Source organism: Homo sapiens, chromosome 4 (assembly GCF_000001405.40).
Source record: "Homo sapiens chromosome 4, GRCh38.p14 Primary Assembly".
NCBI classification, from domain to species: Eukaryota; Metazoa; Chordata; class Mammalia; order Primates; family Hominidae; genus Homo; species Homo sapiens.
In genome coordinates, this window is record NC_000004.12 from 176,045,515 (window position 1) to 176,622,230 (window position 576,716).

Consider the following 576,716-nt stretch of genomic DNA (forward strand, 5'->3'; position numbering starts at 1 on the left):
TGACTCACATGATTATGGAGACTGTGCAGTCCCACTATAGGCCACATGCAAGCATCAGAATCAGGGATACTGGTAGTGTGGCTTGGTCCAAGCCCGAAAGCCTCAGAACTAGGGGAGCTGATAATGTAACTCTTAGTTTGAGTCCAAAGGCCAAAGAACCTGGAAGCCTGCTAGTGCAAGTCCTGAATCCAAAGCTCATCATAACTCTTGAAGAACCTGGAGTTATGATGCCCAAGGGCAAGAGAAGAAGGGAGGCCCAACTCTACAAGAGAGAGAGACAGAGAACTTGCCTTCCTCTGCCTTTTTGTTCTCTCTGGGCCCCCAGCCATTTGCATCATGCTTGCCCACATTGAGGGCAGACCTGCCCTACCCAGCCCACTGACTCACATGCCAATCTCCTCTGGAAACACCCTTACAGAAATAATACTTTACCAGTTATCTATGTATCGTTAATCCAGTCAAGTTGACACCAAAAATTAAGCACCACACTTGGAATAACTGTGGTCTCATTGGCAAATGGATAGGAAGCTATGAAGTTCTGTGGAACAAGCTCTATAATTACAAATATTAAATATCTATATCCTAGAGAAGCCTACAGTTTTGTGGAGGAATGCTACATTTATTTCTATGAAAGGTTTACAGTCATGAATTAAAGTGAGACCACTTAGTTTCTTTGTGTGATTTTTTTTTTCTCCCAACAACATTCCAACACTTGAGCATAAGCAAGTAGAGGGTGGGATTGAGGTGTTTCTGGCATGCAGAGGGAAACAATGGAATTGGAGACATTGATAAGTGAGAAATTATAATGATGAGACATTATTTTGGGGTTGAGTTAAAAGGGAAGTGCAGGTAGCAGATGATGGATTGGATAGTTAAAAAAAAAAAAAACTTGAAAGATAAAAACAAACAAGCATCCCAGTGAGTTAGACTTCTTGAAGGAGGTAAGAATTGTTGGAGTCTGGGTACTAGAATGAATGAATTAGAAATATACGAGCAAGCGATTAGAAAGTGGGATGCGTAAAATAGAGATTTTAGAGCATGCTTGTCCAACCCATGGCCCAGTGGGTTGTCCAACCCGCAGCCCAGGCTGGCTTCAAGTGTGGCCCAACACAAATTTGTAAACTTTTCTTAAAACATTACGAGATTTTGTGGGTCATTTTTTTTTAGCTCATCAGCTATTGTTACTGTTAATGTATTTTATGTGTGGCCCAAGATAATTCTTCTTCTTCCAATGTGGCCCATAGAAACCAAAAGATTGAACGCCACTGTTTTAGAGGTTGTGCAGGTATTGATTGCAGCAAGATAATGGTCCCTGGGTTTCTTCCTGTTGCTACATGGTGAGTATCTTCAGAGCAATGGAAATTAACACAATATGAAGATAGAGAATGTCTCCTCTCCCCTAATTTGTCATGTTTTTTGATAGCAAAATCTAAACTTAGCTTTCTAATCTTCCCCAGAACAAATTGCTTACATTCCAGGGTAAAAGGACTTCCCATCTTTCCCCAAAAGAGGATGTGTTTACATTCCAGAGTAAAAGATAGTCATGTCAATCTCTCTCCCTCTCTCTGAGGATATGCCAGCAGTTCCAACATAAGCTCTGGGTTTTGATAATTTCAGAGTTCCTCTCCTATGATGCTAACCCCATCAGGTACATGTAACTCTTGTCATGTCTCTCCATGAGGAACTGGGGCATGGAGAAAAGGTATTCTGTGAGTAAACAAAAGCTTTGTTCCCTGATCCAGAGGTTTCATGTTTCTGTTTGTGTGTGCATGCACGCACACACACACAGACAGGTAGTTTTTTAGCTTGTAGGTGGGGTAACATCTTAGACTCTTCACACTTCCAGGTTTAAGACTGATGATCACAAGATTCGTGGAATGAAAAGCTGAGTGTAGTAGAGCAAAATACTGAAGATGAAGATGAACTGAGAGTCCTGACTGCTAGACAGGTTATCCATAATGATGTAACATCATTGGTTGCAGAAGCAGGGTTACAGAGAACGACCTTGTGCCAGAAGCTGAACTCTTCAACAAATGAAAGCACTGAGAGGAATACTGACTTATGAAAGCTAGATGGCCATATAAACAGAGGGCAAAAGCTTCCAAAAGCAGATGTTTTGGTTCACATCATTTTCTCCTCCAAGAGAATATGTGGTCCAGAAAGTCAAGAATGCCAATATATTCGTCTTTGTTCCCACAGCACTAAGACTATCAGGATGAGGGTGGGGAGAGGAAAGGAAAAGAGAAAAGGAAGACACATAGTGGTGTAGCTAGTAAAGATGCTACCTGTGTGGCTGTCAATGTGAGAATCAGGGAGGAGAGGGTCAATGGATAACTTTTCACTTTAATGACATAAAATAAATTAGACTTGCATATTTGTTATTTAAAAGCCAGAAAGATGGAACTAAAACATTTTATGTTTCCTTTATTCTTAGATACCATTTCATTTTATTAAAACATTTACAAAATAATTAAATTTTGACATGACAGTAATATTACATACATACAAATCTGACTTCTAGAATAGCATGAAAAACTCAAGGAATAAGAATGCTTGAAATAACTTGTTTATGTTGTTTATGTTGCTATGTGTATTCAACAGTAATTGAGCTTGTTCCTTTCATGTTTCACTGCTCTGCGAACTGAGGATGTTTCCTTGCTAAAGAAAACACAGGAGAAGAGGGACTTTTTGAGTTGGAAACCCAAGGTTTATAAAAATAAATTTGAAAATGAAATTATAAATTTCCAATAAATGTACATGTTCTTGAATAGATGTTCCAGATTGGGGGTCATGATATAGACAAAAAGTTATTTTTATGAAAATCATTAGAATGAGAAATCCATTGTAAAAATAAAATTTCCCTGGAAACTGAAAATTTAGGAAGCTATAAATAAAGCTAACCTTTGCATATTTTGCAACTCTAGATCTTTGCTTTCTACAGCTTCTCAGAGCTCCAGTCACTGGGCTTACCCCATTCAATTCCCAAAAAATCTTTCCTCGAGGAAAGAGGGTGTCTCACATTCCTACTTTGCCTTCCCCAGGATTATTCTTTTCTGCTCTTTGAGCTTCTCCAACAGATTTTCTGGACCCATTCCTCACCAACTTGTTCACTGGTCACAGGGCTGAGTTTCTAACTTCATCCACATTCTAAGGTCATAACCCAGTAGACTGGCTAGATTTCTCAGTCTTCCCTGAAGACTAAGTTTACTCTCAAGGGCGAAAGTGCTAATTCAGTTAGGGCCCTCTTCCCCATAAGCACATCTTCCAGGTAATACATGTTTCATTTCCTTTTAGCCATTTGGCTCCCACAGTTGGCACACTCTGCTACTTTTGTTTGATTCAACTGATGCCAATTACCTGCTGAATTAGGGAGATTTCCAAGCCCTCCCTGACATATGCTGCTCACTGTTCACCCCCTCAAATCTCAGTTCGTGTTAGTCTTCACATGCTTTGATCCTTTCCCGCCTATCCCTGTCTCCTTGAAGGAACACTGCCTTGATTCAATGACGAATGATATGTATGCTATGCTAGTGAAGTCTGAATCTTCAGGAAACTATATTTAATATTAGTTTCTGTAAAATAAGCATTTAAAATAAATTGAAGAAAAATATTTAGCACGTCAGATTATTTTAATTGCTAGTTATATAAATCTGATTATACTAGCTTAAGCAAAACAGTAATTTGTTGGCTTATAGGGTTAAGAGTCTATAAAGGGGTTTAGCTTTAGGTGTATTGTGATTCAGGAGCTCAAATAGCATCATCAGATTCTGGATTCCTTGGATATGGATAAATCTTGTTTTCATTCTTCACAGAAGGATTTTTTTTTCTTTCATGTAAGGCAAGATCATTCTTTTCAACATGGATTAATGTCCTCCTAATTCAGAAATCATATTTTTAAAAAGCCTCTCTCTGATGGTATCTAAATATCTGTTAGTCTTTCCTGGAACCTCTGACCCTGTTTGTAGCAATCTCTGTGTTCAAGAAATAAGGAGCTCTTATTAACAAGGTCTGTGACTCTTCATGGTATGAGGAGAGGTCAGGACACTCTGGTAGGACAAATGAACTCATGCATCCATACTGAAGTGAAAGAGGAGGATCACAAACAAAAAAGCAGGACACAATTTCCATAATAGGAGGGAAGGGATGCTAGGCAAGAATCAGCTCACCACTGTGAGACATGGTTAAGCCCTGTCCTTAGTCTATGCTTCTCAAAGTCACATGAAAGTCAACTAACTGAGCCAATTTGGCCAGAGCAGTTCTGGTTTTAGCACTGATAATTCTGTATCTTAGAAAACTCTGAAGTTCTAGGCAAACCATTCTGGTGAGTCACCCTAGGTATATATTCAAGACTCCAAAAATTAACAAGAAGCATCTTCGGGACACATCAAATTTGCTAAATAATAAGCATTTTTATTGAAAATGTATTTTGTATTAAACTTATGGATATATTTTATGGTGTAGAATGTGAAATTCTCATGAATTTCTATTATAAAGTTGAAACTTCCACAATATACACTCTGGTTTCAAAGCTGCTTTAGCTATTAAAAACCACTTGGATGCCATTTTAAAAAATGATTGCATTAAAGCATTTGTGCCTGTAGACACAGGTACACAAAGATTTGCAGGAATATAATATTTACAATGATGCAAAATGACATAAGAAGTTTTAATTCAGTTTATTAATAGAAAAGAAAACTAGACAAATGATACAAAGATAGTGATATTCATTTGTAAACAGAATTAAAAGGAAATAATTGGACATGTAGTAATCATTTACAAATCATTATAACGTATAATTTCAGCTGGATGCAGTGGCTCATAACTGTAGTCCCAACACTTTGGGAGGCTGAGGCAGGTGGATTGCTTGAGGTCAGGAGTTTGAGACCAGCCTGACCTACATGGTGAAACCCCATATCTACTAAAAATACAAAAATTAGCCGGGAGTGATGGCAGGCACCTGCAATCCCAGCTACGTGGGAGGCTGAGGCAGGAGAGTTGCTTGAACCTGGGTGCGGAGTTTGCAGTGAGCCACAATCGAGCTACTGCACTCCAGCCTGGATGACAAAGCGAGACTCTGTCTCAAAAAAAAAAATGTATAATTTCAACTGGAAAAAAGATGCATCAAAGGAAGATGGAGATCACTCTAGGACTATTTGTTGGAAACGTAGATATTGGTTTTTAAAAACAGGATTATTTCCTTGCTACCCTCATGGACCCTGACCATATCATGCCCTAAATTATGGTCATAATTTAGCCATGTTATTACCTGGGTTTGGAATACTCTTGTACCCTTGCCTGTTTGATGAATTCCTAACAATTTTTCCAACCACAGCTTGAATAGACTTCTCTCTGTGACGATATCCCTGACTCCCCTAGTCCCCCTCCATTTCTGAAACTCTGCAAACTCACTCTATTATAACACTTATCACATTTTATTAGAGTTGTTTTTCAGGGTTTCCATTAGACTGTGACATTCTTAAACCCAGAAAATTAGCCTTTCTGAGATTATTATCCCAGAACCAAGCATAGGCCTATATCACAGAGTCACTCATCGAAAGAGGTTCGTGAAATGAAGAATGAAAGAATGAATATGACAGTATGAAGTCAGTACAGATTAGAAACAATGTATTTTGCTTGACATATTTAAAATAAGCAAGAGGTTACTCTGGAGTTTTTTTCCACTATATTTTTCATTATTATTATATAATTTTACAAAGCCAGGTTTTCCAGCTCTTTTACTTTAAAGTTTCTACCGATTATTGTGGGAGAACATGAATACCTTCCTATATCAGTTCCTTGAGATGGTTTTCAGAATAATCAATACAGGAAATAGATTTTCTTTTATTTGGTGTAATCCAAAAAAATAGCTGGTGACTAAAGAGATAGTCACTCCTGACAATGGCTACAGCTATTGCAGAACAGCAATGCTAATGTGTTAACCAGTCATCTCGAAGCACATCACAGAGAACTGAAACGTTTTCTACTAGCCCCTTCTTAAAGGGTCTACCTCATATCCTTCTGATTTTGCCCCTATTTTGCCAGTCAACAAAGGGAATAGAAGTTTCTGTTGCATCTCCTTTTTATATTCTATAACGTAGACCAACCTTCCCCACAAAAAAGGAATGAGTTTTGAATATTACTATTCATTTCAAATTTCTTAAGGCCAAAACAATCTCATCAATCTTTTTGTTCTTCCAAATATGAGATAAGACTAAACTCTGTGATACTTGAGAAGTTTTCTAAAGTTGGATGAAAAGCCAAATGGCAGTAGTTATCATCTCCGATACCTTACAAAGCCAAAGGCACGTCAGTCTTAATGTTGCAAAAGGAGAGTCATAAAACTACAAAGGATGAGAACGGTGGTCTAACGGAACAAAGAAAACTGTATAAATACCAGCACAACCATCAAGGTGTTGGTGATGAAATCGAATAAAGAGAAGACCAGATTCCTGAGCTTTTACTTTTGTGTTTACTTTTGTACTCAACAATATACTGGTACTCAGTACAGCTTGCCTGCAACTCTGCACACTTGGCATGAAGAAATGGCTTTCCTGAGAGGTTCCAAGAGGGGACAGGCCTACCTATGGTCTTGCGTAGTCTCATTGGAACTATTAAATATACTCTTCTCAGCTATCACTTGGCTTTTACTTTTTTCCTTTTCTCATTCTCTGGCTTCAGCCTCCAATAATGTTGGTTGCTGCTGGAGCCACCAGCAATGCTACAGTAAGATAACCCACTGATGTTTCTCTCCTTAGTAGCACCTAAGGCCGAAGCTACATCGTGCCAAAGCCTGGCTGAGATTAATTGGCCTCTTTGTGCAAAAGCAATCATGCTGAGCTGAAGGATGTTAACACTATGAGTGTGTTAATGTCCTCCATATGGATTGCTGTCTTGCGTTCTCACCAGAAATGAGGATATTGCTTTGCTCTATGTAGTATACGGATTGCAAAGCAGGCAGGGCCCACAAGTTTTACAGGGCTATTAATTAGCCATATCATAGGTTTTACTTGTTTTTCTCTCTTCTTTGAATTCTATTTCCATGAGTGCAACAGACACTCAAATTACTTCCAAATCCCGTAATTATAGTCATTTCTCCTGATTAACAAACAACTTTACAATTAGGCCAAGGCTGTGGGCTTGAACTTTCCTTCCTCAGAATGTTTCTCAAGAAGTTCTTCCTGCAGTGGGCCAGTTTTCTAAAAGTCCATTTATTTCTGAATCCAAGTATAAGTAAGATGTAATGTACCACTTTGTAGATGAGAAGACGTCATTTAGAAAGCTTGCTAACTTATCCAAGATCACAGAGATGTATGGCTGTAAAACCACACAGCCATAAAACTTCCCCTTTTCACTTTTGCTTTGATATTCACAGGATGTGCATGTAGCTAAGAGAATAACCTTCAGAAATACATCAGAAGTGCTAAGCAGTGGCCTTATGTTTCATTTTATTGTGAAAAGACGTTGGTAATAGTCACGTGACAAGTGGCGGGGAAAAGATGTCCAAAGTCAATGACTTAAGGAAATGGTCACTCCTGACAATGGCTGGAATAGTCACATGGCAACGGTGCTATGACATCAACCCATTCTGTCAAAGCATCACGTAAAAACTGAAACAGAGGTCCAGTTTGTAGGAATGAGAAGGGTGGGGGTGGGGGGAATAAAAGAAAAGAGCCAATACTGCTTTACAAAATATACAATGTGAAGTACAACTCTATTGGGATTGTGAGAGAAGAGGCCTTCCAATTTGGAAAAATGTTCCTTTTTTCTCCTTAACAGTTTAGATCAGGGTTTGCAAACCTAAATATCTACAGTTGTCAAGCAACTATTGTCAACAGGCTAAGGTAGTAGAATGTAAAAAGCAAGAGAGAAGCTGGGCGCAGTGCTTCACGCCTGTAATCCCAGCATTTTGGGAGGCCGAGGCAGGTGGATTGCCTGAGCTCAGGAGTTTGAGACCACCCAGAGCAACATGGTGAAACCCCGTCACTACTAAAAGTACAAAATAAAATAAAATAAGATAAGATAAAATAAAATAACCAGGTGTGATGGTGCGCACCTGTAGCCCCAGCTACTTGGAAGGCTGAGGCAGGAGAGTTGCTTGAGCCCCAGAGGCAAAAGTTGCAGTGAGCTGAGACTGTGCCACTGCACTCCAGCTTGGGCCACAGAGTGAGACTCTGTCTCATAAGAAAAAAAAAATGAAGAAAGAAAGAGAGAAACAGTGACTGTCAAAGAGGATCATCTGCCGCATCTAGAGAGTCAATGACTACTCACCTCTAGCTAATTACTTGCATTGGGATAAGGTCCCATATTTCCAGGGCTCCTGGTTAGTATGGAAAAGCTGGAATAATGAAGTTTTATGGTGAAATCTCCTGATTTTTAAATGTTGGCTCCTTGTGAAACAGATTGTGTAGGCTTTAAGCCAAACATAACATAAATGTTGTTCAGAAATGGCCTGACCAGTTTGCAAGCTCTATTTACATTCTGCTGACTCTGCTAATTGTCCTCCATTGTTAGAGGTATGCACATATCTTCCAAATACGCAGATGTATGTTGTAAGTCCATGTTAATTTCTCAGTTATCCATTTGATAATATGAGGAAAAGAGTATGCCTGCAAGTGGCTGTACTGGGAAACATTAGAGAGATCAGACCCGATTGCTTATTTCTGGCTGACATCATTATAGAACACTTAGAATGCCAGAAGTCCACTCTAACACACTGACTGCCATTCCAGCCTCTCCTTTTACTCTTTCTTCCCACCTCTGCACTTGTACCCAAAAGAAGTGGTATTTTAGAATGGTATTTCTAATTTAAGGCAACAGGAGGATGGATGAAAATAACCTTTGTGCATAAGGGGTAGACTCTCTGGATAGTGGGTGGAGAGTCTAATGGCAGAATTTGGAAAGAAGCAATTTTATGAAGTAGCTATTACTAAGGAAACAGTATCAAAGTTAGGTAACCATCAAGCAAATCCCCAACCTTCTAAAACTTTTAAGTTCATGGGTGGTTTGCCTTGGGATGATAACTGAAAGCATATTAAATATGCAGTTCAAAGTTGCTTCCCTCCTACCTTATAGATCCTTTGTTTCACCAATCCTTCAGAAAGTTTGATGTTCCCTTCAGCATTGAATGGTGCAGGTGTAAAGTATAAAGGGTCAAAAAAGCTATGACTGCTTCATATTCAATCTCCCACTACTACTTTCAGAGAAGGAGCAATGTTCCACCAGGGAGACCATGCCCATACATTCTAGGCGGTGGCCTCAGTAGAATGGCAAGTAATGGTAGGAGAATTTCTGGGGAGACAGTCCAGCAGAGACATAAGTCCAAGCCACTGGTTTACAAACAGGTGCAGCACCAGGCAAGGTGATCTCTGGAAGAGAGGAAGACTAATGCTTTTGTTTCATTGGTTTGTCTCCTAATAGCGAGGTGGAATCATAGCTGTCATAATCACTACAGCATTTGGGATTTGGAAAAGCAACAGGTTGTAACTGTGGGTATGAATGGAGCTTTATGAGTGAGCAAATGGATCAAATCAAGGGGCTCCGAATCAAGCCTGGCCTGACAGAACTTGCATTTCCTTCACAGCCACCAACAGAAGAGAAATCAACTTCTACATTTACTCTAAGGATGAAATAGTGTCATCTAGTGGCAGTTGAAATTTGTTTGTTACTTCAAAATCATTGGATAAGTTAGGATTGTAATGCTAAGAAGTCTATACACTATTTCAGATAATATCAGAAACCTTATTTTTAAACTTCTATTTTTATATCATAACGAAGCAAGTAATTATCCCAATATTTTATATTAAGGTTATTATCTTTCCCATTATATAGAGAACATCACATTATAGTCCTCTCTGCTCCCTGCCTCTCTCCAACAACAACAACAACAACAAACTCTCAGCTAGGTACCACTATAAATTTGACAATAGAGATTTTAGGGCCAGGTGCAGTACCTGATATCTGTAATCCCAGCTCAGGAGGCTGAGGTGGGAGAACCGCTAGTAGACAAGAGTTCCAGACCAGCCTGGGCAGCATAGCAAGATCCTGTCTCTAACAAAAGAAAAAAACAGCCAGATGTGGTATTGTGTGCCTGTAGTCCTCGCTACTCGAGAGACTGAGGCAGGAGGATCCTTTGAGCCTAGGTGATTGAAGCTACAGTGAGCTATGACTGCATCACTGCACTCCAACCTGGGTGACAGAGCAAGAACCTGTCTCTAAAATCCTCTTTTTTTTTTTTTTTGAGATGGAGTGTTGCTGTCACCCAGGCTGGAGTGCAGTGATGCAATCTCACTGCAAGCTCCAGCTCCAGAGTTCAAGCGATTCTCCTGCCTCAGCCTCCCGAGTAGCTGGAATTACAGGCACCTGCCACCATGCCCGGCTAACTTTTTGTATTTTTAGTAGAGACGAGGTTTCACCATGTTGGCCAGGATGGTCTCGAACTCCTGACCTCGTTATCTGCCTTCCTCAGCCTCCCAAAGTGCTGGGATTACAGGTGTGAGCCACAGTGCCAGCCAGCCCTAAAATCCTCTTTTAATATCTTGATAACTATGAGACTGTAAGATGATTGTAGTTTATTATCATGCCAATGTGCTATTTTAAGCCAAGCCTTGAAAACCATGTCAGTCTCCTTATACCCTAAGATTATCTTTTTATTTCCCTACATGTAGTAAACCTATATGTGATGTTGGTTAAAAATCAAGTCAATTAAATCTAAAGTCTACATATTTGCCGACTCAATGAGTATGCTCTATATTCAGAGCTAGCTACCCAAACATCGCCAACATAACGTGTTGAAAAGACATGGAATTCTATGCACTGACTATGGCGCACCCTTCTGCTGTGTGATTCTAGCCCTGTACATGATCTTTAGCTGTTTTGCCTTTTTAAAATTGTAGATCTGATAGATAACATAAAATTTTTCCTGTGTGGTAAAGACTTAACTGACTTATCCCCTTCTCCCAAAACAGTTTTTGCCTTCATTTGAAATTCATTTAAATATTCATTTATGGCCAGGAGCGGTGGCTCACGCCTGTAATCGCAGCACTTTGGGAGGCCGAGGCAGGCGGATCATGAGGTCAGGAGATCGAGACCATCGTGGCTAACACGGTGAAACCCCCTCTCCATTCAAAATACAAAAAAAATTGGCGGGGCGTGGTGGCGGGTGCCTGTAGTCCCACCTACACGGGAGGCGGAGGCAGGAGAATCCCTTGAACCCGAGAGGCGGAGGTTGCAGTGAGCCAAGATTGCGCCACTGCACTGCGGCCTGGGCGACAGAGTGAGACTCCATCTCAATAAATAAATAAATAAATAAATAAATAAATAAATAAATAAATACAAATATTCATTTACATGACATACAGATTTGTGAGGTTTGGAATTTTCATTTGAACTGCTTATAACATCTGCTTGATTCCCTCATATATGTGTAAAATGCTTCTAACTGGGGAAATGACATATTGATTGAAAAAGAAATCTCTCAAAATTTAACCATGTTTTCATGAACTGGAGAGACAAGTCCCTTTATGTAACTAAAACGGCCATACTAAAATGCTCTAGCAATGAAAGAGTTAGAGAATACTTATAAATTAATCCCTAAGGATCTTTCCTCATGATCTCCCTCTATATTTCAACTTTAAAATAAATTATTATTTAATGTAGAGGTTTGAAAACCTAAATATAATCATCTCCTTAGCATTAATTTATCAAACAGAAGGTTAACATTTTTAACATTCATTTAACAAAGCAATTTATCTGAGTGGCAAATATTAGACATTTATTGAATTACTTGCTTATTTACTTAGGTACTGAGGCCACACTGTCCTTTTGAGAATTTTTTTTTACATTTCAATATTAATTTCTCCAGAAGCAAATTTGGGTGAGCTGCTTTCTTATTTCTCTTTCATTCCCCTAAGAAAAACAAAAGTAAAATATAGTGGTGGGGTCAGGATGGCATAGGTACAGGGTAATGTGGAAGGTCACATGTAAGAAAATATAACATAATTTTATTAATTTAACCTGTTCTGCTCCTTGAAAAAATTCTAGGTTATAAAATCCATTGCTTGCCATCCAGAAAAACACCATGCAACACTTACTGCTTCAATATTTCATAAAATATATATTTAGGGGTTTTTCTTTTTTTTTTTTTTTCTTTTTGGCAAGATGGCTATGAATTGGGAATACAATAACACAAAGGAAATCCTCTGAGATTTACAACTGCTTCTAAAAAGCTATGAAAATTTGCTCACTCTTTGAACAGGATTTTATGAAGGCTAGGTTTTTACCTATCATTGTTTATGATCTTACACTTTTTAAAACAGGTGAAAACTACCCTTCAACCTGGTGTCACTAAAAGATTAAAAGTTTGGATGAAGAATTAGTGCTGGCAAGCATCCTTAAAACAAAGAAATAAAAACCAGTGTCTTGGGGCACAAAGTCTTCTGAAATATCTTCAGCAAATTGCTTCATGTGGGACTCCCGTTCATAGCAACATATTGCCTTGTTTCATAGCAAAATGGCCTAAGTCATATTTTCTAGAACCAGATATCTGAACTTTGCTTTATTTTTAGTTTGGCTTAGTCTTTTGCATGGTTTCAGTCTATTGTATGTACTTCTTCCATTCTATTTATAAGGCTTTGAGAAATTTTATTTAAATGCACAGACAGTAGTATATACATACACACACATATATGAATCGAATGCCCATAATGGAGAGTTTTAGATTTAGGGAGTCAGAATGTCTATCTCAAATAAATGTTGTATGTTCCTTATACCAAAAAATATTTCCATATGGGATATACATGCTAAAAATAAATTATTATTTAATATCAGTCTGATAAAATTCATGATATAAGCTCAGGTGGCTGTCCAAATAAACAAGAGTAATTAATTTTGCCATTATTTCTATTAACTCCCAATATTTAATACTAATATATGTTCAAATAGCGTTTTTCATGTTTTTAAAAAAAGTAGTTTCATAATTTTTTTTCAGTCTGATGCACTAATTGTATACTATTGGGATATTTGAATACTAACTGGGGAAAATTAGTTCTTTGTGAAGGTCAAAAAATAACTATTGAGATAAAATTTGTATACAGTGAAGTGTGGTTTTGGCATAAATGTGATGATGGTGGATTCAAATCACAGCAGCTGAGACCATCTATGCTTTATGATCCCCACAGCTGGAAATGAGTAGTACATTCCGAAGGTCATGACAGAGAGACTGGGGTGGGGGCAGAGAGAGAGAGTAGATGAATACATAGACAGATGGCTTTGAAACACCAAGATTCATAAGCATTCCTGTGTCACACTTTTAGATAAATTCAGATGCTTTCTTATGATGTGGTAGTAACCGTTTAACAACCTGCTCTCTAAAAAAAACAATGTATGCGTATATGTATGTAAACAAATTTATTATAAATTTTAATGATATAAAATATGTCCCACACAATTTATGTATGATAATATAATACATTATCTTCTTTATTTTATATTCCATATAGCAAAGTGATTTTCACAGAATACTTTCATTAATATTTGCCAAACTCTTGTATTTGTATTGAAATTATGGTTGCAATTGACATTAATGTTGATTTTTTTATGTTAATGAGTAAGACAACAAAGAAACAATGAAGGCATATATAGAAACTTCACTCATTCACCATTGGCCTAAACAACTTATTAGCAGGATTGAATAACAGTTTTTGAATATTAAAAGAATAATTCCTCAGTTTTTGTGCGATTTCTAATGTAACAGTAATAGACACAACAAACTTTAAAGTTAAATTGCATTATTAATAGTTTCTCCATCATTTTCTTAAGTTTATACCAGAGACTGCCGAACTATTATAGCCTTAAGTTGAATACAGCTTGCCTCCTGTTTTTGTAAATAAAGTTTTTTTGGAACACAGCCACATCCATTCATTTATGTATTGGCTATGACAGCTTTCACACTGTCATAACAAATTTGAGTAGTTGTGACAGAGACCATATAGCTCTAAAGTCCAAAATATTGAGTATCTGGCTCCTAACAGAAAAAGTTTTCTGACTCCTGAAGTAAACCAGCATTTACCAATAAAACTTTCTGGTATAATGAAAATGTTCTTTACCTGCTCTGTTTGATACAGTAACCACTTAGCTACATGAGACTATTGAGTACTTGAACTATTAAGTACTATCATTGAAGAGCTGAATTTTTAATGTTATTTCATTTTAATTACTTTAAATTTAAATAGCCATGTTTTGCTAGTAGCTACTTTATGAAGCAGGGTAGGTCGAGACAGTTAACAACACGACGAATCATACCCTGATTTCTCACATTTGCTGAATTTCAAGGTGTAAATATGGAGTCCTAATAAGGGAAAAGGAGTCAGGCTGGTGGGACCAAGGGAAAGGAAAGAGAAAGCAGATAAGTTATAAGCCTACCTTTCTTCATGATTCAGGACTCATAGCCCTCCTGCACAAACAACTCACAACCTTTCTGTGCCCAGCTATCACTAGACCCTCAGCTGCTGGAAAAATGCAAGTTAGCTCACTGCAACCTTGATATTACAAATACTGCACAAAGCCCTTCTCAGTACACAGCACAAGCACCATTGTATAAAATCCCCAGCAAATTTTGACTCCTTGAAGTCAGCTCCTCTATTGCTGGTCTGCCCATTGCACGTTTGCGAAGTATTTTCATACCTTCTCCAATAAATCTGCCTTTTTATCTACAACTGTCTTGGTAACTTCTTCTTACCCTAATGCCACTGGCCTAGATAGTCATTGATTACCCATGATAGTAAATACATCCACTATGGCCAATTTCAAGCTATCAATGTGACATCACTGAACAAGTTAGGAAGAAATGTACATTATTATACAGTATTTGTACCATACAGTTACAATAAACATAAATAACCTCAAAAGCATAGATAAAACACTAGTAAATAATTAAGAAGTGATACATTTTGAGTATTTATTACTTCGATTTTTAATTTAATTAATTTAATTATACATTTATATAATTTAATTTTAAGAATAGATGTGTTTAATAATGAATAGCAAAATTCCTAAAAAATGTTAACAGTTTTCTCTCAAACCAGTGCAGTCTGGCTTCAGCAGATGACTGAGTGAAAACACCATGCTTTTTATTACTATACATAAAATCAATTGAACTAAAAAAAAGGTAAGTGAAAGAGAAAATCAAAAGGGTGCATTAGTCTGAAACTCAGTTTGTGAAAATGGATATACTGTCAAAGGCAAGGCATTTTTAGTTGTACAAAGAGAACAGTGTCACAGAAACTAACAGAGTAGGGATTTTTTACAGAGTCAGTGGATTCTAAGGGAATTTCAAAGAGGATCCCTCTCAATTAATATGCAAAATTTATGTAAAGATATAAAAACATTTTCCCGGGAATAAATTAACATTCAGGGAGGTTGGGGAATTTTGTTTTTGAAAATTTGAATATTAAAGTTGTTGAGTCTCAGTCACAAATTCAATAAGCACATTTGTGGCTTAAATATAATGAGTGTAAAGCTAAAACCATAAATCTTTGGATCCCAAATCTGAAATAGGTAAGAGTAGATGAGAATTAGCCTAAGCTGAAAAATGGAACCTAAATGTCTCATATGAGGCTAGGCAGGAGCCAAGATCATCACTTTGAAACTATTTGAAGAAAAAAAATTCATAAATTGAAATATGGTACTGAGAGTCATACAGAATTCAGCACAAAGGGACAAAGAGATTAAAACTATGAAAAGACAAGTGATAAATACATTTATGGGTAGAATTAACAACTCTCATATAGGTTCAATTAAAATTTTAGAAGTGAAAAATAGAATAAATATTCAAATAATGATGGAGAATTTTTACAACTGAAGATCTGGACTGATATTTGCAATGGGTATATCTAACACATAAACACCCTGAATATTTTAAAACCTAAAAAATCAATATGGAAAAGTTAAATATAGAAAAAAAAGGTAGTGAACAATTTATAAACTTAAAAAGATGTGTCATTCCAACAATTTCAGAAAGCACAAATTTAAATCATGTAGAGATATTACTATACATTCATTAGATTGAAAAAAGTATAAAACTCTGATGTTGATGATATGGAGCAGGAAAAGAGTTTCACTACTTTTTGCAATAGAGAAAAGTTCACACACTTATATGTTCATCAATAGGTAAATAATGATGATGCTATATTTTATATTCCTAATATAAGATATATATCATATAAATATATATACTTATATGTACCAATATTATAAAATTTTAAAATAAATGACAGAAAATAAAGCAAATTTAGAAAGTATATTTATCTGTTAGATTAGCTACATCTGGTTAAAATGAGAGAGTAATCAAATGACAAGAGAAAAAAGGAGAACTTCACTACCTATAATTTTTTTTTTTTTTTTTTTTGAGACAGAGTTTTGCTCTGTCGCCCAGAGTGGAGTGCAGTGGCACAATCTCGGCTCCCTGCAACCTCCACCTCCCGGGTTCAAATGATTCTCCTGCATCAGCTTCCCGAGTAGCTGGGACTACAGGAGCTCACCACCACGCCCAGCTAATTTTTTTGTATTTTTAGTAGAGACGGGGTTTCACCATGTTGGCCAGGATGGTCTCAATCTCTTGACCTCGTGATCAGCCCACCTTGGCCTCCCAAATTGCTGGGATTACAGGTGTGAGCCACCACATCCAGCCAATTTTTTTTTTCAAAGACAACGCAAATATGACAAAAACAAAATTTATTAACTATAGATATTTATTGCATTATTGTATGTACTTTCCTGTTTAAATATTTTACAATTTAAAAACAATTTTAAGAATTCTCTCAATATTGATCCTCTGGGCACAGTGGCTCATGCCTGTAATCCCAACACTTTCAGAGGCTGAGGCGGGCAGATTGCTTGAGGTCAGGATTTCGAGACCAGCCTGGCCAGCATAGTGAAACCCTGTCTCTACTAAAAATACAAAAAATTAGCTGGACGTGGTGGCACATGCCTGTAATCCTAGCTACTCAGGAGGCTAAGACAGGAGAATCACTTGAACCCTGGAGGCAGAGGTTGTGATGAGCCAAGAACATGCCACTACACTCTAGCCTGGGCAACAGAGTGACACTCTGTCTCAAAATAATAATAATAATAATAAATAAAGAATTCTATCAATATTGATCTAGAGAAAAAATATCAAATTTTCTGCAATTATTAAAAAAATAAAAGAATTCTATCAATATTGATCTAGAGAAAAAATCTCAATTTTCTGCAAAAATTATTGGTTAATTTAAGCCATTTTTATACCTCAAGAAGACCAAAGAGTAATAACCTCTAATATATTTCTTAATAGAAATAATAATATTTTGATATATTTAAATATATCTACCTTAATCATCAATATTGTGGCAATAGATTATATATCTATTTAAAACTATTTCAATTTTTAAGTGTTTTTACATAAAGTACATTTTTAAGTATTTAGTTCACTATTTACTGCACATTAGTTTAAGTTTTTTTTTCTGTTATACTTGTTTCTGCTCTCTTACCATTTTTACATTAAAAAAAAGTGTGAGAGGGCTTTTCAATTAGGTGAATCTAAAGTCTTTTTGGCTAAATTTTTCTAAAATTTTAGTTTAAGAAGTTTTTTTCTTGTTGATTTCTCATCCAGAATACATATTAAAAGGGCATTTGCCACATTAAATTGCATTGAACTTCCTTTTCAAAGCCATTGTACTCATAGAACATGTCTATCTATCCTTGAAGATGAATTTGACTGGAGTCATTTGGCTTCCCTAATCGCTCTGCTTTTAAATTTAATCATGAAGAACTCCGGGTACTCAGTGCTAAGAACTAATGATTGCCCTGAAAATGTCAGTCAGCCTAAGTGACTGACAATTTTTTCTTTGTGAGGTGAGTATATGACATTAAATACTGGTTGAATAAAAGAATAAAAAATCAGAGTAAAGAGATCTTTGTTTTATAAATTAGGTATATTGTTCCTCTAGATCTAATCTAACTATAGTTGTGATTATTTAAATCTGTTCAAAAGGAATGAACTAAATTCTGGTAAAGGAATAAGAGTCCTGAACTGGGAGACCGGGATCACTCTATCAAAATCTGCTGCTAATATGACTGGAGATTTAAACACCTTCATCTTTAAATTATGAGTGCACAACTAGATAATTTCAGTTGTCTCATTCAATTTTATGTTTCTTTCTTTTTCCTTTTTCTTTTTTTTCTTTTTTTTTTTTGAGACGGAGTCTCACTCTTGTCACCCAGGCTAAAGTGCAGTGGCGCAATCTCCGCCTTCTGGGTTCACGCCATTCTCCTGCCTCAGCCTGCCGAGGACCTGGAAGTACAGGTGCCCGCCACCACGCCCAGCTCATCTTGTATTTTAGTAGGAACGGGGTTTCACCACCACGCTGCCGTCAAACTCCTGACTTCAGGTGATCCGCCCACCTCGGCCTTCCAAAGTGCTGGGATTACGGGAGTGAAACACCGCGCCCGGCCGGTTTTTTGTTTCTTAACTGGAGAGCTGGAGCCATTATGAGCAAAATAAACATAAAAGATTTTTTCCGTCCAACCGATGGACTAAGCTAGACGTTGTATCTTCAGCATTTTCTCTTCATGTACACCATTGACTATTCAGCACTATACCTAGCAAATATCAGTCATAAATGAAAACTATAGTCTGTTTTCACAGAAATGTTTCTTGTGATTTTCCCTCTTCGCTATTCTTATTTTCATTGTCTTAACTCAGGTCATCAGCATCTTTTCCCATGAACTACTGAATTTTTCTCCTAACAGACCATGTTCTTCATCTTCCTGCATCCCATGTATCTCCAATGTTTCCAAGGTGTCTTTCTTGATGAAAAAGCACTGATTTTATAAACTTCAATCTCTTCCTTTGGTTTAGAGGTTAAAGCCTAACCCATATATAGAATTCTGCATCTTTCCCAATCAAGTTTTCTTATTTTTCTAGTACAGTCTTTTGCCAATTTCCATCTTCCTTCTTATCTTTGGATTCACATCCCCAACTCCGGAGAAGGCAAAAACATCAAATTTATTTACATCAATCGTTTATTTTTTCCCACTTTATGCTTTTGGCAATGCTGCTCCTGCTGCATAGTATACACTTTCCCCTTTTTATCAGGTGAAATTCTACCTATTTATAAGTCCCTGCTCAAATACTAATCATATTGAAAGCTTCTCTGAATACCTTGGAAGAAAAAGTTCTGCCTCCCTCATCTGAAATCATCTCATAGCACTTTTATGTAACCCTATTTTAGTACTTAACACATTGAGTTATATTTAGTTATTGCCCTTATACTTTCTCTGGTAGATTATGTGCTAATTTCTTTCTTTCTTTATCCATCTATCCATCAAGAATTAATTGAAGACCTGCTATTCATCAGATACTTTGTTAGAATATAGGGGACGGAGTTGTAAGAACTGATTTTAGCTTTAACAAGTTTATTCTTTATATGGAAATCCAACATTTAAGTTAATTTTAATTTACAATATAGAATATTGAGTGCTGTGGTAGGTACTCGTCTCTGCAGAGAATATTTTGGAAAAAAGGAGCATTAAAATCTACTGCATAGGAAGGTAAGAATTAGGCCCAGGGACTTTCTCTGGTTGAGGTCGACCATTCATTTATTAACTATTTAGAGTGGAGTATAATTAATTCTCGATAGATGTCATTAAATACACTTTGTTTCGAGTACGTCGAGGCTTATTCTCTCTAGTGTGTTGGATAAAGGCCACAGGTAGTGAAGATATTTCAGAGATGTGAAGAATCCAGTAGGAATGACAACATCCAGCACTTCCATTCAACCAGATCCCACAGGGAAAATGTCAGTTTTGTGAAGGCAGATACATTAACCACATACAACTCGATTAATATAAACAAATAATCTTATCCATTGAGCTCTCCCACAGACCTTCTTGGGCCCAATCAGACAATAATGAAGTGCAGGCGAGACAGCATTCTGCACTCACATTCCAGGCACTGGTTCAAGTCCCTCCTCCAGGTCCCTCAAGAAAGAGACAGGATGACTGACTTACTGTATATTTGACTCATTTTCCTAGAAAGTGCAGACTCGCTATAAAATGTGTTAGGTGGTGAGAACGCTGATGGTTCACCGTTTTCCTCCACTTTCAGCCTCAGTGCAAACCCTCTGCCCAAAGCCTCGCTCCAGTACGGAGGAGCTGCGCCTTCAACACACTTTCTCTGTTGCCAGGTAACCACTTCTCCCTCAGCCTAGTCTCCAAGGGTCACGAGCCACTTCCGCCTCCCCCTCTCGGGCGCTCCAATCAGCGACCTGTGTAGCTGTCACGTGGGCCTCTGGGGCAGACCCTGGAGATCGGGCTCGCGGCGCCTTCCATCGTGGCTCCGCGCTGGGGCTTGCGGAGCACGCTTCCCGCCCCTCGGAGCCCGCGGGCCCGGCCGCCCCGCCCCCGGGCGCCCTGAGCGAGCAGGCGGGGAGGGCGGGGAGGGTCCGCGCGTTGGTGGTGCTCGCCTCGCAGCTGCGCCCGCCGGCTTCAGCACCTTCCGCTGTCCGCCGCTGCAGCCGCCTCCTCCTCCAGGTAAGAAGCCGGTGGGGCCGCAGAGATACCAAGGCAAGCTCAGGATTGATGTGGGTGATGCTGGAACTGTCGCGGCGTCATGCGAGAGGGGCTCTGACCTCCCTGTGATCGCGGACCAGGGTAATGTACGTCCTGCAGGGCTTTGCACACCATGGTGCCTGATGAGATAATCAACTGAGTTTTAGAGCCACACACCTGATTCTTACAAGGCACAGCAAGCAGCGAATATTTATGTATCTAAACTACCATTGCAGTGTAAACTGTGGACATTTCGAGGGACATTGTTTTATTTTTATGGCTATTAAGTATATGTCTAGAGCCTAGGTTGCTGTTCTCATCCCTCCGCCGGCCAGACACTTCTGTATAGATCATTTACCCCTTTGAAGATGGACTTATTAGTAGGGTTGTACTAAGAAAGGTTTGAGTAAAAAGGAAATGCGTTCCAGAAAAAAGACGGTATTGGATATAAGGCAGGTATACTATTTATTAAGTAGATCGTAAAATAGAATCTTTGCTGTCCTCCCCTCTCCAAAATCAGACTTGTTTTGCTTGCAAAGATTGAAAGGAACAAACAATTTAAGGAGACTTTTTAAATATATTAATTAAAAGCAATTGATTCGAATGAAAAGTAATGAAAAGTCCGACCATGCATCAAAAATAAATTATTTTGCATATTAATATATACATATATACTATATATATTTAACAAGGGTTTGAAGAGAGATACTACATTTCTGAATCTTTCATAAATACCCTTTAGAGAAAACTATCAAAAAAACACAAGTTCGTTGTAAAAGGATACGAAACGGCCAAAGCCCAACAATGTGAGATTATAGTTGCCGTTCTTAGCACTCTAATAACATTTCTGCGTTGTAAAAATTAGAAAATAAATGACAATGAATTTATGAGAATTTATAAATTTGAACTCCACAAGAGTTTAAGCATTAATTTATTTGTAGATTTATGCCTTATCATTACCCTGCTTGCCAGGAGCTGATGCTGGGCGGGTGGTGAAACAAACTCTGTGGAGAAAGCACTCTTACATCCTTTTGAGATTCTGCCTCACTGGCCTAAGTGTTCAAGAAAATGGATATAGTTATATCTAACTGTTTTGAAGGCAGACGTCTGAGATAGGTGGTCTGAGAACCTTTCCCCTCCTATCATCTAAAATTAAATATAGTTATTAAGTGCTTTTGAAAAGTTGTCAATTCGTTAATATTTTGGGAAACATCCTTTACTGGATTGTTTGGAGATTAATGTTACAAATGGTAGCTTTAGAGTTCCTGGGAAGTTTTAAAGCAATGACTTATTTCAAAGGGCATATACGGAAAGTAAAGCTCTTGAGTTCTGCAAACGTAATTATGTAAAAATAACTAGTTGAATGTTATTGTTTACATTGTTCTGACTTTCTCTTGTGTTGATATTAATAGAACTGCTTAAAAAACTGTGGACATCTGAAGAAGACGTTAAATATGCTTACTTGAAAGTTTTAACATTCTTTATTCTTCTTATTTCTAATGATAAATAGTGGTGTTCTAAATATTTTTAAGTTACCCATTAGTCACATAAATAATTCCATAGATTAGAAAGCCATAAATTAATTTAGGCCAGAAAAACAATGCTCCCAGTAGAGGGGAGACTAGGGCTAGATTGCTTTTGTTGTTGCTGTTTTCTACAGACTCTATCTTGTATCCTTTAGTCTGGGAAAGGAGGGACAGGGCCAGTGGCAGTTTTTTAATTACTTGGAGAAGTTTAAGAACAGGTTTCTGTTTGTTTGTTTTATGGTTTTACCCTGATGGATACTAGAAGTCCAACATGAATGATTAGGTTGTCACTATTAATGAAATGTGTAAATTCTCCAGAGTACCTGATTTTGTTGCCTAAATACTTTAATGACGACTAAAATGTAATTCTGACAGTTTTGAAGGATTCACATTTTCATCCTATATTCCAGAATTTCTTTGAAATCTAACATATGCAAGAAAGGTAACGCTTTATCAGATTACTGAATTGTAATACTGAATACTTAAGAGTTTACCCAGCTATTCATGATAATTATGTATATGGAAGCATCATTGCTACTTTTGACCACTGCTGAATTATCTCATTTTACATTTTGTATACCTCTTCCATTGAACAGATGGAAATATTAAAGTGAAGTCATGTATCTTCCAGTACGTCTTCAGGAACAGAGATTTCATCGAAATTATATTAATTTATAGAAATCATATGAGGATAGGCTGCGTGCGGTGGCTCATACCTGTAATCCCGGCACTTTGGGAGGCTGAGGCAGGCGGATCACCTGAGGTGAGGAGTTTGAGACCAGTCTGGCCAACATGGTGAAACCCCATGTGTACTAATAATACAAAAATTAGCTGGGCGTGGTGGTGCACGTCTGTAATCCCAGCTACTTGGGAGGCTGAGGCATGAGAATCTCTTGAACCCAGGAGGCCCGGAGGTTGCAGTGAGCCAAGATTGCGCCACTGCATGCCAGCCTGGGCGACAGAGCAAGACAACGTCAAAAAAATTAAAGAAAAGAAAAAGAAAAAAAGGAGGATATTGGAAGGGATTTTTTATTAATTCATGCTCCTTTTCTTTTGTATCAGAAACATATGAAACTTAAGATTTGGTTGGTACTTTTTGATACCCAAGACTGTGCTTTATCCTGTTAAAATAGTATCGTGATTATTCTTTCATTGTTGATAAAACTATTCCTTGAAATTTGTGAGCAAGAAATTAGATACGGATACCTGAAGAGAATTTTAGAAATTCTCCCAAAGAATCTACTCTATAAGGAAACAAAACCTAGAGAAAAACATTTTTCTTATTTGAGTTTACTTAAAATGTTCACGAAGGACTTGCAACTTTGGTAATAAAAATTGGTAGAAATAATATAAAATGATCAGCTTTGTATAGTAAAAGAAAAATTCCCATCACGATTAATTAGAAAGATTTGAAAAGTTTCCATGCTTAAAGCATGGGCTGTCACATTAGAAGGCAGAGTTCAGGTTGTTTTCATCTGATTTCAGTGACTAGACAGGTATAATTTCAGTGACTAGTCAAACATTTCAAATAGGCTAGATTTTGTAAGAAAAAAAAAGAACTTGATATTGGAGCCACAGCTGGCACCTGCCTTCCAGATGTCACATTATCAGCTACTTGAGGAAAATAATTTATATATATATATTGATAAAAGTCTTACTTTTTATTATGTTAAATGTACTTACAAAGTATTGTTCAGTAAGCTGTCTTATAAAATTCTGTAATTCTACATTCTAATTTAAAAAATGTACTGTAGAAATAGACAGTAATATAAATCTATAATTAAGATAATACAGGAGGTAATTTAACAATGTTATTTGCTATGATAAGGATGATTGATAATTGTCATGTTCGGATAAATTGTAGCAAAAGTGTAAGAAATAAATTTCCATGTGTCAGTGAAGATGTTATAACAGTCAATACTTGTTTTGTACATTCAAATGTTCTGAGATGGAGAACTCAAGATTGAGGTCCTTAAACAATTTTTCTTATGCTTAGGTTTATTGTTTTCTTCTTCCAGATTCTTCCCATTTTTTTTAGTTGTAAGCATGTACCAGTGTCCCAGGCAGACTCATTTACAATGATGTGTAGTAAGTTCAATTTCATATCACGCACACAGAAAACTTACTTTCAAATCGGAAAGTAGAAAATAATTTTTATTACACAAAGCACTCGTGTTTAACATGCTATTAAAAAAACCCTTCATTACAATACAAACAGCTCCACATGGAGTCTCAAAAAAATGAATAGTTGGTTAATAAGAAATAGCTAACATTTAATTAAGTTTGATTCTTTAAGATAAAACATTATGGATGACTTTTAATGAAAAGAGTTATGCAACATTTTATTTTTAAGGTAAACAGGTTTGAAGGGGTCATTTTGGAATTTATGATAGAAGGATCCTTAAGACCAGTTACTCTAACACCGTTATTCTGTTAATGAGGACACTAAACACATAAAAATTATGTTCTCAAAATTAATAAGGGAAAAGCTGGCTTATGTTCTACTTCTGAAGCTTTACTTGGGAGTACCATGAACTACTAAATAAATGAATTTATTCCTGAAAATATAATAGTGGATACGTTTCGTTAACATTTATATATCAATAGTAGCTTTTTGGGCATAATGTCTCACCTTCAAAATTAATTCATTAGCTCATGTTTAGGGGGAATTTTATGTTGGCTCAGAGCGTAATATTTGACTTAGGCAGACTAATATGTAGATTACCAACCTATCAGATCTGTGCCTGGGCCCTACCTTAGGTAATACAGCCCTTTACTTAGCAAATTAAAATCAGACTTATTTCAGGCCTCTGTCAATATATTGAATGCATATATTGAAGAAAGTTTCGAGTTTAGTTAGTTTATGTAGATCCTTTTTTCCCTTTTTTTCCACTTCTTTTTTCTTTTCTTTTTTTCTTCTGAGACAGGGTCTCCTGCTGGAGTGCAGTGGTGTGATCATGGCTCACTGCAGCCTTGAACTCCCAGGCTCAATCAATCCCCCCACAGCAGCCTTCTGAGCAGCTGGGACTACAGGCACGCACCACCACTCTTGGCTAATTTTTTTTTTTTTTACTTTTCGTAGAGAAGACAGCTCACTATGTTGCCCAGGCTGATCTGGAACTCCTGGGCTCAAGCGATCCACCCAACTTGGCCTGCCAAAGTCCTGGGATGCATGAGCCTCTGTGACTGGCCCTGTTTTTGTTTTTGTTTTTGTTTTTTAATATTCAAGCTTCTAAGCATCCATTTGATTTTCTTTGCTGGTTTTCCCAAACTGACTTGCCAAAATAATTTTTAACACCTTTTCCCAGAACATGAATATGCCAGCATTAAGTGACTTTCTGCCCAATGGGGAATCCTAAGTTTGATAGACAGATAAGCATGAAGGCTCATCCTGCTTCAAAAACTCACATACAAAACCCAACTCACAAACCAGGTTAATTAGAAGGGGAGCGAGGGTCCTGGGGATTACATAGCAATTTATGGCAGAGTTCCTCAAGTCTTTTTTTTTTTAATGAGCAGTGATTCTATTTATAAAAATAGGGGTATACTTTTTGCCACACCCTGTTGAAGAAATAATCTTGTATCTTTTTATGACAAATATTTACTTATTTCCTTCCATAGTGTTCTCGCAATGGAATATTTACTTCAAAAATTCTTAGTTTATAATTGAAAATATGTGATTTCTCCCTTTTCTTTTTTCTTTTCTCTTTTTTTTTTGAGACAGAGTCTCACTCTGTCGCCCAGGCTGGAGTGCAGTGACACGATCTAGGCTCACTGCAACCTCCAGCTCCCGGATTCAAGCAATTCTCCTGCCTCAGCCTCCTGAGTAGCTGGGATTACAGGCGCAGGCCATTATGCCCAGCTAACTTTTTTATTTTTAGTAGAGACGGGGTTTCACCATGTTGGTCAGGCTGGTCTCAAACTCCTGACCTCGGCCCACCTTGGCCTCTCAAAGTGTTGGAATTACAGGCGTGAGCCACCACACCCGGCCTTTCCCTTTTCTATTATTCTTTGGATACCTCTCTCAGAATGGTCACAATGAAAGTATATGAATGAGCTTGTTGAAGTAGATGTGGATTACTTCTTTGATCAAATCAAAAATTATTTCCATGTTGCAGCACAAAACGTTCTGTAATCCTCTAAGCATCTGGGTAAGTCTAGTTCCAGGATTCAAATCCATATAATTTTCATTTTCATGGCTAAAATGGAGGAAAGTATAAAAATATATGTAAATAGATAATAAAGGTAACTCCATTCATCTTTCTGTATCTTTGAATCGGTGTCTTGCTCTTTTGATGTTCAGTGTTTGGTCTTAGATATAACTCCTGTGTTTTGTTGACCAAGATGGAATTCATACTGGTATAAGTGGTCATTTCGTGAGTCCAAAGTAGAACTGCCATAATGACCTCATTCTTCTCTACTTGCTACCTAATCCAGGATTTTAATGTAGGCTAGTACTGTACTTGTGACCTATTTTGTCTTCTAAGCTTTTAAGAACATCATGATTTGACATATATTGGGAATGCTTAGATAACACTGCCTGCCAAGCATGTAAAAGGTAAACTCAGAAATGCTCAGGTAAACTCAAGCATGTGAAAGGTAAACTAGACATTTCAGAGATTAATCTCAGACAGTAGAAGATACCAGAGACAATTTTTCTTCCAACTCATCTTTATAGACATTGAACTAGGCCAGTAGTTCTTAAGGCTTGCTGTGCATTTAAATTGTCTGAGAGTGATATTGAAAAGCTCCACTCCAAGGTTCTCATTTGTTGGAGTTGGGATGTGATTCACAAGTCTGCATTTTTAGCAAGTATCTAAGTTAATTCTGATGCGAAATACTTGAGAGCCACACTTTGAGATACACTGATTAAGAGATTTTTGAAATCCTATTTATTCTTGATAATGTATGTTGCTATCTATCACAATGAGAATAATGCTCATTTAGAATTATGGATACAAGAAGAGCTCAAGTTAGTGGGCCAATGGATGATTTTTTTAAAATTCCTTTCATTTTTCTGCATTTTCCAGATGTTTTCCAGAGAGCAAGCACCTATGGATTATATGAGAAGACATATTTTTTGCATAGCTCCGAGCACATAGTATATTTACACTTTAAACACTGACATTTCAACAATGTGTTTTTAGGGTTTTATTTTTTAGTAATAAAGGCAATACATTTCCATTACAGAAAAATTACACAATTCAGAAGAGTATAAAAGTGAGTTTCACAAAACTATCTTGAATCTCTGCATCCTGGTATAAAACGCTGACCTTTTAATAGACATTTTTAGGTACTTTTATTGATTTTTCTTACTATTTCTCAGACATTCCCAGAAACACATCTCTGAGTCTTTATTTTTGTGCTCCCTCTTTTTAGCAAGATTTTTTCACCAGATGTCTTATATTTTGCTTTCCTTCAAATGTCTGCTCAGTATCACCTATGAGGACTTCCTGTGCCATCTTTTTATTTTTTATTTTTTATTTTATTATTATTATACTTTAAGTTTTAGGGTACATGTGCACAATGTGCAGGTTTGTTACATATGTATACATGTGCCATGTTGGTGTGCTGCACCCATTAACTTGTCATTTAGCATTAGGTATATCTCCTAATGCTTTCCCTCCCCTCTTCTCCCACCCTACAACAGTCCCCAGAGTGTGATGTTCCCCTTACTATGTCCATGTGTTCTCATTGTTCAATTCCCACCTATGAGTGAGAACATGCGGTGTTTGGTTTTTTGTCCTTGCGATAGTTTGCTGAGAATGATCGTTTCCAGTTTCATCCATGTCCCTACAAAGGACATGAACTCATCATTTTTTATGGCTGCATAGTATTTCATGGTGTATATGTGCCACATTTTCTTAATCCAGTCTATCATTGTTGGACATTTGGATTGGTTCCAAGTCTTTGCTATTGTGAATAGTGCCGCAATAAACATACGTGTGCATGTGTCTTTATAGCAGCATGATTTATAATCCTTTGGGTATATACCCAGTAATGGGATGGCTGGGTCAAATGGTATTTCTAGTTCTAGATCCCTGAGGAATCGCCACACTGACTTCCACAATGGTTGAACTAGTTTACAGTCCCACCAACAGTGTAAAAGTGTTCCTATTTCTCCACATCCTCTCCAGCACCTGTTGTTTCCTGACTTTTTAATGATTGTCATTCTAACTGGTGTGAGATGGTATGTCATTGTGGTTTTGATTTGCATTTCTCTGATGGCCAGTGATGATGAGCATTTTTTCATGTGTTTTTTGGCTGCATAAATGTCTTCTTTTGAGAAATGTCTGTTCATATCCTTCACCCACTTTTTGATGGGGTTGTTTTTTTCTTGTAAATTTGTTTGAGTTCATTGTAGATTCTGGATATTAGCCCTTTGTCAGATGAGTAGGTTGCAAAAATGTTCTCCCATTTTGTAGGTTGCCTGTTCACTCTGATGGTAGTTTCTTTTGCTGTGCAGAAGCTCTTGAGTTTAATTAGATCCCATTTGTAAATTTTGGCTTTTGTTGCCATTGCTTTTGGTGTTTTAGACATGAAGTCCTTGCCCATGCCTATGTCCTGAATGGTATTGCCTAAGTTTTCTTCTAGGGTTTTTATGGTTTTAGGTCTAACATGTAAGTCTTTAATCCATCCTGTGCCATCTTTTAAAAAAATTACAATGTGAGCTCTGTCACCAGAACACCTTTTCCCTTTTCCCTCCATTATTTTTATTTTTCTCTATTCCACAGATTATCTTGAGAGATATATATAAAACTCAAGATAATTGTGATATATACTACACATATACATATATATTTATATATATAATTTACTTATCTGTTTTGCTAATTTCCTTTTTTTAAAAAAGGACAGAGTCTCACTTTGTCATCCAGGCTAAAGTGCAGTGGCATGATCATAGCTCACTGCAGCCTCGATTTCCTGGGTTCACGTGGTCCTCACACCTCAGCCTCATGAGTAGCTGCGACTAGAGGTGCATGCACCACACCTGGCTAATTTTTGTATTTTTGTAGATATAGGGTCTTGCTGTGTTGCCCAGGCTGGGCTTGAACTCCTGGCCTCAAGTGATTCTCCAACCTTATCCTCCCCAAGCACTGGGATTAAATACACGAGCCCCTGTGCTAATTTTGTGATTCCCTGCTACAAGAATAAAAGCTCTGGGCATGCGGGATTTTTTTTAATGCTTTTTTTTTTTTTTTTTTTTTTGCTGTTCTTGCCTAGCACATAGTTATTGCTCAATAAATATTTATTGAGTGGATGAGTAAATTGTGCAGTGATTACTGAAAGTTTAAAAAGTCAATGGAATAATAAACTTCCCCAAATTTTACCATCTAGAAATAGCCAAATATTTACCTTGAGCTGTATATCCTTTTAGTTTTTAATGTGTATGTGTATATAGGTATATATTAATTTTTAAATGCAGAAACATAAGTCTGACATGCCTTTTAAATTAACTACATAGACTTTATCAAATGATTAATTTATAACTACTCTTTTCATATTAAGATGTTTTATGTATATGTTAATATTTTTTCCAGTTTTTTTCTTTCAATTTTATGATCTATTTTAACAAAAAAAATTCAAGATTTTGTTTCATAATTTTTGTAATTTCATGCTTTTTTAATTATAAGGTGACTGAGTCAATTTCTAATATTGTGAGTCGATTTTTCCCTAAATATCAGGAAACAAATTGTTTCTACTGATTACCTTTGTTAAATGAGAAATTTACCATATCTTTGTTTTCTTCTATTCTTCTCCTAAGCTCTAGTACCTAGGAAAACAATATAAGATTTTAAAGTTTTGATAATGAACATTTTAGGTTATCTGTCTTCTCTTTCAATCATTACTTTGTCATTTCCATTTTCATAACCATATTCCATTTTCTTTGCTTAATACATTTTAAAAATTACATTAACTTCCATATTTGAGCTTTGTTTTGATTCATTTTTAAAAAGACTGTAATTTTATTCAAGTAATTTTTTAAGAGGAATACATGTGTAAATTGCCTTCTAAATCTTTCCAGTATGAGAATGTCTTTCTGTTCGTTTTCCCTTCACACATGTATGATACTTTGGCAAATTATAGAGGAGTGAGATCAGCATTTTGGGAGGCTGAGGCAGGAGGGTCACTTGAGGATAGTTCAAGATCAGCTTGGGCAACATAGTGATGCCCTATGTCTACAAAAAAGAAAAAGAAAAAGAAATTAGCCAGGAGTGTTAGTGTGTGCTGTAGTCTCAGTTCGGGAGGCTGAGGCAAGAAGATCACTTGAGCTCAGGAGTTTGAGGCTTGAATGTGCTATGATCGGGACACTGTACCCCAGCCTGAGTGTTGCAGCGAGACCCTGGCTCAAAAAAGGAAAAAAAAGTGAGATCACAATAGTTCTTCAGTTTAATAAAGTTATTATATCACTGAATTTGGGAATTTTGTGCAGTGGTGAAAAATGATGCCAATCTGTTTTTTTCCACTTGTACATAATATTTTTACAAAATACTTCTTAGTTGCTCATTAGAGTGTAAAGAAATAAATTAGCCTTGAATTTGCCTTAATATACCCAGGTATGGATAGTTAACTGTATGTTTACATATATAATATATATATATATATATATATATATATATATATATATATACACACACACACACATATATATACATGTAAGCAAAATATGTGTATCTGTATGTATATATTTAAGCAAAATATGTATATTGCTTAAAACAAAAGCACTTTTGATCTGCCTATTTAGAGTCTTTTTTTAACCCAGTAAATGAGTTGTCGTTGTTGGTTTTTTTTTTTTTTTTGGCTGCATCTCAGATTGTTGTTTTTGTTTCTGTAGTTTTACTTGTGCTTTAGCTTTTTCTAAAAATATTCTTAATATTTTAGTTTGAGGTTTCATTCCTTGTATACTGTATCTTTCAATTTCTCTAAATTTTAAAAAATCTCTTATTTTCCAGTGTTTTGGAAGAGTTTTTTCACTTTGTTCTCTGAATCATTGATATGATTTTTTTTTGCAATTTCAGTTTGGCTCTTTATTGCTCTTTAATGTGGATTTTTATTCTGCTGTTGTCTTTTGTTTTTTTCATAATCATTATTTTAGCCATCTCATCCTGCAGCCTCTTTATCTTAGCTGATAGTATGTTCATTCCTACTCCTGAATGAGAGGCGGCCCATATAGGCTATTGATTACCAAAACACAGAATGTGTAGGTTTCTGCAGGCCCCAAACTCTTTCTTCTTGGATACTGGATCAATTATATCACTATTTGATCAATGTCAAATCTCCTTCTTATATCAACATTGATAGAAATCTATGTCAATGTCCTAATCTAATAGGCATTGTCTAGCAGACTTTCTATTATGTAGTAGATTCTTTTTTCCTGAGATGGAACTTTCTCCCCTCTGCATTGACTCAATCAATGGGGAAATACATGAAAAAAATAAAAATACTTTTTGCTTCCACCTATAATATATTGCTGAAGAGCTACACTTCCTTAGAGTATAGTACTACTGTCTTATCTCACTTTTTCTCCCAATTTTTTTTTTTTTTTTTTTTTTTTTTCACTAAGAGCTGTAGTCACTGAGTAAATATAAGGGCGGGGGTCATGGACTGAGTGAAGAAGGATAGAAAAGGTACATGATGGAAATGAGAAAGACAGTACTACAGCTCCCAGGCCATGCATGGTTTAATAGCTCTGTTACTTTCTGGTTGACATTGATCTTGTTTTTCTAAATTGGGGGCATTTAATGAGGCAATGACAATGTACATTTATACATACGTCCTGGGAGAAAGCTTCTAAAATTTCTAGCAGCATTGTGGATGGTCCATCTATGGCACTCTGTAGTTCCTTTCACGTAGTACCTATGACACCGATTATAGTACCTTAGTGTTTAGAGGAAATTCCTCCCAGATTAAAATGTCGCTGATGCTGAAACCTTATTTTATATGTGACTATGAGTTTTTTGGTGTATTTTTCCTGTGATAAGTGCCAATTAGGGTTCTTTCAGTTGTAGGCAACAGAAAATACACTCATTTTACTAGCTCATGTAACTTAAAAAAAAATCTAAGGATAGAGTTGGATGATTGTATGTATCATTCATAACTAGCTTCAGTGTTAAATTGATGTCATTGTGACTCAGCCCCTCTCTACTGTGCTGGCTTTTTTCAAGCTACAGGTAGTAGCCTCAAGCAATTCTACATATCTCCTCATGATAATAAAATAACTTATATTATCTCTGATTTCACACTACCTGTGGTTTAGTCCACAGAAGAGAAAGGTTCTTTTTCTAGTAGTGCCCATAAAAGTCCTAAATTTCAAGATTAAACACATTTGACCCAGGCAACCACTGATTGCTTTCTGTCACTAAATATTAGTTTGCATTTTCTAGAACTTTGTATAAATAGAATGATACGTTGTGCACTCTTTTTGTCTATATTATTCTACTCAGTGTAATTATCTTGATATTTATGCATTTGTTGCATGTATCACTAGTTCATTCCTTCTTATTGCTGCAGAATATTCCATTATATGGATACATTTTTTAAATCCCTTTGCCTACTAATGGATAGTGGATTGTTTTTAGTTTTTGACTATTATAAATAAATGTTTGAATATTTATAATAAATAAATAAATAAATGAACACATTTGAATTTTTTTCCCATCACTGAACCATTAAAATGGCTAGGGAAATGATGAGTATAAACTGGAATCACCTGCTCTAGTTCAGGGACTGGAATTTTACCTAAACCGGGACTGAAGCAGAGGAGAGGATCATCAAATACAAATGTAATGATTGCACAAAGAAGGGAATGGAGGTGGTGGGGAGGCAAACAACAAATCTTCATTATGGTGTTTAAGTGGAAAGTTGGAAGAGATTCTGTCAGGATCTGCTAGAAATGCTATTTTAACCTGAAACACTTGTATGCCTCTATAGCACAGATGACTCAGGCATATTGAACCTACAAACAAAATAGAACTTTGAATCTTGAAACTTGTGGGAACGAAATTCTTCAACTGGAAGATAAAACTATAATAATTTTCAATTAAAATTATATTTTGCTGCTTATCTCTCCAATTCTACTCATATTTTGATCTTTGTCATGGGCTTTTTGTCATTTTTTAATTAATTTATTTTGTTCATTAAAACATAGTTATATGTATTTATGGGGCACATATTTATGATACATGCAATATAGAGTAATCAAATCAGGATAGTATATCTGTCACCTCAAATATTTATCATTTCTTGTATTGGGAGCATTCAAAGTCCTCTCTCTGGCTATTTGAAAATATATAATAAATTATCGTTAACTATAGTCTTCCTATAGTGCTTAGAACACTAGATCTTATTCCTTCTATATAGCTGTAATTTTGTATTATTTAATCCATCTTTTCTTATCTCCCCTACCCTGTACCCTTTGTGGCTTCTCATAAGCAGCATTCTACTCTTTAGTTGTATGATACCAACTTTTTTAGCTTCTGCATAAGAGTGAGAACATACAGTATTTACCTTTCTGTTCTTGGCTTATTTCACTTAACATGTCTTCCAGGCTTATCTATGTTGCCATGAATGGCAGCATTTTATTTTTTTATGGCTCAATGGTATTTCATTGTGTATATATACCACATTTTCTTTATCCATTCATCTGCTGATGGACTTTACGTTTGATCCTACATTTTGGCTATAGTGCTGCAGTGCTGCAGTAAACATGGGAGTGGAGATATCTTTTGGATGTTCTGATTTCCTTTTGTCATGGGGCTGTTTAATCAGTAAGTAATGAAATGTAAACTAATAAGAAATGTATTAGAATTGGAAAAATAAAACCCAGTTTTTATTAGCAGTACTGCAAATAGTCTCTATTTCTTAATGCTTTTAAAAATTTACACATAGTCTTTACTAAAATGTCAACATACACATACACACTCATACATATCTCAAATGGAATGTCTCTATCACCAGAAGGTGATTCATATTGAATCAAATTAAGGAAACATCAGTTATTCTTTATACCTACATACATATGTTGTCTTCATACATTTTCTGGTGCTTACAAAAGAATACCTGAAACTGGGTAACTTGTAAAGAAAATAAGTTTATTTCTTACCATTACGGAAGCTAAGAAGTCCAAGGTCAAGAGGCCACATCTGGTAAAAGCCTAAGAGCCTTCCTGCTGGTTGGGACTCTGAAGAGTCCAAAGGCAGTACAGGTAATCACAAGGCGAGGGGGGGTGAGCATGCTAACATGCTTAACATGCTTGTTGAGGTCTCTTCCTACTCTTATAATGCCACCACTTCCCCTCCCATGATAACCTGCTAACCCATTGAGCCACTAATTCATTAATCCATGAATGGATTAATTTGTTCACAAGGGCAGAACCCTCATGATCTAATCAATTTTAAAGGCCCCACGTTTCAATGCTGCCACATTGGGGATTAAGTTTCCAACACATGAAATGTAGGGGATGCAGTCAAACCATAGCAGCAGTCATCAGTAGCTATTTACTATAGTCAGATTGGTGGCCATTTACTGAATTAGAAAAAAACAAGTAGGAGCATATTTTGTGGGGAACATCATAAGTTTTTTTTTAATAACTTAAATTTGAGAATCTATTTAAAATCCATGTGGGGATGTTAAGCAGGAAATTATAAATATGAATTAGACTCAAGATAAAAACTTGGGGGTAAATGTATATGGTATTTAAATTTCTAAAACTGGATGGGATCACCGAGAGAACCGGTGTGGAGAAGAAATCCAAGGACTGATCCCTAGGACGTTCTAAAGTTTGAAGTTCAGGGAGATGATGAGGAATCAAAACAAAAAGATTTTAAAAAAACAATGGGGAGAAGGCACTGAAGTAGTAGGGGAATCAAAAGAAAACACTTTTCTAAAAGGTAAGTGAAAGAGATGTTTCAGGAGGGTGGATTCAACTGTGATCCAACGTGGCAGCTACTGCTGCTAAAGTAGCAAGTAAAATGAGGACCGATCATTGACTAGTGGAGGTTTTACTAATTTTGCTAATTAACAGCCTGCTTCTTAATCCTCAAATGCAGGATGAATACTTCAGTCTTAATTTTACTTGGCCTGTCTGAAATATTTAACCTGCTTGAGAACGTTCTCCTTTGACATTTAACATATTATTTTCTCTATTATTTTTATTTATTGTATCTCTTTGCTTGGTTGTCTTTTCAGACTCCTTTTTCTTTCCTGTACTTATCCCTCAGACATTGGTGTTACTCAAAATTGTGTATGAAATGCTTATCCAGACCTCTGTATTTTAATTTTAGGAATCTCCACCTACATGTCGCACTGACATTTTGCATTCAATATCTTTTAATAGAGCTTTATCGCTTTATCCCAGACCCTGGAGCTCCTACTGAATTCTCTCTCTCAATGAATGGGGCTAAGTTATTCAGTCAGGCAGAAGTCTACAAATCTTAAGTTCTACCTCTCCCTTGCTGCCAGTTAATTAGTTCAGCCCCTTGTCTTTCTCATCTACTTATACATGTTTTGCTACCCTGTCCCCCAGAGGCCTTTTCAAAATAGTGTCAGGATGATATTAGTAAATCACAAAATGGGATTTCTGTGTGATTTTAAAATATCGTTAGCATGTTGAAAATGTTTCAAAGACTCCCCATCTCCTATAAAGTAAAATTCACAGTTCTTACCATGATCTACATGACTTTCCATCATTCTGTCTCGCCTGTCTGTTCATTCTCATGTTCCACTACTCCTTTTTACGTGCCATTATACTTTAGGCACAGAAAAATAATTTCCCTCTCAAAGTTCCAACCTCACCTTTTTTTTATACAGCCTTCTTGGCCACCTAAATCATAGGCACATTTTTCTTTCTGTTCCTCCAAATATGTGTTCATTCTCTATTATAGCAGCTATTGCATATTGTTTCATACATTTATTTGTGTCTATTAGAAATGAAGTCAAGTGCAAATAACAGAAAATCAGTAACTAAAACAGACTTCCTTTTTTTCTTATAACAAGATGCCTGAAGATGGTGCAACAATAGTGTTAGAATTGCAGCATCTCTGCAGTTTTCTTGGCCTTTCCTTCGGGGATGCAAGACAGCTGCTGCAGCGACAGCATCACATCAATGTTCCGGTCAGAAGGGCAGGAGAATAACACCATAGATTTCCACTTGTATCTCCTTAGCTGAAGCTGGATCAGATGCCCACACCTAGGCCTCTAATTGTCCAGATGATGAAATTACTATGACTGACATAGACCAAACATCATTCTCCTCCTAGGATAGGTAAACAGCCTTTCCTCCCTGAGATCAGTGTAATTCCACCTGTACCAAAAGAATGTGGGACTCTGTTGGCAGGGAAGGAGACAAGTGAGAATGGTTGTTGGTAGATTAGACAACATGTGTCTGCTGTGTGTCTAGCTCTTCTGCTCTAAGTTTCTTGAAGCAGCTTTTTTTTTTCTGCTTTGTTTACTTCTTGTTTATCTTTGTATCTTTAATAACTGGCTTTAGTTCCTGGCCATGATTTATACTATTTGCCAAAATGAATGAAATAAAATGATGCAACAGATATATATGGATTAATTTTTTCACTAAATAATATGTCACATTAATGAGATAGAAACATAGGCAAATAATACATTTGGTAAGGCAAAACGACACCAATTCTGCTTGTTGTATTACTATAGACAGTAATGACTGAATTTTAATAACCATGTATACTCGGGGTGATGAAACATGGTAATTATATTTAAAGACAAGAAATGAAGAAGGCTGTAAGTAATTGACATTATTGACTAATTGAGAATTTCGCTTTGTAAAATATGATTTGAAAATAGGCAACCTAAAAGTCGACCTGAGATTTGGCTGCATAACCGAGAAATGCAACATTACAGTGGCTTAAAAGTCCAGGTTTTCCGGGATTGAGACATCTTCCAGTTCCCGTTCTACTATTCTTTGGTATAACCCTTGTCCTTAACGATCCAAGATATTTGCTAATGTGCCAGGCTTACTTTCCAAGTTCCAAATGGAAGAAAAAGGGTGAGCTGAAAATGGTATGCCTTTTCTCTTAATGCAAACAATAAATCCCAATGCTTTTTATTTTCAAAAATTTGTGGAAATATAGTGTCTAAGATACTTTCCATTTTAAAAATTATTTTCTCCAATGTTAGATTCATCTGCATTTTACAAAATGCTTTTCATGGGATTTTTTAATTTATTTACTTTAAGTCTTAGGAAATAGCAAAGATGAAGATGAATTTTAGACAGGGAAATATAGGCTCATCCAAAAATATACATACTTTTGAAAAGCTTATACTTTTTCTGCTACATCAAGCCACTTTCATAAAAGAGTAAAATGTTTTTCTTTGAATTTTAATAAAGACTACATTTATATTTCTTAGAAATAAAGAGTACTTAAACTGTTTGATAGATTTTCTTAGAAAACCAAATTATATTAAATAGCAATTAACTTAGAAGTCTATTTTTTCCTCTAAAAATTAATAATATTTTATTCATGAGGCACTGTGGCATACGTGGGGCATTTTAGACTTGTTATATTACCCTAATGCAAGTGATTTTTTAATGTTTAGACTAGAACAATTAGGGATTCTGGCTAGGAATTTGGGTTAAATTTTCAGGAGATGGGGGCTGAGTAATTCATTAAAAAGAACTCATTGACTATGATGATTATGATTCGTGCTACACAAACATATCATTCAGAGGCAATTCTTCCCTTAGGTTGTTTTTATTTTTGTTTTTAAGCATAAATAGAACATTATCAGCACTCACTACCACCACCAAGGATACCACTAGCAGAATAGATAAATATTGTACATTTTTGTGCTTTGTATTCATGGAATACAGTATTATTTTTATATCTGGCTTCTTTCATTATTTGTGAGTTTCATCTGTAGGGTTGCATGTAGTTGTTACTTATTCTCATTATTATGAACTTTTCCACACAGTATGAATATACTGTATCATTGTACTATTAAAGTATACTTGAGCAGTTTATACTTTATAAATAGAAATACTGTGAATATTCTAATACATGTCTTTTGATGAACATTACCCATTGCTGTTGGCTATACACTTAGGAGTGGAAATGCTGGTCATGGGGTATGTATTTGTTCGGCGTTAGAGGATTCGGCCAATGAGTTGTCCAAAGCATTTGCCCCAGTTTACGTTCCCCTGAGCAGTATATGAGTTTCAGTTACTCTGCACTGTCGCCAATCTGTGGTATTGTGCAGTTTAGTCCTTCTGTTGGGAGGGCAGCAGTATCTCTTTGCAGTTTTACTTTGTATTTCCCTTATGACTGGTGTTATTGAGCAACTGTTCATATGCTACTTAGTTATTTGGATGATCTGAATTTATCTTCCCTTTTGTCCATTTTTCTATTGGTTTGCCAGTCTGTTTTGTTTTGTTTTTGTTTTTGTTTTTTTTTGGTTGTAAGTGTCCTTTGTTGAACATAGGTGCTATAAACATTTTCTCCCTTGCCTTTCACACTTTTAACAATGTCTTGATGAATGCAAGTGTTTTAGTCTGTTTTGTGTTGCTATAAAGGCATGCCCAAGGCTAAGTAATCTATAAAGAAAAAAGATTTATTAAGCTCATGATTCTAATGTCTGGAAAAGTTCAAGACTGAGCATTTGGTTCGGGTCTCAGGCTGCCTCCACTCATGGTAGAAGGTGAAGGGGAACTGGTGTGTGCAAAGAACACACAGCAAGAAAGGCAGCAAGGAGCTGGGGGTGCCAGGGTCTTTTTAACAACCAGCTTTCCTGGGAACTAGAGTGAGAACTCACCCTTTTACTGAGAGAAGGCATTAATCTATTTATAAGAGAGCTGCCTCTATAATACAGACACCTTTCCATTACATCCATCACACCTCCAACATTGTGATCAAATTTCAACATGAGGTTTGAGGGAGGACAAACATCCAAATTATAGCAATAAGTTTGTAACCATAATATTGTCCTATATGTCAATGTTTTCCCTTGTGATTGGCATTTTTTGTGTCCTATTTAATGAGTCTTTTCCTATCCCTAAGATAAGATGTTATCGTTAGTTTTCTTTTAAAGCTTTAATACTTTACTTTTGTATTTACTTTTATAATCATCCTCTCTTTTTAAAATTGTTAGCTTACTGTCGAGATTATATATATATATTATATATTATATATATATATAAAATATATATATATATACACACATGCTTATATTTCCATAAGGGCATTCAATTATGCAGAATCATTTACTGAAAGGTCTGTTCTGTGCCCCACTGAATTATCACCTTCACCATAAATCACTTAACGGTATATGAAGAGATCTATCCTGGACTCATGCTGTTCCATTAGTCAGTTTGTGTATCTTTGCGTCACCACCACCCTGTTTTAATTATAATAGCTTTATAATGGATAGTATAACATTAGGCTTGTTCATATAAAACCTCAGTCTTTTGCAAGACTCCCTTGGCTATTCCTGGGCATTTACATTTTCATATGCATTTTAGAATTTGCTTGGCACTTTTCATACATAAAAAAAATCTGCTAGGATTTTTGATTAGGATTGAATTAAATCTGAAGATTAATTTTGAGAGAATTTACATTTTCACATTTAATCTAATTCATTAACTCCATGTATCTTTACTTTTTTGTTTAAGATTTTTATGTTTAATTTATGAGAGACATTGCTGTGTAGTTCCCTTCTTACACGTCTTTTTCAGGTTTGGGGAAGATATAAAGAAGTGAGAAGTGATTCCTTTTACTATATTCTCAAAGAGTTTATGTAACATTTCTTTTTGAACTATTTTAAAGAATTCGCCAGTGAAACGATCTGGGCCTGGAAGGTTGTGTATGGGAAAAGTTTTACATGTAGACTTATATTCATATTCAGGCTAAACAGATTTTCTCATTCTTCTATCAACTTTGGTAACTTGTATTTCTTTTTGAAGAATGTGTCCATTCATCCAAGTTATCCAATATATTGGTGTGAAGGTGGATATAGTATTCTTATTTTTTTATGTCAGTAAGTTCTATAGTGATGTATTTTTTTATTCCTGATAAGGATCTGATATGGATATTTGTGTTTGTTCTGTATTTTTCTTGATCAGTCCTTCTGTGAGTTGATATAAGGGAAGCAGTGTTTGGTTTAGTTGATTTCCTCTACTGAATGTTTGTAAACTATTTCGTTGCTTTCACCTCTTTTTGGAATGATTTCCTTTTCTACATTTTTTGGGCTTGATTTGCTTTTCTTTTTCCAGTTTTTAAAGATAGAAACTTAAATCTTTGACTTTTCTTCCTTTTCCTTTTCTACTAGAAAGAAGTGAAATATAATTGATGCTATAATCCTCCCCCACTCAAGCATTAATCTAGCTGCAACCCACAAATTTCTATGTTTAGACTTTGCTATTTAGTGCTAAATATTTTCTAACTTCCATTTTTATTTCTTTTCTGATTCCAAGATTATTTAGAAATGCATTCTTTAATTTCTAGATAGTTGTGGATTTTGTAGTTTTATTTATTGATTTCAGACTTAATTCTATCCTGATTTTAAAATATACTCTGAATGATTTCAGCGTTTTAAAGTTTGGTTAAATTTTCTTTATGGCTCTGCACACGGTTAATTTTTGTAAGTAGCCCATGTTTATTTGAAAAGAATGTGAATTCTATCATTATTGGGTACAGTATCATATATATGTCAGTTGAGTCCTTTTCTGTATGTTGTTCAGATCCTATGGGGTTTTATCTGTTTATTCTATCAGCTATTGAGATTTGTTACTTAAAATCTACCATTATGAGTGTAGATTTACATAGTTTTCCTTTAATTGTGTCATTCTTTTTTTGTCATTCTTGCTTTATATAATTGAAAACTATGTATGTCATTTGGATGCAACCAGTTTTAGGATTATTATACATTTCAGTCTCATTGTCACCTTTATCTTTAAGCAACGTTCCTCTCTTTTTGGTAATATTTCTTGCCTCAAAATCTATTTTATCTTTGATTTACATAAGATCTTTCTTTTGGTTAATATTTGTATAGTTTATCATTTTCTGATCTTTGACTTTCAACTATTCTGTAACCTTTTATTAAAGTGTGCCCTATGTAAAGAGCTGAATTTTTTAATGTAGATGCTAATTTTATTTTGATTTGTAATTTTATTTTCTCTTATTCAATATGTAACTGTTATAATTTTATTTATATATACAAACTTTTTCTTATTTACAGTTTTTGTTTTCTGATTTACAATTTTTAATTAATTACACTTTCCTTCAATTAACTTGCTGATAGTATGTTTATTTACTGTTCCTTTTTATAATTACCCTGGAGATTCCGGCATGTAAATTTGACTCATTATGGTTTAATACAAATGATTACTTTTACCTCTTCTTTAATACTAATACTAACTCCATTTATCCTGCTGTCTTTTGTGTTACTGTTTTCATATAATTTAGTGCTACAAATATTTTAAATTTCATAAGACATTACAATGATCATTTTGTATAGTTAATATTTATTTATATTTAACTACATATTTTCCCTTTCTGATGATCTTCAATATTTCTAACATTTTCATGTTTCTTATCCTTCTACCTAAAGAAATCCCTTATATTTTTTTTTCTAGAATGGGTCTACTAGCAATGAATTTACTAGGTTTTGTTTGTATGAAAACTTACAATGAAAACGTTCATATTCTTCCATTTTTAAATAATATGTTTACTGAATTTTTAGTTATCTTTTTCTCAGCACTTTAAAATGTAATTTCTTTGCATTCTCACTTCCATTATTTCTGTTGATCTTTGACTGTAACATGACCATTTTTAAGATTTAATATTTTCTTTTTGTGGTTTCTGGCATTTTAGTGTGATGTGCATAGATAAGGTATCGCTTTAACTTACCCTGCTTGGAGCTTGGTAGCTTCAGAAATCTTAGTTTTAAAATCAGTTTCAGAAATTTCTCATTCTTTATCTCTCTTTGGTTTCACTATATTATCCCTTTCCTCTCCTTCTTATACTACTCTTACATACATGTTTAACTTTTCAGCATACCTTATCTGTCTCTTATGCTTTGTTCTATTTCTCTTTTTCTCTATGCATTGATTTTGGCCTATACCATTTATTTATGTTCCACTGAACTAATAGTGACTTTTGGGATATCCAATCAACTAATAAACTCATCCATTGAGATATAAATTTCAGCCATTGTGTTTTTCAGTTTTAGAGTGTAATATTCATTTTATTTTTATTTTAATCAATTAATTTTTTTTTTTGAGCCAGAATCTGTGTCACCCAGGCTGGATTGCAGTGGCGCGATCTCGGCTCACTGCAACCTTTGCCCCCCAGGTTCAAGCAATTCTTGTGCCTCGGCCTTCTGAGTAGCTGGGACTACAGGTGTGTACCACTATACCTGGCTAATTTTTATATTTTTAGTAGAGACAGGTTTTCACCATGTTGGCCAATCTGGTCTCAAACTCTTGGCCTCAAGTGATCTGCCCTCCTTGGCTTCCCAAAGTGCTGCGATTACAGGCGTGAGCCACCATCCCTGGCCTTTATTTTTATATATTTTTATATATTCCAATTATCTGGTAAAAATACTTCCTTTTTCAACTATTTTACTTTATTTGTTACTGCACATTAAAGATAGTATATGACCTAAACTAAAGAGAAGCACAGTATATACTTTGTCACTAAAAACTTCAAACTCAGCCAGGAGGGTACTGTGATGAATGCTTGTAATCCCAGCTACTTAGTGACTGAAGTGGGAGGACTGCTTGAGCCCAAAACTTTGAGGCCAGTCTGGGCAACATAGTGAGACCCTATCTCTTTAAAAAAAAATTTCAAACTGGAATCACTAATAATTGGAGAGTGTTGTCAGCTGCACTATTTTTTCTTGTTGTTAAAGGGTGAGCTTGGAATGTCTGATCAAAGTATGAAATACTGAATCAGAAATATTTTTCTATGTAGATTTCTTCAGGCCTTTCAGAACATGATAGTGGCGATCTGCTCAAGTACACATTTTCTGTGGTAATGGTAAGAATTAAGGACGTAGAGGACCTGCTATAGATGTGGCATGAACAGGCTGAGATGATTATGGCAAAGTCAATACATTTCCTGTTGGTATTTCTTTGGATCCCAAACACATTTCCTTGATCTAATCCATCTTCAGCTTATTTAGAAAGACTTCTGTTTTCATTCCTGTCCCATGATGGGGATTATTTATTTTTTGTTTCTGCCTTCTTCATCTGCTTGTCCCTGACATTGCTTCTAACAATACTTGTGGATTAGAGAAGAATTTGTACTATATCCCAGAGATAGATTTAAGTTGCTGTGTCCTGAAATATTGATGGTTGGGGTTGGTAGACAGAAAACTAATGGAAAAGTGAAAAGGAGAAATGAAATTGCCCAAGTGAAGTTAGAAAACATAATCTAATTACACTGTATCTCTATGTGGACATGTTAATTTCTGCATTTTCCCCTTTTAATTTTGTTAATATTAGAAAGCACTGCTGTGGATTTTTAGTATGTAATTTCTTTTTATTTAGATTACGTACCTGAAAGCAGAAATTGTAATCTAATGTTTTATAGCAGCAAAATGTACTCATTAGCATAATTAGCATAAAATAAACGTACTCCCTCAGGGCTTCTTTTAGTTACAGTTTCTGTTCCCCCTCCCCAAAACTCTTTCACAACTTCTAATAACACAGAATTAATTTTGCTTATTTTAACTTACTATAAATGGAATCATGCAATATGTATCCTTTTATGTTTGACTTTTGATTATCATAGTTCATTCTAATTATTTTATAGTACCCTAATGTAGTATTATACTACAATTTTGATCCCCAGTTTATCAGAGTCTGGTTCTTAGCAAAGATTTGTGGGTCTCTCCTATACCCCTAAACCCCTTTCTGTGGCAGCCAGTCTCTGCTTTGCATGTATGAGTGCCAAGTGTTGTATGTATGAGTGCTGAGTGTTTGCATGTATGAGTGCCGAGTGTTGTATGTATGAGTGCTGAGTGCTGTATATATGAGTGCTGAGTGTTGCATGTATGAGTGCCGAGTGTAGTATATATGAGTGTTGAGTGAGAGAGCTTTTTTTGCATTTCCTCAAACAGTGGCAGATCTATGTCTTGTTTTTGGACAGAACTGGGGACTAAGATTTTTCCCAGCCTGCTCCCTAGGGTATGACAGCTTTTGCTTCTTCCCTTTTCCTAGAACTGGTGATTTTTCCCTGGTTCCTAGGGTCAGAAAGGAGAGTTTTCTATCCCTCCTCAGAGACAAATGAGGTTTGCTTTTACTCCTTCTCCATTGTTCCTGGAAATGAAGGTGTTCCATTTATGTATAAGTGGAAACAAGCATAACTCGGAATTTCTGTATTTTTGCCTGCCTGGTCATTATTTTATTAAATACTGATAATTTAATGTTATCTTCCTCCAGAGAGAATATACTTTTGCTTATGGAGGATATTAGAGTAGGGCAGTGCTATAGATTGGATGTTTATCCCTGAAAAATCCATGTTGAGATTTGATCCCCCATGTTGCAGTTAGGGTATAGTGAGGTGTTTGGATCATGGAGGCAGATCCCTCATGAATTGTTTGGTGTCATCCTTGCAGTAATGAGCAAATTCTTGCTCTATTAGTTCCTACTAGAGCTGGTTGTTTTAAAAAAAAAAAAAAAAAGCCTGGCATTTCCTTCCTCTTTTCTTGCTCCCTCTCTCTTTCCACGTCATCTCTGCGCACACCAGCTCCTCTTCCCCTCTGCAATCAGTGGAAGTAATCTGAGGCCCTAACCAGATGCAAATTCTGGTGTCATGCTTCCTGTATAGCCTGTAGAACCATGAGCCAAATAAAACCTCTTTTCTTTATAAATTACCCAGCCTTATAGCAAGACAAACAGATGAAGACAGACAGGTCACATTATTCTAGTCATTAAATGAATTTACTTAAGTTGAGCCTCAGGCTTTGTGAGAAATGGTCTATTTCCATTTCTTCCTTATTATTAAGATATAGGCCCATATGGTCCTCACTGAAAGGACATCATTATCACCCAATGCCAAGACCAGCTTGGTCAGGGAGACCCTAGTGGTGCTAGAGGAATTAAAGACACACACAGAAATATAGAGTATGGAGTGGGAAATTAGGAGTCTCACAGCCTTCAGAGCTGAGAGCCTCGAACAGAGATTTACCCACATATTTATTGACAGCAAGCCCATGATAAGCATTGTTTCTATAGATTATAGATTAACTAAAAGTATTCCTTACAGGAAACAAAGGGATGGGCTGAAATAAAGGGATGGGCTCTGGCTAGTTATCTGCAGCAGGAGCATGTCCTTAAGGTACAGATTGCTCATGCTGTTGTTTGTGGCTTAAGAACGCCTTAAGTGGTTTTCCACCCTGGGTGGGCCAGGTGTTCCTTGCCCTCATTCTGGTAAGCCAACAACCTCCCAGCGTGGGCATCATGGCCATCACAAGCATGTCACGGTGCTGCAGAGATTTTGTTTATGGCCAGTTTTGGGGCTAGTTTATGGCCAGATTTGGGTGCCTATCCTCAGCAACCTAATAGATATTTACAGAACATTTTATCCAACAGCTGCAGAATACACATTTTTCTCCCCAACACATGCATCATTTATAAGAGGAGACCATATGTTAGGTCACAAAATGTCTTAAAAAATTCAAAAGAGTTGAAATCATATGAAATATCTTTTCTGGTCACAATGGAATAAAACTAGAAATTAGTAACAAGAGAAACTTTGGAAACTATACAAACACATGGATATTAAACAATATGCTCCTGAATGACTGGTGGGTTAATGGATAAATTAAAGAAATTGAAAATTTTTTGAGGCAAATGAAAATGGAAACACAACATACCAAAACCTGTGGGATATATCAAAAGCAGTATTAAGAGAAACATTTACAGCAATAAATGCCTACATCAAAAAAGTGGAAAAACTTGAAATAAACAAACTAATGATGCATCTTAAAGAACTATAAAAGCAAGAGCAAACCAAACCCAGAATTAGTAGAAGAAGTAATACATATCAGAGCAGAAATAAATGAAATTGAAACAAATACAAAAGATCAATGAAGTGAAAAGTTGGTTTTCAGAAAAGATAAATAAAATCAACAAACTGTAAGCCAGACTAATAATAAAAAAGACCTAAATAAATTCAGAGATGAAAAAAGAGATATTACAACTGATACTACAGAAATTCAAAGGTTCATTGAAAATACTATTAGCAATTACATGTCAATAAATTAGAAAACCTAAAAGGACACGCAACCTACAAAGACTGAACCATGAAGAAATCCAAAACCTGAATAGACCAATAGCAAGTAATGATATCAAAACGATAATAAAAAGTCTCCCATCAGGAAAATTCAGGGCACAATGGCTTTACTGCTGAATTTTACCAAACATTTAAAGAAAAACCAGTACCAAATTTCCTCAAATTATTCTATAAAATAGAGGAGGAAAGAATACTTCCAAACCCATTCTTTGAGGCCAGTATTACCCTAATACCAAAACCAGACAAAGACCCAACAAAAAAAGAAAATTAAAGGCCAGTGTTTCCGATGAATATTGATGCAAAAATATTCAGCAAAATACTAGCAGACTGAATTCAACAGCATATTAAAAAAGACCATTCATCAAGACCAAGTGGGGTTTATCCCAGGGATGCAAGGATGGTTCAACATATGCAAATCAAATTATACATCATGTCAACAGGATGAAGGACAAAAACCATATGATCATTTCAATTGATGCTGAAAAAGCATTTAGAAAATTCAGCATTCCTTCATGATAAAAACCTTCAAAAAAGTGGGTGTAGGAGGAACATAACACGACACAATAAAAGCTATATACATACTGAATGGGAAAAATCTGAAAGCCTTTTACTATTGTTATTCAACTTAGTTTTGGAAATCCTAGCTAGAGCAATCAGACAGGAGAAAGGGATAAACGGCATCCAAGTTGGAACAAAAGAAATCAAATTATCCTTGTTTGCAGAGGATATGATCTTATATTTAGGAAAACCTAAAGACTCTACCAAAAAAAATAGAACTGATAAATTCAGTAAAGTCACAGAATGCAAAATCAACATACAAAAATAAGCAGCATTTCTATATGCCAACAGTGAACAATCTGAAAAGGAAATCAAGGCTTGATGCGGTGGCTCACGTCTGTAATCTCAGCACTTTGGGAGGGTGAGGTGGGTGGATCACTAGCGGTCAGGAGTTCAAGACCAGCCTGGCCAACATGGCAAAAAGCCGTCTCTACTAAAAATACAAAAATTAGCCGGGTGTGGTGGCGCATGCCTGTGGTCCCAGCTACTTTGGTGGTTGAGGCATGAGAATCGCTTGAACCTGGGAGGCGGAGGTTGCAGTGAGCCCAGATTGTGCCACTACACTCCAGCCTGGGTGACAGAGTGAAACTGTGTCTCAAAATAAAAAAGAAAGAAAAGAAAAGAAATCAAGAATGTAGTCCCATTAATAACAGCTACAAATAAAATAAAATACTTGGGAATAAACTTAACCAAAGAAGTGAAAGAGTCTATAATGAAAACTATAAAACATTGATGAAACTGAAGAGGACACAAAATGGAAAGATCTTCCATGTTCAAGGATTGAAAGAATCAGTATTGTTAAAATGTCTGTACTACCCAAAACAATCTACACATTCAGTGCAATCCCCATCAAAATACCAATGACATTCTTCACAGAAATAGAAATAATAGTCCTGAAATTTATATGGAACCACAAAAGACCCAGAGTAGCCAAAAGTCATCTTGTGAAAAAAATGGAGAAATCACAGAGTACTTGTGTGCTTGACTATTCAATGCCTGCAATAAGTTTTCCGACAATGAAAACTACTTTACTTCATTTTCTATTTTATTTTAATTACTGATATTTAATATTTTATTTTTGTTATTTATTTCTATCACTAATTTTAATAGGTAATAAGAATTTTCTGACTAAAATAAGTTAAATGTGTGATTTTAATGAAATATCAATTAGATTCATGGACATAGATACAGGGATGCGAAGATGTGTAATAAATTTCCTCAAAAGTTTCTTCTTACCTCAGTTACTGCTGAGTGATCATGACATGCTTCCCCTCTGAGGTCAGCTAAAGGTTTCAACTCTGCACCCCAGGGAGGGGTGAGAGTTAAAACCCATTTACCATTCTTATACTAAATGAACCAGATCCCATCTATTCTCATATAATCAAAATACCTGGAGTACAACAACAAAAGTATTTTTTATGCAAGATAACATTTAATCTGAGATTACATAATGTGAAATATCCTGCTTTTCTTATTCCTTGCAAATATAATAAATAGTGCTCATGGATAAGTATCAGGACATAAGAAATAAGAACTATTATATGCTCTATGAATACGGTATTTTATTTACACTGGACTTATAATAGTATAATAAAGACTAACTTGGTGATGGCATGATGACAAAGTACTTTTACTAATTCAAGTTTTATTTTACTCTTAAAAAAACACCAAAAACAATTTCTTAAGTGATTTTGTTTAGCTGCTTCCCCACAAGGAATTGGATAGTAATCCCATTTTACTTAGATACATTTCCTTAGATCTTTTCCAAGTTTCAGGAATATATGCCTTCAGTTCATGTGAACTGTCACTAGGTGACCAACTTTCATAGCCCTGCATGTGCCAATTCACTCAACATACATTTTGTATCTTCTATACAAAGATGATTAAGGCTTGGTCTTTTGGGGAACTCACAATTTATATCTACACAAATAATCACTATCTAATACCTACAAATATAGATATGAAGGAGCACAGACAAGAGATTTGAGGATTTGAGAAAGTCTTCAAAAGAAAGAGACATTTAATTTGAGTCTTGAAAAACTTGCAAGAGCTCACTACTCACAGGAAAAGGTGAAAGTGGCAGCCTGGGCAAAACATTTAAAAGCTTCCAGGCAAAAAGCCTTGAAAACATAGAAGGACAACATATATTTCGGAAATACATTGAAAGCAGAGAACAGTAAGTAAACTATTGCATTAGTTTGTACAGGACACAGTGAAGGGTTTCATTAAAAGTAGTGGCATTAGTAATGAAGATAAGGGCCTTCTGAATAGACTTTTTCAAAGTAATTTGATAAGACTTGGCAATTAAATGTGGTAGTAGGAGGAGATGAGGTTGATGGAATAATCAAAGATGATTTGATATTTTCATCTCAGGTTACTATCTAGAATATAATGATAGTCATTGAAATGGAGAATGTAAGAGAAAGAATATTTGGGGTGGTAGAAAGGAAAACCTTACTTGAAAGAGATACATTAGGTTTTAAATATGTTAATATTGAGATTATCAGGTAAAGGGCTGAGAGATCTAGATTCAGCAGGTAGCTCGAAATGGAGTTTAGGAGCTTGGTGTGGCCTGTAGGTTGTGTTATGGGAGACACACTGGAATCACTGAAGCAGAGACAAGGTTGGTAGAGTTGTTGGGCCAGTACTAGGTAAAAGTTCAAAGTAGGGTAAAAAAAGCTGATGGCAGGACTTAGATAAAGAATTGCAACTCAAAATACGATAAGCCAGAGACAACAATGAAGAGAGGACAAATCCAGAGGATAGGATAAGGCAGGCGATTAAAAACCTGAGCAGATAGGCAGGAACAAGGGGCTTTGTGGAAACTAGAAGAGCAGGGCAGAATAGCCAAGGTAACAGATTCAAGGAAGTCATCGAAATGTTAACAAATTAAGCAAGAGATTTTGCCAGTCCTGGAGCTTGTTGCAGAAGCAAGAACCTATTCCGAAGCATTATGACTTGAGGCTTCACTCAGATATTATTGAAAATACTTCTAAAGAGTAAGGAATCACAGTAGAGATAAGGCTGTTCTCAAGTAGCTGCAGTGATAATTATATTTCATACTTGTGTATCTTCCTATGCCAGAACAAAAGCTATCTTACTTTTTGGATATTGAAGAATGAAACACTCAAATTACAAACATTGTAATTTCCCCCCTCCCCTACCCTCCTTCCTTCGTTTCCTTTGTTGCTTAATACCCTTTTCATTATTTTACTCATTTTCTCTTTTTCTCTTCCCTTCCTTCTTTCCTCGCTTCCTACCATCCATCCTTCAGCCCTTTGTCCTTCCTTCATTTTGTCTCTGTTGAAGAAAAGATCGCTTAGAACCTGTTGTATGTTGAGTTAAGCATCTAAACATTACAGAGGATATTTTGAAGTCCAAATATTCTCCAGTGTAGGAAGAAATATCTTACTCATCATGGCTAGTAAATATTTCCTTCTAAAAATGAGTAAAACTAAAATTAAATTACATTCATGTGGTTTTGACTCTGTTGAACGTATTAGCACTGTATTAAATGGTGTCTTTAAACTTTTTGACGGGTTAGGTGGTTAGCAATTAACTTAAATGTAAAATGATTTAACTGTCAACTATGGGGCTGGAAGCAAACAGAAATATAGGATTGGTTTTGTCATTGTATACCTTTTAACTTAGAAAGCTTCAGTTCCTGAGGTTGAAAATGTAAATCATTTTCTGCTGCCCATTTTGTGATTTTTATGGATACCTTATTTTTAACTTGGTAACTTTTAGAAATCATTGACCTGTTTCTTATAAAAGTTAAATCTAAGATTGTTTTTTAAGAATGTAAACAGAAAGGTTAATAAAATATTTGATAATAGCATTCTCTGGTACTATCCAACATTATTGTCGATTTCTTTCTTATTTTCTTATTTACTTGTAAAAAATTAAAATTGTTTCAGCTGAAATATTTGTGCAGTTCTAGCCTTTTGTACTGAACATCATTTCACAAGGGAGATTTTGGTAAATCTTGTTTGGTTGAAACACATTGTTGTTACTTTAGGTGCTGACTATTCTGATGCCGAGTTTCCAATTGCCTTGATTAAAGTAGAAACATTCTATGGCTTGGATGACTTACATTTCAAATTGGTTTGAGCAAGATGATTGGTATGAAGGACTACAAAGAGTAAGATACATTTACTTGTAATTACGATTTCCTGCGATTTTTTTTCTGCTTTGCTTCTCATATAGTTTTATATCTGTGTCATTTATATCGTGGACATTTTCGCATTGCAAAGTTCTGAGCGTGAATAAGACACTTATTTGCTAGTTTTAAAGCAAAAGTAAGAATATAATAAGGGTAATTATATAGTGAAGAAGAAAGGGCATTTTTTTCTATCCTAATTTCAGATGAGTTCTTAATGTTTTCAAATTCTCTTAGGCTTTAAATATAAAATAATATTTTATATATTGAGATTAATATATGAAAATAGCAACAATTTCAAGCAAGTCTTTCCCATAAAGAAAATCATTTCATGAAACAGAAGATAAATGTATGCTGATACTACTTATTAAACAAATACTTTAAAAGGAAATGAAAACAATTCTGAAGAAGAGTGCCATGTTGCATCTGATAAATTTTTAGGCGGTTAATTAATTATGTTTGAAAACAAACTGCATTGTTAGTGTGGCAACATTTGCATAGTGTTTTGAAAATAGTATTCTAACCTATTATTACAATAATAGAAAAAAATGCTATTTAAAATGTACCTTGTCAAATGGATTTAGTCTAGAATAATATATGATTTCTCTTCGATTATTTTCACTTTTTAAATTTCTTGATTATTTAAATGAAGACAATTTGTATATTTTTATTTTATTAATTAGTGGGACAAAAAAACCAGACTATGTGCAGTTTTACTAGATTTTTCACCACTGTTGTTCAAGGGCATAGGCTGCCAATGATATACAGTACTTTATTTTTCTTTCTTTTTCTTGAGATTCCCATCCTAAGCACATTAATTACAGATATTTTCTCAGTATTACTTCTTTTTAATTATAAATCCTCAACAGTTTAAAGCCTTTTGGACTTTTTTTTCAGATACTTTTTTTGTAAGCTGTGAAAAAATCCAGTAAACATCTCTGGAGCCAGTAAATATCTAACTCTGAAGAATAATACTCATATTGTAAATCCTAAAGCATTCTTCAGAAAAGGAGTTGAGAGTTAATGAGCAGTTTTCCATCCTGAGTTTCAATTTCAGGTATAAATGATGGAAATATTTCAGCTTATGAGTTTAATAGTAATACTTCAAGCCCCACTTACACACACACACACACACACATACACACACACACACACACACACACACACAATGCCAATATCCTTGTTTGTATTGTGTGCAGGAATGGGAACTGATTTTAAGAAAAATGCTTTTTAATGAAATGTGTTTCCTTTAAAATGACTTTGGAGAAGCTCATGGAGATTATGAGAATTCAAAATCTTCCTCTTCTTGCCCTTTATACTACTATGGGCCTTTATAAATGAATGCCTGGTTTTGAAACATACTAAAAGTGTAGCTGTTGTTAAAATATAGAAATAGATTGACCCTAAAATTACTATATTACTGTGAGTTTGAGCTCCTTCCGGCTTAAGTATTGACCAGCTCTCATACATGTGTAGATGAAAATGAAAGATCCTATTCTGAATGAAAAAAAATTGGCACATGAATATTGACCTTAATTTCTTTCAAAAATCCAACTTATGCCCTCCTGGTGCTTACCACAGGCTGTGTTCTTACACTGACTGTATAGAATGAGAAGGTAGAATAAATCTACCCCATATGCACTTCAGCCCAACTGAAGTGTGTTGTTCCTGGGCCAAAAAGACTGTATTTTCTGAAGCAACAAATCTTTGAAGTAGACATGAAAATTCTTGAGTGGTTCACATATTAATGAAACATTCTAAAGTAAGGATAATAAAGGCTTTGTAAAACATTTATCTGCAGTATATTACCTGTCATAATTAAATATGTTTCTTTACCTTTATATGTGACATATTTTGTAGGATTTATATTTAAAATATAGATATATATTTTGAAATGGACCTTCAGTGGACTGTTTTCTGTTTTTAGTAATGCAGAATCATGAATTGAGTAACAATTCATGCTGACTACAAAGATAACAAAAGGTTCTGGACATTTTGTTTCATCTCCTTGGCAACTGTAGATACAATTTAATGAAGACTGAATAATTATTACATATCTTTTTTAGTCCTTTTGCAAAAATAATTTAGAAATTCACATATTAGACTTTGTTTGAATATGTAATTCAGATTTTAAATGTAATAATATATATTCAATAATGTATGATATGCTTTTTATCTTTTATTTAGAATCATAGATTTTAAAAAATATCTATTTTTTTTGAAATAGCTATTTTATTTTGTCCTAATTATTATTTTAATATCTGGTTTAGCAAGTTATTTGACTCTGAATTTTAAAAGGATTTAAGTGTTGGTTTGTAAGACCTGTAAAAGCTATTTAAGAACAAAGGTACACCAAATTTTATGTCAACATAGAAATGCTTATATTATCTAATTTTGGAAACTAAAAAATAATAAATCAAGATATACTCTGAGTTAAAGTCAAAATGTATTGGCATAAATTTAGAAGTTTATTTTTGTTTTTAATAAATAAGCAGAGAAACTGCTGGTTTCTAGTTCAGTATGTAAGCAGCTTAGAAGTTGCTACTCCATTTTAGCCAATAAAAAATTGAACGCATTGAAAACTCAACAACTCTTCCTAGATCCACCTGAGAAGTAAGGGCACAAGGCAAATCACTGCCCTCAAAATTATTGAGATAGAAATGCAGTTACAGAGAATTGCAACTTACCAGAGCAGAAATGAATTAGCAGAAACTAACCTGGGCATCACTGCCAGAGTAAGAAAATCTGAACTGTAACTGATAAATTGATGGAAGCACAATATGGTCAGGTCTGAGGGTTAAAAACTTCACGGGAACCCAGTAATGGGGGTGGCGGGGGAGCTTTTGTAAGTTTTACTTCCAGGAGCTCTAAACTGGTGCTCACAGTGCATATTAGAGAAGAATATCCTCTTGCTTCCAGCAGGGGGAGGGGAAAAGAAACCACTTAAATTACACTAGAGCATTCTGTTCTTTATTTTTAACCAACTTTTAAAATAATTTATATAAAATTATGGAGTACAAGTACAATTTTGTTACATGCATAGATTGCACAGTGATCAAATCAGGGCTTTTAGGGTATCCATCACCTGAATAATGTACATTGTACCATTCAGTAATTTCTCATCATCCACCCCCTCCCACTCCTTCACACTTTGGAGTCTCCCTTGTCTAACATTCCACTTTTGTGTCCATGTGTACACATTTTTTTTACTACCCAGTTATGAATGGGAACATGTGATATGTGACTCTCTGTGCATGGCTTGTTTCACTTAAGATAATGACCTCCAGCTGCATGCATGTTGCTGCAAAATACATGATTTTTAATGGCTGAATAGTATTCCACTGTGTATATATACCACATTTTCATTATCTGATCATCTGTTGATAGACACTTAAGTTGATTCTATAGCTTTGCTATTGCAAATAGTGCTGCAATAAACATATGAGTGCAGGTATCTTTTTGCTATAATGATCTATTTCCTTTTGGGTAGATACACAGTAGTAGGATTACTGGATCATATAATAGCTCTAATTTTAGTTATTTGTGAAATCTCCATACTGTTTTCCATAAAAGGTGTATTAATTTTCATTCCCACCAACAGTGTATGAATTCTCTTTTCCCCATATCCTCACCAACATCTATTATTTCTGTCTTTTTAGTAATAGGCACTCTGAGTGGTGGAAGATTATATCTCATTGTAGTTTTAATTTGCATTTCTCTGATGATCAGTGATGTTGAGCATTTTTTCATATACCTCTTGGCCATTTGTATGTCTTCTTTAGAAAAATGTCTACTCATGTCCTTTGCCCACTTTTTAATGGGATTATTTGTATTTTTGTTGTCATTGAGTTGTTTGGTTTCTTTGTATATTCTGGATATTAGTCCCCTGTTGGATGAATAGTTTGCAGATATTTCTCCTATTCTGCAGGTTGTGTGTTCTCTCTGTTGATTATTTCTTTGGTTGTGCAGGAGCTCTTTAGTTTAATTAAGTCCCATTTATCTATTTTTGTTTTTGCTGCCTGTGCTTTTGAGGTCATAGTATACATACCTTGCCTAGATGAATGTCCATAAGAGTTTCCCCTAGGTTTTCTTCTAGTATTTTTATAGTTTCTGATCTTGCATTTAAGTGTTTAGTACATCTTGAATTGTTTTTTTTAATATGGTGATAGCTATGGGTCTAGTTTTATTCTCCTGTATATGGATGTCTAATTTTTCCAGCACTATTTATTGAAAAGGGTATCCTTTCCTCACTCTGTGTTCTTGTTGGCCTTGTTAAAGATCAATTCACTGTAGATATGTGGCTTTATTTCTGGGATCTCTATTCTCTTCCATTGATCTATATGTCTATTTTTTATACCAGTACCATGCTATTTTGGTTACCATAGTCTTGTAATATAATTTGAAGTCAAGTAATGCATTGCCTCCAGTTTTATTCCTTTGGTTTTGGATTGCATTGGCTATTTGTGCTCTTGTTTGGTTCTATATGAATTTTAGGATCGTGGCATTCTGTTCTTAAAACCTACCCTCAAGAGAACCTATTTGTCCAGAGCGTAACTCTGGGGTTTTAGAAGAGCCTTACCTACCTGGGAGAAGGAAAATACCCAACATCAGCCCCCTTCAGCCATCCTGTCCCACCTAAGCAGGGCTGGGGGTACTGAGAAGCACTGGTCATGGGCACGTGACTGAGACCTAATCATAGGACTTTAGAATGCTCACTCTACCCCCATATCTTACCACTACATTACTAAAGGCCTATTTACAGCACTTTCTTTTATGTAGTTCATCATGTGCACCTCACAAACATTTACATGATAAACAAAAGGCAAAAAAATACAGTTTGAAGAGACAGATAAAGCATCAGAACCAGAGTCAGATACGACAGAAATGTTGGTATTATCAGACAAGGAATTTAAAAAACTACAATTAATTTGCTAATAGCTTTAATGGTAAAAGTAGACAACATGCAGGAATGGATTGAAGGAGAACAAAGTGGGATAACTAACACTACCCAACTTAAAGACTTACTATATAGCTCCAATAAAAAAGACAGCCATGGTATCTGCAAAAGGATAGACAGATAGATCAATGGAACAGAATAGAGGGCTTAGAAATAGATCCACATAAATATACTCAACTGATATTTGATAAAGGAGCAAAGGCGATACAGTGAAACAAAGATAGTCTTTTCAACAAATGAGGCTGGAATAACTGGATATACAATGTTAAAAAAAAAGAATCTAGACACAGGCCTTATATATTTTACAAAAATTAACCCAAAATGCGGCATAGAACTACATGTAAAATGCAAAACTGTAAAACTCATAGAAGGTAACATAAGAGAAAACCTGGATGACTGTGGGTTTGGCTAGCACTTTTTAGATACAAAAGGTATGTTTTATGAAAAATAATTGATAAGCTGGACTTTATTAAAATGAAAATCTTCAATTTTTACAATATCAAACAGAATAAGAAGGCAAGCCACAGAATGGAAGAAAATATTTGCACATCTGCTAAAGATCTGTTATCCAAAATATACAAATAATTTATATAACTCAGTAACTAGAAGATTGAACAACCTGGTTTTAAAGTGGGCAAAAGAGCTGAACAGATACCTCACCAAAGAATGTATATTCATGACAAGTGAGCATGTGAAAAAATGTTCAACATCATTTGTCTTTGGGAATTGCAAATTAAATCAATTAGATACCACTACACATCTATTAGAATGGCTAATATCCAAACACCAGATGCTGGCAAGGATGTGGAGCAACAGGAACTCTCATTTCTGATGGGAATACAAAATGACACAGATCTTATGGAAGACAGTTTGATGGGTTCTTACAAAGCTAAACATATTCTTACTATATTATCCAGCAGTTGTGTTCCTTGGTATTTATCTAAATGAATTAAACAGCTGTGTCCACACAAAAAGCAGCACATGGATGTTTATAGCAGCTTTAAGCATAATTGCTAAAACACAGAAGCAACAAGTATGTCCTTCAGTAGACTGGTGGATAAATAAACTGTGCTACATCTAGATAAATAGTATTATTCTGCACTAAAAAGCAATGAGCCATTAAGCCATGAAAGGCACTAGAAATCTCTCTCCCCACCTAGACAACAATTGCACTGGTACAGTCTGTCTGATGTAATTATTTTGTAATACCAGAATCTATGAAGGCTTGCAACTTCCAGGGGAAGGCTTGGATGATAAGTTGAAGTTAGTAAGCTTTAGTTCTCAGCACAGTGGCAGCTACTCATCCCTCACCTCAAGCCCCAGGGCAGACAAGTGAGCATGTATCCCAGAAGTATCTTGCAAGCAGCTTATGTGAACCAGGGTAGAAAAAAAAGCACTCTGTCCTTTATATATCAGTGATCTACTGCTTCTGATCACAGAAGTGCAGACAAAGAGGCAGGCAGCCATTGTTATTGCACCTACCTCCATGTTACAAGCTCCTCCCCCTCCAGCTGAAGCAATTTCAAGGGGACTTAAAGGGCTGAATCCCTTAATTTTTTTCTTTTTACCCTTTTGGGAGCCATCCATTAAAGCCTATGCAATTCAAAAGCAACTGCCTATACAAAGAAAATTAGGAAGTTACTATGCATGAACAGAGGACACAGGTTCAGAATAACCCTGAGTAGTCCTTATGTTTATACCTGAGGATGATCCTTGACACAGACAGCCCACAACAATTGAAAACAAAAACAATAAATAAAAACAAAAACAGCAAACTCTGATTTCCAGAGTTACCATATTACTAGATTCAAGTGTCCAGGGTTCAACAAAAAGCCACAAGGCCTAAAAAGAAACAGAAAATTATGTTTCTTTCAGTGGAAAAAAAAATAAACAGATGCTTTCTGAAAAAGACCTGATGAAAGATCTACTAGACAAAGACTTTAAAACAACTGTCTTGGGATGCTTAAAAACTAAAGGAGATATGGAGAAAGTCAAGAAAACAATGTATGAACAAAATAGAAATAATAGAGATAGAAAACCAAAAAAAGAATTGTAGGGCTGAAAAATATAATAACAAGTAAAATAGAAGAATTCAAAGACATATTTAAGAAGAAAATATTAGCAAATATGAAGATAAGACAATAGAAAATATTGAGTCTGAGGAACAGAAAGAAATTGAAGAGAAGTAAGCAAAACCGAAGGGACATAAGGGACACTATGAAGCCCACCAATATGCACTCATGTGGGAGTACCAGAAGAGAAGAGAGAGAGATGGAAGAGAAGAGAGAATATTTGAAGGAATAATGGCAGAAAACTCCTCAAATTTGATGAAAAACATGAAGTAAATTTCCAAGAGTTTCAGCAAGCTCCAAGAATTTGAACTGAAATAGACACACATGGAGACACATCATAATCAAATCTTGAAAAGCAGAGTGAATCTTGAAATTAGTAAGAAAGAAGTGATTAACACATACATACAGGGATCCTCAATAGTATAAACAGCAGATTTCTGATATGAAACTTTAGAGACTGGAAGGAAATGGGCCAATATATTTAAAGTGCTAAAAGAAAAAAAGAATGTCAACCAAATATCTTTTATCCTGCAAAACTGTCTTTCAGAAGTGAGGGAGAAATTAATACATTTCCCAGTAAACAAAAACTGAGGGAGTTCATTATCTTTAAACCTGCTTTGGAAGAAATGCTCAAGGAAGTTCTGCAGGGTGAAATGAAATGACACTAGACAGTAACTCAAAGCCATATGAAAAAATAAAGATCTTGATAAAGGTAAATACATGGACAATTATAAGTGCTAGTATTTGGAAACAATGCTATTGTTTGTTTTCATCATCATTTAAGAGAATAAAATATTTTAAAAATTCTTAGTATACAAGTAGTATTATTGTAACTTTGGTTGGTGATTCCACATTTTATTTTCTCTTAATTTAAAAAACTAATGTATTTAAAATAATTAATTAGTTTGTGTTTCAGGCCACACAATATATAAAGATGTAATTTTTTGACATCAACAACTTAAAGGTGTGGGGTTGGAGTTTTAAAGAAGCTGAGGTTTTGTATGTAATTGAAGCTAATTTGGAATAAAGTTAAATTAGAGTCTTGTAACTTTAGCATGTTAAGTTTAATCCCCATGGTAGCCACAAATAAAATAGCTATAGGATATACACAGAAGAAAATGAGAAAGGAATTCAAAGTTTCACTGCAAAAATTAACTAAACACAAAAGACAAAAGCGTTGCAGGAAATGAGGACAAAAAAACTATGAAGCATATTGGAAATGAATAGCAAAATGACAGAAGTAAGTCCTTTATCAGGAATTATTGTAAATGTAAATGGATATTAAGCTCTTCAAACAAAAGAGATTGGCAGAATTAATTTAAAAAAAGATCCATCTGTATGCCGTCTACAGTTGATTCACTTGAGATCCAAAGACACAAATAGATTGAAAGTAAAAGGATGAAAAAAATTTTTTCCATGCACAGAGTAGCAAAAAGAAAGCAGGCATGCCCTATATTAATATTAGATGAAATTGATTTTTAGTCAAAAAAGTTCAGAAAAGTCAAAGAAGGACACTATATATTAATAAAGTTTCAATGCAGCAAAATATAAGTTATAACATTTATACACCTAAAAAACACCATCAAAATATATGAAGCAAAAACTAACTGAATTGAAGGGATAGATAGTTCTACAATAATAGTTGGATAATTCAATACCCCATTCTCAATAATGAATACATCAGACAGAAAATAAGTAAGGAAACTGAGGACTCAAACAATATATTAATCCAATTAGATCTAACAGACATATACAGAACACCCTACTCAGTAACTGCATACACATTCTTCTTAAGTGCACATGGGATGTTTTCTAGGATAGACAATATGTTTGGCCAAGTATTAAGCCTCAATAGATTTTAAAAAGTAGTTATCATACATTATGTCTTCTCTGAACACTGTGGGATAAAGTTAGAAATCAATAACAGAAAGAAAACTGAAAAATTCGCAAATTTGTGGAACTTAACACACTCTCCAACAACCAATGGATGAAAGAAGAAATCACAAGGGAAAGTAGAAAACTCTTAGAGATGAGTGAAAACAAAAGCACAACATACCAAAACTTATGGGATGCAGTGGAATCAATGCCAGGGGGCAAATTTGTAGCTATAAATGCTTTCATTAAAGCATTTATAGGATCTCAAATTAGCAACCTATTTTTACAACTTAAGGAACTAACAAAAGAATAAACTAAACCCAAAACTAGAATGAAGGATATAATATCTAAGCAGAGATAAATGAAGTAGAGAATAGAAAAAAAAATAGAGAAAAAGATCAACGAAATTGTCAAACCTGTAGCTGGATAAACTAAGAAAAAGAGAGAAGACTCAAATTATTAAAATCACAAATAAAAGTTGGAACATCTCTACAGATTATAAAGAAATTAAAAACGTTATAAGATAGTAGTAGGAACAATTGTACACCAACTAATTCAATAACCTAGATGAAATGGGCAAATGCAACAATTTTAAAAAGCCATGCTAAAATTGATATAGAAACTCAAGAGACCCTGAATAACAAAACTGGGGGACTCGCATTTTCTGATTTCAAAACTTGTTGCAATACTACAGTAATCAAAACAGTGTCATACCAGCATAAAGGCAGTTATATAGACCAGTGGAATATAATATTTTATCCTGCAAATATATATAAATTTATATATAAATATAAAATAGAGACTTCAGAACTAACCCCTTACATATATGGCCAAATATCTTTTGCCAAGAGTGGCAATACCATTCAATGCAGAAAGGCCAGTCTTAACATATGGTGCTGGGAAAACGAAATATCCACATGCAAAAGAATGAAATTGGACTCTTACCTAACACCATATAAAAAAATTAAAATGGATCAAAGACACTTAATGTTAAGACCAATATCTTTAAAGCTTTTAGAAGAAAACAGAGGACAAAGCTTCACAACATTGGATTTGACAGCAATATCTGGGATATGATAACAAAGGCACAGGCATCAAAAGCAAAAAACATGCAAATTGGATTTCATGAAAATTAAAAATTTTGTGCATCAAAAGAAAAACACTGGCCAGGCATGGTGGCTCACATCTGTGATCTGGGCACTTTGGGAGGCTGAGGCAGGATGATCACTTGAGGCCAGGAGTTCGAGACCAACCTGTGCAGCGTGGTGAGACTCTGTTTCAACAACAACAGAAAATAGCCAGGCATGATGGCGCATGCCTATAGGCCTAGCTACTTGGGAGTCTGAGGCAGCAGGATCACGTGAGCCTAGGAGTTTGAGGTTGCAGTGAACTATGATCATGCCACTACACTCCGGAAGGAAACCTGTCTGTAGAAAAAGAAAAAGAGGAAGAAGGAAAGAAAAACCCTATCAACAGTAAAATGGACAGCAACCCACAGAATGAAGAAAATATTTGTAAATCACATATCTGATATGGGATTAATACCGCAAATATAGGGAAAACTCCTAAAACTCAACAATTACAAAGAAACGTGATTTACCTGATTGAAAAATGGACAAGATACTTTAATAGATGTTTCACCAAAGAAGTTACGGAAATGGCTGATAAGCACATGAAAAGTTGCTCAACATTATTAATCTTTAGGGAAATGCAAATCAAAAGAACAATAAGACACCATTTCACACCAATTAGAATGGCTATTATCAAATAACAGAAAATAGCACGTGTTGGTGAGGATGAGTTAGCCAAACACTTGTGCCCTGTTGTAATGTAAAATGGAATTGCTGCTGTGGAAAACAGTATGGTAGTTTTGCAAAAAAGTAAAAATAGAATTATTATTTGATCTAGTATCCCACTTCTGCATATAAACCCTCCAAAATTGAAAGCAGGGTGTGGAAGAGATATTTGTACATCCGTTTTCATAGCAACATTTTTTGTAATAGCTAAAACATGGAAGCAATCCAGGCGACAAATCACAGACACGTGGATAAGGAAATATGGCATATATGCACAATGGAATATTATTCAGCTTTAAATCAGAAGGAAATTCTGACATACACTACAACATGGATGAAACTTAAGGACATTATGTATTCAAGTCTTTTGCCCATTTTTGAATCAGATAAATCATGTTTCTTTGTCACTCTTGAGTTTTAGGAATTCTCCCTATATTTGGGATGTTAATCCCTTAACAGATATGTGGTTTACAAATATTTTTTCCCATTCTTTGGGTACTATTGATAGTGTTTTTCCCTTCCTTCCTTCCTTTCCTTCCTTCCTTCCTTTTTTTCTTCCTTCCTTCCTTTTCCTTCTTTCCTTCCTTTTTTCCTTCCCTCCTTCCTTCCTTTTTTCTTCCTTTTTTCCTTCCTTCCTTCCTTATTTTTTTCCCTTTTGTCCCTTCCTTCCTTCCTTCTTTCTTTCCTTCCTCCCTTCCACCCTTCTTCCCTTCCTCCTGCCCTCCCCACTTGCCTCCCTCTCCCCTATCCCCCAAGACAGGGTCTCTTTCTATCACCCAGGCTGGAGTGCAGTAGCATGGTCATAGCGCACTGCAACCTTACACTCCTGGTTGCACATTATGAATGTATTTAATACCTTTGAATTGTACACTTAAAAATGGTTAAGAAGTTAGATTTTATGTTATGTGTATTTTACCACGATAAGAAAAGGAGAAAAGGAAAAGAAATTAGCTATCGAGCCATGAAAAGACATGAAGCCAAACTAAATGTATATTACTAACTGAAAGAAGGCAGTCTGTAAAGGCTACATAATGTACAGTTCCAACTATAAGACATTGTGGGAAGGCAAAACTATGGAAACATTAAAAGATTAGTTGTTGCCAGGAATTGGGGAGGGGGAGGGATGAATAGGCAGAGCACAAAGGACTTTTTAGAGCCGTGAAGCTGCTCTTGCCCATACTGTAATGGTGGATACCTATCATTACACATTTGTCAAAACCTGTATGATGGAGAACATCAAGAATGAGCTCTAATGTAAACTGTGGACTTTGAGTGATAATGATGTGTCACATAGGCTCATCAGTTTTAACATGTGCCATCCGGTGCTGAGTGTTAATAGTGGGGAAACTTGTGTTATGGGGTGGGGGAGGCTATGAGGGGTATATGGGAAATCTCTGTACTTATTGCTCAATTTTGCTGTTTTTCTAGGAATTGTTAATTATTAAAAATGTGTAAAAAACATTACCAGAAAGTGAAAATTTTAAAATGACTTTTGTTTATTTATTTATTTGAGACTTGCTGTGTCTCCCAGGCTAGAGTGCAGTGGCATGATCACAGTTCACTGCAACATGCACCTCCCAGGCTCAAGCAATCTTCCCACCTCAGCTTCCCAAGTAGCTGGGGCTACAGGCACGCGCCACCACCCCTGGTTAATTTTTGTAATTTTTGTAGAGATAGGGTCTCCCTACGTTGCCCAGACTCATCTTGAACTCCTGGGTTCAAGCGATCCACCCATCTTGGCCTCCCAAAGTGCTGGGATTACAGGCATAAGCCCCTGTGCTTGGCCAAATAACTTCATTTTAAATGTGTGTTTAAAGATTTTTCTTTAATTATGTTTCTTTTCCAAATATAAACTCAATATTTGGTTAAACAGAAATCAAAAGACATTTTTACTTAGATGCAAATGTTATAAATAGTAATTTAATAGATCCCCACATAATCTCCAAAAGTCAATGTAACTCACATTGTGGCTGAAATAATGTACATTTTCAGCGAAAGATACTGTAACATTACTAAGTGTAAAAAAAAAAAGAAGTGTATATCTTTTTTATTTACCCTGAATGCTAATGTTTGAGGAAATACAGGTGTCATTAGACGAGGAGGAAAGTTTCTGAATACATAAAAGCACTCAAGATTGGTAGCCCTGTTTGTTTGTCATGCCAGCTTGTACTTCAAGTAATTTATTTACTTTTTTTCCTAAATCTATCACTAATTCTGCTCAGATAAGGGGATTTAATGAGATGAAGACAGAAAGAATTGGAGAAGAGAAGAGGAGATGAGAAGAAAGTAGATCCTTTTCAGAAGTGGAAATATGAAATAGAAAAGATAAAATGAAGAACGTAGTTTCGTAAATAAATATGAGTTAGTGATCTATGGGAGAAAATGTAACCATTTAAAATTTACTAATTGCTGAGCATTAAAAGAATTAGATTAAGAGTTGGAAGGTTCAGGGTGTACACTGAACAAGCTTCTATAAGACTTGAGATGTAGATCAGATGTGTATAAATTTATGTGTGTAGGTTTTGTATGTGTGATATTTTACATGTTGTGGTTTTGACATTAACATTATGCAAAGCTTTTGAGCAGCATAAACTAAATATTGACTACCCAATATATTAGTCACGTAAAACCAAATTTATTATAGCTCTCAGTTTTCTACTTAATTTTCCAAGCTAAAATATTTAAGATTATAATCACTACTTACATTTTTTCCTTATTTAAAAATCAGATATGAAATTGACAATAGTGAAAAATTGAATTTACCTGGTGTAACTTTGTAGTAGTGTAAATGGAAGATTGTCTCTCATATTAGGAGCTCCTCTCTTTATTTTTTATTTATTTATTTTTATTTTTTTTGAGACAGAGTCTCGCTCTGTTGCCCAGGCTGGAGTGCAGTGGTGCCATCTCTGCTCACTGCAAGCTCTGCCTCCCAGGTTCACTCCATTCTCCTGCCTCAGCCTCCTGAGTAGCTGGGACCACAGGTGCCCGTCACCACGCCCGGCTAATTTTTTGTACTTTTAGTAGAGACGGGGTTTCACCATGTTAGCCTCCTGACGTCGTGATCCGCCCTCTTCGGCCTCCCAAAGAGCTGGGATTACAGGCGTGAGCCACCGCGCCCAGCCTATCTTTATTCCTAGACCAGTATTTTAGGCCATAATGGAAAGATAGCTAATAATGGCTTGGATTCTACCTTTAAAAGGCATTTTTTGTCAATAATTTCTTTTTGAATGTCATTTATTAGATAACCACATAGTTTAATACTCTGCACAAATGTGTTTTTTAAGTATGATTTTGTTATGATGAGTTTTCATTATGATCATAGACTTACAGCCTCACCATTTACTGTCTGTTCTCCAGTATCTTAGAGGAATTTAGAGTTTACATATAGATTCATAGCATTTTTTTGATCTGAGAGGAATCTGGTAGAAAATATAGTTCAGAAGCTGTATTTTAGATACGAGAAATAGAGACGTAAGGTTTAATGCTTGACTCCAAGTCACACTCTATGTGTGGTGCAAAGCTTGGTCTAATTCCTTATTTCCTGAAGTCTCAGCCCAGGCCTGCTTCTGCACTACGTTGTCTGCATCTCTGGGGTTGTCTATTCCAACATCCTCTGTCCTGCCACATAGACAATTTTTGTTCAGATACTTTTCAGCTTCTTTCTGCCCGATCCTAACAGTGAACAGTATTGTTAACCTAGCTTATATACCTGTCTTATGCACCTCAAATAGATTTTGTGAGGATGAAGAGTTGATGTAAAAACTGAAGTTCTATGACACAGGTCACAACCCTTCCATTACTGGTCCACAGTGTTTTAAATTTAAACGTGATGCCTTGAATGAATTGCCAGTATTGAAAAATGGATACATTTCACATAAAAATCTGGGTATTTCCGTTTTTCTAGGAAGTTCCATAAATCTTGCAACATGGGATGGCCTTCTTCAGTGATACTATTAATATAGCATGTGCAATTTCTATTTCACTGGAGTTCCTGTCACTGGGTATGTGTTTCCCAGTCCTTGGCCAAATGTCAGCTGTCGTTCCTTCATTATCATATTTCCTGCTTTCCTCATTTAAATTAGTTGCCTTGATGTCTGCAGACATTTAGGGAGTTCAACTGCTGTTCTCTGAAAATAAAAGTCAAAATTAATAGTACTAGTAAAATGTTTTTCAGGGCACACAGGTAAGGGTTGGGGAAGATAGATGTAAAACAATGAGGAAGTTTATCAATAATGGAAATCACTGACATTTCTTCAAATTTGTTTTTCAAGGCAAACATGTCCCAGGTAAGGCAAGTGGGATTGCTGGCTGCTGGATGTCAGCCATGGAACAAGGATGTATGTGCTGCCAGTGGAGACAGGTTTGCATATTGTGCGACCCTGGCTATCTATATTTATCAGGTAAAATAATAATTCTTTTCCATTTTTAATTATATCCGGTAAAATTAATATTTAATTAATACATATTTTAAGTCCTTGTTACATGAAAAACATAATGCTATAATTCCATTTATATTTATATTTTTAAAGTTTTGTGATTTATACCGTATAGGTTTTAAAAGTTAAACCTTTAGAAAACACTTACATTATTAAATGATTAGTAAATTTGATATAAGAAAATTCTTTTTTCAGTTGAAGAATTTGGGTAGTCCATTAGAGATCATTATAGTAAAATTAGGACAGACATATATTGTGAGATATTATTGGGAGAAAAACTTGTATAACTATGTTTTTCGTGTCCTAGCTCCATTCAGATATCCCTTATCAGTTCACAATTTATAGAGCCAAAAACCGCCTGAATTTCTTCATATAGAAGTGCCATAAGCATGTTAAAATCAAAGTCCAGTGATTCTCTTAAATTCAAAGTCAGTATCTCAGTGTCACCAGCTAACCATGCATCTAAACCAGAAATGTGATAGTTATCTTTGACTCCCTCTTCCACTCACATCCCGTGCCCTTGGTAGCCAAGAGTGATTCTAATATGTTCCTCATATCTTTCTCACCTAAACTATTATAATAATCTCTTAATAGTCTCTACTTTTAGTTTGGCTCCTACTAATTTATTGTTCAGTGTAATCAGTTATCTGTAGTGCAAATCTAAATTTTAAAGCTTTCAGTTGCTACTCATTCCCTAATAGTAACATCTAAACTTCATAAAATGGCATTCAAATGCTTTTGTGATCTTCCTGCCTCTCTCTTACTCTGTGTTCCAGTTATACCAAACCAATTACATTTTTCTAAGACATCTCAGTCTTTCATATCTTGCCTTTGCTTACACTAATTTTTCAGTTTGCTTACATTGCCTGTCTAGAGAACACTTTCTCATCTTTCGAATCTCAGCTCCTGTATGAACTCTTTTCCATATTCTATTTTCCCCTCTTTCTTAGCAGTAAAGGACCTCATAAAATGGACTGCCTCTCTGCATGCTTTCATTTATTAGGAGTCTTTCCCATCTTTTAATTCTCACATTTTTGCACTTTCTGGCACTTAGAAGACATTCATTAAATGTCTTAAATGAATGAATTAAGGAAAGAATCTTCAAACTCCAACTTATTTTAGTTAAGACTATCTTGTTTTATTCTAGAGTAAAAATTCTTTTCATTACTACATATTCGTACATTACTAATTGCATTATGCTTTATTCAAAATTTAAGAAATATAGCATTAATGTATAAAACAATCCATTTTCCACGATATAGAGTAAGATTTTATGTAGTCCATTTCTTAAGACTGTAGAAATATCTAGCTACCAAAATGGAACTTCAATATAACTCACACTTCTTCATTTTCACCCCCTTCATACACAACACAGCAGCAAGACTTCTAAATGCCTGTTTTTTTCTCCCATCTACCTCCTTTACACTCTTTATATACTCCCAAGCTTGTCACTCCCAAATCCCACCTACACAATTTCTCTCCTAACCCTAAGTCCTTATCTTGTCTTTTATTTCCTCCTAAAGAAGAGAAAGTTATCAAGCAAGTCAAACTATTCTTCTGAGGTAAGGATGGTAAAGAAACTCAGTGGATGAAGCCATAACTTAATTTTTTCAAGTTTCTATGTCTTAAATTTTGTGATGACATTTTATGATGAATATTTTAAAATATTGAGGTAAAATTAGTAATATAAACAATGTACATGAAAGTTGTCATGTCATTAAGGACTGAAACAAACTAAAAATTATCCTAATTTAGAAGCTGATGCAAATAAACTTAGGGGACAGTTCATTACAATGTCCACTATAAAACCTTGTTTCAAAGTATGCCAATAGAAAATTACATAATTAAATGGTGACATTAATATGAAATTTATGTTAATAAGTAGTGTTTTAAATATTATCATCTCAATTACAGTGCTTTGAAAATTATGCTACATAAATGTAACATGATACAATTATTTTCAGAGGAAATATTTATTAAATAACACTTAGTGCCAATGTGTAGTCAAAGTCTGATAATCGGTCACACTCTGGATAATGATACTCTTGTATTATATTTTTCTGAATGATTAAATGATAATGGGAAATGGTATTAGAATTTTTCTTTAACTGTTGTTTTGTAATGCACTGATATGTTAATGTACCCTAAAAGTAGAGTAATTTATGGTCAATCTCAATGTAATTGTACAGTTCAATATTACTGAATTGTAAACATCATAGGAATGCATCAGTAGATTAATTCCTGCAAATAGTTCAGTGTTCTCTAGTGTGCTTACAGTTACTATGTAGATAATTTGTATGGTAATGTCAGTGGTCACTGATATGCAGCATAGCTTCTTCACACATTTACTATATTAATAGATTCTTTTACTGAATTTCTAAATAATGTAGGTTTTTTTCTTTTGGATACATTAGATACACTCACTGTATCTACCATAGGTGACTTAAATTGCTGAATAATTTAAAACTTAAAAACCTATTTATTCCTAAATGTATAGAAAACACAATTATGTATTTAAATAAGTCAACTTAAAATTGCTATTGCTGCAGTGCTAATCAAATGAAAACTTCATTGGTTTTGGGTTATGTTTACTAATGTTTTAATCCAAAGTTGTCCAAGAATAGTTGAAGTTATAGGAAGAGAGAGAAATTATAGAAGAAAAAGCCTTAGGAAATACTTATGTGATTAGTCAAAAATTTTACATACAATGTTCACTGCAGCATTATCTGCGATGGCAAAAATTAAGTTACTTAAATATTAAACAGATCTTAAGTGTTTATTCTTTCAATATTAACTGAATCTCTTCAATTGACCAAGCCTTACTCTGTACCAGGATTGCAACTGTGAAGAAACAGGCAGAGTCTTCTTGTGGAACTTATATTCCTGTAAGGTGTAAGGAAAGGTGATAAGATAAATAAGTAAACAAATAGGTAAAATTTTCAGAAAGAAGTGTGCTCTACAGAGGCTGAAAAAACAGGTATAATAAGATAGAGTCATGGGATAGGTTCTGGGGCGAGTTATGAATTAAGATAGCATGGTCCGAAAACATCTCTCAGAAGAGGTGCATTTAAACTCAGACCTCAGTAGGAGAATGAATAACCATGAGCAAATCAGTGGATAGAGTATTTAGAAGCCAAGGAAGCAGCAAGCAGAAGGCCATCAAGTGGAGGTGATCGGCTGTAATAGAGAAACAAGAAGTTCAGAGTGAACAGGGAGGAACATGATTTCAAATTACTTTGGCAAGATAGCAGAGATTCAATCGTGTAGAGATTTGAAGGCTGTTTATCAGTTAGGATTTTATTGCAAGCATATAGCTTTAAAAAGTTTGATGTAATAAATATTTAATATCATAATGATTTTTAAAACTTAGAATAGCACTGTGAAAGGCTCATTATATGCTAAAGGGGAAGAAACTACAACAAAAGGACATAAATAACATATTCCAAAACATGCTAAAAATGATAGAGATTAATTCACTAATTAATGGAGGCACACTTACAAAAGAAATAAGAAAAATTAGGCTGTTTATTTTTTCTATTTATGTATAAAAACACAATATAATGTCCCATCCAAAAAAAACAATAAAATAAAAAGAGTGAATGACATCATTGCTCTGGAAGCTTTGGACATCTTAATAGTGTAATAATGAGCAGTTGGTGTATTTAACCCAAATTTTCTTGATTCAAGTATAAGTGAAAAATTGCAGAAAAAAATATTCCAAAACCAAGGGTTTTTTCTTCTCATAAAAAGATATAGCTATGGAAAATATAATAAAGCTCTAAATTATTATGCATATTTAAATGTGAAACATTTATTTTTACTTGTTTTTAAAATGGATATGTTTTTATTCTCTCAGTTTTTAATGTTTTTTTTTAGCTGGTTCAATATTCATGAATACACTTGAATGTAGACCAAGGCTTGAAATATGTTCATATCTTTATTATTAGGTGAAATAATTTTCCTGTATGTAGCTTTAGTTTTGTGTAATGTGAATATTAACAGTGTATTATCTTAAAAAGGAGCACTAAAATATTTTATTTATATATTTTGTTTTAGTTGGATCACCGTTATAATGAATTCAAACTTCACGCAATTATGTCTGAACATAAAAAAACAATCACAGCAATTTCTTGGTGTCCACATAATCCTGATCTGTTTGCAAGTGGCAGTACTGATAATTTAGTGATCATTTGGAATGTTGCAGAACAAAAAGTCATTGCTAAACTCGACAGTACAAAAGGTATAATTACAACTGGGATTTATTTTATGGAATAAAATATTTTTATTTCAACAAGCACTATCAATATTATTAGTTCAGCTTTTAAAATGTTGTTTTCAAACTTCTTAATGGTAATCTGTATAAGAAATAAATTTCACATAATGACTCATGCCCATAGGTACAAAGCTGAAACAAAATTTCATGAAATAATTATACGTAGAACATATGATCGACTAAAAACATAGCCAATACCAAATAATTTTATTAATGTTTAAATATAATGTAAGAATTTCCAAAATAAATATAAAAATAATAATCAGAAAGATTTTGTTATTGAGACAAGTAACAAGCCTTGGCTGTTCATTACTCTATTCCAACCTTTAAATTACAAAGAAAGTATTATGCATATATTTGATGCATTGTTAAGCTGGTTTCATGCCTTTATTTTTAATTTGGTCAAGGTAGAACATCCTCATTCACATAAATTGGACTTTATGAATTGGAATAATAGCATTATACTCTTTCTACTTAGAATTGGGAACTCGCATTTAATCTTATCCCATCATAATGGTAAAGTTAAGTAATAATTATTCTGTGTTCAGTGTCACAATAATTAACTCTCTTTTTGAGCACCATATTTAGCTCAATTGATTATGGTTTTGAAAGCTACTGCTAGATATGTTTTTCAATTCAGCTTCTTCTCTAAAAATAATTGTTATAAATTTGAGATATAAAACTGGACATGACAATCTCACTAACCTTATTTTGTTCAAATTTCTTTGTAATAGTCTAAGGCAAAAATACTGGGAATTTATAGGCAATTATCTTTAAATTTTGTTTCCATAATAATAGTAAAATAATATCTTTTGTAACTTTTAGACATATTTGATATTTTTAGTATTTTGGTTTGTCTTTTCAAATTTAGGTCATTAAGAATGCTTAAAATATCAGTGTAATACATAAATTTTATTACTCAACTGTTAAAGATATTTGTCAAATGAAGTTAATTTTCAACTAGAAGTATATGGATCTCATTCCCAAGTTTATGTACCCTGTTTTTTATTTTTACTTAGAACAACCAATGTATTAGACAGTGAGTAATGTTTGCCCCAATCTCTGAACAAAATATTGTAAAAAGTCAGCTATTCGGTGAGCTTCCATTAATGTAATTAGCAATTTTTCTTAAGGCTTTCCATGAGAAAAAAACAAATTATTTTGGCACAATGCTTTGTGATATATAAATTGTGATTGATGGCCTCAATTAAGACTTTTCATATCTCCCCATGTTTTCTGGTCATATCTGTTTGTCCAGCAATCACAAATTCTATAGGTTACTCCATTACTGTTTATATTGATTGATAATGCATTTCCAAGTACTTTAAATCCAGCTTTGTGTGAGATTAATTTTAAATAACACAACAAATTTTTCTTGAAATTCTTTCCATATTGTATGTGCCATAAACTAAAATGTTGCACGATATTATTGTTCTCGTAAAGATGTAACACAAAGTCAACGTTAGGTTATAACTGCATATAATAAACATAAATTCTAAATGTTTTGCAGAAGTAATGATTAATTTTATTATCACCTAGTGTATCCATGGATTTATCATCAGACACTATATACATCACATCCATTCATGGGGGAAGATTTTATTTATTCATCAGCTATATGCACCATAGTTTCTTTTGTCACTGGATATACAACTAAATAATACTTTCTAATTAACAGTCCCAGAATGATGAGATAATTGTGGAAAGCTTTTGGCAAATTTTTCATGTTTTTCCTTTCTTTGAAAATTTTCAGCTATCAATATCTCCCTCATCCAAATGTCTTCTTAATTTGAAGATTGAAAGCTTTGCTATTTTATTTGCAAAAAAATTATGACTATTTTTGGTGATTTCCATCTTAAGTAACACTTTTGAAATGTTTTAGGCTTATTTTTCTTTTTAGAATCCAGCTTAAGCAAAGTAGAAATTTGCATTAAGTGAACTTTTTTTTTCAACTTCCAAATACAGTTGTTGAATTTGATCTTGCCTCTGTATTTTTACTTCTTCTTCCTTTTGTTTCTAATAATCTAACAATCCATTTAAATGAAAATGCATATTAGTTTTTCCAAATGTAAAATGTAAAAATTGTCACCAACTTGAAAAAGTCACTTTATGTCACAGTGGATAATAATACTACCTACCTATCTCAGAATAGTGTTGGGAGAATTAAATTGCAACACTCCTTGAAAGTGCTTGTACATAAGTCACTATAAAAGTGTTTTCTATTATTATTATATGACACTGTTTCTGGTCCTTTCGCTTTCCTTGCTGTCTTTCTCTAAATATACAGTCGGAGAACCAGTATTCTATTGTCTTTCCTCTACTGTGCTGTGGTGGTTTGATCCATACAGAGTACCTCATCTCTTTTTTGGGTAAATTCTACTTCTGTTAATGTATCCTAAAACCATATCAACTATTTTACTGGCGTTTTTCATGTATACATTCATTCATTCAGCAAATATTTATGGAGTCCTCATTATGGGTCAGGCCCTGAAGTAGGCATTAGGCTTTGTTTTTGCCTCTTGGAGCACATAGACTGTTAACACAAACTAAACTTACTGTCAATCAGCGAATTTCCACTCTGTGTCTTTGTTCATATCATTTTCTCTTCCTGGGAAATACTGCTTATTCCATGTATTTAAACTCTACCCCTCCTTCTAGGTATAATTCAAATCTAATTTCTTTCCAGGACAGTAGCACAGTGGTTTCTAAACCTTTCTGCATATCAAAATCATTTGATGAAGCTTGTTAAAAATAAATTCCTGTGAAACCTCGTCTCTACTAAAAATACAAAAAAAAAAATTAACCGGGCATGGTGGCGGGCGCCTGTAGTCCCAGCTACTCGGGAGGCTGAGGCAGGAGAATGGCATGAACCCGGGAGGCGGAGCTTGCAGTGAGCCGAGATTGCATCACTGCACTCCAGCCTGGGCAACAGAGCAAGACTCCGTCTCAAAAAATAATAATTATTATAAAATAAATAAATAAATAAATTCCTTGGCTCAAACTCCACATGATCTGATATGTTATATTCCATTTCATGATTTTGATGCAGCCAGCTAATATATCAGTGTTGGAAGATGTGCAATCTCTCTCTCATAAATTTCTCATAATACTTATTTTATATATGATTTATTTGATCACAATAGCAGGTATATTAACAATTAACTTTTATATTCCATCTTATTGATGGAATGTAAATGTACCTTTACATAAATGATTTTATTTCCTTGACTTTCATGTGAAATAAGTGGTCAGCTATTTTTATTGTTATCTCCATTTTATAGATGAGGAAACAGAAATTTAGAGAAATAAAATGACTTGTTTTTCTGAGGCAAGGCTTAGATTTGAATCTAAATTCCTGATAAGACATAGATTATAACATTAAGTCCATTGTTTTTAAATCCTTATAGTAGCATTTATATTTTTATTCACTAATCCCTGTCTCCCTAACACACATTTAAAATTCTCTAAAGCAGGAATCTTATCCCACACTACCTTGTATACCTAGAATGCCTAGAGGTCTTATATACAAATACACAGTAAGAATGTATTGCTCTAATCTTTAATATATAGTCTACTAAAATAAAAAAGTCTATAAATGTATTTGACTATATGAAGCAAATGATCATGTAAGTAGTATTTAAACCTAACTAGATACATTTTCTTTCATCATGGACTTTCCCTGCCTATGTTCCCTGCAGTCTTTGGGATTTCTTTATAAATCCAATTCCCAAATAAGAAAGTAATGTATCTTAAAAATAATAATTTGTTTTAGAAATGTAAACAGGGCAAGTAATATTTAATGGTGTAATCTTATGCTGTATCTTTATTATGTATCTGTATTTAATGTATTCCAGGGATCCCTGCTTCTCTTAGTTGGTGCTGGAATGCAGAGGATGTGGTGGCATTTGTTTCCCACAGAGGCCCACTGTTCATTTGGACCATCTCAGGACCAGATAGTGGAGTGATTGTACACAAAGATGCTCATAGCTTCTTGTCTGATATCTGTATGTTCAGATGGCATACACACCAAAAGGGGAAAGTTGTGTTTGGTCATATTGATGGAAGTCTATCAATTTTTCATCCAGGTAAGAATTTAATTAGCAAGGTATCTTAAATAGTATATTTTTCTTATATATAATTTTGTACTTGCTTGGTCTTTCTAGTGACCAGTCCCCATTGTGAATAAAACCAAAAGTGACAAAATTTTAATTTTGATATTATTATTGTTAAAATGTTACCCAGTATTGTACTGAGTCTAAATATTCATTTGAAGTTTTATATATATATATATATATATATATATATATAATACATTCAACACAGCTGTGAATATTTTACTTGGAATTAACCTAAATCAGTCATTTTTCCCTTATTTGTATTTTTAATCAATTCTTTATTTCTGTACATTTACTAAAAAACAACCTGAATGAACAAGGACATACAGCTAGAGGATGTGATGGTTTACTAATACTAAATATTTTCCCATCTGCTTGTAAAAATACCATTCTGATGCCACGGCTCCTTGGCAAAGGCTTTGAAACTGGCATAAAAGAAAAATGATAACCCTTTGAACCCCTGTTAGTTAATTGATTTGGCTGAATGAAAGGGTCTGAGAAATTAATGTTCACTTACAAAAGTATGATTAAAAAATCAAAAATTACCTGAATTGCTTGCTTTCCCCTCAAAAATAAGTATTTTAACATTTGGGAAACATACTTTTAGCTATCTAGTATCTCTGTTGATGTATGTGACTTCTGGCTGGCTAGATGGATGAATGAAAGTGCTTTCTCAGGAACACGATAACTACTTTCACAAAACAAATTACATTTAATTTATCTGAAATTAATAGAAAAAAGAAATTGAAATTGAACAAATGAAATTGTGAAAATTTAAATAAATCTTTCTTCAGGAAATAATGTTTCTAAAGTTAAAAAGGATTGTGTAAAACATTGAAACATTGGGGCCATTATATTCTAAATACATTTTAAATGGGATCTATTATTTACCTTTCAAAGAAAGATAAAAATAAATGTTCATATGCTTCTTCCCCAGCTTCTCTCTCAGCTCTTTGTACACGTCCTCTGTTGTTCCTTCTGGTTGTACCAGGTTTACGTGGGGACAGTTTCATTGATTTGTCAAAGATTAGCATGAGGAGGGATCAATGACTGGTGCTTCTTCTGGATTTGTTGTACCAAGCACCTGCACTGCAACTTATCTGTTCTGTCCTTGCACTGGAAACAGATCCTGTTTTATAGTTGGTCATTAAGGCTGATAGTTAGGCAATAGAATTCATAGCTTTCTTTGTTTTGATCTGGTGAATACAACTTCTTTCTCTGTAACCTTTGTCTCCGGCAGTCTTCCTTAGTCTCAGGAATGCAATCTATAATAAATATGGCTGTATGCTGTGTGGTTCCTCCTCTTACCTCTCTGCATTATGTAACCAAATGTCATTAGTGATATTCCTCCACTTCTTCCCTGGCCTGCACCCAAAGATTTCATCAGGATTGTGACACTTTCTTTTCAAACTAGATCTGAAGAAGATATGAGGAGTGTGTTTTTATTTTATTCTAAATTGCACTCTAGATATTTTATACATTTTGTGATTTGTCATTTTTACCCTCTCCTTTATCATTGACTGAGGTTATCTTTTTTCTTGCTTTATTATTATTAGTCATCTTTGAAAGTTTCAAGCCATAAGACATTGAGACTTTTTATTGTGTATCTAAAATATAAAACATTGAGACAGTGCATGCTTATTTTGACATAGAAATAACAGAAAAGAAAAAAGACTACCTTTGTTTTCCCTCTCTTAGGTTTAGAGGATAGAATGTTTAATATTTGAACAGTCTGAGATATGTGCCTTCCAGAAGAGACCATTGTTTTTCAATAACCCAATCTTCCAGTTGTTAAACCAAGTGAAACCATCTATACCCAAGTCAGCATGTGTTATTTTTCTGTTCCACCCATATATTAGTTTATTAGGGCTGATGTAAGAAGACTATCACAAACAGGACAGCTTAGAACAGCATAAATTTTATTATCTCACAGTTCTTGAGGGCAGAAGTATAAAATAAGGTGTCAAGAGGGCCATGCTCCCCCTGAAGGCCCAAAGAAAGGATCTGTTCCAGGCCTGTCTCCTGGCTTCCTGTTCCTTGGCTTGTGGCAGTATAACTGCAGTCTTCACATGGCACGTGGCATCCCTGCTGTGTGTATGCATGTCTCTGTGACAAAATTTTCCCTTTTATAAAGACATAGTCATATTGGATTAAGCTCTACCCTAAGGGCCTCATCTTAGTTTGATCATCTGCGAAGGCCCTAATTCCAAATAAGATCACATTTGCAGGTACTGGGGCTTAGGACTTTAACACCTTTTTTGAGAGAGCACAGTTCAACCCATAACAACCCAATACAGACTTGTTAACCTCATTTATTCTGTAGGATTTATTTAGCAATTAATGTGCACAAAACATTATAAAAGATACAGTCCTGATAAGTATTTTCCTTTTGCATATACATGAGGGAATGGATCATGAAGGAATCACTACCTTTTAATTCTAACACTACATTCTGGATTGTGAGTTTGAAACTGTTAGCATTAATACCAGTATAGCTAGGCTTCTTACTTTTCATGAGTTGTTAACCTTATCTTCTTGATGACTTACTGGCACCACAGATGGTTCTATACCTACGTTACAACATAGGATTTCTCTCCTCCAGGTTCTTGCAGGAACCTATGACCTCAATATCTCTGTTGTCTAGTCCTTCTCAGAAGAAAAAATAAATATTCATGAGAACTAGCCACGATAATGTAGTTCATCATTTTAAATCAGTAATTTTTAAACTGTGCTTTCTATGTTTGTATACTTATGTGTGTGTATTGAGGGTAGGAGGGCTTCATAGATGATCCAGCTGAGCTTTAAGCCTTCTTCTCCCTTTCAGCCTGAAAAGCACCATGTTATCCTGTATTATTTACTGGATTTTCTTGTAAACATTCTCATATGAACAGAAGATTCCAGGGCAAAAAAATTGGAAAACTGCTTTAGCTATCTCAAATTGTATTCTCAGGCCAAGTTCATCGGAGAACCTTTTTAAAAATCTTTATTACAATCATGTTTAAATTGAATTGATTTTGGTATTACTCCATGAATGTGCCTTAATAAAATTTGCCTTGTTTTATTTTAGGAATGTTGTTGATGACACTCTCTATATAACTGTTACTTAGTGGAAAAAACAGACTCAGTTTCTCCTACTGTACTCTCACAGCACAGTTCTGACACTAGATGTGTGAGAGGCTTTCTCCACACATGAAGCAAGCGGTCACCTCTACAGCAGACACTCGCTGAGCGTCCTCCAATTCAATTCTGACACTACCTGGAGATAGAGTCACAACACACACACTGAGGGATCAGGCCCCATTACTGTCCTCTCTTCTGATGACAGTTGTTAAGCCCCAGCTTATTTTGCCTGTGTTTCTGAATGACTGGCTATAAATCGAGGTTCCCGTGGCCCCCTCCTTGCATTTGATTAGTTTGCTAGAGTAGCTCACAAAACTCAGGGAAACACTTTCTTACCTTATTATAAAGAATATTACAAGGATACAAATGAAAAGATGAAAAGGGCAAGGCATATGGGAAAGGACATGGGGCTTCCGTGCTGTCTCCAGGCATGCCGCCCTCCAGGAGCCTCCGTGTGCTCAGCTCTCTGGAAACTCCCAAATTCTGCTTCTTTTGGGTTTTTATAGAAGCTTTATTATATAGGCATATTGATTAAAACATTGGCCCTTGGCGATCAGCCTAACCTTCAGTCCCTCTTCCCTCCCTGGACATTGGGGGATGAGGCTGAAGGTCCCAACTCTCTAATCAAGCCTTGGTCTTTCAGTGACCAGTCCCCATTGTGAAGCCACCTAGTGGCCACCAGCTACCTAGTCAACTCATTAGCATACAAAAAGACACTGTAGAGATTCCAAGGATTTTAGGAGTTGTAATGCCAGGAAACAGGGATGAAAACCAAACATATATTTTACGATATCATAGTCTCCCCTTTAAAAACACACAGGAGACATTTATTTCTGGTCTCAATTCTGTAATTATGGGATTGCAGCAAGAGTTGTATTATCTTTCAATTGTGCTTTTTAAAGAAGAAACACACTTCCTTTACGATACTTATGACTAATTGGTACTTTCTGTTAAGGCCGCAGTCTCTCTAACTAGATGCTTCACTGCCTCTCTTGAGAATGAGAGGACTTGCCCAGTGGAGTTCCCATGTGGTATCTCAGCAGAATTTTTTTTTCCATATTTCCAGTTGTGTACATAAATTACAAAGAACAAGAAGTTTGTTTGATGATCCTTTGCTTTATTTAATTAGTCTTGTTTTAACTCCCTATCTTTCTGGCTTCCCTATTTATACTACTGGTTGGGTGTGAATTATAATTATGGCAAATGGTAAGACGAATGAGAAAGGAATAATAGTAAATACTAAGATGCTGTTTAAAATGTGCACCACTATTCTAAACATTTTAATCAAATTCATTTAATCGGTTTTAAAACTCTGTGAGATAAGTATTGTTATCTTCTCCATTATTAAAAAAAGAAAAAAACCACAAGACTGAGGCACAGGGAGATTAAGTATCTTGTCTGAGGCAGCAAAGCTAGTAAGAAGCAGAACAGGATCGGAACCAGGCAGTCAGCCAGCTCTAACATTTATCCTTTTAAATCACTATATGATATTCTTCATTTCAATAAGCACTTTCCCTATTTCTATGCTGCTGTAACCCAGTGAAATTTGTAATTATTGACAAGATCAGAGTATGTTATTTATCTGTATATTTTCTTACTGCTTTTCGGTAACAAATGGGAGACACATTCAAGGCACTGGAAATTGCCAAAACAGAGCATTGAGCCTGACCTTCATCATTAGGACAAACAGATCTTTCTGCATTCACATGTCAGTTACGCCTTCTGCATATAAGCACCACATTTGTATTTTCAATACCCTCAGAGATAGATATTGTACAAGGAAAAAGTTAGCATCATCTAAATTATTGATCTTTTCTGCAAGTTTTTTGGAAATAATTATCTCTGTATTTTAACAGGTAATAAAAATCAGAAACATGTTTTGAGACCAGAATCTCTTGAAGGGACAGATGAAGAGGATCCAGTTACGGCCTTGGAATGGGACCCACTATCTACTGATTATCTTCTAGTGGTTAATTTGCATTATGGAATTCGCCTGGTAGATTCTGAATCACTTTCTTGCATAACAACATTTAATCTTCCCAGTGCAGCAGCTTCTGTACAGTGCTTAGCCTGGGTTCCCAGTGCTCCTGGGATGTTTATAACTGGAGGTAAGCTAATCCCCATAACCCAGAGTTTTAAATACGTGTATATATTCTTTCGTTGAATTTAGGAAATTGTCCTTTATAGGTTGATTTTGTGTAAAATGTATTAATAGCTCAATTATTATTTATTGTAGTAAATTACTAGTGTACTTTTATTTATATTGTATGTCATTAATGATAAAATGAAATGACAAATAAAAATGAAAAATAAGGTCCACTCTGCCAGGTTTCTGGAAATACCTTGGAATATATTATATATGTGCACACATGTGAGCATGTCTGTGTATGTGCAAAAGACAAAGACAGTTCCATTTCAGGCATAGTAGGATGACAGTGAAGGTACTGAGCATAAAAACAATTACCTGATGGGAGCTTTATTAGCCTCACTGTCTTAGTCCATTTTGTGTTGCTGTAACTGAATACCACAGAATATTCTGCTATAACAGAATACCACAAGCTGAGTAATCTATAAACCATAAAAGGTTTATAGTTTATAGTAATCTAAACTATAAACTAGTTTAGATTAGTTTAAGGCTAATGTAAAGAGGCTGGGATGCCCAGGAGCATGGCACAGGCATCTGGTGAGGAACTTTGTGCTGCTGAAAGCAGGAGAGGACAAGAGCATGAAAGCAAGGGGAGACCTAGCTGGCTTTTATAACAAAGCCACTCTCACAATAAATAACCCACTCCTACACTGTCTATATTAATCCATTCATAAGAGTAGAGCCTACATGACCTAACTGCCTCTGATTAGACCCTATCTCCTAACAATGTTGCATTGGGGATAAAGTTTATAACACAAGAATTTTGTGGGAGGCATTCAAACTATAGCACTCACTGATCCGTGGGTTGAATGGATACTCCTTCATGCTTTCCTAGTCAAGAGGTCATGAGAGAATTAGCAAAGCTAAGTAGTGATAGGGGATGGGAAGATGGGGGAATTGAGGAATAATTAGAAACTAAATGACTCTCTACTTTTACCATTTGATTGTGTTCAGAGAGAGAGACCTCTGAAAGAACAGAATGTTTTTGGCTACTGTATAAATTCTTCCCATATTTGCTTAGCGTAAAATAATAGGCAAAGACTCTTTATCCTCTCAAAATTTTAAAATAAATTATTCACTTCTTTAATACTTAACATAATAGTGACGCCACCCTGTATCTGTGGGTTCTGCATCAGTGGATTGAACCAACTATGAATGATAAATGTTAGGGGAAAAAAATTCCACAAAATTTCAAGAAGCAAAACCTGACTTTGCAGTGTGACAAGTACTATGTTGAACCCATGTGAATAATGTGATGTGTAGGCTTTGGATTAGGTATAATAAGTGATGTGGCTTGACCGTGTCTCCACCAAAAATCTCATCTTGAATTGTCATTGCCATGATCCCCAACTGTCAAGGCCGGACCCAGCTGGAGCTAATGGGATCATGGGGGCCACAGTTTACCCTATGCTGTTCTCATGATAATGAGTGAGATCTCACGAGATCTGATGGTTTTATAAGTGTCTGGCATTTCTCCTGTTTGCCCTCACTCCATTCCACTGCCCTGTGAAGAAGGTGCCTGCTTCTACTTTGCCTTCCACCATGATTGTAAGTTTCCTGAGGCCTCCTCAGCCATGCAGAACTGTGAGTCAATTAAACCTCTTTTCTTTATAAATTACCCAGTCTTGGGTATGTCTTTATAGCAGTGTGAGAACAGACTAATACAATAATCTGGAAATGATTTAAAGTATACGAGAAAATATGCATAGGTTATATGCAAATAATATGCCACTTTATGTAAGAGACTTGAGCATTCCTGGATTTTGTTATCCGTGGGAGGTCCTGGAACCAATCTCCCATGGATAACAAGGGGCAACTGCACATGAAAGTAGATGGATTCTTAATTTATATATCTTAATTGCCTTTAACTTTTCAGGATATAATTAATAATAGGCATGGAATTTTTTTTTTTTTTTTGAGACAGTGTCTCGCTCTGTCACCCAGGCTGGAGTGCAGTGGTGCAATCTTGGCTCACTGCAACCTCCACCTCTGGGTTCAAGTGATTATCCTGCCTCAGCCTCCCGAGTAGCTGAGATTGCACTGTGGTGCATGCCACCATACCTGGCTAATTTTTCTATTTTTAGTAGAGACGGTGTTTTACCATGTTGGCCAGGCTGGTCTCAAACTCCTAACCTCAAGTGATCCACCTGCCTCAGCCTCCCAAAGTGCTGGGAATACAGGCATGAGCCATCATGCCCAGCCCAATAGGCACGGAAATTGTTTTGTATTTTATTACTATTACTGAAATATGCTTCACATATAAAATTCACCATTTTTAAAGCATGCAGTTCAGTGGTTTCTAGTATATTCACAAAGCTCTACAATTATTACCACTATCTAATTAACATATCATTATTCCCCCAACAAACCCTGTACTCATCAGCAGTTACTCTCCATTACTGCCTCCCTACAGTCCCGGATACACACATGTGCAAGCATAAACTGCTAATTACTTTCTATCTCTGTGGACTTGCTTCTTCTGGACATTTCATATAAATGGAACCATTCAGTCTGTTGCCTTTTGTTTCTGGCTTCTTTCACTTAACATAGAGTTTTCAAGGTTCATCCATGTTATAGCATGTATCAGTACTTCATTCCTTTTTATGGCTGAATAATATGTCATTATATGGATATGGCAGGTTTTGTTTATCCATTCCTCTGTTGATAGACAGACGCATTGTTTCCACCTTTTTGCTGATATAGATAATGCTGCTATGAACATGTATGTACAGGTTTTGGTATGGACCTTTGCTTATAATTCTGTTGAGTATTTCTCAAGGAGAGGAATTGCTAAGTCATATGGTAATTCTATATTTAATCGTTTGTGTAACTGCCAGACTTTTCTCCATAGCAGTAATTAAGATGGGAATTTTGGAAGAAAGGAGACTGTAATTGGTCTTCAGGTATATTTGACAATCCTTAATGGCTAAAAGTGGACAGTGGAGCAGTTTATAAACATTTCAAAGGTGGAAAGATTGATTATTTAAGGTTAGAAATGGAGAGTTTTCTGTGGCTGGCCTTTCCTAGAACAAGCATATGTCAATAGGGTCTTTTTTTGTGGTTGAGTTATTATAATGGTCTTTATTGGAGGAAGCTGCCAAAACAGGCCGTTTCTAAACCTATAAAAGGTTTTGGAGCAAAAAAATAGTAAAACATGCCAAAAATTTAAAGGTTAAATAGTATTTCGGTTGTTAGGTTGTATTACTGTATGGTATTGTTGTTAAAAGGATGTCAGTAATTAGTCCTAAAATATTTCCAGTTGAAATTTTGTTATACTTTTATGTCTAGGCATTTTAGTTTCATACAAAACTTGTTAAAATGTGCTTTTTCCCTGATCTGACTAGATTCTCAAGTGGGTGTTTTACGCATTTGGAATGTTTCAAGAACAACACCTATTGATAATCTTAAATTAAAGAAAACAGGATTTCACTGCTTACATGTACTTAATTCTCCTCCAAGAAAAAAGTGTAAGTAAAAATGTTATCAAAATTTTAATTTTTAAAAAATATTGTGTTTTCTATCAAATAAAATGGTATAGTGAGATATCAAATACTATATGCCACTGAAAAGCAATTTTTAAAAAAGGCTTTGACAATATATGTGCTCAAGGATCCATCAAAGCTACACAAGATCTACTGTTACTAAATTGAAAATATTTAGAGTCAAGTTACATTTTTTAATGCTACTAAGTAAGAATATTTAGATAATTTCAGATTATCTACATGGAAAAGATGAATCAATGATACTGATGAAAATAAGTTAGAAATATTAAGAGTGATAGGATTAAATAAGATTATCTGAACTGGGAGAATTTATGTTTTAAACATGGCTCATTTAAAATCTGTACAGTTTACAACGAAGTTAAAACAACCTAAATATTCAAATTATAGGATCTAGAATACATATTACATATTTGAATACCAGTTGTCACTAAGTTAGTAGTTAGTATTATGGATCTTCTGTGTCTTCTTTATTTCTGTGTATATTTTCTGTATCATTCGTTGCCTCTGTAATTAAGAAAAAATAAAATACACTTAATTTATAAAAAGGAAAAATCTGGAAATTTGGGGGAGGTTTAGAATTAGAATTTTTTTCAAATATAAGGGAAAAATAATAGACTTCCAGTTAAGTCTATCATGATTACTCTGCATGGTTGGTAGTGTTCCCATTCTGTATAACACATCATTAAAAGCATGGGGAAGGGATTTCAGTGATGAAAAGTTTAGAGTGATTGTTTCCTTCTTACTCTATCTTTATAATATACCAAGTAATTAGCAATGGCTATTCAAAGTAATGTTATTTTGGTGTCTAATTGGTAGGCAATGGCAAGTAGTAGAAAATCTCTATATTTGAACCTATACCCCTTGTACAAAATTGTGAAGTCCCTAATAAATGTAGAACCTGGAAACTGGAGGGTCTAGAAATATTAGGACTAGAGAAGTAATATGCTGGATGCTGGCTTACTGTTTAGGGATGTTGGAATTTTTTTGTCATTGTTAGTTCCTTTATTTGTTTAGAAGCTTTGAACTGCCATGTCATGGAATGTCTGAAATACCAGATTCTTTTCTTTCATTTTTTTTCTTACTATAAAAGTAGCCCATGTCCATTAGACAAAGTCAGAAAATACAAAGAATAACATACCAGTCTTGTCATTTTCGAGCAATTCCTTTCAGATTACCTCTTCTTTGACTTCTAGGTTTTCCCTTCAATTTAATATAACAGAAAGTATGGAAAAAGAACAATTGTGAAAATGAAATTTTAAAAAATAAACGTACTCGCTGAATTCTGAAAAGCATGATTTACAAATAGATTGGTGCATAAAAGTTGTCTAACCCACCTATAATGTCAATTAAAGTGTTAGAAAAACCAATGATGGATTATATTAATTTTTAAACAAAATATCAACGAAATTTAGTGAACCAAATTCATTGCTACCAAATGCCTCTTTTGTCATTTGTAGTTCATTCTAGTTTGGACTTTCTGTAATTCTCAGATTCTGAGAAATGAATATTATCCATAATAAATGAACTAAGAAAAATTGTATTTTAATATTAAAAATACTGAGAAATGGCCGGGCGCGGTGGCTCATGCCTGTAATCCCAGCACTTCGGGAGGCCAAGGCGGGCAGATCACAAGGTCAGGAGATCGAGACCATCCTGGCTAACACAGTGAAACCCTGTCTCTACTAAAAATACAAAAAAATTAGCCGGGCGTGGTGGCAGGAGCCTGTAGTCCCAGCTACTGGGGAGGCTGAGGCAAGAGAATGGCGTCAACCTGGGAGGCGGAGCTTGCAGTGAGCCGAGATCATGCCACAGCACTCCAGCCCGGGCAACAGAGCGAGACTCCGTCTCAAAAAAAAAAAAAAAAAAACTGAGAAATATTTTCCATATTCCAGTGTACAATTAATAATCGATTGGTCTTATAATTTACTGTAGTGTCATTATTTTGGATTATGTTTGCAAGAAAATATTTGGATTCACATTCTAAGGAAGAGCTTTTTGGAAGAAGACAAAATATGGGATAAATAATATATAAAAATAATCACAGTGATATTTATGTAATTGAAAGTAGGAGAAATCCAAGTCTATAAACAGTAAAAAGAAAAAACAAACAAAAAAACATCTAGGAAGAAAGAAAATTGAGATGCCAGTGCAGGTCAGATAGTGTTGTGATTCTTAATTTATGATAAATTAAAATGAATTATGCATAATCTCAAAAAAATTATTTTCACTGGCTTGGAAATTGTTGGCAGAGAGTTATTTATATTAAAAGAAAAAATTATATGCATATATGTTTGTGTGTGTGGAAGGAGGGAATAAGCTATTATGTCAGTATTTTGAAGGAAGTTTATAATTCAGAAATAATCATGCTGAGCTTTAATTTATAGGGTGATAAGAAACCACATATTCACAACAGATTGTGATTCCTCAACACACTAATTTTCATCTATTTGCTCCATCTGTACTTTAAAATAATATCCAATTTTGTGCTTATATTACATTTTTTGGCAATCCCAAAGAACTGCTTATGTGGGAGAATATATGATCATTGCCTAAATGGTTTACTGGTACAGATTCTGGATTTTTTTTTTAATGAAGAATCTTTCTAAATTAAGCTCTGTGGTTTCATTCCAATAGGATTTTTTTTCTTCTATTTTTAGTTTCAGTCCAATCTCCAACCAAAAATCATTATACATCCTCAACAAGCGAAGCAGTTCCACCCCCAACTTTAACACAGAATCAAGCATTTTCTCTTCCTCCTGGTCATGCAGTGTGTTGTTTCTTGGATGGTGGAGTTGGACTTTATGATATGGGAGCTAAGAAGTGGGATTTTCTTAGAGACTTGGTATGTATGTAGTCATTCCTTTATTATACATAATAGTTTTTTGTGTAAACCCATGATCTTTACTTTTACCTGTCTGAATATTATTTGAAATTATTTTTGTAAGTAATAATATACTAGAAATTTATTGTAGCTGGTTGAAACATTTTAGAAAATGCATAGAATGATGATAAAACTACTAAAATAACTTTTAACCACTATACTTCAAAAGTCTTAATGTCTACTTATATTTTATGTACAATGGAAAATTACATAGCTGTAGTATATTTTGGAAGCAAAATGAGAATAGAATGTCCTTTCAAGAGAAAGGACAAGTTGATCTCTGCCAGTTGCTCAAAGCCTTATTGTTCCCATTTGTTAATTGAGTAACGTTGGATTATGTTTTCTAAGATTTGTTTCTATTGTTGAATCGCTATGATACTTAAGTGATTCTATGAATTCTGTTTTTATGATAATTAAGCCCCTATATAAGATAGAATACAACCTCCTTGAGATCCCACATTTTTGTCTGGTTGTGTTCTGTGGTACAGCCCCACTACCTAATATAGTATCTGCCACATAGCAAGACTATTAAATTTTGTTGAATGAATGAATGAAGACATGCAATAATACATACTGCGTTGTAATTAATATTTGTCAAAAACAATCCTCTTTAATTTTCCCTACTTTAGAGTTTCTAAAAATGTCCCTGTCTTTTTCCACTGGTTTGAATTAGACTAATCTGGACATTTAAGAAACCTTTAAATGCTAATTATTTTCCTTTGATCTTAGAAAAAGAATCTAGAGATGTAATTGTCCTTGTAACTGAAGGGAGAGAAAGAATCAATAATATTGTATCTTTTCAAGACTGCTCGTTTAATTTTATCCTCAAATGAAAAAATGATTTATAGCAAAAATATTTTTAAAATAATCTGTAGCTTAATTATTTTTGAATTTTCCTTTTGTAGATATTCATTTGAAGATGATTTAATTTTCTTTTCACTTTAACTTTTCTTTTTATATAAACTCTTTCCTAGTGTGGTAAACTTTTTGTATACTTCAAATTACCATTTGTTTTCAAACAAATTTATGAAAGGGAAGGGAGAAAAACATAAGAATACACTTAAATCTATAAAAAAAAACTAGTAAGAACAGCAGGATATACTGTTTCCTACACTTGTTTCACTAGACCAACCAGAATGACTTCTGTAGAATTTTGCTGATATGTCCTGAGTTGCTTTACATCAGCACTGGGTTGAGTCACTAAATCTGGCAGTGGGTCTTCAACAAGACAATTCTTCATTTCTGAATAAAACTGTGCTTAGCTCACCAATTCCTAAAATCAGTTCAGGAGACAATTACATTGCAGCAACTCAAAAGAAAAAAGAAAAAATATACTAACATGAATCACACATGCCCCAAGTGCCATATATACCATTCGAAGAAAAAAAAAACAATTTTTTATTTTTATTTTTTTTTTTTTACCACTTCACTATTTAATTACAAGCAAAGTCCTCTGTGGTTCTCCTTGGTCTCCTCTCTCTAAAAAAAAAAAAAAAAGAAGAAGAAGAAGAAAAGAGAAAGGAAAATCACTTCCACCATTAACTCCTAATCTAAAAAGTAAATTCTGCCTTAAATAAAAATCTGGGTCTTTCTACTAAGCTAAAAAAAAAAAAAAAAAAAAAAAAAAGTTGTGTTAGTAGAAGAGAAGTCATGCAATCTAAATTCAATAAATTTTCTATGACACTTCGTATTAAAGTATGTTTTACTTAAAATCTATGTTAATTTATAATTCTAATAAATGCCGAATACTAAATACTAAAAGCCGCTTGATTATAAATTATTTCAGTTGCTTTTCTCACTTTAAAATGTCTGCCAGTCAGAGGGAGGCAGTCATTTTTTCCTTATAGTTTCAATTTTCTTAACACAGATCCAAATTTGAAATTTCTCGAAGTGTTACCAGAAGAAACAACTCTGAACTGCTGTATGTATGAAGCATCTGCAAAGATTCCAGATTACATAGGATGAGAAAAATATTATTAATATTTTTTAAAATCTTACATAATTTTAAAAATCTTATTAATAAACATTCTAAAAGGTGTACTTCCATATGAATATTTGCTCCATTAAAATTAAGAAAAATGCCACAAAATTTTCCTCGTCTTACTCACCTTCCTTTTGGTAAGAAGAAAACACAGAAGAAACATTTACAATTTTGTTCTTGCTATGTGAATTTTCTTATTTCAAAAAATAAAATTTTAAGGCATAGCAGTGAAATAACATTTAAAACTGCATGTAAGTCCCTGCCTGGATTATGTTCCTAACATTGGAAATGACCACATAGGACAGCTTCAGCCAGGTGAACCAGTGGTTCTAACAACATTTTTACTTCTTGCTAACCCTTGAGATTTTTCTTTCCTTTACCTCCACCTAAAGGAGAAACTTTACGAGTACTTTTGTAGTTTCCTAAGGGTTGTGATTTCTGGTATTAATGGAAGTACACAGAGTTTTAAGGACTTTCTTCTCTACCCTTATTCTATTTGTTGAGGACTAGAAAACCCTGTCTTTGTACTTCAACTCCGTCTCTAGATCCCAAATGTTAGTTTCGTTTGCTTAAAGTAGAAATTTCGATTCCCATTCCCCAGCATTTAGAATAGTTGTAATTCCGGCTATTTATGTTGGACTCTTAACGGATTTTCCCAAAGGCCCACAGTAGTTAAGCACTACTTTACTGGTGTATGTTTACATGTATCTGCATATACCACTTTATAGTCTTGTGGGTGTTTGGGATCCAAATCATTGTGTAATGGGAACAAGTATTCAGGTTCCAAAGAATAGACTTGCTAGAAAATTTTGGAACAAGGCTCATTAACAATTGGGGTTATGCCTGATTCTTCTGTTTCTGCCAAAATTATGAGGTGCTTTTGGAGTACGTTATTAGTATAAAAAAGGAATATTTGCATTAAATGACTTTTAGTTTGAGTTTCATCTTGGTCTTCTATTGTAGTGCCAGATGACATATGGTAACTATTAAGAGTTAATTGCTTTATAGATTTCTAGCATAGTATCCTGTAAGTTTAATAAAAATAGAAAATATCTTTTGCACTGAATTGAAACTGAAAAGTGAGACTTCTGAACATCTTTGAGTTTAGTTGCTGATTTGAGGAACCGTGGTTGACTAAAATCTAGGTCTGTACAAAATAATACAGTAATGGCACAGAGAACATTCAATCACTGTAGTGATTCCAGTTTTCTGTTTTTCTTGCCTATATATTTTTGCATTAATATTTGGAAAACCGTATACATGTGTCAATTTGAGTAAACATTGTGGTTCATCTATTAATAATGTGAATTTTCCTCAATAATTATGACTTTTTTATGCCATATTCCTAGGGACATGTGGAAACTATCTTTGACTGCAAATTCAAACCTGACGATCCTAATCTTTTAGCAACAGCTTCATTTGATGGCACTATAAAAGTCTGGGATATAAACACATTAACAGCAGTGTACACATCCCCGGGTAATGAAGGTGTTATTTATTCCCTTTCTTGGGCTCCAGGTAAGAGATATTTTATTGAAATTAGGAATACAATGAAATGGCTTTTTAAAGTTTTATTTTCATTTGAGTTACTTTCTTCCTCTTGATCTCATCTTGTTCTAAATGAATGTAGAGCAAATTAGTGTGAACATATTTGTTGATTCTCTTTTTGCGAGGTTTAAGAAGAGTCTATCTGCAGAGGCACTTTGATTCCTGGTTTCCTCTATATAACAAGTCATGTAGAAAAACCACAGTAAATCAGGATTATCTTTACCTGTCTAATATAAGTTGTATTTCTATAGCTATGCCTTTAGAAGTATAATACAATTTACATGATAGAGGTTTTCTGGAAAGTTTTAATGTAAATCCTGTTTATGGTTATATATCAAGTAACAGTTCACTTGTAACCATGTAATTCTGTATTAACTCCACCTTTGAAGTATTGAAGAACTTTTATGCCATCATAAGATCTTATCTCTGATCTTAGATGCCACCTTATACCTTGCTGTACATATAAAGGAGAGATGTCCTATGAAACCTCTGACATTTTCTCCCAAAACATTATTTCCCCATAACAAATAATTTCACACACCTAAATGAATTTTTCACTTTTAAAGTATATGTAATGGTTTACTTATTTGGCTTAATAGTAATATATTAATTCAATAACTACATGTAATGTGGATGTAGCTCATCCTTATTTTTAAAATTATTTCTTCATACACAGGGATTCTTAACTTTGAATATTTGGGCCTCCAAGGGTTTTATATTTCATCAGAGAGTTTGGGAATCTCTGAGAAATTTATGAATAATTTTTAGTGTGTGTGTATATACGCCTATATCTGTCAAAGAGTATCTTAGTACTCAGATTTTCAGAGTTTCATGATACGAAAAAGGTTAAGGACCACTGCTTTATGTATCCTTCATCTCCTACAATGAGGAGAATTACAGAAAAAGGTTTTACTTACAACTCTTAATGACAATGTTTGTCCTTTAAGCAGAACATAACTGAGCCTATTCTGTTGATTATTGCAGTATGCACCTCCACTGTAGGTTACCTTGGCTAGCAATATAGGAATTGGACCAGCCAGTGCAGTCACCTTGCACTAGAGCTCATATTAGTTGAATACTCTTCATCCTACAAAAGTATTTGTCTGAAACATAAAACATAAATAAAACTTATGACTGTAAAAACTATTGTTTCAAATCATAACACAGAAGATCTAATCTGACTTATAGCATTCTTTCACTCTCTACATTGAGAATTTGCATCAAGAAAGTAAAAATGTTAGAAAATGGAAATTCTGTCATTTTCTGTTATGTGATTACTGGTGCATCATGACTTTGAGGTAAGTGGGGATGATATTTAAAAGATAAATGAGGGTTGACAAGGATGGAAGTAGAGTAGGATATAGATAATTACATAATTTCCTCTGTATCTTAGTGTAGATACCAGACGAAAAGAAAAAAAATGCAAATAAATTTTGAAACATATCCCCAATAATTTAAGAACCCCAAAAGGAGAGCAGTTTAAAAATGTTAGAAATATGATGAGAACATTTTTAGTGTGTATAATCATTTATCATTAAGTAGTTTCTTCATATTTTTATTCCTAGATAGCAGATGACAGCTGCTCCTTTGTTCTGATGGAGAAAACCTCTTCTATCACTGTCTTACAAAAGGCACTTATTTAAATCCTTGGCCATCTACTACTCACTTAGCAGTAGTTTTATTTTCACAAATTTTTTTATTTCTTAAAACAGAAAGCATTGTTTATGTTTTTATGGAGAAACTGTATTTTTCCTGTGATCTGTTCATAGAAATACTTTCATAACCATTAAAATACTACTAGATAATCATGGAAGTATGAATGCTGACTGAATATATGATAATATTGAAGAATTATTGTTAATATTCATGATAGTTTGGCCTTGATCAATAAAGAAGTCCCTGTCTTTTAGAGATGCATACTGAAGTTTTTATGGATGAAATAATATGCTGTCAGAGATTTACTCCAAATAAATTCAGCAGATGCTATAGACAGAACAAGATTGGCCCTATTTTGATAATTGTTGAAGCTGTGTAATGGATACATTAACTTTATTATTTTATCTATAATTTTATACAGTTAATAATTTCAATTATAAAAAATTAAAGAACTAGTCTGCAAATCACAGTTCTTACATTTTCACAAGTTACATTTTTTAAAAGAATTACATTTGTGGGAAACATTTAGTATAATGTCTAACAAATTGTTTCCTAAGGTGGTTTAAATTGTATTGCTGGGGGAACTTCCCGAAATGGTGCTTTTATTTGGAATGTTCAAAAGGGCAAAATTATACAACGATTTAATGAGGTAAGATTTATTTATTGCTACTGAATAATATAATGTTTTATACTATTTTGTATTTATTTTGTAAATATTTTTATTTCTTAATATAATATCACTTAATAATCAGGTGGTATGTGTGTTCTCTCAATTAGAAGAAAATCCTAGAGAATACTCACATACTAAAATGAATTCTGAAAATTGTAGCTGAGTCACCTGAAGTTGCAGTAGAGAGTCAAAGGAATTTTTGAGTCATCCTCCACAAAATCTGGGCAAATACAAAATAATAGGAAGAAGACTAAACTCAGAGCAAGTCCCAAATTATAGTCCTGGTTCTGTTATTAATTAGCTCTTGACATAAGGAGAATCACTTTATTGCCCTAAACCTGTTTCTTCACCTAAAAAATGTTGAAGGTGGATTATATAGTTTCTTAGATTTTCTTCCAGTTTTCAAATTCAATTATTCCGTGCAGAGCCTTAGAACCTGCTCTCTTGTATTTGTAGCATCACAGATTTTATTTCTCCTTTGTCTTGGAGTTATATTGTCATCCCATATTTTACTGAGTTCCATTAATATTTGAAAAATACATATGATCTGAGTACAAAATATTAGGTATGAATCAGGGGAAAATGATCTAAGATTGTCTGTGTCTTGAAATTTCTTTTATTTTAGATGATTACTATTGAAGCTTATTAAGTATATAATTTCTTTGAAAATTGCCTATATATTTGGGGTTTTAAAAACATTTATACAGAGAGTATTATCCCTTTGAAGATGCTCCTTAGTAGTCCTGCTCCCCCACTACTTGTAGTAGCGTAGCAAATGCAGAGCTTTTAGGAAAACTTTAGAGACCACTGTGAGCAATTTTGCACTCAAAAAAGGAAACTTTGACAAAGGATTATAAAAGTTACATCCTTTCCTTTCTCTACATATAACACAATACCCTTTCAGTTTAGCAATGCCCCAACCTGCCATCTTCCCTCCCATCACCAAAACAACAATTTATTCCATAATAAATAGTGGATTATAAGAAGAGATGAGCCTAAAAATGAAACTTATGGCCCAGATTCAAAAATTGTATATCTTTACTCATTAGATCAGTTGATTTCTTCTTATGGCATCTTGGCAACTTGGAATCTCACATATCTGCCCACTAGTACCTAAACACTTCCAGCCTGATTGTGGAAACCCAGCATTTTAGTATCAAGGACATGTCTTGTATTTCTTTATGTCTTTCCCAACATTCACTAGCGAAATTGCTTAAATCCTATGTCATAAATAAGGGAAAAATTAACAATGCCAGCATTAATTAACTAAGCTACGTGTGTTCCACAAAAAGAATTATGGGATAGTAGAGAGTCATAAATGCAATTTTCATGGGAATAAATGAAGCTGACAGAAGGCCTCCACCCTATAAACTGAATGAATAAAAGGACTAGTCCCATTTTTAAATCTGCCTGCATAAACCTACCCTCTTTGATCCCCAAAGAGGTAAAACAGCAAACTGGAGATTGCTTTAAGAAGTTAAAACTATATTTACACAGCAACCTTAAGCTACAAGATAAAAAGTCACTTTAGTTTCCTCTTAATGGAATTTAAGTACTATATAAAGTAGAACTGTTTTTAATTAAAATTTAGAAATGGGTTGATTACAACTTTTATTTACTGATCACACCGTTGATGAATGACATTCTCATGTGTAATATATTCCTTCTAGTTTTAAAAATTCTTATAATTCCATCTATTAACTATATCCCCTGGCCCTTCCTCAGTCCTAGAAAGCAGAAAATCAAGCAAATATAAAGTGATTTATTATAGGAATAACATGAAATCTATTCTGATTTCTTTATAAAATAGAACTTTGAAACTTAGAGAAACAACCAATAATAACTGCTTGCAACATTTCTTATACTGTGGTTGAAGTAGCACTGTGTTTGGAAGCAGATAGATAACTGTTTTCATCACCATACTGGTACTCATGGGAAAAGGCATTAAGCAGAGCTTAATTCTACAGATGACTTAAGAAGGACATTTTGACTCTTTACCTTGTATCCAACAAAAAGAAATGGAGCCACCTGATTTATGTCTTAAAACAACAGATTGGTATCTTAAAACACTTTTAAATTGTGACAGCTTTAGACATTTTTAAAGTGTATAATCAGGTTTCTGCTCTTGACAGTAATGCCTCTGTTAGTGTCATCTAAAGCACATTCCTAACAGAAAAGTAATACTTAGAAGAAGTAAATATATAAGAGAAAAAAGGGGTGAATTATTTCTTATTGATAGGTATTTTACATTTTTTGAAGCATGGAACAAATGGAATATTCTGCATTGCCTGGAGTCATAAAGATTCTAAAAGAATAGCAACCTGCAGCAGTGATGGTTTCTGGTAAGTACTATGTATGATACATGATATGAAATTACACTGTTTATAAAGCACTCATTTGATCATTCCAACTGTGTATCCATGAGATTTCATTTGTACAGCTCTACCAACTCTCAGAGGCGTTATTTTTAAGCCCATATAGGCACATACTATATTGCTATGATGTATCATTAATAAATAACAATGCAAGGGTATTTAAAATTTGTTTAATGAGGCATTCAATTGCTTTCTCAATGAAAATACTACTTGAATTATTATGAAAAGACTCATTTCTTTGCCTCAAAGAAACTTTAAGGACTTTTCACAGTCTTAATAATTATCATCACATTGTTTGGAGAGTAGTATTTTGGTTTCACAGGTGATTCAGCATATATTAAGTGCCGTAAAAACTTGTTTATAGTTGTGTAGATGCTTTTATTTATAAAGGGATAAAAAGCCTTTGCAAGGAGAAATAAAGTCATGCATGTGGGAAATGCCTTTTGTTAGGAAATAACTTCACTGACCCTGTGTTTTAGAAATATGTGCTTTCTTAATTCTGTTAAGTTCCAGAAATAAGTAAGTTTTCAAATAAAAATATGTAAGGAAAAAATGCCTGGTTTAAAAAACTTTTTAAAATCAGATGCTCCTCCCCTGTAGCTGTCTATGGGTATAGCCATCTTCGATAGGTGGATAGGTGGTATAGACACTCATAGTTCTTGAGAATACAGAAGTTGTTAGGTTTTGCTAAAGCCACTCCAGTCTTCTCATCCTCACTTTTTAATTTCAGTAGAAAAGACAGTAGTTATGGAAACCAAAGATCCTTACCGGGAAGTTAAAATTTTCAGAAACAACAATATTAGTGATTTTTTTTTCCTTGAAAGGAACTATGTGCTAATTGATAGATACCAAAATACAAAAGTGCCTAAGAGTTTTTTGATTAAGTGATACAAAATTAGTTTGACCATGTATTTCAAGGCATTATATATTTGACAGATATCACTTTCAGTGACTAAACACCTGTAAGCATAAGTCACCATCAATCCCCAGTAACCTCAAAAGTGTTGGTGGGCCTAATAACATTTAAGACAGTCTTTTCCATACACTTCTAAAACTTCATAATACATTAATTAGTACACGCTTTTTTTCTGATGGAATCAATAGCTTTTGCACTGTGGTAATAATAGACTAGGATAGTAGAGCTTTTATTTTTGCAGTTAAATTATATAGAATCCTTTTCTTATGGCAGGGGATGGGGGATCATCTCTGAATTTTAGTTATATTGCTGAGAATATACAATGAAAAGTTATAACTTAATGTCTTGGTTTTGGTGCAATGGTACATAAAACCAACTTCATAAATAGTTGTTTTAAACACTATAAATTTTGAACTACCTCATTTTGAAGCTAAAAATCTAATGTATATGTTAATTATATGATTATGTTTTAAAATGTATTACACTATGTTTTCCTCAATTTAAAAAAATTCTATAAGAAAAAGCGTTTTTGTTGTTTTTCCATCGCTCAGGCTGGAGTGCAGTGGTGCAATCCCAGCTCACTGCAACCTTCACCTCCTGGGTTCAAGTGATCCTCCTGCCTCAGCCTCCTGAGTAGCTGAGACCACAGGTGTGCACCACCACGCCTGGCTACTTTTTTTGTATTTTTTGGTAGAGATGGGGTTTCACCATGTTGGCCAGGCTGGTCTTGAACCCCTGACCTCAAGTGATCCACCCGCCTCGACCTCCCCAAGTGCTGGGATTATAGGCATGAGCCACCGTGCCCGGCCAAGAAAATAGTTTTTAAATCAAAATTTATTACCTTATATTAATTGTAGGTTACCATAATTAATATTAAGAGTTGCAAATATACTTATAATTGGTAACATTTATACAGTACTTTCAAATGTTCTTTTTGCTTTGTAGACAAAATCTCTATCCTGGAATATTTCTATTTGAAATTTACAATTCTGACTTTGTTTCCTTGAATAATGTATTTAGAGTATTGTTTTTCTATTAACATATTATAATTAATTCTAGTATTATTCGAACAATTGATGGTAAAGTGCTACACAAATATAAACATCCAGCTGCAGTGTTTGGTTGTGATTGGAGCCAAAACAATAAGTAAGTGGTTTTTTTTCCTGAAATAAATAATAACTACATTTTGGAAATTTTAAATAACCATAAAGTTTAGTGCTATTTCCAAAGGTAATATCTATCACTCTATTTATACAATATCCCCTTTGCCTAGCAAATGAGAAACAGCCTTGTAATTGCTCATTTATTTTAGTTATTTTTATTCCATGAAGTTTTTACATGATTTACAAATATTGATTTCCTACTCTCAAAAAAACTTTCTAATACTTAGGAAAAAAAATAATGCTAACTAATGAAAAATGGAAATGAGTCCATTGCATGTATGGCTTCTATCATAGAAATGTGGCCCTTTTTTTAATCTCACTTAGGAATCTGTGCAATGCCAGTGTTCCACTGTGACTTTGCATTGTCCCCCACCCGATGCTAATGCCTCTGGCACTGGGTAATTTTCCACGATGTGGAACTTAAGTGCCTGGTTTTAAAAGGTCAATCTTGTTTGACAGCCAAGTATTTATCATGTAAAAATCAGCTTAGATTTAAAATTACATCCAAGTCAAATCTCCACTAAAATCAGACCTTTAACTCATTGCATTTCCTAGAATATTGTGTTTCAAGCCTCTTTTAATGGGATATAAATTATATCTAAAAATTCAAAGTTATTTAAGATATTGTCAAAAACAATGTGAATTATGTTATTTTGTATGAAATGTGGGAAATATAGAGTAAGGTACTAAAGCCTAATTATACTTGTGTTCAGAGTCAAATCACACGTTTTACAAAATGATAGACCTATGTATTTCCTCCATCAAGTGCAGAAGAATGTGTAAAAAACACTGTTTTTTGTGGGTTTTTTGAGGACGGAGTTTCACTCTTGCTGCCCAGGCTAGAGTGCAATGGCATGATCTCGGCTCACGGCAACCTCCGCCTCCCGGGTTCAAGCGATTCTCCAGCCTCAGCCTCCTGAGTAGCTGGGATTATGGGCATGCGCCACCACGCCCAGCTAATTTTGTATTTTTAGTAGAGACGGGGTTTCTCCATGCTGGTCAGGCTGGTCTCGAATTCCCGACCTCAGGTGATCCACTCGCCTTGGCCTCCCAAAGTGCTGGGATTACAGGCGTGAGCCACCACGCCCGGCCTTACACGCTGTTAAGGTTATATGCAAAATAAGCTCACTATCAGCTCATCCCCAGTATTTCCCATCTCAGTGGCCAATATTGCTAACAAGGAAAACTGCTAAAGCCAGAATCCTTAGCCTTTTCTTTTACACCTTTTTATATCTCACTTTCTGTTTTCAATCAGCCACCAATTCCTGTAATTTTCTCTGTCTAAATATTCATCTTGGCCAGGTATGGTGGCTCATGCCTCTAATTCAAGCACTTCGGAAGCTGAGGCCAGAGGGTCACTTGAGCTCAGGAGTTCAATACCAGCCTGGGCAACATAGTGAGACTTCGTCTCTTAAAAAAAAAAAAAAAATGAAAAATGAAAAAATTAGTCAAACTGGTGGGGCACACTTGTAGTCACAGCTCCTCGGGAGGCTGAGGTGGGAGGATGGGTTGAGCCCAGGAGGTCGAGGCTGCAGTAAGCCATGATTGTGCCACTGCACTGCAGCCTGGGTGATAGAGCCAGACCCTGTTTCAAATTTAAAAGAAAAAAATTATAAATACTCTTTTTTTTCCTAACCATCAACTTGCCACTAAACCAATAACATTTGGGTTTTTTTAGAGTCCTGCAGAAACCTTCTAAGTCAGTTCTACAGTTTACACCCTTTATCATCACCTCCTCTCTCTCTACCCCACCTCTCCATGTTGCAGTCAGAATGAACATTTAAGACACAGAGCTGAGCACACCATTCTACTGCTTAAATCTTTCAATACTTTCCCATTAACTGCAGGATAAAATGAAAACTTTTAGCAAGCACTACAAGAAGGTCCCTGAATAATCTTTTTCCTATTTTATTAATCTCATTCCCAGGCTTGCTTTCCCTTACTCCTTGCATCCAGCCACACTCACTTTCAGTTTATGGAACTAGCCATCTGATTTTCACCCCAAGGTTCACTTATACTGGCCCCCTTACCTAGGATTCTGTTTCCCACCTTACACCACACACCCTACCTGGGTGGGAGATAGATAACTGCTATCCATCCTTCAGCTTTCAGCTCAAAAACCACAGAAAAGTATTCCTTGACCCCCATATGAAGTAAGTTTCCCATATAATATGCCTTTGGAGCACTTAATATAATAAAATTAAATTTTATTTGTTGGCTGGTTGCATATTGGCTGTCTCACCCTCTGAAATGTAAGCCCTATGAGATCGCCAACTACGTTATCTGTGTTAAACAGCATATTCTTAGCAAAACACTCAGTTGCTGACCCTCACTGTGCCTTGAAAAAAGGAGATGTTCAATAAATATTTGTTAAATATGCAAATGAATAGAATTACCTTGTATCTGACTAATTAGAACAGTTCCATATTCCTATTTCTCTGTTTTATAGAGTTAATAACCCATTTGGCCAGTTGAAATAAAAGCTAGATATTAATATAATATGTTTAGTTAGTTAAGAAAGCTATATTTTCAAATGACACTGGAAGTCCTTTATATTTAACTATTATGCTTACTACCAAGCATATCTAATAAACTTCATTTTTAATTTTAGAAACCTTTTAAAATGTTTTAATTGCCGTATTCATATTCCACTTAGTGTCTTAGTAGGTAAGTGAACCTTGAACATACCAAAGTTTATTTATAAGGTATCTCTGACTGTATAATTTAGATATCTTTATGTGCATTCTTTAAATCTTTATGATATCATTTCTGACTTTATGTATCTGTATATACATATATATAAAAATATACTCATATATGCATGTAAATATATATATGCAAATTATATTTTCCCAAATGTAGAAACTGTCTTGTTTATCAGTGGATCTTGAGAAGATGTAATCTGCACATTTGCAGATTGGCATGCCAGTTTGCAAACTGCCGTATTTCTACATGTGGGCTTAAATAAATATAAGTATTATAACCCATGTGACAAAGTCAACAGTTTGAAGTTTTGAAAGGGTTTTGATGACAGTTGTGATCCACAGTGTGTAACTGCCTTTCTTTATGTTTAGCATGTGGAGACTGTTTATAATGATGGTTAGAGTAGATGTTCCTCAAATAGACTATTCTGGCAGGTCCGTGATTTCCACAGGTCTTCCTACTACTCATAATTCCTTTCCTAGCAGTATTCCAAGTTTGATCATGAAGGTACAAGTAGTTGCTTAGCTTATTCTCACTATTGTGAGAATACTGAGCAAAGAACATTAAAAGATCAAATTCTATTTCCAGGGGCTTCATAGTTGTATCAAACAGTTAAAGCATCTTAAAGAAGGGAAGCCATCAAAAAGGAATGGAAAACTGGACTGTGACTTCCTGTCCAATCAGACAACCCTGGTCTGCAGGGAGCTTTTCCAGAAAACTTTCAGTGAGAATACTGTTGTTTGTACCCATGCCACAAAAACAATCTAACAAATGGGCTAAGGCATGTAATAATAATTTGCCCACCAGCAAGTAAGCAAATGTCATCACTCACCATTTGGGATGCTTCTTAAGACCTAAGTGTTGCAGAATGTAAAGTTTGAGAAAAATTCAGAAAATTATGAGTCTGGTCATCTTGAAAAAGAACTTATAGAAATAGAAATACCATTACCTCTGACCTAAAATAAATAAAATAAAAATTCAACCAGTTAAAAGAAAACACAGAAAGAAACACACCATACTGGTGCAGTTTCTGTAAATGAGCAGTAGCGTGATTATACACGATTTTTTACATATGTAAGTTTTTAGTCTAACTTCACTAAGGAAGCAAAAATTCTACTTTTAGAAATTAGAACTATGGTATACCTTTAATTATTAGTTATATATCATATTTATCCTATGTCAATATTCCATTGATGATATTTCAGAGACATGATAGCCACTGGCTGTGAAGACACAAATGTTCGTGTTTATTATGTAGCCACCAGCTCAGATCAACCATTGAAAGTATTTAGTGGGCATACAGCAAAAGTGTTTCATGTTAAATGGTCTCCTCTGAGAGAGGGAATTCTTTGCAGTGGTTCTGATGATGGGTATGTATTTTTGGATTCTAATTTTCTAGTCCTTAAAATCATAAGCTTATATTTTCCTAGAAATGTACATATTTATAGGAGATATATAGATATATACAGAGTCTCCCTCTGTCACCCAGGCTGGAATGCAGTGGCGTGATCGTGGTTTACTGCAATCTCCACCTCCCAGGTTCAAGTGATTCTCCTGCCTCAGCCTCCCGAGTAGCTGGGAACCACAGATTTAGTATTGAATGATTAAGCATTTTCGTTGAATTTTTGGCATAAATCCAAATTTAATAAGATAAATAATTAGGAGATTTCTGTAGGTTATGACTTGAAATAAGTCAGAATGGTAGGGAAATCAGTTATACTGCCGTACTCATGGCAGAACTCACAGATGCTGCGCTGCAGCCTGGAGAGCCTCAGACACTCATTTGCAGTGGGGCCTATAAAAGCCTTTCTTGGGTTTGACCAAAAAACATGCATTGGGACTTCAAAGCCTAACTACCTAACATGTCATGAAAGGAAAGACACCTGTTCTAGTGGCCCCTACAATAACAGTAAGTTATTTTGATACAAATCCCTTTAATGTATTCTTATTTATGAAAGTATATCAAATGTAAAATATTTAAATGTTAGCATATATAAGAAATTAGCAACAAAATTTTTAGATTGTAATATACTTTGATATATTGTCGTGTGCAAGCTTAAGAGGACAAAGAAGAAATGAAAAAAAAAATTTTTTTTTTGAGACAGTCTCACTGTGTCGCCAGGCTGGAGTGCAGTGGCATGATCTCAGCTCACTGCAATCTCTGCCTCCCGGGTTCAAGCTATTCTCCTGCTTCAGCCTCCCTAGTAGCTGGGACTACAGGTGTGCGCCACCACGCCCAGCTAATTTTTGTATTTTTGGTACAGACAGGGTTTCACCATGTTGGCCAGGATGGTCTCGATCTCTTGACCTCATGATCCGCCCGTCTCAGCCTCCCAAAGTGCTGGGATTACAGACATGAGCCCCTGCGCCTGGCCGAAATGAAACTTTATATAAAGCAGAAAGGGATATGCCTTAAGAAATAAGAATACATCATTTATCTCCTATATAGTGCAAAATAGTAATACTTTTGAAGTACTACTATTTTGTTGTCAGTTTGGCATATATCTGTGACTAAAAAATTATTGTGAATTGTCTAAGCAAAATTAGCAGTTGGAGGTCTTAAATTGATTGTAAGTTAAATTTTAATTTCAGTAACATTTGTACAATCAATAGATACAAGTAATTTCACGAATCCAGTTATATTTAAATTTTTTAACTTGATCTAAGATTTATTCTACACTGACCAAGCAACTTATATCACTGACAAAAACATGAAGGAATTATTTGCTGTATTGATTAAAGCATAAATATCCAGTGACATTTCAGATAATACCCATCATCATACATGTTATACTTTTATAATTTACAAATCATCTTAATATATTAAATTACTGTATCTGTATTATTAGTCATATTTTCCACTTTGGTTATAGCTGTTTTTGGTATTTCGTTTTAACAAAGCAATTTTATTCACATGTAACTAACCGGCACATTGTGCACATGTACCCTAAAACTTAAAGTATAATAATAATTTAAAAAACTGTGAAATAATATGTTTACTACCAGTAATGAGTAAAAGTCAAGAAGGAAAATATGTTTAAATAAGCTAGCACTAGCCTAGTTAAATATTCATTTCCATCTACTATAAAGAAAAGTATGTGAGGGGATGAATTTGTTAATTAGCTTGATTTAATTATTCCACATTGTAAGCATACATCAAAATATCACATAAATATATACAATTATTATTTTTTAAATTAAAATGAAGAGAACCTTATATCTTGAGACATAAAATGCTTCTAGATAAGCTAACAAATAATTATTATACTCTATTAAGAATATGTTAATACTCTAGATACATTATAACTTGAATGTTATCACACCCATAATATTCTGTTTTCAGTACCGTTCGAATCTGGGATTATACTCAGGATGCTTGCATCAATATTCTTAATGGACACACTGCACCTGTGAGAGGATTAATGTGGAATACTGAGATTCCATATCTGCTCATATCTGGCAGCTGGGACTATACTATAAAAGTATGGGACACTCGAGAAGGAACTTGTGTGGATACTGTGTATGATCACGGTGCAGATGTATATGGTAGAGTGTCTTTCATTCTTTCATGTATTTGTTATATTGACATACTAATGATGCTTATAACTTCTGAGGAATACAGTATTTTTGAAGAAGTTATACAGTGTTTTATTTTACAATAACATTTTTCACATTAGAAAATATACACGTTTATTATTATAATACCAGAATGTGCAGAAGAAAAAGTCAACAAAAATTATCAGAAGATGACTATTGTTAGCACTGTGTTGTCTTTCTCCCCACTGTCTGCAGGTGTGTCTGTGTTTCTGTGTACACACAAACACACACACAATGCACACATATTGCGATGGGCATATATACATGTATGGCTTTTGTTTTTCTCCCTTCCATTGACATCACTCCAGAGGTAAGTTGTTTAACAGGAAATCAGTAATAGAGTAGATACCACTTATTTAACCATTCCTCTATTCTTGGATGTTTAGTACAATGTTTTGTTTTTTAATATAATCCCGTTTTTTTAATATAATTAATTGGTTATGGAAAATCAGATTACTTACCATTTGCACATCTCTTCACTCTCATTCTTGTTTGTATTTATTCTCATCCTTAAACTTTGATGGGAGTAAATGGGCAGATTAAGAATCCAAAAATGATTTCTTAGAAAAAGTAACCTCAATCTAGATCAGGTTCAGATCCATATGCTTGATCACAATGGCCTTTTAGCCAAGGCAATGCGGGACTGAGTGTGGGAGAGAATCATATTTGTTGATATTCGAATTGAAAGGTCCCCAACTCTTCATCTTTTAACTAGAACGTCATCTGCCCATCCACTAACTCACAGATACTATGTATGCTATTGGTTTTATAGTATACTTGTTGCTGCTTAACCACACGAAATATACTTTTAACATTTTCATCCATGACCATTTGCTTTCTAATAATTTTTTTCTTTTTTCTTTCTTTCTTTTTTTTATTATTATTTTGTTTTTTTGAAACAGAGTCTCACTCTGGCTCTGTTGCCCAGGATGGTGTACAGTGGCGCAAACACAGCTCACGTCAACCTTCACCTCCCAGGTTCAAGAGATCCTCCCACCTTAGCCTTCCAAGTAGCTGGGACTACAATCACATGCCACCACACCCAGCTAATTTCTGTATTTTTGGTAGAGATGGTATTTCATCATGTTGCCCAGGCCGATCTCAAACTCCTGGGCTCAAGGGATCCACCCGCCTCAGACTCCCAGGAAAGTGCTGGGATTACAGGCGTGAGCCACCATTTCCAGCCTCTAATGGTTATTCAATTTTATATTCATATTTATAGAATATATAAAATAATTTATTGCATTCTTATATTATTTTCAGCCAGTATATTAAATGCAGATAGGTTGACTGAGAACCTTTCAGTTACTCACAATATTTCTTCATAGCTTCAATTCTGTAGAAGTTTTATGAAGCACATATAAATAAAAAATATTTTTCAATGTTCACTTTACTTAAAATAGGTTTTTATTTTCATCAGGTTTAACCTGCCATCCCAGTCGCCCCTTCACTATGGCCTCTTGCTCCCGTGACTCTACAGTGAGACTCTGGTCATTAACAGCCTTAGTCACTCCTGTACAAATAAATATTCTGGCAGACAGATCTTGGGAAGAAATTATTGGGAACACTGGTATGGAACATATACATGTATTAGAGTTTATTTCTAAATAAGTTTTATGAGAAATCTTTTCTCACTGAATTATGTCTGTTCTTCAGATTATGCTATAGAACCAGGCACTCCTCCTCTACTGTGTGGTAAAGTGTCAAGAGATATTAGACAGGAAATAGAAAAACTAACTGCTAATTCTCAAGTGAAAAAACTAAGATGGTTCTCAGAATGTTTATCTGTAAGTATTACAGGAATTAAATGCGAATATTTTCCCTTTAGCCAACATGAATCATTACAACTATTTTTATTCACATATTTACATGTACCATTCTAATTCATTGGGTAACTCTTACCATAATCTGTGCACTATAAGAAAGCAAATGTAAAACTAGAAACAATACATGAGATAACATGTAGTTATTTTGTTAATTTTTAAATTTAGATATGCCTGCATTATAATATTTTTGAAGATGCAAAATATTATGAGGTTTTTAATTCACTATTCCATATTTATTTTTTGTCAACTCTTTAGCCTCCAGGTGGCAGTGACAATTTATGGAACTTGGTTGCTGTGATAAAAGGACAGGATGATAGCTTACTTCCTCAGAACTACTGCAAAGGAATAATGCACTTGAAACATCTGATTAAATTTAGAACAGTGAGTAAAATATGCAAATATGATGTACTCAAGCAAATTTTTTGCCTTTTCACTATTAAAATGTAAAAATGATTTTAAAAATATATATGATTAGATCGGTAGATTTAAATAAATGAACACTGAGGAGATCCATCTTGGGTAAAATGAATCATAAAAGTGAATTACTTGAGAACAGATTAAGTCAATCATGGTTATCATAGGTTGAGTCTCATGAAATTCCTTCAAGGTCACTCGGAACTCCTTGAAATGCTTTATCTTTCCCCTATTAGCAGATGACTGTGACATGTGGACTATTCTAATTTTAGTCTCAGAGGGCCTAATAGGCTGTTCTGGGATATGTTTTATAATAAATGATCATATTATAGCTCTTAATGAATTTCAGTAAAAACTACTAGTTACCTCATCCCTGGGGCAATCTACAGCACTAACAACAAAACCCATTCTGGCACCAGAAAGAAAAAATTGCTTGTATATTTTCTGAAATATGTATAGTTAATCGTTAGAGCATGGAGACAGTTGTGCCAGAGATGTGGATCTAATGCTCATAAAGAGCAGTTTTTTCCATGAAGAGGAAGTTACTTTCTTTAATCGCAAACTAAACACCTAATGACTGTAACCACAAAATCTATTTGACAGGAGAAGAGCTAATTAAAGTAAGCCAGTAACTTTTTGTTTTTACTAGAGGCCTGTCTGTACTGTTGTATATTACTTTATCATTACCTTTTATCTGTTCTGTGTAACTACAACACCTGGAGAGGGTTAAGAACAATGGGGTTCAATCTCTCCCCTCCCGTGTCCCACCCCCACACACACCCCAAAATATTATGTTTAGAAACGTATCACATTTTATAGAGAAAAATATTTTTAAATATTTACTTCCCAGAGCTATATGCTTTTGAAGTATGTATTCATGTAAAGTTTATATGATCATCTGTTATCATGAACTCTTGTAAAACAATTTTTTTAAATTTTTAATTATTATGGATGCATAATAGTTTATGGGGTATATGTGATATTTTCACACAAGCATACAATGAGTATTGATGAAATCAGGGTAATTGGGGTATCCATCACCTCAAGCATTTATCTTTTTTTGTGTGTTAGGAACATTTCAATTCCGCTCTATTAGTTATTTCAAAATATGCAACAAATTATTGTGACACATACAAAACAAAATATGTCAAATTTTTTTAAATTCTATTTTCTTTTTAAAACCAGTCTGAAGCTCAAGAACTAACAACAGTCAAGATGTCTAAATTTGGTGGTGGTATTGGTGTACCTGCTAAAGAGGAAAGACTGAAGGAAGCTGCTGAAATCCACTTGAGATTAGGACAAATTCAGAGATACTGTGAACTTATGGTTGAACTTGGAGAGGTAATGTGCTATGAAAGTAAAACTAATGAGTTTAACATAGTAGTCTAAACGTTAAGAATATACTCAATTTTAAGTATTAAAAATAAAAAGCTCAGCACTTTGGAGGCCAAGGTGGGTGGATCACTTGAGCCCAGGAGTTCGATACTAGCCTGAGCAACACGGTAAAACCCCACCTCTACAAAAATCACAAAAAATTAGACAGGCATGGTGGTGTGCACTTGGGAAGCTAAGATGAGAGGATCAGTTGAGCCCAGGAGGCAGAGGTTGCAGTGAGCTGTGATCGTACCACTGCACTCCAGCCTGGGCTACAGAAAGAGACCCTATCTCAAAAAAAAAAAAAAAAAAAAGCCTGAGCGTGGTGGCTCACGCCTGTAATCCCAACACTTTGGGAGGCCAAGTCGGGTGGATCACGAGGTCAGGAGATTAAGATCATCCTGGCCAACATGGGGAAACCTTGTCTCTGCTAAAATACAGAAAAACAAAAACAAAACTAGCCAGGCGTGTGGCACGCACCTCTAGTCCCAGCTACTTGGGAGGCTGAGGCAGGGGAATTGCCTGAACCTGGGAGGCAGAGGTTGCAGTGAGCCGAGATCGTGCCACTGTACTCCAGCCTGGGTAACTCCATCTCAAAAAAAAAAAAAAAAAAAAAAAAAAAGGGAAAGAAATGTAAATACCCTGCGTGCTGGCTCACACTTTCACACCTGTACCTGTAACCCTACCACTTTAGGAGGCCAAGGCGGAAGGATCACTTGAGGACAGGAGTTCAAGATCAGCCTAGCCAACATGGAGAAACCCCGCCTCTTCTAAAAATATAAAAATTAGCCCAGCATGGTGGCGTATTCCTGTAATCCCAGCTACTTGGGAGGCTGAGGCAGGAGAACTGCTTGAACCTGGGAGGCGGAGGTTGCACGGAGCCGAGATCGCACCATTGCACTCCAGCCTGGCGACAGAGCAAGACTCCATCTCAAAAAAAAAAAAAGGAAGCTTATTTTTTTACAGATCTAATTGATTCTCTACCAATATGATATTAAGTGTAGATGTTAGGAGAGTAGTTATCAAAGTGTTCCAGGACAGCAGCATTGGCATCACTGGGATCCCTATGCATGTCTCACCTCAGACCTACAGAATCAGAAACTGCGGGGTTGGAGCCCAGCCATCTTGTGTTTTCATAAGCCCTCCATGTTATTCTCTTGCATGCTGAAGTTTGAGAACTACCGCCCTAGGCTGGAATCTTAACTTCTTACAAACAAACAAAAAACGATGTTGGCTAATTTGTTCACAGTAGAATCCGCTTGCTAATACTACTTGTCATAACTAAATCCCACACTGGCCAGAAGAAGGGTTTCTGCTGAATATCATCTGATAAAGGATGATGATTGTTTAATGGAGGGCTAAATCAACAAAACTGATCTTTACAAAAAGGTTAGGATGAATTTATGCTTTTGCTACCCTTTAGTAGATGGGTAGTGACTGCAATGGAACACGGGAGAATGGGGCTTCTGTTTCTTGATCCTGAGTGTTGATTACATGGGCATACTCAGTTTGTGTAAACTTATTGGACCTTTCCCTTTTCTGTATATGCATTTTAGTTCAGTGAAAATTCTTCCTTTCCCTGCCTCACCAAAACAACCGTTAGAATGGCATGGACTTATCTCATAGCTTATCATCTTTTAAAAAGTTTAAGTTAGTTAATTGTGTAGCTACAAAGCATGATATTTAGAGTACTTGTAAATAATATAAAGTAAAACTAAGCAATATGGTTACATTAAAATAAATCAAAACTAAATTTAGCTCACCTTTTTACTTTCCATATACTTCAAGAAAAACAATGAATTACTGCTTGACCCCAAATAATAACATGTGCCATTTTAAAATGTTATCAAAAAGGCATTATAAATTTAAAAGTATTTAATTTAGGAGCAATGTAAAAATTTTCCTTGTAAAGTAGTAAATATTTAACTAAAAGTTGCTTTTTTAAACAGCATTACTGCAGAGAAGATCTATCAAAAGTCAAGGAGAAAAGGAATTAATAAATTTTGGTACAACAGTGTAATTCTTTAGCTTTCTGGGTTTTATATTTGATTAAATATAATTTAAACTGCCTTTAACTCAAAGCCTATTTCAATCAGGTATCTGTTTGGGAAGCTTAATAATTTTATTGTTGTGCAGGTTCATCGATGTACTTAATGATCCATGAAACTGTACAAGTTGTTAGAAATATGGGTGTCCTAAGGCGGGCACGGTGGCTTATGCCTGTAATCCCAGCACTTTGGGAGGCTGAGGCAGGTGGATCACCTGAGGTCGAGAGTTTGAGAACAGCCCTGCCAACATGGTGAAACCCTGTCTCTACCAAAAATACAAAAATTAGCTGGGCGTGGTGGCGGGTTCCTGTAGTCCCAGCTACTCAGGAGGCTGAGGCAGGAGAATCACTTGAATCCGGCAGGCGGAGGTTGCAGTGAGCCAAGATCATACCATTGCACTCCAGCCTGGGTGACAAGAGTGAAACTCCATCTCAAAAGAAAAAAAGAAAAAAGAAATATGGGTGTCCATAGAATCGTTTGTAATCATTTCTTAGGAATGTTGTTTATTTTTTTAAGCTTATCTATTAGACATGTTTCTATTGAAAGAGCTTGGTGAATTCAAAGTTAATTTAATCTACATTGCAACTTCTTTCTTCTGTTAGAGAGAGATTTCCCCTGAAAACATATTTTAAGATACCTTTTAGGTAACATGATTTTAAATACGTAGTATTAAAAATTGCCTGTTTAAAATTTAACGTATTATTTTCTGGTTAATTACCAATTTTCTAGTGATAATTGCAATAGAACCCTAGTGTTTTGAAAACCCTTAATTAAAATAAAATTTTGATTCATGTAGTGATATTTCAGAAAATTTTCCTCTCAGTTCCACTCTAGACTGGAATCCAATGAAATCTGTATTTTCATATAACAGTAACAATCAGCCTTTATTAAACAATGAGCTTCTTCAATAGAAGTCCAATTTTTAAATATGAAGACAAGTATTATATTATCAGTTAAATGAAGAAATGACAATAAGTAAAATTTATTAAAATGAGTAGGAAAGGATAAAATAGAAATAGATGGTATATTTGTTCATGTAAGTAGCAGTGAAATAAAAATGTTAATATTTTGAACACCATGGAACAAATTACTCTGGAGTTGTATTAGAATATGAGTCAACATATTTTTCAAAGTACATATTTTAGTTACTATTTCTTTTCTTCCCTTCCTTTCTCTCCCTCAGTCTCTCCTTCCGTTTTTCTCTTTCTTTCTCTCAGGTTTAGGACTGGATTTTCCCTAAATAATAGAATTTTACATATTTTATTTTAAAATATTTTAATATGTAGAGACTTCAAAAATTTGTGGAAAATGGAATTAAAAGATAGCAATAAAAAATAAATATTTTTCTCAACTTCTTCAAACTCCATCAAGTTCAAGATACTTTTGTAAGTGATGAGAGCAGCCATTTAATCCTTCCCTAAGGAACCGAGGGGTACTTGGAATTTAACCATGTCAATACAATCTTTTTTACTTTGTTTTTTTGTTTATTTGTTTGTGTTTTTTTTTTTTTTTTGGAGACGAAGTCTTGCTCTGTGGCCCAGACTGGAGTGCAGTGATGTGATCACAACTCACTGCAGCCTTGAACCCCTGGGCTCAAACGATCCTGTCCACTCAGCCTCCCAAGTAGCTAGAACTACAAGTGTGCACCACCACATCTGACTAATTAAAATATATATATATATATATATGTTTTGGTAGACATGAGGGTCTTGCTGTGTTGCCCAGGCTAGTCTCAAACTCCTAGCCTCAAGCAATCCTCCCACCTCAGCCTCCCAAAGCACTGGCTTTACAGACATCAGCCACCATGCCCAGCTTCTTTTATATTATTGACAGAGGTAAAATTAGTGCTCTTTAAAGATTTTTTTTAAGACTACGGAACAAAAAGAAGTCAGAAAGTACCAAATCAGGACTCAAGAACTCAAATATAAAAATACTATATTATAAATACCAATCTATTTTTTAAGTGTCTTAAGAATTACACAGAGCAACCAAAATTAATATGCTCCTGCCCTTTTTGCCTTCTATTGTAGTGGGACAAAGCCCTGTCAATTGCACCAGGAGTCTCTGTGAAATACTGGAAGAAGTTAATGCAGAGGTAAGGCAGAGAGAGTCCGTGTTAAAACAGATGTTTTAAAATCATGTTAGAATAGAAGCAGTATATAAATATGGCAGTAGCTCTTGAAATTTCTTATTCTTATGTTGTCTTAAATAACAATTAAATTTTGTATCTACTGATACAGTAAATGAAATGAATCAGTTACAAGTAATTTTGGTGTTCTTGGATTTGACTTGACCTCTGATGAAGATAGCAGAAGGCAAATTTCCCCATGTCAGTGGAGAGAAGGACAGATCAGCAAACATACTCACTGATTAATAAATTGCTATTGAAATATAAGTGGCAAGATTTTCTGAAGGTTAGCATAGGTTCGTAAAATACTATTCTATTAATTATCTCAAAAATTTTCTCTGTAGGCACTAATTCCTGCCATTTCTTCCCATGGATATGAGGGAGGCACTGATGATAAAGAAGGGTCTGACCACTGAGGAAATTAACTAAACATTCTTGTTTCAGAATGCAATAACCCGACAAGATTTTTTCTCAAGTGGGCTAGTTTCCTGGGGTTGCCGTAAAAAAAAAAAAAAAAATTACCATAAAATGGGTGGCCTAAAACAACAGAAATTTATTTTCTCACAGTTCTGGAGGCCAGAAGTCTAAATCATGTTGTCAGCAAAGTTGGTTTCTACTGGAGGCTCTGAGAAAGAATTAGTTCCATGCTTCTCTCTTGGTGTCTGGTTGCGTGCAGTCCTTGGCATCTTGTGGCTTTTTGACACGTCACTCCAGTCTCTCCTTTATCTGCACATGGCATTATTCCCTGTGTGTCTCTGTGCCCAGATTTCCTCTTCTTATAAGTCATGAGTCATATTGGATTGAGGTCCTACCCTAATCCAGTATGACCGCATATTACTTCAACTAATTACATCGGCTAAGACCCTATTTCCATATATGGTTACATTCACAGGTATCGTGGGTTAGGACTTCAACATATTGTTTTGAGGGACACATTTCAACCTACAATGTATCATTATTCTCTGTTCTATTTTATTCTACTCTCTTCTATGCTATTCATTCATTTAACAAATATTTATTAATGCCTACTATATGCCAATCACTGTGCTAATCTTATAGAGTACTATATATTATTATGTAATTACCTTTCTTCTGACATTAAAAACAGAAATTTGGATTTTTCTTTTATGCAACAAGGTTTAGTGGCAAAAAATCAACTGCTTCTTATAGACACAAGTAAAAATCAATCAAAGGCTAAACATAAAATTCAGAAGGATTAACACATTTGCCATGGGAAAGTAGACTGTTCCCTAGCACCTGCTCCCAACAGTAAGTTAAGCAACAGGCTGATTGTAGCCCTCAGATTTTAGGCTCCCTCTCCTGAGCTTTAAGAATCCCCAGTGCTGTAAGTCCCTGTACCCTCACAGCACAATTGTGAATGTTATTGCTCTCACCGAATCCTTAAGAAAGTCAAGTTAGCAGAGGATATTTATTTCACAAAATATTATTTCAATCTCAGCAAAAACTTAATGGATTTCCATTTAAGACCAAAGTGGAGTCACTCCGTGTTAATATTGCAGAATAAAAGTAAACATATTTTGTATTCTATGTGATTATTGACATATTTTATTAGCATCTAGTCATATTAATATGCTACTACGTTGCTTTCTATGTTAGGTATCTGTGAGTTTAAAATGTGGTGTATCCTCAGATAAATTGGAACAAAGGAAACCTGACCAAGATTGGTGTATATGAACTGAGCTATAAAGAATACATAGGACATAACCAAGTGAAGAGGCTAGAGGAAGCATCCCAGGCTTAGGAAGCAGAGTACAGGAACTCTGTGAAAGGAGGCTGCTGTAGCTGGAGTGCAGGAGCCAGGGGGAAGTGATGCCAAGGGAAAGTGAAAAGGTAGGCCCAAGCTGGACATTTTAGGGCCTTGTAAACGTAGTAAGCTTTTTTATTGTTTCTTTTTCCTAAGAGGAACACAAGACATTAAAGGGTTTTAATTTTAAATAGGGTAGAAAGTGATGTGATCAATTCTTCATTTAGAATATCCGCACAAGCTAAAATATCAAGAACAGATTAGAGAAGGTCAATAGCAGACATGAGGAGGCCAGTTAGAAGGCAATTAGAATAGCTGAGTCAAGAGACAGCAGTAGCGTGGACGCCATATGTAGTGATGTGGGGACTGAGAAAAGTAGACAAATTTGATATATCTAGGAGTTAAAAGTAACTGGATTTGGTAATAGAGATGAGGAAGGTATAACATAATTTTTAGGTTTTAGGTTTGAAAAACTGGATAGAAGCTGTTGCTAATCACTGGGATTTAAAAACAAACAACTAAAACAACAACAACAGCAAAACCATTAGAAGAGGATTTGAATCAAATGGCACGAAGATCATTAGTTCTCTTTGGACATGTTGAGCTTGAAGTTCCTTGTGATTTTAGTGGCATTGTTCAATAGCCAGTCTTGATTTTGTAGCCCAAAGAAGAAATCTGGATCACATGGAGGTTATTGTTGATCTTAGTAAGAGCTGTTTTGGTAGAAAGAAGGAGACTGAAGCAAGATTAGAATAGATTTAGTGGGGAAGGAAAAGGAGGAGGCAAATGGGAATACACAAAACTCTTCCAAGTCTATTTCATTTATCTTTGAAAGCCAACTCCTGATTTTCTCTGCCTCTTAGCCATGTAGCTGCCAGAAAGTGGTCTCTCCACAACTCCTGCATTTATGCTTTATAGATCCAGCCATTCATCCAGATTGGCAGTCTCTCAATCATAGTTTCAAATGCCCAGGGAAGTAGATTATTATTTCTAACCAGCTTCTTTCTAAACAGCTATAACAAGAAAATCAAAGTCACATAGTAAAAACATAGCTGTTGAGGAATACTTCGATGACTCTATGAAATTGGAGACTGTTAACAGTGAGCTGGCAAATATCATGAAAAATACTTTCCATTTTCAGCATGAAAAATATCTGCTACCCCTACCCAAAGATTAAAAATTGAATTCTGGTTTAATGTAAATGCTAGCATAAATTAAATAGACCAGGTTATTTTTAAACAAAACTGAGGTTAAACATTGAGGGCAGAATTAGCTAGGGGGTTAGTCATTGAGAAAATACCTGAGACGTAGATGGGAAGATACACACACACATGCACACACACACACACACACACATACACACACACAGATGGAGAGAGAGAGAGAGAGAGAGAAAGGGAGAGAGAGAGAAATGGGTGCAGAGAGACAGAGACAGATTACAGAAACAGACACATGTACACCCTTCACAATCTCTAAGATTACCATCCCCTTTCTCCCTTCACATGTCTGGAACATTATTTTCCTTTAATCTTCCTCACTTAAGGCACTTAAGACATTCTACATTTTATTGTTAATATTTATGTTTCTATATTCTCCATCTTAGTGATTTTTAAGCTACTTGAGTTTCAAGCCTCTCTATTCATTGTTATGCTTCCTAAAACAATTAAAATTATCTGTCTTTAACAATGTAGATACCCACATATTTGCTTAATCCACCTGATATCCTATCACACGTACCTTGTATAAAACATATTTTTGAATAAATTAATTGCCCATTTTAATAAACTACATTGATTTTAAGATCTAAAATGTTCAGGCATATTTTATGTCATGTTCTAAAGACAAACAAGTACCTATAGTATTTATTATTTCATACAACTTTTATCTGCCTTCCACATGTAATTTGATTATAAAATGTCTTTTTTAAAAGTGGTATGCCAAAGGGCTTTATGAAATCTGCTACAAATTTTAGCCATACTTTCAGAAAATCTCAATTCACCTAAAAACCTTCAAAATAATATATTGTTTAAAAAACTGTCCTTATTTTATTAGGAGAGCTGACCAATTAATCCAGGAAGATAAGGATGATGTCATTCCATACTGCATAGCCATTGGTGATGTGAAAAAGCTAGTCCATTTTTTCATGTCAAGAGGTCAGCTTAAAGAAGCTCTGCTTGTTGCACAGGTAAAACCACAGAACTACCCCAGTCACATACATGAATGCTTGAGCATGTAGAAGGGAGAAGGTTGTGTTGACTGGCTCACCCTTACATAATTGACAAAGTCATAAAGGGCTTGGCTTCTGCCCTCCTCCCTGGCCTTCTTTCTCAACATTTGAGAACATACTATTTTCTGGTCACAGCGCACTTATTTTATTTTATTATTTATTTATTTTTTTGAGATGGAGTCTTGCTCTGTCACCCAGGCTGGAGTGCAATGGCACGATCTCAGCTCACCACAACCTCCACCTCCCAGGTTTAAGTGATTCTCCTGCCTCAGCCTCCCGAGTAGCTGGGATTACAGGCACCCGCCACCATGCCCAGCTAATATTTGTATTTGTAGTGGAGATGGGGTTTCACCATGTTGGCCAGGCTGGTCTCAAACTCCTGACCTCAGGTGATCCTCCCGCCTCAACCTCCCAAAGTTCTGGGATTACAGGCATGAGCCACCACACACAGCCGAACTTATTTTAGATCTTTAAACATACAAGCATCTCTGAACTCTAAACTTTACACATGCTGCTGAATGTTATACACCATGCATTTGAACAACTTAGTAATAATTCACTTGAAGCTTTTTTTGCTACACACAATTAACATCTCATTTCTCCTCAAATTCTAAGATTATCTCCAAATTATAGTATAAATTTCAAACATTATTTAAGTATACTTTGCTCAAAATCATATTCTGAAATGTGTCAATTATCAACAATTAGCTAAAGAATAATTCAACATTTAATTAAATTCTAGGCTGCTTGTGAAGGAAATATGCAGCCCTTACATGTTTCCGTGCCTAAAGGAGCTTCATATTCTGATGATATCTACAAGGAAGACTTTAATGAGTGAGTGATTTATTTGCTCTGGGTCCATATGTTTTATGGTTGTCTTCCCTTTAGGAATTTTTGAAGTCTCTATAATTCATCCTTCTTTGTATACTGATGACTTGACTGCCTCAACCGCATTCCTCACCATGATCCAGTTCCATACAGCATTTACTCCTAGATGAACAGGGAAATTTCAGGCATGGAGACTCTGTTTATACACATTTTATATAGCTTTCAGAAAAGCAAAATGCATTTTACTAGAGAGATTGAAAGTAAGGCACCTAAACACTTAGAAACTAATCAAACCTATTGGAGAGGACCAATGATGAAAATAAGATAGACTGCTTATTAATGTTTTACTCTAAAGTTAGTGTATGTAAGTTCACAGTAACGTAGTTTATAATCCCATGACCCCAGTATTGGTATCTAGAATAATGTTTGGTCCTCTTTTAAAGAAGAAATCCTGATAGTTATTTTAAAAAAGAAATGGAAATGAGAATTTTTCAGCCTTCTAACCTTTTTTTAATCCAGTAGTCTGCCTTCCCCCATCCTTTCTATTTGCTCCTATTATTAAGCTAGAAAATAGGATATTTAAACTTTTAAGACACTCATCAAGTAGAAGAGGATCATGAAATGTTAAGCAAATAATGTGTTGGGAATAATGTATTCTTGCCTGGATCTTTACTGCCATTCTCTGCCATTTCTAAATTTGACATTTTAAAAAGCTAACACATGCTAGCTGTATTTTGGATACCACATAAATTTCTCAAAATTTCAATTTGACCTGTAATTCTTCTACGCTTAACTTCCCCTGTGGCTGAATCATAAATTGTCCAATGCAGAATGGTAAGCTTTTAAAATCAGGCTTCTTTTCTGACAGTTGTGGGGATAGAGGGAGATAGAGGCTTATCAGACCGTATACTTGTAAAGACCACTTTCCTGATTTATTTTTTCCAAAAACAAGTCTTTAAAGCAAGCATGTCAAATTAAATTTTATTTGGTCTTTTTATCATACCTTTTAAAAAGTATTAGTTTGCTTTTATAATGGAATACTTGTGTTTATATAGAATACACATTTTTTTCTTTCTAGACTCCTGCACAAAGTCAGTAAAGAACTGGCAGAATGGTATTTTCAAGATGGTCGAGCAGTACTAGCCGCATGTTGCCATCTTGCCATAGATAATATTGAGGTACGACATTTAAAACTGGTTTATGTGAATGAAAAGTTTTTTAGATATGTCATGGTGTTTGAGAGGAAAAGATATGGTGACTTTCTATGTGAGATCTGGTTTTGCATGTCTTCGAAGCCTGAGTAATTAAGTAATTACATTCCTAATTAGCACACATAAACTATGAGCTCTTGTTTTAAGCACACATAGACTATGAGCTCTTGTTTTCTTTTATTTCTACCACAAGACACATATTTATAACAACCTTGTTTTAAACATTTCAACATAGATGAGAAGCGCCAGTGTAGTAAAGGGAAGAATCACTGGACGTAGACACAAAATATCTGAGTCTTTTCTCACACATACTGACTTTGGGCACGTCATTTAACCCTCAGAATCTCAAATGTCTTCAATTCTAAAATGAAAATATGAATACCTCCCTTACCTATTTCACATATATTTGTTAGGATTATAAGAAAAAATACAAATGAAAGCACTTATTTTTCAGTATATTATTCACAAGTTATATTTTTAAGGTACTTTCCACTTGAGTCATTAATTTAATAAGGAAAATGTTAATTAAAGATACAGATTCTATTGTGCATTTATCTTTAGATATATTTGCTTTAGGAAATGATAGATAACTATATAATCTTAAAGAAGCTCTTAAAAATTTACATTTTTTTCTGATATGGAGATTGAAGGACATATTGAGAATATCATAGAGTGTTATTAATTAATTACAAAAATAGAACCAAGGGTTCTAAACTCTTCAATTCTGACCTAAAAAAAATTTCTGTATGTCTCATTAATAACTTTTCCCTCTGAAAATTGCAATTACGCTTACATAGCTACTTTATAGGAATATTACAGTCAATATTTTATAAGAATAATTGATTTATAGGTTAATACTGCTTTATCTGCTTTATGAGCTTGGAGGGGAATGATGATCCTACCCAGCTTCTATGCAACTGAAGAAATTATTTTCTTATTGAGCAAGCTTGCTATGGCATACCTGATTCGCGGAAATGAACTGGAGTTGGCAGTCTGTGTGGGCACAGTACTAGGAGAGTCTGCAGCACCAGCAACCCACTATGCCTTAGAATTACTGGCGAGAAAGTGCATGATGATTTCAGTATGGTAAGAATTTTGAAATTCAAAGAATAATTTCATAGTGATGGAATACATTTTTAAAACATTATAAATTCCATTTGATAAGATATGCATTGGGAGAATATAGGATCACCTTGTTTATAAAGGATAAGATTGTGGAAGGAAATAATGATATAACAATGTCATAATGATGAGAACTATCATGGTTGTATAATGAAATTTGCCATGATCCATTCTGAAGTAGCCCAGTTGTAATTCCGTAGTGTTTCAAGCACTTAAAGTATCATGAGACAACAAATGTGCTCTTCTTAAGATGATCAGAACACATATTCCCACATGTTAAAATTCCGCATATCTACACTTTTTTCTTGTCAGATCTTGTGTCCTATTTTAAATTTGTACAATAAAGTCACTTATATAAAGCAACAACAAAAAATGGTTTTGCTGGACACTTGAAACAGGACACCTCCCCCAGACTCTGGCAATACCCAAAGAAAGAGACCCTGGGAATTACCTGGGGTAGCCCGGAAATCCAGGGCAAAGCAATTCCAGCTCATATCTGCAGAGCCCTGGCCTTAAGTCAAACAATCCATTATTATGGAGGCTCTATTAGGAAATATGGGATTCCGTCATTCCTTAGATGTTTATTGAATAAAGATTATTTTAGATTTTTATCTTTTCTTTCTCTCAAATACTTAGGATCTCAAGAAGTTTCTAAATGAATTTGTTTATCAGGACTATGACCTTTCCCCATTGCAAGTCCCATGCACACACACACCACCCTGGAGGTGGAGCTATACAGATGACTATAACTATTGAACACCACAGGTGGTAATGATAATAATAAATACTAATTAACACTTCTATACTGTTTACTCTGTGCCAAGCACGATTTTAAGTACTTTATATGTAAAAATTCACTAGGTTCTATGTGGTAGGTTTTAATTTTCCTGAGGTCGCAGTAAGTGGTAGAGCCAAGATTCAAAGCTACATAAATCAGCTCTGAAGTTTGCATTCTTAGCTGTCAGACTACTTGGGGTGAGCATCCCTAATCCAAAAATCCAAAATCCAAAATGCTCCAATATCCAAAACCTTTCAGGTGTTGACCTGACAATCATAAGTGGAAAATTCCACATGAAAGTACTTAACACAAAAATTTGTTTAATGCACAAATTATTAAAAATATTCTATAAATTACCTTCAGGCTGTGTGGATAAGGTGTATATGAAACATAAATACATTTTGTATTTAGACTTGGGTCCCATCCCTTAGATATCTTATTATGTATATGCAAATATTCTAAAATCCAAAAAAGTCTGAAATCTGAAACACCTTTGGTCCCAAGCGTTTCAGATGAGGGATACCCAACCTGTACCACTTTCTTATCTGCAGCCAACTCGGGAAAAGAACAACACTTACATTCTTCTTTTTTGTCTGAATCTGAAGGTTTTATAGTGAATCAGGAATTTCAAAGTTGTTTTAATTTTTACATATATCTTACAGTAATGTAAGAGCTCCCTTCCCCCACTAAAATGTAGTAGTACCCTACCATCAGTTTCAGACTTCAGTGTACTTAATGGTGACTCTCCTCTGAGAGTATCTAGTTATCTCTCTATCAAGAGCTATAATAGTCAATTACCTAGGGACTTGCCTTCGTCTCAAAGCATGAAGCCTAATTGAAATTATTTATTCATGAAGGTGGCTGATTTCATGCTAAAAGTCATCATCAGATGAAAGGGGATTTGTTTTTAAAAAGTGAAGGTAAAAAGCAGTAAAAGGGCCAAGCACAGTGGCTCACGCCTGTAATCCCAGCACTTTGTGAGGCCAAGGTGGGTGGATCACCTGAGGTCAGGAGTTCAAGACCAGCCTGGCCAACATGGTGAAACCCCATCTCTAAAATACAAAAAAAAAAAAAACCCATTACTAAAAATACAAAAATAAAAAATAAAAAAATTAGCCAGGCATGGTGGCAGGCACCTGTAATACCATCTACTTGGGAGTCTGAGGCAGGAGAATCACTTGAACTCAGGCGATGGAGGTTGCAGTCAGCCAAGATCATGCCACTGCACTCCAGCCTGGGCAACAAGAGTGAAACTTCGTCTCAAGGAAAAAAAAAATTTGGCAGCAAAAGAGAAATACAGTATACAGTTGACCCTTGAACAATATGAGGGTTAGGGGTGCCAACCCCCCAAGCAGTCCAAAATCCATCTATATCTTCTAACTCCCTCAAAACTTAACTACTAATAGCCTACTCTTGACTGGAAGCCTTACTGATAACATTAACAGTCAATTAACAGATATTTTGTATCCTTTATGTATTATATACTGTATTCTTACAATAAAGTAAACTGGAGAATAGAAAATGTTATTAAGAAAATCGTAAGGAAGAGAAATCAATTTACTATGCATTAAGTGGAAGTGGGTCATCATAAAGGTCTTTATCTACATCTGCTTCCTACTGAGCAGTTCAAACTCATAACATAGTATGTTACATAATATGATTAAACATTTTTCAGTTAACTATATGTCTTAATTACTTTTAAGAAAAAACAAACTTCTTCCTTGTAACGCCCCCATCCCAACAATTCTTTTTTAATATATCCATAGATATGTGTAACAGAAACTAGGAAACAGTTTAAATGTGGTGCTGATTAGCTTTACTTTCAGGAGAAAGCTGTAATCCTCCTGGCTATTAGTAGAGCTGCACAGATTTTTTAAAAGATAGCTACATCATTTATAAAGATGTGCATAATTTTTAAGCTATAAACAGCGCTTTTTTTACATTTACTGTAAAAGTCTGTTTCTTTGTGGTATTCATCGTATAATCATGGTATTCATATTTAATATTTTCCTTTAGCTTTCCATGTGTTGGATACAGGTATTATCTACTTTTATTTAAGAACACATTCCTTTAAAATGTATATACTCCTTTATTTTATTATTTGAATACTATCTCTGTATTAAGAAATATTTATCAACTATTTTCACATTATTTTATGGTATGCCAATTCACGTGTAATTTATAGCACATGAAACCTGACTACAAAGTAATGAGAAAAGTTCCTATAATCACTCATGATTTTATACTTAAAAGTTGTACAATAAATGAACTGTGATTTCCTGCAATACCAAATAATAGCTAACTCAGCTAAGCAGAATGAAATATCTCTTCTGATAGTGAAATTTTATATTTTAGATCATTCAATTGGTCTATATCATTTTTATATGTACATTTTTCCCCATTTGTGTACTGAACTCTCAAAAAAGAGTGAATTTGATTAACATTGAAGGAAATTAGCTGGCCTTGCTAAAATTTCACTGTATGAAGATGTAATTCTACATTAAGAAAGTCAAATTTTGTCTATAGTTCAATGAAGTTTGAATAGAATTTTAGCACAGCTATTTTATACACAGTAAAAACAAATGATAATTTCTATATTTTCATGGACGTTATTTAAAACTATGAAATTTTGATAAGAGGAAACACATGACATCATTCATGCATTTTAGCATGAACAGCTAAACTACTCTAACTTGGAACCTGCCCAATGTAATAGAAAATGTGGCAGTTTGGAAAGATATTATGTGTAATTTTTAATGGCTAGAGGAAAATAATATGAAAAATTATTGTAATCTTTTATCAATTCTCTTTTGACATTATCTAGAAAACTATTTATTAGTAAAATGATGAGTTATCAAAATATTTTATGTAAAAAACTTCACTAAAGTTTTTCTTATTCTAAAAACATTAAAGTAAGCCTAATTGAAAATGTTACTGTCCTGATAGTTTGTGACGTGTGTGTATTTTTTACTTTTAGTAAAACTTTGGATTTCACACCAGAGCTTGCCAATTGTCTTTATTCCTATTCTATATTCATTATATTCTTAATTAAGCACCTCTTAAGTTTTAAAAAAGAATTGATTTACTTAAATGACTAATGTAGATTTTACTGACGTTTTCACAAAGAAGATGAAGTGTAGGGTTTTACTCCCAGAGGCCCCAGCACACAGCTTTATAAATTCTTATGTGAAATATCTCCTATTCTAATGTCACCTCTTCTGTATGGCTATATATCAATTTTTTAAAAACAATATCTTGGCCGGGCGCGGTGGCTCACGCCTGTAATCCCAGCACTTTGGGAGGCCGAGGCGGGCGGATCACGAGGTCAGGAGATCGAGACCATCCTGGCTAACACGGTGAAACCCCGTCTCTACTAAAAATACAAAAAATTAGCCGGGCGAGGTGGCGGGCGCCTGTAGTCCCAGCTACTCGGGAGGCTGAGGCAGGAGAATGGCGTGAACCCCAGGGGGCGGAGCCTGCAGTGAGCCGAGATTGCGCCACTGCACTCCAGCCTGGGCGACAGCGAGACTCCGTCTCAAAAAAAAAAAAAAAAAAAAAAAAAAAACAATATCTTGAATTATTGAAAGTTAAGTGTTTTCTCAGTTATGATGTATGCATCCATTTACTCCTCACCTAGTGATTTGAAGAGGATTTTACAGAAAATATTTTAATATAAATCTTCTAAGTACATACCATTTTATATTTTTAAAACCCTCAGTTGCTTTAGTCCACTGATTGGATCTTTAATAAGTAAATAGGCCGGTCTCGGTGGCTCATGCCTGTAATCCCAACACTTCGGGAGGCCAAGGTGGGTGGATCACTTGAAGCCAGGAGTTTGAGATCAGCCTGGCCAACATGGTGAAACCCTGTCTCTACTAAAAATACAAAAATTGCCCGGGCATGGTGGCACGTGCCTGTAATCCCAGCTACTCAGGAGGCTGAGGCACAAAAATTGCTTGAACCCAGGAGGCAAAGGTTGCAGTGAGCTGAGATTGCACCACTGCACTCCAGCCTGGGCGACAGAGGGAATGAGACTATGCCTCAAAAGAAAAAAAAAGGGAAATAAGAAAACTATCTTTAATTTCCACTTATCATGTAAGAAATATGTGGGATACCCAAAATTATGAACTTAACTCAATATTCTACTGGTTTCACTGATCTGGCTGATACAATTTATCAATTTTGACAAGCATAACAAAAGTTGACGAGAGTTAACTTTCACAATGTTTGCTTTATAATTCACTCCAAAGAACATATTCAAAACTACTTAGATTAGAGAATTGTTCTGTAATGATAAAATTAATTATAAGTATGTTAAGACTCATGTATGTAAAGTTTAGTTTTTAATATTTAGGAATTTATAAATACATTTGTTGTTCATGACCTTTGGTTTGGGTAATCTGCATTTACAGTAGTTTCATAATTAAGTAGGCTATTAATACTGTTTGTGTAAATTAAAAAGCAAGAGTGGTATATTATATGAATTGCCCTTCTTTGAGATAGTTATGAATGTTATTTTTAAATCTTCTCCTCAATGAAGTGTCCCCTTTTGTTACGTTAACAGGAATTTGGCAGCTGATCTTCTTCTGATGATTCCTGATAATGAACTACATTTAATAAAACTCTGTGCTTTCTACCCAGGATGTACTGAAGAGATAAATGACCTTCATGATAAGGTATGCTGATGATGTTAAATATTCTGGTTTGGAATGCAGTGCTATGATTTAATTAATTGTAGGTTCAAGCAAATAGAGATGCATGCAGAGAAACAAATGTGTGGTCCCTTTGGGGTACCTACAAGTACAACAAAAGTGTTGTACAATAGGAAGTAACATTTACTGAACTGCTATGTGCTTGGCACTCTTCTAAATCTTTACATGTATTTGTATCTTCATTCTCATAAAACTTTGAAAAGCATGGGATAATTATACAAAGAAAACTCAGAGAAGGTAAGGAATTTGCCCAAATTAGTTAGCGGTGGAGTGAGAATTTCAACTTCAGCAAGTCTAACTCCAAATCCCAAGTGTTTTCCACTGTACACTTTGCATACTGAAGTATGTTGTAGGATAAATTTTTAAAATAGACAACTTAGAATCCTTAAAAGAATTAATGAAATATAATGAAATTTACATGCATTTTTCCAAAGTGCTTTAAAAATACTCATCTGCAGAATATAGGAATCTATGCATCAATATTATATACAAAAACAACCAAAATGTTCAATAGGAAGATTATTTATATTAAATTACAGTACTTTTCTATATTTCAGTGCTATTAATCCATTAAAAATCATGAAGCTCTATTTTTATTGGCATGATACATGGCTATGAAACAGTTAAATAGAAAGCAGATCACAAAACTATGCATATGCCATATGATTTTGGTTTGAAAATAAATGTGAATGTATGTATTTATTTATGTTTATAGCATATTTAGGAAGATACAGTTTCTTTTAAGAAAATGATAAGATATAAGTACAATATTTTCTCATCTTGAACTTCTAAAATAATGAAGTTTTTCACTTATTTGAACCGTGATTTTTTTATCCCTAGTGGGTGAGTATCCCTATTCATTAAGCAACAGATATTTTCTGAGTATTGTATTAATACAGATTGGCCAAAAGTGTGTGTGAATGACAACGTGTGGGTGGATATGTGTATGTGAATGTGTTTGTGTTGAGACGCGGAAAATACTTGTGAAAGGATAAATGTCCGAAATTACCAGTGGGTTGTGAGATGATGGGATATTTTAACTACTTTATACACCTTGTAGTCTGTGAATTATTTTTTTTAAAAGCTGTGCTTTGTTTTTTTAACATGACAACTAAAAGCTATTTTACATTGAAATTAAAATGCATATGAAAGAAAGTAGGAGTTTTTTAATTATACATTAACTGGTAGTGTTTGAATGTACACTAACAGCTATCCTCTGAGGCAGAAGGTGCAGATGTTAATATCAAGACTCAGAGAGGCTAAATGGCTTGTCTAAGCTTTAAGACTTAAACTAATGACCTCACTTATTATTTTCAGATTTTAAAGATATTTCCATAAATATATGCTCTTAATTCAAATAATTTTATTTATATCATTTAGGACAACTTTAATAAGAAAACCACACTAGTAATAGGAAAAATTTAGTATATGTACTATTTTTTTATTCCTATAAACTTTACTAACATTGTTGTCAAATCAATTATTTTTTCTTTTTTCTTTTTTTTTTTTTTTTGACATGGAATTTCACTCTTGTTGCCCAGGCTGGAGTGCAATGGCACGAGCTCAGATCAGTGCAACCTCTGCCTGCTGGGTTCAAGCGATTCTCCTGCCCCACCCTCCCAAGTAGCTGGGATTACAGGCATGCACCATCACACCCAGCTAATTTTGTATTCTTAGTAGAGACAGGGTTTCACCATGTTGGTCAGCCTAGTCTCAAACTCCTGACCTCAGGTGATCCACCCGCCTCAGCCTCCCAAAGTGTTGGCATTACAGGCATGAGCCACCACGCCTGGCCAAATCAATTATTTTCTAGTGCAAGCTACACACAGTAGAAGAATATAGGCAGTTAGCTAAGACCGCTTTTAATGATAGGGCTAGAATATTATTCACCTCGTCTTTTCATCACACATTCTAAAAGGATATAATTAGACTTTCTGTTCAGACTTCATTAATATCTTTTTAGAAAGACTAGTGAGTATGTGTAAAAGTGTTAATAACTGAACAATTTCACAAGTACAGATGCTCCTCGACTTACCATGGGGTTACAATGGGTAAATCTATCATAAGTCAAAAATATTCTACGTCAAAAATACGTTTAACACACCTGACCTACCAAACATCATAGCTTAACCTAGCCTTCCTTAAACGTGCTCAGAACACTTACATTAGGCTACAGTTGGACAAAGTCATCTAACACAAAGCCTATTTCATAATAATATCTCATGTAATTTAATGAATACTGTACAAAAAGTGAAAAACAGAATGGTGGTGTGGGTACTCACAGTACAGTTTCTACTGAATGCATGTTGCTTTTACACTACCATAAAGTCAAAACATAAGTTGGGGACTGTCTGTAACACTAAAAACTATATATTCACATATGAGGTACTTATATAACTTTTAGAATTTTAAAATAGGATAAAAATTACAAGGATGATCATCTTTTTCTTCTTCTTATAGTCTATTTAAAAACGATATTTAAATGGGAGTGATTTCTTATTTCCTCTATGCCATGAGCATATATCAAGGTGAAGAACCTATGTCTCTATCTAGCCAAGCACAGTACCTACCCTATAGTAGTTGCTTTGTAAATAACTGGCATTTCATGAATAAGGATGGGGAAACAATATCAAACGTTATATATATGAGAGCCCCGTTAATTCAGTTTGTTGTAATTTGTTTGAGAGAGAGATTGAGATGTAAAATGTTCATTTTACCTAATTTTTAAATAAGAAATTTGAAATGATTAAATGAATGTATTAATAAATAAATTGAAACAAACCATGAAACTATTTTATCCACATTGTTTAGCAACAAACTTGAACGTTTAAGCTTCAACAATTATAAACACATCAGAATTTGATATAAAAGGTAACTTAATGCTTAATACATTATAAGGAAGCAGACCAACTTACTTGAGAGAGGATCAGACTCTCAGTTTTAACAGAAAAAGATTTTTTTTTAATGAGGAATGTGGCTTTTTATTTTATAGTAATGAAATTTCATGGATGAAAAAATCTCCATTTCATGGCATTTCAAAATGTCAAAGCTAAAAACTTTTAGAGCTTCTACATTTTTTGTGTCTCTGAAATAAGGTTGCTTTGTTTCAAAAGCCAAGTGACGTTAAATTACAGCGTAGAGGACATGGAATAATGCACACCCTTTATGTTTGGTGCATTTAATGTCGTTTTTGCGCCGTTATGGTCAGTATATTTTTTCTAACATAATTAATTTCATCATTTGGGTGCTAAATGGCATTTTTGGGTACTAACTCCAGTATCACAATCAGGACAATTTACTTCTATTTCTTTTATTAGGTATTTGTGTGATGGAAAACTACTAACTCATTAACTAATATCCCCTCTTACTGTTTTTAGATCTTAAAGGTATTTCCATAAATATATTCTCTTAATTCAAATAATTTCATTTACATCTATTTTAGATAACTTTAATAAGAAAACCATACTAGGAAAGCTGAAAGTATTTTGTACTTACACTATTGCTTTTATCCGTTTGAATTTTAGTAACATTGTTTTCAAATCAATTATTTTCTAGTGTAAGCTACCCACAGTGGAAGAATGTATGCAGTTAGCTGAGACAGCCCGTGCAGATGACAATATATTTGAAACTGTAAAATATTACTTGTTAAGTCAAGAACCTGAAAAAGCCCTTCCTATTGGTATTAGCTTTGTTAAAGGTAAGTAATTAGTTGGTAGTAGAATTTTAAATATACTCATTTATTTGATCGTTGTTTTCATACTGATGATTGTTTTAATTCATTTTTGCATTGCTATAAAGAAATACCTGAGGCTGGGTAATTTATAAAGAAAGTAGATTTATTGGCTCATGGTTCTGCAGGCTGTACCGGAAGCATGGCACTGGTATCTGCTCAGCTTCAGGTGAGGCCTCAGGAAACTTTTAGTCATGGCAGAAGGTGGTGCAGGAGCAGGCATATCACTTGGTGAGAGCAGGGGCAGAGAGAAGGGATGAAGAGAGAGAGGAAGGGAGGTGCCACGCTCTTAAACACTCAGATCTCGTGTGGACTCAGAACAAGAATTCACTCATCACCAAGGGGATTGCACTAAGCCATTCATGAGGAATCCACCTCCATAATCCAAACACCTCCCTACTCCAACATTGGGGATTACATTTCAACATGAGCTCTAGAGAGAACGAACATCCAAACTATATCAATGATCAACTTAAAATCAAGAACTAGTCATCCTAAATTTAAAAAGGAGAGTGATGCTGATGTGAAATATGGCATCTCTTCTGATTTTATGGTATGGGGACCTGAGAGAGGATAAATAGGAAAATACTTGTGATCTAGAAAATAAAGAGGTAAGTAGGACTGACTGACAGAAAATTAATTATATAAGTTAAAAATGGATGAATAAATTTTGAGACTGTTATTTAATGAATCTTCCATCTGGTTTAATTTTTCCAGAATACATCAGTAGCTCAGACTGGACTTTGGATACCATATACCCTGTTCTTGACCTACTGAGCTATATTCGTACTGAAAAATTACTCTTGCATACGTGTACTGAGTGAGTATTTTTTCTGCAAAATATATAAGTGAATCTATTTGATAATTTTAAAGTGGCTCCATTGTTTTTGGTATTCAGATCGGGAAATAGGATTATCTTGGACAGGTAGCTACACTTGTAGAAATATTATATTTTTGTTTGTTATATATTTTTTTTCTTTGTTTTGAGATGAGGTCTTGCTCTGTCGCCCAGGCTGGAGTGCAGTGGCGTGATCTCAGCTCACTGCAAGCTCCGCCTCCTGGGTTCACACCATTCTCCTGCCTCAGCCTCCCGCGTAGCTGGTACTACAGGCGCCCGCCACCATGCCTGGCTAATTTTTGTATTTTTAGTAGAGACGGGGTTTTACCATGTTGGCCAGGATGGTCTCGATCTCCTGACCTCGTGATCCACCCACCTCGGCCTCCCAAAGTGCTGGGATTACAGGCATGAGCCACTGCGCCTGGCCGTTTGTTATGTTTTTAAGAAAAAAAATGTAGAGGTCAACTTGAAACAGAGTATTAAATATTAGTGGTCCCACTTAATAATATCTAGTATGTGTATGTTTATATATGTACACACACATGCACACCTGGTTTAAAGAAAGCAAGTTCAAAGCTTTTGGATCTCAAGTCCTTAAGAAACTCATGGTCATATTTGTTAATTATCCATTGTATGCAAAGCACCATACTGAGCTTGTGGGAAAGAAGTAAAATTGCTGGAAAGTACAAAATAGACATCATCCCTGGATTCAGGTACTATTAAAAGACATTATTATCTATATAACTAAAGCCCTCAGAGACTCTTGTATAATTTACAAGAGAGGCTTTGGGCTCTTTTTGTTTTAAAGCCTAAATGGAAAAAATGATGCAGCAGCCTGGGAGACTGGCTAACTCCCTCAGCAAGAATGCAGAAGACGTTCTTTACTGTGAGTCTACACGGTATTCCAGGACTCCCTCCACCTGACCAAAGGAGCTATTTAGGGATAAATTACATGAAGAAACAGCCAGGAAATACAGAACAACAAGCAGGCAACAGTGAAATACTATTTAAATATGCTTATTTTATAGTCTAATTGATGGTATAGCATAAATATCTGAATAGGAATTAAGAACTGGTGAATAATTTTCCTTAAGTTTAGAAAATTTTCTAAACATATATTGCTATAAATGTCACCTTTCAGAATATATAAAGTACATGAACTGTGTATCAGAGTAATGTTCTATGCCTCAAATTGTGGAATTTATAAAAATAAATATATTCTCTTTTAGAGCTCGAAATGAGTTGCTGATATTATGTGGTTACATTGGTGCATTACTGGCTATCAGAAGACAGTACCAAAGCATTGTTCCAGCACTTTATGAGTACACAAGGTAAAAAAGGTTTTTTCCTCCATCATGACATTAGAGCAATTTCTCTTGCTAAGATGGATAGTCTCTAAGTGGATTATACAAAGTATCAAATATATTATTACAAGTATCCATCTATTTACTCAGCGTGTGCTTTATAATAAAGCAGCACATAAATTAGGGATGCATTGGGCTGTAAATAATAATAATTTGAATACTAGCTTAAACTCCTAGGATTTATTGATCTTTCATGTCAAGACACTTGAGACAGGCTTTCTAAGGCTTTTACTGCCGTGCAGTGATTTCTTCAAGGACCTGATACTCCCTTCTTTCCACTATGACATTTTTTGGATTATTTCCTCTTGCTTGAGTATCCCATGGTTAGAAGATAGATGCTAGCCCTCCATGAATTACGACTACATTCTGAGTAGGAAAGAGGTAAGAGTGAAAGAGACCACAAAGGACTTTCTCCTGGCAAGACCATTTTATTCAGGAAGGAAAGTCCTCCTTAGGGTTTTATGCCCACATCTCACTAAAAGAAAATAGGAAACTGAATATTTTAGCTTTTCAATCTCTACAGCAGAAAAGGCAGAGTAAAGGGAGTTTGTAAGTAGCAGGTTACTATTTTAATATTTTATATTCAGGCATAACCTGTTAGCCATACTCCTACATTTTATAACAACTTGTTTAACTTCAGCCCTTGTACTTAAAACTTCTTATACTATAAAATAAAATTCACGGTGCCTTCCATAAAAACCTTCTTCCAAGTCTAGTAGTTAGCTAAATGGCTTAGTAGGTAACCATTTTAACAAATGCAGAGGGTCCGTGGTTAAGCAGTCTTTTATTTGTTTGTTTGTTTGTTTGTTTGTTTGTTTGTTTTTGAGATGGAGTCTCTCTCTGTCTCCCAGGCTGGAGTGCAGTGGCACAATCTCAGCCCACTGCAACCTCCGCCTCCCAAGTTCACACCATTCTCCTGCCTCAGCCTCCCGAGTAGCTGGGACTACAGGTGCCCGCCACCACGCCCGGCTAATTTTTTGTATTTTTCTAGTAGAGACGGGGTTTCACCATGTTAGCCAGGATGGTCTCGATCTCCTGACCTCGTGATCTGCCTGCCTCGGCCTCCCAAAGTGCTGGGATTACAGGCGTGAGCCACCATGCCCGGCCGGTTAAGCAGTTTTTCTGAGTTCATATGTGGCAGAGGATTCTAAGAGAAACAGGTTTTCTCATTCCTAACTTCTCCCTATTGCGTAGGTGAAGCACTAGCTGTCACCTAGTACAAATAAGGAATAATATGGAATTAATACTATCAGCATGCTCAGGGAAAAATCTCTTTCTACATAGGTAGCATAACCAAAATTGGAAAGCAACATTTAACAGTATTAAAAGATATTATAGGAGCAGTAGGATATATCACATAGATGTAAAATAATGTTTAATATGTTCAGCTATATATAATGATAAAAGTAAAGAGAAAAATTCTTAATTAAGCATTAAATTAATATCAAAAAGAAAAAGAACGGTTTTTATTTGCAAGGGCAGGAGAGACTTGAGAGAATGTGACTAAGTTTAGGGAATGTGTTAGCTTAGAAAGAGAAATTGATAATTTCCTAATATTAAAGAATGTATCGTCTCTGACAGTTCCATCTTTGTTGTCTTGCTGCTTATAATTATTTTCTTGACCCACTAAATATGTGAGTCCCCAAAGTTTCATTCTCTCGTCCTCTGCTTCCCTTTTTCCTCCTCTCCATCCCACTCTCCTCCCACGGCTCCACTCCCTCCCGTCTCCTTTCTATACGGTGTCCTTCAGAAACCTCACCACTTTTCAGCTTCACCTATCACCTCTATGGAGGTAACTCAGTGTCTTATATTCAGGCATAGCGTACTCTTCAAACTCCTATGTGTATATTCAGCAGCTTGCTAAACTCCAGCCTAAAGTCAGTATGCTCAGAATTCAAATCATCTTTCTTCTCAAATCTCCTTCTCCCGTGTTCTCTTTCTGTCATTCAAGATTAAATGATCAGGGTCATGGTTAAGTGTTCTCTCTCACTGTGGCTATTATTTAACATCACTTAACTTGTCCAACCATTCTTCATACATTATGCAGTTCATTTATTTATCCACTCACTCATTTACTCATCCACCCAATGTTTATTGAATAACTTTGACTTGCCAGGGACTGTGCTAAATATACAGGTGAGCATATATACGCATATACTAGAAAATATTCTATATGTATATTATATATAACGTATAATGTCTGTATACAGAAATATATAAATCTAAAATCACATTTAAAGTTTGTTTGCTTTTTCTGATATCTTAGTTTTTGGTATCAGATGTTAATTTCCTTTTCACACGTTCAGTCAGCTATTAAAACGTCGGGAGGTGTCAGTACCTTTAAAAATTGAATATCTTTCTGAGGAATTGGATGCATGGAGAGCTTGCACACAGTCCACCAACAGGTGAGCAAATATGATATAAAAATTGGAATGCAGAAGGTATTTGATGTTATAGACAAACTTGTTGGAAGTATGTGTGGTCTCATTAATTTTAGCAGAATAATGAATCTTGATTTGTTTGGCATATATGCAGTAATAATTTACAATACCGTACTTTTCTGCCATGTAGTCCTTTGTTTTACTATAAATTAAGTCTAAAGGGATTTGTCTCCATCAATAAAGGGGAACTAAATAATCATCAGGGATAATTTCTAATCTAAACATCAAAAATTCTGTGATTCGACAAAATGAAATTTTGATATCTGTTGAAAATATAGATCATTAGAAGACTCTCCGTATACACCCCCTTCTGATTCACAAAGAATGATTTATGCAACTTTATTAAAGAGACTAAAAGAAGAGTCACTGAAAGGAATTATTGGACCAGATTATGTGACTGGATCAAATCTTCCAAGTCATTCTGATATTCACATTTCTTGTCTTACGGGATTAAAAATCCAGGTAAAGCCTAACATCAGACATAACATGTGTATTTCACCATTTTACATGTTTACTTTTTGAAATATCTTAAAATAAGCCTAATTTGGATAAAAGTAGGTAATTTAGGACTGGGGTCCAGTAAGGAAATATTACCTCTAGTGCTTCCATAGTTAGTACAAGTGGCCTCTTTCTGCCTAAAATAAATTCAAATACAAGCATTGTACTGACTCTTACCACAGAAGCAATTCATGTAATATGTATACCTGCATGAAAGTTTAAACCAGGAGGTTTTGGTGAGCCGAGATCGAGCCATTGCACTCCAGCCTGGGCAACAAGAGTGAAACTCCGTCTCAAAAAAAAAAAAAAAAAAAAAAAAAAAAAAAAAAAAAAAAAAAAAAGATCCCACCTCCCAATAATATACACAGCTTATTGAGCAGATTCTTATGTATTTCTAATGTAATGTGAAAAGTCACATTTCTAATGCTTCCATGCTAGCCCAATGAAGAAGGCAGGTTTTGTCATAGCCACCCAAAATAAATGAAGTAGCTGGATACTGATGTAAACCTTAACTGTAGCTTAGCTTGCCACTGCAAGCTAGTTTAGTCTCAAAACATAACCAGTATCTTCCAAAAGACAGGACATATAGTTGTATACACCTTTATTATCCATTTATGCTCACAAATAGAGAACCAAGTCAGGAAATTAAATAACTTTTAGTAAAGAGCAAGAAACATTATGAAATATTTGGAGTATGTCATCATTGCCATTCTCTGCCCTTTGTATACCATTTCTAGTACGTGGTACCTTCAGGTTTCTTTCCTCCTTTTCTTAAGGTTTCTTTTCTCCATCTGACCTTGACCTAAAAGACACTATCTAACCTCTCTGTAGCCAAACCTGCATCCAGGAAAAGAGCTACTAATTATCTCATATACACTGAGGCCCACGTGACTGGTATAGATGGAGTACTGTTCTGCCAGGATATTTCTGTTTCAACAGAAAGTTGACGTGTTTGGGTTATAATTGTGAAATTTCTAGTGCCTACTAATAGGAGCTGTCTACTTTACATACTCCTATGATGAGCTTTCCATTATCTAGAAATAATTTGCTAACAACAAGTTGTATCATTTGAAATCAGACCCCAAACTCAACAGCTTTAGAACCTAATTAAGAAAACATAATTTGTATTGCATCTTGTGTTTTTGAAATTATGCTTTTCCTTATCAGAGCTAGGTAATATAGACTGAAAACATTTCACATTTAGTTCTTTATAACTACCCTGGCATATATCATAACTGATGCAACTAAATTATAAATAAGCAAGAAAATCACATGGCTAAACATATTTTAAACGATATATACAATATAGAACAATATTCATCATCTTCTGGAGAGCACATATAAAGTTTCTGGCTTAAATAATTTCCCCAGCTGTATCGACATAGGCTACATGAGTAAAATAGTGAAATATATTTAAGCCTATTACTAGACATATATGCTTTTATAGAATAGGTAAACTTTGTGGCAGTTACCAGATTAACAAAACATATTTGTCATTGGCATTACTATTGTATTTAAAGAATTTAAATTGTAAACAATTCTATTTTAACAGATATTAGGGTATAATGACATAATGTTAAGACATTTGAAAATGTTTCTATATTTGGGTCCAGCTCAAAAAAACTAATTTTCTCATAGTCTTCATTTTTTTATTAGCTTTGCCTAAATATTATGTTTTTTTTTATTGCAGTGATTCTCTTTCTGAAAGTTTAAAAATACTTTGCAAATTTATAATCTCATCTTCTCTTTCCTCAACTCTCACTGTGCAGGGCCCTGTGTTTTTCCTTGAAGACGGGAAATCTGCTATCTCCTTGAATGATGCTTTGATGTGGGCAAAGGTGAATCCATTCTCACCTTTAGGGACTGGAATACGACTCAATCCATTCTGATAGAAGATTTTTGTCCATGCTTGATTTTTTTTTTTAAAGAAAAACTTTCATGGGTTAGCATTACCTTAATCTTTGTTGCTCAAGTGCCAGAGGTTGGGAGAAGGATTGCAGGTTGGGAGAGGTGGGAAATAGCAGTGAATTTTAGTCATTAACTTCAAAATATATATATATATATAATTTAAAGGAAAAATAGGTGCCTCCTTTATAAACAGTAATAGCTACGTTTGGGAAGGAGGAAACATTTAAATTATAAAGGACTGAATAATCTAAAAAGCATATAAAAGTTTCACACAGCATAAAAGATACCAAAATATCATATGGTTGAAATATTGAAACATATTAAATTGTGCAACACCTAGAATAGTGCTAGACATACAGTAAGTACTTAATGGATATTTGAATGATTGAATATCTTGAAATGTTGAAATGTAAGGTGTGCACAGTGATCTTCAACTTAACAAACACTTACGTTCTCCTTTATAAAATGCATAGTAAACCACTAACGTTAGCTGTTTTAATAAAAGTTTTCAGTTATAAGTTTAGTAAATATTAATAAATGGATACACATTCAAAATACTTTTAAAAAAAAGAAAATGTTACCAGTTTTTTTATCTGAAGTTTAACTGTCCCATTGTAAAGGTGTAAGTTATATAGGCTTGAAAAAAATTGGCGGGTAAAAATCACAAAATGCAGTCGAATATATATATGAAAACTTGCATTAGGTGATAAAGTGACTATTTTAAGAGATTCAGCATGCATGGATATTAGTTTTGATTAATGTGTACAATAATTTACACAGTATACTCTAGTCAATTTATGTTAACTTTATTTAAAACACAATTTATTTGGCCGGGCACGGTGGCTCACACCTGTAATCTCAGCACTTTGGCAGGCCAAGGCAGGTGGATCACCTGAGGTCAGGAGTTCATGACCAGCCTGGCCAGCATGGTAAAACCCTGTCTCCACTAAAAATACAAAAATTAGCCAGGCATGGTGGCGGGCACCTGTAATCCCAGTTACTTGGGAAGCTGAGGCAGGAGAATCCCTTGAACCTGGGAGGCAGAGGTTCCAGTGAGCCAAGATCGCACCACTGCACTCCAGCCTGGGCAACAAAGAGCGAAACTCTGTCTCAAAAAACAAACCAACAAAAACCACAATTGATTTGATGAAAATTAGTTTTAAGTAAATGTTTGTAAATAGATATTGGTTGAATTTTTGGATATATTATGTTGATTTAACTTTTAAAATGTTGTTTAAAAGTGTGAAGCTATGAAAAGCCTGATAATGTGACTACAGATATTTCAGTTGGACTAGAATTCTGACTTTGAAACTTATTAAATTAATGCATACTGGAAGTACTTTGATACTCAAGTTGTTTCACAAGATTTATAATATAGATGGTTTTGTTTGACTAAAGAATAATCTCATATAACTAGAATACTTGTGGCTTTTATTATCTTTAAACTTGTTGCATTTAAAATATTTTTAAAACCTTCTTAACAAAACTTCTTAAAACTGGAAAAAATATATATTATGTATCTATGTATCATATTTATCACATGACCACTTTTGATTCCTTAAAAAGACATTACAGGCTTAAATTCCATTTTATTAAAAAAAAAAAATTGCCTGTAATCCCAGCACTTCAGGAGGCCGAGATGGGCAGATCTTGAGGTCGGTAGATGGAGACCATCCTGGCCAACATGGTGAAACCCTGTCTCTACTAAAAATACAAAAATTAGCTGGGTGTGGTGGTGTGTACCTGTAGTCCCAGCTACCCAGGAAGCTAAGGCAGGAGAATCGCTTGAATCCAGGAGGCGGAGGTTGCAGTGAGCTGAGATCGCACTACTGCACTCCAGCCTGGGCGACAGAGCAAGACCACCATCTCCAAAAATTATATATATAAAAATAATTAATATTATAGAAGAGAATATACACAACTCAGAGATGCAATGGATAATATAAAAAGAGTACCTGAGATGTATTTTTTTAAACTCTTAGAGATATCTGTAACTCAAATTTTTCTTAGGTGAGGAGGATTATTAACTGGCACATATGTACTAAAAACCCCTCACTTAAAAATGGCAGTCTCAATCCTACTGTCATTCTTTTTATTTTAAAATAAATAAATAAGCCTATCTTTTTGTGCTTACATACTTAAAAGGATATCATTAAGTATATAAACAATCATTACTTCTGTATTTTTAATGAATGCAGGAAAATAATATTTTTATGTATAAAAGATGAAGAAAAAATTTTGCAAGTCTTTAAGCACATAAATACAACAGAATAGCCACCCAATTTCTGTCTGAAATCTAAATTGGATGGATTTGACCATCATTCTATTATCTTTGATTTCTACAATGTCTATATCTTATTACCTATAACTATTAATTTTTCATAGAATTATAAATGTCATTTGACTATGTCAATCTGTATATATTGTACCTTAATATGAAAAACAAATTTTTTAATTCATAAAAGTATTTTTATTAGATTTCATATGCATGAAACCCAAGCAAATTATATGAATTTATTTTACTATTTGAAAATGTTCATATTACCAATAATGTGGACAAATTACTTTGCAGGTTTAAATATGCCTCTGTAAAGGAAGAGTCTCATTAGACAATGATTTTTAAAGCATTGGAAAAATATTTTGCCTGTAAAAGTTAGTAACTAGGTGGTTCACAAAATTACAACATCAAAATAGTTACATCTTGTGAAAATATATGATTTTTATGTCAATCAAGACAAATGAAATATATATGTATGTGTATATATATACATGTATGTATGAAATATATATATGTGCGTGTGTGTGTGTATATATATATATATATATATATATTTCTATGAAATTGTCCAGATGTGTTCAGGAACATGATTGCATTAGAGCAATGACTGTATTTTGTTGTCCTTATAACATTTATATTATTTCAGTTTTAAGTCAAAAGGTATTCTGAATATAATAAAAGCCTCACAAATTATTTGTAAAATTTAGTAGTTCATATTTAGTATATCAGTAATATAGAAGACATCTTTATAGTCAACTCTTAATTAATGCTTATTGTACCAAATCTTTGAGATATTTGTACATAAATGAAATATGTACTTTCATGCTAAAATTATATATCATGACTGTGCTATAATTTGGCATGTCATTATCTAGATTTATATGTATGTACGTATTTCAGGTCCTTGAAATTTTAATAAATATTACAGTTAAATCCTGATATGACATAGTTACCGGCTAAGATGAGTAGTTGTTTCTTTCCCGAGACACCATTGAAAGACAAGTGTTTCTCCATAAATGCTTGGATCAGAGTCATCAGAGGTGTGAAAGGGCTAAGCTGTCCAACTGAGTTGTTACCCTACTCAGTAACCTAGGAAAATCACTTCATTGAATTGTTCCAGAGGCTGATTCTTCACTATAGAAACACTGACTACAGTATACCCCAAAATTACTATAAAAATGGAGAAAGTGCTTACTCATTAATACAAATGCTATGTCATAGTAGCTTCTATTCCCATAAGCTACTCGGGAGGCTGAGGCAGGAGAATAGCGTGAACCCGGGAGGCGGAGCTTGCAGTGAGCTGAGATTGCGCCACTGCACTCCAGCCTGGGCAACAGAGCAAGACTAGGTCTCAAAAACCAAAAATAAAAACAAAACAAAACAAAAAAGAAAATGTTTTATTCCTATAGCAGCTGCTATAGCTCCTAGAAAATTTCATTGCTTCCTTCTGTCAAAGATTCTTTTTGAAGTAAATGGTCTAAGATATGCCTGTAGTGTTGGCTTCTGTTGCACAATTCATCCTCAAGAAACTCTTGAGGTTACCCACTTTGACCATCCTGTATCTTCATTTACATAATCACTATGTAATGAAGCCTACAGACTATTTCCTATTTTCCAGTCTCTATAGGTCCCTCAGGATTCTTGGGAACTTACCATAGTCGGGCCATGAGTGATGAGCTCTTTCAGGAGATTGAACACAGCACCAGGAGGACAAAGAAACTTATTATTTGACTCTACCCAAAATTAATCCTCTTCTCTGGATCTTTTTCATGGCTGAGCTTCAGAGACTTGTTTCTCAAACCTTTTCCAAAGGAACTATATAGGTTAAAAGTTATTCTCATAATTTTGTACTTTAGATTGTCCCATGAGAGTGCAAGACAACAGATACATTACTTATAGCTGATTAAGATATGCATTTGACCTAGATCTCTTACCTCAGATAAAACTGGATTTTGAACACATTCCCAGTAAGTTATCTGTATCATCCGGGCTTTCTTAGTCTTCTTCAATATTATCTCTCTAAAAATGCAAAATTTAACAAGGAAGTCTCTGGAGGTAGAATTGCTAATAAAACAGTCTGAACTTTCAAAAATGCAGAAAATCTGGTAAGTTTAACTGAAAATTGACATTAGTAATATTCATCTTGGGAGTCAAATGAGACTATTAATGAGCCAGTATCAAACATAAATAATACCAGTTGAAAATTTTCCACATATAAAACATAAAATTACCATGTATATATAAAAGATTATTAATTTTTCAGGACATCAGTCTGCTTTTGTTTCCCTTCAGTTAAAATATGGGGCATAGCAGCAACCAGTGGGAACTTTTAAATTGAACTAAATGTATTGCTAAACACCGAATCAAATTCCAAGAAAAGGATGATTTTCTTTCCCCACAACTTGTTTTCAATAGAAGGGACACCTGTTTTTTTTTAATGGTTTAAGTTCAGGCTGTTCTTAGAGATGATCAAGATGTTCTATGGGCCAAAGTATAATAATCATTCAGAATACGATTTAATTAATGAATGTGATGTGTAACTATATAATAGGCAAAGCAGTAACCTTTAATTTCTAATAAGGAAAGCATATGAAAAAGTAGATTCACCATTCCTACAAAATTATGAGAAAGAACTCTTTATTCATCATGGTGAATTATGTTTATACCTTTAAAATTATTTTTGCTCATTCTGTACTAATTTATTTAATTTTGTATTTTCAACAATGCCTGGCATAGGAGTTTAATAAACAAATTGAATGGAAAAGAAATGTTCTTTAACACAATTATGGAAAAGACACCACTCTATTTATTATTGAAATACATCCAATACTAGGTGATTCTGTTTCTTTATTATGGCTAGAGATGGTGGCATCACTTCTTCAAAGCCATTTGACAGGTGCTTTTCAAGGTTTCTTGTCCATGTTTCTGATAGGTTTCATAGCAGAGTAATAAGAATGTTGTCCAGCTTGCTTCACATGTATTTCTCTATGTGAACTGCCACCACTACCTATATTTGCTGGGACATTTAAATAAGCAAAATTAAAATCAATTCATGGTTACTAAATATTCATACAAGCATCAACATGTCTAATGTATCAAATATATGCAGAATGATTGGCAAGAGGTCAAGCACAGTTAATCTAAATGCCTGGTAAACAAGAATATTTAAATCACGCATTATAGTACTCATGGATTAAAAAAAGTCTGAATGTCAGCCACTTCCAAAAGTCATCAGCCTAAAAATCTCCAGGGCTTATTTTGGTGCATCTGATACTGAATATGACCCAACTATTCTTAGATATTGCTTCAGAAAGCAGCTGAGGCAACAGTAGCACAATTTTATACTTAGATTTGACAAACGTCCATGATTCATAATACAGTTTATGGAGCTCTGATTACACTGAGGCATTCCAGCTAGCCACCCAGACTCTGTAGGTCACTCAGTTCTAATGGGAGGGGCCAGTGGCAACTAAGACATCTATATTCCATTGGCCCATAATTTTGCTAGATAACTAAATTTTGGTGAACAAGTAGAGGAACTTGAGTGTTATAAAAAGAAAAAAGCAAAGGTAACAACCTAACTTACAATTAATTTTGGCCCCCCTGTTTGATAATTAGAAGATTTTCAGGTGAACAGCCTGTGATTTCAGTGCCATTATATGAAATCTTAGATGGTAAAACAGAGTTACGTTCCTACAGTCTAGTGTTTTTGCTTCTCCTCCTTCCATTAACTATCAAACTATGGTAGCAGACCTGAACTATTTACTCTACTCTCTTATCAGAAACTGAAATGAAGTCCTTTGAACAAATTTAGAAAAAATTATTTAACACTTAATAGTTCTCATCCATATAATTACCAAAGCTGAATCCACATCATTCATTAATTTACTATGTGCCTAGATTAAGAGAATCCAAGTATATTATCTGGAACAGGATTGAGACAAGTAAAAAAAATAAATGTATGTTCACCTTCCCATCCTGATCTACCTTGTCCAATGAAGGCTTCCATAAACCCATCTCTTTTTCCAAAGAGAGCAAGACTATTGAGATGAAAGTGAATCATAAAAGAGCAACCAGAGAATCATAAAAAAGAGCAGTAGAGAATAAAATGGGAGGAGTTATTTATGGCCACTTATACATTATTAAAATTGTAAAAGCAAAAATTCATTTTACTTGGAATCCTGATCTGAAGTAATGATAGCATGTAGTTTTTCTAAAAACTCATATGTGAACCTTGAAGATTTTCAAAAAAGATAACAAAAATGAGAAATACTCTTTAGCAATTCAAATATCAGCAGGCATCAGTTTTTGTCTCTGGCCTATTTGCATCTCTTTCTTATACTGGAAGGAAGCCGTGCTGTGACTCATTACTACTCTTTTCTACCTTTTCACTGCATGTCCAAAGCAGGTGACCCTGCTCTTTCCCTTTCCCAGTGAAATTCAGTTAATCATAAGGGGAACGAGGCAAGCAAGTTAAACACAAAAACAAAACTTACCTGCAGTTTCCTTTCCATACCTCCTGATCCCCTCCTCCTATGCTCACCCTACCACTGTGGCTTCACCTCCCTCCCTGCTGGAACTTTCACCACAAATGTCACCAACAGAAGAAGGTTGAGGCAGGCTGAAGGAGAGGATATATTCCTAGAATCTAAAGGTGAAACTATGGATGCATTTTATTCATGGAAACATTGTTATCCACTTCCGTTGGATTCTATTATGTTTACTATGCCTCAGGTGGTTGAAGAGTTAAAGGGATTTTGATGGGCTGGCCTGATGTTTGGACATTAAAAAGTGTGCTATGAGGAACACTAGTTCTACAAGGCCACCAAACAAAGCAAAACCAAATAGTGATGTGTGATCAAATAGAGTTTGGAAAACACTTCATTCTGCTTCTCTCCCCTTTAATATTTACAATGCATATTAGCATATTAAAGGTTCTGAGAAATCATGGTTTTTTTTTGTTTTTTTAAAAAAAGGAACATTGGCACTGCTCTCAAAGACTCTATGTAAACAAATAACTTTTATCCCCGGCGAAATCCCTCAACACGTCAGGAAACATAATCTGTAGCAGAAGTCCACACACATTTTCTGTAAAGGGCTGGAGAGTACATATTTTAGGCTTTGTGGTAGGGTTGCCAGATAAAATATAGGACACCTAGTTAAATTTGAATTTCAGATAAATAATGAATAATTTTTAGTAAAAGTGTGTCCTAAATATGTCCTCAGAGGTATTTGTTGCATTGCCCTGTGTTTTTATTTGCTAAATCTGGCAACTCAACTTTCTAGACTAGACAGTCACCTTGGCAACTACTCAACCCAACTGTTGAAGGGTCAAAGCAGCCGTAAGCAAGGCATAAAATGAGCAGGAGTGGCTCTGTTCCCTGTTATTTATGAGCACGGGAACTTGAATTTCATAGCATTTTTATGTGTCAGGAATTACTATTTTTCTTTTGATTTTTTTTTTAACCATGAAATCCTAGCAGTTTGGGAGGCCGAGGAGGGTGGACTGCCTGAGCTCAGGAGTTCAGGACCAGCCTGGGCAACACGGTGAAACCCCATCTCTACTAAAATACAAAAAATTAGCCAGGCGTGGCACCGTGCGTTGTAGTCCCAGCTACTCAGGAGGCTGAGTCAGGAGAATCGCTTGAACCCAGGAGGTGGAAGTTGCAGTGAGCCGAGATCACACCACTGCACTCCAGCCTGGGTGACAGAGTGAGACTCCGTCTCCAAAAAAGAAAAAAAGTAAAAACTATTTTTAACTTGTGAACTATACAAAAACAGGCAACAGGCTGAATTTGGACCATGGGCTACAGTTTCCTGTAGTATAAATGCTTTCTGAATTAACAGGGTTTAATCAAGTGACTTCTTGTAATACAACTGATTGAGAATTCTTAGTATGCAAGTATCTATATCTGTCTCAGGACTGACTGACTCATCCTCTGACTACTGAAGAACTGAGCTTTGAACTCTAATGAGCCTGACGTGTTTCCAACTCACCTATTTAAGCATAAATCAGAACTCAGTGGATCTGATTGTAGCAGGCTGGGGAGGGGGCAGCGACTTAGCAGACCACATGTTCCCTTCACTTATCATAAAGAACTGCATACCAGTGTAATTGGCAGTGTAGGACTGAATGTTGACCTATACCAACATTTTAACTATTTAACCGTTTTTTAAAACTTTAATTGAAGAAAGTCAAGCAAAAAAAAATCAATTTTAAGAAGCAAAGAGTTAAAACTTACGTAAAACAGGGACAACTCTTCCTCTTTTAACTTTTAAATTATATCTGCGCCCAGAGGCTTGGGCAGGAAGGTGATTGAGAGTAACTTCTCCCACTGTTGGTTTCACATCAAACCATTCTATAAAATATGAACACAAAAGTTATTTCTTAAAAAGCCATAATGGCCATTGTCAAAATAAGATGCCATAATTTAAAAATTAAGTAAATTATTTAAATTTCTGTTTATCATATTCCTGAGTAGTGTGAATACCTAGGTTAATAGTCCCTCCCCACATTGCTCACAATATATTTAATACACAAAATAGTTACTTTAAAGGTAATATATTTATGTTCCTGTTAGTCTTTGGTAAGTTTTTATTCAATTATAATGTATATACAAAAAGGTAAACAAACAGTAAGTATAATTCACTCCAATGAATGTGTGAGTGAATACACTTAGGGTACCATCATCCAGATCAAGAAATGATGTGTTACCAGTACCCCAAAGCCCCCTCATGTCTTTCCAAGACAGTATTCTAAAAGGAAAATGCTATCCTGACTTCTATCATTATAGGTTAGTTTTATGTATTTTTATATTTGATAAAATCATACAGTATCTTTCATTTTGCACATATTTGTGAATTAAAATTATTTCCATGTTTCCCATATTTCTTTTTAACTAATCCTGTAAACTGAAATACTTGAGCAATTTCCTTGTGCTTCTAAAGATCACTTCCTCCTCTGCAACTCATCCTTCACTGAGGCTTGAAGAAGTTGCTAAGTTAATTCCTACTCACCAGTCATGCTCTGTCAACACTAAACACAACTCTGGCCAGTAACACTGCCAGAACTATAGTTATCACAATTAATTACTTTGGCCACAAATGAGAAATGTTTAAAATCAGCAGTCTCAGGAATCAAGACTGGAAAAAGAGCACTGCTCAAGAATTGGAAGGGTTTAGATGATCTGTAGTTAAAGAAAAAATGTGTTCAAAAGACAACAGAGATACAGGTTAGTTTTCTACAAAGATAGACTTTTAAACAGAAAAGTCAATGATGCCTGATTTGTGGTGTTAAAATATAACTGGACAGAACTGAAATGCTAGACAACGAACTGAAAGGAGGTGAAGGGGTGGCAGCGAGGGATCAGTGTCATAGTGTTCTAAGGTCCTTGCAGTTTCAGGAAGAGAGTAAAGATTAATTTTAGACTAAGATAAATATGCATGCTAAAATGTATAGATTAGCACTAAAAAGAGTAGAGATTTAAAATGTTCAAAATTAGTGGGAAAAAAAATCTTTGGAAAAAAACTTAGTCCAAAAGAAGAAAAGATAGGTAAGATGAAAAGAAGAAACAGAAAAAGAGAAAAAAAAAACTCAAAATAGTATGTTAGATATGAATACATATAACAACGGGCAGTATTAATAAATTCATAACAATAAATCACTGTAAATGAAATAGAAACAATACTTCATAGAAGAACAAATTTTAGGACTTTACAAAGTATCAACACTAATTATAAAGCAATAATAATTAAGATGCTGAAGTGACACACATGTAGACAAACTGGAATAGAAGGTTCAGAAACAGACCCATACATACATGCAAACTGAAACATGAGAGGGCATTACAAATAAGTGGGAAAAGAACAGACTACTCAAAACATGCAGCTGAGGCAATTGGTTCTTCATATGGATTGCAGATGAAGTAACAGTGTAGCAGGACAAGCCGCAGACAAAACCCCTCAGACACCAAGTTAAAGAAGGAAGCAGTTTATTCATCCGGGAACTTCAGCAAGACCCCTGTCTCAAGAGCTGAGCTCTCTGAGTGAGCAATTCCTGTCCCTTTTAAGGGCTCACAACTCTAAGGGGGTGCACGTGAGAGGGTCCTGATTGATTGAGCAAGCAGCGGGTACGTGACTGGGGGCTGCGTGCACCGGTAATTAGAATGGAACAGAACAGGACAGGGATCTTCACAGTGCTTTTCTTTACAATGTCTATAATCTATAGATAACACAACCGATTAGGTCAGGTGTCGATCTTTAACTACCAGGCCCAGGTCGCGGCACTGGGCTGTCTGCCTGTGGATTTCATTTCTGCCTTTTAGTTTTTACTTCTTCTTTCTTTGGAGGCAAAATTGGGCATAAGACGATAGGGGGGTGGTCTCCTCCCTTAACAGATTACAGGTTTTCACTTTAATCAATTTAAACTTTAAAAGGTTTCACTTTAATCAATTTAAATATAGGAGGATATATTTATAATCTCATTATGGGAACAGTGTTAACTATGAAGCTTGTATTTGATTTTCATTCCTGCCATAACAAATTACCACAAATATCATGACTTAAAACAGCCATTTTTATCTCATGGTACAGAAGTCTGTGTCCTCTATTTAGAGTCTCACGAGGCTGAAAGCAAGGTATTGGCAGGGCTGCATTCCTTTCTGGAAGTTCTGGGGATGAATCTTCTCCCAGGCTCACTCAGCTCTTTGGCAGAATGCAGTTTCTTATGTTTGCAGGACTCAGGCCCCTGTTTATTGCCTGGCTGTCAGCCCAAGGTAATTCTTTGCTCCTGGAAGCTGCACCACATACCTTCTCATGCTTTCCATGTTGTCCCTTGTAGCAATAGCAGGTTGAGACCCTATCACACTCCAGATCTCTTACTTCTCCTTCTCCTACATGTGTCTTGATTCCAGCTGAAGAAAGATCTCTGCTTCTAAGGGTTTGTGTGATTAGATCAGGTCTGCCTGAATAAGCCAGCAAACACACCCTATCTTGGGGTCCATAACTTTACATCTGCAAAGTCTCTTTGCAGATGTAAAGTATCATATTCACAGGTTTCAGGGATTAGGACATGGATAGCAGGGGGGCTCATTCTGCCTACTACAGAGTTTCATAAAATCAACTAAACTTAAAAATATATATGAATGAAGTAAAAAATAATATTTAAATAGTATGTATAGGTAAATGAAATAAAGAATAATATATAAATAGTATGTATAGATTTTTTTTTTTTTTTTTGAGACAGAGTCTCACTTTATCACCCAGGCTGGAGTGCAGTGGCACAATCTCGGCTCACTGCAACCTAAGCCTCCTGGGTTCAAGCCATTCTCCTGCTTCAGCCTCCCCAGTAGCTGGGATTACAGGCACACGCCACCATGCCCAGCTAATTTTTGTGTTTTTAGTAGAGACGGGATTTCACCATGTTGGTCAGGCTGGTCTCAAACTTTTGACCTCGTGATCCGCCTGCCTTGGCCTCCCAAAGTGCTGGGATTACAGGCGTGAGCCACCGCACCCGGCCTAGATTTCTAAGTTAAGGAAATTATAAACAAAGGCAGCAGGATGATAGTTACTCTTGGAAGGGAATGTGGAGAATGCAGTCCGAGGACACAAAGGGGAAGGTAAAGGCATTAGTAATGTTCTATTTCTTAACCTGTGTAGGGATATACAAATGTGTTTTCATCGTTAGTCATCTTCTTTAAATTGTACATATACATTATATACGTGCATGTGTGATAAATATCACAGCAAAATTTTAATGTTTAAAAACATGCAAAATGTTTCAAGATAAAACTCTTCTCATTAATAACCTGAATCACGTCTTTATTCATGAATTTATGAGTAAAGCCAGAGATGAGAAAAATCAAGGAAGAGAAAACAAAATATAAGAGATGGAAGAATGGACAAGAGTAAGGAAGGACAAAACCTAAAATATCCATCTCACAATTTTAGGAGATGTTAAAATTGGTGCTTTCCTCTCTGGCTAGAAACCAGAGAGAAAATGGTTTTCTTCAGAAAAAGTTCACAGGGGAGAGAAATCCTAATGACCTACATCTGCCTCTTTTCCCGAATGTTTGGGTGCCACAGAAATGATGCGGTCTCTAGATGTCTGGAATCAAGTGAAATAAAATTTCAATACATGAGTGGTATCCTGAGTAAACTGCCAGAAAAACAAACAAAAACATGTAGAGTGAAAGTTCAATTACTCTGCCACCTGCCAGTGACTCTGGCAAATGCAGATGGCAAATGCTTTGTTTGGGTACTTAGAGAATGATTTCAGTGATACGTCTGGAAAGTTGCCATGATTGCCCCAATCTGCTCTACCATCTACATCCAAACAAGCCTACTATGGAAAGGATAACATTGTCCACACTGTAGAAAGCATCCACAGTGAATCATAGTAATCCAGGCTTTTCCCAAGGGATGAGTGTCCTGCTTAACTCTTAAACTCCTTAGTTACTTGATATATGAACTTGTTTCTTGTGAAAGGTTACAAGAATTTTTCATACACATATACGTTTCTAAAAAGAAGTGTCTGTATACTGTGTTAACTTATGCCTTCACCAAAAAGATTGATTTATAAACCACTCCAATGCTAATAAATCATTTCACTGCTAGCATTAAAGAAGTAATTTCCCTTTAAACCAGTTACAGAAGATAGCAAAATGGGCCAGTGCCGACATTTCTTTCATCTGTGCTCAAGAATAGCCTGATAGAGCTTGGAAGAACTCAGCTGTTTCAAAGGAAAACTTACCTGGATTCAATTTTCTGCCTAATTTTCTTTGCAACATATGTAAAAGGATGAGGAACTCCGCTTTAAGTTCATTGGTCAGCATGTTGGGATTGCTTAGTAATTCTGATAACCTAATGTTATCTTTAATAGACTTCGAAACTGTAGACCTGGAAACCAGGGGTAAACGCATCTGGTAGCTATAGTCCGTGAAATTCACAAAGTCATCCTGGATACTTTTAATTCTGGAAATAAAAAATAAAATACTGTTGACAAGCAACATTTTAGCAATGAGTTTTATATTATCAAAAGTTTCACATTAAATTGTGTTACTAGGAAATTACAAAGAACTTACTCTCGATGTGTTAATAAAGTGTAAACCTCTTCTATCAATATTTCAGGCACTCCAGCTTTACAATGAATTGTTCCATGGATTAGTTCTTTAGGTAATTTAAATTTTTTTCTTGCCAGGAACTTTAATAGTAGAAAGAAAATGTTTTTATCATAAGAACTTTTATAAAAATCTCCAAGTACTATGAATTCACTTTAATCTCCCTTTTATTTACCTATGAAGTAATTTTTGTGTTTAACACGTTAGTTATTAAAAGATAATATTCAGCAGGAAAACCAATCAGTATATATCATGCTAATGGAAATAATTATGCTCAGTTTCATAGGTGACTCATGACATAAACAGTTGGAATTTAATAAACTTTGTAATACACAGGAACAAGCTGCCAACTCAGTATCACACAGTCACACACATACACGTAGAGATCCAGGAAATTAGCATGGCACACTTTAAAACAAACATCTTAACAGTTAAAAGTGTAAATGACTGCTAACGTACCTTCTCCAACTGTGCCCAGTTATCCAACTTGACTTTTAAAGAGGTCCCGTTTTCAAAGGATGATAATTCAAGTTCCCAGGGGTAATATATACAGAATATTTCTGCAATTAGGAAGCCATTTGAAAAATCTCTGATCCGTGGCAATTAGGAAATGAAATAAAGTGTAGTTAATTATGCAGTTTGTATTATTTTATAATTAATACTAGTCTAATATTCCATACTAAAAGTATCTTGTAAAGTGAGTGTTGTTGGATCGTTGCTCTAAGGAGAACCTACTGTGGAATTTTGCTAAGATTATCTACGTTTCAAAGGCTTTGGTGTTCTTTTGATGAACCCAAACTGTTAATTTGTATTGAATCCGCATTTCAAGAAGATCCCCAGGTGATTCATATGCACTTTAAAATTTCAGAGGCATGGTTGTAAGTAATACTGAAGACAAATTAGTAAACTAGTCCCCCGCTTATCTGCAGTTTTGCTTTCTGCAGTTTCAGTTACCTTGGGTCAATCACAGTCGGAAAATATTAAATGGAAAATTCAAGAAATAATTTGTAACTTTTAAATTGTACTCTGTTCTGGGCAGTCTGATGAAACCTCCCTGCCTGCTCTGTGTTGCCTAGGATGTGAGTCCTCCCTTTGTCCAGAGTCTCCACGTTGTAGACATCAGTCACCTTTTAGTCATCAGATCAACTGTACAGTGTGGTGCGCTTGTGTGCAAAGTGCAAGAGCAGTGATGCTGGTGATTCAGATATGCCAGAGAGAAACCATAAAATTATTCCTTTAGGTGAAAAGATGAAAGTTCTTGACTTAATAGAAAGTTGTAAGAATGGTTACAATGGTAGGAATGAATCATATTCCTGAAATATGAAGAAAAAGAAATTCTTGATAGTTTCGGCATCACACCTCAAACTGAAAAACTTTCAGCCACAGTGTGTGATAAGTGCTTAGTTAAGATTTTTAAAAAGGCATTAAATTTGTGGATGGAAGACATAAACAGAAATGTGTTCTGACAGAGGGTTCTGTAGTATCCACAGTTGCCATCCACTGGGGATCTTGGAACCTATGCCTCTCTGATAAGGAGAGACTACTTTAAACCAGAGTTCTGCAAAAGATTCATTGCCTTTTTATAGAATTTAGTTTGCATTCCCAGAGCAAATATTAGCTGCCAGTTACATACAAAGTGCCTACAATTAAGCAGCAACTTTAAAAACTTGTTGGTAACTCTCAAACTAGATGCCATCTCCGACAAAGGGTAAACTGATCCTTACCAGTATTTTTTTTTTTTTTTTTTTTTTTTTTTTTTGAGACAGAGTCTTACCCTGCCACCTAGGCTGGAGTGCAGCGGCATAATCTCGACTCACAGCAACCTCCGCCTCCCGGGTTCAAGCATTCTCCTGCCTGCAGCCTCCCCAGTAGCTGGGATTACAGGCACCCGCCACCACACTGGGCTAATTTTTTGTATTTTTTAGTAGAGACGGGGTTTCACCGTGTTGGTCAGGCTGTTACTCAACTCCTGACCTCAGGTGATCCGCCTGCCTCGGCTCCCAAAATGCTGGGATTACAGGCATGAGCAACTGTGCCCGGCCGTCCTTACCAGTATTAATGCCCAATATCACTAAAGAAAAAGCTTTGACTATTTTAATATTTTTGTAGTCACCAAAGCATTCTATATTGTCCACAATTTAATGATTGGTTGATTAATTGAATAAACAAGATGTATCGTGGTATTTTGTTAAAGCCTTGTTCCCTAATAGTGTTTTCGTGTGTGTACGTGGGTGGGGGGGTCTTGATTTGAAACATAAGCCAGGCCAGGGTAGGCAATCTGAGGCCTGGCAGGCGGCGGAAAGCAGGCGGGGCGCCCACCGGGGGGGCCTAGGACTGGCTTACTCAAGCACCTGTTGATGTTCCTGGGGAAGAAGCTGAGATCCAGACCCTGAAGCCAACGCAGAACGGAACGAGACAAGCGGGAGCTCTTCGGCGCATGCGGATAGACCAGACACTTCTTAGGCCTCCCTCGGATGGGAGCTGCTAGCTGTGGCGAAAGTGACGGTGACTTGTCTAGGGCTGCCGCAGTCTGTGTCAAATACCCTTTTTCCTGGCCGGCGGCAGCCATGACGCTTTCTGGGTTGCTGCGGCAACAGCAGAAGGCGGGGCTGGGCCTTATTGCTGGCGGCGCGGTCTCGTGGGGCGGGGCGGAGTCTTATGGGGCGAGACCTCAGCGCCTGCGCAAGCGCCGCAGCAGCCGCCCGTACTTCCGCTTTACTCAGATTTTGGACCGCGGGGCCGGGTATCGAGGGAGGCAAAGCTGGGGTCCCAGTGGTGTGGCTGCGGTCTGGGGAGCGCTTTCAGTCTCAGATTTAGTTGGCCTCACTGTTAACCTATTTAGAGCTTTTTTTTTCTTATGTCATCGTTCATAAGTTTTGTATTTTAAATATTGTTGGTTTCTGCCCAGCCAAAGGCCTATTTTCAGTCGTCTAGTTTGAGGAGTGGTGTGAGAAGACTCCAGAGGCCAAGGACAGTTTTTGTTTGGGAATTGGAAGAGATGGGGGAAAAAAATCTTTGAAATGGAAATGAATGTCCACAAAATTTAACATAACTATTTCCTTAATTATTGCATTAAGTATTTGTAAACATTAATATTTGAAAACGATGTGTAGGTTAGATTTTCACACTTAATTAAAATCTCCTAGTAGGCATAATTCCTTCATTAATTCAACAAATATGTATTGAGTCCATATTATGTGCCACGCATTCATCTAGTCACTTGGGATCTATCTGAACACAATGAAAACAACTGCAAAGTTGGCATAGGCAATTATAAATATGTAAGCTTAATTATTAAAATCCATTAAAAATTTTTACAGCCACAGTTTTTTGTTTTTTGTTTTTTGTTTTTTGTTTTTTTTTGCTTGGCAGGGCACAGTGGGTCATGCCTGTAATCCCAGCACTTTGGGTGGTGGAGGCGGGAGGATCGTTTGAGCTCAGGAGTTCAAGACCAGCCTGGGCAACACAAGGTGGAGAGACTTTCGCTACAAAACAAACAAACAAACAAAATAGCTGGGTGTGGTGGTGCACACCTGTACTCTCAAGTACTCCAGATGCTGAGGTGGGAGGATTGCTTGAGCTCAGGAACTTGAGGCTGCAGAGAGCCAGGTGACAGGCCCTGTGGATACATACACATGGTAAAATATGGGATAGATCTTGATAATGATACTATGTAATATTTTTAATGTTTATTCATATACATGCTTATTAATAAAGTAAACCAGTGTATTCTGTATGTGGTTAAAAAAGAAAACCAAAACTGAAGCTATGTAAGTGTTTTCTGTTAGGCTAAAAAAGTTTTAATGAATGATTCATTCATTCTGTAAACCTTTTCTGAGGAACTATCCTGGAGTATGTGCTAGATCTTTACCATCCAATATGGTAGCCACTAGCCACATGTGGCTATTTAAACTTAAATTTAAATAAACTCAGTTCCACTGGCTACATTTTACCTGCTCAATAGCCATATGTAGCTAGTGGCTGCCATGTTGGGTAGGACAGACACAGCACTGTTCCATCACTACAGGAATTTCGATTGGACAGCTCTGTGCGGCAGATCATTTATAAGAGATTCAGAGATAGAAATATCAGTGAAAAGATTACATACACTGAAAAGCTCTGCCATGGTAAAAATATGTTAGCACCAGAAAGGAAGCAAATACTTTGGCCTGGGAGAGTGTAAGAAGTCCTCTCAAAAGAGATGACCATTAATTTGGATCTTAGAAGGTGGTATTTTAAGCTGATTTTTAAGATGAAAGCTTTGAATAGCCATTTCTACTGTGAAAGGAAATTAAATCTTGGGACCCCCCCCACCTCCCCCAAATCACTAAGCTAAAGGGAAAAGTCAAAGTGGGAACTGCTTAGGGCAAACCTGCCTCCTATTCTATTCAAAGTCACCGCTTAGCTCACTGAGCTAAATGCATACCTGATTGCCTACTCTGGAAAGGCTCATCAGAAACTCAACAGAATGCAACCATTTGTCTCCCATCTACCTATGACCTGGAAGCCCCCTCCCTGCTTGAGTTGTCCTGCCTTTGCTTCTAGTTGTCCCACCTTTTCCAGACCAAATCAATGTTCATCTTCCACATGTCGACTGAAGTCTCATGTCTCCCTAAAATGTATAAAACCAAACTGCCCTGACCACCTTGGGCACATGTCAGGACCTCCTAAGGCTGTGTCACGGGTGCTCATCCTCAACCTTGGCAAAATAAACTTTCTAAATTAACTGAGACCTGTCTCAGAGTTTCTGGGTTCACACTACCTTTTATTAGCTATATGACTTTGGGCAAGTTATTTAACATTTGTATTTGTAAAATATGGAAATAAATAGGATACACCACAGAGCTGTAGAGATTAAATAAGTGAAATCTATAAAGAGCCTAAAACAATGTGCAGCACGTAGTGCTCAGTAAGCATAGATGATTGCTTCAAAGGTGATCTTGGAAATTTATTTGGATGATGAAGGGGCAATCTCACACAGAGTGACTAATGGGAGCAATTGCATAGAAATATGAGGGGTTTTTTAAATGAGTTTTAGGAAAGAACAGAACCCATTAGGGTTAGAGAAAGTGTTTAGGCATTATCAACCAAAGAGACATTGTCAACCAAAGGTTTAGATGATAATGGCTAGAGAGGTAGGTTAGATCTATAGGTTAGGGTTTATTTGTTTTTGTTTTTGAGACAGAGTCATGCTGTTGCGCAGGCTGGAGTGCGGTGGCGTGCTCAGGGCTCACTGCAGCCTTGACCTCCTGGACTCAAGTGAACCTCCCACCCCAGCCTCTCATCTCAGCCTCCCAAGTAGCTGGGACTACAGGTGCAAACCACAATGATTGGTCAGTTTTTAAATTTTTTATAAAGACGGGTCTTGAACTTGTGGGCTTGAGGAATCAATCCTCCAGCCTTGGCCTTCCAAAGTGCAGCAATTACAGGCATGAGCCACCACGCCCAGCTAGATTGGGGCTTAATTGTAAACAGTTTTGCTAAAGAGTTGGAAATCTTCCTGTAATCAGTGTGCCAATTGTTAAGCAAATACATCCCTGTTAGAAACACTCCCTTCTCTGTTCTCAGTTCTGTGATGCCGGAGTTGGAACGCTGCGGCATTTTCTCCTTTGCTGGGTGGATGGTAAATTCTGCCAATATGGGGAGTGAGAGAGTGGCCAGGAGGTGGGGAGCAGGGATTTGCTATTTCTCTGCTTGCTGTTCAAGCCCCTGTGTAACCATGGCAACAAAGCTTCACCTGGCCGGGGCAATTGGTTCCAGTCTCCAGTATGGTTGGTTGGTTGGTTTGTTTGTTTAGCACTCCTGGTGCAAGTTTCATCATATTCTCTCCGAGGTTTTAGCAACCACCAAGAAGTGGCCCTCCTTGGAAGTCTGAGACCCAATTTTACTCTCGGACAGCTCATGTGAGCTCCTGAAGTATTAGCACCAGCTGTGTACGCCCCATCCTCAAGTCTAAGTCTTGAGGCTCTTAAGCCTCCAACTCTTACGTTCTTATAACTTCAACTTCTTCCCTGGGGGTGGTAATTGCTTCCTGAAGTGTCTAGCTCTGTGTTAATTTGATGGTCCCATTTTAGTTTTTCGGTTCTTCAACACCACCAGTTCCTTATAAAGCCGATGCAGGTTTGAACCACAGGATTTGGAACTGCACGGGCCCACTAATATGTGGATTTTCTTCCACCTCTGCCAACCCCAAGACAGCAGGACCAATCCCTCCTCTTCCTCCGTCTCCTCAGCCTACTCAGTGTGAAGACAAGGATGAAGACCTTTCTGACGATCCACTTCCACTTAATGAATAGTTAATATATTTTCGCTTCTTTATGATTTTCTTAATAACATTTTCTTTTCTCTAGCTTACTTTATTGTAAGAATACAGTACATAATATATATCACACAAAATATGTGTTAATTGATGTTTATGTTATTGGTAAGACTTCCAACAGTAGGCTATTAATAGTTATGTCTTTGGGGAGTCTACAGTTGGGTTTTCTACCATGCAGGACGTCGGTCCCCCTAATCTTAATGTTGTTCAAGGATCAGCTGTTAAAATTCTTGCTGTTGAATACCTGGAATTAGTTCTGTTTTCCTGATTGGATGCTGAATGACATATTGCTTGGTACCTGGAGTGAGGTTTTTCTCTACCACTAGCTCACCTGCATCTTTCTAAAGTATCTAAGGAACTTGCTTCTTCCTGTTCATGAGGTCGACTCAGCAGGATATCATCAATATAGTGGACTAGTGTGATGTTCTATGACATGTTAAGACACTCAAAAATCTCTGCCAATCTTGTGGCAAAGAGCAAGAAAATTGATCTGAACCTAAGGCAATAGCTTGAATGTGTGCTATAGATCCTGATAGATAAAAGCAAACTGCTTTTGGTGGTTTTCGCAGACTGTTATGGAGAGGAAAAAGTACATTCCAGATTAACAGCAGAATAACATTTGCTGGGGACTGTAGAAATTCATTCCAGTAAAGACACTTCAGGCCAGGTGAGGTGGCTCACACCTATAATTTAGCCCTTTGGGAGGCCGAGGCGGGTGGATCATTTGAGGTCAGGAGTTTGAGACCAGCCTGGCCAACATGGTGAAACCCCCTTCTCTACTAAAAATACAAAAATTATCCAAGTGTGGTGGCATGCACCTGTGGTCCCAGCTACTCGGAAGGCTGAGGCAGGAGAATTGCTTGAACCTGGAAGGTGGAGGTTGCAGTGAGCCAAGATCATGCCACTGCACTCCAGTCTGGGTGATAGAGTGAGACTCCATCTAAAAAATAAAAATAAAAAATAAAAAATAAAAAAAAAGACACTTCCAATGGAAAAGCAGCTGTAATTGGAGTTAATTAAGTCTACAGTAATCCACACTCATTCATTAGGATTCCTCTAACCTGCATAAGCCAAACAGACTTTACAGCTCACAGCATAGGAAGCAGCGTGAGCTCTGTTCATGCTAGTACTTCTTGCCCACAGGTGTCTCGGGATGACGTGAAGAGGCTGAGGTGGAAGCCTCACACACCATGGGTTTACATCACAGCTGAGGAATCCCAACCTTAGGGAAGCCCAGTCTTTTATAATGGGCTGCAAGGAAAACTGCCAAATCTTTGCCCTGGAGGGAAACATTGTTCTTACGATACTGGTCAGTAAACAAACCTGCAGTCTCCTCTGAAGGAAGATACTATATTTTTTAACACTGTTCACTATATGAACATCTTTAAAAAGATGTTCTGAAACAAAAGCTGCCAGGGCATCTGCTTGCAAGATGCACAGAAATGCAAACAACTCAAAATGGATGGGTATACCAAAAAGCATTACAAATCCATTTCCATTTCCTGATCTTTACTCCCCGTTTTGGTTGCAGCATTGAACTGCTTCTGTCTTCATCTGTATTTAAGCTTAACTTCTTGAGGAGTCTCATCATAGAGCAAAATAGTATTTCATAATTATCATCAGACTGTGGTTTTTCAGAAGTGGCTATACTGAGAGGCTCTGGCCCAGATTCTAAGGCACTCCTGATGGAGGAAATAATTTTAACACTCATACCAACTCTGAACAGTTTTTCTAAGTTGAAAGGCGTAGCAATAAGAATGCAGTACACTAAACATATGAATTGAAAATATGGTCGATATTTAGGCAATCATAACTATAAACTTAAATAAGACTACATCTACTTAAATTACTATTTAAATATTTTATACTCAATATTGGTATCAAATTCTTAAAAAGCGACTACAAGGCCAAGTGCGATGGCTCACACCTTTAATCCCAGCATGTTGGGAGGCCGAGGCAGGAGGACCACTTGAACCCAGGAGTTTGAGGCTAACCTAAGCAACATAGTGAGACCTCCATCTCTACAAAAAATTGAAAAAAAGTTAACCAGGCATGGTGGTGCACACCTGTAGTCTCCGCTACTTGGGAGACTAAGGAAGGAGGATCGCTATAGCCTGGGAAGTTGAGACTGCAGTGAACCATAATTGTGCCACTAAATTCCAGCTGGGGCAACATAGTGAGACCCTGTCTCAAAAAAAAAATGACTACAAGATTCAATCATTTACTTAAATGTCTTGATATCTCAGATATTAAACTTCATTTTTATTTTTGTTTTTTAGAGACAGGGTCTCGTTCTGTCACCCAGGCTGGAGTACAGTGGCACAATCATATCATAGTTCATTGTAACCTTGAACTCCTGAGTTCAAACAATCCTCCTGCCTCAGCCTCCTGAGTAGCTGGGACTACAGGTGCATACCACCATGCCTGGTAAATTTTGAAAATTTTCTGTAAAGACAGGGTCTCACTATGTTGCCCAGGATGGTCTTATACTCCTAGCCTCAAGCCATCCTCCTGCCTTGGCCTCCCAAAGCACTGGGATTAAAGGTGTGAGCCATGGCGCCCAGCCCTTAAACTCTGATTTGACTGATTTTGAAGCTAAGTAATGTAGAGTCTTGGTTGTTTATCTCCACTTAATGTAATTTACTCTATCAGATTCAAGCCAGGTGCATATTAGAAGCATTTTCCTCAATAATGTATTAAAAATGTATTTGGCAACTTCATGTCTCTATCTGTATAGATGAAACTGTTGATAATGTTCACTAATATAATTGTAACTTCAGCTAAAGATCAAGTCGGTTACAATTGATAATAACTATAGTGAGCTATAATGTCACTTTACAAATGAAAACTGATAGGAACAGATATCTTTCTCTCTCTACAAATACACAGAGATAAAATTAAACCTTTCTGATTATACTGTGAGTTTGTATAGGGATGAATCTAAGAGCTACAAAGAGACGAAGTGATGGGCAATATGTGAGGCCACTGGATCTTGTATAATGACCATAGAAAATTAAAACATAGGCCGGGCGCGGTGGCTCATGCCTGAAATCCCAGCACTTTGGGAGGCCAAGGGGAGCAGATCACCTGAGGTCAGGAGTTCGAGACCAGCCTGGCCAACATAGTGAAACCCTGTTTCTACTAAAAATACAAAAATCAGCTGGGCGTGGTTCGGGCATCTGTAATCTCAGCTACTCAGGGGGCTGAGGCAGGAGAATTGCTTGAACTAGGGAGGCAGAGGTTACAGTAAGCCGAGATCGTGCCATTGCACTCCAGCCTGGGTGACAAGAGTAAGACTCAGTCTCAAAAAAAAAAAAAAAAAAACGCAAAAAAGTTAAAACATAAAAAAATTAATATATTAGTCAAGGCAAGTAATCATAACTAAAACAAACAAACTCAGAAATCTCAGTGGCTTAACACGCCATGGGTTTATCTCTTCCTGACATTGCCCGCCTACTCTGGGGCAGTGAGGAGGGGAATTTTCCGCCTGCAGGAATCTAGGCTGGTGCAGACAGCACTGCCCAGAACATGTGGCCTCTGCAGTTGCTGTTTTGAAGGGAGATGGAGGATATACACTGGCTCTTAAGTCTCCTAGGCTGCAGGGGACACATGTCACTTCCACTCTTGTCCGTCATGAAGTCTCATCCTACCTGTGTGAGAGTCCCAGGAAAGCAGAGGGCACGTGGGATATTTAGAAAGTGTGGGTGTGAGTCATCTCAGCTGTGATTAGAAACCTCTTTTTAAAAGGGGGGGGGCTCATCCTTTTGGATGTGCAGCGTGTGAGGAGATAAGAAAAACTTCCTTTAGCTTTTCCTTGAAAATTCAACCATACACTCAACTTGGGGGATTCTAGGTAGGAAATATTTTATCTTCAGTAACTGCATTTATTTATACTTTTGCTCTTTTCTCGCCTGGTTTGTTAACTCAGAATTTTGATCGTATGTAACTGGAAGAATAAAGGGGTTACATTAAAAACACTTCTTGCTAATGGGAAGGCTGTCCTCCTACCTTCAGTCAATATAGCCGCCAATCACAGATGTTGAATATCCCACACAGAAACGTAGGGGGTCCCTTTCACTTCCTTACAAGACCAGGAAATGCAGGAACTGTGGAGTGAAAAGAAGAAATAAGATGGAAAAATATTCATAACACCGCAGTAGAAAGTATCTGTTTCTTATTGGTTATCCATTGTTGAATCATTCAAAAACATAGTGGCATCAATCAATCAGCAACAAATTTTGTTTCTCACAATGATGTGGGACAGCATTTGGGCTGAACTCAGGCAGTTCTGCTGGTTGTGCTTGAGGTCCCTCATGAGGCTTCACTTCTCTGTGACTCAACCTGGGCTGCGCCGTCTAGGAGGGTCTCACTCATATCCTTGGCAGATGGTGCTGGCTGTTGGTGGGCTTCTCACTCCACATGGTTTCTCATCCCTTTTTCACATGGTGGTCTCAGGCTTCCACAAGGATGAAATCAGAAGCTGCAAGGTCTCTTGAGGGCTAGCCTCGAAATTAACCCAACATCACGCTACTCCATGTCTTAGTCACAGAAAGAGACAGGACCCATCCAAATGCAAGACATGGGTAACATGTCCACTCCTCTTGTTGGGAGGAGAAGGCAAGTGACATTGCAAAAGACTGCACAGGAGGAATTATTGTCAATATTTTGCAAGCAATCTACTCCTGTTCCTCTGTTTCCTTCAAGTCTTAATGGAATATGATTTGGTTTGATGCAGGTAATTTTCCCACAAAGGATTCAAGAGAGTAGAGGGAGAAGTTACATTCTCAAGGAGAAAAGTTAGCTTTTTTCTTGCTGCTTTTTGCCTTCCAAGTGTGACCTTTTCCCTCTAGCTGTGTTAAGTCCCAGGATAGGGTAAAGGAATTACCTAAGTCATTTCCATCTGATTTAACAAAAGAGGACAACTTCCCTCCAGATGGATGTCACGTACCAGTGTATGAGCTGGTGCATGCACAACAGAATAAGACTAGCTATGTAATTTGTAAGGCAAAGTGCAAAATACAAATGTGGGCTTCTTGACCAAAAATTAAGAATTTCAAGGTGATAGCAGATCCGTAAAAGCAAGCATGGGGCTCCTCTTAGTGTGGGGCCTTGCAGCTGAGTCCCCAGCTGAAGTGTTAATAAAGAGGCATGGAAAAAAAGCATGTTGATCATATAATTTGTCCTATACAACTCAAGAAGAAAGTTTGTGAGATTTAAAAAAATAATCCTTTTTTTTTTTTTTTTTTGTTTTTTTGTTTTTTCAGAGAGAATGTGACTCAAAGGGTAAAATTACTGTCTTTCATTTCCTTAGACAGGGACCATTTGGCTGACAATTAAATTGAGTTCTTCCTTACAAGGAGTAATGTTTTACCTTAGCCAATGTGTCATTATGTACATAATGAATATGGTTCTACAGAATAATTTGAAACATAATGATGAGAAGTACTGACTTCACTTTGAGAGAGATACCTCAAAAATTATAAGGTAGTTAGGAAAATATTTCTTATTGTCACACTGGCAGGGAGGTCACAAGCCCCAACAGCTTCTGAATGTCTAAGTCCAACCCAGGCTTGCAGGCCTGGTCTCTGAGGTGTGCAAGCTGTGCAACCTGGGAGGCTCGTTGCCTAGAGGGGGTCCATGCTTGGAACCAGTTATATAGTTGGCCCCATTCTTCAGTGATACTGTAAATCCACACTTCCTTTAATACCTGTCTGCACACAGCAAATATGTCCTCAGTTGTTTGCATATCAAAGGAATTAAGTCTGTTCTAATGAAGTCACTGAAAGATTACTCTACATTTGTGGCTCTCAGTGGGGTAAATTTGGCCCCAAGGGACATTTGACAATGTCTAGGGACACCTTGTTTGTCACGACTGGAGGGAGAGGGGACAGGGTGGGGTGCTGACAACTTGGGGGAGGGAGCAGATTGCTGATACCTGGTGGGTGAAGGCCAGGGCCGCTGCTGGACATGCGACAGTGCACTGGACAGTCTCACACAATGAGAAGTATCTGGTTCCAAATGTCCATAATGTGGAGGTTGAGATATTCTGTTTTAGATTAACTCAAACTTGCAAAAGTGTACTGCTGAGTGGGAGATGGGGACTCCAAGGTGAGGATGGGGCTGTGAGCAGATGGTGTGGATTCCTGTGAAGTCTCCAAGGAGAACACAATGAAAGGAAGAGGGCGGCCCTCACATACCTAAGGATGGAAGGCGGGGGATGGGCAGGCAACGTTAGAACTGAGCTCCACAGACACTTATCCCACCTCGGGAGGTGGAGAAAGGAGAACAGCATGTGCATTTATGGACAGTGTGAACTGTGATAAGCAAAGGTTGAAATTATACACATAGTTGCAGACCTTATGAATATTTTACTTCCTGCTATTACTAACCATCACTGCAGCTAGATGACAGAGTTAATGCAAAGCTGGCCCCGCTTATCATGAACAGGTCTTAGGAGTAAGCTACTCTGTTGAACTATAAAGAGTCTCAAAAACATGCTCCCTTCCCTCCTGAGATCTGAAACAATTCTCAGTAAGACAAAAGATCAAAGCAGTTGGGAAAAAAAAAAACCCTCAAATCTGTCACTGATGGAGTTGTTATTTGAGAAGGTGCTTATGTCCATGGGCAAGCATCTTCCTAGTATTCAACTCCAGGTGTAGAATGAAGCCTCTCCTAGTCACAGGCTTGTGGGACCTGGATGCAGGCAGAATCAGCTGCTGTCAAATACATGGTTATAGAGAAGCAGAACAGAGCATTTGTTCCCTGTGGCAGCTCAGACCAGGTAGGGAGAGGAAGGGGCTATGCACGCTCAGTTCTCCTTCCAGTTAACCAATCCCATTCAGTGGCTCCCTCTCTTGTAGGGTTGGGGACTGCTGCAGGTGGCAGTTATGGAGGATGGGGCTGGGGGAGTGAGGACAGAGCCCTGGAGTAATGTGCTAGTGGGGGTCCCTACACATGGGAGAGTAAAATAGGAACGGGAGAAAGATGCCATCCTGCCCGCCTTGCAGACAGGATCAGTGTGCAGTCAGCTACTGCCTTTGGAGATAGGGGACCCAGCATGATGAAGCTCCTCCTTATTATCATGAGAACAGAGGAGAATGGGGTTGAGGGAGGAGCAACTAGAAGAAGAAGAAATCTTTGCCATATATGGAACTGCTAAGGTGCACTGACTTCATTTTCAAAACTCCTCTTTAATGACCAACTGAAGTTAGGGGCCCAAAAGATGACGAATGATGTCCAGAAGGCTAGCTTCATCCATTTAGGGGAAAGAAGTGACTAAGAATCCAGCCTAAGCACAAGTATGGGAGAGGGAGAGATGGAGTCCCTGCTTCCTTCCACAGTATCCCCCAGCACCTCCATAAAACCCAATTCTTTCTTTTTAAAAGCCTGGTGTGGTTAATTCCATCTTGTATATCGGTAAAGGGAGCTTGGAAAACACTATTTTCTCCAAGTCTTTATTCCCTTTGTTCTATCAGGTATGCTTACGCCATGATAAAGCAAGTTTGAAGGTCTTTCCTGCCGTATGATATACCCTGGGCTACTCCTGCAGGGAAGCAGCCTTGTTCCTCATTCCTCTCATTTCACATATTCTCTCCCTACACTACTCATGTTGAATATTTTTACAGGGTCCTCCCTGTAGAAACCTGTCCTGATATCGAATATCCTGACTGACTACTTCTTCTACTCTGGATCAATAAGGGATCTCTTTTCTGATCCTCTCGATCTTCTCCTGTTTGATGTCAAGTCTTATGCCCACCAAAACCCCCATCCTTTTCTTCCTTGAGTCTTTGGGAATCTTCATTGGTTAGTTCTCTAGCGTGCTGTTAGTGTTCTGGCACAAAAACACTAATACCTCTGGTTTTTAGGAACTGGACTGCATCAGTTTTACTTGCCCCCTGTGGGTAGCTCAGATCAGGTAGGGAGAAGAAGGGGCTATGCATGCTCCCTTCTTCCAGTTAACCAATTCCATTCATCCCTCCCCTCTGTTGTGAGGTGAGGGGTGCTGCAGGTGGCAGGGATGGAGGACAAGGACTGGGGGAGTGAGGACAGAGCCTGGGGATGCTGTGCTTGTGGAGCTCCCTCCATATGGAAGAAGAAAAATGGAAGAAAGTTGCTATCCCACCCACCTTGTGATTGGAACGAATGTGCAGCCAGTCACAGCCCTTCATCATGCAGCCTGCATGAATCCACTTAGGACAGCAATTCCACTGGATGTTTTCTTCTGTATGTGTAGGGCATTTATATTCTCTAAAGTTCTCTCTTGAGCAATTCCTTTGAGAGGATATCAAAAGTAAAGATCCTGATATATTGGCTTTAAAAAGTTACACTACTGGGCTGGGCATGGTGGCTCACACCGGTAATCCCAGCACTTTGTGAGGCCAAGGTGGGTGGATCACCTAAGAGCAAGAGATCTAGACCAGCCTGGCCAACATGGCAAAAGCCCATCTCTTCTAAAAAATACAAAAATTAGCTGTACATCGTGGCAGGCACTTGTAATCCCAGCTACTCAGGAGGCTGAGTCAGGAGAATCACTTGAACCCGGGAGGTGGAGGTTGCAGTGAGCAGAGATTGCACCTTTGCACTCCAGCCTGGGAGACAGATCAAGACCCGGTCTTAAAAAAAAAAAAAGTTACATCACTGGCCTGCAAGAGACAGAGATTTTAGAGCTCTGACCTCACCAGATTCAAGCTTTTAATTGCCTTATCTCTGGAGCTATAAAGATAATGAGTGTTGGCAGTAAGAGTCACCCTTATTTGCATCAACTGCAGAGGCATAGCTGCCAGCTCCCTTCCTAGGGCACGCGATTCACCTCAGTGCTTACATTCCCCATCAAGACGCACTTTGGCTGCTTGGACTTATGAAATTCCTTTTAAATATTTTAATTAGTTACTGTAAATTGTTCTATATAACCCATAAAAGGAACCTCCATGACAGAGCTCGTGAAGCAGGTAATGAATCCCAAAATAGTGTTTGCACAATGGGAGCATGTCTTCCCTCTGGGCTATTCCTTTAGATATCCATGAATTTGCCTTTATAGGAGGGACCATGTGGGATTAGCACAGGAGAAAAGCATTAATTTCCTTCCCAAGATAAATATTTCTGTAATAGGTTATATCATGTTTTTATTCCTGCTTTCTCCCATCTTTAGTACAGATATTTTGGACATGCTAAAAATGACCATCTACCCAGGCGTGGTGGCTCACTCTGTTCTTAGACCTGGTTGTCTAGGGTCCAGTCTCACAAGGACAATGACAATAGAGAGATTGAGCCTTTCTATCTCTGTTGATAATTTTTTGCTGGCTTAAGACCAGTTAAGCAGGTGTATCTTAGCAGATGTATCTCAGTCTTCCACGAGGATAAAATTAGAAGCTTCAAGGTCTCTTGAGGCCTAGGCTTGAAATTAACCCAACATCACGCTACTCCATGTCTTAGTCACAGAAAGAGACAGGACCCATCCAAATGCAAGACATGGGTAACGTGCCCGCTCCTCTTGTTGGGAGGAGAAGGCAAGTGACATTGCAAAAGACTGCACGGGAGGAATTATTGTCAATATGTTGCAAGCTATCTACTCCTGTTCCTCTGTTTCCTTCAGGCCTTAAGGGAATATGATTTGGTTTGATGCCACTCACTGCAACCTCCACCTCCTGAATTCAAGCAGTTCTTCTGCCTCAGCCTCCTGAGTAGCTGGGACTACAGGTGCGTGCCACCACGCCTGGCTAATTTTTGTATTTGTACTAGAGATGGGGTTTCACCATGTTGGCCAGGATGGTCTTGATCTCTTGACCTCGTGATCTGCCCGCCTCGGCTTCTCAAAGTGCTGGGATTACAAGCATAAGCCACCATGCCTGGCCAATTACTTGTATATTTTAGTTATCTCTTTTTGTTTCGTCCAGTAGAAACTCGCTGATATTCTTTATCATAATTGGAGGGAATTGGGTGTTATCTGAATGAAGTGCCAAAGAGTTCATGTTTAGTGCTCATCTCTTCGGATATCCTGCCAGCTCTGAAAGTTCCATGATTCTCCATGATTCTGAAAGTTCTGTGATCCTCCTACTTCTGCTGCTGTGGCAATTGGCCTCAGGTTGGGCTGCTTCAGACGGGTGGAGGGTCAGGCAGGTGAACAAGGAAAGTCTTTGAAAAATCTGTCCTTAGAGACAGCAGTTCCACTTTCTATGCCTTTGGCATACATCTGTGGCTCTCTGGGTCTCTTTCTTTCTCATGCCTCCACAATCTTATTGTTATGGCATTTCCATTTCATATCATTTGTTATGTCTCATATCTCTCTGGTAAGTGCTTTATGGGATGTTTAATTTTTCAGCACTTTACATCAGAGCACCTCCTTGTCCCAGCTTGTCTTTCAAACCCCTGCCACACACCACAAGCCACCTGCCTGCCTGTCGTCTGCTCTTGGGGGAGATGCCCAAGCATCTATGAAGCGGGTGGTACATGATTCACATTGCACGTGCTGGACTTGGCAGTGGCTGTAGGTGTGACAGATTTTTAAGACATATTTTGTTCAGTAAAGATGAGTAACTTTTGGGTGGATTTCTTTTTATTAGTGTGTTTGAGAAAGCCGGTCTTGTCTGATTGTAGAATTTGGGTTGCATTCTAACCCTAAGTCCCAGATTCCACCCATTGTGGAAGGGATTGTCATCTAACATTGCCCAGTGGAGGGGGATTGAGGGAGAGCTCAGTGGTAACTGTCCCAAAGGACCTGGATCCGGGTTCCTAACTCCACAGATGTCTCCACGCCAAATAATAGAGCCACTCTCTTTACCCACGAAGACTTAACTTCAATCTTTGCAGTAGGGAGACTGATCAAGGAAGCCAAAGCCGCTGAATTAGTTTAACATCTCCTTTCTCTTGTTCCCACTCTAGGAGAAAGGGTGCTATCTTTCCGCATACAATCACACACATCCCTTGTGGGCAGAGAAGAAAATAACTTTTGTGTTTCAAGCTAATTGAAGAAGCATGTGATGGCCTTTAAGGGGAAGGAAATGTAGATGAATCTTTGACTGATGAGGAGGGAGTTGTGAACATGACACAGTTCCACCTACAGTAAACTCACAGCCTACGCAGGAGGCAGACAAGCAAATAAAAATTTGTTCTGTAGTACTAGGGATGTGATTAGAAGAGGCCTGCACAGGGTTCCAAAGAGAATAGATGGATATGCAACCCAGACTGGGGGATGGTGAGGAAGGTTTGGCTGGGAGGAGGGTGAGGAAGGTTTCTTGGAAGAGTGATTTTTTAGCTAATTGTTGGTGGTAATGCAGCAGTTATTAAGACAGACCATGGAGAAGGATGTGTTCCAGGCAGAGGGAACAGCATTTGCAGTGGCAAGGAGGGAAAATGAGCTCTGGGAGGATCTAGTCTGTGTTTTGACTTTCACATTAGGAACTTTCCTTCTTTCTTTCTTTCTTCCTTTCTTCCCTTACCTTCCCTTTCTTTCTTTCTCTTCTTTCTTTTTCTTCTTTTTCTCCTGCTTCTTTCCTTTCTCTTTCGTTTCTTTCTTCTTTCTTTCCTCTTTCTTTTCTTTCTCTCTTATTTATTTATTCATTCGTTCTTTCTTCTTTCTTGTTCTTTCTTTCTTTCTATTTGAGACAGGGTCTTACGCTGAAGTGCAGTGATGTGGTCATAGCTCACTGCAGCCTCAACTCCTGGGCTCAAGTGATCCTCCTGCCTCATTCCTCCTGTGTAGCTGGGACTACAGGTGCACACCACGCCCAGCAGGAGCTTTCTTAAATCAGTGCAAAAGCCCTCTGTGATCTGTCACCTAATCACTGCCCCATATCACCCGCCTAACTCTCCTGACACACTCGAGTCTCCCAGAGGACAAGAGCATATGCATGCTCCCACCAGAAATTGGATTTCACAGACGTCTTCTGGAATTTAGATGTCATTCCAGGAAGAAATGGCACAGGAGTTGGGGGGGGTGGGGGGTGGGGTGGGCAGAGCTTTGAATTGACTGAAAAGTTTACTTGAAGAGACTGAGAAAACACTGAATTGACTGAGTTTATCCAGGAATTTCCTGATTTCACTTGGTGAAAAGGAAGCTTGGAGTAAAAATTAAATTCTGTTCAGAATAATGAAACAAACTTTTTTGCAAACCTGAACATGTAATTTATAAAATTTGTACATGCAATATGTTTTTCATAAACCAAAAAATAATTTTTAAAATGTATTTGAACTCCCTCACCCTTATTAAAAGACTCAATGAAATTGAACACAGAACTGAAAATGGGAAGGAAACCTATATTTAAAAAATGTGAAAACTGGCTGGATGCGGTGGCTCATGCCTGCCATCCCAGCATTTTGGGAGGCCAAGGCAGGTGGATTACTTGAGGTCAGGAGTCCAAGACCAGCCTGGCCAACATAGTGAAACCCTGTCTCTACAAAACATACAAAAAGTAGCCAAGTGTGGTGACACACACCTGTAATCCCAGCTACTCAGGAGGTTGAGGCAGGACAATCGCTTGAACCCAAGAGGCAGAGGTTGCAGTGAGCTGAGATTTGAGACTCTGTCTCAAAAAAAAAAAAAAGAGAAAACTGAGACGCGTTGTGGGAAGTCAGGGACCCCAAATGGAGGGACTGACTGGAGCCGCAGCAGAGGAACATAAATTGTGAAGATTTCATGGACATTTATCAGTTCCCAAATAATACTTTTATAATTTCTTTTGCCTGTCTTTACTTTAATCTCTTAATCCTGTTATCTTCATAAGCTGAGGGTGTACGTCACCTCAGGACCACTGTGATAATTGTGTTAACTGTACAAATTGATTGTAAAACATGTGTTTGAACAAAATGAGATCAGTACCCCTTGAAAAAGAACAGAATAACAACGATTTTTAGGGAACAAGGGAAGACAACTATAAGGTCTGACTGCCTGCGGGGTCGGGCAAAAAGAGCCATATTTTTCTTCTTGCAGAGAGCCTATAAACAGATGAGCAAGTAGGGAAGATATCGCTAAATTCTTTTCCTAGCAAGGAGTATTAATATTAATACCCTGGGAAAGGAATGCATTCCTGGGAGGAGGTCTATAAATGGCCGCTCTGGGAATGTCTGTCTTATGCAGTTGAGATAAGGACTGAAATACACCCTGGTCTCCTGCAGTACCCTCAAGCTTACTAGGGTGGGGAAAACCTCTGCCATGGTAAATTTGTGGTCAGACTGGTTCTCTGCTCTCGAACTCTGTTTTCTGTTGTTTAAGATGTTTATCATGACAATATGTGCACCACTGAACACAGACCCTAATCAGTAGTTCTGCTTTTGCCCTTTGCCTTGTGATCTTTGTTAGACCCTTATCAGTAGTTCTCCTTTTTGCCCTTTGAAACATGTGATCTACTCCCTGTTCTTACACCCCCTCCCCTCTTGAAACCCTTAATAAAAACTTGCTGGTCTGAGACTCAGGCGAGCATCACAGTCCTACCAATATGTGATGTCACCCCTGGAGGCCCAGCTGTAAAATTCCTCTCTTTGTAGTGTCTCTCTTTATTCCTCAGCTGGCCGATACTTATGGAAAATAGAAAGAACCTACATTGAAATATTGGGGCAGATTCCCCCAATAGAGACCTACACAGCTGAAATGAAATGATTTGCTTAAGGTCATGGGGCAGATGAAGAGCTAGTAATGCACTGAATTTTCTTAATAAATTTTCTTCCATCAATCTTGAAACTGTGAGAAAGTTCAGTTAGGTTTTTAAGAGAAAGGGCTAACCTTAAAATAAAGTAAATTCTAAATGATAATAAGAATAACAGAGAAACTGAAGTAAAAAAGTGGGAATAATCCAAGGGAAAGGATAATTTTTAAGTTATTTTGTAGCTGGATCACTAGTCAGTTGAGCTCAGTGCTATGATGGAACAAAGAAAACCTTCTACTCTGAAGAGGCCTTTCTTTTCTACTACATATCTATTTACTTTCTCAGAAACACCAAATATATGCTGTGGTTATTAAAACAATAGAATTTAATTACTTTTTTAATCCAAAAAAATTGTTTCAACAGTGTCTATCTACAGTTATTGTTTTACTAAATTTCTTAAATCTTATGTCACATAGTAACTATTTTGTTTCTTTTACTTTGTGAAATTTTGTCCTTGAACTTTAATGTGTGTGTATACATATATGTATATATGTATATTATATGTATTAAATATCACATATATTATATGTATTATATGTCACATATATATAAAATATGTCTTGGATTAGAAGGTCTTTGAGGTATCTATTTTTTATTCTGTGCTACTCTATCTTAATGCTCATGATTCAGTGATTTGGAAACTGGTGGTGAAAAAAATTAGTGCAACTGAGTCACTCCATGACTTTTCATTATAAAATAAAATAATGAGACAAACACAAAGTGTTTTATTCCAATGAATAATAATCACACTTTAATATAATAACAAACATACAATACATTAAAGTTAGAACACTACTTTGATAAGACAATCATACTCAAGCTAAGATACAAGGTACAGACATACTGAAATTGTAAAGTGACCATTTTAATGTTTGATATTTACTTCTCTTATTGGCACAAGACTAATAAGATAGATGGGTTGTATTACTCTTAAAATCTAAGACTTCTCCTCTAGCTCAGGGAAAATACTGGTGGAAACCTGTTTTACCCAAAAGCAGCTTTAATATCTGTTTAACCAGGTTATTCTATAATAAGAACTCCATTTTAATGCACGTTATCCATTACAAATGTGTGAGATATTCTATAAAACACATATTTAAAGGTCCCTATCCTCATATAAAACATTGTTTAGTGAATATGCTACAGCTTTATTTCTATGTTTGAAAATCTCAACAAACGTTTTAAATCACAACTGATTTTTTTTCTTTCTGCCAAAATGCAAGCTTAGTGATCTGGGGGTCACATACAATCATAATTTATTTTCCCATAGTCTGGAAGTTAGCCAAGAAGTCAGAAGAAAATAAGCCCTGGGTTGTTGAAAATAGTGGTCAAAATATTTACTTTATCAAAATTTAATAAATCTATAAAACTCACCCAAAGTTGCTTTTGTTTTACAAAGAGTTGTACGTTGATTATCTTATTTCTAAAATCATAATAGGCCCTGAATTACAAAACAGGCATAAAATTTTATTAAGTTTTTTATTGCACTCAAGTATAGTTAAAGCTGAAGAGAATAAACGTAGTATTTACCCTTGCAGAGGACTAGCTTAGTAATATCTTCTTTTATACAATACTCTCTTGCTATTACTTGCAAATACAGTATACTCTAAGCCCTTGTTTTGTGTAAAAAGAATTAGAAACAGTGCGATTAAGTTCTCTATATACATTTTTTAAGGTCTCCAATGTGTTAAGTGGCACCCACTCTTTAAAAACTCCACAATTTGAGTTTTTAATCTTCCATTTTTTTATATCCTTGGACTGATGTGATGATCCCCGGAATATGATCCAGGGCCTGTTTGTTAATTAGATATATAGTTCATTTTCTTAAGTCCAAGTATCACTAGCTATTGACAATTTCTGAAATGGAAGAAGGCTGGAGTAATATGCATATAACCGCCTTGATAAGAGATCATCAGGGGCTACTCCTGAGAAGGAGGCAGTCTTAACATAGCCTTAGAAGGTGTGTAATGTTCTAAATATCTCAGGGTGAGAGGGCAGTATTGACCTTTCATCCTATCACTTTTCTGTAACAAGTCCATGTACTATGGAGAAGAGAAGTGACTTGTGAGTCCTTTGCCAGGGGTAAGTGGGGGAGAGGGGGGCAATTTATCTTTATGAAGTGTTCATTCTAATGACCAGTGGACATTCAACATAGTGGATTTCCTGAATGAGCATCATCCTGGTTTCAGAAAACATATTAGTTGCTCTTTGCTAAGCCATATTCATATTTTATGTCAATATCAGTAACAAGTTAGCCAATTACAATAGCCAAAATTAAAAAGTTAACCCATTAGTTGAAGAACATAGACCTTTTTAAATATAATATGAATAACTTTACTAGGAGCTTTATTTCTTTCCAATCCAAAAGAAAACATAAGATAGTGACTTTATTATTTTTTCCTGAATAAACAGGAGGGTATATTGAAATAACAAAAAATAGATATTATAAATATGCTATAATCCAAAGACAGCATAAATGATAAAACAATAGTACTAATACACTTAAAATGAAAATTGATATTTTACTGCTTCCCTGGGTGATCTCACACTCACTTTTATCCTATCTTTAGCATATTTTTATATGAACTATTCCTTAAGCAAAAGAAATAGAAATTTTGATTTTCAAGGTATTTAGAATTACTTTACTGTTTTATCGATACTGTAAGAAATTCTTCAGTAACGTTGGCAGCTGGAGTTGTGGGATAAGGTGCAATCTTGGTTTTCCTATGTAGCTTCGGATACAGAGTCGGCAAAGTTGGTAAAGAGAGCTTGGGGTAGCTACAAGAAGACATGAATCTATTTGTTAATTAAAATAGAAATGAATTTTTTATGTTGTAAGGTACATAACATAAAACCATAAAAACTACAATGCTTTGTAGTAAACCTAGGATAGCATGACCACTATACTAGGGAAATTTATGTAAGCAGTTATATTGCTTTTATTTATAAGATCTTATTATAATTGAGATATATTCCATATACATTCCTTAAAATATTATAATCCTCAGGCTTAGGAAATAATTGTTGAATTTAAAGCCTCAGAAACAAAGTCTGCTTTTTGAAGGAGATATAAATCAAAAGTCCTGAGAAGTATTATGCACTAAAAGGGGAAATTTTAAAATTAAGTTTAATATTTACCCTAAAAGAAATATTATAGTCCCTGGACTAGGATTAAGAAATCCTATTTTAGAACAAAAGTCTCAAATGTAAAAATATTTACTAATTTTATTTCTATAATATGTTATAGAAGGTTCATGTCCTTATAAAATGGGGCATGCTCCAAATATAAATCAGCAGATATTATACCAGAAGTGCATATAATGCATTACTGAAACTAATTGAATATATTTAACCAAAAATATATGAGAGTTTAGGTAAGATGAAAGAGAAAATTAAAATTATCATTTTTTTTCTTTTTTTTAGATGGAGTCTCACTCTGTTGCCAGGTTGGAGTGCAGTGGCGTAATCCTGGCTCACTGCAACCTCCGCCTCCCGGGTTCAAGTGATTCTCCTTCCGCAGCCTCCTGAGTAGCTGAGATTACAGGCACGCACCACCATGCCCAGCTAATTTTTGTGTTTTTAGTAGAGACAGGGTTTCACCATGTTGGCCAGGATGGCCTTGATCTCTTGACCTTGTGATCCACCCGCCTTGGCCTCCCAAAGTGCTGGGATTACAGGTGTGAGCCACCACACTCGGCTGATATCTTCTTTATAGATAAAACCTAAGTTAAAAATCATCTACTTTCACAAATAATATTCCACATTTTATGCCATTGTTACTTTCCATGCCAACAAAAACTCTCTCACTTTCATCTATTTTAGGCAAATATATTTTGTTTTTGTAAGTTTCCACATGTATTTTTCTTACCTTCATGTTGAAGCAATATCCTTTCCACCATACTGCTAGACGTAGCTACATCTATAGGTCGCAGAAGCTCTGTATTTTTGGCATTGATATCTGCTCCAAATTCTAGCAGTAAGTTTACAATTTCTGTGCTGGATTGTTGAGCAGCAGCATGTAATGGAGTATCCCAATATTTGCCTTTCTGTACGTCAGCACCTACATGTAATACGGAGTGAAGATAAATATAAATAAAAGTTGTTAAATAAGCCAGCTGCCTCAGTGGGGATAGAAAAGGAAAGGCAATAGAGGAAGGTTATTAAGGGGACTTCAACTCTATTTGTTATGAGTTATTTCTTTATATACATATACAGTATCTACATACACATATATGCCTCATATGTACATATACATATATATAAACTGGGCACATCTGAATGGCAGAGGGTACATACATTTGTTATGTGACTCTCTGATACTTTTCTGTATGCTTGAACTATCATAATAAAATTCTTTTTAACTTTTAAATGATTCCAAAAGTAACCATACTAACTACTATTATAAAGAGTGCACAATTAAGTTCACTCATTTTTATTTTCATCATGGTTGATAGCTTTTAGAATTATTCAGGTGCTTATTTCTATTATTCTTTTCATTTATTTAAGGCAATGAAGCTCTTTGGTTTTCTTGGGAAACTCATGAATATGTGAGCTATTTAGGTAAAATGTATATAGATTTTCCTGCCATTTCTCACTTATGTAGTTTAAGTCAGTAAGTATATAAAGATATTGAGCCTTTTAAATCAAAAGGCACATTGATGATATCTGCATGAAAGGAAAGCTTTTAAAAATGCTTATGTTAAAATACAGCCTACATGCTACATTACCTATTGCACACTTACTTTATCCCAGTGCAAAGCCTGGCACATGCTGGTCATTCAATGCATTTGCAATAAATAAATGCTGTTTAGTACTGTTAAAAATAACCATCCCATTTTCTGGTACATAAACGGTTACAATACCAGAAATGTCTACCAATAAAAATGCATAAGTTCTTTTCAACTCTGTTTTCCGATACTATCTTTAAAACTAATGATGTCTTCATGAAGCAGTACAGTTAAAGTGTCCCTTTATGGCCCTTCTGCTCCTTTCAAATTTCAATAAATGTAATCATTTTCAATATTTTTAAAACAAATATAAAATGTTTCGTGAAAAAATTATATTCCATAACAAAATTTCCATAAAGAAAGCATAAACTTTGTTGGTTATGTCAATTTTATGGAAGAAAAGGGTCTGAAAATAACAATCAATCAACAATTACTAACAGTAATTTCTATATATATATATTTGTATGATATATAAATATATACATTTGTATGATATATAAATATATATATTTGTATGATATATAAATATATATATTTGTATGATATAAATATATATATATTTGTATGATATATAAATATATATATATTTGTATGATATATAAATATATATATATTTGTATGATATATAAATATATATATTTGTATGATATATATATTTGTATGATATATAAATATATATTTGTATGATATATAAATATATATGTATGATATATAAATATATATTTGTATGATATATAAATATATATATTTGTATGATATATAAATATATATATTTGTATGATATATAAATATATATATATTTGTATGATATATAAATATATATATTTGTATGATATATATATTTGTATGATATATAAATATATATATTTGTATGATATATATATTTGTATGATATATAAATATATATATTTGTATGATATATAAATATATATGTATGATATATAAATATATATTTGTATGATATATAAATATATATATTTGTATGATATATAAATATATATATATTTGTATGATATATAAATATATATATATTTGTATGATATATACATTTGTATGATATATAAATATATATATTTGTATGATATATAAATATATATATTTGTATGATATATAAATATATATATTTGTATGATATATAAATATATATGTATGATATATAAATATATATTTGTATGATATATAAATATATATATTTGTATGATATATAAATATATATATTTGTATGATATATAAATATATATATTTGTATGATATATAAATATATATGTATGATATATAAATATATATTTGTATGATATATAAATATATATATTTGTATGATATATAAATATATATGTATGATATATAAATATATATTTGTATGATATATAAATATATATATTTGTATGATATATAAATATATATATATTTGTATGATATATAAATATATATATATATTTGTATGATATATATATTTGTATGATATATAAATATATATTTGTATGACATATAAATATATATTTGTATGACATATAAATATATATATTTGTATGACAGATAAATATATATATTTGTATGATATATAAATATATATGTATGATATATAAATATATATTTGTATGATATATAAATATATATATTTGTATGATATATAAATATATATATTTGTATGATATATAAATATATATATTTGTATGATATATAAATATATATATTTGTATGATATATAAATATATATATTTGTATGATATATAAATATATATATGTATGATATATAAATATATATATTTGTATGATATATAAATATATATATTTGTATGATATATAAATATATATATTTGTATGATATATAAATATATATATTTGTATGATATATAAATATATATATGTATGATATATAAATATGTATATATTTGTATGATATATATATATATATATATATATATATATATATATATATATAGGCTGGAGTACAGTGGCACGATCTCGGCTCACTGTTACCTCCACCTCCCGGGTTCAAGTTGCCTCAGCCTCTCGAGCAGCTGGGACTACAGGCACATGCCACCATGCCTAGCTAATTTTTGTATTTTTAATAGAGACAGGGTTTCACTATGTTGGCCAGGCTGGTCTCAAACTCCTGACCTCAAGTGATCCACTTGCCTAGGCCTTCCAAAGTGCTGGGATTACAGGCCCATATATTTTAAAACCCAGTATAAAATGTTTGGTGGAAAGAATAATATTTCTAGCAAAGGAATGAAAGGCTCTAAAGCAGGGGTGTCCAATCGTTTGGTTTCCCTTGGCCACACTGGAAGAAGAAGAATTGTCTTGGGCCACACATATAATACACTAACACTAATGATAGCTGATGAGCTAAAACAAACAAACAAACCAAAAACTTATAATGTTTTAAGAAAGTTTATGAATTTTGATTGGGCTGCATTCAAAGCCATCCTGGGCCGCATGGGGCCCACAGGCCGCAGGTTGGACAAGCTTGCTAGAAAGCATAAACTCTATTGATCATACAAAATTCATGGGAGGGAGAACATAGCCAAAAAATAACAATCTGTCAATGACTATTAACAGAACTCATGTCTAAGACTGAGTAGGTGTAATGAGAATGAAATAGTAGATGTAGACCCTGCTTGCAAGAAGTTTCTCAGCTAGCTAAGATAATGTGAGTAGTGCATAAAAGGGCTACTAAAAATAAAGGTCAGCATTTATCAGGGATCGAATGATTCTCATAAACAATAAATAGCATAGAACTCCATTTACTCATTTTATTTATATTCTAAACATCTATCAGATGAGAGGATGAGAGAGAGGAACGACGCTAAAGAAAAGAGGGATGGGAAAAAAAGGTATGATCCAAATCGTAAGGGGACTCTGAGTCCTATGGTAAGTGGGACCACTATGGCCTCAGTGGGTTAGGAATGTTTTTCAGGGGACTAAAGCTGAATTTACTTGAAACAAACCTTGAGGAATTGATTTGTTTCAAGTAAGTGGAAAAGGGCAGTAAGTCTTTTCAAGTAAGCAGGACAGAAAGTACAAAGTCTAGAAAAGTGCATGAGTTTTTAAGGTTAGCAGAAGACGAGGTTGTCCAAGCAGTTACTATCCTGAAAATTTCTTTTGATGGATTTGTTCCAAGACATATACATACTTGGCAACATCATATTCAATCTTGAGGATCCTAATTTTATGATAAAAGTAGAGCTTTCAGAATCCATTACATACCCAAATGTCTGCTAATGCAGTGCATGCAAAATATAGAGATTATGTATCTATCTGTGAGCTAGGAAGCCGACTTATCAAGAACGAGGTTCTTTTTTATTGCTTATCAAGAATGAGGTTCTTTTTTATTGGTTCTCTATTCATGTGTGAAAATGCTTAAAATAAGAACATTTTTTAGCAATGAGATCTAATTTTTAAAGATGCTCATTTAGAGAAATAAATAACTGCTTGTGTGTATGGACAGAATGGAAGATGTTTTAAAGGAAAATACCAGCATAAAGAAGCTTCCAGATGCAATGGAATTGCTGTGACATACAAGCTACATAGAGAGGAGTTCCCAAATGAGGAATTTCTTGGTCAACATCTATGCCCCAGGATATCAGGATGTCAAGACATTCATGGTGACCTGCCAACACAAAGTAGAGGAGTTTAACTTAATGCCCATCCACCCCACACACCTCACCCCAGGCTTCCCTTGTGGTGTCATTCATTGAAAGATCAACAGAGCACTGCAGGTTGCTAAAGAAACTTTCTTCCCTTGTCACTTAATCCCAGAACTAAGTTACCTTTACTGGCGGCCTCATGCGTTGGGGATGGAAGACATGACTCCAGCTGGGCTTTGGCACCATACTCCAGAAGCAGCTCTGCACAGCTTGGACTGCCTTGGGAGCATGCGTTGAATAACGGAGTCACGCCATCTATCGTGATTGCATTTACCTAAACCAAACCAAAATATCCAAACATAAGATTCATAAGTCATACATGAGTAACCGACTTAGGCATTGTCAAAAGGTATGTGATTTGCTAACAGAAATACGTAGGAAAATGTGCACATTAAATATGACAAAGTATACTTTGCTCTTATGCATTAACAAGAAAAGCTGTAAAACAGACAGAAATATGATATGGCAGATAATTCATTGGAATGGGCATAAAACTAGTGGAAATCATGAAAAAATGCATGCTCAAATGGCAAATAAGATCTAATTCAATGATTAGATACTTTTCAGTAAGAGTAAAAATGAAGAAAAAAGTGTAATGATGATGAAGTTGTAATGAAGCCACATTGCTAGTTTAAAGTGGTAAAATTGGTAGTTCTATTTCTGAGACTTTATTTAAGGAAAATCATCCAAAAGATGGGCAAACGTTATAGACCTAAAGATGTTCATCGATTGCTATTTACAGTCATGAAAGCAGGAAATAACCTACAGAATAGTCTATATTATGATGCAGCATGCTACCCATTTATGCAATGATTGGAAATCCTTTTTAGAGTGCAATAAGAAGACTAAGGAATTCAAGAGCTTTATTTTTATTCTGCTATTTTTGAAAACTACCGAGAATGAAGGAAAGAAAAGTAAAATGAGAACTCTGTTGGATTCCCTCCGTCAGTAGATGTTAAATGATTAATGTTTTGAAAGGTACTTACATTAGCTCCTGCTTCCAGCAGAGTTCTGGCACATGCCACGTGATCTCCAAGGCAGGCTTCGTGCAATGGGGTGACATGGTCTAAGGTTACTGCATTTACATTATAACCCTAAATGTGGCATAATTTTGAAAGGTGAGCAAAGAGTTATATACTTAAAAAATCATCTATATGGATGTCACTAGAGAGTGATATATTTTAGACATCAAAGAATCTCAGGCAAACGAGTTTCCAGTTTAGCAGGATAGGCCAGTTCAAATGCCATAGGGTCAATCCGTTGTTCAGACTCCTTAGCCCTATTATTGTGGCACCCTCATGTCTGGACCCAATAATGCCTTAAGTATTTGGTTCAATAGATTCTGGCACATTTTCTTTAAATGTTGCTTTCTTAATATTTTTTTATCCTTATTTTGTACTTTGTTCTGTAGAACTAAACACTCGTTTTGTAGAACTAAAGACTTGTTGTTTTGTTTTTGTTTTTGTTTTGAGATGGAGCCTCACTCTGTCACCCAAGCTGGAGTGCAGTGGCGCAATCTCGGCTCACTGCAAGCTCCGCCTCCCGGGTTCATGCCATTCTCCTGCCTCAGCCTCCCGAGTAGCTGGGACTACAGGCGCCCACCACAAGGCCGGGCTAATTTTTTTGTATTTTTAGTAGACACGGGGTTGCACTGTGTTAGCCAGGATGGTCTTGATCTCCTGACCTCGTGATCCACCCACCTTGGCCTCCCAAAGTGCTGGAATTACAGGTGTGAGCCACCGCGCCCGGCCAACTTGTTTTGATTGAGGCTATAAAATTATAGGTCAGCCAAGAATGGGAGAAAAATACTCTAAACTATAGTAAACAGTTTTGTGAACTTTTGTCCCTAAATAGGTATGATGAAGTTGTGCACTAGTGGTTAAGAATTCTGACTATAAAATCAATTAGACTTGGGTTTGAAGTGTGGCTCCATCACGAATAGTTTTAATTTGGACAAATACCTTAACCTCTAAATTTGAAGATTATCATGACAATTAAATGAGATCATGCATGTAAAGCAATTATCATTATAATGCCCAGCATATGAAGACATCATTTTATTGTAATTATTCAATCAAAACTAAGTAAACACTTTTTCACTGTATTCCAATCAAACTCAAAATATCACACTAAAATAATTAAATACTATTAGGATGTGAGATTGTTTGCCTTCTTGATATCTTTGGTATTTCATTGTCTATTGACAATCATACTAAGCACTGTAACAGGAAGAACCTCAAAGCCAAATCTTCATAACATATTACAGATCACCAAAATCTGTAACACCAATATAGACATGAAGAATTTTTAAATGAAGGCAAGAAAACATAATCCTTTCAAAGATTTTGAGTTGGCTAGCCAGCAGTCAGACCTGGGAAGCTAATCCCACACTGCCACACACTAGAGGGACCAGATGTCAGAAGCACCTGAGAAGGCCAAGACTCCCTTTCACATCGGGCTCTGGGGACAGCCTCTCATGATTCTTGGCTGAACTGTCAGTGGATTAGAGACACACACTGAAAAATGTCCTAAGACTGCTCTTCTTCAAAGAACCACACGGCCCTTTCTGAGGAATTACCCTTTAGAATTTGTTGACCCCTTTTTAGTGTTTATTTTCCTCCCATCAAGTGATGAACAAAACAAAACAGTCACATGGTTATCACAGAACTGGAAGGCCCTAAGGAAGTGTCTCACTCTACAGATGAGAAAAGGAGGCTCAGGTAGGTTGTGATTCACCTCAAGTGCCAGCCTAGGATCCAGGTCTTGAGACCCAGGCAATGCTTTTTAAATTGGGCAACATGACCTTTCCTTTCTTCGTAGCCATCTGAGAATGTTCTTTCTCCTTGAGACTGGGAAACAGTAGCGCATGACTTCCAGATCTGGATGTGCATTTGATTTTTTTTTTTTTTTTTTTTTTTTTTTGAGAGGGAGTCTCACTTGCTCTGTCGCCTAGGCTGGAGTGCAATGGCGTGAACTTGGCTCACGGCAACCTCTGCCTCCCAGGTTCAATTGATTCTCCTGCCTCAGCCTCCCAAGTAGCTGGGACTACAGGTGCAAGCCACCATGCCCGGATCATTTTTGTAGTTTTAGTAGAGATGGGGTTTCACCACGTTGGCCAGGCTGGTCTCAAACTCCTGACCTCAGGTGATCCACATGCCTCCGCCTCCCAAAGTGTTGGAATTACAGGCGTGAGCCACTGTGCCCAGCTATTTTTTTTTTAATTTGTAGTAGAGATGGAGTTTCACCATGTTGGCCAGGCTGGTCTCGAACTCCTGACCTCAGGTGATCCACCTGCCTCCGCCTCCCAAAGTGCTGGAATCACAAGCGTGAGCCATTGTGCCAGCCTAGCTGTGCATTTGAATTACATCAGAAGCTTCAAAAAAAAAAATACCCAAGCCAAAGTGTTTTCTGTTTCAATAAGGATTTGTGTTTTTTATTTTTCCTCTGGTGAGTCTGATGAACAGGCAAATATAGAAATGATTGTCCTGTAGCTTTGTTAGGCAATTGCCCATAGCATATTACAGATCACCACAATGTTAAAAAAGATTGCTTTGGCATCTGAACTGGTGACTTCTTTTTGGATATGTTATTATTGAACTAAGTCTGTAATTAGCTGCACATATTGTGCAGAGTTAAGCATATTTAGAAAGCTCAATCAATAACACATAAATCCAATCATTACTTCTTTAAATGTCTATCGATGAACAAATATGCTGTCTGAGAAATCTGAAATACTAAGACATACAATTATATCAAAATATTTATAAAAGAAGTTTCAAAGATAAGTGAGAAACTATTGACTTCTCTGACATGAGTTAAAATAAAAGGGCAGAAGTAAAATGTAAGTGGTTTTATCATATTTGCATTGATTGGTTTTGACCATGTTCTGTGCACATGGAAAGGGGGTATATTTTAAACTATATGTAATATATTACCTGTGATAATAATGTTCTCAGAGCAAGAAGGCGACCTTGACTTGCTGCTTCATGTAGTGGTGATCGATCTGCCCAGGAACCTGTCAAAAAAGAAAAAAAGAAAGAAAAGAAAACAAAAATCCAAGAGTCAAAGTGAATCCCAGTAGACACAATCAATACCAAGATCACATAAATTATTCACACTCAGTGTTCAACAGGGTGAGCCAGATACTTATACTGTACATTAGGAAATTTGACTCTTATTGCAGGAACCAGATAGGCAGTTCCCAACATGAGCCATGATGCATGCTCTGGAATTGACCCACCCCAGACTTACTGTGCCTTTTTAAATTTTTTATTTTATTTAATAGATGGAGTCTCGCCCTGTTGCCCAGGCTGGAGTGCAGTGGCATGATCTCAGCTCAGTACAACCTCTGTCTCCCATGTCAAGAGATTATCCCGCCTCAGTTTCTCGAGTAGCAGGGACTACAGGCGCACACCACCACGCCCGGATCATTTTTGTATTTTTAGTAGAGACAGGGTTTCACCATGTTGGCCAGGCTGGTCTTGAAGTCCTGACCTCAAGTGATCCACCTGCCTTGGTCTCCCAAAGTGCTGGGATTACAGGCGTGAGCCACTGCCCCCGGCTTACTATGCCTTTTGAATTATCTGCACTCACTATTAACCCTAGTGACTCACTAGCAACATTTTTCTTCCAACCATTACCTTGTTGCTGCATTTATTTTGGAGATTAAGTATAGCTTAAGAAGATGCATATAGGTGCCACGTTGACAAGGGATGGATTAGTGATGGTAAATTTCAGGTGTCAACCTGACTGAATTAAAGAACACCTAGAGAATGGGTAAAGCATTGCTTATGAGTGTGTCTGTGAGGGTGTTTCCAGAGGAGATTGTCTTGTGAGTAGGTGGCTGAGTAGAGAGAGCTGCTTGCAGTATGGATGGGCACCATCATATGGCTGGGGGCCTGGAGAGAACAAAAAAACCTCTCCTGGTGTTGGAACACTCTCCTCGAGTTGGGACACTCTCCTCCTCCTGCCCTTGGACATCAGAACTCCAGGCTTTCTCTGACCTTGAGACTCTAGGACTTCAGTGGTCCCCTGGATTCTCAGGCCTTTGACCTCTGACTGAGAATTATATTGGCTTTCCTGGTTCTGAGGCTTTTGTACTTGGACTGAGCCACGCTACCTCATCCCAGGGTCTCCAGCTTGCAGACAGCCTGTTGAGGGACTTCTCAGCCTCCATAGTCATGTGAGCCAATTCCCCTAATCTCCTCTCATATAGCTGCGTCTTTCTCTGTCTATGTATCTAGGTATCTATCTATTTATCAGCTATTGGTTCTGTCTCTCTGGAGAACCCTGACTAATACACCTGACAGAGAAAAAGAGAATTAAGGCCACCAGATCAGCCACAAAAAAGTTCTGTTTCATGTTTTTTCACATTGAACCCCTCCTCTCAATTTTGTTTTGTCCCTTTAGCAGGAATAGCAGCTTGAATGCCCACCTCGCCACACTCCCAGCTCCTTCTGCTATTTCCTGTGGTCCCCCCACCCCAGCTTGCCTGGGCTCTGCGGTGTAGGGGCTGCAACATGTTGCCATGGAGGGCAAGTAGCTGAGCCCCGCGTCTGAAGTGAAGCATGAGCCCTGCTTCTGCACCCAAGCTCTCCTGAATGACTCAACAGTGTCCTAGTGCTTAAGCATTCTATTGCCTGTTGCTATAAAACGGGTATCACCATTGTGGTAAGGAAAGACTTCCAAGACAGCTAGTTATCTCCCCTGCAGTAAAATCACTCTGCATAAACCAAAAGGCAAAACAAAGAAGACAATGAGTGGTCATGGCAGTCAGGGCTAGGAGCATCAGCTCTGGAGTTAGACCATATGACTCTCTAAATCATTACATTTCATCTAGATTTCATTTCCTCTAGTTGAGGATGGAAATAATAATTGTATATACCTCAAGGAGATATGAGAAACTAAATCAGATAGTATACATTGTGCTTAGACTAGTGTACACACATAGTAAACACCATTCAACATTACCTGCTATTACCATTACTTGTAAGTCAACAGAGAGAAGAGAGACTCTGCCTGCTTTCCCTTAGGATTTGTATTTCTGAGAAAATTCTGTAATATTACCAGATACAAAGGGATTGATGACTGGTAAATGACTTCTGCCCTCTGCACCAGGCTGGAGTAACAACAATCTTAACATTGAGAAAAACCAACTTATTTAATGATAACCTGATTGCCTAAATAAAAGCAGAGAACGCTTACACAGTCCTCACCATATGCCCATGTCCTGCCCTGGTTGCTGGGCATAAATTTACTTGTTTTATCCTCACCCTGATCCTTTGAGGTTGGCGCTATTATTATCTCTGTTTTCCAGGTGAGGAAACTGAGACATGCAGAAGTTAAATAACTTGCCTAAGGTCACACAGCTAGAAAGGGGTGGATGTAAAATTCAAACTGCAGCCTCCTACCTGCAGTGACAACACTTTTCACTTGTTGAGAGATAGCAATCCTATCTCTCAATACACACACACTCTCTCTCATGCACAGAGTCTGTGAAACATTTTAGCCAGTGGTAACAGCATACATCTCTCTGGGACATTTTGTTCCTGTCATTGATTTCATTACTGTATTTTTCCTTCTAACACCCCCTCCAAAATAAAACCCTTCAGTCTAAAGAGAAGTTTTATTTCATTTTATTCTCGGCAAAAGTAGGCTGTTGCTTGACAAGATAAAGTTTACTGCAACAAGATACTATAGCAATAGTGCAGGAATGTTGTAATCCATGCTAAATTGTAAGTAAACAAATTAGGGAGGCAAAGGCTAACTATGATTCGAAGTTTTAGCAAGATCTTTTTAATTTAGTGGGATGAAAATTAAAAGTACTTTTCTCATATTGGGTTCTGTTTCTTAGATAGTCAGGGAATTTCTATTGTCTACACAGTCTTTATTAATCATCTCTTACTATTTTAATATATAGTCTGTTTCATTCTGATTCCCTTTCAGCAAATTTCTTCTGCTCCCTGATGTCGAGAGAAAAAAAGACAATGACAGTTAAGTCTTATCACATATTTATAAGAAGAAAAGCAATTCCTTGAATACGTCCCTGAAATGATAGAACTCCCAGCCAGTTTCTTGCATGGGTGTTTATCTTGAATTACAGAATAACGATAATTGAGGTTTACAATTAAAGACATTACAACTCCCAAAAGAAGACTAATGTATACTTTCTCTCTCAATAACAGATATAAGTTTCCATCTAGTGTTATTTCTTGCTTATCTAGAAAAATTAGTAAGCCAGACACATAATTCTTTTGAGTTTTCATTTGCAACAAGTTACTGTGATTAGCTTTTATGTATTACTTCTTTCTACTGTGTGACAGTTCTATTATATATTCAAGGCAGAATTGCAATAATGCACACCAGCAAATATTTTTTGGTAGGACAAAAATTGGTGGCAAGGTCATAACTTATAGGAAATTGGAACATTGTGTTATCATTAGGTAATATGCAAACGTTATCATCATAAATAATGTTCTTTTGGGGAAAGCATTTTGCCAGTTCCGGCTTCTAAGATGAAATCTGATGCTTTAAAAATCACAGGCATCTGTTTGTATGATCATTAAACAACATGATTGCAGAATGAAATTCTGCAGAACTTCACAACATATATCAATTTTTTGTGAACACTTAAATATTTAAGAAAATATGAAAATTATAATACTAACTTTGCAAACAGATTGCATATGTGAAGCCACTTTGTTCAGTTCAATCAGCAAAGCAATAATAAATTAATAAAAATTTTAGTAATCAATGCCTAAATGTGTTTAAATTTAAATAACCACTTATAATATTTATAATGATCAGTTTCCCTCTTGTATAATAGTATATTTCATTATCCTTAATTTATCTCTTAAACACAGGTGCTGAACTATATGATGCCGACCCATTATCCCTGCCTATTTTTCCATTGTCACTAGTTAACAGGAAAATTAACCAGATGTTGTTGGGAATGTAAAGGCCTAGAGACGTGGCCTTTGGGATTCATTCTGGACTCATTCCTTTCTAGTATACCATGATGACCTTTAAGGGGAAGTAAAGCTAACAATATTTGTAGCTGAAGGGTACTTGATATTCCTTCCAGCCAGCTCTTCTCCCTTGCATACTAATGTGTTTGTTCATCAAAATGATTGTATTAGTCTTCTGAACAATTTCAGCATTACTTGCTAGGGTTGAGAGAGAGAGAGAAGGACAGGATTATTTAGAAAGCAGGCCACATAAGGGACAAAATAAAGAAACATAAGTATCCAAATCGCATCCCCCTGTTTCCCCCCAGGCTGTCGCTTAGCTTTCTGTCCCCACTGCCATTTTCTTTATCATCCAAACTTAAGTCCATCAAGATGGGGACAGGAAAAAAAAAAACTGAAGCCAGATATTACGTATGTGCACTTGCTATTATTTCTATTAATAGGACCTCCTTTGGCATGAAAAAGTTTAATGTCATTGTCATTCTCAGAAACGAGTTTTGAATGTTGGATGAGGGAGCCCTTGGCCCATCTTGCAGGAACAAGGCACATGCTATCATTTCATGAACTGAGCTCTGCTCGCCTGCAAAGGGCCTTGCAATCTCTCACTATTCCTTGAAGAAGGGGGTGGGAGTGGAGAGCAGAAGGAGGAGAAGAAAATAGAGAGCAGGAGGAAGTGAGAAATGGGATCGGGTGTAGGAAAAAAGCTGAGGGGCTGGGCAGGCCTGGATTGGCACCCCAGCTCAGGACAGTGGCCTTTATAAAGTCATCTAACCTCCCTGAGGTTTTGTTTCCTCATCAAATGAGAAAAGCACAATCCATGAAGCAGGATTGAGGGAGGATTAGAAATGAGAATGTTAAGTGCCTGCTCTCTAAATGCACAATAAATAATAACTAGCATTATTGGCTAAACATAAGCTGGTAAATGGGGGAGATTTTAAGATGAGTTTTAGGGAACAATCTTTTCCCCCAAGATAGGGAAACTAAAGTAATAAACAACATCATTTATTGACTAAAATATTTTTGTGTGCTGTCACCTTAATTAAATGACATAAAACAATTGAGTGATTTATAAATATATATAAGCCAGCAACCAACAACTGCTGTTATATTTTTTCTTTCTGAAATAAGAAATGAAGCTCTATCAATCTATTAAAGAAGTAATTTCTAGAACATGTATACCACTCAATGAAAAAGAATCTTTTTATTTGTTTTGAACTCTGTATTTATGTCCCTGTTATTTATTTTCTTGTAATCCCTTAGAAGAATTTATGTAATTAATCTAATAACATATGAGAATCAAAGGATACTACAATGTATATCACATTCCAATTTCTGTATGAACTAAGTTTTCACACCTTGTTCTTCCCCTTCAAAATCCGAAATTTAGCAACTACGTATTTCTATTCAAACATATTTAATATTAAATATCTTATCTTTCAATATCAATATGCTTTATATCAGAGAGATTTACGAGCCATCTCAAGACCAAACAAGATATAAATATCTTTATGTGCAACTACTTAGTAATTTTATAATTGTGTTAGACTTTCATTGAGTGTCTAAGATAAAAGCAATGCAACCCTTACTTTAAAAAATGTGTAATTTAACTCTTTAGGATAAATTATTCAGTGTGAAATTGTTTTACAAAGTGTCTGTAACTTTCACCATGCTAATCAAATTCCTAGTTATTCTCTCTCTGTAGCTACACAGGAGGTGGCTCTGCCTATATTTAGAAGCAACTCTTGTTCCCAGACATCTGGTATATAATTTACAGGGAGAGAGCCTGCCCTGTTTTGTAAACACCACATTGCTAGAGAAAAACACTCACATTTTTATATCTATGCGATTTTGTAAGGTTTGATACCATACCTAAATCACCATCTCCCCACGGCACTTCACACCAGCCACTGTCGAGGTAAATCCGACTCATAATTTTTTTTTTTTTTTATCAGCAAGAAAAGAAAAAATCACTTGTCATTTGCCAGTTCTGTTCGGCCATTTTAAGGAGCTCCAAGCTCCTTGTAATATGACCGTCGGCCTCCAAAAAGAAAAACAGCTTTTGAAAAGGTGATTTATTTCCAAAATTGCTTTTTCTTATTGATCACTCCTCTTTATTTGAGAAACTGCTGGTCCTAACTTATTTTTTTCTCCTTACAGTATGTGCCCTGAATTGAAATAAAAGCACTACAATTAGACCTCTGTCCATGGCCATGGAAAAACCATATTATTGTTATAAATGTCTTTGTGGCCGGGGGTGGGTGGCTTATGCCTGTAACCCCAGCTGCTCTGGAGGCTGAGGCTGAAGGATCATTTGAGCCCAGGAGTTTGAGATCAGCCTGGGCAACATAGTGAGAACTTGTCTCTGCAAAAAAAAAAAAAAAAAAATGTAAATTAAAAAAAATTATCTGGGCATGGTGGCATGCCCCTGTAAATGCCAGCTACTAGGGAAGTCCTGAGATGAGAAGATCGCTAGAGCCCGAGTTTGAGGCTGCAGTGAGCTGTGTTCCCAATACTGCACTCCAGCTTGGGCAACAGAGTGAGACTCTGTCTCAAAACAAAACAAAACAAATAAACAAAAAAGTCTTTACCTGCTCCCAATCTTAGAACATCCCATCAGCAGAAGCAGGATGTGGACTCAATAGAGAGCTAGCTTAGCAATGGTGCAGAGTTTAGCCACACCTGCTCTTCCTCAGTGTTCTCAAAATAGGAAAATTAGGGAATTAATTATAAGGAGAGGGAATAAGCAATGACATTTCATATAACATGTTCATTTCAGTAAAAAATGGCAATACCTTTTTCAGATCTCTTACCTATTTTATATATATATATATATACTTTTTTTTTTTGAGTTGGAGTTTTGCTCTTGTCACCCAGGCTGTAGTGCAATGGTGCGATCTCGGCTCACTGCAACCTCCACCTCCCAGGTTCCAGTGATTCCCCTGCCTCAGCCACCCAAGTAGCTAGGATTACAGACATGTGCCAACACACCCATCTGATTTTTGTATTTTTAGTAAAGATGGGGGTTTCACCATGTTAGTCAGGCTGGTCTCCAACTCCTGACCTCAGATGATCCACCCGCCTCGGCCTCCCAAAGTGCTGGAATAGATGTGAGCCACCGAGCCTGGCCCCTGTAAAATATTAAACCAACAATCGTCTTCACAATGGAGGTGGATTTACCATGAAGCCAGTGAAACCCTTAACCTGCACAGACTCCCCTTCTAAGACTCTGTCCCTAATTTCATGTTACTTTTCTTAAAGGAGCCCCCAAAGTGTATACAGTATAAGCTTCAGACTTGACAACATGTAGCCCATCTCTACTCACAAGTTTATAAGCAAATTAAAAATCACCAGGCATTTACTAGCCTTTATTGTATACTTTCAGACAACCACAGAGCCACAGAAATCCTTGAAACATGGTTTCAAGGGAAATAATGTCTGGCATCTCAATGCATTTCTAAAAGCCAACATCTTTCTCTTAAGACTAGCTATTCCTTTTTCACTTCTCTATTGGTTTAAACAGTGTTACCATTTCCCTCCATCACCTGGTAATAATCATATGGTCTCAAATTTAAGCACAATAATTTTCAAGCTATCAGCTATCTCAATTAACTATTACTGATCACTGGTGCCATGGATAGAGCATGCTGGATTTAACTATAAGATAGACCTGAGTTCAAATTCCAGCATAGATATTTACTAGTTATGTGACCTTTGGCAGTTAACATCTTGAAACCCAGTTTTCTCAACTGTAAAAACAAGGATGAGTCTACCTGCCTCACTGAATTGTAATGAATGTAAAGTACTTAGCACAGTACTAAATGCATTTGAAACATCACAAATACAACCCAAATTTCATTTTAAACAATTACTTTCATATATCTTCCCCATCAGCTTTTAACTACATCTTCTAAACAGAAGGAAGGATAACTTATTTAAGATAAAGATGCTTTATCTCATCTTATTCCTCTTGGCTATATATCTGTAGGAGACAAAAATAGATATTGTCAAAATTTAGTAACAATTATTACATGCATATGGATTACTCTAATCTACATAGCTCCCACGCTGATCTCTCCCACAAATTTCAGCGCCACATGTTAAAATTTACTTCTGGGGATTCACCTAGATATTTTCCTGGCATCTCAATCCATTTCTAAAAGCCAGCATCTTTCTCTTAAGATTAGCTAGTCTTTTTTCATTTCTCTATTGGTTTAAACAGTGTTACCATTTCCCTCCATCACCTGGTAATGATAATATGGTCTCAAATTTAACCGCAATAATTGTCAAGGAAACTTTATATATTGAGTGTTTCGTGTGCTTCTTTGAAAGGAGTCAGTTGTTTTTGGCCCAGTGTTTTTTTCCATTGTTGCGGTAGTTTCTTTTCCCACCTTGAGTCCTCATCATCCAAGCTCAGTCTTTGCATCTATCTACATTAACTCTTGAGGAGCTCCCTTCTAGTGCCATGAACATAAATATTATCCACATATTGATTACCCCAATTTTAGGTTTGGCTGTTCAACTTCTCCACTTGAATATCTAAATAGGTAATACAACTTAACATGTCCCAAACCGAACCCTTGATTCCTTACTCCTAACTTCTCCCGATCCGCAAATGGCAACTGCACTCATCCAGGTGCTTCAAGGCCAAAACCCTCTGCATAATCCTTAGTTTCTGTTTCTCACACCCACCAGGCGCACACCAGGAAGTCATTTTGCCTCTATCATTTAAATGTATCCAAACTTTGTATCTCAGCCTCCACCACTATACCCTAGTCCAAGCCACCATTATTCTCATCTGATGTATTGCAAAAGTCTCCTAACTAGTCAGTGTGTTTCTGCCCATGCCCTTCCAGTAGTCTGTACTAAACATGGGAGCCAAAGCAATCCTTTGGAAGTTAGAAAGAATCCCATGGCTTCCCTTCACACCTGGAATAAAATCCGAAGTCTTTGTCATGACCTATGAACTCTCCAGGCTCTGATCTCGGGTTCTACCCACTTTTTCCTAGGCCCATCATCCTCATCCAGACATACTGGCCTCCTTGCTTTTCCTTACACAACCTTCTGTTTGCTCTTTCTGAAGTACTCCTTTCTGAGACCCACATCACTTGTTCTCTGACTTTAGTGCTCTCTGAAATATCACCTTATCAGAGAGGCCTTCTTGACAACCTTCTATTAAAAAATCCTCCCTGTCCCTTCCCCAACATTCATGCTTTGTCTCCTTTCCCTGCTCTACTTTTCTTCTCAGCACTTATTACTAGAATGCTAGACCTTAGAAAGCGAGACTCAGTTGATTTCATTCATTACCATATCCTCAATACCTAGCACATCAGTGAATGTTTGTTGCATGAATGAGTGCTCAAAGTCACATGATCACACCCAGCTTCATTAGAACCTTGTCTGAGCAGCCGTATGGAGCTTTGTAATGGGGTTAAAATCAAGGGCTGTGAAAGGAGGCATATCCGAATTGGACTCCTGACTCTATCACATATTGGCTCACTCTGTTTTTTACACTGCTAAGTTTCAGTTTCCTCACTATAAAATGGGGGCAATCATACTTACATATTCTAGTTGTTCTAAGGGTTACATGGACATGAGAAGTGTCTAACACAAAGTGTGTTCTTAAGAAAGTCAATGTTATGATTTCCATTGCATTAGGACTTAGGGGAATTAAATAACTTGCCTCAAGTTATAAACAATAACTGACAAAGCCAGGAAGCAAACTCCGTTCTTTTGAATGTCCAGTTGAAATTTTAGGGTACAATATTCTTTTCAACCCTAGAACTCATAGGGCACTTGGTGGACTGTTATTCCATAATGAGTCCATAATAAATGTAACTAACAGACTAGACAAATGAAGAGTTACTTCAATAAAAGGAAGAATTGTGGAATTGTGTTTTCTACATTTTCATATAATAATAGTATATTTGAAATAGTAGCAAAACACAGCAATACAGTACTATTAACTATAATACCTTATTGATTATAAAAGTTGTACATTAAATAAGTGAAATTTGACATACACAAGAAATCATAGTGCTTATTTCTAAGTACAACCATTATAAACATTTTAGGGTGTATCTTTCCAACTTTTTTCTAGAAACACACATTTTTTAATCAAGATACAATCATAGTGTTTGTAAGGTTTTTAACTGATTTGTTTTCATTTAAGATATCTCATGGTCATTGTTCTATGTGAAAAAATATAGTTCTACCACAAGTGATTATGATATATTGATATGTATTTAATCATATAGCTAGAGCATTATGTGTGTATTTATTTATTTAATTATCTATCAAATGATGTTTAGGTGGCTTTTAGTTTTGGGAAATCAAATATTATTACTTATCTTTGTGAATAATTATCTGCTTAGGGTAAATTCCTAAAATTTTGACACATACCATCAAATTACCTCCAGCAAGACTGATCCTATTTACATTCTCATTAACAGCACTGGGAAAATGTAAAGCTAAATCTAGTGAAAGTTTGCTAAGACTTGTCTTTTTTTTTTTTATTTTAAATCATAGCATGGGGGCATTTTTTTTATTATATATTTTTTCTTCTCCTTTTTTTCAGAGACAGAATCTTGCTCTGTCATCCAGACTGGAGGGCAGTGATGTTCTGAACATCGCTCACTGCAGCCTTCAAATCAGGCTCAAGCAATCCTCCTGCCTCAGCCTTCTGAGTCACTGGAATAACAGGTATGTGCCACTGGGCCTGGCTCTATATTTTCAGTATATTTAAGGCATGTCGAAAAAAAATTGTATAGAAAATTAGATTTTTGACATAAAACGATAGCTTATTTTCAACTTCCTTTAGAGTCTCTATCTGCATTGAAGATATGTGAGACTCATCCAGGTGAATTAGTTTACTTAATTTTTTTTTTTTAATTTTTGCCATTGACACAGTTCTATTATGTTGCTAATGCCTGCGGTTTAGTGCATAGTTAGGTAACTTACCCTTCATTTAAGAAATGACAGGATTGTCTTTATTTCTTTAATAATTGCATTCCTTCTGGACTTTAAGGACCATGAAATGATGAGACTACTTATTGCTGCTCCCCGCCTCTAGCACAGTGTCTAGCACGCAGTCAACACTGGATAGGCATTTGTTGAATTGTTGAATTGTCTTCTTTGTAGTCAACCACTTTTTTCCTTGCTGGTATATTTCTCAATTTTGTTGTTAATTATGTTGTTGAAAAGTAACAAAAAGGAAATGTGTATTGGGGTGGGGAGTAGGGATCCAGTTGCTTTCTCAAACTTTGAAAGAAATTATAGTGTTTTAGCCTATTTGAAAATATGCTTTGTATGTTTGAAAAACATAATCATTTATAATAACATTCTTCAAGCTCCAGCTATTACATAGTAAATATAACTCTTACAATCTTGGGGGGCAAGAGTCATTTTCTCTCTGAATCTGCATTTTCGACCCTTAAATTTATCATCTATCATACTGGTGTTCTACTAAAACTTATGCAAATGTATGGATATTCCTTTTTAAAAATAATTCCTCCTCTTTGGTACTGTGCTCATTCTCCTTTCTATCTTTCATAGTTTTCTATCATTATAATTAATGACTTCGTGTCAGAACACTTTTAGGAAGTTGCTCTACTCATTTTCTTGCCTAAATCATCCTCCTACTTGATGTCTAATTTACATGATTTAAAATTTCCATATTGCCTGTAAACAGTCTTTTCCTGCTTAATAGCATCTTTCCTTGTTTCCATACCAACTTAGAAACACCTGCTGAAACAGAAAGGTAAACAAACCAGAGTCTAAGAGTTTGCAGTCATGTTTAATATACAGTCACAAAAATGAGTCAGCCGATGCAGTTTCCATACACGAAAAGGCAAGAATACAGAGCAGTCCTTTGCCATGCCATACATGTGCATTTCAATCCGCATTCTGGAAAGCACCCGCAGTTTAAAGTTAGTATTTGCAAAAACAGGCCAATGTGGTTTATTTCAGGACACTGACAGATTTGAAATGGCTGCTATACTAACCTTGACTGGTCAGAATACCCCAGCTAGCTTTTCGTTTAGAAGAACATTCCTCTATACTCACTAGCCTTCTTTTCGTGAGGACCTGCTTAATGCAGTTCATTTCAACAGCAATATCTGCGGACATAGTTTGGTTGACGTTTTTTGTCTGTGACAACCAGGTGTCATAAGTGCAAATGCTCTAGCAAGAAGAAATATCAGCGTCTGGATTTCTAACTATTTTTTCCTTCCCTTCAGACTTTCACAAAGGTTCCTGTGTGCTAACTTGAGATGTCTTCAACATTGAACTCTATTCAGAAACACTTGGATCAGGGCTGGTAGGTGCAATGTGGAGGATGGGCCAGAAATGCTGGAGCATTTTCTATTTTTAAAGCAGAGACATGCTGCAGCCGGAAGTCTTTAACTATTTGTGTGATATAGAAAGTAAAAAGTGGGTATAATTGCTTTTCCTAGTCGAAACAGAATAGAAATGAGCTCTATCGTTAAAAGATAAAAGCCTATTTAAAGAACCTACAAATCAATCAAATGTAAAATTGCCTGTTGATAATGACTGCAGACAGAATATTGCAGCCAGAAAGCTCAGTAGTGATCAGTGACTAGGTTAGCCTTTCTCCTTCATCCTCAGGAGTAAGTATGAGATGTGCCTTAGGGCTGGGCGTGGTGGCTCACGCCTGTAATCCCAGCACCTTGGGAGGCCGAGGCAGGCAGATCACCTGAGGTCAGGGGTTAGAGACCAGCCTGGCCAACGTGGTGAAACCCCGTCTTTACTAAAAATACAAAAATTAGCTGGACATAGGGACGGGGCGCCTGTAGTCCCAGCTACTCAGAAGGCTGAGGCGGGAGAATCACTTGAACCCGGGAGGCAGAGATTGTACCACTGCACTCCAGCCTGGGCGACAGAAGGAGACTCCGTCTCAAAAAAAAAAAAAAAAAAAAAGTGCATTACGGTCAGCTGGTAGCCAGCTCATGTTTTCATTTTGCAAGGATCTAAGTTTAGAATTGGCTTCAATACAAAATCACAGTCCTCTTATTTATATAGGCACAGCTCACTATTGTGATTTTTCTAGAGGTCATCTCTAAATCAAAAGACGTCAGCAGTCAATTTAAGTACAGCTGAGATTTTTCACCCTAAAAGGCAGAGGAAAGGGTAGTTGGCAGGATGAGAGGAAAAACCAAACATGTGCCTGGTATTTTTTACTGGCCTATAAAGTTGAAAAAGGCACAGAGTCTATGATGGAATCAAGAGCAGCGACCGAACTATGATAGGACTCCAAGGATTAACTGAGCTGGTGATCACGTTACAGAGTATTAACATACTGAAATCTGTCTTGCTGAAATATGGTGACAGATTCTGTTATCTATCTTTTTTTCATCAGTATTTTTAAGGCTCTACCTTCTGCTAGTATATAAAAGGAAAAAAGTATTACTGGGGTTATTGTCTTCATGTAACAAGCCAAGTAAGAGAAAAAAAAATTATGACTATAATTCTGTCCTATGCACTACCCTATGGACATTTGCTGCCATATTACACTGCCAGTGTTTACCTCAAGTTATCGCTAATGAATACCACACATATCTTTTCCTTATCTTCAATTAAGTTCTAATCCTACCAGCTGTTTGTGTGACCTGGAGCGAGTAGCTTAATGACACCATAGTTTCCTTCTCTATAAAATGAGGAGCTTGGATAAGACCAGATTCTATGACTAACACACAAAAGGTAAGAGAGTGCGTGAGCTGTAGACATATTATATTACCACAGAAGAGGCTAGATATTCCCAATGAAACTGAAACTCAGAGCCAGCTTGGCCCAGGCTATTTGTATGGGTGGCACATTCCTAGGTGAAGTTAGAAAAGACTGAAGGGGCCTATTCAGTCCAGCATATTTACATGAAGCAATTGTCATTCACCACTGGCTCTTTGTCGCCTGGTTTGTACTTATAAGGGGAGTACGGTAATCTACACAAACCATACAGTAAAAGTAAATTTTAATTTTTGTTTAAAATTAAATTAATTAAAAGAAATTTCAATTTGAAGCTTATACTTATTATTCTGTAACAACAAAAGCTTTATGCTTTTGAATAATGCATATTCCTACAGAATGCATAATAATGCATAATAATATTCCTACAGAATAAATGTAGGAAGTTTTATCATAAGTATTGTGACAATTTTTGTTTTATCATAAGTACTGTGACAATTTTTGTTCTGAAAACAATTTTAGACACCGTATATTATAATGATCTATTTCTCTGTGTCTCCCCCACTTAGTTGTGCACTCTGATCACAGAGACTGAGTCTATACAGCTGTTATTGCACAGGTCTAAGTACTGGACCTCTTAAGCCGTGGGCACTAAAAGAGTTGTTAAAGAGTAATTTGAATATGGAATTTTCTAGAATGCTTTAAGAAGGCTTTCTGTAGTCCTCGATGGTAGTAAACAAATTTCCAGGGCAGTGGGGAAAAAAGAAGCCATTGGATTTGAGTATAACTCACACTTACTGAACTGGGAGATGTGCTGCACTGAAGGTGGACTAAGGAGAACCTATCAATACTTAATTCTTTTAAAAATTAAAAATGGATCAAAAGCAAAAGTAATTTTTAAAAATGACTCCATGGAATTGGAGGAAAATGATATGGTTAATTCACTAGAAAATAACAAAGAACAGAAGAGTGAATAGATTGAGTGTGCTCAGTGTACGTTCTGTGTGCTCAGCTGTATGGATTCATAAAAAGAAATGCACAGTGAGTGAACGCGTTAGGGACAGAATTGTTTAAATGCTAGATATCTGTGATTGTACCTGTAAGAGAGCACTGTGAAATCTCGAGATATCTAGAAGAACATTAAGCCATATGAGTGGACAGAAGTTTTAAAGAGAGCCAGTATCAGATAAAACACTAGGAAACTAATAAAAATTGTAATCTATAGAAGATAATGGACTCTGAATTATTATGGCTCAGAAAAAGCATCTAAGATATACCATAGATGAATGATGGTCTAACGTTACTACCGACAGGGACTAAAATAAAATGTTAAACCTTATAGGATATGAAACAAAGGCAATTCTATCTCCAGGAACTATTGTATTTCCATTTTAACCAGTGCTAATGTCCCTGAAAACATGGGGACCTGTGTCTGGTTTGGTCACTAATCCTCAGTGGGAAAGTGATGTTAAAGCTGGAAAGTTTCAAAGAAGGGCACTGGAAACCATCAAAGACATGAAGACACTTCTGCAGCAGGGAAATCTTAATACTTATAGATGTTTCAAACTGGAAGGTTGAAATCGAAGAGGCATTATGACAGAAAGCTACATAATTATGAAAGGCATAGTTAAGAGTGAGTAAACGTTTTCAAGAAATTCTGAAAAACAAGAAAGCAAGATCACCTTCTGACAATTTTTAAAGCTAAAAACTTGGGGACACAAATTTAGCTTTTTTGGCTTACACAACCAATTACAAACTTAAAGAGCTCACTGCTTCCAAGAAGTGGTATTTAGATAAATTAACAAATGAGTGATCCACAGATATGGATTTTTGAGGGTATATTCCTGAGTTTGGGGACTTAAAAGTAATTGTTCCTCCATTGTCAGAAAAAGAACATCAGGATAAATATATTCCTACTTGGATCTGGGTTGGCAGTTTTCCCCATTTTTTACTACAAAAATTTCAAACATATATGCGCGTCCATGCACAGTGTCAACAATTATCAACTTACGGTTAGTCTTGTTTCAACTATAACTCACCCACTTTCCCACAAAAACTCCTAGGATTATTTTGAAGCCAATCTCAGTATATAATTTCATCCATAAATATTTTAGTATTATCTCCAAACGATGAGTATTCTTTATAATTATAACCGCAATATCATAATCGCAAAAACAGCAATACTATAATATTAACAAACACAGGTTGATAATTTTTATTTTCTGAAAAGCAACTCAGTTCACAAACTGCCTTCAATAATGATACTTAAGTTGATATAACTTTTAAGTCCTTTATCTCAGGACAAAAGTCTGTGATAATCTTTTTATTTCTGAACGTCATTTTAAAAGTGTAAGTTTCCCATCCTTAGAAAAAAAATGAATGTTTACTCCAAAATTACTATTAAGGGCTCACTAAGTAAAAAAATAAAACCTCCTTAAATCATCACAGAGAAATCCTAAGGTTTTCTTTTACCTGTTACTGCCAAATTTCCACCATTGCAAAGAGGCATCTGGAAGGGGCCATTATTCAGTTCTCAGAGGCTGTGCTGCTTTGGGTTTCTTTACAAGGCCGTGCCCTCATACAACCTTTAGGAGTCATATCTGAGCCCAGTTCTTGCTCCATTTTATTTTTTATTCTACTTTACTTAAACATGAGTACCTAAATCTGTTGGCCTAGTGATAGTGAGTGAGGGCAGATGAGGTCTGAGAGTAAGCCTGACATAAGCATCTTGGAAAAAAAATTGAGCAGTTGTTATCCAACAGTTAACCTTTGTTCCAAAGGTCATTCATTTATTGTATAAAGGTTGCTGGGAAACTACAGATGTCAATCTTGTGGTGAGTGATATCTCCTCTCCTATAGGAGAGAATGGAGTGGTGATCTGGAAGCTATGGGGAAAAAAATCATGAACGTGTCTGTCTATCACCATCTTTGTCCTCAATGACGTAGATGACCTAAGGAGAAAAGGGTGGCCTTCACCACAAAACTGCACATACACCTGGGACGCGGAAGGGTCAAAGGGGAAGATCCGGTGACAGGAGGACAAGCTTTACCTCCGCATGTTGCTAAATGACCAGTGACGTGTGCAAACACCCACGGCACCTGGTACCCTACAGCAAAATTCAGAATCCCAGCTGCAGCTTCCTCACACTGCCATCCAACTCTTACATTATCTTTTCTTCCAATCTCACTTGGAACAACACAAAAAAGGGAAACAGATCCAACATAACCAAGCTGACACAACACGGAGCCACCACAGATGACAAGGTTACTTATGCTTGACTTCATGACAGGAGTTTGGGACTAGTCTCTTGTTTTCTCTATTATTGTGGTTCACATACTAGAAATATTTCCACCTGTAATGCTTGGTAGAAGTCACTAGTAAAATTATCTGCTCTTGGAGTTCTTCTGAGGAATTTTAAAAACTACTTATACATATACATATTTGAATTTACAACTATTTAAGTTCTCTCTTCTAAACTCAGCTTAGATCAGTTGTGTTATTTAGAAAATTGTCCATTTTGTCTTAATATTCAAAATTATTGGCATTATGTTGTTATATAATAACCACTTATGGTAAAAATGTCAGCGGTATCTGCTATTATAGTCTCTTCCTCAATCCAGCTGTTGTTTATTTGCACCTCTGTAACAACGACAAGTTTGGACAGAGGTTGTCTGTCCAAAGAACCAGCTTTTGGCTTTGTTGATTCTTCCTGTCTTCATTTTTCACTTTATTAATTTCTGCTTGCAGCTTTCTTATTTTCTTCATCAATTTGTGGAAAGTGAGTGTTTTATTCTTTACATAATTTTGATTTCTTGACCTATGAGTTACTTTAAAATATTTTTTCTTAACTTCCAAATAATTTTTTTTCTAATTACATTTTGTTAATGATTTCTACATTAAAATTACTGAGGCCAGTTATATGTTCCCTATCAGAGGTCAGCCAACTATGGCTCATAGGCCAAATTTAGCCTATCATCTGTTTTTGTAAATAAAGTTTTATTGTAACAGAACTAAACTCAATTGTTTATATATTATCTATATTTTCTTTTACATAACATCAAAGTTGAAACTGTACGCAACTAGTCCCACAAAGTTGACCCAGGAGACTAAAATATTTACTCTTTAATCTTTTACAGGAAAAGTGTGCCAACCTCTGGACTTTATAATATTAGTCATTTAAAATTTACTGAGACATACTTTACAGTCCTGTGTATACTTAACTCTTATAAATGTTCAAAGTGTCCATGAAAAGAATGTGGATGTGAAGTTCCATATATCAATTAGGTCTATCTTTTTAAATTCTTCTACATGTTTATATAATGAAGATGTCTGTCTGCATAACCAATCAATTACTAAGATAATTTGATTAAAATTTTTCTCCTTAAAAATTAGGTAAATTTTTGAATTTTATACTGTAAAGCAATTTTATTATGTGAATAAGAATTATTACAGCTTTTTAGTAAATTCAACCTCTTATTATATAGTGGCATCTAGTAGGTTTTTTCCTTTATTTTTATTTTTTATTTTTTTGGAGACAGGTCTTACTCTGTTGCCCAGGCTGGAGTGCGATGGCACAATCTCGGCTCACCGCAACCTCCGTCTCCCAGGTTCAAATGATCCTCCCACCTCAGCCTCCTGAGTAGCTGGTATTACAGGCATGCGCCACTATGCCTGGCTAATTTTTTGTATTTTTGGTAGAAACGGGGTTTCACCATGTTGCCCAGGCTGGTCTCGAACCGCTGAGCTCAAGCAATCTGCCTGCCTTGGCCTCCCAAAATGCTGGTATTACAGGCATGAGCCACTACGCAGGCAATTTTTTCCCTTAAAGTCTTATTTTTCTCATATTAATATAGCAACAGCGCTTTAAGTTAGTATTTCCCTTGGGCACATCTTTCTTGATCCTTTTATTTTCAACCTTTCTGAATCCTTATGTTTTAGACAGGACATTTCTAAAAATATATTGCTGGATATTACAAAAATTCAATCTGAACATTGTAATCTTTTAACTGGAAAAACCATTCAATTTATAGCTATTTAATCACCGATGTATTTGGATTTATTTTTCCCACATTAGTTTGGTGCTTTGTATTTGACTCACCATTTCTATGTTTCTTTGCTCACTTTCTTTTGTTCTTTTAAATTTTTTTATAATCCCATATTTCTCGCTTCTACTCTGAATGGTATATATTATATTTATGATTTTTAAAACACTGTGCCTAAAATTTTATTCAGACTCAAGCATTAAGGAGAGCTAGAATAAAATTATAGCCATAATCTTGTCTACAGAAGTGACATCTTTCAAGTATAAGTTTGGGGTGATACATGCTTCATACACCAAAGCACAAATTCATTGATGTACAGGGCATACCACATAAACCACATTTACATCCACAGCTACATACACCTATAGCACTTAATAAAAATACTGCTGTTTTTAATAGGCCAATTACTACTTCAATTGCTATGTATGATTTAAATCTGGAACAGCTGTTTAAAAACACGATCTCACATCTAGTACAGGGAGGCACTGACTCTTCCTCTAACAGTGGCTATCTCTTTGATAAATCTCAATTTTATCCTACGACCAAGTGAAAATAGCCAAACTGTAAACAGTCACTTGAGTTAAGATGACCCAGGGGTTGGGCCTGGTGGTTCACACCTATAATCCTAACACTTTTGAAGACCGAGGAGGTGGGAGAATTGCTTGGGGCCAGTAGTTTGAGATCAGCCTGGGCAACATAGCAAGACCCCCATCTCTACAAAAAAATAATTTAAAAATTAGCTGGGCATGGTGACATGTGCCTATAACACCAGATACTCAGGATGTCGGGGCTTATCCTGAGTAGCTGGGACTACAGGCACACTACAGGTTCAAGTGGGGAGGATCACTTGAGCCCAGGAGTTCAAGGCTGCAGTGAGCTATGATTGCACCACTGTGCTCTCACCTGGGCAACAGAGATCCTATCTCAACAACAACAGCAACAATAACAAAAAAGATGACCCAGGCCTCACCTCAGTCACCACCCTCTTTATAAGCTGTCCCCTAAAGCCAGCTCTTCAGGAGTTCCCAGATAAACTTAATTATTCATTACCAGGAAGTGATGAGATACGTTATGAAGCTATGCAAACATAATGAAACACAAAGAAATCCCCCATATTGACAAAGGGCTAATATCCAGAATCTACAAAGAACTTAAATAAATTTATGAGAAAAAATCAAACAACCCCATCAAAAAGTGGGGAGAGGATATGAACAGACACTTTTCAAAAGAAGACATTTATGCAGCCAACAGACACATGAAAAAATGCTCATCATCACTGGTCATCAGAGAAATGCAAGTCAAAACCACAATGAGGTATCATCTCACACCAGTTAGAATGGCGATCATTAAAAAGTCAGGAAACAACAGGTGCTGGAGAGGATGTGGAGAAATAGGAATGCTTTTACACTGTTGGTGGGAGTATAAACTAGTTCAACCATTGTGGAAGACAGTGTGGCGATTCCTCAAGGATCTAGAACTAGATATACCATTTGACGCAGCCATCTCATTACTGGGTATATACCCAAAGGATTACAAATCATGCTACTATAAAGACACATGCACACGTATGTTTATTGTGGCACTATTCACAATAGCAAAGACTTGGAACCAACCCAAATGTCCATCAATGACAGACTGGATTAAGAAAATGTGGCACATATACACCATGGAATACTATGCGGCCATAAAAAAGGATGAGTTCATGTCCTTTGCAGCGACATGGATGAAGCTGGAAACCATCATTCTGAGCAAACTATCGCAAGGACAGAAAAACCAAACACCGCATATTCTTATTCTTCGGTGGGAATTGAACAATGAGAACACTTGAATACAGGGTGAGGAACATCACACACTGGGGCCTGTCGTGGGGTGGGGACTGGGGGAGGGATAACATTAGGAGAAATACCTAATGTAAATGATGAGTTAACGGGTGCAGCAAACCAACATGGCACTTGTATACATATGTAACAAACCTGCACGTTGTGCACATGTACCCTAGAACTTAAAGTATATAAAAAAAAATTACACAGATAAAAAAAAAGAAATCCCCCATATTGATCTTGGTGTAAAATTAGTAATGGTTATTTAACTTAGGCTAATTAGAACTTGCTGTGTTGCTGTTAAAATATCAGAATTGGAAGAAGTGGGGGAAAATGTTTTACTGTATTTAATTTTAACCATAAGGGGAAAGGCTTTTACAGCTACTATAAGACTATTTATGGGTCAAGAGATAATAGGGAAAAAGGAAGAATGATGCTATTCGATGAGATTTTTCTGAGGCAATCTTCTATAAAGTCTTTTTAAAATCTTATCTTAAGAAAAAGAAGAACCTTTCAGACCACCTATCAGATACATGCAGTACATGTATTCAGGATGTAAGGAATGGACTCTGAAAGATAATTTCACTTAAACCAGTATCACAGCACTAGCCATGACCACAGAGTATGAGTGTAGACAGTCCACACCACAGTGCAGTTGCTTATTTAGTGAGTTCAGGTGCTGTGAACTGTTTCTCCAGATATTAAAGCTGAAACATGAACTACACCAATAATGATACGGGGAATGCTTTTTTAAAAATGCATTTGCAGAAGCAAACTCTCCTCAGTATACTGAATGTCTAGATGTGTACACAGCTCAAAGTGAGATACTTCCTTAAGAATGGTAAGGGGTAGCTACAAAAACAAAACAGAAAACCTTCAGAAGACGTGATGGTTAATGACAGAATGTCGAAGGCTTTCCCTCTCAATTGAAAAACAAAAATGAACACTCCCTACCACCAATCTATTCAACATCATACAAGAGGTTTAATCCATAGAATAAAGAAAGAAGAAGAAATAAAAATGGTACAACATTTAGAAAGGAAACAAAACTCTCATTATTCACAAATAATATAACTTTTCACATAAAAAATCCCTATAGAACCCATAGATTCCTATTAGAATTAATAAGAGAGCTTAGAAAAGTTCTTTGGTATGAAATTAATATACAAAAATTAATGTATTTCTCTCTGCCCTTGACAAACAGGTTGAAAATGTAAAAATTTATTAAGATATTATTTATGGTAGCATAAAACAATTTGTTACCTATGAATAAATTCAACAAATATATGTAAGATCTCCCCAGGAGACGATAATAAAACATTATTGGGAGATATTCAATAAAACCTATATAAATGAGAAACTATATTACATTTATGATTGAAAAGCCAAGTATTACAAAGTTGTAGATTCTCCTTCAAATAAATGATTTATAGGTTCAATGAATTCCAACAAAAATGCAACAAGTATTGTGCGAACCACAGAAATTACTTCTAAAATTGATACATAGAATTTCAAATTACCAAGAATAGCCAAAACTATGAAAAAATAGAAGAATGTGGGAGATCTTGTTCTGTCTATGAAGACCTATTCTAAAGCTACAGAAATCAGTTTAGTGTAGTATAGGTCCAGAGCAATGTAATTGATAAGAGCCCATAAGCAGACTCATGCATGAATAAACACTAGACTTACACAAACTGGGCACTGTAGTGACTATAGATTATGAAATATAGAACCCACTTTCCAATACATGGTGTGAATATAATTGACCATGCATTTGGTGAAAAATGGACTTACACCATACAAAAAATTAAATTCAAGTGGATGAATTTCAAAGGAATGCTTTAAGTATATGGAAGAAATACTTCCATTACCTTGAAGTGCCAAAAGATTTTTAAGATGAATTCCACAAAAAGTCTTAATCAAAGTGGAAAGGATTTGTAAATTTGACTATTTTTAAATTAAGAGTTTCTGTTCACCAGTAGAAACACCAATAAAAAGTGAAAAGTCAAGCCACAGAAGATATTTGTAAATAGTTCTTCTAAATGTTTTCATTTTCTTAACAATTTTAGGATACAAAATAACTTCTAAAACTCAATTTTAAAAAGGGGGAAGACAGATGGCCTGATAGAATAGAAGGCAAAATATTTGGCGAGCACATTGCAAAGGAAGAAGTACAAATGGTCAACAAAAATCAAAATGGCATTATTAGTCAGGGAAATGAAAATTAAACCATAATATACTCCCACATGCCCACCATATTGGCAATTTTTTATTTTTTATCTTTTCATTTTTTTGAGATTGAGTCACTCTGTCATGCAGGCTGGAGTGCAGCGGCACGATCATGGCTCACTGCAGCCTCACCCTCCCCAGGCTCTGGTGGGTCTCCCTCCTCAGCCTCTTAAGTAACTGGGTCTACAGGTGCACACTACCATGCCTGGCTAACTTTTGTATTTTTTGTACAGATGGGGTTTTGCCACGTTGCCCAAGCTGGTCTCCTGAGCTCAAGTGATCCACCCACCTCGACCTACCAAAGAGCTAGGATTACAGGTGTGAGCCACTGTACCCAGCCCACATTGGCAAATATTAAGAGTACTGACAATATGTGAATTCTCATAACCTGCTGGGGTTTCACCACAGATACAGCCACATTGGAAAACAGGGCAATACTGTCTTAGAAACTGGAGATACACAGGCCCTATGACCTGGAAATTTCACTTCTAGAGCTATAAAAACTTATTTATACTAGATGTTTATAGAAATATTGTTCATAATTGCCCCAAATTGGTAATGGAATTTACATTATTGAGAATGAATGAACCTAGATATATGTAGGCAATTATATCATACTGTTCATTGTAAAAGTAAATAACAAAAGAATATTTAGAGAATGATTCAATTAATATAGGGTTCAAAAATAGGTTAAACCATATCAATATGAGATGTATGCATAGGAGCTGAAACTAAAGAAAGGCAAGAAAATGATTACTATAAAAACTAGTCACTCGGTCTTGATGGGAGAAGGAGAAGGTATTGTGATTGAAAAGAGATACATGAAGGCTTCTGGGGTTCTATTTCGTGACTTGAATGGTTGTTATACAGGTTTACATTTTGTTTGTTTTGTTTTGCTTTTTTGAGACAGAGTCTTGTTCTGTCGCCCAGGCTAGAGTACAGTGGTGTGATCTTGGCTCCCTGAAACCTCTGCTTCCCGGGTCCCAACGATTCTCCTGCCTCAGCCTACCGAGTAGCTGGGATGACAGGCGTGGGCCACCACACCCGACTAATTTTTGTATTTTTAGTAGAGACAGGGTTTCGCCATCTTGGCCAGGCTGGTCTTGAACTTCTGACTTCAAGTAATCTGCCCGCCGCAGCCTCCCAAAGTGTTGGGATTACAGGCGTGAGCCACCGCATCTGCCCTATACAGTTTTGTGTTTCAAAATCTTGTATTAAACTCTGTAAACAAAGTTCTGACCATTTTTCCCAGTTGCGGCGTATTTTATGATCAAGAAAATACTAATTAACAAAAAGATCCCAGGTAAAAAGATTTTAAAATAGAGGCAGAGGTTAACAGAAAATGCGACACTCCCAATATGAGAAGAGAAGAGTAAACACTTGGCTCTTCTTACCCTGCTGTTCTTTATTCCAACCTGCAGTCTTAGTGGGACTCTCTGCTCTCCCTGATTGGGAGAGCAGATCTGCTGAATGTCTGCTCTACCACTGAGGGTAATAAGAGACTTCAGTTCTTCTCCCATTGGTGCTGAGAAGTAACAGGGCATCCGAGAAGACCTAGGAAATTTCTCCTCATATGAAACTGTGCTTGGTGGAGAGGATGAGAAAACATGGAGTTAGACGAGTGCTCCAGAGGGCTGGGGAAGCAAAATTTCCAACAGCATTCTTTAAGTGACCTTAGGCGATCCTTAAAAGAAAGTGAGTTGGCCGGGCGCGGTGGCTCACGCCTGTAATCCCCGCACTTTGGGAGGCCGAGGCGGGTGGATCACGAGGTCAGGAGATGGAGACCATCCTGGCTAACACAGTGAAACCCCGTCTCTACTAAAAACACAAAAAATTAGCCGGGCGTGGTGACGGGCGCCTGTAGTCCCAGCTACTCGGGAGGCTGAGGCAGGAGAATGACATTAACCCGGGAGGCGGAGCTTGCAGTGAGCCGAGATCACACCACTGCACTCCAGCCTGGGTGACAGAGTGAGACTCCATCTCAAAAAAAAAAAAAAAAAGAAAAAGAAAAAGAAAGTGAGTTAAGTGAAATATCACCTGCAAGGCCACAGGGAGTGTCCTAAAATAATGATGATTACACATTATTTGGTGACTCAGTGCAGCTGTTCTGAGTTCGGTCAAGTACATTTACGTTCTGGAATAGGGTGGCTGAGGTCACGGGCGTGATAAATTCACAAAAGGTAGCTTGGGTTCTTTGTGCTAAAAGTTTCTCTGGCCAGGAAACTGATTCACCAAAAGTCAAAATAAATGTGCATAGCATTATTTAGCATTCAGAGCTAAAAGTGGACGTAGAAATCATTTTCTTTAGCCATTTACAAATGGCTTCAAAGAGCCCGAGGAGTTCAATAAAGTACCTCAGAGTGTGCTGGCAAAGTGTGGGCTGTCTCCCATCAGGGTAGCTTCCACTCTCAGCTTTACAAAATGACCTTCCAGATCACAAAAGAAAGCCCCAATGGCTTTAGAAAAGATTCAAAAACCAGTGATCCCGTCTAACTCCTTCATTTTGCAGATAAAGAAACAGGTCGAGAGAGGGGAGGTGGCATTCTCAAAGCGGCTCATAGGGCTATCAGCAAAACAAGACAGGAACAGAGATTGTCTGCTTCTGACTTGGACTCTTTCCAATGTACTAGATTGCTAGTTAACGCCACGTGCGAACAAATCTAAACTAGTGAATATAAAACAAGGAAGACAGAAACAGATCTCTCATCACCAGCACCTACATCATAAGGTTTTCATAAAGATTAAACGTGTTTATAATGGTACTTGTTTAGAGCAGTTCCTGGCATGTACATAAGAACTGGGCATTTACCATTCTTATAAAATGACACTTTTCTGGTCCTTTCATTCTTTTTACCCACTTTGTCCACACACCGTTTTATCTACCAACTGCCAGCTTGAAATTTTCAAAGGGTCGCAAATCCATACAAGGAATAAAATCAACAATCTGTGTTCTCTAGTCTGAGGACAACAGCTGCCGAGGAGAAAATCTGATCTGCACCATGGACAAGGACTTCATGTAAGAACCATCTTACACATAAACCTTCTCCTCCCCATGGCTCTAGCCACAGATAGTTTTATCACCGCTTAACCATGTGCTCATGGGAGGTTTAGCTTCTGACAGCAGTTGGGACGTTTTATGTTGATACTTTTAATGAAAATCAAACGTATTTGCAGAAGTGTATCTTAAGAGCAGAAAGCAGGCCGGGCGCGGTGGCTCACGCCTGTAATCCCAGCACTTTGGGAGGCCGAGGCGGGCGGATCACGAGGTCAGGAGATCGAGACCATCCCGGCTAAAATGGTGAAACCCCGTCTCTACTAAAAATACAAAAAATTAGCCGGGCGTAGTGGCGGGCGCCTGTAGTCCCAGCTACTTGGGAGGCTGAGGCAGGAGAATGGCGTGAACCCGGGAGGCGGAGCTTGCAGTGAGCCGAGATCCCGCCACTGCACTCCAGCCTGGGCGACACAGTGAGACTCTGTCTCATTAAAAAAAAAAAAAAAAAAAAAAAAAAAATTGTTTGAAGATTGGCTCAGAAAGCTTAAAAGATTAAGAATAAAAATGTATTCAATTAAAAATGGAGAATCAAAAGGTGAACAAGCAGTGTTCTTTACTTAAAGGAAAACGATCTTCGAGTTAATAAGACATGAAAAAATACTTGAATACATTAGCAGCCATTAACTGATTCTAGTTAAAGAGAAACACATAGGACCAGCATGATTGCTCACGCCTATAATCCCAGCATTAGGCGGAGGCGGGAGGATCACTTAAGCCCAGGAGTTCGAGACCACCCTGGGCAAGCAACATGGCTAGATCCCATCTCCACAAAAAATACAAAAATTAGCCAGGCATGGTGGTACACACCTGTAGACCCAGCTACTCAGGAGGTTGAGGCAGGAGGATGGATTGAGTCCAGGACCTTGAGGCTGCAGTGAGCTATGATCACAGCACTGCACTCCAGTCTGGGTGACAGAGCAAGACCTTGTCTCAAAAAAAAAAAAAAAAAAGAAAAAAAAAAAAAGAAAAAGACACGCATATAAAATATTTTTATTTGGCGGAGTGTGCAGGGGTGCTGTTCTAATGCCACTTTTTGAGGTTAAAAGAAATCGGGAAAAGGGACAATATGTCTGATTAAGAAGAAGGAATGGAAGGCATTACTTATAGATTCAACTTCGGACAGTATTGATTTTCTGTCTTCACTTGTTGTTTGAAAATTAACTTCCAGAATCAATATCCATTAACACTTATTCAGTGCACATGCACCCGCAACATTCAGCTAGGGACAGTTAGAACAGGTACCATCCTGCATTGAAAAGGGTAACAAATTCCATTCACTTAAGTTTGAGTCCCCTCACTTTCTCCCTTCCTCTTTCCCTTTCTTCCTTCCATGAATATTCATTAAGAACCTGCCATGTGCTGGCATTTGTCTAAATTCCGAAGATGAAGTGAATCTGTCTTCATATGGCATACAAGCTGGTAATGATATTGACTTGATGAGATGGTCAGTATTGAGTTTGTTTAGGCTGTCATGAAGATGGGGAAAAAGCCACACGGAAAATATTAAGATAATCCATGTCTTGCTGGGGTTGGTACAAAGACTCTGAAAGACAGATTGCAATCCAATACAGATATTAGCTCTAGACAAAGGACACTGCCTGTTTTGTAATATAAAGAAACAAAATCTCACAAATGGTAAGAATGCATGATGTCAGAAGCAATGTCAGAAGACCAGGGCTCACATTTTTACTTTCCTCTAAGATCAATAACCTTGAGCAAATGCCTCTGCAGTTTAAAGCCTTTTTTCTTCTCTACAAAGGAAGCATAACATAATACCATTACCTTATGTAGGGCACAGTTATGAGGATTATGGCATGTGTGAAAGTTTGTGAATTATAACAAAAATATAATGTATTAGCATTACATTAAAGTGTGAGGTAGGGCATGTTCAGGTCAAAGCCTAGGAAAAGAAAACATCAAAAGAGACTGACTATACACATGTACTAAGTCCAATTACAAAACTTTGAGAAACATGAGACTTACTTTATGTTGAAGAGGATGTTTACTTTTTTCCATTTCTCATTGTCTCCTGTCTTCAAATATTAATCACATAATATATACTGGAAAAACAACTCACAGATATACCTCAATTTTTAAAAATGTAGTCTAAAAAATGTACATTTATAAAACAGATTTTTTATTTCCAAAGGACAAAATTCAGTGATTTACTAAAAGTTCTTTTATACACAATTTATAAAGCACAACAGTGCACACATTCTGGTAAACTTTTTGACTGGTATTTTACCAAGTTTCAAACATAGCTTTTAAAGAACCTAGGATTTAGCTATTTTGAAAAATAGTTCATACTAAACAGGCAAAAACTGGAAGCATTCCTGCTGAGAACTGGAACAAGACAATGATGCCCACTCTCATTACTCCTGTTCCTATAATATTGAAAGTCCTTGCCAGAGCAATCAGGCAAGAGAAAGAAATAAAAGGCATCCAAATAGAAATCATTGAACTATCTCTTTTTGCTGATGATGTGATTCTTTACTTAGAAAACTCTAAGAACTCTAGCAAAGGTCTCCTGGAACTGATAAACACCTTCAGTAAAGTTTCAGGATACAAAATTAATGTACAAAAATCAGCAGCATTTCTATACACCAATAACACTGAAGCTGAGAGCCCAATCAAGAACACAATCTTGATTTACAATAGCTTGCATTTTACATTTACAATAGCTGCAACAACAACAACAAAATACCTATGAATGTATCTAACCCAGAGGGTGAAAGATCTCTATGAGGAGAACCACAAAACAGTGTAAAAGTCATCATAGATGATCCAAACAAAAAAATTCCATGCTCGTGGATTTGAAAAATCAGTATCGTTAAAATGGCCATACTGCCCATAGAAGTTTACAGATTCAGTGTTACTTCTGCCAAACCAGGAACATCATTTTTCACAGAACTAGAAAAACCTATTATAAAAGTAAGATGGAACTATGGAACCAAAAAAGAGCCTGAAGAGCCACAACAATCCTAAGCAAACAGAACAAAGCCAGAGGCATCACATTACCAGAATCCAAACTATACTCTAAGGCTACAGTAACTGAAACAGCGTGGTAGTGGTGCAAAAACAAATACATAGACCAATGGAACAGAATAGAGAGTGCAGAAATGCTGCAGACCTACGGCCCTCTGATCTTCAACAAAGTTGACAAAAATAACAGTGGGGAAAGGACTCCCCATTCAATAAATGATTCTGGAATAGCTGGCTAGCTATATGCAGAAAATGAAACTGGACCCCTTCCTTACACCACATACAAAAATTAATTCAAAATTGATTAAATATTTAAATGTAGATCCTCAAACTATAAGAATCCTAGAATAAAACCTAGGAAACACCATTCTGGACATCAGCCTTATGAAAGACTTTATGACTAAGCCCTCAAAAGCAATTGCAAAAAAAAAAAAATGACAAATGGAACCTAATTAAAGTTTTGCACAGCAGAAGAAACTATTAACGGAGTAAACAAGTGACCTACAGAATGGAAGAAGATATTCACAAACTTTGCATCTAACAAAAAGGTCTAATGTCCAGAATCTATAAGGAACTTAATTCAACAAGCAAAAAACAAATAACCTCATTAGAAAATGGGCAAAAGACATGAAAAGACACTTCTCAAAAGAAGACATACAAGTGACCAACAAATATATGAAAAAATGCTCTACATCACTAATCACTGGAGAAATGCAAATCAAAACCACAATGAGGGCCAGGTGCGGTGGCTCATGCCTGTAATCCCAGCACTTTGGGAGGCCGAGGCGAGTGGATCACGAGGTCAGGCGTTTGAGACCAGCCTGACCAACATGGTGAAACCCCATCTCTACCAAAAATACAAAAATTAGCCAGGCATGGTGGCGCGTGCCTGTAATCCCAGCTACTCAGGAGGCTGAGGCAGGAGAATCACTTGAACCCGGAAGGTGGAGGTTGCAGTGAGCCAAGATCATGCCACTGCACTCCAGCCTGGGTGGCAGAGCAAGACTCCATCTTCAAAGAAACAAACAAACAAACAAAAAACCACAATGAGATACCATCTCACTTTGGTCAGAACAGTTGTTATTAAAAAGAAAAAACAACAGATGCTGGGGAAGCTGCGGAGAAATGGGAATGGTCATACAACATTGGTGGGAATGTAAATTAATTCAGCTGCTGTGGAAAGCAGTTTGGAGATTTCTCAAGGAACTAAGAGTTGAACTACCATTCAACCTAGCAATCCCATTACTGGGTATATACCTAAAAGAAACTGTTCTAACAAAAAGGCACATGCACTTGTATATTCATCACAGCACTATTCACAAGAGTAAATATGTGGATTCAACCTAGATGCTCATCAACAGTGGATTGGATAAAGAGTATATGGTATATACACACCATGGAATACTACACAGCCATAAAAGAACAAAATCATGTCCTTTGCAGCAACGTGGATGCAGCTGGAAGCCATTATCCTAAGCAACTTAATGTAGGAACAGAAAACTAAATGCTGCGTGTTGTCACTTATAAGTGGGAGCTAAACAATGTGTACTCATGGACATAAAGATGGCAGCAGTAGACACAGGGGACTACTAGAGAGGGAGGCAGAGATGTGGGTACGGGTTGAAAAACTAACTACTGGGTATTATGCTCAGTACCTGGGTGATGAGATCAATTGTAACCCAAACCTCAGCATCATACAACATACCCAGGTAACAAACCTGTATCCCCTGAATCTAAAATAAAGGTTGAAATTATTTTTAAAAAGAAAGAAAAATAGCAATTATGCTACAATACTCCTATTCTGGTATTATCACACAGAACTGGATTTCTATAATCTCAGAGAACAAAAGGTCATTATTGTATTATTAGCATTATTCTTTAAAAGTCTATTAGAGACTAGCAAGACTGAGCTATGTCCTGAAACTTTTAGGGGCTGTCATATATGGCTGTGTTATTCAAAAACGTTACTCTCAAGTTTGCAGTTCACCATAAGATATTCCATTTTGAGAGAGTTCTTTGTCCTTCATCATATTCCTGCCAAGCTTTGAGTAGTAAAAACTCATTTCTGACTTGAGGCTGAGATTCACACCTGCCTACATCACATAGGAGAAAGCTAGCATCTCAGATCTTGCAACTAAGAGCATTAATTTTCCCACTGTTTTTATTATAATTTTGTTCCCTATTGTTAACATTTATGGTATAATGGTCTCATAGCAAAGAAAGAATACAAAAATCATTCTTTGTGTTTTATTATTTTCTCATTGGAGGCTTAGCCACCTTCAGACAGGCTTTGCAGTGGCCTGGTAAAGGGGCAAGGGTTCCTGGAAAGCTCAGTTTTAGGATCGATACTTTCTAAACCTGTGCATAAGGCTCCAGATAATTCAAAATATGAATTCAAGTTTGAGGTCTTTCAATGATTCTATGAGATAATTCCATATCTTCATTTCCAAATATACTCTGCTTATTTTTAAATGGTTTGTTTTTCTTTTTTCTCATAAGGAAAAAAACTTTCTGTAAGATATGACAAGGAAAACTATGTTTTGCCAGGCGTGGTGGCTCATGCCTGTAATCCTAGCTCTTAGGGAGGCCGAAGCAGGTGGAAGGCTTGACCTCGGGAGTCTGAGACCAGCCTGGGCAACATGGTGAAACCCTGTCTCTACAAAAATTACAAAAATTAGCTGGGCATGGTTGCTTGCACCTGTAGTCCCAGCTACATGGGGGGCTGAGGCGGGAGGATTGCTTGAGCCTGAGGCAGAGGTTGCAGTGAGCCAATATCGCACCACTGCACTCCAAGAAAAAAAGAAAAGAAAAACTATGTTTTGGTCACTTCCTGAAGAGACCAGCTGGCAGAAAGGAGCAGAGAAAATAAAGGAAAAAAGACAAATCCCTGAGCTAGCTGACTCAGTTCTTTGTTGTGAATGTTGACATTAGATTTTGTCTTTCACTATCAGCTGCCAGAGATTATGAGAAAATAAAATAAAAGGACAAGAGGCTTTTAAGAAGGATGGTTTGGCAAAGGACGTTACTATCTGGTGCTTTGTTGTGTGCTGGAGGTTAAGCAGCTTTGACTCTTTCTGTGGCACTGACTATAATGGAGAGCCAAGAATTTGCCAAGACTTGCCATTGTTACATGCTGTTATGTAACTCATCAAAGAGTTCTTTCAGAGCAACCCAGGCTTTCCCACAGGACAACCATGACCAGGTATTTGACCAAATGCGCCCAGGAAAACATTTCTGTTTGAAGAATTTCTGTCAAGAAAAGTTTCTTGGACAGAATAAGATTGTAGAAGAAATTTCTGCAAGTAATTTTAAAACTCCCAACTCTGAACTAGCCTTCCCAACCTTAACATTCTGCCTAGGTCCTGGTCACACTAGCCAAACTCTGCATTACTTTGCTCCAATCCTATGGAACAGCTCAGAATGTCTTACTTTCCTTTGTATCAGAGGGAGTACCTGCAAAAACATACCTTGAGTCTTAAAGGCATAAAATAAATGGCTTATTTTTGGCAAGCATTGTATTTTCTGTCTTTTAAAATAGTTATAGTTCTCCAATATCTTTCCTTTTATATAGAAAGGGCCAGTCGACAAGGCGCATGGATGGCACAGAGACCTCATGCACACGAGGCTTTGATTTTGCCACTCACCCCGTGTTTATTCGGTGAGAAAGACCATGGAGTGGAAGAGGAATCTGGGTTGGAATTCTGCTTCTTCTAGTTACTACCCGAAAAAACTGACAACTTACTAAGCTCTTTAGAGCTTCAGTGAATTGTTACATTGGCAGATAAATCAAGCTGACCTCTGAAACGATCTAACCAAAGAGCTAATATGATCCTGGGGTAGAACACCTGCTTAGTAGACAGGTCCTGGTATTATATTATGTGCTTGTAGTAACCGTTTGGCAAACATAGTTAATTTATTACAATGTTAATGTTACTATCTTTTCCTACTGATGCTTTCCTGTGTTACTAAATTATAGGCAATTCTATCCTGTTTTTGAATTTTTTAAAAAAGTATGATATAGAAAGTTAACATCTATAGAGTGTTGACTTTACGCCAGACACTGTGGCAAGTGATTAAGGTAATAAATTATATTTCATATAAGATTTCTATGAATCCGCTCAAGTAGTATCAATACCTCCATTAAACTGAGATCTACAGACGTTAAGCAACTTTCCTGAGATCACACAGCTAGAAAATGCTACAACCATGACAGAACAATTTATGTCTGGGTCAAACATTGTGCAATATGCAAGGGGTTTTTAACCTCCATATTCTCTTTTTTTAAGGTCTTTTATTCATTCTACAACCATTTGCTGACTTTCTTCAATATCCAAAGCAGTGTTTTTCCTGCATGCCATTGAGAGTTATTTCAAGGACCAAGTGACTTTGGTCTAGGAAATTGAAATTTTCTTCTCCATAATAAAAGCAGTTTTGACTGATCTACTTTTCTTGTAGCCCGTTAAAATTCAGTCTCTAGTCAAGTATTTGGCAAGAATCACAGGTTTGTCTCATGAGCCTTAGGTTAATTATAAAGTACATAGTTTTTTTTCTTCTACTTAAAAACATTGTCTTTCAAAAGTAATGGAATATTCCTTATAATGCTATAGAACCAGGTTTGTAGTCATTTTGTACATGCTTTCTAAAATGGAGCTTTAAACCTACAAAATCTCGATCACTGAATTCAATTAAGTTTCATAAATAAAAATAAAAATGCTTTTTCAAAAAAATAGTATCATCAGTTTCAGTAGACTCCAAGTACTAAGCTTACTTAAACTGATTTCTTTTCACATTCTTGGAATGTCACACCAATTAGATATGCAACTATTGTTTTGGGACTTAATGTTCAGTAAAGGTTTTTTTTCTCCAGCCAGAGCCAGTCTTGTTTTGTTGGTTTATTTGAGTAATGGTAAGTAGCCAGAAAACTTAGCCCCTATACTAGATTCTACTTGAGCATTTTCATCATAACTATGGTGGGTGGGAGAGAGAGAGAAGGAGAGAGATGCTTACAGTTTCATTTCACTCCTTTTCTTTTAGTTCTTGGAGTTACAATGAAGTATTTATTCTTTCCTGGATGCAACAGATCTGCGACCTGTGTATTTGAGCTCTAAAGAATTAGCACTTTTTCCTTTTCCAAATTCATGATTCTAGATCACAGGTCAAGATGGAAGTAAGACACAAAACTTCCAAATTCAAGAATTCATTAGGTGCATCATTTCATTCTAAAAATGAACTATTACTTTTACTTGATGAATGACGGAAACACCATTTCTCTAGTGAATGAAGTAGAATTTGGAAAACATAAGTGCACATAAATCTCCTCAGTGGCTAATCAAAGATGTATTTGGTTGCTACTGAGGGGTTGAGTCACTACCAAAGTCACCGCTGTTTCCATGGTCATTATTTAACAGCTCTTGTAGTGCATTGAGTCTGCTTTAGAAGAAGTCTTGAGACTGCTTTAGAAGAAGGATTGCTTCCTTTCTCACTTTGACAGCCTTACCTGATTTAATTCACAAGGGACTTTGCGGCATTATGATGGTGAAGAGCAGATTTCCAATGGATGGGCCTTCACTTAAATTTTATCATTGTCAGCTTTCATTTAAATCACACTGCACACTTGACAGCTGAGGTGAGCCAGTGCTTCTATTTAAAAACATGAATGGCATTTTGGTGTTAAATTTCAGTTTGTTTGTACTCTACCCATAGTTTAAGACTATAAGCCTTCTGGAAAGAGTATGTGTATTTCTGAAGGTTTCTATTTTACTCAGTGGGTACCGGTGGCATGGAAATTTTAGCTGCCCTGATAGAGAGAGGATGCCTTCCTGACATTTCACATAGTTATGTACATGCCTGACAGGCCCCAAATGTTTGCTGCTCATCTAATCCCTAGGAAAGAATTTCGAAAGGATATTCAGCTATGACTCATATTATCAGATGGTTAGGTTCTGTAAAGATATGTGTAACAAATAATATTTTCCATAAACTGGGACAGTCTAGTTTTAAATATTATTTTATCCCTTTCTTTGAAGAAAAAATTATTACTATTTTAAAGCCCAACTTATGAAGATTTATGAAAGTAGAGTTGTTCTGTTCGAAAGGGGGAAGGGGACCCATGGGGACCTTGCCCCCTCACACCACCCTAGCTTCTGAGCCCCTGACGGCCTTCTAGAAAAATCTTAAATCTACCTTAAATATGGGATATTAATCTATCTTAAATCTATAAGACAGATTTTTAAAATCCTTTTCCATGGTAACCAATGAGGAATTGTAGAATGAGGATTGAGAAAAAAAATCATCTAATAAATGTTCACCTTTAACCTAAATTTCACAGAGTGGACTTGTTTAATCACAGACCACCTGGAAGATTCTTTCAGTATTCATTTAACAATTTATGATACTCCTTAAGCCTCTCCCTCCCTGACATGATATTCTTTGGGCATTTCCAGTCTAAAAAGCCAATGGTCTGCTTTGTAGCATTGCTGAGGGAAGGCTGGAAAGAATAAATGACTTGTTCCCTATGCAGCTGATAATGTTTTGTTTTGTTGTTGCTGTTGTTTGTTTTTGTTTGTTTGTTTTGTTTTTTTGAGACGGAGTCTAGCTCTGTTGCCAGGCTAGAGTTCAGTGGCGCAATCTCGGCTCACTGCAACTTCCGCCTCCCAGGTTCAAGGATTCTCCTTCCTCAGCCTCCCGAGTAGCTGGGATTACAGGCACGTGCTGCAACACCCAGCTAATTCTTGTATTTTTAGTAGAGATGGGGTTTCACCTTGCTGGCCAAGATGGTCTCAATCTCCTGACCTCGTGATCCACCTACCTCAGCCTCCCATAGTGCTGGGGTTACAGGCGTGAGCCACCACGTCGGCAAGAAATGCGAAAAGTTCTACATCACTAGTAAGCAAATGCTTTCTGTCTTTTTAATTTTTAAAAATTATTTGAGGGTGGCTTTGGAGGAAGAGGTGTTCCAAATACTTCACCTGCTTTTAATGGCATGGTTTATCTGTCACTGGGGATAATTGTTCTTCTCTCCTCTGCAGTTTAGAAAATGGGCTTAATTGCTAAAATTGTTGCCCAAGTCCACAGAATTACCATGGAACCACTCTGAGGATGCGCAGTGCTGAGTCAGTGTTGGGGAGGTATTCCATCTTCTCTGAGATGTACTTCATGAAACACACATAATGACATATTAAATCATTATACCAAGTATTTTGTAAAATATTTATGGTGGTAATTATTTCCGTCATTAGCTAGCGACCCTTTTTCATATGCTGAATCCTGTAAAGGTATTAGAAAGTTCTTAACAGAACTTCTGACTTTTAGATATATGCTTCGAAATGTGTGTTTATTTTTCCCATTAGCATCAACCACTCAACTTACGTTTCTTCATCCCTGACATTTATACTTCCACCTTTGCTCCAGATGAGACAGCCTTGTTTGGCTCCACATTCTAAACTTTTCCTCTTTTTTTCTTTATATTTAGCTTGGTTTCATCTCCACATCTACATAACCAAATATGTTCTGCCTTTGGATTTCTGCCTTAAGCTCTGCTTTATTTATGAAGTGCTTACAGTCTCAGATGACCTCAATCTCTTCCCTTTCTGACTTAGAGGAGAACATCAATTGCAAAACTTGACTGTTTTCCTTTTAGCGCCATATGGTTTTCTACCTCCTTGCTGTTTAGGTTGTCTTACTTCTGCAATGTTTGGCTCCGCTCATCCAAGCCTTCTGCTTTTACTCATATATCACACATGGCAAACATATACATATATATAATACAGAAATTATATACATGATATAGTATGCATTTTATATTATATATTAGTTATGTATTACATATTATAGTTATTAAATACTATATATATTACAGATATGTTGGTATATGTGCATGTAGTACACAACATTGTGCCAGGAAGAGAGTAGATATCCCAGTATTTATTCAACTAAGCTACATTCAAAGCTATAGCAGTTATGGCAATGAATAAGAAAAATAGCTTATTTTAATAATTCACTGTCTTCTAAAAGAGATAGTAAATTGAGAAGCAGAAAGTTAAGACCTAGTTTTCATTCCTTTTCTATCTTTACTATGTAAAAAATTTTAAAACGTTGACAATATCAACGTCCCCTATCAAAGTACACAAAATCCATTTTGAAATTTTTTCATCAAAATATTTTCCATTTTTCACAAAGCATACTTGTGTCCTTCCTAAAAATAAATTCTTTTAACAACAGAACTCTGAGCCTAAGATAAAGCTTTAGGTAAGAGATATATGAGTCAGAAATAACAAATTGAGAAGTGAAAAAGTTGGTAGGAAGTGAAGGTGGGGACTTGGCAAGTTTTTGAGCATTGTGAATAAGGATGCATGCTTAGTTGTGTGAGAGAATGTGTGTATTGTTAGTATGGCTTCTGTGTAACTGGCATATCCTAGGCAGAACCATTCTTAGCTCTACATACATTTCTCTGTATAGCACCTTCCCATAGCACCTTCTTTAATCTTGTAAAATAGCAATTTCCATGTTTTAAAATTACTTGCCTATCCATCTTTCTTCCACTAAACTGTGTACACTGTTGGGAAAGACAGTGGTTAGTTTCTATAGTTTATCCTTAGGGCCTAGCACAATGCCTTTGACCTGGTAGATACATAAATAAGTGTTGGGCAAGTACATTATGTTGTAAGTAATAAATGAGCAACTAACTGAATGATTAAAGGAAGGAAGAGATGAACAAAAGATATAAGAATATTCCTAGGAAAACTGATCCCTCCTAAACTATCACCACCTATGTCAATTTTTTAACTTAAAATATTTATGCATTTCTCCAAATCTAAAGTTATTAAGTGCTATGGTTTTGATATTTGTCCCCTCCAAACCTCATGTGGAAATTTGATCCTCAATGTTGGAGGTGTATAGTCTAATGGAAGATGTTTGGGTTATGGGGATGGATCTCTCATGGATAGATTAATGCTTGCCCTCCCTCCCTTGATGCTGAGTGAGTTCTCACTCTATTAGTTTCGGAGAGTTCTGGTTGTTGAAAAGCACACACACCTGCCCCCACTCTCTTGAGTCTTACCATGTGATCTCTGCACATGCTGGCTCCCCTTCCCTTTAGTCATGAGTGGAAACAGCCTGAGGCCCTCAGCAGGCACCAGAATCATGAGCTAAATAAACCTGTTTTCTTTCCCCAGCCTCAGCTTTTCCTTTATAGTAACACAAAATGAATAAGAAACAGAAGGAGAGGAAAAGCATTAATACATTAAAATTTGACAGAGTCTTTTCTAAACTTGTAAGTTTGTTCCCAGATTTCATTTTTGATTTGCAGGATTATAATGGTTTCTTCCACAAAAGTGTTTAGGCATTTCTGAAAAAGTAGAGCTTGGACAAAATTAAAACCTCCTTGAAAAAAAAATAGTAGCACTTTTGAGTATAATGTCATGTATTTTGTCATACAAGAGCAGTTCTATCGATTCCAGTTATTCTTCTGTGGAGTTGTTCCACCTACGTATAGAAAATGGTCCAAAAACTTCCACATATTGAGAATATTTACCTTTATATAATAAAGATATTATTAAGAAGTCATCCTACAGATTTGCTACAGATTCTTTGCTGAGATTCTCAGAACGTCCCTAAGATAACTAATCTCATGCAGAGGTAACCAGCAGCACCAAAAGTCACAGGAAACAAGTTGCTCCTCAGAAACAGGTATAGAGAATACTACTGCTTCTATTGCTAGCATTGGCTGTAAAGCTAAATTCCTAAAGTTGCTTTTAAACCTAGGATGGAGTTTATTAATGGAGAAAAAAAAGATATTACATCAAATTCTTACTGCTTTTCCTATCCAGGTTACAGTATTCTCCAAAATGCCAAGTTCACCTGCCATTCAGCTTAAGGTCACACATTTATAGTATGTCCTATTTCCAAGTGTCTACCACAGACTTGACAAAAAAAAAAAAAATTGCATGAGTAATGGCAACCCTAAAACAAAACTTATGAAATCACAAGCATAAATATTCTATATGATGATTCTACATACATTGTGTATTCTACATAAAATCTCAACCGTGAAAGGAGCGCCTGAAGAGCTTGAGTGTCACCAGATTGTTTCTCAAGCAGCCTCACAGAGACACGTTATCTTGATGAATTTTCCACAATCCAAAATTTGGTCCATGGCCTTGCAGGCTCAGAAATCTGTCAGCAAAGCTGGAGTAAATTTACATCTCAGAAGTGGACTTACAACTCAATGAACACAAAATACTGTTGATTGATATCAAGATGCAAATATATTAATTTGCAATAAGACCTATAAATGCCAGATGGACTAAAACAGTCCTGAGGGCAAGCTGGCACATTTTCTTTCTGTGGTCAGATCAAGATGGGAGCCAAGTCACAATCAGAAGCCTTGGTGTTTAAAAATATAAATTGGAATGAAAAGAATACATTAAATAAATCAAATGCAAGACTAGAATTCAGATTCTAACTCCATTACTTCCTGATTTACTTTGATATTTCCCAGTAGGGATAGGTATGTAACCTACCAGACTCACCAAGCTCTAAGGGTCCACTTTCAAGGGGTGGCCTTGGCTGGAGGCTGCCTGCAGACTTGACCTGTGTGGCTAATCAGTCTTCTGATTGACATGTTAATATCTAACTCTGGGAGAAAAAGCTATGTTAAAATGAAAAAAGTAATATGTGAAAATGTTACTCTAAGGTAACATTTTCTCTTTCTGCCAATTTAAAGGCTATTTGAATGCTATTTACAGGCATCATCAGATTCTTTCTTTCTTTCTTTTCTTTGCCTTTATTTTTTGTTGTCATTCTATGTTTTCTGTCCGTACCACTATTACCAAACTAGTCTAGGTCCTCATCTCCTCATGGCAAGGTCGTAACTGGTCAACTTATTTCAAATCTCTCTCGTCCAACTCCAAAGAATATTACTATATAAATCTACTTTAAATTATGGTTTAATACATACCCTTTTTTATTTTCCCACCTTCTTTCATACCAAAAACTTTCAATGACTCCTACTGCCTTCAAAGTTAAGTCTGAATTGTTTAGCATGGCATTCAAATTCCTTCACATCTGGGCCCAACTTATTGTTACTTTTCTACTGCATGAACTCTCCACTCCAGCCAAATCTACTGACTCCCAACAGTCCATGTGCACCCATAAATCCATGCCTTGCTCATTCCTGGAGTCACCTCAAGCTCTGCCTCCTCTTTGAAGGTATCTCTGAAAGTACAGATTAGAAAATGACCCATTCATTCTTTAGAGTCATTTGGCAGTGAGTGTTCTGGAAAGTGACTATTAGCTGTAGATAGCCTATCTCCTCAATTAGAATGTAAACTTAAGGATGAGAACAATACATTTTGCCTTTTATGTATACCGTATCCTCAGTGTCTTGATATCATGGGTGCTCAAAAAATCAATGCTTAGAACTTGTCTTGTCCATTTGTAGCAAAAACTGCTAAACTTCTTCAGAGTCTAAGACAGAACTTAAAAAGTATTGCCCTTAACAGAAGAGAAGAGCTGCCTCTTGAAGTATCTTTGGGAGTCAAGAAGTTTATGGCTTCTTCTAGGCCTTTGGTATGATTTCACCAAATTAACACATTTCTCCACATCCTCATTCTCTCTGTATACTGTGTAATATTTCAGTGTAGCCTTGAAAGCCTGGTAGTCTCCCTGTTGGTTTCAAAGTAAAGAGCTAGCTTCAAGAATAGACTAGGCCTCTGATACATAAAGATTGTAATCAGGACACTTAGCAGGAAGGATGATACAGGAGGTAGTTATACAAAAAAGCAAAGCAAAGAATAGGCCCCTGCAGTATGATGATGAGGGTGATAAAAGTCTTAAGAGATGAAAAGATAGATTTGTAAAGTTTAATGAAATAGCAAAAGGATCCAGAAGGAAATATCTTAAGCTATTTTTAGATACCATTTAGCTTTTCAGCATTCTCATGGGTAATCATACCTTGGTCTCAAGTCTGATAGGAAAGAGCTTTAAAAAAAACCACCAGATATTTGTCTAATACAATCAGCTGATTTGCAATAATATCTAAGAAAATTAACAGTTGCTTTTATTTCACACCAAAGTACTACTGCTCATGGGGAGGGCATCCAGCATGTTGTCAACAGGGTCTTCGGTGATTATGAAAGACATGAAAATAATACACGCCATCTCTTATTTCATGGAATTTGGCAACTCCACATCAGAAATGTTGGGGAGCAGTCTGGCTAAGCCTTGAAAGTAGGAATGAGAAACCCAATTCAAAGTGGAATGAAGGTGATAATCTCTCCCAGGAAGGAGGAAATTGCTGGATTAAACAGAGATAATTAAGCCTAATTAGTGACTTATAAAGACACAAACAAAATAAAAAATAGTTTACTTATAGTAAATAAAAGAAAAAGCTATGTTAAAATGTAGAAAGTAATAATTTTCCTGGGCAAGAAAGAATGAATGCTTAGAAGTAGAAGATTAAGAAAGAGTTTTATAAGGTACCTGATTTGCTCTCTTAATGTTAAAATAAAATTAGAAACAAATTATGCTTATATTGAATTAAAATTATAATACTATATTCTATTGTTTCATATACAGATTAATGCATGATATTAGAGGGGAAATTTTTGTTAAATACATCTAACATTAAAAATAACACAAAACAAAATTTGTAAAAACTTTGCTTCCATTTTATATTTCCAGGAAAAGTGTTTCCTATTGATATTGATTTCCTTTTTTCTTTCCTTCTTGAGACAAAAAATCCTAGAATTCTAATTTAATTTAAAACAGAATCCTAAAAGTATATGGGAATGTGGAAACCATTGCATATATTCCCATGATTTCCCAGCATAAGCACACTAAGATAAGTCTAATGAGGGGATGAGTGTTTCTTTTTATTTGAAAATATGTACAAAAAGGAGCTTCCATGGCCTCCTCTAAAACTCTTTTCAACCCACAAAAATGTTTCTTCTGTTTAGGCAATATTTCATGTGTTAATGTAGAGAAATTCTCATAATACATAGACAAGATCTGATTATGAAGTAATGTGCTACAGGCCGCCCATGAGGGTAAATTTTACCACTTTATGATCATGTAAGCTGTTTACTCGTGTATCTGCAAATATGGCTTTTGTTTTAAAATTTAGTTTTCTATGTTTGCTGTTTTGTACACAAATATTCCATTTGCCAACTAAATTTTTTATGTACAGATTAATCACATAGTGTATATGTCACATTTTGATATAGTTCAGGCCTGGCACGGAGGCTCACACCTGTAATTCCAGAGCTTTCAGAGGCTGAGGCAGGAGGATCCCTTGAGCCCAGGAGTTTGAGACCACCTTAGGCGGACAATGTTGAGACTCTGTCTCTACAAAGAATAAAATTAGCCAGGCATGGTTGTGTGTCCTAGCTACTTAGGAGGCTAAGGCAGGATGATCCCTTGAGCCTAGGAGTTCAAGGATGCAGTGAGAATTGAGCCACTCCACTTCACTACACTCCAGCCTGGGTGATAATGTTAGCCCCAGTCTCCATAAATGTATAAAATATAGTTCTCTCTGTTCTAAGGCAGAGGTGGTAGGTAAAGGGTTAAATACAGCCTATTTACTTGAGATTTTATCTTTCCCTAAAGAGATTCTTATGAACATTTAAATTTTCCTCATTTTGAATAAGAACATCAATTCCTCATGTTGCAAATTGCAGTCTTCCTCAGGAAACATGTACTCACTATCTACCTCACACACTAAAAAAGATTTTCCACCTTCACTCAACTTTCCATGTACTAATAGAGTAACCTAGATTTTAAAATGAGTCGCATCCCACATTGAAAAATGTAGGAACATGGATTTTAAGAAGGCAAGCTTTCTACTCTAAGAGACTTTTCTTTCAAGTTTACATGTTTAAATTGTGTGATAGTAAATTTCAATGCTGACAATTTAAGTTGTTTTGGAGGTATTTGGGCTATAAATATTCATGCATGCCTGTTGATTTTCAAATCAGAAATGAATCTGAAGACTATGAGAATTTAAAAATGGCACTTTAAAGCCTGCCATATGAGTCATTTTTATTTTTTAGAGTACCGACCCAATAGAACCTAAATGGTTTTACAACCTTCTGAAGTCTATGGGTAATATTGTTTCTCATTTGGTTTCATACTACAATTTCTTCTAAAGAACATGGATGCACTTGGCTGCACACATATAAAATGTATTAATTATGTTTCTATCCTTTTATAACCAATTTTTTACAAACTGAGCTGAGCAGTAACAATTCCATCAGAAAAACACATGTCGTCAATCTTCTTTGTGTGTGTGCTTTATTTTAGAGTCAAATGGTTATCTTATTAAAGTTGTGAGAAACCAAATCTTGAAATCCCCTCTTTTTAATAACAATTATTTTACACATAACTAAAGATTTAATTTAAAATTATACAATCCAGGTACACATTAGAGGACGACTGAAGTGCAATCAATTACTTCTAAAACTAATCTCTAATACTATGACTTGGCAGATCAAATGTTTAACTTTTTAAAATGTTTCTTAATAGGAATAGATATATTTCTATTACATATATATATTCCTATTATATATATAGTATGCCTTCCTTAATCTCTTTTGCAATGATACCTTGATTTTAACCCAAACATTTACATTAAAAAAGTAATTTTCCTTTTTATAAAGCCACGAAGTGAGTTACAAGTATTTCCCTTAACAAAAGTTTATAAAATATTTACCTTGAAGCAGTCTAAAAAGAAAACATGTAATTGTGGATCAGATGAAAGTTAAACTCCACTTGAAACAAGAGAGGATTATCATAAACATACCTTGTCCTTGGGTTACTCCATAAAATTCAGCTGCTATCCTTGCCGCTTCCTTGCGGTTGCCTTTCACTATGTAGAAATGACTGAGGATGGCAAGGCTGATTTTCACAAAAAGCTTAAAACAGAACAGCGAAAGTATTGTAAAGTAGACATTGGATAATTGTTGAGCAAACGGCCGATTTTCTTCTAACACCGACATTGCTGCAGAAGAATCTGCGGCGGTCTTTAGTTGGATCCAAGTCTCAAATGTGCCTGGCTCTCGTCCGGGATGCTCCTGAACAGCTGGTCCTGAGGAAAGAAAATATCAGCTGGTAGTGATGCCTACAGCTCAAAATATTTATACACTCCATAAAAGTTCTTCGCAAACTCCTATTGGTCTGAAAATATTCCATGGAAGCAATTGCATCACGTGTCACAAGTCTCCTGACTTTCCATTCTCAATATAAAATGACACTCCACCTCTGTGCTCCAAATTTCAAAATCCAGATATTGAAATATATATGCATATCCTTTCCATTTTATATATTTAGTTATCAAGAACAATTTGAAGACAGTGTATGGGGTTCCCATTGTTAATGTAAATGATATTCATATCGAGTAAAGTTGTCTATCATTTAAGGCTTTAAAATGGCACTGTACTATTTGTAGACCATGAGCTAAATCAGTACACAGTCCATGGCTTGTATTTTAATGACTACTCATCAAATTAACCAATTATGTTATTTTTACTGATTTAAAAAAACATTTTTCTTACAAGTCATTACACTGGAACATCACAGATTAATAACTTAACACGGTTCCTTCATCCAATGGACACTTTTTAAGAACTTGGTATGTGTCAAACCCTTTGCTAGATTTTGAAGTGACAAAGACAAGTAGAATGGTCCCTGCCACAAGGAACTTAGAGTCTAGTGGAGGAAATGGAAAAGAAATCAGGTAAATATAAAGAAGGTAAAAACAGGTATTAAGGGAGCACAAAGAGGAAGCATGTAAACCTGGGAGGGAGGTGTCAGAAAAGACATATCCAAAAGAATTATCAAGTAAACATACGCATTTCATCAAGACTGTCCAAAACCAAGGAAAACAATATACATTTTAGGCCTATAATCTTTGTTAACCCAAATATGTTTTATTCATTAATGAAATGCATCTGTATATAGGTATCCTTAGGCAACTTATATTTTAAAAGAGAAATAGAATAAATTATTAAGAAAATGACATACAGCAGCAATATTTTGGCATTTAAGCCAAAAATGATATGCCAAAATACAAAATATCATTTCTTACAGGGAGCTTAGTTACATATTTCTATGACTGGGTTTGGGGCCTGTTGATTGTGGTACTTGCTTCCTAATTCATTTGAGAAGTTCCAAAATAACAAAAAACAAACATAAGAAAATAGAAGTGGCCATTCTTGGAATAAGGAGCATACCCATGACTGGTCATACTAGTAAGTGTTGTGTGCTTCTCTCCCTCGGTGTATCCATTTTATGCTGAGTATCTTAACTGACTGGACAGATTTACCTGACACATTCCAACACAGGAGAAATGGCTGTAAAATAAATATGTCAAATAAAGCAGGCTGCTTCTTTCCCCAATGAATGAATGGCTCTCAGAAAATAATAATAATAATAATTAGATCTATATATTAGAAAGAAATTACCAAGCTTCTTATGAAAATGGCCCCTGGTATCATTTTCAGAGGCAGAATACTGGCTAGGCAGACATTAATTAGACCCAGTGTGCCATTTCATATGTGCTTTGGGAGTCAGTGAAAATTAACTTCAAATAGAAGATTAACAAAATGTTCCTCTCTTTCACTACTGGTAAGACTGTGTCAGTTGAGTCAATACATGCTGATTCTTCTATGGTGAGTCTTCCCTCTGGCATGATGATGCCTGACTCCACACTAGAGAGGTATGCCCGTGGACAGCTGGGCCATCACAGTGCTCTGAGTCACTGCAGACTTCCTCTTCAGTGCTTCGGGATCAGAAATAAAACCTGCCTTAGTCACGTCTAAGTGCCCATCTAAGGTTTCAGTCCTTTCTCTTTACCAGTAAGTGCTATCATAAATAATTGTCTTCGCATGAGCTAATCAGGAGCCTGGATTCTTTGGGGTTAAGAAACATTTTCATTTCACTAAGGCTGGAATCATCGGTGCATTAAGTTTAAATCCTTCTAGTTTTACTAATACAAAAAACTACAGTATAATATTTAGGATTTTATGTCAAGATATCAGGTTTTGTTTTTATGAATTACTTGATTCCCATTTGTATGTTCTGTTGGTATACTCTCCCTCAGCAAATTTCACCCTCTCTGAGTCTGCTAATTACTAAATAAAAATTAAGCCCAAATAAAATGACTCATAGCATACGAATTCTTCAAGTGGAAATTAGATGCTGTATTTTTCATATTATAAACGCTTCCAAATAACACTATGAACAACTCTGTTAATACTTAAAAGACACATAACCACATTAAAAGTATTGTGCATCTATTTTCCTGGCATTTTCATTTCGTCAGGAAAATAAAATATTGATTAGTCATTGAAGTGACTTACTGAGATAAATGTTTTTATAATATACCATGTTGAGAGACTGTGGTAGCAAGGTCTAGTTGATTAGCTCAGTATATCTCAACTTTCCTAATTTTGTTAGCTTCGATCAATCAGTCAAACTAAAGTGTTGAAACTGAACTCAACATTGTAGTACTAGAATGAATGATGTGAGAAAAGTTAAAACATAGGAAAAATCATTTATTGAGGGTACGTTGGATGCTACATGCATATATTTATTTATTTATGAATTTATTTCATCTTAGGGGGGTGAATATTATTATTCACATTTTAAAAATGAGAAAAGTTGGGCTCAGAGAGCTTTAGAGACCTATAAAAGTTAATTATAAAGAACAACACTATTTGAACATAGTTCTAACTAAAATACATGCTCAAGTTGCCTCTAAAATTTTCTATTTTTAAGCACTTACAATCTGATTGAGCAAATACGACTCATACATACAGAGATTGAGACAGAGTCACACAGATTCACAGACACATACACATACTGCCCCCACCCACGACACACACAGAAGAGATCATACAAGATTATATGTAATCAGGAACCTAAATTACTCCAGTAAGCTGCATACATGCTACAATGATTAAATAAGATGGAACTTTATGTGCGCTTACTAAGTGGGAATAAAGAAAGAGGGGCTAATACTGTTGGACTATTCAAAGCTAAGTGTTGGTGAGTGGTTTCCACTAAAACAACAGAAAGTCAAGTAAGGTAGTTGAGAGTTAGTACATTAAAAAACATTGAGCGTTCAAGGTAGGGTCCAGTGATTAAGAACTATTAGGTTGGTGTAAAAGTAATTGCGGTTTTTGCAACTGCTTTTAATGGCAAAAATCGCAGTTATTTTTTCACCAACCTAACAAAAGGATGAGGATAAAGGAAAGGATGTTGAGTCTGGCCAGAAGAAGTTCACTGATGACCTTCAACTCAGTATTTTAATAAAATAATGGAGTGGGAATCAGGACATCAGTGTTCAGGGGATGATCCTTACAGCAGCTCCTCAAGAAGAAACGCTCCCTGGCTTTCCTCCTGCTGTCACCTTTTTAGGAACTGCCTCTTTTTCTCACCTCCATGCAGGTATCAGAGGACAGACTGTACAGCCGACCCCTAGGACTCCCCACCTTCCTCCTTTCGAGTCTCTTGCTCACTCTTCTCCTTCAGTGTCCCAGAGTACTACACGAATTGTTGCTGTGTTTTAGGGACTTTGCTTCATGTCACTCAGAAGTTGAATATGAAAATGACTTTCAAATATAACCAGATTAGCCTTTAAATTCTCATAAAAGAGGGAATTTTGCATCTAGAGATTATGGGGCTAAACTGTTTTGACTTAGCTACAGTATTGATCCAAGCTATTAGATTGAAAATATCAATGGGTTATAATAAAAATTGCGTGTTTCTAGTGCTTTCCAGTTGCTAAATCTTAACAGGAGGGAAATATAGTGACCCACCTTCGATGACCTTTTTTTTTTTTTTTTTTTTTCTTGAGACAGGGTCTTGCTCTGTCACCCAGGCTGGAGAGTGCAGTGTCATGATGACAGCTCACTGCAGCCTCGACCTCCCAGGCTCAAGCAGTCCTCCCACCTCAGCCACTGTAGTAGCTGGGACTACAGGCATGAGCCACTGTGCCCAGCCCTTTAAAAAAATGTCTGGTAGACATCTAAAGGCTCTAATTGACTTTTTTTATTCCTAATATTCCAAAAAACAAAACCACAGGGATACATTCAAACAGCAAGGTTGCTAATGTTCAGCATAATGGCGACATGTTCCTAGCCCTAGAACAGGGTTGTTGAGGATTATTTGTATACAGTGAATACAAACTAAGAAAAGTCATATACCCATAAATTTGAAGGCCAATGATGGCTGATAAAGGGAAAGAGAAAAAAGTATGCAAGTTGTCACGGTAATATATTCACTATTGCATTTAAAACACTACTGAAAACATAATCCTCATTTTTTTTGTTTTGTGAAATCTCGTGAGAAAAAAAAATAAAGGCAAATGGAACCCTTAGATGTTCATTTGGTCTCTTGCCATACTACCAGTATGATGGAACAAAAGAGTAATTTCTGCTAGCATTGTGATAATCCATCAAAAAGATATTTAGCCACAAAAAGGGTCATTAACTTAGACTGCATCCAGGTTCTTTGGAGAAAATCACTAGCTTTCCCCAGAACACAGAACAGCCTTTCTCCTAAAAATTGAGTTACATCAAACATCACATATTGAGATCTGCCCTAACTAGAAATTGCTTTAGGTTAAATGAGCTCTATTCGTATATATATGTTGTCCAGAAAAACTTGGCTGAAAGCTGGTAGTTCTGCATATATAAGAGTTTAAAAAATAGATTTCTTAAAACCATTAAAATTCTTGCTATATGCCAAGAAATTTTCTACACAGTTTATTAGAATGAAATGTTAGGAATTTGGTTTTTTGTTTTCTTATAAACCCAGCATTTCTTTAATGGATCGTATCTTGCCCAACCTAAGTCCATGTACTTATCTCCCGGCTCTCGAGAAGGTTACTTGACCAAAACTAGCCAAGAAAGATATTTCTGGGACTTCTGCTGGAGTTTTGGAAAAAGTGCTCTTCCTCTGCAGGGGGAGGCTAAGATAGCAAGATCTAAGCTTAAAGATGCTGGAGGTATAACTGACAGTAAAGAAATAGCTCGCCTAGGAATTCAGCCAATAAAAAGAAATGCACAGCTGAGATTTGAAAAGGCAGCATCACGGTACCTTCATTGGAGCACCTGGATCTAGTTAGTTGCACCTGAAGTAGCTGATCTGACAGTAATATAGATTTGACAGTAATATGAAGTAATAAAGTCATTTTTGCTGTTGTTAATCAAATCAATTTGAATTGAGGGCTTCTCTCACTTGTACGGAAAAAAAACCCCTGATATATTTATATTTTCTGGAGTCCTTGTAAAGAGAAATTATGAAGCGGGTATCATTATCCCTTCTGTACAACAGATGAAGAAACAGAGACTGAAAGAAGGTAAGGAATTTGCACAAGATTATACATCTTGAAGTGGAAGTACTGAGATTCCCACCCAGGTTTTTTGCCCTGCAGTGCCTCTCAGGTTATTATTCAGATGTTAGTGTTGAAACATGGATAATTGCCTGGTTTAACCACTGTCCTCTGAGGTAGCCACACCCTGTGATCTACAGTGTACATTTGTGCCCTGTGTGGGTTATAAATAGCCTTTGGCTAAATAGTGGAGTATGTCACTGGGCCAAAGCTGATGTGCCTCACCCAAATCTTCTATGATTAAGAATTTGTTCTAACCATCTCATTTTAACTAACCACATATTTGAAAGACTATTGAAAGGGAAACCTTTCAATGACATCATTTTGAAGATCCAAAGCATGGGACTACATTAGAAGTGAAATGATACCACAGTGATCTTTCCAGTACTTCCAGCATAGCAATTTTTTTTTTTTTTTTTTTTTTTGAGATGGAGTCTTACTCTGTCGCCCAGGCTGGAGTGCAGTGGCACTATCTGGGCTCACTGCAGCCTCCATCTCCCAGGTTCAAGCGATTCTCCTGCCTCAGCCTCCTGAGTACCTGGGATTACAGGCGCATGCCACCATGCCTGGCTAATTTTGTATTTTTTAGTAGAGACAGGGTTTCACCATGTTGGCCAGGCTGGTCTTGAACTCCTGACCTCAGGTGATCCGCCCGTCTCGGCCTCCCAAAGTGCTGGGATTACAGGCATAAGCCTCCGCATCAGGCCCTGCATAGCAATTTGATCAGCATTCTTATACACGTGTATGAATTAATAATGATCATTTCTTGAGGTAAAATATATGATTTACCCTGGAACATGGCCAATTGGCTAATAAAATTGGGGTCTAGGAGGACCCTGTTTAGGATTCTAAGATTATAGTTTCTTTAACAACATAAGTACTGCCTTGTGTGCATGCATTTCAAATCTATTTTAACTCCAGTTATGAATTTTAGAGAAAAAAATTATATTTTAAACATGTTCTTATTAGACTTATAAATTTAATACTTTTTATATAACATGAGCAATACTAGTACATAGTTCACCTTTCTCCAGCAGTTTACACAGTCAACTTAGTACTCTTCCTGCTTCCATCTCCCAGCTCCCTACGATCCCATAGAATATGAGCAAAGGGGAGCCTCAGCACATGTCTGCTGGGGCTGCAGGAGTCACTCTGGTGACCACCACTCAGCCTCTGGCTAGTCCCTGCTAGCCTCTGGTGCTTCTATCCTGGAGGAAGGAAGATAAGCACTAGTCATGCACTAGCTGGTAATATTCCCATCTTCATACTTGCAGGCAATAATACAAACCTGGAAATTGGGAACCTGTCAGCTGTCTGGGGAATTCAGCATCTGGCTGAGTCCCCTCTCCCTCATCCCCACTGCAGCGAGGCAAGCAGGAGGTAGAATTTATTCTTCCACCTGTGTATAGAAGACAGAAAATGAGCTGGGCTTCATCTTTTCCTTGTTAAGCTTAATGGGATAAAATAATATGTGAAAAGGATACTACATATTCAACCTTGCTCTAATTTCAAATATCTTACCCAGTGTAGTAAAACATAAACTAAGTTCAAGTATTGCCTCTACCATAGATGTGTAATCTTGGACGATCTGGTAACCCTCCCTGCACCTCCACTTCCTTACCTGTAAAGAGTTCCATGATAAAAGTATCTACTTCACATGTTGGGAGGTTTAAATGCAATAATTCATATGAAGCACTCACTCGCCTGCACTGTAAGAGCTCAACAAATATTAGCTACATTGTAATTATTACTTTTACTTTGTTATTTAAGTTAAATTAGAATCTGTTGCATGCCAGGCACTGAAATTTTACTGTGTGCTTGTCTAGTGAAATGTCCAACTTCCAATAGTACCATACTCACTGCCTACTGTAGACATGTAACTATATAAAGGAAATCAATCAGCCCCCCTCTGGTGTTAGGAAATATATCCATTTCTATAATCAGAATTCATAACCAATGTTATATATAAAACAAATGATGTATTTTTTGCTCCATGGTATGAAAGATAGCTGTAACTTCTTAAGAAATGTACACATCACAAATATTCTGAGTAATTTCATCTTCCCAGGCTCCATAACAAAGTCACTCAATAGTTTGATATATCCTGGGAAGACAGCAGATATTTTGGGTTTTAGAAATAAAACATATCCCACACTGGCATCCATGGCTCCTGATTTAAGAAATCAAGGCTCTGGAACTGGGAACTCTTACCTGAAGATGTGATCGTGGCAATGATAATAAGAATAGTAACAGCAAATACATCTTGTTGTATATTACCGTAACCCTAACGCAACCCGTGAATTAACTGAAGTTGTACCAGTAGGGAAATGAAGACAACAAAAAGTACACGGCCACCTTAAAGCCTCGACATTTGCTCTGATGAGCATCTAGCAGCTGACATGCTGTATGTCCCAGGAAAATCAGGATAAGTCAGCAGAAAGTGGTAGGCAGGCAGGGCAAGGTCTTCAGAAGAACTAGTTGCTCTAGTTATGAGCCGTGTGAACTCAGGCAAGTTCCTTAATCCCTCTGAGCCTGTTTTCTCAACGATGAAAACAGGAAAATAGTTATGTTACAGGCCCATTGGAAGGGTGTATGAGAATATGCCCTGCATTTTTAATTTCCTTTTAAAGGCAGCCCCGCAACTGGTGAGCCCCTGATTTTATCCTTTTCAAAAACAGTAAACAAACCTGCCCCAGAGTAATTTTTCAAACTCCAGCTTACCGCTACCAAATAACTGCAGCTTACTGCTCCGCGTCGCAAGTCAAGATGTGGCTCCTTCATTCACACACATCTCTTGAGCGCTTCCCGTGTGCCAGGTGCTATAGGGCACACAACAGTGTGGGGATTACAGCAGCGAGCAGGCAGGTGAGGACTGTGCTGTCATAGTGTTAAACTCATCAGCTGACACAGTCGGGACTTGCAGCAAGTAAAATACCCAGTTTTTCAAGCAATCGATTTTCTCTCGATCCTGCACTTTGTTTTGCTCTTTCCTTTATCTAGTACCAGAATGTCAAATCAATAAAAAGTCGAGTGAAGCCTTTATTTGTCCACCAACCTCAGCATTAGTTTAATGTTTATATTCTCTCCTTGTCTTTCTCACTTGGACAATTCTCAAGCCTCTATTTTGCTTTCCAGTTACATTCTGGCTTCATTTTTTTTTTTTTTTTTTTTTTTTTATGGTAACTGCCTCCGAGCTTGGCTTGGTCACACTTTCTATGTAGAGTCCTTTGGGGAGCTCCCCCGCCTGGCCTCTGTCTGTAATATCACCAAAGGCAGTAATGGGCTTTGGCAGTGTTTTGCAAAGACCAACAAAGATGAATATCATTATACTGAGGTCCATGAAACCAAGATCAGATTTTTTTTGTGAATGGCAAGGGAAGGCAGACTGCACAAGAACACTGAAGGGACTGAACTCTTCAGCCTCTTGCATATTTATCACATGAATTTGGCAACTCATACATGGAGAGAATGAAAACTCGCTCCCCGAACAAGTGAGGAAACATTCATGAGGAACCGAATGGGGTCGACAGGTAAGCACGCTTTGCCCATATTTGACTTGTGGAGAGTCTCTTCAGTTTACCAACCTTGCTACTCAAATGAGCACATTTTATATGTACCTAATTTTTGTGCAATGGTTTACTGTAAAGAACATTTGCAGCATATGAAAGGGGCCTGGTCGTTTATTCTAAGGTTATATGAGATTATGTTGGAGGCATTCCTTGCCACATATGAACATCTCTAGAAAGGCAGCATTGCCTCTGGAGGAGGAGCACCTTGGTTTGAATCTTAACTCTCCTACTTTTCCTCCTGTGACCTCGGGAAGTTAATTAACCTTTCTATGCCTCCATTTCATAATTCGTAAAATGCGAATACTAATAATAACTATCTCAATAGGTTGTCAGAATGATTAAATATTAAATATGTCAGTACTTAAAAGTATTTGGAATAATGTCTAGCACATACTAAGTGCTTTATAAAAATTTGTTAAATAAATAAGTTTTGAAATAACAAAATATATGACAAGTAAAACCAACTGTTGAAGACCAAGTTGGAAGATGAAGCCTGGTACGTAGCTTGGTGTAAGAAACTCCAATAACATAGCTATATCCTAAGTTTAAATATGAATGGCCTCTCATTACCCACAAGAAATTAAAATTCAAAGGAATCCTGAGCATGTTCATAAAAGATATATTCATATTAACCAAAACTGAAAACAACTCAAATTTTCATCAAGAGGAAACAAACTAACTCTGGTACATTTACATAACATAATACAGTAGAACAATAAAAGGAATAAGCTACGAATATGTGCAAAATGTAGATGAATCTCAAAAACTTACTTTGAGCAAGAGTACGTTATATGATTTATTTTATATGAAGTTTAAAGTCAACAACATAAATATATGACTATTGAAATTAAAGGACATTGCTGCGGGGGATAGGATGAGTTGGAGATTTGACTAGAAGAGGAAATGTGGTAACTTTCCAGGAATATTGGAACATCATCTGTCTTTCAGTGATGGTAACATGGGAATACACATTTGGGGGAAAAAACCCTCAACAAATTTTTATTTAAGATGTGTGCAATTCTACACTGTGTAAATTATACTGCAATTAAATAAAAACTATATTGCAAAGATAAATAAATCTTCAGTTCTGGTAACGGCAGGCTAGTTAATTCAGAACAAACCTCCCATTGGAGACAATGATTTCTAGATGAAACATTAAACCATGCTTCTAGTTGCATCTAAAAGCTATAAAGAAAATGAGAAAGCATCAGACCAAGAATCCAGGACAAATAGAAAATCCAAAGAGGAGAGCATGGACTCTGGGACCACTTTTTTTTTCAGGTGCCTTTTTATTTTACTTTTTTATTTTTATTATTATTATTTATTTTATTTTAAGTTCTGGGATACAAGTGTAGAACGTGTAGGTTTGTTTTACATAAGTATACGTGTGCCATTGTGGTTTGCTGCACCTATCAACCCATCATCTAGGTTTTAGGTCCCACATGCATTAGCTATTTGTCCTAATGCTCTTGCTCCCTCACCCTCCAACCCCCCACTGGCCCCGGTGTGTGATATTCCCCTCCCTGTGTCCATGTGTTCACATTGTTCAACTCCCACTTATGAGTGAGAACATGAGGTGTTTGGTTTTCTGTTCCTGTGTTCATTTGCTGAGGATGATGCTTCCAGCTTCAACCATGGCCCTGCAAAGGACATTATCTCATTCCTTTTTATGGCTGTATAGTATTCCATGGCATATGTGTACCACATTTTCCTTATCCAGTCTATCATTGATGGGCATTTGGGTTGGTTCCAAGTCTTTGCTATTGTAAATAGTGCTGCAATAAACATCCATGTGCATGTTCTTTATAGTAGAATGATTTATATTCCTTTGGGTATACACCCAGTAATGGGATTGCTGGGTCAAATGGTATTTCTGGTTCTAGATCCTTGAGGAATCACCACACTGTCTTCCACAATGGTTGAACTAATTTAAATTTCCACCAAAAGTGTAAAAGTGTTCCTATTTCTCTGCAGCCTCACCAGCATCTATTATTTCTTGACTTTTTAATAATCACCATTCTGACTAGTGTGAGATGGTATCTCATTGTGGTTTTGATTTGTATTTCTCTAATGATCAGTGATGTTGAACTTTTTTCATATGTTTGTTGGCCGCATAAATGTCTTCTTTTAAGAAATGTCTGTTCATATCCCTTGCCTCCTTTTTGATGGGGTTGTTTTTTTCTTGTGAATATGTTTAAGTTCCTTGTAAATTCTGGATACTAGACCTTTGTCAGATGAGTAGATTGCAAAAATTTTCCCCCTTTCTGTAGGTTGCCTGTTCACTTTGATGATAGTTTCTTTTGCTGTGCAGAAGCTCTTTATTCTAATTAGATCCCATTTGTCAATTTTGGCTTTTGTTGCCATTGCTTTTGGCGTTTTTGTCATGAAGACTTTGCCCATGCCCATGTCCTGAATGGTATTGCCTAGGTTTTCTTCTAGGGTTTTTATGGTTTTGGGCTTTACATTTAAGTCTTTAATCCATCTTGAGTTAATTTTTATTTAAGATGTGTGCAATTCTACACTGTGTAAATTATACTGCAATTAAATAAAAACTATATTGCAAAGATAAATAAAGGAAGGGGTCCAATTTCAGTTTTCTGCATATGGCTAGCCAGTTTTCCCAGCACCGTTTATTAAATAGGGAATCCTTTTCCCATTGCTTGTTTTTGCTGAGACCACTTTTGCTCCAGGAACATTTGCTATGAGGAAGAGATGGCAGGGAGATAAAGCAATCCTCATACAGTCTCTTCAGGAAAGCGGAAATAAAAGTTGAAGAAACAGGCCTACCAAGATTGAGGACCATAGCAAATGGAATGCTGAACACTTAGACTTGACATCCAGAAGAGCTGAAATCTAGCAGTAAGAATGAGTAAGCCAGAAGTACATGAGCCCCTTCAATGTCTGCATGGGCAATAAAATTTTAATCCTTGAAATTGGATTAAGGTGATTCAAGATTGCTAGTGCCCATAGGCACCTAACAAAAAGAAACAATGCTCTCTGGAGGAAGGTAATGTTCTAGGGCCTAAATTTTTCTATACATGTTTTTCAAACAGGGTTAGGATTCATTCAAAAATAATAAGGAAACACACAGAAAGACACATCAATATGAATGAGAACTAGCACAAACAGATATAGACCCATAGGTATTTCAGATAGTGAAGATAAATTTATTTAGTATTTTATTAAGCTCACAAAGATAGAAGTCAAATTTTAACATTTCAGCAGAAAAGTGGAATCTTTAAAAAGAACATCACAGATTTAAAGCAAAAGAAAAAAATGAAAATGAAAAGAAAAAGAGAAACCCTAGAACTAGAAAACATAGTGTCTAAAATTAGTAACTCAATGGTTGGGTGTATCATCAGCAGATAGATGTAACTCATAGTTAGCACCTCTGAAGATGTCAGGAGAAACTACCCAAGATGAAAGAGACGGAAGCAAGAACAGGAGGAATTGAGGATATAATTAGAAAACCTAACATATATTTAATAGAGGTCATAGATTTAAAAAATGGCCAACAGCAAAATTTGCAAATGTAATGGCTGAGAATTTTGCAAATCTAATGAAAGCTATCAATCCACACATTGAAGAAGCCCAATGACTCCCAAGCAAGCTAATTAAAAATAAAAATCTGGGCCAGGTGTGGTGGCTCAGGCCTGTAATCCCAGCACTTTGGGAGGCCAAGGCGGGTGGATCATGAGGTCAAGAGATTGAGACCTTTCTGGCCAACATGGTGAAACCCCTTCTTTACTAAAAAAAGAAAATACAAAAATTAGCTGGGCATGGTGGTGCTTACCTGTAGTTGGAGCTACTCCGGAGTTTGAGGCAGAATAATCACTTGAATCCAGAAGGCAGAGGTTGCAGTGAGTCGAGATCGTGCCACTGCACTCCAGCCTGGTGAAAGAGCGAGACTCCATCTCAATAATAAATAAATAAAAAAATAAAAATAAAAATCTGGGCTGGGGGCAGTGGCTCATGCCTGTAATCCCAGCACTTTGGGAGGCCGAGGTGGGTGGATCACGAGGTCAGGAGTTCGAGACCAGCCTGGCCAAGATGGTGAAATGCCATCTCTACTAAAAATACAAAAATTAGCCAGGCACAGTGGTGGGTGCCTGTAATCCCAGCTACCCGGGAGGCTGAGTCAGAAGAATCGCTTGAACCCGGGAGGCAGAGGTTGCAGTGAGTCGAGACAGTGTCACTGCACTGTAGCCTGGGTGACAGAGCAAGACTCCGTCTCAAAAATAAATAAATAAATAAAAAATAAAAATCTGATATATGCTGAGGAGGCGGGGCCAAGATGGCCAACTAGAAGCAGAGGCCGTGGGGGGCTCCTATAGAAAAAGAAAAAACAAGGCATAATAAATGTGTGAAGCCTTCACTGGCAACCAAGGTATCCAGGTTCTCTCATCAAAATTGACTAGAAGGCTGGCATGACCCACGGAGAGAAGGTTAGGGTTCAAGTGATTCTCCTGCACCATCCTCCCAAATAGCTGGGATTACAGGTGCCTGCCACCACACCCAGCTAATTTTTTGTATTTGTAGAGACAGGGTTTCACCATGTTGGTCAGGCTGTTCTTGAACTCCTGACCACAGGTGATCCACTCCAACCCAAATACCCATCAATGATAGCCTGGATAAAGAAAATGTGGTACATATACACCATGGAATACTATGCAGCCATAAAAAGGAATGAAATTACGTCCATTACAGAGACATGGATGAAGCTGGAAGTGATCATCCTCAGCAAACTAACACAGGAACAGAAAACCAAACACCACATGTTCTCACTCACAAGTGGGAGTTGAACATTGAGAACACATGAACACAGAGTGGGAAACAACACACACCAGGGCCTGTTGGGGGGTGGGGGGGGGTGAGGGGAGGGAACTCAGAGGACAGGTCAATGGGTACAGCAAACCACCATGTCACACGTATACCTATGTAACAAACCTGCACGCTCTGCACATGGTTCCCTTTTTTTTTTAGAAGAAATAAAGAAAAAATAAAAATAAACAATAAAAATCTTCCTTGTCAAGAACTGTGAAGAATGTGAGACTTTACACTATTTGTAATCTAGTAAGTTAGGCTGCCATAATTTTGTGGCTGTTAACAAAACACATTAGCCTCCTAGGTCAGCCACTTTATTTCAAGTCACAGGACTTTATTATTCATGGCACAGCAAGCAGCAAGAGTATAGTGTTTGCATCAGTTCCTCTTGCCCACAGGGCAACAACAAAGGGATGAAACTATTGTATGTGCCATGCATGCAGTAGTTTCATGTCATGGTTCAGGAACTCCAAGATTTAGGAACCCAGATCTTTTATAGTGGGCAGTAAGTTTACCTACACTTTACCCTGGAGGAAGATCACTACGCTTATTATGCTGAATGGTAAACAAAACAAGCCCACCCTCTGATCCAAACACATTTACCTCCATCTTCCAAGCTATATGCTATACAAATATCCTTGAAAGGATAAGCCTATATAAAAAAGGCAGCAAGCCCCTTTTCACACACACAAAAAAAAGCACAGGCATACGAGACCCATGGAGAACTGTCTGCCAATCTTATTCACTCCTTTTTACACCATCTTGGCTTGTAATAAATTTTCCCATTATGTCCACTGATGTATCAACTTTTGTGACTAATCTGATCAACAGAAGCTAAGATCAAATATATTCAATTTGTTTTCTACAGAACATAATGAAGACTACTGTTAACAGGACTCCAAGCAATAGGATGAGGACAGCCTAGAGTATTGATTTTAACCATTCCTCCCAGAGTTCTGGACCCCATCAGCTGAACAATTCCCACAAACAAATTCCCACAAACCTGCCTTCCAGTGCTGAGGTTTCATTGATCACTTTAGCTAAAGTTCGGGGCAAATTTTGCATCACCCTTTCTAATTGGAGGACTCTCATTGTAGAAATAGTTACCCTCAGATATGCATAAATAATGAGAAAAATTACCCTCGGAGTATGCAAAATTGCTCTGGGGAGAAATTTCAGGTAATCAAGAATAGCTTCATTTTGGAGAGATCTTTGCAGTCATCTGAGGGATACATGATCTATTGGTGGTATTTTTCTAAATCATTCTTTAGGTACAATCCTCTTAGTTTTCAGGAGGAAGGCAAGGTTATGAATGGCTTCCACACAAACTGTGCAACCCCATGAATTCTCATGGTGTCCTCAGAAAGTATTGTTCGAACTGTTGGGCCACTCTAAGTGATAGGTACATTATATGGGGATGGAGGAACACAGGTTGACAGTGCCTCTAATGTGGCTTCCTATTGGCGTTAGGCTTCCCAGTTTAATTTTATAATTGAATCTAGTCCTTATTTTGGAAGGGACTGCCTGAGAGCAGTCAGTGCAACTTGTCCAGTTTATCCATACCATAGCTGGTGACATTTGCCCACTCCATGGAAAAACTGCTTGATGGCTCAGTGTGGGGAGTGCAGAAGACATCTGGAGACATTGACAAGGAGGCAGGAACTGAGCCATCTCCTGCTGTTTCCAACAGAATTTATGATATGGTTAAGGAGAATGGTGGTCAAATTTTGGTTAGAGCCCTTAGGCTGGAGATGCCAGACCTATTAAACTGAAAGCTGCCTACTACGGTTTGAAAAGTCTGCAACAGGCCATTTTTCTTTTTCTTCTGCAACAGGCCTTTCCTTCATAAGGAAGGCACTCAGGGCAGATCTGAAGGGGAAAGATCATTAATGTCTCTCTCTTCCTATACCTCCCAGGGTCTAAGGTGTTCACTCTTCATGTTTCCAGGTTGCAGCTATTCCAATAGCTCAATCTTTACCTTTTTTCCAATTATCCACTACATACACTCAGACCTTTTGTCCAGAAGGGTCTGATGCAATAGATAGAAAGGGATTTTTATAAAACAGGGAGACCCATTATATCTTCAAGTTTAGCCTCTGTGGGCCATTGTAGTGGGACTTGACAAGCAGTGTTCACAAAGAGTCATCATTATTCTTGTCATAGTCTGATTGTGTTGCAATAATAGAATACCTAGGTAATTTATAAAGAAAAGAGATTTATTTGTCTCATGTTCTACAGACTGTGCAAGAAGCTGGCATGAGCATCTGCTTCTGCTGAGGGCCTCAGGCTGCTTCCACTCATGGCAGAGAAGAGAGGAGGCAAAAAAGGGTGTGAGATGCCAGACTCTTTTTAACAACCAGCTTTCCTGGGAACTATTAGATTGAGAACTCACTCACCCCTTTCCCCACACTCCCTGCAACCGGGAAGGCATTAATCCATTCATAAGGAATCCAGCCTATGACCCAAATACCTCGTTAGGCTCCACCTCCAACACTGGGGATCAGTTTCCACGTGAGGTTTGGAGGGAACAAAAGTCCAAATTACAGGATTCCTCATGATCTATGAACATGCCAATCCCCCCCAAAATTAACCCATGTGGCTTAAATTTAAATCACCAGGAGCCCTTTTTGATTTGGCTGCCAGCAGAAAGGTGTACTTACCAGGTTGGCCTGGATTGCTATTATGGGAAAAGAAAGGTGCATTATGCCCAGAAATGCTCAGGGCAGAATCCCCAGCTTTCAAAACACATCTATGTCACTCCCCACCCCTTTCATTCTGATCATTACCCAGGAGGCAGATGTGGATGTCCCTTTTTTGGAAATAGCCACATTCAGTGACCAATCTGCCATACCACAGTGGATCAGGAGGAGAGGAGGGAGATAAAGTCAGAAGTCTTTTTTTACTTTTATTTTTACTTTTTGAGGGAGCTGTTCCAAAGCTCAACAATATCCGACGCGTGGAAGCATGGAAGGTCTGTCAAGTACCTTGACTATCCATGCACTGCTGAGGAGCTTTGATAAAAAGCACACCATTGTCAGACTGAAAATAATCCAGAAAGCTGAACACAGGGCATAGATTAGCTTCAAGGGCCACAATGGTTAGCTGACTGGATTGTGCTATGGTTTGAATGTTTGTCCCTCCCAAAACTCATGTTGAAATTTAATTGCCAATGTAATGAGGTTGGGAGGTGAGGCCTTTCAAAGGTGATTAGGCTCCAAGAGCTCCCTGTCATTGGTGGGTTTAACACCTTAATATAAAAGCTTTCAGGAGTGGGCTCCCTCTCTTGGTCCTTCTACCTTCTGCCACATGAGAAGTAGCATTTCTCCCCTCTGGAGGACACAGAGGGGAGATATAAATTTCTGTGAGATATAAATTTCTGTTCATTATAAATTACCCAGTTTGTGGTATTCTGTTGTAATAGCAAAAATGGGCAATGTACTAAGATAGATTGGAAAAAACATTTCACAAATAGAAAATGTTAATGGCGGTGAGGCACCACTGATAGCTCCAGGAGAGGGTCAAAGCTCTGACATAGTCTGCCAAGAGTATGTAGGGCCATGCCCCACACCATGCAGCCTTACTTATGGGAGACAAATTAGACACCTTCTGATAGGAGTCCCACGTATGAGGCAGTGGTAGCCTCTGCATCACAGTCCCCATTCTCTGATGGCAGCAGTCTAATGTTGCCATGTTCAGTGTGATAATGAATCTAGGAAAACTGAGTGGTGCAGATTCAGTCAGCAGCTTGAGTTAGTTTCATCTTACTGGTCTCATCAGGATGGGCCCTTACAGGCCCATGAGTGACCCAGATGGTTCATTTGGTATTTGTGATTTGTTTCCATAGTTTGTGGCCCCTAAATGAGTATCTTTAATTTGCCAGTATGAAGTTTTCCAAGGGGCAGACCAAACAGCTAGGCTATTGGCAACAGCTCAAGAATCAGTAAAAATAGCTTCATCCAGGGGAGGGCCATCCTGTCCTGGCCAGAGTTATGAGAATGGAACTGAATTATACCCATCGAATGGAGTAACCACGTTCATTTTCTGTTTTGCACCATTGGCACTGAGGCTGAACAGCCCAGGCAGCCCAACGGATGCCATATGGTTTGTGTTTAGCCAAACTGTCAGTGAACCAGGCCCAGGCACTTAGTTGATTATGAAAATAAACTATAGCTACACAAATATGACTTTTACAAACATCATGTTAAGAAAATGGTTTCCCCATACCAAAAAAGAATACCATAGAATTTCATTTATAAAGTTCAATAAAGGTAAAAGTGAACCATTGTGTTTAGGGATACATATTTTGGTGCTAAAAACCATTCTAGTGTTTACCAGGTTAGTGATTATCTTTGGAGGTCAGGAGGTATGACAGGGAGGGGGCCATGCCCTATTTCTTAAACTTGAATGATCACTTTATAATAATTTGCTAAGATATATACTTGTTTTGTGCATATTTCAATATATTGTTAACTTTCAAAATTTCTTAAAGGGGATGAATCCCTTAGCATGTTAACATATAAAGGAGTTAGAGTCCAAAATGAAATTCACTTGATCTTGTGAGTTACCAGAGTCAAATAAATCTTAAGCTAAATTAAGATCCAAATATGATTTTCCTAATTTCTTATTCTGCTCAGGTTCAGTCTGAGGGATTCTCAGGAAATGGAAAGAGTTGGAATTCCTGCAGCCTTCCCAGCCTTGTTCTCATTTGAATGACTGTAATACCATTAGGGCATCAAAAGCTGCATTCACTCAATGCCAGGTCTCTTGTGTTCCTCATTTATCAAAGTGTCCAAAGAGATACAGGACATATAAGATTATCAGCAGCCCTGGCCCCATACCCAACAAATGCAGAAAACAAGCCAATCCTCTGCTGATGGCAATTATCCCAGGAAAAATTACATTCCTACCACCCAGTATCAGTGTTGCCAAAAGCCAAGGTAGAAACTCAGTAGTATCAAGTGTAGGAGGGTGGATACACAAAAAACAAAATCTGGGTTGTATCTTCACCAGATTGTCTGTCAAAAGATGCCAAATTGTACAGCATCTACAATTGTGAACTTAAAAGGAAGAAATTTCTCAGCAAGAGCTTAATTCGAGTACTATAAATTTACCATATCTGGAAAAGAAAGCCCACCTATACATAATCTTTCCTCTTTCAGAGAGTGGTGTTTGTGACTAAAGTCTTTTTGCAGAGATTTGAATGCAATGAAGACAGTTCCAGTCACCAGTCTTGTTTAAAGTTCCTTTCTTCCTTCCTCCCTCCCTTCCCCTTCCCTTCCCCCTTCCCCTACCTTCCTTCTTTTTCTTTCCTCTTTCTTTTCTCTTCCTTTCTTTCCTTTCTTTCTCTTCTTTCTTTCTTGCTTGCTTGCTTGATAAGGTCTTGCTGTGTCACCCAGGCTGGAGTGGCAGTGGCCCAAACACAGCTCACTGCTGTCTTGACCTCCTGGGTGCCAGTAATCCTCCCAATTCAGTCTCCTCAGTAGCTAGGACTACAGGCATGCACCACCATGCCTGGCTAATCTTTGCATTTTTTGTAAAGACGAGGCCTCCCTATGTTGGCCAGGCTGGTCTTGGACTCCTGGGCTCAAGCGATCCTCCCTGTGTTGGGATTACAGGCATGAGCCCCATGCCCTTCTAAATATTTTACTTCCCAACCAGTAAAACATCATAATTTCTATTTCCCTTTTGAGCCTCTATTTCTGATACTAAAGCTTTATGTGTGAGCTCTAGAAGGTAATATGGCCTCCTGAGAATCTGGTAACCAATCATTTTTAGTCTTGTGCCTCAGAAGTTCCTGCCACTGTCTTTTCTTACGGAACTGCTTAGGTTTAAGAAACTAGTATTGAGAGGAAGTGTTCACCAAGTTCTCCGCCTTTGGTTCACCTAGAAAATCGCCCTCAACAAACTCCTGAACTGAAGCTGCATTGGGGAATTTTAATGCCTGCTCCCTGAGAGCCCTGGGGAGGCCAGTGTAAATTTCTCCAGCTACTATCTTTTCACCACTTGAATTCTACAATCATCTGAAGGATGTTCCTTCAATCTGGGTGGTGCAAGTTTGACCAGCAGCTTGGTTCATTCCCTCTATGTCACTTCACAGTTTATCTATTGATTCTTCCAGTATTTTTATATTTGATCCCACAGATCAGCCACATGAATTCAAGGTTATTGTTCCACAGTGCATCTTGCACCTCAGTGCAGAATCTGGGGCATCCCAATTTTAAGTGTGGAATCTTATTTTGCTATTGTTTGGTAGGAACAAAGCTGTCAGCTATCCTGTCCTGTAAAAGCAGCAGATACATTCTGTGTCCTAACATCTAAAAGTTCTGTATACAGAAAGACCTTCCCCTATAATGAATTCCTCATTCCCTCTTGTGTCACACTAGCACCTATTGAGGCCCTTCGCCCTGGAAATGTTTGCCAAGTGTACCCTAAGGGGAAGCTGTAGCAACCTGTGCCCTGAGCAACCTTGCTGATATCCTTACAGCTCTGCTTCAGAGAGATGCTGTACACGTGCTGTTCGCTTAGAGCTTCTCACGCTTGTAATTCAACCTTCATTAGCAGCGGCCACTCACCCATGGACACAGCAGAGTGCCCATAAGGTGCATGCACCCATCAGACCAACATCCACGTGAACCATTTTACTAAGGTCAGAGCAGTTAAAAGCCGACTGCACCACGGTAAATGGCTGACCAGACTAATAAAAGCCTCCACAGGGCTTCAAGAAGGAATGCAAGTATGACTTTTGTGGGCCCTGTGCACTTTTGCCTTTCAAAGCTCCTTTCATGAAAAATTCTAAGAAGCTATTTAAAAATATTAAAAGTTACGTTTTACATTTGCATTGGTATAAAGAACACACCCAAGCTGGATTATATGTATTTCTTTTCTTCAGAGTTTAAAGACATGAAAACCTTTTTGTGGGCCCCTGAAAGTGTCCTTTGTAATGGGCCTTCGGCATTACGCCTACTGTGACTACAGATTAAGTCAGCCCCAGCGCCAGGTCAACATGCCCTGCTCACATGAAAGTCTAAGCCTGAAGCCCAGGCTTTAATCACTCCACATGGAGTTTTGTTCTTTATAACGTATTTCTCAGTGAACCTGGCCAATGTAACAAAATGGTGATGTTCTGAGGGAACTGAATAAATAACACCTTGACACTCCCACAGAAAGAAGGCAAATAAGATGAGAATCAAAATATCACCTTTATTACTAATAGATGCTAGGGTGAAGAATACCATCCATTTGACTCCTACGTTTATTATATAATTGGGAAGGCCAGGCACAGTGGCTTATGCCTGTAATCCCAGCACTTTGGGAGGCCGAGGCAGGTGGATCACCTGAAGTCAGTAGTTCAAGACCAGCCTGGCCAACATGGTGAAACCCTGTCTACTAAAAATACAAAAAAATTAGCCTGGTGTGGTAGCAGGCACCTGTAATTCCAGCTACTTGGGAGGCTGAGGCAAGAGAATTGCTTGAACCCAGGAGGCAGAGGTAGCAGTGAGCCGAGATCAAGCCACTGCACTCCAGCCTGGGCAACAAGAGTGAAATTCCATCTCAAACAAAGAAAAAAAAAGTTGGGACATGTATCCCCCAGTCGCAGGCAACGCTGGACTGAAGCAGATTGCTCCGGAAGGCACAGAAATGCTTGTTCCTGCAGAAACAGCAGAGAATGCCCCTTCCTGATAAGAATCTAGCTCCTACAAGAGAAAATATGAAATGGAGAAGCTGAGGTGAGCATATCCATGTTGTTCTCCAAAGACTTGTCAATCAGATTAATCACTGTGTGACAGATGCATCTGACAGCAATAAGTTAAGCATACCCTGAGAATGACCCTATGGTCTGAGGTAAGAACTCTTGTGTCTTATCTATGAAGAACATTTGAATCCCTGGCCCATTCCATGGAGTGCGGGCTGTACAGGAGATGGAGGCCTTTTGTTTTGTGTTGAATGAAGGTTGCCAGGAGGAGACTGCTAAAGAGAGGGTGATGGGTGAAAATGCTGTAAAAATCGCATGCTTTTCACAAGTGGCTGCACTTCTCCTGTCCAGCCTGCCCCCACTGGTCCAACCTGTGTGTAAATCTCTTCAGTAAACCCTACATCTCATTCACTGACTCTGGGTTTCTTTTTCAGCCTCTCAAACATAGTGCTATCCCTATTGAAGTCAATGGGGATCTGGCACAAAAGTCACTTGATGTTGGGGTCAGGAAAGAGAGGAAGTCAATAAAGTAGTGGAGAGAGACACCAATTGAGTCTTTATGCCTAGGAAAAGCATCAGCTCAGAAGATGCATTCCTCTGAAAAGAGGCCATGTTAAATGGTAAGAACATTTAGGGGCACTCAAACGACGGTCAGAATAGGAGAGGAATTATGTTCAACATCATTTTGACATTTTAAGTGTCTTCTACAAGCAGAAGAATGAATGAATGAAACTAAAGTTTTATGTCTTATACTCAATAAACCAACAATACTTATTGAAATGGCTATGCCTAAATCTTATAAAAAGAAAGGTGATTAAAAACTTTGCAGTATTTTTTTTCAATACATGTACTAGAAGAATAGGCATTCATTCCTGGTAGAGTTCAGTAAACAATTATAGTATACATAAGAAGAAAATAATTCCTTGCACTTGAGTTTCTGTTGATTAGCAGCACTAAAAATAAACAAAGTAGATAAAATTCTTTAATGAAATTATCCTCTACTGTTACAGAAGAATTCTGATCTAATTCCATTCTCAAATCTCTATGACATTCACTATTCAGTCAAAAAATATGCATTAAGGACCTTCTATGCTTAACTGAGAATACAATGATAAGCAACACAGTTTTTGTCTTTATGGGATTTACATTCCTGCATCTTAAAACAAAAGGAATTCAAAAGGCTCATATACTGAAAGGAAATTATATTCAAGTTTTTACCCACACTTCTCCCAATGATAAGCAAAAAACCCAAATATTACTTGTAAAAAAAATGAAAAGACGAAGAGTAGCCTTTGAATTCCTGGAACTACAATGACAAGTAAAAATGACCTATATATTTGTTAGTTATGAATCACACGCATTATTGCTAACTCATTTTTCTCTTTTATATGCTATGTGTAGATACAGCAAGGAATTGCCATAATATCAGGTCTTAGTCAGAAAGAGGCAGCTTTGTTCAATGGTAGTTTAATTGGAATACATAATCGCACAACATTTGGAAACTTTTTTATTTTAAGATCTTGAGGCTTTTTGCTTGCTCAGTTTTATCTCATGATAATCTACTTTATTAATTAACTTCCAGCTTGGCCAAGACACATTTAGTCTTAATGGAGTGTTGATTTGTGTCATCAATAACCTTCTGGCGAAGTTTGCTAATGAAATTTATGTTATGGGCCCTGTATAATTGTGTGAGGTGACCTTCTAAGGTGATTATCATTTAAATTTACTTCAACCAGATACCCTTTCCAATAACTACACACTTAGACTTTCTTTGTAATCCATTTTTTTGTTGTTTTTCCATTCTTGTCCCTGAGCAACACATTGGTACCTGTTTTTGATTTACTTATTATTATTATATTAAAGGTAATAATGTTGTGCTTTTCCAGTAAGACAGTTGCTGTAACAATTACTGTCCTTTTAATAACTACATTAAGCTTGCTTTGATACATTATTCATCTTAGTTATGTATTAGTATTAATTATGTAGTTGCCACAGTATGACCAATTCATAATCAACCTGATCTATCTGAACTGGGTGATCATGAAGCTCCCATAATGCAAAAGCACAGTGAAGATTTTTATTACTTCATTCAATATAGACTTATCAAGCACCTACTCTGTGCCAGAACTATATTAGATATCAGAAGGACAAGTGTCAGTAAAACAGGTTTCCCTTTTTTCACGGACCTTATATCCTTGTGAAGAAGTCATATAATAATGACTTGAAAGATAAAGACTGATGATTGACATGTAGGAAATAAATGCAGTGTTGCAATAAATAAATAACAGTGCTGACCCACAATTAAGGAAGCAAGGACATATTTTTGGAGGAAGCAATATTTAAGCAGAGACCTGAAGACTCAGAGACAGAGTGCCAGCCAAATAAAGAGCTGGGGAAGAGCATTCCAGGCACAGGACAGACAGTGCAAAGATCCTGTGGCAGTAAAGGATTTGAGTTTCCTAGGAACTGACATATAGAAGGCCAGTATGCCTGAAGTGTGAGTGAGGGAAGGTGCTTGAGAAGTGGGCAGGGCCCACTGTTTTGGGCCACATGTGATCCTGTGATGCACCACCCAGATTTCCCCACAGAACTGAAGCATTTATTCTCCCAGCTGCTAGTGGTGCTGCCTGCTAACTTCCTTCAGCTGTCCTCTTTGCCTTTCATGGCCCGAATCAACCTCTCAAAGACTTCTTGAGGAACCCAAACTGCAATACCACAGTAAGTACATCGGATTTTACACTAAGTTAAGTGTGAAGCTATGGCAAGGCTTTAATAAAAGCAAGCGAGGATCACTTTGCCTGATATGTGTAGAATTAGGGCAGAAAAGAATCAGACGACTGGTTAGGAAGCTATTGCAGTAATCCCAGCGAGATGATGATGGCTGGAACTAGGGTAATGGGAGTAGAAACTGAGAAAAGTGGATAAATACAAGATACATTTAGGGGTAGAATTGGTGATTGGCTAGTGAGAGAAAGGAAGTACCAAAGAATAACACCAAAGGTATGGTGCAACAACGTTTTAGATGTGCAGCAGCAGAAAATGTAGGGCACCTGAATTCAATACTGCTTTATGAAGCTTGAATAAGTACTGAGAAAGACCCATGCTTAACATTCTGTGAAATAATATTTTGGGTTCATTTTAGAAATTATCCCCAAAGAAATGTGTGATCAGCATGAATTAAAAACCATGGCCACAAATGATTATGTTATATATTGTAGTTTTTTATACTCAATGGTGTTTGAAAACAAATAATTGCAAACTCATCACTATCTGGCACTTTGTAGCTAAGCTGAGCTTAAATATTGTAAACTGAATTAATGAACGTAAGAGAACATGGTTCACAGTTCTTATGATGCATTAGCTTGGTCTCAGAAGTCAATAATGGCTTGATATTCCAGAAAACAGACTTGTACTGTTAAGTCTAAGGCCACAAAATCATTTTTAAATAGGTATTATACAAAGTCAGCATTTGTGAATGGCTGTGGAATAAAAGAGAGTAGAAATTAAATAGCTCCAGAAAAATTAAGAGTTATTTTTAGAGTAGGTTTGCACTAACCTAAGATTTTTAAAAAATAAAATAAAATAAAGCTCTCGTTTAACAGCTATTTTTCACTCAGATTCCTGATCTAACATATTGTGTATTTCACGCGCGTCCGTGTGAAGAGATCACCAAACAGGCTTTGTGTGAGCAACAAGGCTGTTTATTTCACCTGGGTGCAGGCGGGCTGAGTCCGAAAAGAGAGTCAGCGAAGGGAGATAGGGGTGGGGCCATTTTATAAGATTTGGGTAGGTAAAGGGAAAAAGGGGGTTCTCTGGCGGGCAGGGGTGGGGGGGGGTCACAAGATCTTAGTGAGGGAGCTTTTGAACCAGGATGAGCCAGGAGAAGGAATTTCACAAGGTAATGTCATCAGTTAAGGCAGGAACAGGCCATTTTCATGTCTTTTGTGGTGGAATGTCGTCAGTTAAGGAAGGAACGGGCCATCTGGATGTGTACGTGCAGGTCACAGGGGATATATGATGGCTTAGCTTGGGCTCAGAGGCCTGACATTCCTGTCTTCTTATATTAATAAGAAAAATAAAACAAAATAGTGTTGAAGTGTTGGGGCAGCAAAAATTTTGGGGGGTGGTATGGAGAGATAATGGGCTATGTTTCTCAGGGCTGCTTTGAGAGGGATTATGGGCGGCGTGGGAACCTAGAGTGGGAGAGATTAAGCTGAAGGAAGATTTTGTGGTAAGGGGTGATACTGTGGGGTTGTTAGAAGAAACATTTGTTGTGTAGAATTATTCGTGATGGCCTGGATACGGTTTTGTATGAATTGAAAAACTAAACGGAATAAGAGAAGGAGAAAAACAGGTATTAAAGGACTAAGAATTGGGAGGACCTAGGACATCTAATTAGAGGGTGTCCAAGGGGGTTCAGCGTAATTACTTGCTTGGTTGGCAAGCTTTTGGGCTCTATCCTTGAGTTTTTTATGTTGTCATACACCAGGCCAGATTGATTTAGGTAAAATGAACACTCTTCATTTAAGAATATACAGAGTCCTCCTTTTTCAGCAGTAAGTCAAGGCCTCGGCGGTTTTGGAGGACAACTGCAGCTAAAGAGTCAACTTGGGCCTGGAGGACTGATAAAGTTTGTGATACGTCTGTGATGCTAGCAGAGAAGTCATTAGAGAGGCTACGGAAGGTCGTGACAGAGGTTGAAATGCCTGCTATTCCAGTACCGAGAGCAATAGTGAAGGCAGAAAGTCTTAAACTGACAAGCAAGGGAATTAGTGGAATAACTCTTTTTTGTCGTGTCGGTGTCATGAGGGGAACAGGGAGCTCTTCGGTCCTATTTGCAAATTGAATTTTGGGAGTAAGGAAAACTAGTGTGCATGTGCCTGTCCAATTAGCAGGTAGACACATGTAGGTAGAGGATACACAGAGGAAGAAGACACCTTGTGCGAGGCAAAACTGGAGATGCAAAGTAAAAAGATGAGAAGGAGTGCTGAAAGGGGTGTCTTGTACCCAGACTCCTAGGGATCCAGCTAGGGCCACAGCCATCAGAGGTTGTAATGGGGACTGATGAGGTAACTGCACAGAGGAGGAGGTTCGATTTTCATGGTGTATGAGAAAACGTTGAGTATCTACGAGCAACCTTTCACTGTTATTTACAGGGCTGGGTATAAGTAAACAAGAAGAGGGCTTTGGAGATGAAGAGTAAAGGAACATCGAGAAGGTGAAAGGTTACCCAGGGGAATTCCAGTGGCCACAGGAATAGTAGTTTGTGTTGTGAGAGGTCTAAATATGGGGGGAGTAGAGTTGATATAAGGAGAAAGGTTTTTTTAAGTAAGTGCGGAGGAGGGCGGCAGCTTGCTGATGTGAAATGTCTGGGGAGGTCTTGCTGGACCTGTCTAGAAAGTAAATGAGTTCTTCAGGAGGGTAAAGGTGAGGGCTGTTAAAGGAAGTTCAGAGGTGTAGGGAGACAGGAGATGTTGCCTAATCTGCATGTAAGTGGGGACAGCTGTGTAGGCGCTGGAAGAAAGGGAAATGCAAAGCCAGCGGTTGTTAGCTAAGGAAGGATTAGAAATGGCTAGGAGAGAATAGTAAGGTCGATAGTGTAGTGGAGATAGCTGGGGAGAGGTAGAGGGTGGCATAAGAATGGGAATGAGAATAAGAGTGAGTATAAAAGTAAAGAATAGAACTTCATCAGGGTGAAAGTATTGGAGGGTCCCCTGCCAGCAAAGATCATCTATCCACTTTAAGAGGGAGTTAAGAGTTGCCAGTCCTGGGTCGGGGGTGGGTGGGCAAATCCTCGAGCTTGATGTGTAGGGAAGGGAGGGGGCCTGAATAATCCCTGAGGAGTAGTAGAATAGCAGATGGAACGCTGAGAAGTTATTTCTTTGAGGATAGATTCCCACAATGGAAAGGAAATGAGAGGTTCTAAAAAGCGGGCTGGTGGCTTGCATTATAGCATAGCCTGCCTTTGCTGGTGTGTGGTGATTAGGCCTGGTGAAACTACTATCAATAAACCAAATGTGATCAGGGTGAGGAATAGGGAAGAAGGAAATATGGGGAAATGGGGTGAATGTCAGGTGGATCAGAGCGATACAGTCATGGGGGTCAGGTGTGGTATCCAGAATAATGTGGGAGGCCGGATTGAAGTCGGGCCAGGAACAATGGTAATTGTGGGAGACTCAACAAAGAGTGAGTACAGCTGAAGGAGGCGGGGAGCAGAAAGTATATGCATCAGGTGTGAGGAAGAAAATAGATTTTGGAAGTTATGAGAACTGTAGAGAGTGAGTTGAGCATAATTTGTGATTTTAAGGGCCTCTAAAAGTATTAAGGCAGCGGCAGCCACTGCACGCAGACACGAGGGCTAGGCTAAAACAGTAAGGTCAAGTTGTTTGGACAGAAAGGCTACAGGGCTTGGTCCTGGCTCTTGTGTAAGAATTCTGACCACACTAACCATCCCTAGGAAGGAAAGGAGTTGTTGTTTTGTAGAAGGGATTGGGGTTTGGGAGATGAGTCGGACACGATCAGCAGGGAGAGCACGTGTGTTTTTATGAGATTATGTCGAGTTAGGTAACAGATGAGGAAAAAATTTGGGCTTGACTGAAGTAGTGGGGGCTGTCTGTGAAGTCTTGAGGCAGTACAGCCCAGGTAATTTGCTGAGCCTAATGGGTGTCAGGGTCAGTCCAAGTGAAAGCAAAGAGAGGCTGGGATGAAGGGTGCAAAGGAATAGTAAAGAAAGCATGTTTGAGATCTAGAACAAAATAATGGGTTATAGAGGGAGGTATTGAGGATAGGAGAGTATATGGGTTTGGCACCATCGGGTGGATACGCAAAACAATTTGGTTGATAAGGCGCAGATCCTGAACTAACCTGTAAGGCTTGTCTCGTTTTAAGACAGGTAAAATGGGGGAATTGTAAGGAGAGTTTATAGGCTTTAAAAGGCCATGCTGTAGCAGGTGAGTGATAACAGGCTTTAATCCTTTTAAAGTGTGCTGTGGGATGGGATATTGGCGTTGAGCGAGGTAAGGGTGATTAGGTTTTAATGAGATGGTAAGGGGTGCATGATCGGTTGCCAAGGAGGGAGTAGAGGTGTCCTATACTTGTGGGCTAAGGTGGGGAGATACAAGGGGAGGATGTGAAGGAGGCTTTGAACTGGGGGAAAAGGTGGCAATGAGGTGTGGCTGTAGCCCAGGAATAGTCAGGGAAGCAGATAATTTAGTTAAAATATCTCGGCCTAATAAGGGAACTGGGCAGGTGGGGATAACTAAAAGGAGTGCTTTAAAGAGTATTGTCAAAGTTGGCACCAGAGTTGGGGAGTTTTAAGAGGTTTAGAAGCCTGGCCATCAATACCCACAACAGTTATGGAGGCAAGGGAAACAGGCCCTTGAAAAGAAGGTAATATGGAGTGGGTAGCCTCCGTGTTGATTAAGAAGGGGACAGACTTACCCTCCACTGTGAGAGTTACCTAAAGATCGGCATCTGTGATAGTCTAGGGGGCTTCCGAGGCGATCAGGCAGCATCAATCTTCAGTTGGTAAGCTGAGAAGATTGGGGAAGGAGTCAGTCAGAGCCTTGGGCCAGAGTTCCAGGGGCTCTGGGAGTGGCTGCCGGGTGAGTTGAACAGTCCAATTTTCAGTGGGGTCCTGCACAGATGGGACATGGCTTCGGAGGAATCCTGGGCTGTGGGCATTCCTTGGCTCAGTGGCCAGATTTCCAGCACTTGTAGCAAGCTCCTGGGGGAGGAGGTTCTGGAGGAACCCCTGGCAGCTGCGGTTCAGGCGTTTGGAGTTCTTGTGTGCTGGAGATGTGGCTGGGGTTTGTCTCACAGTGCAGGCAAGGAATTGCAACTCAGAAATACATTGCTACTTGGCTGCCTCTAGTTTATTGTTGTACACCTTGAAGGCGAGGTTAATTAAGTCTTGTTGTGGGGTTTGAGGGCTGGAATTTAATTTTTGGAGTTTTATTTAATGTCGGGAGTGGACTGGGTAATAAAATGTATATTGAGAATAAGACGGCCTTTTGACCTTTTAGGGTCTAGGGCTGTCTCAGCATTGCTGCCAAACGAGCCATGAACTGGGCTGCATTTTTTATTTGATGAAAAAGAGCCTAAAAGCTATCTGATTTGGGATTAAGAAAAAGGAGCATTAACCTTGACTATGCCTTTAACTCTAGCCACCTTTTTAAGAGGAAATTGCTGGGCAGGTGGGGGAGGGCTAGTCGTGGAACGAAACTGTAAGTCGGACCAGGTGTGAGGAGGGGATGTGACAAAAGGATTATAGGGTAGGGGATCGGAGGCTCTGACCTAGCTCGGCCTGGCAAGAAGCAGCCTGGGGAGGAGGGGAGCAGTCAGATGGGTCTGTAGAAAAGGAAGATTGGAAAGAGGAAAGACTCAGTGATGCTTGGGGTTGGGACGAGAGGACAGACAGGAGGGAAAGAAGGAAGATTTGGGATGAGCTGCATTGGAAACAGAGACTAGGGAGGGACTGATGTGTAAAAGAATGCCTGGACATCAGGCACCTCAGACCGTTTGCCCATTTTATGACAAGAATTATTTAGATCTTGTAGGATGGAAAAATCGAACGTGTTCTGGCTATTTGGAACCACTGTCGAGTTTGTATTGGGGTCAAGTGGCATTGCAGAAGAAAATAAGGTGTTTAGGTTTTAGGTCAGGTGTGAGTTGAAGAGGTATTAAGTCTTTGACTTAACACAGGCTAAGGGAGAAGGAGGAATGGAGGGTGGAAGTTTGCCTATAGTGAAGGAGGCAAGTCCACAGAAAAGAGAGGGTAGAGACATGGAGAGAAGGGGTGGGGAGTGTTTGCCCCCCAGGAAAGTGGAGAAGGGGTAGAGACATGGAGAGAAGGGGCCGGGGGGTTCTTGCCCCGTAGAAAAGTGGAGAAGGGGTAGAGACAGGGAGAGAAGGGGTCGGAGGGTTCTTGCCGCCCAGAAAAGCGGTACTTGCCGCTAAGGGTGAAGGACCAAGGCAGGCGTCCCCACGTGGTCAGACACCTCTGAAATGTGGGTGAATAATCAGTCAGGCATCTCTGCGTGATTAAACACCAAGGGAAGACTGTCTTCCCGAGTCTGTGACCAGTGCCGGAGTTTTTGGGTCCATGGATAAAATGCGTCTCCTTTGTCTCTACCAGAAAAGAAAAAGAACTGAAATTAAGAGAAGGGAGAGATTGAAGTGTGGCGCCAAGATTGAAAGGAGAAAGAGGTTGAGGGATAGTGAGAGAGGTTGGAGAGGAGAGTAAAAAGAGGCCGCTTACCGGATTTAAAATTGGTGAGATGTTCTTTGGGCTGGTCGGTCTGAGGACCTGAGGTCGTAGGTGGATCTTTCTCATGCAGCAAAGAGCAGGAGGACAGGGGATTGATCTCCCAAGGGAGGTCCCCCGATCTGAGTCATGGCACCAAATTTCACGTGCGTCCATGTGAAGAGACCACCAAACAGGCTTTGTGTGAGCAACAAGGCTGTTTATTTCACCTGGGTGCAGGCGGGCTGAGTCCGAAAAGAGTGAAGGGAGATAGGGGTGGGGCTGCTTTATAAGATTTGGGTAGATAAAGGAAAAACGGGGGTTGTTCTCTGGCGGGCAGGGGTCGGGGGGGTCACAAGGTGCTCAGCGGGGGAGCTTTTAAGCCACGATGAGCCAGGAGAAGGAATTTCACAAGGTAATATCATCAGTTAAGGCAGGAACCGGCCATCTGGATGTGTACGTGCAGGTCACAGGGGATGTGATAGCTTAACTTGGGCTCAGAGGCCTGACAGTGTATACTTTGCCAGTGAATGTTACTGGTTATAGAGATTAGAATCCATGCCTGTTTAAGCAGAAAGGGATTTATTAAGAGATATTAGGAAGTTGTCCAATCACTGAAAGTACAGGTGGGGCAAACCTAGGTTGACCTAGGAACTGCTCCCAAGACCAAATAATAGAAATTGCCTGTTGGGGGAGAGGCTAACTCATCTGACTTTAAACTTACGCTGCCTCTACCATAATCTAGAAAGAACCATTGCCACCAATGACCACCCAAACTATGCTGCTTCTGCTGTGATTCCAGAAGCACTTCACTTACCCTTAAACTCAGAAACACCCATGCTTGCAAATATGGATGTCATGGCACTATTTTGCCAAGCAGTTGATCAAATCAAAGGCTCATTAAGCTGTATCTGATTGGTGAACTCTGTCACATGTTTGTACTCTTAACAGCAAGTTGTGCTGGGAGATGTAGTTTTTTCAATTCTGTGTTGGGGAGGCACAATGCACAATGTGGGAAACTATCACCACATGGGGAAAGCATTGAGAAAAAAATCTTCCACAAATAATAGACATGAATGACAGAGGTCCATCATAGTTAATATTCCAATTTTTTTTTTTTTTTTTTTTTTTTTTTTGAGATGGAGTCTCGCTCTGTCGCCAGGCTGGAGTGCAATGGTGCTATCTCGGCTCACTGCAACCTCTGACTCCCTGGTTCAAGCAATTCTCCTGTCTCAGCCTCCCAAGTAGCTGGGATTACAGGCACGCACAACCACGCCCAGCTAATTTTTATATTTTTAGTAGAGACGGGGTTTCACCGTGTTGGCCAGGATGGCCTCGATCCCCTGAACTCGCGATCTGCCCGCCTTGGCCTCTCAAAGTGCTGGGATTACAGGCATAAGCCACTGCACCCGGCCCATTTCAAAATCTTCACTCATGGTTAAGTTCTATTAATATCATTAATATACCCCATTTTCCACTGGATAATACATACTGACCACTGAAATAATTTTTAGAAAAATTTAGGAACCAAAGAATTGTATACGCTTGATTTAGAATGTTCCTCATGAATAATGAGTATTGAAATCTGCATTAATATCTTCAGTAATGAATCTACCCCGTTTTTAGCAAAGTCAGATATTAAAAAGATTTTCAACAAAACTATAATTGATTATTTGAGCTCACCAGATAGGGTTGCTGCTTAAGAGACTTATTTATAGCATGTTAGATCTAAAACTGATAGTACTTTAATAATTCCACAGAGTCCTCAAATAACTCACTCCAAGATAAATCAGAGACAGCGAGGAATCTTTTCATTGGATGTGTCTGGGCACCATCCATGGTCAGCAAGCTCAGTGTGCTGGAGTTCAGGGTTTTCTATTTTGTTTCTACAGTTAATTTGTTAGCATGTGAATTTCAGAATTAGGTGGACTGGCATCAGTCCTTCCGGTATCTTCCAAAGCAAGTTTTTGAATAGAGTATCTACTAGAGTTTCCAGTACAGGGCTCTATTTGAATCCTTCCAAAAGTTGTAGAGATTTTGCCTGCTCTTGTTCAACTTTCTTTCAACAGCTTCTCTTCTTTATTACCAAGAGTCTTTGTGTTAGGCAGCAATACAACAGATGGTGAACAAGTCTTCATCAAAGCAATCTTTTTAGAAACAAAATCCCTTTAGCATAATGACCCTAAATCAGATCTAAAGAAAAAATTCAATGGAAACGTTGTACCAGTGTTTCGTGGCCTACACAACAGACTCCTACTCTTTAACATGGTTGGCTTAATTGAAAAATGGTTAGTTTTTGTTTTGCCCAGTCTAATACTATTGCACTTATGAATAATAATTCTATTAGCATATATATATATGTTTCTAAATCTAAAGTGTATTATTTAATTCTCATAACACAGTGAGTGAACAAAAGCATTGTGTGGGCTGAATGTAGACTACAAATAAAAATGGCCATTTAGATTCTAATATTACATTATCTAAAAAGTTACCTTCAATCATTTGCAATCATTAAATATTTTACTTTTACTTAGGCAATAATGACATTCCCTAACAGATAATTCTTCTTTGGAGGTCTCTACCAAATAGCTCTACTTAAAATAGCAGAGCTGAGTCAACATCTCAGAATGCATTATGATTGCAGGCAGCAAAATGACTCACAAAATGGTAAACATACGAAGAAGCCAAACCTTCACTTTAAAAGATTAATGATAGTATACAACAAATGACAAAGTAAGCATCTATCTCTACTACCTCTTACCTGGGAGTATTTCTCTGGATTCTAAATAAGCATTCCATACAGATATTCTGTAAGTTTATATGAAGAATTTATATGCTTTGATTGTGCCTACTCTTTTTCATTGTGCCACAAAGCTGTTGAGCTTTATATAGAACTTCAGTTTAGTGCATTTATTTGTCAAGCTATAGGTGTAAAAACCAGCTATTCTAGCATTTACCTCATTCATTCAGCTTCCTATTCTGAAGCTTTCCTTCTGAGATTTTTCTTCACCATCTTACCTCTTTTTCTTTCTTCATATCCTTGGTATAAAAATGTGAATAGTTTTCAGCTAGAAGGAACCAGCAAAGAGGTCCCCTAGGTTTCATCTGTATAGATTACTGGTAAGTTTATTACGTCTAAGAGCTAGTTCCTAAAAATAGCTCTCATCTGCATAGTAATGGGCCTCCTCCATCCCATTTCTTACATCCTTCTAGATATCCCAGAATAATTTAAACACTGTCAGCAATTCTCTCTCTGAAAGCTCTGTTAGCCCATATACTATAGAACCAGCCTGGGACACTCTAGTTCATGGTACCCTCATCCTGTGGCTTAGATCTCCCATAGAGTGGCATGGATGCCCTCTTGCTCTGGTACCTTTTGGTCATCTTCTCTCTATGTCTGCACCTGTACCCTATGGCCCTGGCCACATCTGCCTCTAGATTTAGTCATCTGTATTCACTATTGTCACCATGAAGTAGGAAAACACTTTAAGTGCCATTCTTGGCAAGGCAGAATAGCGGCGATGTTGGGTTCTTAATATTTATTTTGGTTAATTCATCTTGAATGTGCACATGGGTATTCTAAATCCAAGACAGCTTTGTTATTAATTAGTTTACAGTAAATAATAAAATTATTGGACCATTTCCCCAAAACTTACCTTGGAACAAAGGGATGAAAGCAGCTGGAAACATCTCCTTCATGAGTGGCCAGACACTCCCCAGATAAGAAAAAGAGAACAACAAATTTTCTTATTTTACATACTTAAGAGAGATGGCCTGCTACTCGTTTCCTAAGAGGAGAGAGAAGAACAAAACCAAAATATTTGTTCCTTAGAAATAGGATGGAGGCTGGGCATGGTGGCTCAGGCCCATAATCCCAGCACTTTGGGTGGCCGAGGTGGGAGGATCGCTTGAGCCCAGGAGTTTCAGGACCAGTCTGGGTAATATAGTGAGACCTCATATCTACAAAAAAATTAAAAAATAAGCCGCGTGTGGTGCCACATGCCTGTAGTCCTAGATATCTGGGAGGCTGAGATGAGAGGATTGCTTGAGCCCAGGAGGCAGAGGCTGCAGTAAGCCAAGTTTGTGCCACTGCATTCCTGTTTGGGTGACAGAAGGAGAACTTGGAAAAAAAAGAGAGAGGGAGAGAAAGAAAGAATGAGAGAGAAAAAGGAAAAAAAGAGAAAGAAATGGAATGGAAGGAATGCTGGGTTCTCACCCTAACCTTTGGGAATGTTAATGTCTTTCTAGATAAACCCAGATCCTGGCTTTTATCATCTAAAGGCATCTCCTAAATTCGGGATTCATCTCTTTTGCTATGTAAATACCTAGAAGATAGTGCTCCAGTCCTCCTGATACCTTGGGACATTACTTAGGGACCTAGTCTAGCTGTAACCATTTGGCTCTCAGGAAGACAGGAAAAGTGTTATCTTTTCAAATCAGAAATAGAACTACTTCTAGTATATGACCAGTAAAATGCTTCAGGGGAAGTCAAAGCAAACATTCCCTATCTGCATATGAGACTCATCTCCTTGCCTTAGGAAACTAGGGCTTCTCATAGGAATACCGGGAAAACCAGGAAAGTGTTATTTCCACTGGAGAGTCTGTGTCCTTTTCTCAGAATGGAATTATTTGAATTGCTAGTGTGAAAGGAAAATCTTGGAACCCCAAAATTGCTAAGTTAAAGGGAAAATTCAAGCTGGGAACTGCTCAGGGCAAACCTGTCTCCCATTCTATTCAGTCATCCCTCTGCTCACTGAGATAGATGCAGATCTGATTGCCTCCTTTGGAAAGGCTTATCAGAAAATCAACGAATACAACCATGTCTCTCACCTACTTGTGATCTGCAAGTACCCTCCCTGCTTCGAATTGTCTCCTCCTTTCTGGACTGAACCAATGTACTTCTTATATATATATTGATTGATGTGTCATGCCTCCCTAAAATGTATAAAACCAAGCTGTGCCTCGACCACCTTGGGCACGTGTCCTCAGGACCTTCTGAGGCTATGTCATGGGTGTGCATCCTCAACCTTGGCAAAATAAACTTTCTAAAGTAATTGAGACCATCTCAGATATTTGGGGTTCACACTAGTAAAGATGTTTTGGTGGTGGTGGTTTGTTTTGTTTCTGTCTTTATTTTTTTTATTTTTTTGAGACGGAGTCTCACTCTTGTCGCCCAGGCTCGAGTGCGGTAGTGCAATCCTGGCTGACTGCAACCTCCGCAATTCTCCTGCCTCAGCCTCCCAAGTAGCTGGAATTACAGGCATGCACCACCACACCCGGCTAATTTTTGTGTTTTTTTAGTAGAGATGGGGTTTCATCATGCTGGCCAGGCTGGTCTAGAACTCCTGACCTCAGGTGATTCGCCCACCTCGGCCTTCCAAAGTGCAGAGATTACAGGCGTGAGTCACCGTGCCCGGCCTGTTTCTATCATTTTTTAAAAGGCTTTCCATATCCATAGCTTTCTCCTCAGACCAGGGTGGGAAGCGGTGGTAGTGTCTTGTGCTCAGTGCCTCTTCACTTAAAGTGACATTTTCTGCCCTGTCAGGATCCTTGTTCTCTCTGGCTATAATGTTCATCAATATCTTCTGCATTCTCCTTACTGTCTATAAACCACAATTATGGGCAAGATTCAAGTTCTTTTCTGTGAAATTCTTAGGTTTCAAGAAAATCAGGGGTTATGATGAAATATGATGGAGTGTCACCTGGTTCTGCATGTTAGTGTCCATGAGCTGTTGCTCATGTGCATTTATTTAAAACCTAGAGACGATGTATAAGATAAATCTAGTTTATAATAAAATAGCGAGATTGAATAGATCACAACTGTGTCAGCTGTGGTGAAAGCACTAGAAATTAAGTTATTTTTCTTTTCTGAATTGACAGATAATGACAATAATCACACATTATTGTTTGTATTAGATTATTCTTTCAAATATACTTAGTATTCCTTGTGTCAAAGATATTGTTTTCTTCCAAGTCATTTTGTATAAAGTAATATCCCCCTACACTCTGGCATAATAAAGCAACCAACTCATATTGCAAGTTTTTTTTCAGACAAAAAAAAAAAACAGTTAAGATATATGCAATGTTGCTATTTTATTATAAATTATATTCATCTTATTCATCATCTTTAGGTTTTAAATAGTAGCTGCACTTGTAGTTAAATGCTATTTTAATTCTCCAATGAATATCTTATATATAGAAATAAAGAATATAAAACTCTAAAAGTGCTTTTCATGCAGTTTCTCATTTATTACCCCTAATACCCCATTATCAGCTGAACTGTGTCCCCACCCCCCCAAATTCATACATTGAAGCTCTAACCCTCAGTGTGATTGTATTTGGAGTATGGCCTATAAAAAGGTAGTAAAGGTTGAGTCACAAAAGTGAGTCTTTTTTTTTTTTTCTGAGACGGAGTCTTACTCTGTCACCCAGGCTGGAATGCAGTGATGTGATCTCAGCTGACTGCAACCTCCGCCTCCCAAATTCAAGCAATTCTCCTGCCTCAGCCTCCCGAGTAGCTGGGATTACAGGCACATGCCACCAGGCCCAGCTAATTTCCGTATTTTTAGTTGAGACGGGGTTTCACCATGTTAGCCAGGCTGGTCTCGAACTGGCTGGTCTCGAACTCCTGACCTCGTGATCCACCTGCCTCGGCCTCCCAAAGTGCTGGGATTACAGGCACGAGCCACCACGCCCAGCAAGAGTGAGTCTTAATCCAGTATGACTAGTGTCCTCATAAAACAAGGAAGGGACCTAAGAGGCCTCTCTCTCCCTGAGTGCACATGGAGAAAAGGCCCTCTGAAGATTCAGTGAGAAGGCAGCCCTCCACAAACCAGGAAGAGAGGCCTCACTAGAAACCAGTCCTGAAGGCATCCTGATCTTGGACTTCTAGAAATGTGGCAAATTAATTTCTGTTGTTTAAGCCACTCAGTCTATGGTAGCTCAATTTTACAAATAAGAAAAGAGGCCAAGGAAAGGTTCAGAAACTTGCTCAAGGTCACGAAGCAGCCGGCAGATTTTCAGCAGACTGGATGGCTACAAGATCAGTCAAAATAAGTTAGAAAAGATTTGAAAAGAAGTGCCATAAGCAAGAATATTTAATACACAGAGTAGAGTTTATAATAACATAGCAAGATTGCTTACAGCCTAACTGGATTGCTGGATGAGAAATTCAGGCAGAGAGAAGCAATCTTATAGAGAACATCACGTGACTCAGAAAAGGCAGAAATAGGCTTTTATCTGTTCTTTTGAGGCTGGATAACCCTTGGGGCAATTTAGGAAGAACTTTCTAGAGGTTCACCTAGGGAAAGAAATGAAAGAGTAGCTAGATGATAAAGTTTGAGATAGTAAGATATCCGCTAATAGAAAATAAGGAAAAAGACTACTTCCCACTGTGTTTAGAATACAGTTCAAATTCCTTAACATGGACTATCTTTGTGGTATAATGCTATAATTTATTAACCAATCCAGGACATTTTTTGAAGTCAAAGGGAGTGCTATTACAATTTTTCCAGGAAAATATGGTAAAACTAGGACAGCTCTGGGCAAACATGTATATACAGTTACCTTGGCGATAAATGAAGGCCCTGCATCACCTGACCACATCTTGTTCAATTTTCCCCATTCACTGATCCTACTGACTTTCTTCCAGTTCTTTGAACATACCCACCGCTAAGCTCATTCTTGCTCAGGGACCCAACACATACTTTCAGTCTATCTTGTTCAGCTCTTCTCTCTTTGCCTGGTTAACTAATAATCTCTGTAGTGATCACACTCTGTAGGCCAGTTACACAGCAACCCTTCCCTACTTTTTTCTCAATTGTACCTGGATTTTGCCCAGCTGTCCCTCACACACCCTCTGTCACTTGAGAAACTCTGTAACTACAACCTTAGTCCGGGGAAGAATACTCACAGGAAGAAGTCGGTCAGCCGTGGCATTCCTCTGTCTGCCAACAACCTTAGTTTTCAGAGATAGGGTCTTGCTCTGTTGCTCAGGTTGGTGTACAGAGGTGCCATCATAGCTCACCGCAGCCTCAAACTCATGGGCTCAAGCGATCCTCCTGCTTCAGCCTCGGAAAGCACTGAGATTACAGGTGTGATCCACTGTACCCAGCCTTGCCTGGGCAATGACTTAAGGAAAATATATTAGTTTGGAGCTTCACATGGCAGAAAACTCTCCTAATTAGTGGTTTGAATGAAACAGAAATTCATTTCTGTCCCTCATTTAAAAGAAGTGAGGAAGGAGACAGCCGGGGGCCGGGATGGTGTTATAGCTGTCAAGCACTCAGGGTCCATATTGCCTTGTTACCTTCACATGTGGCTGTAGATCTTCAGATCATATTCACATTGCAGCAGCAGGAAGCACGAAGGGACAGGGAAGGGTACACCCCTTCCTTGTGAGAATATAGCCCAGAAATCACTTCCACTTACCTCTATTGCCAAAACAGTCAAAAGGGCACACCTGGTTCTTAGGAAAGCTGGGAAATGTAATCTTTGTTCCAGGTGGCTCTGTGCCCCACTGAAAACTTAGGATCATGGATCTTGATGCAAAACTAGCAGTCTTTCTGCCACAGTGCACCAATTAGCCCGAAGGGAAGGACTCAGTCCTAGCATACTCCTCTTTCCCTCTCCTGCTGGACATGACCAAGAAGACAAGAAATCCAAGTTGCAACTCTTTAAGTGAGAGAAAAATAAACATCTAATTTTTTTTGAGACTTCTTATAACCATAAAAAGACTCAGGCTTAAAAGGAAATTGATACTGTGGACAGCAGAGCCAAAACAAGAACCCAGGCACCTGATAATATGGTTGAGCCACTGAAACCACCAGCTCTCCATGAGTTACCGAGAGAAGAAACTTCTTTATTGCGCAGGCCACTTTGGTTCAGAGTTTCTTCTCCTTGTAGCTGAAAGCATGTTAACGAAATTCCCTACAGGTGCCCTACACACTCCATCTGTTATAATTTAACTTAGTAACCTCTTCTTTTCCTTTATAGCCTTCATTATAATTTTGAATCATTTGTTACTTGCTTGAAGTTTATGTCCTCTGCTAGGCTGTGAGCCATGACCTTTGGGTCTAGATTTGTTTTGTAATTTATTGTATACCTGGTGAATGAAACAAAATGGCTGGCACGATGCTTGGCACACAGTAGGTGTGTAAGTAAATGGTAGCTATGATAAAAATGATGTTTGACTAATAAGCCTTGCTCATTCAAAGAGATCACTTCTCCTTAAAGGTAGCATTGAAGCCACATGAAGTAATGAATGACAGTTTGGGGAGTCATTTTCTCTTTTATTCTGCAGGATTTTGTCATATACTACTCATTATTTCAACTACATCAAAGATCTATCTTATAGTTTTGGTGTGACCTCAAATTTGAATATTGGACTACTTTGAGCTATAGCTTGGTCTTAAAAGGAACGACTGCAGAGCTGAGTGCCCAGGTGACAGTCACAGCTGCAGCATCAGCGGTCATGCTGTTACTTTCACTCAGACATCACAGGAGTGGTGACTACATAAATGTGACTAGAATAGTTCTCAGTCTCTTCTGTCACACTACAATATTGAAGTGATGTCTTCCCAAACACTGGAGGCCTTGCCTTCTCATCTGCAGATGGCAATCCTATTCACGTCTAGCTTTTAGGCACACAGTTTTCTTCCTGAGGGCATGTTTCTTGATAAGTTTTCCTTTTTATACCCTCTTCCCAAAGCCCCAAAACCTGTCATTTTAATAATTTAAATAATATGTTTATATCTACAGGTAATCTCTAAAGTCTTTTATTCCACGTTGAGGTGTGCTTCTAATGTCATTTCTGTCTCATCTACTGTTTGTTTATATACCTAGGACATTAATTACAGTAATGTGCCACAAATGATGTTTCAGTCAAGGACAGACTACATATATGTAATATATAAGACTACATATATAATACTGTATTCTTACTGTACCTTTCCTATGTTTTGATATATAGATACACAAATACTTACCATTGTGTTATAGTAGCCTACAATATTGAGTACAGTCACATGCTGTACAGGTTTGTAACCTAGGAGCAATAGGCCATACCATATAGGCTAGATATGTGTTAGGCTATGCATCTGGGTTTCTGCAAGAACCCTCTATCATGTTTACACAATGATGGCATTGCCTGACAATGCAGTTGTCATAACATATCTTTGTTGCTAACCAATGCATGACTGTATTATTTATCTCAGTTCTCCATTCTATCTAAATGTGATTAATTACTACATAAGGTGCTTAGGAAAAAAAGTGTAACCATGGCATTGATCATTGGTAAAATATATAAGTCTTCACTTTCAAAAACTTTGTTCAGATTTTTTTTTAACTTTTAGCAATGGTAATACTAAATAGGTATCATTTATTGAGTCCCTACACTATTCCAGGTATTATGATAGATCGTTTATATAATGTAAGCAGAAAAAGTATGCATTTAATCAGTGGGCCAAGGGTTATACTACAAGCTGCTCTACGTTATACAGAATGAATAGTTGGAATGGTTCAATAATAGGAAATTATCTGAATTTAAAACATTTTAAATTATCATTTGCAGTTAGATGTTACTCACTGAATTATAGAGTAACTAAAAATTCATACACACACAGATCGAAAATACATTTTTAAAATTTGATAAAGTTCACAGAATAATTGGGAGGGTTAAAAGCAACTCATCTTTTTATTTATTTGAGTATTTTTTAGATTTATAAATATCCCTATTTTTAAAATTTCTGAGATTTAATTCACTCACCTCACCTAATCATGGATACTTTGTCTTAAAATGGAAATAAAAATAGGCATTTAATCTTTGCCCTCCCACCCTGGTATCTTCTCCCCCTGGTCCTCTGTTTCTCAGCTTCTGATGGTTACGACCCATGACTTCCTGACTTCTCCCTCTAACTAAAGCTTCAATTTTCTAGCTGTTTAGTCTATCCTGACTATCACAAGGCAGATATCAACAGCATCAATGCCCTTGTGCTCTAGAGTTCAGCATAATTAATTAACGATCCTTCACTGGAATCTGGGAGCCCAGCTATGACAGCTTTGCTCCTTGAGTCTCCTCAGTGAGTAGCCATGTGTGCTCATAAAGTGCAACTTTTCTTTCCCATTGCCGTCATCCCCACCTTATATTGAATTGAGAGTCTGCCATGGTCTCTACTTCTAAATTCAGCCAGATTATTCAACTTACTACCCTGGGAGTCTTGCCCCGAATACGTACTAATACCCTATACCCTCTATGGACACACATTAGCCTTCACTTGCCTAATGCCTGGATATTGTCTCTACTGTAAGTTTCTCAACACTGGTTTCTTCTCTTATGATCAGAAAACTAAGCCCAATCAGAGCATGTAATATGTCAAGGTTATGTGCCTAGAAAATGCAACTCTGGAGAAAAGATTTACTAAGAATTATTTCTCTAAGACTTAATGGAAATGGTCCAGATGTATTTCCAGATCTCCATCATCTATGTGTTTTATTCTAACAACTCTCTCCCTAAACCTTTAAATAACTTTTATATTATATAACATACAAAAAAAAGATTCTTGCCTTAAAAATATTGATTCTAGGCTTGGTAGAAGGACTGTAAGTAAACTCTAAGGTGTTAAACAGAGAAGTGCGAGTGTCATGTATGTACCTCTCTGTATTCACATTTATATCCAATGGCTCAATGAACACTGAAAATGGAGAAATGTAATTGGTGGGTTGACTAAAGGTTATTTCTTCTTTATCCCTGTTTGAGAAAATAAGGAAGAAATGATTGATTTACTGTTTTTTTTTTTCTGAGGATAATCATGTCAAGAATCATTTGGAATCACCTCCAGGAAAACTGTCACAAAACTGACCATCTTTTAAATATGGTAACTTACAGTGAAGCATGTCTCACACAAATGAATGACATAAATGCAGAAAGATATCTGCAGGGTTCACGCATAACTTACCTCAGATGCTGATTACTGCCAAAATTACAACTGCCCTGCACCACTCTTGGGCACTGAATCTTGCCTGTCTATATGACAAAATCAGTGTGCCCAAGATCATTTTCTTAGCATCTATGACCAGATTGCATGCCAGGCTATGAGTTCTTTTCTTCCCTACCCACTCCTAGAATATCATATACCTTATGATAGTCCCACAATCTGACACGTTTCAGTCACTGAAGCAGAATTTCTGCTTCAAAAATCTCAGTTTTAGTAGTATACCCACATCACTTGAATGGTACTTTTTACTTTCTTCCAATATAAGGGTTCCCAGAGTGTAATATGAGAAAAAAAAAAAAACCATATTCTCCAGCACCCACAATCTAAAATGAATGAATTCTTTTAAAACATTTTTTTTTTCCAGAATAGACCTTTCAAAGGAAACCATGAAAGATTCGGACATTTCCTTATACATTTTTTAAGTTACCAAGTGGAATAATAGAGTTGCATATGAATTTTTAACTCTGTAGGTATTCTCAGTGATAAAAACGTGTGCACGGCTCATCTAACCTTCTCTTTCATACACTGATTTTAAATTCTTTTCAGCTTTATATATATAAGTAAGGAGCATGAAAGTGGCAATAGGTCCACAGAAAGAACGGACCTCTAATAGTGGATTTTGCCTGATTTATTCCCTTTACATGGAGGTCAGATAAGCTGATGAAGACATTGAGTGCCTCAATGGTTAAGAACAAGAGGTGAAAGCATACTCCCTTGCAATTCTGGGTATATGTGTGCAAGCAGAACACTGAAAATCAAGACTGAGCAGCTATTAAATAACTCGAGATCAAAAACCTAGGGAAATGGGTCCATGTGAGTTAACATGACGGGTAGAGCCTCAGATGGTAACTGGGAACTAGAGGGCAGAAGACAAGGATTCTAAGTGTCAGGGGGAATAAAACTGAGGTACAGCACGTCAAAATGTGTGAGCAGTATGGCATCCAGAACAAAAGACTGAGATGACTCATAGGACTTAGGATAAAAAGATAATAATAATACCCCTCCCATTACAGAAAAGGATGGGGCTAAGTTTCCCTTGGCTCTGCAGAAATCCTTACGACATTCTGAATATGAAAATGTATGAAATGGGAGGTAGTCCTTGTGTTTAGGGTTCCCAAGACCAACCCACCAGCAGGGCTCACAGGATGAAATATATATATAATCATATTCACAGTTAGGGGTATTACAGTTAAAGGATATAAAACAAAATCAGCAAAGGGAAAAGGTGCATGAGGAGAAGTTTGGAAGAAACCAGGCACACACTTCCAAGAGTCCTAATGGAGTCTCACAGGATGTGCTCAGTTCCTCCAGTAACAGATTTATGTGAAGTTATCAGCCAAAAGAGCTCATTAACCAGTGCTCAAGGTTTTCATTGAGGGGTGGCAATGTAAGCACCCTCTGCCTAACACATACCAAAATTCCAGACTCCCAGAAGGAAGGCAGGTGTTTAGCATAAACCACACTGTTTCTACAAACAGTTTAGGCCATTCTTATCATTTAGGGAAAGTTTTATATCAGTGTAGGAAACTGTTTATCAGCCAAGTTATCCAACACCAGCCAAGAGCCAACCTTGCAAGCAGGTCTTTTTTAAGAACAGAAGCCTCAGGTCTGTTAACTCCTTTCTACACAGTTCCCACAATAATTTTCCCTCTTTGTTTCCTTTTCAGATATAGCTGCTTTTGTTTGCAAATGGGAATCCAGAAACTTTCCTATAATCAAAAAAACTCAAGTTAAATAATTAACTCACCATATAGGACCTTATTTATTCTAGAGCTTTAGTTGTCTTAATGTATCATAAATGGGGATTAGCCTGACTTCAAGTAGCAGGTATTTCCCTAAAGCCAGCATTTATATTGGTAGTGATTTCACAGGTCCATTAACCTCAGCTGGGACTAGTTTCTTTAGAATGAAAATGCAGTGATACAAATTACAACCTAGGTTCTCTGGTGACCAGATGTTCACGATAGCATATTAGAGATATAGTTTCAGCAGTGAGTTTGTGGGTGAGTCAGAAAAGGCCAAGAAGACAGAAAAATTTACTAGGTTCGTTAACTACGAGAATGCTACAGGCTTCACAAGGAGCCAAGCAAACTCTCTCACTTTCCTGAAAAGGATAGTTGTCCAGATAATATAAGCAGAGAAGCTGAATATTAACTGCTAAAACTGTTCAAAGAATCCCAATAACTTTTGGACGTCCTTGACTGTCTAGAGAATATGGAAGGGCTTCTTGTCCATTTTCCTTGGGAGGGTGAGGTACAGATTCTCGGAAACCAATGATCTCTGGTATGCTATCTGGTTCTGCTCTTAACGATGCACAATAAATGATTCTGACATGTGCATGTGGGCCAGGCAGCTATGAATTCATGAGCTAACTGCTCAAGCAAGCTCAGGGTCAAGTGCCTACAGGTGGGCTAGAAACATGGTTCAACAGCTAGGTTCAAATAGCAAGTCTGAGAAAGGAGGGCCTGAGATGGGAATGAAGAATTAGAGTGAAAAGCCAAGACGCAAAAGAGTGACAGTGATGGGAGAACAAAAGGAAGAGAAGCTGCTTGGAGAAATACTATCCTTAGAGGTCTGTGGCGGACAATGGGCTTTTTATAAGTTCTCCATGGTCTACTGAGTGAATAAAATAGTTCTGTTTGAAGGGATCTGAGCTGAGTAGGCAAACTTAGTATTAAAAAAAGGAAAATAAATGAAGGAAATATACTATAATAAAAATTTAAATACATTCTTACATTTTCTTATGTGCTATAGGAATCATTCTCAAAAAAGCTTTCAACAGAAATAAAATGACCTGAAAGCAATGTTTTTAAACTACCGCAACAGGCCTGAGATATCGATCCTTAGAAAAACCTGTATGCAAGGTTGGCCCTCGGCTGGTGTCTGGGAACATGGCTGGTAAACAGTTCCCCGCACTGATAGGAAACTTTCCCTAAGTGATAAGAGTGGCTCACTGTGACTAACTGTCCACGATGTGGTTTATGCCAAACATCTTCACATAATGTCCCACCTTTCCTTTTGAGAGTCTGGAATTTGGGTACCTGCTAGCCAAAAACTGGTTTTCCTTCTGAACTTTTTTTTTTTCCTCTTTAAAGAGATTCACAAACATAGCACTCCTGGAATTATCACACTGGAATAGTCTACTTACCAGCTTGACTGATTATATCTTTCGATTAACCAAGCAAGTATCTTCAAAACAACAACTATAACAAAAACCTACTGCAATAACTTCTGGCCTGGTCTACAAACTGGCAGTCGCATCCGTCTCAAAGAAATTACTTATCTACTGAGAGCCTACATGGTCATGACACTCAACTGATCTAAAATCCTCAAAAGTTCGTTATTGTCTCCTGAATTATGATCAAACTTATTAGCCTGGCACTCAAGCCTTTTACAATTTGTCCTTGGCCTACATATTCAATTTAGCTTTACACTTTACCATTTTACCCATTTACACTTTAACTGTTCGTTACCTGTGTGTGACATATATGCTTTACATGAGAATTCTTTCAAAAATATCATGATCTATGATTTCAAGGTATCTCAATTCAATAAGAATTTTTTTGACCATCTACTACGTGCAAGGCTCAGTGTCCTGGGCACTGAAAGGGATAGAAAAATGAACAAGACCTGATCCCCACTCTCTATGATGAACAACATAATTCATAGTCACTTTCTGAAAACCATTTGAGTCCTTAATGTGCTAGATCTATAACATGCTCCATTGCAGGAACTTCCCTGGGGAGCTTGGTGCTTTGTGGACTCTTTGGATATTCCCAATAACACCATATTTAATTAGAACGTTTTTATTGGCCGGGCGCAGTGGCTCATGCCCATAATCCCGGCACTTTGTGAGGCCTTGGCGGGCGGATCGGCTGAGGTCGGGAGTTCAAGACCAGCCTGGCCAACATGGTGAAACCCTGTCTCCACAAAAAATACAAAAAAATAGCTGGGCGTGGTGGCGGGCGCCTGTAATCCCAGCTACTCGGGAGGCTGAGGCAGGAGAATCACTTGAACCTGGGAGGTGGAGGTTGCAGTGAGCTGAGATCGCGCCATTGCACTCCAGCCTGGGCAACAAGAGCGAAATTCCATCTCAAAAAAAAAAAAGAAGGCTTTTATTATATCTTTCAGTTTATCCCCTTTTTAAAAAGCATTATCTGGCCATGTGCACACAGCTTTATTTAAAGATTTCCTTATAAAGTGATTTATTGTTCTTACCTCTTCTTAGCTTGGTGTTACAGAAGAATAATTATTTGCAAATATGAAGATCAAAACTTTACATTTATTCTAGGTTTCTTTCTATCCTTCAGAAATACAGTTAGGCATGTCTTTCCCAGCTGATCGCTATTTACTCAAGCGCTGACAAAGCATGCCAATCGCTCCCCCCATTACTGCCACTAGGTTCTGAGCTGAAATCATTAAAGAGTACAAGACACTTAGTTTAAAAATGCTACGTATTAATTTAAGGTCTGTAATACTATTTCAGATAAACAGCCTCAGTTTCCTTCAGTACAACCTCAGTGTTTGACTAGTAGTATTTGCATCAAAAAGCATTAAAAATAAAATAACACGTTACAATGTTGAAGACTACCATTCATAATGAAAATGTAACTATTATTAATACTTGCTTACCAAATAATATATCAACAATTTTTGTGAAGGAGAAACTATAGGAGATGTGAGAATAAACAGACAAAACACAGTATTGGAGATTTTAACAAATCTCTCAGAATCCAAGAAAATGAAGGTAACAAATATTACTACAGATGTAAAAGACATAAATAACATAATCAATAAGGCAGATCTCATAGGTATCTATCAAATTCTATATACTATTAAGAGGAAATACCTTCTTTCAAGTTGCACATTGAATTTTCACAAAAGTGACATTTTAGGCCACAAAGAAGACCTCAATAATCCAAAGAATAGAAATATACAAACAGCATTCTCTGCCTACATGATTTAAAATCAGACATTAATTTAAAGCAATCAAAAGGAAAAATGGTACTTTCTCTTGGAAATTCATAGTCAGAAATTTTAGGATACAGCTAAAGCAGTTACCATAACAATAAACATGAAAAATATACCAACTAAATATCCAATTTCCAAAGCTAATAAACAAAAAAAGTGGAATGAAAAAAGTTGATAGTGTTAAAACCAAAAATTAATGAGTTGGAAAACAGTAGAGTTAATTAGTAAATGCAGAAGTGCTTTGAAAGAAAACAAGAAAAAATACTAATTAAAACAATAAATGAAAAAGGTAGAAAGCACAAGTATACATAATTAGAATTAACAATTAATAATTTAAAAAAAATAGAAGAATAGACTCCCTTGGGAATTTCTACCAAATTTTCTATCAAATTTTTAAAGACCAGATCCAAATGCTACTTAAAATATCCCAGTGCACAGAAAACTAAGGAAAACTTATTTTCCTTGTTATATTAGAAATATATATTTTCTAATTTGAGTATAATATTACAATCAAAAAAACACATCAGTTTCACTATGAATATTGATTACACAAACTAAAAAACAAAAAACCCCAAAATTAGCAAAGAAAGCACAAGAGCATATTAAAAACTAATTCATCATGACCAGGTGGAGTTTATTCCAGGAATGCTTACTGGGCCAATATTATAAAATCTATTCATATAACCCATTAAATAAGCAGAGGAAATAAGATAGAGGAAAGAAGTAGAGGAAATAAGATAGGGAAAATGCATCTGAAAACAATTTAGCACTTGTTTATATTTTTAAAAATTTCCCAATAGGAATAGATATTTCCTATCAATATGCAATATATATTATATAATGATACATGTACACACACACACACAATTTCCATCTCAAAGCCAACATCTTACTTGATGGAGAAATGAAAGGAAATTTCCTGCTCAAATCAGGAACAAAAAGATATCAGTTGTCCCCATCTGACTGAATATCATGTTGGAAATATTAGCTACTGAAATGAATAAACAATTGGAAATATAATAATTGGAACGGAAAAGGCAAAATGATATCTAATGTAGGTGATATAAATGTCTAGAAAATCTAAAGAAACACTTGGAAAAATAAAACAGAATAAGAAAATTCCCTATCCCATCCCTCTCCTGCTCTTTTTGTGGACTTTTATGTGTTTTTAGCACTACCAGTAAGTCAAGTTAAAAACTGTGGTGTCATAATAATAATACTAGTTTCATTTGAGTGTTCACAATCTGCATTCACTCTATGCTTTGCAGACCCCCACTCTTATTTAGGCAGTTGCTAAGTAACATAGAGTTTGTTTCCGAAATGCCCCTCCTATCAGTCTTCCTTTTGGGTCCATCACTCACTCTCCACATATAACTGGTAAATGGTTGCCTGTGTAGCGATGCTTGTTTTACATGTAATTTCCCTGATATAAAGTCAACTTCTTGACCTGGTTTTCTACCATAACTTACCTTTCCAGGCTTATTTCTGCTTACTCTTTTATACATGCATTGTTTATCAGGACCAGCCTTCTGAGTATCTCTTAGATATACCTGTACTTGCAGTTCAACAACAAGAATTATTTCCCTAAAACATGCTATAATAATAATGTGTCTTGTTTAGGCTTTGTGTTAAATAATTTGCACACTGTGTTGTCCCACATTACCAGGGCTGTAATTCCTTCCTCCTTTGCTATGTAACTTCCCAGGGTATTTTTTTGTTTTACATTTCAGATTTGTTTTTATTTTATTAACTCTACCTGATTATATACTTTTGAGTGTAGAAAGTGATCAGTACAATCTCTGTATCACTTGCAGTATAGATGGCATTCAATAAAAATCCTTTTTTTTCTTTTTTTGTTAACAAACTGTGCCAGCCTGGAAGTTAAAAACTAAGATTTTAAACGCAACTAAGGATCTCTCTTTAGTCTCTATTTTATCGATTTTTCATTAGTTGGCTCTATTTGAGCAGGGAGTCTGCCTTATTAGTGCTGTATTCTCAAGGCTTAGAACTATTCCTGGTACACGGTAGGCACTTGGTAATAATCCTACCTGTATGGCTATACAAAAATTAATTGAATGGTCATGAATAATGCAAAGAAGCAAAAGCTTAACAAGAGACAACATAAGCCAGTATCAAGATCAGATGTTCACAGTTTTCTGGTTTGTTCCTGATCACATTCCAGGACAGATATTTTTGTTTGGTTTATGGACTGAAATTTTTAAAAAAAATTTATTTCAGCAGACCCTGAATCCATTTTTATAAAAACCCTTAGCTGTGAAAGGAACAAAGGTTTTGGCAGATAGTATAATCAGAGTCAGGATTGGCTCGGTTTGAACCCTAATGCCCTTCAGGATATTGAAAATGTGATAAAATAATTGCATTATTTATTAATGACCCAACGAAATTCTTATACATTATGCTGTAGAGCAATTCCGCAGCCATTATCTTCTTTGCTCCTAAGAACCCAGAAAGGTTATCCTTTTATTTATCAGAAATCACCATGTTAAAATGCAAATACTTAGGATCGGTAGCCTCAACCCTTATCTTCTAAAACATCTTTAGCTATCCATACAAAGCAAAGCATTAATAGGAATTGGACTGACGTTGGAGGTGGAAATACTGATGCACGTGACAGCTTTAAGGACTTGGGCGGCTAATTCCCCACTCCCCACTGCTCCTCAGATCCTCCAAAAAAAGCTCAAGTCCTAACTTTGACCAGGTTTGACAAAGAAGGGAGAGGACCAGGCGTTTTGTAAAGTGCTGCTTCCAAACGCCACCCGTCAGGACAGATTCTAAACCACCTTAACTTGCTGCCGGTTTCAAGTGAAAATAAATGGTACATAAGTAATCAAGAAGTCGCAGTCCCAGACCTCTGACCAAAGAACCGAAAAAGGACAGCGAACGACCGGTTCCCAATTCTCTGAACCCAAAGGTCGGAGAAGCAATTTAGAAGAGGAGGGGGTGGGTCTTCCACAACAAACCCCGCCCCTCCCTCACTCGTCGCTGATTGGTGGCGGCGTTAGGCCGCGACGGAGGGGCGGGCCCGCGGCTGAGTCTCTCCCTTTCCGCGCCGCCCCGTGCGCGCTGTGGGTGTGTTTCGGGAAGCGGGCGCGCGCGCGCTCGCGTCGGAGGACCGGAAAGGAGGCGGGGCTGCGGCGGCGCGCGCTCCCGGAACGCGCGCACCGCAGACGGCGCGGATCGCAGGGAGCCGGTCCGCCGCCGGAACGGGAGCCTGGGTGTGCGTGTGGAGTCCGGACTCGTGGGAGACGATCGCGATGAACACGGTGCTGTCGCGGGCGAACTCACTGTTCGCCTTCTCGCTGAGCGTGATGGCGGCGCTCACCTTCGGCTGCTTCATCACCACCGCCTTCAAAGACAGGAGCGTCCCGGTGCGGCTGCACGTCTCGCGGATCATGCTGTGAGTGAGGCCGGGCCGGCGGTGCAGGACGCCGGGACCGGGCTGGGGCGGAAGCCGAAGCCGGGCCGCCGCGCCGGGGCTGCCGTGCCGGGGCCGCGGGCAGGGCGTCCGGATCGCCCTCCTGAGCGGCAGTTCGCCCCCGAGGGCGGTCGTCAGGGGTGGACGTCGCAGGCTTTTCCGGCGTCCCCTCGGAACTTGCACCCCTCCACCGTAAATTCCCGGGCTTGCTCTTAAATTTTAATTTTGAGCGTTCCTCAGGTCGGTGCCTCCGCTTGCTTCCTGTTCCTCACTTCCCTCCACCCACGCCTGGCCAATGAGGGAGCAACACAACAGCAGAGCCGGCGCCGCCGCCCGCCTGGGCTGGCGCCTCCCGCGCGTCCGGTGCCGCTCGTGGTCCGCATGCGAGGCCCTCCAGGCGCTGCCGCCGCGCTCTGGGTCGGGCTTCCGTGGGGTTTCCTGGCGGCTCTGGAGGCCACAGGACGGGGTTGTCTTTGTGTCATTCATCACCCGAGTTTGCCCTGTTTGACATTCCCTTTACAGTTGTTGCCTTTGCACCTTCAGAAGGCAGTAAACAGTTGGAGCTGCTTTGAAGTTGGCCAGAGATGTTGGGCACTGAGAGAATTAAGCATCTTAGCCTTCTGATACAGCGAGATTTTTGTTTTGTTGGGTTTCTTTATTTCTTTTTCTTTTGCCAACCACTTGAAGAAGTCTGCGAAAACGCCAAAAAATGCAGTTCGAAATGACAGTGCCATTTCGCTATTGCCTATTTTGTCCTTGATTTTATTCTCTGGCACTTTTGTCTTTAATCGTCGTATTTTTCCATCTCTTGTTCTCATACCCTTCTACTCTATTTCCGTCTTACACAAGTTCTTTAACCTTAGTTTATTTCTTTGTCAGAATCGCCAAGAAGCCAGTTATCAAATAGCGAGCCTTCTCCCCCCACCTTTTTTTTTTTTTTTTAAATTACTGTACTGATGTTTGTTAGATATTGTTCGAATAGACCTGGGGTGGACATCAGCACTGCCATTGTCAGCCCTGTGAGGGTTAGAAGAGCTTGGTGCATATTAAACACTGAACAGATGTTAGCTGTTGTTGTCTTGAGCAAGTTTTCTTACCATTCTGGGCCTTAATTTCTTTTTGTTTAAGATGGAAGTAATACCTAATTTTTAGGTTGTGAGAATTATTTGAAATGTGAAAAATATTGTCAGTGGGTCTGAGCCGTAGTAAACAGTAAATAGCAGCTGGTTACAGTAGTATCCCCTTAATGGGGTAGGTATACGTTCCAAGACCCCCAGTGGATGGCTGAAACCACGGATAGCACCAAACCCTATATATACTTGGTTTTTTCCTATACCGTACATACATACCTACCTATGATAAAACTTACAAGTTAAGCACAATAAGAGATTAACAATAACATAATAGAACTGTAACAATATACTATAATAAAAGTTATGTGAATATGATCTCTTTCCCCTTCTCTCAAAATAACTTATTTTACTGGACTCACCTATTTTCACACCAGATTGACCGCGGATAATTGAAACCGGAAAGTGAAACCTCGGATAAGGGGGTGATTACTGTATCACCCTTTAATATGCCATCTGTTAGTATTCGTATCACCTTGTAGTCATGTGTAGCTTTCTTCTACCCATTCTGCAAAATTGCTTTACATCAAGTATTTACTATTCTTTTTAGCAGTTTTTATCCCCTTCTGAGTTTTGTTAGGGATTCTCTTGAGGTATATGCAATTAGCTGAAGACCTACTTTAATATTGGATTAGAATGTTTCTCCTGTTTTCACACTTACAGGTTTCTCTGGTGTTTACTCGTTTCTTTGTGGAATTGCAGTTTCACCTATGCACACACCTGTATTCTTTCTCTTTAAGAAGTTACGTGAATTGTGTATGTTCTGTTGGAAGGATGGTAAAACTTTTATCTTTATTCCTAGAAAAAATGTAGAAGATTTCACTGGACCTAGAGAAAGAAGTGATCTGGGATTTATCACATTTGATATAACTGCTGATATCCTTTAAGAAAATATTTCGTTGCGTTTTCTGTAGTTTTATAATGAGATATGTGTTGTTTAATGATTTGGGATACAGTGTGACTATCTCATTGAATCAGCCAAACCTTGGAAATTCCGCCTTTTTCATCAGTAAAATAATGTTAATACCTCCCCATGACACTTGGAGAAAACTTCATAGATTCATGAGTAGTTGTGTGAACATACTTTAAATTCTTAACCGAAACATTAAATTGATTGAAAACTACATAAGAAAGTTTGAATCTGTATTTTAGAAAGAAAAAATAAAATTAGATCATTTGGATAAGAAGGAAAAATATTACCAATGCTCAGCCTGCCTGTGAATATTTCATGTACAATTTCAAATAATATATCCATATTTTATTATAGCAGAGAGAAACATATGTTTAAAAAGTGAATTACGTGTGTTATGATTTGAAAAGGTCATATCAAAATTATTGGTAACCTGTGGTTGCTTTTTGCCGTCATAACTCTTTTTATAAGGACTTTTATAAAAGTCAGAAAATATTAACAATTATAAGAGTTTCTTTGGTGGTGATATTTAAATATTTTCTCTTGAGATTGAGTTTCTATCTTTTGACAACTCTGATCATTTTGGCCAGGCTAGTCTTTTTTAGGGTCTTTCTTAGGTTAATATCTTGGCAATGTTCTCTGCCATTTCTAGCCTGATTTCATCTGCCTTTTTAATACCCCGTGATTTAAATGGTTGTGGAGATTGAACGATCTGAACTTGTGTGAAAGTACCTGTCTGAACAGTTAAAGCTGATCATATACTTGGGGAATTTATCTAATTTGCCTTTCTATGACCATGAAATTTACTTTTAGCTTAAGTTTTGGTAATTATTGGATTTAGAAATAGGCTAAGAATTAGTTCTGTAGGTACCTTTTTAGGAAATAGAGTGTACCATCGGAAGAGTCTTATGCTGAATTTCATGTGTATTTTTAAGTCTTTGTGTAATTTTTAAAAATCTGCTTAAGGGAATTTAGGTCTACTGTGAGGGTAGTAATTTTGTGTATCCAGAGAATTATAGTGAAATTTCCTGGTATCTATGGTATTTATATATTACCAATCTCATTATTTGTAGTTTCTTCAGATTTTCTTAATGCTGCTGCTACTACTACTTGAAATTGTTGCTGTTCTTGTAAACAGCAGTCCTAGACTTAGTTCTAAAGGAGTGATTCTTAGTGGTTACACATAATTAATAATGGAATGTAACAAATGTGTTACTACCAGTGTGGAAACTCATATAGTAAAATGAGTTAACTTAACAATTAACATAATACTTAAAAATCCAAATATTAACTCCGCTTATTTCTTGGTATTGGCACCAGTCTTGTTAATTCTGGTGAAGTTCTTGTCCTCTTTGGGAGACTGAATTGAGCCACATTGGTGTCATTTGCATCTTTGAGAGACATTTTAATGTCTACTTGCATGTGACCAAAAGTGACATGTACAATTTATTATACTTGGTTAATTATTGAGCCTTGTTTATGTTTGCATATTGTTAAATTTAAATGGTGGTGATTGTTTATACTTTAGAGCTCCAGTGGAATTGTATTTGCTTGAAATATCGAGTCCTCTTTTTTTTTTTTTTAACTTAGTTGATGTTACAGAAAACCAAATTTTGGATTTGTTCTTTTCTTACTAGTCAAAGTATCTCAGCTAGTAATCCTTGGAGGAGTATGGGAGGATGCCAGTAATCTCATACTGACATTTTTTTGTTTTGGAATAAGCTGGATTTCACAATGTATTTATCTTCTGCATATTTTTATTAAATTAGTGGCACATTATGTTTCTGGGCCGCCTCTTTTCTACTTTAGTATTACTGTTATGGATAAATAACCTAAGAATAATTAAGATCTATTTAAAAGTGATATACTGCTCATAAATTTATATTTTCCTTAATTTACTTACATCTAGAGAATATATTTGATTGGAATGTTAAGCAGTTGTTTCTTTATTTATCAGCAGAATATTCAACAAAAAATAATGTAAGTATATCTAATTAGAAGTATTTTAATAGCTATTTAAAGTCTTACTCTTTACGAAAGAATACACATTTTTATATATTTAAAATATCTGACCTGAGTTACCTAGCAAAACATCACAAGCCAGTGGAGGTAGCTGTGTTATGAAAACATTTGATCTTTTGGGAGCCTTTTTGTTGTTGTTGTTGTTTGTTTGTTTGTTTTCTGTTTGTTCTATTTAGCTCTCTAGCATTGGGGTCTCCAGAATGGAGACTTGCTATATGAACAGACGTTAATGTTCATATTCAGCCCTTAAGTCAGATAGATGGGCACATGCCTTCTACAATATGCAGATATTCTGGAGGAAAGGAGGAATTCTGTAGGTCAAGAAGTTCACCATGCTACCTAGTATTTATTCATTTGCTTTCAGCATGTTGTAAAATATTGCAGTATATGCAATACATAAGTGGATTATATTATAAAATTTTAGCCAATCCTTTCAAAATGGAAAAGTGGCTTAAAAAGATTTCTGCAAAGAAATCACAGATTGAAGATAATGCTAATAATCCATGCATATGTAAACAGTAGGAAAATGGTGGAGCTCATACTTGTATTCCTCTTCTGAGCTGCTGTGTCACACTGAAGGATTAAAAAAACACAAAGACAACCTAGATAGATCTGATAACTTGGCTGAGACACTGTCAATGATATTAATTAACAATAGTAAGATCAGAAAGATATTGCTGAACTATCAACTAGGAAATGGAGTGGGTAGCCGGTAGTATTGCCACCACTCAGCTGTTTCCTTTTTTTTTTTACTTTTTTTTTTTTTTTTAAGACAGAGTCTCGTGCTTGTAGCCCGGGCTGGAGTACAGTAGCGCCGTCAATCTCAGCTCACTGCAAGCTTTGCCTCCTAGATTCAAGCAGTTCTCCTGCCTCAGCCTCCTGAGTAGCTGGGATTACAGGCGCCTGCCACCATTCCCAGCTAATTTTTGTATTTTTAGTAGAGACGGTTTCACCATGTTGGCTAGGCTGGTCTCGAACTCCTAACCTCAGGTCATCCGCATGCCTCGTCCTCCCAAAGTGCTAGGATTACAGGCATAAGCCACCGCGCCCGGCCGTTGTTTACTCTTTAAGCTAAAATATTCTCTCTCCACAGCTGCAATTAGAGAGCTGCATGGTGACCTACTTGAATCAACAAAATTTGAGACCTGTGATTATAATTCTCATTATGACTATATATAATCAAAAGCTGTAAAGATTGTTAATAATTTTCAAACCTTCTGAGATTATTTTAAAATCCATCTTAGTACCAGATACCTTTCTTTAAAAAAAAAAAAAAAAAGAACATGGTGCAAGGTGTTTTTGGTAGTCTACATTAAGCCATATAGCTACAATTAATTAATATCCTTACCTATTGAGAACAATTTGCCTTTGTTTTAGGGTTGCATGGGATTCATTAATCTGAGTATCTGAGTACTTGAACTGGTTTTTTGTTGTTGTTGTTGTTTTTATTTATTTATTTTTAACACGGAGTTTTACTCTTGTTGTCCAGGCTGGAGTACAGTAGTATGATCTCGGCTCACTGCAACCTCCACATCCTGGGTTCAAGTGATTCCCCTGCCTCAGCCCCCCAAGTAGCTGGGATTACAGGCACCCACCACCATGCTAATAACTTTCAATCATAAACTAATAGTTTTAATAGGTTTTGATATAATGGTTTAATAGCTTTTAATTATAAAACTTATTATGAATTATAATTTGTGATTTAAAAAACTAGTTCAGGCCGGGCACAGTGGCTCACACCTGTAATCCCAGCACTTTGGGAGGCTGAGGCAGGTGGACCACCTGAGGTCAGGAGTTCCAGACCAGCCTGGCCAACATGGTGAAACCCCATCTCTGCTAAAAATACAAAAAATTAGCCAGGCGTAGTGGTGCGCGCCTGTAATCCTAGCTACTTGGGAGGCTGAGGCAGGAGAATCGCATGAACCTGGGAGGTGGAGGTTGCAGTGAGCTGAGATTGTGCCATTGTACTCCACCCTGGTTGACAGAGCAAGACTCTATCTCCAAAAAAAAAAGGAAGAAATAACTGCTCTACATTTCTTTTTAGTTAATGTAGTCATCATATACTGAGTAATTGGCCTTAAAAGCGAATAGATGCTAACTTAATAAGAGCAAATTCCTTGGGATTTAGTAGTGGCCACAAATTTTTTTTATTTCCATTTCATACTTTTAATTTTCTAAATGGAACTTATTTGTAATATGTTGAAAGAGTAGCTTAAAAGAATTGTCTGACCTCTAGAATTTTGCCTTGATGAGACAACAATGCATGTATTTTCTTAATTAAAGGGAAAAAAGATCTTTAAAAGGCTTCATTTCTTTAGTGATTTCTTAAAGCTTTTGTAAAGAAATCTTGGAGAAGATTTCTTATAAATTTTCATGACATAATTAATCAGCAGTAACCTGTATTAGCAGTGTGATGGAACAGGGATTGGCTCTTGTCTGTTTTCCTGGCACCATTTAGGATCCATGCTGAGCTGGAGGGTCTTAGAAATTTTATAGGGAAAAGTGATTTAAAAGAATACTTCCCTTCTAGGGATTTAATTCATCTGTTCCTCCAAAGGCCTCACTTTTTGGAGATCTTATAGATCAAAAACCTTGCATTAAGTTATGAAGGCACTAAGTAATACAGTTGAGTTAGCAGAAGGAATGAACTCCTTCAGGGAATTGTCATTCTTCTCTCTGAGAAAAGTTTGCCCCTTTTTTGTATCTCTCTCTTTGCTATCATTTGTATGCATTAAGATTTCAGCAAGCTCCTCAAGTTGAATTCATTAACATGTCAAACTATTTGCTTACTAATACTTTTAATTTGAAGTGATAAGATGGTATTTCTGATGAGTTATCTAATTAATTTTCATTTTAATATAGGCTCTGAACCAAGTTGTCCTATGGGACAAGATTGTTTTGAGAGGTGATAATCCGAAGCTGCTGCTGAAAGATATGAAAACAAAATATTTTTTCTTTGACGATGGAAATGGTCTCAAGTGAGCAATTCTTGGTCATTTTTTTACATTTAATAAGAGGTGAAAAAGAGAGAAAGATGTATTTTTATTTTAAAGAAAAATACTTGAGAGTAAAAGGAGAAAAATTGGGAAAGAAGTATTTATGCATATCTGAACTGAAAGATTGGGTGGAAATGCAAAGTGAGATCTAAGATAAGCAATTCTCTTGCAGTTTCTGAAATGTCATAGTCAAACTAATAAAGCTTCTATCCTAAGCGTGTACAAGGAATACGGGCTTGTTCAGATGCGGTAGGGCTGTGGTGGTCAAATCAAAGGGCTCCTTTCTGAGCGTGAGTCGGGAAACCTTAGAAGCAGCATGTTGGGTCTAGGAGTTGATAATAGTTAAAAGAAGTAGTATTGGTTCTCCAAACGTGACTTCTCTAAAGCTCATTTTAGTCAGTGTGATTGATCTCTCAGGTTATTTTTACCTCTTAGACTCTAGTGGTAAACATTGGAAATAATTTTAGAAGAAAGCTATTTCGACCAAGCCAAACGTCTGTATTTGCAATGAAAATTTCAGAACATGAGAATTTTGTTAAGGTTTGTCCATCTAGATAATTGACAGAGTTAGGCTTCAAATCATTGCTCTGATTCTTAGCTCGTCTCTTTTTACATTTACTGTTTTAATCATTTAAACTTTTCGGTTGATGGTTCTAACTGCAGCTGTGAGTTTAGATGGGTCATCCTGGGATATCAGTAAATGTAGTGCCCCTGTCTTCTAGCATTGTCCTTGGATTTTAAGTGACATGAGAAAATAGTTCTTTTTGCAGATTAACATATTAGGATTTCTGTTAGGAATAGATGGTTATAAATAAAGTATTTGACATCTCAGTGTTTGTCTTAAAATTTTTTTTGAACTACTAGTGTCTCTGATGACTTGTGTTTATTATATCTTTTTATAGGGGAAACAGGAATGTCACTTTGACCCTGTCTTGGAACGTCGTACCAAATGCTGGAATTCTACCTCTTGTGACAGGATCAGGACACGTATCTGTCCCATTTCCAGATACATATGAAATAACGAAGAGTTATTAAATTATTCTGAATTTGAAACAACATATTTTTATACTTAATGAATTGTATCTCATTAATCTCTTCCCTTACATCTTCATGTATTGTTGGTTTGTTTTTTGGTTTTGGGTTTTTTTTTTTTTTTTTTTGGTATAAGAACTAACATCAAAAGGCCTGTTTAAAGGGAAAGGTTAATGGGCTACTTAATATTATGAACAAAACAAAAAAACAAGGCTGCCACAGTGGAATATTATCTTACAAGAATAAGAACTACATAAAACAGATTTGTAAAAAATACATATTTGAAGTATTCCCTGTATTTCCATTATTCTTTATGGAATATAAAGTAAGCATGAAAGGTAGTTAAAACTTTCAGGTGCCTGTAGAGTCATAATAACTGTATTTTATGCCTTGCATTCACGCAAATTCACATTGGATGTGATTTAAAAGTAGACATTCTCTTTTTCCTCTTTTAGGATATGTTTGATTACTGGAAAATTAATATGGTTATTTGTTAGAAGTCTGGTTTATAAAAAAGCCAAAAGTGATGGAATTTATTCCATTTGTCTTAGGAAGGCCCATAATACTTGTTTTTCTTACATGTGACTAGCAACTTTCTCCACTTAAAGACTAAATACCTCTTTATATGATGTAAATTATTCTAATTCATTTTAAAATCTTTTAGGTCAGCAAAATGTGTGTCTTCAGTGCTTTCTCTAAAAACGTTCCTTTATAGCTTTGTACTTTTTTTTTTAGCGTTGCCATTGAAAGTTAAAATGTTTGCATGGTTTACCCTCTGAGTTATGTTTCTTCTAGTGAGCATGCCTGCTGTCACTAAGTGAATTATTTACTACTTTTTGTAGGTCTATATTTTAATAATTATTGGGATAATAATAATTGTGGTATGCTTTCCATTTACAAACCACTCATATACTTTAGTGTATGTCATCCTCAATAATCTAATGAGGTAAGTAGTATAAGTGTTAGCTCTTTGCAGATAAGAAACTGAAACCCAGAAGTTTATTGAATTGCTTCATTGTTACCTAGCCAGCAAGGAGTGGAATTAAAACTTGAACTCAGATCTTCTAATTTTCTGAGCTCATCCTTTCTCTTATACCTCAGATTGCAGACTAATCAAATTTTACTTAAAACCTTCCTGATATTTTTGTTACCCTGGACACCCTTTCTATTCTAGAAAAGGTTTCCCATTTTATATGGAAGTGACTAATTTTCAAGCTGCCAACAACTTATATCGAGGTAATATTTTATTCTCTGAATAAATTCATTTCACTTATATTAAAAGCATAAGGAAATCTACATGTATGTAAAAATAACTTAGAAATTCAGTACATAATACATGATTGAATACATGATCGTATTTAACATGTTTTTTTTTTCTGCAGTGGACAAATAAACATCCTCAAAGTAGCAACTGCAAATCAGTTACCCTTAGAAAAGCAAGACCAAACACTGTAGTTACACTATTAGCAGTGACCAAAAAGGGCTAATATTTTCTAAGAATAGTTTAAATTACAGACATTTGTTATATTTACCTTATGTGAAATACATCACTATTTAATTACATTAATTTTAACATCTGTTGTGTGGAGTTGTATAGTTCATGCAAAAGCCTGTGGGTATGGGTTTTTCAAACCAGCAGAAAGGTCAAAGGTACCTGAATGCTAAACTGCCTGGCTCCCAGCTTTTTCATTAAACTTTTCAGGGTCTTGGTTTCTTTATCTGTAAAATGACAGAGTTGGACCAGTTAACTTTAATGGCCATCCTTTTACACCACACAAGTTGATAAAATTTATCTGTTCAGCAAAGAGATTGAACAAAAAAGCACGTTAGTAATATGAAGACAGGAAAACGAATGAAAGTCTAACACATAACTCATATTGATTTACTTTATTTCTGTTAGATTTTACACTCTGAAAATTTCACCTCATTTAGTTTGTACAAATACTAGACATGGAAACTTAAAATGTGCAGGTGTCAAAGCTTAAAAATCAGGTGTGTCCTCTTTAAAGGCATGTGCGATAAGCCTGCAGTCTTAACCAGACCTGGTACCAGTTTAACAGTTCATGATACTTCTGTGATGAGTGGATCTGTTAGTCTGGTAGAGATTAATGTTGAAATTTACTTGAATTACAGTTATTTGACAAGCCCACTTTTTTTGGAGTTTGGTGAGGAAGATAAGTAAAAATGCCCAACTAGTACAATGTGGAGAAAGTTTTCTGTTTGCTTGACTAAGGGAAATTGCTCAGAAAAAGAATGCTCCAACATGGGAATAAGGACCTTCAGTCTCAGGAACTCATTTTTGGGTGCAGTTTCTACATTTAAAAAATTGACTTGTGTTCAGTTTGATAACCAGTTCATTTGCTTTAGTCTCAGTGTTTTAAAGAAGTCTCATAATGTTCTACAAAGACACAAAGCTTCAGGCTTATACAAAACTGAGTATGATTAGAAATACCTGAGCCCAGAAATGATTCTGAGAAAAGAGAATAATTTGAAGACACTTATTTAAAAGTAATTATGGTTAGAAATGAATTAATTTAAAAATGTGTTCACATATCCCTTTCTCTAACAGTTTAACCTAGACAAACATCTGTATCAGTATTTTTTTATTCCCCTGATTGATTACATTTGGTTTCTTTATTCTGAAAGGAAAATAACAAAAACTTCAGAAATTCCTAAGGGTGTAATAAGAAAGTGGGTTTTGAGTTTCCTTTCCTGGAATTATTTTACAGTTCTTTGGTGGGTCTCGTCAGCCAATTCATAGCTGGGCTTTAAGATTATCATCTTAGAGATGATAGATGGGCTTTTTAAAGATTTCATCTTAGAGATGAAAAGCTGGGCTTTTTCTCTAAGATGATAATCTTAAAGCCCAGCTATTAATTGATAATGAACATTTTTCACTATTTTTTTTTCTATCTGAAGCTTAGAGATCTAGAGCTTTGGATCTTTCGGGTATATGTCAATGGAGGTATTATTTTATAATACTTTGCATTGACATGAAGTGGGTTCATGGGGGAAAACCATGAGCTGTGAACATTGGTAGCAAACAAGCATATATTCATTTCAAAACTTTCCTTGCTTTTAGCAGAGAGAAGCCTGTATATGTTACATGTGTGACTTTCAGTAGTTTAAAGAGATGTTTCAAAAAATTGTTGCATGTTTTTGATGCAATTTGGGAAATTGTTTACTTCACAATGTAGTCATTCATAAAAAAATTCATGAAAATACTGAACATATGTTTGAGGATTTTTCTTTTCCTTTTTAAATTTTTTTATTTTTTCTGAGACGGAGATCTGCTCTTACGCCCAGGCTAGAGTGAAGTGGCGCGATCTTGGCTTACTGCAACCTCCACCCCCCAGGTTCAAGCGATTCTCCTGCCTCAGCCTCCGGAGTAGCTGGGATTACAGGCGCCCGCCACCACGTCCGGCTAATTTTTGTATTTTCAGTAGAGACGGGGTTTTGCTATGTTGGCCAGGCTGGTCTCAAACTCCTGACCTCAAGTGATCCACCTGCCTCGGCCTCCCAAAGTGTTAGGATAACAGGTGTGAGCCACCGTGCCCGGCTGAAGATTTTTCTTAATTGCAATAAATATTCAGCATTTTTTCTAATGAAAATGAATTTTGTTTACCAGTAAAAGTATGCATTTTAAAAGACTTTCAGATTTATGCTTTTTACGTGAAGCTGCTAAACTAAAAGTAAATGGAAGAAACCAAGTCTAGTAGGTTTTTTCTTTTTTTTTGTGGGGGTGGGATGGGGGAGGTTAGTTACACTTAAAATATCTTCTCCAGAGACTGTATGCTCCTATACTAGACTGTAAGCTCTTTGAGGGCAGTCTGTCAGATTTATCTTTGTATCTTCCCCAGCGCCTAGTGTAGTGCCTTGCACATAATAGGCGCCCAATAAATATTGATGAAGAATGAAGGCGTTGTGTTTCTAATGTGACCAAACCATGGGGATTCTTTGTCATTAATACCGTCCTCCTTTGTAAGTGCTGTTTTTTTTTTTTCATTCTTGAGCTCCTAATGACATTAGATCTTATCAGGGGCAGTTGGACAGTTCAGTAAAGGTAAATGCTGCTCTTGCTCTAGTTGCTGTGACCTATGTTCTTTCTGACTTGCTAAGAGAGCCAAGTGATAGTGGCTAGTGATAAGATTGATACATAAATTGCTTTACTTTGAAATAACACTGGAAAACCCTACCGTAGACCTGATCAAGAAAAAAAAAAAAACTCAGGATGCATGTTTAAAGTATAGCTCAGGAAGAAATGGGTTAAAACAAATAGCTGACTCTTTGAAAGGCCAGGGTGTTGGCTGATCCTCCACCAGCTTCTTGGGCACATTGGCTGGTCTGGCTCACTAAGGGAACGTTTATTTACTAGTGAATTCAGACAATCAAAACAGAAATACCCCCTCAAAACAACAGAAAATCATTGCATTTAGAGGGTAAGGGATTTTAACCTAAGTGTATGTTACCAGGAATGATAAAAGAGGTCAGCTACATTTTATTTTGTTTTCTCTCAACCTGGGCAAGTGTATACCAGAACTTTCTCTTTTAAACGTTTTTCCTCATACTCTCTTGTCCTTTTCCCTCTCTCCCAGTGAAGTGTTAAGAATTCGGAGTTCAGTAAATTGTTGCCTGATTAATGAGTTGCCATGACCAAAAGAAAACTTACCACTTTAATAAGTATACCTTTATATCCAAATAAACCTCAAGCTTGAAGGAGCTTTGAAGTGTTCCCTTTTCATGTGCATAATTTATACACATTCCACTTGTGTATCTGTTGAGTATAGTTGGAAATAGGCACCTAAGAGTTGAGAAGTAAAGGGACTGATTAGTACTATACTGGAGACAAAGCCTCTGTGCATTTCTTCTAAAAAGTACCATGTTTGTGCTCCTAAGCCCTATGCTTGCTCGTGAGTGGCTTGGAATGGCTGCAAGCTCCCTAGTGAGTGAGTACAAAGGGTGGGAAGGAATCTAACAGATGTGAGTGGGGAGGAAGTGGGTTCTGACATGCGCTGAGGAATCTGAAACAAATTCATCTTATAAGTCTGCTCAAGGTTGTGTGGGTCTCGCTCAAATTTATTTGAGAAATCCATGGCTTATCCAACTGTGCAGCCTCTGCTGCTGCTTTAAGAATCTCTAAATGCTGTTAATTCTCTGCACGTGCACCGACAACCCAGGATGACTAAAAGTCTAACTGGGAATCACACTTAATTGAGATTAAGAGAGAGATTGATTGCTACCTGACTCTTGCCCTCATCTCAACATTTGAAAGTCTGATTAAACATTCTGTTAGTTAAAATAACACCAAGTGCTATGATAGGTGACATCAAACTTTTGGTAGCATAAGAAAAAGTTTGGGCACGGTGGCTCACGCCTATAATCCCAGCACTTTGGGAGGCTGAGGGGGATAGATCACGACATCAGGAGTTCAAGACTAGCCTAGCCAACATGGTGAAACCCCATCTCTACTAAAAATACAAAGATTAGCTGGGCATGGTGGCATGTGCCTGTAATCCCAGCTACTGGGGAGGCTGAGGCAGGAGAACTGCTTGAACCTGGACCTGGGAGGCGGAAGTTGCAGTGAACCAAGAGCTCCACTGCACTCCAGCCTGGGCTACAGAGTGAGACTCCATCTCAAAAGAAAACAAAAGTTTATTTCTCGTTTTTACAAGGAACCAATGTGGGTATTGAGGCAGCTTTCCACATGGTGTGACTGAAGGACCCAGGTGTCTTCCAGCTTGTGACTGCCGCCCCAGGGTTGACAAGACCTCACTTGAAGTTGGCAGTCTGGGGTTGAGGAAAAGAGTGGAGAAGGCCCACCTGCTTAATTAGCTTCGCCCAGAGTATCACACCACCAACTCGCATTCCAAGGGTGAAAACGAATTGCACGTCCCTGTGCAGATAAGCAAGGGGCATCTGGGAAGTACAATCTTTAGTTGGGTAATCACTTCTCAGGAACAACTATGTGGTGGATGGGAAGCATAAATCTTTCTCACATAGTCATTCTATCACTTTCTGCTTATGCTCACCAGCTTAAGCTGACCAGCCCCTGTTGTATCCCAGCAGGGAATACCAGTTTATTATAGTCAACATTTATTTATCTTTTTGTGTCTTGTCTGTAGTGCATTAAGGATTTTCTGAAGGTGAGCATATTAGATGTTAAGGGTTAGATTTTAAAGCACTTATCAGGCATGAGTTACCTGATCTAATCTCTAGCCTAATCATCCAGTACTTAATTTTTTTTTCCTGGAACATTATTTCCTTACTTTGCAGCAGCATTTATAGCTCTTGCTGCCCTTGGGAATATATATATACACACACACACACACACACACACACACACACACATATATACATATATATATGTTTCATGTTTGTCAGTTTCATGAGCAAGAAGGCTATGTTTATCTTGTTCATTTTACTATAAGACACTACATATTTACTGAGTAAATTGAATTAAAAGCAAAAAATGTGTGATTAATTTTAGTTATATTGGCTTACACAGGTGTTTTGTCTCATGTAAGGTAGGCATTTCAGGACATTCCATGACAGATTTTCAGAGGATAAATGAACTGGGTTTTTACTGTAAAATGTAATCTATCTCCTAGTAGTATCTCAGTGATAAATGTTTAACATTAATGGTAAAGGGAGGTATATGGAGTAACTTATATTTGAAAAGTATTAGGCTAAGGACATTCATAAGTCCTTGTGAATTAATGTCTTTCACCTTTTTTTTTACATTTGTAATGGAAAAAAGGAAATGTGGAAAAGTTTATGAGATATTTGTATATAGTTTACTGAATAATATAAAGCATGTGCCTTTGTAACTACTACTCAGATCAGCAGTTGGAACAATACTATTACTCCATGCCTCCCTCCCTATACTTCTTCTGGATCACAACCTGTTACCTTTCTGCGGTCTTCAGTTTTGTGTTAGCCATTTTCTTGCCTTGCTTGAAAAGTTTACTACCTCTGTTGCATCCTATCAGCTTTACTGCCATCATGGACAATAGGAACATCTCAGTGGCTTACAAAAACAAATGTGTATTTCTTGCATCAATAGGGGCTTAGGATATACTCCTCACATCTCTTCATTCCAGATTCCACATTGAGAGAAAAGTTCCTTTTGGGATTCCAAAGGGCAGTTAGAACTGTTGGAAACTCTTGGAGCCTCTGATTGAAGGTGATGAGCATCAGTCTACTCCTTTAATTGACTCAAGTATGTCACATGGCAAAGCCAAGGAGTTGAAGGGTTGGGGAGCTAGATTCCATAGGGAAAGAGCACAAGTCACATGGCACTGAGTAATACTCTTACAGGAAAGGAGGAGGGAATTCTTAGAAATGTAATATAAGCTATCACACATTCCTAAGCGATACAGTTTGGTTTGGTTTGGTTATGAACATAAATGTAATCTTACCATAAGAATTTTTGGTCTTGCTGCTTTGGCTTAGCATTAACTTTAAGAGAATCATTTATGTTTTTGTGTGAAGGTGTAGTTCATTTTCATTGTTAGGCAGTAATTCATTGTAATATAGTCATCCATAGTAGGCATCCGGAGTAGGCATAATTTATTTACCTGTTCTGTTGACAGACATGTGCTCTGAATGTTCTTGTACAGGTAGCCTGGTGTATGTGTTTCTCTAGGAAAGGGATCTTCACATTTTGTTGCTTGTGTAGCACATCAAAGATTTTTTTTAAACTTTCTTAAATACTGAAAAATTTTCATCTTGTCATAGAATGTAATTTTTGGCACATTGCAAGTATTAACATTTTAAAGTACCAACTGCACATTACTTTTTTTTGCATTACTTTAAAAATGTATCTAAATGTATCCAGTGGAATATGGTATTTATATGATTTGATAGAATCATTCATTTTCTAATGAACAAATTCTTCCTTAGTGGTCAAAGTTCTTATCATTTCTTTTTCAAATTATATTTACATGCCTCTAGCAAAATTTTGTCCTAATGGGTAATACTCTAGAGAGTGCTATTTTCAAGTCTTTTATTAATAACTGTACCACATTTCTTTGTAACAAAAATGTGCATGTAAATTGAAATTTATCTTTTACAATTTCCTCTGACCCCAATATTCTAAGTTCTAAGGGTGTAAAAGTTATTCTGGAGTAAGTTAATTCTGCAGTTATCAATAGTACACAGTTGATCAAAACAAGAAGTATATTAGAAATGTGATAGATAATCGTAACTCTTGATGAGATGGAATTAGATATGGGAGGGGATAATTTATGTTGCTTTCATTAAGGGAATTATTAAATTATTTCTTTGTCCCCAAGGTTTGATGCCTTGTGGCAGTGCACCATAGCAAGATTCTGGATGAGGTGAGGCTTTCTTTGTGAAAGGGATGATGGAGGGAAAGAACCTCAAGCCTGGGCGCATTACCAGCCAGATCACTTTAGAAGTACGTGTGAGAGCAGAGCTGATTTCCATACAGCTGTCTGTCACCATGCACAAAGTTCCATGTTCCTCCTAATCGAAGACCACTGCTCTAGCATACACACCTAAGATTGGAAATTCCTAAGTCTTATGGAATTCATATCAACATCTTTACTATATATTACCAAACTTTCCCAAAGTGGTTTTTCCAAGTGTGAGTTCTCTTTGCCTAAATTTGGGTTTGCAGACTTTAGTTTTTGCCAAGCTGGTGAATAACCAATGGTATCTTATTTTGGTTGTAAATTATATTTCTCTGTTTGCTAAAATGAGAAACTTCTATTCATGTTTATTGTTCATTTGGATTTCTTTTGTAAGGTGCCTGTTCAAATTTTGCCCATTTTCTATTTGTCTTATTGATTTGTAGGATTTCTTTGTATACTCTCAGTTTGAGTCTTCTAGCTTACCCCTTCACTTTTTCATGGTTCCTTTTGATCAATCAAGCTTCTTAATATAATCAAATGTATCAGGCTTTTCTTTCATTCAATAATGCTCTTTTAACCTTTCTCCCAGCTTCTTCAGTGTTATGAAATAGAAAGTGTCTTAGTTTTGAAGTCAGCAATATCTGGGTTTGGATTCTGGTATAGCCACTTTCTAGCAATGTGAAATTGGCTAAGCAATGCTCACTAGAGTAAGTTGTCTAAGCCTTATGTTTGATATTCATTGTTTGTGCCTGGCATTATTATGTGTGCTTTGCATATATTAAACTGAATGCTAACAACAACCCTACGAGGTAGGTACTATTATCATTCCCATTTTAAAGAAAAAGAAGCTGAGATCAAGATAGGTGAGTAACTTGCTCCAGGTCAGTATGGTAGGTAGTGGTAAAGCCAATATTCAAAGCCTGGCACCTGCACTAGAGCCTGAACTCTCCTCCATACAGACTGTGCTTCTTCCTCAGAAACATGGGAATGAGAATACCTTTCTTTTAGAATTGCTGTGAGCAAAAAAATATGTATGGGAAAGGACTTCCCAGCATTTTTAGTACATAGCAGGTTTTTGTTATTTCTGTGAAATGTAGCAGAGTTGAGGAAACAGAACCGAACGGAACACAAACATTAAAGTCTCTTTGCAAAGTCATATGTATTTTTTTTTTTTACAGATAATTGTAGAGCAAATTGAATAATTCTTTTACCTTGTTCAGAACAATGAGTCTTTCTTCAGTATCTTTGGTGTAGGAGACAGATGTTCTCTGAACAACAGACTTAGTATTTTTCTGGTAAGAATAGAAAAAAATCAATTTCTTAGCTCAATCATATAGATTAATTTCTTAATGATCTTGAAGCGTATAGGAAAATATACCCTCATTTTAACCATGTGGCCTAAAAAGGGCCAGAGAAAACAAATAATAAAGCTTTGAATGGAAGTTGGCGTGAAAGACAAAATGCACCAGGCAATAAAGATAATTTTGCTTTAGATATTATAATAGGGAGAATTTTCATTTCTGCAGCAGAATGTGTCAAAGAAATGAAGGAGGCTTGGGGTTTTATAGAGGCAGGTAAACAAGGGAGTCAAGGGGAAGGATGGGGGGGGTCAGTTCTTGGATATGCCAAGGGAGGTGGTTCCTTGAAGTTAACTGTTTCTCACAACATAAAAGGTTTTTTTTTAAAACCATTGCTTTTTCCTGGGAGCACAGGGCTCTGGAAATTTTCAACAATGTCACTGCCTTTAGGAAAGCTAAGAAAAATACGGAATCCTCTACTGTGACAGCAAGGATATGGGTCAGTATCCAGGCAGTGACAATGGTCAAAGCAAATGTGTAACAAACCTAATCAGGAGCCTAATCCCCTAAAGAGATGAGGAACCCAAAATCCAAAATGATTTATAACTTTAACTTAAAGACGGATAGTTCACTGGCCACCGACCAGCTCTTTGCACTTGATTGTAAATCAAGAAATTCAATTAAATATTTGCTCAGCATCTTTTTTTTTTCTAGCAAGTTCTTTATTTTAATTTTAACTTGAAATCAGTGCATTATATTAATAACTCCATTGGTCGTTTGTCTACTTAACAATCTTTGATGATCTTTCCCATAGTGAAATGATCCTATAAAACCATTGACAGGTTCTAAGATTTTTCCTTTGTCTACCCATCCCTACTAACTAGAAATACATTTCTGGGAAGTAGTCTAACAATAATTTCAGTTTTGAAAAGGGTCATGGATGGTAAGGAGACTATATTGTTTAAAGGCCTTTATTGATCCTTTTATAGATTTACTGGAAGTTGAAAACTAGCACAAAGAGGTCCCCTGTACTCCTTCACCTAGTTCTCCCTCATGGTGACATCTTACTAACTATAGTTCAGTATCAAAACATAGAAATTGATGTTGGTACAGTTAATAGACTATTCAGATTTCATCCATTTTACATTGTTCATTTGTGTGTGTTAGTATCTTTAATGCGCCAGACATTGCTTATACTCTGGAATGGAATGTGGTGATACAGACAGTTCTTCAAAACACTTTACACTTTCTTGGGAGGTGTTTGGTTTTGTTTTGTTTTGTAATGTGGCCTCAATTCTCAAACCTGCCTTTAAGATTTCTCCACTTGTCTTAGAGAGTCAAGAATTAAAGTATTCCAACTGCAGTGAATATTAATTAAAGAATAAATATATTAAAGTGGGTTGGAGGCAGGGGAATAACATGTCACTTGTCACATTGAGCCAGCTAGTTAGAATTCTCCTGACGGATGCAAAGGCCTAGGAAGCTTAAGTTCCTAGATAGCTGAGAATCTTTGCCATGAGTGAAAACAATAAGGAACATCACTACCTGGTTGGAATTGCCAAATTTGGCCAGGCGGATCAGTCCTTTCAAATCTAAGTCTCTGTGTTGGTCATTTTCCTTCCAGCAAGGAAGATCCATTATTTAACAGGTATACAATCTCCAGGAAAACCTATGAAAGGTCTGTCAGTATCTTCTGTGCTTTTATAACACATTCATAACACACACACAAAATTACAGTTAAAGTTTCACAAAATACATACACTTATGGGGATATGCTTATTTATTCTTTCATTCATTTTTTTAAAAATTGGTGGTTATTACCTGGTAAATCAATTTCAGGACCGTTGTTTAAAAGAAAAGTCAGTTCAAACAGTAGTAAGAATTGTTAGGTTGGTGCAAAAGTAATTGCTGTTTTTGCCATTAAAAGTAATGATAATAACAGCCTAAAAGTTTTCATAATAAGAGCTACAATTTACTGGCTACCTATTATGTGGTAGGTGATTTTCCAAGAAAATGACCAGTCATAACATTCTTGGGATTCATTCATTCAACACATAGTTATTGTGCTCCTATTTGCTAGGCATTGTTCTAGTTGACAGAGCAGTGACCAAAGCAGGAAAAAAAAAAATTCGCTAATGGAATTTACAGTCTAGCAGGGAGAATGTTTAACAGACACATGAGAAAATCATATTTCATGTCATAGGATGTAAGTACTATGAAGATAAATAATTAGGGAAGGGAGATAAGGAGTACTGGGATGCTAGTTTAAGTAAGATGGTCATGGCAGACTTCTTTCACAAGGTGATATCTGAAGGAGATGAAAGAGAAAGCCGCAGGGATACTGGGTGGAAGAGAAATCCTGGCTGAAGGTGTAGCAAGAGCCAGACCTTGAGGCAAGACACATATTGGAGAATTCAAAGGATAGGACAGTGGAGTTATGATTCAAATGCAAAACAATAGACTCAGGACATTGAGCTCAGGGTCAGACTTAGAGGGTCCTGAACACAGGTCTAGCTGACTCCAAAGTCAGTGCACTTTTACAAATAACCACATGTGCTACTGACTGCTCATCTACTATGTGTCATTTTCCAAACTCTTGCTCTAAATATTTGATGGCCATCTAACGTTTTCTGGTTAACTAAAAGAGTCAAATTACCCCTGCTAGAAATCACATTTCAAAGGAAATTGTCAACAAAAGAAATACACTCAGGACTACAAGCTTTCCAAACATTAATAAGAGGCAAATATGTCTAGTGCATTACTGTTTCAATTAATTAAATGATTAGTGAGATAGCACTGGAGAATCATTTTCACTATAAACGAAATATTTTTTAATCTAGTGTAAGCAGTAAAGTCACTAGAGAGGAAAGTAATTTTTCCAGTTTCCTGATTTAAAAATTTCTTTCTTTACGATAAAACGTGATAGCACCAGAGAGCCTTTGGCATGGCATTATGCACTGTGTAGACCTGATACCCTGAAGCTTTGTATTTCATGTTACCTTTATGAGGCGGAAAGTCTTCACACTGGCCAGATATGTGCTTGTGAAAAGGTTGGGTAAAAACAGTGCAATCATTACAGTGGTTTTTTCCCGAATGGGTTTTTTTTGTTGTTTTTTTTTTTTGCTCATAACTGGTCCTTTGGTGCCCTCTGGTGATACAGCTCATGAAAACAAGTACTAGATCGCTAATTCTCTCTCTCACACTATAGTATTGCCATCTAATGTACACAGTTTACAACACCAAAATGCAGAAAGAAAAATTACCCACAAGAATAATTGTACACTTATCAGTTTATTTAGTCTTGCCTCACATAAAAATTGCTAAAAGCTTTGAGTTGAGAGTGGTAATGTAAGAGAAAGCAATCTCTAACTTTGTGGGGTTTTTTTTTTGTTTGTTTGTTTTTTTAGTTTTTAGAACATGAGACACCTTCTCACTCTGTCACCCAGGCTGCAGTGTAGTGATGTAATCTGCACTCACTCTGGCCTGGACCTCCCAGGCTCCAGCAATCCTCCCACCTCAGCTCCTTGAGTAGCTGGGAACACAGGAAGGCGCCACCCCGCCCTGCTAATTTTTGTATTTGTAGAGATGAGATTTCACTATGTTGCCTGGGCTGGTGTTGAACTCCTGAGCTCAAGTGATCCACCCACCTCAGCCTCCCGAAGTGCTGGGATTTACAGATGTGATCCACTGCACCCAGCAGCAATGTCTAACTTCATAAACTGAGACTATGCTAATCAGTGACAAAGAACAAAATTTTTAAATTTCTAATAGACTAACAAATAAATCAGTCTTACCACTTCTCTGTGCAGATTGCCAGTAAATCTCCTTTCATTGAAACAAGGCAAATAAATTAAACATGGTGAATAACCCACTGACAGAAAGCATGGTATTTTTCTGGGCAATCTGAACTACAAATTGGCTGACAACAGGAAACAGTATGGCCCTACACTACATGATTTTCTATCATTAAAACTATGGAAATATTTTCCTTGTCCTCATGTCCTCATAGATATGTCTCTTTTAAATAGCATAGAGCTGGATTTTTAAAATCCAATCTGGTAAGCTATTTAAATTTAAATTGGTGGTTATAGTGATTAATAATGTAGTTGGGCTTGTTTTGCCCCTCTTATTCATGTATAATGTATTTTTATACTTGTTTTGTTCATATTGTTTTATTTTGAATTAATTGAATCTTTGTCTTTATTTTATTATTTTGTATTCATTGATTTAAAAAATTTTATGTTAACCTTGAAATACTGTCATGCAGATTTAATAAATTCTTAAGCTAATGATTCTTACTAGTTAAAAATGTAAAGTATTAAGAATGTGAGCTCCACGAGAGCTGGGATTTTTGTCTTTGTCCATTGCTGTATTCCCAGAGTCACAGGATCCTTGGGGTGTTGTCGCTTTTCCAGCCAGAAACCTCTGTGGCTGCTGGTGCCTTTGCCCAAGTTTTGCTCAGGCCTGCTGGGCTCATTCTGCCCACTTAGCCTGGCAGGCTGTGCTCGACTCGCGTTACTGGCCTGGATCCCTCACCTGCCAAGGGCAACCCCAGTGCAGAGTATTGAGTGGTGTGTGAGCAAGCGAGTGTGGGGTTCAGTCACTGCACACACTGAGGTACGCCTGCTGTGGTGGGGTGGACAGCTCCAGGTGTTGGCAAGGGTGCTGGCTCCCTGCTAGACTGTGGCTGGACCAGGCATACCACAAGCATCTTCCATGGCTGGCACGGGGGAACATGGTGGTGTCCACAAGCTTGGAGATGCCAGGAACTGCAGACCCCCAATGAGGGCCTCACAGCCCTGGCTTGGGAGCTCCTAGATCTGGGCTCCTCGAAAGGCTGCAGGTCTTCTCTTTTTCTCTCTTCTTTCCTCCTTGTTGCCTGCAATGTGGTGAGCAAGGGGCATGTTTCAGCCCTGCTTGTGTTACAGCTCTTTCAGCCCTGCCATATTTGGCAGTTCCTGAGTTCTTGTCCCATGTCCAGAAAGAATGAGGTATGTGGACAAGTGGAGAGTGAGCAAGGCAAAGAGATGCTTAATTGAGGGACAGAGCAGCTCAGAGGAGACCACAGAGGTAGCTCCTCTCTGCAGCCAGGTCAACCTGTTGTCTGCAGCCCTCAGTGGAGAGGAGGCCCAGAGTTGGTAGCTCCTATCCACAGGCAAGTTGTCCCATCCTCTACCCAAGCCTGGCTGAGTCTGGGGGTTTTATGGGCTTTAGAGGGGAGATACTGCATGCTGACTGGTCCGTGGGCAGCCGTGGGCAGGCCCAGAAAAAGCACCATAAGTTTTCTATCCAGTCTGCAGAACTGATAACCTGACCCCCAGGCTTCACTCTGTCCCTGGCTTGAAGGTGGGGCTTCGCTGGGTGACCTGCTCCTTTGTGCCCAGGAGTGTGTCTACCTCCTGCCACCATCAACCTGCCATGCACAGTGCCCAGGCTGTTTGTGCCAAGGGGTGCCTGTAGGCCCTGCACTGAGCTGCTCTCAGCCCCCACCTCAGCCTCCCTCCTGTGCTTGTCAGTGCCCAAAGTCGGATGGGGGCTGAGGTGGCAGGGGCCTGGCATGTCAGCACTGCCTCAAGCACACACACACACCCAGCTAGGTTGTGACAGCACCCAGGCTCATCCTCAACTTTACTACAGAATAGGAGTGGGTGCCAGAAGCAGGGAGAGGCCAGGCATTGGGAGCAGGCAATTCCAAGCCTGAGGGGGCAGGAGGGTTTCCTGGGCTCTGGAGAGCACAGGTGTTGGGAACAGGCCCCCAAAATCCGGCCATAAACTGGCCACTAAACTGACCATAAACAAAATCTCTGCAGCACTGTGGCATGTTCATGATGGCCATGACACCCATGCTGAAGGTCATGGGTTTACTGGAATGAGGGCAAGGAACACCTGGCCTGCCCTGGGTGGAAAACCACTTAAAGGCATTCCTAAGCCACAGACTAGCATGAGCAATCTGTGCCTTAAGGACATGTTCCTGCTACAGATAACTAGCAAGGCCCATCCCTTTATTTCGGCCCATACCTTTGTTTCCCATAAGGAATACTTTTAATTAATATATAAACTATAGTAACAATGTTTATCACTGGCTTGCTGTCAATAAATGTGTGGGTAAATCTCTGTTTGAGACTCTCAGCTCTGAAGGCTGTGAGATCCCTGATTTCCCACTCCACATGCTATATTTCTGTGTGTGTGTCTTTAATTCCTCTAGCGCCGCTGGATTAGGTCTCCACGCCTGAGCTGGTCTCGGCAAGTGGCGCCCAATATGGGAGGTTTGAAACCAGGTCAAAGGGTCCCCGGAGTGATGGTTGGAGAATGTGGAACTATGCTGGAGGACACCTGAGTACTCTTAAGCAATCCCTATGGTGAGTAAGAAGGGGAGCTCGGAAGCATCAGTGTAACAATGGGACAAGTGTGGGCTCTGGTTCGTTCCACCTTGGAACCTTTTCACACTGATGATGAGGAGAAAGGAGAGTATAATGAAGTAACAGAAGAAGTAACAGAGCAAGTTTGTTTGCCTGCTAAAGCTAAAGTGGCAAAGGAGGGAGAGGTTTATCCCTATCCTTCTGCACCCCCTCCTTATTTTGAAGAAAAAGAGTGGCCTGACCCTCCAGATCTTTCTTTTCTGGAGGATGCTGGGCAAAAAGTGATTGCCCCAGTGACTGTTCAAGCAGCGCCTCAAGCGATCGCTCTCAGTTCTATTCAGGCAGGAATTCAGCAAGCTAGAAGAGAGGGTGATTTAGAGGCTTGGCAGTTCCCTATTAGAATACACCCCCCAGATCAACAGGGAAATATTATAGCTACATTTGAGCCTTTTCCTTTTAAATTACTCAAAGAATCTAAACAAGCTATTAATCAATATGGACAAGGTTCTCCTTTTGTAATGGAACTGTTAAAGAATGTTGCTGTTTCCAGTCAGATGATTCCTACTGACTGGGATGCTCTTGCTCAAGCTTGTCTAACTCTTACTCAGTTCTTACAATTTAAAACCTTGTGGGCAGATGAAGTTTCCATTCAGGCTGCTTGTAATGCCTAGGCCCAACCTCAGATTAATATAACTGCAGACCAACTTTTAGGGGTCGGCGGCTGGGCTGGTTTAGATGCACAAGTGGTCATGCAGGATGATGCCATAGAGCAGCTTAGAGGAGTGTGCATTAGAGCTTGGGAAAAAAATCACTTCAGGAGGAGAACAATACCCTCCCTTTAGTTCTGTCAAACAGGGACCAAAAGAACCATATGCAGATTTTATAGCGCAGTTACAGGAGTCTCTTAAAAAGGTGATTGCAGATTCAGCTGCTCAGGATATAGTGTTGTGGTTATTAGCTTTCGACAATGCTAATCCCAATTGCCAGGCTGCTCTGTGACCTATTAGAGGGAAAGCACATTTAGTTGATTTTATCAATGCCTGTGATGGTATCGGAGGTAATCTGCATAAGGCTACTCTGCTAGCCCAGGCAATGGCAGGACTGAGAGTGGATAAAGGAAATACTCCGTTTCCTGGAGCTTGTTTTAACTATGGGAAGCATGATCATACCAAAAAAGAATGTAGAAAAAAATCAGCGAGTCAGGCTGCCAAATAGGGAGAAAAGAAAACTGCTGAGCCTGAAATATGTCCAAAATGTAAAAGAGGAAAACACTGGACTAATCAGTGTCACTCTAAATTTGATAAAGATGGGAACCCGATTTCAGGAAACACCATGAGGGGTCCCTCCTGGGCCCCGTTCTAAACCGGGGCATTCCGGCTCAGACCATTCCCTCACCACTGTACAATGTCTGTCCCCTGCCACAGCCGGTAGTGCTGCAGTAGATTTATGCTGCACAAAAGCTGTGAGCCTTCTGCTCGGGGAACCCCTGCAAAAGGTTACAACAGGGGACTGTGGACCCTTGCCAGCGGGGATGATAGGATTACTTCTAGGCAGGTCTAGTTTAAATTTAAAAGGGGTACAAGTAGAAACAGGAGTCAATGATTCAGATTACATCGGGGAAATTCAAATTGTTATATCTACTTATGTTCCCTGGAAAGCAGAGCCAGGAGAGTGTATAGCACAGCTCCTGATTGTGCTGTATGTGGAAATGGGGAAAAGTGAAATTAAATGAACAAGGATTTGGAAGCACAAATAAACAAGCAAAGCAGCTTATTGGGTAAGTCAAATTACTGATAAGTGTCCTACCTGTGAAATAACTATTCAGGGAAAGAAATTTAAAGGTTTAGTAGTTACAGGAGTGGACACTTCAATCATTTCTCTACAGCACTGGCCATCCATGTGGCCAATTCCACCTGCTCAATTTAACATAGTTGGAGTTGGTAAAGCCCCTGAAGTATATCAAAGTAGTTATATTTTGCATTGTGAAGGGCCCGATGGACAACCTGGGACTATTCAACCAATTATAACTTCTGTACCTATAAATTTATGGGGAAGAGATTTATTACAACAACGAGGAGCACAAATTCTAATTCCAGAATAATTATTTAACCCTCAAAGTCAATATATGATGGATGAAATCGGGTATGTCCCTGGTATGGGACTAGGAAAACATTTGCAAGTTTTGAAGGAACCGCTTCAAGCAGAAAGACAAAGTTCCCTCCAAGGTTTAGGATTTGATGGTGGCCATTGTTAAGCCTCCAGAACCTATACCTTTAAAATGGTTAACAGATAAGCCAATTTGGATAGAACAATGGCCACTGAGTAAAGAGAAACTGGAGGCTTTAGAGGACTTCATTACTGAACAATTAGAAAAAGGACACATAGCTCCAACATTTTCCCCTTGCAATTCTGCAGTTTTCATAATTAAGAAAAAATCAGGTAAATGGAGAATGTTAACTGATTTAAGAGCTCCGTTAATTCAGTTATACAACCTATGGGAGTATTACAGCCAGGATTGCCTTCTCCTGCCATGATTCCAAAAAACTGGCCTTTAATAGTCATAGATTTAAAAGACTTTTTTTTTTTTTTTACTATCCCCTTAGCTGAGCAGGACTATGAATGGTTTGCATTTACAATTCCTGCAGTAAACATCCTGCAGCCTGCTAAGTATTTTCACTGGAAAGTGTTGCCACAAGGCATGTTAAACAGTCCAACAATTTGCCAGACATATGTAGGGGAAGCAATTGAACCTACTCGTAAAAAATTTTCACAGTGTTACATTATTCATTATATGGATGATATACTTTGTGCTGCCCCCACTGGAGAAATATTACTTCAATGTAATGATCACTTGCAAAATTCGATTTCTTGTGCTAGTTTAATTATAGCTCCTGACAAAATTCAGACTACTCCTTACTCCTACTTGGAGACCTTAGTAAATGACACTACCATTGTGCCTCAGAAAGTAGCCATACGTAGGGATGAATTGAAAACATTAAATGACTTTCAAAAATTACTAGGGGACATTAATTGGATACAACCTGCTGTAGGCATTCATACCTATGCCATGAGTTATCTATTTTCTATCCTTGGAGGAGATCCTAGTCTCACTAGCCCTTGGCAATTAACAAAAGAAGCTAAGGCAGAGCTGCAGCTAATCGAAAAGCAAGTCCATAAAGCTCAAATAAATAGAATAGATCCAGAGAAGACTCTAGATTTGCTAATTTTTCCAACTCAGCATTCACCTACTGGTGTTATTGTCCAAGAACAGGACTTAGTAGAATGGCTTTTTCTTCCACATACTAATTCACAGACTCTAACTCTTTATTTGGATCAAATCGCTACTATGATAGGAAATGAAAGAACTTGGATTGTTAAATTACATGGATATGATCCTGGAAAAGTTTATTATCCCTCTCACAAAGGCACAAATACATTAAGCTTTTATAAATAGTCTTACTTGGAAAACCCATTTAGCTGACTTTGTGGGTATTCTCGATAATCATTTTCCTAAAATGAAACTGTTTCAATTTTTGAAATTAACTAATTGAATTCTCACTAAGATAACTAAATTTAAACCAATTGAAGGTGCTGAGAATGTTTTTACAGATGCGTCTGGTAATGGTAAAGCTTATTCTGGCTCGAAAGGTAAATTTTTTCAGATGCCTTATACTTCAGCTCAAAAAGTGGAGCTTATAGCTGTACTTGAGGTATTGACTGCTTTTATTATGCCTATTAATGCAATTCCTGATTCTTCATACGTGGTTCATTCCACACGATTAATTGAAAATGCTCAGTTACGATTTCATACAGATGAACAACTGATGACTTTATTTATGCAATTGCAAACAGCGGTTAGGAGTAGAATGTACCCTTTTTACATCACTTACATTAGGGCTCATACACCTCTTCCAGGACCTTTGACTGCAGGGAATCAAATGGCTGATCACCAGTTGCTAATGCAATATCTAATGCTAGACACTTTAACAATTTAACCCATGTTAATGCCTCTGGTCTCAAATGCAGATACAACATTACCTGGAAAGAAGCTAAAGCTATTATCCAGCGATGCCCAACTTGCCAAATTGTGCATTCCTCATCTTTTACTGGAGGAGTTAATCCTCGAGGGTTGGAACCTAATTCTCTTTGGCAAATGGATCTCACACATGTTCCCTCGTTTGGGAGACTAGCTTATGTACATGTATGTGTGGACACCTTTACTCACTTTTTCTGGGCTACATGCCAATCAGGATAGTCTTCTGCCTGTGATAAATGTCACCTTTTGCAGTGTTTTGTGGTGATGGACATTCCAGCTTCTGTTAAAACAGATAATGCCCCAGGCTATACTAGCCAAGCTCTAGCTACATTTTTCTGCATATGGAATATTAAACACATTACTGATATCCCATATAATTCTCAAGGACAAGCCATAGTGGAAAGAATGAATCTCTCCCTGAAACAGCAGTTGCAAAAACAAAAAAAGGGAGAGAAACAGGGACTACAGGACACCCCATATGCAACTGAATCTAGCATTATTAACTTTAAATTTTTTGAGCCTGCCTAAAGGCCAGATGTTATCAGCAGCTGAACAGTATCTACAGAAACCAGCTCCAAAGACAGAAGCAGAACAACTGGTTTGGTGGAGAGATCTGATAACAAAAAGTTGGGAAATAGGTAAAACAACAACTTGGGGTAGAGGTTATGCTTGTGTTCCTCCAGGACCAAATCAACAGCTGATTTGGATACCATGAAGACACCTGAAACCTTATAATGAGCCAGATGCTGAGGAAGAGATTCTGGGAGGATCCCGAGGACCCCCCAGTTGCAGCCATGTCAAGACTGACAGTGAGGAGGACCCCAGCTGTTACGGGCAACACCCGTTGAACACAGCTACCCACCTGGGGACAGATCAAGAAGCTATTACAGATGGCGGAAGAAAACCTGAGGAAAGCCGGACAGCCAGTCACAATGAGTAATTTAATGGTAGCTATGATAGTGGTGATCACCATTGCTGTGAGTATTCCTTCAACAAGGGCTGACACAGAGAACAATTATACATATTGGGCATATTTATCAATCTTGGCTGGCAATAATGCCTGGATGTAATCACTCTATGACACAGTTACACATGTTTCTGATCTTAGTATTTACTATAATAAATCTGCTCCTATAATTGAGGCATACAACCCTCAAAAACCTATTTGTAAACAGGATTGGACCTGGCCAGAAGTAATGAACATACTTGTTTGGGAAGATTGCATTGCAGAACATACAGAGGTGCTATGCAACAATTCCTATGGAATCATTATTAACTGGTCCCCTAAGGGGACATTTAGCTTGAATTGCACCTCTCAGTCTGCATGCCACGGCCACACTGTGTTTAGCTGGTCTGAACAAAATGGTCAGATGGTAGAAATAGTAAGAAATATGGCAAGAGTTCCTATTATGTGGAAATATGGCGGTATAGTGGCACCTCAATCTCAATCTGATATGGCCCGCTCTAGGAGCTAAACATAAGGATTTGTGGAAACTATTAATAGCTCTCAATAAGATCAAAATTTATGAAAGAATAAAAAAGCATCTAGAAGGACATTCTACAAACTTGTCTTTGAATATTGCAAAATTAAAAGAACAAATATTTAAAGCATCCCAGGCACACCTGACCTAAATGCCAGGAACTGGAGTGCTTGAAGGAGCTGCAGACAGATTAGCAGCTAGTAACTCATTAAAATGGATAAAAACACTTGGAAGCTCTGTGATTTCAATGATAATTGTGCTTTTAATCTGTGTTTTTTGTCTTTGTATAGTCTGCAGATGAGGATCCCAATTCCTGTGAGAAGTAGCTCACTGGGACAAAGCTGCCTTTGCTTTTATCGCTTTGCAAAACGAAGGGGGACATGTTGGGAACAGGCCCCCAAAATCTGGCCATAAACTGGCCCCAGAACTGGCCATAAACAAAATCTCTGCAGCACTGTGACCTGTTCATGATGGCCATGATGCCCATGCTGAAGGTTGTGGGTTTACTGGAATGAGGGCAAGGAACACCTGGCCCACCCAGGGCAGAAAACTGCTTAAAGGCATTCTTAAACCACAAGCAATAGCATGAGCGATCTGTGCCTTAAGGACATGTTCCTGCTGCAGATAACTAGCCAGACCCATCCCTTTATTTCAGCCCATCCCTTTCTTTCCCATAAGGAATACTTTTAGTTAATCTAGAATCTATAGAAACAATGTTTATCACTGGCTTGCTGTCAATAAATATGTGGGTAAATCTCTGTCCGAGGCTCTCAGCTTTGAAGGCTGTGAGACCCCTGATTTCCCACTCCACATGCTATATTTCTGTATGTGTGTCTTTATAATTCCTCTAGCACCACTGGGTTAGGGTCTCCATGACTGAGCTGGTCTCGGCACACAGGGATGCCTGGGTCCGCAGCCCTGGCTGAGCAGCTGCAGCTGCACCCTGGAGGGCGGGGCTCCTACTCCTCAAAATCAGAAGTGGGTGAGGCTTCTGCCTGTTCCTGGCTCCTGCTGGATCTGTGGAGCATACAGCCCTGGCCACGCCTCCCCCACTGCAGCTGGTGTTTTCACAGCGGCTGCTCCAGATGGGCCACTGCTGCCATCACCAGCACCTAGAAAACTTCTGGGCAATAAATGGACCTCAGAACATCTTAGCCACATTCACCTGCTCATGACCTAATGCTGCTGTTGTCCATTATTTTACTTCTTTCTTAGACTTAACAAAAGTTGGACATCATTCTCATTGTGAACCCTGAATATCTGAGACATGTCTCAGCCAATTTAGGAAGTTTATTTTGCCAAAGTTAAGGATGCACACCGGTGAGAAAACCTCAGGAGGTTTTGATACCATGTGCCCAAGGTGATCCAAACACAGCTTGGTTTTGTACATTTTAGGGAGACATGAGACATCAATCAATATATGTAAAATGAACATTGATTTGGTCTGAAAAGGTGGGACACCTCAAAGAAAGGTGGGACAACTTGAAGTGGGGAGGGGCCTTCCAGGTCATAGGTAGATAAGAGACAAATGTTTGCATTCTTTTGAATTTCTGATTAGTTTTTCCAAAGGAGGCAGTCAGATATGCATTTATCTCAGTGAGCAGAAGGATGACTTTGAATAGAATAGGAGGCAGGTTTGCCCTAAGCAGTTCCCAGCTTGACTTTTCCCTTTAGCTTAGTGATTATAGGGCCTGAAGACTTATTTTTCTTTCACATTTCCCCTGCTTTTCTTTTAAAAATCTTTTTGGAGGAAGTATTTTAAAAGAAAATGAATCTCTGGTCTCAGGTTTTGTCTGATCTGTCATGGCTAGGATGGTTTATTCCTAGACAGGAAGGTCCTGAGTTATTAGGAAAGCTCATTTTAACAGGTTATGAAGTCTCATGTCCTATGAAGAGAAAATAGGGGGAAGAAGGGACAAAACAACAAACAAAAGAGCAATCCTGGAAGATTGATATAGGCCACATTACTCGGAAGTCCATACATTAGTAGGCAGGTATGAAAGTGGCTTATGTATTTAAATAGGTTTCTGTTATTTTCTTCTGAAGTTTAAGTTGCCTGGCTTTAGTTCACAGGGCTTTAAGAAAACACAGCTTAGTTTTCAACAATTTCGAATTGGGAAAAATAGGGGTAAAAAGGAAAAGAAAGAAGAAACACATTGAAAACATTATTTTGGAGACATTATTCATTATAGCCAGGAAAAAATATAATTCAGTCCAAACTGTAGAAAATAATAAAAATGGAAAAACATTAGGCAAGACTAGAATCTAACAATGGGTGTACTATAGTTTTTGAATTTTTCTCTCTCCAGTTTGCCATTTTTACCAAAGACAAATCATGGTAGGAGTGATTTGTTTTATTATACTTGGCCAGATTATTTGTACAACATGCAGCAGGAATAATTATTTTTCACAAAGGCTTTTTAATTTTGCTTTGTTAATTAATAATTTATTATTAATTATAATTAATCATTAATCATCAATTTATTAATTAAATGGAGCTTTGTTTCATAGAAAGAATCTCAGATAAGACTTTTTAAAAGCCCAGCCATGGATTTGCACCATCAAATATCTATGAGTTGGGTAAATTCCTCTCCTCTTGAGGTCCCAAGAAAACTTGGGACTCCTGAGCCTGTCAGAAAGTGACATTCTTTACTTACAACAGGTCAGGAACCCTGTACAGAAACTGTGTAGGCAAGGTATGAGGCCAGTTTTCCCAAGAGGCTTTTATTGGTTCTATAAGTCAAGCTTGATTCCTTAAAGGAAAGCACACCATTCCAGTCAAAGCCTTGGTAAAATAACCAGTTTATCCAATGATGTCCTGTTGCAAAAGAAAGTATTATTTGCACTTATGCAAATAACTGTATTGCTGTAAATTAAGAATACTCACAAAAGTTTACAAATTCTGGAGAATTCAGGTAGAAACAGATATGCTCCAAATTTTGTTCACAGGAGTATACTTTACTCAATTGCTACAAACTGTAAATAGCTCAAAGGAAAAGTTTTCTTGTTTCTGAAAAACAAAACAAAGGATCAGCAATGTTTTAAGCAAAACGTCAAAAGATTAATTCAGTCTTCTATTAGTTCAGTCCATACAGTTAGCTCCTCTTCTGCATGATATTCATGGACATTCCATCTCACCATAAGAGTCCTGAAAGTTTTCCTCTATTTTAATGTCACAATCTCCAAAGTTATCATAAACCTGTGTTGAAGAACACCTGTTAGAGTTTTATAGCTGATTATAAAGCCACCTTCTAAAAAGGACCAAAACAAGACAATTGTTTGTCAATGACAAAAAGTTTTAAGGCAGCCATAGTCAAAGACACACTTGACAAGGAAATTTTTTACCTCTGTGGCACACGATAATTTAACATAACAATTATAGTTATGACTGATAATGTGCACTAAGTCATATCAGAATTATAGCAGTTTCCCATAATGTTGGAACTCCTACCAGTAGCATATTTATAGAACTATAGCCCAAAGAAAGCCAAATAACATTTCATATTTGACAATGTTTCCTGTATGATTTTTATGCCAAATAAGCCAAATATGTCATTTTTTGACTTTAGTGAACCTAATACCATGAAAGATTAATTAGGTCAGAAAAAGACATAATTTATAATTTGATTTTGGAAAGTTTGTCAAATATCAAAAGTTTAAAACACTTGATATTACAAAATAGGATCACAGGTCGTTGTAAAATAAGTCATTCATTTAACCAAAGTAATAAGGATTTCAAAAAAAAGATGAAAATCTTCATTCTTTGAGAGAGGAGACTTACTTTTTCAAAAAATAAGTGCAATAAAACATCGTGAAGCCAGTTAAATTTGTTTTCAAAAATTTATACACAATCTATAAAATTTTAATCATCTTGACGTAAGATATAATTTCCGTAAGTCTTTTATAACCTTTATTAAGGAGTTGGCTAATGCTTCAGGAAAACCTTGTAAATCTGATACTGGGGCCCATATGCTGTGCTTGCATCAATGTGCCTTTGACATTAATGGTTACTTTATAGAGAAACTGAACTTACTTTATCTCTCAAAATTGGCCCTTAGAATCTCATGTGCTGGCCACTTCCACAATAATTCCTGGGCCTTGAGGAGTTGAATAGCTTTAATTTCTGGCCCTGTGTCTCACAAACACAGTTTATTTTGATTGGTATCTTCTATGGTGTCTGAAGAGAGGCTTTAATTGCTGTCAGTGATAAGATTCAGCAGAACTTGGTGTCCTTTTAGACCCAGGAGTCAAAGCCCTGTAACTTATTGGCACAAGGACTTTAAAAGCACATAACAGAAAGTTATAAGGGTGTAGTAACTGTAGTTTTAAAAAATTGTTTTTAATCTCAGTTTTTTTCTAAGTAAACCAGACATAGTAATAATGATATAGGAATTATTTCAATGATGCACAAGATCTGTTTATTAGGCCAGTTACCCAAGGCAAGAGAAAAGATCTTCTGCAATGTGACTGCTGTTCCCTATGGGGAATATTCTGTTGGAAGGAAACATTTCCTTTAGACCTTTAAGATGAAATTGTTTTTTGTTTTGTTTTGTTTTTGCATCAGGCCACAATAGTTAGAACTGGAAAAAAAATAACTTGCAGGAGCTAAAAATGAGTTGAACATAGAGTTATTATTTCAAGCCTTTTAAAAAGGGAGAGAAAGCCAAAAACAGCAAAATGCAATAAAAGTTGAACTTTGCATAAAAAATTATAATGTCTTTTAATTTATTATGAGTAAAGCAATTAGAGCTGGGCATGGTGGCTCACGTCTGTAATCCCAGCACTTCGGGAGGTCAAGGTGGGTGGATCACTTGAGGTTAGCAGTTCAAGACAAGCTTGGCCAACATGGTGAAACCCCATTTCTCCTAAAAATACAAAAATTAGCTGGGCATGGTGGCGCACACTTGTAATCCCAGCTACTCAGGAGCCTGAGGCAGCAGAATCACTTGAATCAAGGAGGCGGAGTTTACAGTGAAATGAGATCATGCCACTGCACTCCAGCTTTGGTGATAGAGTGAGACTGTGTGTCAAAAAAAAAAAAAACAAAAAAGAGTAAAGCAACAACTTAAGAACATGGCATACTTTGAACCAATTATTTAGGGTATAAGTAGTTTTTTTAAATAATTAAACACAATCTCTAGATAATTGATAATTAAAATTATAGACAAAATGATCATAAAAAAGTTGTCCTTTTAAATAAATCCTCTTATTGTGTCTTACACAGACCATTCATAACATGCTTGGACATTCTTGTTTGTCATGAGCATCCCTCTTTTTTAAACAACCAGACGTTTTATTTTAGGACAAAGTTTACCATACAAGATTCCTTCTCATATAAAATTATTTCTCTTTAACCTTCTTACCAAAAAATACCTCTTTATTTCTATAACTTTCTTTACATCTCTATTTATTTCCTGGTATCTTTTACCTTGTTTTATACATAATCTTGAAATAAGCTTTGAATTAGACAAAAGTATTCACCTTTTTAAAAAGGACACGTATTGTATTTTTAGAAAGAATGTTTTCCTACAATATATTTTAATTGGAAAATACCCAAGTAATGAAATAGCTATTATTTAATATAACTTTAGATTCTAAATTATGAAAAGTTTGTCTACAAGTATTTACCCCATACATTTACCTAATTATTTCATTTTAATTGTTTACCTAGATTATGAAAACTGCAATAGTCATCACTTAAAGTTATGAAACTGCCGTTGCAAAATTATAATTGAGACAGTGAAAAACATCTGACCTAACTGACTCCATCTTGCTTCTAATCTCCAAGCTGTCCTTGTTCATTCCTGGGCATGGGCCGAACTAACTTTTGGAGGAATTTAGGTTATAATTTAGCTTTGAAACAAAGACAATAACAGTCCTCTCCCAAAACAAACCCCCTTCCTGCCTGGGGACTAAACTGCCTAAAGCCAGAAGATTAGAAGTTATGGTTATTTTACTAAATAATTCAAGATTTAGCTATTGTCATTAAACCAATATTAACGTCTTATTTATCAAAAGCTACATAAACAAAGATCATTCTGTTTTGCACTGGGCTTTACAGTTTTGTAACCCCTATGCCAAATTTTGAGAACTGATAGTATTTGGCAGGGGTAAGTATGAAAATGCTTGATTAATAAATACAAACAAAAATGTATGCTGGAAACTCTTAAGACATTTCTAATATTACTTTATCAAAAATTTTAAAGTTAGCTTATTTATTAATGATTTTACTTAGGTCTTGAAAAACTTGAATTTGAAAAAGCATTTGACTAGTCTTTCCTTTTTTCTAATGAAGTATTTGATTTAAGCACTTTTATTTTTCCTTAAGCCAATTACTTAGAGCTCTTTCATATATTTTTAATAGTGAAACATTGTGTACACAACACATAAATACATAGATGCATTAGGCATATCAATAAAAGTACACCTTATAGATTCATAAGACCTCCCTTTTTCCCCCTATTTAAGACATGCAAATTCTTGAAAACCTGTTTCATTATGCTGGCAGTTGTCAGGTAAATAGCCCTAAATCTGCGTATTGAAGGAAACAACTCTTAGGTGAAAAATCAAATAGCAAAGTTTACAACCCAAGGTACAGAGAGAAAATGTCTGTTGGTGCTAGAGGGAAATTAAAGATGGATGCCAAATCAAACGTAAAAATATACAGAAATCTATCATAGTATTGTATAAGGAGACTAATTTAATTTAGATAGGGACTACTTGTCACTTAACTAGATCGCTGAGCTCTGGGCAGAGCCCATACAGAATCCTGGGTCTCCAAAAAGGGAGAATTATTATGAGGCTAGAACATGCGATGCTTGTACAGTGCACTAAAAAAAATTTTTTTTTAAACAAAGACATTTCATTTTTTAAACAAAGACATTCTTCCTTAAAAACCCAAGAGTAGCCTCTGTTGCAACTATTTTAGTCAAAAAATCAGGTAACGTAGTACAAAAGCAAGCAGTTTAAGAGCTGAGACGAATTTGCCTGTTTACACTCTTGGAGTTCCATAAGGAAAAACAGCAGCTTTTTCCCACAAGGAAGTCTGGCACCTTCTCCATTTTCTTTAAGGAACCCCAGGCTATTATAAACTATTTTAGGTCCCTCTTGCAGCACAGGGTTCAAGAGAAAGGAGAGACAGCAGATGTAAATGAAGAAAACAGAATTCAGTCAACTGAGAAGAAAAAAACTTTTGCTCAAAAAAGACAAGGTCCTAGGAGAGAGAAAAACAAAACAAAACAGGCCTTTTAAATTCAAATACACGCACACACAGACATACACAAACACAGCTTGGATGTTAGCTTTTAATTAAGGTGACTTTTAACCGTTGAACTCCTTTAAAAAAATCTTTTAAAATCTTATTACCATATTTCAGCGAGGTCAAATTGCTGCTATTTTAGAAGTACCAATATTAATGGAAAGGAGTCCTGATCCAGACCCCAATAGAGGGTTTTTGGATTTCACACAAGAAAGAATTCAAGGAGAATCCATACAGTAAAGTGAAGGCAAGTTTATTAGAGAAGTTAAGAAACAAAAGAATGGCTGGCTACTCCATAGGCAGAGCAGCCCTCCTGATGGCTGCTGATAGTTATTTCTTGATTACATGTGAAACAAGGGGTAGATCTGATTCATGGTGCCCCTTCTTAAACCATATGGAGCAACTTCCTGATGTTGCCGTGGCTTGTGTAAACTGTCATGAGTGTAGCAGTGAGGACAACCAGAGGTCATTCTCATTGGCATTTTGATTTTGTTGGGTTTTGGCCGGCTTTTTACTGGAAGCTGTTTTATTAGCAAGGTCTTTATGACCTGTATCTTGTGTTGACCTCCTATCTCATCCAGTGATTTAGAACATCTAGGAATGCAGCCCAGTAGTTCTCAGCCTCATTTCACGCAGCCCCTATTCAGGATGGAGTTGCTCTGATTCAAACACCTCTGACATCAAGCATCAAACCAGAAAGGGCTTGATTTAGAAACGAAACCCAGGCTGTCATAGTGAAAAAAAAGAAGGCAGAAACTTAGCTATGGAACTGCAGCATAGGGCCACAACCATTGCTCTTTCAGTTTGACCTGAAAGAGCAAAAAGGTGGCTTTGTTATGTAAATAAAGCTCCTTAAGTAGTCAAAATAAAAAAAAAAAACTTTACTTTTTTTTCTTTTTAGTGGTTGTTTTTCTCCCCCACCACACCTTTTTGTTGATGTTGTTTGTTTTTGTTTTTGTAGCAATTTAGCCACTTCAGAGGCCTTGTTTCCCATAATTTGGAACTTTCCTTTAGATTTGATCAAATTGGATAGAGCTGGTCAAACCCAATAGGAAAAAGACTGAAACAACAACAAAAACAGGAACAAAACAAACAACGAAAAAGCAGTTAAGCGAAACAAACAAATGATTGCACAACTTATACCATTACTGAGCGCTCTAATGGTAAGGAAAAATTAAGACCAGCTGGTTGTTAATCTTAACTTTAGCCAAGACAAACCCCAATTCAGTTACTTACCTTGGGGTGGGTCTCAGGCTGAAGATTGCTCTCTACCTTCCTAGAAGCAGGAAAAAAATTCAAACTTGCCTTCCCTGTTGGGAGTGATTTCAAACTCCAGAAAGGAGTTACCTGCCTTCCATCACCATGGAAGCAGGACAACTTGCCCTCCCTCCTTGTTGGAAGTCAGTAAAACTCAAAAAAAAAAAAAAACAGTTGTACAGCAAAATAAACTTCATATCTCAACCAAATTTGGGGAGACCAGGGATCCTCTGGAGGGAGAGGCTTCCAGGCCTCAGCAAATTGTCCTATTGGTTTGAGCCATAAAGATAACTCGAGCTGGTACCAAGCACTGATAGGAGATTTGTCAAAGGTCAGGGGTATCTCCACTCAGAATCCCTTCATGGTTACCAAAATATGAACCCTGAATATCTGAGACAGATCTCAGTCAATTTAGGAAGTTTATTTTGCCAAAGTTAAGGACGCACACCCAAAGTTAAGGACACAGCCTCAGGAGTCCTGACAACGTGTGCCCAAGGTGATCCGAGCACAGCTTGGTTTTATACATTTTAGGGAGACAGACATCAATCAATATACATAAGACAAACATTGGTTTGATTGGGAAAGGTGGGACAACTCAAAGCAAAGTTGGGACAACTTGAATTGGGGAGGGGGCTTCCAGGTCATAGGTAGATAAGAGACAAATGGCTGCATTCTGTTGAGTTTCTGATTAGCCTCTCCAAAGGAGGCAATCGGGTATGCATTTATCTCAGTGAGCAGAGGGGTGACTTTAAACAGAATAGGAAGCAGGTTTGCCCTAAGCAGTTCCCAGCTTGACTTTTCCCTTTAGCTTGGTGATTTTAAGGCCCCAAGATTTATTTTCCTTTCACATCGTCATAATCACTACAAGCAAACGTCTTTGTTGAGATTTACTTAAATATTTACCATTTTCTTAACTCACCATTACTTCTTGCTTTCCATGTCTTTTTTGAAGTCCACATATTAAATACTTCTTCAATGAATAATGTCCGGTGGTAGTGCTCTTAGTTTTTGCTTAATCCTCCCGTATAATTATTATTCTATTAGTTCTTAAAATTCTACTTGACTCTCTTAAAATTTTCATGAACTTTTTTGACTTTCTTGGTCCTTGCCTATTAATTTAGTTCCAACTTTTATTTTTGAACATTTTATACATTGCCCTAGAAAAATTTTGTATCTGAAAATTCTTATCATTCTTGTATCTAAAGACCTTTTATTTTACCTACCGACTATCCTTTACAATAGTTTATTTCTTGTGTATTGGTGATTTAAAAAACATTGGGAGCCTACATCTGGTATGACTTATTGTAAAAAGGCTGAGTGCTGAAACTGGTGACTTTTCTAACAAGAATTTGCATTTGCTCTGCCTCGGCCCAGTTTGTTGTTCTGACCTGGAAACATTAAATGTTTCCAGAGGCTGTGGCTTAACATGGGAGTTCCAAATCTCCCCACCCTCCCCCCATGCCTTTCTGCAGACTCCTTTGACTAGTACATTTGCCTTAATTATCAAAGAAAAATGTGGTTGCAGATACATTGTGGAGCAACAGAGAAACATCTGGAAGTCAGGAGACTGAGGTGCCTCCAAGTACTAATGATAAAAATTAACAAAATAATATAGAAATCCCATACAGGCAGGAGCAGCCAAGGCACAAAGGAATGAAGCCTTGGGCCACCCCACCAGGTAAAGAACCCCAACCAGTTGAGGTGCAAATTGGGAGTGGAGGAAGGACATTGTACATTTCAACTAAGCCTTCCTGATTAGTTACAGAAATAAGTATTATAGTAGCTGTCAATATTTTCTTCTTTGCATGATCAGGCATATGTTTACGTAATTTCCCTTTTCTATTTGTGTTGCCTTTGGCTAACTTTACTCTGAGTTTGAAATATACCGAATATCAAAGTAGGAGTATAACCAAATTGGAAGATGAATAAATGAATGCAATTACTGACGAGACTTGGGTCTTTTTTTTTCAGGGACAGAGCAAACATTTTTATTTGAATGAAAGATAATCTCATTATGTTAGGAGAAAATGCGTTGGGTTTTTTTTTAATACACATGTTGAAAGAATGACACATATGGACATTGTGTTGTCAAAGGGGTGGACTGCCAAGGAAAACTGTGGATTGACTATGGCAATACCCATTCCTACAACTCTTCAGTGTGCAGAGACTACAGAAATAAAATTATGTTTTTCAGACTCACTTGTAGCTAGTGTTCACTGCAGCTAGTGATTTAGGTTCTACAAAGCAAATGTACTCATTTGAGATTGATTCAGAACATGAGTCACCAGAGGACAGAGGCAAAATGTGGGGCACCCATTTTCCTGACACAAATTATGTCAGCAAATTAAGATGTATTTCTGAATTAACTGCTATAGCACTGGCACTCTGACCATGGCAGAGACAAAAACTTCATTCTTTGTCCAGTTTGATGGTGTCATTTGGGAAATTGTTTCTGCAAACTTAGCCTAAAGACTTTTTTTAACTCATCCACCAGTTCTGTGTACTATTTAGATAGCCCTTTATAATCCCTTTCTCCTAAAGTACAGCAGATTACATTGTTTGAAATGAAAAACACCAAACACTGGACAATATTATATATGGGACTGTACACAGTTACTGACAGATACTCTAATCCAGTGTTGTCAAGAGATGAGAGATTGGCCTCTAAAGATAAATGAGTTCACCTGAAGCACATGAACTGTGGTTACTTCTAAAACAAGGTTGCTATGTGTATGAACCTTGTTTTAAAAGTAACTACAGTTCATGATCTCCAGGTTATAACCAGAAATACCTGGAAGTGGTACCCACTGTGCAACCTGGAAGAGCAATAGTGAACAGCTTGATCCTGAGGAGGCATGTTATGGCCTAATCCCACTCCCCCAAAATTGATTGTCAGAGAATGGAGAATTTATCATTTGGATACACACATATACAAACACACATGCATATTTATACTGCCTATTATGTTATAGTTTATGCTTCTATAAAATATAAATTTAAAATTGTATGTAGATATGTATTCTAGATATATTAAAAATTTAATATTTTCTAGCCTGTATTTTATTCTACATAATGAAAATTTTACTGTTGTTAAATATTCTTCTACAACATCAATTTATAATTACCAATATGAACTAAATCAGTCTATTGTTTGTCATCTGAGATTTTTGAAGTCTAATATTAAAAACATTTCAACAAGTATCTTAGCTATAAGTATTTGCATATGTTAGCATATATTTTTGATGATTTCCCTAGGAAAATCCCTACACAGAAATTGATGGGTTAGTAGAATTTTTTTTTTTTTTTTTTTTTTTTTTTTTTTGAGATGGAGTCTTGCTCTGTCTCCCAGGTTGGAGTGCAGTGGTGTGATCTCGGGTCACTGCAACCTCCGCCTTCTGGGTTCAAGCAATTCTCCCTGCCTCTGTCTTCCGAGTAGCTGGGATTACAGGCACTTGCCACCACACTCGGCTAATTTTTGTATTTTTTAGTAGAGATAGGGTTTCGCCATATTGGCCAGGCTGGTCTTGAGCTCCATACCTCAGGTGATCTGCCTGCCTCAGCCTCCCAAAGTGCTAGGATTACAAGTATGAGCCACCGCACCCAGCTGAATATTTTATGAATTTTTTGTATTATGTATTGCCAGACTGACTTCTGAAGGGGTTAGGGCATTTTTTAAGTCACCTGACAATTTATGGGGGTTTCCATGTCTTTGAAAGCTCACCAAAACTAGATTTTATTATTTTCTTACAAATTTCCAATTTGTTGGTGAAAAAACATTTACCTAATTTTAAATTTTATATGTTTGATTCTTATGAGATTGACATGATTTAATGTTTCTTTTCTCTTTGCGTTTCTTCTTGGTAAATTGCTTTATCATGTCATTTACTAATATTGTCCCATGATCTTAAAATCTTTTTCTTTTTTAAAAAAAATTTTTTTTTTTTTTTGAGACGGAGTCCCGCTCTGTCGCCCAGGCTGGAGTGCAGTGGCACGATCTCAGCTGACTGCAAGCTCTGCCTCCCGGCTTCACGCCATTCTCCTGCCTCAGCTTCCCAAGTAGCTGGGACTACAGGCACCCGCCACCATGCCCAGCTAATTTTTTGTATTTTTTTAGTAGAGATGAGGTTTCACCGTGTTAGCCAGGATGGTCTGGATCTCCTGACCTTGTGACCCGCCCGCTTCGGCCTCCCTAAGTGCTGGGATTACAGGCGTGAGCCACTGCGTCCGGCCTTAAAAATAATTTCAAGTAATTTTAGATTCAGGGGAGACATGTGAAGACTTGTTAAATGAGCCTATTGTGTAATACTGAGGTTTGGGCTTAGTACCCAACAAGTAGTTTCTTAGCCCTATCTCCCTTCTCCTTCTCCCCTCTCTAGTAGTCCCCAGTGTCTGTTGTCATGTTTATATTTATGTGTACCCAGTGCTTAGCTCTCACTTACAAGTGAGAACATGTGGTATTTTGTTTTCTGTTTCTGCGGTAATTCGCTTAGAATAATGAGCTCCAGGTCAGTCCATGTTGTTGCAATGGACATGATTTCGTTCTTTTTTATGGCCATGTAGTGCCTCAGGGTATATGCACTACATTTTCTTCATCCAGTCCACTGTTGATGGGCATCTAGCTTGATTCCATGTCTTTACTCTTGTGAATAGTGCTGTGACGAACATACAAGTACTCATTTAGTAGAGGGATTTCTTTTACTTTGAGTATATACTCAGTAATGAGACTGCTGGGTTAAATGGTAGTTATTTGAGAAATCTCTAAGCTGCTTTCCACAGGGGCTGAACTAATTTACATTCCTACCAATACTATATAAGCATTTCCTTTTCTCTGCAGTCTCACCAGCAATCTGTTCTTTTTTGACTTTTTAACAGTAGCCATTCTGACCGGAGTGGGTTGATATCTTCTTGTGGTTTTGATTTGCATTTCTCTGATGCTTAGTGAGATTGAGCATTTTTTCATTTGTTTATTGGCTGCTTAAATGTCTTCTCTTGAGAAGTGTCTGTCATGTCTTTTGCCCACTTTTTAATGGGGTAATTTGTTTTTTGCTTGTTGAATTCTTTAAGATCCTTATAGATGTTGGATATCAGACCTTTGGCAGAGGCATAGTTTTCAAGTATCTTCTGCCCTTCTGCAGGTTGTCTGTTTACTCTGTTGGTAGTTTCTGTTGCTGTGCAGAAGCTCTTTAATTAGGTCCCACTTCCCAATTTTTGTTTGGTGCAATTGCTTTTGAGGATTTAGTCATGAATTCTTCTCCAAGGCAGATGTCCACAATTTACTAGATTTTCTTTCAGGATTCTTATTTAAGGTCTTACATTTAAATCTGTAATCTGTCTTGATATAATCTGTATATATGGTGAAAGGCAGGGCTCCAGTTTCATTCTTCTGCATGTGGCTAGTGAATTATTTCCCCATTGCTTATTTTTTGTCAACTTTGTCAAACATCAGATGACTGCAGGTGTATAGCTTTATTTCTGCATTCTCTCCTCTGTTCCATTGATCTATGTGTCTGCTTTTGAACTAGTATCGTGCTGTTTTGCTTACTGCAGCCTTGAAGTACAGTTGAATAATCGATAATATGATACCTCCTACTTTGTTCTTATTGCTTATGATTCCTTTGCCTTTATGGCTCTGTTTTTTATTCCATATGAATCTTGGAATAGATTTGTTTAATTCTGTGAAAAATGACATTGGTAGTTTGAATGGAATGGTGTTGAATCTTTAGATTGCTTTGGGCAGTATGGCCATTTTAATGATACTGATTCTTCCAATCCATGCGCATGGAATGTTTTTCCATTTGTTTGTGCCATCTATAATTTCTTTCAGCAGTGTGTTGTAGTTCTCCTTGTAGGGATCTTTTACCTCTTTGGTTAGGTGTATTCCTAGATATTTTATTTTATTTTTTGTGCACATTGTAATTGACATCACATTCTTGATTTGGCTCTCAGCTTGAACATTATAGGTGTATAGAAATGCTACTGATTTTTGTACTTAGATTTTGTATCCTGAAACTTTTCTAAAGTCATTTATCAGTTCTAGGAGCCTTCTGGCAGAGTTTTTAGGATTTTTCAGATATAGAATCATATTGGCAGTTAAGAGAGATAATTTGATTTCTTCTTTTCCTCTTTTGATGCCTTTTAATTTTTTCCCTTGTGGGATTACTGTAGCGAGGACTATGTTGAATGGGAGTGGCAAGAGTGGGCATCCTTGTTTTGTCCTGATTCTTAAGTGGAATGTGTGCAGCTTTTCCCTGTTCAGTATGATGTTGGCTGTGAGTTTGTCATAGATGGCTCCCATTATTTTGTGGTATGTTTATTCAATTCCTAGTTTCTTGAGAGATTTTGCCAGGAAACATTGTTGGATTTTATCAGAAGCTTTTTCTACATCTATTGAGATGATCATATGCTTTTTGTTTTTAATTCTGTTTATGTGGTGAATCATATTTTCTGATTTGCATATGTTGAACCAACCTTGCATCCCAGGAATAAAGCCTACGTGATCATGGTAAACAGTATTTTGCTGAGGATATTTGCATCTATGTTCATCAGGGATATTGGCCTATAGTTTTTGTTCAGTTGTTTCTGGTGCGTCTTTGCCAGGTTTTGGTATCAAGGTGATGCTGGCCTTATAGAATGAAGTGGAGTCCTCCTCCTTGATTTTTCAGAATAGTTCTAGTAGAATTGGTGCCACCTCCTCCTTGTACATCTAGTAGAATTCAGCCATGAATCCATCTGGTCTGTGGCTTTTTTTGGATTGGTAGGTTTTTTTATTACTGATTCAGTTTCAGAACTTAATATTGGTCTATTCAGGTTTTCAGTTTCTTCGTGATTCAATCTTGGGAGGATGTATGTTTCTGGGAATTTATCCATTTCCTCTAAATTTTCTAGTTTTTGTATACAGCTGTTCATAATAGTCTCTGAGGATCTTTTGTATTTCTGCAGGATCAGTTGTATTGTGACCTTTGTCATTTTTGATTGTGCTTATTTGGATCGTCTCTCTTTTTTCCTTTGTTACTCTAGCTAGTGTTCTATCAATTTTGTTTACCCTTTCAGAGAACTAAATTTTGGGCTTGTTGATTCTTTGTATGGATTTTTGAGTCTCCATTTCATTCAGTTCTGCTTTGATTTTAGTTATTTATTTTCTTCTGCTGGCTTTGGGATTAGTATGTTCTTGTTTTTCCAGCTCCTCTAGATGTGAGGTTAGATCATGAATATAAGATCTTTCTAATTTTTTTATGTAGGCATATAGCACTATAAACTTTCCTCTTAACACTGTTTTTGCTGTATCCCAGAGATTTTGGCATGCTGTGTCTCTGATTTCATTTATTTAGAGAACTTTTTGATTTCTGCCTTAATTTTATTGTTTGCACAAAAGTTATTCAGGAGCAAGTCATTTAATTTTTCATGTAACTGTGTGGTTTAGAGAGATCCTCTTGGTATTGATTTCTGTTTTCATTCCACTGCAGTCCAATAATATGTTTGGCATGATTTTGATTTTTTTAAAAAATTTATTGAGACTTACTTTATGGCTGGGCATGTGGTTGATCTTAGAGTTATATTCCATGTGCAGATTAGAAGAATATATATTCAGAGACTGATGAATAGAGAATTCTGTAGATGTTTACTAGGTTCAATTGATCAAGCATTGAATACAAGTCCAGAATTTCTTTGTTAGTTTTCTGCTTCGATAATCTGTCTAATGTTTTCAATGGGATATTGAAGTCACCCATGATTATTGCACGGCTGTCTATGTCTTCTCACAGCTCTAGAAGTATTTGTTTCTGGGTGCTCCAATGTTGGTTCCATATATGGGTTTAGGAAGTTAAATCTTCATGTTGAACACTTTATCATTATGTAATGGTAAAGGCCTTTCTTTCTCCTTTTTTACTGTTGTTGCTTTAAAGTCTGTTTTATCTGATGTAAGTATAGTGACCCCTGCTTTCTTTTGTTTTCTGTTTCTGTGATAGATCTCTCTCCATCCCTTTACTTTGAGCCTGTGAGTGTTGTCACATGTGAGGTGGGTCTCTTGAAGACAGCAGACGGACGGGTCTTGTTTTTCTGTTCAACTTGCTGCTCTCTGTCTTTTAAGTTGAGGATTTAGACTGTTTACATTCAAGGTCAATATTGATATGTGAGGTTTTGATTCTATTGTGAAGTTGTTAGCTGGTTGCTTTGGAGTTCAATTGTATAATTACTTTATAGGATGTGTGGGCTATGTACTTAAGTGTGTTTTTGTGGTAATAGGTATCATTCTTTCATTTCCATGTTTAGAACTCCCTTAAGAGTCTCTCGTAAGGCTGATATAGTGGTAATGAATTCCCTTAGTGCTTTCTTGTCTGGAAAATATTTTATTTCTCCTTTGCTTATGAAGCTTAGCTTGGCAGGATATTAAATTCTTGGTTGGAATTTCTTTTCTTTAAGAAGCCTGAAAATATGGCCCCAATCTCTCCTAGCTTTTAAGTCTGCAGTTAGCCTGATAGGGTTCCCTTCATATGTGATCTGACCTTTTTCTCTGGCTGCCTTTTCTTTAGCATTGACTTTGGACAGTTTGCTGACCTTACATCTTGGTGATGTTCTTTTTGTATAGTATCTTACAGGTGTTCTTTGGGTTTTCTTTATCTTGATATTCACATCTCTAGCAAGGTTAGGGAAATTTTCTCAAATTCTTCTCTCAAATATATTTTCCAGTTTGTTTACTTTTTCTCCTTCTCTCTCAGGAATGTAAATAATTCATTGGTTTGCTTGCTTTACATAATACCATATTTCTTGAAGTGTGTGTTCATTTTTTAAAAAAAAATCTCTTTATTTTTGTCTGTGTTAGTTCAAAAATCCAGTCTTCAAGCTCTGATATTCTTTCTTCTGATTGGTCTAGTCTATTGATTAAGCTTTTAATTGTATTTTGAAGTTTCTTAAGTGAGGTTTTCAACTCCAGAAGCTGTGATTGATTTCTTTTTAAGATGTTTATCTTTTCTTTCATTTCCTGGATTCCTTTAGAAGTTTCTTTGTATTGATTTTCAACCTTTCTTGGATCTCACTGAGGTTCTTTGCAATCCATGCTTTGAATTCTTTATCTGTCATTACTAAATTTCCATTTTGTTTAATGACCATTGCTGGAGACCTAGTGTTATCCTTTGGTGATGTCAATACATTTGGATCTTTCATGGTAATCAGAATTCTTACACAGGTTCCTTAACATCTGAAGATTCTGGCATTTCTAATTTTTGTAATTTTAGTGCAGACAGAATTTTTCTTTCTTTCTTTCCCTATAACATTATTGTTTTTTCTTCTGCCCTTTTCCCCCATTTCTAGGGGGTGTGACTGTAGCAAATGTTTGGTGGAATCTTTTTGCTTTGCTTCCACAGCTTTACGCATTTCAGTTGGGAGGTTTTATTTTGCGCTGTGCAGTTTGACTGACAAGCCAGTAGCTAACACTTATGGGTGGGAGCTGGCAGTGGCCAATGTGGCCAGGTATGTACTAGATCCTTGTTTACTGGGAGAAGCTCCTATTGTCTCAGGCAATGGGCTGATCATGGAGTGCACAGTGATCTGAGCTCCCTGCTTAGTCCTAGCAGGGAGCCAAATGGGTGGGGCCAGACTGGGCAGGCCTGCCTGCCTGCAAGTCTCCCAGTGGTAGGCACAAGAACCAGCACCAAAGGAAAATTCAATGGGTGGCCACCAAGCACCAGCTGCGTGCCTAGGCATGGAACTGGGAAACCTCCTCAGCCCCAAGTTCTCTATGGGGTCGGGGAGGGAGAGGGTTTTGAAGGTGCTGGCCTAAACTCCTAATCCAGGAGAGTGAGTGCTCCAGATGTCAGGAGATCTGTCTGGGTGTGCCGTGTAGACGGCTCCCCAGCACCACAATCTCTGCAGAGGAAGGGTGGAGATGCTCAGGATGTTAATTCAGGCAAACAGGTGCTCTGAATAACTGGAGATCTGCCAGGGCATGGAGTGGAGAGGCGCTATCTCCGTGTGGGAAGGGTGAGGCAAGTCAGGCTGCTGGTCTGGGCAAGCATGTGCTCCTGAATGCGTGGACTTATGCCTGGGCATGGAGCAGAGATGACCAAGATGTACTGTGATCCCTGCACAGAAAGGGTGGGCAACTCAGGCTTTTGAACCAGGTGAGCAGGTGCTTCAGATACCTGGAAATCTTCCTGGGCATGAAGCAGAGAGGGCCTCCCTGCACTTAGATCTCTCCACAGGAAGGATGGAGCAACTCAGGCTGCCAATCTGGGCAAGTGGGTGCTCCAAATGCCTGGAGATATGCCTGCAGGTGGAGTGGAGAGGGTCCCGCTACACCATGATCTCAGGGGAGGCAGGCTCTGGGGCACTCAGCAATAGCACATGCAGACCACTTCCAGGTCACCAAGCTGGCCCTGCCTGCAAGTGTTGTCCCTCGTAGAAACCATTGTTATAGCAGATCTCCTCCCACCCCAGGCCTGCGATGGAGGAGAGCACAATTCCAGTGCCTACTGCTGAGGTGCTTTCTACGATTCTGGCTGTGGAGGCCCCTACCCTGCTCCAGAGCATGACCTCCAAAATGTGGCCTGAGACTGAAATGCCTGCATGGCCACAGTGCCAGGTGGCCAAAGAATGACTTTGTATGTGCTGACATTAAAAATAGTGTCTTGCTCTCAGTCCCGGGTCTGGGAAATTGCCTGCAGCTTTTTCCTGGTGTCTTTCCCTCTCAGTGTCTCCAAGCCGCTCCCCAAGTTAACTCCAGGGCTTGGGAGAAACAAAGTGCCTGAATTGCTCAGATTCCTGGTGAAAAGTTGAGTCACAGAGGGAGGGTCTCTGGCCTTCTCACATACTGGGACTTCACTTACTTTTATCACTGGACACTGTCACAGAGACTGTTTGCCCCATGGTCTTCTCCCTAGGATCTGGGGTGTCCTTCACAATTTAGTGGATTGCCATTTTCTTTCTTGAATTGAAGCTCACAGAGTTGATATCTATGTACTATCTTGCTATTTCCAAGTGGCTGAGGAACATCAAAAGCCTCTAAATCCACCATCTTGGAAAAAAAAACCCTTTTGTTTAAATTAAAAAAAAAATTGTTCTTTTCCTCTTATATATTGGAAAATATCTTGGGATTTTGCACTTATTACTTATGAATTAATCATAGTCTCAGTTTTCTTATTTTTTTTACAATGATAATACCCACTATATAATATTATTATGAAGATTAAGAAAAGTAATATATTTAAATTTTCTATCAGAGTGTCTGATATATAGCTGTTCAACTAATGTTTCCTTTCTACCATTCCTACTTCACTTCCCTACATCCCATGTCTGTAGCTAAACACTTGGGAAACTCTGCAGTAAGTTACCACTCAGATTTGGGGCCTGTAGAGTTGGGTGATGGTGAGACAAAGATGAAAGAAGAGGACCACCAAGGATCTTAGGAGGAAGTAACTGAAAAGGTTGAAATTAAATGGTTTGTATCCTCCGAGCAGTTTAGCAGAATCAAATCAGGATTTAACCCCAGCACCCTATTTCTTTAGCCATGAATTCCTTAGATGGCTTTGTCTTCTTGGGAACCCACTTCATGTGCCTTCTATCATAGAGAAACAGCTCTATCATGGCCATGCATTAATAGTGAGGAAATTTACCTACCATTTTGTCTATAGAATTATAAATTTTATGGTTGAAAGGGACCCTGATAGTCATTATGGCTACTTTTAGGCAGGCAAGAAGTATTAACATCATTTTACAGGTGAAGCAGTTGTGAACAGAGAGGGTAAATATCCTGACCCTGGGATCTTTGTTCAATTGATGTCAGCAAGTCAGAGGTCACATAAAACATATACACTATCCTCAGAGAATGTAGGAATCGAAAATGCAGAGGGACTGGGGAATAACCTCACTTGTTTGCTTTCAGCCTATTAAAATGTAGTTCTCTGCATTCAGCTAAATGGATTTATGAGTTGCTTTATATATTTTACATTTAACTAACCAATTTTTTTCATCAGAATTAGCTGGGTTGTGCTGCAAATGTGAAGAGTCTCTAAATTTCAATGGCTTAATAACAGTACATGTTTATTTTGTTACTTGTGATACATGTCTAAGACGGTTGCAGAGGCTCTGACCTTTGTAATCAGAACCCCTGATCTAGGCAACTGGAGACTCAATCTCAGCACAAACTTCCAGGATTTCTGAAGCTGGAAAATACATAAAAAATTTTAAAAAGAGTATGGTGAATCAGACAATGCCGGCCTTTTAGACCATCTTTGAGTAGAAAGACTATTTATAATCTACACAATGAGAACAGTGCAGGATTATCAGCTATCTTTCAGTTCTGAAACATCCATAGGCCTATATTCTCTTTTATCTTGACAATGGTTGCAGTCAGGAATAAATAACAAGTCTGTTTCTTCCTGGAGGAAGTGTTCTTTCTGGTGACTTTCTACCAAAAAACCAGTTATTTAACCTTCACTAACTTGACTTTACCATTGCCCAGAATTAACTAGAAGAGAATTTCAGAACTACCCTGCAAAAAGGGGGCATCTTTTTAATACGGTATCAATAATAGGTCTGTATAGAAGTAAGTACAGCAAGAATCAGGTGGCCAGGATAATTTAGAAAGTGACACTAGTAGAAATAGTCAGAGGAAGTTGGTGTAACACAGGGATTTAGTTTAGTGTCTATCAACAGAAGATTAAGCAGACTACAGGAGTTTATGCAAGACTACCATGGATATACACATAGTGGCAGAAGTACAAAATAAAAGAAATTAGGAATTAAGAATAAGAACAATTGCTAATAAGTGAGTGAATGTGTGATATACACAAACACATACACATGTGTGCACACATATATACAATTTAACTCTTTATAACCTCCCCCCAGAATTAAGTACTATTTTATATTTCAGATGAGAGGACTGAAACCCAATGTTTCTTGGCTAGTAAGTGATGGTGCTGAGATGCCAGTCCAAATATATTTGATTCTATAGATCATGGTCTTTCTATTTTTTACTGAGAGGTATTATTTCATCTAGGCCACTTCTTAGCTAAATAACATATATCATCTATATATGTTATATTATATATATTTATAACATATATATATATTTATATTTATAACATATATCTGATCTTTGTTATTTCTTTTTCTCCTGCTAACTTTGGGTTTATTTGTTCTTAGTTTTTTAGTTCCTTGAGGTGTGATGTTAGGGTGTTAATCTGTGATCTTTCTACCTTTTTGAAGTAGATATTTAATGCTATAAACTTTCCTTTTAGCACTGCTTTTATGATATCCCACAGGTTCTGGTATGAGATGCTTTCATTTTCATTCATTTCAAAAAATGTTTAATTTCTGTCTTAATTGCTTCATTGATCCAGTGGTTGTTCAAGAGCATGCTGTTCAATTTCCATGTATTTATATAGTTTCCAAGGTTTCTCTTGGTATTGACTTCTAGCTTTTTCTCAACATAGTCTGAGAAGATCCTTGACGTGATTTTGATTTTAAAAAATTTGTTAACACTAGTTTTGTGGACTAATATGTGGTGTATTGAAGAATGTTTCATGTGCTGATGAAAAGAGTGTATATTCTGTAATTTTTGGGTAAAATGTTCTGTAAATGTCTGTTAAGTCCATTTAAAGTTCAATTTAAGTCCAATGTTCCTTTGTTAATTTTCTATCTTGATGATGTCTTGTCTAGTGCTGTGAATGGGATGTTAAAGTCTCTCACTATTATTGTATTGCTGTCTATTTCTTTAGGTCTAGTAATTTTTGTTTTGTGAACTTGGGTGCTTTGATATTGGGTGCATATGTAGTTAGGATTGTTATATCCTCTTGCTGAATTGATCCTGTTATCATTATATAACGATCTTGTCTTTTTTTTTAATGTTTTTTATTTAAAATCTGTTTTATCTAATGTAAGTATGGGCTATTCCTGCTTGCTTTTGGTTTCTGTTTGCATGGAATATCTTCTCCATCCCTTTACTATTTGTGTCTTTAGGGGTAAGGTGTTTTGATGAACCACTAGTTAGACTACCCAAGAGAAGAAGAGAGAAGATCCAAATAAACATAATCAGAAATGAAAAAAGGACATTACAACTGATACTACAGAAGTACAAAAGATCGTCAGAGACTATTATGAACAATTACAGAGTCACACACTAGAAAACTTAGAGGGAATGGATAAAGTCCTGGAAACACACAAGTTCCTAAGATTGAACAAGAGAAAAACAGAACTCTCGACCAGACCAATAAAGAGTAGCAAGATTGAATCAATAATAATCCCCCAACAAAAAGACACCCAGGACCAAATGCATTCATAGCCAAATTCTTCCAAACACACAATAAAGAACTAATACCAATCCTCCTGAAACTATTCCAAAAGATTTTGAGGAGGAGGGAATTGTCCTTAATTCTTTCTACAAGGCCAGTATCACCTTGATACCAAAACCAGACAAGGACATAACAAAAAAAGAAAACTACAGACCAATATCCTTGATGAATATACATGCAAAAATCCTCAACAAAATACTGGCAAATCACATCCAAAATCAGCCCCAAAAGATAATACATCATGATCAGCTGGGATTTATCCAAGGGATGCAAGGATTTTTTTTTTTTGAGACGGAGCCTTGCACTGTCACATGGACTGGAGTTCAGTGGCATGATCTCAGCTCACTGTAACCTCTGGCTCCCAGGTTCAAGCAATTCTCCTGCCTCAGCCTCCTGAGTAGCTGGGATTACAGATGCCTGCCACCATGCCTGGCTAATTTTTTGTATTTTTAGTGGAGACAGGGTTTCACTATGTTGGCCAGGCTGGTCTTGAAAGCCTGACCTTGTGAAACACCCGCCTTGGCCTCCCAAAGTACTAGGATTACAGGCGTGAGCCACTGCACCCAGCCAATGATATTTAACATCTACAACTTCAACCAAATTAAGGATAAAACCATGTGATCATTTCAGTAGATGCAGAATAAGCATTCAATAACATTCAGCATCACTCCATGATAAAAATCCTCCACAAACTAGGCATAGAAGGAACATATCTCAACATAATAAAGACCATATACAACAAGCCTACAGCCAACATCACACTTAATGTGGAAAAGTTGAAAGCCTTTCCTCTAACAACTGGGACAAGACAAGGATGCCCACTTTAACCATTCTTATTCAGCATAGTACTGGAAGTCCTCACCAGAGCAATCAGACAAGAGAAGAAAAATAAAAGGCATCCAAATTGGAAAAGAGAAATTCAAATTATGTCTGTTCATGGATGATATGATCTTATATCTAGAAAACTATTCCACCAAAACACTTAGATTTGATAAGCAAATTTAGTAAAGTTTTAGGATACAAAATTAATGTACAGAAATTAGTAGCATTACTATACATCCATAATAATCTAGCTGAGGCCCCAATCAAGAATTCAATCCCATTTACAATACCAAAAAAATACATAGGAATATATTTAACCACGGAGGTGAATAATTTATGTAAAGAGAACTACAAAACACAGGGGAAAGAAATCATAGATGATACAACCAAAGGGAAACACATCCCATGCTCATGGGTTGGAAGAATCAGTATTGGTAAAATGACCATATTGCCCAAAGCAACCTATAGATTCAGTGCAATCCCTATCAAATTAGGAACACCATTTTTCACAGAATTAGAAAAATGAATCATAACATTTATATGGAATCAAAAAAGAGCTCAAATAACTAAAGCAATCCTAAGGAAACAGAACAAAGGCTTAGGCATCACATTGCCTGACTTCAAACTATGCTATAATGCTATAGTAACCAAAACAGCATGGTACTGATATGAAAATAAACACACAGATCAATGGAACAGAAGAGTTCAGAAATAAAGCTGTATACTTAAAACCAACTGATATTTGACAAAGTCTGCAAAAATATACACTGGGGAAATGACATCCTATTCCATAAATGGTGCTGGGAACATTGGATAGCCATATGTAGATGGATGAAACTGGACTCATACCTCTCACCAAATACAGCAATTAACTCAAAATGGATTAGACTTAAATGTAAGAACCAAAACCATAAAAACTCTGGAAGAAAACTTGGAAAAAACTCTTCTGGACATTGGCCTAGATACATAATTTATGACCAAGTCCTCAAAAGCAAATGCAAAAAAAAAACCAAAAATAAATAAAGAGGACTTAATTAAACTAAAAAGCTTCAGCACAGCAAAAGGAGCAATCAACAGAGTAAACAGATATCCTACAGAAAGGGGGAAAATATTTGCAAAGTCTGCATCTGAAAAAGACTAAGTTGCAGATTCTATAAGAAACTCAAACAAATTAACAAGAAAAACAACCCCACTAAAAAGTGTCAAAGGACATGAACAGAAATTTTTTTTTTTAATTTAAGAAAACTTTTAGAAATTTTTCAAAAAAAGACACACAAGCAGACAACAAACATATTATAAAATTATCAACATTACTGATCATCAGAGAAATGCAAATTTAAACCACAATGAGATATCATCTTACCTTAGTTAGAATGGCTGTTATTAAAAAGTCAAAAACTAGCAGATGTTGGCATGGATGAGGAGAAAAGGGAACACTTAAATGCTCTTGGTCGGTATGTAAATTAGTACAAACCCTATGGAAAACAGTATGGAGAGCTCTCAAAGAACTAAAAAAGAGCTATCATTCAGTCCAGCAATCCTTCTTCTAGGTTTCTACCTAAAGGAAAATAAATCACTGTATTTAAAAAAACAGCTATACTCATATGTTTATCACAGCACTACTCTCAATATTAAAGACATGAAATCAACCTAAGTCTCAATCAATGGAGGAATGGATGAAGAAAATGTGGTATATATACACCATGGAATACTACTTAGCCAAAAAAAAGAAAGAAACTATGTCTTTTGCAGCAGTATGGATAGTTGGAACTGGAGGCCACTATCCTAAGGGAAATAACTGAGAAACAGAGAGTAAAAAGTTGCATGTTTTCACTTATAAGTGGGAGCTAAACAATGGGTACACATAAACATACAGATGAGTATAACAGGCACTGGGGACTCCAAACATGGGGAGGGGTCAGGGAGTAAGAGTTGAAAAATTACCTATTGGGTACAATGTTCACTGTTTGGGTGATGGTACACTAAGAGCCCAGACTTCACCACAGGGCAATATATGCATGTAAGATACTTGCACCTGTATTTCCTAAATATAAATAAAATTATGTAAAGTACATGATGCTTTATAATGATAATAAACAACTGTCTTACTGGTTTATGTATTTACAAAGCAAAAAGAATTTCAAAAGGGCTTGCTTTAAGGAAGTTAAATCACTGAATAAACTCTCTGCTTTTCCTTAAAATTATATATATATAAAATATATTGTAATATATATAATATATAATTATATATATACCTCTGATGGATATACATGCAAAAATCCTCAAAAAATACTAGGAAATTGCATCCAAAAGCACAATCAATATACATAAATGTCATATATAATAGATAATGTCTTATATATATAAAATGTCTTACACATGTTTATGTAAAAGCACGTGTATATATATATATATATATATATATATAAATGTCTTGTATGAGAGATTGGTTGTCAAGAATAAGCCCATGATTAGATACTTTATATTTATATTTTTATAATCAGTCAGATTGTTTAGTATATTCCATAAGCATGTTACCTAATAAAACAAATAATGTTTTTGTTACAAGAAAATACTTATTTCAAAGAGGTTCTCATCAGTCCTTTGACCACTGGTTTAGTTATTGCAAGACAATGGGAAGAATAGCAGTTGTACTTGTGAAAAAACAAAAGTAGCATTATCTGCTGCATTTTTGGTTGATTTCCACTAGATGGTAGTATTGAATTCAAGATTCAACCTGCTATATATTTTAATGCAGAAATTTGATAAATTACAGAAGACATTTGTATTGTGTTACTTTTACCGTCTATGTTAACATTTGAAACCATATTCAGACTATGTTTATGCATGTTGGAATTTTTTTAAAAAATACAACTTCTGGAAATTTGAAAACTTCTTAAGAAGCTGGTGCAATATTAGATATATTGTATTGTAATTCATAGAAATAATCTTTTATTATGAAACTTTTTAAAATAATTTTTGCATGTGTTTTAAATTCTGATCATAGTCATTTTCTTTTTCAGGCAAAATGTAGATTTCGTTTTTAGTCTGTGGAAAGAGTAAGAGAAAAATAACATGAAAATATATTTTTTTTCAAATGTTTCTGTCAGGAAAGATAGGCTCTTGGCAGGTGTGTTTGTGTGTAAAAATAGACTATCTTCGAGTACATATTTTCACTTCAATTTCCATGAGGCATTATAAACAAAGACAAAAATTAAAAAAAAAAACACTTTTGCAATTAATGAATGATGAGTACAATATGTAGCTAATTGCCCTGATTATGTTAGTGTGTTATTGCAGAATAATAATGAACTGAATGAACCTGTTTTCCTTTGCTGTATTCCTAACCAGATGCACCCCTGGAAGATACATTAGGAGTTATCTAGTCCATCTCCATCATTGTACTAATGAAGAAACTGAGGACTGTGACTGCTTTTTAAACTGTTCTAGAGAAAAAAAGGAAAGATGGGTTCCATTGACTCTGTTGAATACTCTCTTACTGATTTACAGATCTTTACCAAGTACTTGCTTGCAGAGAATATCCAAAAGCAGGACCAGATCATGATACTCTTCAGGACAGTCCCTAATAGTTTTCACTAGAAAGGTATACAGTTAAAAAGTAGCGTAAAATGGTATTGACACTGGAAAATACAAAAGTACCTTGAATTAAATTGTATGGTGAAAAGCACCAACCGTGGAATCAGGTAGAATTAAGTAATGAATTTCAGCTCTGTCACTTACAATCTGTGTAACGTTGGGCACATTTCTGCACCTCTCTGCCATTAAATCTTCTCATTTACAAAATGGAGTTAAAAATACCTACCACGTGAAATTATAGGATATCCTAAATGGAATAACTTAGTAAGCTCTCAAGAAATCGTTCTCCCCTTGCCTCATTAAGAAATCATTTTTAAAATGGGAACTACGTTAAAGCCCAATTTAAGGCATAGATCAGCAATGTTTGATGGCATGGATCTGTCTATTTTGGGGCTAAATTGTGTTCTGACCCTCCAAATGATCAATTCTAATTAATTCCTTGGTTGTAGATTTGTAAAGCCCGTTTAGTTGATTGCACAGACGTGGCCAGAGTCAAGGTACAGGAACCCACAGACTATAGAAATCAACGATAACATGTAGAAAAATCACAGGCAACAGAAATGCACTATTTTTAGAGATTGTATAACTGCTCTAGGGTGAAGCTATCTTGATTGGACTCAGCATAGTGCAACAGAACAGAATTACACAAGATGCCCCTTTCCATTACACCCCATTATTCCTCTGTTTTTGAGGATTTATGCTAACATTGTTCTGTTACAGATTGTAAACATTGATGTATTCTGAAACTGTTAACTGTAAGCATTTATGCTTGCATTGTTTTCTGTTCATTTCTCTTGTATTCCAGCAGATGTCAGTCATTCTCTTTAAATAATCTCCATTTATTCTCACCTGCCTATGACCAGCTGAAGGGAAATCACCTTTAGTTATGTCAAAGTGACATGTTTGTTGAACTGTAACAATAATAATGCTCCCTATTAACCTATCAGGGACTTGAGCCATTTTGCATTCAAACAATGATGAATTTTTATTTTCTTATTTAATTATTTAAAAAATCTCCATCTCAGTTTCCAAAATGTGTAACTAGAAAATAAATGAGAAGCCAGAGAAGACATGCAGAGAATTTAAATTTGCACTTGTGGTAAAATAATCTGCACTTGCGTAGGAGAAGACAAATCACTCCTTGATGTCAATGTACGGTTATGATTTTACTCATACTTTAGAATTTTAAAATGTCATGTAGTGTGATATATATTCATGCAGATGTGGGTGAAACAATGTGCTTTTTAATCATTCCTGCTACAATCACAAACAATCATTATGTCTAGCCATTGATCCTAGCACAGGGCTTGTCAGGTAAGGGCAGATTTTATAAAACCTGGGTAAAACAAGCTTAATTTGCGTAAATTGAGTTTTTTTCTAAAAGTGAGAGGGTACCTTTTTAAAGAAAATGTAGTAAATGCAAAAGTCAATGAATCCTTGGATGTTTCTCAAACTATCTTTGTGTTTTAAATCTACTTTCTCATTTTAATAGGAATTAATCATTTATCCTCAAGGAATATTTTCCTTAAAAGGGAAGAATATTACCAGTTTTTCTCAACAAATCTCGAATTCATTGTGGGGAAACTGATGATGTCTCTTCATTTGTTTTGTGATTCTTGTATTTTAAATCAGTTCATTGAAACAGCCTGGCTGAGTGCTGTATTTAAGTATAGAAATTTCTGCTCATATCTGGTGGCTCTTGCTGAAGGAGGGACATAGAGCTAGAATGCTTGTCAGGGATCCCACCTTAACCTGCTCCTGCCCCTTAGATAGATCCTCATTGTCTACAGGCCATTTGCAACCAGGCGAAATAAAAATTACCATGTTTCTCTTTATTTTATTTATTGAAGATTTTTGACTTTGTATATAATTTACATAGCTTTTAAATACAAAAGCTAGTTTTAAGGAATGTATATTAAACAGTGGTTATTTGCCAGGACAAAAGATACCATACTAGAGAAAAGCTAGGAAAAGAAGAAACATAGTTTCATACTAAACAACTATTTAATAATTTTAAGAAAAACAGTACAGTTTAATATTTGAGAAGGGAAATATGCTATCATTCTGAAAATCTTGTATGCAGAAAACTCTTAGTTTTCTAACCTAATGGTAGTTTCTATACTAGATTTAAAACTTTTTGTACTAGGCCTTTTCCTCAAAAACTTCTGTAAAACCTTAAATGTTTTATTATCAATGCATATATAGGAATGCATATATAGGAATTTACAAAGTAAAAGAAGAGAGCAATACTCATGTCTGTCATTGATTCACACATTGTCCCCTTTAGATGTGACTGAGAGGGTGGTGGCTCACGCCTGTAATCCCAACACTTTGGGAGGCTGAGGCAGGTGGATCACCTGAGGTCAGGAGTTCCAGACCAGCCTGGCCAACATGGCAAAACCCCTTCTCTACTAAAAATACAAAAAATAGCCAGGCATTGTGGCAGACGCCTGTAATCCCAGCTACTTGGGAGGCTGAGGCAGGAGAATCGCTTGAACCTGGGAGGCAGAAGTTGCAGTGAGTGGAGATCATGCCACTGCACTCCAGCCTGGGCAACAGAGCAAGACTCCATCTCAAAAAAAAAAAAAAAAAGAAGAAGTGACTGAGTACTCAGTTATCCAGCTTTTAGGGCAAAGTGATCAAATGATAACAGAAAGGAAGAGGCAAGAGAAGGATTTTACAAATACAAATAGTAATGATGGTCCAGGGACATGATGGAAATCGCAGGATGAAGCAGAGAAGGGAGCTCTGTGTGTTCCCTGGGTGGAGATTGTACTAATGAGCTGCTCACATTTGAGAAACACAGATTGATGAGCTTCTCTGGCAATTGTTATGCAGCAATATTCCCATAAGAAGTCACAGTAGTTATCACAGTATCAGAGCACCGTAAAATAAACACATTGCTTTTTCCATGAACTTGAATATTTAATGTTAGAGATGAGTACAATGGAGGCAAATAAATCCTCTCCTCATTTCCTCACATCCCTACTTTTAAAGATTGTCAGGTATTCAATCTCTATCATAGTTGTTTGAGACTTTAGGTCCCTATAGTTTATCATTTTCCAGTAATGTTTTTGAAATGCAATAATTTAAAGATCTCTCGACTCTTGGATTTACATTACAAATGCTGGTGATACAAAAATTTCATTTAAATTAGTCTAGACCATGAAGTATGGACTTTTAGCATATTATATTGTAAATTTGAAATTGAAACACTGTCATGATCTTTTTTTAAAGAATTTAAAACTAGTATTTAAATATTATAAGTTTTTCTCTGAGAAATGTTTTACAATTGTAGTTTATAGTTCTGAGGACTGAGAGTGTAGGAGATTTGCTTAAAACAAGAATGGAGATCAGAGCTAGGGTGTCTACTATATTCAACATTTTTCAAAATTCGCTCTGCCACCTGTCAAGAGCTGAGCTGAGCTGGAGAGAGCTGAGACGCCCGTGGTGGAGTGGTCAATTAAGACAACAAGCCAAAGTGAAAGTAACAGCCAATCCTTTAATGACTTTCTAAGGTAGTAGAATAGGCAAGAGGAAAAAGCTTAACCATTTTAATGTTCCTTTTTTCTCCACAGAAGGGCACTGGGTGAAGGTCCAATGTATCAGTGCACACGGGGGAGTGGGGCGGGGAATTATCTCACCACCTACGTACGGGAGCCCGAACAAAAGGCTCTGGCCATTTTATGGACCCAGGGGTGGGGATGGGGGTGAGCTGGAGAGGGGAGGACTAGGTGTGGGAAACAGTGAATATTGAGTCAGAGAGAAAAAAGAGGCTTCAAGTGTCCTCCCCAGTGAGGAGGCCTCCGCAGAATGACCCGATGAAGAGACCTCCTCTCTCTGAATGCAGGGAGGGCTAGAGATGCAGATATGCATAAGCGCATGGTGCTGAGGATGGAGTGACTGAGCCCTTGACTGCAGCTCCCTTCAGAGACTGCAGTTTACTGGCTGCACACAGTCTGGTGTGGGGAGGACAATTTTTCCCTGTGAAGCCTGCCAGGTAAATCCTTTGCAATTGTCTGTGGTAGGGTTTGAAAGATGATTATAGGTTTTTGGCTAGGAGCTGGACTCCTCACCACTGTCTCATTTCAGGCCTCCATCACCTCATTTTGGGATTATTAGAGGTGCTTTTATCCATTCTCTCCACTTCTCTGAAGTTTTTTTCCAGCATGATCCATCATGCTCTTGATTGCCAGATTGCTTGCTTCTAAATCACTAGATCACTAAATCACTGTATCGTTCCTCTACTTTGGAATCTAGTATGTATTATTTTTATACCAAACTCGAGCCACTCAGGTGAGCATGTAAGGCCTTTGTTTGATGGGCTTCAGTTTATTTATCCATATTTTACTACTTCTTACAAAGTTTTCTCAGATTTTCCTAAGCCAATGATGCTCAATCAAGCTTGTACAACCCAAGGCCCATGGCCACATGAGGCCCAGGGTGGCTTTGAATGTGGCTCAACACAAATTTGTAAACTTTCTTAAAACATTATGAGATTTTTTTGCCGTTTTGTTTTTTAGATCATCAGCTATCGTTAGTGTATTTTATGTTGGCCCAAGACAATTTTTCTTCTTCCAGTGTAGAATACAGAAACCAAAAGATTGGACCCCCGTGCTCTATATCTTTTGTACATGACAGTTCCTTCTCAGCTCCAGCCTTTCATACTGTTCTTAGAACATCTTTGACTGTCAACTCCACCTATCAAGCTATTCTTTTTCTTTTCAAACTCAGCTAAAGATATCGTCTCTGTGCAGCCACTGCCCTGCCCCTCACACTGATTCTTTTTGCTGTTGTTCTTGCTGGTTCATGAATTCTTCAGCCGCTATTTCATTGCTTTTGTCTGTCACACTACTAAAATATAAATACTTGTTCAACAAACAACTTCGAATTATTCTCTAGTTATTTATTTTTTCTTAAAAAAAGGGTTCAATTGTATCCCCATCTAATTTTTAGGTATTAATCCTTCTTCATCAGGTATTATATTCTGCACTTCCTAGGTGGCAGGCAGAATACTTGGTATTTTCATTTATGTCATATAATTTAATTTTCACAAAGGCTCGTGAGTCATGCAATATTTATCATGAGGTATACAAGATAAAAATGAATCTCAGAAAGTTGGAGTAATTTTGTCATGCATAAAAGACCAGTATACTGGCAGTTGTGAGATCTTTCTTGCGCCAATGTCCATGCTTATTTTCTTCTACAAGATGCTGCCATTATACTGGAAACACAATAGTGACAGGGTCAATGAATGAGACTCAATGCTAGTTTATGTTTATATGTTCTCTACCTCAAGAAAAAGTGTATCTATTCAGCATCATTAGTAAAGTTATTAACTCTAAGTTTTTGTTGTTAAAAAAAATTGATTCTGGACGAAGGTGTTATTAGCATTAAAGGCAGGGAGTCAGAGACACAGGCCTTTTATTTGGAATCTTGAGATTTCATCTAAGAAATCTTGCCCTTTTGATGTGACCTGGTTGAGATGCCACAACCCTTGAGTGTTGGCCTCCTCATTTGGCAGATGAGATTATCAGATTGCTGATTTCTGAAGTCCATGTTGGCAATAGTGGGGGTTGGATTCTATGCCTTTTTTTAATTACTGCACTCCGAGTTTGTTTTCTACAATGTACTCAGTTCTTCCTCCCCAATATAAACTGTATATAGCTACTTCCCATCATGATGTCCTCCTTCTGTTAGAGACAACTAGAATATGACACTTTTTCTCTGTTTTCCATCATATGGTTTAAAGTGCCATGTCTTTGCCTCTGAATTTGTTTTAAAAGGAGACATTACAGTATTAGTATCTTTATTTAAAGAAAATCTAACCTGAGCATCATTATTTATTGGTCAGTCTTCAAGTCATAGCTGTCATAATGTATTGGAGTCAAATAAACAAATTTCCATCTCTTCAGGTCCTGGACATATTTTTAAATATATTAATGCTATTATTACCATTGTTATTTAAAATGTGTTAAAACATTATCTTCATAGCAGATATCATACACAAATACTCAAGAACATACCTTCAGTAGAGGTAGAAATTAGAACAAAGTTATAGCCCTCTTTCCCCAGCCCGACAAGAAGGGGAAAAAGAAATAGAAATTTACCAATTATGTTATGATGCAAGGAATACAATTCTGTCCTAGAATGTGAGTTGTGTATGAACTTCAAAGTATGCACTAGTGAAAGTCAAAGCCAAATTAGTGAATTCATTTTATTATATTTCCCACTATTTGTTGAATGTATATTTTAAAACATTGATTTTTTTCCGTGACTGTTTTTTAGTCCTGAGAAAGGGAAATGATGCAGGAGGAGATGGTGAGAAAAGTTAAAAGAAACAATGGGTTGAGTCACAGTGCAAGGCTCTGTTTCATAGATTCCCATGTACAGCAAAAATGCTTGTAGAGGGAGATGAGAGGGAAAAAAGCCCAAGCTGATTTCAAAAATACTGTAGTAGCCAAGAAGAACGTTTGAATTTTAAAAAGCAAAATGAATGTCCACGTCATTACATACTGCCCCATTTCCTTGAATTATGGCCGTGTGAAATTGATTTCTGTGTAGATTGGATTCACTGGCAGTTTCCTTTCCTACAAAGTCCCACAGTTCCCTTTCCTTTCCTTTCCTTTCCTTAAAAAGCAAAGGTACCTCTTGGATTTACTATAACTCACAATGTCCATCCTAATAACGGGAACCAGTCTGACACGGCGTTTGATTTGCTGAACTTAGGTGGGCTTCTGAGACCTCCCCACTTTCTTCTCTGACGTGCACATTTCTGATAAGAAAGGCAGCCACTGCTTTAAAACAATGTAGCCTGAGTTTACACTGGCAGGTGGCTTTTCCTCACTGCTTTGGAAACACAGCTGCACATTCTGTTTACAAGGGTTTTCCACCATCAAGTCTCTGAAATTTTAATCTGGCTAACAAGCATTTTTACTGATGATAAAGTGAAAACTTCCCTCTGCTATAAAATGAAAAGAGGCTTTCTTCTTGGGAATCTAGATTTTGACAAGCATATTTCTTTTTTTCTATTGCTAACCTTCTCTCCTTTTTGCATGTGGATCTCGTTAGGAAAAATCATAACATTGGAGACATTTATTTTCTGATAAATATCGTAACCGTCATGCTAAAAAGTAGAGGTTTTTAAAAATAATCTCATGTTAGTCGTTTGTTGGTGATTACGGAGACTTACAAGCAAGGCTGCCTATCCACATTGGTTAAATCTACCATCAAGAAGGAAACAGATGTACCCAGGCATTTTCTCATTAATATGTTGATGCTTTCTTACTAAACTCCTTAATTCTTTCTAGGAAAAGAGAGAAATGACTGTGGTTTTAACCATAAGCATATCATCGTTTGCAAACCTGCCACTAACCTTAGCAGGATCTGGAGCAAAAGTACAAATGTAAACCCCATAATATTTGGCTAAATATCTAGCAATTATAAATCAAGCTAACAGAAAGTTTAAAAAATCTGTCCTATTTTCCTATCTTAACACATTTCTTTTCATGATGACTTGGAAGTATAGGTCTGAATTCAAACTTCCTGGACCATTCCAAGTCCTGAGCTGGGATGTGCTGGTAGACTTGGAGCTGGCTTCAGGCATATGACTTGACATTTTCCTTTCCCACCCTCAGCTCTGCCCCTCGCCATGAGAAGCCCCACATGCACAGGTGTGGACGCCCAGCCTGGATGCATTTCTTTCTTTATTATTTATTTATTTATTTATTTTTTTGAGATGGAGTCTCACTCTATCACCCAGGCTGGAGTGCAATGGCACGATCTCAGCTCACCACAGCCTCTGCCTCCTGGGTTCAAGCGATTCTCTTGCTTCACCCTCCTGAGTAGCTGGGATTATAGGCATGCGGCACCACACCTGGCTAATTTTGTATTTTTAGTAGAGAAAGGGTTTCTCTATGTTGGTCAGGCTGGTCTTGAACTTCCGACCTTAGGTGATCCACCCGCCTTGGCCTCCCAAAGTGCTGGAACTATAGGCATGAGCCACCGTGCCTGGCCGCCTAGATGCGTTTCTAAGCTCCATCCATACCTCCCTCATTCAACAAACGGTGGCTGCTTGGCCACCCCTAGGGCCTAAGAGTGCAGACACCTACGCATACTCACCTTTGGAGGGAAGAGTCCAAAACAATCCTGGAAACAGGCTTAGAGCTATGTGGGCAGGGAGTTGGGGGACTGGTATATCGATAGCAAAGTCTTGAAGGGTTAGTGTGGGCTCCATGTGGGGAGGGGATAATGTCTCCTTGGTCATATGAGCTCCTCAGTTCTTGTGAAGACATGGCCAGGGAAACACAGGGCCCAGGACAGGGTACTAGTTACTTGAATCCTTGTTACTTGTATCACAGTCTGTGTTGAGAATAGTTGGGAATATACAAAAACAAAGTAACAGTCATAAGGTAAGGGTGCTGCTTAAATTACCTTTAATTTGGGAATCTAAATGAAATAGACATAATAAATGGCTACACAAATGATGTTATTTAGGAGCAAGATATCCTGTCCCAAATATCAATTCCATCTGCAGGCCATATTCAGATTTCAAATTAATTACTGCTTTTGAGGCTCTGGCAAACAAAGTAGAGAATTTTTTTAGATATTGCCTCTATATCCTTAATAACAAGTTAATTCTTCCTCAGCACACAATTATGGGGCATCTGTATTGTACCAGGCATCATGCTGGGTGCTGGGCAGTTCACCAAAGAGATAAAAGAGAACAGATCCCATTCTCAAGGTGCTCCATATTTAAGGACATAATTTGATGGCTTATGGTAAGTGCTAATAAAGAAACATTTAAGACACTTTGGTATCTGAAAGAATTGAACAAATTTCTGGATGCAGGATAATGCAATGGTTAAGTGGATGGGCTTCGTATTCAGAGATCTCTGTTTAATTCCCAATTCTACCACTTACTAGTTTCAGTTACTTAATCATAAGCCTTAATTTATTTTATCTGGGAAGCAGATTGTATTGAGAAAACACATATGTTAGTGTAGGCCTTACTATGTGCAAGCTCTTTGGATGTAATGACAACAACATCATGAGGAACTATTATTAGCTCCACTGTACGGAGGGAACTGAAAGCACAGGGAGATTACTTAAAGTACTGAAAGTACCTTACTCATAGGGAATAATGGAACTAAGATGACAACCCAAGTAGTTTGACTCCAGCATCTCTAATTTTAACCACTATTCTTTACTTCCTTCTAAGGAAAAGTACATTTCCTGACACCTAGTAAGAGCACATTACACCATTATTATAACTATTGTTAGTGACTATACCTTGATAAAGGCAAGGCAAGCAGGTAAGGAAAGGCTTCACATCAGCAGTAATTAAGTTGTGCTTGAAGGAGGCATGGGAAGACCAAGCCATTTCAGGCAGAAGAAGCTATATATAAAGGTCAAAAGAGAAGGTGATATTGACGGGATACTGGGACTAGAGTGGATATTAGGAAGTCGTGGCAAATGGGGCCAAACCCTGGAGGGCCATATATACCAAACTAAGGAATCTGGTATTTATTTATTGGGTAAAGGATGAAAGAGTGGGTAGATGGCCAAATTTTAACGAAGAGAATATTGTTAGGTGACTTTCTACTAATCTGATAATTTGTCATTAATAAAGGAAGATAACTTTAATGATCTGCAACTCATGAATATGGGAACCAGTTAATTCTAAAGACTGAGAGTGGTGTTTGCAGCCTAGAAACCACCTTCCACGTGTGGGGAAACAAAAAAAGGCTTCAGCTGATAGGCTGATTGCATCTTCTTTGATCCAGTAACTATGAAGAAAATGTACCTTGCATTTGCTGCTATAGAATTATCTCCTTAACGCAAAGCTTCTTCGCTTTGGAACCCCCACACTCAAATGTTATTGAAAGGATGAACTGCTATGTTTGTTTCTGTTTGGACTTTTATCTTTTCCCATTTTGAAATACATTAAAAATACATTCCGTATAACATTTAAATGGACTTGCTGTAGGTGCAGGTTCTTAAGAATGCAATTCTTTTTATTTATTTATTTATTTATTTGTTTGTTTGTTTATGTATTTATTTTTTTATTATACTTTTAGGGTACATGTGTACATTGTGCAGGTTAGTTACATATGTATACATGTGCCATGCTGGTGTGCTGCACCCACTAACTCGTCATCTAGCATTAGGTATATCTCCCAATGCTATCCCTCCCCGCTCCACAACAGTCCCCAGAGTGTGATATTCCCCTTCCTGTGTCCATGTGATCTCATTGTTCAATTCCCAACTATGAGTGAGAATATGCGGTGTTTGGTTTTTTGTTCTTGCGATAGTTTACTGAGAATGATGATTTCCAATTTCATTCTTGATATAACATCGTCAAATATTTTTGAGGGTACTATAAGTGCAAGTTAGTGTACTAAGTATTGAGGGGGGAAGATATAAAGATAAAAGGCTAAGTTAATTAGCCATGTCATGTAATTATGCAATTTTTACAATTCAAATGAGTCCTGTGTACTCTGTCCTTATTTTCTGCTTAGCTCTGACTCATTCTTATTTTAATGATCCTGAAAAATAGCTTCCCAGTCTTTCCAAATATCTATTACCTCCCCCATCTCCCATGTCTAATGTAAAGCTAAATTGTTTATTTAACAATTGTGACTGAATTCAATGGATTTGTATAACTGTGTAAAGCTGGTCCAACTATTTCCCTAGGGGCATGTATCACAACATGAACTTTTTGGCAGAGTCTGTGTAGTGCTACTGTTTTTCAAGACCGTGTTTTGATTTTTAGAATACTCTAGTTCAAAATTGAACTGAAAGGTTCCAAATTGGAAGTCAAAATTTATGTGCTTCAAATAGTAAACATATGTAACTCTAATATGTATGAACACTATGTGTTTGCATGTGTGACAGTGATAGTGAGAGAAAAATACTGGAGAGAAAATTTTGGAGAGAAAATGATTGGTTCAGCGATTTTGACTGAATTGGCTTATAAAACCAATTCACTCCCTCTCTCACCAAAGAATGAGTGAGTTTTTGAGACTCAGTTCCTGTCTCTCATCTTCTTTGACACCTCCCCTGAATGCTTATCTTACGGTCCTACCATTTTATATTGAGTCAGTAAACAGCAATGACTGATTATTCTTCATAAAGTCCATTATTTCTTTGAATTAATTTTATTGGCTAATTATTATAGTGTGCATAGTTACAGTATATTTGTGTATTTTATACTAAAAGTAAAGACAATGAAAGCCCTATTATAAGCATCCTACACATCTATATTCTGGTATAGGGATACCCAACCCCTGGGCCAGGGACCAGTCCACGGCCTATTAGGAACTGGGCCACAGAGCAGGAGGTGAGTGGCAGGTGAGCGAGGGAAGCTTCATCTGTATTTACACCTGCTCTCCACTGCTTGCATTCCCACCTGAGCTCCGCCTCCTGTCAGATTGGCACTGGCGTTAGATTTTCATAGGCATGCACACCCTATTGTGACCTGCGCATGCGAAGGATCTAGGTTGTATGCCCCTTACGAGAATCTAATGCCTGATGATCTGTCATTGTCTCCCATCACCCCCAGATGGGACCGTCTAGTTGCTGGAAAACAAACCCAGGCCTTCTACTGATTCGACATTGTGGTGAGCTATATAATTATTTCATTATATATTATAATGTAATAATAATATAAATAAAGTGCACAATAAATGTAACGCGCTTGAATCATCTCGAAACCATCCGCCATCACTGGTCTATGGAAAAATTATCTACCATGAAACTGGCCCCTGGTGTCAAAAAGGTTGCGGACCACTGTTCTGGTATACCTTACAGTCAAATAATACTTTTCTGGGTTGGTTAAATTTAAAAAGAAGTGTGGTGTTTGATGAAGAAGAAAGACGTTTCATTTAGCTAAATAATATGATGAAACGTAGATTTGATCACACAAAACATTACGGCTCATTCAAGAGTTACTTGTGTGCATATTTGAAATAATGGGTTACAATTTTTAGGTTAAATAAAGAATGGAGACCAGAGACTGATCTCCTGAGAGAACAGGAAAGCATTAAAGAGCTTAAGGTCAGGAGAGATTTAAGAGCAATTTTAGTGGGAATAAGGGGTGCCAGAATTATAAGGAGATAAGGTTTTTTGTAAAGTAAGTAATTTCAGAATACAGTGTTTTAGAAGGAGATGCTGAAGATGACATGTTATCCTATGTAGCATCTGAGTGGCATGGATATGATGGGAACCAGTGTAGAGGAATGTGGCACCGAGACCTGCCTGGGGTCTGCACATGAATGTAGAAATCACTGAGAAGAATCCTAAGAAAGGAAAAAAAAAAATACACCAGAGTCTCAGCCCACAGGAAATCTAGTAGAGCTTCAGTGAAGGCGTATTGATCCAACGTCCTGAAACAAGTCTGAAAATGGGATAGAGTATAAGGAAAAGCACTGAGAGTTTGGAGGATGTGGGTGAATTTGTAACTTCTTTCTGAGAGAATTTGGAAAGGAGAGAAGGGTCAATAGGGAAAAGCTGTGTTTTACACAACTGAATTGGTAAAGGGTATGTCTGCTTTTTTTTTTTTTTGAGACTGAGTCTCACTCTGTCGCCCAGGCTGGAGTGCAGTGGTGCAATCTTGGCTCACTGCCACCTCCGCCTCCCGGGTTCAAGCAATTCTCCTGCCTCAGCCTCCCTGGTACTTGGGACTACAGGCCCGCACCACCACACCCAGCTAATTTTTGTATTTTTAGTAGAGATGAGGTTTCACCATATTGGCCAGGATGGTCTCAAACTCCTGACCTCATGATCTGTCCACCTCGGCCTCCCAAAGTGCTGGGATTGCAAGCGTGAGCCACTGCTCCTGGCTGGGTATGTGTTTTAATAGATGAAAGTTTGGAAAATGAAAGATTTGGCCGGGCATGGTGGCTCATGCCTGTAATCCCAGCACTTTGGGAGGCCGAGGCAGGCAGATCACCTGAGGTCAGGAGTTTGAGACCAGCCTGGCCAACATGATGAAACTGCGTCTCTACTAAAAATACAAAAAATTAGCCAGGTGTGGTGGCTGGTGTCTGTAATCCCAGCTACTTGGGAAACTGAGGCAGAGTAATCGGTTCAACTCGGGAGGTGGAGGTTGCAGTGAGCCAAGATTGCCCCACTGCACTCCAGCCTGGGGGCAGAGTGAGACCCTGTCTTAAAAAAAAAAAAAAAAAAAGAAAATGAAGAAAGTGAAGGATTTTTCCTTGATAGTTTAACAGGGTTAGGAAAGTAGAGAAGAAATGGCTAAAAAATAGAAGCAGGTCAGGTAGAAGTGGCTTAAGGAAGAATTGGATTGGCTTTCAATGAAAGCCATAATTTTTTACATTGGTTGGTGAGTGACTCAAGACCCAGCAATAAGGGAAAAAGAAAATGATGAGGGGTAAAGTGGAGGAAGGCTGTAACCACAGGGAAGTGGCTGGGTGAAGAATCAACCTATACATCATTTCAGTTGGGAGAAATTTTGCTGGAGAAACACAGAACACATTAGCCTTTGCTACCATGAGGTCTCATACCAAAGCAAAGAGCTAACATTGCCGAGATACTATGTACTTGATTTTGTGCTAGCTCTTTGCATTCAGTATTTTATTAAATCTTCTTCAGAAACATTATTATCCATATTATTAAGATGAGGACTCTATTTCTTAAAAGTGAAGTGACTTGCCCAAAATTATGAGTAGTAAATTCTGGAATTTGTACATAGGTTGGTCTCACTCCGGAGTCCCAACACTATATTACTATAGTACGTATGCTGTCAATTCTAAGATGGCATTAATGGGGATAAATATCATCATGTCACTCTGCTCCTTATAATCCTTTATTAGATTTCTATTGCCTGTTGGATACAATTCAACTTGTTCTTCGTTACGTAATGCCCATCAGGATTGGGACTTGCCTACCTGCAAAGATTCATTTCCATAGCTCCACCTTCCCATTGAATCTCAGCTACACATAGTCTACCTGCTGTTGAAAGTGCCAAAGGGCCTCCTTGCCTGTGTACACTATGTCTTCCTTTCTCTTCTGCAATATTTCTCTCCCTGCATCTTGCCCTTTTCCAGCCACTCCCTCTCCCACCAAACAGTGAGTGAGTTTTTTTGAGACTCAGTTCCACTCTCTCACCTTCTTTGACACATTCTCTGAAAGCTTATCTAACAGTCCTACTGCTTTATATTCATTCATTCAACAAATATTTATCAGATTCCTACTGAGGATATAATAGTTAATGAGAAAAGAACCTTGATCATGCAAATCTGGCAAGTAGTGAACTCGATGTAAAATATTACCTATAATCTAACAAGATTTCCTGTAGAATTGAGCATGGTAATAGGACACAAAGCTATGATGTAGGGTCGGGGATGGGACAAGAAGAAGGGAGGTATTTTAAATAGGAAGGTCAAAAAAGTTTTCTCCAATGAGATCACGTTGATTAAAGACCTTTAGTGAAGAGGGGAAGTGAGCTATGAGGAGACCTGGAAAGAGAATATTCCAGACAAATGAGAACAGAAAAATCAAAAGCCCTGAGGAGGAAACAAGTTTGATGTATTGGAAGAGAGGAAGAAGATCCATGCTGCCAAGAAGAGGGGTGGGAAAGATAGGCAGAGGCTGGGTCCTGTGGGACTGTAGATCTCAACCCTAGCTGCATGTCTAAATTACCCAGAGAGCTTAAGAAACCACTGATGCTGAGACAGACCCCGCCTAAGCAATACAAGTTTAACTGAAGGGGCCCTTGCTGGGCAGTTTTTAAAACACTTCTCAGTAAGAAATATTTCTGTTATTGAAAGACACCATCAGGGGGTTCCTTCTTCAGGTTTCAGGATACTTTACAAAGAAGTAATAAGTAAGAGGAAATATCTCTATTTTTTATGAAGCCCTTCTGGGTTCTCAATTATGAATTTTAAGTTCAACTTTACAACTATCACATGAATACATTCTCACTGTTAAAAAAATTAGAAAAAAAATATAGATATATCCAAAGGCCTCCTTAACTATCTGTAATCCTTCACACAGCTAACAATGGTTATTAGTTGGACATTTATCGTTTTTGTCACTTTTTATGCGATACACGTGTTTATTCTTCTGCTGCAACTTGCTTTAAGAAAACCTGCTGAGAATGGAGTGAACCCGGGAGGCGGAGCTTGCAGTGAGCCGAGATGGCGCCCCTGCACTCCAGCCTGGGCGACAGAGCGAGACTCCGTCTCAACAACAAAAAAAAAAAAAAAAAAAAAAGAAAGAAAACCTGCTAACAGTCTTTGACATATTTCAGTGTTGGTACACTTCAGAAATAAGAATTTCAGGGGCACAGAAGATGTTCATTTAAGATTTTAATAGATATTGTCAAGCCACCTTCAATTGAGTGTACCAAATTATGTTCCTGCCAGCATTGTAAGTTAATACTAGTTTCCCCACACCCTAGTAGATACTAGATTTTATTGTATCTGAAAATGTGTCACTATGATATATAAAAGAGCATTCAATTTTATTATTGGTTAATTTTCACTTTCCCAACTTTAGAATATGTCCTCTTCTGTGAATTGCCCATTTACATACTTTGCCCTCTTATGTTTATCTTTTTTTGTTTTATTTGTACCATTTCTTTACATATTCTAAATTTAATTTTTAGCAGTTACATACATTGCAAATATTTTCTTCCAGTCCATCATTTGCCCTTTAACTTATGGAGACTTTTGTCATACAAGATCAGTTATAATGTCACATTGAGGCCAAGTCCTAAGCCCAGGTAGAGAAAGGTACAGAGAGCTGTTTGTGGGTGTCTGATAGATTATAGTGTTAAGGAAAGTACATATCAGGAAAAGTAGATACAATAGAATTATAATTTGTAAAGTAAAATTTGTTCCTTGTTCAATAAAGATTAAGCCTCTCAAATTTTTGAAAACTCCTTGGCATCTGCATATATTAGAGCACACCTCAAAGACAAGGAAATTCAGCTGTTAAGCTTAGGCAACTATAGAAGATTTTAAAAGGTTTTAACACTTCCTAAATGATATCATAAAGGAAGATGTAATTGATGAATGCTGAGTATTTACCTAAATTTGTTGAACTGGATTATGAGAATCAGAAATTATTTTCATCCTGTGCTTCAGAGAGTCTTAATTCTATAAAAATACCATTTTCATCATTGAGAGACTTCCAACTACGATGCCTTTGTAAACCAAACAGATTGCAAAGTGGTAAAGTTCTACAAACAGTTAAAATACTGTAAGTGTTATGAAACAAAAGTTCTGAATTCAACAAGCTGTGAAATACTATATTCAAAGCTGTAGCCTGTGACATCCAATTGGGGAGGTGACTTAAAATAGTGTGGTTAGGAAAGGTAGCTGCAGTGTTAACCAATGTATTTCTTTGTTTACAGTATTTTATTTCTCCATTTAGCCCTTCCCCATTGAATACATTGAGTACAGTGAAAGTATAAACAACAGGATTAAATTACTGACTTTTATACTTCAGAAGTCTGGCTCTCAGGGGCTGAAATAACAGATGTGGGAGAATTCTAATAAATAACAGTAAAATTCACAAAACATCTCCTCCCATCCCAGACTAGAAAGAATCCTCTAAATCTGAGAGGACGAGAGCAGGAAGGAATGTAATGAAAGGATTGTCAGCGGGCTTTGAAACGAGCCTAGTGAACCAGGAGGGACTGTACAGAATAGAGTGACAACTAGGATCTTCCCGCCTCCACCACAAGCACCAGCCATTGTCAGGGCCCCACAGCAGCCTAGAAGCCCAGGCAGGTCCCTGCTGCCTATGTTTGGTGAGCACCACCCCACACCCTGGTATGCTGTGGTGAAAGGACAGCACTATTAAAAGAGGGCATAATCCTATCTACATGGCAATAACCATTACTAACATCTTTGTGTTTTCTATCCACCTATCATTCCATCTTGGCAGCAGATACAGATTTCAACAGTATATAAGAAAATGGGTGAAATATTGCCATAGCTCTGTTAAGGAGTAAATTTATCACAAGCGTTCATAAATACGAACAAAAATAATTAAGCTAAGCATTTAAATCAAATATTTTAAATAAACAAAAAAGAGCAAATCTGAGGAAAGCAAGGGGAAGAAAACATTAAAGAAAAAAACAAATAAAAAAATTAAAAAGATTTTTCAGAGCAGAATTTATAAGTCAATCTAAGATCAGGCTCTTCGAAAATGCCAATCAAGGATATCTAATTAAGAAGGAAGTTCTTGAAAAAGTAAATAAGAAATATCTAAAAAGAAACAAAAAGGAGAAAAACCTGAAATAAAAAAAATGGAAAATAAGGGTAACATAAAGTTGAATGTAATCCATTTGAAAACCTTGATTCAACAGTTAATTTTAGAGAAAAAACAAATTATCATGATTGACTAAAGACAAAGGAAAAATTTAAGTAAAATGATAATCATTAAAGAAATTGGACAATTTAGGGAGGGGAAATGCACTTAAAATGGCTCTATGGCTAGTGTATTTAAGCTAAATTATTTCCGAATTTAAGGAAACAAACAACTTCCATACTATACTATATAATATTCACTTTAAAGTCTATTATTCTCTCTATTCCTATATCATGTAAAAATTGAAGGTAGAGATTTTGTTGTTTAAATATTACATAAATATCTAGTTTTAATTGTATTTGATGATCAAGTCTAGGTTAGCTCTAAATTTGAGACTTTATTTACTCCGTGTTTTGTGATGTAATAATGTCTTTAATAACATTAGTGAAAGCACCCACTGGCACTAACAAAGCTTTTTTTTGAGACGGAGTCTTGCTCTGCCGCCCAGGCTGGAGTGCAGTGGCATGAACTTGGCTCACTGCAACCTCCGCCTCCCGGGTTCAAGCCATTCTGTGCCTCAGCCTCCTGAGTAGCTGGGATTACAGGAGTGCACCACCATGCCTGGCTAATGTTTGTATTTTTAGTAGAGACGGGGTTTCACCATCTTGGCCAAGCTGATCTCGAACTCCTGACCTTGTGATTCACCTGCCTTGGCCTCCCAAAGTGCTGGGATTACAGGCGTGAGCCACCACGCCCAGCACTAGCAAAGCTTTCTATTGGAAAAGCAGATAGAGCTACTTTTCTTTTCCTCATTGTAAATTCCAAGTCAATTTTTGTTCCTTCTCTTTCAAAACTACCGTTCCTTTGACATTAATGTGATTAATCTTTAGCATCCACTATCTTGCTATCTTCCAGATGTGACTCTTCTTGTAAACAGGCTTGTCTTTTGAAGAAATTAAGAAGGAAAAATAATCTTTTATATTTGCTTACTTATTTACCATTTCGTGTGATCTTCATTCCTTTATCATCTAGACCCAAATTTTCATCTGGTACCATCTCCCTTCAGCCTGAAAAACATCTTTTGGCATACCTTGTAGGGCAGGTAGGCTGGCAACAAATTCTCTTGACTTTTGTTTATTTGTAAATGCATTTTATTTCACCATGGATATGAAGGTAGTTTTGCTTTGCTCTCAGTTCTGTGGGACCACCATGCTCTTTTTGCTCTTTAATCTGTGCATTATGATTGGGAAATTGTCCCCAGGCAAATAGTAGAGGTAATTGTGGGACCTATCTGATGGATTTCTCTTCTCTCAGAAATTTCAGTTTTGCATGCCTCTTGTTCAATGACTGAACACAGTTGCCTCATATATTTGGTCTGGCTTCAAAATTCCTTATGGCAGGAGGGCTAGTCTAGCATGTGTTACTCCATCATGCCTGGAAGTGGAAAGCCTCTAACACTGCCTTTTATAACTTTGTAAATCTTTTTTTAATATATCTTCTTATACGTAATTATAAATTTTTGATAACTTTATACTCTTTTATACCTTTAGTATCTGGCTCTCCCTTTTGTTTTCCCCACCAACTTCTCCTGTCATCATTCCTGGTATCTTCAACATACATACATATTATTTATCCTAGCTTCTTAGTACCTTGATCTCTTCAACTCTAACAATTTTCTCCTCTACACCAGCTCAGTGACTCAATCACAGACATTATCAACACCAACAACTGTGCCACCTCCAAACTCTCAGTTTTAAACATTTCATTACCTGTCTGTTAATTGCTATGCTTCCCCATTCATTTTTTTTTCATCTATTCTTTTTTTTTTTCTTTTGAGATGGAGTTTCACTCTTGTTGCCCAGGCTGGAGTGCAATGGTGCACCATTAGTAGAGACGGGGTTTCTCCATGTTGGTCAGGCTGGTCTCGAACTCCCAACCTCAGGAGATCCACCTGTCTCAGCCTCCCAAAGTGCTGGGATTACAGGCATGAGCCACCGTGCCCGGCCCCATTTATTCTGATATCCTACGCTGTCTATTCTTCAGCCCTATAGGAGTCTCCAATTTTTTGTTCCAACCACTGTTTTACTGTATTTCATTTCCATGATGGTATCACCCTGCTCCTTACATGCTTAGCTTCCATAGCTCAGTACTTAACTCATTCCTACCTGTCCCTTTCTGCATTGTTCTTGTTGCCAAACTACCTGGTCAAAGATTTGTCTGTGCTGCTCCAGCATTGAAGTCACTCATCTTCTCCTAGCCTTCCCCTTCTTTGCTCTGCTTTCACACTGACCTCCACATTGCTCCTTGACCATACCAGACTTATTTCTACCTCAGGGCCTTTGCACTGGCTTTGCCCTCTTCTGGGAGTGCACTTCCCAACTATCTATGTGGTTTTCTCACCTGCAAGTCTCTGCTCACGTCACATCTTTTTTTTTTTTTTTTTTGAGACAGAGTCTTGCTCTGTCTCCAGGCTGGAGTGCAGTGGCGCCATCTTGGCTTACTGCAACCTCTGCCTCCTGGGCTCAAGCGATTCTCCTTCCTCAGCCTCCCAAGTAGCTGGGATTACAGCACACACCACTATACCCAGATAATTTTTGTATTTTTAGTAGAGACGGGGTTTCACCATGTTGGCCAGGATGGTCTCGATCTCCTGACCTCGTGATCCGCCCACCTCGGTCACATCACATCTTCTAAGTGAGGCTTGAGCTGCTCACCTTACTCATAGTTATATTCGTTATCTCCAACCCGAAACCCTTTTTTCCTTATTACTTAAACACTTGTTACATATGTATTGTTTACTTATTTATTTTGCCTGTTTTTTTCCTTTTCCCACTGTAATGAAAACTCCATAAGAACAAGGAATATTTTCGGTTTTCTTTACTGCTTTATTTACAGTGCCTGAAACATAGGAGAAGATTATCAGTAGTTATGTGTTGAGTGAAGGGATGGAAGGGAATTATACATCTGCATGCCCACATCTTAATTTAAATATGTGAACAAAAATTTCAAATAAGCACCCAACAAGGCCATTATATTTATCTATTAAATTAACTTTCCTGCTCTCTGAGACAATTATTTGACAACTTCTTTAGTTTCCCTCTCACATTCCATTACTTTTATCCTCTTTCCCCATTTTAAACTAAGGACTTAGTTTCATGCTTACTTAAAAAATAAATACGATTTAAAACTCTTATCTTCCCATTACTAAACCCACCAACATACATTTGTCCTTTCCCTCATGCTCTGCCTTCCTTCTTGGTACAATTGGTATTTATATTAAATTCTCCTTTTACATTCTGCATCCCATTCCTTCTTGGCTTATATGGACTTTGTTCCTATACTCATTCCCTTTCTAATTGACAGCATTGATTTCTCTGTCTCTAATGAATCATTTCCATTAGCATGTTAACATTCCTCAAGTACACTCACCAAAAAAACCAATACTAAAAATAGTTCTTCCCCAAATCCTTTTGTTTTTAGGTCAATGCTTTAAAGGAGTTATTTATATTTATCTCTACTTCTCCTCTTTTCCTTTCTCATCTCACTTCAACCCATTACTCTTGGACAATTGATCTTACCACTCTGGAGAAATGGTTTATATTAAGGTCACCAATGACCACCATCTTGGAAATCTTTATTAATTTGACTCTTATTTTCATCTTACCAGCCTTTTCAGAAGTTTTTGAAACAATTGTTCTCCGCTCTCCTACTTGAAATTCTTTGCTTCTTCCATGACTCTTTTTACTTTTTTTTTTTTAAATTCATGCAATACTCCTTTTTGGATTCTTTAGCTGGTATCTCTGCTTCTGTTGGATTTCTAAATGCTAGAGTGTCCTAGGACTCTGTCCTTCACTTCCTTCTATTCTCTGAACTCTTATGAACAATGTTACTGTAAATATTTCTGGACACATTTGGTTACAAATTTATGTAACGTTCTCTAAGGAGTGGAATCATTGCCAGTTAGGGCATGTACATCTTCAATTTTGCTAGAGAAAAATTGTTTGCCAAAGTGTTTGTACCAATCTAAACATTCACTTCAGCTTATGAGTTTCTATTGCTTTACCTCCTTGTCAGTATTTAGTATTTTCAGGCTTTTAAATTTGGCCAATCTGTGATTGTAAAATATCTCAGATTTTAATTTGCATGTTTTAATTATTAATGAGTTTGTCCATCTCTTTTCATATTTTCTTTTTATTTGAGATGGAGTCTCTGTCACCCAGGCTGGAGTGCAGTGGCACGATCTCAGCTCACTGCAAACTCCGCCTCCTGGGTTCAAGCGATTGTCTTGCCTCAGCTTCCCAAGTAGCTTGAGTTACAGGCGCCCACCACCACGCCCAGCTAATTTTTGTATTTTTAGTAAAGACAGGGTTTCACCATGCTGGCCAGGCTGAGGCTGGTCTCGAGCTACTGACCTCAGGTGATCCACCCTCCTCGGCTTCCCAAAGTGCTTGGATTATAGGCATGAGCCACTGCACCCAGCCTCTTTTCATATTTTCGGCGCCAGTTTATATTTATCACTTCCAAATTCATCATAATTGCAATTTTAATAAATATTTCAACTATAATACATCTTCTGAAATAATTGATGAACACATCATATTGGACCACAGTAAACACTGATTTCCATTACATAAACTACAGGCATATCTCATTTCATTGTGCTTTGCTTTATTGCCTTTCACAATATACTTTTTACAAATTGAAGGCTTGTGGCAACCTTGCGTGAAGCCAAGTCTATCGGTGCCATTTTTCCAACAGCATGTGCTCACTTTGTGTCTCTGTGTCACATTTGATGATTCATTATTATTATATCTGCTATGGTCATCTGTGATCAGTGATCTTTGTTGTTACTAATGTAATTGTTTTGCGTGCCATGAACCACACTTACATAAAATGATGAACTTAATCCACAAATGTTATGTGTGTTCTGACTGCTCCATTGACCACCCATTCCCCAGTCTCTCTTTGGGCCTTCTCTGAAAAACAATATTGAACATAAGCCAGCTAATAACCCTACATTGGCCTCTAAGTGTTCAAATGAAAGGAAGAGTCACACCACTCTCACTTTAAATCTAAAGCTAGAAATAATTAATCTTAGAAAGGCAGGTCCAAAGCCAAAAGAGGCTGAAAGGTAGACCTCTTGTGCAAAACAGATAGCCAAGTTATGAATGCAAAGGAAAAGTTATTGAAGAAAATAGAAAGTGCTACTCCAGTGAAGCCATGAATGATAAGAAAGTGAAACCACTTTATTACTGACATGGAAAATAATTTAGTGGTCTGGATAGAATATCAAACCAGCCACCACATTTCCTTAAGTCAGAGCCTAATCCAGAGCAAGGCCCTAACTCTGTTCAATTCTGTGAAGCCTGGGAGAGGTGAGGAAGCTGCGGAAGAAAAGTGTGAAGCTAACAGAGGTTGGTTCTTGAAGTTTAAGAAGCCATTGCCATAACATAACAGTGTAATGTGAAGAGGCAAGTGCTGATGGCAAGTTATCCAGAAGATCTAGCTAAGAGATTTGATGAATGTGGCCATGTGAAACAACTGATTTTCAGTGTAGGACAACAGGCTTCTATTGGAAGAAGATGCCATCTAGGGCCTTCATAGCTAGAGAGGAAAAGTCAATGTCTGCCTTCAAATTTTCAAAGGCTAGGCTGACTCTTGTTAGGGGCCTAGTTAGGGGCTTTTGTTAACTTGAAGTTAAAGCCACTGCTCCTTTACCATTCCAAAAATCCTAGAGACCTTGAGAATCATGCTAAAGAATCACGCTAAATAAACTGCCAGTGCTCTAGGAATGGAACAGCAAAGCCTGGGTGACAACACATTTACTACAGCATGATTGACTGAATATTTTGAGCCCACTGCTGAGACCTACTGCTCAGAATAAAAGACTCCTTTCAAAATATATTCATTGACAATGCACCTGATCACCCAAGAGCTCTGAAGGAGATATACGAGATTAATGTTGTTTTCATGTCTGCTAACAACATTCATTCTGCAGCCCTATGGATCAAGGAGTAATTTTGACTTTCAGGTCTTCTTATTTAAGAGATATATTTCACAAAACTATAGCAGCCATAGATAATTATTCCTCTGATGGATCTTAGTAAAGTAAATCGAAAATCTTCTGTAAAGGATTCACCATTCTACATGTCATTAAGAACATTCATGATTCATGGGAGGAGGTCAAAATATCAACATTAACAGGAGTTTGGAAGATGTTGTTTCCAACCCTCATGGATGACTTTGAGGACTTTAAGACTTCAAGGGAGGAAGTAACTGCAGATGTGATGGAAATAGCAAGAGAACTAGAATTAGAAGTAGAACCCGAAGAAGTGACTGAATTGCTGCAATCTCAATTGCTGCTTGTGGATGAACAAAGGAAGTGGTTTCTTAAGATGGAATTTACTCCTGGTGAAAATGCTGTGAAAATTGTTGAAATGACAACAAAGGATTTAGAATATTACATATACTTAGTTAATGAAGCAGCAGCAAGGGTTAACAGGATGGCCTCCACTTTTGAAGAAGTTCTACTGTGGGTAAAATGCTATCAAACAGCATTACATGCCACAAGAAAAATCTTCTGTGAAAAGATGAGTCAGTTGATGCAGCAACCTTTATTGTCTTATTTTAAGAAATTGCCACAACCACCCCAGCCTTCAGCAACTATCACAGTAGTTAGTCAGGAGCCATCAACTTCAAGGTAAGACTCTCCATCAGCAAAAAGATTTGGACCCACTGAAGGCTCACATGTCCATTAGCAATTTTTAGGAAGAACATTTTTAAAAATTAAGTTATGTACATTTTTTAGACATAATGCTATTTCATACTTAGTCGATGACAATATAGTGTAAACACAACTTTTATATGCACTGGGAAACCAAAAAATTTGTGTGACTCACTTTATTGCAGTGATCTGGAACTGAACCCACAATATCTCTGAGGTATGCTTGAATATCTTTTCATTAAAGTTCTTATTAATCTCATAATGTTATCTCCATTATGGTAAATTAATAATTGATATGCTTAATTATATACTATATTTTTATCTATAGTCTATAATTCCCCACTTGGCTACAACAGAAATGAGCAAACTTTTTCTGTAAAGGAACAAAGATAAATATTTTGGTCTCTGTTGCAACTAGGGATAAACTCTAGTGTTGTAGCACAAAAGTAGACACAGATGATACATAAATAAATGAAGCAGGGAGCATTCTACTAAAACTTTATTTTCAAAAACAGTGGCAGCTGGATTTAGTTTACCAACCCAGGGTCTACAAAATTAGAATGATTAATCTTTATCAAATGCCCTACTTAAATTCAGATATAGTATATCTACAGAACTTTCTTAATCAACTTCATAATCTATTAATCTGTCAAAATCAGAAATGATTGATTTGACACACCTCTTTTTAGTGAAACTGTTGAGTCTTGGTTATCATCACTTCTTTAAAGTATTTCTGTTTTACCCTTTATCACTCATTTTGTGAAGTGATCAAGATCCATGTCAATTTGATAGTACATAGTTTACAGACATTAACTCCTCCCTTGCGCCCTCACTTTTGGGCAATTGAAACTACATATTTTAACTTCTATCTTTCCTTGGTATTTTTCTTGATTCCTCAAAGAGCACTAGTTGTTTCATGAACATATTAGGAACTAATTAATTAGAATGAGAAGGCTTGATAATTTTAACATCTAAGTTGTATAATACTATCTCATGTACTTTGGATTTCAGTTAGTATTTTTTCTAACTTTTAATATAACATTTTCAGATATACCTAATACTTGTATTCCATGGTTATTAATAATTTGCTATATTTGATTTATCTTTTTATCTGTTTGTTGATGTATGTATTTTTGCCTGAACCATTTGAAAGTTGAAATCTCATGACTCTTCACACCAATGATTTTCTCCCTAATGAAATTATAATTGTTACAGTTAAGAACATTAATTTTAATATGACCTAACATATAGCTCATTTTCAAAAATATCAAATTAATTTAAAAATGTTTTAAATTTTATTTTTTATTATGGTAAAATATACATAACACTTACAATTTTAACCATTTTAAAGTACGCAATTTAGTGGTATTAAGTACATTTACACTATTACTCAATCACCACTACTATTTTCAGAACTTTTTCATCGTTCCAAACAGAAACTCTATACCACTTAAGTAATAAGTTACCACTTCTCCCTCCCCAGAGCTCCTGGTATCCTCTACAAGTTGAGCATCTCTAATTTGAAAATCTAAAATCTGAAATGCTCCAAAATCCAAAATTTTTTGAGCTCTGACATGATGCCACAAGTGGAAAATTCCACATCTGACCTTATGTACACCAACGTTGCTTCATGCATACAATTATTAAAAATATTGTATAAAATTACCTTCTGTGTCTGTAAGATGCATATGAAACATAAATAAATGTTGTGTTTATTTTGGGTCCCATCCCCAAGATATCTCATTATATACATGCAAATATTACAAAATCCAAAATGATTTGAAATTCAAAGCACTTCTATTCCCAAGCATTTCAGATAAGGTATACGCAAACTGTATTCTACTTCCTGTCTCTATGAATTTGCCTGTTTTAGGCATCTCCTATAAGGGAAATCATGCAACATTTGTCCTTTTGTGTTTGTCTTATTTTACTTAGCATACTTTTTCAAGGTTCTTTCAGTTACATATCAGATGTATGTATGTCTTCCAGTATGTATCAGAACTATTCTTTTTATGACTGAATGTGTGTGTGCGTATATGCGTGTGTGTAGACACACACACATGCACAGATGCATATGTCATATTTTGTTTATCTGCCTGCTCAAATCTGCTGTTGAATCCTCTGGTGCCCCGGTGAACTTTTCTCTTAAGTTATTGTTCTTTTCAGCTCCAGAATTATTGATTTGTTTCTTTATAGAATTTATAGCTCTTTATTGATTTTTTTTTAAAAGAAATGAGGTCTTGCTATGTTGCCCAGGCTGCTCTCAAACTCCTGGGTTCCAATATTCTCATTTTGTTTGTTTTCCTGAATTCTTTTAGTTCTTTGTCAATGGCTTCTTTTAGCTCATTGAACATATTCAAAACAGTTGATTTAATATCTTTGGCTAGTAATTCAAATATCCAGGCTTCTTCAGGGATGGCTCCTGTCAAATTCTTTTTCCTATGAGTAGGCTATCCTTTCCTGTTTCTTTGTATATTTTAGTTTTTTTTATTGAGAACCTGACATTCTTAGTATTATAATGTGGTGACTCTGGAAATCTGACTCTCCCACTTCTCAGGGATTGCTGATTTTTGCTTTTTGAGGGCTACAGCCATCCATCTGAGACATTTCCACACTATTTTTGCAAAGTATCTATTCTTTGTTGTGTGTGGTTACTGAAATTTCTGTTCCATTATCTCCGCAGTCATTCAGTGACCTGATAAAGATTTCTTTAAAATGTCTGCCTTCAAAGAAAGGGGGAAAACATTCTGTGCTTTAACTTTTTCAGTGGAATCTCTTTGCTACTGAAAGGACTGAAACCAAGGCAAGCACGTATGCCTGTCTCTCGGTGCACTGCCAGACCAACCAATCACATTACATAAAATTTTTGGAGACCAAAGTCTCCACTGCCCACCTGGTACCAGACATCTGCTTCAAGAACACGGGCTGCAACCCCCGCAGCTGTAATGGGGCTGAAGAATGGGGCAGGTGATCATTGTTTTGCATATGTAGCTCACTTAGAAAATGTAGCAGCCTCTCCCTTTATCAAGCACTCCCCTGGTTGCCATACATGTCCAATTAGGTTTTAGTGTTCCAAATTAATTGATTTCAATTGCCCTTTCCAGCTTAACAGTTTCTTTGGTAGAGAGTATGACCCTAGAGCTTCCTATTCTGCCTTCTTGCATTTCACCCTAGTACTTTCTGTTAATTGAAAATTAGGTCTAAAACTTTAATTAGATTCAGGTTAAACATTTTTGACAGGAATACCTTATATTGAACATATCATTAGACACATAATATCAGGATGTCCCACAATACTAAAATCAGTCTCTTTGTTAAGGCCTGAATACTAGATCTCTTAAATATAAAGGTAGTTTTCCCCTTTGGGTTAGTGAATAACCTGTGTCAACCCTTGGAAATTTGCAAATATCCTGTTTTCCAACATCTCTCAACCTAATGGTTTTAGCGTGTATGCTTGAATAAATTAATTTTTTTGTTATTTTCAGTCTGAATATCATTATCAAAGTGAGAGAACAGGCGAATAAAATAAAAATCTAGTGTAGTGTTTTTAATTTCTTCCCACCGTCTGTTAACATTCAAATATCCATCTCAAATGGGGCCTTTCCCTTTCTTGTTTCTTTGTTTGGTTTTTCCTTAGTGTTTATTAGTAAGCCCTCGGCTGACTTATGGATTTCACCTTCATGATTCATCCAAGCCAGCATCTTACATCTGTCCTTGGCTGTGTGCTCATTCTTCCTGCTGTTGTACACATCTATTACCATCTAAATTCACTGAGAACACTCTGTGGAACTCATTTATTTCTTAATTTGCCCTTCATTTTTCTACCTCGTTGGAATAATTAGTTATTGCCTAGATAATTACATTTTTAGAGCTTTCAAACTCTCTTAATCCATCTTTGTTAAGAGAGATCCAGAAAATAGAATGAAATCCTTGCCTTTGTATTTAAAGTCTGTCTCAAAGAATTATACAAAGGAAGTTTTCTCCATTTCTAGTATTACTTACTCATTTTTTTTCTGACAATAGTTTTTTTCATTGCCAATGTATTCCTCCCTGTTGATTGGAATTAATTCTGGTGTGACAGTCTTTTTCCCTGCTTCTAATTTCAGATCAGTGAAAATATCGGCAAGGTCAAAACTTGACAGGTGTTCTACTTTAAGCTAATGAGTTTTGTTAGCTCTTTGAAGGGATGAAGTTTCCCATCCCTGCTATATATTAATTCTGTGTCAGCTTTATCATCTGCTTCTCCCTTCTTTTAGCTTTACCCAAATGAACTCTAATATTTTGCTTTCTCACATAACTTCATTACTTTCTAATGGATGTATAATTACACCCACTAACTTCCCACTCACCATACCTGTTTTTTTAAATTGAAGTTCTACACTCTTAAAAACCAAAATATATCTTTTAAATTAAAATTTGGGGTTGTTACAGGTATATCAAAATAGTGAAGAGATATTTCTTATATATTTCTGATGAAATACTGTTAACGCCATAGTCTGATTGGAGAGCAAATTTGAGTCCCTCTCTCTCTCTCTCTGTGTGTGTGTGTGTGTGTGTGTGTGTGTTAGAGAGAAAAAGCTCATTAAAATGGTTAATATTCTTTCCTTCCAGAATTGATCCAACACAAATGATGAGCGATAGATGCCTACTGATGTAAATATGTTTCTCTCTTCAGTGTCATTTATAATAATGAAATTAAACTTCAGTAGTTTATGATAAGAGAATTGATTATGTCTGTTGTAGTAGGACCAAATTATGACATACCATAATAATTAAAATGATTTATTTCCAAGTTATTTTGCCTTAACAAAACAACTTATGGCATCATGTTAAATAAAGACAGGAGCGTCTAAAAGACATCCAAAATGATTTCAGTTCTAACTTTTAACTAGGTTACCTACCCCAGGAGGTAGGCTGCACAGGAGAAACTTTTTCTCCTATTCCCTAACGTATAGAGTATACTTTTTTCTGAGCAGTCCATTTCCTGCTTTTCCCTCACATTTCAACCTAGCTCTGTGTGTAATTCTGGAAATGAAGGCTGCAGTACTGCAGGAACATCCAGACTGACTTTATTGTTCTAAAGCGGGCAAGGGAAATAAGGTATCAGGAAGTAGAGGCAATGTTGACCCTCTTCTGACATTATTGTGTGTCTTTGATGACCATAATGCATACCATGGCTTTTCCCAGAGAAAGGCCACCAAATGTGTCAGAGGAGAGAATTTTTTGGGCCATCTTAAGGTACAGAGTTGTATAGCTAGGATACAGTGTATTTTTCCATTTTAACTATAGATTTACTCCCATTGCTGCAGCTGTCGGGAGCTATCCACAGGGTTCCATGTGTCTGAATCTGCTATTGACATGACAGCAACTCTCTCTGCAGGGCCTCATATGATTAGTAGGACAGATGAAGAATTCCACAGATTTTCCTTACTCCTGGTGACATCTCCTGTCTGCCAGCCGTGGCACTGCCCTAGATATCACTGGAGAGACATAGACTCTCAGTTCCTCGATCTTCAACAATCTGTTTCTCCGTCATTTCTCAGTCACCCACACACATGGTCACAGCACAGAATTTGTTATTACCAACATCTTTATCACCTGTCTTAATCTCTACTACAAGTATCCCATTCTATGAAAACTGTATCTTATCTTTCCTATTTATTTCCTCTAAATGTCTAAGACACAAACAACTCAGTCTCATATGCATCTCCAATTCACTGACTCTACCACCTCTATAATGCTCTCCCAGAAAACCCTCAATGCTTTCTTAAATCTTCCTGTAGCTTGGACCTAGGAATCTGACTGTGGTTGGAAGAAAGTACACAATCATGACTGCTTTAAAAAATATATGAATTGTGACTAATCTTAAGTCAACTCGATATTGCCAGGAAAAATATTACATTTCCTTAATTCTCTGTTCCCTTATTATGTTAGGCCGTTAGTCCATAACTTATCTTTCCAAAACTTCCCCAATTAGTCTCTACTGATGACCTTGCTCCCTATTTTTCTGAGGAATTTGAAGCAATCAGAAGAGATCTTTCACATGTTCTCACCACCACATCTGCCAATCTATCTCTATCAGCACCTTATCATCTTCTTTCTTATTACCATGATTGAACTGTCTGTCGGCTTGGCCAACTCCACCCTTCTTATGCATTGTGTCCCATCTCTATCATCTGCTCTAGAATCGCTTTCTTTAAATTTCTCCCTATCATTCCTGCATTAACATTTTTTGCTATACAACAACATTAGAATTGCTTCCATCTTAAAATTACCCTCTGATGATACCAAGAGCCCTTATACTTACTGCCCCAATTCTCTGATCTCTTTGCAGCAATCTCCTCAAGAGTGTTAACTATACCCAGGCTATCCACTTCCTTTACTCCTCTTTCCTCTTGGAGCAGCCCCAATAAAGTTCTTGTCTTGATCACTGCACTGAAACAGCTCATAATAGTTTAAGAGTTGCATTTGCATGACCAGCTCCCTGGTCAATATTTTCATTTTTGTTGTCATGTACCGCAGCCTACAAGCAGCATTTGACATAGTGCGTGCGCTTTTTAAAACATTTTCTTTACCTGGCTTCCAGAACACTTCTTTCTCTGTCCTCCTACTGCTCCTTGAATTCCTCTTTTCAGTCTCTTTTGCTCTTCTCCTCACCTTCCCAACATTTGTGGAAACCACAGGAGGTAACCCTTGTATCTCTTCTCTAGCTTCCCCTACTTCCTAGGTGGACTCATCATTTAATGGCCAAGTTGATACTTCCAGCCTCTGCTGAACTCAGACCTTACACATCCAAGTTCTTAGTTGACATCCATCTGGATATTTAATAAGCTTTGTAAATTTAACATGTCCCAAACAAGCTCAGTCTGCACACACACCCCCACTTACATCAATCTGATACACTCACCCTCTCGACATCTTATTGAAAGGCCCATTCATCCTCTAGTTTCTCAGGTAAAAATTCTCAGAGTTATCTTTGACTCCTCTCACTCTTCACAGGAAAACATCCGTAAACTCTGATAGCTTTTCCTTTGACATATGTCTAGAAGAGTCTGACCACCACTTATTACACTACTGTGACTCTTTCCCAACTCACATGTTCTTACTTGGACTTTTGCTATTGTTTCTTATTATCTTTGCTTCTCATCTTGCTCCCTAACAGAAAATTCTTCACACATAACAGAGATAAAAATAACATTAGGTTGACATATGTAAATACTTATAAGGATTTTCTAGCAATTTAAATGTACTGTGATTATAGGTAAACTTGAAGAGGATGCAGTTAAAGATATTTTAGTATGAAGCATGTTAACGTGCTTTAAAGGACTGGCCCTACAAAACCTTATACATTTTTTAAAAGAAATAATTTATTTAACTAGGCCAAAGTTATTTTCCAAGAAACTGTAAATGATTGGCTTACAGTGACACTTAAGTTGAAAAATAAAGATGTAAGACTGTATTCATCCATTTTGGGTTTCAAGAACTGATTCTGGATTTCAAGAGTTGAAGCCCTACTGGTGTTGTTCACCCACTGCTGAGGGTAATGTCTGCTCTGACATTAGAGTTCGCCTTCTATTTCTTCCAGAAGAAATTTCCTCTGGGACCACAGTATAGTCAGCCATTTTCTGTTAGGCTGAAAATCTGAGAGTTAAAATAATCTTCCTGGATAAGTGACAGGAAAATGGACAACCAAATTTAACGAATGTTTCTGCTGATAGCTACTTTCTGAGAGAGTTTTAAAAGGTCTTTATGAGAAATACCATGCTTTTTAGCTGTAGAGTAAGATTTCAGAAAAAGACGGTGAGTGGCAGCTCCGATCTGTCAGGAATGCCAGCAGCATAAGTAGGATCGGGTGTCCAATTACCAGAATTGATAAGTAATTGTTAATTTAAGTATCCTTAGAGTTTATTGAGAATTGTTTTTCAGTGGCTGAGTAATATGCAAAGCAAATTTTGGGTTTCAGGTTTTAATATCTTCCTGCAACAACCCTTTAGGGCTTTGTGGTATTGAATTAAATATTTAAGTATTGATAAAAATGAGCTGCTCATTCTCCTGGAATATGTCAACTTTTTCAAGAATCACACTTCAATGGATTGTCCTTAGTGTAAAAACTGGCAGGATTTCATTGAAGGTGGAGCCAGGAAGGAAAATTGTCTAAGTTAAAAAAGTTTTTTAGAATTCAGATTTGGAAAAATTTATGATTTAAAAAATAACTGCCTTTTCTTTCCAAGGCCTTTCACTTCTAAGTGGGTGAAGCTGAATAATATAACTCTTGGTCTCTTATAGGGGACACAGAATTTTCCAAATTGCCTTTAATTGATGTTGGAGAATCTAAAATCAGTGCCATAGATTGTCTCTTCTTTGGTAAAGATGGCAGACATTCAGATTTTATGTGCGAAAAGTACAGCATGAGCTAAAATAAGAATCCATTTCAAATATCTCCCTACTAGATTTGAGACAATATGACAGTACAGTAAAGCAAAATGAAAAGAAAAATTGGAAATGGAGTGTGGCAGAACATTCCAAAATAGGCCACTTTGGCAGAGGGGCAATTTTGAGCTAAAGGCATTTAAAAACAACAGATACAAGAGGGATACTCTATTCTCCCCTTTTTCTTCTTGGAGACAGGAGATGAAAATTCCCATGTGAGAGATGCCCTCCCAGCCCCAGAGAAAAAAAGAAAAAAGAAAAAAGAAAAAAAAACCCACATTCTTCAACAGGGAGTCATAGCCGAGAGAATTCTGTAGGAGAGGTCTGTACAGACAGACCTTTTTAAAAGAATTATTATCTTCCATTAGCTTCCCTACAAAATGTGGTTGCTTTTCCACAAATGCCTCCCTTTGTTCAACCTAGTATAAAAGCATTTAGATTTTGCCACTTCTTCAGGTCCTTATTTCCTTATAAAGTCTCCCATGTCACATGAAACTTTTACAAATTTGTATGCTTTCTCTTGTTAATGTATCTTATGTCAATGTAATTCTTAGGCCCAACCAAAAATCCTAACAAGGCAGAGGTCAAATTTTGCTTTCTTAACAGAAGATAGAAGTTCCATATTCCAATTCTGTCCTCACAACTCACTTTCCAATGATTCATCTTCTCAACTGTAAAATGGGAATAATCCCAATAGTTACACATTCTTCACACTGTCAAATATCAAATAAGGTGATGTACTCCCACCCCCTCTTCTCAACTCCATCCCAGCTTGTGGAATAACAGGGTTTCAATAGTAAAATATTCTCTTCAGTTCAATTCCAACCTGCAAAATTTGTAGACGTCTCCTTCTTACCTCTCCAAAATAGTCCAGGAAATCACTCAAGGGCATCTCACTTTCTTCCCTATACTCCAGCCTGCTCCCCTGCTCCTCGTGTGGGTCACTGATGACACCCACAGCCACTCCTGATGGATGCAATGCCCAGGTGGGTGCGATTCTATGGAGATCTTTTAAATTCATAAACACAAATTTCGAAGAGCCCTCAACACTGCAGCAAAACATTGTTTGCTGATTTGTATCTCTCTCATACTCTCTTCCCTCTATACCAAAGATGACTTTTCATGTACGCTTTCCTCTCTTGGAACCTTCTCTAACTCCTGTTTTCATCAAAAAACCTCCTTTCCTACTTCACTGAAACCCAAACAGTGTTAGAAAAAAGAAAAGTGTTAGAAATACTCCCAAACCAGAAACCATTCGGCGGCAATTCCCTCTCCGTTTCTGTCACCAAATCCACAAACCTCTCAGCAACAGGATCCATTTTCCTTCTCTTCCCTTCAAGCAAAGGCAACAATCCCGCTGTCATGGACTGACTGTAACTGCTCACCGTTCATGTTGGCACCCTCATTCCACGGTGGTGGTGTTAGGACGTGGAGTCTTCGGGAGGTAACTAAGTCATGATTGGAGTTTGTGAATGGGTTGGAGTTTGTGAATGAGATTAGTGCCTTTTAGAGACGGGAGAGCTAGCTAGCTCTTTTTCAGCTGTGTGAGAATACAATACAAGATGGTAGTCTTCAACCAGGCAGAGGGCCCTCGCCAGAACCAGATGATGCTGATACCCTCGGGGATCTTGAACTTCCAGCTTCCAGAACAGTGAGAAATCACTTTCTGCTGTCGATAAGCCACTAGTCTATGGTAGCATGTTATACAGCCTGAACTGACTAAGACACCTTCTTTTAACAAAGAACAGTCCTTTCTTTCTTTCCTTTTTTTTTTTTTGAGACGGAGTCTCGCTCTGTCACCCAGGCTGGAGTGCAGTGGCGCGATCTCGGCTCACCGCAACCTCCGCCTCCCGGGTTCACACCATTCTCCTGCCTCAACCTCCCGAGTAGCTGGGACTACAGGCTCCCGCCACCACGCCGGACTAATTTTTTGTATTTTTTTTTTGTTTTTTTTTTAGTAGAGACGGGTTTTCACCATGTTAGCCAGGATGGTCTCGATCTCCTGACCTCGTGATCCGCCCGCCTCGGCCTCCCAAAGTGCTGGGATTACCACTGAGCCCGGCCATGAACAGTCCTTTCATTTGTATTCTGTATTGTAACCATTCTCACCTGGGGAAAGCTATGTTCTTTCAGTTCTTCCTCACTCTATCATTCATCTGACTTTGTTTGGTCATTTCATCTCTATGGGAACCCACGTTTAAACTTTCATAGCCCTTCTACTTCCCACTACCTAACCATAACACTGGCCCATTCCTCTGCTCCCTACACATAACCAAATATCTGGGAAGATTTGTCTACAACCACTGGTTCTACTTTTGTGTCTCCCTGCCATATTATTTCAATAAGTTTAGTCAATACAATACCCATATGCAATTTAAATCGTTATACAGAAGTACAAATTTTAAAAGGAAAAACAGCAGCTCCCTGTCTCAATTCTACCAACCCCTAATTTCCACTTTCCAGAGAAGGTCACTTTCAATTCTCTAAACTGTTTCTTATGGTATTCTGCAGCACACTTGGTTAGCTTGGCTGCTGAAACCATTGGTCTGTGTGCCTTTTTCAATGGTAGGTCTTTAATCACTCTCCAAACTTTTCTTTTTTAATTGGTGTATTAAAGTCTTGCATTATTTTTCTTGGTTCAATTTGGATCATTTATGTTTTGCTAGAAATTCCCTCTGGGATTTCAATTTTGTGCTATATGTCTCTTATAAGTGATTCCCAGATTCATATTTCTGTCTCTATCTCTATAATTGATCACACAACATCTTCACTTGTGTACCTAGTGCCATTTCAAAATTAACATGTTCAAAACTCAACTCCTGCTACCTATCCCCAAACCTGCTCCTCCAAAATTTTTCCTCAACTAAATAAATGGCAACTCTGTTCTTCAATTGCTCAAACCAAAGCTTTGGAATCATCCTTTAATGTTTTTCTTTCTTTCATATCCCATCCATCTAAAAATCCTTTTGGCATTCTATTAACAAAATATGCAGAATCTCAACACTTCTTACCACCTCTTCTGCTGTAACCTGATCAAAGCAACAATCACTTTCCATTTTCACTGAGAACTTTTACTGGAGGATGGAACAGCCTTCCTACTTTGCAGTTGCCTCCCTGGAGCTCATTCTTCATACAGCAGCCAATGTGCATGTTCAAGAGTCCTTATACTAATTGGTTTGAAAGCATCCATTGAGTTCCTGTGTCACTCCATCCTTATTGTGGTTTACAAGGCCTTACATGTTTCATCTGCTGCCACTCAACTTATTTTGCCTCCTGATACCCTTCCATCTCTTTGTACTCCTGCCACACAAGCCCATTTGCTGCCCCGTAGGCATGCCAAGCATACTCCTGCCTTAGTGCATTTGAGCCTGTCCTTTCCACTGCAGCAGTGTTGTTCCTTTAGTATAGCCTGGTCCTCTGCTTCTTTCAGGCCTATTCCATACAGTTACCTATTGCTACAACAATGCTGCAGAGCAAGCAATGGCAAAACATCAGTGGCACTCCAACAATAAATATTTAGTGATGAGTTTCAGCTAAGCTGGGCAGGACTTGGCTGGTCATGTATGGGCTCACTCATGTGTCCACCTTCAGCTGTGGGTCAGCAAGTCACCTCTTGCTGATCTTGAATGGCCAGACTGATATATCTGAGGGTCAGCTGGGTACTGGATGGTCCAGTATAACCTCAGCAGGGATGACTGGAGCTGTCATCTCATTCACCCTCCAGCAGGCTAGCCCTGGCATATTGTTATGGTTGTGTTCAAGGAACAAGACGCATGTGAAATTGTGGGAGGACTTTCTCAAAAAAGCTTTATGATTTTCTCAAGCTTCTGCATGAGCCTCATCTGTAAAAAAGCTTGTTTTGGGGAAGTGAGATATTGATAGATGAGGCTCACACAGAAGCTTGAGAAAGTCCTGCCACGATTTCACATGCCTCTGAATCTGTCTAGATTTAGCAGTTGAAAAGAAATAGATCCTGCTTTTGGTGAAAAGTGATGCAAAGTCCCATGGCAAAAGGCCTGGATAAAAGAGGAGTGAAGAATGAGAGCAGTGATGCCATCAATCAGCCAAGCATCCTTTCAGTGAGTCCTTCCTGACCACCCAATATAAAACAGCATCCTCTCCCCACACACATTCTTATCACTCTTATCCAGCGTTGCTTTTATATCTGTATCTGGCATCCTTATATGTGTCAGTCATGGTTCAATTGAGAAACTGAACCACTAGGAGATATATGTTGACATTTATTGCAGAGTTGTCTTATGTGATTGGGGAGGATGGCCAAGCAGGCTAGAAGTCCACAGGAAGGCTCCAGGAAGGTTAGGTTGCTACTCTGGGGCTGGTGCTGAAGCCTGCAGTCCACAGGGGGATTTCTTCTTCCTCAGGGATGCCTCAGTTCTGCTCTTAAGGCCTTTCACCTGATTGAATCAGATTATCTAGGGTGACATTCCTCACTTAGCCAACTGACATGTACTTTAGTTCATCTAAGAAATACCTGCACAGCAAAACCGATAATTAGTGGTTAATTCAATACCTGGGGACTATTACTGAATTAACAGTCTAGCCATGTTGACACATAAAACTATCATTCTATACATTTAATTTTTATTTATTTATTGCCTGTCTGCCCCGCAAGAAAGTTAGCTGTATGCAGGCTGGGACTTCTCTGTTAGTCACTATTCCAGGGATTGGAATAAAGCTGGAACAAGTCAACCCCAAAGAACTGTAAAATTGTACTTCACTGACTTTCTAAGTCATATGCTTAAGCTGCTATTTCTTTTTAAAATCAATTTTATACAATATGTTGATTTTCTCCTGTGACATGATACAGTCCCTTATGTTTTCACTCCCCACTGCCATACTCACATTTTCTACCTGCCCATATTCTCGTTTTAGTTACAGTACCGTTTATGATGAATGAATATTAAATTTTCACATTACTGTGACTGTCAATATTTTTCATAGGAGAGACATCTAGTGCACTGTGATCACATTTTCAGTCTTGTGTGTATATATATATATGTGTGTGTGTGTGTATATATATTTTTCTTCTCAAGGAGTTCATTGCCTAATTTTTTCATTTGCTAACTTTTCTAAGTATGTATTCCCAAATATTTCCAAATACTTTAAATTATAAATTCCCTCCAAATATAATCCTGTATATTGAGGTAGGGTAGGTACCAGTTTCATGTTTTTTCTGTCTTCCTCTATCTTCCCTCATTACCTTTTACGTCTGCTGCAACTCCGTCATTCTGGGACATTATTTCACCGCTACTCAGGCAATACTCTTCTCTTCTGGCTTTGATCTCCTGTTTCCTGAATTCTAAGTTTTCTTTTTCTTGGTTCATTCTTACATTTTATTATATTATTATTATGAATTACAACCTTTAACATTGAAATAGGTACTCCCTCATTTGATTAATGCTTTTTAATTTTTTTATTTGCTTTTTGCCAGGTATATCTTTGTCCTCTTATTTTTAGCCTTTCTCAGTCTCTGTTTTATGGATCTGTTTTGTAAGAACATAGAGTTGAAGTTTACATTGTTGGCTAATCTGAAATTCACCTTCATTTAATAGAGGAGTGAGAACCATATTGTTATTAACATGACAGCTCACAAAACTTGGTCATAAGATCATACAATCATATAACTTATATCTGTGATCTTAGTTTTGTTATATGGTTTTAGTTTACATTTCTAAATGTTAGTTGTAAAATATAGAGACATATAAAGCCTTTCACCATAAGTTTATTTTCTTTGTAATTTACCTTTTTTATACTTATTTTGGAGTTATGAGGTTTTTTGCCTAATGGTTACTTTTATACTAACACATTTACATAATATCCTTAGTTGCATCTCTTTTAGATACTCTTTACTGGTTCCCTGTAATAATCAATATTGATAATGCCCAGTGACTTCCTATTCCTCATTCTTTTCTTTCCTCCCATTATCTGATTTGTATATGATTTTTAAAAATTTCTCCTAATTCTTATGAGGCAATTGCCAAGCTTATTCTACCCTTTACGTATTCTCCACGAGTTCCATTTTTGTTAGTTTTATTGTATATACACTGTTAAAGCATGTACAATTTTATAATATTTTGCCCTTATCTCCCAAATTAATCTATGTTCTGAAGTTACATATATTCAAGGCTACCTGTGTTTATGATCCTTTTTGTTTGTTTGTTTGTTTGTTTTGAGATGGAGTCTCACTCTGTCATCCAGGCTGGAGTGCAGTGGCACAATCTCAGCTCACTGCAACCTCCGCCTCCCAGGTTCAAGCAATTCTCCTGCCTCAGCCTTCCGAGTAGCTGGGATTACAGGTGCACACCACCATGCCTGGCTAATTTTTGTATTTTTAGTAGAGACGAGGTTTTGCCATGTCGGGCAGGCTGGCCTCAAACTCCTGACCTCAGGTGATCCACCTGCTTTGGCCTCCCAAAGCACTGGGATTACAGGCATGATCCATCATGCCTGGTCTATGATGTATTTTTTATAGTTATTTATTGCCCATATAAGGCTTGTTTTCTACATATTTCTTAGGAAGACTATAAAGAACAATAACCCTCAAAAACAATAACAAAATGGCCAGCTGTGAAGAGCTAGAACTTGGCCACCCCACTGCTGTGTCATCTTTCTCCATCCCCATAGGAAGAAACCACTGTTTTTTTCCTCTTCTCTTATTTTCGTTGTTGTTGCTTTTGGTAGCTTTATCACATATGTGTATCCCTACACAACATATTTTAGTTTTGCTTATTCTTGAGCTTTATAAATCTGGATTCAGACTTTCTAAAGTATATTGCAATTTGCTTTTTCCACTCCGTCTTATGTTCTAAGATTTATCTGTGTTGTTGCTGGTTACTGCTGTTAATAGCATTGTGTGCATATACCATAATTTATTGCACGTTTATAACGATTTTTCTTTGGCATTTAGAATTGAAGATCAGTTAGCTTTTTACAAAATCATAAGTCCATGTTTTTGGGTTTTTTTTTTTCCCTTGAGAATTTAAAAATGCTTCTTGATTGTCATTTGGTACAAAGTGTTCATATCAAACAGTGTGAGGCTATTCTGATTTTCTTTTTACAAGTTAATGTTCTTTTTATTTGGATGTCTAAAGGATTCTTTCTCTTTCTCTGAAGTTGAATTAATTTACTTGAAATGTCTTGGTGTTGATGATTCTGAGTTGATTTTCCCAGGTTAGAGTGTCCTTTTCTCACTTTATTGCACTTCGTCTTTATTCTTCAGTTTTCTTTTACACATATGTTGTCTCTTCATGGCCTCTCTTCCATATTTACCTTTTTCTGAACAAACCCTGTCCTATGTTTTTCCTTATACTTTTGATTTTTTAAAAATGTGTTCCTATTTACGTTTCATTTTTCTTACTGTGTTCTCTCTAGTGTTTCTCGGTTTTTGTGTTTCTCCTAGTCTTTTTTTTTTCTTTTTGAGAATGAGTCTTGCTCTGTTGCCCAGGGTGGAGTGCAGTGGCGCAATCTCGGCTCACTGCAACCTCCGCCTCCTGGGTTCAAGCAATTCTGTGCCTCAGCCTCCCGAGTAGCTGGGATTACAGGCGCTCACCACCACATCCAGCTAGTTTTTGTATTTTTAGTACAGACGTGGTTTCACCATCTTGGTCAGGCTGGTCTTGAACTTCTGACTTTGTGATCCACCTGCCTCGGCCTCCCAAAGTGCTGGGATTACAGGCGTGAGCCACACTACTCCTGGCCTAGTCTAGCTTTTATTTGTGATTTTATTCCTTTCCTGATCTCTCTCCACTATTCTTTAATATCCTCCCTTTGTCTAGTTCTATTATTTTTGGAATTTCCTTTTTTGTGCTTCATACTGTTCATTTGTAGCTTCTGTAATTTCTTAGCTCCTTTGAGCCAATTTTGAAATACTAAGTTATACATTTTTCTGGGGTCATCCTTTGTTGGTAGGTTGAGTATTTATTTTTACCCTCTCATTGAATAGCAATCAATTACAAACATTTTCTGTTGCTCGTGTTTAAATAAGATGGGTTTTCCTGTATATTTAGAAAGAAGCATTAGTATTTATGGTTGTGAGTGAACCAGTATGCATTTTGACCTTCAGTGTTCGAAATTTCCCTCATCATGGGTCCTATGAAGTATGAATAATAATGTCAGTCTTTGTAACTACCTCTAAAAAAGCATTCTGAGGTCAACTTCCTCTGAACTCCCCCTCACTAGTGTGTAAGCCTTTTCTCTTCTGTACTGCCAGCGTTCTTGCTTGCCCAATTTGGATTCCATTTTCAGCAATATTTCCTTAGAAGGGGCACTGTCTTAATGAAAGGATAATTTTCTCGTATGTTTCTAATTACTGAGAATTTGGGCATCCTCTGATCTTGCTGTAGCCTTTTCCTTTCTGAGATCTTGCGATCTTGTACTCATCCATAATTTGGAGTCGGTGCAGATTTCTACCACTTTCACCATTTGGTTCTATAATCTGCTTGCTGAAATTCTGACTCAGATTGTGGTCCTTTCCTTTTAGAGATGAATATTTTAAAGCAATTTTTGAACTCTGTCTCAGAGGATCATCAGAACTCCTTTCTTCTGAAATATTGAATTTCTTTTCATTTTTCTATTTCTGCATAGCTGCTGATCATATAGCCTATAGCCCCAGCCTGATTCTATTTATGCATATTCTGGGGTTTGAGGGGGATATTTTGTCACCTGGTTTTGTTGATAATATTGTCCTCTAAAATTTTTTTCTTTTTTTCTTTTTTTTAATGAGATGGCATCTCACTCTGTCACCCAGGCTGGAGTGCAGTGGCATGATCTCGATTAACTGCAACCTCTGCCTCCTGGGTTCAAGCAATTCTCCTACCTCAGCCTACATAGTAGCTGGAATTATGGGCACCTGCCACCATGCTTGGCTAATTTTTGTATTTTTAGTAGCGATGAGGTTTCACCATGTCGGCCAGGCTGGTCTTGAACTCCTGACCTCAGGTGATCTGCCCCCTCGGCCTCCCAAAGTGCTGGGGTTACAGGTGTGAGCCACCGCACCCGGTCCCCTAAAAATTTTCCTATACTATTTTCCTTCTCCATATTTATAAAGGAATTTTAGACTCTCACAAACTATGCTGTTGCTACTGTTTTATTGATTTGATATTGTCTAAATATGACTATAGACTAAGAAGCACATTTCTAATGAACTCATGATTCACTTATTTTTAGCTATAGTTAAATATGTCCATTTTGACTACTATTCAAATGCACTCCTTTTGCAAGTCTTCAAAAACACTCTGCTTGTCTGTTCGCTTGCTTGTTAGGCTTGCTTTTCTTACAGTCTGTCAGCTTTTCTTCACGTGAGTCCTGGTATGCTTCCTCAGGGTCAGACTGCTTCTCTGGTTCTCCGTGTAGCACCTCCCTGACAGTTTGATTTTTAGACATACAAACTTCAGCAATACAAAATGAAAGTTAGAGTGCCTGTGTCTGAGTGCAAGAGTTACTGAGTGGTATAAAACTGTGTTTTGTTGTGTTTTTCGTAGGATATAAAGATGTTTAATTGGACAACCTTATTCATTCAGCTGTGACTTGCAGAAGGATCTGAGCAGGTACAGTTAAAGTGCTAGCTAATGAATGTTTTGGGAGGTAGGCTGCAGAAATTCTGGCATTTCATATTTTCTTCCAGTCTAACAACTCAATTCCACAATTGGCAAATGAGCTTTAAAGGAATACTACATGATTAAATTTTTTAGCGTTAAAAAATGATTACCTATTTCAAAAACATCAAATAGAAAATATTGTTGGTCATCAAGACAGAAAATTTGAGAAAATATTTAAGTAAATGAAAGAGAGATGTGAGAATTTTAAGTGCTGTTAATAGAGAAAGGGAAAATATATTAATTTTGATAAATTAGCTTTTTAGACTCATGTATCTCAAAATTAGATAATCTATTTCAAAGTAATAAGAAAAATGTGGATATCATCAGAATGTCTTTATTACACTCACTATAAACTTATCTGAAAATGCTCTTTTAGCATATGCTGGTCAGACAGCAGTGAATCTCAGTAGCTCAAAGGGAGTAGCTTCCCAATGAAGAATCAATACAGAATCATTGTGCCAAGAGTCTAGAAGTGCACAAAATTAAGTCCCAAATTAAGATCATTTGAAAATTTCTATCAGTGCTCAACTCCTTACTCATTGCAAAGCAAATGTGGTCTTATTGATAGTAAATTGCTTTTACTTTAACATTAAGGATTATATTTCATATTGTGTGTTCTTTTGTTAGTTGTGGAAATAGTCATTAGGCAACAATGCATTTACAGACCTTAGAAAATGTTTAGTGACCCCCATCAGTTTGATGTATTATACTTTAATAAACCTTACTAATGGCAAAAATGTAAGCTTATTTCCCGAGATAGATGAGATTTATTTGGCAGCTTTGGAAATCTGAAGTGTCCATCAGGAAGTGCAGAGGAAACAATGTTGATTCAAGTCCTCGGCCCATTTTTCAATCAGGTTATTTTTGTTGTTGTTATTGAGTTGCATGAACTTCTTATACATTTCTATGCTAACTGTTGATGAGAAATATGGTTTGCAAATATTTTCTCCAAATCTGTAGGTCACCTTTTCACTTTGTTGATTGTTTCCTTTGCTGTGCAGAAGCTTTTTAGGTTGATGTCGTCCAAATTGTTTATGTTTACTTTGGTTGCTTGAGCTTTTGGTGTAATATCCAAAAAATATCCTTGCCAATACTAATGTCGAGAAGCTCGTCCCCTGTGGATTATTCTATAAATGTTGTGGGCTTAGTCCTTGTGTTTAGGCCTTTGAGCTGATTTTTGTGTATGATGTAAGATAAGGGTCCAATTTCTTTCTTTTGCACATGGAAATCCAGTTTCCCCATCATTCATTGAGGAGACTGTCTTTTCCCCATGTATCTTCTTGCTGTCCTTCTCAAAAATTAATTGGCCCTATGTGCTTGGGTTTATTTCTGGGCTGCTTTTTCTATTTCATTGGTCTATGTAACTGTTTTATGTTAGTATTATACTGTTTTAATGTAAACTGGTACAGCCATTACAGAAAACAGTACGGAAGAAGATTGAAAAATGAAAAATAGAACTACTGTATGACACAGCAAGCCCTTTTCTGGTAGTATCAGCACCTTCTAGAGGTCCCTGCACTCCCATGTTCATTGTGGCATTATTCACAATAGCCAAGACATAGAAACAACCTTAGTGTCTGTCAACAGACGATGGGGGAATAGAGAAATTGTGGTAGATGCTGAATATTTGTTAATTTACTTGATCATAATAACAATTTCACTATGCATAAATATATCAAAGCAATCATGCTGTATACATCTAAGCAATAAAAGCAAAAGAAATGTTTATTTGGAAAGAATCTCAGAAAGGAAGCTTAAAGTATTATAAAAGAGAAGTTTGTTATTTCAAAGACAATGGAGATTATGAAAAAAGTGAGAAAAAAACTACTACCTAAAGATGAATATATGGAATAATGATAGTGAGAAGAAATATAAAAAGTGAAAAGTAGGCTGGGTAAAACACACAGTAAGTGATTATATGCATTTGTATGTATATGTAAAAATTTATATATGGAAATTTCACTAGGGTACATAAGTGAAAATTGAAGAGGACAGATCGAAGAATCAGGAAACTTGAAAATAGATCAATAGAAATGATCTAGTCGGAAGAACACAGAGAGAGAAGATTGCAGAAAAATAAACAGACCCTCAGAGACCTGTGGGAAAATATCTAGCATGAAATAGATGTGTAGTATGGAAATTCAATGGAGCTAGCATAGCCAAAACAATTGTTAAAAAGAAGAAAAATGGTGGAAGAGTTATACCACTTAAATTTGAAACTTACTAAAAGTCCAGAGTAACCAAGACAGTGTGGTATTGGCACAAATATAGGCAGATAGATCAGTTGACTCAACTGAACATAAATGAGAATCCAGGAATCAATTCTTATATTTACAGTCAATTGATTTTTTTTTTTTTACAAAGTGATCAAAACGAATCAAGGCAAAAAAAGATAGCCTTCACAACAATTAGCACTAGAATAATTGTGTATCCACATGCAACAAACAAACAAAAAACTTGAACTTCAGCCCTTACCTCATACTACACAAAAAAAAATTCTAAATAAATCATAGGCCTAAATGTAATAATTATTACTGTACCATTTCAAGAAGAAAACACAGGAGAAAATCCTTACCTTTGGTTGGGCAAAGAATTCTTAGACACAATACGAAAAGCACAATTCACTTTTTAAGAAATGTGATACATTGGACTTCATAAAAAGTTAAAAGTTTAACACTTCAAAAGACAATGATAAGAAAATGAAAGGCAAGTGTTAGACAGAAAAATTTATTTGCAAATCACATGTCTAATAAAGGACTTCAAAATATACAAACACACTTAACACTAAGTCATAAGATGAAAAAATTAGAGGGCAAAATATTTGAATAGACAGTTCATCAAAAAAGGTATATGTGGCCAAGAAGCACATGAAAAAAATGCTCAGTATAATTAGTCTTCAGGAAAATGAAAATTAAAACCACAATGAGATATCGTTATATACACACTAGAATGTAATAAAAGATGGATAATAACAAGTGGTGACAAGAATGTGGAGAAATGGGAATCCTCACACATTGCTAGTGGGAATGTAAAATGTACAGCCACTTTGAAAAAGAGTTTGGCTGTTGCTCAAAAGGAATTATACAGAATTACTATATGCCTCAAGAATTCTACTCCTTAATGTCTAATCAGGAAAAAATGCAAACATATGTACATATAAAGACTTACATGTGAATTTTGATGGAAGCATTATTAATAATAGTGAAAAATCTGTAAATATTCCAAATGAATATCAATTGGTAAATGGATTAAGAAAATGTGATATAACCATGCAAAAGAAAATCATTTAATGATCGAAAAGAACAAACTCCCACCTCATGGTACAATGTGGAAGAACTTAGAAACCATTATGCTAAGTGAAAGGAGATATATGTAAAAGATTACATATTGTATGATTCCACTTAATGAAAAGTCCAGAAAAGGCAAATTTTCAGAGACAGAAAGCAGATCAGTTCTTGCCTGGGGCTAGGTGTTCTGGTGCAAATTTAAGGATGTATGTAATGTGTGAATAGCTTGCGGCCTTTCTCTTCTCAGCCAGGAGTATGCCTGCCCTAACCAGCTGCAACCTTGGGGTAAGAGCATTTGGCTTGTCTCAACTCAGAGCCTCCGAGAAGCCACTTTCGTTAACAATGCTGCTGTGTTTCACACTGAGTTTCTTTAACAGCAAAGAGGCTGGTCCTCATGGTTTGCTCCATCCTGGCAGAAGTTCTGCCCTGAGACGGGAGAAGCCCCAGGAAAGAATGTCACAGAATTCTACTGTTTTTACCTGAAGTTCAACAGTTTTTCAAGCATAAATCCGTCTCTGATTGTTGTATGAAAACAACATACATACAATGGATCAGTTTTGTCCTGCTTTATAGTTGCTTTTTGAAAAGGATTTGCTGATCTCCTTACTTGGCCATCACTCTACACCCACTTTTTAATATGTAGGAAGAAAAAAGAAAAATTAATAACAACTGGAGATTGGAAAGGCAGAGGGCATATTATGGGAAGAAGCATTAGCCCATAAGCATTCAGTTGGTATCTTACCTCATCAGTTCTTTCAAAGGCTCTGTGTATGTGTGTGTGTGTGTGTGCGCGCACCTGCTACGAATACAAATAGCTTGCTACAAAATATCACTCTCGGAAAGAGAGTACTTATGCTCTAACTTATAACTTATGCTGTAACCGAGTGTACAATAGAATTCTATTTTGACTTGGATTCTCCAACACAAAGCAAAGAAGCAATGAATACAATTTATGGTGTTGTCCTAAATTGCTTTGCTAATTCCCTACCATATATATGTCTCCCTACCACCACTTCATATAATTCATACATCTCAAATTATTATTTACAAGAGATATATACACACAAACACACTATACACACATGAACATTTGTTGCTTTCTTGTGTGGCATATTTGTGAATTTTTCAAGGACGAATGTGGTAACTCCTCTCATCCCTGGATGCGTGCCCCTTTGCAATGTGATGTTGTCTGTCCTCTTGTCAAGAGGTGAAGTCCATTTCTCACCTTCTGAATCTGTGTGGGCTTTGTGACTTGTTCAGATCAAGAGAATGTAGCAGAAGGATTGCTGTGCCACTTTCAGTCTGAAGACTGAACTTCTGCTCTGCCCTGTTTGAACTCTGAGATCACTATAAAGAAGCCCAGGACAGTTTTCTTGAGGGTGAGATACTTTGTGGCATGAAAAACTCAGCTAATAGCTACCATCAACCACAGATAGGACAAGAAAGCCACTTTAATTCCAGCTGAGCAGCGAGATCACAGTAGCTACTTGAGTGAACCCAGGTGAGAACAGCAGAAAAACCACCACATAAGCCAGCCTAAATTACTGACCCTCATAATTCTGAGCAAACAAAATGATTATTGTTCTAAACCACTTAAGTTTGTGGTGCTTTGTGGTACAGCAATTTATAACTGAGACAAGATGTTCATTTTACATTTTCTTTGTTAATAGTTATGCTGAACAGAACATCTTAAAACATATGATGGAGTAATTCTTAGTCTACTTCAATTTTTTGGACACCATCTAATGTCAGAAAGTATAGACTTTAAATAGTTCTTTTGAAATTTGTGATTATCAAGTTTTACATGGAAGTTAATGAAATCAATATTGTTTTTATAGGGTTGCAGGTGATTTTTAAGGTCTGGAAATTTTCCAGATTCATTCTGCAAGTTAATCTAGCAAGTGGCATTCTTTGCTCTTGTTGCCTGCCATCTCTTTGAGATAACTTTTTAAAGGAAGGGGGACAAAATCATTATGGATTCTTTAATCAACAGCAGTTGACTATCTGCTTTTTACTACCACTTGCAAGGAAAACAACTCTTAATTTCCCATTTCTAAAATGCCCTCATGTAGTAGATTCCTAATTACTTGACTGAAAAAGTAAACATCGTCTAATGCTTGCTCAGACATTAAGGTACATAGGAGTGATTACCGAGCGTGTCTGCTTTCCTACCTACCAAATGCTAAATCTATTAGTATTTCCTGGTATTCTTCTGAATTTTGAATACTGTTCACATAAATTAAAAAGACCAACATACAGAGAAATTTATGTCATTTTCCCCCTATTAAAAATATAGGCTAGATAAGGTAATGGAATAGCAATAAAAACTCTTTTTCATAAAATTCTTAAGTATGGCTTCAATCTGCAATTTCTTTTTACATTGCACACATTTCTTTTGCTGCAATTATCTAAATAAAAGTATTTGTATATAACTATTCATAGCACATCAGATTTTTATTTTGTTTGAGGAAATATGCACATGTTTTGTTCATCCTCAATTAAATTATTTACCTTAGAACTTCATGATATATCTGCTTACCTACCAGGAATCCAACACCTGCACATGCAGGCTTGAAGAGGGTTTGAAACTTGATTTTAAAAACACTTTTAAAGAATAATGATGCATAATGAATATTACTTTCGTATTTCAAGTAACAAGCATCACCCAATGGAAAATGTGTGAATTAAATGTCCCTGGTATTCATTACTACTTTGAAACAGCTGCAACAAAGGATTCGTTCTGATATAACTATGTGTCATCCTGGCATGTTCCATGCCTAAGTAAATTTTTAATCTTGACAGATCATCAAATAGAAGAATTTCCTTTCCAGAGAATGCAAGTATTGGGCAATACAAATTCAGATTATAAGAAAGGGTTACACTGACTTCCACAATGATTGAACTAGTTTACAGTCCCACCAACAGTGTAAAAGTGTTCCTATTTCTCCACATCCTCTCCAGCTCCTGTTGTTTCCTGACTTTTTAATGATTGCCATTCTAACTGGTGTGAGATGGTATCTCATTGTGGTTTTGATTTGCATTTCTCTGATGGCCAGTGATGATGAGCATTTTTTCATGTGTTTTTCGGCTGCATAAATGCCTTCTTTTGAGAAGTGTCTGTTCATGTCCTTCGCCCACTTTTTGATGGGGTTGTTTGTTTTTTTCTTGTAAATTTGTTTGAGTTCATTGTAGATTCTGGATATTAGCCCTTTGTCAGATGAGTAGGTTGCGAAAATTTTCTCCCATTTTGTAGGTTGCCTGTTCACTCTGATGGTAGTTTCTTTTGCTGTGCAGAAGCTCTTTAGTTTAATTAGATCCCATTTGTCAATTTTGGCTAGAACTAGAAATACCACTTGACCCAGCCATCCCATTACTGGGTATATACCCAAAGGACTATAAATCATGCTGCTATAAAGACACATGCACACGTATGTTTATTGCGGCATTATTCACAATAGCAAAGACTTGGAACCAACCCAAATGTCCAACAATGATAGACTGGATTAAGAAAATGTGGCACATATACACCATGGAATATTATGCAGCCATAAAAAATGATGAGTTCATGTCCTTTGTAGGGACATGGATGAAATTGGAAATCATCAGTCTCAGTAAACTAGCGCAAGAACAAAAAACCAAACACCGCATATTCTCACTCATAGGTGGGAACTGAACAATGAGAACACATGGACACAGGAAGGGGAACATCACACTCTGGGGACTGTTGTGGGGTGGGGGGAGGAGGGAGGGATAGCACTGGGAGATATACCTAATGCTAGATGACGAGTTAGTGGGTGCAGCACACCAGCATGTCACATGTATACATATGTAACTAACCTGCACATTGTGCACATGTACCCTAAAACTTAAAGTATAATAATAATAAAAACAATAAAAAAAGAAAGGGTTATAATAACCATTTAGAGAAGGAGGTAGAGGGTAGGGTTCAGGCTTGAACAGGATTCTTCATCATACCGTATTCTCCTGAAATGGACTCCACCAAGATGTAAGAAGATTAAGTCCAAACCTGAGGTACAGTGCCGTTTTGCCTTCTGATAGAATTGGTGGCTATTTTTTGCTAGGCAGACTGCTTAACTGAAAAGACTGGCTGTGCTTTTATTTTAGTCTCAATGAGTGTGCTTTGTTTTTTAAAATAAACTTCCATTCTCCCTTTGGGAATCAACTTGAAGTCAATCTTATACCTCCTTTTCAAAAGTTTTTCTGTGTTTAGGCCATTGTGAAGTTGTCTTTACTGATCTGCTGCTCTGAGGGAGTGAAAGGGAGCCGGGGAATTGAAGGAAACCTGTGAAAGAGGAAATAGGACTTCCTCTCCCTTTCACTTGGCACTTCACCCTCAAAGTACATTCCACAGAGCAGCAACATCTGTATTATTTGCTAGCTCCTCCAAGATGCAGAACTCAAGGCCTTACCTGAGACCTACTGGATTAGAATCTGCTGTATGACAAGATCTCGGTGTGCTTTCTATCCTCAGTAAAAATTGGCATGCACTGACCCAGGAGAAAGCATTAGATCAAATGTGCCAGCCTTTCGCTCTCTAATGGCTCTCAGATGGAACATCCTCTAACCTGGGTATTCCCTTAAGGAAAAATAAACGACTAGACGCCAGGAGCTCTGGTAGTTTGTTTCTACCAGGTGTGGCTTTGAGGAAATCATTTAATTTCCCAGCTTCTGTTTGCTATTTGTAAAATGATACTCTACTATTTTGTGGCATATCTTTTGTAAGGTACAGTTTTCTTACTTACTCCTCTCTGTTGACGTTGAGCCCAAATCATTATTTAAGGAGAGAAAGTCTCCTTCACTCACGAGACATACGTTCACTTCACCAGCATGTACTTATTCTAGCCCCACTCAAGCCGAGTAAATTAATTTAATTTGTTTCAATTCAAGCTACTGTAAGCTACATCAATATTAATACAGTTGCTTACAAAAATATATTCTTAGATAAAACCAATTAGTACATTAGTTAATTTACATATCCTTTTTTCCACAGGGGGAAAAATGTAATGACCTGTAACTCACTATATTTAGAATGTCATTCCTTCAATTAATTAGCTTCTACAATTGAAATTATAATATATTGTAAACTAAATTTCTGGCAGAGATATATAAAGATGTACACACTTAAATTTACCTTCAAAACTCAATGGAGTTAAAAATGATAACTATAAAATATACTTTGATTTATAATTTACAAAGTCCTTTGCCTACATGATTTCATTAAAATATGAAAATCCTGTGCAACTTTCAGTTTTGTTTTGTTTTTTGTTTTTTTTTTCTGAGACAGGGTCTCATTCTGTCTCCCAGGCTGGAGTGCAGTGGCGCGATCCTGGGTTCAAGCAATTCTCCTGCCTCAGCTTCCCAAGTTGCTGGGATTACAGGCTTGTGCCACTATGCCTGGCTAATTTTTTGTATTTTTAGTAAAGACAAGGTTTCACCATGTTGACCAGGCTGGTCTCGAACTCCTGACCTCAAGTGATCCACCTGCCTCGGCCTCCCAAAGTGCTGAGATTACAGGCGTGAGCCACTGTGCCCGGCCGCAACTTTCAGTCTTAAAACAGCTATTATCGTAGGCTTTGTAAATTTCTTTGAAATCCTTAATTTAAAGCATAACAAAAGTGGATTTATTATCATTTATTGTGCCATAAACAATTATTTCATGATTGTTACTGTTATTTTGGTATTCTAAGGATTTAGGTAAAGAAAAGTGCTGTTTTTCTAGAATCTCTTCTCACTACATATGTTAAGTTCAATATGTTCAGCCTAATTTGACATAAGGTGCAGACAATGAGGCACCAATTTACTGAGCCTGAGGATACTTAAGATTGATGTTTTCATTTGATGTCTCACTTCCAAGCTATATTAGACACTGTAGGTTATAGTCTGTGAGAGCCGGATTAACTCTCAGCATCCAAAATGCGTTTCAATGGCTTAGTGACAAAGGTTAATAAAGAATTGAGGATAAACATTGCAAAACAGTTTAAAATGATCCTGAAAATAATGTGACAGGCATTTCAATACTAAGAAATGTCACCTCTTTCAAAATAAAATAAGAGAAAGTAGAACACTATTTTTCATGAGGTACCTTTTGTTTGATTGTGAGCATGTCAACATTGTTTTGTCATCATTTGAGCACAGAAACACATTTTTCCCCATCCAAATATTGTTGGTGATTAAAAATCCCCTATAAGTAAAAGCTTAGTTGGTCATTATTAAATGGTATTTTTAATGATTAATTCTTTAATTATCAATAAGTCACTAAAATAAAAAATTTTTTCCTATAATACACCCTTGGTAAACGAAGTACAACTAAAATCCATCTTGGCAGTTTTTTGTCTTTTTAATAAATGTTTATTGCATATCTATTATGTGTCAGATGCTGTTTCAAACTTTGAAAAGAGACAAATAAAACACAGTTTGTGCCATTGAATATCTTAGAGTTCAATAAATATTTTTTTAATCTTAGGAAAAATAAATTTGTTAACTTGTTTGAGAATGAAGGAAATGCCTTATTAGCAAGAATATCTAATTTATATAAAGTTAAAAGCATAGTGATTAATATGATTATAATAATTCCATGTAAAAGAATGTCAGATCCATATTTTAATGTTAAAATTCAATGAGTTTTTTTTTTTTTTGGCAAATATATGTGTTACTAAGTGCTACCCTCTGTGTTGTTTCAGGATAAAGGGAGAAAAAGACATACTTGGTTCCTGTTCTAATGGATCTTTTATTCTAGTAAAAGTCAGATTAAAATGAAGATCCTAGAAAAGTAAACCCAATAATTACGATTAGCAATAAGAATGCATTCTACCAACAAAGGGCCCTGATATTGGGGTAGGATTAGGAAAGAATCACTGAGGATTTGATATGTTCTAGCTAGGAGTTACAGGATGAGAGTCAGTTTGAGAAGGAGGAAAGGCATGGAGAAGGCATCCTTAGAAGATGGAGCATTTCATTGAACCGATTTCTGGAGCTTATTAAGATTATTCCATCAGTAATAAGCTTAATATCTGTGATTCCCCAAATTATGTAGAATTTTAGAGCTATGCCATGAGAAAACAAATCAACCAAATACCAAATGTATCAATCATATTTTCTTTGCTACAGTCATGTATGAAAATAGGCAGAAACATGGATCCAGTTCTGGGTAACACAGGTTGTAAACCTTAGTTATAAGGAATGACCCCTTTAACTCCATTAACTTCTTTGCTGTGTGCATAATTTACTTTGAACTTGTTTAAGTAGAGGTTAGCCTACTTTCATTCAGCTCAAAACCCAAATTTGACCAGACACTAGAGAATACAAAAAGAATTTCACCAAATATTTCAGAAGACAAAACAATACATAATATAAACTAATCTTAATATTTTTCAGGGACTTCATTTTAATTTATCTATTAAGATATTTACTGTTTTAGTTGTTTCTATTGGGGTTTTACACATGTGACTTTCCCAATCTACTTAGAATTAATTTTTCATCACTCGAGTATGGAAGCCTTTCCACCACATCGGCTCCTTACCTTCTGTCTTTCATGTTGTAGTTGCCAAATGTGTTACAACTATATACATAGAAAACTCCATCAGACAGTGTTACAGTTTTTGTTTTCAATCATCACACATATTTTAAAGAACCAAACAGTGAAAATTTGTTATATATATGCAGATATTTATCATTTCTGTGGTGATTTCTTCATTTCTGCTTTGAGCTGAATGCTGTGTCCTCCTCAGATCCAATGTGATGGCGGTAGGAGCTGAGGACTTTTCAAGGTGATTAGGTCATGGAGGTGGAACCCTCATGAATGGGGTTGGTGGCCTAATAAAAGAGACCTCAGAGAGCCCAGAGAAATGCCTTTTCCCTTCTGCCAGGTGAGGGTGCATTGAGAAGACACCTTCTAGGAGCCCAAAAGCGAGTCCTCAGCAGACACTGAATCTGACGGCACATTGATCTTGGATTTCCAACCTCCAGAAGTGTGAGAAATAAATTGCTCTTGTTTATAAGCCACCTAGTCCATGATATTTTGTGATAGCAGCCCCAAAAGACTGACATAATTCCTGAAGGTCCAGGTTTCCCCTTGGTATCATTTCCCTTTGATCTTTCCCATTTCTTTAGAGCATGGTTGTTGGAAACAGTCTCCGAGTTTTCCTTCATCTAAGATTGCCTACATAATATTTTTGCTAACTTCAGAATTTGCACGGGTGCTTCTTTTTGTTTATTATTTTAAAAGTGTTATTCCCCTACCAGCTTGTCTCCATGGCTGTTACAGACAGGAAGGGCCAGTGAGACGTTAGCAGAAACCTGGGATAGTTCTCCCTTAAACTTCATGAAACTCTTGAAAGAAGGTGACTTAGCTGGGTGAAGTGTCACATTTGTCACTTGTCCTTCTCCTTATTCCTGGCTGGAAATCAGATGTTAAGTCTGTAGCTCCAGTGGAAAACCAATGACTTCAGGGATAGAAGAGAAGATACAGAAAAAAGCCTGGGCAATGGAAGATTCTTTTGAGTGTGAGGTCTGCTCTGGCAAGCCTACTCCTGGACTGCTTTTACATGAGATCTCAAACTGGGTACCTGTTAGTAGCAGCTGCACTGAATTTTTAATGGACATCAAAATCATGTCTCTTCCTTATCATACATGCTGGAAGAATCTCTGTTACATAACAAACATTCTATATATGTATATTATTTAAATTGAATATGTTGCTTATATACATTTTAAAATTTATTACCATGGGTGGGAGAATGGAACAAACTCTCCTAAGTGAGATAGTGACTTCCTCTCTAGTTGCATGAAATGTGTTTTACATTTCACTATGTAACTTGTACGCACTAAAAAGCTTCTAACTTGTATTGTTGTCTTTTGATATGTATCTATATCTTATCTATATCTATCTTGATCCATAAAAAGATAGTAGACCCTGATTATTTAGAGATTGCTTCTCATGCCTTGTTTTCCAGAGGACCTAGCACTGTGCTTATACATGATGCTAGTAACAACTGAAGTTTACTAGGCTTGGTTTCTTCCTAAACCCCTATGTAATAGATTCTGTCTCTCTAGTCAGTAGCCCACTACTGAGGCAAGAAGATTTCAAAGGATGCTAAGATATAAGACAAGAAAATTATTGACCACACCATTCTATTTTGCATAAATGTAACCCTTTGAAACATTTTAGATGCCAAAATATATGATATTTTTCTGCATATCTGAACAGGTGATTATGCTGGAGTTTTGAGGATCTTAAGATATCATGGAATGATAGGAAAGATCCAAAGTGATTAGTGCTGAGAATATAGAAATAAGAACAAAGTGAAGGTGGGGAAAACAGTATTTATTACAAACAAATCGTTGTTCTTAAGAAATTGACTATAACTATTAAAATGACTAGAATATTTAACTATGAATGTGCTCTGTCTGCTCTACCGACAGCAAAGACTTAGCAATTTCTCTAAATCCTATCCATATTTTCTAAAGGTGTCAATTGCCCTTTTATGTGTGTCACTTTCTACCACTTTTCTGTCACTTCCTGTGCCACAAATTTGCTCTTTTTCCTATGTTCATCATCTCATTGAATGGCACCCCCATCTGCATGGTAGCCTGGGAAATATATTAAGGTATTATCCTTTAACCTTCTTTCTTTATCATCCCTATGTCCAGGTAATCTGAAATTCTGTCAGAATATGCATCTTTAATCTATCTTAAACTGGCCCATTTTTAAAAATTTCTATCTATCTTGACCTTACTTTACCTAAATGATTATCACTCTCCTAATTGTTTCCTAATGGGCCTCATAGGCAAGACAAATCTTTCCTTATACTGCCTCTAGAATTATCTTTTCAAACACGGATGTGGCCATCCTTCTTTCTTACAAATGACCTCATAGTCCCAAAGACAAAGTCTATACTCTCCCTAAATAACATTCAAGGCCCTCACTCACGCAGCTCCCTGATTCCCACGTCAGTATTTTTGTCCTCCTCCCCTTCCCAAAGCACACTCTCACATACGCGTTATTCTACCTGTAGTCATATTAAGCTACTTTCAATTCTGTGCTTTCTCTCAGCCTTCAACCCTCTCTTAGGCTGTTGCATTCCTGTGGAGTGTTCCAATCCATGCACGTGCTACCATGCACCCACCTTTCTTCTTAGAACTAGAACTGAGTAACTTTGTTCTCTTACTAGAATTACCCCTGCACTATTAAGTGTGCATCCCTCTCCCACAAACCTCATTTCATCCACACAGAGAGAACTCTAGGTTGTCTAAGGGCTGGACTCTGCCTTATTCACTATTATATCTGTAGCACTTAGCATGAGCCTGTTTGAGGAATGCTTAGTTAATCAATATTAGAAACTTCTCATTGCAGATGAGTTTATAATTCTTTCAGTTCTCATAGTCCTGTGGAAATGAAGCAAACTGTGTGTGCATGCACGTGTGTGTTTGTGCGTGTGTGTGTTGTTTGTGTGTGTGTGATGGGGTTGAAGAGGTAAAGTATATTAACTTTCAGTGAGGTAATTGTCCTGATATTCATGCAGTCTGCTCTGCATCAAGATTACTTGAGGACCTGGCACGGGAACTATTGTCTAGCTCCTGGGTTGTTCCTGTTATTCTAGCTAACAGCAGTGATTACGTTTGAAGTTCTGTCTCATATTGTTGCACTTCTGTTGATATTTAATAAAAACTCAGAGAACAACTTGCAAGAAGCAGTACTCATTCCTGCTGAGAAAAGAAAAAGAGAAACAAGTGAATCCTTTGCTAAGCCATTTCAAATGTTTCTGCCATAACCTTAATAGCATAATTTTAACTTCTTGGCACTGAGTGAGGTCAACATTGGTATACTTTGTACTAACGCATTATACCGGAAAATTGGATCCAGAGGTAAAATGGAGTTTCCTTTTCTCAAAAGTTTTCTAGCCAAGGTACACAATCTATGAACAAGAGGAATTTGATGAGAACACTGGTGAAGTGCATACTCAGACAGTAACTTGTTTTCTCATGTCCTGAAGTACCAAAACCTTACTTCTTTTAGGCTCCCATTCATATTTACCATTATTTCTATTTTATATTATTTTCATATAATTTCAACTACAGACTAGGGTAATTTATTTTATTGTAGAATATTTAGAAATCTGGGAAGCACCAACTAAAGCGAGTGTTTCTTGCATGAGTAGACCCTTTTTAAAAAAAAATTACATTTGTGAAGAAATATTGCTGCATTTAAACCTCCTAGCAGTTAAAAAATGTTTAATTTCTAGTTTTAAGAGTCATGACAACTTTTTCTTTTTAACACAATTTCTCTTAGAATCATTAAAGTCAATTGCTAATAATTGCATTGGCATTGTGATAACTTGAGATGTAACCAAGGAAAAGCATGTTCAATATGGGTTACTAATTACACTAATAACAATTTATGCAAATTAGTGACTAATTTTACATTAGCATAGTGGTAATCACTTTAAGATCGTTTAGTAAGAATGATGGCCCAATCAAGACTAGGAAGTATTTTTTTTAAATGAGATAGAGAAATGAAAGATATAGGGTTTATTGCAAATAGTTTTTAACTGAAATCCAAATATTAGTAATGAACTATTTTGAAAGGAATGTATTGAGTAAAACCCCATAATTTATCATTCATTTTCTTCTGAGTATTTTCCACACATTTTGATCTCTAGAATATGGCACCTGGGCTAGAAATCTCTCAGGGACCGTCTCCATCATGATTTTTCTGGAATTTCCTGTTTGAGTCAGGATGAAAATATCCCCGATATGCTCTGTTTTTGGGGATTTAGCCCCGTGCTTCCACAACTTAGAGAATCAAGAGATAAAAGAAGCTAAAACAAGAGAAATGTGGTTAAATCATGATTTTAATTTTTCAGAGCTTCTTGCTTCATGTAAACTAAAAGTTTATGGATTATAATCCTCAAACAGCCATACATAAAAACTGTATTTAGATACTTTCTTTGCCTACTAACTTAACACAACTTGAGTCAAGGTTTGGAAGATTTCAGTATCGGCATATCTGGAGCTTTCTTAGCAAAACAAAGGTGACAGAGGGTTGTAATTATCTGAGCTATAGCCATGTGAAGAGAAGATGAAGGACAACTGGGTATGCTGTAAACAATTGAGGATAAGGAGAGAGGAATTAGGAATTAAGTTTAGACAGCAACTTCTTATACATCTTGGGCAAAATATTTCACCCCTCCAGCTATTGAACTCCGTTGGAGTGCTTCTAGCTTTTTATTTTTCTTCTTCCTTCCTTCTTTCATTCCTTCCTTCCTTCTTTCATTCCTTCCTTCCTCCCTTCCTTCCTTCCTTGTTCCCTCCCTCCCTCCCTTCCTTCCTCTCTTCCCTTCTTCCTCCCTCCCTCCCTCTGTCCCTTCCTTCCTTCCTTCCTTGCTTCTTTTCTTTCTTCCTTCCTTCCATTTTTTTTAAAGCGGTGGTCTTTTAAATATGTGACCTTAAGAATTTCAAATTTTCACAAATATTCATTCATTGTGTAATTTGAGAAATATTTATTGAGGACCAACAATGTGCTGGACACTGTTCAAGGTGCTGGTGCACGAAACATAAAGAGGATCAAAGCACATGATGATGTGGTGAAAATAGAATTGAGTAGCAGGAATCTTGTCTTCTTGGACTATGCCTTGAACCTGGCAGTTGTCCTAGAGCACAGTTTGAAATCCATTGATATTTTCCTTCTCTTTCTAATAACCTATGATTCCACAAAGAAATAATGCACGTTAAGTAGCTGCCATCATAAATGTACCTAGGATTGCCATGATCAGGTTCTTGGTGTACAAGTTCATCCTATTTCACTTACATTGATTCGCTTTCTAGATGATACTCTACTTTGAGAAGAAGTAAGCAAATGGATCACATTCTTACTTTAATGAGATCTTTGGCTGTCTTGGTCTCAGTTTTTCTGCTCTGTGTTCCTGTTCATTTTTATCTCACTAAAGAGGACACTGATGTTCTAAGAGTTACCATTATTTTGCACAACCATCCAGGGAACTCTTAACCATTTGTTCCAATTTTATCTAACAAGTAATGATGGTGTGTCAAGGGATAGTTATATTCTATTTTATATCCAAGCAAGTCAAGCTAGAACTGAAATATGTTCTATTTTTTTTAATCTGGGCATAAAAGACAGAGACAGAGAGCGAGAGAGAGACTACCAGAAGATGGTGGGAGGTGAGAGCAGTTGCCATTCAGGATTTACAAGGAATAGTCATATCCCACAGTTAAAATATATAACCACTTATCTTTGCGGCCAGTCAATGATAATTTCCTCTGGCTCCTTCAGTTTGAATCTGCCAAATAATGTACCAGGTGTTTTCTTTTTCTCTTAAGAGAAAAAAATGATCTCTAAAATTATATGAAGTTTAAATGATTTAATTCCTGGTTAGAAAATTTAGCTTGAAATCTAATGGTTATCATCACCTTATATTTCAATAATATTTCATTTCCCACACCTGCCTTCTAGAGCAGTTTCAATCATGAATAACAGTGGGGGAGAAAAATGATAAACATTATGTGCTCAGCAAAGGACTTAGTAGTGTTGAGCCAAGTTGGAAAAGGAGAACAACTATTACTACAGGGCTGAACCTTGTGGGGAGTCTGGAGGTCTGCCCTGACAATCCCAAACTCTGCAACTTTATTATCTTTGTGGTTTTAAAAAGACTTGATCTTTCTAATATTACATTCTGAAAGGCAACTTAATAGATACTCTATTTCTGGAGAGCTCTGTATGCAGAATAATGGAAAATTCTTGTCGTGGTTGTCATGTTTTTTTGAAGAAGCAGCAAAGTGAAGAATAAATTTGGCTGATTTGCATGAAGTGTTAGTATTCACTGACAGTGATTCCTGAACTGAATTTTCTTTATGCTGTGGGAGAAGAGACGTGAAGCATTATTTCTAGCAGCTGGGATGGCTCAGGGATTTAAGGTACCATTTGGGGCCTTGCCAAGATGCTCCGCATGAACCTGGGAATGTCAGTGCAGAGTTTTGGTGAATGAGACAGAGCTGGCATTTTATAGATGGAGCAGGTGTTGGCTTATGTGATACGACTTGAGAATGTGTAAGAAGGTCTTCATGATCAAATACCACACTTCCAGTATCCATCACATTATAGTCATTCCTCTGAGATAAGATCTGACATGCTCCTATTAACATGAAAATGAGTTATCTGGGAGGTGTATTAGTCACTGCTACCTTAGCAACAGTCAGCTTATCAGATAAAGTCTCAGAAAGTGGGATCTTGAATGAATGGTACTCACAGAGGCCAGTTTTGGTTAAGAGTACAAAGATGGGCCAGGACTAAGTGAGGAGATCCAGTGGAGCTAGCAGGGAGGGCCACAGGGGAGGGCCACGTACATGACTGTGGGATGAATTCAGCCTTGACTCAGTTCCTACTTCCACCAAAGTAAGGAGTGTACAGCATCATTGTGCCATCTGGATATTTTTGTTTCACGGAAACTCCCTAGATGTTAACCACATCCTGTTTTCCTTCAAAGCATCACTTAAACATACAGTGTTTAGCATACAGAGTGGGGATACTAAGTCTTCTTTCTCTACATCTCCAGCATTCCTTGATCCCAACTTAATTCTCTCCACTTAATTTTGACGAAAAATTTAACTTTCTACCTTCTTCTTGGCTCCATAGCTACCTTTGCATCACTGAAGACTCACAAATGGTTTCTGCCTCACAATGAGCTATCCACTCTATGTCCTAACCTTTGGAGGTATAGAAGGGGGAGGATTTGAAAGTTGAGTCTTTCCATTTTCCTTTCCCACAGGTTTCAGATAGTAGCTGAACATGGCATAGAAATTTAGGAATTTCTCTTCCTCAACAACCCCACCTGACACAAGCATCAGCCACGGTGAGCTTGGCGATGATCTCCCTTCCCCTTTGCTACGTAAGTGTGTTCTTTGATATGACTCAATTAACCAAAAATTAGCCATCATGTATCTTTAAATGGCTATTGACAACGATTTCTGCTAGATAAGTGTTCTCTCGGGTCGTGTCCCTGACTAACCTGAGCTTACGACCTACCCAGAAAGGTTAGAGAGATATACCAGAACCAGAGTGATAGATTGCCCATAGAAAGCAAGCAAGAGTTGGACACAAAGTGCTGAATGAGTGATAGAGAATATATGATCTTTGTTGTCCCAGTATCCTGTACTTCCTTTTTTGGTAGCTTTTATTGCAATTGTAATGAAATTAATTATCTGGATGTTATTTAACATCTTGCCTTCACCTTTTCTTTCACCTTCCCTTTCACATCCCCTGGGTGCAGGGTCCTGGCTTGATTTTACTTACCATTGTATTCCCAGAGGAACACAATAGGTTCAGAAGTTCAGAAAAGTGAGCAGTCGCTGTCCATTGTGAGGCTTAACAACCATGACCATTAGGGAAGGCTTCCCAGAGGTACTTCAATTCTAGCAAAGGGAAAGTCCAAAGATTGCTATGGATTAGTCAGGTGGTCCTAAGCCTTGGTCTACACCACAAGACTTCAATGACATACTTTTCAATCTGGGGATCTCCAAACTGTTGTTAGGTCAGGAAATAGTGGATGCCTCACATCCTAGTGTGACTTGGACAGATGGCCAATATAATCTGGCTTAACCTGTTCCTATGTGTGGTCCAGATTAAAGTCACCACAGAAACATATCCAGTTTCCATGGGTTTGGCATGATGGCAGCCTGAACTCTCAAGCAGTTCCCAAACTCTAGTTTGTTAACTGTTGCTTAAATAAGGGATCTGAACATTTGGAAAGTAGCTCCATGCAGCACCATATCTCCGAAATTTCTCACTGTCTTCAATGGAATAGGTCTTTGTCTTTCATTCTTGTATCCAACTCTCCTAGGATTCAAAATAAGATGGCAGTCGACCCTTCTGTGGGATCCATAACTGTAGTACAGTGTGAATGGGAAGGAATCTTCAACCATAAATAGGTTTTTTAACCTTCTCTGCTCCTCCTGGAAAAGAAAGGCAGGCAGCTGGTAGAACATTTCTGCACTGTTCTCAATTAACTTTTGCTTGTTCCCCTCAGTGAGAAGAGAATGAGCCATCTCCACCCAACTGTGCTGTGACTGGAGCACATTAAGATGCACAAATAGCAGCCTAGCCTTTGAGTCTTTCTTTTCATATTTTTGCAGACAGCTTCAGTCCAAATAAGGTTCTTACTCCTCCTGAGATAATTCCTAACATTTCTAAATGGGTTTCAAATTCCCCACCAGTTCCACTATCAGTAATGAGCACCATATTTCACAAATGGGCCCGTGAGTTGTGCAGATGCACATTTTGTAACTGTATTCGGTTTCATTTTGAAATATTTTCAGGAACTCTGGAAAATAAATTATTTAGAAATGGAGGGGATAAACACCACATTACAATTATAAAGTGAATATGGAGGACTAAGAAAAATTAAAATAAAAACACTCACTAGCAACATTCTAGAGTTATTTTACTCTCCTCTGCCTTGGAATATTATGCATTTTGTTCTACTCAGGTGATTTTTGAGCTGCATTTTAAAAATTACTTTGAGTCTTGAATATGTTCTGTGGTGATAGAAGTTTGCCTTTGAGGGTGAACTTTAAATTTAGGGGGCTGCCCAAAGGACAGAAATAGCCCAATGAATAAGGTAGATGATTATGGTAGATGATATCAATTTAGTTGAAAAAAATAAATGGAAATGGAAAAGATTTTCTCCAAATGGATTTTACGTTGCAGCATGTGAAGGCTAATAAATACCGTAATCTCTGAAAATGACTCTTTTAAGAGGTTGACTCTAGATTGGCATGCTTTTTTCTTTTCTCATAGAGGCTATATGTATTGTGTTTTTATTTGTCCTCTCATTTACCTGGAATTATGTACCTAAATAGTGCAGCTGGAGCTGGATCTCACAAGCATCCTGGAATTCTGGTCCACTTCAAACAAGTATTTGATTACATCAAATGTAGTTAATTAAGATAATTACATTGTGCTTTTCCTCAGAAGAATACTAGAAGAAAATAAAAAACAGAAAAAACCTCCTGTATTAATAAATTAAATATTTGAAATGCTTCTGGAAGTGTTAAATTATCTTCAGGTGGGCAAACTTGTTCTAAATTCAAGCCCAGGTGGTACCTTACATTTTTTGGGGGGCGGAGGGGCGCTTCTCCTAGAGCATGGATTCAATTAAAGTTGCCTGACAGTGAAAAATCAACCTATTCTAAGATGCAGGCGAAGCTTTCTTCCATAGCAAAAGCACTGTTCTGCTTCTTGGCTTCAGTCATTGCTTTGTTTGCACTTTTTTTCCCTAAGTTCACACTTAAGGCACATTTTAATGCCTGTGACCACCACCTATTTCCTGTTATTGTGTTTCTTATGATAGGCTGCCCTCCTTGGAACTCTTATCTTCTCATCATCTCTGAGTCCTTTTAGTTGAGGTGAATTTGCCAGAGGCAGGGAAAACTGAACGAGCTCTGTTCATATTTGAATGGGAACCACACCATAGTATACTAAAATAAAGCATGACTATCCAATGTGTTTACCACTTTTGTTGTGGTTTTATTGTTGTGTTGTTTTAACTGTGAGCCCGAATTGGAACTTTTTAAAATTTCAGACTTCTATTTTTCCCCTTTGTCTTTTTTTTTTTTAAATCTCCAAGCTTGGACCTTAATTTGTCAACAGATCTCTTTCACATTATTTTTGGCTAAAGGCAGAAAGAAATTGTGTTGAAAAATATTATGAGAATACCTCTCCTGCTAAGTTTTGAGCCCAATATATATAGTAGACTCCAGAGGTTTGGATTATTCAGTTAAGATTGAATAAAACATCCAATGTTTTAGATTATCTGCTTAATTAAATCCCAACGCTGAACTGCTAGAGGTTTTCTTATCTAGAATGAACTAAGTGAATATTACAGAGTGACCTAAGTTGTAGGCAAGTGAGCTACTGCTTATATGTGAAGGGAATCCAAAACCCAATTGGTATGTCTTCATAACATGGCTAAGGACAAGTTGAGTTTATGTACATTTCTAAGGCCAATAGACGGTTTGCAGGACACTTGTTTCTGACATGATTAATATATGAAACGTGTCTGAATTAATCTGATTATTTTACCAAGCTATATTTATTTCAAGATGAATTATTTAAAAAACCTATTTAACTGGTAAAAACTTGGATTCTTAAGCTCGGAGGAACAAGCAATTTAAAAAATTTCTCAGCATATGAACAATGGTAGCAATTAATTTAATAAACAGTTTCTGAGAATCTACTCTATATTAGATGCTGTGATAGGCATTAATGATAGTGGAAGCAGAAAGACAATATTCCTCCCTTCAAAGAGCTCTGTCTAATCAGAGAGACAGCCAAGTAAATACACATTTTTAATTTAAATGTGCTATGAGCTTTAACACAATTATGTAGAAAGCTCTGTGGGGGCAACGAGGTTGCACATCTAATATTGTAGGTGACACTTTACATGAACTACTCAGTGGTTGCAAGATGTACACTAAATCCAGAAGGAAGAGTAAGAATTTCCTACAAGATGAGAGGCTAAAAGGAAGTAAAAGGGAATTAATTTCAGAAATGACATCATATGCTAGATGACAAACTAGAAAACCAAAGGCTGTTATTTATGTATCTTCACATTATATTTTATCTGTATTACACTGTATGGCATATTATACAACATAGATTATCTGTGCCTTAGTTTTTTAAGTGTAAAATTGGTATAATGATAGGTTTTTCTGAAGACTAAATATATTAGTACATATGAAACACTTAGGAAAGTGCTAAGAATACAGCAAATTAATATATATTAACTATTATATTAGCTATTATTTTCATGTTTATCCGTTCCCACTGATAATGCATAGCAAAAGCACAGGGTGGTTGATCAATGTATTCACTTATTCAGGAATATTTATTGAGCATGTACTATGTGCCAGATACTGGGGATTCCAAAGTAAAAAGACCATAACCTCCCCTCACAGTGCTTAAAATTCCAATACTGAGATGAAAGAAAGTAAATCATCACACAAACAGCGGTGTAAATTTAGAGACTAATAGACATTGAAAGAGCAGGAAAATGCTTGAAGGTGGGCAGGAGACGCTTCACTTGTTGTCATTGTTGGATTCCTCCTGAGAGACACAGTAACCTAAATGTTAAAATGAAGACAGCCCTATAAAGGCCTGAGGTAGGAAAAAGTTTGGTATGTCCCAGAAATAGCCAGGAGGCCACTGGGATTGGAAGACAGATAATGAGAGGAAGAGAAATAGTAGATAAGGCTGGAGAGACAGGCAGGGGCTAGATCACATAGGGCTAGATAGGGGAGGTAAGAAACTTGGATTTCATTTCAAGTGTAATGGAAAGTCCCTTCCAAATGAATAAGATCTAAGAGGCACAGTCAGTCAGTCTTTCAAAAACTTCTTCACTTACCTCACCGTGTCATCAAGCCCCCAATATAACTTGCCTGAACTGTTGGTTTCTTCATATTTTTCCATTCCCCTTCAAAGGGCAAAGCCATCGTGTTACCAGGAAACCATGGAGGAAATGTCCCAGGTGCCCCATTAAGCTTCACAGTTAAAAAAGTGAAAAAGACAATTCTTGATCTCAAGAAGCTCATGGCCCAGAGGGATAAATAGACACATAGGAGACATGAAGCCATGGAGTCGTGAGTGTGGCGATTGAGACAAGCATAGAGAGAGTGCTGGGGGAGCCTAAGGGAGCTCCACGTTACTCAGGGCGCTGGCCTAGGCCTTCTGAAGAAAGTGGTGAGTATGAGTTAGTAGGCAAAGACAACTGCATGGGAGAAAGTGGCAAGGTGCAGGTTTTCCAGGCAAGGTGAGCAATCCTGAGGGAGAGTCCGGAAGCCAGAAAGCACAGTGCTTTCTTGAGAAGGAAGGGAATTCAGCATGACTTGAATTGGAGCCCAGTGCCTTAATTTAATTCAAATTTTGGTGCTGCTTCTACTCCTTCACATTTTTCTTAACCTTCCTTTCTTCTGGATCCATACTGCTTTGTTTGGCCATTACTGACATGGTTATCAATCTAATCTTTAATAACAATGATTTTTGGCAAGATACTGACTCTGAATATTGATCTGCTCACATGTAAAATGGGTTACAAATTCGTATATCACGGTGAGGTTGTGAAAATTAAATCCACATCTCACAGTGTGGGTTAATAAGTAATCCACACCTCATGGGGATGGACACTAGCAGAGCAGCTGGCATACAGAAAGGGATCAATGCAGATTCATCTAGTTCGATTCCTCAGTTGTTTTTAAGAGAATGCTCAAATTCCACAAACCTCTAATACTTTCTATTATAGTACTTACTAAAGATCTTCTCATTCTTTCTAAATTTTCCTCAAGCTCTCTGTACTGTTTTACTACTCTTGTCCACATTTGTCTATCCTTCCTTTATCAAAATGGATTCACTGGCTATTTTTTGAAAGCACTCATCTCTTGCTTTGAAACCTTCTCTCAGGCTTACAAGTCTTCTTTACAATACTTGCAAAGCATTTACTTCTTCATTATCCTATACAGCTAGTCTTCTATCATGTAGGATAGGAAGAGAAATTGTGACTTCTTTCAGAATATAGCTTTTGAAAATATTTCACTTAATAAAATAACTGTGATAAACCTTTCTTTTTCTAAAAAAAAGACTGAGATAGGTTTAGAATTTTTCTATTTTTCTCCATTATCTTAGCATTTTTGATGATTCAAATGAATGCCGCTAGAGATTTTTTCCTATCCCCATTTTTTTTGCATCAGATCTTTGAGGAAATGAAAAATAGAATGGGGATAAACTTCGGTCCAAGTTTACTGAACAAATACCTATGACATGACTGTTATGTTCACACCCTCTATGAATCTTTGTGGTTGAAGGCTTAGTGTCGAATTTCCCAGTGTTCTGGAAAGCTTAGGCAGATGAGGTACAAGTTGTATGCCAGGACCGTCAGAGAATCTATTTATTTGGACACTGGCTAAGATAGGCTAGCTGGCATCTATATCATAGATGAAAACCAAGGTATCACTAAATTTAATAACACACCCCAAGCAAGTTCTTGTATGCTCATGATCTCATTTTGCCAGCTGTTTCCTTCTATCCCATTTGGCACCAAGATTTTTAAAGACACATTTTGTTCCAGACCTTAAGGGATAACTGCTGGCAGTAAATTTTTCATATATAAAATTCTTTTGTCCACTAAAATAGTTGCTCCTTGTTCAGCTTTCTTACTGCCAGTGTGAATGGAAGATATTTGACTCTGGATATAAAGGGCATGTAGTCTTTTCCTCTACTTCACTATCAGAAGGTGAGCCCATGATATACAAGAGAGGAAAACTAAAATTCCACACAAGGTACTAGTGAGTCACATTGAGCAGCAGCACACATTCTATCTTACCCCTCCTTTGGTTCTTTGGGATCTAAAGCGTCATTTTTTTCACCTCATTTTAGGGAGCTGGTTTGGATTAAAGTCACATACAAACTGAGCCATCTCCAACATCTACATCAGGAAGTAACTCTAACTCAAGATAGAGGTCACTGGAGGGGCAACAGGTTTGTATTGCTTATTCTGGCTTCTCTTTTCGTGTACTGGAGATCATTTGGAAGAGCTACCAGTGACTGACCCTTTATAAGCATTATATTTTGAAATAAAAGCGATTGCTTGCTCATTAGCACTTCCCTTGATGAAGTATACAAGTGTCAGGTAAAACAAACTGAATCCTGCTCATGATGGATTGGAATGGACATTCCATTGGGAGATATCTGAGCCAAAACCACAAGGCTTTGGCTCCTAGTTGCTCATGAAGCTTCTAATTGACTTTCATACCACTTGCCAATTATTGCTCTTAAGAACAGTCCTTGAAGTAGAACTTTGATGGGCTTGTGCATTTCTAATGCTGAAATTCATTTGATCTGTAGTGTCTCATGGATTTTACCCACCAAATTCATTTAGAAGCATTATGTGCTATTTAATGGGAGATTATATTTGAAGAGTTAATATAATATGAAAATCTAAATAATTCACCATCTGTAAAAATGATCACTTAACTACACCTTTTGAAAGGCATTAGAATACAATATTTACAAAAGTATATTTTTCAGATTTAGGATGTTTTTGTGTATTAAGTAAATTGTAAAAAAATCTATTGATAGTTACACTGATTTTAAGATTACTCATTGTAAAGCTTTAAAGTATGAAGTATATTTAAGTATCAAAAGTCTTATTAAAATTATCTTCATTTCTTGCATGGAAATATGTTCAATTCTCCGTATTTTAAAAGGAAAAAAATAGACAAATGGGCATATTGGTCAAAAAATTAGAAATAAATACTCATTTTTAATGTATTCGAATTTGTGAAAGGTTTATTCCACTGACCATATCTTCCTGAAATTTTAGAGAAATGAATTCAAAAGGTTTTCTATGCATGTTTGTGGCTTCGTAAGTAGGAATGCTATCCAGCAGACATTTATTTAAAAAGCTATCTATAATTATGAGAGCAATCTGACTCATTTCTTCTGCTGGCAGACTGAATCAGAGACTACTTTTGGACTAACGTCAAGCAGTTATATAGAATATTTTGTAAAAGTCAGATAAGTAGTAATGTTCTGCATTTTTCATCCCATTTATATATAAATAAAACATGATTATATAAATTGCTGAAATAAAGATTGTAGCTATTTCTTTACTCAAAGTACTCTGGATATGTTTGTGAATAAAGAACAAAGGAACATTAATCATAGACTATGAGAAAATATGTTTCAATTGTCTTTATCTATATTCATTCACTGACTGAATACATTTTTCACACTGGAGAAATGCACAGATGATTAAGCCCAGGGCTTAAATACATATAGGGCATTCTAGAAAAATTCACCAATGTTAAAGCTATGGTCCTTAATTTCAAGTTGCTTTAAAAACTAATTTAATGTGTTATTTTCTTAGAAATTTATATCTTTATTATAGAAATTTTAAATAATACATGTAGACTAAAGAGGAAAACATTATCAATCCCCTTCATCACTCATGTTATGCAGATTTTCAGTCTTTCAGATGTAGGCATCTATCTTTAAAATGTCTTTGTTATAGCTTAAGGATTACTTCCCGGAGAGACCTTAATTATCTAATTAGGTTTGGCCTATTAGAATAGAAATCTCATTATGCATTACATTCTGTAAGTTTTTGGTGTACTTTTAAATTTTTCTCTCTCACACCATAAAGAAAAACTCCACGAGCTGGGACTGTATGTTTTCTATTTATTATTTTATTCTCAGTATCTTGTATAGCAGTTCACATAAATGTATGTCCAATTATTTCTTCCACAAAGAATTATCAAGTGTTTTTAATTGGCATAAAAAAGAAAGGAAACAAAAACAAACGAAAATACCAGAAAACCCTCAGGTTAATAGTTGATATACTGCATTACAATTCTAGAATCATACCTTTTTATACTGTTGAATATTTTCACATATAAACATGATCTGTCTTTTTATAAACATGGTCTTTCTATTTACTCAATGCATTTTTCATCCCTCCATAAAGTTAATTTTCTTCATCTAAGTCCTACACATTTCTACTTACGTATTTCGTCTCTTGTTGCTACTTGCTATGGTCTGAATGCTTGTGTCCCTCCAAAATTCATGTTGAAATCTAATCTCCAATGTTGGTATTAAGAGGTGGGGGGGTCTTTGGGAGGGTACTAGGTCATGAGGGCAGAACCTTCATGAATGGGATTAGTGTTCTTACAAAAGAGGACTGAGGGAGCTTGTTTTTCTCTTCTGATATGTGAGAAAACATGGTGTAACTTTTCCTCTAGGACTTTATGTTTTTAATTATTCTTTTCCTTGAAGTACTTTTGACACCTTAGACAGAAAAATGAACTAAGACTGCTGGCCATGATGGCTCACAACATACCTGAATCCCGGCACTTTCGGAGGCCGAGGTGGGTGGATCACTTGAGCCCAGGAGTTTGAGACCAGCCTGGGTAACACAGGAAAACCCTGTCACTACAAAAAAGACGTATTGTCATCAGACAATACATCTGCTGACACCTTGATCTTGGACTTCCCAGCCACCAGAACTGCGAGCAATAGATTGCTGTTGTTTATATATTACTCAGTCTAAGGCATGTTGTTATACAAGCTCGATTGAACTAAGGCACTACTTTTATCAGGACTATTTGCCATTAAATTTTTAGAACAATTTTTAAATAAATTAGCATAAAAAATTCACTTCTATGCAATTTTTTGTTGGTCGCTAATCTCTTTAGTTATTTATGAAAGTTTTTCAATGGGTTCTCTTGAGTTTTCCTGGCAGCACATAATATAATACGCACATGATGATACTTTTTATCACCTTCTTTCAAATATTTATGTGACCTTTATTTTTCCTGATTCTGCATTGGCCAGCATATTGTGAGTAATTTAAGGTAAGAGTGAGTATAGTGATGGTCCTTGTCTTTTTCATACTTCAATGGCATCATTCCTTGGATTCTATTTTTAAGAAAAATAGTTCTGCTGCTTTGAGACAGATTTTAAAAATCATGTTCAGAAATTTTTAAAATTTGTTTACTAATAGTTTTTATGAGAAAATATTACATTTTCTCAGTGGCTTATTCTGTGAAATCTGTGAAGATGATCTTCTAGAGTTTTTTCTTTTGATTTTGTTACTATTTTCAAAATTAGGTTAGTGTATTGAATTATCTTTTTATTCCTCGAATACATTCTCCTCTTTTGCTATTATGATTAAAAATATTTTATTACTTTCTATTGGCTGACATTATGTTTGTGTTTTTTGTATCTATTTTCTTAGGGCAAACTGTCATAGAGTTCCCTCAGTGAGGGTTGTTATAAGCATTTTGCTGGATTCGAGTAACATGAGGCAGTACATAACTTGTCTGAGAAGCTTAAAGCTCTTGTTTCCTTCATTGTCATTTAGTTCACTCTCTGCCCACGTGTTATACACTTACGTTTCTTCTAATTTCAGCTCCTAAATACTTAATACCTCTTTAAAAATTCTCCTTGCTGCCTTTTGATCTTAATTGACTAGAAAACAACTTTCATATTTAGTTTAGTCTAAATCAGATTTATAGAAACTTCATCAAAAAGCAATAAACCCATATTAACAAAATAAAAAATACAAGAAGGTTCTAAAAACATTGAAAAATACTGTCTGAAAGTGGTGAGTATAATCAAAATTGGATTAATGTCTTTATGCTGCCATTTATTAGCCTTGAGACATTGGGAAAATTATTTAACCTATTACCTCAGTTTGCATATTTGCAAAATGTTACTTAACAGTGCCTAGTTATAGTTGTGCTGTGAGGTTTAAATGAGATAAGGAATATAAAGCGTGTAGCAAAGTGCTTGGTACATGGGAACCACTCTGGAGAAGTTAACTCATATTACTATACCTGGACTAAATATATTTGCTGGTTTGTTTTTTAATTACTGTATCAATAAGAAGAAAAACAGAACTGGTATAGAAAAAAATAAACTATGTAATTCAATGTTATAAAGCCAACTAATTAAGAATAAATTGTGGCAGATAATAGAATTATATATAGAACATAAGCTCCAAGATAAAGATTCAAATTATTTACAGATAATTACATTTAAATAATCAATGTCAAATTTTCCACTTATATGTGTTGTGTGTATATTATTGTACTCTGAAATATAAATTTGGCATTTCTGACAAGATTTTGTTGTTCTTAACTTTTTAAGGCTGAAGGCATTTTAATATCGCTATTTTTAATTTTTTAACTTAAAGATTTTCATAAAAATTGGTTACTATAAAGTTGTATTAGCTAATTTACAATGTATTGTATTATTGACACAAATTTTTAGACTTTGCTGTTAAATTATGAGTGTATTGCCATCTAGCCAGGCTAACATTTTATAATTTTCTCTAAAATTATAATGACAGCCAGTAACATGGTTATGTTCATTCTTAATAAATTAATGATGCTGAAGAGTCAAGATTGAGAGTGCAACCAAAAACCAATAAGTTTTATATTAATAAATGACACACAGGGTCTTAGAAAAAGAGGTATCATAACTTTCATTTGGAAAAATAGATTTAAAAACATATTTACTAAAATCTTGCTTTACTGGGGGTGAAAAGAATCAGAGATTTCCAAAAGTAAAATCAGTATTTATATACCCACATGCTTACAATAATCTAGATCAATATATTTCTATCTTTAATGTGTAACGTTTCCCCCAGGACTTTATATTTTTTTTATTATTTTGCTTGAAGTGTTTTTATGGCTTAAATAGAAAAATGAGCTAAGACTGTTGGGTGCAGTGGCTTTCACCTATAATCCTAACATTTTGGGAGGCCAAGGCAGGTGAATCACTTGAGCCCAGGAGATCAAGACCAGCCTGGGCAACATGCGAAACCCTGTATCTACAAAAAATTTAAAAAATTAGCTGGGTGTAGTGACCCATGCCTGTAGTCTCAGGTACTTGAGAGGCTGAAGTGGGAGGATCACCTGAGCCTGGGGAAGTTGAGACTGTAGTGAGCCATGACTGCGCCACTGCATTCCAGCCTGGTGACAGGCGTGAAGAGTGAGAGCTGTCTCCAAAGAAAAGAAAAGAAAAGAACTAAAGAAAAAGGAACCAAGACTTTAAAAAGATACACATAGATGTTTTCAAACTGTGGGTTTACTAAGATGAAAGACTGCTTAAACCTTTTCTAAGAACAATTTGGTTATTTGTTCATTTCCTAATTGCATATATTTGCCCAAATAAGACCCAAGAAACGCCCTGTGCCACTACCGCTCCATCTATAACAACGCTTCTTGTCAATTAAATGACTTTTTCCAAACTGATGTTTGCTTATTCTTTCCTTTATTTATTGTCATTTAATACTTTTAAGGCTTGAGAATTTAGATTTTTTTCTGTCTACTTTTCATTTTTGAAGGTTTTGAGTTGAGACTTCACAGAAAACTGAATACAAAGGCACTTCTATTACTTCCTGATCAAAGCATCATCTGAAAATTAGCTACAATTAAATTTCAAATACAAATACAGAGAAAAGTCAATCTAATATTATCTTTATTATCCAAAAGGAAACTAGAAAGGCCTTTACAACAGATACAAATAAGACAATTAAAAACTAAGTTCTATACTTCTCTGAACTGCCTGGTAATTGCTCTCTTTTGACAAAGTATCTTTCTTTATTTTGCCATTTGAGGGGCTCTCTGTTATTTTTTCCTTATTAGTTGTTCTTCCTTCTAGCTTACATGGCTTACATTCCTAGGCTGTGTCCCCTCAGCCCTTTCACAGGGTCTTTCTGTACCCCCAAGTAATTAGCATAGATAATTTGCAAATAATGACATGGAAAATAGACACAAAATGTAAAGATTTTATGTGATGATTTATTTTATGACACGATCCCATCCAGCCGCACATATTACCTGCACAACTTATTCCCATATGTAATGCACTGTATTTTTCCCCAGTTTCATTGCTTTAGGAGAGATTAACCAGACTGTGTTAACAAAGAACATTTCCATGTAGGATGCACCTGTACAAACGTGTGCAAATATTTCCTCATTCCACAGTTCATTGGTGTTCTGATTCGTTTAGGTGCTAAAGTTTTAATTCACATAAAATTCCTAAGTAAGCAGTTCTAAAATTTTGATTTTGACTTGTCTTAAAATATTTCTAAGTAAGCAGTTCCAAAATTTTGAAATTTTGATTTTTTAAAAATTTTTTTGGCCCAACTTAACTGAAAAAGAGAAGGAAGAATAGTAAATCCTCCTGAATCTATCAGCAATGGAGAGGACAGTAGGGTCTAATTTTCATTTATGCTGTCTGTCAGGTTGATGGATTAGCTTTTATTATACATGGGTTATGTGCCAAACAATGTCTTTTGATTTGGATTCAAGGAAAACAGCAGGAATCTTGAATGATGAGAGTTCTGAAAGAGTTGTTATTTCTGGTCCTTTGATAGAAGTAAAGAGAGACTCATAGCTAAAGTAACACCAAAGTCTCAAAATCAACTTCACATGTAGTTTACTCATTGGGTGAGACACAATATGAAGAGTCAAAGCTAGTCATGATTCAGTGGAGTTTGACAAAATTTCTCTGTGTCCACTTAGCTAAAAGCCTTCTTTCTCTGTTCCCAGGTGCTGAGATGTCTATGCAGGCAAGTCTGAGGTTAGCCTCCCAGAGTTTCGGGGAAAAGCACACAGGCATTCCTGAACACTCTGAGAGGTGCAGAAAAGTGGCTGAGCAGACAGACACAAGGTCTGGCATGGAGGCAGAGGATCACAGCGGAGCATGGACCTAACAGCTGGATGCCGTGTGGTGATATCACTATCAGCAGAAGATGCAACAAGACCGGGGCCACTGCTCAAGGCCAGAGAAACAGGTTTGTAGGGGCCAGTGGGTCAGCGGTGACCATAGAAGACAGTCTTCTCTACTTTGATAGCAAAACAATGCGTAAGGCACCTGAGGAACTCAGATTACAACCAGGGAGAAGAAAATCAGAGGTACAAGGTGGGATGCATCCTGAATTGGTAGAGGAGATACCCCAGAGTGTTCTACCAGAGTTGACAGAATTACCTTGAATAAATAAGAAGAAGGTATTTTATTACCAACAGTCTCATGGGCTAAGTTTAAGTACAGAGGAATAAAGTTATATCTTTACACACTTGGGTGTGTGACAATGTAAAATGTCAACATTATACTTCCCAATGGACTATGCCATGCAGAAGGCAGAAAGAAGTCAAAAGCCTGTTCTTTTTTTTCCCATTCCATAGTAAATAGCAGAAATTATTCCCTTTGTTAATCTAAGCATACACCAGTCTGTAGGTTCATAATGAGAAATAACTTTTTGTTCTTTGATTTTTTTAAACAAAATATAGAATTTATAAGACAAACCCTTTTTGGTTTGTGTTTTATTCCACCTTCTTTTAGCTAGATTTGAATGAAAGCAAAATAAAGCTATGTATTGAATAAATATGTTAACTCCACAGTATTTTTGAATATATATTTTTCATGGTATAGTTCCAACTTTCATTGGTGATATTGATATGAAAGTCAGATTTACTGAGAGGTAATGTTCAGCCTTGGAAGCATCACCAAAATGTGTATATAAGGCCTTTGTCCACTAATGAGTGTCCTTTTATGTGACTGGTTTTGTAAAGCCTTACACTGTGAATGGACCGTCAATCAACTCGCAGCTGCACTGAGGCCTTCGGATGGCTGTATCCATGGCAACGTGCCAAAAATGGCGGCGCAAATTAATCCATTTGTGTGAAATTCTCAGTGAGAGTCCACTTTCATCTTTCAGAAACTACTGTTAGGAAGTCTGATGATAATGTAAAATACTAAGCAAAAGCAAAATAGTGATGGACTATCCACAGGATCTTCTCCCTGTAAACAGTGGGACTTCTTTTCCTTTTTATCTGCTAGAGATGACAGAGCAGAGTTGGGGATGTAATATTACCACCATAATGTTCTTTTTACAAAAAAAGTTACATTAATTTAATGTTCACATATAGGCTTCTTTTTCACCTTCTCTCACAATGCTATCTAATCAGCCTGGAAAATAAGTACAATGATTTACACAGTGGTACAAAATTAAAAGTAATCTTTTATCTTGATGCTTTATTGCTAATAGTATTTGTATAGCATATAGCATATAGCATGAGAGGTACTTCCAGCATCGAATCTGAAATTAATTGTTAGCTTCCTCTGTTATGTGAACAGAAGCAGCTAAGTCTTTGTCTCTTAGAAAGGTTCTTTAAAAATCATCATTCTTTGTCTTAGATCATGCATTATCCCTACATCTACACAAGTTTGCTTTTCAAATGCCATATCTTAAAAAAACATATTTTGCCTCTGTTCGGATAAATTTACTTAAAACAAAATTGCAAATTGTATTGTTAAAATTATTTGATGAAAAGGTAACTTTTCACAAACTAAACATGTAGGGCAGATACTGCCTTTTATTTTAGAATTTACATTCATTAATCAAAGATATCCTAGTGAAAGCATAAGTGATGTGCCTTATGTCTACTTGTTACTCCTGTCTTGGGGACTTGAGCTGTATTTTTACACACAGAACAAAAGGATTATTTTCTCTTACATTGTTCTCAGCTTTCTAAAGTCATCAGCTACTTTGAGAATCTAATAAAAGTTCTAGACACCTATGAGAAATACACATATGTATGCTGTACAAATTTCCTTGCAGTTTCAGATGATCCATGGACTACAGGTTAAGAAGATGTTGGTCAGGCCAGGCTCAGTGGCTCATGCCTGTAATCCCAGCACTTTGGGAGGCTGAGGCAGGCAGATCAACTGAGGTCAGGAGTTCGAGACCAGCCTGGCTAACATGGCAAAACCCCGTCTCTACTAAAAATACAAAAATTAGCCAGGCCTGGTTGTGCACACTTGTAATCCCAACTACTCAGGAGGCTGAGGCAGGAGAATCGCTTGAACCCAGGAGGCGGAGGTTGCAGAGCACCGAGATCATGCCATTGCACTCCAGCCTGGGTGACAGAGCCAGAGTCTGTCTCAAAAACAAAGCAAAACTATGTTGGTCAAATTGGTGTTGAAAATTTTCTCTAAAACATTGAATGGAGACGTCCAGTTTCAGTCCCAACACTTAAAGAGCTTGGAAGTTGTCACTTCCATACTTAAAACAAGAAAAAATTGAACAAAGGAAAATCAATGGCTTTTCTTGGCCTTAGTAGAGAACTGGATTTGCAGGGCAAATTGCTACTTTGAAAACCAGAGAAAGCAGTAAGTCTAGAGAGTCACAGGTGAGATCTATTTACACAGAGCAGAAGCAGCTAGATCCATAAGCTGGGAGGAACACTGAAATGGCATTTCTAATGAATTGCTGGAGGCCAAGAGTAGACTAACTTGAGAGTGAGAAACTCCTGGGGGCTACAATCTGAGGAAACTCCCAAACTGTCCTAGGTTTACTTCTAGAAATTTTGTCAGCTTCTCATGATGATAATCCAAAAAAATTCCTGTTACAGTTTTGGCAGGGGAAGGGGAAGAGAAAACATTGTGAAATACTCCCAGACTGTTCTGTATAAAGCAGACCTAGTCTCCAGGAGAAAAAAACTTTACCTAAGTCTTATCCCACAGAGAAGGACTTTCCTCCTACTCTTACTCTTTCTAGCCTTCGGTCTCATGTCAGTTGGGAAAACAAGATATATCACTGGAAAAACACTTGTGAAGGTCACAGCCCAGAGATGCAGACAGATTGAGATTTAATCATAAGATTATAGAATGCTTCCCCCACAACACACCTGACCACCGCACCAACATAATATATGAATGAATAATAAGAATGAATTACAGCTGAAAGAGTTGGAAGACACACAGTCTGTCTAAGGAAGGGTTTTTAGAGGAGCCCAAAGCAAGAGGAGAGACAAAATCAAGGATAATAGCTGCAGCCTCTGGCACCAGAACAACAGCAAACATTAAACAAAGCCCAGCTTCTAGCCACATGAATGTAAATCTTCACATTAAAGGCCCATTTACCTCAGTTCTAATTACCCAATGCGTCAAATTGTAAAGCATGATAAATGGAAGAAAACCCCATAATCTGAAGAAACCATGTAAGCATTAGAACCAGACTCAGATAGAACACAAGTGTTGGAATTGTAAGGCAAGAAAATTTACATAACTATGGTAAAGAACATTCAAGAAAAGTTAAATAATGTTTGAAGAGAAGGACTCCACTTACAACACTAGGCAGATCATTGAGGTAGAAAATAAACAAAGAAACTCTGGACTTAAACTGGACTCTAGACCAAATGGACCTAATAGACATTTATAGAACATGCTACCAACAACTGTAAATATATATTTTTTTCATCTGTGCATAGAACATCCTCCAGAATTGACCATAAAGCAAGTGTCAACAAACTGGAAAAAATTGAAATTATATCAAGTGTCTTTTCAGACCACAGTGGAATACAATTAGAAATCAAAACCAAGAGAAACTCTTAGAATTATACAAATACATGGAAACTAAACAACTTGCTCTGGAATGACTTTTAGGTAAACAATAAAATTAGGGCAGAAATAAAAAATTATCTAAGATGGATGAAAATGGAGACACAACATACCCAAACCTCTGTGAAGGCAATGCAAGGAGGAAAATTTATAGCAGTAAATGCCTATATCAGAAAGATAAGAAAATATCAAATTAAAAACCTAACATCACACATAAAGGAGCTAGAAAAACAAGAACAAACCAAACACAAAGCTAGCAGAAGAAAAGAAATAACAAAATGAGAGAAAAACTAAATGAGATTGAGACCCCCAAAAATACTACAGACGATAAATGAAATAAAAAGTTAATTCCTTGAAAGAATAAACAAAATTGGTAGACTGCTAGGTAGATTAACCAAGAAAACAAGAGGGAAGATTCAAATAAGCACAATCAGAAATGATAAAGGTGACCTTATAACTGATATCACAGAAGTACAAAAGATTATTAGAGACTGCTATGAATATCTTTATGCTCCTGAACTAGAAAACCTAGAGGAACTGGAAAAATTCCTGGAAACATACAACCTCCCCTGATTGAACCAGGAAGAAATAAAAATCCTCAACAGACCAATAATGAGTAATAAAATCAAATCAGTAATAAAGTCTTCTAACAAAAATAACAACAACAAAAAAAGCCCAGGACCAGAGAGATTCATAGCTAAATTTTACCAGATACACAAAGAAGAGCTGGTACCAATATTACTGAAACTATTTCAAAAAACCGAAGATGAGGGATTCCTCCTTAAAGCATTTTATGAAACTAGTATCACCCTGCTACCAAAATCAAACAAGAACACAACAAAAAAAGAAAACTACAGGCCAATATCCCTGGTGCATACAACTGGAAAAAGCCTCAATGCAATACCAACAAATCCCATCCAACAGCATATCAAGAAGATAACTGATCACTATCCAGTGGGTTTTAACCCGGGGATGCAAAAATGGTTCAACACACACAGATCTATAAATATGATTCACCATGTTAACAGAACTGAAAACAGAAACCATATGATTATCTCAATAGATGTGGAAAAAAACTGATAAAATGCAACACCCCTTCATGATAAAAAACCTCAACAAACTAGACATCGAAGGAACATACCTCTAAGTAATAAGAGCCACTTAGGACAAAGTTGAAAGCATTCCCCCTATGAGCTAAAACAGGACAAGAAGGTACACTCTCACCACTCTTGTTCAACATAGAAGTGACAATCCTAGGAGTGAAAATCCACAGTAATCAGGCAACAGAAAGAAATATATGGCATCCAAATTGGAAAAGAGGAAGTCAAATTATCTTTGTTTGCTGATGGCATGATTGTATATCTATAAAACCCATAAAACCACTCCAAAAGACTCCTAGACTTGATAAACAACTTCAGTAAACCTTCAGGGTATAAAATCAGTGTACAAAATAAGTAGCATTTCTAAATACCAATAACAGTAAAGCTGAGAATCCAATCGGGAACTCAATCCCATTTACAATAGCCACAAAAGTGTATCTAGGAGCATATTTACCCAATGAGGTGAACGGTCTCTACAAGGAGAACTAAAAGAATCAATATAATTAAAATGTCCATATTTCCCAAAGCAATTTATGGATTCAGTGCAATTCCTATCAAAGTACTAACATCACTTTTCACAGAATTAGAAGAAACAATCTTGAAGTTCACACGGAATAAAAGAAGAGCCTGGAATAGCCAAAGTAATCCTAAGCAAAAAGAACAAATCTGGGGACATCACATTACCTGACTTCAAATTATTTTACAAGGCTATAGTAACTAAAACATTATGGTACTTTGACAAAAGTAGACACATAGATCAATGGAACAGAATAGAAAACCCAGAAATAAAACCACATTCCTACAACCAATTGATCTTCAACAAAGTCAACGAAAATAAGCAATGGGGAAAGGACTCCCCATTCAACAAATGGTGCTGTGAAAATTGGCTAGCCATATGTAGAAGAATGAAACTGGACACCTATCTCTCACCATATAGAAAAATTAATTCAAGATGGATTAAAGATTTAAACATCAGACCTGATAATATAAAAAATCTAGACAAAAACTTAGAAAAAAAAACACTTTTGGACATTGACCTAGGCAAATGATTTATGACTAAGACCTCAAAAGTTAATGCAACAAAAACAAAAACCGGCAAATAGAACTTAAACTAAAAAGCTTCTGCACACCAAAAATATAATCACCAGAGTAGACAGACAATGAACAGAATGGGAGAAAATATTTGCAAATTATGTTTTGAACAAAGAACTAATACCCAGAATCTATAAGGAGCTCAAACAGTTCAGAAAGAAAAAATACAACCTCATTAAAAAGTGGGTAAAGGCAAAAAGTCATTTCTCAAAAGAAGACATACAAAAAGCCAAAAAACAAATGAAAAAATGTTCAACATCATTCATCATCAGAGAAATGAAAATTAAAACCACAATGAGATACCATCTCACATCTGTCAGAATGGCTATTATTAAAAAGTCAAAAAACAATAGACATTGGCGTGGATACAGAGAAAATGGACTGTTTATACACTGTTGGTGGGAACCTAAATTAGTTTAATTTCAATGGAAAAAGGTATGAAAATTTATCAAAGAACTAAAAATTGAGCTACCATTCGACTCAGGAATCCCAAAGGAAAAAAAAATCATACATAAAAAAAACACCTGGACTCTTACGTTTATTACAGCACTATTCAAATTAGCAGTGTTATGGAACCAACCTGTGTCCATCAACAATTGATTGGATAAAGAAAATGTACTATATATACACCATGGAATACTATACAGCCATAAAAAGAATAAAATCATGTCTTTTGCAGCAGCATGGATGGAACTGGAGTCCACTATCCTAGAATATATAACTCAGAAACAGAAAATCAAATATCACATGTTCTCACCTATAAGTGGGAGCTAAACAATAGGTACACATAGACATAAAAATAGAAATAAATGACAATAGGGACTCTAAAAAGGGGGAAGTCTCGAGGGGAGTGAAGTTTGAAAAATTATCTATTAGGTACAATGTTCATTATTTGGGTGATGGATATACTAGAAGCCCCAAATTCACCATTATGCAACATATGCATGTAACAAACATACATGCACCTCCTAAATCTAAACTAAAATAAAAAATTTAAAAAGAGAAAATACTAGAAAATTTAAAAAGTAATTGTAACATAATTGAAGAATACCTTTGACAGGCTCATCAGCAGACCAGACACAGCTGAGGAAAGAATCACTAAAATCATCTGAAGAGAGATCAATAGAAACATTCCAACTGAAATACATAGGAAACAATAATGAAAAAAGTGGAAAAGAACTCAGATAAATTACCAAGCTTATAATACAGATGTAATTGGAGTACTGGAAGGAGAAGAATGAAAGTAGCAGCAGAAATATTTGAAATACTTATAACCAAGAACATTCTAAAATTACGAGGTATAAAACCACAGATCCAGGAAGCCAGAGAACAAAAAGCAGGATAATAAAACACACACACAAACAACAACAAAAAGCAATGACACCAGGTATATCATATTCAAACTGCAAAAAACAAAGAGAAAATCTTAAGAGAAGCCAGAGGGAGAAAAATCACCTTATTTATATAGAAACAAGAACAAGATTTCTAGTGGAGTTACTGTCAGAAACTATGCAAGCAAGAAGAGAGTGGTGAGAAATATTTAAAGTATTGAAAGAAAAGAACTCACTAACTAGATTTCAATATACAGTGAAATTATCCTTTAAAACGGAAGGAGAACAAAAACCTTCTCAAATATACAAAAAACTGAGAAACTTTGCCAGAGGCCTTCCCTAAAAGAAATGTTAGAAAAAGTTCTTCGGGAAGAATGAAAATTATATAAGTGAGAAACTCAGATCCACATAAAGAAACAAATAGAATTAGAGAAGAAATAAATGAACACAAAATAATGTCACTTTTTAAACTCTTAATTGACTTAAAAGAAAATGTTTATATAAAGTAATGGCATTAACAATGGGTTTGTGATTGTGAATTATGGATAAATCAAATAAATGACAGTAACATAATAGAAGACAGGAGGAAGGAAATAGAAATACTCCAAGGGAATGGCACTACAATTGAAGCAGTAGAGTGTTACCTGAAGGTTGACTTAGATTAAAGATATATTGGAAAATGTAGGGCAACCACTAAAAACTCTTAATGAAAGAAGTATAATTGATATGACATAATTAAAATAGAATTTTATAAAATATTCAATTAAAACTACAGAAGGCAGAAATAGAGAGGGGAAGGAAAAAATAAAGAATAAGAAATAGTTGCAAATCTGGTAGATATTAAACCAAATGTTTTTATAGTCACTTTTAATGTTAACTGTCTTAATATACAAATTAAAAGTCAGAGAATATCAAAATGGGGTTAGAGAAAAGACCTAATTATATATTTTCTATAGGAAATCCAACTTAAGCATAATTCAGGTTATAAAAAGCAAAAAAGGTATACCTTACTAACGCTAATAAAAAAAGGATGAAGTAGCTGTATCAGTTTAACAAAAAGCAGAAGAGGGAAAATTATCAAAGGTTAAAGAGAAGAATTACATAATGATAGAACTGTTAATTTTCCAAGAAGACACAACAATCCTTAAAGCATATTCACCTAATAATAGGTGTCAAAATACATAAGGAAAAACTTATGGAACTGAAAGGAAAAGAAACAAATCCACTGCCCTAGTTGGAGATTTCAACACTCCTCTTTCAATAATTGATAGATTGAGAATTAGAAAATTGATAAGGATACAGTTGACTTTAAGTGTTATGAGAATAGTATTCTCCTAATACCAAAATCAGATAAAGGTAGTACAAGAACAGAAAACTAAAGACAAATATCTATCAACATAGATGCAAAAATCCTCAACAAAATATTAGCAAATCAAGCTCAAGAATGCATGAAAATAATTTTACACCACAATTAAGTGGGATTCATTCCAGGTATGCGAGGCTGATTTAAAACTTGAAATCAATCATGTAATCCACCACATCTCTATCCTAAAAGAGACAAAGCATGTAATCATATCAACTGATGTAGAAAGAGCATTTGAAAAAAATCCAACACCCATTCGTTTTAAAATCTCACAGCAAATTAGCAATAGAGGGAAACATCGTTAACTTAATAAAGATCATCTACAAGAAATCAACAGCTACACATAGACATAGAAATAGGGACTAGATGTTTTCTCCTAAAACCTGGAATAAGGCAAGGATGTCCTTTCTCACTACTTCTATTCAACATCATACTGGAAGTCTTAGCTACTGTACTACAACAGGAATTGTAATTTGTGCAGATTGAAAAGGAAGAAATGAAATGGTTTTTATTGACAGATGGCAAAAAAATTATCTATGTAGAAAATTCGAACAAATCTACAAATAAAAAATTTCCTCAAACTAACAAGTAAGTATAGGAAGGTCACAGGATACAAGATTAATATACAGAAGTCAATTGTTTTTCTATATACCTGCAGCAAACAATTGGAATTTGAAATTAAAACAATACACTTTGCAATAGCATCCCCCAAGATGACATACTTAGATATAAATCTAGATGCATATGTACAGTATCTATATGTGGGAAAGTACAAAACTCTGATGAAATCAATTTTAAAACATCTAAATAAATGGAAGTATTTTCCTTTTACCTGAATCAGTAGAGTCAAAATGTTAAGATGCCAGTTCTTCTGAAATTAATGAAGAGATTCAATGCAATCCCAACCACAATAACAGCTTAGCTCTTTTATAGATGTTAAAAAACAAATTCTAAATTTTATATGGAAAGTCAAAAGACCTAGAATAGTCAACACAATACTGAAGAAAATGAACAAAGTTGGAAGACACACTACCCAATTTCAAGACTTATTGTAAAGCAAGAGTAATCAAGATAGTGTAGTACTGATGAAAGAACAGAGAATTTATCAGTGGAACAGAATCAAATGATCTCTGACCAAGAAGAAATGGCAATTTAATGGAGAAAGGATAGAATTTTCAACTAATGGTGCTAGGAAAATTGTACATCCCAGAAAAAATGAACCTAGACACAGACCTTACACATGACAATATATCATAGACTTAAATTTAAAATGGACCACTATAAAACTTTTAGAACTGATAAATAAGTTTAGTAAAGTTTCAGGATACAAAATCAATGCAAAGAATCAGTAGCATTTCTATATACCAATAACATTCAAACTGAGAGCCAAATCAAGAACACAATCCTATTTACAATAGCCACACAGAAAAATGAAATACCTAAGAAAACAGCTAACCAAGAAGATGAAAGTGCTCTACAAGGAGAATTATAAAACACTGCTGAAAGAAATCAGAGATGACACAAACAAATGAAAAAAAATCCCATGCTCATAGATAGAAATAATCAATATTGTTAAAATGGCCATAGTGCTGAAAACAATGTACAGTTTCAGTGCTATTGCTATCAGTACCCAATGTCTTTTTTTCACAGATTTAAAAAGACATTATTCTAAAATTCAAATGGAGCCAAAAAAGAGGCTGGAATAGCCAAAGCCATCCTAAGCAAAAAGAACAAATCTGGAGGCATCACATTACCTGCCTTCGAAATATACTACAAGGCTACTGCAACTAAAACAGTATAATCCTGGTACAAAAACAAACATGTAGACAAGTGGAACAGAATAGAGAACACAGAAATTAAGCCACACACCTGTAAGCGTCAGATCTTCAACAAAGTCAACAAAAATAAGCAATATAGAAAGACTCCATATTCAATAAATGGTGCTGGGACAACTGGCTAGTCATATGCAGAGAATGAAATGGCACCCCTACCTATCACCATGTATAAAAGTTAACGCAAAATGGATTACAGACTTAAATGTTTGACCTTAAACTATAAAAATCCTAGAAGAAAACTTATAAAGTACCGTTTTCAATATCAGCCTTGGCAAATAATTTATGGCCAAGTCCTCAAAAGCAATTGCAACAAAAACAAAAATTGACAAATGGGACTTAATTAAACTAAAGAGATTCTGCACAGCGAAAGACACTATCAACAGAGACAACCTATAGGATTAAAGAAAATATTAGCAAACTATGCATCCAACAAAGGTCTAATATCCAGAATCTATAAGGAACTTACAAACAAATCAACAAGCAAAAAGCAACTGCATTAAAAAATGGGCCAAAGACATAACAGACACTTCTCAAAGGAAGACATACATGCAGCTAACAAATATATAAAAATGCTTATCAGTACTAATCAGAGAAATTCAAATCAAAACCACAATGAGATACCATTTCACACCAGTCAAAAACCACCTTCAGTAAAAAGTATAAAAACAACAGATGCTGATGAGGCTGTGGAGAAAGGGAAACATTTATGCACTGCTGGTGAGAATGTAAATTAGTCCACTCACTGTGCAGAGCAGTTTGGAGATTTCTCAAAGAACGAAAAGCTGCATTACCATTCAACCTAGCAATTCCATAACTATGTATGTGGCCAAAGGAAAAGAATTTATTCTACCAAAAAGACACATGCATCTGTATGTTCATCGCAGCACTATTCACAATAGCAAAGACACGAAATCAACCCAGGTGCCCATCAACTCTGAATTGGATACGAAAATATGGTACATATAGGCCAGGCGCGGTGGCTCACGCCTATAATCCTAGCACTTTGGGAGGCCGAGGCGGGGGGATCACGAGGTCAGGAGATCGAGACCATCCTGGCTAACACGGTGAAACCCTGTCTCTACTAAAAAATTAAAAAAATTAGCCTGGCGTGGTGGCAGGTGCCTGTAGTCCCAGCTACTGGGGAGGCTGAGGCGGGAGAATGGCATGAACCTGGGAGGCGGAGCTTGCAGTGAGCTGAGATCGCGCCACCGCACTCCAGCCTGGGCCACAGAGTGAGACTCTGTCTCAAAAAAAAAAAAAAAAAAAAAAAGAAAAAAAAAAGAAAAGAAAATATGGTACATATACACCCTGGAATACTACGTAGCCATGAGAAAGAATGAAATCATGTACTTTGCAGCAATGTGGATGCAACTGGTGGTCATTATACTTAGCGAATCAATGCGGAAACAGAAAACCAAATACTGCATGTTCTCACTTACAAGTGGGAACTAAATATTGAATACACAGGACACCAAGATGAGAACAATAGACACCGGGACATGCAAGACGGAGGAGGGAGAAGAGGGGACCAAGGGCTGAAAAACTATCTATTGGGTACTACTATGCTCACTACCTGGGAGATGGATTGTACTGCAAACCTCAGCATCACATAATATGCCTTTGTAACAAATCTGCACACATACACCCTGAACCTATAATAAAAATTTTAAAAAAGACATAGCATGAATTTGACATGACTTGCATCTGGTGATGATTTTTAGTGATGACAGCAAAAGCACGATGAAAGAAAAATCGGTATGTTGGACTACATTAAAATTAAAAACTGTTTTTCTCCATTAAAGAAACTGTTAAGAGAATAAAAAGGCAAGCCAGAGATTGGGAGAAAATATTTGCAAAACACGTATCTGATAAAGAACTTGTGTCCAAAATATACAAAGAAATCTTAACACTGAACAAAAGGAAAACAAACAACTCAATTAAAAAATGGGCAAATGATCTGAAAAGACACCTTATTAAATACTACAAATGGAAAATAATCATATGAAAAGATGCTAAACATTTCTCATTAGAGAATTACAAATTAAAACAACAATGAGATTTTTTTTTCTTTTTTTTTTTAAGACGTAGTCTCGCTCTGTCGCCCAGGCTGGAGTGCAGTGGCGCGATCTCGGCTCACTGCAAGCTCAACCTCCCGGGTTCACGCCATTCTCCTGCCTCAGCCTCCGGAGTAGCTGGGACTACAGGTGCCCGCCACCACGCCCGGCTAATTTTTTGTATTTTTAGTAGAGACGGGGTTTCATCGTGTTAGCCAGGATGGTCTGGATCTCCTGACCTCGTGATCCGCCCGCCTCGGCCTCCCAAAGTGCTGGGATTACAGGCGTGAGCCACCGCGCCCGGCCCAGCATATGTATTTTTTAAAAGCTAGGTAATTATCCACCTGACTTGGAAATGTATGTTCTTACAAATTGGGGGAGAGTGGAACATCTCTTTTGCAGAAGAATTCCAAATATTTTTTGTAGATACTCAACCGTCTAGAAAGTGGAGTATAATTCCCAACTCCTTACATGTGGGCTGAACATAGTGACTTCCTTCTAAAGACTACAGTGTGAAAACGCGGGAAAAAGACTAAGAGACCTGACAAACACCTCAGCCAGTTGATCTTTGTCAACATCGAAATTGACTGGTCATGTTGATGATATATACCTTTAATATGTGATGAAAATGGCATTTTACCTCTGGTATCCTCTTCCCCAAACCCATACCCCTGTCTAATCATGATCAAACAAATCTCAATAGAAATTCTACAAAATGCCTGACCAGTACTCCTCAAAAACTGCCAAGGCCTTGAAAGGCTGACACAAGGTAAAACGAGGAAAGGAAAAACAAGGAATGGCTGAGAGACCATCACAGGCAAGAGTTGCCTAAGACGACATACCGACTAAATGTGATATGGTTTCTTGAGTGGGAACATTTAACAGAAAAAGCATATACCGTAAAAACCTAGGAAAACTGAATTAAGTACGGATTTAGTTTGTTTTAAAAATTCAGTGATAAAATGCTTCTCTCTACTTGCCATTATTTCTTTTTGGAGTTCTAGGTATTTCTTTTTGGAGTTCTAGGTATTTCTTTCACACCCTAGAGCAGCGGTCCCCAACCTTTGTGGCACCAGGGACCAGTTTCTTGGAAGACAATTTTCCCCCAGATGTGGGAGCAGGAGGATGGTTTCGGGATGAAACTGCTCCCCCTCAGATCATGAGGCATTATTAGATTCTCATAAGGAGTGCACAGCCTAGATCTTTTGCAGGTACAGTTCACAATAGAGTTCGCGTTCCTATGAGAATCTAATGCTGATCTGACGGGAGGTGGAGTCGAGGCAGCAATGCTCACCTGCCTTCTGCTCACCTCTTGCTGTGTGGCCCGGTTTCTAGGGGTTGGGGACTCCTGCCCTAGAAGGTTCTCAGAGATTAGGTATGGGAGCTTTGTAGGCTGATCTTGACTATTCCCAAGTATCACTGCATTATGTTCTTAATACTTATAAAACCTATATTTTATTAATTAAGCATTTATTCTATTCTCAAAATTTTACTAAATTGAGGGTATATAAAGGAAGGCAAAATAAAAGTTTCTGTCCTAATGGAATTTAAAGTCTTAGGACTGAACAGCCATGTAGCAGCTGGACAATATAGTTTTTGTTTTCACCTCTCATCTGAAGGCATGAAAACTTAATTTTTTAGTTACATTTGCTTAAAGATATTAGAACCAAAAGTACTGTAATACTTCTCACCTTAAAACAAAATGAAACAGAAATTACTTATCAGGACCTCAGATCGCCTTGCAACCACCCCCTCTTTTCTCTGTTCCCTCTTACACTGATACTGCTGAAGAGTTGCCTACAGGTGTTGCAAATTCTTTATAACCAATTTATTCTCCAAATCTCTTTAATCTTGCTCTGAGCCCTTCACTCAGTGGAAACTGCCATTGTTAAAAGTCTAAAACTAATATTCACGTTGGTTAATCTGAAGTTAATTTCTGTTTTCACAGTGTTCCTCTTTATCAACAGTAAAACTTTTGACTACTCTTCCTTTTTGAAATACTGTTACCTCATTAGCTCCTCCTCGGCCTTCTTCCCTAACAGCTCCTTTTCTGCCTCAGATTTAATCTTCCTTACATAGTTATTAATGCATTTACCTTCTTCTCTCTTTGTTCTCTCCCTACACGATTTTATTAACTCCATCATTTTATGCTACATCCATAGGCTGTTGATCTCCAAGTCTTGCTCAGGTTCCTCTTCTAGGCATCAGATTCCCATTTTTCACTCCCCACTTGACCTTTGCTTTGGAAATTTTACGAATTGCAGACAATTCATCTCAAACGGAACTTGTCTTTCATCCTAGTTTTCTCTATTTCCAGTAAATGGCATCACTATCTACCTATTGCCTTGTCTGGAAATGAGGAATTCATATTTCATTTAGCATTTCCTTTACTCCTGAAATTCAGTCCAGCATTAATGAAATTCCGTGTTTCTATATCCAAAATATATCTTCACCTGTTGAATTCTTTCTCTCTGTCATCATCACCTTTGGCCAGTAACTATCATTCTCACCTGGATTCCTGCAACTATTTTTCAACAAATCTTCCCTCAAACCATTGTAAGACATTCATAAGCTTTAGGCAGGCTTAATTTTAGAGTCCATAATTCCCATCATATAAACCAAACCATATTGAAATATTTCCATATCCTACATTAAAAGCAATATTTCTGCTGTGGAATAGTCTTAAAATTTGTTTATAAAATTATTTGGTGTCAGGATTTTATTTAATATATGACCAGCTAAGTTATATATTTTATATGACCAGCTAAGCAATAGATGAAATAAATATAATATATAAAAATATATATCATATTTGATAAAATTTATGATTATTTATTAGAAATTTTCGTATCAATATAATTTTTTTATAAATGAAAAGAATCTAAATCTCAAACATTTTTTAGCTTATGACATATTTTTGAGTTTTATATTTTAAAATATATACTTTTAGCCTATTATTTGTATAGGATTCAATTGAACATTTGTTTATTTTGATGTTGTGCCAAACACATAACTCTCTTAAGATAGCACAGCAAAGAAGTATCAGAACCAGAATTTGAAACCAAGGAATCTGGTTCCAGAACTGAGCTGTTAGTTCTCACTGTCTTCTGAATACTCTACGAATATGAGACTGTTGGTTTTCAGATGTCCTGTGGTCCATATCACTTGTTCATATGTATTTGTTCACTAGGCACTTCTGCCCTAGTATATTAAACAGAAGACAAGAGAATGCTGCCAATGTAAAAAGCATGCCAGCTGCATATTTCATATAACTTTTAGATAGTTAAGATTATCAAGAGTGTTATTAACTAACAGCACCCCATTTTTGGAGGACAACTAAGAATTATCACACTTTCAAAAAGAAGTTTTACTTTCAGTTAGAAAATAAATAAGTTTTGGGGACCTAATGTATAGCACTGTGACTACAGTTAATACTACGGTACTGTATTATTTACTGGAAATTTGACGAAAGCCTATTTTAAGTGTCCTCAGCTCCCTCCCCACAAGACTGTCCCGTGGTAACCATGGGTGATGAGGGATATGTTAATTAATTTGACTCTGGTAGTCACTATACAGTACATGCATATATAAAGTCACCTAGAATATATACAATTTTGTATGTCAATGATAACTCAATAAATATAGGAAAAAAATACCAAAAAGTTAGTTGAAAAATTTTGAATCAGCATAGTCTGTGTGCCCAACATGTTATTTAAAAGTCAGTAACTTGCAAGAGCGATCCCTGAATGACTGTGTTTTCCCCCTCACTCTTGTTGGTATGAAGATGGTATTTCAGATTAGAAGATGTTTGAGTGTAAATCATTCATCAGTGTCGTTGCCACATTTGGTGAAATGCGTTTTTCCCTCCTTTAATAACAAATGCTCCAGGTTTTGAGTTACTCTATGTTTTGCTTCAGTCATGGTAGAGAATTTTACCGTGGGATGCTCGCCAGGGACCATACTTGGTTCATGCAACATAGATGCTAGTTTTACAATTTTTGGCCCTCATAGTGATCATCTTTGGCTTTTGAGGTCAGGCATAGCATTCTTCTAGCTATACTTGTAACATTTTAGAATCCGCTTTCAAGAAAGAATGCTCATTAGCAAGGCATCTGCCATGTTCCGGTAAGGTTGCTTTACAATGAATTCCTGAGAGCTGCAAAATGTGAGCAAAATGTCTTTATACTGGTAGGCAATCAGTGAGAATTAAATAGGTCTTATTTTTCCTTTGCCAGATTTAAAGCAACTGTAATGAAAGTTGCTTAGTATTAAATTCTAAAGGTTTTAAATAACGTAAACTTAAAGGTAAGAGTCCATGTCTGTCAAGCCTCCGATGATACGAAAAGGAAGGGGAAAGTGCCATCATTCCCATGTGGTCAAAGATAAAACTGTAGTTTTACTGGTTTTTATCCAGTCTTCTATCCCTTCTTGTCCACATTGCTTGCTAAACAGATAAATTCTCTGTAAAATGTGTCTTGAGAAACTGAAACAACTCAGCTATTAAAAAGAAGTCAGTAGTGACAACAGCCACTGATACTAGGTGGAGAGAGAATTCCATGACAGGTTATTTCAGTTTAGAGAGTACATAAAATGGCACTCTTTAATCTTCATGAAGGGCAATTAGAAGAAACTGCCTCATGGTAGGAAAATGTACAGAAATCAGTCCTTTAAGTTGCATCTAAAAGAGATTTGGAAAAACTATAGATGCTGAAATATGTGTTGCTGTATATTTCACTTGGGCAGTTTTCTTAAAACTCACTGAATACGGTGGGCAAGAAGTAATCTAATTTTCACTCCACAGTATGTCCAACTTTATAAATTTAGAAGCCCTTAATGAGAATTTAAAGAAATTAGAGTAAATACCTTTTACTAGATTGAAGAAAGCTGAAACTGGATCTCTTCCTTACACCTTATACAAAAATTAATTCAAGATGGATTAAAGACTTAAATGTTAGACCTAAAACCATAAAAACCTTAGAAGAAAACCTGAGCAATACCATTCAGGACATAGACATGGGCAAGGACTTCATGTCTAAAACACCAAAAGCAATGGCAACAAAAGCCAAAATTGACAAATGGGATCTAATTAAACTAAAGAGAGTCTGCACAACAAAAGAAACTACCATCAGAGTGAACAGGCAATCTACAGAATAGGAGAAAATTTTTCAATCTACCCATCCGACAAAGGGCTAATATCCAGAATCTACAAATAACTTAAACAAATTTACAAGAAAAAAATCAAACAACCACATCAAAAAGTGGGCAAAGGATATGAACAGACACTTCTCAAAAGAAGACATTTATGCAACCAACAGACACTTAGAAAAATGCTCATCATCACTGGCCATCAGAGAAATGCAAATCAAAACCACAATGAGATACCATCTCACACCAATTAGAATGGCAATCATTAAAAAGTCAGGAAACAACAGGTGCTGGAGAGGATGTGGAGAAATAGGAACACTTTTACACTGTTGGTGGGACTGTAAACTAGTTCAACCATTGCGGAAGTCAGTGTGGCGATTCCTCAAGGATCTAGAACTAGAAATACCATTTGACCTAGCCATCTCATTACTGGGTATATATCCAGAGGATTATAAATCATGCTGCTGTAAAGACACATGCACACGTATGTTTATTGCGGCACTATTCACAATAGCAAAGACCTGGAACCAACCCAAATGTCCATCAATGATAGACTGGATTAAGAAAATGTGTCACATACACACTATGGAATACTATGCAGCCATAAAAAAGGATGAGTTCATGTCCTTTGTAGGGACATGGATGAAGCTGGAAACCATCATTCTCAGCAAACTATTGCAAGGACAGAAAACCAGACTCCGCATGTTCTCACTCATAGGTGGGAATTGAACAATGAGAACACATGGACACAGGAAGGGGAACATCGCACACTATGGCCTGTCATGGGGTGGGGGGAGGGGTGAGGGATAGCATTAGGAGATACACCTAATGCAAATGAGAAGTTAATGTGTGCAGCACACCAGCATGGCACATGTATACATATGTAACAAACCTGCAGGTTGTGCACATGTACCCTAGAACTTAAAGTATAATAAAATAAATAAATAAATATGGTAAAAAAATTGAAAATGCAATACAATGAAATAAATTTTACTTGTCTGGAAACTATAGAGTAAGAATATTTTCATGTTTACTTCATTATGATCTTATTTTTTACACTACTTGGATTTATGTAATAAACAAGTACATGCTATTGTTTAATCAAAAAAGAAACTTTCATGACATATCATAGAAAGTGTGGATTCAACTTAGTTGCCTCTATTTCATAAATATAGTATATCTAGAACGATGATTTAAAAATTGTATTTCATTTAATATTTTTGAGTGTCTAATATTTTCTGGTCTCTGCCTTTTAAGGAAGAGGTGTGTGAGATCTGTCCTCCCCTCTGTATAGTGACACAGACAAATAGATGATGTTTGTGCTCATTGGTAATTGCTGCAAGAGACAGAAAGAATTACTGGGTGTGTGAGCAAAGAGAAACATTTTATAATTGGAGGAAACCAGGAAAAGCCTCACAGAGGACTTAGGTTTTGAACTTACAAGTAAAATATTTGAAAGATGAGTAGGTGCTCAAATTATAGAAATGAAGGATAGGAATTTTTTTTTAAAGAAATGGCCTCAGAAAAAAAAGCTGTGGATCTTAAAAGGTTTATGTACTTGGGAACTATGACAGGAACTTTGCTATGATTAGAGCTGCAAGTAGTTAAAGGTTGGAGCACAGAATAATCCTAGAAGCACCTGACATAGTAATATGGAAGATTCTTTTTAGTTTAGCTCTTTTTGCAGTTTTACATATTGCTTTTTAACCTTTGAACACTGACCATCCAATAACCCATAGGCAGCAGGGAAAAATATATTTTTTAATTTCCTTCCAATCCTTTTCAAATAATTATTTAAAAAAATCAGGGATTATAGGCCAGGCGCGGTGACTCACGCCTGTAATCCCAGCACTTTGGGAGGCCGAGGTGGGCGGATCACAAGGTCAGGAGATCCAGACCATCCTGGCTAACACGATGAAACCCCATCTCTACTAAAAATACAAAAAATTAGCCGGGAGTGGTGGCGGGCGCCTGTAGTCCCAGCTACTCAGGAGGCTGAGGCAGGAGAATGGCGGGAACCCGGGAGGTGGAGTTTGCAGTGAGCCTAGATCGCACCACTGCACCCCAGCCTGGGCGACAGAGCAAGACCCACTCAAAAAAAAAAAAAAAATTCAGAGATTATAAACTTAGATGGCAAAAAAAGCAGGCAGATAATGAAAATGAATGAAGTAGGCCAGGTGAAATATTTAGCTTTCCTCTTGGTCTAAGAGAAAAGAGCAAGTGCAATGGTAAATCACAGCAAAGACTCCGATTAGGTCCTGAGTGGGCAGTGCTGGAGGCAGTCACTGGACAACACTTGCCCCATTCACAGGAGCTGGCAGCTCCATCCATTTTACCCTACACAGTTGCGGTGCCCATGTTGCCAGATATCTTGATTTTGCAAGAGAAGCCAGAAATAAGGATTTTTCTCTGCTATATCCCAATTTTTAAGTGCTAGTAAATCCTTCACATTTTTTTTTTAAACAGTATGTGGGCCAACTTTATAGCACGGCCAAACAAAACAGGCTGGGGTCCTTATCAGACCGTTGGCAGCCAGTTGACCATTGCTGTTTTACATTGTTGAGATCATACAATATACTCAATGTCCTGCTTTTTCCCATTAAGATTAAAGCACCATAGAATTGTTAGAATTTCAACATCCACTCTTTTTAGTATGAGAATTTAAAAATACACTAAAAATTCGAGCATATAGTAAAGATATATGCATATATTGAACACCTATATTTAGTAATCATTAATCTATCTTTTTTTGTTTTGAACCTATAATTTAAAAAATAATACTTTATTAAATAAAACTTTTGCACTTCTCTTCAATTATATTTTCAGCAGTTCATCACTAGAAATAATTATTCTAAAGTTAATATCTTCATATTTATGTTTTAGTACTATTAATAATTTATATACATAAATAAGAGTTATTGTTTGCAGATTGCAATTTAAATAAGAGGTATTATACTGAATGTTTCATTTGGCAACTTTTTTTTTTAACTCAACACTATTCTAGAGAAATCTAGCCAAGTTGGTTATCAATAGGGGTAAATCAGTTTAATTTTCATAGCTACAGAAAGCAAAAATTCATTATAGAGAGTAGCATTGTATAAATATATGTTTATTTATTTTCTATTGATGGCTATTTAATTTTCTCCCATTTTTTTCGCAGAAATTATGTTGTATTGAACATCTTCCTACATATTCCCTTTGGCACATATATCTAATTTCTCTAGAGTGTATAGTTGAAGAAGTGGGTTTCTAGGTTCTAGGGGGCCTATGTCTTCAACTTTACTGAATGAAAATTTTAAAATTTTAATTAAGAATACTAAAAATTGGCTTCCCTAAATAGTTATACCAATTCACACTTTGCCAGTTGTCTGTGAGTTCCTTTCCCCCATTTTTTGCCAGTATTTGGTATTTTCCAAATTGGAGCATCTGTTTATATGTTTATTGGCCATTTGGGTTTCCTCTTCTATAGCATCTCTGTTTATAGCCTTTGAAAGTTTTCTCTTTTCACTTGTATTTTTAAATTTTAGTATTCACAGCTTAATAATTTTAGTTGTCAATATTTCGTCAGCTATATGTTTGGCAATTTTTAAAATTTTAAAGACTTAATCAGATTTACTCATCTTTTTTTCATTTAAAATGTCATATCTTATCTAATAAATCTTTCTTTTAAAGAATGACAATACTGTCCTATATTTTAAAATATTTCAATTTTGCTTTGTGCATTTAAGTCTTTAGTTTCCCTGGGATTTATTTTGCGTATTGTATTAGGGTTCTCTAGAGGGACAGAACTAATAGGATATATATTTATATAAAGCAGAGTTTATTAAGTATTAACTCACATGATCACAAGGTCCCACAATAGGCCGTCTGCAAGCTGTGGAGTGAGCAGAGCCAGTCCAAGTCCCAAAACTGAAGGACTTTGAGTCTGATGTTTGAAGGCAGCAAGCATCCAGCACAGGAGAAAGATGTAGGCTGAGAAGCTAGGCCAGTCTAGTCTTTCCACGTTTTTCTGCCTCTTTTATATCCTGGCCACACTGGCAGCTGATTAGATAGTGCCCACCCAGATGAAGGGTAGGTCTGACTTTCCCAGCCCACTGACTCAAATGTTAATCCCCTTTGGTAATACACTTTCAGACACACCCAGGATCAATACTTTGTATCCTTCAATCCAGTCAAGTTGACACTCCATATTAACCATCACATCTATGGTGTGATGTAGGTATTTAATTTTTTTCCTTATTAACAGTCAATTGTTTCAGCTCTATTTCTTGCCTAATCCCATTTCCTATTTTCAGTTGCTCCCTTTCTAGAATATGTATTGTATATGGTTCCATGTTCAAAAGGCATGTTTACTTTAAAAGATACACATTAGCAAGCATACAGCTTTCGAAGCCATCCAATTCAGGGCATTCTCTAGTACTAGCTCATGTATGCCTGGAACATTGACAAGTGATCAATAAAGTACAGCAATAAGAAATTTAAAAAATAAAACTTGGTAGATCAATTCTGAAGACATCACAGAGGTATAGCAGTGAAAGAGATTAAGATGTCAGCCAATTAAACAGTTTGTTTCAGTACTTTATCCAGTGTCCCAAGACCTAAAATTAATTCTTTTTCTACTGAAAAAGGGAAAATAGTTCTTACCTGTTTGTTCTATGCTAAGAGCTTTACAACATTTCAAAATCTATGCTATCAAAAGAAGTTCAGTGAAATATTTTTATTTAATACATTTATTGTTTCCATTGCCTATTCTACCACTGCTTCATAGACATGTGAAAAATGTTCATGCCGATGGTTATTGCCTCAGATGACGTAAGACTGCCCTAGACAAAGCTACTCATAAGGCTGGAGTAGAGTCCTGTAAGAGACAGTTTTAAATTGGGTTAACACTGGTAAAGGGACAAAAACATTATCTTTAGAACTATTAACTCATAAATTCTTTCAATTTTGGAATGTTGCCATGAAGCTTTCTTAATCCAAACCCTAAAGATGCCATTGTTCTTTATTCCATTGTAGGCTTTTTTCTTCTTCCTTTTCTTCTCTCAATGACTTGTAAATTATTGCCTGCTTCATCTAATTCTGGTCAATCTAGACCCTGATAACTATTCTTGTTGTTCATCTTCTGAGAGAAATGATAGGGGTCAGACCAGTCTTTCTCATTTAGATTATTTCCCCGTTCTTTCCAGTTATTGAAACACATATAAAGCCAACTAAACTCTGCTCAGTTGAATTCAGATTATCATTTTCCAGTCAACATAAGATATATACATATATATTCATTCTTTTATGCTTTAATCATTTGATCAATAAACTGAAGATGTTTAGATTTTTTTTTTTTTTTTTTTTGAGATGGAGTCTCGCTCTGTCGCCCAGGCTGGAGTGCAGTGGCGGGATCTCGGCTCACTGCAAGCTCCGCCTCCCGGGTTCATGCCATTCTCCTGCCTCAGCCTCCCAAGTAGCTGGGACTACAGGCGCCCGCCACTACGCCCGGCTAATTTTTTGTATTTTTAGTAGAGACGGGGTTTCACTGTTTTAGCCGGGATGGTCTCGATCTCCTGACCTCGTGATCCGCCCGCCTTGGCCTCCCAAAGTGCTGGGATTACAGGCGTGAGCCACCGCGCCTGGCCTGTTTAGATATTTTAATTATCACTTCTAAGTAAGCTTAATGTAAGCCTGCATTCTAAAAAGCTTACATTAACAATTTACTGTTATTTTAACAAAATATATAATTCAGAAAAACTCATGAGTATCTCAATAGATGCAGAAATACCATTTGTCAAAGTTTGACATTCATTCATGATTAAAGTCTCAATACAATAAAAGTCATATATGACAAGTCCACAGCTAACATCATAATCACTGAAGAACACCTGAAAGATTTTCTTCTAAGATCTGATAAAAGGCAAGGGTGCCCACTCTTGCCATTTCTTTAACATACTACTGGAAATCCTAATCAGAGCTATTAGACAAGAAAAAGAAATAAAAGGAATCCAAATCAGAAAGGAAGAAGTAAAATTAAATCTATTTGCAGATGATATGATCAGATACATAGAAAACCCTAAAGACTCAACAACAACAAAATGCCTATTAGAATAAACAAGTTTAGTAAATTTGCAGGATTAAAAAAATCTACATAAAAAAATCACATTTCTTTTTTTTTTTCTTGAGATGGGGTCTCACTCTTTTGCCCAGGCTGGAGTACAGTGGCGCAATCTTGGCTCACTGCAACCTCCACCTCCCAGGTTCAAGCAATTCTCCTGCCTCAGCCTCCTGAGTAGCTGGGACTACAGGCACACACCATCATGCCCAGCTGAGTTTCGTATTTTTAGTAGAGATGGGGTTTCACCATGTTGGCCAGGATGGTCTCGATTTCTTGACTTGGTGATTCGCCTGCCTTGGCCTCCCAAAGTGCTTAGATTACAGATGTGAGTCAAATAAGTCACATTTCCATACACAAACAATGAATTATTCAAAAAGGAAATCAAGAAAACAATATTATTCATAGTAGCAACAAAATAATCAAATATTTAGACCAAAGAGGTATAACCTAAACAAAAGAGGTATACTGAAAATTATAAGACATTGATGAAGGATATTAAAGAAGACATAAATAAATGGAAAGAAATTTCATGTTCATGGATTGGAATAATTAATACCATTAAATTGTTCATATTACCCAAAGTGATCAGCAGATTTGATGTAACCCCTATGAAAACCACCATGGTATTCTTTACTGAAACTACTCCTCAGATTCGTATGGGATATGGAACCACAAAAGACCTCAATTAGCCAAAGCTATTTTGAGCAAGAAGAACAAAACTGGACACATCCTAGTCTCGGATTTCAAAATCTATTACACAGCTACAGTATTCAAAACAGTATGCTCCTGGCATAAAAACAGTTATGTAGATCAAAGATAACGGAGAGGCCAGGAATAAATCCACACATCTATGGTCAACTGATTTTCAACAAGAATGCCAAAAACACATCATGTGGAAAGAGAGTCTCTTCGGTAAACAGTGATGGGAAAACCAGATAGCCATATGCAGAGGAATTAAATTGAACCCTTATCTCATACCATATACATGCATCATACACCATTTACAAAAATCAACTAAAAAGACTTAAAGACCTAAAATCATAAAACTAATGGAAGATAATATACAAAAAAGTTTTATGACACTGGTCTAGGCAATGATTTTTTTGGATATGACCCCCAAAGCACAGGAAACAAAAGCAAAAATAGACATATAAGAATGCACCAAACTGAAAAGCTTCTGCACCACAAAGGAAACAATAAGCACAATGAAAAGACAACCTATGGGATGAGCAAACATTTTCTCAAACAGTATATATCTGAAAAGGGACTAATACGTAAAGTACGTGAGTAACTCCTGCAACTTCATAGTAAAAAAGAAAAAAAGCAACAAATAACCCAATGAAAAAATAGGTTAAGGACCTGAACAGACAGTTCTCAAAAGAAGGCATGCAAATTGCTAACAGGTATGGGAAAAGATGCTTTTGTGTCTGGAATTTATTCCTTCAGTTTGGTTCTTGGTCTCGCTAACTTCAAGAATGAAGCCACAGACCCTCACAGTGAGTGTTACAGTTCTTAAAAATGATGTGTCTGGAATTTGTTCCTTGAGATGTTCAGATGTGTCTGGGGTTTCTTCCTTCCATGGGTTTGTGGTCTCGCTGACTTCATGAGTGAAGCCACAGACCTTCACAGTGAGTTTTAAAACTCTTAAAGATGGTGTGTCCGGAGTTGTTTGTTCCTCCAGGTGGGTTTGTGGTCTCGCTGACTTCAGGAGTGATGCGGGAGACCCTCGCGGTGAGTGTTACAGCTCATAAAGATAGTACAAACCTAAAGAGTGAGCAGCAACAAGATTTATAAAAGCGAAAGAACAAAGCTTCCACAGTGCGTAAGGAGACTCCAGGGGATTGCTGCTGCTGGCTCAGGTGGCCAGCTTTTATTCCCTTATTTGGCCCTGCCCACATCCTGCTGATTGGTCCATTTTACAGAGAGCTGATTGGTCCATTTTACAGAGTGCTGATTGGTCCATTTTACAGAGTGCTGATTGGTGCATTTACAGTCCTTTAGTTAGACACAGAGTGCTGATTGGTGTGTTTTTACAGAGTGCTGATTGGTGCATTTACAATCCTTTAGCTAGACACAGAGTGCTGATTGGTGCGTTTTTACAGAGTGCTGATTGGTGCATTTACAATCCTTTAGCTAGACACAGAGTTCTGATTGGTGCGTTTTTACAGAGTTCTGATTGGTGCGTTTACAATCCTTTAGCTAGACACAGACTGCTGATTGGTGCGTTTTTACAGAGTGCTCATTGGTGTGTTTACAATCCTTTAGCTAGACACAGAGTTCCAATTGGTGCGTTTTTACAGGGTGCTGATTGGTGCATTTACAATCCTTTAGCTAGACACAGAGCGCTGATTGGTGCGTTTACAATCCTTTAGCTAGGCAGAAAAGTTCTCCAAGTACTAGACCCAGGAAGTCCAGCTGGCTTCATCTCTCACTTTCACTACTCACCACAAAAGTGCAAATCAATTCCACAATGAAACATCACCTCACACCTGTTAAGATGGCTGTGATCAGAAAGACAAAAGATAACGTGTTGTCTGGAATGTAGAGAAAAATAAATTTGTATATGCTGTTGGTGGGAATATAAATTGATACAGCTATTATGTGAAACCATGTGAAACTAAAAATGGTTCCTTCAAACTAGAACTAAAAATAGGACTACCAAGGGCCCACAGTCCTGCAATGCCACTTCTGAGTATTTATCCAAAGGAATTGAAATCAGTATCTCGAAGAAATACCTGCACTCCTATGCTCATTTCAGCACTATTAACAATAGCCAAGATATGGAAACAACCTAAATATTAATGAATGAATAAAGAAGCTGTAGTATATATATACATATAATATTCCATATATTACACATATATATACACACACACACACTCTATGGAATATTATTCAGACTTTAAAAAGAAAGAAATCCTGCTATTTGAGACAGCATGGATAAACCTGGAGGACATTATGCTTAGCGAAATAAGCCAGACATCGAAGGATAAATACTGCATGATCTCACTTATATGTGGAATCTAAAAATGTCAAACTCATAGAACTGAAGAGTAGAATGGTAGCTACCAGGAGCTGGGGAAGGGGATGTGAGGAGATGTTGGTTAAGAGGTGTAAGTTTTAGATATAGAAGATAAATAATCTCTGGATATCTAATGTACAACAATGTGAATATGGTTAACATTATATACTTGAAATTTGATAAGAGGGTAGATCTTAAGTCTTCTCACCACACACACACACACACACACACACACACACACACAGACAAACACATGGCACAGTAGCTAAAGGAAGTGTTAGATATGCTAATCAGCTTGATTTTGGTAACCATTTCACAATGTATATATAAATATAAAAACACCATATTGTATACCTTGAATATATATAACTTTTAATTGTCTATTTTTTCAATGAAGTTGGGGGAAAAAAGATGTAGCTCCTTCATTGTTTTTTTCCCCTCCTTAAATTCTCTTTTCACTTTCCTCAGGTGACAGTCTGGGTCATTTGAAAGAAATACTTTTCCATTTGAGGTCAATAAAATATTTTTGCACCTTTTCTTTCCTGGTTCTGCTCTGCTTCTCTAAGCAGTAAACTTCACAGTGATAGACACTCTGGGTGAGCTCACAGCTTTTTGAGGGGTATATTCAATTCAGGAAACTGGTAGGATTTCCTGGATTTGGGGCAGGAGACCTGGAGAAGTAGATGGGAGGAAATCAGGGAGCAAAGTAGCCCGGGGCATTGGCCTGGACTGAGTGCTGAACCAGGGGTTTTACTGGAGTGCATTTCTCTGCAGTGCAACTTTGTATCTGCAGTGCTGAGATTGGCTTCTTGTAAGCAGAAGCCTGGGTGCATGGTTTTCATTCCGAAGCTATGTAAGATTTTGATCTTGGCAAGTGACTGCAGTTTATGACAGCTTTGTCCACAGGAAAGTGTCTGTTTTACAGAGAGAACTGCAGAAACCAGACCTTCATGGAACAAAGCCTTTGTGAGGTTTTAGTTTTAAATTACCAGAGCCAGGTTTAGGTAAGCAGTGCCAGATTAGCTGTAACAAAATGTATTCTGCACGTAGGGTCACGGAGGGGGCTGTGAAGAAGAAAGCATCAGCTTCGTGTGGCTACACAGTGGCTCTAGAGTCAGGCATTGTTGTGTGCTCTCAAATTAAAGATAGACAATGGATTGCATGTGAGGGAGTAATCATCCCAAAGACAGCTTGCTTAGGCTTCAGCAATAGCACCATGAGGCAGTGCAAATAGCTTATATGGCACAGGTCTGAAAAATACTGTAAGAAGAATGTGGATGCTGATACCATTGGGGTGCCAGAAACATTGGACTCGGAGGGAAACTGAAATTAAGCAATTTTTAATGCAATGCATGTGAAAGAAAGGCCCCTCAAATAAGAACAGGTGACTGTACTTCCTCCTGTGTAAATTTCTAAACTTTTCAAGATGGCAGCAATGGCCTCCTTTGCTCTGAGAGGGAAGGCAGTAAGCATATGTAGATTTTAACCTAGGGAGATGATCAGGATAGACTGCCAGAATTTTCCTCTTGCTCAGAGAGTCCTCCATGTAAAGTTAAAGTTCACAGATCATGGATTCTGGGCAGCTGATGTAGAATGACTGGCCTTCTGGAATAACTAAAACAGATTTTCTTCATATACCTTCCTTTATGCAGGTCCCACAGAGTGGGCTTGGCTTTAATGCTTGCCTAGAGTAAGCCTGGGATTCTGCTATGGTGTTCATCAATGAAATATCATGGGTTCTGGGAATATGATTTTTTATTTGGATAATTGTTTTTGAGTCTGAGGATTATCTCATTTTCTAAATGTTATAGGTGTGAGGTGATAGCTATGATACTTATGAAGAATCATGTGAATCCCAGTAACTCTGGATTCCTTACAAGTGAGCCTCAGGAGAGCCTTAGCACAGAACTAATACTATGACTTCTGAAGCCCTGAAAGAAGAGCATTCTTTCCAGTGGGAGGCTTCCTAGCATATATTTACTGAGGAAATGACAGCTTCACTGAGAACTCCTCTGGCTGAAACGGGGCAGAATGAAATTTTGGTAGAGATACCTTTTGAATTTTAGTTTTCTTAAACTTTTAATTTGTGAAGGAAGAAGAGAAAGAAGAAGAGAAAGAGGAATAGGAGGAAGAGGAGGAAGAGGAAGAGGAGGAAGAGGAAGAGGAGGAAGAGAAAGAGGAGGAAGAGGAAGAGGAGGAAGAGAAAGAGGAGGAAGAGGAGGAAGAAGAAGAGGAAGAAGAAGAAGAGGAAGAAGAAGAAGAGGAAGAAGAAGAATTATTATTATTTCAGCCGGTTTTTTTTTTACTTTGCACTTTCTGTAGGCCCTAACAACTAATTTCATTTTTTGACTTAAATTTTTCCTCCATGTTGATTGAGCAGATTTATATTCAAATCAGAGGCATGTTCATTTTACTGTTGTCATTTGCTATATTGCAGAAGGTGACTAATTTGTCCCAGTTTACCTGGGACTGCCCTGGTTTTAAAATGGAAAGCCCCACATTTCAGAAACTGTCAGTCCCAGGCAAACTGAAACGATTGGTTACCCTTTCTGAAAGGTTATGCTGGAAAATGTGGCTGTACATACTTTGGACATAAAAGAGGGAATGACCTTTTGGTTTGGGAAACAGATTGGATTTGAAGTGAATTTACTGGACATACTGTTCTGACCCATTCCAGAGTCCTGTTTGGGCAAAATGCGGATTTTTTTTCTTTTTTAAATGAAACACGTCTGGAGAATATATGAATCAGTATGGTGTCAGGAAATCCACTTGCTGGGGGTGGGTGGGGGCAGTCTTAATGGGCAGCTATTTCCATCCCATGTGCGAGAAAGCCTTGCTTCAGATTGGCCATCAGCTTAATGGTGAAGCCAAAAGGATTAAGAGAACCAAAAGCTGGATCATGTTTAAATGACACTTCTTTTCCAATTTTGTCGTTCTCTTTCACAAAGAAAGAACTGTTTGCATGGCCTTTCTCCCTGCACTCACTAACTTCTCTCTCACCCTAGATAGAAGCATTTGGAAGGAAAAAGTGCCCATAGCCATCCTGGCCCTTTACCTGCATGTCTGGTTAGGGTCACGGCTGCTAGCTTAAAGAAAATGTCCAGTGCTTCTCAAAAAGTGCTCTGCTGAAGGCAGCATTAGCACTACCAATCTTGATAAAAATCCACATCTGGGGGCCCCACCAAAAGTCTACTGAGCCAGAATATTGGTGTAATGCCAGAATACTGGGCAGTGTAATGATTTGCGAATGTTTAAGGTGATTCTTATGCAGGCTAGGTCTAAGATACTGCTCTAGGTTGTGGAAGAGCTACTGTGTGTACCTGGGAAGTTGCAATGTTCCAGGCTTGCTGGTGACTAATGGGATAAATCAAATTCTGGGACTAATGGGATAAATCTAATTCTCATTAGTATTAGGAAGTCCTCCTCCCTGATAACAATTTTTTACCCTTTTTTATGGAATGTAGCTAAGTTAGCAGAAAGTGACCTTTTTCAGGCCTTGCTTTTATAATATTTTGGGTGGAAGCAGAGTGACATTTAGTCTAGGGCTAATGATTTCCTGCAACTGAGGCAAGACTCTTTTGAGTTCTCTCCTGAAAACCCTATGAATTATGAAGTTTCCATTCGGGCTGATGAGAATAGGCTCTGCCTCCAGCCCCAGGTATGGTTCCTTCTAATTCCATTGGATGATCTTTCCCTGGATTTAGAGAGCTTCCTCACACAAACAGGATGTTACTTACTGAGCTGAATATGAAAGGCAATGCTTTGCAGAACTTGGGAGTTCTATCTGTGTAGCATTCTCCTTTCTGGTATTATGCCCTGAAATGCCAGCTGCCTTGGCCTCTGGGACTCCCAGCTCTGTGTTCTCAATCTGAAGAATGCTGGGCTCAACCGGGGCTACCCTTCCTTTTACCCTGGACTGGACACTCTCAGGACAGTAAGCTGGAGAAATTAGTGTTAATTTGTTGCCAACTCTTAGAGATTTAGTGCCTGATGTCCAATGATGTGAAAACCACTATTTCATATATTTTGCCTTTTATACTTGTGTCAGGCAGAAAGTTAAATTTGTTCTCTGTTACTCTATCTTGAGCTGACATGGAAGAACTCTTCTGCCATTTTAATTATAATGGCAGTGTCCCATTTTATGCAGACCCAGACTTCCATTTGTAGTTTTATTTTCCCATATTAAATTTGCGATAATTTCATTATATCCCTCCTCAATATCCTGCAGGGATTTTTATGTGAATTGCATTTAATTTCTAGATTTAGTAAGAATTAATATCTTTAATCTCATCTATGAACAGGATCAGGACTCACACTTAACCCAACTCTATGGAGCAGCATTCACATTGCATGTGGTAGGGGTAACACCTGTTAGGATTAGGTAAATAGAATGGCACCAAACAAACAGTACTTATCCGTATACCATGATCTTTTATATTTTAAAAAGAAATTTCAGCCAGGTGCAGGGGCTCACGCCTGTAATCCTAACACTTTAGGAGGCCGAGGTGGGCGGATCACAAGGTCAAGAGATTGAGACCATCCTGGCCAACATGGTGAAACCCCGTCTCTTCTAAAAATACAAAAATTAGCTGGGTGTGGTGGCACATGCCTGTAGTCCCAGCTACTAGGGTGGCTGAGGCAGGAGAGTTGCTTGAACCCGGGAGGCAGAGGTTGCAGTGAGCTGAGATCACGCCATTGCACTCCAGCCTGGTGACAGAGTGAGACTCTGTCTCAAAAAAAAAAAAAAAAAAAAAAAAAAAAAGATTTTTTGTATTTTCTTCAAAAATTGTATGCATCCTTTAAATTTAATTGATTGATATTCTATAGTTTTTTTGTTCATCTTATTTTCTGTTTCATTATCTACAGTTGCTGGTGCAAAGGGTCACTATTAATTTTAGTAAAATGATCTTGTATTTGGCAATCTCACTTATTGTGACCACTTTCAAGATATAAGATGGACCCTTCACTCCAAATTTGGTTCAAATGCCTAGACTGATAGTACCATATACACAGCAAGAGAAGATGAAATCAAGGTCTCTGGGGAAAGCAAGGCAGGCTTTATGAGTAGCTCCAACAGGGACAGAGAAAGCAAGGGAAGGAGGCTGGCTAGGATTTTAATACTTGTGTTTAAGGGGTGGGATTGGGTTGAAGGTTCTCACACATGGGCAGGGGCTTGCTTGGTTTGGATCTCCCACCAGCACCCAAGGAGGGAGTACCGGGCTTTATTGTATTTCTTAATTATGCAATTTAAATATTATTATAAATGAAATATATTAATTTAGCAATTATTACAGAAATAATATCTATAAGTGGGCACAAGGGAAAGAGGCTGGGGGTTAGGCACAATGACAAGTACACTCTGTCAGGTGATGGATTTAAAAGTTAGCCTGATTTATTCACTCCACATTGTAGACATATAGCAAAATGTCACCTTGCAACCAATTATTTGACAGTTAAGAATAATACTAAAAACAGAAGTTGTCAGCACTCAAACATCAAAAATTGCAGTTAAACTGTTTATTGCATTAATTCAATCTAAAAGTTTATTTTTTGAAAAACTCAGGAGTGCGTGGAATTTCTTTGGCAATGACATCACTTGAAATAGGACAATTCAATCTTTTTCTAACTAAATCAAATCACATTTCTATGTTTCCTTGCCCTCAATCATTATCCAAGATATCCAATAATGTATTGTGCAATAACAGTGATAACTGGTGTTTCTGATTTGATCTTGACCTTAAAGAAAAATGATTAAAATTTTTTTCGTTGAATGTGGTGATATTTCGTGATTCATTCTGCACATAGTCTACAGCAAGGTAAGAAAGTTCCCTTCTGTGTCTATTTGTTAGAATTCTTATCATAAATGGGTACTGAATTTTATCAAACACATTTCTTTTCAGTATTTAGATGGTAACATAGTTGTTCGCATTTAGTCAATTAAGCAGTGAATTGCATTGGCAAATTTTCTGCTACTAAATCTCTTTATTTAACATAAAAATAACTAAATTAATATATTACACTTCAAATATTATTTAAGTTGCATAATTAACAACTTACTTAGGATTTTGATTTCAAATGAGATAAATTAATGTTATTTTTGTGTGTGTGTTTGTATTATCTGTATTGTTACGAAAGCTGTACTAACCTCATGGATTGATAAAGGGAATTCTCTTTTTCCCCCTGTATTCTTTATTTCTATAAGTTAGGGATTTTTTTTGTTGTTCTCAAATGTTAGTGACCAATTACAGAACTCTTATCTGGATTTAGAGGTCATTTTGGGGTACGTGTAAGCAGTAGACATTTTTAATTTTTATTTCCATTTCCTTAATAATTATTTTGAGTTCAACTTTTCTCTTTCTTCTTTAGATTGTTGACATTTTAAAAGTCTTTTCAGACATGGCATTCTTTTTATTTGAACTTTCAAATTTAGGGGTGTGTAGTTATGTGCAATAACTTTTTAAATGTTAAAAATAACTGTTATATATGTCATTATTTATTCCATTTTCTTTTTTTCTTTTATTTATCTGTCTTGCTAGAGATTTGTTTATCTTGTTAGTTTTTTGAAAGACAAAGCCTTTTGTTTTGGCAATATTTTTTAGCTCCATTCAAGGAATGGAGTTCATTGTGTTTCTGAGGTCAATGCACACATGAGCACTGAGCCTCACAAGTCTCCTTTGTTCGTCTGCCTGTCTTGCCAGGTTCCCCAGAAAACAGGGCCTGAGGAAAAGGCATCGCACTAAAATGTTATTAACATATGCAATCTCTAGGAACAGAAGTCAGAATAAAGGGGAATGAGGCAGGAAAGGAGGAAGAATCCATATCAAGGGAGGCTGACTGGTTGATCTTGTAGAATATATCTTCCAAGGCGCTGTATAATTGGTTATTTCTCAGGACATTTCATGTGGGGGAACAAAGGAAAGATCTGATCCCCCGGTTCACATTTCCCATGGGTCAAAGATTTATCCTCTGTGGTGTTACACCCTTCCTTGGGTTTTGCAACATTTTGTTTGGCTATGTGTTGACAGGAGTTTAGAGATGCGCATGGTGGACATGCCACGAGGAACTAGCAGGCTGTGCCTGTGTGAGGGTGGTCAGTTTGTCACACAGTCAAACTCTGCAGCAGCACCAGGGGCAGAACAAAGTGACCCAAAGCCCCCAAACTCGTAAGGCTGAGAGGACCTGAAGAGGCACCAAAGAGGTGACTGATGCCCTCTCTGCCTTTCTCTCATTTACCTATCCATTTGTTTTTATTCTTGTGAAATCACATTCTCCCTACCTCCTTCAGTTGGTGACATACTTGATATACGCCGCTGAAAGTATGTGTCATAATGAAATTGTGTTTGTGCCTGTGTGTATGTCTATGAATTTTTAGTTTACATAGATGACTACAAGTCTTTATCAACTTTTTACTATTTTCCATTTCTTTTTCACTTTTTCTGTTTAGGGCTATTTTGTTGTTGCTTAGTATACATCCAGTATTAAAACTGGCTAAGCCTAATATTCTTCCATTCATTATGTTGTTTGCTGATGTTTTTGATTAATTGCTAGGTTATTTATAGTTCTCTGTGACAGATCATAGATTTGACTCTAGCTGATTTAAGCAGAGAAAGATTTTGTATTTAAAGAATGTATTATCTCCAAGAAAGTCAGACATCCATACTTGGATACTACATAATCAGGAAGAGATCTATAATGGGAAGTTTCTGACCTCACCCAGCACTGTTGCTGCTGCCACTCGGCACCTATGTATTTTGAGACCAGATGCTCGGAAATCTGCCTTAGCTTCCTCAGAAGAACCATATCTCCAATACCACAAGCCCATCTCTCTACCATTCTATCTCCAAGTCTCGAGTTAAGTATGTCTGATTGGCTCAAACCAGGTCTCACACAGAATCCTAGCTGTAATAAAAATACAGACAATGTAGTTTTTAGCTTTCTTACCTTGAAAGTTCAAAGAGTTCTACTAGAATGGATTTGAATAGATGCTAAGTGAGCCAATTTACAGTATCTACCAGGAGTACTGAAGTATCAATATAACCAAACACGTTTCTATTCCGAACTTTTTTAAAATTATAAGTACGTAGAGAGATTCGTCAAATGCTTTTTATGCATCATGGCCTTAAAGGTTATTTAAGGCCATGTGTGTGACTGTTACTTGCTAAGGCTTTATGCAAGAAAGAATGAGTATGCATGCACATAAGCGTAGGTTGGACCACAACCCTACTTTATCTGCTCAATGACCTTGCTCAATATGTAGTTTAGGCCCCAAGGAGAGGGAAATTATTAGACCATCCATTTCTCTAGGTACATTATGTCATAAGTCAAGTTCACTAAAATTAAATATTTAAGCATTTAAAAATATTCTGTCATAGTAATGCCAGTCTTCAATATGGTAAGTTACATGGAGAGGATTTCTGAAGTTGAGGTATCATTACATTTCCAGTCAACTCTACTTAATTGTTGTGCATTTATGTGTGTGTGAGTGTATTTTCTAATTCTTTGTTTTCTTCATTCATTGGTTTCTTTTGAAATAAGTTGTTGACTACTTTCGATGGTTTGTGAACTTTTCATAAACATCATTGTAAATGGTTAATAATGATTATTTCTATTTTTTTGCTTTTATAAAATACACTCTAATATATTTTTGTACCCAAAGTAAAACTATTGGGCGTCAAATTTTATTTTTGTAAGACTTGTACCAAGGTACTTCCACCAGCAATGTGTGAGTGTGACTGTTTTGCTGGACCCCTAGCAGGACTGAGTTTTCTTATGAAATTAGCAAAAATTCTTGCTAATTAAAAGGCAAGAATAGTTATCTAGTTTAAATTTTCATTTTTTATTAACAAGATTAAACATTTTTCTGAATATTGAAATACCAGTGTTGTCTCCTTTCTTGCTCTTAAATTTTTGTTTTTTATGAAAATCTAACATATATTCAGAGAAGTGCTCAGACTAATAAAAATCTATAAAGCTCTGCACCTGACAACAGAATCCACATTCTCCTCAAGTGCACATGAATAATTGTCCAGGATCATGATATGTTAGGCCATAAAAAAGTTTAAAAAATGCATAAAGATTGAAAGCATACAAAGTATGTTTTCTGACTACAGTGGAATTAAATTAGAAATCATCAACAGAAGAAAATTTGGGAAATCAAAAATTTGTAGACATTGGGCTGGGCATGGTGGCTCACGCCTGTAATCCCAGCACTTTGGGAGGCCAAGGTGGGTGGATCACCAGAGGTTAGGAGTTCGAGACCAGCCTGGCTAACATGGTGAAACCCTGTCTCTACTAAAAATACAAAATTAGCCAAGTATGATGGTGCGTACCTGTAATCCCAGCTACTTGGGAGGCTGAGGCAGGAGAATCGCTTGAACCCGGGTGGCACAGGTTTTAGTAAGCCGAGATCGGGCCACTGCATGAACTCCAGCCTGGGAGATACAGTGAAATTCCCTCTCAAAAAAAAAAAAAAAAAAAAAGGAAAAGAAAAAATGAAACTAAAATGAGAATAACGAACTAACCCAACAAAAGAAATAATAAATATTAGAATAGAAACTAATAAGATGGAGAATAGAAAAATAGTACAGAAAACCTCTCTTACACTATATACAAAAATTAACTCAAAAGTTTGTTCTTTGAAAAGGTTAACAACATCAACAAACTTTTAGGTAGACTGATCAGGCAAAAAAGGAGAGAAGACATTTATCTTGTATATAGACAATCCTAAGTATAATAATACACACACATGCACACACACACAATTATGAAATCTAAGAAATGAGTTTAGCAAGGTTGCAGAATATAAGATCAATGTAAAAAATCAATTGCATTCCTGTATGTTAGCAATGAACAAAAATAAAATTAAACACTCTTCTCTCTTTATATATTATTAAATAGATTAAAATAGACTGGGCTCAGTGGCTCATGCTTGTATCCTAGCACTTTGGGAGATTGAGGTGGGTGGATTGCTTGAGGCCAGGAGTTAGAGACCAACCTGGCCAACATGGCAAAACCCTGTATCTACTAAAAATTAGCTGAGCATGGTGGCACACACCTGTAATCCCAGCTACTTGGGAGGCTAAGGCACAAGAATCGCTTAAACCCAGGAGGTAGAGGTTTCAGTAAGCTGAGATCTTGCCATGGCACTCCAGCCTGGGAAACAGAGCGAGACCCTGTCTCAGAAAAAAAAGAAAGGATTAAATAATTAGGAAACAATAAATCAAAAGACCTGCAAGTCTTATATATGGAAAAATACTAAGCATTGTTGAAGGAAATGAAAGAAGACCTAAATAAATGGAAAGTCATCCTGTGTTCATGGATTGGAAGATTTTATATTATTAACAGAGCAATAATCTTCAAATTGATCACTTGAATTCACAAATTGATATGGATTCAAAGCAGTCCATACCAAAATTGCAGCTGCTTTTTTTTTTTTTTTTGCAGAAATTGACAAACTGTTTCTAAGATTTATATCAGAATGTAAGGGATCCACAATAATGAAAACAATGTTGAAAATGCAGCACAAAGTTAGAGAAATTACAGTTCTTGATTTCAAAGCTGGCTACAAAACTAAGTAAATCAAGACTGTATAGCACTGGCAGAAGCCTAAACATATGTCAATGGATAGCGTTGGGAGTTCAGAAATAAACCCATACATCTATGATCAACTGATTTTCAACACGAAGCAAGATCATTCAATAGGGAAAGAATAGCCTAACAAAAGATACTGATACAACTGGATATCCACACTGAGAGAATGAATATTGGTCCCTATCTCACACCATATACAAAAATTAACAAACAATTTTAATGTAAAACCTAAAGCTATAAAACTCACAGAAGAGAGCACATATGTAAATTTGTATGACCTTGGATTTAGCAGTGGCTTCTTAGATATGACACTAATAATACAAGCAACAAAACACAAAAATGGATAAACTGAACTTCATTAAAATTAAAAACTTTTGTCATTTCAAATGACATTACCAAAAAAGTGGAAAGGCAACCCACAAATTAGAGAAAATACTTGCAAATTATATAACTGATTAAAGGTTTGCATCAGAATATGTAAAGAACTTTTAATGACTCAATACTAAAAAACAATAACCCAATTAAAAAATGACTAATGATTTGAATAGACATTTTTTCCAAAGGGATTTACAAATGGCCAAGAAGTATGTGAAAAGATGCTCACAATTAGTCAACAGTGAACTGCAAATAAAAGTGAATGTGAGACAACACTTCACACATACCAGGATGTCTATAATCAAAAAGACAGACAATAAAAGGTATTTGTAAGACTGTTGAGAAATTGGGATCTTCTAGTGGAAATGTAAAATGGTGCTGCCAGTTCAGAAAATACAGATGGCCCTTGACTTATGATGGTTCAACTTGTAATTTTTGGATTTTACAATGGGGTTATCCAGGTGTAACTCCAACCTAAATCAAGAAGCATCTGTAGTTTGGCAATTTCTCAAAAAATTAAACAGAGAACCAACCCAGTAATTTCACTCCTAAACATATACCTAAAAGAACTGAAAGCATAGATCCACACAAAAACTTGTACACAAATGTTTATAGAAGCATTAATCCTAACAGCCAACAAATAGAAACAACCTAAATATCCGCCAATTGAATGAGTGAACAAAAATGTGGTCTATCCATACAATGAAAGGCCGTTCAGCCATTAAAAGGAATGAAGTACTAATACATGCTACAACATGCTTGAGCCTTGAAAACATTATTCTAAGTGAAAGAGGTTGGACACAAAGGGCTACAGATTGCATGATTCCATCTACCTGAAATGTTCACAATGGGCAAATCCATAGGGATAGAAAGTAGCCAGGGCCTGGGGGTAGGGAGAGAATTGACAGTGTATTAGTTTTCTATTTCTGCTGTAACAAATTATTATAAACTTCATGGCTTAAAAGAGCACACATTTATTATCTTACAGCTCTGGAGTTTCAAGGTCTGAGATAGGTCTGAGTGGGCTAAAGTCAACATGTCAGCAGGACCACATTCTAGGGAGATCCACTTTCTTCCCTTTACCATCTTCTAGGGGCTGCATTCCTTGGTCCGTGGCCCGCTTTGCCATCATTAGATCACCCATGACTAGTTTAGTCTTTTTCCCATTGCACCACTCTGGCACTGACTCTTCTGCTTCTCCATTTTGCATTTAATATTTGTGGTGATTACCTTGGGCCCACTTGGATAGTCCAGAACAATCCCTTACTTTAAGGTCACTGACTAGTAATCTTAATTACATCTGTTATTTTAATTCTTTAATTCCATGTAAAGCCACATATTCACAAGTTCCAGGGATCAGGACATGGGTGTCTCTGGGAGGCTGTTATTCTGCCTATCACAGGGAGTGACTACTAATGGGTATGCGGCTTCCTTATTAGGGGCTAAAAATACTCTAGAACAATATATTAATAGCAGTCATTATTGTACAACTTTATGAATACAATAAAACACTAAATTACTTATTTAAAAGGGTGAATTTTCTGTTATATGAAGTATCTTTCAATAAGAAGATGATATGCAAAATAAAGGCAGATCACAGAAGGTATCATTTTCTTGATAAGATCTTTCTTTTCATTAAGAACAATTTCCCTAACATGTGCTCAGGCTGCCATGTATGGCTGTTCAGACTATATATGGCACAATTCAGGAAGAACAATTAACAGAGAATACATGTAAAGGGTAAGTCCTGCACCTGTAAAAAAGGGGTGGGTCTGCTATGGAGATACCAAAGAAATATAGTATATTTCCCTCCCTGCCTTCAAGGACTTTATATTTAAGTTGAATTGTCATGGGGTGTTGGGGATGGGATGTATATAATACACAGCCTATGTACAAAGCATTAGGGTAGGTACTGGCACTGTCTGGGTTGCTTTCCCAGATGGACATGGAATTAGGATTTAAAGTATGTATGACCAATAAATATGTAGGAAAAATTAATTTCATACAGAGAAAACAATAAGAATAAAACCATCAAGATAGACTAAAAAACTGTTATATGCCTTATATAATTTAAATATTTCATATAAAAAGTCCTGTGTTGAAAAAAGAAAATATTCCAACTGTCTCAAGAATTGGTTATTCCCACATTCAGATATTTAAGGTAAAGAAGAAATCTAACGCACAATTTATATCCCTATTTTTGTGTAACCAAGGCTCAAGCATGGCTGGGACACTTACTTCTTCTTAGTCGGTTTCTGATTTATTTTTTATCCCTAACATTGTGGAAGAAACTTCCCTTTCACGTTAACATTTCTTCAAAGGAGTTTAGGCACAAATGTTTTTTCTGTAACACAGGCAGAGGCGATAATATATAATATAGAGTATCTAATATATGTAGGTACTCTATTTCCTGAATGAATAGATGGATGGATGGATAGATAGATCATTGAATTCCTTCATGTGACTTCCTTCATTATATTAAGAAGTAAGAAAAATATAATGAATATATTATAGGGCAACCTCTAGCAGTGTTGGAAAAAGTGCTAATTGTTAGAAAACCCCATAGATTGAAAAACAAGTATACAGAATTTCTTGAAAATGATAGAATTAATTCCATTGAGAATCACTTAGTAGCTCTTATTTGCCACTTATTGGTAAATATTGTGCGATCGCGTTATAATTTTCAATGTTGCAGCAGTCATCACTGAAACACTGAATGGCCCTAATTATACAGGGAGAAATAAGACATGATGCATTAATATATTAGTGAGGAACAGTAAAAATTCTTAATGGTTTTGAGATAGAGCCTTGAATGTTGATATATATATCCCTGGTTACCTCTGCCATCCTCTGGTTCTGGTCCACAGCTCTGTGATTCTCTGATATGGTGGATCCCTCATTCCAGGAAGGCTGTTAAGATCCTGCCTCATCCAATCACACCACTGTGCATTCTTGATCTCATCCTTGTCATCTAGGTCTTTTGGTTTGCGGCTTCATGGTAAATCAAAAGGAAAGTAACTTTAGACAAATCCAAGTTATTATTTCTAGCAGTCTTTGAACCTGGATAAGCCTGTGAAGTTGGACTAGCTCAAAAATTTCTCCACATGTATGCCATTTGCTCCTCAGAACAAGTCAGGCATGTGTAGTTAGACTCATTGGGTAGCTCAATAGATTGACACCGAGTTGTTACTGACTTGCCCAAGGTTACACAGCTAATAAGCAGGAGAGCCACATCCAGGATTCAGGGCTTCTGCCACATAAATTGATGTTCTCTCAATGACTCCAGGCTGCCTTTCAAAAACTGGAGAATATGATTATTTCAAATCATCTAATGGGTAAAATAAATATTACCACTTAAAATTGATCACTAAGCTGCTGTTAATCAATGGTCCCTATTTTTAACGAGTCTATACTGCTCAATGTTGTGAGTTAGGAAAAAAATTGTTATTTTAGAAAAACAAAATATATACTTGAACTTTCTCAGGTGTTCCAGTTTTTTAAAGTTTGAAACAGAATCATATCTTGCCATTTCATCTCAACTCTTCATCAGATGAACAGATATCTAAGATTAAACACTTCTAAAGCATATTCTGTGATTCTTCAGAAAGTAAACCTAGAGTTTTGTGCTTAGGAAATGATACTTGTATCATTTATTCTTTAAAATTGAGATATTTCTCCACTGCCATTAGAGCACTTATTTGTATTGTGAAAGAAATTCCCTTTCTACTTCAAAGATACCTAGTACCTTATTTTAAAACTAAAATGCTAGTTTACTGATACTGTCACTTAGCTTACTTCCTTAGAATACTAAAATTCAGGTTGGTCATTTGGGACTAGTTGTATTAGCTCATTTCTCTTATGAACAATCAGGAGCCACTTTAAATCTTATTACTCCTTACCATAAATCTTTTTTTTTGAGTCTACTTTTTATTATCACCAAACACAAGCAGTGTTAGATAATATCTGTGATAAAAGTCATCTTGTGCAAAAAATTATGCTCTAAGTTCTGAAAAATTGATACAGTTACTGTTGAGTTGTAATAAAATAGGGAGGTGTCTTAGCAGTTTCTAAATGTCTTCTTTAATAAGGAATTGTATTCTCTGCGGAAAGTAACAGAAAGTAATTTGGAGAACACTCAGGTATGCGGGTTGATTCTCCCAACACATGTATCCAGAACTATGTTTCATTTTGGGAGTGAATTTGTAATGAACTGGAAGCATTGATTCTGACTGTGGGTGTAGTTTATGTCCATAAATCTTTTAACTCACTAGGACCCAATGTGAGTTCTGAGATCTACATTAGCTTAGTATTTATGAACTGTTTAGGGAAAGTCCTTGTCTTGCATCCTGAGTGTCTGTGAATGTCATCCAATTTAGAAGGCACACCTAAAACCAAGAAACAATCAAATGACTGATTTTTTTCCTCCACTCACTGTGACTAAGAGGGAGTGTTTCATCCTCACAATAAGAGGAAATCTCATTTCTTTGGAAAAGATTTTCAGTGTTATCTCTACTCCGTTGCTTAAGGAGAAATTACAATGGCAACTTTTGTTTTAAAAATCAGGATGATTTAATGTTATGAAGAATTGTCCCCCCCCCCTTTTTTTTTAGATGTTTGAGTCAATGTTAAGGGCAGATTTACTTTAAATAGCAACGTGACCAGCAAAGCTTGAAAAGTTCTCAGCAATGTGTCCATAGAGTGTTTATAAAGGCTGTTTTCAGTTTCACCTTCCTGCTCCACTGCAGAGTGACAATTTGTGACTAATTGCTTTCACTATCTAAATGTACTGACATGGCTTTCCTTTTTTTTTAAACTCAAAGAAGTTTGATTACTTTTATCTTTCTCAAGACTCAAAAAGAAGTATGTTCAAATGTTGGATGCGTAACAAGTAGGAATTGTTCTTGCTGAATTAATAGATTAAAGAATCTATGACATCATAAGCAATTTCCCAATTGGGTGAGTTTTATGCCAAAGTGATAACACATAACAATTTTTTATAGTAATATGATTTTTTTTCAAAATGAATCAGACCAACATCAATTATTGACATATTTATAAATAAACAAAAATAGTTTTGCCTGATTCGACCATGGTGAAATTTGTCAAATAGAATAAACTCTACCTATTGTTATAAGTAGGGTTATATTTGTGGTGAGGAATTTAAAACAGAAAGAGAGAAAAAAATATGTAGCCAAGTAAAGATAAAGTGAACTCCAGGAAAAGTAACATAATGAAAAAAGTAATTCAACATTGTAAATTATTAATAGTGACAGCTTATTATGTATCCCTGTAGAAAAATACATGGGGAACACAGGAAAATCCACTGGTTAGTTAGATTAAAAATAACATGGCAAAACACCATCTCTACAAAAAATACCAAAACTAGCCAGGCATGGTGGTGCACACCTGTAGTCTCAGCTACTGGGGAGGACGAGCAATTGCTTGAGCCTGGGAGATGGAGATTGCAATGAGCTGAGATCGCGCCACTGCACTCTAGCCTGGGTGACAGAGTAAAACTTTGTCTCAAAACAAACAAAGAAACAAAGAAACAAAAAGCACAAAACAAAAACCAACCAGACCACTTGTGTGTGTTATGTGAATTATGTGACTGAAATTTTCACTTTGAACAAGTTGTGCTAATATGGTGAAAACACAGACTACCTCTTGTGCTTACACTTGATTAAAAAAGAAAATGAGCACAGAAATATTTGTGTATTATATTCTATTTCCCTCTCCTCCTTTACATCTTTTTTCTTTGTTTTTTTGTTTGCTTATTTCATGAGTATTACCAAAAAAAGAGGAAAAGTTAGGTGTGCCTTAGAACCATTGAAGAAAGAAGAGAGGAGAACCAGAAAGCAGAACATAATCCTTAAGGAGGATTTCCTAAATTACCAAATTGTCCTACAAATTTGTTAAATCAAGTTTAGCCTAAAGCTGCCTCCTTACGTGTTTAAGTTCGACCTAAAGTTTATTCTGTACATGGTGAACTATAACAAGTGGAGATGTAACCCACTGTAGCCTACACCTGTGCCAGTCACTGAGTTTTGGCCAATCAAATGTAGCCAACCCTTAGAAACACGTTCAAATAAGGCAAATGCTGAGCTGTAACCAATCCAGCTGTTTCTGTACCTCATTTTCCTTTTGCTGTCCATAAATCTTCTTCCACCATGTCGCTGCACTGGAGTCTCTCTGAATCTGCTGTGATTCTGGGGGCTGACCCATCTACAAATAGTTCATTGCTCAATTAGACGCCTTTAAATTTAATTCAGCTGAAGTTTTTCTTTTATCAAAACTCTTTGCTCTATCTTTATTGTTTTACAACTTCCATAAGGAAAAGAAAAGAGGGGAAAAATGGAGGCCTGTCTGGTGTTTCCTTTTGCAAAGAGAGTTAGGAATGCTGCCCACAGGAATAAGGTGATAGGTTTAGTGCCTCGTGGAATTTTGTTTTTGCTCAACTATAAAGCCGGCTGAAAACAATATATCTTTCTATATTATTAGTAAATGCTCAGAAGTTCACTTGATTTTTATTTACTAGGCAGTTACTTATGTAAACATGTTACAAAAAGTAGCACAGTTTTAATAGGGAGTCCAGGAATGAGAAAAATCTGAGTTCTAAGCCCTGTTCTCCCACTGGGTATCTGCTAGAGATTGAGACCCTTGTACATCGTTGGTGAGAATTTAAAAATGTAACTTGAATATCTTTTGTTTGCCAACCAGGACTCACTAAAGGCAATGCTACATTGCAACTAATATAAATATAGCTAATGGAAAGTAAAATTATTCAAATACTATGAGCACTTTTAAATTTTAAAAGAAGATGTATTTGCCACACATTTTTTGCTCCTACAAGCAGTATCAGAAAATTGTATCCAGTTTATCTGAATCCTAGTAACACTGAAATCTAAAAACTTTTAAGCCTAAAGATAAACCTTGTTCAAGAAAACTGATGCCATTAATAATTTTAATTTATTTTTAATTTTAGTTGCTTTATTGAAGTATAATTGAAATACACAGAACTAGACATATTTAGTGCATACATCTAATGAGTTTGAACATGTGCCAAACTCATGATGCCATCACCACCGTTGAGGCAATACACATATCACTACAAAGAGAATAATATACCTAGGAAGACAACTTACAAGGGATGTGAAGGACCTTTTCAAAGAGAACTACAAACAACTGCTCAAGGAAATAAGAGAGGACACAAAAAAATGGGAAAACACTCACGCTCATGGATAGGAAGAATCAATATTGTGAAAATGGCCATACTGCCCAAAGTAATTTATAGATTCAATGCTCTCCCCACCAAGCTACCATTGACTTTCTTCACAGAATTAGAAAAAGACTACTTTAAATTTCATATGGAACCAAAAAAGAGCCCATATAGCCAAGATAATCCTAAGCAAAAAGAACAAAGCTGGAGGCGTTACGCTACCTAACTTCAAACTATACTAGAAGGCTACAGTAACCAAAACAGCATGGTACTAGTATCAAAACAGATATATAGACCAATGGAACAGAAGAGAGGCCTCAGAAATAATGCCACACATCTACAACCATCTGATCTTTGACAAACCTGACAAAAACAAGCCATGAGGAAAGGATCTATTTAATACATGATGTTGGGAAAACTGGCTAGCCATATGCAGAAAGCGGAAACTGGACCCCTTCCTTACCCCTTACACAAACATTAACTCAAGATGGATTAAAGACTTAAACGTTAGACCTAAAACCATAAAAACCCTAGAAGAAAACCTAGGCATTACCATTCAGGACATAGGCATGGGCAAGGACTTCATGTCTAAAACACCAAAAGCAATGGCAACAAAAGCCAAAATTGACAAATGGGATCTAATTAAACTAAAGAGCTTCTGCACAGCAAAAGAAACTATCATTAGAGTGAACAGGCAACCTACAGAATGGGAGAAAATTTTTGCAATCTACTCATCTGACAAAGGGCTAATATCCAGAATCTACAAGGAACTGAAACAAATTTACAAGAAAAAAACAAACAACCCCATCAAAAAGTGGGCAAAGGATATGAACAGACACTTCTCAAAAGAAGACATTTATGCAGCCAACAAACATGAAAAAACGGTCATCATCACTGGTCATTAGAGAAATGCAAATCAAAACCACAATGAGATACCATTTCACTCCAGTTAGAAGGGCAATCATTAAAAAGACAAGAAACAACAGATGCTGGAGAGGATGTGGAGAAATAGGAATACTTTTGTGCTGCTGGTAGGAGTATAAATTAATTTAACCATTGTGGAAGACAGTGTGGTGATTCCTCAAGGATCTAGAAGCAGAAATACCATTTGACCCAGCAATCTAATTTCTGGGTATATACCCAAAGGATTAGAAATCATTCTACTGTAAAGACATATATGCACACATACGTTTATTGCAGCACTGTTCACAATAGCAAAGACTTGGAACCAACCCAAATGCACATCAATGACAGACTGGATAAAGAAAATGTGGCACATATATACCATGGAATACTATGTAGCCTTGAAAAAGGATGAGTTTATTTCCTTTGCAGGGACATGGATAAAACTGGAAACCACCATTCTCAGCAAACTAACATAAGAACAGAAAACCAAACACTGCATGTTGTCACTCATAAGTGAGAGTTGAACAATGAGAACACATGGACACAGAGAGGTGAACATCACACACCAGGGCCTGTAAGGGGATCGGGGCTAGGGGAGGGATAGCATTAGGAGAAATACTTAATGTAGATGATAGGTTGATGGGTGCAGCAAACCACCATGGCATGTGTATACCTATGCCTGCACATTCTGCACATGTTTCCCAGAACTTAAAGTATAATAATAAAAAAAAATGTAATAGAGAAGAAAAATAAATAAAAATCTAAAAAAAAAAAAAGAATATGGGATCACAGATCGCAATGAAATGAATGGGATGAAATTCTCTCTGTCATAGCACTTGAGGACGAATCCACCAGTGGATTCCATCCAAAAGGCTCTGAAACAACAAGGGACTTAGTGCAGGCTGTGGTCCTTGGCTCCTTGGATAGTAGGCATTCAATGACCAAGCCACTTTCATTTTTGATGTTATGCAATTAGATATTAAAATGAAAAAGAAGTTATCTTTTGAAAACACTACTTTTAACAGCATGTGGCATACCATTTGCTATCTTAATTCCATAATTTCAAATTGTAGTTTTCAATTAGGGTCTGCCAATCATTTCCAGCCTCCTTTTGGGATTTCAAGGAGCTTATGTTCTAACGTGGTATTTTGTGTGGATAGCAGAATAAACTAAGTGTGGATGGGTTGGTCCAGTTGTTAAGGACATGGGTGCTAATGAGACCCAGGGGGTGGGTTTGGCCTCTGCCTGCAAGCGGAACAGTAGATGGTACTTTTGTTCCATGGCCACAGGCTACAGGCACAACTAAATGGTTATCTCCCAGATGCTTTTACCCACAAAGGGATGAGGTGAGAAGGTGTAGATTAATCATGAAACCCCTTCATCGCTCCTGGGAAAGCAGAAATCCTAGTATGGATCAAGACATGCATATGAGCAACAATGAATTTTAAATTCCAAAACTGAGGGTACTGTAAGTTCACTGTATTGAAAGTTGCTGATGGAGTCCAGAGTCTGTTAGAACATAAAAAGCATGTGGTTTGTATTTTAGAGACATAAGACAGTGCATTTAGTCTGCATATCTGAACACTTTTTCCTTAGAGATTTTCCCTGTTAAATGGGACATTTGACATGGTAGAACAGCATGTGCAGGCAAAGCACATTCAGAACTTCATTGTTTTGAATTGGCTATAACAAAGCACAAAGTTCTTTCTAGGCACTCCAGCATAGCTCTTTCCAAGTCTGGGCTCCAAAAGGGATAGATTAAACAGGAAGGGTACCATGTAATGCTAATTCAGTCTTATCTAATTCAGTTCAGTAAAAATCTCAGTATTTTTGGTGTTCAATATACCAGGTAGACATTGTGGAAAACGGAAAGGCAAGTAAGACATCACTCATGACTTCCAGAGGTTTATATTATTGTAAGGGAGGTGGACATGGATGAATTAAAGGTCCTAGAAAGCAGACTCTGAGAACAATGGAAATACAGGTACAAGGGCAATGAGGGCTCAGGAGAGACCACATGATCGATTCCAACTGGGGAAACCACAGAGAGCATCCTGGAAAAGTTACAAAACTTTAAAGAATGAGTGGACTTAAGTATGCTCAGTTACTCTGTTTAATCTATGTATTATTTATTTATTCTTCCATTGATTTATTGAACAAATACTTTGGGATTCCTACTATGTAACAGTTATGTTGGTAGGAGCTACACAAGTGGATCATGGAATCTGGAGTTGAAGACAGACATTATTCAAATGATCACATGACTTACTATGAGCTGATCTGTGTTCTGAGGAAAAATAATTGACTATGTAAAATATAACAGAGGAAAGAGGCTTAGACCAGGGTTTGGGGAATGCCTGACATGAAACTTGACCTGAGATATGAAAAATAAATAGATGTCAATTGGTGATAAACGGGGTTGGGCCCACAGTTCCGGTAAGAGGAAGGGCATGAGTATCATTGACTTCATGATGCAAGCTGGTGAGAATGATCATTTTATCAGAGACTGTTTGCTGTGCAGAGAGAGAGACTGCACGTGTTAAAAGCACATTTTCTGGAGCCAGATTGCCTGGATTCCAATCCCAGCTCCACCACTCACCAGCTGTGTAACCTTGGGCACTTCGCTTCTCATTTCTAGGCTTCATTCCCTCACTGTAAATGGGGTAAGTGTAAGACTTATCTCAGAGAGTTACAGTGTAGATAGTATACATTCATAATGATAAAATAATATATTACTGATTAACTAGATTAATATACAATGTTAATATAATAATATTTAGGATTAAATGTATTAATTCATTATTCATTAAAATTATTTCCTGACATAAATCTTATAAATTGTATATTATAGAAAAAATAGTAAATATGTAATAGAATATTAGAATCATATATATGAGAATAATAATAGACATTATTATTATTATACCCATGAGTCTAAGTTGAAAACTCTGAATTTTCTGATTTAATAAGTCTGTATTTGGCCATATATTTCTTTCCCTTCTATAACATCTTTTCAATTCTCCAAACAACTAGGATCTCTGGGTGTTCTTTTGCCTCTTTTTCTAAAAACAATCATTTATAGGACATCTCATTCTGACTCATCAAATAAAGTCACTGAAATATGACATTCTTACTTAGTGGGTGGAAACAAAGGGATTTTTAAGAGAAGCAACATTTTTTCAGCATGTTTTATGAGTGCAAATCATAGCATAGTAAAATGATGCAATCCTCCGTGTTTTGTTTTCCACAATAAACTTTCTTTCTCCTAATAGTTAAGATCGTATATATTTTTCAGATTTACCCATCTCAAGATCAGTAATGCATGATTTTATTACACCCATAATTTTACCCTCATGTGCTGACATATACAAATTTATTTTGGTGGCATGTTCTTAATTTCTGGAGCTGCCATGCCATTTTCTTGACTAGTTTTATTTTGGTTTTGACTAATCTCTTATAATTTTGAAAAATAGAGCACTTTATTTTATGGTTTATATTTTTAATAATCATAACTCTCTTTTCTTCGGTTAACAATTCCCCCAGGTTTAAATTAATTCCTGTCCATTTACCCTCCATTGAAGCATAGCATTACATGAATTTATGTTACAGCAGCATACGTGGTGCCGAATACATAAAACATATAAAATATAATCACACACACACACACACACACACACACACACATATATATATGTATACATATACATATATTTTTTAATTTATTTCATTTTTGCCTAGGCTGGACTGCACTGGGGCTATCGTGGCTCACTGCAACCTCTGCTGTCCGGGTTCAAGCGATTCTCCTGCCTCAGCCACTCGAGTAGCTGGGATTACAGACACCCACCACCACACCCAGCTAATTTTTGTATTTTTAGTAGAGACGGGGTTCCACCAGGTTGGCCAGGCTGGTCTTGAACTCCTGATCTCGGGTGATCCGCCCACCTCGGCCTCCCAAAGTGCTGAGATTATAGGTGTGAGCCACCATGCCCAGCTACATATATATGTTTTTGCCTTTCCAATTAGATAACAAATCTTTGAGGGTGGGAGCCAGGCTTGTGATTTTTCTAGTATTGTTCCAGAGTATCCTGCGCTGGGCTCAGCACAAAACAGTTGCTCCATAAAGTCTAGTTGGATTTAATTGAAGTACTTCTGTAGCAAAACTTTGCAGCACTTACTTTGGGGCAGCTTTCTCAGCTGGTAAGTATCAATGAAAACTTAAATGACTGTGAAATAAATTATCTTAAATGTAAAAGTCAAAAATAAAAATCAATTACTTTTCTATTTTGTTCAATGGTTTTTATGGAAAATATAGGCTTGCCTATCCTCACCTACTAAGTTGTCATACAACAATATATCTGAATAAATAAGATTTTCTGGTAACACATTGTATATTTTGAATGAAATTCAGTTACTTGAGTTTTGAAAATGGCTTAAATGGGCTAGAAAGACATAAAACGGTGAGCTGCCTCACTTTTATAGCAGCTGTGTGAGACTATGATTATAAAAACATGCCATGTAAAGGTATCAATCTGCTACAAATTTTCCTGACAGAATTTGTGGAATATTCTTCATTTCCAAGACCATTACCAGAAAATAAAAGCCTGAGATTCAACACTGTCAATCCAATCATCTGGTTAGACTTATACCTTGGTCTAACAGTTTACTGAAAATTACCACCAGGAAAACCCAATCATCTCCAAATAAGTGACATTATTTTACACTAAATTTAGCAAACTAATCTAACTATACATGGGGTGAACACTTAATTGTCTACCTACATTTGCAATACATAAAAAGGCAACAGTTTTCTATATATGTGAAAAATAGTCGCTCTGAGTTCACCAAGCCTTAGGTTATGCTACATAATTTGATTTTTATAACACTATATATCCAGGTATCAAATTTTTCTGATTAAGAAAATGACATAAAATAAAATTTGCTAAAATCAAATTAAACGCCTTTGAGTTTTGCCATTTAGTTTCCAACTAAAGCGTATGCGAATTATTTCTCCACATGTACTTCTATTTCTTAATTACTTCTGCTTCCACTCATATGCTTTTCTTCCTTAGGAAAGGCAGTTTCTTCTTAAAAACTGACTTAGATTCTGAGTGGGGGGCAGTAGAAGCCAGTCCTGTCGTAGAAGATGCCTGACACGGGATGGAGGGTTTGGAGTGCTTTGCATGCCCAGAGGGGCAAAAATATTGAGAAGGGTTGTTGAAAAGAAACACAAGCACCGATGTCATAGGAAGGAGGTCTGACTTTATCTTGCAGGTGATGGGAAGCCGGAGATATAGAAATAACTTTGCTTTAACTTTAAAATTATTTGCTAAAGTATCCATTATTTAAATACAGGCATCATGATTGTTCGTGTGCTATATTAGTTTGAGTCTTGTAAAAGACAAAAAAACTGTAATATTTTAATTTATTTCAGTGTATTTCCATCTTTATTTTTTGAAAAAAAAAAAGAGTAAATCTTACTCCTGCAACTTTTCAGTGTATATCTGTCTTTATTTTTGAAAAAAAAAAAAAAGAGTAAATTTTACTCCTGCAACTTATAGGTAAGCATTTTCCAAAGCGTCATGGTTTTCTAGGGTGTGCCATAATGTAAAGGAAATCACCTTGTATCTAAGTAACATTCTCAGACAAAGTCTGCACTTCCTAAAACCTGGATGCACAGACACTTAGTATAGAATGAAGCTTAATGAGTAAAAACAATAGTACAATCTATCTTGCTTCAGTATTTTGTTTTGCCAGGTGATGTGGTAGGTAAATGAACATATCTTTCTTTGATTGTGCCTGCATAACACATGATACAATGACTATTTGTTACCAGACTTATTTCATTTCAAAATGAGATAATAGATTATTGAATCAAAGCCAGAAAGTCAATCAGGCTAATCTCAGTACCAGACCTGAAACAATTATGTGTCTCTATTGTATAGAAGCTTGTATTTGGCTGATGAATCTATTTTAATCTTTTTAATACTTTATTTGTATTATACTCTTGATTATGGCTATCTTGACAGTAATAAATGACTTCATTAAACAAGTAGCTAATTAAATAAGTACCTAGATACCAATAAACAGCTGAACATAGAAACCAAAGTTGTTTAGCAGAACTTAACTAAAGCTACAATTGAGCGTCATTGTTTCCAGCTACTTGTCAAGCATTAATGACTTTTTTTATATAAACAACTGAGGTGATAATACAGCCATTTTAAGATTGAGGAAAAAATTAACAGAAGTGTTAAATCATCCAGTTGTTGGCACAGCTATCAGAGATGACTGGCGTTTGTACAGAATCTCCATCCTGAAACCATCTTCTAGCTCTTCTTTAACTTGAAGTGTAAAATTTTTTTGAAATTAACCCATAAATTTTCAATTATATTCACTGGTCTTGGGTTACTAACATGTTATTTACTACGTTCTTAAGAAAAAGGATTCACTGATAAGTTATTTTCTTCCTACAACTGTGATTATTTTTCTTTCATAGACACCTCCTCACCATATAATCTATGTCTCTAACTGGAGCCTCAAGACTAAGTTGTTAGCTTGGTTTCTGCCTCAGGTACAAGGCACATTTATTAATTCATTTATGTAATCATTCATGTAATAATTCAATTACATATATACAAAAGCGATAGTGGAGTCTGTATTTCTCATTTTCTCCATTTTTCTTGAAGAAACAAAGAAATAGTAAATCTTTTTTTTTTTTTTGCAAAGAGATCTGGGGTTACAGATTAATAATTACACATCTTCAAAGAGTTTCCACATTGTGGGAAGCCACTAAATAATGAAATTGCAACATAAGTGCAATGGTAGATATAAATATTCAAACTCAGATCTTCTTTCTAACCCCAATTTAACGGGGTATGGTTGTCAGGTTTTTGTTTTAGTGAAAGCAGCTTCTGAGATACACTTTGCTAAGAGTTAATACTCAAAGGGTATGGGGGTGATTAAGTTATTTCTGATGCTGGAGAAAGAATAACAAAGCAGATAATAAAAGGATGTTCATGCTGTTTTCTTGTGGTTGAATTTTATGTTGAACATTAGTGCAGGGATTGGGAGAAGTAGAGTTTAAAGGATTTTCAATAATGGCATGATCAGGTTTGAATTTTACAATGATTTGAAACCTGTTAAATGAATATGAGTTGATTAATTCTGCGAGTGATTGATTGATTGATTTGCCACCTACTGATTCCCATACTACACCTCTAGCGTTAGGATTAGCTACATTCTTGCTATAGTTTCCTATTAAGGGTCCTACTATCCCTGCATCACTTCATATGTTTCTGGGTAATTACTTTAAGTACCTGCACCCCAGTGATCTTTGATGTCATCAGTATCAATAATCTATTGATTCTACCAGCTTTTCATCATCCATCACCACTCTGATATTCTCACTTCTCTTCTTGCCTACCTTATATTATATAATATAGCCATTCCATCCTTTCCCTTCTGTGAGAAATAATTCCAAACCTGCTTAATGCCACCTCTCTGCTACACCTGCATTCAGGCTGTTGAAAAACATGCGATATTGTTGGCTTGCCTTACTCTATATTGATGAACCTTTAGTGCTAGCTAACAATTCTGCTTGTTTCCTTTCTATTTGACCACAAAAATAAAAACAGGCAGAAAAGAACATCCATGGTACCACCGACTTCTGCTAACTTGCTTGTCTCTTCAGCCATCTGTCTTCACTCCAGTTTTGATGGATGAGTTGTCTCTTCCTATCCAAGGCTGAGCCTTTTCCTTGTGAACTCCATTACATCACTGCTCATAATCAAAGTCATTGCTCAGAAATTCCCCCTCCCACCCTCTCCATCTAATTAAGTTTTCTCTCTGTAGAAGCATTTTCGTCAATACAAAAACATACTGCAGTGTCCTCCACAGCAAAAATAAAGAAATAATTTCATTGATCTGGCATTCAACTCTAGCTATATTTTCATGTTGTTCCCCTTTTCTGAGAAATTTCCCCTCAAAAGTTGTCTGCATCTGTGGCATCCTTTGTCTTTCCTTCCATTCTCTCTTGAATACACTCCGATTAAAATTTTAGCACCCACTATGCCATTAAAACAGCTTCTGTCAGTGACTTCTAAATTATCAGATCCAATGGTCATTTATTGATCTTTATCTACTCACACAGTTGCCTAATCTGAAACAGTTGATCACAACTTTCTTTTGGAAACACTTTTATTAGTGGAAATGTTGAGTGAGAATTGGCTAGGAAATGGAAGATTGGGGAAGTGGGGGAATAGTTTTGTTTTAAAATTTTTCATTAGGTAAAAATCTCAGTTATATAATATTTAATTATTTCTCAGGGCCACCTAGAGACTACAAGATACATTCCTGACTAATCAAAGTGAAATTCCACTTGTATTTTTACCCCTTTTGTGCACAAGGTAGGACTTTTCGTGTCTTTGATTTCATTTACTGCTTCCAAATTGTACACATTTAAAAGAGTATTTTAATAATACACGTATAAAACTCTACAACATATTACAATTAGTGTTTTATACAATTAATATTGTCATTTACAACATAATTATTCTTTGACTTGTTCTGTATTCTTTCTTATATTTTCTTTTTCTCTTGATTAATTCATTTTAGTATTACTTTAGTGTACTTCCTTCTCTGGTGATAAATTCTCTGTATTTACTTATCCTTATTCTTGAAGGATTTCTTCACTGAAAAGTTATGGGTTGTCAGTCATTTAATTTCAGCATTGCTTCTTTCTCTGGCTTTTATTTTGTCTCTTGAGAAGTCAGCTCTTGGTTTAACTTTTGCTCGTTTGAAGGTAAATTGCCTTTTTTTCTCATGCTGCCTTGAATATTTTATCCTTTTTCAAAAGGATAAAATAAAAAAGACAACTTTTTTCTCATGCTGCTTTTAATATTTTAATAAATACAATAAAAATAGGATAATTTGTATCCTATTTTAAAATTGTGTAATATTCCTATACATACATAAAAAAACTTGTATATGTGTTTCCTGCTTGAATCTCTTTTATGTGTTTCATCAGTTTTGAAATTTTTAGACATTTTATTTTCAAAATTTCTTCTGCTTTATTCTCTCCTTCCCCACTGGAATTACCATATCTATTCATTAGACCTATTCACTGTATTCTCTATGTCTGCTACCTTCTCTTCCATACTTTCAATCTTTTGTGTCTTTGTGTTTCCTCCTGGATAGTTTCTTCTAAACTATCCTTTGATTCACTAATTCTAACTCTTACTAATCTGCTATTAACTCATCTATTAGTTTCTTAGTATTGCTATTATGGTTTCTTTTTCATTCTGCCTTCCCTTCTTTATATGTTTCCATTATCTGTCTATTCTCTCATTTCTATCTTTTGTTTACTGGAACATAAGAAGCATAATTACTTTAAATTCGGTACCACAACCACCATGGGTCTGTTTCTACTGTCATTTAATTCTGCTCTTTATAAAATGTTATACTTTCAGGAACTAGGTTATTTTTTATTGTGTGCCAAATATGGTATTTTTTAAATATAACAATAAATTGAGAGTTGTCTTAGAAATTGAGAAAATTCCTGGTGGGGGTTCATACTAACTTTTAGAATGTGGCTCATTGGATGCCAGTCTAAACACGGAGACTCTCTCTGCAGCCTGATTCCCATATGTATAGCTCTGAACTCCTGCTTGTATCTTACTAGGCATGTAAATTTCCAATAATTCTATTCTATTCAGCTTTTTAACTTCTCAGCCACCTTCTCCAGAATCTGCACATATTCCCAGGATAAAAGAAGTCTCAGCTTCTGGGCTCATTATTTAGGGTTCTTGTCTCTTCCCAGACTATGGTTCAGTAATTAAAAAAAAAGATTCCAACATTCAGAATGAAAAAGAAGAATACAATGAGATTCCAAGTATCTATTCAGATTAAACAATTATCCTTTTCATTTTAGCTTTTTGATGCCCAAGAAGACAGTTTTGTTTGTTTGTTTGTTTGTTTTGTTTTGTTTTATCTTTTGTGGAGCTTTGAGTTTTTCTCAGAGGTAAGGTTGTTCTCATTTACACATGTAGTCTACCATTAGAATTTGAAGTCCTTGCAGGCCTTGGGACTCTTTCTTCTGTTGAGCTCTAGAGAAGCACTTCACTTTTTCTTTCTTTTTTTTTTTTTTTTTTTTAACTTTAAGTTCTAGGGTACTTGTGCACAACACGCAGGTTTGTTACACATGTATACATGTGCCATGTTGGTGTGCTGCACCCATTAACTCATCATTTACATTAGATACATCTCCTAATGCTATCCCTCCCCGCTCCCCCAACTCCACGACAGGCCCTGGTGTGTGATGTTCCCCTTCCTGTGTCCAAGTGTTCTCACTGTTCAATTCCCACCTATGAGTGAGAACATGCGGTCCACTTTTTCAAAGCTCTTACCTTACCCCTTCCTCTCTCTCTCTCCTTTGCAGCTTCTCCTTATCTTGCTAACTTATAAATGCTGATTTATTAGGCTCATTCCCCACCCTCCTCTTCTATCCACACTCATTACACCTTGTTTCATGGTTTAAAAGAATTTTTGTGTGCTGATAACTTCCAAATTTTTATGTCCAGCTCAGTTTTCTCTTCTGACCTCCAACCTCTGGTTTACAAACCAAAATGGTTATTCAACATCTTTATCTGGATTTCAAACATTCATCCTTAATACCCCAAACTAGTTACTTTCCTAGTCTTTCCGAACTTAGTTATTGGTGATTCTGTTCTTCTAGTATTTAGGTTAAAGAACTTGTTGTCATCCTTGTCTTTTCATTTTTCTCTTAAACCCCACATCCAAGCAATCTGTAATTGTATTGATGTTGTCTTTAAACTATATCCAGAATACTCAGGCCCCTTCTCCAAACCTCTTTTTTAACGTCGTGGCCCAAGATTCCGCATTATTGTAACAGATTCCTATCTTTTCTGTTTCTATCATTGCATCCCCTCTGCCAATCTATTCCATACTCAGCAGTAAGAATGATCATTTTAAGCCAATAACCTAACTGATAACCTCTTGTAGTGATTGTAGGAACTATTCTTAGTGCTTTAAATATGTTAACATTTTGTTTTGTTTTGTTTTGTTTTTGATACGGGGTTTCACTCTTGTTGCCCAAGCTGGAGTGCAATGGCGCCATCTCGGCTCACTGCAACCTCCACCTCCCGGGTTCAAGCAATTCTCCTGCCTCAGCCTCCCTCCTGATTAGCTGGGATTACAGGCATGAACCACCACCACAACGAAAAATTGTCTGGCTCAAATGTCAGAAATGCTGAGGTTGAGCTCTAACACATAGAGCTGCACAGGTGTTAGGATGAGGGCAAGAGTGAAGCACAGCTCAAACAGAGAGAACTTGAAGACATGGGCTACCCATATGAAAGAGAAAAAAGTCCTATTCACATCCTGGAACAAAGATTGCTATCTTCGGAACACGGATAACAGGAATATCAACACAGTGGTGGGTGGCATCGTGCGTGAACTTGGAAGACAATGACCACAGATGATCAGGAGCTTATCTCAGCTTGCCTCAAACTACCTTCCCCAGGGCATTTGGTGATTACGCACATCCCAGCCCATCTGTTGCTAATTGCAATAAAGACCAGGATCTGTTATATCACTGAGGTGAAACCTCATCAAGTTTTAGAGGAAATAAATCTACGAGATGCTCCATAAAAGTAATCTCTACTTTTTGGCATCCAAATCTGTCAAGCATTGATGAGGCAAGCAGGAAACCTAATGAAAATAATACAAGGAAATCTTCTCATCAACACCCATCCCTAATGTCTCAGCTGTCAGGTCATTGTTTTGGCTTCTTGGGGTGGAATCTGCATCGACAGCCAGTATCAGAAGCGCTGACTTTAAACAAGGCAAGCAGTCATTTTTACCATGTGGTCCAAATCAGTTAAAGGGTGCCAGCCCTGCCTCAATTTAAATGGGTTGGTTTTTAAGTGTGTTTATATTCTAGCTTCTCTCACTCTCATGCGCAAGCAAACACACACACTTCTAGACACTGGGCCTTTAGTGTTTGTGATGTAGGCATCTATATTTTTTCCCCTAAGGAACATGCACAGAAAAATTTCTGTGGGTTAAAAGGCCTTTGCTTTATTGGCAAGGATAGCAATGGAACTAATTTGGTGTTTTGCGTTGACGCCTTCTTTCTCCTGACTTGTGTAATAAGATCGTTATATAAGATGATAATTACCTTACTTGATCTGTAAGGAGAATTAAATATGAGGATAACTTTCTACTATGCCCTCTAAAACGTCCTGGTGAAGAACTTAATAGAAGCCTATGATAAAGGTTGAACCCTGGGAACATAAATTCTGTTGGGGTGTATGCATTGAGGTAAGCAGAGTTGCGTGCTGGGTTTGTGAAGGCAGAGAAGGGGACAGGGCAGGGCAGGATATCCTCTTCATTAGCATTATACATTGCTTTTCTCATCATTATCGTGGCAGAGTCACACAAATTATCCTGGTCCAAACACTTAGAGGGCCATAAACTGAACCCACCCTTCCATTAGGTTCAAAGGAAAATGATTACACAAGGAAACTTGTCATGTCCTGTCTAGATAGATAATGTAGCCGGATAATGAAGATTAAAAAATGGCCTGGTGGCACTGTGAAGAGGTTAAAGTACTACTGCAAGGTGCAAAGGAAACATGAATGATCCAAATCCTAGAAGAAAACACAGCTTAGCAGCAGAAGGTTTGTTTATATTATAATAACAGGCTCATTCTTTTCTAACTCATAGGTAGCATTTCCTTTTGACTCTTTGAGCAGAAAAGCAAGAGTGGGCAGAAATGACCTCAGTAGATAAGCAAGGCATTATACTGGTGCTTTGGTGCTTGATAGGAGTTCAATACATAATTTTATTCTTAAAAAAATCACTTAGTAAGGACCTAATATGTGCTAAGCACTGGTTAGGAGATACAAAATACAAGAAAAATAAGGACATGGTTTCTGAACTCCAGGAATGTAAAATGGAATTGGAGGTGATAGATACACTAATTATTGTTAAGAATGGGTTGTCAAATTATGGCCCATGAGCCAAATCTAGCCCACTGCCTGTTTTTGTGAATAAAGTTTGATTGGAGCACAGCCCTGCCCATTCATTTATATGTTGTCTGTGCCTGCTTTTACACTTCAACAGCAGTGTTAAATAGTTACAACAGAGACCGAGACCCTATGGCTTCCAAAGTGTGAAATATTTAATATCTGGTACTTTACATAAATGTCCCTGTAGCTAGGACAGTAGGTATGTAGCCTACATTAATGTCGCATACATGGAAGTAAACACTTTTTGAACACTACTGTAGTTAGTGTACCAACGTCCATTGTGGTAACTACCATATTACCCACATTTTGGAGATTAAAAAATGTAGCTTAAACATTAAATACTTTAAGTTCTCAATGTCACATGAGCAATATGGATTTGAAACCATACATTCCGATTTTTACAGCCCATGCTCTTAACTGATACCCTCTGTAGACAAGAGCTGTACATATTCAATAGGAACAGATATGTCTTTGTCAATTTTCATATCAAGGTGTTCAAGAATTAATTTTCTTTTCTTTCTATAACCGAATTAAATTCTCCCTTGTATTTTCTTTTTCCTGTTTGCAGAATCCTGTTTAGTTTTAGAAAAAGAGCCAATTCAAAGTTTGTCCTCTTCTTTATTTGATAGTTTAATCATTGTTCTCAAGGCTGTGCTAGATTGATAACCATGGTTCTAACCTTCACCCTTTCTGTATCCTGGCCCTCTACCATATAACTTTACAGTGTATTTCTGACTGTGATGGGGTGTATTTCTCCTCCGGACACAGCTCTGTGACTTTTTTTGATCAGTGGGATATTAGCAGACATGATAGAAAGAAACGGACAGTCCTCAAGTGACTAGGCTTATCCTCTCTTCTTCCTCTGCTACTCAGCCGTATTCTCATGGCAGTAGAAACAGCAGAAAATAAGAAACATGTGAAACAGAGCCAAGTCACCTCCAGTGCTTCAACTCACAGCCGGCTGATTTCAAGACAAGTAAAAAAAAGTCCAGAAAAAAAATAAACAATAGATGTTTATCATTGTATCCACTGAGAGCTTATGGTTATTTGCTATGCAATGTAATTTTGGTAATAGGCAACGGGTACAGGGGAATATATAACATAGAGACAGTGGGCAGAGAGTAGGAGAGTATGTCGGTCTGGTTCTTTGTTATTATTGCTTCCTAATGCCATCTTCTGAGAAGCAGATCATCCAATCTGAACCCTGAGCATCATGACCCCTCCAAATTGGAGCTTAGAAATATGTAAGTGGGGAGTTAAAGAATACAAAAGCACCAAAGAGCTGGAAAAGCAGGATGGATACCACTGAAGAGTAAGTTAGTGACCTAGAAGACTAAGCATAAGTTTTTAGAAAACAAATTACGGAAAAAATTTAAAAAGAAGACAGTAGGATAAAGGTTAATGAGATGTAAAAATAGATCCCAAAGTTATACTATCAGAAATACCAGAAGAGAGAAAAATTCATCTCAGAATCGAATAAATAAATTCTCAAATTGGAAAAGACTCACAAAGTTCCAAGAAATATGAATGCTTTTAATAAGTAAAATTTAACCCTCAACATACCCCTATGATATAGGTAATATGATATCACAATTTCACAGATGGGTAACTAAGATATGAAGATTTTAATCTTCCTAGCCACTTTATATGTTGACACTCATCCCCATGACATTGTTAATTCTCAAAACCATTCTTTGAAATATGCGCTATAATTATTCCAGGCTAACAGATGGAAAACTAGAGCATAGAGAAATTAAGTAATTTATGCAAGGTCATGCAGGTAATAAGTGCCAGAAATGGGTCTCTAACCAAGATGTCCTGGCTCAAAAGTTATATGCTTAACCATTATGCCATTGTTGCCATATAGCTGACTGAATGGAAAGTTACAAGTAAACACAAATGGAACTTTTAATTCTCATTGCATACAGATTTTAAAAAATCATGAAGCAGTATCTTCAAACTTCAGAGTGTGCGTATATATATATGTAAATATATATATAAATATTAAGCCAGACTTCTAGATTGGTTTTATTTTCTCATATTGTAATTCAGTCGTGGATTTAGGACTTTTGCTTTGGACTATAGTAAAGTGACTGGTATAGGACTTGACCTCCCACCACAAGCAACTAGAAAACTGGAAAAAATATAGAAAAAAGAGCTGTTTTTTAGATATTCGACAATGGATAGTATCTGTGATCTGAGAAAAGGACAAATGAGGTATGCTCAACAATTCCTCCTGCTTTCTGCTCAAAAGCACTCATTGGCCTGCAATATGAAATTCATCACACTTTAAAAAAGACTAAAAAAATTAGATTCCCACTATTATTTTACCAATAATACATATAATTCAATCAAAATTGTCTAGACATGTACAGAAGAAGGAAAATATGAACCATAATCAGGAGAAAAATTCTGCAGAAACAGGTCCCGAGATAACAGAGATACAGGAAGTGGCAGACAGGGACTTTACAAGAGCTATTGTGCACAAATAAAAGAAGAAAAACAAATGTCCTGCACCACTCAATACAATACTTCCCCTCTGGTCATCAAAATACGTGTTGGGAGTTCTCCCTACACACCAAGCAATTCTCCAGCGGACACTAACCGGATGTCCTATAATTTAATTCAATTCTGATACTACCTACCTGGAGACTGTGTCAGATTCCACAGGTGAAGGTTTTGGTTCCACAAAACTGTCCCTACTTCAGATGCCAATCACAAGCCATCCATAACCTTTGCGTTCCCAGAAACCACTTCTTGGGTTCAATTACTTTGCTAGAGTGCCTCACAAAATTTAGGGAAAGACTTCACTTATGTTTACTGATGTATTACAAGGGATGTTACAAAGGATACGTAGAGGGAAAAGATCCATAGGACAAGACATGTGGGAAGGGACCCAGAACTTACAAGCCCTCTCTAGGTGCGCCACCCTCCAGACACCTCCAAGTGTTCAGCTGTCCAGAGGCTCCCCAAACCCCACTCTTTTTTTTTTTTTTTGAGACCAAGTCTCGCTCTGTCTCCCAGGCTAAAGTGCAGTGGCGCGATCTCGGCTCACTGCAAGCTCCGCCTCCCGGGTTCACGCCATTCTCCTGGCTCAGCCTCCCGAGTAGCTGGGACTACAGGCGCCCGCTACCACGCCCGGCTAATTTTTTTGTATTTTTAGTAGAGACGGGGTTTCACCGTGTTAGCCAGGATGGTCTCCTGACCTTGTGATCCTCCCGCCTCGGCCTCCCAAAGTGCTGGGATTACAGGCGTGAGCCAGCGCACCCGGCCCCTTTTGGGTTTTTATGGAGGTTTAATTGCATGGATGTAATTGGTTACATCACTAACGTGAGTTATCAACCTAACCTTCAGCCACGCTCTCTTCCCCGGAGGTCGGGCCCTATTCTGAGCTATGCTGGAGCCTGCCAAAAGTCACCTCATTAGAACAAAAGATGCTTCTATCACCCAGCAAATTTCAAGGGATTTAGGAGCTCAGCACCAGGAACTGGAATCAAAGACCAAATAGGAAAACAGAAGAGTGTCCTAGCGCCCCTATCGACAGGGGTTTTTGAAGCTCTGTGTCAGGAACTGGGGGCAGAAACCAAATATATATGTGTGTGTGTGTGTATATATATAATATCACAATATTACAATATGGTTAAGGATTTCCAGAAAAAAAATACGGATAAGAAGAGAAATGAAAGACATCGTTTTAAATCAGTGGAATTTCTAGAAAAGAAAAACACAATGTTTGAAATGAAAAATTAATTGTATCGGCTTCATAGAAGATTAGACATTGGAAAAGTAAAAAACAGTAAAACTGAAGATATGACAAGAGAATAATTCTGAAATGAAAACAGAGAGAAACAGGTTTAAAAAAAAGTGACTAAGTCTCGATGACTTGTGACATCAAGTGGTAGAACATGGAGATCCATAGGCCAGGCGCAGTGGCTCGCGCCTGTAATCCCAGCACTTTGGGAGGCCAAGGCAGGTGGATCACTTGCAGTCTGGAGTTTGATACCAGCCTGGCCAACACGGGGAAACACTATCTCTACTGAAAATACAAAAAATTAGCCAGGTGTGGTGGCATGCACCTGTAGTCCCAGCTACTCCAGAGGCTGAGGCAGGAGAATCGCTTAAACCCAGAAGGTGGAGGTTGAAGTAAGCTGAGGTTGCACCACTGCATTCCAGCTTGGGCAACAGAGTGAGACTCTGTCTCAAAAAACCAAAACAAAAACAAAAAAACAAACAAACAAAAAAAAGAGATCCAGAAGTAAAGTGGAATTGAAAAAGAATTGAAGAAATAATAACTGCAAGTTTATAGTCCCATGAAGCTAAATAATCTCAAATATAATAAAGAAATAAAATAACACTGAGTCACATCACAATCAAAAGGCTAAAAACTAGAGATAAGAGACAATCTTAAAGAGGCAGAGTAAAAAAGATGGACATATTACCTACAGGCAAGTAAAGTTAAAATTAACCACATGCTTTTAAGAAAACAATGGAAGCCAGAGTTTAGTGAAGTAATAATTTTAAAGTTCTGAAATAAAAAAATTCAATGTGAAATTCTACATCTAATAAAAATATTTTTTAGAAATAAGGGAGAAATAAATATTTTTAGACAAAGAAACCTGAGAGATTTACTGTCAGTAATGTGTACTGTAAGAAATATTAAAGTTTTCCTCAGGTAGAAGAAAAATAAGAACAAATAGAAACTTGGAAGGCCACCACAAGTAGTAAATATGTGGGTAAATACTGACATTTAAAAATATATAATTAAATGTCTAAATTTTAAAAAGTATGTTGAAATTTATAACACATGTAGAAGTAAAAGTATGTACTAGAAGCACTAACACAAGGATAGAAGATGAAAAATGAAAGTATTTTGTTGTAAAGCTTTTTTATTACACATAATGTGGTATGATATTATTTGAATGCAGGCAGTTATAAGTTAAAGATACTTATTGTAAACTCTAAAGCAATCACTACAAAAATTAGAAATAGAACAGCTAATAATTCAATGATGGAGAAAAAGTATAATATAATATGCAAATATGCTGAACGCAAAAAAGGCAGAAGCACAAGAAACAAATAAAAAGCGTGACAAATAGAAAATAAATAGCAAGATAATAGATTGAAGTCCAACCATACTGATAATCAATTAAATATAAATGGCCTAAATACTATAGTTAAAAGGCAGATAGGTAACTGCCATAGACTGTATTATCTCCCAGAGCTCCAGGAGTCATATTAACTTTGTTTTCCCCACTTTTCCCTCATATCACTGATATGCTGTGGTTTAATCTGAATCAAATTTAAGTGCATGAGACAGAGCTACAGTAGGAGAAATAGCAGCCACCAAGCTGGCTTTAGAGATTTGTAGAAATAGTAATGTCATGTCTATTAAAAAGCCCATTGTGAAGGGAGATCTGCAGGATTTACAAGTTCTCTACCGTGTCACAAGCACCACTAGAACTACCAGTACCACCAGTAAGTATTACAGTGATAGGGAGGAAATAGATGGTGAAGGTTATAAGGTTTGCAAGGAGGAGAGGAGGATTTGCAATATGCAAGATATGCATAAGATGAACAATTATAATGAATCTCTTGATGAGGGAGAAGATAATACAGTAGACAGGGAAGGCCAATAACTGGGCCAGGACCAGGGAATAATCTAGGACAGGTATCAGTAACTAGGTTCCATGGGTCCAATCCAGCCCATAAAATCTAAGATGTTTACTCTCTGGCCCTTTACAGAAAAATTTGCAGCTTCCTGGTATAGAGGGAAGGAAAAAAAGTTGCCTCAAGGAAACCCTGGGGCATCTCCACACTTGCTGCACCCTTTGCCAAGCTGCTGGTGGCTCAGGGCCTGAAATCTCACATTAAACCCTTTTGAGATGTTGCAAGGTCCTGACCTCCTTGACTTCTCTTGGACCATCAGCCCGCTCCTAAATCTCTTGAGGCAGAACCCCCATGTGGGCAGCATTTTGCTTCTTGTTTGCCAAGTTTGCAATTTTAGCTCCTCTCTCTCTCTCTCTCTCTCTCTCTCTCTCTCTTTCTGAGAAAGAGTCTTGCTCTGTCACCCAGGCTGGAGTGTAGTGGTATGATCTCGGCTCACTGCACTGCAGCTTCCACCTCCTGGGTGCAAGTGATCCTCCTGCCTCAGCATCCTGAGTAGCTGAAATTACAGTGTGATCTCGGCTCACTGCAACCTCCACCTCCTGGGTGCAAGTGATCCTCCTGCCTCAGCCTCCCGAGTAGCTGGAATTACAGGTCGCACCACCACACCCGGCTAATTTTTGTGTTTTCAGTAGAGGTGGGGTTTTGCCATGTTGCCTATACTGACCTCGAACTCTTGGCCTCAAGTGATCCACCCACCTTAGCCTCCCAAAGTGCCGAGATTACAGGTGTGAGCCACTGCACCTGGCCTCTATCTTTCTTTAATAAAGACATGGCACTAATTGAATAAAATCCAGAGGTTGTCAGACTGGAAAAAAAGAACTCACTATTTCTGTCCATAAGAAACCTACTTAAATATAAAGACATATTTAAAAGACAGAAAAAGATGTAGCAGGCAAGGACTATTCATGAAGAAATAGGAGTGGCTATATTAGTATCCAGAAAATGTAGGCCCAGGACAAGCATTATTGCCAGACATAAAGTGGGACATTTTGAGTCAATTCATTAAGAAGCAGTAACACTCCTAAATAAGTATGTGCTAAATAACAGAGCTTCAAAATACATCAACTGAAAATATAGAAAATCAACAATTATAACTGGAGATTTCAACAATCCTCTTTCAGTAAATGATACAAGTGGCCAAAAATACCAGGAAGAATGTAAAAGACCTAAACAATACTATCAAACAACTTGACATGTGATATTTATAGAACAAGTTACTCAACAACAGTAGAATATGTATTCTTTTCAGGTGTACATAATAAATTCACCAAGTCTCTAGAAAGCTGATGACTTAAGTATTACAGACTGTTTTCTGACTACAATGAAATTAAATTGGAAATAAATAATAAAAAGATATCTGTAAAAATCCCCAAATATTTGGACATTGAGTAATACATTTTTAAATAACCAATAAATCAGTTAACTAATAATAAGGAAAATCAGAATATATTTTGAAGTGAATGAGCATAAAGACACAGCATGACAAAATTTGGGGGATGCAGCTAAAGCATCCTTAAAACAATTTAGAATTTTGAATGTGTATATTAGAAAATAAGAAAGTTCTCAAATCAGTGATGTACATTGCCATCTAAAGAAGTTAGACAAAGCAGTTGAAATAAACATAAAAGTAATAAAGAAATCAGTAAAATAGAAAACAGATAAACCATAGAGAAAATTAATAAAGCTAAAATGTGTCTCATTCCAAACATCAATAAAATTAAAAATACTTTTAACTAGACCAGTTAAGCGCACACACACACACACACACACACACACACACACAAAGCACAAATTACAAATATCAGGAATGAGAGAAGTCGACATCACTCTAGATTCTGTTGTAGCTAAGATGACCTCAGTGATTCCCACTTCTTGGTATGCATGCCTTTGTGTATTCCACTCCACATTGAGAGAGAGAAGAAATATAACCAAAAAGATACTGTGGAAATAACCAAGTGTCGCTTCCAACATTAGGCCTTAAAGATGTTTTCCACTGGATCACTCACTCTGGGAGAAGCCAACTGTCATGTCCTTACCACAAACAAGAAGCTAAGGCTTCTTCCAGTCAGCCCTTCAGATGGCTGCAGCCCTAGCTGACCCTCCTTCCAGTCAGCCCTTCAGATGACTGCAGCCCTAGCTGACATCTTGATGACAACTTCATGAGCGATCCTGAGCCAGACCACTCATATAATCTACTCTTCAGTTCCTGACGCATTGACTGAGTGAGCTTTTAAATATTTGTTAAACATCTAAGGTTTTGTTTATGCAGCAATAGATAATACCAGTTCTATAGAAAGAAAATAAGAAAATATTATAAGCAACTTTATATCAATAAATATGATGACTTAGAAAACATTGACAAATTCTTTGAAAGACAAAATTGTGACATAAAGAAATGAAAAATCAGAGAAAGCCTATATCCATGAAATCAATTGAATTCATAAATAAAAACAGTTCCACAATGAACTTCAGGCCATGATAGCTTCACTGACTGGTGAATTCTATTAAACATGCTAGAAGAAAACAATACCCATAGTACATAAACTTTTGAGAAAACAGAGGAAAAGAGAACATTCACCAGTTGATTGCATGGAGCCCAACATAACTCTAATATTAAACCTGATCAAGACATAACAATAGAAAGACCAATATCTTCATGAACACATTGTAAACATCTTTAACTAAAAATAGATTGAATCCTAATTTGATTTTGATTTTGATTGTATAATATAGTGGACTTGAAAGAAAAACTAATCTAGGTATGGATATCCTGAAAATGTAGGTGAATGTTTTTTTCTAATATACATTGCTTGAAAACATGATTCCAAATTATAATGGATATTTGACGCTCAGAGAATGTGTCCACTGGGAGTTGTGATTCCCCCTCTCTCATCAGTGAGATGAGTTTAGCCAGTGAGGTTATATCAGGAGGATAGGTACAAATTTACTACTTCTACTACACATTTAATCAACTCTTACCTGCTACTATTGAAGTATTTGACTTGGGAACTCTTCTCTTGACAGAGCTGAGTGTAAGTAATGTTTGCATAGGATGATGATTTATATCTATGTAGTATATTCCTGTAGTGACAATAACAGCGTATACAATATCAGCAAAACAATTTCCCTAAAGAAAGTTTTGAGGGTAAAATGTCAAAAAGTAAACTCCACTTAAATGAAGAACAAAGCAGGCAAAATTGAATTGTAATGCTAAGAAGACTTGGCTTTCTATAAGGGTAAATTTTTGTGACTTGATTATTAAGTTAATTCAAAGGTCCATTACGGATCTGGGAGCTAGGGTTGTCTTAGCTTTGTTTTTTCATCATGATGAAAGTTGAAATTATGCTTTTGTTAACATGAGAGTGATAACAGAAGACACCCTCAGTGTCCCAAGAGAAATGGTCATTGTTATCTAATATTCATGGTTGTTACAATTTAAACTATAATATTCCAATAAGATACATTTTAAACATGTTGGAAAAAAGGTGAGATCATCTAAATTTTGACTGTTTGTTTTCTCCATTTTTCATAGAATGATTTGTTAACATTTCTACTAATATTTACTTAATGGTTGGCTTTGATTTTCAATAAGCACATGTTGTTATAATTGCCTGATCCCATTTATGTACAATCATAACCTCAGAGGTTGACCACACACAGGTAGAAGAGGTGAAATGGGAGATGTACTCCATCCTGCCTTCTGAGACACAGTTCCTATCAGCCTGGCCCCATGCTGTAATTCTTCCATTAGGTTCACCTAAAAGACAAATTGTCTTCAGAAGACCACATAAAAAGCAGAAGCGGAAGTTGAGACATATAACATATTAAGCAAAAATTATCTAAAATTCTGTGAATACACTTATAAGGGAGGAAATGATTGCATTTTGCTTGTAATCCCTGAACAGCCAGGTGGTATTGTCAGGTATGCACAGCTATTTAGGGAACAATTAGAGGGAAACAGAGATGATGAAAGTCAGAGGGGTACTCTTAAGTCAGAGCTTTTCTGCACTTAGGAATTTCCTACCACTTGAAATTGTTTCCAATTCATTTCTAAATTCAGATTCCAATTTCATGCTTTTCTGGAGCCATGTGAAGTGTATATTTTTCAAAAATATTTATTTGATTAAAGGTGTCTGACCCTATTTTCTTTCAACAGAACTTGTGGGTTTGATTCTCGGTGATTTGAGTCTATTTATGGAAATTGCGTGTATCAAAAGTTTGCCTTTCAGCTGGGCATGGTGGCTCATTCCTATAGTCCCATCTACTTGAGACTGAGGTGGGAGGTTTGCTTGAGTCAAGTTCAAGACCAGCCTGGGCGACAGAGTGAGACCCTTTTCTAAATAAATAAATAAATAAATAAAAACAAAGCTTGCTTTTCAACTAGATTAGGAACTCTGAGTGCATGAATCAAGTTACCTCTTTTATTAAATTTTGCAGTTGCATCTATCATGAACTCTGTATACAAATATGAAATGTGAAATATAATTCCTCGATTACTAGCAAATTTCCTTCTGCCATTAACATATATTCCTCCTTCCCTCGAAACACCATACATTTTCCTTTACATTTTTTCTATTCTCCTTTTCTTTTTACCTTCTCTTTTTCAGAAGGAAGTATTTGAGGAATTCTGTCCTGCATCTTGCTTGTTCCTGTGGTCTTGGTGTTTGTCCAAGTGTGAGACCTGAGGCTACACCTCACATTCGCAGCAATTGTCCTCATGTAAGACACACAAAAAGAGACAGCAAGCAGGATTATCCTAGACTTAGTATACGTGACAAGAAAGGCATGAGCTGTAACAAGTAAAAAGCTGTTTTGTTTCAAAAAATAGGGGTTGCTGATGAAGGAATCACATCTGAAAGAAACAACACTTTTCATGGAGGCCAGATGAAAGGAGCTTAGGGTCTTCCAGTGTGTGTGTGTGTGTGCACACTTGGGCATACTATAAATTAGCCTCAGACAGAGGTCTGCTATGAAACAGTTAATTCTGAAAAGTTTTCTATAAACTCCAGTGATAATGTTTCTTTTTCAGGTTCATGGAAAACCAGTTTAGCATCACTAACAAGCCACCTTACGGGTGTAGATAAAGGACTGGCGCCACAACGTCTATATGGACTAAACTTTTCATTTTCATCACTTTTTGGTAAGGACCTGAAAACAAAACTGAGTAACTGCTCTTGCTTGGGATGGAATTGCTCACTGTAGTCTTTGGAAAAAGAAAAGGAAAGGCCAAGAGGTAGCAACAAACAAACAAACAAACAACAAAATCTTGCCTGGTTTGCAGTGGGTCTCTCCCTGTTTCCTCTCTTCCCTTGGCCCTTTAGTGCCCAGGGCCCTCATATCACCCATGGCTTTCTCGAGCTGTTCTGCATCTCAAAATGGGTTTCCATATCATTATCCTTCTTTCAAAGATTTCCCCAGTGGCTCAGGCCTGTAATCCCAGCACTTTGACAGATTAAGGCAGGAAAATTGCTTGAAGCAAGGAGTTTGAGACCAGCTTGGGCAACATAGCAACATCCTGTGTCAACAAAAAATTTTAAAAAAATTAGCTGAGTGTGGTGGCATGCACCTGCAGTACTAGTCACTTGGGAGGCAGGGGTGGGAGGATCGCTTGAGCCCAGGAGTTCGAGGGAGCAGTGAGCTATGATTGCACTCCAGCCTGGGTGACAGAGTGAGACCTAGTCTCTAAAAATAATAAAAATAAGAGATTTCCTTTCTGTCTCTCAGAGAGATAACTCAAATCCAAAAAACTCAACTAAGAAAATTGCCTGTTGATGTTTCAAATCTTGTAGAATGAAGCTTTAAATTGTTTATCAAAGAAATATTTTGGTAGAAAAAGATCCTTTTATATTGGCTTGAAAATAAAACTGCTGCTACAATCTTCCATTTTCTCATATCTCCTATTGGAAACTGGGGAACAGGCCATCTTTGGGAAGCTTTGTATCTTTAATGCAGGAATTGGAAATGATACAACTCCTACCACTTAGGAAAATCAACTTCATGCTAAACATATTCAATGTCTGCTTTGTCTTGATCCTGACAATCAAAATTAAACATTTTTTGACTTCTCAGCTTTTGACACCTCCTCCTGCATGAGGGACAACACCATTCAGCTGTTGGGAGACAACTGTCCTCGAGTCTCATGTGTTCCTGCATTTGTTGTGAGGAGAGGCTCTAACGATCTTTGCTTCAGACTATCTTTCCAAGGATATTCGTATGGTGAACAGCACTGAAGGGTAGAGATGGTGTCTCCCACCAGAGCAGAGGAGAAATTTGTCTTCTGGCCAGTGTAATATAGATACCTTCCTAGAGGGAAAAGGGTGGGCCTATTTGCCTGCACCCCATTAGAAAAGACTGGATTTTATACGCTCTGGGTTCCTTGGCTCTTCATCATCCTTGTGGGATTTGTGGGCATGGAGAACTGAGAACTGGTGCACTCATGAAGGTTATGAAGATCATGCTGTCTTGTATTCCATAAGTGATAAAGTTCTTTGTCACCAACCCAGAAGTGTTCTGTCTTTTGCCAGAATCTATTAAGCTGAGGCGGGCTAGACTGTTAGTTTGCAAACTGGGTAAAATCTCAGATACTTCACAGTTCTTCATGCCAGACAGTTATCTTTAGACTTTTCCAGATGGCAATCAGGAATAAACTCTATTCTCAAACCCTTAGGAATATACGGTTCAAGTTCACTCAAGAACTTGTACCATGATGGGAAGACTAGATAGCCAAGAAGGAAGTTGGACCCCACCTTAAGCCATGTGAAAAATTAACTCAAAATGGATCAAAGATCTAAAAGTAAGAGCCCAAATTATAAAACTCTTACAAGAAAATATACAGACAAATCATGACCTCTGAATTGGTGATAGATTCTTAACTATGATACTATAAACATAAGCAACAAATTAAAATTGGATAAATTGTACTTTATCAACATTAAAAACATTTGTGCTTCAAAGAAAACTATCAAAAAAGTGAAAAGACAACCCACGGATTGGGAGAAAATATTTGCAAATTGTATATATCATAAAAGACTTGCATCTAGAATATATAAAGAACCATTACTACTCAATAATACAAGGACGCCCCAGTTAAAAATCTTAATGCATTTTTCAAAAGAATTAAATAGACATTTTTCAAATAAGATACATAAATGTATAATTAGCACATGAAAAGATGCCCAACATCATTAGTATTCAAGGAAATGTAAATCAAAGTAATTAGATACCACTGCCCACCCCTTTGGTGACCATAATAAAACATTCAGAGAATCGCAAGTGTTAGTGAGAATGTAGAAAATCAGAACCCTCATACTGTGCTCGTGGGAATGTAAAACAGTGCAGCCACTTTGGAAAACACTGGCAGTTCTCAAAAAGTTAAACGGAGCCACTGTATGACCTAGAATTTCCACTCCTAGGTATATATCCCAAATAATGGAAACTGGTACCCACATAGACACTTTTGCGCCAATGTTCATTGCAGCATATTTCACGATAGCCAACAGATGCAAAGAACCCAAGTGTCCATCAACAATGAATGGAGAAGCAAAATGTATTATATCCCTTCAATGGAATATTATTCAGCCATAAAAAGGGATGAAGTGCTAGCACATACTACAATATGAATGAATTTTGAAAACAGTAAGTGAAATGAAAGAAACCAGTCTCAAAAAAGCCACATATAATGCCATTTGTATGAAATGTCCAGAATAGACAAATATATAGATACAGAAGTAGATTCGTGGTTGCTTAAGCCTGGGGATATGGGGAGCTTGGGGTGTGACAGGGAAAGGTTGTGCGACTCCTTTTTGAGGTGATAACATGTTCTAAAATTGTGTGGTGATAGTTGCACAACTCTAAAAATGTCATTAAGTGGTACTGTCTAAATAGGTGAATTTTATGATATGTGAATTACAACTCAATACAACTGTAACCAAAAAAGAGAAAGAAAAAAGAACTCACAGCTCACTCTGCTTCTGCACAGCACAAGACCTCCTTGCTACTCTAGTTCAGCAAGTATCCACCCAGGGACGTGACAAATCCTGCAGTAGCAAATCCACTGGCTGAGTGATTTCGCTCATGCTCCCCTTACATGGGGAAGGGGGTTAAATAAGCAGCTTTACACAATCAATCAATAGCTCTCTTCCTCACATCAGATCCATTTCTTGCATAGAAACTAAAAGTAGCTAATGGTACCTATCCTGGAGGTAGGGTATAGATTATGTAACTTTTTGCTCTTTTTAAGAAAATCTTGCAGATAGGTTTAGCAATCTTTTGTAAGACTATGATGTGCTTAAACATGTGTTATCCTCAGATGCAATTCTAAGACAGGAAAAGTCTCATTTAATACCCTATACATTAATATATAATAATATATTGCAGGTCTTATTTTCTTAGTCTAATATTTTACACTAAAAGCAGACATGCTTCAGGAATAGCCACATTATTGAACACTGCTAAACTATAATTTTGTGCAGAAATTAATATTATAGAATACTATCTGATTATATTTATCAGAAAAAGGACGTTTGCAGCTTAATTTGAATTTTCTATAATTTTCCTTTTTATTCTGTAAATTATGTAATGTATCAACCCCATGAGCTTAACAAGAATTCTTTACTTAGTATCACTAAGAGTCACAGCTGACAAGAGAAATTCTCTTAATAATTTGACATCAGATTTGATTTATTTTTTTAAAAAGCATTTTCTGATTCCTTTATTTTATGAAGTTATATTAATTATTAGATGCTTTTTAAATATTTTCCACGTGTATCCAAAGAACAGGTAATTAGGTTGTCCATTATTTTGATGATACAATTTTATCATCACAAATCCAGATGGGTCACAAAATAAAATTGATCCTAGTATTTAAATATTGTCAGCAAAAAATACTTGAATAATAATTCAATAACTCCAAGCCCCTTTTTTGTAAACATTCTCCAAAATTACATTGGTCGATATCAAGTCTTTTATTTGATAACTGCTGTAGGTAATAGAAAATGAAGAAAATACTGGTGAGCTAAATAAATATTTCTGTTTTCATTGATCTTTTAATCCAGAAAAGAAGAATGAGAAATAAAAATAGTATCACCAGAGCACTGATAAAATGATATTATAAGTGCATTGATGCTGAATTACGTAATAGAAAAATTTGTTAAGTTTGTAGGAGGGGGTGTAGAGGGAAATAGTAGAAAAAAAGGTTACCGAAGGGTACTTAATCTACTTTTATTGTTAATTTATTATGGCAGTTCCATTTGATTTCTTTGTTATTCAAAACCACTGTTTTATAATTTTCTGGCCCAAAGTAATTTTGGCTATCTTATGTGTTGGACAGTTTAAAAGAGTCTGTAGCACCTATTTTCTTTTCAAAAATGCATTGTTATGTTCTGGCACTATTTCCTGAGGAAATTTCTCATTATGTCTTTAGCCGTCTACATGCCTACCTTGGTATTGGGGACTATTGTTTCCACCAGGAAATGCTGAAAGGTGGGAAGCTATAAAGATCATAATTGAACCTACCAATTTCTGTTTCCTATGTGAGCCTATGCATAATAATAAAGTAGACATCCCAGTAGCTAAAATCTATTGAGCACTTTCTATGTGCCAAGAACAAATGCTTTAAATATTAGCGCATTTAACTGCCAAAACAAACATGAGGTAGCACTACTATTATTTTCATTTTATAGATGAGGAAACTGAGATACCAAAATGTTAAGTAACTTGGTAAAGGTCACTCAAATTGTGATTGGAGGTCTTCACCTTGAGACGTCAGTAACTACTGCTCGAAAACCCACGCTCATAATTTTTCCACTGTATTGACTCACAGAAATTATGGGGCAGATTGGCTCATCTATAAATTGTGTTTAATTACTACACAGCTTTTCATAGCTCTCCTGCTTGTGTAATCTATTGCCATTTTACAAGCGTATATTCTCTTGAATGACAAACACATGACATTAAAAATAAAGGAAGCAGAGAAATGGAGTGGAGAGAACAATTTATAGCATTTTCCAAAGCTTTTAAAACCAAGTTATTAGATGTCGTTTAACATTTTAAAATCTCCATCCTTTAAAATGCATAAGGCCTGAAATTAAAGCAAAAGATTTAGAGAGTTCCAAACACAGAGCCAGCAGCACCATCTAGGTTCATGTTATTTTCTTTGAAAGACTATTTTATGTGGTACTGAGTAAAAATGAAACATGATGAAATGGGTTTACTAAAAGTCTGTCCTAAAAATCACCACTCTTCCCTAAATCCATACTCTCGATCTAGTTTTCATTATATCAGAGAAACCACAGTTTGACTTCCCAATTTTTGCTGTGAGGTGAATTAAAAAAAAACATATTACAATACAGCTTTTCAGCATCTGTGTTGGCATACTTATTTTTACTGCTTATTTGATCTTCAGAGTGTTCAGCTTGCTATCAATGATGCATTTTTCACAGGGTTTATTATCCAGCAAGGAAAACCATGCAGAGTTTGGTTACTTTCCTACACTTGGTTCATTGTTTTCACTTTTCTCATGTGGGACAGGCCTTCTGTGGCTTCACACGAAATCCCTTCCCCCAGTCCCGAAATGTTTCCACTAGGTTTGTGGAGGTCATTCTGATAGATAAATTGCAAATCACATGGTTTTCATGTGAATTGGTGTTTATCTCTTTAAAAGAAGTCAGAACTGGCAGAAAATTAATGAAAAATATAACATGCACAGGCTATTCTTTGCAGTATAAATGATAATAGCAAAATACAAGAAACAACCCAAATATCTATATTGTGAGAATGGCTGAATAAATTATGATGCATCCACGCAGTGGTGTACTAAGCAGTTATAAAATGGAATAAAGGATATCTTTATATACTGCTATGTGGAATTGCAAGATGCATTGTTAATGAGAAAAAGCAGAGTTCAGAATAGTACTTACGATGTAATCAATTTATATGTATCTGTGTGTACACATATTTGAGTATGTAAACTTGCTTATATTGTCAGAAAGAAACAATAGACAGTCAATCCAAAAGCTAATAAAAATATTCACCTATGTGGGGAGGGAGAAAACAGGGATTAAGAGGCAGGGATGGCAGCTAGAATTCTCTAAATAAGTTTATTTTTTATTTTGACTTGGAGCGATGCAATGTCTTACAAAATAAAACCAGAAAAAAAAGTAAAGGAGGCTATCTCCCACTGCCAGAAAACCTAAAACCAACTAAAAAAAATGTTGGTTGGTTGGAAACAAATCTTAATAAAAATGTGGCAATAAAGTGCTAAACAATGCAGACAGGTAGATAGATGAGTCAATTTATTTTTATTGAGAAGAATTATCAAGAGGAAATAAAAGTTAGCCTTTTCTCTATATGTCATTAGATTCTAAATCAATTACTGAGGTTTTGATATTTGCTATGAACAAGATCTAATATTACCAAATATCTTCTTGTCCTCTGGGTACAGAAACAAACTAAACACTGTATGAAAATTACACCAAAATATTTACAGGATGCTCGAAGTGGAGGAGGGAGTAAATCCTTGTTCTCATTTGCCTTCCTTCTACTGACATCTCAAGTTCTTTGCTTGTCAGGGTTATAAAATCTGTCATGTTCTCGGATTTCACGGGTTTGTAACGAGGATGGCTGCGCAAGTTTCTCCTTTGTCTGATTGCCCATTTATTCATTCATGGCTGTCAAACACTAGTGGGTGGAGGTTCCTGTTCCCTTCCAGATGTACTGATGAATGCTTTTTGGCTTGCTGACCTTCTTGGGATTTGAAGAGTTACCCATGAGGGTAAAACTTTCTTCCAGACTTTGCCTACCTTATAGAAATCATTATTAGTACTAACATTGTTAGGGGTCTTGTCATTTTAAATACAACAAATTGTTCAAATGAGTGGTAAAATTTAAATGGAAAATAGTGAAAATACTTACTAGAAGTAGAACAAAGGAAAATTATGATAACATAAATTATATGAATCATAGCTAATGAACAGCTGAAGAATTGCTGGTAATTTAGAAGACTTGAACTACACCAAAGACAATTGTGTCAAAACCAAACCTGGTGTGTAAATTGATCTGCCAGTAGGTTGCAACTTGGAGAATCAATCACCTTAGTATGTAAACCTAGCTGTCTTGTACTTGTTTCATCAAAGCAGTATGTAGTATTAGAAAGTTTCTCAGAAGATTTCTGAATGAAATTGACTAGATATTTGATTGTTCATTTTGAAAATGCAGTTGCTGCCCTAATTTTCAGAATTTTACTTGATTTCCTCCCCAAGACAAACTGCAATTGTTTTTGACACATTTTCTTTTCCGTAATTAACAGAAATTTGATTCCAGTTATACTTAGAAAATGGTCACAAAAGGAAAAATACTGTACTACTACTCTGTTCCATAACCATTAAAATGTTTAAAATTTTCTCATTTTGTTAAAAAAGGAAAAGAGTGATCAGTTTTAATAAACTTCTTTGGTCTAAAAGGGAGGCCAAACAAAAACATTTGGAAACAAAAGGATGCTGACAGTATTTAGTATTTTAGAATGCTTCAAAGGCATCCCATGAAAAGATTTGAAATTTGAAACTCCTGGTACTTCCCATAACGTTTACAAATTTTATTATTAGAATGCAGAAATAGATTAGTGGATAGGATCATATACATTTTAAATTAAACTTGATTTTTCAAACATTCAATTTTGTTTTTTGATATAGTATAAGTAATATGATCAAGAAAAAAATAAATAAATTTTATGAAATATAATGAGCACATGATTCCTGAGGAGAAACTCTCTATATATTATTGGTGACGCCTTGATTTTTTATATGCAGTCCCAGTTTTTCATATGCAATAGTTCAAAAACTTTTTAGATCATGTTATTGTGTCTTGTATCAATTATCTTTCTTTGAATGTGGGGATTTATAATGCTTTTTATTTCCCGTGGATCCCTAAACCATTTCTAATCCTGGGACTTATCCATAAGAACGAAATAGCAATTTGGTAAATGTTCCACCCCTCTTATCATCTAAAGGAAATGGGCCAAGATATCAGCACTATGCATTCTAAGAGCACTTAATATAGTGAGAGAAGACTCTCCAGTCCTGTTAATTTTTTATCACAGAACAGAAAGACCTAATGTGTAACTTTTTTTTAAGTCAGCTGAAAGAGATTGGGTGGTGACGATCTTGGCAAATATAAACAGAATACAGATCAAAAAGAACAAGTGAAAGGTCAATTGCTGTGCACCAAGCTGCACAAATACAATCAGTGTCAGGGCTGAAGCTTCACGGTCAGCAGAAGATACAGGTCTCTGTGGCCCACATTCACGGAAAGGCTAATTTGCAATTTTGGGGAGTAACAAAAAAGATACTCCTACTGGAACACTTGATACAAAGAATAGGGTGCAAACTGTGTAGCACTATGCATCTATTGTCAGTATAGCCCAGAGAATAAGATTGCAGGCTCTGAGGCCAGCCTGTCTGGATGGGTTCTCTGCTTTACCTGCTCCGTGGCCAAGGCCAAGTGAATTAGCCCCTCATTTCCTTGTTTTCCTCATCAGTAAACTAGGTATAGTAATAGTGCCTACTTGACAAGATTATTGTTATGATTTAGTGATTAAAAAGATTGATGCACTTAGTACTGGGAACATAGTAAACTTTCAGTTTATGTTATCTAATACTTTTTTCCAAAAAAGGGGATAGAAACGTGGCATATTTCCAAAAACTGTTTTAAAATAATATAGGTGCAAGAGAAAACATGGTCCTTATTACATAGTTTATATATGTTTCAAGGATGACAGACTTTATAATATTCTTCAAGAACTGTATATAAAGAAATGTTACTATATCTATTGATGAAACTGAAAAACATAACTTTCATTTTAAGAGTCTTATAAAGTTATCAAAAAGGACTTAAGTTAGATCTTAGGGAGATGTTCTCATAAAGTTATCAAAAAGGACTTAAGTTAGATCTTAGGGAGATGTTCTCCTGGTAGAGTGTTAATCCAAGATAACTTTACCAAAAGGTGGTTTATATATTGCAGCAGGAGCTACTGGAGTTCCTACCTACATCTTGGAGCCTTCCTACCATGGTCTCATGAGAATTTCTGCGCAAAGGCTTTTTCTGGCGTGTCTAGGTCTGGATAGCTGATGCCCCTGGAGCAGTCCCTAGGTGATGATGGATAGGAGATTGGAATAAATAATCCAGCTTCCTCATCTCTGGCATAAAATCATTTATGTTCATTTCTTTCTTTTAAAAATTAATTACTTTTTAAAAATGATTATATTATAATGTACATATTTATAGGGTACAGTTTGATATTTTGACATCTATGTTATATAATGATCAAATCAAATGTATCATTTCTTTGTGGTGAGAACATTCAAAAGCCCCTTTTCTAGCAATGTTGCAGTATACCTCACTGTTAATCATCTTTACCCAACTGAGCAATAGAATGCCAGATTCTATCTAATTGAAACTTTGTACCCATTGATCAACCTCTCTTCATCCTCTCCTCCCTCATCTCTCTGGTAACCACTGTTCTACTCTCAGTTTCTATGATACCAATTTTTTTTTCACAGTCCATATACAAGTGAGATAAAGTGGTATGATAGTGCCTGATTTATTTCAGTTCTATCTATATTATCACAGATGGCAGGATTTCATTATTATTTCATAATTTACTGTGGCTGAATAGTGTTCCATTGTGTATATATACCACATTTTCTTTATTCATGTTTTCATTGTTGGACTCTTTGGTTGATTCCATGTCTTGGCTATTGTGAATAGCGAAGCAATAAATATGAAAGTACAAATATTTTTTCAACATACTGATTTCATTTCCTTTGGGTGTATACCCGACAGTAAGATTGCTGGATTATATTGAGGATCTGCTTTTAATTTTTTGAGGAACCTCCATATAGTTCTCCATAGTGACTTAACTAATTTACAATCTACCAAGACTGTGTAAGCATTCCCTTTTCTCCACTTTTCTATACTGTCTCCCAGAGGTCTGAAGAAGTAACATTTTTATTATCATGCCCTATATTAACATCTTTCCGTTTTCTGTTTCATTTCTCTATGCTTTACAGTTCTTTCCTGAGATCACCTCCCAAATCCACAACTTTCCCTTTTCATCCTTTTCTCAGTTTCTGTTTCTGGTCGAACCCTAAACTAAAACACTCTCCTCTTCTGATAGAGCTGTAGCAAAAATTATATGTAAAAATGCTTTTAAAGTGACTTGAGGGGTGTTCTCTCAGAAGCAGGGAGATAGATAAACTACATGGCATTTAATTGTTATCTTATGCTATTTCATTCTATTTCCAAATATATGACCATGTGTTTTTACACTCATTTTAATGGGAATTTATATCTCCCATTAGATGTGACTCCACAAAGAAAGGGAAAAGATGTCTGGCTGGCACCCTGAACCTCTAAATTCTCTATCAGTTGCCCAAAGTAGTTCTGAGTGCACAAAAATATAAAGAAGAAACAATACAAAAAATTGTGTTAATTATCTTGGGTCTTTGGCCTCGAATCCTGTGTGGAGCTCTTGGATCTTGTTAGCCAAGCTGTGCTGGCTTCTGGTAGATAGATACCCTGTTATTTTATTCACACTCATCTTTTCCCTAAGGAAGAAAGGCAAGGGTTGGGATTGTTCAGATTCCAGAGTACTAATTGAAGCCAGTTTTGCTAGGGGTAGTGACTTATATGTAAAGAAACATTCTCCATTTTTGATCTGGGCAGGTGAGACTTTACATTTCATTCTATGGTGATTTCCAAGACCTGGTTTGAGCTCTGGGAGAAAAAGAGCAGGCATTACAGCTTCCCTGATTGAGGAATATTTAGATCTAACTACCATAGAAAAATAAAATCCTTCCACATGATGCAACCTAGCTCATTGGGGTTCTGCTTTGGCACAAAACCCAGCTAACAGAAAAATACTATATTTTGTACTCAGCCACAGTTGTGTATACAGGGCCTTTTGAGGAGGAAGTGTTGCCAGGCAAGGCAGGAATCAGGGGATTTGGGGCATCCTGGAGTCTTTCTCTTAATAGCCCTCCCATATAGGATCGACTTCTCACTTGCTGAAAACACGAGAGTCAAGGTAACTTCATTTGTGCAGATGAGGCAGAATAAGGTCTAGACTAAAAGTAGTCTCTATTTACTCCTTCCTTTTCATCTACATTCAAACCTTGGCCACCAACAACCCACTCAGATCACAAGAGGCAAAGGAAATAAACCTAACAAAAATTACACCAAGAGAATGAGAACGTTTTATACTCTAAAATCAAGAGGATAGCAGATACCAGCTTCAATGATCCATCTTTTGGCATTTCTGGGTGCTAAAAGGGCCAGATTCTCAAGCAGTAGTTTTTGTCATTCATTCCATCTGTACTTATTGAGTATCTACTGAACACTAGAAATATCACAATGAAAAGAATTATAAAGTCAAGTGCCTGCCTTAATGAGGCTTACTCTGAACTGGCTGTGTGATAATAACAAAGTAAAGAATTGAGAAAGAAAAGAGATAGAAATTCCTACTCCAGGATGTTGTTTCAAATATAAAATATTATTTTTAAGCAGAACCCACAATTATGAATGTACATTAAAGGCTTAAAGTCATTCACATGGCAAAAAGACATAAATAAATCTGCTAGAGGCTTCCAGGAGATATTCCTAGCTCATGACACAGTCATGGAAAGCAACCCTGTTTCTCCCACTTGACCTGCGTTTATTGTTGTCCTTCCTAGAGCCTTGAGGTGAAATCACATTAGGATGAATCCAACACAGTGTAAAGAAGAAGAAACACAAATCATCTCAGACCTTACAGACATCTTTGTTTTGTGAGATTAAATGATTCTGAAGCCTGTACTCCCCATGGGTTTTCTTGTATTTGAGATACCATGAACCAATGTTATAGGGGTTCCTGTTTCTTTTAGACACAAATATGTTAATGGAATAGAAATTGATATTAACAGTAGGTTCAGTTAAAGCTCCCAGGAAACTGGAAGGTATTTGAGATAGACGACTTGGTCATCTGGAGTTGAAACAGTAGCGTCCATATAGTATTGAGGTATGGGGGTATAGCTGTCCATGGCATGCCACAGGAAACAGCTAAATCAAATATCATCCAAGGTATCAGTCAATAGCAAGGGCTGAAGGGACTGAGTAGCCACTGCCAAGGAACAGCCTAAAGTTCATGGGATAGATAGCTGCTTCTGTTCACACTGAATAGATTAGAGACCACAATGAGCTTGGACAGACTAAACATCAAGCGCTTCCTATGACTGCTAAATGAATCCTCATCTTTTCAATTGCAGAATTGAAATAGCTAAAAAGCAAATGTACTTTATGTTTCTGCGGAGTGTGGATTTCCACATCAAATGACTTTATAACCTCAGCAGAAAACTTATGAAAAAGTTAGGGCAACAGTTGGTAATAACAGAACTCCCAGAACTGGAATGGAGTTACTTAGGATGACATAGAGGACTAAAAGTAACCCAGTTATTTAACTCCAGGGAACTTTCTATGTCAGCTAAAGTAACCCCTTTCCACTTTTTAAGGAGCTGTTCTTGCCTTGCTTACAGACTCAAAATATCACTGGCTGGAGGGAATTACATTTCAGTGGGAAACCTGTTAACCCCATCATAGTGTTTTGTATCCAAATCTATAACTAAATTAGATCTCATAATACTCTGGGGGTGGGGGTGGGGGAGAGAACTTACCAAGTCAAGACTAGTAGGATATGACTTACCCACCAAAAGAATTGGAGTAATTTTCTAATTCATATCAGCAAAAATCTGGGGAATATAACTGTGCTTTCTAGAGCAAAAAGGAAAAAAACACCTTAATTTTAAATTGGGCTGAATTTTTCTAGATGAGAGCCAGAATTCTGGGTTCAATGTGACTTCAACAGCTGGAAGTAATGATAATTGTTTGGTTCAGTGACTAAAATATGGTCTCAGGTGGCTCTTGCTAAGTCAAACTGAGAAGGCAAAAGCTTTTTGGCATAACACCAGTAAAGGAATCCAAAGATATTGGGAGATAAAATGTGATGGAGTAAATTTACCATATGTGGTTGACTTCTCCCCCTAACCCTCACTTTGACCCAGAGAGGGCTCTGAAGACAGAACATTCATCAATGCCATGATAACTATCCTGCTGAGAGAAGTGCCAGCATGTCAGAGATCTTTCCTGGCTGTTTATGAGCTAGAGCTGCTGGAGGAGATGTTGCAGTTGAAATGACTCCCTGATTTCAATGGATAAGGGAAGTTCCTGGGGTGACAGAAGCCAAGTGATTACACTCTATCACCAAAAGCAAGATGGATGTGATTGTTACAATTGACATGAGGCACTTTGTCATAATCAGAGAGGTCTGTTCTGATCTGCAAGACCTTTTATGGTGGATAGACAATTTGGGATCTCTAGGATGAAAACAGATGGTGAGCCCATTAATGTCCTACTTGATTTGTATAACTAGGAAAGGACAAGTCAGGTGAATAAAGGTCTGCTTTGGACACTGCAATAGTGGTAACCCCTCATTCAATTTCCAAAGCCTTTTGAGTGAAGAAAAGTCCAGATATAAGGAAAAAAAATTGCAATAGCAGCCCAATAATGTTCTCTGGGCTCTGTGGTTATTATTATTATTTTTTAATGACTATGCAAAGGGACAGGGAAACACTCAGACCTTTATGGTCAAAAGATTAGTTTTAATGTGCCTAAGGTTTCTTCCTTCAGGCTAGGTGACTGCAAATCTCCCTAGAAACTGCTATAGCCACATGTTTATAATAAACATTCAAGGCCAGTAGAATACTGAGAGAGTGTACTTAGGATACAAGTTCTTGATTCCAAGCCCCTGATCAAACTAGAGGAAAAACTTGGAGGCCAAGAATTTGCTTTCTTTTACTAGTTTAAATGTAAGACTTGACCCCTAATTTTTGATCATCCCAGGGGAGGAGGTGGCAATTCTCCAATCATGCAGCTTAAAAGTCTTGAAAGCCAAAGGTTAGGATGCTTCTCTGAGTCAAATGTTGCATCCTAAAAGGTCCATCTGCATTGTTCTAGAATTGAAAGGGCCACAGATGATCATACACTTGCTTTTGTCTCTGTGCATTTCTCCAATAAATGCCGTCTCAGAAGACCTAGTATATATGCTATTAGATCCTTTGCCCTTACTTGTTTGACAGTGGTTTACCCAATACGTGCTTTTTACTAATCCCTGAGATACAGAACTCCAGTGATTACAGGTCTAACATGAGTGGAGTTAATGAGGTTCATGTGATAATAGAATTTTGACAAGAGTTGACAATCTAGTTCATAATTATTTTGTCAGTTACTGAATGCAAAATTAAAATACAGCCAATCCTTACTATTCAAAGATCTGTATTGCAAATTTTCTGCTCACTAAAATTTATTTGTAACTTGGAAATCAATACTGGCAGCATTTTCGTGGTCACTCATGGATTTGCAGAGCAGCAAAAAACTGAGTCACCCATCACGCACATTCCCAGCTGTGGTCTGACCAGCTGATGCTCTGCTTCCTTATTTGAGCTCATACAGAGTTGACCAGAGGGTGGAGATGGTGGGGGGCAGGGCAGAGTGGTGCGAGAAGCTATGTCTCTGGGGACAGTTAGTTGAAAGTTTGTATCCCAACTCTGTAACCTGTTGTCTTAGGCAAGTCTCTTAGTTTTAAACCTTGTTTTTGCTTTTGTAAAATAAAGACAACAGAATCTATCAGGATGAGTTGTTTCTAGAATTTAAGATTATAATCTCTGTCAGATATGTACATGCATATTTTCCCTAAGAGCAATTATTCAATCTCCAATAATTTGGTGTTGGCACTTTATGAAACAGAACTACCACAAATAACGGGCATCGACTGTAGATGTTTCCATCAAAAGACAGAAATTCACATCGGTTCCTTGACCATATAAAGTTGAATGATAATATCGTCTACCTCTTAGGGCTGTTGTGAGGTTAGGTGAGTTAATATATTGCTCAGTTTGGCTAGTGATGAAAGACAGAGTTACCACAGAGAATGACAAGAGATTAGCAGAAGTGTAATTAAGTAGAGATTCAATATTGCAGTTTTGTAGAAGATGTAGTCTTTTCATTGGAGCAAATCATATAGCCCTTGGTAAGTATACATTGATTTGAAAAATGCCCTTTGATCTGTCCCCCAAAGCAGGAAATAGCATGGGAAGTTTGTTTTTCATGTGTAAGAGATAGTAGTACATCTTCACTCACTTGCCACTGGGTTATTTCAACTCTCCAATTCTGTGTCCGCTTGTCATTCATCAGGGTCAAGTAACTATGTGTGAACACCCAGGACAATACACTGGACACTTTGCTAATGACACCATGTAGACAGAAAACACAGCAGAGTCCCTATTACCTTGATAAGACACCCAGATGCCGTGGTCTGGAAAACAAATGCTCCAAAGGGTGCAGGAAGCTGTACTTCCACAAGGTTGATAACGGTCTTGTGGTCTAAGTATGTCCCCTTCAAAATGAATTTTTTAGAAGATCACGTTAGTTTTGAAAGAAACAGAATCAACAAACAGTGAATGCTTAAGTCAAAGATCTCACATGACCACGAGACCATAGCTGTCCAATGTCAACTCAATATTATCTGACTCATTGTGTTATAAATTCTGATATATATAGTGGTTTAGTTTTATGTTTAGTAAATATGTGAACTTGGATAAGTTTCTTCTCTTCCCTTCCCTTCCCTTTTTTGAAACAGGGTCTCACTTTATTGCCCAAGCTGGAATGCAGTGGTACAATCATAGCTCACTGCTGCCTCGAACTCCTGGGCTCAAGTGATCCTCCTACCTTAGCGTCCTGAGTAGCTAGGACTGCAAGTATGCACTACCATGCCTGGCTAATTTTTTAAAAAATAGTTTTTGTAGAGATGGGGGTCTCACTATGTTGCCCAGGCTGGTCTTGAACTCCTGGCTTCAAGCAATCTTCCCACTTTGGCCTCCCAAAGTGCTGGGATTATAGACATGAGCCACTGCACCCAGCCAGTAAGTTTCTTTTCTGGTTTTTGTTTCCACATTAACTAGAGGTTAATGATAATAAATATCTCTCAATGTTGTTAGGGCATTCAGTGGATTAGTGCATGTAGTGTCTGGCACTTAGTAATGCTTATTTTATTTAGGGCTATCGTTCTTTTTAGAATAATAGAATCTGTCCTTTTTGGAACAGGACCTGTAACCCTGCAGAACCCAGAGTTGCAGGGCCAGGAAGCACAAAGTCTCCTGACGGATGATTAGGAATGATGATGATTTACTCCTGCTTCTACTGCACCCAAATTGATGTATTCTTCATACTAGAGGCCATAGTACCATATAAAGTTTTCTAATTCATTTTACATAATGCATCCTGGAAGATGGGCTCCCATCCTCACAGAGTATTATTACTCTCGAGCTGGCACTTAAGCTGTGCTTTCTGTTGTTTATTCCAATGCTTGCAGAACACCTTCCTGATCTAGTCCTCATTCACTGCATGGATGGGTCAGAGCAGTTTTCCCAGCGTATGGAATGTGTTGTCTCCATAACCTTGAGAGCTGCCAAGAATTGTGCTTTCCTCTCTGTGATAGGCAACTCAAGATGCAATAATTTGCCTTCTACTCTGAAGGGAGAGTTCCAGCATATCCTCGAAGCTGGAGCTGTAAAACCCCTCCTGAAGTGGCAGGTCTAGGAATCTTCATAGTCTTAACAGGGCCTTCCTGCTCATTCTGCCAGATTAGCATGATCCCATGCATAAAGTGGATCAGTGCGATGCTTTGTGGAATGCATAGACAGTCCAGATCTCTTTGGAGACTATATTACAACTGAGATTGAGATATTACAACTGAGAGTGAGATATTTAAGAAAGCCCTGGGCAAACTGGGAATGTGTATTGGTTTCCTTTCTAAGTGAAGACCAGTGGTTTCTGATTGTCTTTGTTGACGGGGAAAGAGAAGTATGTACTAGATAAATAACTAGATGTAATGCCATGTAGCTGCAGCCATATGTATCTGCTCTAGCAAGGATACCACCTCTATCATGGCAGCTGATCAGCCTGCTACCTGAAGTAATCTATAATCATCCTTCAAGTCTAGTCACTTCTGGCAGGGGCCAGACTCACAAATATAATGGAGCTATAATAGACACACCACCAACCCTCTATTATTTAGAAACATTTTTTTTTTCAGACAGGGTGTTGCTTTGTCACCCACACTGAGCTCAAGTGATCCTTCTGCCTCGGCCTCCCCAGGTGCTGAGATTATAGGCATGAGCCACTGTGCCCAGCCTATTTAGATCTTTAAGAGTGTTATTAATCTCTGTCATCCTTTCTGGCATATAATATTTTCTATTTAATTGCCAGATTTGGAGGGGGACAATGACCATACAGGCCAAGAGCCCAATTTTCAAGTAAGTCAATCATAATTATACATTTGCGAACTTTGAAAAAGACCATTGTGGGGATCTATAGACCAAGCAAGACCAAGCAAGACCAAGCAGTCCCACTGTAACCTGGATTTTGTCCACACCTTCATTTATTACTTGAACCTTATAGGCTTCCACTCTTAACAGGGGGTCCCCTATAGGGAAGGACATTGCCTGTGTGTGGGGACAGTTGGTATATGGGAACTTTGTAGTGACTGCTCAATTTTGCTGTGAGTCCAAAACTACTCTAAAAAATAAAGTTTATTAATAAAAAAGAGAGAGCCTGGGGAATCAAAATCTTAAGGGGTATCTACCAACATTTCTGCATTGCACGTGTCAGGGTCCACAACCAGGGCCCTGAGGTTGACAGAACAAACTGGCTTCAGCTAAGCCTTCAGTTGTCTTTAAAGATTAGTTACTATAATTCTACAACCTAAGTTTTGTCTTAAATTTTTTTGGCTCTCCCATGATAGAAGAAGGACTTCTTTTCTGCTATGAAGGAGGCACTCTGCCCTTTACACTTGGATTTCAATTGTTTATTAAGGGCCATTAAGTTTTCATTAGGAAGAGCATTGTTATGACTTAATGACAGCAAGCCAGTTCCACTCTCTATGCATTGTTTCTGTACTTTTAGAAACACCAAAGTGTTTCCTTCTATAAGAATAGTTTCCCAAGTGGCTACTAGTGAATGGCTAGAAATGACTCTGCCTCCTTGTGCCAGAGACTGACTATTCATGACTCACGTACCACATGGAATGATGTCTTCATTATCAGTGGAGTGGCCAGCAATTCAGTCCTGGAACCGCATCTTTACTGCCTAATTTCTCAGACTACTATTGGTGTCGGTTGTGTTCTCTGGGAAACAGATACTGGGCCAGGGATAAAAAACTGAAAAAGGATTTTTGTGAAAGGAAAAGGAAGGAAGCAGGATTGTGTGGAAGGAACTGTTAGCCTATGAGGCAGATAGGACAAAATGTTTGCCAGACCAATGAGGAGCTCCAGGGCAAGGTCGACCTGTTAGAGAGGTTCTGAGTTGGGAAGAAATAGAGAAGAGTTTGTACCTCAGCCTTGCTCAGTCATCACCTGAGGTCATCCTGAAAAAGGGTGGCCTGGTAATGAAACAGAATGATGAGGCAGTTTCTAAGAATGGAGTCAGGACAATTCTTCCCCAGTAGAAAAATATTTGTATACATTATTTTCAGTTTTGCCTTTTTAAACTTAACAGCCTCCCAAAGAATTTTCCAAGATCCACAGAATTCCATAGTCATCATTACTATAATTTTAAACGACTGTATTATATGATATCTGGTGCCTTAAAAGATACTTTAAACATGGTTTGAATGGGCATTTTTTTTTAAATGAATTTCCTGGTACACAGGCATTTGGGGAAGTAAAAAAGACTTTTTTTTAGTAATAAAATGACTTTCCTTTTTATAGAAAAGGCAACAAAAACATAGGGTTAAAAATCATTTATAATATAATTCTTCTCTGTGAGACTTTACCATTCTCATTGACCTTTCAGCCTGAATGCAAAAAAAAAAAAAAAAAAAATAGAAGACTTTGTCACAGTTTTAGACTGTAGAGCTATTTTTAGCTGTAAAACGTCATGTCCTAAACTTAATAAAAATCAAACACAAAGAGATGAAAGTGGGAACCTTCTTACAGAAATTCCTTTAGGGCTATATCCTGCCTTCATTCTACATGAAGAATTCCCACAGAAATCAATAGAAGATTAAAATAAATATCAATGGCAGGATACAGTCCAAATTATGAATGAAAACTTTAAACTTGACAGGTTAATTGTTTTTCAGATGACTGGAATTTGGGGCAGCATTTTCAAGAGTGAAAACCAACATTTTGGCTGCAGATAAATTAGTGCACAGCATTTTGTATAGCAAGGCCTTATCTACGGAGTTATGTCCACCCTTTGTTTTAAGACATTGGTTTTTGCTATTTGAAAGGGAAGTTTCCAGAACAAGCATCATGATTTTCCATTAATGGGTCAGGTTTCCACTTTGCCTTTATTTTAACTAGGACAAACAATATGCAAAGTGAAAGAAATTCATTTCTAATACTCATTGCTTAGCCACATTATTTTAAAAGTTAGCAAGAAATAAAATATAATAACATTACAAGTGAAAGATTTAAAGGTAAGACTGAATAGTAAGAGTGATTATGACATCCATTGCCTACAAAAATTACAATGGGTAGACATGTATACATAGTGTTCAGAGTATCAGTCTTATCATCTAGAACACTTGAATAGAGGTTTATGGAGAAGTCAAACTGCATTTCTTAAGCTTTGCTGACACCATATAACAAATGCTTGGCCTTGGGCACATTAGCTGCTCTGAGTCACTTTTTTCTTTTCTTTTCTTTTCTTTTCTTTTTTTCTTTCTTTTTTTTTTTTTTTTTTTTAAAAAAAAAAAAAAAAAGAAAACAGGAAAAGAGTGCCCTTCTGTGAAAGAAGAATGGAAGAATGAGCTTCAAGAAAGAGCAGCATAAAGATGCAAGGGTTTAGTTTTGTAGCATAACTAGAAGTCAGGGGCTGGTCAGCCTTGGCATCGGTTCAGCACTCCAGCTAACAGGGCCAGCTGCCCTGAGAGTTTTGTCTCCTTTCCTCCACTTTACCAGATTATCTGCCACAGCTCCAGGTATCACATCTTTGTTCAAGCCTGGTGATGGAGTAAAGAAATGGTATCATTAATAACTAATTTTGTTTTCAAGAATGTATAGACTCTCCCCTGCATCTATCAACTTATATTTCCTATCTAGAATTGTACCATACTACCAGTCTTAGCTACAAAAAAAGACCAGAAATAGAGTGGGACGGTCGGGCGCAGTGGCTCACGCCTGTAATCCCAGCACTTTGGGAGGCCGAGGTGGGCAAATCACGAGGTCAGGAGTTCAAGACCAGCCTGGCCAACATGGTGAAACCCCCTCTCTACTAAAAATACAAAAAATTAGCTGGGCCTAGTGGTGGGTACCTGTAATCCCAGCTACTCGGGAGGCTGAGGCAGGATAATCGCTTGAACCTGTGAGGTGGAGGTTGCAATAAGCCGAGATCGTGCTGCTACACTCCAGCCTGGCAACAGAGTGAGACTCTGTCTCAAAAAAAAAAAAAAAAAAAGAAATAGAGTGGAATATTTTTGGCAGAAGCAAAATTGGACTGTATAATCCCTGATATAATTCTTTTAATTATTTAAGTCACTTATCAAAATTGCAATAATACTTTGAATAAAGACAGGCATAGAGTAGAAGCCCACTCAGCTATGTGAGGTCAATGAACATTCCTGTTTTGTTGACGCCTGCAAGTCCACTGTGGGAGCACCACTGTTATGCGTCAGAGTGGTTGGCACAATGTTGGCCAAGAAATGTAAGTGGCTGAATCACTAATAATCATTTCAAAGAGGCAATTCAATTCAATTAACATTAAATAAATGCTTATTATGTTCAAACCATGTGCTAGGAGCTTGGATTCAATAATTGTAATACTAGATCATAGGTATTAGGAGCTTATTTAGAGATTTAAATAAAGCACTCCAGAAATATAAAGTGATGGTAATTATTCTCTGCTGGTAGATTGAAGAGGAACATAGAGAGGAAACCTAAAAGGAAATGATTCACTTCTAAAGTGGTAATAGATTACAGTGACAGTGACAATACTTCACAAGGTAATTCACATTTACTTGGAATTGAGAGAAAAGACTAATGAATGAATCTTCTGGTAGGTTGACAAGAGTGGTGGGTTTTGATTACTTAAAAATTAAAAGGAGAGTATATAAAAGGACTTCTTTAATGAAATTAAAGAATTCCTGAATGAAGATAAGAGAAATACTAAAATTAAAATGAGATGTCTATTTCACAGGGAAGAAAGAGTAGTTGTTTGAAATAAAAGCAAAGAAAAACAACAAAACAATACACACACACATACACACACCCCAAAACATAAAACAAATTTTTTTTTCCTGTGGGGCCCAAGATCTTGAACACTAAAAAGTGGTTAGAATTAAAATATTTGTAAAGTACTAGTGAAACAATGATAGTGTCATTGATTACTGTTTAAAAAGTTGAGCGCAGATTGAATTTATTATCAAAGAAACTGTTCGGACTGCTCCAAAATAAATCAATGTGCTTCCAACTTTACCTTAGGTAGAACATGGTCTGATAAAAAAATTTTTCCCATATTGTGTGGAGTGAAATCCTTGATCTAAAGCATGTTAGGGTTGCTACATTAGTTTCTTTATTCTAGTTTCAGTAAGTATTTTAAGGTGATTGAGAAAAGAAGATCTCTGTGAGATTAAAAACCTGCTGTGTAGCCCAAGGAATGTAACGTTAAATAAAATGTCAGAAAGAATTCACTGTACATGTTTGAGCTTGTAGACTAACTGTGTTAAATGGATATTAAACTGAGAAAAAATTCTTTTAATATAGCCAATACATGAGTATATTAGACAGTTAGATCAGAATGTCTATATCAGAAACTTTTATTGAATACGTATTCATTCCTTTTCTCTGATGATAAGAGCTAATGTTTACGGAGCCCTGTTTCTATAGCCCAGCTATTGTACGAATTACGTTGCGCATTTTCTTTGTTAATTTTCACAGCAACCTAACAAGATAGAAATTATTTTTAATTCTCTTTTAGTAATGAGAAAACTGAGAAGTTGCCGTTTGCTTCTGGTCACATAGTTAGTAAATAGAAATATAAACTGGATCCAGGACTCCTCCTCACCTTAACCACCCTGTCTCTGTAAGCAATCTACTATTCCTATTGTTTGGGTCACCTGGTATGTCCAAAAAAAAAAAAAAAAAGAAAAGAAAAGAAAAGAAAACAGAACTTGGATGATTAGCATACCCTTCATATTAACATTTATAACCATATCTTATTTTAGCTATTAAATGAAATTTAAACTGAAGTTTCAGTATTCTCAGCTCTGTTAATAAATGCTTCCTTTAAATATTAGGTATAATTGCATAGCCAGTTCCTACCAATGAGTAAGTTTATCTCTGGCAATGAGTTGTTCTCAGTGTCCAAACACATTTCGTTAATTTTGCTAGGGAAGTATTGAATTTGTCTGTGTTATAGTGAACTGAATGTAAGAAATGCCTTAAAATTATAGCACTCAGGTATGCTTCCTTTTAAACATTCTGTTTAAGGTTTAACCTTTTTTTGATTTTCCTTCTTGAAAAGAGAATGTTCATCTCCTAAAGTTATAGACGTAATTATTGTTATATACCACATAACAATAATTTTTTGAAATTAAAAAATATACAAATACAAGCTACTCCATTAAAATAGAATCTATGTTTGAATACTATTGTCATTTTTAAGTGTACTATACTGAAATTATGTTGATAGAAACACAATCTTTTTTTCATTAGTAACTGCTTTTATGGTTTCTACAAGCAGTTCTCCATCCACATTGAGTGTGGTCCCAGGGAACTGTAACTAGTCTTGGAAGTGATTGGTGTTGCCTGAGGATTTGGGGCCCAGAACAAAGAGAAACAGAGATCTGAGGGAAAAAGGAGCATAGGCTGGAAGCTAGGAAATGTCTGAAAAGGTAAGTCTATAAAATTAGACAGGGCACACACAGAAGCCCAAGTAAAGTTTCTTACAGAGTATCTGTGAGCCAGTTTGGAAAGTTGAGCTTAAAATAATCCCCTGGAGCATATGATATGGGGTAAGGATCTTTTACAGCTTGGCAGGAGGACAGCTAAATGCTCGGAGAAAGATCCATTGCAGACACTTAAAGTTATTGAAGTTCTATTTGCAAAACTGAGTCCCTCAACAGTGGACACTTCAGTTAACGGGATAATTTAACCAAGAAAGAGAGTCCAAAATAATTCCTTAAGGACTGATATAAGAAACTTTTTTCTAAGGCGATAAAACCAGAATTTATTAAATTGTACCATGGACATTCTACAAGCAAATCTAATAAGAATGTTGAGGTTTTTCTTTTTTTTAAACAACAGTGTCCACAGGGACCTTTATTCCTTGACTTCACCTTGCCCCTAGATCCAAAATTCATACAAATTAATTAGTGAAAGCTGACAAGACGTTTGAATTACCTTAAAATGGCACATTCTGAATTTAAAGTAGGCAAGAAGATGACCCGACACTTGCCTAAAGTAATATACTCACTAATTGCAAGCTTGACAGAAAAATTGTTCATGGGAATAAAAATATCTTAAGGAAATTTCTTTATGATGTAGCTATCTTCTGGGTAAAACATAGTGTGAAATTCTACACCTAATCAACTATTACACAGTAAAACAAAATAGACTTTAGGACCCAATATTAACAGTTTCTGTACACTGGGTTCCCACTGATATCAGATGCTGTGCTTCACCTTGCCTGCGTTATCCCACTTGATCCATACATTAGCCCTCCATCGTTGCTGCTACTCCTAATTATACAAATGAAGGTGAAGAAACGAATGAAGAAACAGCCCCCAATGAAGTTAAGTGATTTGCTAGACTTGGGATTAGAATCCATATCTGCTTGGCTACAAAGACTCAATTTTTTGAGCCCAGGATGCATTTGCTTATTAATTATACCTTTTCTCATGTTATTTGTTGTTCCATTAACCAAGAAAATATATATCCCAAGGCGGCATCTTATCAACACTGAATCACATATCGAATTATTCATGACAAAAGTGTACAATTAAAAGGAAAAATTTTGTATGATTTCCTTTGGATACTTCAGACTAAATCCTTGCTGTTACTTGATTTTTGATAGAAGTATTGGTTCCCCTGGGATGTAACACACCTGTTCTTGTGCAGGTCCTAAACAAGTTGAGAAATAAGATGAAGGGTAAGGTATATGGAAAACAGAAAATATTGTTGTTTTAACTGATAAAGGCCAAGTTGTGAGGGCCAAAGAGGTTTGGTAAATAAACCACAGAATTAGTCAGACTTAACTTACCTGGTCAAGGCACTGACAGCCACCAGTGTTGGGAGCAGCCTGCTCCCAAGAACAACAGGGAAAGTCTATACCCCAGAGCCAAGAGCTCTCACAAAGAAAATGGTACCCGGCTCTTTTTTTTGAAACGTGTCCATCAGATAAATCACCTCACTCCCAGAGAGCAGAGTAAAGGGGTGAAGAAAGGGTGGGTTTTACAGCAATAGAACTGCCTTCAGAAGAAGAAAATTTCAGATCTCTTTCTCACATTCTCTTGTACCTCGCTGGGTGTAGCTTCCAAGCCTCTGGTTAGATCTCCCTGTGTGGGAGATCAGCAGTCCAGGACAGACTGCCTACCACACGCACAGGGGGATTGCTTGCCTCCCTGCAAGGATGAAAAACTAGCCCTTTAGGAGACTCTTGGAACCTCTCATGGGAAAGACACATGTTGCCCCACGAAGACTCTGAAATGAGTCTTCTACTCCATTAATTAAATTTACTCCAGGGCTACTTTACTTAAGCTTCCAAATTTACTACCTATTCCCTTTCCCATCCCAAATTATGTCCAAGCATGTTTTCCTGTGTAACATGTCATTGATCCTGTAATAAGATTTAATGACATTAATGAATAGAATAAAATACATAAATTCTATAATACTAAAATGCCAGAAAACTTTCATAGAAGCCCTCTTCTGCTGTCAGATTCAGAGGGAGAAAGTAAAGGCTATGCCTATTAACATTTAAAGGAAATTAATGTTTAAAATTCATTTTTAGAAAATATGAGTTAAAAGTTAGAAATTAAAGAAATTCTCATTTTTAGAAAATTCTGCTTAGTCTATACTAGAGGTTTTCTCAATTATTTAGATGCATAAGAATGGCTGATATTTCTTTAGGACCTCATACATTTTATTATTTTAACACAGGTATCTGATAAGTCTCTTTTTAGAATCCAAAGAATTAACGGGACACAGGAGATTATAACGACACTCTCCCCACATATACCAACTTTACAAAAAAGGGTTTAGGACAATTTCCCAGGTGAAAATTCCTGAAGCTGTTATTTAATATTGACTGAAACTGTAGTAAAAGCTCAGTTATATTTCTAAGTAAAAGAAGGCATATTAATTCTCTACTGCTGTGTGACGCAGCACCCCAAAATTTCTTAGCTTAATAAAACAAGCATATATTCTCTTGCATTTTCTGTATTTTAGGAATTGGGGAGCACATTTTTTTTCTGGTTGGTTCTCGTTCAGGGTCCCTCCTGGGATCGCAGTCCAGTTGTCCTCAAGGGCTGTAGTCATCTGACACCGGTAAGGTTCATTCCCACCCTTACCCATGTAGGCAGCCTACAGTTTTTCACCATTGGAGAGAGACCTCAGTTCCTTAACACATGAGACTCTTGACTCCTCATGGCATGGCAGCTGGCTTCCCTCATAGCAGTGATTTGAGAGAGAAGGAAAGCAAAACAGTGATGTCACGCTGTCATTTATGTCCTAGTTTCTGAGTCATACACCATTTCTTCTGCCTTCCTCTATTTCTTAGGAATGCGTCACTAAGTCCCATGATACCTTCAATGGAAAGCATTACACAAGGGCTTAAATACCTAGAGGCAAGGAACCCTGGGGACCATCTTAGGGACTGGCTTCCAAAAGAGGTGATGGCAAAAAAAATCGTAATTTTTACCCTCACCAGGATGCCACTGGTTGGTTGGTACAAATTAAGCAGAATCTATGATTTGATCATTTAAATTTAATAGAGGGAAATCTTCAGCAAAAAGTTTAGTACAGTTCACTACCATCTCTTAGAGAAAAATCTGCCCACGCACAGCTTTTAGTGTCCATCTCCTCTGGGACCTCTGTGTTCTGGGTACTTCTGCTCTGTATAGGCAACGAGCTCTGTTGGGTCACATAGCTACCTCGTATCTTGTAGAAAGGCATTTTTATTCCCGTGCCATCATAGCTAATTCCACTGCCTCTTATTAGAGAACTGCTTAGACCTAAGAAATTTGCTTTTTAGTGATGGTTTCTATCTTGTCTCCATATCTGTTTCAACCGGAAAAACTTTTGCAACATATTCCTGAGATGAAACTAGCATAGGTGGTTCTGAAGCCAGTGTTCCTTGGGCTGTGATGTGGCCCAAGGTCCCTTCCGTGTGCTCCTCAGGGCACTGTCTCTTCACTGCTTGTGAATTCTACAGTTTCTCAGTCAGTTTCCTTCATAATAAAGGAAACCAATGAAAGTCCCCCTACAATAACTGTATCACCTTGAAACACATCTAGTATTTCTTTTGAGCAGTTTCCACTTGAGTCTCTGAATGAGCCTCATAAATTCACCATCATTTTCTTGGCCCCAAATAGAGAGAGTAATCAGGGGCTGTTAATTGCTGATCTATTGCTGCCTACCCAAGCCTGACACTAACCATTTAAAGACAGAATGTCAGAAGTAGCACAGAGCACACACGAAACCCAGCTGCCTTGTAGTTTAAAGCCTTGTAGTTTAAAAACAACGATATCAAGTTCTACAATTGTACAGAAAAACTTGTTCTCTTTATAGTTTAATTCTTGCCTCAGCTGCCCTTGAGCTCTAAGACCTCTGCAGCCACTGACATCTGTTGTGGTTTTTGCTGTCCACATAACATATGCAACTGTATTTCAGGGTCAGGAAGCAACAAGCTCCAGGCTGCCTGTGCCTGTGAAAGGCTTTCACTGCCTTGAGCATCTTTGTCAAGGACCTTCTAGACTTAGCTCCGTAAGTCATAGAGAAATATTTTGTCATAGAGAAATACACCGTAATCTATATTCATAGATCCAGATCAGAATATTGTGTGCCCTGCGTCTTAAAGGTGCTGGCCCTTGCCATGATATTTAAAAGCTGGTTCAGTATATGCCATAACAAACTTCAAAATATTCTGCTCCAAAACCCGATGAAGACTCCAAACCACATGTCTTTGCCCCAATTAAAAGTCTCTCCATGTGTTATTTTCTTTTTCTCCTCAGCTTTGCTCATTGCATCTTATTTGGCAGTATTCCCATCAAAATACACCAAATGTTGTTTCCTTTAAGGTAATCCCTCAAATTTGCAGGTCCCCCTAATGATGGCGGACCTGCCTGCAGAAAGCAGTAGTGACTGTGCTCTTTCTGCCAAAGGCTGAGCACCAAGGAGATGAATGGAAAGCAGCTGAGCTGAACACGCCCCATTTATCTTCCCAAACTTACCAACTAGAAAAGATACTCCAATGTGGTTGTGTTTGATTTAGGGAAAGTGCAGGAAGAAGTGCGGAGTACGTTACACTAATTGAATACCCTCCATAGGAAGAAAACATCAGGAGTGAGGAGAAAGTTTTGTCTTTTAACTACGTGACTGAGAGGCTCTTTTAGGCTTGTAACGGAGATTTAAAGGAGCAAAGCATTTTTTTACCCTAGGAGAAGGTTGAGTATTCTTGTGCAAGTGTAGCTATTGCTATGTAACACTATAATATTTCCACTGTGGAATTTGGGGAAGAGATAGACACGTTCACCAGGACAGAGTGAATTTTGTTAGAGGAATCTGCTCTTCCTCCACACCTGCCCTCTGCAGTGCACCTCACAGTGATCTGACTTCAGACCCCTTTCGTTCCCTAAACCATCTTGCTTCAATGTCAACAGCGATCTCCTGAGGGCCAAATCCAGCAAACATTTCCCAGTTCTCCTCCAACGTGATTGCTCTTTGATATCTGAAACTATGCTTTTGGAAATCGTTTTCAATGTCTCTTTTTCAAAACTCTCATCTTCCTTGGCTTCCTTAACCCTGCATTCTCCAGGGTCGTTAGCTGGACCTCTGAAAGCTCCTCTCCTTTCTCCTCTTCTAAGACATCATCCTTTGTGCACTCCTTGAACAAAGTAATTCCTTAGGTGTCTGCCCCCAGCTCCGCTGGCATCTAGTTGTAGACTTTTTACCTTGGCAATGTACTTTTGGCTGTGGTTTCTACAACAATCCCCATGAAAGTAACTCGGCTGTAAATGAAACTCTCAACTTTCTACGGAACATACATGTATTTTCAATATTCAAAGTAAATATGTCCAACACTAATTTTTTTTTATCAGAACTTGCTTTCCTTTATATATTCATTTCCTCAGTCAATCAGATCCTCATTCTTAAGTCACTGAGGTCAGAAATTGCCTGGTCACATAGTCATGTTGAAGGCTGTTTATCTTAGAGATTTGTCATGCTCTGGAATTAGTTAGATCTAGGTTCAGGCCCAGCTCTGCAATTACCAGCTATGTGATCTTCAGCAAGCTACCGAATTCCCATCCCTTCCCTTATCTGTAAAACAGACATAGTAAGCAGAACGCACCTCACAGGGCTGTTAAGGAAGATTTAATGAGATAAATGTGCATGGAGTCCTTAATACACTGGTGGACGCAGAGAAATCTGATATTTACCTGTTATTACAGTGTTTGTTGTAACTCTGGATTGTCTTTAAATTATGTGCCCTTCTTTTATATCTGCTGCCATTACCTTATTTCCTTTCCTCATGTGAATTATTGCATCCGACTAGTTTCTTTGTTTATAGTTTCTCACCCTTTAAATCCATCATTTCTACTGTCACAAACTTTACCTTATGATAGCCCAGACCTATTCATGCCACACTCTGCTGCTTTAATACCCTACTGGCTCCTGTTAGTCTACAAAATAATGTTCAGTCCCTAGCATGGTAGCCAGGGCTTTTAATAATATGCTTACAACCTGCTTTCTTCCTCACACACTTAGGCTGCAGGCATGCTGGACTTTTCACTGTCCCTGAGTGCACTTTCATAAACACATGACTTTTTGGCAAAAAAAGAAAAGGAAAAAAAAACTCTCAGCCTGAAATTCTCTAAGCTGTTCATGCTGCAAATATGAATGAAAATTTTTTTCTTTTCTACTTGATTGACAAATTTTATCTTACTGTCCTCGTGCATGTATACATTCATATACATACACAATATTTATATTTAACCTCATAACAGTGGTTTACTTGTTCATGCCTGCAACAACGTTTTAAGCTCCTTAAAAGCAGGGACCATGACTAATTCTTCGAACTTAGTCACCATATCTAGTATGGCCATAGTGGATGATTAGAAAACACATAAGGAAATGAACTTGTAACTCTAATAACCTTCTAAGTTAGGGTTTTAAGATTGTGGATTCTACTCTTTCACCAAGTTAGCTTATGTTTTGATAAGTATTTGCCTCTTTAATATTTCGATGGTACTGTGCAAGGAAATCCATGGCCTGTTAACAGCAGCTGGCCATGTTAGCTTGCCCATGAAGAACAGAGAAAATGTGGGAGGCAATACGGTGACAGTGGTGTAATTAAAATGTTAAAAATTAAAACTGAAATGTAACTGCTAGTTATAATAAGTAAATAGATCAACATAAGATTTTTAAATTAAAGTAGCAAGAACAGTTACAGCAAGAGTCCAGATGGACAGCGTTTTCTGAAATTACTATAGGTCTCACATACCCTGAGAATCATCAGTTCCAACTTTTCTTAGAGACAGGTACAGTTAAAAGAAACCCTACTTTATTTAATACAGGTAATCAACAGATAGTGTTCATGGGGTTCTGTTTCACAGTCTCATTTATTTCTTGGCTTTATTGAAGTTTTAGGCCCTATGTGAGCCCTGTTAAGTTAATGAACAAAAGCATCCTTTTCTAGCTTTAGTAAAACTTGACTGTAGGCTATTTCACAGTGAACACTTCTCAGATTCTTAAGCAAGGTGCCAATATGCCCTACAAGACTTTTGGAGAAAATTAAGGAAGGCATCTCAGTGTCATGTATCCGAACTGTTCCAAGTGCCTCAAAATAAATGAAAACTCTATCCACTTGGTTAAAGCACAATTTGTCCATTTAAATCTCTGATCTTACACAGCTAGTATACCCATACTTTCTCCTCTGCTTCTGATGTCCTCATTGTAAGACCTACCCACAAATATAAATGCTAGCAAAGATGAGGCTTTCTGTTACTATTTCAAATAAAATTGTGATTATTTTCAAAATATGAAATCCCTTCTCATTATATAAAAATTTAAAAATACAAAAAAGAGGAAAAAATTATTTTATCATCCCCAAAGATCTGTTGTTCGTATTGTAATATTCCTAGATTTTTTCTATGTGTTTTACAAACTTTTTATAGTTATGATCAAATAAATAGGGCACTAGAGAGTTGTGTCCTTATTTTGTCATTTAACATTATAACAAATTTTTCATGTAAATAAATCACTTATAAATAACATTTATCAGTTTCAAAATAGTTCATCATGTGGATATATCATCACATTAACCATTCCCTTATTCTTTGTGTTAAGGTTTAAGCTATGATTAATAATTTCTTAAGCTTTGTTTCCGAAAACTTTTCTTCATGAGTAGGACAGGGAGAGAAAATCTATTGTTTTTGCTGTCTGCATGTTCTCCTAGCTCATGGAAACAGATTCCCACTTCCTGAGGGGATTGCATTCCATTACCTTATTGAAATCAATATTAGCCATGCAGCGGAGCACATGTGGGCATGATCTTCAGAGTACTACATTTTTCTGGAAACTGTCAATGGCTCAGAGAAAGGCATATGACCTAAGCCAGGACAATCAGTCTTTTCCAGGACTGTTTGGCTGGAATTTTCATTCAAACTGCTAAACCAGTAATTTTGTTCATTGTTTGAGGGAATCTGCCTGAATAATGGACAAAAAGAGCTTTGAACTACATCATTTAAGTTTTGCCTTGCCTAAAATGTACTCCATGTCACTAACTTTTCAGGTATTTGCTCTAGTTTTTTAGTTTTTTTAGCCTATGCTAGTTTCAGTTTGAATACTATTGCAAGCCTGAGACCATGCCAACTAATAAAAATGAAATCTCCTCAGGATGTCAGCAAGATAGCTGAATAGGAAACCCCAGACCTTCTTTCGTCTCGGAAGCACTGATTTAACAACAGCACACGGATCAAGTCCCTTTGCGAAAAATCAAGGGAGCAGTTAAGATGCTCTTGTACCCTAGGCAAACACAAAACCAACTGCATCAAAGCTGGCAGAAAAATTAAAGAGAAAACTCTTTTGCCATAGTCCCTCCCCCTACCACAACACCAGCATATACAACAAATGCATAGACACTAACACAAAGTTACAAGGAACACAAAGAAATAGAAAGTATGGCCCAATGAAAGAAAGAAACAATAACAATCTCCAGAAACTGATAATTTAGAAATGGAGGTAAACGAATTACCTGAAAAGGAATTCAGAAAAGCTTTCATGTAGAAATGGAGAAATAAATCTATAGGCCAATATCTCTGATAGATTTTGATTCAAAAATCCTTAATAAAATACTCACAAACAGATTCCAAGAGCACATTTAAAGGATCGTAGACCATGACCAAGTGGGAATTATCTCTGTGTAAGGATGGTTCAACACAGAGAATCAATCAATTTAATACACCGCATCAACAGAATTAAGGATAAAAATCAAATGGTTGTACCAATAGATGCAGAAAAACATTTCACAAAATTCAGTACCCTTTTATGATAAAAACACTCAACAAACCAGGAATAAAAGGAAATTACCTCAACATAATAAAGACCACATATGAAAAGCCCACAGCTAACATCACACTTAATAGTGAAAAACTGAAAGTTTTTTGTCTAAGACAAGGATGGCCACTCTTGTCACTTCTATTCAAAATAGTAGTGGAAATACTAGTCAGAGCCATTAGATAAGAAAAGAAAAGAAGCACCTAAATTGGAAAAGAAAAAGTAAAATTATCTGTGTTCATAAATAACATAGTCTTACATGTAGAAAACCCTAACAATTCCATACAAAAAATGTTTCCACTAATAAATTAATTCAGTAAAGTTACAGAACATAAAGTCACCATACAAAATTAATTGCATTTCTATACACTAAGAACAAACACTCTAATAAGATAATTTTATTTGTAATAGCATTAAAAGAATACAATATTTAGGAAATAACCAAAGAGGTGAGAGACTTGTGCATTGTAAACTGTAAAACTGCTAAAAGAAATTGAAGAAGGCACAAATAAATAGAAAGGCATTTCGTGTTCATGGTTGGGAAAACTCAATATTGTTAAAATGGCCAGAATACCCAAAGCAATATACAGATTCAATAGAATCCCTACCAAAATCCTAAAGATATAGAAAAAAATTCTAAAATTTATATGGAACCACAAAGGGCCTGGAAGAGCCAAAACAATCTTGACAAAGAAAAAAGCTGGAAGCCTTACAAATTTGCTGAATTCAAAATATATTACAAAGCTACAGTAATCAAAAGGGTATGATGCTGGCATAAGGGTAGATATATAGATCAAAGCAATACAATCGAAAGCCCAGAAATAAACTCATGCATATATGGGCAGCTGATCTTCAATAAGGGTGCACAGAATATATGATGGAGAAAGGATAATCTCATCTCATCAACAAATAGGGTTAGGAAAACAGGATATCCATGCACAAAAAAATGAAATTGAACCCTAACTTTATATCATACACAAAAAATCAACTCAAAATGGATTACAGGCTTATACATAAGACCTGTAACTGTTAAACTTTTAGGAAAAAAACATAGGAGCGTCTTCCTGACGTTGGACTTGGCAATAATTTTTTGAATATGACATCAAAAGCACAGGCAACAAAAGCAAAAGTAGACAAGTGGGGCTGCATCAAACTAAAAAGCATCTACACAACAGAGGAATAAAAAGGCAACCAACAGAATGAAAAGATAACCTACTGAATAGGATAAAATTTTTGCACACTATATAGCTGATGAGGAGTTAATATCCAAAATATATAAGAAATTTAAACAACTCAACAACAAACAAAATGAGTAATCCAATTTAAAAATGGCAAGAGGCTTGAACAGATATTTCTCCAAAGATGACATACACATGGCCAAGTATATGGGAAGATTCTCAACATCATTAGCCATTAGGGAAATGCAAATCAAAACCACAATGATATATTACCTCATACCTGTTTGGATGGCCATTATAAAAACAAAAACAGAAAATAACAAGTGTAGGTGATGATGTGAAGAAATTGGAATCCTTGTACACTGTTGGTGGAAATGTAAAATGGTGCAGCCACTATGGAAATTAATATGGAGGTTTGTTAAATAATTAAATATAGAACTACTATATAATCCAGCAATTCCACTAATGGGTATTTATTCAAAATAATTAAAATCAGGATCTCAAAGAAATATTTGCACTCCCATGTTCATTGCAATTTTATTCACGATTGCCAAGAGGTGGAAACAACCTAAATGCCCATCAACAGCTGAATGGATGAAAGAATATGTGTATAAACATAGAATGAATATTACTCCACCAGAATGAAGAAGGAAATTCTGTAATATGCTACATGGATGAAACTTGGGACATTATGCTACATGAAATGTCAGTCAAAGAAAAACAAATGCTGCATGATTCCATTTATATGAGGTATCTTTAAACTCATCAAAGCAGAAAATAGAATGGTGTGTGCTAAGGGTTGAGGGAGCTGGAAATGGGAAACTTCTGTTTAATGGGTATAAAGTTTCAGTCATGCAAGATGAAAAAACATCTAGTGATCTGCTATACAACATTGTGCTATAGTTAATATAATATTGCACACTTATAATGTTATATGATAATATAATAATATCATATTGCACACTTAAACATTTTTATAAGAAGGTAGATCTCATGTTATGTGATTTTTTACTACAACACAAAGTTAGATCTTCCCACCACATTTACCGATACAGATATGAATATTTGTGTTTCTTCATAAGCCTCATACAATTGCTATCCCAAAGTCTTGTATCAAGTCATATTTTTGTTGTTGTTGTTGTTGTTGAGACGGAATCTCACTCTGTCGCCCAGGCTGGAGTGCAGTGGCGCCATCTCGGCTCACTGCAACTCCGCCTCCCGGGTTCACGCCATTCTCCTGCCTCAGCCTCCGGAGTAGCTGGGACTACAGGCGCCCACACCACGCCAGGCTAATTTTTTGTATTTTTAGTAGAGACGGGGTTTCACCGTGTTAGCCAGGATGGTCTCAACCTCCTGACCTCGTGATCCGCCCGCCTCGGCCTCCCAAAGTGCTGGGATTACAGGCGTGAGCCACCGCGCCCGGCCTCAAGTCATATTTTTATAGCATGTTAATGGAATCTCTTATGCTTCATCCATGTTGAAAATGAGTATTTTCATTTTTAAGTGTTGCTTGTATTTTATTGGCCAAAATTATTTCACTGTTTATTTCTGTTATTGAATTACCTGTAAATCTTATAATGCCTTAATAGGTCACTATTTTTGTCTTTGTCTATGGGGGGGTTGATACTGTAGGGGAAGAGCGAAATAATGTGGCTCCTAAGGAGGAAAGTAATTAAGAAAATTCCTACTGTTTTAAACTTGAATCTCTATAAATGCCCAAATTAGGGGCTTACTCATTGGAATTATTCCTTTCTAATTTCTTCTCTTTCCCGCTAACAGAGATAGGCATTCTTGGAAACAACATGTTTTGAAGACTGTGGTTGATTTTCTCAAATTTTCAGGAACAACACCGCTGACCCATGGTAGAAACAGTGTTCTAACAGAGCTGGAAGGTGCTAGTAAGTCCACAGTGCTGACATTCTTTCATTTGCATTTCTGGTTAACCTGCTCCTCAGAAAAGAAGTCTGTCATATAAAGTTTGGTGTAACTTCTTCAGTGATTCCCCTGCAATCTGATACAGACTTGGGCTCACACCTTTTTTGGAGGTAGGGATCTTGTCTGGCGTAGTCAACAGTACATCTCAAGAGCTCATTATATTTCTTTACACATAGTAAGTGCTCAGTAAAAATTTGTTCAATACAAACAAATAAATTTTTAAAAGAGAATACCAATATTGTTTGGACAGGAGAAATTCTTTCTAGCTCATATCACTTTTCAATAATTAGAAAAGATGACTTGGAAACTTTTACCAAGATAGTAGCAAGCACTTCTCTGTATAGAATTTTAGAGCTGCAAGGGACTTTGAAAAATAGCCTATTTAATTTACATACAAAAGTACTGAGACACACTCATTAAAGGCAGAGACCAGATCAGAAGCCAGGTTTTTTTGCTTTAACCATTCTGTCTTTCCTCTGGAGGAAAATCACTTTGCACATATCATCAGCTCTTAAGTTTGATCTCTGGCAAAGAAATAATAATTGATCTAATTATTTCACATTTCAGAACAACAGTTAAGTTTACAAATGAGTAAATTTATTTTGTTTATAGGTTTCCCCTTTGAATTTTAATTTCTTTTTAATGAGCTAGAATTTCCTTTGACTTCTAAGATTTTAAGTCAAAACTAATAATTACTGATAGCTGCAAAATATACTATGTTTAGACTGCTCTAAGAATAAATAGCTGTCAAATGTGTTAAGCTTTCATGGCAGATTAGATAATATTCTGAATCATTTGAAGGTATGTATTCATTCATAACACATTAACATTCATTCATTGAAAACATTTTCTGCCTAAACAATCTTCAAAGATTTTCTACTCTCTGAAGAATAAAGTACAAACCCCTTCTTGGTATTCGTGCTCTAAGACTTGCCTCTAGAGTACTTTTAAAATTTTCCTTTATTTCTTCTTAGCTTACCTTAAACTCCAAACAAATTGACGTGCTTATCGTTTCTTGTAGCTACCCTTAGTTTTCTAACCTTGTTGCTTTTGTTAATCCTTGTGTCCTTAATGTGGAGGTATTCATTCCTTACTCATTTATTCATAAACGAATACAACTAGTTCAAGACCTATCTCAAGTGTTGGCTTCTTAAGCTTTTGTTTTACATTCCTCCCCTCTGAAATATTCTCTCTCTTCCACATACTCCTAATATTTTATCTGATGCTTCAATGCCCCTGTTCCTTTTGACATTGTATCATGGTACTTTAAGTAACTTTTTATCTGCTTATAAATTCCTTAAAAAATATTCTTTATCTGATTTCTCTTCATAATCTCTGTAGCAACTTTTTCATTGTGGGTTTTCAATAAACCTGGAAATAATATATCTATTAACAACACAATGCAAAGGAAAATGACTTTTAAAAAGAGATAAACTGTCGTATTTTTATTTTAGGACTCTATAATTAATGATTGAAAATGCCTTAAAAGACCCTTATGGGAAACTGTTAAAAGTGTTTTGTTTGTTTGTTTTTAAATAAAAAGTTATTTAGCATGAACATACCTAGAAAAATGAAATGAGTTGTATAAATTCAGTGTGTAAATGTAAATGAATAAAATAATATGTGTTAGATGGGGTGACTGGTAATATACCAGCAGTCCTGCCATAAACAACTTTAAAACTGGAAAAACATGTGAAGCAAACATTTTCAGGCAGCAGCCAACAGCAGTGCAAGACTGTGCACACTGACAGAAGGGAATCTCTCCCTATGCTCCCATGATTGCCCAGCTTTCTGACAGCCAATTCCCTGACTATGGTGCAAGGAGCCCCAGTCTGAGGAGAGAATGTGGTACTCAGAGAAACCGAAGAGACAGAGATCAGAGTTGAGGGCAGCTTAGGCAGGATAGAGTAGGGCATGAAAGACAAGGGAAATTGGCAAGAGAGGTGACTCCAAAAGCTTATGCACAACAATGCCAAGAGTCATCCTCAGTGGTTAGGGGATGGGTTGTCCACGGATAGGGAAAGACCACATGGTGCTTACCAGATTAAAGTACTACAGGATTAACAGTGCAATACAAATACTATAAAATGAGCAGTGCTGGAGAAGAGCAGGTCTAGACATACTTTGGAGTATGTCTTGACATCTACCTCCTTCTTACCTTTGGCATTCTGCTATCACAATAGTAAGAAATCCCTGGCATTAGCTAGACACCATAAAATCTTCACATTAGGTTTGAGGACCAATCTCTCTAATTTCTACTATAGGTCTACCCTAGCAAAGCATAAAATGAAGCCCCATCAATATCTGGGCTTCATCCAGATCTGTACTAGCAAAGTGAAAGTTCAAGTCCAAGTAAGATCAATATGATCAGTCAGTAATTAGCCTACCTTCTAAAACAAGAACGAACAGTTTTCAGAAAAAGATTTTTAAAATCTAGAGGCTTAACAATGTATTATTCAAAATGTCCAGTATTTTCATTTAAAAAAATCACAAGGCAATCAAAGAGACAGAAAAATTTGATCCTTAGTCAAGAAAAAAGTGATTAATGGAAACCAAACCTTAGATGGCCTACTTGTTGAACTTAAACAGGGAAAGACCTTAAAGCCACTAACATAAATTTATCTTAAAAGGGAAATTATAGTCTTAATGAGTGAGAGAATGGGGATCCCTACAGAAAAATGAAAACTATGAAATAAGAATCAACTGAAAATGCTGAAATAAAACAAATACAGTAACAGAAATAAGAAGATTTTTAAGGGCTTAAGACCAGATTTAAGATGGAAAAAATAGTAAGTAAACTTGATTACAGGTAAAGAGAAATTATTTTATTTTAGTAACAGAGAGAAAAAACAATGAGGAAAAACAAAGGCTTAGGAATGTATGGGACAATATGACAAATTGTCTTCCTTTAAATGAAGGAAATTCGAGAACTGCTTTGTTTTGTTTATTTTGGTATATCCCTAATTCCAGATGACGGGCAACTAAAAGTTATTGCTTAATACATTTTTATTGAATTTAATTCTCATTAATTTTCAGAAAATCAATTACCTTAAAATATCAAATAACTGTATTTCATATGTGATATGTCTTTTTTCATCTCTAAATTAAAAGCTCAGTTTACTAAATGAAATATTTTTATTTTTAATAAAGAATGAATCTGTGTCCTCATCAAGTACTGGCAAATATTAATATCTTAAAGAGGTTGGTATTTCCAGCACCTCAAGATTATTGACTTTTGTTCACCCTTTCCTTTAATCCAAGTCCTATTAGAAAATTTGTTCAAAATTGGACCATTTGACATATGGATAAGAATAATCCTCTGTCAGAGAGATATGTTAAACGTTGTGACTAATTTCTGTGGAAGGCTATATTTTATCGTGTATGAATGTCTTTTATAAAGTGGATATGCTAATTCTTGCTCAAAAGATAATTGGCGTCTATAAATGAAATCAGGACAAATAACATAAATTTAAGTTTACATGGGAAATTTTTGGTTTGGGTTAGGCTGAAACATACCATTATAATACAGTGCACTTGGAAACTGTCAGGCCTGGGAATTGCCAAACACTCGTTGGAATCAGGAGCTGCAGACAGATTTTGAATCCGAGCCTAAGTTTACTGTCATATAAATAGAATAGTCAATTTTCTGAAAGGATATACATTCTTTTTAACCCTAGAGTATCACAAAGTCACTTATAATTTTAAGTGTTATCTTGTACTAAACGTCTGTTTCGAAGTTTAGCTCTTCTGTCTTAGGAATGAATTCTTGGAGCTCATTATGTGCCTGCATGTGATTTATCTTGAATAAAAAGTGGGCTCTCATTCAATTTTGATTACAAAGCTGTTTGTGGCTATTTGGCTTCAATCTGATTTGATTGATTTACTGCTTTTCATACTTACTGACAAATATTTATAGTTGTAATTTATAAATAAATAAATAAAGGTACTAATTTGGGGGACATGTTTAGTGATAGGAGCTATTGCACAGAAAAAAAAACTAATGAACTTTTAAAAAAACTTCCAAATATTTTACTATTATAACATTATCTTATATATATAATTCTCCATAGAATTCAAATTATTTAACAGATAGTCCTTAGTGAAATCTATAGTCTATTGCTGACAGGTTGGGAATTGGCACACAACTATGGATATAAAATAACAGCTGTGAAGCAATAAATTATGATTTGATTCAGGTCCTTCACTTATGAAATGAGAACTCAGGAGCTCAATAACATAACATCACTGACTTCCCTGGCCTGAATTGCTCCCACTTGCTCTAGTAAACAAATCTGTTGCATCTTTTCACCCAATCTTAACCTGGAAACCTAGCTTCACAAACCACATATCAGAACCAGCCACTGGAGTTGTAGGGATAAATATGTGCTCTGTAATGATGCATACAAGCAGAACTTCAAGTAATACACTTTATCAGAGGCAAGTGAAAAAAATAAAGAAGGCACATGATGTTCTGCATATTTAGAAACATGTAAGTATGTATCTTTTTAACCACTGGTCTTACTGCTCTGTAGTTCTTTTTCAGCTATTGAATTGTGACTGTTATTTTCTAATATAAATGTCACTGATGCACTTCTTATTCAAGGAATTACTCTTTTCAAATCTTCCTTTTTTCGTGTATGGGACATTTTTCCAATGTGTTCACAATCAAGAAGCACTAAAAATGGATTTAAAATCTTTTATCCTAACTACATTTACAGTACACATATCCTAAATGTGAATGTTTTCCCAAAGATTTCCCTTTAATAACATCAGAAGAGTAATACTACAACATCAGAATGCTAACCTTATTCATCATAAAATTACTAACTTTACCTTTTCTTGCTTTAAGTTGATTAGCGTTGATTAAATTAAGCTCTATAGTGATTGTTCGACATAGATATGTGTGAATTCCACTGGTGATTATAGCATACTTTTCTGTACTACTAAAAAAATTCTATGGAACATGTATCTTTATTTCAGATGTATGTTCTTAATTTGCAGTTATAGAGTATAAGTGTATCTTGAGATAAACAGATGATGGAGTCCATATGTTTTTGCTGTAGTAAGTCCAATTCTGAAATTAAGAAAGTGGTAATCATTTTATTCTTGACAAAATATAAGGTGCAGACAGCTATATTTTCACTTTCTGCTCAATGGAATTTCCCGTGTTAAAAGATGAAGGAAGATATGTGCGTTTTAAAATTCTCTTTCAATTGATACTAATACTAAAATAAACATGTAGTACCTACAAATATAGAAAGGTATTGTAGCGTACATCAGTATGTTAGATCATCTGAGTAGTGTTTATTTTTATTAATGGTTAGTGTTTGTTAGTGATTACATTTTCTACTAAGAGTACTCATGGTGCTTTGCAGTATAGAAAATCTTACTGGCACTAATCTGTAACAAATACACCTTCACTTTCACAAGAATTTTAGGTTTATTTCACAACCCTCTTGAGAACCTGTGATATGGAAGGTGCTCTGCCGGGCCCGTCATGTTGAGATCTACTCATGCTCTTGAGAGACTGCTCCTCTTATTTTCTTTTTTAAAAATAGTTATTTATTTTTTAATTTTTATTTTACTTTTAAGTTCCAGGATACATGTGCAGAATGTGCAGGTTTGTTACATAGGTATACATGTGTCACGGTGGTTCGCTGCACCCATCAGTCCGTCATCTAGGTTTTCAGTCCCTCATGCATTAGGTGTTAGTCCTAATGCTCTCCCTCCCCTTGTCCCCCACCCCCCTGACAGCCCCCTGCGTGTTATGTTCCCTTCCCTATGTCCTCTTTTTTATGAAATACTGAAGAATTCTGGGGGTTCCTGTAACTGACTGGGAAATGATGAAGTGTTTCACAGATGTCCTTATTCCCAAATAGCAACACCTCTGTACACACTACTTTATTATCTAGCCAGAGGAAAAACAAAATAAAGCATCTCAAAGAGTCTCAGACCAGTATTTATAACTGCCGCCTCTACATTCTCTATCATTCCACACACATTTTTATTTACCTCAAATACATATCCTTTTTTTTTTTCTGTGGAGTAGATTAAGAAATAAGGAACTACCCTCAAACAAAATAAGTTGAGGGCAAAAGGGGTCTTTGGTATTTCACTATTGAAGATATCAAACTATTTAAAATGTTTCTTCAAAGTCTTGCTTTAGAATACTTGCATCTACTCCAGATTTCCAGATGAACAAGCGCTTAGAACTGGTTACACATTTAATTTATAAACAATTTTTGACTGTCTCTGTACTCTGGGTTGGGTCTGGACAGTAAAGTAAGAAACTATCCTCTCTGAAAGGGCTTACTGCTTGGTCAGTGGAGAGGCATGTAAGCACAGAGGCGTGATTCAATGTTTTGTGTGTTGTGAGGTGCATAGAGTGCAGGCGAGGCGATGAGGTGGAAGAGGGATTCACAAGGGAGTGACATTTAATCTGTGTCTTGAAAAACATGTTGAAGTTTTCTAGGAAAAAGGAACATTCAGAGGCAGAAAGAAGAACAGAGACACAGAGGAATTAAATAAGATGTTGAGAGCAGGTGGAGCGTTTTTCCTGGTGATTGGGTTAGCAAGAAGGTGGGACAGAGGATGAGACATAATCATGAGGGGCTTCCAGTAACAAAGAGAATGTAAAGGAAGGAAATGAAAGAGTGTGTCTTGTAGAAGTGTATAGTGGACCTTGAACAAACTGTTTTGTATCTTCAGTAAACTTTAAACTTTATTCAGTCTTCAGTAAACAAAATATGCTTTCATAATTTTGAATGGAAGATCAAGATTTTGAAACTTTGAACTTGTAATTAGAGTAGATGCATCAGAAACTATAAGGATCACAGTTGCTAAAACATGATGCAGTATAAATCTATCGATACATGCAACCCCTTGTTCAAAGGACAAACTACAATGGTTATGAAAAGTATACAGAGAAAAGCCTTCTATTGGTCAATAAGAAATATAGGGGAATTCATGTTGCTTTCATAAAAGCCTATTTTTAATGATCCATCTCAAAATCACCTGGTGAGCTTGTTGAAAATGCCAAATTCCTGACCCTCCCCAGAGAAATTCTGATTCAGTTGGCCTGAGGGTGAGTCGCTGGGCTATCCATTTCTAAACACCCCGGGAGATTGCTATGTCTGTGGAAGCTGGAGAACCAGACCCCCTATAGTAAAAATGTGTTTAATATAGGTTTTTGTGATCTTGAAAGCATATTTACTTCGAGCATATTTGATGGAGATAGTGTAAATTTCCTCCCGGTTAATTCAGCCTGTAACAAGACATGGCCATAGGAGGCCATAACCATGCCAAGCCACCGCCTACGGGGTAGCAGCTGACTCTAATTGAAGGGCAAGTTCTTGCCCATAGCTGTGGTTCTGAAAGCACCGACGTATAAAGCAATGGGAAACATCGTCTCAATACACCGGCTCTTTGTTAACATTCAACCTACGTATTCTCCACATGAAATATTCCAATCAGGAAACGCTGGATTTGCTTTCATTTGAGCTAGTATCAGCTCTTTTCAGATGTATCAACAGATAAAAAGTTAAATAGGAAAGTGGCTTAATTGCTGTGGCACCAAAGCGTGGGCGGCATTCTCTCTCTAAATGTTGTCTGGGTACATTGCAATACGCTTAGGAGAGGCATGAGTATTGTCCCTGTTGAGTATCATTTGCTTAGGCGTATTCTTTTTAGTTATTTCATTTTGTTACACTTTTTGATAATGATAAATAGGAAATTATTGGCTTCATTTTAAAACGTGGTAGGATTGCAAGTCCGATGCTGAAATTTAAAATTCTCAAAGATGGAAAGTGGGGAAATAAAATGAGTGGTTTTCATTCTTCCCAAATTCCCACTCCCCTTTTCTGCTTCCTGTTCTTTGCTTTCTCTTCTGTCTGTGACTCGGTGACTCTTGTCTTCTTCTCTTTCCATCATTCTCTGTCTTCTGTTAAGCCAGCCAACAGCAAGACAAATGAGACTGATTCTCTGGCATGTCAGTTACTCTGTTGCATGATCTGATTATTTTTCCGTTTTGGTTTATTATATATGGCTGAAAGCTTCATCGTCGTATTCCAATGACTAAAGTAAACAGTATTTATGGTTTTTATGTTAAGTTTTATGTTATATAACTACACAGTCATCATTGATGTTTAATGTGTAAGGATATGCATTGTTTAAGTGTTAAAACATGTACTTAGAAATAATATTGGCATTTGTCTTTAATGGAAAAAACTTTTTTTTTTTACATTATGGTTGCCAGATTTGGCAAACCGGGAACATGACAAGAAACTACGTTTTACACATTCTTCATCTCAGTTACTGAGGAGACGGAACAATTTTCTCTCTGGGGATTCTTTAGAAATAAATCCCAACAAATTTCCATCTATTAAACTGCATGTTTTAAAGACAAAAATGGATGGCAGTTTGGGTTTTTTTTTTTTTTTTGTACCTTTATGATTATTCTAATAGGATTAGAAACAGATCAGAAGTCCTTGAGCTTCGTAACGAAAAAGAACACACTAGATGGTGCTGTGATCCTAGCAGCAAAACCACGCATTTAAACAGTGCTTATGTCAAAGCTGGAATGAAGGAAAGCCCAGTGTGCATATGGAATTTTGTCTGACACTAGGGGATACACTAATATCAGTGTACAATTCATTTTTGCAGCATTTATATTTACCTGAAAAAATGACTTGCTGAAGTTCTGCGCTATGACAACATTGTTTTAATAAATGTGTGTGCCAGTGAGAACATGAATGCTTACGTATGTTTATATGGGATAGGTATTCTGGTTTTATCTGATTTGTTTCTGATTTTTATCTCCCATTATTTCCTTACAGGTGCACTATGTTCCAATGCGACTGGAATAATCCTAGACACAGCTTCCATCTTCACACCATCTTGTCTCCCACCCTTTGTTCCTCCAAGTGAGATAGATCCACCATCTGTTTCTGTCCAGACCTTGCCTAGCCTATCAGACCAATTTCGAATGTCATGCCTTTCATGAAACCTTTCTGATTACCTCAATCATTCCTTGTTTACTTTTTTTTTTTTTTTTTTTTTTTTTGAGATGGAGTCTTGCTCTGTCGCCCAGGCTGGAGTGCAGTGGCACGATCTCGGCTCACTGCAACCTTCGCCTCCTAGGTTCAAATGATTCTCCTGCTTCAGCCTCCCGAGTAGCTGGGCCTACAGGTGCATGCCACCATGCCAGACTAATTTTATGTATTTTTAGTAGAGACGGGGTTTCACCATGTTAGCCAGGATGGTCTCGATCTCCTGACCTCGTGATCCGCCCGCCTTGGCCTCTCAAAGTGTTGGGATTACAGGCGTGAGCTACTGCGCCCGACCTCCTTCTTTACTCTTAATTCTCATAACAACTCTTTGTATTTATCTTATGCATATTATATTCTGCCTTGCACTGTTGTATACTTTTCTTACTATACTGTAAGCACCTTGAGAACACAGATAAATTCATATGCATATTTTCTCTTTTTCCTTCCTCTAGAAACCTTTATAAGAAGTACTGCATCTTGAATGTAATTGGTGCTCAACAATATGCATACAAGGCAGGAGTAAAAGAATGAAAAAATAAATTCCTGTTAGAAAAGCTTTTGTTCTGGATATCACTGTTTGCCCTCCAAGTTCCATCACATTGCTCCGAACCATGAGAAGCAGACCTCTGTGGAATCCATCAACCAGCCATGCCCCTTGGCCTCCAGCTGGTGTGGCCAATGGGAAGCACCACAAGAAATATGAAGATAAGAAAAAAAGTGTAGAGGTATTTATTTTTCCTTCTCCATCTGAGCCAAGTCATGAGTTGGCCCAACTGTATTCTTCCCCAGAAGGCCACAGGTATCTGGTATCTGGCTCCGTTTCTTTGCTCCTTCAAGCCATGGGTGATAACTTTGGATGTTTCACTGTCTGTTTTCCTTAACTCTGTCCTGTTATTAAACTCTCTGAAATAACCCCTTTTGAATATGCCATCTATGACTCATACACAACTGATGACCCATAAAGGACATTGGAAATGAATTGCTTCACATAAGAGGTCATTCTGATAATGCAAACAGGACACAGCATCTTAGAGGACTGTTTATATAATTGTGATTTGATTTTACCTTTATTCTCAGGTCAGAAGACAGCCTACTGTGACACGTAAGTGTCTACTCTGATTTGCATAGAAGTTTAAAATAAGCATCTTAATGATTTGAGAACATTCACTAATTGCTAACACTATTAATATATTTCCTTGTTTTATAGCCCAAGAGCCATTTATATATTATCTCATCTTAAAACATTCCATCAGTTATTTTTCTGCTTACACATAGAATTTCTAAATCAAAGATCTGAAACACCAATTTTCACACCATTCTCCAAGGGACCTAGATTCCTAATGTAAGTTTTAACTTCAACATGAAAAATAAAATATATTTGTCTTTTTTAGTTTCTAGCAAGTCTGTGATCAAGATGGACATCAATGTATTAGAAATTATCATAAAATGACAATATTAAACACCTCGTTATTGGATAAGATTGAGATGAAAATTCCTTCCTTCCTTCCTTTCTTTTTTTTTTTTTTTTTTTTTTTGACAGAGTCTTACTCTGTCATCCAGGCTAGAGTGCAGTGGGGCGATCTCAGTTCACTGCAACCTCCGCCTCCCAGGTTCAAGCAATTCTCATGCCACAGCCTATAGAGCAGCTGGAATTACAGGCACGTGCCACCACGCCAGAAAAATTTTTGTGTTTTTAGTAGAGACGGGGTTTCACCATGTTGCCCAGGTTGGTCTCAAACTCCTGGCCTCAAGGGATCCACTCGCCTTGGCTTCCCAAAGTGCTGGGATTACAGGCATGAGCCACTGTGCCCGGCCCCAGATGAAAATATTTTATGTTCATCAAAAAATATATAGTAATTGAGAAATCTGTTCACTGATTCTCTTTCAAAACAGACAATAGCCACGTGAACTCTCTGAGCCTCACTTTTTCAGCTATAAAATAGTAGTAATTTATCTAACACACAGAGGTTTCGTGATTATTAAATGGCATAGCATATACAATGCCTCCTGCTGAGAGTTGTCAAAAAAGTGCTCCATACATACCAGTTTTCTTCTTTTCCTCAGTCACATAGTCACTTATTGGATAGATGCATCTATAGCCCAGGTTTCCTGACTTCATATTCAGGTCTAATTCTGCTTTACTGGAGCTCCCCTAGTTAGCATTCATGTCCACTAACCTCTTTTTTAGTTATAATTTTCTTTTTTTGCAGATTGTGGAATATAACGTATCAGGAAAATACAGACTGCAATATGGATTTTACTCACTATTAGAATTCCAACATTTATTTTGGTGTCCATACGCATATGCAGTCATTATTTTAGACATTTGTTGATTTCCCTTCTGATATTTACAAATTATGAAATAAGAAAGCCATGACCTATGTAATAACAGCATTTGATCTTTCATTCATAATTTACTAGGCTGTGTGTTTTTTTGAGATTGCTAATTAAATGACCCATTTGACTGTATTTATATTTCTGGCTTAATCAAAAAGGACATTCAGATTCTTGGTTGTCAATAACCTGCCTCTTGACTTCTTTAAATTGTCTTCCAAGTACTATTGCTGAAATTGCAGGGCTCATACCCACCCCCAGATGTCTCAACTGTTCATTCAGAACACAAAGCCTTAGCCTTGTGTTTGTCTTATGCGAAGTCCAAATAGGATCATTTATTCTAGTTCCTGTAACTCGTTCATAGATTGCTTTTCTTTGTAAGAGTTCCTGTTCTGATGACTAATCTTTATATTACTTCCCTTAGCATGGACTTCTGGGGATTAGGACCCAATCCCACATTTAACCATCGTAGTCAGGATCTCACACCTTACAGCTGTTTCTCTAAAGTCTAGACACAACCACCTGGATCTCCACTGCTTACTTAATAAGAGTTTTACCTCTTACCTGCTTCCCTTGTATGGGAGGAAAAGTAATATTTTAACTCACTCATTGTAAGACTTATGGTTGATACCCCTGAAACAAAGACAGATTAACAAGAGAAAAGTATAACAAATTTATTTAAGTTTTATATGACATGGGAAACTTTAGAAATGAAGACTCAATGACAAAGCAAAAGCTGTATATTTTTATGCTTAGTTTTGATAAAGAATAAGTAGTTGGACCAAAGGGAGTATGAGCTAATGGTAATAAACTAGGGGGAACTTAGCAAGGCCAGTTTCTTCCAATTCTTCTTGGCTTCAGAATATAGGGCAGGACCTCTTTGGAGTCAGCATCCTATGATTTACTTCCAGGGGAGATAGGTCATATAATTATTTTTATGGTGTTAGGTGAGAAAGGTGGGAGAAGGTCAGGAAAAAGAAAGAAAAGGTCAGAGAGCCCTTTCTGCTTTTGCACGTTTGTTAATTTCCTCCAGCTTAACATACTGAATATGTCAAAGTGTCATATTTTGGAGTAATGTTTCCTGCTCATCATCACCATGGTCTTCCCACTTTTCAGATGCTTTGCAGACATTGCTGACCAACTTCTAACATTGGTTCCCCGAATTCTGGAAGGACGGCATGCAGCCTAGGTGTCTGTGTCTCTCACAGTCACAGATTTGTCAGCTTTCAAGATCCCAATTCATGCGAATCTAACCCATTCCTTGGCTGACTAAGTCATGGGTTTGACACTGGGGAGATAAAGCAATTCTGGGGGGGAGATGAGTTTCTGAATTTGTTTTAAATGTAGGATTTGTATCAAATTGTATTGCTGATTAAAGGAAATTTATAGTTCTTGTTCACATATTCAGTCTACTTGGTTTGAAACTATTTTGATGTTTTCACTCTTCAGATATTAAGGAAAGGACAGACTAGCTACACAGAGTTAACGGATAAAGGTAAAAACACACCATAAAATCTGCAGAGCAAGAAAACACCTAAACTTCAGTCCCTGAAAAACAGAATATAGTTCTTAATTTTCTTTAAAACTTTTCAAAGTTTCTCCTGAAGTCTGCCTATAGCCAGGCATCAAATACACACTTACACTTATATATACAAATGTACATCCATTTATGTTTGTGCTAATAAAGGTATGTTTTACATATGCGAATATATGTGGAGACAGACAGGAAAATAAATAGGCAGATGATAGATATTCTCTCACTCACACATGTTAATTTTCAGATAATTCCCTCTAGACCAGGGATTTTCATGGAGCAAAGCATTTGTCCTGCTGATGGGGCTGCCTTGGTCTACACTGACATATGCGATGAGCAAAGGACAGTGGCTTTTTTAATGTAGAAGCCACAAGAGAATATGTCATCTGATGTGCAAATTACCTCTCCAGAAGTATGATTACTTACAGGCGAGTCCTAAAACACATGCCCTCTGCCGATAGCACACCAAATACAGCCAACCACGGTGCAACTTTGGACACAGAAGGCCTTGCAATGTTGTAAGTCCCTGTTTCCTACTCAGGCCCAGTAGTCACTCACATGAGAGAGAGATTAAAAAAATGTCCTAAATCATCTTCTGCCTTTATCAAACCATGGTCTGTGGAGAAGAACTAGGAGAACCCTACTCCACACAGAGAAAATGAATGCCATATTATCGGACACCAGGAAAAAGGGCAGGAATTGAGATAAAGATGATGTTATTGCCACATACAGTACAAATGTAATTATTCTGTATGGAGGAAGGATCACTGTACATATGAAGAAAAATCATGTATCAGAGTTTTTGTCTGTTTTCTGAAAAGAGAGTGTTTTTTCTTGAGAAATGAATCCTTCTGTAATTTGACAGATATTTATAGTTGTCTAAGACTATGCAAAGTGACACTTAAAATAGTAACTGCAAACATTTTTGAGAATTTACTGTGTGCTCAATATTTTATATCTTAAAACTGAAAACCACCTTATGTCATACTCTTATTTTCTCCGTTTGACTGAGGAAGCCTTGGGGGAGTAGGATGCAATCAGGTCAAACATATTATTAGTAGTGGACAAAGAGTATAAACAGCTTTCTAGTAACTGCACAATCCTAGAATAAAAGAAGGAGGATATTGTCAGTAATGCATACACTTCCCATTATAGCTGTAGATATAAATGAGATGGAATAATTCTTGAAGAAATTATAGGTACTTATCAAAAGGATTTTTCATACCTACTGGTGACAAAGATAAGATAGGAAGGAACCAGGTAAGCATGACTAATTTTGATTTTTGTCAATTAACTTGTTTTGTTCTTATTGAAAACACAAAGATCTTGACTCTAGCCTACAGAGGGCAACGTAAGCTCCAAGCCAGCACTTGCTAAGATCTTTCTTATCTGGTTTTGCACACTTGGGGAATAAGATCTGGACTCTGATAATCATTGTTATTTGAGTGACCGTATCATTTGCACTCAGAAGACCCAAATGCAGATCCTAGAGATATGTGAAACAAAACTCAATGCTATTTAAATATCAAAATAAAAGTTGAGGGACAACCAGGGAGGATGAATACAAATTCTAAATAGAATCAATAAGTAAATTAGTTGAGTCTAATCTGGCTGTAAAGTCATTTATATGAGAGGATTACAGATTCAAATTATGCTAGAAAATAGGGTATTATGTGTTACCAGACTCCAAAGACAAAGTCTTCAAGAGCACCCATTTAGAAGGCATGAGTCCTTGCTTGGCATTGCAGCTGACTAAAAGGCTCAACTCATTATTTAAGATCCAAGAAAAACTATCCTGGTGTATGCACTTTCAAATATTATTGATCCAGAAAAACAAACAAACAAACCAAAAAAAACCTCTCTATAAGAATGAAACCTCATTTACTGAGAAATTAATCCCAATTTTCTTAGGATAATTACCCCAAATTATCTTGGAAAGGTAGAGCTACTTCATTAGCGGTACTGCAGATGCACCTGGTGAACAAAATATACATTTTCTCTTTTTTTTCATAATTGGACCTGCTGAGATTGAGTGGAGCACATGTCTATCCATCTAGAGAGGACACTTGTCAGACTCCCCTATAGTTGTAGCCATATGACTACATTGTAAACAGAAGTTTGTTACACCCTCTCCTAGTCTTTCCATTAAGATAATTTGAGTGTGTACTACCCTGGCTTTTTCTCCCTTCCTGCTGGGTGGGAGATTGTGTATATGGAAGTAACGACTTTGGACTTGAAAATATAAGCGACATTTTGGAAATGGAAAAATCCATCTAGTCAATCCAGAGTAGGTGAAGAAACATTCTACTACTCACCCACCTCTTAACTCTTTCTTTCTTTCTTTCTTTCTTTTTTTTTTTTTTTTTTTTGAGACAGAGTCTCACTCTGTTGCCCAGCCTGGAGTGCAGTGGCACAATCTCAGCTCACTGCAACCTCTGCCTCCCGGGTTCTAGTGATTCTCCTGCCTCAGCCTCTCAAGTAGCTGGGATTATAGACACATGCCACCACATCCAGCTAATTTTTGTATTTTTAGTAGAGACGGGGTTTCACCATGTTGGCCAGGATGGTCTCAAACTCCTGAGCTCTGGTGATCCACCTGCCTCGGCCTGCCAAAGTGCTGGGTTACAAGCGTGAGCCACCATGCCTGGCCTAAACTCCTACATGAGAAAGAAATAAAATTATAACTTGTTCAAGCATATGAATATTTTAACAGCTTTATTGAGATATAATTTACATGCCACCTCTTTTAACTGAACCATTCAATGGCTTTTAGTATATTGGCAAGGTTGTGCCATAATTTAATTTAGAAACACTTGAATCACTCCCCTCAGAAACCTTGCATCCATTGGTAGTTACTACCTAACCCCCAAGCCCTCATTCAGCAGCGCTTCTCCAGTTCTGCAAAACCACTAACCTACTTTCTATCTCTATAGATTTGCCTATTCTGGATATTTATATAAATTGTATAATATGTGGCCTTTGTGATTGGCTTCCTTCATGCAGCATGTTTTTCAGGTTCATCCATTTCGTAGCATGTATCATAACTTTATCACATTTTACTGCCAAATAATATTCCACTGTATAGACATGCCACATTTTGTTCATTCGTTCATCAGTTGATAGATATTTGGGTTACTTCCAGTTTGGGGCTATTACGAACCATGAACATTAGTATACAAGCTTTTGCATGGATGTGTGTCTTCGTTTTTCTTGGCTACATACCTAGGTGTGAAATTGCAGTGCCACATGGTAACTATGTTTAACATGTTGAGAAATTGCCCAACTGTTTTCCAAAGTAGCTGCAGCATTTCACATTTCCACGAATAGTGTACATATAGCAAACGTGTTTGCAACTCCTTTTATTGCTGGAACTGAGCCTCTACCAGAGTGATATGCAAAACCTGTAACAATGGGTACATATGGGATCAAGCAATGGTATTCGGAAGTCTGCTTAAACTGGCTCATGAGAATGAGTTGTTAAATGCTGGCATATGCTACAAATCAGGGCATTTTGTTCCGGAGAGCTGGTTTACCACACCCCCACTGGAACCAACCAATCGGAATGAATGCTAAGATAGTGAGACTAGAAACCAGCTGTGAACAACAATTTCTCCTACTCTAGAGAATTCCAGTTGAATATCAATTTTATCTATTGTGTAATTAATATGTTGGCCATATAGTTTAACTCCAGTCAGATATAAGTATAGAAATAATAAAATAATTCAAAGTTTGTTTTTGTTGTTTGGAAATTATCTTAATTATGTAATATTTCAGTATTTGTAATAAATTTGGCATTTTAGAGAGTATAAGAGATTTGACTTATGTTCAAATTTATAATATAATTGAAAATTAATTGTCTGGGTGCAGTGGCTCACGCCTGTAATCCCAGCACTTCGGGAGGCCGAGGCGGGTGGATCATGAGGTCAGGAGATTGAGACCATCCTGGCTAACACAGTGAAACCCCGTCTCTACTAAAAATACAAAAAAAAAAAAAAAAATTTAGCCGGGTGAGGTGGCGGCGGGCGCCTGTGGTCCCAGCTACTCTGGAGGCTGATGCAGGAGAATGGCGTGAACCCGGGAGGTGGAGCTTGCAGTGAGCCAGGATCACATCACTGCACTCCAGCCTGGGTGACAGAGAGACACCCCGTCTCAAAAAAAAAAAAAAGAAAATTAATTTAGATTCATGATTTTAAGTTAAAAAGTATGAGGAAATAGTACTGATAGTAAACTGTGTTAGGAGTTCAGAAAAACTTGTGAGTCACTGTATTTGTAAATCAAAAGTATTATAGACTTATAAGGATGGTTAAGTACTTAGGTTTTGGTTGTAAGAATCATTTGAAGTATTTCAAAGAAATCAAATACAGTAAATTGATATATGCAATTTACTAAATTTAGCATGTTTACTAAAAGCGTCTCTCTCGATGCTTGCCAAAATTTACCAGATTGCTGAATAGAAAAAAAATGATGTATTAGTTGAATTTTAAAAATTTAGGAAAGTTTAGATTTTTTACATTTGATTTTAATAAACCAAATATTAATTTTAGAAATCAAATTAAACTAAAATGTATTTTATTTGGTAAAGATGCTCTCAAGGACATAAAGGGAACTCCCTGGTTCACAGGATCTATCTGAACAGGTATTTTCAGGTTCCTGACTCAAAGGGTTCAAACATGGGCTTATGGAAAAATATTTGAAGAAACATTGAGAATATCTGTACACCCTAGAAAAAGAACCAAATGGATACACTGATTGATTGTGATAGAAGGTTCCATTTGCATTTTGTCCCCCTGGGAACTTGTGTTAGCACTTGTCCCCATGACTGAGAGAACAGCCCTGTTCAGGGCTAGCATCTTCTCGCATGTCCCACTGGCTCTTCTCTGTGTTCCACAACTGACATGCTAGCCTGCTAGCACCCAGAGTCCTTAGAACTATTTGCAGATTTTCCATCTCTGTTGATGCGGTTGTTCAACGTTAACTTCAAATATTAAATCTGTCTTAAATAACTTTTTATACAAATTTAAAGTGCCCTGGAGAGTACTGGGTGCCAGATCAGGAATGTTATCATGGGAATGGCTGTAGTCCAAGGACTCTGCCTCCGTGAACTTCATTCTTAGCTCTATTTGAATTGCCTGTCTCACTGAAGCAAAGAGGAAGGTTACAGTCTGCATTTTCTCATAGGAAGAGTTCCCCGTGGCTCAAAGTGCAATTTGTCAAGAATAAATCCTACTGTATTAAGATACCTTCTCTTTTACACAATTTAAAGTGCCTCCTGTTAGCAATATGGTTCCGGGGACTCCCTGACATATTTTTACATTTTTTTCCTGCATTTTTGCTCATGATAGTGCGGCTTACCATTATTTCTAAAGCTGAACCTTGATGTCCTATGAATCACAAGAACAATGCTTGATTATGTATTTTGATTCTGCACATTGCTTATGTTTCCAAGTCTTAAAGGTGCAATTGTTTTTTGTTATTTGTTTATTTTACAGACACAAGCAAGTTCCAGTCACATGTCCATAGTAGGACATCTGCAAGAAACATTACTATCTATTCTTTAATCTATCTAAATTTTGTTGTATATCACATTTACATTCCTCTAGGAGGAAAAATGCTTGAGTCGATATCCTACGACAATTATAAAAACTCCTTGAGAGATTTTCAGAATCTGCTATGTATTAATAGTTCATGTCCAAAAAAAAGAGAAACTAGATCCAAATTCACCATCAAGATCTCTGCTAAAATCTTCTAATAAACCCGAAAGTAGAAAGACACATCATGGATTCCAAATGCCTTATTGAGTGCCTGAGATTCTGGCATCTATTTCCCAGATAACTGAATGTCTATTAATATTGAGCAAGTCTAAACCATGAAACGACTGCATAGTTTTGATTATAAAACACCTAATCAAACCATTGATGGGAATACTTGTATGTGTTTGTTTGGCAAGTATGTTTATCACTCAGTATCGCATTGCAATACAAGACCACCTAGGTATCACTGAAGCCACCCTTGTCATGTGCTTCTTGGCCTGGCAGGACACCTGCAGAAGACTGATTGACAGCAGGTTATCCTGAAGCTCTGCTCTGTAATGAGAAGTGAGATAGTCAGAAGCCAGATGTGAAGAAAAAAGTGCTTTCAAGTTTCCTTAAAAGGCAGCCTCAAAAACACTTAATATGGATAAGTAACTAAGAAAGAACAGTAGCAAGTAACAATCAACCTGGAAAAAAGGTGTCAGGGACAGATGACTTTTCATGAGCATCTTCAGAGCATGAATCTAAAAGACAGAGATGCAAACAGTGTTAGGTTGTTGAAAAATATTCTGAAAATGCTTACAGTCCAAGGAAAATGCTTCGTAGGTGATGGAAGACATCATCATCTTTTCTACTGAAACCATATACATATATAGGTGACATACTTGAATAGGATTCATTGCTAGATATTAAGGGTCTTAATAATTGTGTTTGGGAAGTTGAAGAAAAGCAAATTATGAAACTGTTAAATCAAGTTTACAAAATAAATTCCACTTAGAACTGTGACTTTAGCTTACATCCTGAACTCTTAGGTTTTGTTTGTTTTTTGTTTGGTTGGTTTTTAAGTATAAAACTTTCCTTTCCTGTGGAGACACATAGCTTTACCCTCCTTTGCCTTTCTTCAGAAGGCCCGTTAGATCTAAAACCTGTTCTCTTAATTCTATAGACTTATGTCCTATATGAATTGATAATAATGAAAAACATTACAAGTAAATTAAATACTAGAACAAAATTCCAAATGATCCAATATTCTATATATTTTATGATTCTGTGAATCTGTCATGATGGATTAAGGACATTATCACCTTTAATTTGCACATAATGACATTTTGATATCATAAAGTTAAGAGTTTTTAGAAAACCAGAAGTGCTTACTGCTAAGATATTGACAAATGAATACGTGCAGAGATTGGCTTTTTAAAGCTTGCATATGTTAGCCTTCTGAGAGCTCTACCCTGTCTCAATTCATCACAGATCAAGCCCATGTGGTAGGTTAAGGATATAGATTTCTAACAAACTATATCTCACTCCCTTGTATCTCACTGCCTCATGCTTGCTTTCTCTTTCTCCCCACCATCCTCCCCCACACTCTCTTACTATCTTTTGCTTAAGTCTGAACCATAACATTATTGCAATGATGTAGTTTGCTTGTACCAATAACTTTCTTGTCAGGAGACATCTGTTTTGTTATGAAAAGTCTCTCCTAGTAAAGCATCAATCATGTCACGCTTGTAAAGCAAAACACATTTTTTTTTTGTCCCTAGATAGCAAAATACTGCTGAGAAAACAAACTGTGCAGAAATATTAACTGGCATATTAATACATGTATTCTGAACATTCTTTATTTGTCTACTATTGGTGCCATGTGATTCTGACAGTCTCTGCTGCTGACCTCTCATCTCTGAAACCACAGAGGACTCATCAATGTCCTCCTTAAAAGGATTGTAATGGGCTGATAGCCACAGAGATCCACATGATGGGAATATGCTGTATTTTAGGCAATTTGCTTTCATATGCTAAAAGCACAACGTTAAAAATGGTTGCAACTGTCTGAGTGCCTTTCAAAGCTTTGGCTACATAATGTCAAGCTACCTGGAAAGTTTTAGACAGTCATCTAGGTGTTTTCGAATGCTTGGTTGCTTTGCATCATTGGTATGAAACCTCTGGATGATGGACTTAAACCTCCACTTGACGTCTTGATGTTTTAGATTTTACTGACATGCTCACTATGTGCATTTATAAAACCGGATTCTCTGCTTTGAAGCCCGGATGACTGCTTTCTGAAGTTCAATCAACCTCAGGTATTATAGCAGGGGTTGAATGAATTGAGAATGTATTACTCTTTGTCTAAGTCAAGGCTTGAAGTGGAGTAAAATATAAATTAAGTAGTTTGGGTAAATACTTCTGTACCAAAAAGCAACCTTGAACATTGTTAGAGCTAAAAGTAGTGGATCAGTCAACAACCAGTCAGGAAAACAAAATCATGCTAAGCATTTTAGGTAGAAGGAAATTGGATACAAAGGACCTACAAGGACTAGAGGAACTGAAGGAAAAAGAGAAAGGGGTATCAAGGGACCAAAAAAGGAAGGAGTGATGGGTGGAGATTAAGACTCTTGCGCTATCCCCCTGAGCCAAGCTCCCTGGAACCAGCTTCTTCAGCGTTCTCTGGAAATTCTGACAATTCTAGAGCAATCAGCACCTAAGTGAGTGGCTACTGCTTCCAGGGGCTGTGGAGCCTTCAGGCAGCCCCTCCCTGCTGCTCTTGTAGCAACAACCAACAACTGTCAGCAATGGCCATTGGGATCTGAACCACAAGGAAGAAATGCCTCAGTTTCTCCCACTTTCTGATCTCCTGGTAGCACTTTCAAATGACAGAACTGAATGAGAAGCCAACAGGGAAGGGAGTGTGGAAATGTAGCTTGCAGACTAGCAGCCCCAGAAACTCTAAGCAGAACAGAGAGGGGCAGGCATGGAACTAGAGGCACCAGGTAAATAAGCAACATAGACACCCAGGTAGAAGCAATGATGTTTTCCCCATTAACATTTGACACACATAAAATCAGGATATAATTGACATCAAAAACGAGATACAGATGTTGGGCGCAAAGGGAGGTACAAGAAAGGGAGAATTGTCACAAAAGCACAGCAAGTGATCTGTGGAGTGTATTAAAGTAGAAATGGCATTTGCCTTTGTAGCCTGTTGGCCTTTCTTTTTATATAAACTAAGACATGGGAGATTTTCTAAAATTATTACTTTCAAGTTTTTCAAATAATACATGAATATACCCTCCTTGTAAGGCATTAAAATTTATGGATGTAGGTTAATCCCCTTTGATTACCAAGCCAATCCTAGTTCCTTTCCCAGAAATTACTACTGTCAGTTTGATGTATATCCAAAGAGGGTGAAATATCCAACAGTAGGAAAAATGACCAAGTACATTGTAGCATATTTACAGGATGGAGTATGTGTTTGCTTTTCAAGAGAATAAAGTAGATATGCAAAGGTTTCATAAATAGCAAGTGAAAACTTGAATTTGCAGGATATATCGTATGTGTTCCATTAATGAGTTTTCTAATCGCGTACAAGATAAAGTCTTATTTTCTCTCTAGCACGTGGCTGTAATTTTATTTTCTGTGTCCATTGCTCCACAGTGGATATCTGGGTCATCTCTCAGATGGACTCAGACTTGAATACCTTCCTTCTGTATCATTGCACATTCTCTGCTGTATTTCCCACCACTCAATTGACCAGAAAGAAGAATGTTAGGAATTAGAAAAAGAGACAACAAAAAATATATATATATAAACAAAGTAGAATTATAGGTAACATATTGGCATTATTTGTGGTTGCAAAAACTTAATCATTAGAAATGGTCTTTCACAAATGCCGTGGATTCTCAGATTCTGTCAAGCAGTTTAAAAATCGGCTCTGATTTCTTTCTCTCTTTCTTTTCTTTCTTTCTTTCTTTCTTTCTTTCTTTCTTTCTTTCTTTCTTTCTTTCTTTCTTTTTTTCCTTTCTTCCTTTCTCAATGCTTAGATACAGCTCCTTGTACATAATGAAGTTGCCATTTAAGGGAGAAGCTTTGAAAAAGATACTGATTAATATGTAGGTGAAATCTTTGTTAGACTCCTAAAATTACATCTAAAGGAAGAATCACAAAAAGAAATGCAAAAAAATTCAGTTGCATTGAACATCATTAAAAAACTCACACATTGAGGGACAATTCACATTGTCTTATGGTCTCCCCCAGAGCAGACCTGAGATAAAGCTTGCAGGCAGGGAGTTTATATTGAACATATTCCCAGGGAGTAGAAGTCAGGGACCAAGGGAGTGAAATTAGGGAGGCAATATCAAAACAAGGTATGCTATGCAACTGATCACCTATGTCTGCATATGACAGATGCTAGATTTCACCATGACCTTCTGAGAACCTTTGTGGAATGCATCTCGGAACTGTCCATCTGAAGGAAGAAAGAGAAAAGCACTTTTCTACCCATTTCTTTCCTTCACTTTTCAAGGATTGTCCCACAAAGTGGTAGCTCTTCTATAATTTTGTGTTGTGCTTCATGAACGCTAATGGTTCATGAAGGTTTCCCTTGCCACCCGGTCAGAAAAATTACTGGAAAGGACACCAGAGTTAACAGCAAATGCCTGGGATGAGGCAGTGCCAGGTTACACCTGTGCAAAGCCAGCCCACATAGAACTCGTCACTGCATCCAGAGCTGAATGTGAGGCCAAGGGAACTTGGAGCAGGACACAAGAGGTGTCAGATCCACAATTCTTAAAAAATATCAAAAGCTTAGCACCTGAGTCACATATGGGTTAGTGAAGGTGAATGCTGTATTAATTTGAGTATGTATTTTATCTGCCTGAAGGGATTATAAATAGCCATATATTCTTAAATGTCCCACAAGTTTAAAATATATTTGAATATATAAAATGTGCTCTTTGAGAGCAGGAGCCATATTTTATCTATTTTACCATCATATGTGTAGTAGAGGGACAGGCAACAAAAGGAGCTCAATAAATATTTAGTAAAGGTGTACAGGAGAACGATCTTCAAAGACAGCTAATGTAAATCCAGTCTGCTTGGTCTTTTCAATGTCAGACATGTTTAGGAGATTAAACCCTTTCTCTCTTCACTATTTACTTTCCTTTTTCTTCGGATAATTGTGAAGGCAGAAAGAAGCAATGGGTGCTAGAATGGGCCAGGTAGGATATTACGGTAGAATGAGAGAGAATTAAATACTTTGCCAAAATATGCTAGATACTTTGTAAATTATGTGTCCCAGCCCCCATGTATGGGGTTAACTCACATGCAGGACTTGTTTCTCTCCCCTAGTTTTCCTGTCTCTTATCCTCAAAGTCAGCCTATAAGCACACAGTCTTTTGTTATTTTCATGTCTGCCATGTTCAGCTCATATTTTAAATTATGGCATAAAATCGTTGTTGGTTTCAGAAGTGGTATGAGCAGAGATATAAGTTATGGAGTAATATCTGGAGCCTGCAGTGGGCCACCCTGAATTTGTTGTTACCCTGTCACTGTCTTCTCAACAAATGGGCCAGATTTCAGAAAACGTAATTACTTAAATGGAAACCATGAAATGCAATTCTAAATCAGTTGATAATGTGTCTCTGCTTGTAGGCAGAGTCCCATCTAAGAAGGATGCTGGCTTCTCCTGCTGTTGGTCTGTTTACACCAAACTGACTTGATATTTTTATCTGTTTACGAAGTGGTGCAAAATGTTTACATAGTAGTGACCTGGTTTCTGTGGATCTGGGAGTGCTGTTTGCAGTAGAATGTTTGCTAATCTTCCGTGACGCTCTAATCGTTTGTATTTAGTGAGGCCTCAGTTTTGGTTGATAGAGCTATTTAGAAAATGGCTCCACTTCAATACCAACCTTGTTTTCTTTTGTCTTCGGAAGAGTGGTTTTAGAAGAGCTCCCCATGTACCAGACTGTTGGTCTTTTACTTTAGATTTGATTCAAGTTAAACACTTTGGATTCCTGAAAATGTGTATTTTTAACCATTTAAGATATTGAAATTCCAACAGCAAAACATAGACAAATACAACCTCTGATTAGCTGCAGATTTCTCAGAACTCTAGTTTCCACTAAAGTGTATCAACCTCATCTTCAGTCTAAGCTGTTGCTGGGCTATTCCTGGACCTGTCTCTGGAAAGCAAAACTGAGTTTTTCTACATTTTTAACAAGGTATTATCTCCCAGGCGCAGGGAACTTTTCACTTAGGACTAGGTTGCAAATCTCGGTGATGAAGGAGGTAAGGACGGCCCAATTCACCTTACAATTCTGATGTGACTGTCAACTGTGACAATGAATAAGAGCACTTTACAAGCCACATTGAACTGAATATGTAACAGGTTAGTATTGATGTACATTTTATTTGATTCCAATCCTGAACACTATTCCTAGACTTAAGTCCATTAGCAGGAAATGGAGAAGCACTGAAATGGAAATCACGAGCCTTATGTCTGCAACCCCTCTAAGTATTCAGGTAATATTTGATAAGTCACTTGTCATCTCTGGGCCTCAAAGTCCTCACTGGCAAAATTAAGCAACTGGGTTAAGTAATCTCAACATCTTTTTTTTAGCACTATGATTCTTTGTAACTATAGTACACATTTTTTATGAAATAGGAAAAGCTCATGTCATACTGTCTAATTATGAAATAAGATCTTTCACCTTTTTATTTGTTTTATTTTCAGATAATTGTTTTGAAGAAAGATCTTTTATAATTTTACTTTTATTTGCATCCTAATTCTTATATCAAAATAGTAATATAATTTTGGTTCTATAATATATTAATAATTTTACAGAAAAGTGATGTTAGGTTTTTTAGTAATGGACAGTTTCCACTTAAAAATTTTTTGGTGAAACTATTTGGAATAAATATGAAATTGATTTGGGGTTCCACAATTGAATATCCATCCCTGCAGCATCACTCCCAGCCTCATCCCCGACCTGAGCCAGTAGAGTGAGGGAGGCCTAAAGTTTTAATGCTTTTAAAACTACGCTTCTGACCAGTGTTTCCTAAAGTTTGTTTTACAGAACACTAGCATCATGAGATGTTATAGGGAAGGCATGAAAAAGGTTCCATGATTAAATGAGTTTGTGGGTTGGTAGATACAGCAAATGTAAATGGACTTCCTTACTATGATGTTTTCTCACAGTTTTTAATCCACTTTTAATAGAGCATTCTCCAGCTTGAGTAGAGAGATATGACATGTATGTTGTACAGTCATGATGGACCATAGGACTCTTTTATGTGAGAAAATCTCAAGGGACCAGGTTCCTTGGGACACACTTTGAGAAATTTAGTTTTTATTGTTAAGGAATTAAAATTAACTGAGAAAGTAAATATTCACTGAGACTCTAAAGTGAGGAAACCTCGCAGCTAGTGTTATTCACTCATGTGTGCTACTGGAATGGTACAATTGCATCAGGTTCAGTCATATTAAGGATTAGTTAGTAGTTTTATATTTGTTTGAGAGCATATTTTACCAATTAAATTAATTGGCTTTGTATGGTACTCAGTATACTATCAAGAACATAGAGATGTTTCACAAATGCTTTGGATGCTGGAGTTAAAGGTTTTTAGACCTTTTTTTTGTAGCCAATTAGTAAAGAATTTATGGCTGCCTCATTCTTTACCTCTTTTCTTTTCTCCTTTCTTTAACAAACATTCACTGAGTGCCAAGTCCCAAGCGTTTTTCTAGGCTCTGGTGCTATATCATTGACCACTAAGACAGAGATCCTTCCTAAACAAGTCATGATTAAGTAGGGGAAGTAAATATGTATTTTTAAATTGCAATACAATGGGGCAAATGTAACCTTGAACACAAATACAAAGCAAAAAGGCAATGAGGATGAAAGAGAGCAACTAATCTTCAAAGAGTGCCAAGGAATGTTTTCTTGACAGACACCTATCTGAGTCTTGAAAGCAGAATAGAAGTTTGCTAGACAGAACATGCTGGTTGATTCTGGCACTAAGATTAAAAATGTCAAAGCTGAGGAGATAGGGAACATTTTGTTGAGTGTGGGAAAGTCTAAGCAGTTCCATATTATTGGAACATAAAGTGGAAGGAGCAAAGGAGAAAGATATAAGGCTTAAGAGCTTGGCAAGTGTCACTTTATTAAAGCTTTATGTGCTTTGTAAAACAACTCAGAATCTGGCTCAGGCAATAAAGAATTCTGAAAGGATTTTAAAAAGAGGAGAGCTGTGATAAAACCTGGTCTTAAAAGTTGACCTTTGAAGCAGTGTAGAGAGGCTAGTGATAGGGACATCAATTAGTAAGTATTGTAACAGTCCAAGTGAGACATGATGGGTAACTAAGTCATGGCACTTATGGTGACATATTTGGATGGGAGAAGTCATATTTGAAATAAGATGGTCCTCAACTTCTGATGCTTTGATTATAATTTTTTGACTTTATGATGGTGTAAAAGCCACACACATTCAGTAGAAACCATACTTCACGTACCCATGTGATATGGTTTACGTCTGTGTCCCCACCCAAATCTCATGTTAAAATATAATCCCCAATGCTGGAGGTGGGGCCTGGTGGGAGGTGACTGGATAGAGGGGGCAGGGTTCTCATGAATGGTTTAGCACCATCCCCCCTTGGTACTGTATAGTGAGTGAGTTTTCATGAGCTCTGGTTGTTTAAAAGTGTACAGTACCTCCCACCTCTCTCTCTTCCTCCTGCTCTGACTATGTAACACGTGCCTCTTTCCATTCACCTTCTGCCATGATTGTAAGTTTTCTGAGGCCTCCGTGGAAGCAGAAGCCACTATACTCCTTGTACAACCTGCAGAACCATGAGCCAATTAAACCTCTTTTCTTTATAAATTACCCAGTCTCAGGTATTCTTTATATCTGTGTGAGAATGGACTAATGCACCGTACAACCATTCTGATTTGACTTTCAGTACAGTATTCAATAAAGTACGTGAGGTATTCAACACTTTATTATAAAACAGGCTTTGCGTTGATGATTTTTGCTCAACTATAGGACAATTGAAGTGTTCTGAGCATGCCTAAGGTGGGTTGGGCTGAGATATGACATTCAGTAGTTGAGGTATATTAAGTGCATTTTAAACTTAGAATATTTTCAAGTTAGGTTGGATTTATTGGGACATGACCCCGTCATAAGTCAAAAAGCATTTGTATAGATGATGCAGATTTAATAATACTTGTTATAGCAACGGAATGGAATGGATGACTCCCAGCTGTGTGGCTTCTGGTTTATAAGATTGGTTGGATAATGGTGTTTATGACGAGATAGGAAATACAAGAGAATGAATGTCATTTTGAAGTGTAAATATGTTTGTTTCTTGTATATAAAATTTTAAGTGCCTTGGAGATATACAGGATGAGGCCCTAACACAGGTGATCCATTATATTCACCTTGACTTCCATAGAACTATTTTGTTTAATGTTATATATTTACAAATCATCAGCTTTTAGGTGGTGGATACCATAAGCTTGACATAGAGGATATAGTATAGTCTTAGAAGACTCCAAGAGACAGAATAATAAGGAATATCATTGTATTAAAATAAAGATATGGGATCCTAAAAAGGAGAATGAAAAAGTTATCATTCCAAGATCTAATAAATCAAGGTGTGGAAGACAGAGAATGAGAGAATTTTAAGGAGACATTTGTTAAAGAAAGAAAAAAGCCAAACGCCACAGAGAAGTATTCTGAGATAAGACTGAGTCTTGTTTTAGGATTTGGCAACGTCGAATTCTCGGTGACCCTTCTTAGGGTGGTTTCAGTGGCAGAGCCTGGGCTGAAACCACATTGCCTTATATAGTTGAGATAAAAGCAAGTGAGAACAATGGGTTTTGCTCTTTTTTCTCAAGAAGCTTTGGCTGGGAAAAGAAGGAAGGGAAAGGTAAGAATAGCTAAAGGGGGATGAAGGGTCAAGAAAAGGGTTTTTAAAATATAATCGGTGTGTATGGGGAAGAGAGAAGGAAGGCAGGCACATGTTTATAAGCTAACAGGTCTCTCAGCCTTGATACTGCTGACATTTGGAACCAGGTAATACGTCATGATAATGAGCATGGGATGCAGGGAGTGTCTTCTCCATTGTAGGTGTTTTTCAGGATGCATGTCCTCTACCCACTGGACTCAGTAGCACCCCAGTCGCAACAATCAAAAATATCTGCAGACATTGCCAAACATCTCCTGAGGGAGGGAGGCACGTTGTTCCTGGTTGAGAAACACTAGACAAGAAGAAAATGGAAGAGATTGAAGATATAAGACAGAGAAGGGAAAAATAATGCAGAATCCACTGAAGTAGTCAGAGGCACGGGGATCCAAATCACAGATAAAGTTGCTTCCTTTGTACAGAACAGACATATCTTCCTCTGACTCCAAAATTAGAGAGAAAAAGAGCACAGAAATGCTAGGACATTCACACTGTGGTCTGGAAGATTGGTCAAGAAACGAAGAAATAACTTTTTTTCCCTCTGAATTAATGAGATGAGGTCATCTGGTAAAAATGAACAAGCAGCAGCAGCTCAGTGAGAAGACTAAGGAAGTCGAAATTTTGCAGGATGATACAGCTTAGTGAATGTGAGAGGGAAAGACCAACAATGAGAAACGTCTTGAAGAATATAACTGAAGCCCCATATTGGGAAAGCATGACTCTCAAAACATCCCAATGCGATATGTGTATGATTTCCTCCTAGCCACACCCAGGCCCTTAGCTAAAGAAATGCAGAGGGCTGTGTATATGGTTGCTGCAGTGTGGGGTGGCTGTAGGAAGCATGGCACTATAAATGCCGCACTATTCCCTATCAACGGTAGGGAAAGTGACACGAGACAATAGCTAGAATCACAGATTGATAAAGACAGGGTGATCACAGGTACCTTCAGAGATCAGTGGATCTCAGGCAATATCTAGCTCAGTGGTTTTCAAGCTAGTCAATCAATGAAATCTCTTTTAAAAATAGATCATAGTGCTTCAATTCTAATTTCCAAAGGTGATGTCTAAAAATTTCAGTGAGATTGAGTATATTTTGTATTTTAAAATCATTCGTATATTATTTTCTATATACTGTATCTTCATATTTAACCACTTAAAAATAAGATACTTAACTTTTACTGATTTATCAGATCTCTTCATATGTTAAAGAAATTAACCCTACATGATAAGTTTAGCAAATGTTTATCCCAATTTTTTCTTTATTTTGTCTTCAAGTTTATCTGTGATTTTATTCAGGAATTTTAAAATTAATATATTAAATATATCAATCTGTCCTATGAAATCATAGTAGTTTTGTGACTTAGAAAGGGTTTCTTCATAGAGATGTGATAAAATCCTTCTCTTATGTTTTCCTCTAGAATTTTATGGTTTTGCTTTTTTATGTATTTACATTTGTGGCCCATCTGGGAATTTATTTTGGCATAGGAAGTAAGCTGGGGGTGCAATTTAACTTTTTCAGAGGGTACCAATTACCTAAATATAATTTATCAGATACCCTCTTTTCCCCCACTGTTAGGCAATGCTACTTATTTCATCAAATAAACACATGCAGCTATTTGGGTCTGTTTATGCATCCTCCATTTATTCCATTGATCTGTTTGTTTATTTATTAATGTGCATATATTGAATAGCTCTCTGAGTAATACCCATGATGATAAAGAACCATTGATCAGACGAAACTCCTCATTTTATGCTGAGGCCCAGAGTATTTAAGTGGTTGATCAGAGAGTCATTTAGTTAAAGTGGTGGAGCTCACCAGAACCTGAGACCCGTGTTTCTGTGTAAGTATGAGTTACACTAATGCCTCACTAGCTTCCAATGGACCCAGTTTTTCTGATACAGAGTCATTGACTACACCTGATAAGCACCCATCATTTCAAGCCCACGTACCTTTGGTTATTCTGTTGACTAGGAGAGGGAGTACCACTGATGATTGATGGGAAGAGAAAGTGTGTGTAGACAATGACTGCTCAGTGATCACGAAAGTGCCTTATTCTTCTGCAGGTTGAGGAATGTGAACCATTTGGGTGATTGTGGAAATACCGTGTTCAGATTGTGTGGTTCTGGAATGGGAGTTTAGAGATAAGATGTAGTGAAAGAAAAACATATGGATATTGTGTCCAAAGATGGATAGACAGATATTTAACATAAACCATGAACTAATTTTCAATGGTTTATGTAAATGTGTTTCTCTACAAAAATTATACATTCTTTTTAGTTGATAGAAATCTTTATCCTTTGTTGTAGCATGAAGACTAAAACAAAATAAGCCGTATTTGTGCAGTGTTTATTTCAAAGTTATAATATCAATTTAACTTTGCATTTTCACAAGCCTAGAATGCAGTATTATTTAACAGATAGATATTACATTAGAGTTCTTTGGAATTATTTTTAAAGTTTAGAAAATAAGCAAACCACATAATTTTCCAAAAGAAAAAGAAACGAATTACTTCGTCATTTCAAAGCTTATAGACAGAGTGCCGTAGTGGTCCTTGAAGACATGAGATGCCAGTTACAAGCCAATTGTATCAAAGTATGAGATGAATAAGAAATGATTCAAATCCAATAAAATACTAAACAAGGACATTGGTTGCTTTCCAGCCAACATGTTAGAATACATGGGGTAGTAGAAAGATCGCCTGCATAGAATTTGCTCTTGCCAGATAGCAAATATTGCTAGTAATGTTTAAATTAAGTATCGATTGGATAATCTTCACAGGTGGCATATTCAGATTTTATTCAGTCTGTGTCTTCTTTACTCTTCTTATGTAATATAAAACAACTAAGATAAAAAACAATGAGCATAGACTCTACCAATAGATTTGTGGCAAATATTGACTGGTTTGAAACTTTAGCCAACTTAACAATTTAATGTCTTCTGATTTGCTAATTGCTTTAGTATTTCCAAAATAAGTGTCAAGAAGACAACTGCAGGAGTGGTATGACCCACATTCACCTATGAGACCCTTATTTTAACTCTGTAATAGTCTTAGGATTTGAATTAAATCCTAGGCAACACTATAAAAGCTAGAGATTCCCTGTGGGTCAAAGTTATCAAAGAAGCATTACATTTTAAATTTAGATGCATCCTTTTTTTGGGAAAAAAAGGAAACTTTGGGAAACCCAGTGATTACAAGTTTCCAGACTGGAGCTTTGAGCTTAAGCAGAATTGAAGAAACACTAGTATCAATGCATTGTTGAAGCCTGAAGAAGTTGAGTCATAATTGAACTAGGATGTAACTTATGATAAATATTATCCAGTATGATAAAACAATGAAAAGATTGGATTTTTTTCCCTTTCTTGGAGAACACTTGTCAAAAATTAACTTTTACCCAGTTAAAATCCAGTGTGGTGATACTGGTGTTGTGTGGATGCAGCCAACAGGTGAGTTTCAGAGTGACATTAGGCATATTTGTAAAATTGTGAACAGTCTCTGAATGAGAAAGGGAACACCTACTGACAGTCTTAACTTATCATCTGGTAGTGATGTGGTCAATGTGGGGAATGTGCCAGAAACTTTTCCATTCAATCTCCTGGAGTTTATGCCACTGTAGATAAAACCACTGGCCATACATAATGACAAGGTCTACAGCAGAAGTTCTTTGGATCAAAGCGCATTCTCCTAATTTCCTTCTCATAGGATATTCTCTACCCTCAAGTCACCCCACCTATATCAATGACCCCAACCCCTCCCACATTCTCTGCTTTTCTATACTAAAACATGTTCTCTGGAAGGATTCAAGACCAGCCATTTATAAATTAATATGAAATTAATAAGCCATATTTTCCAGGTTAGTTTCATTTAAAGTCTTTTTGAAATCACAGATTGAAAGTGTATATTATCTCTTAAAAATTTTTAGTACTCATATGACACAGATATTCTATGATTAATTTTAGGTGGAGTTTAGGAATTTTGAATAGTATCTTGAAATACTATGAGTGTGTGTCTGTGATTTTATTTTTCAGGTGTAAACATTAAATATAATTATTGTATTTGCTTTAATGTATTATACCATTCATTTGTATGTATATTTCCTCCAAGAAAGATTCCATGTGGAGGCAAATAAGAGATATTGTTAACATACTTTCTTTAGACAAGAAGGCTGAAGTCCACATCAAGATAAACTTAAGTCTAGAATCCAGGGTTCCCAATGGAGTTCATTCTTCATTTTGCATAAGAATTGTTAGACTAAAAGTTCTAAGGAAAGTACTCTGTGTAACTTCTAATAAGAATTGTTTTCTTCCCTGAAATAATGTCCAGTCAATAAATTAAGGTGTAGAGCTGTGGCAAATATTGCTATAAAAATTTACTGTGTTGAAATCTTTAGAATGCTTCCTTCACTTTCTCACATACCCACAGTGTTTCAGAGCTAGCCACAGAACGATGCATGTTGCAATGCTATGCTGGAAATACAGACTCATGTTGAAATCGTTGCCAACAACTTTAAAAAAAGATAGCAAGATGTGGAGAAATCATGAATTATGGGGGAGGTCAAGGCCAAGGCTGTAGAATAATTTCAGATTGGGTATGCAAGTGAGTAGAGGAAAAAAGGGACAAAATTAAGTCCATTTAGGTGGAGAAAATGGTATTAGCCAAGCTACTGGGACACTGAAAAACACAGAATAATCAGAGCTGGGTGAGACTGGAGACCAATAGGGTAGAGGAAGTGGGAAAGTTGGTAAGATATTGTATTAGTCCATTCTCATGCTGCTATGAAGAATTCCCCAAGACTGGGTAATTTATAAAGAAAAGAGGTTTAATTGACTCAGCTCCGCATGGCTGGGGAGGGCTCAGGAAACTTACAATCATGGCAGAAGGCACCTCTTCACAGGGCACCAGGAGAGAGATTGAGTGCCAGCAGGGGAAATGCCAGATGCTTATAAACCCATCAGATCTCATGAGAACTTACTGTCACGAGAACAGCATGGGGGAAACCACCCCCATGATTCAATTACTTCCCACCGCATCCCTCACACAAAAGGTGGAGATTATGGGATTACAATTCAAGATAAGGCTTGGGTAGGGACACAAAGCCAAACCATATCAGATACATTGCAAGATATTATAAACAGCTTTTGATGTCATGCTAGAAGTTTTGGACTGCATGCTATAGGAGAGGAAACATGATCAAAATCATGTTTTGATGGCACGTAAAGTGGATGTGATTGACAGAGTGATGGATTATACACATAGATAAAAGACATGGATGGGTTTTAATGATAGCAGCAAGAGTGGAGAGGAAATATAAGAAGCTTATCTGAGAAAAACTTTGTACACTTGACTAAGTTCAGAAGTAAATTAAATGTGGGGATGCTAGTAGAAGGAGAAAGAGGAAGGAATAAAGATAATCTCAATTTCTAGTTCAGAAACCTATGGGAATGCAGAAATGTCATTAATTGGTTTGAGGACATCTGTAGGAAAGGAGTTCTGGAAAATTGGTGAGGAGAAAAAGAAAGAGGGATGCATTTGGTTTTGGACATACTGAGCGTGCAGTTCTAAGGAAGCATATAAGTTTTAAAAAATGAGAAATACATGTCTAGAGTTAAGGAGAGAGACAGACCCTGTAGATACAGATTTGAAAGATTATTATCATCTATTACAACCTCTGCTTGAGAAGAGCTGAAGACATGGGAAGAAAATACCTGGGGAAAGAGTACAGAGCAGAAGGAAGGGAGTGCAGAAGAAGAAGTGGGCTAAGCATGAAATCCTAGGAAACCCTAAGATTAAGTGACTAAGAAGAGATACCATTGGAGCGAAAAGGGGAGATAAAAGGAGAACCAAGCAAAGGTTCTTTTTCTTTGAACGTGGAGACTAGTCATCAAATTCAGTCATTACAGCAACCTCAAGTCCATGAGAGCTGTGAAGTGGATCCTGGATTTGGCAATGAGGAAGGCACTTGGTGTCCTTTCAGAGCTGTGCCATTGGAGAGGCAAGGACCAACATCAGGTAGTAGTGGGAAGATTCACAGTGACGTGGAGAAATGGAGAATGAAAAGTTCTGTTCAGAAATTTGCTGGTGAACACGTTTAGTGTACACTAAAAATATTTATTGAACATGCTCTATATGCTGTATATTATTATAGCTGAAACTGCAACAAAAAATAGGATACAATCCTGATCCTCAATGAGTTCACTTTATATTTAGGGGAAGGGAAACATGTAAATAGATCATCAGTGAAGCCATTTCATCAGTGAAGCCAATGCAGTCTCTTCTGAAGAAAATTACTTATGAAGAAGATAGATTAAATTACTTATGAAGACAAAGAATTCATAGTATCAAAAACTAAAAATCGCAATCAAACTAGTGTAAGAATCTTGAAGGTTTTTCAATTAACTATAAATTCAATAGTGGTGGATTGACCTGTATGATTGGAGGGCTGTAGTGCTTTATAATTTGAAATACAGTGAACTTCCTGGCTTTAAAAATGTTTAGTGTAATTTTCATTTATCCACCACTGCCTGCACACTGAGGTAATTAGAAAATTTCAATATTTGCTCCTTATCAGATAATGCCCCCTTCCCATTCCTATGCAGCTCTCTTTTAAAAATTATTTGGCAAATGCGACTGTCAAAATTAGGTCAAATAAAATGATAATTGATTGTAGTTTACTGCATGCACATAATAGTCTGTATAAGGAAAACTCTCTGGGTGGGGTTGATAGTAGCAGTAAAGTGGAGGATTGTGCTTTTTCAAGACTTCTATTAGTTCATACTGTCACCAATCGAGACAGCAATTGTAGTATAAGTTTCACCTTTGTTTGTAGTGTGGATATATTTACTTTGGTTTGAGACTGAACAAAGTGAAACAAAACAACAGGTCAATAAAAAGTATTATATTGCCATAGAAATTGAACAGCAACCTGAAAGTCCAGAGGAATAGCATCCTTCTGGAACAAACAAATAACATCAATCAGAAAAGGCTATGGAAATGTCAATAGAATACAAGAAGATATGACACCTGTAAAAATAAAATAAAATTTCAGACGTAGAAATCAACTCCAAAAGAATTAAATAGAACTAACAGTATTTAGTTATTCATTCATTTAGTTTTACTTTTTATGTTTGATAAAAAATTTTTACTTTCTATTTTGATATTTATTTATTTATTCATTTATTTTTACTTTTTATATTTGCTCTGTTGCCCAGGCTGGAGTGCAGTGGCACAATCTCAGCTCACTGCAACCTCTGCCTCCTGGGTTCAGGCAATTCTCATGACTCAGCCTTCCAACTAGCTGGGATTACAGTCCAGGCACATGCCACCAAGCCCGGCTAATTTTTTGTATCTTTTTTTTTTTTTAAAGATGGGGCTTCACCGTGTTGGCCAGGCTGATCTCGAATTCCTGGCCTCAAGCGATCCACACGCCTTGGCCTCCCAAAATGCTGGACATGAGCCACCAAGCCAAGAGTATTTAAATTTTAATCTTAATAAAACTCGGTCTATTGTTATCTCATAAAAATACACATAACTGCAATTCTCAGCACAAACAGAAAACATAATAAATAACTGACTTATACAGTCTCTTGAAAAGGGGGAAATATATCCTAGGCAGGCTAAAGATTCTTTATCATGCTAGTTGCCTTTTTTTTTTCTCTTCCAAAATATCAAATCTCTCTCTCTCTCACATTTCCCAAAGGGAAAAAAAAAGCAGCCTATTAAGTCTCTTATCAGTTCTTTAGTTATTTCTTTACCAAATCAATTTACTTCTTGGCATCTTTAAATTCTTCCCTTCAGCTATTAACCTAAGAGACTTCAGCAAGTCTCTAAGAAACTAGAAGATGAAAAGAAAAATATCCCAGAAAGGGGGTAGAGAAGCTGAGAATACTTACATGAAAATAAGCTTTACTCCAGTGACACTTTGGTACAGTACAAAACTAAATGAAGAAATACAGGTATAGTCTTTGTCATTCAATCCCCTGTTATATATTTAGAGACTTGTGTGAATCTTGCTTGGAGTCAGGGTCCATAAATCCCCCATTCAGACAAAGCAGGGAGAACAACTTTTCCCCTTTTCCTTGGTGACTAAAACAAAGGGATAAAGACATGAACTGAACAACAACAACAAAATCAGAGATCTGCCCTTGAGTGTACAAGGTTATCATTCCAATCAAACTGTTCCTGAGGTGTAATCTTGGTTTTGTGTCCTCTCTTGGTTCATGCCAATTACTTAAGGTTGATTTTCCAGTTTTTCATAGTGATCTGATATTATGCCAGTAATTAACTTTTGCTTAAATTAGCTAGAGTTATTTTATTTAGTTTGTAACAAGAATTCTGCCTAATATAGAAATTAGTACAGGGAGTGGGGTTGAATATGTCATTTGTATCCTACTATCTCCCTCCTGCCACCCCCACCCCAAATGCTCTGACACCTCAAATGCTCTGAATATAGAAACTAGTGCAGGGAGAGGCAATATCCCTCAGGGTGACAATGAAGGTGGCAGGGGGGCTTGAGATTTTGGGGCTTGAGGGAGCTTAGGTGAGGCTAAAGAACCACAAAAATATTGTTAGCTATGGAAGAAAATGTTGCTGCACAGAACACACTGAGGTGAAACCACCACTTACATTATCATCTGGAGTGAGGTGCTCACTTCAAGCAACTTTTTGAGAGAAGCTACTGTTACTGTCATAGAAGAATATGAAGGACATGAGGAATTCCAACACTTGATGTAAAGTGACTATTTCCAATGGTACAGGATAACATAAAGAAAAAGAATAGAGGCTGGGCATGGAGGTTCACACCTGTAATCCTAGCACTTTGGGAGCCCAAGATGGGAGGCCACTTGGAGTTCAGGATTAGCCTGGAAAGCATAGTGAGACCCCATATCTACAAAAATTTTAAAAATTAGCCAGGCATGGTGGCATGCTTCTTTAGTCTCAGATACTTAGGGCTGAAGTGGGAGGATCACTTGAGCTCAGGGAGTTGAGGCTGCAGTGAGTCATAATCACACCACTGTACTCCAGCCTGGTGACAGAGTAAGACCCTGTCTCAAATAATTTTAATGACAACAATAATAAAATGGATAGCTCAAATCCCTAAATTCTCAACTCAAGGAAAAGGTCCAGTCCCAGGGAACTTCTAAGACCAAGCTTATAGACTTTACAAATCCTACCAAAAGACTGATATAGCCAAAATCAAGACACATACTTTGATTTTGTTGGCTACCAAATTACAGTGTCAGTTGGATTCACAGCCATGCTGGATCTCTTACAGTGAATGTCAGAGCATTTGGGGTGGGGGTGGCAGGAGGGAAGTAGTAGGATACAAATGATAGTTTGGGGGACTTATGGTAAGATTTGGAGTAATCAGAATTTCCCAACCCCTCAATCTCAGCTGAATTTGCATTGCTAACTGGAGCACCTATTTCTCTTTTTAGAAATCTATTTCTCCCTCCCTGGTATATGCCATACCTATTTCAATTACCTTGTAATATTAAACTAGTTCTCCATATGTACCTCATCATTTCCAGACTTATGACTAAAGCCAGAGCTCAACATGTCTCAGCAAGTTAAGCTTTATGTACTTAATATACAAAATTACTTTACAGGTCTTTGTTCACTTACATCAACAAAAATGTGTATCCTTTAGGATATGGATTCTTAGGATATTTATCCAAGGAAAGAGAATCGGGCTCAATTTATCAATGTGTGTGAACTCATCAGAGATTCTGAATTTTGAGTGCTGGTTTGAGCAACTGGGTCTTGTTTCAATTGTTTACTCAAACAGCTGACAGAAGTCTGGAATCAATGTCAGGCCACCGTAAACAAAGTTGAGATAGCAGAATTACCCTGTTAAAGTAAGGAAACAATCCAAATACTTTGGGAGATATGAACTTGAAAGTGAATTTAGTGTGTATGAACTCCCTGCCTATTCCCTAAATATATTCTCTCAAGAGGGCACAGATTTTCCCTTCATCCAGGCCTTGAGAAATATGCTGGTAAGGGGAGGGTCAGTATCTTGGAAAGTTCCTCAAAGGCATTGAGACTGTTAGGAGACCTCACAGTGGGAATGAGTTCCCTAAATAAAACTACCATGGGAAGTGTTATGTATTGAATTATGTCCTCCCAAAATTCATCTGTTGAAGCTCTAACCCCCAACATGATGGTTTTTGGAAAGGGGTCTTTACGAGGTAATTAGGCTTAAAGGAGGTCCTAAGGGTAGGGTCTTCATGGTGAGATTAGTGTTTTTATAAGAAGAGACCAGAGAGCTTTCTCTCTCTTTCTATCTCTACCATGTGTGGACACAACAAGAAGGTGGCAATCTGCAAGCCAGGAAGAGAGCCCTCACCAGAAACCCAATTAGCCTGCATTTTGATCTTGGACTTTCCAGCCTTCAGAACTGTGAGAAACAAATGTTTATTATTTAAACCACCCAGCACGTGGTATTTTGTTATAGCAGTCCTAGCAGACTGACACAGGGTGATCTTAGGGTATCCTAGCAACGTAGTCGAAACTAAATCAAGAGCAAAGCAGGTGTGGCTGCCCTAAATAAACAGCAAGGCAGGGTGTTCATCAGAAGGGTCTGGCCTGACGACATTTTTTATTGTGGCTAATTTACATGGGATCCCTGTGTTTGAAAAGATTGGGCAGTCTATTAAGTGAATAAAATATTTTTTAACCTAAAAACACCCTCCTTCTAGTGAGCAGAAGCCCAGCATAAGTCACCATGAATGACTTGCACATTTGATTTCCATATCTAAGCTGGTTCACAGACCCAGAGCTGAATAAAGAGTAGATCAGGTACTTCAGAGCAGAATCTCCTAATTGGTGGTCACAACACACTGGTGTGACTGCAGGGGTTACAGCTTGCTGAGATAACTGTTTTCCTCAGCCTGAAATAAATGGATGGCATGTGGGCAGCTAGAGATTCCAGGCCAAGTACAACCAGTTTTGCTGACTTCTCCATTTACTCTGGTATACCATAGACATATTATTTTCTATGCATGCCATGATGTCAAACAGGCTGAAAGCCCTGTCTTGTAGGAGCGACCCAGTAACAAAAATCATAACTACATATAAACAGTGTTCCTCCTAGACTTTTCCAAAGAAATACTAATCTCTTTACCCATCAATCTGTGCCCTGGAAAATTAGATCTACCCAAATGTTTCAGTGGACATTGACTTTGAACTTAGACAATATATGGGGACCTAGAAAGACTGTTCAGTCCATTGGTCAGAGGGAGAGTTTCCAAAGATCAAATGACTGACGGATTTTGGTCCAAGTTGTACTACTGAACCTCAGTAAAATTTTAGAATAGAGGTTCTTATCTACAAATATCTAAATATAGATATAGATGAAGATTTAGATATATATATAATATGTATCTTAATATCTATAACTATCTAGTTATTCATATTTATCTATCTACCTACCTATCATCTATCTATCATCTCTCTCTCTATCCATGTATCTATCTATCTATCTATCTGTCTGTCTATCTTACTATCTATGTAACTATCTATGTGTCTATACACACACACACACACACACACACACACACATACACATAAACACACATAATTTGATCTCTAGAATAAAGACTGCTCTCTCAACCAAAATTGTAATTATAAATCAATACCATATCTTGCAGGAAGGTAATTAAAAATATGTTGCATTCAATTGCAGTTATTATAACAGGCATTAATTTAATACAGGAGCAAAATAACATAGCTCTTAGAAACTCATGGATTTTTTTTCCTCTATTCCACCAAGCAAAGAGCACCAGAAACAGTTATCTTTGCATATGCAAGGGTGTATGTAGAATTTCACCATCTAATCTCAGGGCTGTGCCAATCCTCTAGCTCTGAGTTTTGTTTAGTCTTTAGGAACCTTGATAATCTCATTATCTCAAGGTTTAGCATGACTTCCACTGCACTTATAGCATTCTATAGATATGCCCTAAAGAGCAGGAAGTGATAGATATCCCAGATGCCTCGGTAAGAGCCATACATACCACCAAGTGGAAGATAAAAATAGTAAAATACAACAGTATAAAACGCAATGCTAAATCCAGTCAGATTTAGCATGTAAGCTAACCTCCTCCAGGCTAATAGGATTTTTTTGTGTGTTTATTCTTACCACTAAAAAAAGAATCCCAGTATTTATGGGCCTTTCTGTATTATATGGGGAAGGAAGGACACTCCTCATCATGTTACCAAAATCATTCATAAAAGTTAATGGAAGTCTAATGCAATTCTATAAAGACAGGACAAACAAGAGCTTAGATCCATTATGAGAGAATATTTAGGTGATACTATAAGTTAAAGTACCTCCAAAAACTTAAGGCTTTGGGTATAGGCAAAGGGAATTTTGAATTGGGAGTGAGGAGATGTTATAAATGGGTTCATGGTCAACTGTGCAAATGATTCTGGTCTTATTTACATAAAAGAATTCATGGTCAATTGTACAAATAAGATCCTGGTCCTATTTTTCATGCTAAGATATATATTTATTTACATATTTTAATTATTTTTCTTTTTACTTCTTCTAAATTCCCTCAGTATTACAAAAATGATACAATTAATCTAAAATGCAGATTACCAAAAGGAGAACGCAACAGAATTTGAGGAGGAATTGACATTACTCAGTTGTGTGGAATCTGAGTCAGGTGCAGTAACTCACAATTTTGGAGTTGTCTCTCTGTGAGAGGATGTAAATGTGGTTTGTGTCTTAGTGCAATACATTATTGTATTACAGGCAGGAACCATTTTTGTGAAGCATAACTACGGGATAAATCAGATATGGGATAATGAACTGTCATAAAGGCAGAGTAACTAGACATTTGTCATGTGCAGTCTGTCCTGCACCTGTCCCTTCTCCTTGTGTAAGAAACTCTCCCTTTCCTCACAGATTGTGAGATTTGGTGAAAGCAGTTTCCATCTTTCAGCGTGCAGAAAGCAAAATAGGAAGACACCCCTTCCCCTATCCCTCTCTCCAGGCAGTCAAAGAGGATGTGGAGCTACTATCATTCACTTTTGGAGATATGAAAAATGACCCGGAGATTTGGAGAAAGTATAGAGGGCACCAGCAGAGCTCTCGCAAGCCTAGTGGCAGCAGCAAAACACAAGAATCCAGTGGTGTTTGGTTAAATGCCCAGTGTGGTGGGGCCAATGGCAGCTTTGGAACAAAGCTGATCTGGTGATATGACCCAGCTCTGGAATTAACTACAGAGGTTCCATTTGTTTCTCTCTAGTTCTTAGGTGGGTTCTCCAGACTGCCTGTGAATCCTTGCTTCTGTCGTAGGGAGAGAAATCCGATATTGGTGAAGAGCAATCAGTCTACCATATTCCCACTAGTTATTACAAGTTTAGGCTGACTTCATCTCTTGGTACCTTAAATAACACCCTGGTGAACTTCTTTTATCAAGTCTCTTCATAGACCTGGATGAAATTTACCCAACAAAATGTTGGGTAAATCCAAGGAAGGAGGGCTGATAAAGGATATAAACAAGTTAATTAGCTAACATTGGCAAATTACTTCTAGGATGGCTGCACCAGTTTACCGATCTTACACTGCATTTTCTTAGCTTTGCCATGCGTGTGAGTGAATATTGAGTTTTCACCATACTGTTGAGTGGAAAATTGTAACATCACTATTTATAGTTAAATAAAATTAGGCATTTGTTCATTTACTTGGCTTTGTTTTTATATTCTAAAATTTCTTAGGTTTTTAAGTAATTTTATTCAGTGCTATATATACAATGTATATTTTTATACTTACATAATATATAATATTTATATGTAAATACTATATATACTTGTTTATATACTTATAAATACTATATACTTATATATACAAGTATATTTTATGTAACTATATTTTAAATATATATTTAGAATTAGTTTCCTAAATTTCTTCTAAAAATTCTACTTGAGTTTTCATAGGAATTTTATTTTGTATATAGTGATAATTTCTATGGACAAGAGACAAACTAGAATGTGGTCAGGAGAATCAGGAGTATTGTGAGGGGAGAGTTTGCAGGATTAAATAGGGTGGTCAAGATAAACCTCACTGAAGCAGTGAGATTTGAACAAAGACTTGAAAGAGGAAGGAGAGCTAGACAAACAGGTGTCTGGAAGTAAAAGAGATTTCTAGAGAGAAGGAACAGCTTCAGCAAGAACAACAAAAAAGCAAACAAAACAGCAAAAATAAGTCAAAGCAGCACAAAACCCAAAGAACAGCACAAAGGCCAGTGGGGCTGGAAAGGAGTTAAGTAAGAGAAAAGAGCAATTGGAGAAAATTTTGAAGAGCTGAGGGTTTGGGGGAGCAGATCATGTAGGGCCTGTAGACCCTTGTAAGGATTGTAGCTTCTACTATGAATGAAAGGGAAGACATTGAGGACCTTTGAGCACAGGAGTGGCATGATCTGACCTATAGTTTATAAGGAGAACTCTGGTATAATGCTGACAATAGATTATGAAGAGGTAAGAGTAGATGTTTGGAGGCTATTTCATTAATTCCAAGGACTGGTGTTATTGCCTGAGAAAGGGCCGTAGTGATAGAAATGGTTCAAGGTATCATATTCTGAATAATTTCTAATGAAGGAGACACTAGGATGTATAGATGGATTGGATGTAGGATGTAGAAATGGAAGACAATGATAGCTTCAAGGATTTTTATTTGAGCAATTTCAAGAACGTGACTGCTTTTTACTGAAATGAGGATGATGCTGGTGAAGTAGGTTTAGGGAAGAAAATGAGTTAAGTTTTGAATGTCTTAAGTTTGGGATGTCAAGTAGACTTCAAGTGGAAACATAGTCTCCAGAGTTGGAGGAGATGGGAGACAGGTATGGGATAGAGATACAAACTTGGGTATACACAGGCAGTATTTCAAGCCACGAGAAAGTTTGAAATTTCCACTGTTCATAGAGGAAAGGAATAAGAAGTAAGCCCTGGAATGCTCTAACACTAGAAAGTCTGGAAGAAAAGGAGGAATAATTGAGACACAGAAGGAGGAACTGGAATTTATTTTGATCACAAACTTTGGAAATTTCAAAACTCTTGTTAACGCTATAGTTTTTCTTCTGGTTCTCATGGAATGATTATTTGCAAATAATGACTGTTTTAGTTAATGCATGTACTCCTTAATTCTTTCTCTTGTCTTATTACATTATCTACAATTTCCTGTACTTCACTGAAAATAGCAGTGATGGGAGGCATATTACTCTTCCCAGAACTAAAAAGGAATACTTCTAATGTTTATTCGAGTATGATATGGTGAGTGTTTTAACACATAGCCTTTACAAACTAAAGACAGGCTTGTCTTTTCTAGTTTCACAAGAGCTTTTACTTCAAAGGCATTTTCTGCAACTATTGAAAAGATCAGTGATCTTTCTTTTAGATCTGTGATGATTTACCTTGATATATTTCCTTGCGCTAAATTATTTTATAACCCTAGGGTAAATCCTACTTGATCACGATGTATTATATTTTTAACACACAGCTGAATTAAACTAGATAGCATTTTGTTTAAGGGTTCATGTAATTTCAAATATAATTTATAATATATAATAATCATATTTTAATTTGGAGCTATATAATTTCTTGTTTTGTACTAGTATTATCTGGTAATGAATTAAAGATATATAAAACCTTGTACAGGTTTTCTGGTTTTCAAAATCATTTTCTGGAATGAGCCATGTTTAAAGTAGGGATAATGTGCTTCTTTGAAGTTTGTTACAGGTCATGTGTTAAATTATCTCTGTGGTTTTTTTAGGGGAAATATTAATTACTTTTTGATTCCATAATGATTATTGTTTACAAAATGTTCTATTTTGATAGTTTTGTCAATTTATGTTACTAATATTTAACAATTTCATCTGATTTACCCTATTCATTTGTGTATAGCCGTACATAGTATTATTTTAATATTTGTTTTTCATTTTTAATTTTTTATTTCAATAGGTTTTTGGGGAACAGGCGGTGTTTGGTTACATGAATAAGTTCTTTATTGATGATTTCTGAGATTTTGGTGCACCCATCACCTAAGAAGTGCACTATACTTAATGTGTAGTCTTTTATCCCTCGCCACCTTTCACCCATTACCCCAAGTCCCCAAAGTCCAATGTATGACGCTTATACCTTTGCATCCTCATAGCTTAGCTCCCACATATGAGTGAGAGCATATGATGTTTGGTTTTTCATTGCTGAGTTACTTCACTTAGAATAATAGTCTCCAGTTCCATCCAGATTGCTGTGAATGTCATTATTTCATTTCTTTTTATGACTGACTAGTATTTTATGGTATATATATATATGCCAGTATTCTATAGTGTGTGTGTATGTGTGTGTGTGTGTATATATATATATATATATGTGTGTATATTCTATGGTGTGTGTATATATATATGGTGTGTATATATATATGTGTATATATATGTGTGTATATATATATGGTGTGTGTATATATATATGTATTCTATGGTGTATATATATATATATATATATATATATAGACACCACAGTTCCAAATTTCTTGGAGCCTTTGTTCATTTTTAAAAATTTTTTTTCTTTGTCTTTGACAGATTGGGTTAATTCAAAAGCCTTATCTTCAAACTCTAAAGTTCTTTCTTCTGCTTGGTTGATTCTATTGGTGAGAATTTCCAGTGCATTTTGCATTTCTCTAAGTCTGTCCTTGATTTCCAGAAGTTGTTATTATTTTTTATTTATGCCATTTCACTGAAGAATTTTCTTTTCATATCCTGTCATGCTTTTTATTTCTTTAAGTTGGACTTCACCTTTTTTTGATGGCTTCTTAATTAGCTTAATAATCCACCTTCTGAATTGTTTTTCTGGCAATTCAGAGATTTTATCTTGGTTTGGGTCCATTGCTGGTGAACTGGTATGATGTTTTGGGGGTGTTAAAGAACCTTGTTTTGTCATATTACCAGAATCATTTTTCTGGTCCCTTCTCATTTGGGTAAACTATGTTAGAGGGAAGATTTAGGATTCAAGGGCTGTTGTTCAGATCCTTTTGTCCCACAGGGTGCTCCCTTGATATGGTGTTCTCCACGTTCCCCTAAGAATAGGGCTTCCTGAGAACCGAACTGTAGTGATTGTTTTTTCTCTTCTAGGTCTAGCCACCCCACAGAGCTACCAGGCTCTGGGCTGGTAGTGGGGAGTGTCTGCAAAGAGTCCTGAGATGTGATTTCTCTTCAGGTCTTGCAGCCATAGATACCAGCACCTGCTTTGGTGGAGGTAGCAGGGGAGTGAAGTAAACTCTATGAGGATCCTTGGCTGTGTTTTTGTTCAGTGCATTGGTTTTGTGTTGGTTAACCCCCAGTCAGGAGGTGGTGCTTTCAAGAGTACATCAGCTACGATCCTATAAGGAGGATGCAAACTTGCCCTAGGGACACCTGGTAAAGTATTCAGGTTCCTCAGGCAGTGAGCAGGGCCATAGAGCTTCCAAGAGATTATGACCTTTGTCTTCAGCTACCAGGGCAGGTAGAGAAAGACACCAGGAAGGGCCAGGGATAAGTATGTCTGAGCTCAGCCTCTCCATGGGTGCGGCTTGCTACGGCTGCTGTAGGGGATGTTGGTGCGGTTCCCAGTCCAATGGAGTTATATTCCCTGGGGGATTATGACTATTTCTGTTGAGTCATACCGGTCACCAGGGAAGTGGGGGAAAACCGGCAGTCACAGTCCTTACCCTGCTCCCACGCAGCCCGCAGTCCTAAAGGATGGTCTCACTCCCACCACGCGCCCACATCAGCATCTAGTCTATTTCCAGGCAGCTGGTGACTAGGGCTGAGAACTTGCCCCAGACCACAAACCTCCCCATTAAGAAAGCAAGCAGACTTAGAGTTTCTTGGTGTCTCAGGGAGCCTGCCGGGCTGATCCAGTTCTCATCTCTGTTTATTCCATTTCATTCCCTTTGTCTTTTTCTTTGTTGTTTTCCTTTTTTCTATTTGTTTATTCTGTTGCTTATCGTCTAACTTTTGAGTTGAATCTTAGGTCATTTGTTTTCAATATTTTTTGCTTCTAATATGTCTACACATACACACACACACACACACACACACACACACACACACACACACTTACCCATAGGCATATACACATATATTGAAAGCTCTAAATTTTTCTCCAAATATTGCTTTAGGTTTTTCACATAAATTTTAATACATGGTGGTCTCACAGTCATTCAACCCTGCCTGTGTTTCTTACAATTTACCTTGCAAATGCCTTTTTAACCCACGAGTAATTTCGTAGTCCTTTTTTTTTTAGTTTGCAAACATATGGGACTATTTTAGCTATCTTTTTGTTATCAATTTCTAATTTTGTAGCATTATGGTTTGCATCATAGTTTATATGAAGTTGATTCTTGGGAATTTATAGAGTCTTCCTTTGTGACCCAGTATAAATTTGCTTTTTATGGCTTAAAAGAAAGGATATCATACCTTTGTTAAATGTAAATCTATATATATGAATACTAATTCAAGCTTATTTATTGTATTGCTCAGATCTTTCACGGCTTTGCCTATTTTTATATTTCAATTTTGAATTTTTTAAAGAATACTTAAAATATGCCAATTTTAAAAATTTCTCTTCATAAATTTTCTAATTATTTTTATATATTTTGACTTAAAATTGGTATGTATATATGTGTATATGTGTATTTTTATATTGCAATTTAGAATTTTTTAAAGAATAGTTGGTATGTTTATGTGTATTTTTATATTTTAATTTAGAATTTTTTAAAGAATACTTAAAATATGCCAATTTTGGGCCAGGTGCAGTGGCTCACGCCTGTAATCCCAGCACTTTGGGAGGCCCAGGCAGGCAAATCACGAGGTCAGGAGATAGAGACCATCTTGGCTAACACGGTGAAACCCCATCTCTACTAAAAATACAAAAAGATTAGCTGGGCGTGGTGATGGATGGCTGTAGTCCCAGCTACTCGGGAGGCTGAGGCAGGAGAATGGCGTGAACCCAGGAGATGGAGCTTGCAGTAAGCCGAGATCGTGCCATTGCACTCCAGCCTGGGCGACAGAGTGAGACTCCATCTCAAAAAAAAAATAGGCCAATTTAAATTTTATCTTCATAAATTTTCTAATTATTTTTATATATTTTGATTTAAAATTGGTATGTGTATATGTATGTATATAAGGTATACCCACTTGGTTTAAGAGTGCTTTTCTACCAGCATATAATTGTCCTTTAGAAATTTGTTTAATGTGTTTTAACATGAAATGCCTGGTTTTAATATTAAAATTTCAATATATTTTTAAAGACAGCTTTGTTTATATTTACCTGGCATATTTTTTATCTTTTTTCTTTTTTTTACTTTATGTGTTCTTTAGCAGTTGGCAATTATTAGCATGTATCAAAAGAAAAAATATTTTAAATGAGAAAATGGTCATTTAAAACATGTCTCTCATAAGTCACTTATGGCCTGAAAGGGATTAAGAAAACCCAAGCTGAGAGTCTGTCTTGATCAATGAGATCATATTTTTACTGAAAATGGCATTTTTTTCAGTTTTTGTTCTACCATTTTGTTTTCTGTTTTATATCAATCAGGATTTTTTTTTCTTCCCTACCTTCCCTATCTCCTAGATTAATTTTTGGTTTTTGTTTTGAGAGTTACAATTTCTATCTTTATTTGTCTGTAGATTACTCTTATTAACACTCATCTGTCATTTAGATCTTGTAATAACCGTGTCTTGCAAGTATATGCAAATACTTTCCAAATTTTCACTAAGTTTATGTTTCTTTTTCAATATTCTATTTTATTCTGAAGTCTTGCATCTTTTCTTTCATTATGAGAAATTCTGGACTATTTTGTCTTCCATTATTTTTTAAATTTCATTTTACTTTTTCCTCTTCTTCTTGAACTAGTTTTAGAAGGGTGAAATACTTGTACTCATATCTTTTCCATCTTATTTTTTCATCTCTTACATTTCCTGTGCCCGTTAGAAGAGATCTTTGCTCAAATATTCCAGTTTACTGATTTGTTTGTAATCTGTGTATACAGTTGAACCTTGAACAATGTAGGGGTTGATGCCTTGTACAGTCAAAAATACACATTTAACTTTTGACTCCCCCAAAACTTAACTAATAGTCTACAGCTCACTGGAAGCCTTATTGATAATACAAACATTTGATTAACATATATTTTGTATGTTGTTTGTATTACATACTATATTCTTACAATAAAGCAAGCTATAGAGAAGAAAACGTTATTAAGAAAATAATAAGGTTGGCTGGATATGGTGGCTCACGCCTGTAATCCCAGCACCTTGGGAGGCCAAGGTGAGTGGATCACCTGATGTCAAGAGTTTAAGACTAGCCTGGCCAATGTGGTGAAACCCCGTCTCTACTAAAACTACAAAAATTAGCCAGGCATGGTGGCGGGCTCCTGTAATCCCAACTACTCAGGAGGCTGAGGCAGGAGAATCACTTGAACCCGGGAGGCGGAGGTTGCAGTGAGCAAACCTGGGTGACAGAGCGAGACTCTGTCTCAAAAAAAAAAAAATCTTAAGGGAGAACAACAATATTTAGTATTCATTAAGGGGAAGCGAATTGTTATAAATGTCTTCATCCTCATTGTCTTCATGTTGAGTAGGCTGAGAAGGAGGAGGAAAGGAAAGGGTTGGTCTTGTTGTCTCAGGAATGGCAGAGATAGAAGAGGTGGAGGAGTTGGAAGGGGAGACAGAAGAGGCAGGCACACTCAGTGTAACGTGTATTGAAAAAAATCCATGTGTAATGGACCCTTGCAGCTCCAACCTGTGCTGTTCAAGGCTCAGTTGTAGTCCGCTCTGCAACCCATATGTTAGATTCTATTTTAGCAGTTACACTTTCAAACCCAATATCTTCCATTGGTTTTTTCTTAAATCATTTTCCTATGTTTTTATCATCTTCTCCTACATATCTGAGAATACTTATTATTCTTTCTTAAATTTCTTGTTTTGCAGGACTATAAATTCTTCTTTTTGAAGAGGCTCTTCAATTTGTTGTCTGTCTTTCATGTCTGTAGGCCTGGAGGAGGAGTAAGTAAAAACCCCAGTTTGTTCCCATTTTCATGAGTTTAGGAGCAAGGGTTGGAGGCCTGTCTCAGGACAGAAAGCCTTGGCCTTGAAATTGAAGCTTTAGCTTTTGCCATTGCACCCCATCTCAGGTAATGTTACGCTCTACGGGAAACCTGTGGTTTCCTCTGTTCCAGTCACCATTCTTTTCCAAGAGATGATATTGTCACCTGCAGTTGTCTGGCCCAGAAGGTGGGAGTTGGTTAGAAATTACCGAGGCATTGACCAGCTTGTTTCCAGACATTATATCTGTCTCTAGCACAGCTGATTCTGGTGCTGGAGAGACATCACCCAGCCCTGTGCATGGCACTGTGGGCACTGCTGCTATCCTGCCTATCCTTTATAACATGTTAGGAACAGAACAATGTGAAGGAGACTAATGTGCCACTAGAATGTCTTCCCCAAGCTGAGCCCCATATTTGTGGCACCTCGTCCTGGTCCTCTCTTTTTACAGGATGCTGTTCTTCTTTCTTGCAGGGACACAACCACTAGTTTATGTGTCTCACAGAGGTTCCTGCTGTTTTGTGTCAAGACAGATGTTGCATTAGCTTCCCTCTTGCTTCTGTGACATCTCTTCAATTGGGTTCCAAGGTTGGAGGACATGGCTCATATTAGTTCACAAATTTGTTCATAACTGGAAGCTTCCCCAATTCTATAAAACATACAATTATGTTTTTGATACATAAAAATGATTGGCAATTGCTAAGCTGAGTAAAATATTGAGTTTCTCTTGGCTCCAGATGCTGCAAGAAAGTATTATTAAAACCAGCCTGGTCTCAGAAAAGAAGCCTAAAAATTAATCTCACATGCCTAGAAAAATCTGTTGGTATAACTGTTTTGACTATTCTGACCAAAGTATTTCCAGTAAATTGTACAACAACACTACCACACACGTGGGATAGCTGTATACGAGAATAGAGATACTTTATTTCAGGGTCAGAGAGGACAGTTAATTTTGTGAAGCACCAGATGCCTGGACAAAATCCCCCGTCAGGGGAAATGAAAAGGAATAGTCCAGTTCTCTAGAATCAAAGAATGAGGCAATTAGAACGAAGGTATCATATTGGGATAATAAGCAGGTCAGGAACCAACAATAGAGCTCCGCAGTAAGGAGGGAAGAAAAAGAGGAAGGAAGGGAGGAGGGAAGAAAAGAAAAAGGAGAAAGGAATGTAGGAAGAAAGGAAGAAGCCTGTCATAGGAGACATTTCTAATAGCATAAAATGCAATAACCTTTAGCTAAGCATCAAATTAGACTATTGAACTTGTCCCTGGACAGGTGATATTCTGTCTATTTCTGAATTCGATAGTAATGAAAAGGACAGCCAGTTGTTATTGAGCACTTCAGTGTGCCAAATACTGTGCTAAGGATGTTACTGACATCACCCTGTTCAGTCCTCATGAAATGTATGAGGTCAGAATTATTTTCTACTCTTATTTTACAGATGAGAAAACTGAGCAAGATTTTGTGACTTTCCCAAGGTCCTACACCAGGCAGAGTAGGCAAAATTTAAACCTAGAAAATTTGACTCTAAGATTACATTGTCTTGTAATGCAAAGGTTTCTGGAGATTCTGTGAAGAGTTCAGAAGTGGTTAAAATAACAACTTTACGTGAGAAGAATAAGACAAATGAAGAAATTCTGAAGGATTCTGTATTCATTTTTCTTTTATAACAGTATTATAAGGCATTTTAATAATGGTCTGTAACCTAGATATCCTCTTAGTTAAAGAAAAGAAGATCCTTTGGAGCTACTGCCACGGAAGACTTTTCAACTGGAAAGGATTTGAATAAAAAGTTGGAACATTTAAGTTAAATAATGCAATAATACAACAACTGAGGAAATTTATTGGAATGTCTTATCAATAAATGTTATAGAGTCTCTTTTTCTCCTTTAAAATAAAATAGATAAGATTCTCCCAAGGATGATTTAATTGTGGTTCTGCCTAGAAGAGGTGAGATGATTTGGTATGCCGATATACAGGCAAGGGGACCGGCGGGAGGGTCAGAGGATGAAGGGCTTTCGCTGGAAGGAATGGGCTTGTTCCAATTCCTGAACCTGCGGATGTGGACCTTGTTTGGAAAAAAGCCTCTTTGAAGATGTAATTAAGTTAAGGATCTTAAGGTGACATCATCAGGATTATCCCGTGCCTTAAACCCAATGACAATTGTCTTAAACGACAGAAGAGGAAAAGATACAGACACAGCGAAGGCTATGTGAAGATGGAGAGAGAGGCTGGATTTATGCAGCCACCAGCCACAGAACAACAGCGACAGCCACTAGAAGTTGAAAAGGCTCCACCTTCTCACGGAGCATTTCCTTGCCGACGCCTTGGTTTCAGGTTTCCGGCTTCTGGAACTGTGAGAAAATGCATCGCTTTGGTTTTAAGCCACAAAGTTTGTAATAAGTTTTTATGACAGCCCTAGAAAACTGATACAGGTAAAGATCCAGATAGTATTTCCAGGACCATCGGTATCTCACAGGGAACTATGGGAATCTTTATAAAATGAAATGTTGACATAATCATTAACAATCCTAATGAGAAGGACAGGGCTGAATTATCTAATGAAATACATGTGCCCGTGACGTGCAGAAATTGGACATGCAAAAATGAAATGAAGGGTACATAACCAACGATGCTGGCAAAACAGAAACACTGTGCGGTGAGACTCCTCCCAGAGAGCAGGCCTTGGCGTTTTATTAACCCTGACACATTCAATGTTTTAATTTTGACCTCAGACAAAGCCATTAAAGCATACTTTTGAAATTTAAGAATGACAAAGCTCAAGAACAAACTAATATGTTGAAGGATCACCATTAATAGACCAAATTCCAAATTATGAAATGTAGGTAATAATAACATTCATTATTAGTTACTGAGTGCTTATTATTTGTTAGGTGCTGAGATAATTCTTTAGAAGTCATTAAACCATTTCATTCTCAAAGCTACACCCTGAGATTGACCGACATTTGTCAGTGGGGAATTGTGGCCACTAAATAACTTAATGTTGGAATTTTTTTTTTTTTTTTTGAGTCAGAATCTCACTTTGCCACCCAGGCGGGAGTGCAGTGGCACAATCTCAACTCACTACGCCGTTCGCCTCATGGGTCAAGTAATTCTCGTGCCTCAGCCTCCTGAGTAGATGGGATTACAGCGTGAGCCACTGTGCCCGGCTAATTTTTGTATTTTTCATGGAGACGGGATTTCGCCATGTTGGTCAGGCTGGTCTCGAACTCCTGGCCTCCAGTGATATGCCCGCCTCAGCCTCCAAAAGTGCTGACATTACAAGTTTGAACTACCATGGTTGGCCTAGCTTAATGTTAGAATCTTAATTGAGAACCAATACCTAAAATTAGGTAGATAACAGTCTGGTGTTACTTTGCACAAAACAGATCTCATCACATCTGAAGAACGGTGCTGATTGGGCTTCCTGGCCATAGAGGATCATACTGGGTAGATTTCAAAGGAAAATGAAAACATCTGGAAGCTAGGTCATCATAGGCTTCATTTGTTATATTGTATGGTGAAAAACAGAATATACTTATTTTTGCGTATCCAAAGGATAGAACTAGGAAGAGTGGTAGAAGTTACAGAGAGAAAAATGACAACTCTAGGACATTTTTTTGATAATTAGCACAGTCTAGCCAGGAAACAATCTGCCTCTGCAATGAGAGATCTCTCTGCGCTTCCAGAGCACCACAGCAGCAGCAGCCAAATGTTATAGGAAAGTTGCAGTAAAGATTCATTCGATTGGACAATGTTGAGCTGAATAATGTCTCTAATTCCCTTTGACTCATAGACTCTGTTTCTGTGAGTTTCTGGCATTAGTGGCAAGTGGGGAAAGGTGACAGTGATGTAAAGAGCCTGGAGATGTAAGGAAATTCAAAAGAGCAAACTTCATTTTACAATTTCACAAGGTCCCTTAATAATCCATCAGCAAGTCAGATGAATTAGCAAGATAGTTTTCACAGCTGTCTAATTGAATGTGTAGACACAGTCTTAGCAAGGCACAAGCTAAGCCCTGACTAAGTGGAACCAGTTAAGACTAGGCTGTGGACACTGCCACATACTAGTTTTGTGACTATGGGAAAGTTACTTATCTTCTGTATCTTACCTCAGTCTTATCTGTAAGATGAGAATGTTAATAGTACCTTATACAGTTTCTTATTGTAAAGATTAATGAGTTACTCAGGTAGAGTTTTTAAAACTGTGCTTTGTAACCACAATAAATATTGCCACCCAAGTACACATTGAATAAGAGCACAAACAGGTAGTACATGACATGAAAATCACATTTTGCACTTAGAAGAACATGTCATGCTCTAGTGCATGGGCGTGAGGTTTTCAGGCACTTACTGAAACTAGGAAAGAAGAAAGATGGCAGAGATGAACGTTTACTTTTCTCTTGGATTTGAATGCAAGTGGTAAGCCTGCTTAGAGAGTCCCTAATACACCAAAATAAAGGAAAACATTGATGTGATACTGTGTCTACGAAGTGAAAAGACAGGGAATTTATGAAATACGAAGAACAATTTGCAGTCCAAAATGCAGAGCTAAATTTCTGCTCTGCTATTTACCTGCGGCCACGAGCAGGCCACAGAGCCTGCTAAAGCTCAGTTGTCTGTTGCATAATATAGGAATGAAAATATCTGGCCTGTGCATTTCACAGGGATGTAAAATTCAAATGAGAGTGCAAACGGGAAAGCTCTTTTAAATCGTAATGCCCAGCACCAGAAAGTGTTGTTCTGACGTGTTGTGGGGGTAAAGTAGTTAAGTTCGTCAAACAAAACAAATGATCTGATTCCCTTCATAATAACATATGTAAATGTTGTTACCTTAAGTTATGCGAACAGAGGGAAAGTCTGTGTGGATTCAGGCAGCTGCATGTATTTTTACCAGGCAATATCCCTCCACTCAGGGTACCTTTGCTCAACCGAGCGTGTCCAGATACAGTAGAAGTGTTTGGAGCAGGAGATAGAACGAAAGAGAGGGAAAGAAGACATTATTCCTTCCCCCTCCTACTTCTAGCTCCAAACCTGAGTCAGAAATGAATTGTGTGTGTATATGTGTGTGTGTGTATACAGCATGTGTGTGTGTTGGAGGGTAGGAAGAGGATAGAGGAGAGAGAAGTTTGTAAGCTTCATACAACACAATATGACTGAAAATGTTCATGCCCAAAGATGAGACTCTTCTTTAATATGTGAAAGGGAAGCCCTAGGAAATCACTTTCTAGTATTTTCTAGGGGCAATCACAGGCAATCCTTCTGACTGAATGTGAAAGGCAACAAAAAGGAACAATAAACATTTTGTCCCTTGTGTTCCCAAATTCAAGGTTTATCATTTCGTTGATATTTTAGCTAGTCATAAATTCTCAGTTCAAAATTTTCCCTCAGAATTTTGAAGGTATTTCTCCAAAACCTTCTGTCACTCTGGGTTGTTGATAAGAATTTGGGAGCCATTGAGATGATTGCCTTTTTTTTTTTTTCCTTTTGGGGATCATCTAGGATCTTTGCTTTATTCTTGATGTGCTAAAATTTCACAGGGAGGTGCCAGGCTGTTCTTAGTCACTGGGATAGAAACTCTATAAAATCAAGGACTTGGTTTTTTTACTTCTGATTTCAGGCACCTTGTGGCAACATGTCTGGCCCATAATAGGAACTCCATAAATATTCATCAAATATAGTTTTGGGATGAATTTGTATTGTGGGACACTTGAAGGAGACATTTAATCTGAAGAATCCATCTTTATTTTCATAAGCTCTCCTACCCTTTATTTACCCTTCTACAATCCCAATAATGAGGTAAAGTCTCCCAATTTGTATAGATCCTATGGTAATCTCCACAATCCAAATGGTTGAAACAGTATCTCTGTGCCTCATTGTTTTTATTTTTTCTACTCAGGGTCATCCAGTGGCTTCATTTATTCAAATAAGCATCCTTTAAAGCAATTATTCATTCTGAGTAACTGAATGGAGCTCAGTGTAGCAAAGCAGTCTACAATCTGCTTCGTGATTACCTATGACATTTCTTGGGCAAAATAAACTACATTTCTTTTTTCATGAAAGTGGCTACATCAGCAAAGACCCAGAGCAGTCAACTCACTGATGACAGTCACGTGATTTCCTGAATTTCACAAATAAGTTGTCAGTTAAAAACAAAACAAAACAAAACAAAAAATGTCTATGGGGACCTTACAATTTCTAAGCTTTTATTCTTCCAGGAAATGATATTTAGAATGCAACTACCATCTGATATTGCCATTATTTCATTAAAAATATTAAATTTCAATCCCTAAAACTTAGGATGTATCTACAAAGGGAAAAATTACAGCATTAAATGCATTTTTATTTTTTATATATTCTTCTTTATACATTTATTCATTAATGGAGTAATTGACTGATTCATTGTTTCATTTCATTTCATAAAATCTTTTTTGTGTGTGTGAATAAGGATTGGTCTGTGGTATCCCTGACACTAAAATAAACACACACACACACACACACACACACAATTGTTCTAGGGATCTGACTTCTATCTAGATTCAGTTCAGAATTTTGCATCTTTCCCTGTTCTTAATTTATTGTCTTTTGCTATCATTTGACATAAAGAGAAATAAAATATTTGCACTTCTTCAGAAAATTATTTCCATGATGACTGTATTAAGTACCAGCAGTAATCCAAGACATGGAATTAGAGATGACATTTTTTCTACTTTTATTTTGAAAGACTCCCTATTTTTTGCCTGAAGAAGAGAAATAGGCAAAGAAATATGGATAATTATGAAAGTAGTGAAGCCACATCTGATTCCTTTGAGATATTTTTCAAGAACATTTAATCCTTTTAAGCAATGTTACTCTTGTCTTATTGCCAATGTCAGTGATAGCTTGGATAATCCTCTAGCTATGAACTAACTGTTTAAATGTGACCTGGCAAGTAACATACTCATTCTGTACTCTAACTTAATATTGCAACGTTTGTCATTCATAGTAAATTAAAATATATTTTACCACACTTGCTCTTTTTCCAGTTATTCTTTTGTTGTTGTTGTTCTAGAAAAGATATTGATGCATTTGCTCTTCAGAACTTGAATGTTACAAACATACTTTGCACATGCTTCTGAGAAGGAAGTTTCCATGTAACTCATCCAAAACTTAAGTGGAGGAGTGGTGGATTTGAACTGACTCTCCAGCAAAGACAAAGCAATAGCATTTTCAATAAAGATATGCAAGTGAAATTAAGAATTATGACAGAGGAGAATAAAAACAATAGATCAGTCCTCCTTTGGGAGAACAACAACATAAAAAAGCAATGAAAGGGTGCAAATCATTGATGTGACACTTAAAGCAAGCCATTGCACATCTTACACAGTGACTGGCCCTAGTAGCAAAAAGCCAGATTTGGGAAGTCTCTGAAACCACAGTTTCCTATGTTCTCTTTAACTGAGTAGGTTTACTGCATGAATCAACCCTTCAATCCCACACACCCTCCACCAAACTTCAGTAGAGACAAGAATGGCCATAAATAGCCGGAGAGTAATTCCTGTTTTTTGCTTTGTTTTGTTTTTGTTTTTGTTTGGGGGGGGGGGGGTTGTGTGTGTTTGTATGTGTGTGTGTGTGTGTGTGTGTGTGTGTGTGTGTGTGTGTGTGTGGTTTTTTTTTTTTTTTTTTTTTTTGACACAGAGTCTCCCTCTGTTGCCCAGGCTGGAGTGCAGTGGTGCGATCTTGGCTCACTGCAATCTCCGCCTCCTGGGTTCAAGTGATTCTCCTGCCTCAGCCTCCTGAGTAGCTGGGATTATAGGTGCATACCACCACACCCAGCTAATTTTTGTATTTTTGGTAGAGACAAGGTTTCACCATGTTGGCCAGGATGGTCTTGATCTCTTGACCTCATAATCCACCCTTCTCAGCCTCCCAAAGTGCTGGGATTACAGGCGTGAACCACTGCACCTGCCCATTAGTTCCTGTTAGACACTGCCTGCAATATGTGCAAGGGCCATTCCACTGAGTAAATTGTATAATCTTAAAGTGAACTTCCTTATTGTGATAATTAATGATAGAACATATGAACCATACCTTAATGAATGGAATTTTCCCTTCTAACCTCTTTGGCATTTGCTTGACTATTTTTATGGGAGAAGATTATCCCCCACCAACCTCTGTCTCCCTCTAATCTGCCTCTTCTGCTATTAGACTTAGGCAACCCTATTACGGCAGAGCCTCTGAGGAGTTTCTAGGCATGAAATCCCAGAAGGAACCCTGGATGCTGTAGACTGGATGATGGAGGGCAGTGAAAGTATGCATACCTGTGAGTTTGTACATGAGAGGAGTGGCTGGGGCTGGGATGAGAACTCTTTTTGCTTGCCTGTTAGAGCTCAGCTTGGATGGGTTGGGGCAGCTGTCTCTGTTCTCTCAAGGTTAGAGCCACCTTCACCTCAAGAACTTTTCTCCTGTATTTGTTTCAGGTAATTGCTCTCTGTGGAAAGCTTTTTCCACCCAAGTTGAAGGTGGACAGAGGTGTTCTCCTGTTGGCCTCAGTGTCCTACTGAACTGTGGCTCCCTCTCTGCCCTCTGGTTGTAGCCAAGCATGAGCCAGTTCTATGAGGAAATTAAAAAGGAACTCTTTGATGTTCAGAAAATTCAAAGAACAAAGGCAATTCAGCCTGACTCTGCTTTGCTATTAATTGGGAGTTGTTACTGTATTGGGGTTGAATTGTGTCTCCCTGAAAGATGGGCTAAAATTTTAACCCATGGTACCTCAGAATGTGACCTTATTTGGGATTGGGGTCTCTTCAGCTGTAATTGCATGAGATCATGCTGGAGTAGGATGGGCCCTTAATTCAATATGACTAGTGTCCTTCTATGAAGTGGGGAATTTGGAACAGACACAGAGAACTCCATATGAATATATGAAGACAGAGACATAGATTGGAGTGATGCTGCCACAAGTCAAGGAACACCTAGGGATACCCGAAGCTGGAAGACGTAAGGAAGTTTCCTCTCCTAGAGACTTTGAAGAGAGCATGGCCCTGCCAACACCTTAATTTCACATGTCCAGCTTCCAGAACTGTGGAACAATACATTTCTGGCTTTAAGCCACCCGGTTTGTAGTCTTTTGTTATAACAGCCTTAAAAAAAACTAATACAGGAGTGTCTTAGATGAGTTTAAGTTAAAAGGAGAAATCAATGACCTTCCCCAAACTACCACTGTGTGTCCACCATTGGACAATGGACAAACCACCACTGTGTTGTCCATGTATGGCTATCGCATTTTACATTGTTCCAGATATTCCTCCTGGAAAGAAGGCTCAAGGGAGAAGATAAGATGACTACCTCCAGGCACGGTTGCTGTACCTTTAGCAAAAGCTCTGATGCAGGAAGCCCCTTAGGCTGTTCTCAGCAAGGAGCAGTTTTTCCCTGGAGCTAGATGTGTATCAATGCCTGATTCCAGCACATACCCTGAAGGAAAGATCTCTCTTTTACAAATGGTAAGGCCTTTCCCTAGCTGAGAAAGGAAAAAGTGAGTCCAACATTTCATATATTTAGCAGTATCTCTATTTCTAGATATTAATTACATACAACATCATTCCCTATTATTTGTAGTGAGGCACTAATTATCCAAGCATAGTGATCTTCTATGATTCAAGATGAATTAAACCTCATATAATTAATACATTCAGCACATTAAACTGCAAAATAACCCACCTTTAAATGAGAGAAAGTTCACGTGAAAGACAGCATATACACAAGATTCTTAAATATATTTCAAAAGAAAAGTTTCATCAATAAGTGAACATTTCTCAAGCAGACATTCACAGTTACAATATTTCAAGATACAACATTTGTTTTCTTCCCCTAAATGGTTCTATATTCTTTTCACACTACGCGGTGTATATCCCTGAACAAATCTGGTCAAACAAAACAGATCATTTTCAGCTCTATTTATACAATACTCTTTTCTATGGAGATCTAAGCCAGGCCAAGGTTAAGGATACTTTTAAGAGAATGTTATCATTTTAATAATGTTCTTAGTGGCAAAGACTTTCTACTAAATAACAAAGGCCCAAAATAGGGGTTATATATAAGAGGCTCACTTTCCTTAATCTCTATAGAGGTAAATAATTGAGGCCCTAAAACTGTAGTGTTGGTTTTTATCATAAAGTGTCAACTTACAAATATTTATCTAAATGGTTGGATTATTACTATTGGGAAAATTATGTGATAAATTCTTTGAGGATTTGTTCACTTATCCACAATCTCACCTCCAATGTATATTATCTAAGAAAGGCTGGGCACCGTGCCAAGAACTATAGAATAAATAGCCTGAGCCACGAGTAGTTTCTGCTCGTGGGGTTATAGTTTGAGGATATAAGAAATATAAATATCAAAATATCACATTATATTGGTGCCAGAACTGTACAGTCATGTTATTCAGCCACATGCAAGGTTGTTTGTAGAGCCTGTGAGGCAGATGAGCTGAGTGCCTGAAGACAGACAGGTCTGAGGCTAGGAATAACTTCCTGGTGTTTCCAGGATTAAACACCCTGGCAATCTGAGAACTAGAGTACCTCCTATCCATAAAGTCATTTTCTTTATGACCTGGTTAATAGTGTATTGCCCCTGAATGCAAAGGTGGAATTATTTCAGATTACCATAGTAATTTTTAAAGTGAAGTGGAAGTGGGTCTGTAACAACATTTCTGGATGCAAAGACAGCTGAAACTGCACTATAAAGAGCCATGACAAAAAGAAGGTATTGGCCTTGCCTGAATTCAAAGATGAAGAACTGTGATCCTCTCCCATGCTGGAAGCAGGATATCCATCACAGATACTGGTGGACTGTAGGATGCTCACCAGCCGTAGTGAGCACAGGGGTCTTATAGTTTGTATCTACTTATACTAACATGTTCAGTTCTTGCAGATGTTTCTGTTGGCTGTGATTTCCAGAGCATTTTATCACGGGGATTTGTTTACTTATGTGTCAGGTTATTTTTGATGGTGTGATGGTCATTGTAGTTACAAAATTATTTTTAAGAAACTTTGAGACCTAATATAACTGTATCATTTTTTAAGAGAAATTTTGCATTAGCTTCTGCTAAGCACCTTGGGGCACTACCAGTCTGAGAACATCTTAATTAAGAGTAAAGCTTCAGGTTCCCTGGACTATCCAGAGGACACACACTTGGGCTGCAAGTTTGCACAAGAGCTAATTAATTTCTAGTTCAGAGCAACTCTGGGTGTATAGTCATTGGCTCCTAGCTTAAATTGGAGGAGGATGTAAATTGATTTTCCACATTAAGTGGTGCCTGGCGTTTGTTCTATTCTTCCTGAAAGGCCAACATAGCCAGCTGTTAGCTTAGTAGCTGTTTCTTCTAATGAATAAAAGTCCACAGCACAGAGTTTTTTTATATAGTAGGCTTACATCTCAAGAGTATTGCATTTTTTTCAGATTTCGGACCCACAATTCTTTACTGTTATTTCAGTGTTTTTTTTTAATCATGTATATTTTATTGACTTATAAAATTTGTCCTCAGTGGGAAGGTTAGTTCAAATGATCTTCCTTGCCATGAGTCAGAAGTCCTTAGATCAGGGTTTTGCATTCTTAGTACCATTAACATTTTGGGCTGGACAATTCTTTGTTTGAGGGCACTGTACTGTGCAATGTAGACATTTAGCAATGTCTCTGGCTTCTACCAACTAGATGTCAGTGGCACCCTCCTCGCCCCCACAATCATGACAATAAAAAATGTCTCCAGACATTGCCAAATAGCCCCTGGGAAGCACAATTCTCCTTAGTTGAGAAGCACTGCCCTAGAGTATTGATATTTTAAAATAAAGATATGAAGATATCTGTAGTGTGTTGTGAATTAAAAATAATTGCATTCTGGTTCATTTGCCTCAGATTTCACTTTGTGATACAGAGGACATGGGTCTTTAAGATCCAGTGGGAAATTGCAGAAACAATGTGGTAGAGTGGAAAGAACACTAGCTTTGGAGCCAGACAGGATTGGATTCTAAACCTGCCTCAACTGCTTACCTTGACAGAATACTAATTGCATGGCCTCAGGCAAGTACTTAACCTCTTCACCCTAACTTTCTACTTCTGTAAATTATGATTCCTCAAAGGGTTGTTTGTGAGTAATTTACTTCTCATTTTGGTTCAGTTATTCACTCAGAGCATGTAGAGTATGTAATGCTAACTTCTATTTTATTTTTCAGATATTTTCTCAAGTATAAGCTCTTTCACCGAAGGCTTTGTTGAAAAAAAAAAATTGAAGAAAATCTATTGACCTAAATGTAGCAATCCACAAAATATTTTATTTAACTTGGATTCTTAAAGACTCAGTTTCGATTTTACTTTAAAAATATTTTACAGGTTGGGAAAAAAGGGCAAAGAAAATTTTACACAAAGCTAAAGCAGTGCTTAATTTTTTTGGTATGTTTTTTCACATTATTGTATAAAAATTGAAGAGGTAGAAAATAGGAGCCTTTTGCTGTAAGGTAAGTGATAAACTTTTTTTAATTTTATAATTTTAATTTTCTACTTCAACTTGAATCACAGAACTCAATATATTCTTTATAGTTATAAAAGAGCATTTAATGAGCAACAGTTTCCAGACAACCTGGCAAGTTTTTTTTTTTAATGTGTTATCTTATTTGATTTTCACCAGAAACATGTGAGGTAAGTGCTATTCCCATTTTACAGATTCAGGCATCTCACATATATGGAAGGTGTTTATCCACATTCACCCAGCTAAAAATAGTCTCAGATTTGTCTGCCTCAGACCCAGGGTTCTTAAACACTACATCATGTCACCTCTGATAACTAAATGCAAGAAAAGGAACAAAGATTTCAGGGATACCAATAAATCATGTCCTATGGGAGGAACATGAGCTTCATGAAATAAAATGGGAAGGAATCTTGAGGAAACACAGAGGTTCATGGCTGGGTGTGGTGGCTCACACCTGTAATCCCAGTACTTTGGGAAGCCATGGTGTGAGGATCACTTCAGCCTAGGAGTTCAAGACCAGTCTGGACAACAAAGTGAGATCTCATCTCTACAAAAATAAAAATAATATTTTTTTATCTTTTATGACAAATACAAAATAAAAATGGCCCCAGCTACATGGGAAATCAAGGCAGGAGGATAACTTAAGCCCAGGAGGTTGAGGCTGCAATGAGCTCTGCTCATACCACTGCACTCCAGCCTGGATGACAGAGTGAGACTCTGTCTAAAAGAAAAAAAAAAAAAAGAAGTTCAGGATATAAAAAACAGAAGACAGAAATAAACAACAGAAAAAGATGGAAGGTGGTGTCAGAACATGGATTTATAGATAATTCATAACACTTATCAGACAGACCAAAGGAAACATCTTTATTTTTAATTCGGTAGACACTCCTACAACATTTATTCAGTTTTGTATGCTTAAATACAGGATTATAAATGATACCTTCCTTTCCACCAAGTTTGCTTATAGAAAATGCACCTCCCTTTGACACAGAGACAAGCTTCTTAATCATCAGATAAGTTCTAGCATTTGGACATTTATGGAACCAAAGAATCATATTTTAAAGCTTCTGCCAAGTGCAGAAGTGCTCAATGGGCATTTTGTCTCAGTAAGAAGCATAGATTTAGCCCATAGATCTTAGATAGAAAAGACCTTTGAGACTCTCAGGTGGATTTTGCTGCCTGGGCAGAAGAAGTAATAAATGTTATTACACAGAGACTCTAAAGACCACGCTTCAGCAATGACTGCTTAGCAATATCTAACACTTCAGATTGTATTTGTCAAGTGAAGATTAAGTAGCTCCTAAGCCATTTCAGAGCTTGTCTCCCATTTCACCATCAGATCTGCTCTCCCTCTCAGTTTATAGTAGATACTAGTTAGTTAGTATAATTTTTCCTTCTAGGTACCTACATTTTTCTATTTGGCTTTGCATATCCAGGTACTATTCATAAGTTGCTATTAGATGGGGTTTAGCCTTAGTTCTATGGACTCCTAACAGGGACTTAATTTACAGTCTATGAATGGGTATAGAAATTTTTCAAGAGAAGCTGGAAATTTATATTTTGATGTTATTATCTCTCTTGTTTTAAATATTTGCAACTAATCCCAAATTTGCAAATGCTATGTGCTTCACACAGAGTCATTCTGTGGTCTGAATATTAATGGATCTGGGGGTTGCCAGTTTGCCACTTCTGAAGGCAAACAGAAATTCAGGTGGGATTGAGATCACCTGGGTACTCTGTGTGAATATTCCACAACTGAAAAGAGAAAAGAAAGAATGAAGTTTGGGGTCAAACTGTCTTGGGAGTTGATAGCTGTGTCTTTGGACTAGTTACTTAATCTTTCTTATTCTCTATTCTAATTGGACAAAGAAGATAACGGGACCTGTCTCACTGGGTTGCTTTGAGGAACAAATAAAACAGCCCATGTAGCCACAAAATGGTAAATGAGAATCAGTTCAATACGTGTTTCCATTGTCCTGATGGATTCCAGTGATGACTGGTTTAACCAGAGAGTTATCAAGTGTTGTGTTGGAAACTCAAATAATTTGATGCCTATAGAAGCTTTATATAAAGAAGAAGAAAGGGGTAGAAACACAGTATGAGACTACAGAGTTGGGGATAGAGTAGCACTGGTTTCTTAATTATCTGTGCTTGAATTCAGAGATGTATTTGTTTTCCCATTCCCAGTTAGCCTCACTGTTCCCAATTTATTGTCCACTGATGAATGGCAATGTTCATAAATTTGGAAAACAGAGCTTCATTTTTCATAAAGGATTGCAGCCTACAGCGTGGCCATTCTTACAGGCTGGGAAGCACAGCCTCTGGTCAGAAGCCAAAAACAGACACCTGGAGGGAGGGGCAAAGAGAACAGGAATTCATGTGTTTGTGGGGTGACTATACATATTCAATGAACTGGGGGGGAGTTATGAATATTCATAAAGCAAGAGCACACACATACACAATGCAGCTTCATGCCTTTTCGTGGGACCCATGTCCAAAAAATGGTGGCATTAGCATAATTCTAGGGTGGAGTTTTCAGCCCTCAGATGTCAAAAAGTGAAGCAGAGGACATAAAAGCCCTGTCTTTGCATCCTCCCTAGATTGGCCAGAACCACTCCATGGTCGGTGGTCTCTTACCAGGAAGGCATGCTGGTCAGATGTTGTACAGAAACCACAAAAGGGAAGAGCAGCAGTCAGGCCTTTGGTTGAAATCAGCGGTGGAGCCAGTCTTTCCAAAGGGCTGGCTTCTCTTTAGACTTTGGGGTAGTAAGCCTAATGGTGGTTAGAGAGGGTGAGGGTATAGTGAGATGTGTCTATCATGGCCAGAAACTCAGTTTTCAAGGTTTTTCTGGAGTCCCCTTGGCCAGGAGGAGCTTCTTTCCATTGGTTTGGGGGTGTAGGATTGCATTTTTATTTCTCGTTACTTAACCCCATTGCTTTATTATCTTGCCTCCTTAGAAGTTTGGAATTCAATGACTGGCACTTGAGAACACCCTCTCCACCCCCACTAGCTCCTCAGGCTGGAGCTTGAGCTCCTCCTCCCCAGGGGGCACCCAATCTTGTATCCTCTTCTGCAGCCTTCCTCCGCACAGGGTTCTAAGAATGAGTACACAGAAAAAGCATCATTTAGACTCTGATGCCCCTGAGTGGCAACGAAGCTGGGAAGCCAGCACCATCAGCAATGGGTGACTCTCTTATTCCTGGCCGTGGCATAGCAATACATAAGTACTTGATGCCATTCTTTGTAGTTAGTTTTCTATGAGATGTGAAGAAATATGTTAGGAAAGCTACTTTGTGAGTCTCACTTGATCCAAAAGAACTAAGGGAAGGCTTTTTTCCAAACTAGGTCCCCAGCCTAGAAACAGTAACTTGGGAATAACAATAACCTGCAAGTGGAAAATGAAATAAAATGTGAATGTTGCTTTTTAAGTGAGCACATTGACCTGGTTAGACCTCAACATTAAAATAACACAATAGCAGGAAATGATTCAAATGTATATTTTAAGAGAATATTGTGTAGGTATACACATACACACCAATAAATTTTACTGCCAAATTATGCAATCTGTCAGGCTATAGATTACTTGGTGAAAAACAAATCCCAAATATAGGTGCTGTGTGGAACGCAAATCCATTTCAGTAAGGTGAAACAGATGGTGACTGAAATTTACTCAACTATAATTACTATCGAAGTTCAATTTGTTGCAAAGAAAGCTTATATGTTTGTCATTTGAAAAAAAAGTTTTAAAATAAATTTGAAGTAAATAAAAAATAAAATAAAATGAAATAATATAAAATTGACAGTAAAATGACACAAATTTAAAATATTTTTCAAAGAGTTGCCTTGATGTACTCAATCTAGTCATTGATTGTACCCTTTGATTTTAATTCATCCAGTGCTAAACTTCCTTCACAACTTCCCAAACTACTAGGTACTTCATTCGTATAGAAACTTTATTCTGGGAGAGACAAAGTTCGACTCTGTCACCCAGGCTGGAGTGCAGTGATGCAATCATACCTCACTGAAGCCTTTAACTCCTGGGCTCCAGCAATCCTTCCACCTCAGCCTCCTGAGTAGCGTAAGCCAGCATGACTAGCTAAATTTTTATTTTCATTTTTGTATTTTTATTTTTTTACTTTTTTTTTTCTTTGAGACAGGATATTGATCTGTTGCTCAAGCTAGAATGCAGTGAGTGAGGCATGACCACGGCTCACTGCAGCCTTGACCTCCCAAGCTCAAGCAGTCCTCCCACCTCAGCCTCTTGCCTCCCAAGTAAGTGGGACTACCTACATGTACAATTAAAAAATAAAAATAAAAAAATTGTAAAGACAAAGTCTCGCTGTATTGCCAGGGCTGGTCTTGAACTCCTGAACTTGAGCAATTCTCCCACTTTTGCCTCCCAAAATCTTAGGATTACAGGTGTGAGCCACCATGCCTGGCCCCTCTTTAATTTTTTGTACAGACAAGGTTCATTGTATGCAGTTAGTCTATCAAGTGTTCATTGGCTCACAAAATTTCAAATACATCTGTGTTAATTTTTGGTTTCCTGTAACTTAGCCCCAGAATGTTCTCAGCTGAGGTTCTGTGAGTTCCAATGTGTTGAATGGATGCAGCCAGGAACAATGCTTACCTAGAAAAAACCCCCAACTGGCTCTCAGAGCTGAAGTATCTATTGCAATGCAGAGGGGAAAGGCAACTCCTTCAACATTCATTTCAGATAAGTCGTTTCTCATCAATACAACTCTTGCACACAGAATTAACGTGCGGAAATATTGAAAAAATGCATTTATTATGTAATAAGGGAATGTGATTTCTATTACATACCTCTTTTAATGATTTCAAAGGGGTATAGGAATTGTTTAATAATACATGTAGTTATGGAATTTGGAAACATATTCCTAACTATAAGACCCAAGAGATAGCAAAAAATAAAAAGCAATATTGTTTCTGTAAGTTGTTTGCATTTTCTATGCATCAATAAGCCATAAATTTTAAGAAGTAAT

General features: G+C 36.9%; 4 protein-coding genes, 2 long non-coding RNA genes and 1 pseudogene across 23 annotated transcripts, besides 19 other annotated features; 4 read left to right on the forward strand and 3 right to left on the reverse strand.

Annotated features, from left to right (window-relative positions):
* Window positions 20,203-20,582: a silencer, noted in NCBI's record as "silent region_15814". NCBI's record gives its function as "represses an Ori minimal core promoter by ATAC-STARR-seq in GM12878 lymphoblastoid cells {active_cell/tissue: GM12878}" and the evidence as "EXISTENCE:reporter gene assay evidence [ECO:0000049][PMID:35858748]".
* On the forward strand, window positions 20,327-137,301 carry WDR17 (WD repeat domain 17). 12 transcript variants are annotated; one of them, NM_170710.5, is made up of 31 exons: window positions 20,327-20,565; window positions 50,949-51,071; window positions 66,061-66,189; window positions 70,282-70,465; window positions 74,353-74,583; window positions 79,590-79,841; window positions 83,224-83,346; window positions 86,040-86,224; window positions 89,594-89,762; window positions 92,006-92,097; window positions 94,378-94,460; window positions 96,469-96,555; window positions 100,481-100,645; window positions 102,619-102,821; window positions 104,293-104,442; window positions 104,529-104,659; window positions 104,954-105,079; window positions 106,298-106,453; window positions 110,565-110,629; window positions 114,480-114,612; window positions 115,397-115,488; window positions 116,561-116,660; window positions 117,640-117,779; window positions 120,610-120,630; window positions 123,134-123,269; window positions 126,861-127,002; window positions 127,753-127,855; window positions 129,103-129,204; window positions 131,544-131,642; window positions 131,957-132,140; window positions 133,946-137,301. In NM_170710.5, the coding sequence occupies exons 2-31, from the start codon at window positions 51,006-51,008 to the stop codon at window positions 134,063-134,065; spliced, it is 3,969 nt and encodes a 1,322-aa protein (NP_733828.2). In that variant the 5' UTR covers window positions 20,327-20,565; window positions 50,949-51,005; the 3' UTR covers window positions 134,066-137,301. The 12 variants fall into 12 exon arrangements, with proteins under 12 accessions (NP_733828.2, NP_001365032.1, NP_001337656.1 ...); NM_001378103.1 differs by having other exon boundaries at window positions 123,158-123,269; NM_001350727.2 differs by lacking the exon at window positions 50,949-51,071 and adding an exon at window positions 81,392-81,463 and having other exon boundaries at window positions 123,158-123,269.
* Window positions 52,649-52,771, forward strand: LOC124900182 (uncharacterized; annotated as a pseudogene).
* Window positions 110,748-111,947: an enhancer, noted in NCBI's record as "BRD4-independent group 4 enhancer chr4:177077413-177078612 (GRCh37/hg19 assembly coordinates)". NCBI's record gives its function as "activates an origin of replication core promoter dependent on BRD2, P300/CBP, MED14 and CDK7 cofactors, and independent of BRD4, by STARR-seq in HCT116 cells {active_cell/tissue: HCT116}" and the evidence as "EXISTENCE:reporter gene assay evidence [ECO:0000049][PMID:35650434]".
* Window positions 137,302-139,064: 1,763 nt separating the features above from the next.
* SPATA4 (spermatogenesis associated 4) lies at window positions 139,065-150,071 on the reverse strand. 2 transcript variants are annotated; one of them, NM_144644.4, is made up of 6 exons: window positions 149,831-150,071; window positions 147,939-148,068; window positions 147,444-147,562; window positions 147,113-147,333; window positions 142,605-142,721; window positions 139,065-139,378 (listed from the first exon to the last, which is right to left on the reverse strand). In NM_144644.4, exons 1-6 carry the CDS (start codon window positions 150,046-150,048, stop codon window positions 139,266-139,268), a joined length of 918 nt encoding a protein of 305 aa, NP_653245.2. In that variant the 5' UTR covers window positions 150,049-150,071; the 3' UTR covers window positions 139,065-139,265. The 2 variants fall into 2 exon arrangements, with proteins under 2 accessions (NP_653245.2, XP_047305564.1); XM_047449608.1 differs by having other exon boundaries at window positions 149,823-149,851.
* An 18,087-nt stretch (window positions 150,072-168,158) lies between these two features.
* ASB5 (ankyrin repeat and SOCS box containing 5) lies at window positions 168,159-232,010 on the reverse strand. 4 transcript variants are annotated; one of them, XM_005262759.2, is made up of 9 exons: window positions 231,715-232,010; window positions 230,282-230,392; window positions 223,399-223,683; window positions 179,748-179,827; window positions 176,799-176,906; window positions 175,936-176,086; window positions 175,641-175,775; window positions 171,304-171,495; window positions 168,159-170,213 (listed from the first exon to the last, which is right to left on the reverse strand). In XM_005262759.2, the coding sequence occupies exons 3-9, from the start codon at window positions 223,592-223,594 to the stop codon at window positions 170,086-170,088; spliced, it is 990 nt and encodes a 329-aa protein (XP_005262816.1). In that variant the 5' UTR covers window positions 223,595-223,683; window positions 230,282-230,392; window positions 231,715-232,010; the 3' UTR covers window positions 168,159-170,085. The 4 variants fall into 4 exon arrangements, with proteins under 4 accessions (XP_005262816.1, NP_543150.1, XP_011529919.1 ...); NM_080874.4 differs by lacking the exons at window positions 230,282-230,392; window positions 231,715-232,010 and having other exon boundaries at window positions 223,399-223,708; XM_011531617.4 differs by lacking the exons at window positions 223,399-223,683; window positions 230,282-230,392; window positions 231,715-232,010 and adding an exon at window positions 195,948-196,179.
* Window positions 175,738-175,907: an enhancer, noted in NCBI's record as "experimental_76272 CRE fragment used in MPRA reporter constructs". NCBI's record gives its function as "activates a minimal promoter by MPRAs in K562 erythroleukemia cells, with activity observed for both the introgressed and non-introgressed 4:177142488 variant alleles {active_cell/tissue: K562}" and the evidence as "EXISTENCE:reporter gene assay evidence [ECO:0000049][PMID:34662402]".
* Window positions 176,986-177,155: an enhancer, noted in NCBI's record as "experimental_76278 CRE fragment used in MPRA reporter constructs". NCBI's record gives its function as "activates a minimal promoter by MPRAs in K562 erythroleukemia cells, with activity observed for both the introgressed and non-introgressed 4:177143736 variant alleles {active_cell/tissue: K562}" and the evidence as "EXISTENCE:reporter gene assay evidence [ECO:0000049][PMID:34662402]".
* Window positions 181,293-181,462: an enhancer, noted in NCBI's record as "experimental_76283 CRE fragment used in MPRA reporter constructs". NCBI's record gives its function as "activates a minimal promoter by MPRAs in K562 erythroleukemia cells, with activity observed for both the introgressed and non-introgressed 4:177148043 or rs13129964 variant alleles {active_cell/tissue: K562}" and the evidence as "EXISTENCE:reporter gene assay evidence [ECO:0000049][PMID:34662402]".
* Window position 181,378: a transcriptional cis regulatory region, noted in NCBI's record as "Neanderthal adaptively introgressed variant 4:177148043 (GRCh37/hg19 assembly coordinates) or rs13129964 in the experimental_76283 CRE". NCBI's record gives its function as "modulates activity of the experimental_76283 enhancer by MPRAs in K562 erythroleukemia cells {active_cell/tissue: K562}" and the evidence as "EXISTENCE:reporter gene assay evidence [ECO:0000049][PMID:34662402]".
* Window positions 182,143-182,312: an enhancer, noted in NCBI's record as "experimental_76286 CRE fragment used in MPRA reporter constructs". NCBI's record gives its function as "activates a minimal promoter by MPRAs in K562 erythroleukemia cells, with activity observed for both the introgressed and non-introgressed 4:177148893 variant alleles {active_cell/tissue: K562}" and the evidence as "EXISTENCE:reporter gene assay evidence [ECO:0000049][PMID:34662402]".
* Window positions 188,540-188,709: an enhancer, noted in NCBI's record as "experimental_76293 CRE fragment used in MPRA reporter constructs". NCBI's record gives its function as "activates a minimal promoter by MPRAs in K562 erythroleukemia cells, with activity observed for both the introgressed and non-introgressed 4:177155290 variant alleles {active_cell/tissue: K562}" and the evidence as "EXISTENCE:reporter gene assay evidence [ECO:0000049][PMID:34662402]".
* Window positions 195,098-195,267: an enhancer, noted in NCBI's record as "experimental_76294 CRE fragment used in MPRA reporter constructs". NCBI's record gives its function as "activates a minimal promoter by MPRAs in K562 erythroleukemia cells, with activity observed for both the introgressed and non-introgressed 4:177161848 variant alleles {active_cell/tissue: K562}" and the evidence as "EXISTENCE:reporter gene assay evidence [ECO:0000049][PMID:34662402]".
* Window positions 244,999-245,495: a transcriptional cis regulatory region, noted in NCBI's record as "candidate enhancer chr4.3423 targeted for multiplex CRISPR interference". NCBI's record gives its function as "positively regulates SPCS3 gene expression in K562 cells {active_cell/tissue: K562}" and the evidence as "EXISTENCE:mutant phenotype evidence [ECO:0000015][PMID:30612741]".
* Window positions 262,444-274,996, reverse strand: SPCS3-AS1 (SPCS3 antisense RNA 1). The gene is made up of 4 exons (NR_186171.1): window positions 274,631-274,996; window positions 265,974-266,069; window positions 262,754-262,953; window positions 262,444-262,453 (listed from the first exon to the last, which is right to left on the reverse strand). It is a non-coding gene; the product is annotated as an SPCS3 antisense RNA 1 (long non-coding RNA).
* Window positions 274,263-274,763: an enhancer, noted in NCBI's record as "H3K27ac hESC enhancer chr4:177240928-177241428 (GRCh37/hg19 assembly coordinates)". NCBI's record gives its function as "activates a minimal SCP1, AML or CMV promoter by ChIP-STARR-seq in primed H9 embryonic stem cells {active_cell/tissue: H9 hESC(primed)}" and the evidence as "EXISTENCE:reporter gene assay evidence [ECO:0000049][PMID:30033119]".
* SPCS3 (signal peptidase complex subunit 3) lies at window positions 274,452-286,731 on the forward strand. Its single transcript, NM_021928.4, has 5 exons — window positions 274,452-274,705; window positions 276,656-276,729; window positions 278,667-278,743; window positions 281,648-281,763; window positions 282,684-286,731. The coding sequence occupies exons 1-5, from the start codon at window positions 274,563-274,565 to the stop codon at window positions 282,814-282,816; spliced, it is 543 nt and encodes a 180-aa protein (NP_068747.1). The 5' UTR covers window positions 274,452-274,562; the 3' UTR covers window positions 282,817-286,731.
* Window positions 274,746-274,865: a silencer, noted in NCBI's record as "silent region_15815". NCBI's record gives its function as "represses an Ori minimal core promoter by ATAC-STARR-seq in GM12878 lymphoblastoid cells {active_cell/tissue: GM12878}" and the evidence as "EXISTENCE:reporter gene assay evidence [ECO:0000049][PMID:35858748]".
* Window positions 274,986-275,055: a silencer, noted in NCBI's record as "silent region_15816". NCBI's record gives its function as "represses an Ori minimal core promoter by ATAC-STARR-seq in GM12878 lymphoblastoid cells {active_cell/tissue: GM12878}" and the evidence as "EXISTENCE:reporter gene assay evidence [ECO:0000049][PMID:35858748]".
* Window positions 275,086-275,165: a silencer, noted in NCBI's record as "silent region_15817". NCBI's record gives its function as "represses an Ori minimal core promoter by ATAC-STARR-seq in GM12878 lymphoblastoid cells {active_cell/tissue: GM12878}" and the evidence as "EXISTENCE:reporter gene assay evidence [ECO:0000049][PMID:35858748]".
* Window positions 312,015-312,084: an enhancer, noted in NCBI's record as "active region_22166". NCBI's record gives its function as "activates an Ori minimal core promoter by ATAC-STARR-seq in GM12878 lymphoblastoid cells {active_cell/tissue: GM12878}" and the evidence as "EXISTENCE:reporter gene assay evidence [ECO:0000049][PMID:35858748]".
* Window positions 312,095-312,254: an enhancer, noted in NCBI's record as "active region_22167". NCBI's record gives its function as "activates an Ori minimal core promoter by ATAC-STARR-seq in GM12878 lymphoblastoid cells {active_cell/tissue: GM12878}" and the evidence as "EXISTENCE:reporter gene assay evidence [ECO:0000049][PMID:35858748]".
* Window positions 312,095-312,694: a biological region, named in NCBI's record as "NANOG hESC enhancer GRCh37_chr4:177278841-177279359".
* Window positions 312,176-312,694: an enhancer, noted in NCBI's record as "NANOG hESC enhancer chr4:177278841-177279359 (GRCh37/hg19 assembly coordinates)". NCBI's record gives its function as "activates a minimal SCP1, AML or CMV promoter by ChIP-STARR-seq in primed H9 embryonic stem cells {active_cell/tissue: H9 hESC(primed)}" and the evidence as "EXISTENCE:reporter gene assay evidence [ECO:0000049][PMID:30033119]".
* Window positions 332,389-332,528: an enhancer, noted in NCBI's record as "active region_22168". NCBI's record gives its function as "activates an Ori minimal core promoter by ATAC-STARR-seq in GM12878 lymphoblastoid cells {active_cell/tissue: GM12878}" and the evidence as "EXISTENCE:reporter gene assay evidence [ECO:0000049][PMID:35858748]".
* Window positions 335,393-476,200, forward strand: LOC124900817 (uncharacterized). 3 transcript variants are annotated; one of them, XR_007058377.1, is made up of 4 exons: window positions 335,393-335,584; window positions 391,727-391,846; window positions 398,383-398,484; window positions 405,066-409,228. It is a non-coding gene; the product is annotated as an uncharacterized LOC124900817 (long non-coding RNA). The 3 variants fall into 3 exon arrangements; XR_007058376.1 differs by lacking the exons at window positions 335,393-335,584; window positions 391,727-391,846 and adding exons at window positions 474,790-474,900; window positions 475,830-476,200 and having other exon boundaries at window positions 397,573-398,484; window positions 405,066-405,310; XR_007058378.1 differs by lacking the exon at window positions 391,727-391,846 and having other exon boundaries at window positions 405,066-409,426.
* The last annotated feature ends 100,516 nt before the right edge of the window (window positions 476,201-576,716 follow it).

Excerpts from the sequence above, each read along its gene's own strand:
- WDR17 (XM_024453885.2), top strand. The coding sequence starts at position 51,006 with ATGGCTTGGATGACTTACATTTCAAATTGGTTTGAGCAAGATGATTGG. Across the intron at positions 66,190-70,281 it reads TGGCTATCTATATTTATCAG|TTGGATCACCGTTATAATGA; the intron begins GTAAAATAATAA and ends ATTTTGTTTTAG. Across the intron at positions 83,347-86,039 it reads TTCTCCTCCAAGAAAAAAGT|TTTCAGTCCAATCTCCAACC; the intron begins GTAAGTAAAAAT and ends TTCTATTTTTAG.
- SPATA4 (NM_144644.4), bottom strand. The coding sequence starts at position 150,048 with ATGGCTGCCGCCGGCCAGGAAAAAGGGTATTTGACACAGACTGCGGCA. Across the intron at positions 142,722-147,112 it reads AGGCAGAAAATTGAATCCAG|AATGGTTTGATGTGAAACCA; the intron begins GTAAGTTTTCCT and ends CATATTTTATAG. Across the intron at positions 139,379-142,604 it reads AAGAGTTGTCCCTGTTTTAC|CAAATATAGGTAGTGGTGGC; the intron begins GTAAGTTTTAAC and ends TAAATGTCCCAG.
- ASB5 (XM_005262759.2), bottom strand. The coding sequence starts at position 223,594 with ATGTCGGTGTTAGAAGAAAATCGGCCGTTTGCTCAACAATTATCCAAT. Across the intron at positions 176,087-176,798 it reads TGCTGGAAGCAGGAGCTAAT|GTAAATGCAATCACGATAGA; the intron begins GTAAGTACCTTT and ends GGTTTGGTTTAG. Across the intron at positions 170,214-171,303 it reads GATATTGCTTCAACATGAAG|CTACCCCAAGCTCTCTTTAC; the intron begins GTAAGAAAAATA and ends GTCTTCTTGTAG.
- SPCS3 (NM_021928.4), top strand. The coding sequence starts at position 274,563 with ATGAACACGGTGCTGTCGCGGGCGAACTCACTGTTCGCCTTCTCGCTG. Across the intron at positions 274,706-276,655 it reads CACGTCTCGCGGATCATGCT|AAAAAATGTAGAAGATTTCA; the intron begins GTGAGTGAGGCC and ends CTTTATTCCTAG. Across the intron at positions 276,730-278,666 it reads CACATTTGATATAACTGCTG|ATCTAGAGAATATATTTGAT; the intron begins ATATCCTTTAAG and ends TAATTTACTTAC.